The sequence below is a fragment of the Buteo buteo genome, chromosome 2 (assembly GCF_964188355.1).
Source record: "Buteo buteo chromosome 2, bButBut1.hap1.1, whole genome shotgun sequence".
Lineage (NCBI taxonomy): Eukaryota > Metazoa > Chordata > Aves > Accipitriformes > Accipitridae > Buteo > Buteo buteo.
The window spans coordinates 54,602,083-55,178,798 of record NC_134172.1 but is presented as its reverse complement, the minus strand read 5'-3'; the positions used below and the strand labels follow the sequence as shown (position 1 = coordinate 55,178,798).

The 576,716-nt window shown below is 40.0% G+C and overlaps 9 protein-coding genes and 1 long non-coding RNA gene across 19 annotated transcripts; 4 read left to right on the top strand and 6 right to left on the bottom strand.

Annotated features, from left to right (window-relative positions):
* The first annotated feature begins 22,623 nt into the window (after window positions 1–22,623).
* Window positions 22,624–51,834, top strand: NPHP3 (nephrocystin 3). Of its 3 annotated transcripts, none has more exons than XR_012654089.1 (27): window positions 22,624–23,258; window positions 23,633–23,758; window positions 25,040–25,190; window positions 26,715–26,867; window positions 28,213–28,346; window positions 28,598–28,758; window positions 30,649–30,796; window positions 31,333–31,407; window positions 31,965–32,144; window positions 33,520–33,623; window positions 34,339–34,453; window positions 35,350–35,493; window positions 36,044–36,141; window positions 36,625–36,727; window positions 37,366–37,448; window positions 38,504–38,642; window positions 39,449–39,613; window positions 40,125–40,222; window positions 41,068–41,190; window positions 41,539–41,728; window positions 41,871–42,112; window positions 42,505–42,580; window positions 43,697–43,824; window positions 46,026–46,266; window positions 48,225–48,350; window positions 49,156–49,350; window positions 49,514–49,601. XR_012654089.1 is itself a non-coding variant. In XM_075055001.1 (27 exons), exons 1-27 carry the CDS (start codon window positions 22,905–22,907, stop codon window positions 49,692–49,694), a joined length of 3,954 nt encoding a protein of 1,317 aa, XP_074911102.1. In that variant the 5' UTR covers window positions 22,625–22,904; the 3' UTR covers window positions 49,695–51,834. The 3 variants fall into 3 exon arrangements, 2 of the variants coding, with proteins under 2 accessions (XP_074911111.1, XP_074911102.1); XM_075055001.1 differs by having other exon boundaries at window positions 22,625–23,258; window positions 49,235–49,350; window positions 49,514–51,834; XM_075055010.1 differs by having other exon boundaries at window positions 49,156–51,834.
* LOC142043639 (uncharacterized) lies at window positions 26,864–43,728 on the bottom strand. 2 transcript variants are annotated; one of them, XR_012654090.1, is made up of 4 exons: window positions 43,680–43,728; window positions 28,608–28,684; window positions 28,408–28,504; window positions 26,864–28,271 (listed from the first exon to the last, which is right to left on the bottom strand). It is a non-coding gene; the product is annotated as an uncharacterized LOC142043639 (long non-coding RNA). The 2 variants fall into 2 exon arrangements; XR_012654091.1 differs by having other exon boundaries at window positions 43,675–43,722.
* A 139-nt stretch (window positions 51,835–51,973) lies between the features above and the next one.
* UBA5 (ubiquitin like modifier activating enzyme 5) lies at window positions 51,974–62,501 on the bottom strand. 2 transcript variants are annotated; one of them, XM_075055027.1, is made up of 12 exons: window positions 62,267–62,501; window positions 61,067–61,112; window positions 60,886–60,975; window positions 59,600–59,709; window positions 59,090–59,176; window positions 58,509–58,593; window positions 57,557–57,661; window positions 57,249–57,376; window positions 55,900–56,035; window positions 55,348–55,423; window positions 54,509–54,615; window positions 51,974–53,940 (listed from the first exon to the last, which is right to left on the bottom strand). In XM_075055027.1, the coding sequence occupies exons 1-12, from the start codon at window positions 62,410–62,412 to the stop codon at window positions 53,857–53,859; spliced, it is 1,200 nt and encodes a 399-aa protein (XP_074911128.1). In that variant the 5' UTR covers window positions 62,413–62,501; the 3' UTR covers window positions 51,974–53,856. The 2 variants fall into 2 exon arrangements, with proteins under 2 accessions (XP_074911128.1, XP_074911138.1); XM_075055037.1 differs by having other exon boundaries at window positions 60,891–60,975; window positions 62,267–62,291.
* A 293-nt stretch (window positions 62,502–62,794) lies between these two features.
* Window positions 62,795–97,283, top strand: ACAD11 (acyl-CoA dehydrogenase family member 11). Its single transcript, XM_075042046.1, is given in 23 exon segments — window positions 62,795–63,308; window positions 64,107–64,193; window positions 64,317–64,348; window positions 64,850–64,989; window positions 65,223–65,348; window positions 66,999–67,160; window positions 67,620–67,784; window positions 69,399–69,546; window positions 70,163–70,284; window positions 73,008–73,114; window positions 73,254–73,377; window positions 75,121–75,198; window positions 75,590–75,728; window positions 75,841–75,948; window positions 77,160–77,258; window positions 89,772–89,838; window positions 91,341–91,426; window positions 91,623–91,694; window positions 93,631–93,683; window positions 93,685–93,786; window positions 95,600–95,716; window positions 96,169–96,278; window positions 96,747–97,283. Coding segments are annotated over 23 exon segments (2,850 nt in total). The 5' UTR covers window positions 62,795–62,817; the 3' UTR covers window positions 96,862–97,283.
* ACKR4 (atypical chemokine receptor 4) lies at window positions 79,116–85,498 on the bottom strand. The gene is made up of 2 exons (XM_075054964.1): window positions 84,730–85,498; window positions 79,116–81,248 (listed from the first exon to the last, which is right to left on the bottom strand). The coding sequence occupies exon 2, from the start codon at window positions 81,227–81,229 to the stop codon at window positions 80,168–80,170; it is 1,062 nt and encodes a 353-aa protein (XP_074911065.1). The 5' UTR covers window positions 81,230–81,248; window positions 84,730–85,498; the 3' UTR covers window positions 79,116–80,167.
* A 1,207-nt stretch (window positions 97,284–98,490) lies between the features above and the next one.
* DNAJC13 (DnaJ heat shock protein family (Hsp40) member C13) lies at window positions 98,491–157,064 on the bottom strand. Of its 2 annotated transcripts, XM_075054978.1 has the most exons (57): window positions 156,840–157,064; window positions 149,940–150,020; window positions 144,884–144,959; window positions 144,242–144,391; window positions 143,899–143,940; window positions 142,591–142,791; window positions 141,301–141,507; window positions 141,126–141,221; window positions 140,880–140,971; window positions 139,942–140,108; window positions 139,763–139,842; window positions 139,517–139,686; window positions 138,556–138,655; window positions 138,206–138,313; window positions 137,499–137,654; window positions 136,710–136,766; window positions 135,212–135,333; window positions 133,950–134,025; window positions 132,819–132,914; window positions 132,524–132,667; window positions 131,354–131,368; window positions 130,764–130,846; window positions 129,386–129,539; window positions 127,078–127,181; window positions 126,841–127,000; window positions 125,751–125,813; window positions 125,317–125,418; window positions 125,061–125,165; window positions 124,459–124,661; window positions 123,910–123,994; window positions 123,305–123,459; window positions 122,327–122,372; window positions 121,953–122,107; window positions 121,130–121,331; window positions 120,257–120,372; window positions 119,315–119,393; window positions 118,592–118,727; window positions 117,265–117,449; window positions 115,735–115,809; window positions 115,421–115,540; window positions 114,399–114,578; window positions 113,328–113,495; window positions 112,619–112,732; window positions 112,160–112,276; window positions 111,420–111,597; window positions 110,303–110,394; window positions 108,723–108,822; window positions 108,190–108,264; window positions 107,917–108,029; window positions 107,332–107,501; window positions 106,917–106,959; window positions 105,814–105,987; window positions 104,611–104,790; window positions 104,214–104,354; window positions 103,580–103,723; window positions 102,670–102,769; window positions 98,491–99,345 (listed from the first exon to the last, which is right to left on the bottom strand). In XM_075054978.1, exons 2-57 carry the CDS (start codon window positions 150,005–150,007, stop codon window positions 99,248–99,250), a joined length of 6,738 nt encoding a protein of 2,245 aa, XP_074911079.1. In that variant the 5' UTR covers window positions 150,008–150,020; window positions 156,840–157,064; the 3' UTR covers window positions 98,491–99,247. The 2 variants fall into 2 exon arrangements, with proteins under 2 accessions (XP_074911079.1, XP_074911089.1); XM_075054988.1 differs by lacking the exon at window positions 131,354–131,368.
* An 18,052-nt stretch (window positions 157,065–175,116) lies between these two features.
* On the bottom strand, window positions 175,117–196,971 carry LOC142043597 (prostatic acid phosphatase-like). 3 transcript variants are annotated; one of them, XR_012654085.1, is made up of 12 exons: window positions 196,778–196,971; window positions 191,031–191,126; window positions 189,774–189,860; window positions 188,663–188,815; window positions 185,922–186,020; window positions 184,324–184,428; window positions 183,156–183,288; window positions 181,662–181,744; window positions 180,439–180,497; window positions 179,765–179,871; window positions 179,031–179,200; window positions 175,117–178,089 (listed from the first exon to the last, which is right to left on the bottom strand). XR_012654085.1 is itself a non-coding variant. In XM_075054935.1 (11 exons), exons 1-11 carry the CDS (start codon window positions 196,889–196,891, stop codon window positions 177,971–177,973), a joined length of 1,266 nt encoding a protein of 421 aa, XP_074911036.1. In that variant the 5' UTR covers window positions 196,892–196,971; the 3' UTR covers window positions 175,117–177,970. The 3 variants fall into 3 exon arrangements, 2 of the variants coding, with proteins under 2 accessions (XP_074911036.1, XP_074911049.1); XM_075054935.1 differs by lacking the exon at window positions 180,439–180,497; XM_075054948.1 differs by lacking the exon at window positions 180,439–180,497 and having other exon boundaries at window positions 191,031–191,139; window positions 196,778–196,910.
* Window positions 196,972–203,285: 6,314 nt separating this feature from the next.
* On the bottom strand, window positions 203,286–219,879 carry LOC142028670 (prostatic acid phosphatase-like). The gene is made up of 11 exons (XM_075022511.1): window positions 219,725–219,879; window positions 218,292–218,387; window positions 215,668–215,754; window positions 214,869–215,021; window positions 212,643–212,739; window positions 211,421–211,518; window positions 208,852–208,984; window positions 207,504–207,586; window positions 206,516–206,622; window positions 205,876–206,046; window positions 203,286–203,392 (listed from the first exon to the last, which is right to left on the bottom strand). Exons 1-10 carry the CDS (start codon window positions 219,836–219,838, stop codon window positions 205,890–205,892), a joined length of 1,125 nt encoding a protein of 374 aa, XP_074878612.1. The 5' UTR covers window positions 219,839–219,879; the 3' UTR covers window positions 203,286–203,392; window positions 205,876–205,889.
* Window positions 219,880–276,805: 56,926 nt separating this feature from the next.
* CPNE4 (copine 4) lies at window positions 276,806–519,739 on the top strand. The gene is made up of 16 exons (XM_075054924.1): window positions 276,806–276,888; window positions 323,220–323,407; window positions 396,084–396,263; window positions 417,023–417,094; window positions 420,942–421,016; window positions 427,351–427,434; window positions 428,336–428,425; window positions 465,671–465,769; window positions 474,910–474,996; window positions 475,601–475,660; window positions 481,222–481,355; window positions 497,539–497,593; window positions 505,543–505,594; window positions 510,067–510,200; window positions 512,386–512,622; window positions 519,163–519,739. Exons 1-16 carry the CDS (start codon window positions 276,885–276,887, stop codon window positions 519,292–519,294), a joined length of 1,683 nt encoding a protein of 560 aa, XP_074911025.1. The 5' UTR covers window positions 276,806–276,884; the 3' UTR covers window positions 519,295–519,739.
* Window positions 519,740–525,906: 6,167 nt separating this feature from the next.
* Window positions 525,907–557,598, top strand: MRPL3 (mitochondrial ribosomal protein L3). 3 transcript variants are annotated; one of them, XM_075054898.1, is made up of 10 exons: window positions 525,907–526,062; window positions 528,011–528,189; window positions 529,218–529,309; window positions 530,155–530,253; window positions 534,140–534,239; window positions 536,058–536,118; window positions 544,800–544,908; window positions 546,693–546,770; window positions 547,802–547,879; window positions 556,990–557,598. In XM_075054898.1, exons 1-10 carry the CDS (start codon window positions 525,950–525,952, stop codon window positions 557,137–557,139), a joined length of 1,059 nt encoding a protein of 352 aa, XP_074910999.1. In that variant the 5' UTR covers window positions 525,907–525,949; the 3' UTR covers window positions 557,140–557,598. The 3 variants fall into 3 exon arrangements, with proteins under 3 accessions (XP_074910999.1, XP_074911008.1, XP_074911014.1); XM_075054907.1 differs by lacking the exon at window positions 547,802–547,879; XM_075054913.1 differs by lacking the exons at window positions 546,693–546,770; window positions 547,802–547,879.
* Window positions 557,599–576,716: the final 19,118 nt, after the last annotated feature.

Here is a 576,716-nt window from a genome sequence, read left to right as displayed (position 1 = left end):
TCAATGGGAGCAAAGACAGCTCAGCACCCTGTGCATTGCACTCACAAGGATTTGTTTCCAGGCAAACCCTGCCTAACTTTGAGAACTAGGAGTCAGATGATTTCAACAGCAATGAACCTAGACAACACTTAGACTGGATAAAATGGGTTAAATTTCTTTAAGTTGTTTGGGCTTCTGATGCCCTGTAATTGTTGGGAGTGCTCTCTCAAGTGGAAAATGTCCAGCAGCTATTAAAAATAGCCTTATAACAAACTCAATTTAATTGTCTTGTGGATACCATGAAATTGAATACACTAAGGTCATTAACCTTCAATACTCAAATTCTGTTTTTCTATAATTATGTTTTCTGATCACAGGAACACTGTGTATCAGAGCCAACAATACACACATTACACTACTAAACAAAAGTTGAGGCCACAGGGTCAGTTGACCTTCACATTTAACATTCATAGACAAAAAAACTTTCTAAAGCAAGCATTTTTTGTTTTAGACCACTTCCCCTGCTGATAGACATCATTCTAAACTTGAGAATTATGCTATTTTCCTTCATTTGGCATGTTTTGCCCTTAACAATGTAATAAAAATGCTAGTGCAATTCATATTGCATGGTACATATTAGGTATTTTATTGCTTATGTTTGGAAATAAATATGTATAAATTCAATCTATCCATCCTATATGTTGCAATCTCACAGGATTATAGCCCTTCATTTAAAATTCTGGGTGTAGTTTATAGAGTAATAAATACTTAAAAGCATTGTTTTCTTTATGAACACTCTTTCAGAACATGAGGTATCAATTCTCACCACAACTTCCAATGCATTTACACTTAACTTCTTCTTTTGTAATTTTTCCTTATATTACAGTCTCAGCACATGTGGTATTTAGCAACTCCTTCTTATAAACTGTAGTGCTTACAGGTCATTTCAGAAGAAAACCCACTCCATGGAAACAGTTTGTTTTCTACATCACTACTGTTTTCTACATAATTTCTAAATCACTGATCATCTCAGATGTCTGCACAGGAAGGGGAAAATCCAAGAGGTGGTAGAAATCTTAGCATATGATCAGGACTGTGAAATAAATGGCAAAGCACAGATCCAATGGTATAACTCAGTTGCCCTGTATTTCATTAAGTTTGTTTCAGGAAGATAGAAAAGACAGAAGGTGATGTTAGCTTGCACACGAAGGATTTGCTCTGAAGCCTAGAATGTGGATGAATCCACTGAAAGTCTAAGAATGAAAAAGAATAGAGGATCTCTTCTGGAAAGCTTACTCATGAAACCAAATCAGCAAAATCAGATAAATCAAGATTTCTGTAGGCCTTTTGAAAAATCATTCGAAACAAACTGAGTGGTGGGAATGAGGCGTGCTAGTTGTCCAGGTATCTCTTGGGAAAGGAACATGTTTTGTCTTGTCAGCTCTTGAAACACATTGGTCAAAAAGAACTATGCACAAATACTCCTCAATATTTGTTTATAATATAGGAAGCAGCTGCTGGAGGAGACTGAACTAGAAAGCATTTTGGTCTTCAATAATTTCACAGGAGAATATAGAGGAAAAAAATGTCCCCATGAAGGCAGTTGAACACTGAAAGAGGATGCTCAAAGAGGCCACCAAGTCTCCATTCTTGGAGATATTAAAAACTGGACAAGGCCATTAGCAACCTCATCTAAGTTGGCATTGCTTTGAACAGGGGTCTGAACTGGGAGGACCTCAAAAAGTCCCTTCCAGGCTATAATGTTTCTTTGATTCTATGATCCTTTATGAAATGGCAGTGTTCTCAGTCCTCAAAAGGGAAAGGAGAAAGCAATGTGAATATACACTAAAACTGAACCTCAGTAAACTTAAGAACCAAACCAATATATACCTAGCTCAAAATCCTACCTCCATCAGTAGCTGACCTATGAACTAAGTGACTATATTATTTTTGCATGAGAAGACTGGAAGATGGCTAATATGGCACCAATCTTTAAAAAAATGGTTGAAGGGGATGCTCAACCTGCAGCAAAAACAATTCAGGTTAGGTACTAGGAACAACATTTTAGTGGCAAAGGTAACGAATCAATACAAAAGACCAAGTAGATAAGCTGCAGAAGCTCCAACACTGGAGACTGTTTAAGAATACGTTGCACAACCGTATACTCACCCAGTAACGTTCACTAACATGAATTAAACTGAATGACTCAACTGCCTCCTTCTCTCACAGACATCCACTCATCAATATGACTAAAACCAAGATACTCCTACATTTTGTTTTGATCTCTCCCTTCTGTTTCTTTTACCAATCACCAAAGCTCTCTCATCAGTATTCATATACGGCAGCTGATAACTACTTCTGAGTTAGACTTCCCTCTAAAATTCCCACCCCCACATTACATCTAAGTCTCAATCAAGTTAGAAAGCTCCGCTCCACCTCTAAGATTCTGTACATGCTATTTAACCATAGGAACTGGATCTCATTACCTGTTATTCATAACACTATAACCTCCTTTCTATTGGTCCTGATCAGTGCAAGCTGGGTCTGCTTGCACATATCAAGAAAGCTGCTGAAAAAGCCATTTTCCAAGTTCAAATTACACAGCTGTCTCTTTGCATCCTTCCACTGGTTCCCCTCTTTTATTGCAAGAAATCAGAAAAGACTGGTATGCATTCTCAAAATGTGCATGTGCATCTCTACCCTTTCAAACAATTCTTACTGAGATGATGATCTGCCAATGCTGAACTCATTTTAGGCTTACTAAATGAACAGGCAAACAAGCAAACAGTAAAATAATTTGTGCTTCCTTCCCTGCTGTCCTTGATACTTTGGGCATCTGTTAACATCAATATCTGCATAGCTGCCTCGTTAATCTCTCCACATCTATCTTTGCTTAGGCACCCTTCACAAAATTGCAATGCTAGTTAAATTGCTGGTGTGCTAACACAATGGGCTGAAACCCACCCACTGACTGAAACCAACCCACTGATTCCTTGTCTTCCCTTTTTTGGTCTTCATTTACATCTATTTTATAATATGCTGACTTGTATTTAAGATTTAATTTTTCTCTTCTGTGTGCACAGTACCTAACAAAATAGCATAACAACGTTCTCACTACTACAGCCTGGCTTCTCAAAGGTATTTACATGTCTGAGGATCTGGATCTGAAAATCTATAGTTCCTTTTCTTAGTGTTTAATGTTACACAACAAACATAAAGCCAGCTATTTCCTAAATGCTCCTTGTAAATGGGGAAGCTGCTGACTCTCGATCTCCCCTCTGCAAATAATTACACTCTTCTGTACAAGCTATGGTTTTAAACAAAGGTAATTCAGTGTTTCTCTAAGCTTAGGTGTTGTAGCTTACTGCTACACATTACTTATACTATCTGAAGCCTCTTTTTGCAAGGACATAAAAGGCAAATGTAGACAAACAAGACGTCTGTGTGTCTGAACCACCAGAGCACAGTAAAGCCAAAATAAACCATTTCTTTAGGCACATGGCAAAGTGCTCAGTATGTCTTCCTTCAAAGAGTAGGAGTACAATTCTGCTCTTAGATACGAGCTGGTAGATTTCATCTGCCTGCAGGTGTGATCCCCTACTTATTGTGATGAAGAAAGAATATTATCAGAATGATCACTTCCCTCTCTGCAAGCAGAAAAAGCAACATATGAATGGTGAACCTGAAATCAAGCACAGCATTGTTTTCATTTCATCATTGCTTGAAACAAGATTAAAAACTGTTTCACACTGACCTTATTTTGTTAACAGGGCTATTTTTTTTATAGCAACCTTTTCTTTAACCTGCACTATCATTGTGAAGTATATTAAGACTAATTTTATTCAGTTAAATTCTTGTGAGCCTTTAAAACAAATAGACCAGATGATAAACTGGGACAGAAAAGCACTCAGGTGTACACCAACGACTTAAAAAGGATTCTTTACGGCTACAGAGATCTGAGCTATCATATCCCAGTCGAGGGTCAAGGCCTCACTGTTGTAATTCCATAGGGATGCTGAACAAACTTTGCCTTAACAGCACTTGCCTTACTGGAAAGGCACTGAAAAGGGTTTTGTTTCTCTTTCCTAAGCTGTAAGCGTGTGATGTTAAATTGCAGCTCTCTCCCTAAATCAAACTATTTTTAAGAAAACTGAAAGTACAGCAGTCAAAAGGCTGTCAGTCCATCTAATTTATACCATTACTGGCAGACTCAGAAGTGCAAAATATTGTAAAGTTGATATTTCTTTTCTTTTTAATTAAAAAGGTACTTTATTAAAATACTTGATCCTCATTTATCAAGGGGACATACATAACATGGTGACCTTTTTGATATTTAGCAAATATTATTTAAAGGATTAAATTGAACTGTTTATTTGAACTAAAACACTGTGTAGTGAAATATCACAGCTATCATATCTAAACACAGGGCTTCAGTGCATGCAGAATAATAATTTTTAAAAGTGCAAAAAGTTATTCAACATGATAGAAAGCATAAGAGTTTATCTTTCAGTAAACATTATCTGGCATTCACATATTTCTCACTATGCAACACCACAACTTTAATAGGGAAGTACTCAGACTGAAGCCGTCTCATTGTAAAAGAGGTGCGAACATTCTCCAGAAGTCTTTCAAAATCTTCTCATAAACAACACTACAAATTTGATACTCTGCGTGCCCCTCAAAAGTTCACTTCTCCATTTGAAGACACAAGCAGCAAAGATCACTGCATCTTAGAAAGTACAGAAGGCTAAAGAATGGTTCATAGGGAACAGTTTCATAGTTTGGTTTTGTCTTTAAACAAATCTGCTTTTATTTTTGTGTTATCCACGGTTGTATGCCATTTAAGGAGGCAACAGCTCGCTAAAACATTTAGTTAGGTTCTTCTTTATTGGCATTAAAAATCAAAGTAAAATTAGACCTTTTTCCTCCAAAGGTTGTATGCATATGTTTCCTTTTACACACTACAGTCTCTACTTCAACTATTCCTATCCCCTGGGAAGTTACATACCTGTATAAGCCTGAAGTGTAACAGTGCCCTTGTACCTTGTTAAATGCTTGCTATTGAATGCCTTGATTGAGTGGAAAAGCTAGAAGCTTGCTGTATGTGGCTGAACTCTTTTTCTTGCCATGCAGTTAAAAAATATGGAAATAAAGTACCTAGGCAATCAGCCCCAGAGATTGCTTTTGTTCCATACAGATGAGGGGGGAAACAGTTTTCAAAAAGGATAAAATCAGCACAGGAAAAATGCAACAGTCAAAACTCTAATATGGTTAACCAGAGATATAAAATAGAGTCTATGGAAGTACTTGACAATATTCCTTTAAATAATACTAGAAAGGTTTGAAAATCACAGTCCTTGACTGCAGTAAAAAACACAAATATATGATACAAAGTTTTTTTTATTGCTGGCACTTGGTTCTGAAGGGCTATCATTAATTTTTAAAGTTAATGCAAATCAGGAAACTTCATTTTTATCTACTTCATCAACAAAGAAAAGCTCCCAGTATTCAAGCAATCTTAGGACTGTGAGACATTCTTCTTAATCAATGTAGTAACACAGTTATTTGGTGTCAATTAGCCTATGCAGTTAAGTTAAGCTGTTTTCTCAATAGTGGACATTGTTACAAACTACTGCAGAGTAGGACGGCTGACATGGTCTTCCCTGGGTTGAAACGATGGTTTATATCCTCACCTGACTCCAAGACCCTGGCACCCTAGAAATCAGTAGGACAGTGTACATGTAAGAAACTCACTCCTCAGACACCTGCCGTTGAAGTAGAAAGAAACTGTTTTAAAGAAGCAGCAGTATGACAGCTTCTCTTTCTTGCCAGTGCCTTCAAAGAACATTTTTTTTAAGCTCTGTTCATCTTTGGGTACCCGTATTAGGGCTGATATAACTTGTAGCTCTTTAACTCATTGTAGTGCTTTATTTCTTGTGTGATCAGTGATTGTTCATAGGTCCTATCCCAGGTGGATTTGATTCAAAACTCAGAAATGTCTGGAGAAATTCATAACCAACTGCTACCCAAATTATCAAATAGCCTTTCCATACTACTTAGAAATTGTAGAAACTCCAGATTCCAATTTACTGGAAACTTTGGGAAAAAACAGGAGCTGATATGGATCAAAACCCAGAAGTTCAAATAATATATCTCTGTTCAATTTGATATATCTCTATTAATACAGGATGGGAAACAGAGTAATTGAACTATTTTATTGTCATTGTGAAGTTATTAATACTACGAAACAAGCCAGCAGATTGTTTTTCTGATTCACTGGACAACTACATTCATTGCCATTCCTTGACATAAAGCAAAAAAAAAAAAAAAAGGTATTTGAAAGATTTTCCCTCAGTAGAATTAAGGTATGCAATCATATGTTACCTTTACAGGACTCTGTGATCAGCGTACATAAAAGTAAATGAGCTACTCAATAAGATGGGAGCATGCATCTATCATTTCATAACTTTTTCACTCAGAAATCAGATAAGCGTTTTGTAAAATCAAGATTACTCACTCTTTTTTTCCCCCAGCACTACTGTTCCTCTTCTCGGCACTGTCTATCAAACACTTTGGCCAAACCCCTAACTTAAACTGAGACATAGCTGGATTTAAGTCAGTGGAATAATGATATTTTATATCAGCTAGTAATCCCTTTGTAGAAATCAGTCTGGCACTATGAGGTAGCAGTGTTTGCCATCAGAAGCAGCAAAACAAATCATATGAAATATACAGCTGTTATGTTATCTAATGACAAGATCTATTTATAGCTACTTGGCATAGTAACTAAGCTGATAAATTTCATTTTGCATTGTAGAAGTAGCTGCATTATTCAAAATGCATTTCATAGCCTGTTGGCCCTCAGAAACGTCTTCATTTTCCTGTCTTTTGATCAGTACCAAGCAAAAGAAAGATGGAACCAATCTAGCTAGACTGGATAGAACCAGCATACCTGAGAAGTTGAAGGCTTGGCCACCTAACTAACTGCAGAGCTTGGTTCTGATGAAAATGTGCAATGTAGCAAATTCACCTTCAATCAGCTCTGCCCCTTGTGCTTGCTTTTGTGCTCTGTCAGTCACATTCTTCAGGCTTTCTGAAACTACTTGCTCATCTATGTCGTCCTTTATCTCATTGTCCTGGTTTCAGCTGGGATAGAGTTAACTGTCTTCCTAGTAGCTGGTGCAGTGCTATGTTTTGAGTTCAGTATGTGAAGAATGTTGATAACACTGATGTTTTCAGTTGTTGCTCAGTAGTGTTTAGACTATAGTCAAGGATTTTTCAGCTCCTCATGCCCAGCCAGGGCACCTGACCCAAACTGGCCAACGGTGTATTCCATACCATGTGACATCCCATCTAGTTTAGGAACTGGGAAGGGGGGGGCAGGGAATCGTGGCTTGGGGACTGGCGGGGTGTCGGTCGGCGGGTGGTGAGCAATTGCCCTGCGCATCATTTGTACATTTCAATCCTTTTATTACTAGTGGTGTCATTTTATTAGTGTTATCATTATCATTATTAGTTTCTTCTTTTCTGTTCTATTAAACTGTTCTTATCTCAACCCAGGAGTTTTACTTCTTTTCCCGATTTTCTCCCCCATCCCACTGGGGGGGGGGGGGGGGGGGAGTGAGCAGCTGCGTGGTGCTTAGTTGCTGGCTGGGGTTAAACCACGACACTCATTTATTGTATACTTCTCTCCTTTCGTGGCATTCTGTTTTCTGTCTTCATTTAGTAGTTTCTAACTTCCACGTCCACGTCACCTCCCCAGTCCCCTCCACCTTTTTCGAGATCCAGTGTCCATGCAGAGAACAATGAAACATTTCAAGATCTGAAAAGAATTTATAGTCATGTAACCTGACAGAGATTTAAAAAAAAAAAATTCTCCTAGGTATTACAGAGCAGTCCTTGAATCTAGCCCAAAATTTGTGGTTGAGAGAAATTAAGTGATTAAAAGGAATCTAATGGTGATTGAAAAATTTTGAGTGATGCAGAATTTGCCATCCTAGGAAATACAGTTCTGAAGTATTTATGTTCCTGCTTGCAGGAATAGGGTCCAAGTTTATCATTAGTCACTCTAAAAGAGAATTATAAGCATATATGCTCAAGGTGATGAAAAAGAAAGATACACTCACAAGCCTGGGCTTTTGCAAACACAAAAAACCTGATGTACAAAACTTGTAAAAGCTCTTTTTTGAAGACTTAAAATAACTGGTGCAAAGTCTCCTTTGCAGAACCTCCTTTTTTTCTGAGCTTATTCAGGGAGATATTAAAACTCCAAAAGAGGTTTTTGGGTTCAAACCAAACTTTGTACTGCCAAGTTAAAGAAGCTGTATTAAGACAGGATTACACTTTTTTTGGAAAATTTATTATGTGAACTGTGTAATTGAAATAATCCTACTTTTTCTTTTTGAAGATTTTTATAGAAGACACTTTTTTTACTTCTGTTTTCAAAGAAAAGCCGTTTTCTTTCTTTACATCTTTTATTATATTCAGTGATATTTCTAGTGGTTCTTGATATTTTTGCAAAAAGTTCTAGAGTTCTTTACAAGTAGCTTTTATTTTTTTAATCATCTGCTTTGTTATGAAACACATTTGTTTGCAAAGTGAGTACATATCTTAGTGAAACACTTAGAAGTCACTTGTTCTTCTTGAAAGAAGTGGATAAATAGAAGCATGTGGTTTCCTAAAGAATTCTGAAATGTGATGAAAATGGTGCCATGTGTGATACTATACTTCAATTTTCATCCCTCCCCCAGAATGTGTAGATGTATTTACATCCAGACTATGCTTTTCCTCTGCAAAAATGGAAACACAAACAGTAGAAAGTCCTTCCCTGTCACAGCCATATTCCAAGGTGAGATGTCATTTCTGGTACTGTTTGGGTTCGGTCTCTCCTCACAGACTTCAGGCTAATTTGGACCCACAGGAATTAGTCCTGCATGAAGAAGACAGGTAGGCCTAAAGAGTGAAGGCTGTGGATTGCCAGCACTGCTGACTGTACCAGCTTTGCAGAAAAGACATGGATGAGTGATTCTTACCTATATGTGCACACAGATGATTCAGTAATGTTTGTACTAGATACAAATGGAGAAAAACAAGAGCTGTTGAAACTACATCCAAAGTGGATGTATTTTATCTCAGGACCAAAAGCCCAGAAGAGCAGCTCAAATCCAAATATTACATAATCTCATAATTCTTTATAATTTTGTTATCCAGTATATTGTCACCCAGTAAAGACGTGTCAGCAAACATCTCTGAACTGCATTTAAAATTTCACCATCTTCCAAATTTATTCCATGTTACAATTTCAAATCTATTTAGTATGTATTATTGTAAAATGCTTACCTAAAGCATTATAGCAAAGTAAATCAAGAATGACTGAAGAGAAAGAAGATAAGAAAACCAAGTAGCAGGCACAAAAAAATATACTTCTTTCATCAAAAGCAAACACAGTATTTACAACAGACATTAGTGAAGATTTAAAAGGTAAGGTTCTGCAGTCCAAGTAGCATAAATTATCGTGTAGACTTTTAAGATACAAAAATGAAGACTAGAATAGTCTTCTCAGCAGTGGTGTTACGAGTCTAGGAAAGAATCATGTATTAAGAAAAATAATTCTTCAGGGCACTTAATATCTTTCCCCCTTGGTTTCTCCTTTACACTTTTAGTTCATTTCCTACTCTCTTCTGGCAGTACTACTGCTTACTATTCAGCTTCACAAGCCAGCTTGAGTGATTTAAGGGAAAAGCATAACAATAATATTTCTCATTTTCGACCTTTCCTAACAAACACAAGCATTCTTTAAAATAAAGAAATATGGGTACACATTAGATACAGGAATTTAGGCCCCATTTTCACACTCACTCAGATAGAGTTTAAGACCAATTCAATACTGCTCTAAGAAATCTGATGAAAAAGTAAGTTAGACTTCTAAGTCCCCTAGAAACTTTTTTAATATTTTATCTGGTGTTTAATTAAAATATCACAACCCAAGTAGAAAGCAAGGCTTTGCTTCATTATGCTATGGCCTGGAGTGCATCTCTGAATGAATCGGCTCCAAGCTGTAATAGGAAAACTTGTTTTTGAGAGGAGCAAGCACACAGCTGCTTAACCATATGGAAGTGTAGCTGCATGAAGCTCTGTTAATATCCACTTCTCACCTCCTCACTTGCATCCAAACGTGTTGCCCTGGAGCAGGCTCCCACTTCCACCTTCACTCCCCTGCAGCCTCCTACTCTTACCATCCTTTTGTCCTCCTGTAATACTTCAGTTGTTCTGAGAACTCTAGCAGGTCACCCAGCGACATGACCTTGAACACTGACAAGCATCCTGCCAAATATACCAAGTCTTGCACAGCTTATTTTAGATGAACATTATATGTCTCTGGTAACCAAATATACATGCATCACTTACTCGAAAAATCAGTCAAACAATTTCACGTCCTTTCCATACAGCTAGAATCCTGCAAAGTGACGGTATTGGTTTGCAGGGGATATATACTGGTTTTTCAGTCACTTGCTATGTGTAGGTTTATACATTAATATGACTTGATCCTCTTCATTCTTAACTTTTCTGTAGCAAAACTTAAAAGGAAGATAGATGGGGCCCAATGTACAGAATTCTATGCTTTGAAAAACTAGATCATAAATTATGCATATGACAGCTAATGAAGAACAAACCTACAAAAGGAGTTAAACAGCTAGATTAATATCAGAAGCATGAACATGTCTAAACCAATTTTCTTTACCTGATAAACTTACTGATAGTTTCAAGTTGACAAAGAAATAATTTATGTACCACACACAAAGGCCGATTACTTTCTCTGTTGAATTTGGCATGGATATAAGCATATTCCCCATTTATTAGCACAGAATCAGAGAGGGGAACTTTTTAGCACAGACCTGATTGCTTACTAGACCTGTTTTTCACCAGTTTGTTTTAAATAACTGACAAAAGAAGACTCCAGTTCTTCTCCCATGATGACAATAGAAACAGGCTATAAGACAGCGAGATACTCAAACATTTAACATATGAAAATTTCCCTAAGGTGTGACTAACTAAATAGGTAGCTCCTTGAACCTCATCAAAATTTGCATGACTGCACTGAAATACAAAATCAGAGGCCGCTACCAACCACACAGTCTCTACCCAACCATCATTGAAGAAAATGCATGCTCAATTCTGTTGCTTGTTCCCTGTGGGCTTCAGGCACTGCATCCCATCTGTGTTCTCATCATTTGTCTATGAGCTGTGTTCTTAGGCTGGTATTCTGCTTTCACACCCCTCAAAGTGCCTGAAGGGTAAGGAGACACTTCATATGGAACATACAATTGCCTGTGTTCAGAAAAACAAACCATGCCATTTAAACACCATTCTATGTTGCAGGCTGACCAAAGACGTGTTGGCCTTTGAAAAGGTGAATCCAAACACTGCAGCACCCTCTCCAGGGCAGTAAGTTACTCTGTGTTAATATCATGCCCTAAACTGTAACAGGAGGAGGACAGAGACACAGCCTCATTTCCTTAGCACATCATGCAGAGAACATGGCTAAGGACCCTGGAATACAGTTCCCAAAAGGCATTGCCACGTTGCCAACAGAAGGAATTTCGAGAGATTGGTTTCTGAAACTAAGCACCTGAGCTTACTGTTCACTAGATATGAATACCCACCTCAGTGCTCCTGATGCACTGAGGAAGCACTGTCGTGATATCCCAAAGCAAAGGTACTTCACTTGTGCCCAGTTCATTTGCAAGCTATTCAGGTATTGTGGGGGAAAAGAAAAGCTCATTGCTACCTGAGTTCCTGACACAACCTGGCCCCTAACCCAGAAACTATGATTAGTTTCTTCCATTGTGTGTGTACATAATATAAGTACAGCAGGAAGAATAGGGTTTGCCCTTACTCTCTCAATTTCTCTTCCATGTGGATTTATTTTCAAAGGAAACTCTGAATGTTTCAAGTAGCCTTGGGCTTTTCTTTAGCAGGTGCATGAAAATGAAGTGACAGGGTTTAGGGAGGATGGGGAAATAAAGTAATATTTTGAATGTTTCCTTTACTGTTAGATATCAGTAATGTTTATTCTAACGTATCACCTAATCTAAAATCATGTCAATGGAAAGGCTTCACCAGAGACTGCAACAAATTGTTTACTCAATAAAGGTCATTCAATTGGTGCTGTTCATCATTTAGTTCCATTGTGAACATAAGCCCAGCTCTGACATTTAACAATTTAAAGCTAGGTAGGGTTACTGTTTCCAAGACTAGTCTCATTGCCACACAGAATTCTAGTAAAATTGTTTTGAAGATGCAGTGTGAAATGTTTCTTCTGATTTACAGGCAGTATGTTTTTTGACAGGTCTGAGCTATGAATTTCATGGCTTTAGTTACCTCATTTAAGAATAAAGTGACTATCTGCTGTTTATAAATACGTTGAAAAAGTGTTTTATAGCATATTTTCTCTTTGAAGTCAATATAAAAGGTCTTTAAAAAACAAGTAGAAAAATGCAGAAAAGACTTTGCCTGCTTTGTTTTTGTTAGAAACTGCTCTGGGGAGTTAGGTCTCTCTTCTCATTGCAGCTTGCTTGCTTTGTGCAGAGCAGAAGCTTTATAAAAAGAAGTTTAGCCCTTGTGACTGCAAAGACAGCTTTCTAATGTACTTGAGATACCAGCAGGTATTAAAGATTGTACCTCACACCAAGCACTTTGCATTGTCTTTTCCCAGCGATTTGTAGCACCTGTGCTCTGCTTCCTAGCACACAGAAGATGAGATTGCAGTCTTCCAGTTGCCAGAAGATACGTTCATCTGTGTTGACCCCAGGACAAAAAGATCTCTCTTATCTTTTTCCCTTTCCTTTACCATATGTGATGTCTCTTCACACTGCACAGTTGTGTTTTTAAAAAAAAAAAAAAGAAGAAGAAGAGACAGAAGACTGAATTAGGAGCTAAGGGGATGAAGCACAGGCAGCAGTCAGACTTCTGCATGGAGCAATACCTGAAGGAATGCAAAGAAATGTCTGGCTGTTGCAACACTTGTACTTGAGTAGCAGGAGTGAAGAAGCTAGTAGCTATCTGGTTGTCTTATTACTCCTTTGGCATGCATTGAAAGATGGTGAAAGGTGGAATGGGATGGGAATGAAGCCTGGGAGGGAGAAAAAAATGAGTTTGTGGAAGGAGAAGGACAGCATGGGAAAGAACTTTTCAGAAATGAAGTAACAGTTATGCTGTATGTCCCTCCTTTTGAAGTCCTCAGGACATTTTCAGTAATGTCTACTTGTAGTATCTTATGCAATTGTGAAATGCCTCTATGTGTACTGCAGAGAAGCTGTGGCTCCAGGTACACAGCACATAAAAATACAATTGTTATGTAAAAGTGGAGTTGTCATGTTTCCCAGACACAAGTACTATGGACACAATGCAACTTGTAGAGCATGCTTTATAAATCCAGTATATGTCATATGGATCAGATCCATTGAACTTGAGCAGATCGAATCATAGAATTGTTTAGGTTGGAAAAGACCCTTAAGATCATCAAGTCCAACTGTTAACTGAGCACTGCCAAGTCCACCACTAAACCATGTCCCTAAGCACCACATCTACACGTCTTTTAAATACCCCCAGGGATGGTGACTCAACCCCTTCCCTGGACAGTCTGTTCCAATGCTTGACAACCCTCTCGGTGAAGAAATTTTTCCTAATATCCAATCTAAACCTCCTCTGGTGCAACTTGAGGCCGTTTCTTCTCATCCTAGCACTTGTTACCTGGGAGAAGAGACCAACACCCACCTTGCTACAACCTCCTTTCAGGTAGTTGTAGAGAGCAATAAGTTCTCCTAGTTCTCCAGGCTAAACAACCCCAGTTCCCTCAGCCACTCTTGTAAGACTTGTGCTCCAGGCCCCTCACCAGCTTCGTTGCCCTTCCTTTGACATGCTCCAGCACCTCAATGTCTCTCTTGCAGTGAGGGGCCCAAAACTGATAATCTGTACAACAGATGTATGTTGAGTTGACACTTCCTACAACATCAAACTCAGTGCACAGGCACAGTGGAGCTGATAATTAGCATGTGCACAGTGAGCAATCTTCTATACAACGACCAGTCAGACCTACCTGATAAGAACTTGTAGCACTTGACACTGTGGAGATACTCCCCAATACCTGACTTTCAGAAGCTCACAAGATCACAACCACATTTCCTATCCAATAATGAATATGCTCTGTTTCCAGGTACATATACATATTCACAACTTATGAACTGAAGCCCCTCCAAATGTGGAGACACAAGGTACCAATTAACATACCACGAAAAACTCCACAAGTGCACATTTCTGCTGTATGCACTACAGACAAGTCTTTTTTCCTTCCTCCCATTCTCTCTGGTCACAGTTCATTGCTACAAAACTCCTGAAGGAAGATGAGTTGTGGCATGAACCTGGAATGTAATCACAGACCTTTACACCTTCAATCTAAAGTACTCCCAGAAGAGTTACTGTAATGGCATGCCTCACATGTTTCAGAGAAAAATTAACTAGACCTTTTGCCATATTATAGTACATTGGTCTAATTTCAGCAATGCCATAACATAGCTTCAGTGTGTTTAAATAAGCTGTAACTTAATTTAATATATATCTGACCACAAAGCCTTTCTTCATTCAAGTCACATTTAAAAAATGACATATGTTTAAAGGAGTATATGCAGCTCCACTGTTCTCCAGCCATTCCTATTATGCAGTAGTTATCTAATCTCTCTATGTGCCAGTCAGCTCTAGCCTCAGGACATTCAGAATCGGCTGCAGTTATAAAAAGAGAAACATCATTTGGTTTCAATACACGTCTCATATATAGAATTCAAACACAATAAACAATGAAGTGCTAAAAAGAATCTGCTATTCCAATAGCCCAAGAAATTTTTTAGGAAACTATATAAACTGACTCCAAAAATATGCCACATAACGGTTTAGAGATAAAATTCTACATCATGTAGTTGTCAGATTCAGCTCATATATGCAGAATTAATATAGCACACAAGTAACTACATGCTCTTTCTAATAATATGAACTCCATGGAAAATACCTAAGATTCTTCATTCACTTCAGCAATTTCCACACTATCCAGATTAATTTTTTGAAATGATATCCTGTTCAGCATGACAAATAAAAAAATATAGCAGCACCCCTCAACAGTGAGCACTTCTAGCTACACAATTAAAACTGGAGGGATCAATAGAAAACTAAAGGAACATAGTATATAATTTTCAGCTAGATGAGAAGGACCCTTCTCTGGAAGGCAGGAGTTCAGAGCATCTAAGCCTTTACAGGGACCCATTCAGAGTTGAAATTAGAGTTTCAAATGTACATGCTAAGAACTTCTGGGAAGCTTTCTAGCATTTACCTTCTTAGAGCTGGGATTCAACATCCCACATGCCATGCCTCTGTTGGCACTTCTACCACTAGCCTAGCAACACAGGGATTTCTGAACAATCTTCTCACAGGATATGAACATAAGTTCTTCTGCATTTGATCCAGTCAGAAAAAAGTCTACGTGACTGTCCTTATAACTCCTAAAAGCAAACTTGCTTGTGCATGAAAATAAAAGTGACACCAACCACAAGAAAAAAATGGCAGGAAGGGATTAGCCCCTTGGATATCAAAGTAAATACTGACATGATTACAGATTAGGCATGATTAAGGACCTTGCTAAATTGATACCTTAGTGAACTGCAGTCATTTGCATCATTGAATAAAGGTTGTTCTAGAAAAGAGACTTAGGTATGGCATCTTCTAGTACTGTCACACCAATCTCTTAAGCTTCTTGCCCTCATGGTGCAATCCATGACTTTAAATGTCTGACTTCTCTAGACACTGCAGAGGGAGAGTCACACTTGACCACTGACAGAATACTGAAGAATGGAGACGATAGCTACCTAAAGGAATGACGGAGAATGGCTATGTTTTATACCTGATCACTCTTGAGATATCAGGTGCCTCCCTGAACCAGACATCTAAAATGAAGTAAGAGTTCATTTCAACCTCATCTGGGTATAGCTGAGTACATCTGGAGATATAAGACTGTTTTTTTTACCTTGCTAGAAGAGAGGAGGAGTCCTAATCACTGAATTAGAAAATCATGATCCTTATAGTTCTTTCTCTCTGGCCCCATAAACCATGTATTCTCTGCTGTATGACATACTAGTTCTCCCCAGACAGTTGCAGAAGGTCCAAGCCCAGTCCTCCCTACAGCCTCTTGGTCAGGGCATCCTTCTGTGAAACAAAAAATTCAGGATCTAATTGCTGTAGGCTAAAGAAGCCAGTGAACCCACTCAGGTATCAAGCTTTCAGATGGGGTGGCAGCACCATTTCCACGTGTTTTTGAAGAAAATTTGGTCAGATTTAGGATGCCTGATTTGCAAATCCAGATTGGGATAAGCTATTGGAACACTCAGCTCTGCCAAGAAGGCAGATGTTCTGGGTATGAACAATGCAACATGAAAGTACTCAGGAAATTTCTCTTGGGTCCTATTGAATTTCACATGCTCACTAGCACAGGAAGGTTTTGCAAAGAGCACTTTTAAGTGATCTTAGAAATTATTAGGCGTAATCTTCAGCATATTTCTTCTATATTCATCCCTTGTTATGCACCACTGTAGTTTTGTGGCTCTAGGCTGAAGCAAAAAAGAGCACGGCAACAGCAATTGCTTGTCGTTAGTATCTCTCAGTTTTGCTGTTTATTTGGTCATTTCCCTCCCTTTCACCCCACTTCTCTGGTGAACAAGATTAGTTGTTCCTCAGCATTGTGACCACACATAGTATTAATCCAATTGGCCTGGAATGAAATGGCCATGAGACTGCAAAATCTGAGATGTCCTTCTCAGTTCAGTGATGATTCAGTGACAACAAAATTGATGTTCAAGAGCTCTCTTCTTGCAGGGATTGTAACTCATTGCGGAATTTTCAGTTAAAACTCAGTTCAGACTTACAAGAAACTAAGGTTGCTTCAAAGCCTCTTTTGAACTTTTAATGGAGAAATGTCATTGAGTGACTTGCCGTAAAGAGTAAAGAATTTTATCTTGTCTGACATACTGAAACAATGCAGGTGAAAAGTTTGGTCCTGATTATGAATTGCATTGTTCTGAACCCATTTCCTATAGCTTACGTTGAAACATTTAATGAGTCCTTGCATTACCAGTTACAAACATAAATATGGCTAAAGTAATAGATAGGTGTGGAGGCAGAAGATTCCTTTGCAGTGCTTTCGGACTACTATTTCCATTCTAAATAACGGACTGTAACAACCTTCCTACATAAGGGTATCTAATTCCTTCATCAAAAATCGGAACACCTACCAGTTATTTAAGATTGCAAAGCCAAGCCCTATTCATACTGAAATCAATACAAAACTATCTATGAATTTAATGGAAGCAGTATATGGCTCTCAAAACTAGTTAGTATTGTGCTTTTCAGATAATATTATCTATGACTGATAGGCAAACCACTACATCAAAACTTCAGCTTTTATTTATCTAAGTGTCTCCTCTTTATTTTGTCTTGAAACATCTTTCAAAACTGTCTCAATTCTTTAAGAAGCTTGATTATAGCTAGAAGCATGTAACTTCTGAACTAATATTTTTTTAACTCCTGTGTATGCGATTTCTTTCTTTTTCTCCCACCTCCTCACACAACCCCGTTTTCCTGAGGTCTTGCTGTCCTCTAGTGGCGAAGGGCTATGACATGTAACATTATAGGCGCATTTAAAAGTAGATGTCCTCTCCTTCATTAGGATTTTCATCATCTCTGCTCCGGGTAATTTTCAGGTCTCTCAGTAAATGGATTCTTGAAAGAAGCTGATGATCTCAGCTTGAGAGACTGTAATAAAGTTACTGACTGAAACATAGTACGTTCAATAGCTATTTGAACTTAGAACTCTGCCCCAAGGTTGACTTTGTTAGGCAGTTCACAATTAACCACCTGTATGTTGTATAATTTTTAGCTTGAAAAGAAAAAGCAGATGCATCAGAAACTCTCATAAACACGCCTATAGAAATAAATTATCTTAAGGCTTTAGATGGGATTTTCAGCACATTTCTTCAGACTTCAATTTTACAGTCCTACTTCTAAAACTTGTTTATGACAAAGTCTTGCTTATGAATGTAAACTTCTAACTTGTTGAGCTAATGATGACCTGTAATCAGTTTCTTAGTTACTCTGTCTCCTATACTCACTCATGACACCTCAAATTACTTGAACCTCGGTTATGCAATTTCATGCCAGGTCACAAAAAGACTGCAAAGTGTAAACCAGTCATAATGATGGATATAGCCCCAGCCATGCTGGGTCATAAGAAAAAGGGAAGAAGACTTCTACCTCCCCACCATCTAGCAGACATTCCCTCGGCTGCACACAGGTCCAGAACCCTACACACCAGTCACGGTGGCTGATGAATCATGGTACTGCTGCCACTTAGCATGAAGGTCTCAGAGGAGGACAGAAGCAGATGCCTTTCATGCTGATGAACAAAATGCAGGTGTTGCCACAGGGCAGAGACAACAAAGTAATTCTCATGCTCAGAGCTAAGATCTGGAAGATTCAGGCTTTTATGGAAGAACTAGAGTACCAGATTCAAAACAGATAATCTCAGTTGAAAAATTCCCCTGACTTCATTGTGTTTTACATCAGGCCTCGTGTTATATAAAAGAAAGAAGGTGAATAAGAGGATCAGTCATTTGGCTTATTCAGGTTTGCACTTCCTGTACAGGGTGGAGTACTAGGGAAGAACAGCCCAATAGTAAGCAACCTTTTAGAGCAAGGTCTTCATCGTCACTACAAAGAGGGAAGTAGAAACATATATAATCCAGGGCAAAACTAATCTTTAAAAAATTACCATACTACATCTTTTCACTGCATGTCCTCAGTAGAACTCTCTTAATCATGTTCCATCAGTCCCAGATATTTTTGAATAATGAATGGGATCATAAAAAATTATCAACTTGATTCAGTGCAGGCACAAACAATTTATGAAGGGCTTCTAACACACTTTGCTTATGCCTGTGGTATATAGCCTTAAAAGCCACTCCCGCATCTGACTTAACAAAAAGGATGTTGTGTAGAAGTTTGGTCAGCTGCCTTTCATTTAAAGCATCTTCAGCTTTCAGGTCATTATCAACATTCATTCTAATCATAGCAACTCTTATTTTTAATGGGTAGTCAATCTGTGGCAACCTATCATCTTCAAATCTTTCTCAGCTTCCTCTTATCTTGCCATATCCTGACCTTGTACACTAAATTTTACAGGAATGCAGAGGTAATACCATATAAAATATATTATTTTATAAAACGAACATCTGCTAACTTGGAGCTGAACCTAATAACGCATGTAAAAAACAACTTTCTTTCAGAGGGCCAGTTCCTGCAGCTGTACTTTTCTCTATGGGACAGATCCTTAGATCCATAGATTTTGTTTGTTAACAGTCACCAACGACTCCTAAAATGAAATAAAGACAAGAGTAAGAAACTTCAACAATAAACCATGTAGTAAAATAGTGGATATATCAAAGACAAAAGCAATACCCCTAAAGATGACATATAAATGTTTTTAAACTGTAGCCCAGTAGATTTTAAGCAACAACAAATAAAGCATTTGCAATGTTTGCACAAAATTGTCTATGCCATAAAGCATGAAAGTCCATAGGCTTCTAAGTAACACACACAACAAAAAAACCCATAGTCTCAGTAGGAGGAGAACATTGGCAGAGTAGTTGTTCCATCGCGGATCAGGAGTATAGGTTGCACACTGACCCCGAAGGGGTAGGTAGAAGAGTAAATTTGTCAGTGGACTAGCCAATATACTGTATTGCTCATTACGTGGATTCCGGGATAGAGAGCAGTCTAGTTCTGTTACAGCTGAAGTCATGAAGGAGCTTTACAAAGTACAGGTCCTCATCTGACAAATCTATCTGTACTGCGTCTGGCTGAGGTAGAGCTAATTTTCTTCACAGCAGCCTGTATGGTGCTGTGTTTTAGATGTGTGACTAAAACAGTGTTGACAACACACCGATGTTTTAGCTATTGCAGAGCAGTGCTTGCACACTGTCAGGCCCCTCTCTTCTTCTCATTCTGCCTGCCAGTGAGTAGGCTGGGGATGTGAAAAAGTTTGGGAGGGGATACAGCCAGGACAGCTGACCCAAACTGGGCAACGGCATATTCCATGTCATATAAGGTGATGCTCAGCAATAAAATGTGGGGGTAGTCTTTCCAAAGTAGTTGTTCCCCAGAGACTGGCTGGGCATCGGTCTGCTGGGAGGAGGTGGTGATTGACTGCCTCTGCAACACTTGTTTGTTTTTTTAATTCTCTCTTCTCTCTTTCCTTCACTAATTGAATTGTCTTTATCTTGACCCACAAGTTTTTCTCGCTTTTGCTCTTCCAGTTCTCTTCCCCATCCCACTGGGCTGGGGCAGTAAGTGAGCAACTGGTGGGTGCTTAGTCACTGGCCTGGGTTAAGCCACCACATCTCACACATGGACTGTCTTAACCTTTCTAAATTAGGTAAATAATGTCAATGATAAACATGAAGCTGTTCAAGTATCCCAAGTGTCTTCACTGACTGGTGAAATGACTGGGAACTTTATGGCACAATTCCTCCAGCATCAACGTCCTCAAAGGACTAAGGATTGGGGTGCTCCAATTGAAGCTTAAAAAAAGTGACGTAACATGACAAAGCAATTTTTAAAGAACTTGGTATTATATTTTCCCCAGGGATTGATTTTCTGGGTCAATTCATTTTTGAAAGTTAAGACAGCTCATCCTCAGATATTCTGTTTCCAACATCTATGCAATGAACAGTTGGATTTCTTTCCGAATTGTCCTAATCAGTGATTTACAGCAATCTTTGATAGTTTACAAATTAGATGTTGAAGCAAGCTATTCTAATCTCTAAACATTAGGAAAACCAATCCATGAAGCAACAGGGAAGCAGTATAATTTAAAGGGTTATGTTAATATGGTCTCTACTATCCATAAAAATTCTGTAATGCACCCAGAGGCAGCATTAGAGAAACAGCATTTACAGTTCTTCCAATCCATTTGTTAATGTCAAGTGTATTATTAGAAGGAATCCAGTAGCTCTTACAATACTACACTTTTTATTCTAGGCTTAAAGCTTGAAAATTTTGACTTTCATGAATGCAGAATATGAGAACAATTCAGCTGAAGCACCAGCATGAACGTGTCTTTAATTATTCCCAGAGCTCAAACAGCAGTGAAATAGAGAAACAGCCTGATACCAACATGCAAATGAAGAAATCAAGCACCTTGCTTTGTTACAGAATTACAGGCTCATTTGCTGAATCACCTAATACCGTGCAGGCTATGGTATTGTCAACATTAGGGAAAACATAGTAGCACCCTTCCCACAATTGTCATGTATTCTGTACCTGTCTTTTTCACTGAAGCAAGGTTTTACTGGAATAGATCACTAATGTAACCATAAATGATATTCAGACAAGAAATTCTTTTTTCCTCATGAAAACAAAGGGCTAAAGTTAGGGCAAACAGCACATATTCCCAAAACCGAGTTTTTACTCAAGGAAATAAAACAACACCTTTTCTCTGTTGTACACAAAAGTAATTTTCCCCTCCAATAGATTTTGAAATTCGGGGATGTATCGCTGAAAAGACATTTCTAAGATTTTTTTTTTTTTTCTCCTGTTAAGGGGAAATGGCTACCCCTGTCATGGCTAACAAACCTGGCACATACATGAGGCAAAACCTGCTTTAAAGTAGTGACATTTTTGTTATTCGTGCCAATGGTAGGGCAGGTTCTGAGATTTGGGAACAAATGGATGTTCTCCTCAGCTTCGGGGATCTGCTCCTCTGAAATCCCCAAGACAGGTGAAGGAACCAGATAGGGTTTTTTGAAGAGGCAAAGAGGGAAATAGCATTATGATAATTAAAGGGGCAGATAATCTACAACTGCCTTATTCCTGAAAGGGAAGGTCTTCAAACAGAGAATTCATGAGTTTCAGATGAGGCCGAGAGGCAGCACAAGGTGCAGGCACTGAACTCAGGTGTGACAAGGCACTGTTACCCAGCACTTACTTCTTGGTGGACCCACTACCATCCCTTCTCAGGTCGTCTCCTCTGGAGTGTGCCAACTGGTCTCAAAGGTCACAGAACACTGAGAAAGAATTCCTCCACAAGGTCTCTACCACACGAAAGCTTGTGGCACAACCTGCACACCTCTGTTTGGCCGAGGAGAACCGGCCATTATAAACGTGTAGACCAGCCCGGGGTGCGGCACAGCCTGCAGGCTTCGGGGACAGGTGGCGGACCCTGTCGGGCCCTGCTCTCTGAGGAGAAAATGGACACTTTTTTGACTGAGGCTGCCCGGCCAGGCGGCAGAGCCCAGCGGGGCTGAGGGCTCCCCGGCGCAGGCAGAGGTGGTGCCAGAGGGAGCGGGAGGGTTTGCCGCGCCCTCGTGTTAGCTCCTGCTTTCGAAAGCAAAAACCTAAACCCCCCCTCACTTTTCCTCAGAGGAGCAGATTCCCGCCCTTCGGCGGCCGCCGCCGCCAGGCCCCTCCCGCCCGCCGCGGCTCCGCCTTTCCCCGGCCCTCGGGGCGGCTCCAGCAGCGCTCCTCGGGAGGGGGCCGCCGTGGGACGGGACGGGACGGGACGGGAGAGGGAGGCGGCCCGCGGGGCGGCTTCCTCCCGCCCTCCCTTCCTCGTCCGGCCGCCGCCAGGAGCGGGCCGTAGCCCGCGGGCTTGGAGGGCCCGCCGGCTCGGCCGGGCCGGGGAAGCAGGGAGGGGAGCTGGCCGGGGCGAGGCGGGGAGCAGCCGCCTCTGGGAACGCTCCGTCTCGGGCATGTCCCCGCCGTCAGGGCCCACCGGAGGCACCGGCTCCTCCGCTCGCTGTTAAAGCCTCACCTGTCCGCGGCGTCCCCCGGTCATGGGGACGGCGTCGTCCCTGGTGAGCCCGGCGGGCGGGGTCGGGGAGGTGATCGAGGACACGTACGGCGGCGGTGGCGGCGAGGCCTGCGAGATCCCGGTGGAGGTGAAGCCCAAGGCCCGGCTGCTGCGCGGCTCCCTGCGGCGCGTCGGGGCCTCGCGGCCCGGCGGCCTCATCGGGGCCAGCTTCAAGTCGACGGCCTCAGTGCAGGAGCTGGAGTGCGTGGCCGAGTACGAGCGCCTGAAGAAGGAGTACGAGATCTTCCGCGTCAGCAAGAACAACGAGGTGGCCTCCATGGTGAAGAAGGAGGCCAAACTGGACAGGGAGAACAAGCGGCTGCGTGCCGAGCTGCAGGTAGCTCCTGCCGCCCTCTCGGGCGAGGGGGCTGAGCGGCGAAGCGGGCCCCTCGCGCCTGAGGCTGTGAAGGACTCGTCTCGGTCCCCGGGAAGGCTGCGGCAGGGAGGCGACGGGTGCAATGGCTCGTCCTTCCCGCAGAAGGCGAGGTGCTGGGGAATTGGCGGGTGCCCCTGGTGCTGCGCTGGGGAGGCGTCGGGGTGCGGTCAGGGCGTGCCTGCGGGGACGGGGACCAGGTGGCTGTCTCTCCCCGGGAGCGAGGGGAGACGTAGGGTGCCGGGATGACGTTGTTGTAGTCAGGCCTGAAGAGTAGTCCAAAACCTTTTGTCGGCGATTGCTTTCGCTCAGAAAAATGGTATGTTAAATGTTTTCAGGCGCTTCAGAAAACTTACCAGAAAATACTTAGAGAGAAAGAAAGTGCTTTAGAAGCTAAATACCAAGCCATGGAGAGAGCTGCTACTTTTGAACATGATCGAGACAAGGTCAAAAGGCAATTCAAGGTATGGCTTGACTTTTTCTGGGAAAATTACCAAAAAGAAGATAAATGTTGCTTGGTCACATTCCCCCAATGAACTCTTCTCCAATAGCTTTCATGAGGCGCTCCTCTTAAAAAAAAAAAAAAAAAAGGGGGGGGGGTATCATAGCTATTGCTGCCTATTTCCTTTAAGATAATCCTACCAAAAGCTCTCTGTAAAACTATGAGGAAAAAATAGAAAATAACTTTTTAAACATTAAAAGGAGGATATGCAGTGATGCATCTTAAACTAAATTCCTGCGTTGTTTGAATACAGGAATATATTCATGTTTGAGAGTGACAAGAAAACATGGGCTGCAAACTGACATATACTGAAGGAATGTATAAACACAGAGTTCCATTATTTCTGAATAAGTTTTATATATAGCATTATAATGTTTAGCACTTCTAAATTACATTAAAGAAAAGTGTGTATTGGTGCATCTCTTTTGGCTGCTAAAATATGATAGCCAGTTAAAGACAAAAGCCTTTGTGCTTTTTGGAGGGGTGACTTGAAGGGCCAAGCTGATGCTTCTGCTTTTCCCTTGCTGCAGATAATGATACTTCTACCACCCAAATAGGGCAGTAGGTCCTGGTTTTGCACTGTTTTCAAGATTCTTGATATCTTTAATTGTAACAGGTGCTAATGTTTGGCAGATAAATAAAACCAGGATTGGTTTTGACCTTATTTAAGAAAATGAGACTTTCAGAAGATTTCATCTCTTTGAATTTAAATCTAGGTTCATGTGTTCTTCCCCACATGATGGTAATATCTTACAAACAGGACAGCTGGAGGTGCTTGATCACTTTTTATCTTGGGAAATTTAAATTTCTGCAATGATAAAAAGTAAATACAAGATTATATGTAAATGTAAAAATATACATGGAAGAATAAAAGGGAACCTTTGGAAAAAAAAATACATGTAGTGATTTTAGAAGACAATAAACTTTAAAAATGGCAAGTAACTTCCTTCACCTTTTAGCGAACTTCCCATAATAATGCAGACTTCTAACTTTCAAAACAGTATGCTAAGGTTTAAAATGGTAAAATTTTAAAAATAGATAATTTAAAACTGTGTTTTCCTGCTCATTTATAGGCTCCTGGTGGCTTCTTGTTTACATTTTCATGTCTCTGCCTGCCAAATGAATGCTAGAAATTTATTTTTCCAATTGAAAGCAGATAACATGAATTCAGGAACTGATAGTGAATTTTAAAATGTTTATGGTTTGTATTTCTTTTTTATTTTTTCTTCTTTCCTGCTCATAGATTTTTAGAGAAACTAAAGAAAATGAGATTCAGGACTTACTGAGGGCCAAACGAGAGCTAGAAGCAAAACTTCAGAGACTCCAGGCCCAAGGAATCCACGTGTTTGATCCTGAAGAGTCTGATTCTGATGATAATTGTACAGATGTTACGGGTGAGAATTTCATCCCCAGCATTTTGTGTTGGAATGTGACTGAAGTCTCTGAATAGTAAAGCACATGACAAATATTTATGTTCTTTTGAAAAAAGTTTTATTAATCCAGGTGAAAAGTAACATAAAGCAGTTTAAAGGGTAAAAGCAGCTGACTTGACAAACTTGGTTTAGGTTGTGGGAACCCCACGTTTCTGGTCATAGAAATAGATGAAGAAAACAGAGCACTGTCTAGACACAGTGACTTGAACATGTTTTTTTTTTTAAATGGTTCCATGAGCAATTCTGAGTTTTCTAGTCTTTTCTGAGTTTTTTGATTCTAGATCTGAAAGATCATGTTCCAAAGGATCCAAAAAGCACGCCTGAAACGAGGGAATCTTGGATAGACTTACTGTCTATGGATGATGAAGTGTGCCAGTCTCAGCTGCTGTACTTTTCAGAATAGCAGAGTTAGATATTTAACAAACATGAACTGACCAAAAGAGTTGTTTTATTGAAGAATCTTTTGAAAGGGAAGCCATAGCAAACCTGATGACATAAAAGGCAAAACCATGTATGTGCTGTAAGAGGTATTTGATAGCATGGGAGGGATTCAGATAGGTATGTGGTCAGTCCACTGACTTTGTATCTGGTTCAAAATAGAGCGATACTTGTAGCAGACAGTTAGCACCTTAACACTCTTAATTATGGCCACCATTACTTCTTGCACCATGAAGGGTTACTGAGGAAAAACTGCATGCAAGTGCTGTTGCTTAACCTTTGTTTTGCTTATTGAGATGTATCAACTGTCACATCTTGGAAGGATTATAAATATGCAATCTTTAAAAGTAGAAACATTTCAAAATGCAGTGCTTTTTGCATAGTAACAGTGCATTTGATGAACTTTAATGGTACAGATAGTCTTGTTTCCTTTTCTGTGTTTTTTCTGTCTTCTTTTGTGTTATATCAATTTTTGAGTTTGTACTTACCTTCTTAACTTTTTCTAAGTCTTCCTCAATTTCCTTATTTTCTCTGTGGAAGATTTATTTAGTGACTTGAATGTTGTACATTGATTGGCAGAAGTGTAATCCAAGTGTATTATGAAGAGATACTGTGAAAGCTCTTTCACACAGCACAGAGAATATAATATATTTCAATCCTGACATACAGCCCCTTTAGACTTTTTCAGTGCTGGAACATTCCTGAACAAGTTGTCAGTTTTGTGATGTGCACAAATGACTGCAGCCATACTGTGAACTGATTTTCTGATTTGTAATGCAAGTCAGCATTTGAACCCAACAGATGTAAACAATCTATATAATAAAAATATTAGCAAATAACCTCATCCTTTAGCAGCATGGCTTCTCATTAACTTTGGACAAGTGCCCATTTAGAACTACAGCATACAAAGGTGTGAGCAGATCTGCTAAAGGAGAAAAAATTATGTTCAGTGACATGTGGTGGTAGGTTTCAGCTGGAGTATTTAAGACTGATAATTTACCTTGTTTAGTGACAGTGAGGAGGTTTTTTTTATTTTCCAATTCTTAGCTACTGGGGCACAATCTGAATACTGGAATGGAGGAGCTTTGGGAAGCGAGCCATCCATGGGTAGTATGATGCAACTTCAACAGTCTTTCAGAGGGCCTGAATTTGCTCATAGCTCCATAGACGTTGAGGGACCATTTGCAAATATAAACAGGGGTAAGTAATGGTGGTTTGTTTTGCTGGTATTATAGGTTTTTATGTCATTTTTCTATCCATTCTTAAGTAATTCTGTTCTTTCCTTTTCTGTCCATTCTTGGGTAATTTGACTAAAGGGTTATTTGGAATTCTTCTTTGTAAAAATAAAAGGAACTGTAGCTGTACATGCTGAATTATGTTTCATGTGTTTGGTGGCTACAGTACTTGAAGCAGTGATTTTGGCAAACAGCAGTGAATGGTGCTTTGTTGTGAGTAAACCAAATACCATTTTGTTGCTTGTATTGACTAAGGAAGATAGAGGTCTTTCTTTCCACATCTGATGGCCTCCTTTTTTCCATTTGTATTCAAATTCTCTACTTTCTGTGAACATTACATTTGTATTAGAATAAACTATATCCCTTTTTTTTTTTTTCATTGGATTTGCCTGGGTTTTGACTCTGCTTAGGGGGCCGTTTATGGAAATCTGATTGCAAGACCAAGATGTATGCATCGTTATGTGAATCAGTGTTAGATATTTCCTTCTCAATAATTGTTGCTTTTGAATTTTGTTTCCCAAATGGCCTCTTGTAAATTGTCTTCCAGTGCTCTGGTTTCCCTCACTGTTGTCCTGGCCCTGGAACCCCTCCTGCATGTAGTTAACTTTGCTGGCAGTTTCTTCCTTTTTTCTTCAGTCCTTCAGGCTCTGATTAAGAAGTCTGTGCTTGCAAAGTGGGAGGGGAGGGTCTGCTCTGTGATGGCTCCAGCTTCATACACTTAAGCCTTTCATCATCCTATGTGGTACTGAAAGGAGAACCTATTCCTTTCTTGAAAGAATGACCAGCCACAAAATGAAGAACCTAAGAAAGTTTTAAAATCCATTGCCTCTATAGGGAATTGACAGACAGTACTACAGAAAGCAATGGACTTTGTCTCGAGAAGAGGAAGTTCTCATAATGTTTCTCTGTCATTTACTCGAATGGTCCAGTTGAAATAGATGTAGGTCTGGAGGGGAAAAAAAAAAAGTTTGATTATGAGTGATTTTAATATTCCTGCAGAGTGATTTTAATATTCCTGCATATTTTTACTTATTTTACAACTATCAGCTTGATTTTGTAAATACATTTTATCAATCCTATTTAAAGGAAGTATCTTTCTAATGATACTATATTTAACACTGTTGTTTTGCCACATTATCAAATTATATGGCGTTATCAGATGATATGGGTTCCTAAATTTGAATTTAGGAAATTAAAATAGTTCAGTAAAAATGTCACTACTGTGTTAAGAGGTGATGACTTATCTGTTAAGCAGTGTAATCAGATGTGAAGATCTCTAGACTTCATTTTGTTTTTTTTTTCATTGGCAGATGATTGGGATGCTGCTGTTGCCAGTTTATTACAGGTTACTCCTCTGTTTTCCCACTCTCTGTGGAGTAACACAGTAAGATGTTTTATTGTTAGTACTGATGAGACTCAACCAGAAGTGGACATCTTCATTAGAGTGAGTACCTCACAAACTTATGCTAACTTATATGCTGTTTTGTTTCCACTGTGATACTTACTCAGCAATTTGTCTAATACTTCTTGAAAGCTTTAGTAGGTGTAGGCTGATTTCAGTGAAGTCAGTGAAAGTATTGTCAAGGACTTCAGGGGAAGAAACTGCGTAAAGAAAAGAAACTGAGATTTGTCTAGTAGGTCCTTAGTGCTATGCAGATTTAGTAATAAAGCACCGTTACTCAAATTTGCTTTCAGAACTACTCACCAAAACTTCAAAGAGTCTGTGAAACAATGGGGTACTTCTTTCAAGTTGTTCATTTTTCAGCAGAAAATGAAAGGCCTCTTAAGGATGTAAGAAAATGGGAAATTGAAAAAAGCTCATTAGTCATTTTGCTCCTGCATTTAACTTTGCCAAGGTAAGTATTTTCCAGACTGGTAAAGCAAATAGAAACTGGTAATTTATGCAGAGTGCATAGCTTATTAAAATGTATGTGATGCTTTGCTCAGTACATTTCCTAAGCTACTATCTCCTAAGTGATACTCCTTCAAACTTTAGGTTTGCTAGTGCAGACAGTTAAAAGAATGTATCAGCTTTGTATCATTTCTTTTTTCTTGTAGCTACAGATTCTCTTATGAAGATGTCTTTCATGCTGTATTTTAACACAGAAATGTTTTGCTTTCCAAGAGCAGCTCTCTGTTGTGCATATTGCTGGAGTCTCAGGAATTTAAGATGGCTGGTGTGAATGTCCTCAGTATTTTTCATTTGCTTATCTAGCCTTACACCTGGCTGTAGTATTTTGATTTTATTCTGTCACATATTATTTTCTATCTTTGGCTGTTTTTCGGACTGATTTCATGGCTCTCCTGTGTGGTACCTTTTGCTAGCTTTCTACAGCTTAATTTACTGAAGTCATGATGTTTTATGACAAATGGTGATGCAGTGTGTTCTGTTTGTTGAGTAATTTCCTAATCTTCTCGAAGAAGAAATATGACTTACTAAATGAAAACCACCAAATTAGGGATACTTTTGGAATTGTGTTAGGACTGTTTCTGTTATGCATTTAGGAATTTTGGGTGGAATTTGGTTTTGATGTTTGGGGGAGGGAGGGGTGTCCTTTTGCTGAAGAAAAGAGAAAAAGGGATTAGAAAAGATAATATTAAGAATCACAGAGTGGTCATTCCAAAACATCTGTATGGATGCAAAAATCTGAAAATAATTGGTATTCATTAAGTTTCATACTAGGGGTAGGTTTTGAACTCTAGGGATTTCAGATACTGTTGTATTATTAGAGCTCTTGTATTAACTAGACCTCCTGTTTCTGTAAATAAAACATCTGTCCAGAGAGAATTAAAGGCTGGTTTAGGACACTAGTAGCTAAGACTTACAACAGTGGAGTGCTTCAGGGAACAGCCAGATACCACAGAAGAAGATGTTTTCTTTTCATAGAGGAATTGGACTAGAACTGCCATACATTTATGCTCTCAGAAAGATAACATCGGCTCCTGAGGGTATATTGGCACTTCGCGGGGATACTGTTGCCAAATAACCCAGTTTTAGGTATGTGGGTCACAAGTGTTTAAGAACAAAATATGCAAGACAAAAACAAACCATAAAGGAGTGTTCCTGCCAACAGTATTCACTTAGAGAGTTTCTCTTAGAAAAACTGATGAAAATTGTAGTGCTCGTATCAAGAACATAATATTTGAGAGACCCTGCCTGCTATTGTCAGCATCCCCAAGTTGTATAGTTCTTCTGCGGAACAGCAATAGATTGCTGGGAACAATATCCATGGATATCATTTGCATATATAAATACAAAGTGCTTTTGAGTTTGGAGGTGTGTAATTCTCCTTTTCAACTACTATAAATTAAAAGACTGCCCTACATCTGACAAATACTAAAGGACTTTTCCTGAAAAGGTCAAGGAATAGAACAGACCCTTCAAATAAGTGAAGGCAGAGCATGTATACAATGCTTATTCACAATGTGTGAATCCATGTTCTTTCCATGCAAGGCAGTTACTTTTCACTCTGCATATTGGTATGACCAAGGAAGATCAACTTTAATTTACATCAATAAATGGTTTTAATGCTTTTGGTACAAGTAGCATAAATTTCTCTCTTAGCTTTTCCTTGCTTCAGAGTTTATCTTAAATTCTCTGCTGAAATATTTGCTTGCCCTTTGTTATAAATAGATATGAATTTTGAATTAGATTTTGCAGTGAAACGCATCTTTGGAGCTTGTGTTGATTGAACTGTTTACTACAGCAGTGTAATATAGCACAAGAATGCTGATTTCCAATCTAGTTGTTTGTTGGAGGACTGTGAAGAAGCCTTCTTGAGAAATCCAGAAGAAAAACCCCGGCTGATTTACCACAGAAAGGAAGATGGCAGAGTCAGTTCAGTCTCAGTGCAACAGTTAATTGAGCAAATTTCTTACATGAACAAAGCAAAGGTATGGCATTTTAAAGACTGTTGAATTTTAAAAGGGTTGCTTTCCTGCTATAAACAACATTGAGTGCTAGTAGTCTTGGATTTTAGGAGAAACTGCATTATACTCATTGCTCTGGATGCTCATTATATGAGCAGATTGATGAAGCTGAAATTTATGAATGTCATGAAATTTTCATTAGCAGGGGAGAAAAAAAGCCACTGCATTTTCACTGAAAAAAAAATCCCTGTGGTAGAAGGATAGAATTTCTCACCTGTGATTAGCCGTTTAAATGGCAAAATTTTTTATCTAAGGTCCTTCTGTAACCACTGAAGAGAAAGAAGTGTACAGCCAGAGAGATTCCTCCCATCTGAAAATAGATCAGTTGCCATTTATTTCCCTTTACAGAGGGAGCTGTTGAGAACAGCTGAAACTAGATGCCCAACTTTTAAAAGCTTAGGCAAAATGAATCCCACCTAAGGAATGCAACAGAATGCAATTTAAATGTGTTTCAGAATGTTTTTGTTGGTTGCCTCATGCTTTCCCATTTACTTTTTCAGGTGATTGACCATATTGGAGGTGTGGAGGAAGGAGCATATGAAATCTATACTTGTGTGGAAAAGATAATTAAACAGGTAGAGTACATGATGCATTTCAGCTTTTTCTGTTCCTACACTCATTTATGATCTTAAATGATGTCAGTGTGATTACTATACGCTATTTAGATGTAATTCAGAGGATCTTTTTCTGTTTTATCACTAATATCTGGCAAGCAAAGAAATCTCAAGTGGAAAATAAAACCCAAAACTGAGCAGTGCTTTTACAGACAGAAGCAGAAATAACGGGAAAGGGATCTATTTGTGGCCTAAATTCCCCTTTAATTTCTCTTTATCCATATCATAGGATAAAGAAAGATTGGGTAGTCCATTCTCTCCTTATCCTTCCTTATGGTGAGTTGCTTCCACTATGAGAAGACTAAAACCAATGTCTCGAGAGCTGTGCATTCAGAGTTAACTTGGTTTCATCTAATTGCTCATTTACTTGTGTTCTCTGCTAGCCTCAGAGGAAACGAACATATTGATGTTCATAGAGCTGCACTTATATACAGTGGAATTGAGACAAACGTGAAATGTGCCTGCACTGTTAAGAATTATAGGTGCGGTTTTCTCCATGTAATTTTCTTTTTACTTAGGATATATTGGGGTGTGAAATGACAGAACTAGAAGGCAAGGATTTGGGTAATAAGCAAGAGTCCACTGCTCCTGAAGAAGAAGTTTTTGGTGATGTATTGTGGGATGCCCATGACGAACAAGAACAGATGGAAGCTTTTCAGCAGGCCTCTAATTCAACATGTGAGCTGGGATTTGAGAAAGTAAGTACATTGGAAATGTACATTGATGAAGAGAAAGTCATCACTCATTTCCATCTCTTGTTAGGCAAGGTTTACTTCTACAGAAGAAGCTATGTCTGAGACCATCCTTGAGGCTATTACTTCTTAGGCTAGAAGAAGCCATATGTCTTATATAGATGGCTTGTTTATTTTCTGGGAGAGATGGCAATTTGTGTGTTGTTGAATGACATTGATGAAGAAGCAGTTGTTGTTCCTGCACTGGAGAAAAGCACTATAACAGTGTGCCAGAAGTAGGGTGTCCTCCTAGACTTTGGTCATCAATAGAAAAGGCTCTGAATGTCTTTGAGGAAATCTGAGCTCTGTCTTGACGCCTGGAGTTAGGTCTTTCAGAGGTGGCTAATGAAAAGATTTCATATCATCATGCGGCCATACATATGTGAGAAGAACATAGGAAACGTCAAAGCAGAGAGCTGCTGAATAGGTCAGTACTTACTCATTATTTGAAATAAGATTTTTAAAACATTTCAAATCAGGTATTGGGAACAGTTATATGTAGGGAAAGTATAAAGAATGTAGGAAGGAAAAACGTTGAAGTGGTCATGGAAAGTGATGTGACTGCTTATTTGGGCAACATTCCCTGATGTTACATTATATATAACATAAGCATGCAGTTCCTTTGTTATTGTATTTAAATTGTTAGCACCCCTATTTTTTTAGCACAGTTTATTCTTTTACTTCACTACTCAGATACTGGCAATGGTTTTGGGGGATTGTGCCATCTTTACTACGTTCTAGAACAGTAAAATAATAGAACATTATGTGTATCTTAATGCGCCTCCAATTCTTTTTTGCAGACAAAATATTTCTCCCATGTGGATGAAGTGTGGTTTTTGTTTTTGTCATCCTGAACTCTGCTACAACATTCTTGGGCATTCATGTGGTGAAAGAAAGCCTTTCTTTTGCATGCTTAGTGCCTCAGAATACCATTCGTGGCAGATGCCAACTTCGAAGGCTTTGTCCTGGAAACCATATCCAATGCAGTGGAGTAGCTGCAGGGGGAAGAGGGCAGCAAGGAAGCCTGAACAAACATAGTACCCAATTGCTTTACTGTAGTAACACTGATTCAGTTTATTAGCACTGAAAGTTCCATTTTAAATCGTGTTTTGAAAAAAATGTTTGTTTATTTTTACGGTTTCTTTAAAAGAGATAATAAATTCTGTGGTTTGTATTCCATTACAAAATTTATTTCCATTTGTATTATATTGCATTTCAGTAGTTACTCCCTTACATTAATAAATCTGTACATGCATTTTGCATCTAGATGGTTTACAATACCAAGCACTGTGTTTCTCCCTTCAGCATTGGAATATTTGTAATGATTGTTTATTTTTTGTAGTATTTTGAACGTCTAAATGACCTAGTAGCAGCACCAGCACCAATTCCACCTCTGCTTGTATCAGGAGGACCAGGCTCTGGGAAATCTCTCCTTCTATCAAAATGGTAGTTTAAATGTTTCTTTTTTTTTTTTTTGCTATGAATTTTTTGAATGAAATTTAAGAAAAAAGTTTCCATTACATTTCAAACATTGTATCAGTTTAATTGGAGGTAAAATGGGAGCATTTACAAAGCACTGAACTTATTGAAGCATCTTGGAAAGATTTGTAATAATTAAGCAGCTAATTCCATCTGGACTGCCTTTAACATCTCCCTGACTCCAGTTGCAACACCCTACAGATCTGTCTTTGCACAGCATTAATAAGTGGTTTCAGTAGCCCAATAGTGTTGCCCTTCTCTGATGCACAAGAGGGGTCCTTTTTAACTGAAATAAAGGAAAGATCAGACCTAATAATTTATCATAGAAATGCATTTTATGGTCACTTGTAGGCTATGACAAAATTTGCTTACATAAAAATAAATCGATAGTGTCATTTTTCTTAGAAGCTTAGTGACGTGACTATCCAGTGCCAGGAAGGGCACTTGTTGGTGGCTGTCAGTACTGGGGAAAGCAAAAATGGAATCTGACATAAAAAGTTCAATTGTATCTCAGGAAATGTCTATCCTATTTTGTAAGATAGACGTGGAACACTTCTAGCTCGGACACTCTATCTCCTTTGGCAAAATTGATGGTTTTTATTTGAGATACATTTGCAAAATTACAGTCTTTTAAGTGCTGCTTTTTTTTTTCTTTTTTCTTTTTTTTTACTTCTCGCATTAGGATTCAGTTGCAACAGAAGCATTCGCCAAACGCTCTAATTCTTTATCACTTTGTTGGGAGGCCCATGTCTACTAGTTCAGAATCTGCATTGATAATTAAACGCCTTACTTTAAAGGTATACTGTATTATTATGTACCCTGCATTGCATGATGTGCCTCTGTGTGTGTGTATGTTGAAAGATAAAATTTTCTACAGGTTTTTCTATACCAGTTAAGAGTAATACAAATGTAAGGCATTATAGAATAGGGGGAATCTGATCCTACACATTGAATGCAGATCAATTAAGTAGCATCTCTGGGATACTCATAATAGATTGGCATTAGTAGTTGCTTCCAGTGACCTATATTGATGGCTTATAAAATCATGTAAGCTTCTTCCAAAATTTCCTGCCATCTGGCCAATGAGAGAGGCAGGTGGTATCTCTTCTGTCTGTGTTTAGAAACCTAAGGCTGTATTCACCAGTTGGCACCATGTTGTTCCTAGACTAGTCTCTCTCCTATGTTAATTTATTTTTCAATTGTGTGTTAGATATGTGGGGAATAAGTGAGGAGTATTTTATGCCAGGGTCTAAGCTTTCTTTTTCCTTCACAGGGTGGCACTAAAGACCTCCCAGGACTAAAACCTTTAGAAAAATGAAATTAATTGTGCTTTCCTTGCAATTTTTTCATGTATTTTAGAAGTCTGCCTATTTAATTTGTGCAGCTTGAAAGCCCTTTATGTCTCCAGATTCCTTGCCCATTGCATAAACTGAGGTTATCTCTCTAGAATTTACGCGAGTTCAATAAATACTCATCGTTCTGCATATGCCAGCTTTCTGCATATGCTAGAAGGAAAGAATTCTGTGTGAACTTGACTAGAAAAATTGTTCCAAAATCATGTGTTGGTTTTGTTTTTGGGTTTTTTTTGTTTGGTTTTTTTTTTTTTTTTGACTCTTGCATCTATAGGACTTCTTTCAACTATCCTAGTTGATTTTTAAGGTAGAATTTGTTTTATATGTTTATAATTCTGTAGCTTATGCAACACTCTTGGTTAGTGTCACCTCTGACTTTGGATCCAGCTAAACTTCTGGAAGAGTTTCCCCGCTGGCTGGAAAAACTTTCTGCACGTCATCAAGGCAGCATTATTATAATTATTGATTCTATTGACCAAATACAGGTATGTTTTCAAAATACTTGCCATTTGTCAGTCTAAAGGAAACCTTGACTATTGTAATAGGTTCAGCTATATCTATGTAACAGAAATATTAATGTTTGCTTTGCTCTAAAGAGCACATACAGAAAATAGTTTTGCAAAATGTGCAGATGAGTCAAGATAGTTCTTCGGTTTCTGTAGATAAATTTTGTGTTGGGTTGGGGTTATTTTCCTCCTAAATTTATCTTAACACCTTAATTTTTGAGCAGTCCAGTTACATTATTTATCCGAAGATTCAAGGCTGTGAGCTGACTTATTGGGCATATAAATAGCCTAGTCTTTATGAGGTGAATATTTCAACAATAGTATTCTATCTGTTTTATTTAATGTACAGTCATGCTGGTACATATCAATGGATCACTTAGTACTATTTCAAGAACCAGATTGTGAACAATTTTTAAGGACAATGAAGAATTTAAGACTCCTTTCACTAGGCTGTGCAGTTAATGAAATGTATCAACTTCTGGCATTGTTTTGAACAACCTTTGTAAAGTAACCAAAATTTGTTTTTAAGCAAGCTGAGAAGCATATGAAGTGGCTGATAGATCCACTGCCAGTGAATGTGAGAGTGATTGTATCGGTGAATGTAGAAACATGTCCACAGGCTTGGAGGTATGTTATATTTCTGAGATGTTTCAAAGTAGCCTGGGTTAGAAATACTGTTTTAAATTAGTCATTTGTTGAAGAGCAAACAGCCAGATTTGTCAAGACCTGGAGATTTAACAGGATAAGGTTTTGCAACCATTGAGGACAAAGAAAGCTTCTCTATTGTAACTGCAATGAGGACAGGTTTTAGCTGTTGGGAAACCAGGTTTTTGTTTTACTGTGATGGATCCATCCACATGACTATATGAAAGAAGATATTAAATACAGCCAGATGCACATAAAGAACTGCAATACCATGATATAGATCCAGGATAAGGCTAAAAGTGGAATTTGACTTGTGATGACTAGAATTTCTTAGTAGCAGAAAATAGCTTCAATTACTGCTTTCATATAAATCTTTAAAAAGCTCTGAAACTTCAATGTATTTTTTTCCTTTTGTGTGCTATTTAATAAAGTCTGACTTTAGGACTTTGTTCTCTCTTACCAAAGGTTGTGGCCCACTCTTCATCTTGATCCACTGAATTCCAAAGATGTTAAATCTCTCATTAGTGCAGAATGTAACTCTGCAAATGTTAAATTGACTAAAGAGCAGGTATGTCTGTTGCAGTTCTTCTGAAGCATGTTACTGTAATGTAACTTCTAATGAAAACAAGGAAAGATGAAATAAGCACAGCTGCCAAAAAAAGGTATTATATTTAGCTAACTAAATACTACTGCTCAAGATAGCATGCATTTTGAGTATTTTTACCCCATGGCTTATAACACTGAAACAGATGGAACATCATAAATTATTAACACAAAAACAGTGCAGTTGCACATATTGCTGTAAACATGTTCTTTTATTTTAGAATAATAGAAGGTTTAGTATTGCATAATACTGCAACAATGATTGGCAGACTGAGGAAAAAGGTATTTTACCTCTTTGCCTTGGAGACTAATTCTGTAAGGTAATCCTTATCTGAGAGATGTAATGGTTAGACCCTAACTCTTTTCATCTTAAATTCAAAAGGAAACTTTCACTCATATGCTCCTATAGCTAGAAAAACATGTAATATTTTGTGCACTAGTTATCATGTCATTTCAGGTGTTACAGATAAAAGCATATCATGTCATTTCAGGTGTTACAGATAAAAGCATATCTAGAACTTTTATTTTCTTGTCAAACAGTGAACATTTTATTGGTATGGTTAATTTCATATTGGTTCACAAATTTTATTTAAAATGTTGTAGGAGAAGAAGCTTGAGAGACATTGTCGTTCCGCCACAACCTGCAATGCTTTGTATGTCACTCTCTTGGGCAAAACCATTGCTTGGTAAGTTGAGATGATCTTGAAATTACTATGCTCACCACTAGATTAGAAGACTTCAAGTAGGTTTGTTAGCATTTTGAAATACATTAATTTAACATAAAATGATTTTTGTTAAGAAAAAAACAGTGGAGCAGTATGCAAAGTTTTCCCCCTTCACTGACTGTGAATGCAATGGCAAGAAAAATCGGAGACTATACAATGGCCATTTTGATACTAAGTGAATCCAAATAGTTGTATCTGTCTGTGTTCAGCTCTTCAGTTTTTATTTAATTTTTCTGTTGTTCTGCTTTCTGGGTATGTCAGTTGCTTCAATGCTTTTTAAAGGTATTTGGAGAATGTTGGTATTGTTTTGTTAGACAGTTTAATTCAGGTCTGTTGTATTTACTGATGTACCAGATAGTTTGCCTCATAGATTTTTAAAGCTGAAAGGAAGTTCAACAACTGTTTAGTTTAACATCCTGCATATGGTACTTTTCCCTGTAATTCCTGCTGTGGAGGAAATTAATCTTCCCTCTTGTGCAAGAGAATACTTAATAAGTGCATTGGCTTATTATTAACCTAGACTTCATCTTGTTGAGAAAGATGCATTTTTGGTTTAGAGATTCCCAGAAGACGATACACGGATTGATGATTTACTCTGGGTGACTGATTTTCATTATTTTTTGTTTCTGTTTTATGTCCTAGAATGTTTAATTGCTCCTGAAAGCACGCTTTGTAAATGCATTAAATGAAACAGCAGCATGTGGGTTTATCTTTATCCAACCTGATGTCCTTATACTGAACTCCTGCTGCAGAAAAGAACACTGCAACTTACTGGGTTTTTTTTTTGTAAATAAAAATGTTGCTGCTATTTAGAAAAATCAGACAATATGACAGAAGGTGGTTTTCAGTAATTCACCTCTTCTGTGTTTTATCTTACCAGGTGCTGTGCACGTTAAAAAAAAAAAAACAGTAGAAATTTAAAGCACTTTTGAGATAGGGCTCTTCAGTAGTTTCAATTCATCTTACTCAGCCAGATTTAGTATGCTAAACGATACCCTTTTTGTCCTTCTGTTCAGTGTTGGAAATACAGGAAATATTGATGAAACCCTTCAACAGTGTTTCCAATGTCAAGACACAGTGTCACTGTACAGGCTTGTTCTGAGATCAATTCAAGAATCATTGCAGAGTGATAAAGAGAAAGGTCTTTTGAAAGAGGTAAGCAGAGAATGTGTCACTATTTCTACAGGTAATGTATATTCTTTCCTGTAAAGAGTTTTTCTTAAGTTAAAAGTAAATATAAATATATGTTGATTCGTATGTATGATTTGGAGATTACTGTATTATTTGTATAGAAAGGACAAATTTATTAATCTAATTATATGTGTTTCATAACTATAGAACATATGACTGCTTTGTGTTAGATTTCAGCTAAGTTGTCTCACAAAAGAAAACAGAACTTTTCCACTATGTTGTAATATAGAATTAGAACTTCCTTGCTGATCACTGATTAACTACATTGAGCATAGTAAACATAATCAAAACATGGCATCTTGTGAATACATAGCACCACTTACTAGATTTCCAATTCCTCTTCCTACCTTTGCAGAATTTCCCTGTTGTGTGGAACGTCTTTTTGATTAGGACATGCTATTCAATAATTGCCAGAAGTTCTTTGGTGCTGGCAGCATAAGACCTTCAGCATATTTTACTTAGATAGAAGTTCCCTATGATAATGGAGTTATTTTTCCGCAGTGTTTTAGAGAAAAGTCTAAGGAGCCATTTGTTTGTCCCAGAGTGTCCCATTTGGTGCTTTATCTATTAGAATATTAATCCATTAGCACGCAAGACTGTTCTTTGATGATGGAAGAGGGAGAGGGCTTGTGTAGGCAGGTTTGGGGTTTTTTTTCCCTTGGCGTATAAAGTTATACACAGTGATACACAGTATTTTTCTTTGAATTTCAGCATAACTGAGCTCTGCAGCAAGTACTAACTGTGTAAAATAATTTTTCTGCTTTATGTAGATGCTGTGTGTCATCGGTGTTAGCCACAATGGTGTGAGTGAGTCAGAGCTGATGGAACTTTATCCTGAACTGTCTTCTGCAGTGTTAGCCTCATTTGTTCACAGCTTGCACAAAATGTGTTTGCTGACATATGGCTGTGGTTTGCTGAAGTTCCAGCACCTCCAGGTAAGTTTTGTAGTTCTAAACATGTGCAAGTGAAACCCCACCCCCTAAGCCCCTGCTGTTTTTTAGATAAGTTCTGTTGTTTTAACTAGGTAGGCCATGATATGTTTGTGTTTGCTCATCCATTTTCCTTAATGTCTGGTCTGATGTTAGAATCGCCTTGAAAACTACTAGCACTGTGATACCAGTATTGGTCAGCATTGTTCAGCAGTTGAAAACCTGGCATTTCAAACCTTCAGAAATTTCTGATCTTTTAGTTGTTAACTCCATGTGTCCTAGAAAACACTTGTTCCACAAAAAAAAAGCAGAATTGAAGGAGAAGGGATTATTATCTGAATAACCAGAGCTTTGGTCTAATGTAAGACAATCTGTTTGTAGTGCCTTTGTCATCGAAAGATTTTCATTCTATGAGACAAGAAGTGTTTCATAAAGAAATCTTGCATAGCACGCTGTGTATCATCAGCATTGAATAAACAAATTACATACATTCTCTTTCAATTATACTCTCTTTCAGGCTTGGGAGATGGTGAGACTAGAGTATATGGAAGAAGGTGCAAATGTTATTTCTGCCTATAGACAAAAATTAGTGGAGTACTTCACCATACAGTTAAGGTAGGTCAGAATTCCTCAAGATGTGCTAAATTGCAGGCTTTATGCCTCTTGGATATTTTCGTTTTCTTCATATAGCTTCTTTGACTCATTTTAGTAAATTATTACGGCAAAATAACTCTGCAAAACCCTAGCTGTCAGTTCAGCAGTTTATTATTGATATGTTGCTTTTTAATCTTGAAAAAGATTGAAAACTATGGAGGGGAATGGGCATATAATAAAGTTATCATGTGAAAAGGTAGGGTGTGAATTTATACCACGTCAGTTGTTTTGTGGTAACTGACCCCATGTGGATTTTTAAGTCCCAGTAAATGCTAGGAAGTTTGAGGCTGCTTGGAACCTGAAGAAGACACAGAAGACCACTTGTGTTCAGCAAGCAATTAGCACATACACAAGAGGAGGTCCAGTAGAACAGCTGAACAGCTAGAAGTTCATATCCAGCTTGAAAACTGATTTGCATTTACAGTCCTGAGTTAGTGTGTCCCAGCTGTGGGCTACTGCTTACTGCTTCTCAGAGCACCCACTGTTGGGTAGCAGAAAGCCAAGAGGGCCACAGTGTACCAGGCAAAGGAGGCACAAAGGGACAGTGGGCTGCTGCAGCGCTGCTACCAGCCACAGATCAGCCCATATGGGAGGGAGGAGCAGCTTCGTGTGGGGTACCTGGGGGTTCCAGCACTCTCTGAGATGAAATTAAAAAAGATGTGAGAAATAGGAGTACATAGGTCTTAGAGTAGTCTGTTTAGACATTCAGGTATGGTAATTGTATGCTTGCCTAGTTTTCACATCAAATTGACAAGTTCTGTTAGGCCTCTCAGAGTTTTAATTTTGATTTGCTTTTCTTTCAATAGTCGAGACCGAGTGACTTGGAGAAGTGCAGATGAACTTCCCTGGCTCTTCCAACAGCAGGGTGATAAGCAAAAGCTACACAAGTGTCTTTTGAATCTCTTTGTGTCTCAAAACCTTTACAAAAGGTACAAAGATAGCCACTTTGGTGGTTATAAACGTTTCAAAGTGATTTTTTTGTCAATATAAATCAGAAAATGACAGATATACTTTAAAGGAACTTAAATAGTAGAGGCTGAAGTGCTAAATGCTGTTATCATATAAATCACCTATTTTTTTCTATTTTGTTACGCCTGGGGGTAGGTAAAGGGATAAATACTGCTGTTGAACAGCATTAGTGGCCATGGATTGACTCTGTAGACACTGTAGCATAAAGACAAAATTCATGCATATGGCCCTTTTCTTTGAAGCTAGCATCAGTCTGAATAGAGGGGTATCAGAGATAAGATGAGCTTCTTATTTCCTTGTTAAAACAGGGGACATTTTGCAGAATTGCTGAGTTACTGGCAGCTGGTTGGGAAAGATAAGAGCTCTATGGCAGCTGAGTATTTTGACTCTCTGAAAGAATATGAAAAAAGCTGTGAGGGAGAGGAAAGTATGATCTGCTTGGCTGATCTTTATGAGACCCTGGGACGGTTTCTTAAGGACCTAGGTCTTCTCAGTCAGGTAAGTACATTTAGAGATTGTTGTAACAGCCAGGAGGCAAATCAAGCAGAGCTCAGTGTGTGCTTTCTGTTGCAGTTGTTAAATTGTTGTAGCATACAGGATGCTGCCTGCTGCCATCATATTCTGAACTTCATTGTTACAGGCTGTAGCTCCTCTGCAGCGATCTCTGGAGATTCGAGAGACTGCGCTGGATCCAGATCACCCAAGGGTGGCGCAGTCACTCCACCAGCTGGCAGGAGTTTATGTTCAGTGGAAGAAGTTTGGAAATGCTGAACAGTTGTATAAACAGGCACTGGAAATATCTGAAAACGCTTATGGAGCTGAACATCCTTGGGTAGCCCGTGAACTTGATGCACTTGCGACCTTATACCAAAAGCAGAACAAGTAAGCTAAACTATACTGGTATTTTTCTTTCATGTGGACGTGGTACAAAGATAACAGCAAATATTTTCTTCCTGAAGGCAGAATGTTTCTTTGGTTCTTTCTTAGAGTTTCATAACTTCCAATGCAACCATGAGCATCCCCTCTGTAGGGACCACCCAGTAGGGGCCAACTTTTGTGTTTAGTTGTGCAACAAACCTCTAACAAGTTAAAGGAGGAGCATTGTCTGGTCCTAAGCATTTTGGATGGTTTTATCTTTGACAAAAAGTGTGAATTTCTTCAAGATTTTTAAATTCTTTGCAGATTTGTATGTTTAAATAACTTAGAAGCTTTCCAGAATACCCAATGATGCTACATCTGGCATTCTTTCTAACACTGTAAACAACTGTTTTCAGATATGAACAAGCTGAGCAACTGAGGAAAAAGTCCTTCAAAATACGCCAAAAAGCAGCAAGGCAGAAAGGCAGTCTGGTAAGCAAGTATTCGATATTTAATAAAAATGCGGGGCATGTTGTGGCTCTGCTAATCTGATGCTCAAATGCTTTTGATAATTGTGGGTTTAGGCAGTGAAGTAGCCTAGCAGCAGCTTTGGTAACTGCCCTTTCAACTCTGCTGGAAATGCAGATGAATCAGTACAACTGGTATGGAATTGAGAGAGGTGGAAAAGAAGTAAGTGGATATATACGTTTCAGGGGTGCAGAGTTACTGCTGATAAAATTGGCTGTCAAAGTGGCAATGGTAAAAGGTGTTCTCCAGAATAACTGAGAGCCTACAAATACTATTGAACACAGTGCTTACTGCAATGGATAATCCTGATAATAGTATTAGGTGCCATACTGAGTTTTTCCCTATTTTTTTCTTCTGTGTTTTTCAGCTACAGAGTTCCTCTTGTCATTCTTGAGCAAAGGGTTTGTTTGTTAGGTACCTGTACTGTAAGAATTCAGCTAGTAACTCCAGAGCTCTAATTATAGCCCTAATGAAAATAGTCAAAAGCCATAAAAACGTTGCTATTTCCACAGTGCTTAAATATAAATGAATTTGGATCATGAAGATTTTGCCCATTTTTTGTAACGAGTTCTGCTGCACAAGTATTAAGACTGCAAAGATCAAGAATGGGCAGAGCGTGTAACAATGACTGCGCTTTTTACTTGTAATTCACTCTGCATGCAAGCATTAGCTTGGCAGCCCATTTTACAAAGGCCTATGTAAAACCTTGAGTAATACTTTATATGTATTTGTATATGGAATTTAGGATAGGATAACTTGATTTTACGTTTTGAGCTTTTAAGAATTTGATCTGAATCAGTTATTTGAACCGCAGAGTTCAAGCAAATTAGCATGTATGATACAGGGAAAATAGAGCTGTATGACAGCACAGTAACTTAGATTTCCTTGAAGCGTGTTTGGTGAAATTCACTGATAGATTGTAAATAAGCAGAATGCCTATGTGCCATTTAGCTTGAAAACAGAACTTTAGTAGGATTATTGTGCTCCTTCAGCACCAAACAGTCTTCTGATTGTCTGTCTTTAGTTGTATAGTCTAAAAGTAACAGTGATTGGCTTACCTTACCTTGTGCTTTGCTGTAGTGTGGCTTTGCTCTCCTGCGTCAAAGAGCCCTGCAATTGGAAGAGCTCACGTTAGGCAAAGATACACCGGATAATGCTCGAACCCTCAATGAGCTTGGAGTCCTCTATTATCTGCAGAATAATCTTGAGTAAGTTGTATTAATTATGACACGTCCACTGAGTGTTCCCATAGATCTAAATGGAAGCAATGAATTGAGGACTAGCATTAAATGTAGACATATTATCAAATACTCATATTGCTGTCCTTGATTAATTCTACCGGTTTTGTTTACTATGAAATTCACTCATATTTTCTAGAGTTGATGCTGTTAGCATGTGAGTATTTACCAAGTCCGTTCATTTCCTGCATTCAGAATTGATGTTCCACATTTAAATTTAACCTAGCCTTCATTGCAAATACCAGTTCTCTTGAAATTTATGCCCCTTCTACTCAGCTTCACTATTTTGTGACCCTCCTTTGTAGAGTTCATCCTTGAACAGCAGGATTGTTGTTTTTCCATTAAAAACACTCAAAATGCTAGTGTTACAAGAAATCATGAGTTAAATATTCACTGTGCTTGTAATCCTCAAGCTCTTACCCTGTTGGCCTTTTTAAGGGCAAAAGAGGACAGAGCAGCACAAAGGTGTTCTAAAAGCAGATGAAGATAAGCAGGGGTGTTGAATAAGAGGTGCAGAACAGTTCTGATTGCATGGTTAGCCAATCTTCACATCAACTTCTTCAGTCCACAGAGTAGTCTAAAACTGTGTGTGGTGAGGGAATTGTAAAGTCACCTTAAATCCTACTCTATGGAACTGAATCTTTTCAGAGAAGAAAGAAAGTGCACAGCAAAAAAGCACAAAGTTCTGGAAGTATTTTTACATTCTTCCTGTATCTGATGTTTATGTCACCAGTAGTTGTTGGATAACTACGGAAGTATATCATAATTTAGGATCTGCACACAGAATCTCTGTTAAATGCAGGACCTTCACAGTGAAGGAATTGATTTTTAACAGTTGTTGGAAATGCAGATTTTTCATCAGTTTACTCTCATGAAGTCATGACGAAGTGATTGATTATAAAGGAGCAATATCTAATCTCACACAAGATAATTTTATATTCCACATCATTCATACGTAGTTCTGTCCAACACAGCCTACTTCTAGAGTAACCATACGTCCACTATTTCATAGGTGAGCATAAGTATAAACTTTCTTATAGGGAAGATTTAAGTAATGTTTTTGGATGGATATTGTGTCTCTGTTATGAATCAAGTCCAAGATTGAATTTTTTGATCATTTGATGCGGTTAGAATGAAATCAATGGCAGAAGGATATATCACTTTATTAGTTGTTGTATGTTATATCACACATCATCTTCTAGCCCTTGTATAGAGTCTAAGAGCTCCAGAACTGAACCTACAGTTCTGTCTATAAAGGTCTTTTTTTTTTTTTTCTCTAATGCAAAATGGATGTTTTTTCCCATTTACTAAGCTGACCTCTTGGGAATAGTGTCACACGTAATTTGTCTGTTTGTCAGGATGACAAACTGCCTAGTTGTAATGGATGCTGCCAGTATTATGTGGGGATCACCCATCATGATAGAGGAGCTGCTGTAAATTTGTAATGGAATAGTAGCACCCTACTCTAGTGAGATAAATATGCCCTTTTGATAGGGAAATGCTTGAATGGTGGCATTACACAGAGTCTTTTCCACTTTGTCACTTCTAGACAGATTCTACTATGAGCATCTAGCTCATGACATATATAAAACCCGTTCTAGTCTCTCCCCCGTTGGTGTGAAACCTGTCTGTTGAACCCTATAATATGTTCTATATTCTTTAAAGTTACTTGAAAAATATGTCGTGTATTCTGAACCTTTACCTCGTATTCCTCTATTGCTTTATCCATGGAAGTACTTGACTACTATGAAGAGTTGCCCAAAAGCCAGTAGAATGTTTTGAATTCGGAAGGATTACTTGCATAACTGAAAATGTAGGTTGAGTTAAAGAAAAGAGCAGCTATGGGGTAGCGTAATGTTTGCTGAAATTTGCTAAACTGGCTTTTCAGTCCTTTACAGGGGGAATTCAGGGCTGCACAGGAATATATTAACTAGCTCTCTGTCTACATTCTTATGATTAGCCTGCACAGCAGAACTACATCTGGGATGTATAGTTCTTCACTGTGTAAATGAATTGCTGATCCAGTATTTGTTTATTCTGAGGCAAGTCCATTACCAGATGTCAGTATTTGTGCAGTTTCCAAGGCTGAGTTTGTTCTGTTTCAAACAGCCACTTCAGCCTGTATGGATGTTACCAGCTTTAAAATATCACTGAATGAATGTGTTCTGTAGGACAGCAGAGCTTTTCCTGAAGCGCTCCTTGGAAATGAGAGAGAGAGTCCTAGGACCTGACCACCCAGACTGTGCGCAGTCTTTGAACAATCTGGCAGCCTTGTACAATGAGAAGAAGCACTATGACAAGGCAGAGGAACTGTATGAAAAAGCTTTAGACATCAGGAGGAGAGCACTGGCTCCAGATCATCCCTCCTTGGCTTATACTGTGAAACATCTGGCAGTGCTGTACAAAAAGATGGTAAGCACAAGCCTCTTACCTTTTCTCATCCCCTAAATTAACTGTAATGCCTTGCATTGTTACAGTCTTCAGTCCAAAAGGAGCAGGGTGTGGGGATTTAGTCAGCTATTGGTGTTCTACATGCACACACATAAAAGATGTAGTCAAGTGGCCTCAGTCTGTTTCAAAAAAGCCCGGTAACTTTTTCAAAACACACTTTGCTTAACGAAAAGCTATTTATGAAAATGTCTTTGGTGTCCTGCATGCTCAGTATTCACCACGAAGAATTTCTCATTTGGTTAAAAGCTAGTGTTTTGGCTGCAGTGAGGGAAGCTCTTCCCAGCTGTAATTGAGTTCTTCACTGTCTACTGTGTGACATCCATGTACAAGAGTTTGGTCATATGTGTCTTAATGGAAAAATTATGTTTTAGGGTATAGTGATAGTTCCCTTTTACACAGCGACCTTGAACTTTACAGTCAAACTGGGAGTAACTTGAGGGCTCATGAGGGAGATAGTATATTACAAATAAACTGTCTGGCTGAGCCACCTCCAGCTTATGTTGATTCAGTGAAAGATGAGAGTTACTCCCTTGCAAAATGCACTATGGGGAATAACATTAACAGCAGTATAAAATTCTGCATTTCAGCATTTCAAAATGTTTTATGAATACTTTGTTTGCAGAGGGTAGTTCTAACCATTTGATACCAGTGTAAGAGTGATGTAAAGTTTTCAGCTGTTGAACCAAGATCAAATTCAGAGGATGACAAGATTTTTTTTCTTTTATATTTTCACATTTTACCATTCTTCAAAGAGTCCTTGAAGATAATCCCTTGGATCAAATGCTCCTGTAGTTTTGCTCAGTAATTGTTACCTACTATTGCGTGTGTGAAACTGTTTTGGGTCATCTAGTCTCTGCTCACTTGAGCTTCTAATTTTCATGCTGCTAGAAGGTGCAAAAGCATGCAATATTTGCATCAAAAAGCTCTTTGCTAGTTTGAAGGAGCACAAATTAAAATTCATGGTGAACTAGTGATGCAGGGAAGAGTGGAGAAAGAGAAGGGACAGGAATCAGATGTAGAAAATGACAATTATTTATAAATAAGTATTTATTCCAGATGAATTACTCATCATCTTCAAACTGTGGCATGGTGATGCTTTGAAAAAACAAGGAGAAAAATTGATTTTAATTTTGCAATTACAGTGAAACATTGTATAATGGACATTTGCAGTATTTAATTTCTAATTGCTATTAAATATGAGAATTCACATTCTAATAATAAAAGCCTAAGCTTACTTCTGAAGTATATCCAGTTAACGTGTGAGCAGATTCAAATTTGGAAGAAACAGATTGGCTAGAAAAATAATCTACAGTAAAACTAGTTGGAATACGAGAGTATTTTAGAGAAACCAAAGTCAAGAAGCCAAAGCCTCAATACGGTGAATGGGAAGCAACAGGTACTTGAAATGGCATTGGACGCTGGAGCTGTTCCAAAGATGATGCAAACACCACTTCAGTAAGCGGAAAACTGCTCAAAATTTAGGGCAGCTACCATTCCCATTTCTGTATCACCAGTAAAATCTAGGTCCTTTAGGACAAAAAAATAAGCTCTGCTCATTTACGGCAGGATGAGGAAATACAAATGGAGAAAATTATTTGGATGAAAGTACAACTGAAAATTCTTTCTAACAGCCTTCTCAGTGAGACACTTCTAGGGAAAAAAATAATTTTAAAAATGTGTTTCTCAGCTATGTCTCTTTCTTAACTGGAAGTTGAATATGCCCAGTGTTTTGGAAAATTAGGTCCTAATAAATATTAATGATAAACAATCTGTGCAGAATATAGCTATGAATTAACCAAAGTTAAACCCTTATTCTGGAAACAGTTACATCTTCTCCAAGGCTTTTTGTTTAAAACAGATTTTACTGTTACCATTTTGACACAAGACAACTGAATCATTTTTTCCCTGTTTTTTTCTAGGGAAAACTCGACAAGGCCATTCCTCTGTATGAACTAGCAGTCGAAATTCGACAGAAGTCATTTGGCCCAAAACACCCTAGTGTAGCAACTGCTCTGGTGAATCTAGCTGTCCTTTATTGTCAGATGGTAAGTTTTTCATGTCTTACATGTTTATTATTCCTGTCTTAGGTTTTTGGTTTTTTTACAATTCGTACCTAAATGATACCAAAGAAACCTGATCACACTTAAAAGGGAATTTTCTTATAAGACTTGCAAATTCTTAGGTTCCATTTTAAAAACTGAAAGGATATTTGGCAAGGGGAATGTATGCAGGGAACAGATAATTGCTGTAACTGGCATTTCACAAGGACACTTGGGCTAATGCTCTTTAGATGATTCAAAATGCCTGCATGCTTTATAGGACTAGAGCTAGAGTACAGCATTTTCACAGATATGGCAGTTAGCACAGTATGATGGAACACAGCTCCACCGCTGACTCGGGAGGGAAACGTAATCCTTTGAAATTGAGGAAGAGTGCTGACCTTGATCAACTGCAGCTCTGTGTAACTAAAAATTTGAGATGGCTGTAGACTTTCTAGACTACAACTAGTATGAGATTCAAAGGAGATGCAATCAACTTACCAAATGCCTTACTTAGCATCAATAGTAGTGAGATGTATATTGTCTTCTTGTATTCTGTATTTCTATGATCTGCATATCTGATTTCAAACAGGGATTAAAGCTGCCTCAGGTAAAATTAAAGAACATTTGGTAATGCAAAAATTTTCAAAACTGCCTAGGAAGTCCAGACCCTAATTATTGTAATATGAGTGGGAATTGCATTTGCAAGTGCAAGCCAATTGCTTTAACAGTCTCAGTTATCATCCTCATCTGTCGAGTATCTAGAACTCAAAACACCTTTTTGGTTAACTATGCATGACTTTGCATCTAGGATGTGTTGATACTATGTTGGAAAAAAGAATAGCAAATGTAGTATACATCTGTAACAAACAACTCTCTACTACCCAAAGAAAAAGCAGATCAAAGCTTTGCCTCTTTACGAACGTGCATTAAAGATTTATGAAGACAGCTTTGGCCACATGCATCCTCGTGTGGGCGAAACTCTGAAAAACTTGGCTGTGCTAAGGTAAGATTATATGCTTCAGCCCTATAAAACAAAACATCCTGGACCTGAATACTTATGAGGAAAGTAGTGCCTTAAGTATCTTTGTTGATAGCATGGTGTGCATTTCAATTTAAATAAGAGACTTGTTTTATGCGTTTCAACTTTGTTTTACTCTTCTCCAAAGCTATGAAGGGGGAGACTTTGAGAAGGCAGCTGAACTTTACAAGAGAGCTATGGAGATAAAAGAAGCAGAGACTTTGTTGATAGGTGGAAAAGCAACTTCTCGACACTCATCGAGTGGAGATACGTTCAGCTTAAAAAGCGCATTATCACCAAACATTTTCCTGGAACATGGACAAAGGTGATAAAACCTGCTCAAAGAAAAGGCAGTCTCTATTGCTGTTTCAAAGCAGACATAAAATTATTAAGAAAATCTATTTTTCCTAGGCTACTGTATTATTTTGGGACTGACACTGTCTTCATAAATGACAGAGAAAAAAATGTTTAAGCTTGAAATCCTTCCACATTAACTTTGCAGACTGCATGGTACAAAGTGAGCTTCTTTCATTGTATATAGATAGGCATGTTACTAGCTGAAGTTACAGCTAATACCAAAAACATGTGGATTTGATACCTCTTAGCTTAAGTGCCAGGATTACAACACGTTGAACCACTTGCATATACTCTATGTAGTTTTTCCTTCTGTGTTGTAACAGCCTGGCTTAGAGGATTTGTGTATTTTTGTTTCATCAATCCTTTCTGCCTTTTCAGAAGCTTTTAAAGTTGTTTTTTGTAAAGAGAGAGTAATTTTGAAAAAGTCAAAATACTGTTCCACCTGAAGTTTTACCTGCAGGGTGATTTCAGCTTTAAGCAAACTTACATTCAAGGGACTTGTGCAAAAATAATTGGTTTCCTTGGGAAGCTGATATATCTAAATACATCATCAGCTACAGTTAAAGCTGCTGTCAGATTCAAATGTGTTCAGTAAAAATACTTCCAGTGAGGAACTGGAACAAAGACGATTCCCTATTGTTAACCTTTTAGCAGTACTTTCACTATTTAATCTCACTGAATCCCTTAAAATACAAGAATGTTTGTACTAGCTGGAAGAACATAGTGATGCAAAATAGTTTGCCATCAGATAAAGAGATGTTAATCAAATCTACCTGCCTGTTGTATTTTGTAAGACTCTAGTCACCTGGAAGAACCAGTCTGTTCTCATTCAGTGCATAAACCCATGAACCAATTTAAATAATACATACTAAAAAAAGACTTTTTGTAAAAAATTTGAATGTAAGTGAAAAATGTTTCAGAGGCAACTGATGTAAAGATTTATGTGATCCAGTTTGAAAAATGCAAATGGCCTTTACCTCCAAGGGGTACTTACCTTCCACCGTATATTTTTTCCCTCTTAGAGCAGAGTTAAATGTAACCCATTTTAGCCCTTGTTCTGGTTAGAAATAATTTAGTACTTTGGTAAGGCTGTATTTGACTTTCAAGATTAAGATTTAGTTGAAAAAGAATCAAAAATAGCTCTTGAAGGTATTACAATACAGCAACAAGAGTTGACACTTTGTAATAGCTCTGTGAATATTTTCGCCTTACTTCAGAAAATGGGTTTTTTAATCAAAGCAAGAGTTTTTCCACTGTATTCCAGCCACCTTGAAAAGTTCTGAAAATTGGAAAGTTCTTTGCAGGATTGTTACTGAGTGAGGAGAAGTGCAAAAGAAAAAAAACAAACACCACCACCAAAAAAAGCACCCCCCCCAAAAAAAAGCACCCGTCTCAGCTTCTATGTGTTTCTGTTGCCTGCTCTTCTCAGACCTGGCACTTCCCTCCTCTAAAGCCAGTGTTACGAATCATCACCTGTCTGCTCTAGTTTGTCACCTCTGTTCTGACTTTAACAGGTATAATGATGTGTCTTGCTCTCCTAAATAGCCTTCCTTAATGCTGCTAGCTTAAATAAGAAGCTACTTTCTAGACTGTCAGTGTTATACCAGACTTGCTGCATTTAATGATTTCCAATATGGACTATTACTGTTCTACAGAAAGTAAAACAGGATGGTGAGTAACAGTGGGGGATCTTGCAGGCCCCATGTTGGCTGCAAGCTTACATAGCTGTAGTCACAGTGCTCGAGACAGTTGTTCATGTAGCTGTAGTTGCACATCATGGACATTAAAAAAAGGAAGTAATTTGTATATCTGGTGTATGCCGAATACTTTGGTGTAGGAGAACTCCACCTCAAAACAGAAAGTGAGCAGTTTCAATGGAGACTTAATTGTACAGTCACAGTATCAATATCTCAACAACATTCATGACACACTGTAAAAACTGAAAGCTTCTTTTATAAGATTGCCAAGTAAACAAAGCTGGACTAAACCATTGCAATATGCTTTGTTAGTTCATAAGAAGAAGTCATAAATTTTCCATTATGTTTTATAACATACTTGTATAATATATACTTATAAATGTCTTTTTAATTAAAAAAAGATCCTTAAAGCTGCTTTTTTTTTTCTATGCTGTTTATTTTTAAGTAATTTTAGCCATTGGCACATACAGTGACCTTAATGTATTTTCTAATTATTTCAAATTCTTCTTGTATATATAACTTGAAAGTCTAAAAGTAACATGAGAACCATTTCACGTACTCTGTAAGAGGGCATCCAAAAGTGTATGAATTTGCGTATAAAACTGTAATGAAGTAAAATGGTAAGCAGTTGCCTCTTGTAAAGTCGTCAGTTGTGTGATGGCAGTCATGTCAGCCAAGTAGTTAAGATGCAAGATTAACTGAGCTGTTGTAGGAATGAGTCAGCCATTTGCCTCTAGATCTCCAGACCCAGGCGTATGCCTCAGTTTTACTGTTCCCAACAGAAAGGTAAAGTCACAAAGAAAGGTAAGTAACACTTAAACTGACACTTGGATCAAGCTAATTTAGACTTAGTGACACTGATTCAAGTATGTACCTTTTTAACGATCTCATTACTCTATTCCCATCCTTCTTCACAGTTCATTTCTAAAACCTGGTTTCTCCAAAACTGAACTCAATCCAAAAAAACCTCTTCCATTTTCCAGCATAATGTACCACACCCAAATCCTACCCATAACCTCCCTCACTAGCTTCAGAGATTATTTTTATGTAAATAATATAATTAGTGTCAACTGTGGAGGAAACAGATTTTGACATTTGTAACCGTTAGTTAAAACACATTTGATTTCTAAGCAAGTATTCATTCAGCTGTCCTAAGAACCAGAAGCACCTCCATGATATTACTCTCTTTTTACATGTTGGTCAGATCCTGCTACCGTTATGAGCTGGTTCTGTGTTGGCTGCATCATGGTGTGGAAAGGTTTTTTGAACAGCCCAAGTTGGAAATATTTGTATTATAGTGCAAAGGCCAAAATTTATGTTCTAAGCCAAACTCAAGTAATAACCCAGTTCTGGATTAGACACCCACAGTAGTCAAAATTTGGTACTTCCAGTTCTGCGGGGTACTGGCAAGACAGGATGTGTACATTTACAGGTCAGGTTAATGTGATAATTTAAGAGATAACATGACCTTACTAACATTATTTACAAGACAAATACAATAGCTCAACTATTCCACTGAAGCTATTTGCAACAATAAAGTTTAGAGCATCTAATTTTAGAAGCTTTGCTATGCAAACTCAGCTGAACTATATTCCATAATACAGCCCATATGATGGGGATAGATCAGAATCGTAGCTAAACTTCTAGCAACCAACAAAAATACAGTATTTTGATTTTCAAAGTGATAGACAAAATATCCTGTTGTTTCTAGTGTTGCTAGTAATTCTTACAGCATCTACCAGCTGAAACGGTGACATGCTAATAGCCAGTCTCCTAGTGTAATTGCCTACTAACCAAAGACTTTGCCTTGCTGCAGCACACTCAAAGCATTACCACGTACAAGACATACTAGCAGCTATTTAAGAAGAAGCAGTAGTAAACCACTGATAAAATGAGGGAAGTTTAAAAAAAAAAATCCATCCCAGAGATATTTAAGGCAGATGAAAAGGCTGAAATGTTCTATTTACCCAGAAAAAGTAACCACAGTGTGGTCCAGGGCAAGCGCCTCGAAAATCAGGAGCAGCAATGGGAGTGAGGCAGGAGCACCTGCCCTTGACCAACTCGGTCCTCTCCAGCAGCCATTGTCCTTCACTGCTCCTGCACTGCATGCTGTTCTCAGCACATGATACCGCATATAATGTGCTGCACCTGCTTTTGTTAGTTTATCCATCTCCTGCTATTTTCTACTGAATATCTGGACACTAGCAATGCTGAGAAATCAAAATTTACAGTAGCACAACTCCATATGTTAAAAAACGTGAACAGACAACAGAATGTAAACACCGTAAGCGTGTTTCCTTCCTGTCCCTGTAACAGTTCCATCTCAGCAGAAATGTAATGATACACTTCAGTGGAGGTAAGGACAAAAAAAAGTCTGGTCTTCTCAAAATCCAACGTCAATCCAAACTCCCAAAAGTTGTTCTTCATGTTTGTTTTGCTACAGGTTTCTCATTTTGGCCATGAGTTCTTCCAGGCTTTCTTCAGACTCTACTACTGTTTCCTCAGTTACCAAATTCTCTTCCTATTAGGAACAGGAAGAAAAAGTTGGCAACAAAAACAGCAAACAAAAAACTCCGCACAAATAAGCTTTATTGCCATTATACCACACCATTTTCCTAGAACCAAGCACTCATGCCTGATCTTGCAATTGAGTGATTATAAGCTTAAATTGTAAGCTATCCTGACTAGAACCTAGAATGTTCTGGCTGCAATAGATATAGATTCTATGTTCCCCAGGTATACTCATTGCTCTTTGACTACATATAGCTTTTATAAGATAAATACAGTAAAAATCAGTCACCAAAACATCAACTGAGAAATTCACATTTGTTTTCCTTCCCCCAGCCCCTAAATACATTCACTCCTGTCGCCTGAAAATCACGTTCACACTAGCATCCATACCTGAAGAAATGTATTTCACAGAAACACAAAACTGGACCGTAGAAGGCACTAATTGGATGTACTGAGGTACAGTTTCACAGGAATTGTTCAAGATGGAATTTTACTTCAGGTTTAAAGGGCAACTGAAGTGGCTGGTATTATAATCTACAATATGTATTTCAAAAATTGATAAAGAATAAATACATTACCTTGTTTGGGATAGTATATGCTACAGTAATTCCCTCAGGAAGCTCAGGTACTGGGCCAGATGCAGCCTTCAGCTCATCTTCTGAAATTTCTGATACTAATTCGATGCCTTTGCATTAAAAGTTAGAAGAAAAAGTTCTTTAATCGCCATGTTATCACAGTAAGAGGAAAATGGTAGCTACTTTTCCAAAATAAAAGAAAAAAGCAGAAGAGAAGGCCTTCACTTCCAACTACTTCATTCCGTTATCAACACAAAATATTTCCCCTTTACAATATATGAAATGGTTCTACACAAGTAACGTATGGACAAAAATGGCACTTCTCCTATAGGACATCCTTGTCCTTACCATTTAAATCTTATCGTGAGGTCACTTCTCCCAATGGTAAGTGAAGATTATTTTCCATATCATGTAATAAACAGAATGTATATATCCACTCTTGAAATGGTTATTTAAAACACGCTCACCATGCCTTAAGACAATTCCTTCTAATTTAAAGCCCTCAGAGGAGTATAAAAACCCACAGGATGTCTCAGCACAGTGGTTATGGAAATGACCAACGCTCTTTAGTTACATATTTAAAAGGAACACACAGTGAATACATCCCCTCACATCTTTCATATCGTCTTCAGACCATTCTCTTATTTCAAACGGCGGTTACATTTTGAGCCTAAAACCTGTGCATTACAGTAAAAAAACATCAGCAAGCTGTGGTAACATTACTGTCAAAGGCTGTGAAAAACCAGCAGTAATTAATGCAGCGTAAGTTACAAAAACAGGAACCAGAAGCCTGTGTACCCTATGGTGTGTTCACCCAAAACAGAGACCAGCTGATGACTTACCCCAGTCATTGTCTTCGTGTACTATTTCTTCTTCCTGTTCAATTTCTTCTTGTTTTGGTCGTGCAGCTTCTTTTTTCTGAAGGGAAAACACAAAAGCATAAAAAAACTATAATATATATAATAGTCCAATTTTCAACAACAGCAAAGAAGATCAAATCTAATATTCACACTTCTTTTAATATTTAAGTTACGCAGTCACCATTTAGAACTTGGTTAGGCATAAAAAGGCAGAATACCTGCAAGTTAAAAAAAACCACAAACCCATTAACACTCAAAAATACATGACTGCCAGAAAGGTGGAGCAATTACTGTAGGAGAAAATACTATCTAACTGAATGCAAGCCATTCTGCCTACCCTTTGCTTTAAGATTACTTTAGGTACTGTATTTCTAATTTAGAAACACGTGCAACCATTTGAAAACAAGGCTGCTGAAAATTGGAGTAGCAAAGAAAATTTTCTTTTACTACAGATCTGTAGCTTGCTTTGTTCTTAACACTTTAAGAAAGGGAAAAATAAAACAAACAAAAAAACAACACCCAAAACATTTTTACCTTGTAATTTTCTTGCTGTTTTCTGCAATTTTGGTCACTACATTGTGGGTTTGGCTTCATAGACATAGTTGGAAAGAAATCCTGCATCGCATTGTAACCAAGATAGTAACTCACAGTACCAAAATTTAACAGATGTCTAGAAACACAAACAGAGAAAGCAGGCCCTTATATAAAGGTGCAAACCTAAAAATTCAGTTGCTCAAGGAATATTTTTTCCTCAAAGAACTTTTAGAATACACTTTCACACTAGTGAAGTTGCAAAAAGTTACTGTAATTGTCTTAAAATAAGCTGTAGTCACCTGCAACACCGTAACTGCATCAACATAGAACCTGGTGCTCTTGTGGTGTGAGTGTGTGAGAACAAGTCAGCTACAGTCTCAGAAAAAATATGTTTAGAGTAATACGTAAGCAGTTTTCTCCTGTGCCTTTATCCATTGCTTGTAATACAGGGCACCTGAGTGTTTCAACGGGAGAGTTTTCAACACCTCATCAGAACCAGTTTAATCATCTTTACTGTAGGGTCAGATTTGCAATGAAAATAAAGATTTAAATTAAGCTGCAATGTTTGCATTCTTCATTAAAGAAAAAATACATGCTGCTGTGCAATTTTGTATAATACCTCTCTGCATAGCTGAAAATGGAGTTTTGTTGTTTGTAGGCACACTTACAAAGAACACAAGTACTGTTTGCAACTAGAAATTTTAGGATAACTGACAAAACCAAGCTAATGCTAAAAACAGGCTAAATAAGATCCTATTCTCAAAGATGCTTGTAAAACACAGTGTATCATTTTGAAACTGAGTACAAAGTTGTTCAAGTATTTTCCTTGCTGATACATGCAGTTCTTTCAGCAGTTGCAGTCATGCGACAGTACTTTTTGAAAATATTAAAATAAGTCGTATTGCTATATAACTTTTTAATTCACCTCAGGTTTTTAGAATACAAACACTGCAAGAGAAATTATTTATTCTTTGTCCATGTACAAAATTTCAAAGACAAGTCAACACTGTAGCATTTTTTGTCTATAATTTAGTGATGTCAAATGGGAGCATGTTTAAATGCAGAACTAAGAAAAAACTGTGTGTGTGCATACGCAGGGAGAGAAATTCTTAGGAAAACTCTGAAGACATTTTCATGCCACTGAAAAGTTCTACTAAAAACAGCAGCTCCAAAGTAAACACACCAGTGATTCGAGCAGTATGTATTTCAGCCCTGTCCAATGATGGCAATACTTTCAGGAAATATGCCACAACATATAAAAAGAAGCAGACCCATCATTATGAAATGTTCCTTCGGGTTTCTTTCTCTTAGTGTGCTGTACATTGAATAGCAACAACTCAGTCACTTACTTCAGAACATTTTGTACAAGAATTCCTGCCACAACACCCATAGTTGTAGGAAGACTAGCTGCACAAACTCCTTCTCGTTTTAATGTTTTCTCATCAATATTTGCAGCAACTACAAGTGGAGGAGCACACTGAGGGGAAATAAACACATGAAGTTTAAAAAAAGTATTAAAAAATACCCCCACAGATCACACAAAATTTTAAGCTACTCCATCAGCTGTGCCAGGATCACATTCACTAGCCAGCTAATCTTCATATTTCCAGTCCCGCTTTAAAAAAATAAATGAGCAATTCAGCAGAGCACTACATACTGCGAAACAAGCAGATTCACCAGGTATGATCAGCTGTATATGTCCTGACACTGCATTTTCACTCACTCCAGATTCCATCCAGATTTGTCCAAGTTCATTGCAGGCCTTACAAACACAGAAACACACACATCAGCACTGCAGAAGTTTAATTAAAAAAAAAACAAACACCTAACACATTGTAAATTGAGAGCAATTAAACACATTGATATTCCTGCTTTGAGACAAAAAAAAGCTATGATCAGAAAAAGGAACATGAAAAGGCAGAACAGAAATTTTTATCAAAGGACAAATTAAAGTTATCTCTGTGAAGCCAACCCTTTGTGCTTTCCTGAGGATCTGAGATTTTTGAACATACACAGACGTTAGTGATCCAGTTACTAGCACACTACAGAATCTAACAGCATGAACTACTTGTAAAGGCATGGATAGAGTGATCTGTGTGCCTCCAGTGCGTGCAATTTATGGATCAAGTTAGCTTAAGAATAACAGAAAACATGCATTTGGCATATACCCTACATTGGCTGCTACTATAAAGAAAAGCAGTTTGATTAAGTACATAGCCCTAAGGCATTTTTAGTATACAAAAAGTCATATGAAGTATACAATTAGCTATACACAGTCTTTAAAAAGTTTGTAAGATATAACATACCAGCCTTTGATAATACCTTTATATAAACAGGATAATTTGGAAAGACAGAGAGGGATTATGACACTTAACTCTTTTACTAATCATCAGCTGCCAGTAACTTAGAAGTCTGTAGTTGTATTTATACACATAGAATGTGTTTTGTAAGAACTGGGTAAAAGCTCAGATTCTGCTTCCTTAAACCAAGGAGGAAATTTCTTAGAAGATTCTTGGTAAGGTCCTGTCTTTTCTCTAGTCCCCACAATTCCTAACATTATTTATAGGAGAAAATAGGCTTCCACAAGCTCATGCCTTTGATGGCCTTACCGTGTTAATTGCCATGCGAGCTTCAAAGTTGTCCACGCAGCTTAGAACAAGATCGACAGGCTTCCCTTCCTCTAGTGCACCGTTACTGAAATGAGTATCACAAGTTTGCATGAAATTGCTGGCAGAACAAAATACCAACATGGCAATCAACTTGCTGCTTTAGAGTATTTCTAACAAAACTTGTGCAAATGCAGAACAGGATACAACTAGCATCTTAGATCTACAGTAGAAACAACAGTGTGCTGAAGCTGGGATTTAAATATATGGGCATTTTAGATTAAAAGCAGTTTCATATAGTATACACTCACAGTACAAAGTATTAGAGAATTGTATCTTTCTACAACATAATTGCAAATGGGAAAAGTTATTTCAGAACTTCTCTGTCAGATCTGCTAATAACTATTTTTTTTCTTCATTCTATAAAGCATACCTGAAACTACTCCAAAGCAGTCGAAGTGTCTTCATATATACATACTTCCCACTGGCTTTCAATTGGAAGTCATTAAATTGAAAAAAACCCAACAGTAAAAATGTGAGGCTGTATATAGAGCCACATGCCAGCAGAAGGTGAGAGATTTTACCTTATTCTATCCATGAAATGTTCAAAGTTGTCCAGTGTTGTGATGTTGTAGTTATGTACTTCGAATTGAACATCAGGATTAATATTCCTTATGGAGGAAATAATATGAGTCAATGTTAATAAAACCAATGATAACTTGCATTCTACTCCCTAACTTCACAAGTGTTGCTACAGTTTTAGTCTTCCAGTCTGAAGTCTAGAATACACCCGTATTTGTCAAAAATTCACAGATTAGATAAGAGAGGAAAAAAAAAAAATCACAACATAACAAAGTGGTACAGTTTATACCAAACTTCTGAACAAAATTAGTTATACTTAAAAAGTAGACTTACACTGAGGTTTTGGCCAGTACAAAAATGTCCTTAAAGTATCAATCATTCCCACAACTATTTTATACTCAGATTTCCAAACTAGATCATGCCACTTTGCAAGCGATTTAGAATGAAACATCGTTTTTCTGGAGCAGCATCCTGCGTAAATACATTTTGATACCCACTTCTCTAAGTTATACCTCAAAGTATGCTCTGCTGCTTGCACTTTACTTAATCCAGCTTGATGAGGTTGGAAGAAGAGTCTGTTCATGTTTGCCAACTCCACTTTGTCATAATCAAACAGAAGCAGCTATAATAAAGATTGTATTAACATATGTGAATCTCCAAAGACTCTGCAACCACAGCACCATGGCAAGGCATTTTAAACAGCAAAACTCATTCTGAAACCAACAACAAAAATACCCCAACCAAACCACCCCCCCCGCCGTCCCATTCAGTTCACATACAAAAGGCATCAAAGACTGAATTCTAGCTGTTCACCGGGAACTGATTTGTTAAGTTATGAAAACCACTCTTAATAAAAAGCAATCCATTCATTGATCTAAACTAAGAATATTCAACAGATCATCTACACGAATGCTATCACCTCTGTTGTCACATTCCTACTTGCTGTTATGGTATTAACTAGAAATGTGTAATTTTGTTCACTGGTCTTGGCATGTAGTTCTTCAAAACCAATTCACTTAAAATACCTACATAATACATGGACATGTTGATTATTATAAATTCTGAATCAACTGTCCAATGTCCTTTCTTATGCCTAAGATGCTGGTCTTCAGGAAATGCTCCTTCAGAGGAAGGGAGAATAAACTTTGCAATAAAAAAACTGCATCACCTCTGTATTAAGAAACTTCTTAAAGTTCCAAGACTAAATGGGCAGGCTTTGACTGGAAATACAAACATCTAAGCCATTCCCCAAATTCCTTCTTTAAAGATAAATCCTGTTCTATTAACTCTGGAGGTTCTTGTTATCTCTACACGCACCAAATTATTTTTAACTGCTGCTAAGTTTTTGCTCTGCCACGTGATGAACTAACGTTTGTGATAAAAATATGTTTGACATCTACCGCATTTCAATTTCATGAATATCAACTTGTTCTTATAACATACAACTTAATCTTCTATGTGAGTTACTCCCTTCTTTTCCTTTATTTTGTTTTCCTTTTGCAATAATCCAGTATGAAGGTTAGATAGATGGGCTCATATAAGAGCACAGAGAAGACAAGCATCCAAACAAGAATCATCTACACAATACAGGATTAAGCCCTAAGTAAATCAATTTTACTAGCCTAAGAAAAATACAGACTCTTCATTTGTGATGTTTACCCAAGAGCCGTAGTTGAGTGCTTTCTTCATAGTGCTATTTTGTTTGGGCAAAATCAACTGAGCGAAATCGAATCTAACTCTTTATGAAGAAGACTGGTCCATCTACTATAAAGCAGTAGAAGAAGAAAACTCTCATTACCTTACCAATGCCACACCTTGTCAACATTTCAGCAGTCACACTGCCAACTCCACCTACACCTACTACTGCAACTGTAAAGGTACGGATTTTCTGTAGAAAGAAATAAAATACAGATCAGTATATCGAAAGTGGTTCTCATAGGGAAAATATGCAGGCTGTTTTAATGCAGATAGAATCCTACCTCATAGTCTTTGACAATTCCCATTCTTTTTAACGCCATCAATCGACTACAAAGAAAAACAGCAACGTTATATGGAAAATGCTCTCCTCATTTCTAATAGCAACTTTGCTTTTCAGATATTTAAAATCACTTTTGCCTTAAAAATAGCCCCACCAAGCACCAAACTCAAGCCTGCTGTTTTCCCTGCAGTTGTGACTGCCAGCTAGATAGTCTAAAAGAGATAGTAGATACCTTCCTGTGAGCAGCAGCAACAGAGTACTAACCCTGCAGAAACTCATGGACTTATTCAGATGGTACGTGTAACATCAACGAAAGCAGGAGAATCCATAGCTATTTTTGTAAATGAATCCCTGATTTACAGAATGAAAGCCCACACTTTTTTCTTTAATGAACCATATGGCAGCAGGCCAGTGAAGACTCTCCCACTGTTTTCTGATCAATTTGATTAGATTAACTCCAACATAACATTTAAAAAAAATTAATTACAGAATATGAGGTTGTGAGGATAACTGGAAGAATTTTAAAGTAATGTTTTATCCTGCTATTGTATTTTTTCATAGAAAGTATCAATGAAAGTACAAGTATCAACTTGTATTAAAGCAATTCATCCGGGGGGGGGGGGGGGGGGGAAGCATCAGATTTCCAGAACTGCTGAGCATTAGAAGGGGTCCCAGATGCTCAAGACTGCTCTAAACCAAACTCTAAAATAGGTAAGTTTGAGGAGTTAGAGCAAGACCTCACGTAATGCCAACACCCGCCCCACTTACTAGCAACTTTGCTGAAAACCTCACAGTTTCCTCCCTCTCTCCCCCCCTGTACTACACAGGAAGATAACACAAAGCAACTCCGACGTGCGGCCCTGCCAGCCCAGGCGGTGGGAAATAGGAGAGCACCTCTCCCCTCAGCCCCGCAGAGCGCCTGTCTTCACCGTCGTCCCGACGCCCCGCTCAGCACACCCAGCCCACCCCGCCCTGGCCTCGCCCACGTCCGCACGCCTCCTCCCCTTTACCCAGGCCCACAGCTCCAACCCGCGGCCGGGGACCCCACCGCCCTCCCTTCTCCCCAGCCCCCACGTCCCGACTCGGCGCCCGGGCCCCCTCCCCGCGGCCCAGCCCCGGCCCTCTCCCCACAACCCAGTCCCTGCAGGTGCAGCCCCCCGCCCCCGGAGGGCCCTCCTGCACCCCCTCAGCCCGGCCGCACCTGTAGGGGTTGGAGTCCGTCACCTCCGGGCTCATGCTCTCGATGCGGGCCCGCGGCGCCGGCCGGCCGGCCCTCTCCCGGGCCAGCTCCTCCTCCAGCTCCTGCACACGCCGCTCTAGCTGCTGAAGCCGGCCCGGCTCCGCCATGGCACCGCCGGCAACGCCGCAGCGACACGTCTCCCCGCTCTGAGGCGGCTTCCGGGAGCAGCAGGGTGCGCCGTCCCCCTGCCCGCGCCGACGCCTCAGGCGAGCGTTCCCAGCCGGAGCGGAGCGGAGCGGGGCGGAGGGGAGTGGCTCCTTCCGCCCGGCAGCGGGCGCCGTGCGGGCTCTGGCGGCGCCTCGGGGCAGGAGCCTGCCGGGGCAGCAACCGCCGCCCGGGAGCCGCTTTCCCCCCCCACCCCCGGGAGAAGCCTCCCGGCTCCGAGAGCCCCGCGGGCCCGCCGCCGGGGAACTCTTTCCTTGACGGACCAGGCCGCCTCCGGCCACCGCGGCGACGCCGGACGGGGCGGGGCACCTCGTCTCCGTCAGTGGCGTAGCGGGCCGGGCCCGGGGATGGCGGGGGAGTCGGGCAGCAGCGAGGTGCGGCGGCGGCGGCACCGCTTCGACCAGGGCAGCTTGGAGCGGTACCTGTGCGGCCGCTTGGCCGGCTTCGCTCGGCAGCCGACGGGGCCTCTAGCTGTCGCCGTGAGGGGCGAGTGGCGGCCTCCGTGGCTGTGGGCGCGGGCCCTCGCCCCTGGGTCGCCCTCAGGCGCGGAGCCAGAGCGCGGTCCCCGGGTGTGTGCGCCCCTGCGGGGCGAGGAGAGGGGCCGCGGCTTTGCTCGCCGCCCGGTGGGAACGGCGGCCAGAGTTAGGCCCCTCTGCCCCGGTGATGGCCGGCAGCGGCCGTCGAGGGCACGGCTCGTCCCTCGGCCGGCGGGAGAAGTCACCGTCGGCGGCCGAGGTGACCTCTGGCGGGGACAGACCCTGCGGCCCCAGCTGGCCGTCGGCAGGCGGGCGATGCGTTGGGTGGGCTTTCCGCTGTCTGCGGAAAAAACACGTACGCGGTGAGCTCCGTTGGAGCGTGCGCACAATTTTTCCATTGCCTGCTGGTCAATCTCAGTTTGTGTGATTGATCTTTAATTGCACGGCAGATAATAATGTCCAGAAGCACATACGTGGCTTAAGACATCAATTTAAAGTGCCTTAGGTTATCGCCGGGTAAGCAAATCCATGCAAACAGTGTAACGCTGTGCTGAGATTCCCATTAACGCCCGGAGAGCAATGCTCTGTGCCAGTGAGGTGCTACGCCCAGGCTCCAAAGCCGCTGTTGCACAGAACATCTAGTTTATTTGCATTAGGCAAATCAGTGGCGTGGCTGCGTGACCTCGTATCAGGAGATAACGATTGGAAGTTAAGTTGTTGCGAAAATACATATCCCTTCCTTTGTACACATGATTCCAACTGCTTTATCTGCAGCTATCAATAAGAAAGAGTAAACCATTTTTCACTGTCTTCTAATGCGAATGTAAAACATCCCCAGCTGTACTCCTCATATGTACTTCAACTGAGGAAACTTTAGGAGGGGCCTCAGGAGAGTAGCTAATAGTAAAATCTGCTAAAGTATTGCCAGTATTTATGCTTTTACTACTTTGTTTGTCTTGAGGTTGCACTTCAAGGCTTCCACCAATCTAAATCTCTGTTGTGCCAGGCAGAGTATTTGTCTGTGCAGAACGCTTGTTAAACTGCATTACGGACTATGCCCTGGCCGCCTTGGGGAGAATGGAAATGTTGTGGGGAGCATGAGGGCAAAAGTTCACTTGATTATGATTTTCTGATAGTTGTCTAATCTTTTATTGGACTAGGTTGGAATGCATCTTAAAAATGATCCGGAATGAGGAGAGGAAAGCCTGTAGATTAATGGCACAGAGCCTTGAGGAAAATAAGGATCAGTGAGCTTGATTGGGGTATGATTGACAAGGTGTTATGAAGGGTTTAACTAGGTTGTCCTTCTCTTTTACACGTGTATGTGATTGAGAGGTCTGATGTCTGTGATTCTTTGTCAAACTTTGCAGTTACTATAGGCGGTCCCTTAAGCGTAGCATATGTATGTGATGATCAGGCTAGTATACAGTGAGGCTTGGTACTAGAATTCCTCAATTATTTGGAGAGCTTTCTCTATGCTTACGATGTTCAAAATACAGCTTGCCAAAGGACAGATACAGTTGTGGGCTAGTGTGAATTCTGCTCTGTTTAATTTCCTCCAAATCGGAAAGCTTTAAAGTTAGTATATACTGCATACCTTGAAAATACTAAGGATATATCTTTAGGGAGGAGAGGTAAACGCTATCTCCATTTCACAGGAGAACAAATTGAGTATCTGTGACCTCTCTGCAGTGAAAGAAGACATCTTTTTTATAGGTAGGAGTAGAACCTCTGACTTCTGATGTTGTAGGCTACCACTTGCATCCTTGTAGGACTATATTTGGAAAAAAAAAAAAGAAAAGCAGCTCTTGAGAAGAACATTTTCCTCTGTCTTGCCATTTTGTTCAGGCCATGTCACAGTGCATTTTGCATCATTTCTGTTAAAAGTTTGCAAATGTGTAAGTACTTGAATTTGTAAGTAATTATAAGCTTTCTCTTCGTAGCTCAGGCCAGTCAAATCCAACCTTTTATCTTCAGAAGGGTGGGCAGGCTTATGTGCTCAGGAAGAAGCCCCATGGCCCTCTTCTACCTAGGGCTCACAAGGTAAGTAATGTTCTTCAGCAAGCTCCAAACACTTTGTATGCAGGTGGCTAAGTCCTGTACATGATGGTGCCGCACATTGTTGAATGCGTCTAGAAATGCAATGAATTACTGGATCATTTCCGGTTTTCTATGCTAGACGCATAAATAAACATTTGAGAGGATATATTGTCATTCACTGTTCTCATTTATGTTTGGGAGCTTTTCATTGAACCTAAGTTCTGTGTCTTCTTCAGATCGATAGAGAGTATCGTGTGCAGAAAGCCTTATTTTCAGCTGGATTTCCGGTGCCTGAGCCCCTGTTGTATTGCAGTGATGTTTCTATCACTGGAACAGAATTTTATGTAATGCAGCATGTGCAGGTTGGTCCTCCAATGTGAAAGATTTTTTCCTTCTCCCTACTACAAGCTGCTTTTAAATTGTTTAACACTTTTCTGTTAGAGTCTTATTCAGCATTTACTAAGCCTTGTGATATAAACATAAATAATCCTCTGATATTTTTAAAAAATGCTAGCTATCAAAGATTGTCACTGATTTCAGCTTCTCCAGGACTTATTTCCCATTTTGTCAAAATTTTCAGCTCAATATTTAACCTCTTGCTCTTGTTATGAGCTCTCAGAAGGATGTCTTGAAATGAGGCAATATTACTTCTGTGAAAAGTATACACAAGTCAGAGGGAGAACAATCAGGCTATGAAGTTTTATTGAATCTTTGGATATCCTGGGACCTGTTTAGTACTGAAGATAGGAATCTACATACAATCACCTTTTATTGAAAACCAAGCAGAATTCCAGCTCAAACACTAGTTTCGGAAAGAACATTGCATAGCTCTGTCCACGGCCCATCACTCTGGGAGTGCCGTAGCTGAATAGATACTGTTTCTGTTAGATTTTGGTGATTCTGAGCATAAGTCTGCTGTATCATGTCTTTTTTTTCCTGTGGGAGGAGGATTTGAATTCAGACCTCTTTCATTGCATCCTACTCTTACCATCAGATTCACAGGGAAATTAGAAGTGTAAGAGTTTGTGGGCCGGTTCCTGGAGATTAAGTTAACCTTCCTACAAAAACCATGAATCAAGAGTAATAAAATGTAAAAGCTGTGAAGAATTTGAAGCAATTTTCTTACATTAAAGATGGAGAATTTTTCTGGTTTTGACTAGAACAAAGTGATTTCTTAATGAGAAACCTTGCTACTGATATATTTACATTTCTAAGGATGTAAATTTACAGTCTATCCATTCTAATATGGACAGCAGTGCACTGTTTTTAACAAAGATGTTGTGTATTTAGAAAACAATCATATGTTTATTGTGTTGAATAAACTGTTACACAATACAAAATCTGATTTCTAGATTTGTTATGCAGAATCTTTCAGCAAAAAAGTTCTGTTGATGCTTTAGCTGTGTAAATATATTGAAGCCATCATGTGAACCAGTGAAATTGAGCAACTTAGAGGAGAGAAGAGTCTGTCTTTTCCAATCTGTTACTGGCAGGGTCAAAATTAAAGGAGAAAATGGAAAAACACACCCATCTTCTACACATAAGAAACTGCTTTTAAGGAGAATGCAAGTGAATTTCTTTGGGTTGTTTGCCTCTTTATACATAGAACCCACCCATTCCCCTCCCCTCCCTGCCTGCCCCTCCCCAAGGTCTTAAGCGATATTTTTTCCAGAAGTTAGCTGTTAGAGACAATACAGTAAAATTTGTTTTTTTCCTGGTAATTTCAAGCTGGAGGATATCTGGTTTGAGTGCTCTAATTCCAACTTTCATCTACTGAATGTATCTGTTATTTTAATTGCCTTCCAATAGATATCCTTTATACTGATGATCTGAGATTACTGTGAATCCCTTCATCTGTCCTGGGCAAGGAATAAAGTAAATGAGGAAGGAATTTTTGATTGCATAGGGAGTGTTGGTTCACTACATTTGTTTTTCCTCCTGAAATGTATAGCTTTACTTCTCTTCATCTGATGTGTACATCCCACCAAATATCTGATTTACGATGTTTTTAGGGTCGCATCTTCCGAGACCTCTCAATGCCTGAAGTGGGTCCAGCAGAGCGTTCTGCTTTGTATATTGCAATGATAGAAACTTTGGCCCTGTTGCACTCCTTTGATTTACAGTCATTGGGTCTCCAAGGATATGGTAGAGGACCAGGATACTGCAGAAGACAGGTACAGCTCTTCAAAAAATTCTCTTGTTTTGTCAGGTCTTTGAAGATTTATTTGATTTGCAAGCTAAATTGTTAATTATTAACTACTTGTAAAAGTAACCATCATATTTTAGCTATTAAACACCTTCGTATATTTCAATTATTTGTGCACTGTATAAAGTTACTACTACATTCAGATCAATTCTGTAATGTTATACTTGGAGAATGGTATTAATTCGCTTTTGGAATAATATTAGATTTAGGCTATGTGAATAGGATTGAAGTAGAAAATAGAGGTGGTCTTCATTGCATCTTTTGATCTCACGGTTCACATCTGCAAATGCAAAGGTATTGGGTTTTACTGAATTTACAGGTAACGTGGCAATAGTCAAAGTCCAGAAGCATGCGCTTCAGAATTTTGGGCTCTTGAAAAACTTGTGAATCATTTGGAAAATCCATTGAAGTGTTCATATTTCTTTAGGTATCAACTTGGAAGAGACAGTATGGTGCAGCTGCTCATACAGATATTCCTGCCATGAACAAGCTGGCTGAGTGGTTAGCAAACAACTTGCCACCTGATGATAATGAAGAAAGCCTGATTCATGGGGACTTTAGAATAGATATCATCATCTTCCACCCAACAGAGGTATCTGAAGCATGTTTGTGTATGTTTAGTAGTTTTTGGTCCTCCATTTGTTTGTACTCCTGCTGTGTAATGAGACATACGTGGGCATTTTAGTGCATGATACATCTTTGAAAGGAACAGTAGAAAGCTTAACTCTTCTCTACACTCTGTGTATGGTGTTGAGGTGACTAATACAGTCCTGGTTTTCATTGCAGGAGCTAGTTACTCAATTGATTCATTAGCTCTCGCCCCTACTTCAAAGTCCAGGAACAAAACGTTTTATATGCATAAATCCTATTGAATTCAGTGCAACTTAAGGACATACTGAAGGCTCACCTCATTAAACTGTATGAACATCTGATGCGAAGCCCATTGAAATCTGTGGTATGGCTTCAGTTAACAACAATGGCTTTTGGAATAGGATCTGAGTGCATGATATGTGATACTAGTGGAAGCAAAGAAAAATCTGCCAAAGCTGATTATTTGGGAAGCTTATGTAGATCATAGAGACCCCTGAAAGTTCCTCATTCATCTTTAGGGAAACGGATTTTTTTTTTTTTTTAATTCCGCTCCCCCCCCCCCCCCCCAGTTTGCGGAAGTAACGTGTGTTACCTGTCTATTGACATAATTGCATTTTCATTATTTTTGTCCATGCTATTTGCTGTGTTGTGACCAGAAGATATGCCTGGGATTTGTAACCAAGACTCTGCAATGCCCGATTCACAACAGAGCAACAGATCCCAGGGATTCCAGCTATTGTGCATTGAGTAGTTGCTAGACGCTGTTTGTAGGCTTAAATGTGCTGATTGACTCCCTGAGCAGTCTCAGGGACTCTCCCAGCTGTTCCTGAAGTAGTTGAAAGAATTGACCAAACTGTACATAGGTAATTTTAAATAATCTGTGGAAACTGTTCCTGTACATGCAGGGATGACTGTGTAGGAAAGTCTTTTGCACATAGTTCAAGTAGCCGTGGATCATGAGTAGACTGGAGGGGTTGTTCAGGATGACAGGCCAGCTGGATTATAAGAATTCATCAGAACGACAGTTTGGGGAGTCTCAACCCATCCAGCTGAAGACACCATTGCAAGGATGCTTGCAGCAGAGGCTCATGTCACTGTCTGGGCAGTGATTGACTGTCCTCTTTAGGCAATTCAGTTCTGCATGTAAGTGTTAATCTATGCATAATATTGTGATAAATTAGGGTTTTTAATGCATGGTCTGTGAGTATCTGTGCAAAAGGACTGTGCAACAATATCTCTGCAACAGGACTGGAAACAGAAAAACCCCAACTGTCAATACTACTGTTCTTTAGGATATCTTATTTCAATCATATTTTGACTAGAAGAATTTAGAAGTTTCTGACAGGAAGAACGCTACTCAAAAAATGTAGGATTTAAAACAGATTTTCTTTGGAAAAATGCCTGGTTTTCTGCTACTATGTGAATGTTAATTTTCTGCAGATCCTTACATAGTGCTAAAAGGAACTGGTTTTGCTGTAGACAGGTACAGTGTGTGTTTTTAATTTTAAACATATAGTAACTGCATAGAGCTGTTGGATGTTAAGTGGGTTGTGCATTTGTGGATGGGGAGAATTTATCTTCTAGCATTCACTTGAGGTTTTTATTTTTCTTAAAGGCTCGTGTTTTGGCAGTGCTGGACTGGGAACTTTCAACTGCTGGTAATCCTTTAGCAGATTTAGCATATGCCACTCTGTTCTACTTTTGGCCTACATCTAATAAGGACTTCGGTCAAGGAACTGTCTTGTGTTTCAAAGACACCATAGGTATGAAACTGTAATATTTTTGTTGAAATGAATTCTAGGGTTGATTTCTATTTGATATGTTACCTTTATAAACAACAATAAAAAGTTAAATTAATAACCACATCATTTTGCACTTGAACTTTTCCATAGTTTTCGACATTGTAGGCAACACGCTGATAGGTTTATGGTAGTCCTGTTTTAACAAGCTGTGGCTTAGCCACAGTATGTGACTTCTGTAAAAGTTTATTTTGAACCTTTCTTAGAGATAATGGAAGAAAACTGGAATTTAAATGTAAATTTATCATTTATTTAAAAAAAAACAACAAACCACACACCTCCCCCCACCCTACCCCCCACCTCTCTCTGTGTGGTGGTGAAATTAATTATTAATTTCCTGACTGGAGTGGAGGCGAGGGGTGGTAGGAAGTGTTATGTGTATCTGGAATTCTGACAAGTCCTATTTCCTTTTGGCTCTTCATATCGCATTTAGGTCATGAGAAAAGATAAATCGTGTTTTTGACTATGTAAATGGAATATCTCATAAAGCTGAAAAGCTGATCAAATATTTGAAGAATAAGGTGGAAAAAATCATAGAAAATGTTGAGTATTCTAAAATATTTTGGGGTTTTTTTTGTAGGAACTCCTTCATTTGAAGAACTGGTTTCCATTTACTGCCGCTGCCAGGGTGTTAGCACTACTTTATCCAACTTTAATTTTTTTCTTGCTTTGTCATATTTTAAAATGGCAGCAATATCCCAGGTAATACACTCACGTTTGCTGAAATGTCACATAATTTTATTATGAGTATTTGTAGTTGGTAATACTTGTTCAACATATGAATAATATTTTAAAAATTACTGGAACCATTGTATTTCAGTTTGTTCCTTTAGAAGCAGTATCTTAGATGCTTATGACTGATAACTCGCTAAGATGGAATTCTTGCTACATAAAATACATTGTGTTAGATATAGCTGACTTCTTAGGAAAGCAGGCTTTATGAAAAAATGTTTACGTTTTTACAAAAAAAAAAGTGGATATGTGGATTCTTCTTACTGATGTTCTGGTATGCAGGCAGTTTTGTCATTACCTTTTTGCACTCTCTGGCTAATTTAAATCCTGTGTTACAGAGAAACAAAGATCTTTCTAAGTTTCTGCAGCTCTCATGAAAGTAGGTAGCAGGATAGATAGATAAGATCCTCTTGGTGCCACCCACAGATGAAAAAGGGTATGTTGTGAACTCAGCTTATTATGAGTATAGGAGACCAATCTTGAAATGTGATTATGGGAGAAAATAAGTTTCCTTGATTCATTGTTAACAGAAGTAACAGTTTAATTAGATATTCAGCCATTGTAGTGCATAAGTATATTTTAATGAGTTGCAGCATGAGATCTGCATACCTAATGTGGGATAAGGTACCTGGTATTGATTTGGAGTAAGAGTGTGTATGTGGGTAGTTAATTATAATCACAGGTGTGTACTGTTGTTGGTTGGCTTAAGGGTAATGTGATGGAAAAGGACTTAACTGCAAGGTTCAACCAAACGACTTGAACTTCACTCACAGACTTAACTGCAAGGTTCAAGTAAATGATTTATTCAAACTTCACTTAAAGACTTAACACGCCACTATTGCAGGTTTTACAGATACAATGGCGAATGCACTATTGCAATTTTTTAAGGCAAGAGTAGTAGATTATTACAACCACAAGCGATTCACAGACAACCACAAGCACACACGCGTTTACAAACTTAAAGCATAAACAATATTCACTTACCCCTCCAGGTAAGGGCTTCAATCCCAGGGAAGTTACGTTGACTGGCGTCCCGATCAAGGGGAGGAAGGGTTTCCTTCACAAGCCAACTGTATAGTTGGAGAAGTGACTCCCCCATTTCCAACCTGAATCTTAGGGTTTTTATCCCCTGACTTGTGGAATGGTGTGTATGACTATGTCTGAGTGGATTATGATATGTGCCTAAATGCCTACATATATCTGAGTGGAGTTTCCCCTTATCTTTCCTTTGTTGGTCTGTGATTGTTTGAATACACAAGGTTGTCATTTGAAACCAAAGCTGAAACCCTCCAGGTTTTGGGTTTTTTTACCTTGCTTGCTCAGGCAACTGAATAGTGGTTGGATTGAGACTCAAGGCATACTATTTGTTAAGGGATTTCAAGGCTCAGTTCAGGTTTTGGTTCTTTGAATGGTGCAGCCACTGCCCTGTTTAGTTTAGGGCTTATCAGAAAACCCAGGGCTAAGCTGTCTACACAGCTTCCCTCTGCAGAGAGACAGGGTCTCAAGACAATCCAAGGCTGGGTCGCTTTTGTAACCCCCCATGAGTCGCCTGTGTGCACTAGACAAGGTGAAACTCATTTGCGAAATATGAGCTGGACAATCCACACAAAGCGGCAGGCTGAGTTCGCTTGCAGTAGTGCAGACGTTTCTTTTTTTCTTTTTTTTCCTCTGCTACTTTTTGTGATTTGCCTTTAGTTTGGTTTAGCTGGGGTATGTTTTTTTTCTCTTGCGCACGCCTGTTTTTGGTTTGTGTGGTGGGGTTTTTGGCTGCAGCGGTGGCTCCTGTGAGAAGCTGCTAGAAGCTTCCCCGGCTCCAAGTCGGACCCACCGCTGGCCAAGGCCGAGCCCATCAGTGACAGTGGTAGCGCCTCTGGGAGAACAGATTTAAGAAGGGGAACCTGTAGTGAGTGAGGGGATTGGAATGTGAGAGGAACACCTATGCAGAGACCGAGGTCAGTGAAGGAGGAGAGGGAGGAGGTGAAAGGGTCCATGCTGGAGCAGTTTGTGAGGGACTGCAGCCCATGGAAGGGACCCCACACTGGAGCAGTTCGTGGAGAACTGTCTCCCATGAGAGGGACCCCACGGTGGAGCAGGGGAAGATTGTGGAGTCCTCCTCCCCCTAAGGAGGAAGGAGCAGCAGAGACAAGGTGGGATGAGCGGACCCCAACCCCCATTCCTCGTCCCCCTGCACCAGGAGGTGGAGAAAACCGAGAGTGGAGTTGAGCCAGGAAGGAGCGGGGGGGGAAAGGTGTTCTAAGGTTTGGTTTTACTTCTCATTATCCTTGTTTTGATATGATTTGTAACAGAATAAATCGGGTTTGGGTTTTTTTGCCCAAGTCGAGTCTGGTTTTTGCCTGTGACCATAAGTGGTGCATGATCCCTCCCAGTCCTTGTCTGCACCCACAAGCTTTTCCTCCTATTTTCTCCTCATCCCACTGGGAGGAGTGAGCCAGTGGCTGCCTGGTCCTTTGTTGCTGGCTGGACTGAAACCACGGCAACCAAACATCTCCAGTATATCAGAAATTGAACAAAAACAAAATTAACATATCCCAGTAAAATCTGTCCGGTTGCTAATTTTTTCCTTTTAAGAATATGTGCATTTAAGTGTTATTTTGATAGTTGAAGAAATAATCAATGTATTAGTCAATTTTAAATGCCTAATTATACAATATATGCCTTTCATTTGGTTTTAGGGTGTGTATGCTAGACATCTCATTGGAAATGCTTCTGCAGAGAACAGTCATGAATTTGCTAAGATGGTGAAGCCTTTGGCAGAGAGAGGGTTAGAGCTCTCAAAAAGGTAAGAGTAGTCTAAACTGCTGGTCAAAGGCAAGGCAAAGCTTTTACAACGTCTTCACTTAAATGCTGTATAAAGCAGCTTATATTACTATGAGGGAAAATCTGGTTTAGTAGTTATTGCACTGAACGTTCTTCTCTAGATCATCTTTCAGCAGCACGCACCACAGCATTTCTGGAGGGCTGTTCCATCAAGGTAGGAAAGGCCAAGAAATTTTGCTGAAGGTCAAGCAGTTCATGAGGCAGCACATATATCCAGCTGAGAAGGTAAAAGCTTTTAGTAAACCTATTTATAAATGAACATTTTATGACTAGATTTTATAAAAATGTAAAACTATGTATAGAAGTCATGTCCCGCTCTTTGGTTTTTTGTTTGTTTGTTTTTTTCAAACAGCCGTATTTTCATGCAGTGATGTTTGTGGCATTGAAAAATATTAACAGAAATCATGATAGTCTGCATTAATTTTTTGCAGAATTAAAATGTTGTATGCATTGTTAATGAAAGCTAAGAGTTACTTTAAAAAGTTTAAGAACTACTCTTTTTAAGAAGAGTTACTTTTTAAAGGTATTTGCCAAAATACTTCAATGCTAACAAAAACCTAGAACTCTTATGTACTAAACAGAAAGATGCTTGGTTAAAAAATGGAATTGGCTGGTTTTAACCATACAAAGTTGAATGTTTTTGTTTCTTGCCTTATTTTTTTTAAGTGTGACTTTTATGACAAAAAATGGATTCCATAATGTGTCAATGTAGTCTCATTCCTGAATATATCTAATACCAGCGAAGGTTTGAAATCAGATAATGAGAAATAGCCACAGAAGTCCCTAATTAGTGGAAGGGAAAATGAGATGAAGCATTTTACTTCTTAGCCTAGGGAGATTAGAAATTTTCCACCTAGAAAGTTCGTTCAGCTTTTAGCCTCATGAAAGCACAGATGACTTTTGTTGCAGAACTGGTTTTTTTGGCTTTTTGGTTTTTTTGTTTTGGTTTTTTTGGGTTTTTTTTGCAGTCAGGCAGAAACACAAAGAACATATTAGTCTAAAAGATTTGTGAATGCATCTGCCTATCGCAAGGAGGGGTTGAGAGCAGAAACTCTTGATATGCAAAGTTTCTTAAAATCCTGTCTCTGTCTAGTTTTGGATTGTCTAAGGAAGTCTTGCAATAATTAAAGTACTTGCTTTTAAAAAAATAAAAAAAAAACCAACCACAAACAAGCCATGCAAGGCAAGTTTTGCAGCTGAGTACTGTTGTGCTTGTAAGTTATTTCTGGTAACAGGGATTGTGAATCAGGACTTGTAAATTCTACTTTGAAATTTGTCTTATTGTGTGATTTTTCAGAACAGGGCACTACTACTCATGCTAAAACTAGTTCTGGACCAGCTTTGAAGTGCTGTGCCTCTCTAAAACATGCTTGTGAAAATACTAGGATTACTGATTACAGAGTTTTACTTAGTACTAGGCACTGGTGCTCGGAATGACTGCTTACATAATGTGTTAAGGAATTATTTTGACAGGAAAAGAAAATGTATTCATTGCAGTTTTTTCTCAGTTAAAAAAAGATTAACTGGCTTATATATCTGAATGTTGTGACAGGAAACTCGAATCTTAAGTGTCAGTATGTCAGGCTTTTATTTGTTGTTTTACTTCTGGGTTCATGCCTCTTGTGTGTGCTGTTGATAACAGTTACTTGTATCATCAGAAAACACTGGCCTTCTACCATCATCATCACATACTTTAAACCACCCCAAATCATTTCCCTGTATGAAATAAAGTACTGATTGGGGTCATCTCCATGACACATTTAAAGTCTTGCAATATGAACAGGTTGCAGTTTGATTTTTCAGTTATATTTTTAATTGTATAATGCAACCAACTGCATAATAAAAACCTGTGCTGAATATTTTTTTTATTGGTTTCTTGGGGTGTAGCACTGGAAAAGACACATTATTATTTGTGTATGTTACATGTGTTCTTAATTTAAACAGCATCTTTTTAATTGTTTCTCTAAGGAAATAATAAAATACTATGCTGGACATGCAAATACTAAGGAAAAATGGAAGAAACCACCACTGCTTGAGAGTCTGAAGGTATAGGATAATAAATATTCTTGAGCACTCTAGCAATAAAAGAAACAGGTACTGACATACAGCATAAGAATGTTTGGTGTATCCTGTTGGAGAAGTTACTCTGTATGGAAGGAAACAGTGTGAGGAACAGAGAAAGGAAAGGAAGAAGGAAGTGTGCAAAAGGAGGTGAGAGATACGAATGAGGAGAAAAGCAAAAGTGAGTTCTGTGAGGGGTATGTCTGAACTTTAAGTCAAAAACTACCTATTGAAAATAGCTATTGAAACAAAGCATTGGATACATTGGACAGTATGTTACGCAGGAAGGAAGAAAATGGGCAGCAAGCCAGAATTTAAATTTCTTTTTTTTTTTCAAAGCTTTATTGCTAATGTTTTTCTCTGATTCTTTTAACAGGAAATGGCCAAAGTAGAAGGTCTGTGGAACCTTTTTCTCCCAGATGTCAGTGGTCTCAGCCAGCTTGACTACACGCTAATAGCTGAGGAGATGGGGAAATGCTTCTTTGCTCCTGAGGTTTTCAACTGTCATGCACCAGGTTAGCAACCCTGTCCCAGAACTACAACACTGAGACCATTAAAAAGTTGGGCATCTTAAGCCTTACGAGTTATGTGTCTCAAGAAGTAAACATGACTACTGATTTCTTACAGACACTGGAAACATGGAGGTCCTGCATATGTATGGGACTGAAGAGCAAAAGAAAGAGTGGCTGGAGCCTCTCCTAGAAGGGAAGATTAGTTCTTGCTTCTGCATGACAGGTAAATTTTTCTCCACAAAAGAGTTAGAGCCAGTTGGCAGAAATTTCACATGGCATATGCAAAAAGTACAAAACTACAAATTGTTATGTGTTAATGAACTAATGAAGAAATTTCCACTGTATCTGTGAATGTGTTTGAATATGAAATGATCTATGAGGTGTGAATGCAAAGTGAAGCACCCTTGCTGCCCTTCCCTGATAATTACCGTTTCTCATGTTTACAATAATTAGTATTGCTTTCCATATATTTTTCAGTTTACTTTTAGTACTAGTAAAATACATTTTATTGTACCAAACAGGTTTACAATAAAACTTACCCTTTTTTGTAACGTGCTTTGGGTTCTCTAGGAACATACAATTAGATACAAGTATGATGATTGTGATGAAAGTTGTGTAGTTTTGCAGTATGTTGTAGGCAGAGGTTTTAAGACATAACCTGGAGATAACTTGCAAAACATACGATGCGCTTGCTTTATGTCTGTAGCTCAGCATTATATTAATTTTTGCTCTTGCAAAATGCTTGTGGCATTCAGCATCTCTGGAAGGCCTGGCTCTTGAAATACGCAGGTAGCTTTTGAACATGTGATGTTAAAATCTTGATCTTCCTGTGTCAGCAGGAGTTGAGGGAACTCCGCCTTGCAGAGCTGGACCTTTATTTTGTAAATTCTGTTTTACTGTGTTCCTCAAGAGGAAAATGGTGCTTTTGTTTTAGAGAAGGTGGCCTATAAAAGAAGTTAAGGGTGAAAGGAGGGAGGAGGAATCTTTCCTGTTCCAAACAATCATTGAGGACATTTTGCTGGCAACTTCATGTAACCTATTTCATAAACCATCACAAAAGTAATTTAAATATCTTTATTTTCACTTGAGAAGAGCCTAGGGAAAAAAAAGGCAGAGGAGAGATACGACTGTAATCTATAAGTACATTGGAAGGGGGAAGGATTTAAAAACATCGGGGAAGGAAGAAGGCTGTTGACTGTAAAGGGTAGTCTGAGCCCAAGAACAAGGAACTTTAAACTGGCTATGGATAACAGGTTTTTGGAAAAGAGAAAAGCCTGTGACCACCAGCAGAGTGAGGTTCTGAAAACAGCTTTTCTTCTGGGAGCAAAACAGTGTTACTGTCAATAGAGTATATCCAGATCCCTATATTTGTGGAGGTAGTACTACCTGTATATTTAATCCAGTGGTTGGTTTTTGTTTTTTTCTTTAACACAGAACCTGATGTGGCTTCAAGTGATGCCACCAATATGCAATGCAGCATTGAGCGAGATGGAAACAGTTATGTGATCAATGGCAAGAAGTGGTGGAGCAGTGGTAAGTATGGAAACCCTAAATAAGAATGGCTAAGTCTAAAATTCTTTCCAAGAACTGATAAAAATATTTGTGCTCCATTTCTGAGATGGAAAATTGTCTCTTCTTGAGTAAAGGCAATAGAATGTAAAGCAATGGAAAGAGCTGAATCAAGCTTTTGTTCTATGAAGCAAAGTCCAAGACTCAAATCCAGTTTGGGGTTTTGGGACCTTTTTGGAACCTCTGAATTTCGTTCACAGAATGAATGCTACTATTGTTCTTTAAATGTTACCTCTTCCTATCAGGTAACTTACACATTTATGGCCATAGCCTTTAAACTTTGTTTTTATGAAGCTGTCTTTGGCAGCTTGTGTGTGAGGTTTGAGTGTACTGTGTAGTTACAGTAAAATTTGGCTGCTTTTTAAACTAGCCTGTAATGCTGTTGGACTGACTGTTACAAGTCATTTTATTATACTATACTTCCCAGAAAAATCAATGGACTGTACTGTAATAAGTGGTAAATGTTCCTGATATTGTAGTACTGTTACTTTTTTACCAAAACATATGTGACAGCTACTTGAAAGTCATCATTCCTTGGGAGTCTGGCAGCCAGCTAAATAAACTGAGTTGCTAACTGGAGTGAAACTTGAGCATTTCATTTAGCTACCTTTGGCAGCAACCTACTGATACATGTTGGTGCAGTACCTAGCCTCACCAGAAGATAGGTCTCTCTGTCTTTTCTAGTATTGCAGAACCGGCAGCAAAAGGAGGCATGGAATCTTGTCGCTTGACCTGAGAGTGTCACTTAACTGCTGGCTGCTATGTTTGCTCTGGGTCAGTGTCTCCCAACTGTGCATTGGATTTCCTAAGGAAGTAATGGGAAAGTTTGTAGAAGGTCACACATGCAATGTATTATTTGTAAAATTAGTCACGTGAATTATAAAAAGGAGAGTAAACATAAGTAAGTGATCATGATTTGGTTTGTGTCGTTTCTAATAAAAATAATTAGGACAGTCAGATTTGCCGAAGGATAGACACATAAAAAGCGCTGCAGTTTCAAGAAGTTTGAGAAACACATACATGCAGCTCTGTCTTAGTCAGAGTCTCCTTTTCTGCCTGGTTGCTTTTTTGGTTTGGGGGGGGGGGGTGTGTATGTTAGCTTTTTACTCTGAGTGAGACATTAGGACCTTGGATATTTGGGAATTCCAGAAGCCTGACAGCCTGGTCATAATGTCGCTCTGGGTGCAACCGCTCTGTATTTGTGAAGTACAAGTCATAAAGCACACATGCAAGGAGTCAGTTGCTTTGTGGAAGAATTGGAGTTGCTTACCATGCTTTGCATGGGTGCTTTGCACATCTACAGTAAATCCAGTATGGCTTAAATATGTCAGATTTATGGTGTGTGTGTAGAAGCACTGTCAAGCACTTCTGACTTACTCATTCACGCCCTTGTATTTCTCAAAATACTGGGCACAAATTCTGTAAGCTTTTGTCATCCAAACAGAAGAGGCTTATGTCTTGTTTATGCTACTGTTGTTTCTTGTCTGTCATTTTAGAACTTCTTCTTCCAGTTCATAATTGTGTAACTAGGAACAGTGTCTAAAGATGAGAGATTCTTGTTGGCTTCATAAGCCGTAGATCAGGCATTTTGTCAGAGCCCATGGGATGTCTGAAGGCAGGGACAGTATGCTGTAATACCACTTTTTTAACTCTGAAAGCTAATACGTCAGTATATTTTAAGTGCTTCCAGGGAGTCATGGAAAACTGCTGTTTGCCTGGAATCCTTGCCAGCACTGTGGCAGGGGACATCTTTGGTACGTCTCCATGGAAAAAACGTAAATCCCACCGACCATGAGCTCCATTTGTAATGAGAACCTCTCCCATTCAGCAGCCAAGGCTTCTAGCCTTTGCTGGTTGATAAATGCCTATGATGAGGGATGTCAATACCTACTAAAACAGAACAAACATAAGGATATGAATAAGTGACAGCCAGTGCACTTTTTGTATTCTTTGATTTTATTGTACCCATATATTTTAGCAGATACAGTTATTGCAGTGTTTGATTCATTTTACAAATTCTGACTAGAAATTCCAGGCCCTGTATCTGAAGATAAACTTTTTCTTGCATTTCTGCTAATGCTTTGACTGCACTACTTCAGCATTTACATTTGACTTTATGTTTACAGAGATCTAGAATGTGCCTCCCATAGGGCATTAGGCTTGTTGAGTTTTAGGGTGAACAGAAAAGGAGAGGTGAAAGGTTATTTTTAGTAGTTAGAGAGGAGTTACTGTTTTTTGTGGAGGATTGTTGTTGTTGCTATACATATGTGGAAACACATAAAGAATGGCTCCCCCACCAAGTTCTTAGCTGTGAACTGATACCTCATTTCAAGCTGCAAGTGTATTTACAGAATGATAGCTGAAGAAAAAAGTGGAACTGATTTATAGGCAAATATTCTAAAGTTTTACAAAATAGGTGGAGAAACACAAGGTTATTAACGTTTGGTAGAAAAGTTCCTACATTGCTGTTTTATTGCTGCTGGGTTTTTTTCTGTTTTAATTATATGTTTAGACATGTGCAGATTGTTCATTACACAGCTATTTACGTGCCTAGTGCTGTGACCCTTTTAAATTTAAATCTTGGGGAGTTTTAGGTGTTTGGGATTTGTTGTCGTTTTGGGAGGTTTGGGGTTGGTTTTTTTTTCCAGTAAGTATCTCTAGTTGTTTCTAGAAATTTCAGTATTTAGTTCTTGCCTGATGCTTGATTTTGATCAACATGTTCACTTTGAACTGCACTGTAGTGTCTTGGCTAGTCTGCAGGTTCAGAAATTAATCTGAAAGTTGACTTGCAGACAAACAGCTGCTGAAACAATACCCTCAGAATTAGTAAATAATTCCCTTGGTTATATAAGATAATGGAAGTAATGGAGAGTCTATATAGTGAAACTAATTGTTTCTTCAGTATGGTCTTCACAATTCATAGAAATTTCTTCAGGTCTTCCGTTCTGTTGTTGCCTTCTCCAGTATCCATAATTTTTTGCGATTTTCATAATATGCATTTTAAAAGAGGCGCCCAGAAAGGTGTAGAGAAGAGGGTTCAGGCAGGTGTGAAACAAAGCTATGCTCTTGGTGACCTGGAGTGTGATGTCTATGGTTTTACTCACATCACAGTCAGTAATCAGCATGTAGATGATATCAATGGCTCGCCAGAACTTAACAATGTTGTACGGTACCTGGGTAATAATGAAAGTAGCCACTACTGCCAGCAGAACCATGAAAGGTCTAGTTTTTTTAGCATTTGCAGATCTAAAGATTGCTCGAGCAGTAGCTGAATAGCAGATCAGCATTACTAGGAAAGGAAGCAGAAATTCCAGGATAATTTCCAGGATTTGAATGGTTGCTTTTAAGAGTGTTTCCATGTTCATTGGAAATACAGGAAGGCATTGATTCCTGTCATTGTGTTTCTTGACTTGATTAAATATCAGTTCAGGGATACTGAGGAAAATGGCAGATAGCCAGACACAGAGGCAGGTAACACTGCAGTGTTTACCGGTTCTTCTGTGACCCCGGGATTCAGAAGTGGCCCTGTATCTATCCACACTGATAGAGGCCAGAAACAGCGTGCTAGAGCTGAAATTCATGGTGTACAGAGAAGAAGTGAGCTTGCACATGGCATTTCCAAGTTCCCATCCCTGCACTGCATTTGCAGCCCAAAAAGGGAGTGTAAAGAGCAAGAGCAAATCAGCAATGGCTAGATGCATGATGTACACATCCGTCTTAGTCTTCGGTTTCTTGCAATAGGCATAAATTGCGACCACTAATGAATTGCCAGCGACTCCAACAGTGAAAGCCAATGCATAGAACACAGGGAGAAATAATTTACTGAAATTTCTCACATCATTTTTTTCACAGAGAAGCTCATATGTATTGTAATCTATAACAGAGTTGAGCTCATCCTCCTCATCCTCAATCCAGTAATCAGTTGAGTTATTCATATCCCAGCCGATGGCAAAGCTACAAGACACAAAAAAAGGGGGGAGAAGGGAACACCAAAGAAAGATATTGGGTTTAAGTTTTAAAATTTCTGTTGAAACCTAAACCCCTTGCTCAGGGTTGCTTACACATCTCAAGTTTAAAGAAGTTGGATATAACAATACATAAGTAAATAATCAAATTAGAGCTAGACAGTGATGGAGGCAGAACAGACTGTCTCAAATTCTTACATGAAATGGGGTAACTGACTACATCCATGTGTGCAATGCAAAGTGAAATGGATTCAGTTGAAATGCTTTCATTAACCTTAGTGTTTGAGATTGCAAGATGCTTGGGTGTGTGTCGTGGTTTAACCCCAGCCAGCAACTAAGCACCATGCAGCCGCTCACTCACTCCCCCCCACCCCCCCAGTGGGATGGGGGAGAAAATCGGGAAAAGAAGTGGGTTGAGATAAGAACAGTTTAATAGAACAGAAAAGAAGAAACTAATAATGATAACACTAATAAAATGACAACAGCAATAATGAAAGGATTGGAATGTACAAATGATGCGCAGTGCAATTGCTCACCACCCGCCGACTGACACCCAGCTAGTCCCTGAGCGGAGATTCCCTGCTCGCCCTTCCCAGTTCCTATACTAAATGGGACGTCCCATGGTATGGAATACCCCGTTGGCCAGTTTGGGTCAGCTGCCCCAGCTGTGTCCTGTGCCAACTTCTTGTGCCCCTCCAGCTCTCTCGCTGGCTGGGCATGAGAAGCTGAAAAATCCTTGACTTTAGTCTAAACACTACTTAGCAACAACTGAAAACATCAGTGTGTTATCAACATTCTTCACATACTGAACTCAAAACATAGCACTGTACCAGCTACTAGGAAGACAGTTAACTCTATCCCAGCTGAAACCAGGACAGGGTGCAGCTCACAGGTTTCCACATTTCAGCTGAGGAGCCATCATTGCTTAAGCTGCTCTGTCTCAGTTACGTTTGACTGTATTCCATTAAAAAATAAATTTATACCTTTATAGGGTTGAAATTACACCTTCCTCTCTACAGCCTCTGTGAAGCAAAGGAGTACAGCTGAAGGCTGTAAATGCTATTATAATAGGGTGGATAAGGAATACTAACAGGTTAAAGCTGAGAGGCAAGCAGTAGTGTTCTGTGCCTACTGTCATAAATTTTGGCAAATTTGGGTTATGAGTATCATAGGGAGAATGTGCTTGCTTGTTTCTCAGGCACACGTATACATGCCCATTACATAAAGCACAGCAGTGGAGTCAGTTGCTGAACAGTGGTGGAACAGGTTTAGTTTAGTCTCCATCCCACAGAGTGAGCTGCCTTATGCTGGTGTGGACTTTCTTACAGAACCAAATTGCTGTGCGTATGCTGCATCTTACAGCTGGAGACTTCTCAGGATATTATGCACAGAAGGGAATCTTATCACATACAAAACTGCTCACAAGTACCCAAACAGCTCAGAAGCTCTGCTGTTTTTTCAAGTACTATCTCATGAGACATTGACTCCGTAAACACTAAGGCTGTATTCTCACTGCCAGTTTAGGGCTGAAGTTCGAGTGTTCCTATCTTCAGACTGTGTCTTAAGCAAGTCGTGTCATACAGTATTTTCTTTTCCTGGAATTGTGTTCATTACTAATTTGCTGAAATTCTTTCTGTTGTAAACTACAGTCCTGCAGTGCCCTGTTTTCTTGAAATAAATGGGATTAAGATTTCTTAACACCAGTAGCAAAAAGTAGCCAAGAATGAAAAAGACATCCCCTTTTCTCATCATTTGCAGTGCTTCAGAATTTAAGGCCAATGTTACTGAAATCAGACTCTTATCTGGTATTCTGCCCCAGAGCTACAATTTGGCTTTTCCAAGCTTGAAAAAACTCCCAGATACCATTTCTGTTTTTTAGACAAAGATTTAAATGAAGGGTTGCTAAACTTATTATTAACACTATCTCTGAATTTTTTTTTTATTCTGTCTACCATGTCTACCAGGAAAAATAAGTTACTGATTGATGTCATATTCAGGGATGCAAACCAATTAAATAGAGAGAAATTAATAATTTCTATTTTTGTTTGATTTGGTTTTTTCCAGTGAATCTGCTATCTAAATTTTTTTAAAAGTGTGTTTGCTAGAAATTAAGTATTTGGTTTGGCTTCATCCTTATTGACTTTGTTGGATTATTTTGTTAACTTTTCAAAACGTTTCCTGTTAAGCTTTAAACAATGATTACTCTTAAGTCTGTCATTTACTGTTGCCTAAATAAGGTGTGCAGAACGGAAAAATAAGTAATTCTATTTATTACTTCAGTAAGGGATGTCTATTCTATGCCTCACAAATTGTGTTAGCAGGATTTTTCAGCAGGGGCAATCTTTTGCAGCTTTATGCTACTTTGAAGAGAAATTCAGACATCGGCAGCAAATGAATTTTATTTTTTTATTTTTTTATTTTTTTTTTAGTAGAAGAGAAACTGCTGCAGGGACAGTTTAATGCACTTAGCCAAGATTAGAAGAAAATGAAATTTTAAACTGTAAAGATTTGTGGTCTAAAACATTTATTACAGAACCCATCTGGGAACACTTAATCAAATCGGATCACTGGCAAGTTTGCTTGAAAGCAAACACTACACATTTCAGTGCAAACTTTAAGAAGTCTGTATATCACAGAGCAGTTTGGCTGTGACAAGGAACATGCTCCACTGCCTGATATGCTTTTGGCTGACCTGAGTTCATGACAGAAACAAAGTTATCTGAAATGCAATAGTTGGTATTTCTCCCTCAAAAACACAGTTATGTTTTGGCTAAGGTAGCTATTCATACTTGTCATTCCGGTTAATGTTGTTGCTCAGGCGCACGTATACATGCCCATTACATAAAGCAGAGCCGTCCCATGGGAGTCAGTAGCTGAACAGTGGTGGAACAGGCTTAGTTTAGTCTCCGTCCCACACAGTGATCTGCCTTATGCACATGTGGAATTTCTTGCAGAATCAAATTGCAGTGGGTACACTGCATTTTACAGCTGGAGACTTCTCAGAATGTTATGCACAGAAAGAAATCTTTTCATATACAAAAATGCCCACAAGTACCCAAACAGTTCAAAACCTCAGCTGTTTTTTCAAGTACTGTTTCTAAGAGGTATATTAGTAGATATATTAATAGACAGCTTTGCATGTTTTCTTGCAGAATTATCCCAGCCTTCCATTTAGATACAAATTCAGTGTTTCTGTGTGTTTAAACTTGACAGGGGATTGTATGAGTACACGTTGAGTGAAGTTAATATCCCCAGTTTAAACAGACAGACTTTTTCTTTAACAAATTAAGTAGTATTCTGTTCTTCTACTGAACAAATCTAATTTTAAGACTGGAAATGAGCATGTCCCTTAGTGAAATGATGTCTCTCCATAAAGCCAACTTATCTAAGAGTAAATCCTAGCTCTTCTCTACGTAAATAAGTATATCACGCTTAATATACAAAGCAGTAAATATTAAAACAAAACTAACCTTCTTTTGTCAGCACACTAATAGCAGGTACTGCAATTGAGATGTGCTTCAGTGAAATGATCCGAAATGGTCTGACACATTGCATTTTGTCTTCAAGCACCACACCCTCATCTGGAAGTCAGTTGCACTTTCAGTTTGACTTGCCAGTTTAAAAAAAAAATAAAAAAAATCCTGCTTTCCTGGAAACTCTTCTCATGTTGAACATGTGCATTTCCTACGTTCCTCCCTGTTCCAACCAGAATGTGAGTGTTCTTTGGAAAGTCAAGACTCTCTTATTATTTCACTGTGTTGTTGGTTGTTTTATTCCTGAAAGTCCAAATGTTTTTTTTTCATCATCAAAAGGCTTTTATCAAATCACACATTTAAAAGGTGAAAAGGAGAGAAAGAGGGGGAGGTCTGTCTGGGGCAGAGTTACCTGTAGGGAGTCACTATATTCTTTCCTCAGGGCACTACTGTGCTTCTGATGGCTGCCTATGTAAGGTTTTAAGGGATCCTTATATCCCCTTTTTAAGTAACTTTTTAGGGGATACAATAGAAAGATGAGTTTGCTTTTTGTGAGATGGGGGAGGTTGCTCTTTCAGTATGTGATATTGAACGAAACCAGGAAGATGATAGGGAAAAGATGTGAAAGCAAGTGGTAAATTGTCAACCAGAGTATAAGCAGATGGTCCTGCACCCTGGGGGAGAGTTCTCAGGGACTTTAATGTTACTGGTCAGACACAAAATCAAGTTAGTGTTTGATAACATTTCTACAGAAAGTGCGAGCAAGGCAGATACTGTAAAAGAAAAATAGAAAGATGCTTTTCCATCCATGAGGTTTCTTCCACTTGCAGTGTGCTCTCTGCATTATAATGAGTCAATACTTTTACAGGAAAGAGAAGGTGGAGAAGTTCTGCAGTTTACATGCAGACATTAATATTTCTGCACTGAGGCATGGACTTACCTGTTCTAAGAATTCCTAAAATTACTGGATCTTGCTTAAATTTCCACAATCTCTACAGCTTCAAATTGGTCTCTTGTGCAAGAGTACCTTGTGCAGAGTGTCAGGAGCCTTCCATGATCTTCCAGAGCTTTTATTTTGTTTGAATTATCATGTATCCTGTAGCAGTCTAATGAGTTTCAGTAAATGCTATATTGATGTCAAGCAACAGAGAGAGATTTTGAGCAGACCAGAGGTCAGGTTTTGTGTTTTGGCACACTGGCTAAATTGACACACCTGCCATGGATGGATTAGCCATCTGTCTGTGCTTCAACTGTTTTGGAATATGTGAAAGGAAAGGTTTTTCAAAACGGGCAGTGTAATGTAATGTAATGGGCAGATGTTTTCCACACTCTTCTCGCTTCATCTGCATTCATGAGAAAGAAAAATGGGTTGGGAGGGGAGTTGGAGTCTAGAGGAAGAGTGCTGCAATATTTGTGCATATTTCTGCAATGTTTTAATCTTGAGTTATCACAGCACTTCACTGGTGTTCTTCACAGTGGCAGGTAAGACATTTGGGTTGCTTCCAACATGTCTGCTTCTTGCAAGTCATGTTGTTGCTTAGAGGCCTGAGCTATATCTCTTTAAAATAAGTGAATCTCTCAGTTCTGAATGGCCCTGGTCTCAGTATGGTCCCCAACAAGATAGGATAATTGGGGTAGAACTGAGAAAGCTTCCAGGGAAATACCACTGTGCGATGCCTGCAGAAAAGATGGTTGTGTTACCAGTGCTTAAGAGCTCCTGTGGGCAGGCTATAGGAAGGCAGTTCATGTAAATCCTGTGCTGTTTATTACAGTGTTTCAGCTCCTCTTAACTTTGCAGGTGGAGGGAGGACATAACCTTCCAATCAGAGTACAGAAATAATACTGTCATGTAATACCAGATTTCAGTATGGCCCTATAGGCTCAAAAATAACAAAAATTATTTAATAAGTAAGAGTGAATGCAAAATGACAATGGACCTTGTTTAATTAACAAGCGCTTGTGGCTGTGTAAAAGTGGGATGAAGGTGAGGAAAAAAATGTTCCTAAATGTTGTTGAGAGCAGCTGCTCTCACTGGCACCATTTGAGACTGCGAGCTCTAGCTGGGAATGACGAGCAGCCACATTCAGTGGCAGCACTGCGTAGCCCTTGCTGATGAGCTGCAGAACCCCAGCATTGTCTGTCTTTACTGGTTGTAGCCAGTTTGCTCGCAGCTCCATTATAATCTCTACCAGATGCCCAGCAGTGTTATCTGGAGAAGATGAGATAAAAGTATGGAACACATTGTGCTATTGGATAGAAATTACAGCAGGCTCTTCGGGGTCTCCTTTTCTCCATTAGAAGATCACCATATTACAACAACCAATACCACACTGCCATCCACCCTACTCGGTCTAGTTTCTTCTTGTAGGAGAGTCCAGAACATGTGTTTATCAATGCTTTTCTAGGAAGCTGCCAAGTCTGTAATGTCACCATGAGCCCTGATCTTTAGCAGAGAGAGGTAACCCACCAGGCAGGAGCCAACATGGCAAGAGTCATAGGTATTCTGGGCATTCAAGTAGTAGATTATCCTGCCTTTGTTGTCTCAGCCAAAAATTTGAAGATTGGACACTGAAAAATAGATAACTAGATTGCAAGAATTAAATGCTATTCGCTTCTGAAACCAGGTTATATGGTAGCTGCTTGAAAGGTTGTACTGCCCATGTCTGTGCCACATTTAGTACTCTCCACCAGAAAGAACCTGTGTAAGTTTGTTGTGTGAAGGTCAGAAATCTTAAGCATGTTACACTCCCTCATAGCAAAGATTAGGCTTTTAACAGGATTGTGATCAACCATCTAAGCGCATTTTAAAACATTGTCTTTGCCTATGTGAGTGCCATGAAGAGTTAAAAAATATAATACATTAGTTAAACTTACAATGTTCCCCAGTGTAGCAGCATTGTGGTTTAAAAGTTTTGGACAGGTTGTGCAGACATATAGATGAAAAAGGTTATTAAAAAGCTTATCAATATGGAAATAGGCTTTAAACTGACCTTCTAAAATCTCTCCTATTTCTGTTTGTTCGATTGTGAATTTCTTGCAAAATTACTTCTAACTCCTGCCAAAATGATGGTCTTCTCTGACTCTTCCATCCAGGCAGTCTGCATTTCTTCCCAAGCATTGGAGACTTTCAGTCTTGCGCTACAGCAGAACTTCTTTCTGGCATTTATGGGTCAAACTTGCATAAAATTTATTTTGGGTTTTCAGAACGTCAGAATCTAAGGAGTGGAAAGGCCAGGAATCCGCCTTTCTTTGTTGCGTTCAGATGGGAAAAAGCACATATCAAACAGAGGTATTCAGTTGCCTTCCAGAAACTTGTACTAATGATTTAGAGCATCTAACCGGATGTCTAGCTCTCAGTGAACTCCTCACTAAGTTCAAGATGAAAGCTTCTTCTGATTTTTTTTCATACAACATGGTGAAATTTGCCTTTTTTTTGAAGCAGGGATCTGACTTGAGGATTGTTTACAAAACAGTTTTCGAACAGATTCCAGAAAGTCAAAATATCTTCTGTTGTAAACCTCACTTAAAGATAAATGCGGTTTAGAAAATACCACTGGTGCAGTTCTTTGCCCTCTGTGGAAAAAACAGAAAAGTCAAAATCCCCTTAAGAACGTATCATTTCTCTTTGCAGGGTAGTACATTGCAAAGCATATGTTGTGTTATTTTGGGGTTGGTCACCTGCTTGTTGCAGTTGCCCAAATGAGCCAACTGTTTGATATCTACTGGGTTTTTTTACCAAGCTGATTTATTCCCCCCAGCTTTTCACTCAGATATTTTAGCTCGTTAGCACTGTATAGCTCATGGGTCACAAATATAACTCCACTTCGCAAACAATGGATGAATAACATATTGCAAAAGAAGAAAGTAAACAGCCAGCAGTCTGGCCCTCAAAACAGGCTGTGTTTATCAGAATGAAATAAATCTCTCTCCCACTTCCTGGCCATCATAGTGGCTGTTCTTAGGAGGAAGGAGCTGAGCTCAAAGCCAGGTGGTTGTATTGTCTAGACCTGAGGTGCCCAAACCTTGTGATAACAGCTGCCAGAGAAGTTAAAAAGTCATCTTTGTTTCTGACCTCAAAACAAATGGAGCTGGTACAGATCAAATCTTGAATTAAATCTCTGTGAAGCTTGTCATCTGCATTGAGATAGCAATAAAGAATTAACTGTTACATACGTCAGGTGTAATCCTGCCCCCTTTTCCCTAGCTTTATTGTCTGTGTGAGACTTTGGAAGGAATGAGAGCATGCTTTGGTACTAAGAAACCTTTAAAGAAGAGGATAGTGAGGACTAAGGCTCTTAGAAATAAGATGCCATTTTAACTAATGATAGAATCTTCTGTAGGACTTGTGCATTAAAATGCTAGCTTTTTGCTACAAAGACAAGTCTCAAATAATGTTATCAATGGCTTGAAATGCTAGCAGATTGTCTTCAGGTAAGGATTTCCACTGAGATCTTTCTTTGAAGTGCAAACTAAAATAATTTGCATGAAGGGGGAAAAAAACCCTTCATTCCAGAGAAGTTAGAATAAAGTAGTAGCAAAGTCATCATGGTAACCCTTTGATAGCCTTATTTGCATAATTTGGTTACAATGTGGTCGGCATTTCATTCCCACATAGATTTTCCAGTCTGTATAGTTTTAAGTTTTGCTTTTGAAATGTCAGTGTCTTACCTTGAGGTGTGCTTTTGTATCACACTGATGTGTTTAGCTGTATCAGAGACAGAAGTAATTAGATTCCATTTCAAGTACCTTCCTGTTCTCTTTTCATAGGAATCGATGATGGAGCTCGATTCTGGAGGGTTTGGATGTTTGGCTTTTCATTGTTCCCCTCCCCACAAGTCAACTCCTTTGCACATGTTAAGCAATAAGTTGTATTTTGTTTCAGTCTGATTACTTAGCGTATAAACACAGAAGTAGATTGCGTGCTTTTGCTCCTGTACCACAAAAAGAAGAGAGTAAGATTTATTCACATGAAACTTCATTTGATTCCACATTGAGATTTTTATATTGAAAACTATTTTTGTGTTTGTGACTCTTTTAAGGTGCTGGGAACCCAAACTGCAAAGTTGCAATTGTAATGGGCAAAACCAAAAACTCCTCAGCATCCAGGTAAGGATTCCTAGGAGATTCAAAGAGGTACATAAAGCTTGTTTCCTGGAGGAGTCACTGCTTGCAAAAATTCTCTTAAGTGAAATACCATTAATTGCCTTGATCAGTTGGATGTGCCCATGAATTACAGGCGAGTTTTAAACCTGTGCATGTATCTGTTGCTGACCAAGCTCCTCTTTTGCTGTCAGCTGCTGCTGACTGAAGCCTCCCAACCTTTTCACTATTACCAACTTGCATCGGCATGCTTCCCCCCCTCCATTGCACTAGCTCTAGTGTTTGTGCAGCTGTGTGATGAATTGGATCAGGAAATTTTGGAGGGTTCACTGACTTTATCTTGGTCACATTAGTTTTAGTCTGCATCAGTTGTTCAACCAACAACTCTCTCTGGCTTACAATTTATTTCATAGGTATAGTATATAAAACAACTAATGAGAGGAAGAATTGCTTACTTAAAAGATAATAAAAACAAAGCTTTTCAGAGCTTCCCTGAACAGAATGAGTACAAGTGAAAGTACATCAGAGACCTGAAGTTATCTACCAAGTTTTTCATTAAGTTATCTGTAGTTATAGAAAGTTAAGTTTGAAACATGGGATGTTTGTTATGTGAAGTGGTGTGAGCAGAGAGCATTGCACATCTTTAATCAGACCTACTCATTCCATTCCTATATCTGTAAATGTAATACTTCCCTCTTCTTATTTAAAATAAATATGTTGTTCAACTCTTATTACTGAACTAAAATTGCCTTCTACAAAAACTTAGGCAAATGATGAATAAAATGCTTTGTGACTGGTTCCATTAAAATCACACAGCTTGTAATGCAAAGGAATTGGAACATTTGTATCTCTTAAGCTGAATTTTAGCTCAAATTCCACTGATTATCTTAAGTTTTTACATTTGGCTAGGTTCCACTGAGAAGTAAACAGTAATTTGCTAACAGCACACAGGATGGTTTGTCCAGTGGCTCTACAGACAGTGGCATCTCTTGAGCTCTTGGAAGCTGAGTGGGAGTTCATGGAGGGGATTATGTGATACTGTACTTGCTAGAACTGGAGACTGAATTCAGGGAGCTGGGATGTCACCTCCAGTTCTGTGTGACTAATAACTGACCTTAAATATTCTGAAGGAATTTAAACATGGGGATTTTTTTCCTAAACTATAGGCAAGCTAAGATGATGATGATGATAAACATGTTTTGAGAACAAAAAAGGCAGCAGGGGAGAGAAAATGGACTGAGTGATACAGAACTACTTGCACAGAAGTTTTTCGGTCGTGGTGCATTAGGTGCCAGTAGTGCATTTTTACTTGTTGACTGGTGATTCAAGGAGTGTTGAAGCATGCAGGCTGCACTGCATGCAGACAGGATGGCTGCAGTTGGTATAGATAAATCTCAACATTGGCTTTATGCGAGTGCTAAATTGAGGATAGAAAATAAAAAAGCGGAGGGAGAAGACAGAAGGGAGCCTCAAAGTTGTGATTAACTTGTGCATTTTGTCTTGATCAGGTACGAGCAGCACAGTATGATTATTGTTCCCATGGACACTCCAGGGCTGAAGCTGATAAGACCCCTCTCAGTGTTTGGCTACCTGGGTAGGTGATAATATTTATCAGCTACATGTGTATTATTAATTTGTTAGCAGTCTCAGAACCTGCAGTAATACTAATAAATATTGTATATGAAATAAATCAGTGAAATGCGTATATAGAAAAAGGGTTAGGAATTGAAGGCCTGTATTTTCATCCTCCTTCGTTTTACCCTGCTGGTGCGTTTTCTCTATCCCTGTAGATGAGATCCATGGAGGACATTTTGAGATACACTTTAATGATGTGCGAGTACCTGTCTCCAATATAATCCTGGGTGAGTTTCAGTATTAATTCCTTTTCAATACATCCAGCAATGACCTAAGTTTTATGAAACAGTGGTTTATTTTATAACTCACTGTAAGTTATCAGAAACAGCTATGGTCAGTTGACCCAGGGTCGCAAACACATGTAAGAGGGACCCCACTCTTCCTTCAGCAGTCTACCTGCTTCTTGAATGTAGTTTGTTTAGAGCAGAAAGGTGATTGAAGGAAGCAGGGCAGCTGTAGCTGTCATGCAAAAATCACTTCCCTGAAGTAGAACAAAGCAGAAACTGTCAGTGGCATTCTCTCCCCAAAACTATTTCTCACAGACTTTTAAATTCTGCTGTAGTCCATGGCCATCCAAGCCTGGGTGCCTGCAGACTTAGCAGAACTGGAAAAAAAATAAATGAAAGGATGACCAGGCCAGCACTGTGACCTTCTGCAGAGAGAACTTTGTTTTACTTCCCCCACTTACTATAAATCCTCATTTCTTCTATTTCCTCTCTGCTATTTTTATTTCACTGAAAGAGCTTTCTCTCTTGAGTAGCCCTAGGACCTGGAAGCCTCAAAGTCTTCCCCCAGATTCTCATACCAAATCTCATAGATGTATGGCTTAGACAAGTGTACTCTTTGCTGAGTGAAAAAAATGGCTAGCTGGCTGAGCTGAGAGGGTTGTGGCGAATGGGGTTAAATCCAGTTGGCAGCAGGTCACAAGTGGTGTTCCCCAGGGCTCGGTGTTGGGGCCGGTTCTGTTTAATATCTTTATTAATGATTGGGATGAAGGGATTGAGTGCACCCTCAGTAAGTTTGCGGATGGCACCAAGTTGGGAGGGAGGCTTGACATGCTTGAGGGTAGGGAGGCTCTACAGAGGGATCTGGACAGGCTGGATCGATGGGCCGAGGCCAATTGTATGAGTTTTAACAAGGCCAAGTGCCGGGTCCTGCACTTGGGTCACAGCAACCTCATGCAACGCTACAGGCTTGGGGAAGAGTGGCTGGAAAGCTGCCCGGCAGAGAAAGACCTGGGGGTGCTGGTTGACAGCCGGCTGAATACGAGCCAGCGGTGTGCCCAGGTGGCCAAGAAGGCCACTAGCATCCTGGCCTGTATCAGAAATAGTGTGGCCAGCAGGAGCAGGGAGGTGGTTGTTCCCCTGTACTCGGCCCTGGTGAGGCCGCACCTCGAGTACTGTGTTCAGTTTTGGGCCCCTCACCACAAAAAAGACATTGAGTTGCTGGAGCATGTCTAGAGAAGGGCAACCAAGTTGGTGAGGGGCCTGGAGCACAAGTCTTATGAGGGGAGGCTGAGGGAGCTGGGGTTGTTTAGCCTGGAGAAAAGGATGCTGAGGGGAGACCTTATCGCTCTCTACAGCTACCTGAAAGGAGGTTGTAGTGAGGTGGGTGCTGGTCTCTTCTGTCAGGTGGCTGGAGATAGGATGAGAGGAAATGGCCTCAAGTTGCAGCAGGGGAGGCTTAGATTGGATATTAGGAAAAATTTCTTCACTGAAAGGGTTGTCAGACATTGGAACAGGCTGCCCAGGGAAGTGGTTGAGTCACCATCCCTGGGGGTATTCAAAAAGCACGTAGACAAGGCACTTCAGGAAATGGTTTAGTGGGCATGGTTGATGGTTGGACTTGATGATCTTAAAGGTCTTTTCCAACCTAATGATTCTATGATTCTATTTTTCAGTGTAAGATTAATGACATTTAAATTAAATCAGGTAAAGCAAACCCTCTCAGAAACCATCTTAGAGTGTGCTTTGTGCTGTAGGTATTATTAACAGTGTGTCAATGTAGAGCTAGTTGGAGTAAACAAGCAACAGTTCTGTAAAATAAACTTTTGAGAAGCTTGCTTCTAGCTCTAGTGCTATGAGGCCACTTCTGCTTGGAGCAATGGATCATTTCCAGAGGGAATCAAGGAATCTGCATGTGCCTGTTTTTCTTCCCAACCAGGAGAGGGCAGGGGCTTTGAGATTGCTCAAGGTCGTCTTGGGCCAGGCCGTATTTCATCACTGCATGAGGTCCCTTGGTGCAGCTGAAACCGCTTTACAGATAATGTGCCAGCGTGCAGCACAGAGAGAGACTTTCGGGAAGAAACTGTATCACCATGTAAGCATGTTCCCTCTTTGTCTCAATTCACAGTCTCCAGCCATCACCCTTTGTTTTGCCTGCATACAACCTTGTGACTCTGATAATGGATACTGCAATAGATGTGCCCTAACCTTGAATGCCTATTCATAATGCCTTAGGTGGCAAGGATAAAAATCATACTGCAAGGCTCCCATTTTTCACTATAACCTATGGGATTTTTTTTTTTTTCCTTGCAATGAATTGGATATCCTTTGCTGGATTTGAATACAGATGTTGTCACCATGCTTTTTTTATCTGCTTTCACTGATCAGTTTGGACAGGTACTTTTTCAGGCATACATGTTTCTGTAGTTATAAGCCAAATTCACCATTTTGGCGTATCAAATTTGTTACTCAGAAATCTCCATTCATGATTACAGGAGACACTCAAGGGTTTAAATTTGACTAAAAATTTTACTTCTCTGATTAATTATTTGTACTTACTTACAAAAGTACAGACCAAACCAAGGCCATATTGGGATTTTTTGCCTTATCTTGCTCTGGAATTGAAACACTGTTTTGTAAGGAGAGCTTACTAGAATCATAAAAAGATGACAAGTCTGCTTTTTATGGGAACTATCAGCATTTAGTTGTTGGCCTATCACATTTCAAGTATTCCTCAGTCTTATCCAACAGATAGGATGATGTTATTGGAAAAAACAAGTAAAAGCAATGGAAAGAGGAAGCTGAATTAGTGTCTGGCACAGGTTACAGAAAATTGTTTGTACAGATCCAGAGGGAAAAATCTTACATACCCATTTTCCAGTCACGTCACTGCCAAACTTCCATTCACAACTATAATCTAGAATTAATAAGGGTTGGATGAGGTGCACTGTATTTCTCAGAAGCTTGTTAAAGTAAAACCAATGTTTGATGAAGCCACAGGCAAGACTTGGAAGCCAGCTGCGTAGCCCATAGCCGGCCTAACCTCAGAGGTGAGGCTGTTGGCTGCCTTGGGTAACAGGCTGACTGTCACCACCACCCACATGGCAGCTAGTTACAACTCTGGGAGCTGTCAGCAGAAGAGCATGTCTGAACACTTCCACCCAACTCCACACCACCTTTGCTGACATGAGCTACGCTGAGCTCCCAGACTTTGTGCCAAAGCAAGGCCTGCACATTTGCTCATGCCTCCTGCAGCAGGCACGGCTGCACCATCTGCAGTCTGGGCAGAACTGTGTGCCAGAGGCTGGCTTGGGCTCCTAACACCTTTTGTACTGACAAGCGTCATGTGAATGTTTTTTTTCTACTGTGGTATGTTGGCTGCAGAGTGGAATTAGCTAAGAGGAGCAAGGAATGGCTGCCAAGACCATAACTCTGTTTGGATCAAGGGAGCTACTAATTTATCATCAGTGTGAACAGAGAGATGCAGCAGGCACCACCCTGCAGCTGTGCACCCCAGTGTGCAACTTGTATACTGGGGCATGTTACACAGAGAGGGTTGTGAATCCTGGTAGCAGGGAGTTAAAAGCAGGCATTGAAGGGCTTCATAAAAATGGCTAGCAGGCAGGGGGTCCGACCAGTAAATTAAAGTGTGCCAGAATCAGGAGTTTTTTGCCTTTTCCTCTTTCTTGCCAGGAAAAGGAACTGCTCTATCTTTAATATTTCTGTCAGTCACCATGTTTTTCTTTTTTCCTCAGATTACATGCATCAAACTAGCTTTAATTTGCACAAGAGTGTCTCTAAATGACTGCCCATACTGAGGACTAGGGGCATCTTCCTTAGCACATGTTTACTTAGCCATAGGAGGAGGTATTAACTGACTTTCTGCTTGTTGGCTTTGGTTTCTGCAGGAAGTTGTTGCCCACTGGATTGCTGAATGCCACCTTAGCATAGAACAGGCTCGACTGCTTACCCTGAAAACAGCCAGCAAGCTTGACATGTTGGGCAACAGAAAAGCAAGAAAAGAGGTAAGATTGTTTTTTGGCAGCCTTAAGCTAGGACTTGGGGGATGCAACACCTGTGTATTCACTAGTTGAAATATAAGTTAAAACACATTGCTAAACATTATTCTTCTAATCATAGAGCATAACTAACTTCATGTTGAAAATAGCCTTAAGATGTGCTTTAGATTGTCATGAAACTGGAAAGTGGTCTCAGTTAAAAACTTTCAGATCAATCTGATAAAGTATTTAAAAATTAAAGAAGTTCAAGTATTGCTCACTTGTCTCAAGACAACAAGATAGTTTTGGGTGAGTGGAAAGAGTTTTACCTTACCCAGGGACCAGGAACAGCAAAGCTCTCATCCAATCCAAAGAGGAAGGGTTGTACTGTGAGATACCCATTTTCAGTAGAAGTGAGAGAAATATTTTCACTTGCTTTTGAAACTGTTACAATAATGCAAGTTCTCTTCTAACTGCAGGTAGCCATGACCAAAGTGGCTGTCCCTCGAGCTGTCCTGAAAGTGATTGACTGTGCAATCCAAGTGTGTGGTGGAGCTGGAGTTTCCCAGGATTTTCCTTTGGCTTCTATGTGAGTAAAGGGAGACTTACCTATAGATTCTAAACATTTCTTTTAAGATCATTTTATAACACCAATACATGCTGTTTCACCTTGGGTAGCCCAAAATAATGGTCCATGTCCCTTTAAGCTATAAAACTTGAAAGCAATCTTTTTATAATTCAACTCCAATGCAAAAGCAAAGCTGACACTGGACTTCAAATAGTTCTTAGCAGCAGCACAGAGGATCTGTTTCTAAAGCTCAATCTTATCCCTCATGGCCTTGGGGAAAAACAAGCCTTCTGAACTTCCAGCCCACACATCTCAATCCTGCCAGGAAGATCTTGATGCAACATTTCCTATGTAATAGCTCTTTTCAAAGAGACTATTGTTGAAAGGATGGCTACAGGAAAAACAGTGCTAAGAACTGCTGCTGCCAGCCTGGCTTGTTGCTCTGGCAGGATTAGAAATCTACTCCTAATTCAGCTTCTTCCAACACAGGTTTGCTTACATACGGACCTTGTGCCTGGCAGATGGGCCTGATGAAGTTCATCTGTCAACAATTGCAAGGTGGGAACTGCTTGATCAGTCAAAGCAGCTAACTGCAAAAATCTAATGTCAGCATAAAGCCATCTCAAATGGATGGAAGATTTAGGAAAGATTTAGTTCAGTGCAATAGTGTTAAGGTAAAATTAGATGAATACAAAAACTTGATTCTAGCTTGAAGCAATACATATTCTCTCACTCTTTACTTGTAATTATTACACTTAATATCAGGGATTTGCTTTTAAAAATTTGCAGCATGCCATGTAAATACCAGAACTTGTCCAGGTTCTTTGTAACACTAAATAAAATCTATTTTCTAACAGGCCTGAAGTGCTTTACTTGCTCTGAGCCAAAGCACTCTTAGCCTTTTATTGTAGGCAAAGCAGTTTTGACTCAGCAGTTTCTCCCAATTTAGTTTATTGCAAGCTAGGATAAACTTTTAATTTTTGGTTAAATGATGATTAAACACTTAGGGTAATGCCTTTCTTTTCCCTTTCCAAAGCACAGCTGCAGTCCAGCCCTCTCTCCTACTCTCAGCTGCACTCCTTTTCACTAAGGCAACAACCTTCAGTCCTTCCCCCACCTTCCCTCAAGTGAGGCTGGGGTCACCATGGAGCTGTTTGCTCCTTGCTGCTTACACCTTTGCCTTGTTTCTCCAAGTGTATCTCTCTCATCACATTTTTTGTTACAGCTGCCCCTTTTGTCTTCCCTTGCATCTGTCCTTCTGTGTCTCCTTTCATGCACCCTCACAAGCCTCCGCCCATCTCCTGGCCCCAGCTGCTCCCACCCTTTCTTAAATATGCCTAAGCATAGGTGGCACCTTCCCCTCAGTGGGGAGCCAGCAGTGACTGGCACAGGGCAGTTCATGGCTCCCTCTGCTACCAAAACAGTCTCTGCCATTTACACCAAACACCTCTGTGAAGTTCTCCAAGGTCAGAGTTCCTCAACTCTGCTTCTGTAACAGTCCTCTTCAGCAAAGAGAACTTGCTCATATAAGAGGACAAGGCAGATCACAGCATACTGCACCATCAGTAGTTCTACTTGCTATAAAGTCAGGACAAACTGCTTTTCAGCTTAACTTACACAGGGTTGATCAACAGTTAACCTAAGGATACAAGTGTTTACTTTTTGCATGAAAAAACAAACCACTCTAGTACACAGTGTTGGAGCTTGGAGAGAACAGGCCCTGTTTGGCTCAGTCTGCAGGAAGAGATTGCAGCCAGTTCTGTCCTGGAGCCTACAGCCAAGCATTCACCTGAAGGGTGTTCCAGCTAAAGCTGCCAAAATCAGGCAGGATGGTACTGTTTCAGAGTACCTAGAACTGGAAGCTTTCTACAAATAAGTTTCTTACCTCATATCACTTCATTATACCTAAAAAGAAGATTATAATCTCTTTTGAGAAAGCAGTAACTATTGTTTATATTTCCATGCATCTTGGTTTCCTCTTGCTTCCTGCCAGGAATGTTTCCTAGGAAGCTGAGAATGTCAGTAAGTCAGTGGCTGAAGTGTACTTCAAATAAAAAACAACCTACACTGTACCACTGCCTGTGGTTTAAGAGTTCTGCTCCAGGCTGTCAAAACCAGCCCAATGTTTCCCAAGCAGGAATGTCCAGGAGCCCTACTGAGCCACACACAAATTCAGGTCTCTGGCCACCCTCATTTCCCACACCTTTAAAACCAGCTAGGTAAGAATACCACCTTTATCTCCTTAACAAGGCTCTTAATTCCCTTTATTTTAAAATTTTATGTACATATGAATGATCTGTATAATGTACACTCAATATAGAAAGTTTTTATATACTGGATAATGTATAGAACATTTCACAATTACACTAATTTCTTACATAACGTGTCAACTTTTAAGTTTTTTTGCTGAAGCTTTGTCAATTTGGTCAAGCCAGTTATACATAGAAATGTCTAATGCTGTTTGATCTCAGGAAGATAATGTTAATGATTAAGGACATCAGTGAACTGGTGCAGGGACCAACCCTCTGCAAGTCATGTTCAACAGGAGTGATCAACATAGACTGGGAAAAAAAAGGGATGCCCTTTTAGTGGGGGTTGGTGAGGTCAAAGTGATTTTAGCCCAATTCCTCTAGACTGTAGCTCAACTCCAGTCATGCTAATTCATAAAATATAAAAACTAGGAAAGTTTGATTCACAGTCTTGTAAACAAATACAAAGGAACAAAATGTGCTTACGTACAACAAGAAAAAATTCTTGTGTACCCATTTCAGCTGATCCACAGAGTGCTTTCTTGTGTTACAGTGTGATAGTTAGAATCTCTGACTTTTTCAAAAAAAACAAAACAAAAAACCCCAACAGTCATAGAGAAAGGAATAACACTGTCATTAAACACTTGGAAAGGCAGTAAGTTCACTTCAATGTGTTGGAGGAAAGTGCTGTTCCTCATCACTGGCCAGTCTGCCTTTGTCTTCCACAAGGATTTCCAGTCCTTAGCTGACATCTCCCACTTCATTGTCTACTGGGGGTGGTACATTGGGCATTACAGATGATGTAGTCCCTGCAGTAAGGTAACCAGCAACTCCAGGGCCTTTTGGGAAGAAAACAGAACATTGGTGATGAGGTTTGATTCTAAAGAGCTATTGAACAGCTTTATTCCCTCTGGTAACACTCAAATACATCAAAGTCAAGCAGACACCTTAAAAAGAACATTGAAGAGTTTTTTGTTTAGATTTTGGAATCTAGGAACACTAGGAATTAAGACATCTTGGTCCACTAAGTGGAATAGCTTGTGGAGGCCATTCTCAGGCTTGCTCAGCACTTTTTATTCTGATGTGCCAAGTTACAGAAGAACCCCAACCACCAGCATTATCCATGTCGCCTTCCACCATGGAAGTGGCAGTGAAGAGGGGGTGGCCTGCCTTTGCTAAGGCAAGGACCTGCTACAGAAGTGAAGTGAGCTCAGGCATGCATTCTACTCCTGGGCTCCACATTGATGCTTTCAGTGTTGCAAAGGTTTTTCCCAGCTGCACATTTAAAGGAAGTTCAGTTGGCTGCCCCATGAACAAACAGAACTGCCTTACACTTGGTCTAGGCAGCTCTTCAGGCCTTCAGTGAGAGAAAGTAACAGCACCCTTGGGATATACAAACTCTATACTGGAGATGCAGAACTCCTTACCATTAATAAATCTCTGTGTTGATTACTGTAGGGGCAGTCAGTTTTGCACTGCAGACAAAGCCCCTCTTCCTCAAAGCTTGGAGTTTAAAATTTAGTCATACAGAAACTTTAAACAAATGCACTAAAAACTCGTGTTGCAGCATGAGGCATTTCAACAGCAACTCTTGTCAGATTAACAGCTGCAGAAAACTGCCAACCCACAACACATTCTGGCATCAATACAGTGATGAATTCGGGATTAGACTTTCAGCCTATGCTGCTGAACTTCAACATGGTGAGTTCTGCTGGGTCCTTTACTCTCCCCTCTTAAGTCATCCTCACCAAGTTGTCCCACATTTACTATCCCTTCATGCCCCACCCTCCCTTCTCACTACAGCATATGGTTTCTACTGCAAGCAAGAAAGCAAAGCAAGCAGTACCTTTGCTGTAAAAAACAAAAACACCCCTAAACAAACAACAAAACCCCCAAAAACCACTTTCTGGCTTCAGAAGGGGGCTTCTCTTTGCCAGCCCATTGGTGGCACCTGCCAAGAGCCAGACCCACTTTTACATGTCCTAGGACAAGAATTCCACTGGTTCTCTTGCTCCTCAAACTTTTCCCTGGTGGAGAATTCCTAACATACTTCAGAAGTTTAGTTCATCTGTAGTACCAGCAAGTATTAGCCACTGCAGTCATTAGTTTTCTGCTCCTGTGCACTTGAAGGTGGCAAGTTTATCAGTGTGTTGCAGTTTGGGACCACGCATTTGTTACAGTTCTATGACATGCATCTATTACTTGGATTGCAGCAAGTGCAGTGTGCATTTTGCAAGGTGGTATCTACCTGCTTTAGAGAGCTACACAGAAGTTAGCAAGCTGCCTGGCAGAGCAGATCTAAAGCCCACTTCTCAGGTGAAGGGGACTGCTGCCAGTTAGAAGGGAAGGAGAAGAGACACCTGAGGGAAGAGAAATAAGCAAGGGAAGTTTCAAGGGAAGTGCAAACAGCAAAGCAATTTGAAGCAAGACGTAAAGCAGAATACAAGATAATGCAGGTTAAAAATAAAGCTTGTAGTTTGGTTTCCATCTATACTATGCATTTGTACAGCATCTTCACTCTACATTTGCAAGCACTTAAACATTAGGCAATTTAAATGCAGAAGAGGCCTTAAGGCAATTGGATAGCTGTATTGCCCCCAGTCTCAAGCCTGACAATGTCTGGTATGGTTTCAGTTCTTAGCCAGTAATCAGTCAGCATTTACTTCATATTCCTAATTTATAGTATTTATAGAATACCAAGGAAATTCAGCACCAAGTGAATCAAGTGCTCAAGTGTTCTTTGTCAAAGTGGCATTAAATGGTACAATAAACAGAAAACTCCTGTTCAGAGCTAAAGCCCTAAGTCTTTCCTGCGTGGAAAAATGCATCAAGTGTCACAATATACCTACTCTCAAAATATTAAGCATCTGCTTCTAGAATGTCTAATTCCTAACTTGAAAGGCTCTTCATTTTCTCAAAATACATGCTAGTATCTTGCAAGAAAAGCTTTCCTGTCTATATGGCCATCTGATTTCTACCTCATTAATTCAGTTATGCTCAAAAGCTTTACCAAGATTCCTGTATTGGGTTAGATGAAAAAGTTCGATGCAGCACACACAAGTGCTCATATTGACTTGTCACAAAGGACTTTAAAACCTTACCTGGGAGGCTAAACTTTTAAGACCAAATGATTGTTCAGCTGATGGCTACTGAGGAGTCAGAAGTGTGCATCATGTATTGCTTTAGGCTAAGTTTGCTACAGTATCATTAAAGTATTTTCAGATACAGCACGTAAACTGTGATAGCAAAGTTTTGGGCTGTGATACAGCAGAACGTAGTCATTAAAGATGTGTCTATCAAGCACTACATGCAACTGAAGGAAAAACCAGAATCTGATTTGCTATGACGTACTGTTCTAGGATTATGTCCTCACCATGCCATTACCAGCAAAGAAGTTTGCATCAATTGCTATCCTTTCTGTGCACACAGCAGGGCACACGCAGCTAGAACGCTCTTCTACACTGCTAGTGGGACTAAGGAGGCACTGTGGGGTGCATTTCAGTCTTGGTGGCACCAGCAGGGGACTCACCCAGGGTGCACCACAAGTGCATTCAAGTATATGCCACAAGCTCCAAGTACAGGCATGAGGCTGTTCCCACCCAAGAAAAGCCCTGCCAGTGCACCCAGCCTGACTGGAACATGGCCTCATGCTTGAAGCTATTAACACTCAAACTGTTGCAATACTACAACTACATGCTGAACACTAAAGCAGCATAATTCACATGGCACAATTAATACAGACAGTCTAAGTGATTTTGAAGAAAGTTCACTCCTTCCCTCAACCTTGGAAAACAATCTGTTTGAAAACTAAAGTAGACTGATCCTGAGAAAGCATGGGAAGTTCCTGTCATTCATTAGTTCTGATTACATCTCTGCTTTATCACTACAGGGTACCTGCAAGACTTGCCAGTGTCCAGATTCCATTGCTCTGATATTTTAGAAGTAGGTACAGCAAAGACTATCCAGAGAAATACATTCTCAACCACAAAAGAGTTTGGCTTTTGTTAAGTGTTTTAAAAACTTACGGTATTTTTACAGCATTGAATATTCAGGCCACATGATGGCACTAGATCCTAAGGATAAACAGTATCTCCAGAGTCAAGTCTGACAATTAAGTAACAGTTCAGTATGAATCAGGGCATAAACAGGAAAGGGTTGCTAACCTGTGAGGTATCCTGCTGTTTGTGTCTCAGAAATGAACAAGTCATGTTTCTGATCCTTGAAGGCACTCCATACAGAAGAACGAGACAGGATTTCATTTACCTACAGTATTTGAAGAGATTAACACAGTGAGCAAGTAGCATTTGTAATGTTCTAGGGGACCAAACTCATTCTCTAGAATAAAACCATTCTGAATGTATTACCGCATAGCATGGCAGTAGTTCAGGCTGCAATACAGAATCACACATTTCTAAGGAGACTGTAGCAACTTGCTTTTCCATTTGAATTGTGCAGCTGAACACAATGCAGAAGGCTCATAAATAAGTCATTTAGTAGCTTGACTTTCTCCCTCATTCCCCAGTTCAGTGACAAGGAAAAGCAACCCTGCAAGCAGCCATTTGCCATGCATCTAGCACTTAGGTAGAACAGGACTTTTCCTGTACTATAGCAAGACAGGGCCAGCTTGGAGGAAAGACCTGTCCCCAGTTTGCCTCCCCCTGAGAAAGCTTTCAACACAAGAGTAAGAGAAAGGCACCAAGAACTAGCACAGTTACTGGGACAAATTTTATCAACTTGAATATACATCCATAACACTGCTGCAGCTGTCTACAACAGTATTTATCCAGGAAACAAAGCAATTTACATTTCTAACACAAGTTCTGAAGAGTTTTCAGTAGAAAAGCTTATAGAACATTTTGGCACTTGGGATTTGCCTTTTTTATTAGTGCTCTTCACATGCATTGAACCAACGACTTCTTCACAAGAAAGAGATGTAGACATTCCAACCCATAATGATTGTTACGTAATGTTAACTTTTTAGGTGGAATTATGCAGCCATAAGATTAAACGAGGGATGTTCAGAGTTTGACCTTCCAAGTGTACAAACCCAGTTAAGGACTTGTCAGTACTTGCCTGTTCTCCATACTGCAGGCTGCGAGACATGGATTTCAGAGTTTTAACAATCTGAGCTTTTGTTGCAGATGGGCTTTCCAGGTTCTCAAGACCAATACCTTCAAGCAGCTTTAGAAGGTAAGGGACCAAATCTGCCTTCAAAGCCTGCAAACATACCCAAATGAGTTATCTGTATGGAACTTCCTAGTCCATCTTAAGACGTTTTACATTACTAGCATTAGTGTGAACTAAAGTACAAACAGCTATTACAGAGTATTTTTAGGCTAGTCAATTTTTCCTGAGCTATATAAATACATACAAGGGAACACAAAGATACCATTCAGCAGTTCTGCTCTGTCTAGTTGTAAACTCAGGTGAATTAGCTGGAATTCCTATGTTACACTTTCTCAGCAGACAGAAGCCAACACTAACCTATGCATTAAGCTTCAGTGCTCAGGTAATATCTTTGAACGGGTCTGCATTTTGGATGAAGGACCAACTGCTGACTTCTCCAAAATGAAAAGCACATTAGTTAGATGGCTGCTGGGAAGCCTCCTGGACACTTAAGTTGAACAGTACCTCTGTTCTTATACAGAGTTTAGATACCCAAATATAAAAATACCATGTTTTCACAGTCTGAGAATATGCTACTTACTTGGGCTACTAAGTCATTTTGTTCCTTCTGAAACATTCGATTAAGTGCTTCACAGGCTACACCAACTATATCCGATCTCTTTTTCATTCCATTCATGAGAGGGCTAATGGTCTCTAGTGATGCCATTGCTCGAACACAAAGCTACAGAGAGACAGAAACATCCAGAGTACTTTACTTTATGCTAAGCTTGACAGTTATGGCAGATACGGTCAGCCAAGACCATAAATTTCTCAGCATCTTTAATCTATCAATTGCCCATTCATTAGCTATAAGTCTCTGCTCATCTGGCACACAGTATTTATAGTTAGAATAATGCCCTTCTAGGAACACTGCTAAACAATACAAATAACTCCAGTTATGCTTTTTTCTCCCTTTGAGCGCTTAAACAATTCAGTACCTCATTATCAGACAGTATGTGCATGACACGAATGGCACTTTTAGGAATGGCATTGTTCTTGTGATTCATAGCTTGGATGATCTTGTGAAGATGACCAAGCGGAGGAACTTGATCAGCTAGCTGAGGCTGGGCACTGAACAGGCACACAGTTGCTGTGGTAATGGTTTCTAAAGTCTCCCCCTGCAGAAAACCAAAACCCAACAGAAAGTATAACTCAGCAAAGCCTTATGAATCTCCGTAACAGTCACGTTTCTCACTTGCTCTGCATTAAAGACTTTTTCCCCTAATGCTTTTATCATGTCACTTTGCTTTGAAATTGTTAAGACATTTAAAAGAATGTGATCAGCTCCAACAGTGGCAGACATTCACTAGTTTCATGAGCACAGATCACAGAAATTTCTAAGCACTATTTCCACTATCTAGAGAAGCTAGTGTCTGGCTGCAGCCTCTGCATGCACAGCAACACATGTGCTGACTTGCATGGTAGAAGGAGGATAGCATGGATGTTTAGGCTGACCACCTGAATGCCTTAAAGGGTTCTGCAGTCTGTGCAGCAGCACTCACCACACTTGCTGTATTCTGCATGCCTATACAAACTGCTATCACATCTTTATTACAGATGTCTGTTTTAATGTGCAAGTTAGTTCCCTCCCTGCCAAGTCTAACCCAGAATCTACCCAAACACTGTTTAAAATTCAGTTTTTAGTAATATCATTAAGTTACTGACTTGAACATCATTCTCATTCAAACTGTAACACGTTAGTTTTACTGCATTACACTAATTGTTAGGTGGCAGCCTTGTATAGGTCACAATTTACACCAGAGTGGGAAGTTAGTGTTGCAGGATGCTAGAAGTATCAAGAGCTGAAAATGTTTAGACAGTGTAGAACAAGTGCCATTTTCTTAGGTTGGTCAATCATGGAATAATTAAAGACACTTCATTTGTTAAGCCTTATCTCTACCACAAAATAAGCCTCTAAGACTTATTGAAGCTAGTTCTGTGGCTTCAGGGACTTTAAAAGCACTGACTTATGTTCAGAAGTTGCCTAAACATACCTACATGCTTTTGCAGGGAGTCAGAAAGCAGACAAAAAATATCATTCATGTTAGGAAGAAAGTGTGAGAATCTAAGTTAATCAGAGACTAAAAGACTAGTAGCTAAAGACTGCTAAACAAAGATCAGAATCAGAAAAACCATCTTACATGGGGGTTATTTTTCTCCAGTAGTTCAGTAAACTTTTCCAACAGTGCAATGAGAAATTCTCTTGGTTTCCGTAAAACCCAGGCCGGCTGGGCAATAAAAATCCTTAGGAAGACTCCCCCCACTGAAAGTTCACCTTCTGCCTCACCATACACCACAGCAAAGTCTTCAGGCAGCTGTTGAATTATAAAGTAGGAGGAGTTATTAGCAAGGGTATTTGAAAGCTACAATTGTTTCTCTAACATCATGGCTCCAGGTGGTAAGGGTCACTGAACTAACTGTATTCTCCAAAACAGAGCTGTGCAAGACCAGTGAACACTTAAACTTGAAGAAGCATGAGGTAAGAAGCAAGAGTGGAAAGAACAGTGCAGGCAGTACTACTACAGTGGACTTTGAAAGAAAAGAACACAAGTAACCCAGTCTACAGCTACACTAGTGGTAAACACCAGTTCAAGAGAAGTACCAGCAACAAGGCTGATAAAACAGCCCTTTCCTTTCTTTCTTGCACACACCAGGGGAAGGTTTCTCCCCATCAACCTAGGGAAGTTTCCAGTTTCCACCTGCATCAAAACAGCCATCCTACATGTGTTTAGAAGTTGTTTTAATGTTGAACTAGACAACTAGTCATGGAAGGAAGCCGTACCTGGCCTTTCACAGATATTGGGAAAGGCTACAGGCTGAAACATCTCACCAGTTGACCTGATGTGATGGAATGGCTCAGGACAATCATTTCTGAGACTCAGTGGCTTACTAACATTCCTGAACATTCACCAAGGGCAAGTTTACTACAGCTACATAGTAAGTAACAGGACTTTTTCCAGCGAACCAGTATTGTCCTTTGTTGCTGACTTCTGGCAAGTTTTAGAAGGACCTGAACTATCAGAAAATTCAGACTACTGGCAAAACCACTGCCAATAAAGTGTCTGCTTTCAAGGTGCAAGAAGTAACAAAAGCATCAATTCAACATTAAAACAGTTACATTAGCACAGCAGTGAGTTCCTGTCTGTACTTAGAGGAAAGCCTGTCAAGTTACATACATGCATATATTATCAGCTGGCTTAGAGTCTCCCTGGAGGCACTCAAAGCAGAAACAGAATACTTTTACCTTCCAGTTAGTGTCAGGGTTGTCCCTCTGAAGTTTAAAGTGCCTTTAAAAAGAAAATAAGTTTTAACAAGCAGTAAAAAAAAAAGCAGTCATCTTCCCTACTTGACACCTCAGTCTCCCTCCATCATTGTGAAGTAGTTCCAGTCTTAAACCCCATTTTCTCCTCATTGTAACCCCCTCCCAAATCTTACAGCAGTGAGCAAATACCTGGATTGCACACAAACCGCACTTGGCATCACTGAGTTACAGGTACAATATACAAACAGTGAACAAGTTTTTCTGCACTGAAGTCTGGCTTGCAAGAATTCTATTTACAGGTAGAGCTCTGTCTGGCAGTTCTTCTATAGCAGCTCTGGTTTACTACCACTAAAAGGAGTGTCTCAGTTAAGGAAATACTTAGTTGGTCTCCACATACTCAAGCATCATTTCTCGAACTGTTGTTGATACTCTCTCCCTGGAGTTGTCATTCCAAATTAACTCAGGATTTTCATGAGTTCCCTCGAAGATATGAACAGCAGCTTCAGGGTTGTCTCTCATGGCATCCATGAAGACTCCAGGTAAAAATTTCATTAGTGTAATTCTAACCTAGAAAGGATGAACAGAATTGACATTTAGTATACCATAAGACAAACTGACAGAAAAATAGAGAACTCCAGGAAGTCCAATTATTGGTAGTGCTATAATGCCAACTGCTAGAATACACCACCACCAAATAAAATAATGCTATCATTTTAAATAGCGATAGCCAATGACAGGTCTGAAATCTAGGTGTGTAATGCTAAAGTCATTACAAATGGAAACCAAACCACTTATAGTAGTTACAATAAATACAACTGCTTCTAGAAGTCTGCTCACAGATTAAGAATTAACTATTTTGAAAGGGTCAGCTTGCTCTTCATAGGAATGTTTCAATCACAGAAGAGGGGGTTTTGTACCATCTTTAGGCAGAGACATGTGATATCAAGACAAGAGTTCCAACAAGAGCTGTTAGGATTCTTACCTTTGGACCCACCAGCTTATCTGCAGTCATTTTGGCAAAGAGCTCTGCTGTTTGGGCTCGGACCTGTGGATGTGTTGAGTTGCAAAACATATCTAGTAAGTAGATTAAAGCACCTGTACAAAGAGATAGGAAAACATTCAGTTTCTTTTCTGGTCACAAGTAGTACGAATTCACCAATTCCACACTGATTGTTCTAAAGGGAAGAGTAAGATTTGGCCACTGTATTTTGAGTCCAGTGTTGCAAAAACATTCACTTTCAATGTAGTACTGTACCTTTTGCCATGGCCTCTTTAATTATTTTTGTGCTAGATGTCAAAGCATACAAAGTTTCAAGCACAAGTTGCCGACCTGTCAAAATAAAAAGTATTAAAAGCTTTGTGCCATATAGACTATTAACTAATCAAAGATGAACTAAACCAATCTTAACAGAAAGTTGTATCAAAACTGCAATAAAGTTTATGACAATTGCAAGGCTAGGGATTTCTGGCTAAATTCAGTTAGTTAAGGAATGTCAAATCAATCATACAGTCTAGTACCGCGTAACTTCTTAATTAGATGTTTACTGCCTAAATCCCCTATAAGGATCAAGTCAATGAAATACTACACAATTCTAATACCTGCAATTCATACGTTTCAGCTCACGCATTTCGGACAACAAACCAGTTACATAGAACATTTTTTTAATCATCCCCACTGAAATGCTGTTTAAACCTAAAACTCAAAGTAAGCTCAGCCAGCTGCATTCTAATTGATTTCCCAGTTGGAAACCCTTTGCCTTGCAAGACTAAGAATTATATGGTACATACTTGAAGGTAAAGAATGCAGGAGTGCCAGTAAATTAGCAAGAACCATTGCCTCAGCAATGTTATTAACACATTCTTGGTTACTTGTTACTATGTTCACTACCTGTAAAAGATGAGAAACAACATTTGATTATATTCCAGCTGTTTCCAGAAAATGCAGTGTATGAAGTCAGTCACCTCACTGGCCAATATAGCTAATGTTTACAATGTTACTCCTGCCACCAAATTGTCATGTAACCTCAGGGAAGAAGGGAGCAAAGACACAGGCAAGAAGCTATCACTGGTTCCTCCAAGGAGGAACTCACACCTTAGAACACCAATCTTGTTACTTTTTAGGTGCTACAATAACAGTTACACAATGTATTGGTTTTGTGTGGCAAGGTTTGGGGGGGGGTGGGGGGGTGGGTACAGGGGTGGCTGGAAGCTTCCCCTGTATTCGAGAGAGCCCATACCAGCCGGCTCTAAGACGGACCCGCCGCCGGCCAAGGCCAAGCCCATCAGTGATAGTGGTAACGCCTCTGTGATAACATACTTAAGAAGGAAAAAAAGTTGGGACGCGGAGAAACAGCCACTGGAGTGAGGAGTGAGAACATGTAAGAGAAACAACCCTGCGGACACCAAGGTCAGTGAAGAAGGAGGGGGAGGAGATGCTCCAGGCGCCGGAGCAGAGATTCCCCTGCAGCCCGTGGGGAAGACCATGGTGAGGCAGGCTGTCCCCCTGCAGTCCATGGAGGTCCACAGTGAAGCAGATATCCACCTGCAGCCTGTGGAGGTCCCCACGCCAGAGCAGGTGGGTTCCCGAAGGAGGCTGTGACCCCGTGGGAACCCCGTGCTGGAGCAGGCTCCTGGCAGGACCTGCAGATCTGTGGAGAGAGGAGCCCATGGAGCAGGTTTTCTGGCAGGACTTGTGACCCCGTGGGGGACCCACGCTGGAGCAGTGTGCTCCTGAAGGACTGCACACCGTGGAAGGGACCAACGCTGGAGCAGTTCGTGAAGAACTGCAGCCCGTGGGAAGGACCCACGTTGGAGAAGTTTGTGGAGGACCGTCTCCCATGGGTGGGACCCCACGCTGGAGCAGGGGAAGAGTGTGATGAGCCCTCACTCTGAGGAGGATGAAGCAGCAGAAAATAACATGTGATGACCGTAAACCCCATCCCCGTCCCCCTGTGCCGCTGGGGGGGTTGGTAGAGAAATCCGGGAGTGAAGTTGTGCCTGGGAAGAAGGGAGGGGTGGAGGGAAGGTGTTCTGAGATTTGGTTTTATTTCTCGTTACCTTACTCTGGTTGATTTGTAATAAATTGAGTTAATTTTCCCGAAACTCAGTCTGTTTTGCCCGTGATGGTAATTGGTGCATGATCTCTCCTGCCCTTATCTCGACCCACAAGCTCTTTGTTATATTTTTTCTCTCCCCTGTGCAGCTGAGGAGGGGGAGTGATAAAACAGCTTGGGTGGGCACCTGGCATCCAGCCAGCGTTAACCCATCACACACAATCAGGTTTGTTCATGCTGATTATGTAGAGCACCCAGACAGGAGGGTTTGGGGGTTTGATTTTTGGTTTGTTTGGCTGGTTTGGTTTTTTTTACCTCCAGAGCCAACTGTTGCACCTGGCCAGCTCCATGAACACGCAGAAGGGAGAATATCAACTTAAAGTGACCTATGCATTCACACTCAGAACCTGCAAGAGACCAAATAAATTATTCTCTTCATGTTAGCCAAAGCATTCACTGAAGGCCATCCCAAGCCCACATTTCACTATACAGAGGAATGTTAAAGACTACATGTCTGTATATAGTCTGCCACAGTAGTTGTAACAGCTCCTACAGGACAGCACCTACTACAGAATTAGAAGATTATGAAGTCCTGTCTATTAGTCTATCTTCCACAAAATCTCAGGTCAACAGTATTTCAAAAGCAGAGGATACTTCCTCCCTTTAAGGCAAGTAACTGAGCTAGTTCTTGGACTACCAGTTACTTGCATTCTTACAAGACAGCTAAGCAAGTTCAGGTTTTTTATTTATCATTGATTATCAGTACTACTTCTCTTGAAATACACTTGCCCTTCTGATTCTCCCAGCTCAGAGTAGGGTTGCTATATGCAGCAGTAACAGCTGCCTTCAGGCTTACAACTGCCAAATACAAAGAATCCAGTCTGAGAACAACCTAAACAGCTGCTACTAAAAGCCATGATAGGAGAATGAGTTGCTTTTAGAACTAATATATAATACAGTAGGAAAACATCCTAATCATTCGTCTATGGCTTTTCCAGTCTGTACATTGGTATCTGCTCATAAATCTTTGCTGCTATTAGCTGCCCACTCTCAAGAGCATCTTCTCCTCCTGCTTTAGTAAGGCCCTGGCATGTTTTTAGGTGTTTACTAGCTAAAAGAGTCTTTGAAGGATCACAGAAAGTTTCATCCAAGTTTGTCTTCCTGGCAAAAGCAGGCTAGAATTAGAGTTAAAAACCCAATGTTTCAGAGAAAAAAAATAGATAAAGCTTGAATTTCATGCAAAACTAATACATCTACTGATATTGTTCTCCAGTAAAAAAAGCAAAAAAACAAGCCTACATGGCTTAATGCTAAAGTCTGTTAGCCAGCAAAACAAGCTTCCTTCTTGCTGGAAGATAAAGACTACAGAGGTCCGCATTTTTTAAGGTTGTCCACAAGAAAGCCTATCAGTGAAGTTCAGTTTTAAGCCTACCTGGGTTGTGTTTTATCACGTTTCTCAGAGCCTCCAGGGCCATTTCAACTCTCCGTAGCCGATCTCCATGTTGATTGGACTCTACTTTCCCAGTCTGTGTTATTGCCATTAGCGTATGAAGGTACTGTGCTTGAGAGCCTATGTAATCCAAGAGGCTTGCAGCAAATGCTTTAGGAAGCTTTAAATTAGAGATGAGAGCATTTTTAGCTGTGTGATGCAACAGTATTCACGCTAGAAGAAAGTGTATCCAAATAACTTCTCCTACATTTCACATACGCCTTTCTTCCAGCCAGGCAGACAGGAAACACTTTTCTACTGGGATCACTATAACATCCAGAGCACATTAACCCTATTTATATCTAAACATACCTTTAGAAATCTACCACTACTTCAACAGTACTCTTGAGGTGTATGTTTGTCCATATATATAGATGGACAGCAAAGCCACTAGGCAGAATCGCTACCTCCTGGAATTACTGAATCAACCCGAGCATCTGCAGTGCAAGCTTGTAGAAAAAAGGCATTAAGACATCTGAAGCAGCACATCTTATGACAAACTCATTGTCCTTTTTAATTTATTCTGCTCCAATAGAAAGATATGCCATAACATCCTGATCATGCTGAAGGAAGCTTCTGTAAGATTTTTGTATTTTCTCCACTCTGCTTGCACTGACAGATAAAGAGGAAGAAGTAACATTCCAAATGCTAGTTTCAACAGGAAGGTTTTAGCTACATCTCACCTCTAGTTGGAAGGTAGGGACCTCATTGTAGACTCTAACGAAAATCTCTCCCACAATAAGTTCCTTTGCATGGTCACTGAAGACAAAGTCAGATCCATAGCTCTTGTCACAGTCACCCTTTAAGCAGAGATAAGCAGCACAAGCTCAGACAGAAAATAATCTTGTAGAAAGTGTAAAGCTATAAGCCGATAATGAAATAGACAATACTTGAACAGAAAATTTAAAGTTTTTGCTAAAAGTCAGAAGCTCAAGACATACTGAAACATCACAAGAAATAAAAACCCCAAACTCTTAGGTTTTTTTTCTTTTTAAGACTACTGAATCAAGGAAGTGACTTAGGAGTAGACAACAATGGATACTTGTATTAACTACACTATTGCATTACAAGTGGATATACCAAAATAAAAAACAGTTTAAAAAAAAAAATAGTAGTGGGATTTAAAGTAAAGGGTATCTTACTCTCTTAACCATGCTTTCTTGTTGAGATTCCAAAAACTCTAGTAACTCAGCTCTTGTCCCATTGTTCCAGATCAAGTAGGGGTTCTCTGTGTTACTGTTCAGCATCTTCAGAGTCTAAGAAACAAGGAATGTTTACACCACTTTTGGATCATTATACACAGTAATCAGCATGCTTCACTACATTAGTTAATCCAAGCTCATTAACAGCTAGACCAATTTCATGAGCAAGTTTAAAGTATCAAGTTTCCCACATACTGGAAAAACAGTATGTGTAAGTTATTTGGTACAGTACAATCTATATTTCAATTTTTTATTTATTCTGCTTTGAGCCAGATGTACTTCAGATTCTCCATCTATCTTTGACAGTGAACAGCAACTATCTGCAGTATCTCTTTGTAGATGACTTCCTTGGCACCTCTTTTGAAAAGAGCAGTTTAGCCTTTGCTCTCCATTATCATTATATCCTTGAGCCTTCAACAGTTAACTTCTTTGCTCCTATATTTGTTTTGCGAATATTATTCTATAGGGTACTGTTCCTGTCCATAGTGTTTGAGGCTAAAAAAGCTTCTTTTCCTTGCAGTTATTCTAACTGCAAAGAAAAATCACACTGCTGTTCTCTGTATCAGTTGGTTTAAGAGTCCAATGTTTTAGAAGTGACCAGGTATTCCTTCCATAAATCACTAGAGAGTTTTGGCCAACAGATGCTTACCTCAGTAGGACTGACCACAGCAAGTTTCCTTGCAATATAGGGTGTCAACATCCCAGCCAAGCTTTTCCTGATTGTTGGGTTTTCAGGTGTAGCTTGTTCTTCAGAGAGATACCCTCCAAGGCGACTCAAGGCCAGGAGACTGAGCTTTGCAAGGCTATTTGCTACCTCCTGAAAAACACAAAGACGGTTATAAAAAACCTACAGCCTACTGAAGAAATATCAGAATGGCCAGAAAGAGTTGTCCAACACTACTGCACCACAACAAACAGAATTAGTATTCTCTATTGATCTGCATCACTAATTATGCATTGATGTCCAACAAAACACTAGTTGCTGCAGAACAGCACAATATAATCACTATGTTGTGGGCTTAATAAGTGCAGTTAGACATGAGCACTGGTAAGTATGAAAAACTGAGGCACCAAGGTGAGCTGAAAGCTACAGAAGCTGTTTAGTGTAATAGCTTCTGACCAGACAACGGTTCCTGCTAGCACAGTCAAATATCAGCATAAGCCTTTTATGACAGTGATACAAGAGTTAATAATTACAATAGACTGTTCAAAGCTCATCTCATCCAGTAGCTGAGGAAGAAATGCCATACTTGGAGGGTCACCATTTAAGGAAATGGAAGTGTAAATCCACTTACATAGCTGTGAGGCAAAGGGACAATATTACCCTACAGCAGGCATTTCATATAAGTTCCTGATATTACTAGACAATCCCTTCAGTTGAGCCTCAAGACAAAAAAAAGACTTTTTTTATTCTGCTAGCATAAATTTACTTTTTTTACTGTTCACTGTAGATAAAATCTCTTGCATTAAATCTACCAGAAACTACAAGGTTTGGCAGCTTTAACATTTGAACTCAAAAACATGAGCTACTCTAAAAAAACCACCAAATCCCAAACAACAATATTTACACTACTACACAAAAATCCCCACCCAAAACTGCTCTATTAACATTATTGTTCATGTAATTCAATGATTCTAACAAGTATTTGAATATTTTGTTAATAAGAGATGGCAAGCAACAGCCTTCGGTATTTGAAAGCATGCACCTTGTTAAGATTACCTGGTGATTTGAATCTTCACTTTTTTGAATACCGCTCTCCTCTAGCGTATAGTCATAGTTGAAGAGGTAACCCAGTAAGTACCAGAGAACTCCAGCTTGGAACAAGTGCGTTTGTAGCCAGTAATCTAGGGCAAAGGAGCTAACGCACTCTACTCCCAAAGAAGCTACTCGTGGTATGTTCTGAGGGAGGAAAAAAGTTTGCCTTAGTACTTGTGACCAAAGAAAGCCAACTGTCTTCCTTACCAAAGATGTAAAGCCAAAACTTGCTAATTCCAGAGTACTAAGCAGCACAGAGATTAAAACTGAAGTACACAGAAGAACATATGCAAAGTTAAGTGTCTGGTAGCCAAAAAACTGATTAGTCAGCATCCTTTAAAGGAAGATTACTTGAATAGTTATTTTATATGATTAGAAAGAAGCATTGATGAACTAGTGGAAAAACAATTCAAGAAAGTCACAGAGATTCCCAGATGAGCTTTCTATGGCAATACATGTGTTCTGCAGGGAGTAAAGAACACACAAGCATCTATGGTCAGTTACTGGTTTTACAGTCTTATGTTTTCACATACCCCATGTGAAAATTTCCAGACAAGCTTTCCTTTCTTAATTCAGACAGAATTCAGCATTTATATAACATAAATTCTAAAGAGCTAAATGGCAACAAAACTTGAATCCTGTTCCCAGAGTTTATGCTGATTTAGGAGTCTATCTGCTTATATAGGATCTAGCTCTAGTACTTTTATCTGCTGGTTTAGTACAGTAAACCAACCAGCTAGACATGTCAGTTAAAAGGCAAAAGTAGCTGGATCTTTATAGTGATTACATTTTAAGTCCACTAAATGCATTCAAATACAAGTGTTGAGAACAAGGCAGTAGAGATCTGTATCCCATAATGATTAGCTGGGATCTTACAGAAGGGTTTGATCAGTCTCTGCAATTGTCCCATCTCCCTTAAAAGCAGAACATTTCCCTAAACAGTTAACAGTTAAATACCCATTTAGGCAAAGGAAAGGAGGTCTTACCTTGCCATAATACAGTAGTCTACAGAGGTCCTTAATGATGTTAGGCATTTCTGTAATCTTCTCTCTGCATTCCTCAAACTGAGCTGCTACGCTGTAACACTTACTAATATATCCACATACCTACAAAAAGCAGTATTTTATTCGTTCCAAGTGGAGGGGAAATGCATGTTTACAATCCTATTTTTGAATATATATAATAATACATCAATGTTTTATATTATATATACAGACACTTATATTTATTATTATATATACACTATACTATATAGACTTCTGAGAAGCTGATACAATCAATTAAAGTTGCTGCAACTTACCTGTACAGACATATCATCTGGTTTACTAGAACGAGTTAAGACTGCTACACAACGATTAAATGCTTCTTGCAATACCTGTGAGGATTGGATGATGCACAAGTTCAGTCACAACAAAAACTGAAAGGCTAGCAGAAATAAAACATTAGCTGGTAACCCATTTGTAATAGCTAAAGGGAAACATTTGACATTCTGCTCCTTGCTCAGATGGTTTATAGGGGCAAAATTCCTTGCAAGCACTGGTACTAGCCTTTGGTGCTTTAGCGTTGATCGCATTCTTGCATGTGAACTATTACCTCAGTAAGTTTGCAGATGACACCAAGCTGGGAGGGAGTGTTGATCTGCTGGAGGGTAGGAAGGCTCTACAGAGGGATCTGGACAGGCTGGATCGATGGGCTGAGGCCAGTTTCACGGGGTTCAACGAGGTTCAGTGCTGGGTCCTGCACTTGGGTCACAACAACCCCATGCAGCACTACAGGCTTGGGGAAGAGTGGCTGGAAAGCTGCCTGGCAGAAGAGGACCTGGGGGTGCTGGTCGACAGCTGGCTGAACATGAGTCAACAGTGTGCCCAGGTGGCCAAGAAGGCCAACAGCATCCTGGCCTACATCAGAAATAGTGTGGCCAGCAGGAGCAGGGAGGTGGTTGTTCCCCAGTACCCAGCACTGGTGAGGCCGCACCTCGAGTACTGTGTTCAGTTTTGGGCCCCTCACCACAAAAAAGACATTGAGTTGCTGGAGCGTGTTCAGAGGAGGGCAACCAAGTTGGTGAGGGGCCTGGAGCACAAAAGTCTTGTGAGGAGCGGCTGAGGGAGCTGGGGTTGTTTAGTCTGGAGAAAAGGAGGCTGAGGGGAGATCTTATCGCTCTCTACAGCTACCTGAAAGGAGGTTGTAGTGAGGTGGGTGCTGGTCTCTTCTCCCAAGTAACAAGCGATAGGACAAGAGGAAACAGCCTCAAGTTGCAGCAGGGGAGGCTTACACTGGATATTAGGAAAAATTTCTTTACTGAAAGGGTTGTCAGACATTGGAACAGGCTGCCCAGGGAAGGGGTTGAGTCACCATCCCTGGGGGTATTTAAAAGATGTAGATGTGGCGCTTAGGGACATGGTTTAGTGGTGGACTTGGCAGTGCTCAGTTAACAGTTGGACTCGATGTTCTCAAGAGTCTTTTCCAACCTAAACAAATCTGTTCCTAATATGAGCAATGAAAAGCCCTTCTGCTCAAGTGACTTGTTCACACTTATCTATTCTTTCACATACAGAATGCAGCAGCTCTCAATAGAGTTTTGTAAGTACAGAAACATCATATGTAGTTTGCTTATCCACAGTTCAACAGACAAGCCTAGCTCCAAAAAGAGGTATACTCTGCAAAATGCTTCTCCTAGTGCATCCAGAAAAGGGACAGTAAGAATGGACAAGGTTATCAAGACCAAAAGTGATTCTCAATTGCATCTGATGTCCTATGCATTGAGGATCTAGGAATTTTAGCTGTCAAAAAGATTAAAAGAATTCATTTCAATAAGTTTCTTTCCATTTACCTCAATTCCATTTTCTCTCCTTAGTTCTTCTGCATTTAATGCTGAACAATTGACAGTATGGAAAGCAAGTTCTGTAGCAGCAGGCAACAGAGCAGATTCTTTGGAAAATAAAAGGTCATCTGATGTTTCAATGGTAATAGTCTTTATCAGCATAGGATAGCCCGCATACTTGTAAGGTTTCAACTCTGAAAGAGAAAAAAAGTCAAAGCTTACACATACGCAGAGTCTAAGATTTTAAACAACTGCATAATTATCAGTAGAAGAGATATCAGATATATAAGGACTAGGAGTCAAAGAAAGCCAACACCTGGGAAAACTGGAGCAAGACTGAGCAGTCCACACAATCTTGCTCCTTGTCAGATAAGGCTGTTCATGCTAGAAGCTGACAGAGCTTCAGGGAAAGAACTCATTTGAGATTAAAAAAGACTTATCTCCAGCTCAGCAAGCCCCCAAGCTCAGAGCATTCCAAATGATGCTTGTCTGTATCCAGAGAAACACAAGTATAGCTTGCTTTGTCTGTCTTAGGCCAGGATTGTCCAACACAATAAGCCTATAAGGACCTTTTCCAGTTTGACACAGCAATCGTATGTTTTCAATAATTATATTTTTCATTCCTTTAGGGTTCAGCAGTGCTAAAGAACAATTTCATCTTGCAGTATGGAGCTGACTACAAGCTGACCTACATAAATCTATGCTAATGTTGTCACTGCCTCCACACAACTGACAGAGCTATGATTGCATGTGAGGTTCTTAGTTTACCATTACAATGTAACACTTATATAGAAAAACACTGTTCACTCTGCAAGACTTGTACATGCCAGCAGCTGCCAGCTAGAGCCAAGGCTTAGGGTACTCTAGCTATCCCTCTTTCCCCACTGGGCTGTGAAGGAGGTGGTATTGCAGCACACTCACCAGAAGACTAACACCACTCGATTTCTGCAAGATTGTCTCATTTTTAATAGCCACACAAGTGTAATTTGTACCCAGAATCTGCCATCTGGGTGACTGAGTAGTAGTGAGGACTTTCTGCATAGACAGAATTGTAAGTCTAAGTTATATATGGAGGAAGATTCAAACTGATTAGTATGGGAGCAGAGAGTTTCAAAGAGCTATTCATGCTTTTTTGAAATAAGTTTTACTGCAGACAAATTTTTTTCATGGAACACAAAGTCCTATGTTGAAGCCCTTAACCATAGCCACATAATGCTGTGGCAAGCCAGAAACCAGATCAACAGAACACAGATTCAAGAACAGAGGAGATTAAAACCGACCACAATGGCCACTAAAGCAATGAACATAAAGCATTCTTCTAAGCCAGCATGCTTACCTTCCTTATGCCTGTTGAAGAGGATGCTTTGAGTTTTCAAGATCAAAATTATGTTTTCTGGATCTGGCCCATCTATCACCTTAGCAGACTTTGTGCATAGAAACTCATATGCTTTATTAACTTTTTCAAACATATCCTGCAAATAAAGAGGAATAGTCTTAAGAGTTGCTAAGAACCCCCTAAATTACTACAAGTCTGCAGTATCAGTTTAGATGCAGATAAAGCATTCCAGGTTATTAGCCAGAACACTAGTTTTGTTGCCTTATGGGACTTCAGAAAATACTCTGAAGAACCTTAAGAACACAGGTTCACCGATCAGTTTGTCTCCTATATTTTGCCATAGGCAAGAGACTAAAACTACTTACTACTTTTGTCATGGTGGAATTGACTTAGAGTTCAACTGATTGTAAGAATGAGCAGAGGATGCAGTCTGTCTTTGAAAGGGAACAATAGCTTATTTAGGTCCTGTATAATTCTTTGAACCTGACACTGAGATGTGGGTCTGACCCAATTACATCAGTTTACTGTAGAAATCCTAACATTCCTTGATTGACATCAGTTAAATTACTCATCTGTAGTATTAATCTGTATTCTAGTATTCATCTAGGGCATAGTTTTTAAAAGGGAGAAAGAAAATTTAAGTGGGCATTTCAGAATTCTTAACACATACAACAGCTGAATTTGTCCCCACTTTATAACACCACAAATTTGCATTGTACATACCCTGCCTTCTGGATTCTTGTCTGGGTGATATTTTTGCGCCAGCCTGAAATAAGCTTTCCTGATCTTGCTTTCATCATGCCTATGAGAAAATAAGTCCCATTACATTGAGTAACATCAAAAAAGCCAGAAAAACAAGCCTAGATTCTGACAACAGTACTCATAGTAACGGCAATTAAGTGAAAACTACAAAGCTCTCATATTTCAATTTGAAAATCCTGCTTCATCAGCTGACACTGAGCAGGGGTAATCCCATGGCCACACAAAAGAAAGAAATTTTAGAAAGTATTTTAGTACCTCTTGTACTGAATACACTAAACCAGAAGGTCCTTGAAGTCCCTGAATCTTCTAAATGAAGAGTCTAAATGAGCTATAAGTGGTAAAAGTTAGTAGTTCCTGATTTGTAGTAAGTGCACTGTTCTTGAAGAATAAATACAAAGTGCTGTCAGGTCTCTTCTAAGTCAGAAACCAGTGGCAAGAAAGGAGGTAAAACATCCTAAGGATATTATCACCAAAAAAAAGGACAATATTTGGCAGGGGGAAGAAGGATGATTAGAGAAACCAAGTTCCACTGTGAACATAATCAAGTTCTGCCACATTCTTGTCTCGCTATGGTTGAGTCTAATATGCTTGTCCTGTACAACAGCCTAGTGAATACTTTAAAACAGAAATCAAAGCATTATTTCCCCAGTTTCAGCTTATCTGAACACTTTACAATTATTCTCTTGAACACTTTACAATTATTCTCTCACTGGAGTTGGATTTTCAAGCTTTGTTTCTTTTTACATAAAGCAATCTTCCACTGTGAAATAAGTAGGTGCTAGACATAACTGAACTGGTACCACTAATTGGTTGCAAGTACCAAGATACGAAACTTCAGTTTGTTCAGCATACAGAGTTTATGTAAATGTACTTATACAGCTTTAAATAATGAAAACAACTTACTGGCCTTGTCCTTTGGGAAGGTTAAGGACTTCATAAGCATCATCTATTGACATGGTAGGTGGCTTCTTTTCTACCTCCTTCTTCCAAGCTTCTAGTGTATCTTTCAACAGTTTAACCTAAATAATTACAATTCATTATTGTTTCATTTATGCTGACACCAGTACACATCATCTTTTATTAAAAAAGTGCTGCTTTATTAATGAATCCTTATCACTCATCACCCTAAGTTTAAGACCTAATCCTTTTAACTTCAGTTACTGTGCTTCCCCCTCCAGTCAATAGTGATTAAGACTTTGCTTCACTACAGTGCTGTATTTTATTTAAGATAAGAGCACCTTAAGATTAAAAGGTTTATGTAAAAGTCACATTAAAAGAGGGAGAATCACTTAAATTGTATGCAGTTCACATCTCGATACTACAAAAACTGCAACAAAGCTGCATAAGTAAAGCTGCTTAGACAGATCTAGACCATAGACTTGTATCAAAAAAGATCTCATCAATTGAGGTAGTGTACTGACACCAAGTTAGCTCAGTTTCTTGTCCAGTGGGGACAAGTAAGAACCCAGAAGTGATGATTTCCCCTACCCCAATCACTTGAGGTTCACTGAAACACTCTGAAGTTTCTTGGATGCTTTATTTGGCTTTTTTAGTAGTCACCACAGAGAGGACATACTTAACATGCAGTGGCTATATGGCATGAAGACTATTCTGCTTCAAGATAAAGAAATGTTTAACATATTTGCTTATGAACTGAAAGTCAGGATCAGTTACTTGCAAACCTAGCATTTGATTCCCTTACATTTCATTACAAATCCCACTTTTAGGACTCTTAAAGACCAAGAACCAAATGAATCCTAAATACTTCTTACTTACTGGATCTTTAATTGGCCAGTCTGGAAATCTAAGCGTATCACAAAGATGCTTGAGGTAATAAATATTACAGAACAGCTCATTTTCCAGTTGTGGATAGTTGATAACTGGGATAGGACAGTATTGGTAGAGTGCTCTTGTATTGCTTTGAAGACGAGGGGTGAAGTCAGCAAGATGAGCAGCAATCTTCTCTATCATAAGACGCCTAAAAGTTAAAGTTTGATTTAACACTTGCCAAGCAGTCCTCAATCCTCAGTGACAATGATTTCTTCTGAAAAAGCTTTCCTTAGTAGTTTCCCACATTTCAGAAGGGATTCAGAACAGGATTCACATCCTACTCTGTTATAAAGCTATTTCAATGCCATGAAAATTAGTTTATTAAAAACAATGTCAAGTGACATTTTGCCTTCCTGCAACACCTCTTTACTTTTTGGGAGACCCTAAAAATGTATTGTAATATTAGAGGTATATCTCCTAGACAGGTGCTGGTAATAAATGAGTAAAGTATAAAGCAGCCCACAAATAGTGAAAGTCTCCACTCATGAAAGGAACTTAAGTATGATAGAGGCAAATGTAAAGCATGTTGTCAGATGTTCAGGGAAATATTCCCCTTCCCTGCTGCCAATTCTGCTCCCCCTGTCCCTGTTACTTCTGATAGGAGCAGAGGGCAATGCAGGACATTGCCCTTGCAGAAGGCAAACAGAGGGAAGTAATGAAACCATGGAATCCAGGTATTTTCAGCTTTCTTTAGACATGTCAAAGACAAGACCTCTTCAACATGAGATATAGTTCAGATTTATTTGTCCCTCTGACAGAAAACAGCTACCTCATTTCATTGCTCCAAATTGCTTCTGGAGTGTCAAATTCTCCAAGGAATATCTCAGAAAATTTTTCTGGTTCATAGTTTTCCAAGTAACACACCATTGCTTCAGGAAGAATATGTCCAAGTATACTTCTTTGAACTATATCTTGACCTTTTGTCTAGAGAAGAGATCACATTGTCATCTCAAAGGTAATCTGAATTCAGTCTTGCTAACCAACTAGAGATCTAAAAACCCCACCCACTTTTCCCTTATAGTTCTTAAATTCTAACTCTTGAGAACTTGGAGAAAGAACAAGCATCAAGTATTGCTAAAACAACTACAGGTGGTCTGCAAAACTATTTGGAAACAGAGGTAGTTACTTTTGCAATCTACTCACTTCTTCAGACTTGAAAGCTTGTTTTGTATGTGTGTATTTCAAAAACCTAGAAGAGAAACAGCAGTTATTTTCTGTTTAATTGATACTTAAGGCACCTTTGAAAGATAAGTAGACCAACATAGCCCAGCTGGCAAGTCCCATTTACTTTGATATCAGAGTAACAGCAACAATTGAACGAATCTCTGTACAAAGTCCATGAAATCCTTGGGAACTCCACCAAGTTAAGCACTCCCGTGTTATGAATGTTGCCTTATGTTGATCATTTCAGTTTGGAAGTCTTGTTCCTGAAAGCTTGTTTTCTTCACACACACACAAAAAAAGAAGCTGATAGAGACACAGACAACCTTTCCCTACAAACCTCCCCCTGCACCCTTAGATCATCATTACAGGGATGAAACAAGATTATCATACACTAACTGCTGACAGTCGTGTTACATTAGAGTCATCATGTAAACATGCAATCATTTCCCAATGCATTCTGCTATAGAAGAGACTTAACTGGAATTGTTCAATAGCTTTTTATGAACTGTTGGATTTAGAGGAATAGTACTGGAATGAACTGCAATAGCCACCTGCACAAGCAGTGCATCTGTGTCAGGCAGTTCAAGCTGACTTAACTGTTTCAGGCTTCAATACTAAACAGGGTACTAGATTTTTCCACTGCTTTTGATACCCAATTACTATCAAAAACTACATTAACATATCAGTAGCCTATATTAGTACGCTTTAGCACCTATAATGATTTGTTCTTCTACATTAAGCCGTGCCTAGTTGTACTGTTAGAACTATATGATCAGACATGCTCTTGTTCCCTCCCTATCAGGGTCATAAGTAATCCACTTCAGTGACTGACTAGACCATGTGGAGGCAATTCTAGACCGTGTTTGCTTGCAATCTCATGTTGGTTCTAGCAAGCCACACTGGAGCATTCAGAGCATGACTGGTCAAGAGGTATTTTTAGCTATTCTTTTTCCTCACCTTGCAATAGGAAGTACGTTGGAACCTGTGTACATCATGATAAAGAAGAATACTCCACTCAGATAAAAACGAGGTAACTGAGGGTTATCTTGCATGACATGAAAGAGCAATATAGCAACTTTTTCCACAAGGATAGGATCAAAAGTCAGTAATAGCTGAAATCAAACACAAGCATTTACATTAGCTGCTTGAGTAGCGCAAGTTACCTAGCCAAAATTGAACTTTTAACTAATTCAGTATTGGGATAAGCCAGTAAACTTACAAGAATTTCAGTTAAAGAAACTTCAGCCCAAAAATAACAGGTTTGAATCACAGAACATTTAAAGTTGGAAAGGACCTCTGGAGGTCATCTTGTCAACCCCCCCCTGCTCAAAAGCAGGGTCACCTACAGCTGGTGGCTTTTCAGTATCTCCAAGAATGGAAATATTTATTAATATTGAAATTTGTAACAACACCCAGTGAAACAAACAACTGCTTGTCCAGAGATCTGCAGAACATTACAGATGTCATTTGATGTGTTTGTCCCACTTAAAGTATTCACATAAGGAAGATGGTTGAGTAAGTCAAACTTGCTCATCCAGATACATTTTCAAAGAGTTGCTTACCTGAGTGATATGAGGAAGGCAAGTACTATCTGACAAAAGCCTTTTCACTTTAGGCAGAGGTCTTATAATGGCATTGTCTTGATCCCTAAAAAATAAAGCAGCACAGCAGTAAACACACATATGCCTTTTCTCTTTCAAGAATGAACTTCATTAAGCCATAAGTATCACACTATTGAGATCATATTCAGTGTCTGGTTTCTTTTGTTAACTTCAAAGTTTGTTGTTAGACTTGATAAGTGTGGCTTAATGTTACACATTAAAGCAGCTTTGTTTAAGTTAAACTAGAGCCTGCCTGCAAGAGTGAGACTACACTGCTATGCATTAGAAACACACATAGCTTGTGCATTCATTCTTGCAGTCCATTTCACAGTATTAGTATTGTCTCATTTACAAACTCTCTATTTGCCCACAGAATTAATTACTACTATGTAAAGAGGGTCTTTAATACAGTTCATTAATGTACTGCTTAGTTTTTAAGAAAAGCTTCCAGATAGAATTTATACATCTGCCAGAGAAAGTTAACCGCTTCTGCTGAAAATTAGTGTTTACCTGCTGGGAAAATATCCACACATTGTGATGAGCATGTTGAGTACAAGTGTGGCAAGGTCAGTCTCATTCAACACAGGCTGGCCACTGGCAAGCAAGCACCACTTCAGCTGAGGTATGACCTGTAATGGTCGCCAGCCATCCATACCTTGAGCCCAGCAACGTGTTTTTGAAGTCAGCTTTCCACTGTTCCATAGTTCCTGCATCTGTTGTGAGATTAGATATGAACTTAGTTGATTCAGCATTCAGAGCTACCTTTGCTTCTAAACATTCACACTCAAGACAAGCTTTTAACTGCTGTATGGCAGACTACTATACTTACATGAAATTCCAACGTGTTTATAACTGTCAAGAAACATGAAGTAAAAGTTGACAGATTAACTGTAGTGTAATTGGGGCATGGAGGGGTAGGCAGCCTTACCAAAAAGGCTGTGGTTCTTGGCACAACATCAAGTCTCTTATCTAGCTTTAATCCTTATTTAAAGAGTTATTTAGAGAATATCGTTTAGCATTGTTTACAGCTTGTCCTCTCACCATTTGAAACACACCCAGTCACCAGGATGAAAATAATTTGTCAAGTTAGAGAGTTTGAAGCTGACAGGTACCTCTTGAAAGCTGTAAGGACCACTCCTTTCTTTGTCAGCATTGCCAAAGTACCATTCTTTCTCACTCTCCCTCTTCATATCAGGTGCCGCCTCAATCACATTGCTCTAGAAGTTGATGTTTATAAGAATAGCTTTAGCATCAGTGTAAATATCACATTTCTACAGGAAATGTGAAAAGGACGTTGATTTTTTTTTTTTTAAGAATTGTCCTTTTAGCAAAGCAACATATGAGTAGTAAGAAACGAAGGCCACATACCTGCAGAGGGACTGTAGCTCTGCTTGTGTGAAGATGTGCTAGAGTAAGCAGATCTACAAGGATTCTAATGCCATTTGAATCCATAAGGTCCTTCACATTTTTCTGTTAATGGATAAACTGAGTTAACACCAGCATTTTCTAGACAAGAGTTGTTACAAGTACTGAACAGTTTTATTCAAACAAGTGTCCATGAGAAAAGTCAAATCATTCTCTGAACTGACTAGAATAGTATAAACACCACAATATCTACGCATTTTCTTCAGCTTTCTCACCAGTAAATAACTACCACATCCCAGAAAGCTGTACCAAACATTGTTTTAAGACTTCCTCAAGACTTGAATTTTTGCTCAAGTTAACACTGAAAGACTAGTTCAGACCATTTTATACAGCTGAAAGACCAATAAACTACTGTTAAGTGTACATGTCCACCTTACCTTATTAAGGATCAGTTTGTTGAGAAACAGTATCAATCTGTCCCGCTCAAGCCTGTCAGTGCACTATTGCAATGGAAGATGACAAGTTAGTATTTGATAGCACATACTAGAAGTTGCCTTCCAAAGTCAACAGTTGCACTATTTACTTTTTCCATGCCCAGGATAAACCTGCTGATTATTACATGTCCAGTTTCATGCACAACTAATAAATGTAGTTTTCTGCCACTGAGGAGGCAAGGCCTCGTTGCCTTCCATCCCCTTTGTTGCTCTGGGTCTGACATTCAAACCCACTTTTCTGCTAAGTCTGTTGTTCTAAAGGTACAACATTTGGATTCCCCAGTGAGCCAGTTAACAAGTACAATAGAAAAAGAGAATGCTTTCAGCCAGCAGACAGACTGGGTCTTTGATGTTACATCTCTGGTGAGACTATCAAGAGTCAAGACAAAATAACAAGACTGCATTGGTTCAGTTTCACTTACAATAGCCATATCTAAAACCCATACTGACATTAGCAAAGAACCCTTTCTCCAGACTGCATGGAAATGTATTTTTGCAAGCTGTATCAGTTGTCAGACATACCTTAACAGACACTTAAAGGGCAAAGTAGATACCACTAAAAATCTAATCCATCATATGTGCCCATCTAAGGCTACCATTTCATTAGGTCTGGGGTTGTTGCTACTACTCTTGAAGTCAGTATTTCAAAATAATACAACATGGAACAAGGTTCTCCTCTTAAAAAGCTTTACGCTTCTGCATTTTTCAAAAGCAAGGACAAGATTAATATCACACAAAGTTCCTTCACACTATTTCTGTACAACCTGAAAACCTGTTGGCTAACAAAATGCAGATAAAGATACTAGTTTGAAATACCTTTATGATCAGCAGGTTTTTTTAGTGAAACTTCAACGGAATCAAGGGGAGATACTAGGAACACTTGGTGACAGCATGGGGGTGAAAAGTATTCATGCTGCAGCTTCACATTCTGTAAAACCAAAACTCTGGTTTCACAGCAACTTGAAGGATGTGAACATATGTTGGACTAGCTGTATGTTAACTATTGTATCAAGTAATTTTAAATAATTCTTACCCTTTCCAACATCCCAACAATGTACTTGGTATCAGAAAATGGTCCTATTTCTTCATGACATCTTCCATAAACGATGGCCAATGCTTGCAGACACAAGCATTTCATATTAACTTTTGGGGTAAGCAAGAAGCGATGATAGAGTTCATTGAAGAATTCGTATCTAAGAAAGATGAGATTTTAGTGAAGAAAACAAAACAAAGACCTTGAGAATGAGATACTATCTTAATAATGTCTCACGATTTTTTGATTGCTCCACTTTCTTCAGTTTCATCTTCTTCCAGTAGCAATCTTAGATAATAATCCCCTATTTTTATTTCCTCAGAAAGGCACTCATATTTTACCTGTAACACAGAACAAGTTACTTAACAGTAAACACTGTTTCTCCTTCATTAAGTTTAGTCTTGCACAACAAGACTGTACTTGCTTGCATCCATAAACTCAACAAGGTTAGCAACCCCTCCTACAGTCTGAGGAAGACTGAAATCTGCAAGTTTGCCATTAAAGAAACACACATCTACAAAATATGCCATAAGCTATTGTTCCTCCCCAGAACAAATGAAGTTTCCCATCTTACTGAAATTCCAGCTTCCAGCCTTCAAGTAACTTGTTTTCAATATCAGCTGGTTTTATTAACTAAACTTACAAAATACATTCTGTATTCAGTGACTCAAGCTTTAGTAAGTAGTTAATCCATTGCAAGGTATTTCACTCGATGTTACTACAAGTATGAAACAGAAGCATGATGTAATTACTAGTTATACTTGCTATTATGCTGGGTAATAAAAGCCTAGAGGCATCAGTATACACACCAAGTAGCTGAAGTGACATTGCACAATGACAGCCATCATTAACTTCAGAGCAACTACATTACATTTCACCAGATGCCTCAATGCTCAGTGGTTTTAAGCATTTGGCAAGCACCACATTTAGAGGTACCACATAAACATACCACAGAAGCTGCTCTGTACAGTGGGTTTTCTTATCTATAGTTTGCACACCACTGTCATGAGGCCACAAAGTTATCTACAGATTTGACCACAGCATGTGATACAAAGACATCCCACTAACTAGTACACTTCCAGAGCAACCTCAAGCCACTATCCCCCTTGGCAATGTGACAAGCTCCACAGCTGGCAGAGAAGCCTTTGTCATCACTACATAGTTAGTTCAAATACTTACAGCATAGCCTGATACAGTATTCATTTAAAATATTTAAAAGCAAATCTCTGAGACAGCAGCTGTTCAAAAGATAGTCTTACAGAAGCCCCCTGAAGCCAGTCCCAAAGCATTCTGGGCTATAACTGCAAGAACACAGTGATACATTCCAGCAGCATAAGCCACATAAGAGAGCAAAGTGCAGGTGGGAAACCTGTATTACTAAGTTTCAGATCTGTACTTTTTATTCTGCCCCAGTTAGGACCTCTAAAGTACAGAGATAGAGTTGGGATAGCAGACACTGTGGTGCCCAGAAGTCCTGTGCCTGACCCATACCTGAAGAAAACTTTGAAAGCTAAATGCCCATGCAAGAAATGCCAGTCCAAACCCAAACTTAGCTATTTACTGCATCTAGGTAAGAAGTAATCTGTAGCTGTGTGATAGGGATAAGCTGCATACATAAAATAGTTCTTTCTCCTAAAGCATTAGCTTGATGTCTTGCAATTCTTTGCTTTACCAGAATAGTCAACTGAGAATTCTTCAAAATTAGTAGTTTAGTCATTTCATTAGTAGTCCTCTGGCTCAAATTTCAACTAGAAAACTGTACTGTGACAAGGATGGCATTGGGAATATCTAAGAATATCTTCGAGCTGAATCCAAGTGTGGCCTTGATTTGCTTTAGCATTACACATTAATTAAAACTGTGTGGAACCATAACAATACTGGAGATAAGAGTAGAGTACAGAAAGTGCCTACTAGCACATTACTTGAAAAAATCTTGCAAGTTGTTTTGAGAAAGCCAAGTAGGACCATACCAATTGCTCTGCAGAAGCCTGAAAGGCTATTTTAACTTTAGGTATTGCTGTTCCTAGAATGTGAAAACAGTATCCTCTATAATTTACAGAGCAGTGTGGTTTTAGCCACATAACCTATTCAGGGTTTGGCAACCCAGTATTTAACAGCCTTAGCATCACTGAAACATGATGGAAATAAAGACAAGGAACTTGCTATCAGGAAGAAGTGACTTGTGAAACTACCCAAAACAAGTCTGATGGAGCACATTCAAGAACAAGTACGACTTATCTTAATTTAACACCAACTCTTCTCTTTTCCTCTTAATGCAAGAATACATCAAGGGTTCTGATCAACATTTCATCTCTACAGTGTCATTTGTCAGGCTGAAGAGGTTTCAGTTTTGCCAAATGACACTGAACAATTGTACCTGTTCACAGCCTCAAGCCTTAGCAGTTTATTCCATAACCCCAAAAGAATTCTAGCTTGCAGTAGGGACTGTCAACACAAGATTCACTCATGTAGTTATAGACAGAAAAGTGACATTATAAGTAGACATATTTTACATATGTAGTTTCTCCTACGGTGGGTCTTTTACCTCAAACTCCTGATGGTTCCATGAGATAACATTAGCACTACCAAGCTCTCGGTCAATATTAAACGCTCTCATCTCAGACTCAAGAGTATCTCTCAGTTCTTCCCGTGTTTTGAAGTTCCAAATCAAGTTTGATCTAGCATGATCCTGAAGAAATCTAAGAAAGAAGTCACATAGTTTAAATCCCACAAAACATCATTTGAAAGGCAGACAAGACTCAGCTGGCAAGCTAGGGAAGATTAGCATTAGTGGACCTTAATTAGAAAGCACCAAGTAGTGGTCTCTAGTTTGTTGGAGTAATTATGGGTGTTCACTTGTATAGTGCTTTCATAGTCATGGACGTCAGCCTAAACGAAAGCATAGCTGTTGTCATCCTTTTTGGCTCAATTTGTTATCTGCATATAGTTGATGACCAGGAGATGCACAAGCTATTCGTTGTATCTGCCAGTAAGGGCTACAAGTGAACAATAACCCAGGGCAGCAAACGTGCACATACCAAATGTATGTTTTAAAAAAAGTAGTTCATGCAGGAAAATAGAAGTTGATGTCTCAAGTGTCACAAGACAGTCAGTAGACATTCTTCAGCAGCAGTTACAAAACAGCCTTTGGATCCAGAGACTGGCTGAGAGCAGCACTTTAACAGTTGAAGTTTAGGAGCAGGCAAATTTTCCTTTCATGCAACACTTGTGCAGAATGGACTATTTTTGACCTTTAGAAACATTAAGCACTGAATCAAACAGTCAAGTTTATGGAATTTCCCCAAGCTTGCTTTCATAGTTTGTTGTACAGTCAAGCTTTACTAGTCTATTTAACATAAAACCCCTAGCCAAAGTGAAATGATAATCTCTTTTTTCAGATGGAGGCCCCTCTATTGTAAACTTTGACAGTTTTAAGAACTCACAGGTAATCAAGCTGTATTTAGGACCTGTGGCACTATTTGAAATCCCATATCCATGTGTTTTCCTTTTGCCTGCCTTAAGCTCATTTTTATTCCAATTCAAGTTAGAACATCTTGAGTAGCTTACAGGTTGATGCAAACACCACAATGCTTTTCAGTGCTACTTTGCTTAGCCTTTGACATCATGCAGATCTGCACCTGCAGTTTGTGGCTCACTCTTCCTTTCGATTCAAGGGAAAAGAGGATGTAGTTTGATGACATTTAAGAAGCTTTCCAAATTTCACCCTTTCCTAAACACAAGCGAAATCCTTAAGCATACCTTAGAATTTCATTTTTCGTAAGTTCCTGTTACAAAGCACTTGCACTGTTTCAAGGCAGGCAGAAACAGGAATCAAGTCACAGCAACTCAGAAGATACTAACAAAAATATCCAGCCAGGTAGTAACTTGTATCAGAGACCATCATATTAATCTTAGTATTTTACCTGTAATAGAAGAGATCCCAGTTTGCTTCTATTTTTATTCTTTGGCGTCGTTTTCTTAATATCACTGGCTTTTGAATAATGTTCTGCGAAAGAGCCAAATTTAATAAGTTAGTAGAAAAAGATACTCCCCATTTTCCGTTTTTAAAATAAGCTGGGGGTTTTTATTCCTTCAAAAGCCACACTAAGTTAAGTATCACTAATAAGGTCTCCTTTTCTAGCAAGTAGTAGCAACAGACTTTCACAAGTGTTATTTACACCAAGTTAAATCATGCCAGAGAACCTTTCAGCTGTTTAACAAGTCATTCATTTAGAAGCAAGTTAGCCCTGAGAAAGGCTTCATTCCCATCACCATAAGCACTCATCAGCTCCAAAGCTGATAGAAGGGAAAACCCACAACAAGAATGCTTTGCTGTTGAAAGGAAATGACTAGAGCAAGTCACAGAAATAAGTCACAAACCCAACTTAGCCGCTGAAAGGTTCCCTAGTTGGATCAAGCACAAAATCAGTGTTATACTTTACGTGAGGTACCACATGCAAGCAGAAGTCTGAGCAACATAATCCACACAAGTGGCAGAGACATACAGACTCACCATATTGTTTCTGTCCTGATTGTGATGGAAAGTTGGAAGAAAAAGAAAAGGTACATTTAACAAGCCACAGCCACTGAAGTAATTCAAAGTGGTAATACCAAACTTGTTACTACCCTTTCCAAGCTACACTTGCATACATTTACTGCAAAATTAAACAGCTCAGAACTCCAGATAGAACCATGATTGTTTAAACTCAGCATCTAGACAAGATGTTTGAAGTGCAATTTGCCCTTCCACCACTGTTTTCCAGACTTCTCCATTAATACTTTGTTTTGAACCTAGTTCACCATTTATTCCAGAAATATTACCTGTCAAAATTGTACACGACTGTCCACATCAAACTTCAGCTAGATTTTACCAAGTTAAGGCTTCCCTGAATTAAAGCTTATTGTTATGTTAAATCAAGCACAAAGACAGGCATTTTCAATACTCTGCATTGTCCTTTTCATCCTTCCTTGCATATATAATAGCTTGTTTCACTTTCAGAACGCATAAAAACAAGCTTAGTCAGGAGACTAAAGAAAGTTAAGGGAAACATCTCATGATTCAGGAAGTCTGTCATACAGAACATGACAATAAAATGAAAGGAAAAAGGAGACCAACAGTAAGAACTCAAGCAATGCTTGAGTTATCCTCTTATGAGATCAGAACAGTCACACTTCAGTCTTAACCATGGTTTATGTATAGTCTTATGTTGCAATTTAAGCATTAAGATACCTATATTCAAGGTAATACTAAGCTTCTTCAAGCAGGTTCCATAACTGAAATACCACTAGCATTAAAGAATATCCATAGTTTAAATGCAGTTTAAAGCCATGTGGTTTTGCCACATTAAGGCATTTCCTATTCTCCTGTATAATTACCTTGGAAGACACACACATAAGCTGCAGTCCAGTGTGGTTAAGTTTGGCTGAAGCAAGAAGCTAAACCTTAATATGTATGCTGAATGAATCCATTTGCCTGCTTTACAATTCTCCCTGGAACCCATTTCTAATCCAAGATGAAGAATAGTAAGAGGCAGAGAGTTTACTAAAGGAAGGAGAGCTATGAAGTTTCTCACATTCCTACACTTCTATTACTGTCAAGCTTCCCTCTGATTTCATGGAGTTGTAGGTGTTCCTTTCTACACTTAGTTAAGTTGCTGTAATGAAGAGCTTCAAATACTTTTACCTCTTTTTGAGCTATGCCCATTCTATCTCTCCAGTGCATCAAGACTAGATCCACCTTCTCTTTGGCAAATTTTTCAACTTCCTTCGCAGCTTTTCCAGCCAGTCTCTGCCACTCTGGCACTTTATTAAACTTGCCATACTGATCCTGCAGAATAAATCCTATTAGTTATTTGCAGTTGCAGGTCTGTCAACATGTTTGATGCAGGTCAATGCTACAGTCAAGGGTCTGTATTAGAAGAGTCACTAAGACTGTACATCTATATAATGGAGGAGGTAAGACAGCTACATTTACTTACAGTTGCAATTTTTAAGTTATCTCTAACATGCATCCTATCAGCATCTTTTTCAGGAACAGGATCAGCACTGTCAAGGTATGCCAGCAAACCTGGTGGCTAAAAATATTTAAAACCAGTGTAAGCACACACGTGGCTACTGGAACAGAAACCATCACATTAGGTAACAAGATAATTTCTTTAAATTACAGATTTCAAAACAGGATTTATATTCTACTCTAAAAGCAAAGATGTACAGCTAAGCAGCTTTTTTGCTTTATTAGTGAAATGCCACTATCCTCAACAGGACAATTCAATAGAGGCACTTCATTAGCTTCAGTACAGCAGAGGTCTTGCCTATATCCCATTTCTTAAATGAGCACTTAATGAAGGTAAAGATTGCAGGAAGAAAAGAGTTGAACCCACAGCAACTGAGGGGGATGAATACACTAACACCAGAATCTATCCATATCCTCTGATATGGATTGAATGTTGCATGTGACATTAGAGATGAGATAGTCTCATTTGACTAAGCCTTCCTGAAGATAGTGACCAAGATCAAGACAGTTAGCTCTGCCAGAAATGAAGGAATTGCTATCTTGAATTTAAAAGTTGCTATTTTTCCAGATTTAGTAATTCCTTACAACACAATTCTTTGAACTAGTTTCACTGAAGTAACCTAAGCAAGAACCTTTCAGGAGGCTGCAAGGGTGAAAGAACATGGGAAGTATTAGCTAATATATAAATTTAGCTACGTTATTAGCAAATAAATTTGGACAGGTATGCAAGCACAGACAGAACTCTTGCCTTAATTTTTAACTGGAACTAAGTATTAGAGACTATGTTTACTATGTCTCCCACATCTTTGTCCTTTTAATAAAGAAAAAAAAAGTCAGACACCTTATTTTTAAGCTGTGTATTACACACCATTTTAGAAGTGGCAGGAAAGTAACAGAGTACTTCAAGAATCTGAGATGTTTTGTACCAGCCATCAATATCCTTCAAACAGCAGATGCCAGACTGACCCCCCCAGGCTAGATTTCCCCCCTGGAGGGGAAAGGGGATATGTTTACTATATAGACTATCCCAAGTTTTCTAACACTACAGGCTCTCAGATTTTACTCTTTCCCTACTCCGTATCCCATTTTTACTCACCAAGATGCGTTTCAACAAGTTCATAGCAGTTTTGTTCTCAGCTGTCCAGAGGCCAACCAAATGTCTACTTAACTGCCTGAAAAAGCCATCGAAATAACAAACTGCAAGTTCATATTTTAAACAGATTTTTAAACCACTAAACTGATACCCTCACCACGCTAGTGAAATGAAGATGAGCAAGAGCTTCATGCTCTTGAGTGAGTAAGAGCACAAAGCATTATATTGTTCCAGTTCAAGTATATACTTGGCATGCTTTAAAGTGTGGCCTTTAAGAAGCTCCAGTGAAGTTAGTGGAACAGTAGCAGCACATGCTTTTTAATCTAGACCTCAAAAGAACACTTGAGCAATAGAGCAGAAACTAAACATCTAATGACTAAGTGTAAGTTTATCCAGTCAATCTTACATTACAGTTAAGAGTCTAGAAACCATCAAGAACTGTTAACTGCTCCACTTGAAGCTCTTAATACCAGTTATTGGCTAGGAAAGCCTTTCTGGGAGCCTATCTTCTATGCCAACTTTCACTTTCTGCCAACATTTGTCACCAGGGTTCTACTGCACTGAACTGAAGTGTCACTTACAATCAAGTCATTAGTAGCTGCCATCAGAACTAATGGGACAGACTGTTTCATACTAGCTCTCTCCTGAATGACATACAGTGGTAACAAGTTCCACTTGTCACTACATTGCTTAGCAACTCTTTAGGTGCTTCAGGACCATGCAAGTTAAAGCTTCTATAATATTGTATTCGGGTGGAAGTAATTGAATTATCACTCATCTTCCTCAGCATGCCCTCAGGCCCAGTTTCAACAGCTCACAAGTTCTTCTGACTGCTGAATTCATGGAATTATTTCTATATAAGGAGACTTCTCTCTGACAGGATGGGTGACCCTAACTGCATGCAAGATGTCTGAGGTGTGCACACCAGGATTTATACAGCTGTATAATAAAATTAAACCTTTTTACAAGTTGCAGACCTTCTACTTGCCTTTTCTTTCCCTGAATGTTTTCAGAACAAAAAGAAAATCAAAACTTGAGCCTTTAATGAGTAACCAATCCAAGTGCCATTTTGGCAAAAAAATAATCAAAGGTTCATTAAGTGGCTACAGTCTCAGCTGAAGCTTGCTCTACTTAAACATACCAGCTGCCAAAGAAAACATTCTCCTAAAGAACTGCAAGTTTTCTTCCCTGACCTCCCAATACTTCTAGTGTTAGCCAGGCCATTAGACTTTTTAAACATAATATATCAAGTGAGACTGACATACCTATTTGTAAGCATCCTCTGATCTGTGCTTATTGTAAACATTGCAGTGTGCAAGTGACGAGGTAAGGCACCTTCACTGAGGGCAAGATCTTGCATTTTGGTAGCAATCTCTTTGTCTCCTTCCTTTGGAAACAGGGCAAGATGATTACTAAAGAATCTTAGTTAAGCTGCTTTTATCTTAGTCTACAGTTCTAAGGCCTTCTTGACCATCAATTATGTCAACTAATATCCAAAAGCCAGAAGCTATAGTATGATGGGCTTTAAGTGCAAGTTCTCAACAGCAATTGACCAAAGTCGTAGTAAAGCCACAGACCAGATTAATTGGTAGTTATATCCATAAGGACAGTAACTGGATAGGAAAAGATGCATGTCTCCCATCATAGGTCAGGAGGCTGGTAGTACATTTACAAGTAACTGGATAGGAAAAGATGCATGTCTCCCATCATAGGTCAGGAGGCTGGTAGTACATTTACAAGTACCATTTCCACACTGCAATTGCAAATTAGGGTTAAACAAAGAATGACAACCACAAGTAATTGCTTAATGCTTGACTTCGGTCAGCAGCAACTATTTAAGAATAACTGGTGCTGTCCAGTTTAGATAGCCACATGGATGAAACTGTCACTCAGTCAAAATACGTTAGTTACAATGAATAGTGAAGAAAAAGCTTTTGCTGCATTTTTACTTCCCCATGTCCCACTATAGTTCAAATGATAGTTGTAATGAACACCATAGCAACTTTTAGCTAATGTTATCAGGTATATCAGTGGAAACTTGCAGGTCTATACAACCTCTATTTCAAGTGTTCATTCACTTCCTTTCCAAGAAAGTACTAGATGCATTTCAGATGCATAAGCCATTGTGATATGATGAAGCACTAACTTAAGCCCCAAATTTCAACACAGGAAGTGTCGATAGTCAGTTCACAAGGTCACCCTGCAACAATCATGAGCAGCCCTTGAGAAGTATGGACTTGGTCCATACATCATGTAGTATGGAAACTAACAAAGCCAAATCAACCTTTGTTGAAGCAGAAAGAGCAAGAGCAGAGGCTGACATCACTAGTCTGCTCTGGGACACTACTGCCTGCTAATCCCAGACCCACTCCATCTGGAAATGTATCCCAGGAAATATGGCCTCTCCTCCTTGAGAGGCTCTTTTAAACATGCAGAAGCCTGGTAGCTCTGAGGTATGTGACTGAGCTACATACAACATTAACAGCCAAATCTTGACTGCAGTATGAAACATGCAAGGCACTACCTACTGTCTCAACTCACATGCCCTCCCAACCCCCAAGTGTAAGAAATAAAGCAAGCTGCTATATTAAACCACTCACAATTAAGCAGGTGTCCTGTTACTCACCTTCCCCCTTCCCACCATCCCCACCACAACCACCAAGAGAAGCTAATATAACAAACTTCTATTGGCAAGCAATTGCACTTCCGAAATAGACTACATATTTAGTATGCTATCCCAGGTAACACTAATAAAAATCTCACCTCTATTATGGCCTTCATTACCAAACCTGCTCCTTTCACAATTGCCATGGAAGGATGCTAAAATAGAACATTGACAAAATTATCCAAGTGCAAAATTTGAAGATTAGATCATCTGATTCAGTTTCCTTAACTCATCTACACGGCTGTTTTACCTCCAGTTCTGGGCAAAAATTAGTATTTCAGTTTTGTGAAAGCTAGCCCCAGAAGAGTTCCTACCTTACACCTTTAAACAAGAATCTCATGTAAGTATCAGATGGACTTCTTAGCACTGAACAGCAGTATATACCAGAGAAGCTGGAATGATACTGGGGAAACTGACACAAAAGAGCATACTGGTTTTACAGAAATAATTGACATTTTAGCTAAAAATCATAGAATTCTTACAGGTGTACTACTCAATAGTATGTTACTCTTGTTTTGTAACTCTTTTAAAAAACTCTCGTTTGCTGAGAGAAACAAAAAAAGTGGCAGATTCTCCAAAGAGAAGATCTGTGCATCTGCTGAATCTAGCTTAATACTTAACTGGTATTTTGAAGTATTTCTAGAAACAAATCTTAGGCAGTCTATTCTGCAATGATTTGCATATCATTCACTATAGAATAACCACCTCAATCTGGTATCTGAAGATAAAGCAATAGATCACTAAAAAAACTCACCAAGGTAGAAAAGGTTTAGGCACATTAACCAGCTGAACAGTAGACAAATTTGTCTTTCAGGAGAACAAGAAAAAGTTCACATTCACCGACTACCTAAAGCTTCCAATAACAACAATAAATTACAAAATCTTACCTGAAAGAGCTTAAATAGTGTTCTTCCATTAGATGCCACCATTTCCAACAACATGTCAAACTGCTGCCCCTCAGTAGTTTCACTATATGGAGCACATAGGGCAAATGTCAGGAAGTCCAGAAGCGAACTAATTACTAGGGCACCTGTCCCATGATCCTGAAATTAGGAAGACAGGTATGTAATACAGATACAGTGCTTCTCCCCTGCCCAAGAGTATTCATGCAAGTTTTACTCAGTACTCATGATGCTGAAAGTGCTCTTCCCTGTCATACCATGAAACAGTCTGCAAATAAAAATTACAAGTTTAAAATATGCCAGTACTCTGAGTATGGCAATAATCTAGTAAAGTATTGGCTCCCAGACCATATCAGACACTCATGACCTCATATACTGGTGTGCTGCAAATTCTTCTATTTTTAATCCCATAAGTACCAGTGTACAATATCCTTTCAGTTAAAAGGAACACCCAGTTTCTGTATTAAACATGCAAACATTTGTTCCATGATTCTTCAGTATAGACAGCTATGTTCTAACCTGTCAAGATCCAAGCCTATTTAGAACAAGCTTCAGTGCCAGACATAGCTATATTTTCTGCACTTCAATTGCAGGTACAAATATATTCAAAGATATATCCAAGTACAACAGAAGTGTTTTCATAGCAATTAGGAAAGGCACTTGAAGCTATCTGTCTTCAAAATTTGACTTACCACATGGGAATTGAATTTCTCTAGTAGATTCTCTAGAAACTTCTTTGAAGAAAGAAGGGAAGCTTTGTTCAACTGCTCCTGCCTCAAGTCGTAGTCATCATGCATTGGCTATAAAAAAAAGTATTCACTATGCAGTCACATTTCAACTCTCAGTTCTTAACAGCTGTAATTCAAAAGCCACACTCTGAACCCATAAAAAGCACATCCTACTTAAAGTTCAGCAGGAAATCACTGTACAAGTTATTTCATGTTTGAGCACACTGCAAGTTGAAGGGCAGTCCCTATTTCTACACCTTTCAGTAGACTGAAGTTCACACATTAAGTGAAAGAATCTGCAATTTAGTACTTACACACATAAGAGCACAAAGCATGTCAATAGAGGCATGGGTTACTCCATCGTTGTTTCTTTTGAGGGCTTTCACAACCTTTACTCCTAATCGTTCTCGAAATCTTTTGAAAGGAAAGCAGAAACCACCAAGATTAGAGAGGAAACAGAAGTCTTAGTTTTAAGATGAGTCCAACTGGGGACCAAAAGTGGCCTGCTCCCATTGCATTTGGCAAGCCAGTACCTTGATGTTTGCATCAATTTAAGATTGATTGGTAAGAAAACATTAACATTGACTTCACTGTTAACAATATGCCAAGAACACATTCACCAAAACAAAGACATATTTCTGTAGTTGCAGGATAGGGATAGTTCAGGACAATATTCACAGAGAAATAGAACTTTATAAAGGTCTCAGACTAAGTATGTATGTTACTCTTCACATCATTCAGTTGCCCCATAGTCCAGAGTCAGAAATAATCCAAAGAATTTTTCATTTTAAGAACATCAGGCAGTTTTTCTGCTTCCTTATGTTATCCAATTAAGACACAGACTCCAAGCAGCCTGTATGTACTGTAGGAGTACAAATCAACTTCCTAACATCACATTTTATCTCGTGTTGAACTGAAGATAGCAATGGCATCAACATACTTTAAGAATGAAGAATTGCCTACTTCAAGGACAGATGAAGGTGCATTTTAGAAGTTTTTCCACTGGGAAAATCACTAAACCATATTTGACTCAAGGCAGAGAGCATTTAGCAAAGGAAGAATTAGCTTTACATACTAATGATCATTTGGGATGCTCAGTTTATGTTAGAGCCTGATGACAGCCTCATACTACTGGAAGTAATCATGTACAGAGTCTTCCAGTCTTTCAGAAGTGAGGCTTAACTCCAATTCTCAGTTTTAAAGATAAGACACCATTGAAAGCTCAAGAACTGTTTTCACCTACTACTTCCAAACTTGAAGAGACTTCTCACTTACTTTGGAAGCTGAGTAAAGGCAAGAAATCCTGCTTTTGAAGCCACTAGTCGTCTTACTGCTTGGAATTGGCTTTCAAGCTCTGCATTAGATGCTGCAATATCTCCCTCCTGAGAGAGCAATGCTGTTATGGCATTATTAATGAGTTTCTCCTTGTTTTCTGAGAACAGACCCTGGTTAAGAAATAACAATTATTATCTTTATGCATTAACAACATCTTAAGAGGATGGGCAGAGGACTTATTCTTACATCTTGTGTAACTGCATGTAGTACCCCACTATAGGAAATGTTAGCATTGAACCTGAACACAGCATCTGCAAAGTTGCCATCTGGAAGAAAACATAACAAAAGTTAAGTGCACAGTACCTGACTAAGTATCTGTATGCTTTAAAAAACACTATAAAACCATGTAATAAGCATTAGCTTACTTGGAGGAGCCGCCAAAAACCTCAGATGAAGGCTCTCTACTTCTTCATCTACAGGCATACTGAGTAATCCCCAACGCTGGCCTTTGTGTGTAGAGGTCATTTTCACACAGACATCTCTGTTACCAGAAGCTCTCACTCCATCCAACAAGCTAGCCAGGAGAGAATCTCTGGGTTGGGAGAAAGACAAATAAAATTTAGATCAGAAAAGTGATGCCAAAGAACCAAGTTAAGAAAAATAGGCAAAAAAAAAAGAATCAAGCACAGAATGAAAGGCAGCAATCATTGGAATCTCTTACTAACACTGGTGCTATCAGCTACACCTCTGGAAGAAGTCACCAACTTTCAAGTGTTCCTTTATGAACTGTAGGAACAGAGCTGTCTTTCACCCAGTATAGCCAGCTGCAGCCTTTCACTAAAGGGATCAACTCTAGATTATCTGTTAATGAGGTACACATGTTGTGAGCCAATTCATCCCTGTGCTTTTTGCAAAACCTCACTTAGCAGGATTAGACTGCATTACAACTGCAAGCACACTCAGGGACTGTTCTGTTGGTTGTTTTAAATAGAATCAACTAAGACCATCTCAAGCAGACAGCTCAAGGAGTTTACAGCCTTCCTTTCCATATCACTTAAAGTATGCTTTCTTTCCTTGTCTCAGATATGCTGCTTAATCAAGTACAACATACAGAGAACAACATTGCTTGGAAGAAACAGGCTGTGTCTAACTGTCCAATACCCTTACATGTTCATCAGAAAACTTCTGGACAGATTTCCTTGAAGATCCTGTAACAAATCTTGATTTGTAAGTGGCAGACCACTAGAATAACAAGGCTTTGAGTTAACACTTCCAAGGGTCAGAGGTTATGGAAGCTGAGAAACTAGAAGCACTACAATGGCAACTTTCATTTGAATTTATAACTCACAGGAGTTCCAGTTACCTTTCTGTTGAAGAGTATTTCCGAATTTGTCCTTTGATAAATTCAATGATAAAAAGCTGGGGGTTTTCACAGTCACAGACTATTGCAAATACCTAAAAACAAGAGATAAGGGTCACATTCATGAAGCAGTGTTATTTATCTACTCTACAAATTAAGGCCATCTTATGTAGGCTATCAAATTCCTACTATTATAATCTTGTAGAGTGCCTATTTGAAGAAGAGGTACTGAGAAAGGTTTCCTCTTACCTCGCCTAAAGGTTTCAAAGTTGCTATGTTATACGTAGCTGGATCCCGCTCAACTAAGCAAGCTTCTGTAAGAGCTAGTACTCTTTTCACAGGTTCCTTGAAAAAATAAAGGCATGTTAGGAAAGAATTCTTAGCACTTAAGAGGAACCAAGTAAGTTCAGTTTGATACCCTTACCAAGTGTCTAGGTGTTATTTTTTGGACAACAAACTCTGCTAAAGATGTTACAGATTCATCATTGCTGTACTTTCCAAAGCGCAGATTCAAGTATTGCTCAAATTCTAGGGACTCTTTCCTTATCCGCAGGGAGATACCTATGAAGTTGCCAGCATGTTCTATTGCACTTTTGATAATTTCCTCCCTCTGCTCAGATGCAAACAGGTGCTGCAAGTTTTGACAAGAAAAAGAACAGGTGAAAAATATGGAGTAGCTCAAGAAATCAGTTCCATAAATAATCCTCCACTAACAGTAGAGAATCTTCCCAGCAGCTGGGCTTGCCTTTGCTGAGTGCAAGGTATAAAGAGAAGCAGTATTTATTACACAAGAGATCCACTATTAAGTTCACATTTGCCTTTCAAAAAAAAAAAATCTATAGCAGCTATTCCTAAAGGATACTCTGCTACATATTAGCATGCCATTAAATAAAGGTCTGCATGACCTGCCTGTCCATCCTTGGCAACAGATCCTGACAGCCTGGCAGGAGTGAAGAGCCAGAAAACCACAGTGGTAGCCCCAGCTGTTATCTGAAAGGGCTGCTACCCAGCCTTGCTAGGCAAGGTTAGGGCAGCTCTAGAGAATCAATTATATATTGCTAGTTTTATGCCAGAGAAGAGCATGCTGCAGTACAAAAGACATGAAAACCCTGATCTAGAAAACAGACTCCTACTTTCTTAGTAGTGACTGAGGTAGCTATATTTACATTAATAACCATGAATTAATTCCTATAGATTAATTTCAGCTGCTTGCAGTATAGGAGACAGAAAACCTTTTAGGACTGTGACACCAACATTACACTGCAGTATTTCCCAAGCAAAGCTGCTGAATATCAGATCACAGGCCTAAAAAAGCATCACCACTGACAGATCTATTTCTGAATAGAATCCCTCCATCAGTTAGGTAGATTAGTAATACTTCTGTCACTTCCATAACTTTGAGAAGTGTCAGGAAACTCCATGTCCATACTGCATTCATGTTCATCATCCAAATATAAATAACAGGATAATTTATGCTCTTTAGTTTTTAAACATACAATAAGCAAAAAAAAACCCCAAACATTGTTCTCAAATGTTTTAACTAACTTCCTGTAGAAAAGAGGTTTTAAAATCTGTCCACAAGCCTTGAGGCTCTACAGCTGGGTCCCAAAGACGCACATACTTGTATGGTCAAATTATGTTGAAGCTTCGTTGTTAAATATGCAGCTATAAACATCCTAAGCACCATACCAAGATGTTTTGTTTTAGTACTCACCAATCTACTAAATCCTCCATAGAGGATACAGAAGCCTCCCTGATAGCCAGCAATATCAACAAAGCCTTCAATGTTTCTGTAGTCATAGGCGCACAGGACTTTATTTGTTGCAGGATCAATTTGGTCAATACCTCCAGGAGTCACTTCCAGAATCACAGGTTTCCTTGTATCACTCCAGTGATGTTTATAGCAGTTATACCTCTGCAGAGAGAGCTACTATTAGACATCTACACACACACTCCTTTACTACACAGCAATACTCTTCCAAATCTAGTAAACAGCATGAGTGTAAAGTTCAAGAAAATTATATCATTTCCCCTAATGCTCTTATTTAAGAACACTATTAATCAAAGGAAAGTAGCTGTCAACTCACAAGGAAGTTGCAGCTTAAACAACACATTTTGAAGAGAACAACAATCCCAAAACAGCCACTCCAAAAGGGATTTTCTCTTGCTGCAGAAGGTGGTCTACTCAAACTATGTACACTGTGGTTAGACAAGGAAACAGCTATTGCACCAGATGATGTTATTCAGCTAATCAAGACTAAATTAAGGTAAACTTAACACTATAGTGCAAATTTTTCATCTTCTGGAGTCATATTCTATTACAAATACAGGCTTATTGAAACCAGCAGAAGTTAGAGGTCTGTTCTAAACTACAGTAAAACAATGGGGGGCCCCATATTCCAGCAGTGTTACTACACTCATCACTGAAAATTTATTCTATGCAATGCTTTAAGTTACTTTTAAGTGCTATCTTCTGTGACCAGAAGACATAAAATCAAATATAAAGTTCAGGTCTGTATACTGCCTTGCTTATTACTATACTAGCAAGTTCATTAAATGGCAATCTTGTCTTTAATCTGACCTACAGAAATCCTCCTAGGAAACAATGTTCCCACATCAAGCGTTCAGGATGTTATGCAGAAAACTATTTAGAGTTAGAAAGTGCTGGAAGTAGTAAACATTTGAATAATGAATCAAAGCTTTGTTTTTCTCCTTCCTTCTCTCCAGATAAGAACTCCACATGGCAAAGCTCTTCACTTCAGCAGTAACATTCAAAGTCTTTAAGTGTACCTCCATAAGGCTCAGGCCAAGTGAAGAGAACTCAAGCCTTCTACTGTTGAAAAGGTTCCCATTGCTTTTGAACAGTGTCTTAATTTTCTCCTCTCAAAGCAAGTCTTCAGATCCAAATTTACAAAAGCTATTTTAGGTAGTGCATACAGCACAAGCATAACACAAAGTAGAAGTTTAAGTCTTTAGACCATTTCATTAAACTGCATATGATCCAGACAAGCCAGACACTTACCCGTCCTGTGATTTTTCCTTCTGAGAAGTCTGTCCTGAATCTCTGTTTTCAAAAAAGTTAACCATAAATGAATGTAAATGATAGCCAATCTATCCAGAAAGTCTACATTTAAGATGACCGTGATTTAAGGGACTCAAACTAAGCCTCCTTTAAGGCTCACCATTACACTGCAGTTTAATATATTCAGTATTTGTAGCTTTACTTGCTATTTAAGAATCATGCACTAGTTGCTACAACTGACACTAGACCAAGTTCATTAACATAACAGCTCAAAAGACAACAACAAATGGTAAGGATAAACAAGTACTTACTGCTTGCTTGAAGAAAAAAAAATAAATCTTACCAGTGCCTCTGTAAGGAGTTCAGTTCTGTGCTCTGTGGAAAACTTAAGAGTTTCAGACTTTTTTCCACTGCCTTTGCGAAAAGTGAGACTAAATTCTGTTCCTTGTCCTTTTCCAACAGGAGAAATACTACAGATATCTCCATAAGGCCACTAGACAATTGAAAGTAATTAGGTTATACTGTTAGTAACTTTAAAGCTACATCTCCTCCACTCAAAAAACCTTAGCACCTATAAGTGAGTTGCTGTAACAAGACAATAACTAGCATGCTCCATGAAAGCTTTAGCTTGAGCTTCCTATTTGATACTCTGCAAAGTAAATGTCCTGACTCCCTTCAGGCACACAGCCTTACAGTGATCAAACATCCCAGTTCATTCAGAACAGCACACCCAAAAGCAAACTACTACTTATTGGCCGATAGAGACAAATTGCCTAAAAGTACAGAAACCACTGGATATTTGTAGAGTTAGTGAAGGCAACACCAGTCTTCCATTATGTGTGCTTTTGTAGCAGCTGCCATATCCTTCTGGTTTTGCTGAGATCTTGTCAGACTAGATAGTTTCTGAAGACTGAATGCCACTCCAGATGGCATCAATGTGGATGGTGAACCCAAGTCAGAAATCAACTTCAAAAATGATAGTTACCTGATTTGTAACTTCTAGCGTATTGGGATTGTATGTGGTGATGGCATGGGTTCCAACTGAAAAGACTCGCTTATACCTAGAATACACAAGTGTTAGTTTCTCCAGAAGTCACAGAAAAACCCTTTTGAACTGCAAAAATTATATTAAGAAGCTATATACAAGACATTGTTAGGAAATAAATATGGAATTTTCTGTTAGTTTGCAGTTTACCCTTACAATATGTTAAGCTCCTCTGTTCTACGTATCCATAAAGGGGACATACAAGTTAAGTACTACTAAATATATTTCCTTATGCATATCTTTTCCTAAGTTACTGGCTAAGTCAGGACCAAGGACTCTTGGAACTTGCACTGGAAGGTACTACCAGACAAGAAAAAAATTCTAAAAGAACTGAAAAACACAAATAGGAAAAAAGATATTCCTGCAATACTCTAAAGCATCTGTCTGAAGCTCTCTCAGACAACAGTTGTAACATGAAATAACCCAATTTACACACCTGGTCATGACACTGTAACAAGTTAAAGTGTTACTACGGCCAAGCCTAATTTTCTTCACCATGAGGAAAACTAAAACTAAGACTTACTAAGCTCAGAAAGACTCAGATCACTAAAGTTGTAGTTCAATATGCAGCTAGTCATTGTATATCAATATCACAGATATGTTAACTGCCACAGTGCTTAAAGAACAGCTGTAGTAAGGTAGCTTGCATTTCAGGCATATCAAAAACAAGCAGCAGTGAGCTAAAGCTAAAAAAATTTAGATGCATCAAGTGCAAAATGGAAGCCTCACCATGGTTTCATTTCCTAGACAACCTTCACAGCATACTCTGAACCAACTCTTTATATAGAGACTATTTACATGTTTCTGAATCAGAAAGTTTTGCAACTGTCCTGGTTTCAGCTGGGATAGTTAATTTTCTTCCCAGTAGCTGGTACAGCGCTACATTTTGGGTTTAGTATGAGAAGAATGTTGATAACACACTTATGTTCTCAGTTGTTGTTAAGTAGTGTTTAGACTAAGTCAAGGATTTTTCAGCTTCTCATGCCCAGCCAGCAAGAAGGTTGGAGGGGCACAAGAAGTTGGGAGGGGACACAGACAGGACAGCTGGCCCAAACTGGCCAAAGGGGTATTCCATACCATGTGATGTCATGTCCAGTATATAAACTGGGGGGACTTGGCCTGGGGGGGGGTGCAGATCACTGCTTGGAAACTAACTGGGCATCAGTCAACAAGTGGTGAGCAAAGGCAATGTGCATCACTTGTTTTGTATATTCCAATCCTGTTATTGTCATTTTATTGTTATTACCATTATTAGTTTCTTGCTTTCTGTTCTATTAAACTGTTCTTATCTCAACCCATGATTTTTACCTTCCCCCCCAGCCCCCCAATTCTCTCCCCCATCCCACTGGGTAGAGGGGAGCAAGTGAGCAGCTGCATGGTACTCAGATACCGGCTGGGGTTAAACCACAACAGCAACATAACTAACCAGAGTTTGAAACAGTAGATTACTGCTACTGGTACAAACTTCTTGTTCTAAGGTACTTCTGTCTGGAAGCAGTCCTGCCCAGAAAGTCAAGCCAAACCTGAACCAGAGCGAGTTCTACTAATTATTCTCTGACCAAAGAAATGGGATCTGAACACGCATGCCTTTCTTGAACTTGAACCAAATAAAAATACTTTGGCTAGTTGTACATACTAAAATGGATTCAGCGTAGCAATTGAAGTTTCAGTTCTGAGTAAACTGTGGGTTTGCTAGGGAAACAGCAGGACAGGATCAGCCAGATGGCTAACTACTCTGGATCCACGCCACGCTAGACACTGCATCAAGCAGATCGTTTCTCCCCTCTTTCTCTGCATTCTTGTGTTGCAATCCCTTCTTCTCTCTCACTTGCCAGGTCTGCAGCACAAGCCATCATTTCTGTACAAGGTCAAACTCTGCACAGGCTTCAGATACATTCAGAGTTGCTCCCTCATGTTATTTGACCTATCCTCCCTTCTTTCATAATAGCAAGGTCAATAGTATCTGTCTGACACAGTCAGCCAATCTAACAAACTTCAATCCCTACCATTTTCCATTATTCAAACTTGTGCAAGTTCAAGCCATTACTGGCCCAGAGGAGTTTATCTAGGAATTAAAGCAAGTGCTTATTTTCTTCAAATCTTATAAAAATCTGTAATAGTGACCTGCCACCTTAAAGATCTTTAATCTATTTAAAAAACCTATTTGTTTTTCCACATATTTGAATTTTCCTTATTTAAGGAAAATTGCAGGTCAAGAGAAGTCATAGTAATGAGGGGGAACATCTGAAGTTACTCTAGTTGCTAATAATTCCACTATATTCAGTCTGTCAAAGAATGCTCCAGTTCTTAGACCATAAGAAAATCCTTTGAACAAACCAACTGTTCCCTCTCCTCTTGTTGCACAATTTAGGTAGGTATTCTGCCTTTATATGCTTGTTTATGCTGTTCTAAAGAAATTTATTACTTGTTTAAGGTTTTGTTGACTCACTTAACATACTAAGCAGCTTCATGCTGCTTTGCATCAAAATAAGGATCTGCAACGATCACACATAATTGAAGACCAGCTTCCAAACATTATAGCCCCTTCCTTTTCTCCCCTCACACTGAAGCCAGCATTACAAGACCTAGGAAGCATATTTATTATCCAGCATTCTTAATATGTGATGTGACAAGGAACACAAAACAGAACAGCAGATTTTCCAAGTTACCATTTCCTTCATCTCCTCTCTCCAGGCAAATTCAGAAGACTCAAGTCTTGTTGCACAAACAGAGGAGACTCAGAAGTCAGTTCTTACACATGGCCTAAACATACTCTTGTCCAGAACTTCACCTTTAAATATGTAGAAAGGTATTTATACCTCGAGGCCTTAAAGACTTTAGCATTAATTATCTCTCAAACTACTCTGCAGTACAGTCTAATGCCAGGCTGTTTTGAGAAGAATTTGAAGCAAGTGTCCTCTTCCCAGTTAAAAGGCTATTGCCTACTCCCTAGTTTCTTTGAAGCACTGTAGAAGTAAGAAGTTATAATTTTTTTTTTAATCAGGATGAACCTGGTAGAAAAATTCTATACCACCACACTCAAGTGTTCATGAATTTTACAGAACTACTGAGATACTGGAGCATCATCATCTGTACTACTAGAAAAATACTTTAACAGCCATGCACACAGCCCATATTCAGCAAAGTGACAAATCATATCAAGAGTCAAAGTGATTCAGGCTCATTTAGCACTAGACATTAAGTTACTGTTTCTGGGTTGTTTTTTTTAAATGTTATCCATAGATTACATTGAGAACATGTAACCATGAACTGAGTGGACTTAAGTATTCAAATATAAGCTTACTAAAAGCCATATAAGCTTCTGCTGCAACACAACAAGAGGCCAACTACTCACTTTCCCCTTCACTATGTGAAAAGTAAAGTGTGACTGAGATATTAAACTAAGCCTCTGTTTTAGACTTTAGGCTTAGTTTGAAGTTCTAGAAGACTTCATAGTTTATCAGAATGCTACCGTCAAAGTTTGAGATAATACTGCTCTAACTTCAGCAGACTGCATCAGGTAGGAACAGGCTCTTTAATGAAAGGCATTGGGCAAGAGAAGCAATTCGAGTTCTATGTATTTAATTTTCATCAAGTGGTTCAGATCACATGCACACTAAATTTGCACATATGCCACAGGAACTTCAGAGGAAGACACCAGCTATTTTCTGTTGGGGAACAGAAAGATAAAAAGGGACAAACTGCTCTAATGTTCTACCCCAACATAGTATCTTATTATCACTAAAGAAAACAGTTTATTCACCCACGCCCACACAAATCCAAATGCATGGATCTTAACTCAGGTAAGACTCAGTTTACACAAGTATTGGATAAAATTCTAATGAGGTAGAACTAAATATTAAACCATTTATTTCAAGTCAATCAAGAATCTGTCTTGGTTAGAGGAAAGATTTTGCCCTCAGACAGCTGCTCAGCCTAGTCTGGACTCTGAACTACCCAGGGCTTTAAATTTGCTGACAAAAAGGCAGGAAGGCCTTTGATTAGACACTGAAGCAATCTCATGGTTCTTCAAAGCACAATTGGGAAAGATCTGTGGCTGCCACTCCTTGCAATCCCATCCTCCTTTCCTTCCCAGCATTCCCAATCTTTGATAGGCAGAATTCATGAAGTATCTATCAGCAGACAGCCAAAAAAAGTTAGTTTCAACTTACTGGTCAAACACCAGATTCAGACATCACCTCTTAGTATAATCATTAGAATAAAGCAGTACTCATGCTGCTGAGGTACAGACAACATACCCTCTTTGTTCTGTTGATGTTTAGGTAGCAAGGAAAAAACCCAGTTGCACAGCACTACTATGCACGTGAGAAGGAACGATGGGTAAGGATACCAAAGAAGGTCCTATGAAGCTTTAAAGAGTATGCATAACAGCTGATTTCCAATAAAACTATCCATTAAATTATCATAACTGTTATCTGTTATATTGTGTTTGAAGTTCCCTAGCTTTTGCAGACAGAAGCATCACTGAAAATTAATTTTTAGATCCAAGACCCCCATGAGGGATGAAGTTTATTTCTAGTAACAGAAGTCTTATATCTAAGTCTTAGAAATAATCTCAGTTAGTAGTTTAACAGATAATCTATTACACAACATGTTAAGTATATGTGTGGACTAGTGACCCTCATCTATTAAAGTACATAAGACACTACTCCGCCAAGAACCTGTTCCAAGAAGCATTTCCACTTTAAAATTAGTGCTTTATACAGTAAGTTCAGGAGACTTAGAAGCTAAGTCAGGTGGTCCATTTCAGAGCTACACTGAAGTGTGGGAACATGTGCAGAGGAAGGCTAAAACACAATGTTTAAAATCCAAATTAATTCCAGTGAAAATACATTCAATTCAGAGACTGAGCAGCAGGAACCTTTAGTTCAATTTTCATCCATCAATACAGGAACTATGCAGTTAAATCCAATAATGGAGAGGAGAAATGTCACACAAAACATTAAAAAAAAATAAAAATCAAACTTAAACTTACTTTCCCCTCCATGAATGTTTTGTTGTGTAGAAACAAGCAAGATCTCTGTTTTCTCTAATTATATTCATTCTGTGCCAAGACCTGAAAACAAAAGAGACATCCTGTTAGTACTCATGATTTTCATTTAAAACCAAAGTTCACTAATCATCAATACACTTCAAGAGAAAAAGTCTTTGTTTTTAAACACTGAAGTCAGTGCTTTGTCAATTCCACATAAAAAAATATTAGGAATACTTATGTTTATCAAACAATCCATGGACTAAGTTGCATATGGAGTTGAACATGAATTATTAGTTTCCCCGCTGATTTTGTTACACTAGTTACTCTTTAACAGTACACAGTTACAATAATTTATGCCCCATTATTTGCCATATTACTGCAATCACACTACTTTTGCTGCATCTTCGCACATTCAGATTCAAGCGTATTTTATGTCATCTCCAGAACACTTAACTCCTGAAAATTGTGTAATATCAAAATGATTTGAGTACCCTGCATATGTAACTCCAGCTAAGCCAGATTCCTATTGCAATTTTTAAACAAGCAGGTAGGAGATATCTGGATAGACAGAACAGCTTACTCCCCAGTCCGAAACAGAATTTGAAGTTGAGAAACTTACTTATTAGCTAAGCGTTGTGATTAAATAGCTGACTAAGTACACTTTCTATGCTGTAAAAGCTTAAGCCATCCCACCACTAACATCCTAACATGCTTACTTCACACATGAATACCTATTCCCTAAACATGTACAGGAATTTAGTGAAACTTGCCCAGATTGTTGCTTTAGGAGCTGCTAAGTTCTAAGGAATGCTTCTTAACACTAAACACTATCTTCCACAACTGAAACAGATGCATGTGGAGTACTTGGAAAACTAACCTCCCTTTTACTTCACTTTGCTGTTACTACATACACAAGGCACTTAGGTGGACATATCCTGATTAAGTTGCGAGAGTGAAGTTGTCACTCAGTTTAGTGCTACAGCATTAGTTTTATTTTCAAATGTGTCAAAACAGGCTTCCTTGCTCTTCATTACAGACTGGGACTACTCTCAGGTTCACACCATTAACATGGTGGAATCCCCCAAACTTCACACACTTAAGAAGCTAGTCTGCAAGAATTCATATTCATAGCTTGCCTGAAGCAACACTAGAGTAATCCAACCCCAGTCAGTACCCCGCTAAAAGTCAAACTACAGCCCCAGTTATCTTTTTGCATTCAGCTAGCTCTACTTGATTTGGCAAAGGAAGATTTCTCATTTTGAGATGGATGACCTGTAACATTAGCTCATTGCTAATTTCTACCCTCTACAACTTCAGGCTATTTTCTTTCAGAGCAAAGACTGTAGCAGTTATGTAGTCATGAACATCAAGAATGGATAGCCAGACTGAAACGAACTTGAGAATTCCTTCCATCAGGTGAAAAACCAGCACAATCATTACTACCTACAAAAGAGAACTGGTGGTACTGCCTCTGGAAAAAGAGAAAAGCAGTATTTACATATTTCAATGACTCAATCTTTGAGGCAAATTTTCAGAGTTAATACCTCATTGACGTGTGGCAAGTTAAATTCTCTAAATCCAGTTTTTGGAAACAAAGTTTAATGAGGGGTAAGATATTCAACAGCATTATTCCTCAAGTTCTCCATTTTGCCCGTTTTAAGAACTATGTTGTATTATTATTATTGCCATGGATAAGCATCACCACAGTGCACTCTGTCCAAACTACACAGATCTTACTGTATAGTAGCACACTTCAGAGGTGATAATTTTGTGTTTTAAAGTTATCTTCAGAACAAACTGCCAGATACTCAATCTTCATACCTCCCTTTTTAAGCTGTTTTCTTGACACTGACTAATGTATAAGTAAAAATAAAATAAAAGGCTTATAACAAGACTAGCTCCACTAAGTATGGGATTATAAGACCTATTTATCTGTAATTCCAGTTTTGCCAATACCAGAGTTCTCTAACCAGCTCTATTAAGTCTCCCAGACCTGAACACCACCTGCTCTAGAGTATTTAAAGCAAAATGTTCTCACCCTTGCAAACATCTAGCCTTAATACTGAACTGAGAAACACTCATTTATGAACTATCAGCACCTTCCATTAATTTTAACACCAGCATCTAACTAGATTCAGGATACTGATACATGAAGTATTGTACATGCAATGGAAGCAACAAATTCACTAGACTGCTTTTTTGTTTAGATTAAAGCTATTAAAATCATTAAGCTTTGATGCTTTACTCCCTGTGCTTCTGGACAGCGATTGTAACTATGTCTCCCACTAAGAAGACTAGCACAGAGGCAAAATATGCCAAAATCTAGTAACAATTAATTCTTGTACACATTTTCCAGCAGTTTAACAGAGAACAAGGCTAACAATAGCCTAGTGTTCTGAGCTGTTATGCTGAAGTCCAGCAATCATTTTTCAGTTGTCTTTGGTTCCACAGTAACATCAAGATGAAAAAAATAGTTCATGCCAAAGACAAAGACATTTTAGAAGAAACCAAGAAGTTATCCTCCTTCACTCATTCTGGCAGAACCAGTGTGGCATCACTCTTTACTACACTATCTACAGAGTGATATATTGTAATTTTAGTACCCGAGATAATAAAACCTGATGTGCTCTGCAAAGTCAATGGTTACACTATTAATCAAATTTAGCCATATTGCCAGTGTAAGCTATAGCAGCCTGCTTAGTCATACCATATTAATTTCCCAAAATAAGAGAACATTCTTGCCACTTTTACCCCTTCTTCCTATATTCAAGAGACTTTAAGAAGTCGACTGACTTGACACAAAAATTGAGTTAAATTATTTCACTCAAAAGCATCCAGGACAATAAGGCCCCAATTTTGATGTCCTGGAGCACCGGATAATAGAAAATCACAACTTCAAAGGTTATTTTGAACATTTTGCAGCATAGCCATTGGATATCCCATGCTCACAGCTCTCAAAGGTTTAATACTAGAGAAACACCTAGTTAAGTTGTTCTATTTCCAGTGGAGCAGAGGCAACATGTAGTTTGAAAGTAGCAGTTTACAAACATGTTTCATCTGGTTGAGAAAGAGAACATGCTGAATGCAAAGCACAGTCAAATAATCTGAGGTTCCTGCAGGCAAAACATTGTCTATGACTTGCAACTTCTTTTGGGAACCTAACTAAAGCACTCCCCCAATACCCGAATACTTTAATTAGCTTTTTCACAAGACACAAGTTCAGCAATACTTTCCTATGTGGTTCTTGTAGTACTGTAAACAGCAGTGAAACAACTTTTGGGGGAAAGAGTTGAAGCCACATTTTTGTGTGCTGCATGTACCAGAAATAGCAACCCCTAAAATTAAAGGGCCTAAACTGCTGCCAGGACTCCCTCTGCCTCAGATTAAACTAAGTGAATAGGTGTATTACACAAGCTGTGTTCAACTTGCTTACACTTTCCACGCTTCCAGGATTTCACATTCTTCAGACAAAGTTACCATCTGGGAAAACAGAATCTATTTCAGGAAACAGAGACAAGTCAGTCTCAAACTAACACTGATAGAGTTAGAAACAAAGCCATGACCTTGCAGGCATCAAAGCAATACACATAGCTGTAATTATACATAAGCACTCCTCAGTTTAAAGTCAGAAGTTTGGACATGGGTTTAAAGTTTAGCACAGAATTCAGACTGATTTTTTTCCCAATAATATTATTCCTCCATCACAAAGCTTCCATATCTTTCTTAAGTGAAAGTTTAACCTATACTAAGGTAGTACTTCAAGCCCCACACAGAATTATTATTCTATTCCACTGGGGGGAGGAAGAAGAAGAATACTGATGAGAAACTGAGATTTCGGGGGGGGGGGGGGGGGAGAAGAATAGAAATGCTGATAAACAGAGATTTCTTTTTAAAAATTTATTCCAGCAAGGCTAGAATACAAGACAAAGTTCCTGGAAAGTCTATACTATGCAGGGACATCAAACTCAAGTGTGACTCTCCTGAGAGAGATAAGACATACCAAGAGGATAAAAACAGGGACCAACTGGAAAGAAGTGAGAGCAAAGCACTGAAAAAAAACAAGGTTCCGTTAATCTGTGGTGCTACATACCTACCTTTTAGCTTAAAGGTCTGGAGCATGATGTCCAGTCATCTACTCACCTATAGCTTTAAAGGCATTATTTAAGTAAATGAGTTTTTCTGCATTGAAATGTTTTAGATGTCTAGGTTTCATCTGCCTTTCACTGCTGTGTGCACTACATAGCATTTTTGCCTTCAGACAGATTCTTTTTAACAAACACTAAACATTTTTGCCTTCCCTAAACAGAACTCCAGTCTTGAAGTACTACAGCCTAATTAGCTGTGGAAACTGAGATTTCTTAGTCTGTTGTGCAGCCCTTTTTGTAAGAGGAGAAAGAGGTGAGACCAACCAGATCCTTAAAAGAGGATTAGTGTAACCTCCCTCAGTGATAGCAGCATTGCCACCTTCCATAGTCCAGGACACAAACACACTGAAAATTTTAACTTCACTACTACCAGAAACGCTGGTGATGACATTAGTATCCATCTTCTAGCTGACTGCTCCCATTCCCTCACCAAGGACCAGTGCTGAGGATAACCAGAACCTTCCACACTTGTTTTTTTTCTTTTCCATCTACATTAGCATTATGCTGTATCAATGAACCAATCTGATTCACCAGCTAGACAGATGAGTATCAGAACAAAAGGATTTACTCACTAATGGAGGGAAGAAAAAAAAAAGTTTTCCTTTCAGTCACAGTTTAGCCATCTTGTCATATTTCTTCAGAATATTGGCCTATTTTAAGTTTTATTAGCGAGGTAGGATAACTGTTAAGTGTTTTTTGGCACAAGAATTTTTTTTTTTTTTGAAGCAAATTGAGATGTTAAACAGTTGAAGGTTAACACTTCAAGATACAGTTGAATTTCAGCTGAAGAATTATTTTATTAAGTCAGTAAGCTTCACTTACTGAGCTTCAAACACGAGTTAAAAGAAAAGTCACCTGCTCATTCTGAAACACAGATCTGGCCCTTAAGAAAACCAATCCTCAGCAAACCACTTAAAATCTGGAAATACACAGTGATTCAGTCCCTCAGGACAAATACATGTTTGGAAACTATGAAAAATACCACATGACACCCAGAGGAACGAGCAATACATATGAAATAAATCTTTAGAAATTTATTCCAGCAAGACTAAAATACAAGGTAAAGTTCCTGGAAAGTCTATCCTACACAGGGACAGATACTCAGCTCCGAATCTCCAAACACTTAGAAATCTGTTGGAAGTAGAAAAAAAAATGTCAGTAATAATAGAAAGGAAGCAGCAATTTCTGGTTAAGTGTTCTGGCACCTGTCTGCCTATAGAAGGCAGGAATTAGACCAAGATGCATATCTATAAACTGAAGCAGGCTAGAGCCAAGCATAGTTTTTACAACTATAATACAGATCCTGTTATTTTGAACTAAGCCATGGCAGACTGTTTGAACTGCATCTTCCCAGCTTAATTCAAAGATGAAACTTGAGTCACTAGCAGTCCCTTTGACAGCCTTCCTCCTTTTCTATGTATCTCACTACATGCAAGTAGCCTATGTCAACAATCTTCTAATTATCAAGAAAAGGCTTCAACTTCAAAGAACTTCACCAAGGAATATTTTCTTAAATACAGTATTATTTAATCAGTGTTAAGTAACAGGAAACAAAGCAGCTATCTACTCAACTTCATCTTCTCAGACTCACTGCCATAGATCTTATTTGTGAAAAAGCACATGAGAAAAGGGGAAAATACATTTCAGATTACATTAACTTCAAAAGCAGCCACAGAACAGAGAATAAGTGCATTAATAAGAAGACTCCAAATAAACTTATATGCCTATGTTTCCCTCCAAGCAGCATGCTCAAACATTTCCTCAGCTTGAGAGCACTAAGCTGAAAACAGAAACACCATCACCACCCCAAAACTGAAACACTAAGGTATTTTTACAGCCCAGAGCTTGGCCCTCGGTAGAGACACAGCTGTCAAGGTGCAAGCTCCACACCACCTGAGAGGACAATCTTACCCCACAGACTTTTGGCAGCATATTGCAGACAGAAAACCATTTAGTATGTCTAACTGATTTGATTTTCAGAAAACAAAAAGCAAGTGAAAAAGCATCCATGGGAGAAATTCAAAAACTCTTGGGAAAATAAGCACATTAAGGGTAGATTTTCTGAAAGATACATTTAGTTCTGCTCATGCTCTTCAGGCATACTATTACCACTCAAAAAAGAAATAAAATCTCATCTCTGTGAAAGCAAGTCTCCTCCTCATCTCTCCCACGCTTCATAAATTGTTTCCCAAAGGAACTCACGAGGGCTATATTTTGATCTGAGGCCAGGAGGAAAGAAATAACGTATCTTTTCTTAATGGACACACTAGTACTCATCTAGGAAAGAGAACAGGCTCTGCCCGGCGGCTACAAAAGCTGCATCAGGTGCAGAGCACGTTCAGCGCAGCACCAGGCAGGCTGAGGCTAGAGCAAAGCCCAGCTCTCCTCAGCCGGGAGGCAGAGGAAGAGAGGGGCTCGACAGGAGCTGGTAACCTCGCGGGTACCGCACCTGGGGATCAGGGCCGCGGGGGGCGGCCGCTCACCGCCCCGGGCGCCCCCCGATGCCCGCCCCTCACTCCTCCACAGCTGGGGCAAGGCGGGGGGGACGACGACTTCGCCGGCGAAGACATTAGCCCCGGGGCGGCGGAGCCTGCTGCCTCCGGCCCTGCCCCGCTCCTCACAGCCCCACCGGCTGGGCTCGCCCCCCCACCCGCACGGCCGCCAGCGGCAGCACCTCGGTGCCCAGAGGCCCCGCCCGGGGCTGTGGAAGGAGGCGGCGGCCACCGCCTCGCCTTCCCCCGCCGATGGGATTTACCTGGCCGGGGAGCTTGCGCTGCCCGGACCCGCCCCCACCAGCACTGCGCTTCCAGCCGCTGCCGGCGATAAGGGCGAAGGGCCGCCGAGCGGAGCCCTCGCCCCTCACCCTCCACCTGGCCAGGGGGCAGCCGCTACACCGCTCCAACTCCCTCAGAGTCTGGCGCTGGAGGCCGCCATCTTAGCTCCAGCAGCAAGACCGCCCTCTCGGCGCAGCCGCCGTCAAGCCTGGGGCAATCACGGGACGCGGTCAGCTGATGTACCCCTCCCCTCCACTTCCCTCCCGCGGCCGCGCGGGCCCGGCGCGCGGAGCCGCCCCGCCCTCTTCCTTCCCGCCCCTCGCCCCCTCCCCTCCCCTCCCCTCCCCTGCCGGGAACCCGACGGGACGGGGCGGGGCGGGGCGGGACGGGGGACGGGGACGGGGGGGTAGGGGGTAGGGTGGCTCCGCGCGCATGCGCGGGGGTGCAAAGTCCCGTCCGTCCGTCCGTCCGTCCGTCCCGCCTCTCTCCCCCGCTCCCTTCCCCGTCACCTCAGGCCTTGGGAGGGCGGGCTCGAGCCGGGCTTGAGCGCGGCGGGGCGGTCGCCCAGGACCGTGAGGGGCTCTGCTCGTCTTTTGCTCTCTGTTGTCTTTTAACGGAGTTTAGTCTGGTTGGTCCAGACTAGATTGGTAGTGTCCGAAGTGCCCGGCTCCTGGAGTCTCGTCATTGTGTCGCTTTGTGGGTATGGGCAGCGGCAGCACTGCCAGTTTTTCGTGCCTTCGGCATCCCAGTAGTGCATTTTTGAGGCCTGGTACTGGTTTCATGCTCATCACGGAAGTATGTAGCAAATGAGAGAGGTGCTTTAATTGTATACAAAACGTTACAAACCTGTAGTCTCCTGTTTTGAGAATGTACGTCATCAAGCCGTGAAAGGCATATTGAACAATCAAAAAGTGCACTTTTTAATTATGCGTATTATTTGTGTGATGGTAAAAATAATGTTAAATCCCATATTAATGTTGCTGAACCACTGACTTAACGTGGTTGGCTAACCACCCTCGAAAGTTGTTACAGGACTCAAGCTCTCCGTTGACTTCCCATATTCTATTCCAGACATAAGATTTCCCAAAGATGTCGTAAATTACGGCAGCATTATAACAGCTTGCCATGATCTCCATTAAATGCCTAAAGACGGACGTAAATATTTTGAAATATGACTCATATTAGAACATGTGAGCTTACCATGCCTTTCCTTTAAAATAGTGTCCTTAAAGTCTGCAAATGAAGAGAGAATTGAGGAACAAATTATAACTGGAACTAATTACCTTGGAGAAAAAATGAAATCACAGGCATTATATTGCTATTTTTTAATATCCTCTTCATTGTCATGTAAACCTTCATGTCTTATATTTTACATAAGATATTTAAATACTAATAAGTCATTCTTTTGATAAATCTAGTCCTCTGAATCTGGGGCACCATGGTAAAATAGCAGTAATAGGAAAATAACATTACTTTGGGGAAGCTGATAAATTACTTTTGGTCACAGAACTTTGAGGGGGGAAAAAAGATTTAATATTAACATACTAGGAATTGCAGAAAGCTAATTTCAGAGGGAGGTGATATTATTCAGAAGAGTCTCTTTGGCTGAATGCATGGAAGAGTTTTTGGAGGGGCTTGGATTTTTTTCCATTCTTGTTGATCAGTTGGTTTGGAGGATTTTTTTGTTCAGGAGGGTTATATTTTGTCTTAGTACTTTTTTTGTGTTGTTAATATGGGTAGGTGAAACACAGAAAGTAAAGCAACAGCTTGTTAGATGTTTATTACTTGAGACCAAAGAATGACATTTGCATAATGAAATTGGTATAACAAACTAGGAATCAATATTTTCATAGCCAGATTTTTAATCAGACAACATAGATTATATTTCAGCATATTTATTCAGCTCAAGCTAGTCTTTCAGTAATAAACTACGTGTTTACCTGTCTATTTTCCTTTACACACTACCTCTAATTTTGGACATGCTTTCATCTAAGTAGTGATGTTAACTTTGGTTATAATGCAGAAGAATGATAAAAGGAAAGGAGGATACAGATTAGGAGTGAGAAAATACGAGACAAAGTAGAATAATCATTTTGAAATTACTGTTCAGTGAAAAAGCAAACAAGAAGGTGTGTTTAGCAGTTCAGACAGGAAGTTATGGAAATAATATTGTACAACATGGTAAAATACCTTTCAGAAACTAAAGTAGATCAGGATTTCACAGCTGCTTAATTGTAAAGCATGTGTGAAATTATAATTGTGTGCAGACAACAGCTTTCTAGTTTTCTTGGTCATTTTTTCTTGTGAGATGATACTACTGGATATTTTTAGAGAGAGGGCCTTGTTTTTCTGTTTACCTAATGGTTTGTGGAAAGCCCTTAACACCATTTTCCAATTTTAAAGTTTAAAATTTTGTTTTAAAAAGCTATTAAAAAGAAAGCAAACAAAATCCTCATTCCATTAACGTCAGTGGCAGTTTTATTATTAGCTGTGATATGGGTAGTGTTTCACCCTTAGTTTTCCCAGTCACTTACAGAGTCAGGAGCCATATTAGAGCCAGTCTCATTATTAAAATAAGAATAACAAAGCACAGTTTTGCTGCCTTCCTGAAAGATAAAATGTTACGTTGCTTCAGTCCACTTTGGAGAAGCAAACCCATCCTCGTTAGTTCTAGATCCTTCATCTGAAGAAGTACTGCAAATGTCAATCTGACCTTGTCAGTATAAATACTGTCATTTGTAAAAATGTTCAGGCCACCTCCAATCTAGAAAGCAAGGTCTCTCCTTACCATCCAATTATTGAAATCCGGAAGGAATGAAGAGTTCCAGTCCACTACTAAATAATTAACACTTTGCTGGCTATTTCTGTGATCAGCACCTAATCTGAAAGACTGTGGTTTAGGACAGCTGAATTCTTCAAGCATGCCACAGCACAGATACAGTAGAAAGCCAATGCTAGGATTCTCTGCAGCAACAGTAAATATGATTGTAAATACAACCTATAATAGCAGAGCTCCTATTATTTTTAAAACAGATTGTGGCTTACAGCAATAACAAAGAGCAAGTTTCCACCCAGCCTGCACGCAATGAGCAAATGATAAAGTAACTCCCTTTCCCAGTACGGTCTCTAATGACAGGGCAGAATTTTGTGTCAGCTTTCTGGAGACAGGAGAGATTCCTCTACCCTTCCTTGTCTTACAAGAAAATAAGTTCCTGGTAGAATTGGGAATAGTTACTTCACCTTCTTACTCACAACATATTTACAGTGTAGGAGCGTGCAGGACCATCCGCTCTGAGACCAACTACTGTTTTTCTGCCACAAAGTGATGGGGATCTATCCAGTCTTCTTAAAGATTGCATCTAAGTGGTACACCACAGCTTAGTATAAATTTAGGATAATTAAGAGGGAATATGCTTAATAATTGTATTTTTTAGGTCACCAGATAACAATAACAGTAATACTTTGATGCCTAATTGTAGAACTTGACTGATCGAGGATAATGGAAAGATTTTCAAAGAAACAAAAGGGAGGTAAGTGTCCAACTCCCACCTGAAATCAGTAAGGTATGATGCCTTTGAAAACCTCTCTCCTGAATCTTGTCACTTTTACTCCTAATTTGTTGCAGATGACAAAATACAAGTTACACAGAGGGCCTTCTGGGAATCAGACCCACATTACTGCATCAGTCTTCGTTCTACTCTTTGTTATCCCAAAGTTGCATTAAGACTATGCTGACAATTTGCCAGCAGTTCAAAGCTCACATCAATTTTTTTATGTATCTTGACATATTTTGTCTAAAAGTAAATGCAGATAATATTGATAATTTATCTTCTCTATGAGGTTAATTAAAAGGTAACTTCTGGATGCTCCCTATTAATAATTCTATATTGCCTGATAGACTCGTTAGATGATAACTTGTTTGTTATATCAGCTAACAGCTTGATAATAACTGCAGCCTGAGCTAATTAGCTTCATGATACTGTTACTGAATTTTGTTGAATTGTTAATAAGGAACATCATCAATGCAGTGATTCATGCTAAACTGTATTCATATTCATACCATTCCTTTTGGCTACAATAAGCCCTTCTTTTCTGTTTGGATAATCCTTTCCTTTTGGCATCGACATATGTGCAGTAAATACCACCGTATTAACTTTTGATCTCTTTATCCACCCATAGCCCTGTATAACTTGGTCTTTTTGGTGTGTCTTTTGAAGATAATCTACAGATTATCTTTTAACTCTTTTACCTTCCAATGGATAGTTTTCAATATGAGTTGCAATCCAGCCTTAGTAGTTTACGTGGGTATATCTGATGTAAGTACAGTGAATGTAATATATTTACTTAATATCTCAGATGTCATTTATAGTACAGTGTCTTTTCCTGGACCTTAATAGGAATGGACAATGCTGCAACAACTATTAACAGAATTGCATTGTTTAAAAATGTGTAGTTATATTTTTTCAAAGGAAAAATTATAGGAGAAATACATATTGTTTATTGCATGCAAAAGAAAATAGCAACCCTTTCATAGAGAAAGTCCGTAACTACCTTCTCTTTTGACTGCATTTAGCCAGGTTACATACATCTGAAAAAACTTCATTCACACATGTTTAGTGGAAACCTTGATGAAATATGACAATGAAAAATTCCAAATACTTAGTTCATCCTGAGGATGCTTCATTTTAGTATTGCAAGCCTGCTTAAGGTAAACTGCTCTTTGAAATATTTGGCTCCTGGGGACTATATTGTGATAGAAGGTACTGAAGATGTCCCAGTTTTTTCATCTTCCCACTGTTGACACACAGCCCATGCAGTGGAATGGCCTGAAACACAGAGGCACTGAAGAAGTAGACTGTAAGAAAGGCAACGGGCCTAGGGAAAGAAGAAGCTGGAGCATAGGAAAGGAAGACCAGAACTGGAGAGCAGATGCTAGCTGAGACCAATGTGGTAGGAGTGGGGTTTGCATATGGGAATCACAGAATGGATAAAGATCTTGGAACAGCTGAGAGGGGAGAAGGGGAGTGACCAGTTAACTTCAACGGGCTAGACCTGAGAACTGGGAAGATAGGAAGAGCTGTAAGGCTACGATTTTGGAAAATTTGGAAAAAAAATAGACTATGAACAGAAGAAGCACTTACGTAGGGAGAAGAGAACTTTTTCTCAAGAAGACTGGTGCAGACAACTCACAGAAGAGGGAAGGTAAAAGGAGAAGAGTAAGTAGAGAAACACCTAGATCTGGCATAGGGAAACACTGTTAATGATAGAAATAGCTGAGACTGGGAATGGCTAGGGAAGGAGATGGACTGAACTGACGAATACTGTGAGGTATAGGAGCTGAGTCAACATAGGATGCTAGGAAGATTCAAAAGTAGAACCAAGGAGAGATAGAAAGGACTTAGCAGAACAACAGGCTGAAAAAGACAGGCCAAAAGAAGCAGTACCCACAATAGTCTGCTAAAATAGAACCGATGTTTTCTCCCGGATGACTCCAGCTGGGAAACATAATGCCCAAATGTACTTAACATCCTCTCTAGTGGATGTCAACTTAACTCTGTTGCTAGTTACTGTTAATTCTCTTGTCAGAGATCTATGTTGCAGATCTGGATGTGGTATATGATATAATCCCACATCATAATTATGTAGATTTTTTAAGTAAACCTAGAGAATTATACATCTACACACATAAACAGCTATGCAGTACTGACATTGTAAAACCAAAAGACTAAGAGTTAAAAAATTCTAGAAGATTAGGATTGCCTTTGCAAATAGTTTCATGCTTATGCACCATTTTTCTTCCATGGGAACTTTGCCTTATTCACTCCACAAGATGAAAGAACTCATTGAATCAACATGTATGTGATACTGTGTTCTGTCCACATTGCTCGGTTTGCTGGCCCAAGACTTATTTAGTATATGCTATATGAACTCTCTTATTCAAGCTCCAGATTTATTAATTTCTATATTGACATTTCTGTGACATTCTTCAGTATACTATCTGAGTGCTCCAGGAACATGAATTAATTTATTTTCACAACATCCTTCTGCTTCTAATATTTGACTGGTTGAAAGTATATTAATGTTTCTTTTTCTGTATATTCTTGTGTATAATATCTAAGTATCCTAGCACCAGCTTTAACAATCATGTATCTCTTAGCAAAAACACACTCCTCCTGTAAACGAGCAAAACTGCTATTTGATTCTCTCCCTGTCTCTTTTTATGGACAGTAGAACCAAAACATATGATAGTGTACATTGCAGGCTTATTCAATATATTGATCTATGTGACACCATGTCATGTCATGTTTTACATGCCTTACGTATTTGAGAACGTGCTCCTACCTTATGAAATTCAAACACTTAAGACTTTGAATTGTCAATTTCTTTGACAATTTATTTGTTAAAGGTTGATTCTTGTGGAAAGGGCTAAGTTAAATTTAAATACTAGCTCAGGAACAGGAATGCTACTAATTTAAGAAACTGGAGGTTGACAGAGTGGCCAAGATTTATGTTCAGCAATTAAGGTAACAAAAAAGAAAAAAAGCCTTCCAGAAAAAGTGACTTTGAACACTGTTCAAAATTTTTCAGAAGCAGAGTGAATTAGTGGGACAGTAGGAAAATTCAGTCAGAGGGATTTTTTTGGTATCAGGGAATCACAGTAAGATTCCTCAAATGTATCTGTAGCTGCAGTGCCTTCCAGGTATTTAAATTTGGTCATCCCAACCAGAAGGACCTCTGAAAACCAAGCAATAGGTTCTCTGCTTAGGCACTGCAGTATTCATCAGCAAGAGTAATGAGGGAGTCACTTACATGTGCTTGATTCTCCACTCCAACCTATACAGCATATAGAGGAAAAGTAAGTACTAATCCTCTGATTCCCTAGCCCGGGGTCAAATCCCAGAATTAGAAATAAAGAGTGAGATTGTAATGCTCAATGAAAATATCTGTGAACAAAGCAACAAACAGGAGTTATTAACCTTGCCCACAGTCCCTCAGGGAATCAGAAAATTCTTACTATTTTCAAAGAGTAAGAATGTTCTTGAGAATATCCAGCCTTTCCTCCAAGAAAAATTGTTCATGAAGTGCATAGACAAGAACAGAGGAGATTATGATGACATAACTTGCAGGCCACGCCATTGAAATGGTAGCCTCTTGAGAAAGAATGTGAATTGGAAGGATTCTTTCATTTTTCCTTTTTTTAAAAACCCCTCCCATAGTCCAGTCGTATGCTGTTTACCACTTAGAATGACTGGTAGCTGAGAAATGCAAACTAACCATGTATGAATGATACAGCTGCAAGGTGGTTTTGCAATAACAACAGAACATTTTGTGGCCTAATAATGTTTCCCAATTCTAATCCATCTATGAACAGATCACTACCAATAACAGCAGCAGCAAAGAAAAGACTTCTGGCTAAAAAATCTAAGTTGTATATGTAGAAGTTGTATTGGGTTTATAACAGTTTAATCTCAAGCATTACTTGTGTACCTGACAGACACCCCCACCCCCACCAATATCTTGATCCCCTATGTGCAGGATCCACAAGCAGAACACATTTTCAAGGTGGATTTTACCAAAACATATTTTAGTTTCATGAAAGTTTGATTCAACAACAGAGCGCAATTATCTGTTTACAGGCAGTCCACATTCATTCACATCTGCTTTGCTGAGCTGTGTTCAACTTGTCAAAGCATTCAACTGTTTCATTATGGGATTTCACCAGACATCCCAGGCTCCAGCACCATGGCACAGAAAATGGGATGCACAACACCTGCTGCTCTCCACATTTTGGCTGATGCTGCTTAAAAGCTGCCCCTGCTCTCTACAGAAACTATTTACAAGTATTTCAAAGGTTAGTATAGCTTCATGTATATGTGGTTTGTAGCATACACATGTTACCTAGGCTGCTTTCTCCCTCCCTTTGTTTACCATGGAAAATTGAAAATTAACTGTAGTGGCTTTGCTTTCACCTCGCTCCAGTCAGAACACCTAAAAATCATCAGCAATGGTATTTTACTAACCACTTGTAGCCTAACATCCTGGTGTAAATTCCCACCACAAAGGGTGGCACGCAAAGCCACCCTGTCCCTGCACGGCAGAGCTGGCATGCCACACACTGATGGCACAAGATACATCTGATTTAATTGCCATTTAAACCTGAAACTCCTGATGGAGCCAGAAAAGGCCTTGATCCTGGAGATGTTTCAAGCGAGCTGTGCCTCCTCCTTGATGCAGACAGATCTCAGATCTGAAAGGTCATGCACAATTACCCTTGAGTCCTTGACTCTGAATCCCCAGATAACTCCCAACCTTATGGAGGCAGCTCTTTTCCCTCTGACAACTTTCAGGACTTGACTTCAGTGAAGGACAACATTTGTCCTTCAGAAGTACTGGCTAAAATGAGAGCTGGGACTTAACATGGACAAAAATACAACGTTCACTCTTACAAATTAAGCAGCAGAACACAAACTGCTAGGAAGAAAAAATACTAAGAATGCCTCACTATGCAGGCTATCTGAACTTTTCCAGACTACATTTTTATTCAGTCCATGGTTTAGGACCTCTCTAATTAGGACAAAACCTCTCTCTTTGTGACAGTGGAGCACATAGAGACTGGCATGGGGAATCAGTTTGTATTGTGATTCCACTGTATATTACAATCGTTTGTATCACGCCTGTGTTGCGATTTCAGCATAATGCTGTATCATTCTTCTAAATCAAAATCCAACATAATGTCAAATATCTTCAAGTAAGTAAATCTGGTATTAAAACATCAAACCCTCCTGCCATCTCAGACCTGTTGGATAGACCAGAGCCTGTAGGTCAGGACAGGCAGCCACCAAGTGTCCTTGGTACTACAGGGCCAAAAAGCTCCAGCTAGCCCACAACTCGCTGACCTCCTCGTCCCTGTAGCACCAAGGAGACACGGAGCAAGCAGGATCCAGACAAGCAGAGGTGAGTGGCTGCTGTCCTTTGGGCAGCCCACTGAGGAGACTCTTTGCTGAGCCATGGACCAGATCATTCAGCTTGGCAGGAAAAGGCAGCAGATTAAGAAATGGGACATCTGGGACACTGTCTCTGGCACATGAATTGTTGCTGGTGCTCATGCAAATAATGACATGGTGGAGCAAAACAACAGGGTTGAACCCATGGAGGTGGACTCACTGGTATTCCCTATAGGCATATGTTCTCACCCTCATGCACAGGCAAGAGGTCTGGTCATTCATACGATGAATGTATTAAGCTCACTGTGCAAAACCAGTGATCACTAGTGCTGGTCTGAACCGGGGTAGAGAATGTCACCAGGCAGCACACCCCGTCCTTGGAAGAAGGCTCAAAGGAGATGGGCACAGGTATTGTGCTTATGAAGCTCATGTTATGAGCTATTTACAGTGATAATCGGATTACATACATGTTAACAACAGAAGGAGAGTGTAGCTTTATACTGTAATAACTCTGAACTCCTGCATTGCAAACCACGGACATAGAGAAGCTAATAGTTTGCCTTTCCCCTGTTATTGAATGACATCTACACTGTAAGAATGCCAGACACAGTGAGTCCTAAAAAGAGCATCAGTCAGCATAATTTTCAGACTCTTTCCCTTTTTCTGTAATAAGCAGAAGCTGGACTTTGGAAATTTCTGTTTTCTTTTGGGTTGATAGATTTTTTTTCTTAGGTCTTTATAGTTTCACCTTTGTTTTTCTCATGCTGTTGCTGGTTTCAGTTTTCTAATTATGACTGCATCATTGAGTCCCTCACCAATTTCTTGGTATTGCAGAGATACCAGCATTTCAGCTTTCAGAAGTGTTGCTTCTGATGACAAAAAAGTATTTTGCCTTTAATATCCTTAAAATCGTCTGTAATAAGGTCACTGGACCATTTGGCCAAATTAATGGAAACAGAAGTATATGAATCTGAGAAAGCACAACAAGCAAGACAGAAATGCACACAATAAGTTAACACCATCTCTGGCATCCATTTCAGGCAGTATATTATCCATATTATCTTCCCACTCCTTCTGCTTTGCTTTGACACAGATCGTGACCATCAAATGGTATGTAAGGCATATGCTGTTGTTTTTAAGCATAAGCATATGGATACTTATGTAATCTTATTTAGTGCTAGTTTGTAATGATACTATTAATGCTTGGGGTTTTGGACAAATTTCCCTGAACTTCTGCTGTCCCATTTTTAGCGCAAGGCAGAGAGGTAAGAAAAGAAACTTGAATGTATCTCTATTTACACCTCTATTTCTGGAAAATATTGAATTATTACTGTATTATACTAATAAAACACATTTTGATTATATGACTGAATTAGTTATTTGATAATTACTTAACAGTGAACTGAAATTAGCACATATGCTTTTTTAATTAGTTGGCCAGCAAGTAAATGCTATCCACTTGAGAGGAGGGTAGACTAAGATGTTTAAAAACACTTGAACTGTCCCTCAGTTGAGGTAATGTTATAGCAGCCATGAAAAGAAACACGTTCTCTATCATACAAGCACAGAATTCTCTTGGTCCAAATTCCATTTCAACAATTCATTGTTCATTACTTCTCTTCCACTATTGGAGTGTCAAGAATAAAATTCATGAATGTATAAACCAATTTCATAATTGCTCAAGCTTTTTACTGATGCTATTTCCCCTCAATCTGCAAAATAAGTTGTTTGTTACCAAAAAGGCAGTGAGCATCTTCAAACTGAATCTTTTATGAAGAGGAAATTATTTCCATAACACCAGATATGCTGATTTAATTATTTCTGATGTGAATCTTACAGTGTGAAGTGACCTACTCTTACAAGAAAACTTTTGTATGCACAAGTAAGATTGAAGTCAAGAAAGGTATAGAACATGCTCTATACAGCAATAGCCTAAAACTGAATTGTTAGTTTATTGCACTTGAATAAAATAAGCATTTTGGTAGTCATTAAGAGAAACTGAAGTATTTTATTTATTTATTTTCTGCTCTTTTCTTATACAAAAGTGACTAGCAATCATGTCTTTGAATATAACTTGTTTTCCTCTCTGATCAGTGCTTAGAGACCTGGTGCACTCAGTTTTTTAGGAACACTAATAGACCTTTTGACAGAAGCACAGAGTGATGACTTGGCACTTGGCAGATAAAAGACAAACTGTTCAGTCATGGCTTTAAATTTATTTCAGTTCAACCAGTGAACAGTGGTGCAGCGTGGACTTTGCTGATTAAAAGCAAAACTAAAAAAACTGAAGCTGGGTTTGACAATGTTCCAACTTTTAACAAGTTCATCACATGGGATTCTGTTTCCTTTTACTTTCAGCTCCTGATAGCTATTGGCTTCAGGCATCCCAATGCAGAATATTACTGTTTTGTTGTGTTTGGGTTTTTTCCCCTAGAAGGAATTTATTTCCTTCTCTCAACATCCTAGAGAGATATACTCCTGCCCAAAATCTGAGATGTTTTCATCTTACTAGTTCTTTGTTTAACTGCTCCTGCCTTTACCACGTAGGAGGACCTACCTCTGCAAGCCTTTGCTTATGCAAGCACTCTCAATGTGAGCGATTGGAGTCAATGGGACTATGCATGTGTGATGAGTAATCACACAGGTGAGGAGGATTCCAGCAGCTGGCTCCAAGTATTTTACATATCTTCACATACCCTTTTTTCTTCCCTATTTTTGTCTCATATGTACTTTTATATGTCTCTTTGTGTGTTGTCTTGAATGTACTTCAAGCAGCATTGCTCTGTACTACAAAAGGCAACACAAACTTAGTAATCAGTTTCTGATGATTAATTCAGCTACCTCAAGAAATGCCTTTTTTACTGTGATTACTACTATTAAAAGCCATATAAATTTGTTGCAACAATTAATTTGCTTTCAGTATATCATACTTTTCAGTAGTTACACTAGTATAATATCTTGAAGGGAAACTTGGGCGTGAGAATTTCCTTGCCATGAGACATTTCTCAAATTACTCCAGGCTTATCCATTAATAGCTTGGTTTTTAGAGAATTTTTACGTTCTTGATTTCCCCAAAATTAGAAAACTACAAAGTTTCAAGCTTGCTACGCCAGAAAAAATCTGTTTATAGAACAAATATGTCTTTTGTTGACTTCTGATGGAAAGCTTGCATCTGTGTGTGACAACAGCATTTGACTTCAGATGAAAAAATGTTGAAAAATCCCCAGCTGAAATTCCCAGTGTCAGACTGAGTGGCCAGATATGATGGGATGGATTTATCATTGTAATCAATGGGAAATGAGAAAATACAGGTGGGAAGTCTGTGGTTGACATGGAGATTGATTACAAAGCTAAGCCTCTAATCAACAGCTAGACTCTGATCAAAGATTCTTCTCATGTTCTTCCATTTATGGATTCTGTCGCATTACCTGACTACAGGAATTGAGCAGTTTGACTTAAGATACTTTCCTTTCCCTACTATCATGAATAATTTTGTGCAAGATAAATTTGAAAATTTCAGTTGTTGATTAAAAAGGTTCCTAACGATAGCTTTCAGGCATGCAAAGTCATCGAACACATTAAACAATTAGCTAAATCTGGTGCTACTGATTTCAAGCAAATGCTTTTGGGCTAGTAGTTAACATGCTTGTCTTACAGTATTACATATTTTGATTAAAAAAAAAAAAAAAGGAAGAAAGAGCTATGCTATGCATCTAACTTGTTAGAGAAAGTAACTGAAAAAAGTCACGCACCACTCCAGCAGAGTAGAAGATACCAAAGGAACAGCACATAGCACCAGGGAGATACTGATCTATCAAGCACAATGTAATTATTCCTTCCTTTTATGTAACACAGATTAAGATGGACACAGACTAACAGAAGGTCAGAAAAATGTAATCATCCTCCGAAGTTTAGCCATTGAATATGACTGAATAGGAGTTTTTGTCTGTGAAAAAAATTACTGATTAATCCCTGAACGAAGTGTATAGTGAAGTCTTTTTTTTCTGACGCAGCAAGATCCATTCATTTGACATTAACCTACCTATCAACTTCCTGCGTACATGATCTAGAAGAAAATTGTTAACAATCTCTTTTCTACTCCTTTAAAAAGAAGTTAGTTCTGAAAGGGCAGAACTGGCCTTTTAACATCCAAGATGAGTTTGGCTCCAGATTCTGAAGCATCGAAGTGGGCTTTCTTACAGTTTAGGTGGAAAGCTGCAAACACAGAGAGCTTGTGTAGCCAGTAGGTGGCAGACTGCTGCCAGTAATCAGTAGGAAATTGTGACTCAAGCTTTTCTTAATGCCCACAGGGCTGTAGTTAAAAGTGATGTAAAGAGAGCTGTAAAGGTGGAGAGACTCCTAGGATTCAAACAGACTACCCACTTTTATAAAGCATGCCAGGGATACTCTGGTAAGGACTTGCCAGGAGAGGGGATGTTGTGTCTATGCACCCTGCATTATCAGTTCCTAAAGTAACTTTGGCAGCTTACCCTGCCCTGCAGCAGCTGGGTGACCTTGATCTTGCTTTGGAGGATTTGCCACTTGACGGTTAAGTTAGTGCTCTCACGGCTTTGCCACCCCCACAGAACAATATGCTTGTAGTTTACTCACTACTCAGAAATCCCTCTTGACTCCAGATACCTCGAGGAGTTTTTTTAAACAAAACAGAGTTTAATACATGGATTATTAGGTCTGAAGATGTCTACAGATAAACCAAGGCCTCCACTGCTCTCTACATACATGTGTCATAAATTTTGTGTCTCAAATATTCTCCAAACAGCAGATCATCCCATTAAAATAGCTTCTCTACAGTGCCGAAAAAGCTGGGATCCAGTCTTTCCACAAAGCTTTTTTTCATGCTTGCTCTTCCCTAAATGATGCTAACCTGGAACAAATCTCCTTTCCTCTATTTAGCAGATTTTTTTTAGCTTAAATTAATCTTGAGGGGTTTTCACAATGCCCTCCTGCTAATAATTAATGCATTTAGGGAAATACCTTGTCCCTTAGCGTTTGTCTCGTATGTTTCATTGCAAGGGAAGCTTGTGGTGCTTCCACAAACTGCCTCTCCCATCACATTTGGTTTTCATGCCATTATTTTGCTGACCGCCAAAGGCTCTGTTTAGCATATACTGAGACATTTCATTACATAGGACTAGGCTGTTGTATCAAAGTAGAGGACTGCCCAAACACTGCTTGAAACCACACAACCCAACAGTTGGTAAACACCTGGGGGAGATGTCCATCCACTACATTAAAAGGTTGGGTCTGATTTATGGAATGATATGCTTAGCATTTACCAGATTATCTAGAAGTAGATTTGTCACCAGACAAGATTTAAAAGCAAAAGAATCTATAAACATAGATTGTCTGTAATGGAAAAGGCATTACAAACCTGCAAAATAATCAAATATTATGGAAATTACATTTTTATTAAGATTCTACTATTTTAAAAATTATACCACCTTACCTGATTCTGTACTTAAGTTGAATTCTGAGACTGATCCTTTAGGCTCTGTTAATGGTTACTGGGACATGGGTATGCAGAAATTTAGTTATTTTCCTTTTGCTTTCCTTCTTCTTTAACATTTCTACTGCATGCTTTGGTTAGACTAGATTATGCTATTAGTCTTCAAGATGCTTTCTCCTGCTTGTATCTTCCTTAAAACATGATGGAATAGCTTTACAAATTATACCTCATGAAACATACAGATTATCTGAGTTCCTTTCCATTTGCACTGTTAGCTTGCTATCAGTTTTGCATCAATTGCTTAGCGTATAAATGAAAGATTGATTTGAGAATGGGGTGTCCAGCTGTGCACAGTTCTGCTCCTTCCTCCCTCATAGACACTTATTCATACTTAGGGGAAATCTTGAGTGGTCCTGTCACAGTAACATTTACGAGGACCCAATGCACATGTAAACACATGGTGGAAAACAAAAACATCTCTGAGAAGAAGAGAAAGAATAGCTTCAGGACTATCCCAATAACTTCCAGATGGAAGAGCTCATTTTCAAAAGTGTTAGATTTTATTAATAGAAACCTCCCAAAATCGTACTATTCTATGACTATGCCTATAGTATTTCCAGTTGTCTTAGGATTTGCTTTGAACAGATGAGAGTCTGTAACATCTTTCTGTCTCAGCAATACAGTTCTTTTAGAGTTTATCATTGTTATTTCAGGATATTTGGTCTCTTTCTTGAACAGTCAAGACTTATCATCATCAAGAGCCTCATATAAGGCTTTATGTTTTCTCTGATAACAAATGTACTTAAGACTACGTTCTAAAACTACATCCTAAAACACAAAGATAAGTAATTATAAAATGACACACTCAAGAAGAGTCAAGAGTGCATTTGCACTCTCCAAAGTGGCAGTTACTTCACTGAAATAAAGAGTAAAGTTTGTTGAGAGTGCTTAGTCTGCTTTTGATAATACAAGCTATGGTTATGAAAATCTCCTAGCATTTTGTTCAGAGCATTTTGTTCAGAGGTATTTGTCTGAAGCATCAGGTAAATAATTATTAAGTAATTGTACTCTTGCCTGCAATTCTGCAGAAAATAGGATTCTTCTTAAGGCTCAAGTGAGACAGTCAGTCTTCTTTACAGAGAAGTGGTATTCAGATCATAGTGAAACATCAACCAGACAACCAGACCAACAAAGACAGCTGCAACTCAGCTAATGGCTTTTTAACAATATTGCTATTACTGAATGTGTGGTCAGAAAGGGAGATATCTAAATCAATAGAGACTATGCTTTGGTACATACACTAAGGTTGAGTGTGGTAGTTAGAATGAAGAGTTGAGGACATTAAAGACCCATTTGATTCACATCTATGACTAAATAGTTTTGGTGGTTAAAACATGTAAGACTAAGCAACAACAGCTTGTATTGCTCGCTACAGTTTAATGTATTTGTTGTCCTTCACCTCCATCCTACCAGTAGTTAAGAGGTAAGTGCAAATAGTCATACAAGAGAAGAAAACTCAATAACTTGCCAGAGATAGGCTACCCACCACATAGTGCAGTTTAATATACCCTGCCTTTGCCAACTCTGTTTTTCCAAACAGTGAAGTGAAGTGAAGTGAAGTGAAAATTAGGCCTTCATTTGTCAGAAGAAGATTTTCACGTGCTTATTTGAAGGGTCTTAACTTAGAAACTAAGTTAAGATGATCCACATCTTCCTTTACCAAGAAAAGAGGAGTGTTTTTTTCTTGTGCATAAATGGATTAATAAAGCTCTCTTCCACCAGGATATTACAGAGGATAAACAAGATTCTCATGAAGGGCTGCTTATATCACTAGCAAATGCTCTCATCTTTTTCCAAGTGTAACATGCCATGTTTGAATTTAATTCTTCTGCCCTGGAGGTGGTCTGTACTGTAAAAGTACTTCTGTATTACTTTCACAAGTGAAAAAACTGTCATACGACAACCAGTAATTTACTGATCACTTCCATTTTAATCTTAAGTGCCTGTGGTTCAAAACTTCTGAACAAAAAGTAGGCTTCAGATCTGCTTCAGCTCTTGTTGCTTGAAGAGCAGCCAGGAGAAGCTCTGAGAATGCCTTAGAATGGAAAGAATGGAGGAGCTCCACTTCCAAGAAGTACTGGAAATGTCCTCAGTCAGCTCAGTAGTTGTGGGTATTACAGAATTTTTCTAGTCTTCCTGTAATTCTTGATCCAAATGCTGTCAAGACTAGTATTTTAGAGAATGGAGGACATGTGCTTACCTATTTGGGCCTTAAGTTACAGGGGTTTGAGTCCATATATCCTTTTAATTCTCATCTTCCTCAAGAAAAGGCTTTATGATCATCCTGCACCTTACAACCTTTCTTTCTGTAGTTTATAGGGTAGATGAGCTAGCAGAATTGCTATGTCCTTTGAAGTCAAGGGCTCCCTATAGGAAGAGGGCAAAAGCTTTAGCTGCCATAACCAGAGCACAGAGAAATTACCTTTTTTTGACATGGACATGACTCTGGATAAATATAGAGTAACAGAGATGGAGCCAGGACCATTTGCTTTTGCCACTATCTATTTTGAATTGATAAATGGTACCTTTCTTCTCCCTACAGATTTGTTAAAAGATTACTGCAGGATGGACGAACTTGGCAATGTACTATCAGCCTCAGAAGAGGAAGTAGTACTTTAAGAGAAATTACAGAAATTAGCAGAACTGGACTTTGGACATGTCTTTTTAACTGTCTTTCCAATTATAGCTGATCTCTTAGACATGGTTTTTCAGGCCTTGCCACTGCTAAAATCCTTTTGGAAATGAAGTTGCCTAGTCATAGAAGAGACCATGTAATGTAATAGTTCAAATGATTTGCTATTATTTCAGTAGCAACTCATGTTTATTTATTTGAGTGTTAATACTTGGCAACTGATGAAGAAGCATTGTTGTCTAAATCAATAAAGCTAGCCCTTTGTAAGTAGATGTCTACCTTCCACCCCCATCTTTCTTTATAAAAAATGCTTTAAGGAGTACAGTTGTTTCAGCTATTTCATGCCAAGAATTAAATCCTATGCAATATTGCTGACATCACCTCAACATGGATTCCTAAGGGCCAAGGTTATATGCCTAAGAATAAGCAAACCTCTACCCTCATTATCACTCTCAAATTCCATCACTTTAAATCTTTCTTCTTCTTCATAGAGTAGAACTTTTTAGCATTTTTTGTTTGTGGAGAAAAATTTAGAAACATAACCTTTGTCCTTTGGGGTTTTATCCAAACTCAAGAGTTTTTGGACTGAACAGATTTTTTTTTTTTAATAGAGTGTATTTGTTATTCTGTTTTCTGTATCTTGCCATACCTAAGAAAATGTATTTAAGTGAGAAGAAATTATATCATTTGGATGAAATGTCCCTACATTACAGGTACAAATGAACATGTATGCTCCAGACTGAGCTGGTGTTACTCTGGAAGTCAGATAGCTATGCTGTGCTGACCCAGTGTGTACGATATTCAGGGCTCTGAATAAACAAGTTCCAGAATGAAATCAATTCCGTAAGAGGAGGTTGTTACTGACTGAGCTGGAAAGTGCTGTGTATGCATTGCTATCTACTATATGCACCAGAAAACCCTGCTGCAGAGCTGCTAGTTGCTACCCTAATTATCGTAGGGGCAGATGATGTCAGTGCTAGAGGGCAAATGGAAGAGCTTGATGTCATCGTTAGTGTTATTCATGTCAAAGTGTTAGTGTTTTTAAAAACTGTTCTTACAGAAGGAGCAAACCCAAACATTCACTTTTGTCTGGAAACTCTAGGCATACTGATAACTCCATTAATTTTCACTCACATACAATTGCAAATGTTGAATTGTTTCTTTAATGTACTTTATTGCAGTGCTACAAGTTGCTTGGAGACAAGATATTTTCTAATCACAAACAGTCTGCAGATTATACTAAGCAAATTGAAAATATGGCTGAAAAATTAAAAAAGCCATAAGCTTGTCTGAAACTTACAACCTTTTACTCCACTGGAGAAATTATACTTGATTTAATCACAGCAAGACAAAGCACCTTTACTGTAAATGAGATTCAGGGCCTACATAAGTATGTATTACATCTTTATTGTACCTTCATTAATTCTTAGGTTACATCAACTGAACCTATCCGTTACATTCTGTGTAACTTGTGTTCAATGGATCCTTTCTGGAAGTGCATGGACATTTTCAAGTATGACTATCTGTTAACAAAAAGGTGTCCCTACAATAAAATTACTTCATGACAGCTCCTGTCGCAGCTAGAATTGCCTCACCTCCTGAAATTCTCTGTAACAGCTTAGGCTTGGAGTAGCATAAACCACAAAAGATGTCTCAGACACTTCACATTTTACTTTCTGTCTGAATGTACTTCTTTTTTGTAACAAGCAATCTTGGAGAAAACATGCCCTATTCTACTTCTTGTGGAGTGCAACTGACTGCCTGCCTAATATATCAAAACCAGTTCTTACTGCACATTATCAGTCAACGATACATCTTCGCTTGTCAACCATGTGACTGCCTCTAATAAAAGACATACTTGGTCTATCCTTAAGTGAGTACCAGTAGCGCTGTGGCCATGGTAATATAGAGCTCAGTATCAGGTAATCACTGAGTATATATATATATATGTATATTCAGGAACCAGGGTCAGTTTTGCAGTTTGTCCTGAGCTTTTGCCCACTGTCAGTACACTGCTAATAGTAACCAAGACAGCTCAGGCTTGTTTCCTAGAACTGCTGTAATGCTTTTGACAGCAATATAGACATTCCTTTAAGTTTTTGCACTGAGGATAGAACTACTAGTTACAATCTGAAGCTTGTACATCCAAAACATGTGATTTAAGGATAGCCTTTCATCTTTTTGACAGCTTTGCCCCGAATTGTTATACAATAAAAGATCCTTACCATGTAAGAATCAAATCCATCACTTGATTATGATATTTCCTAAACTAGATAAAATGGAAATGTCAGGGATACTAGTAAAAGCTTTTTACTGAGTGGGAAATACTGCTTCAAAAAGTGGACACCTCAGTAGTTGAAGTTACTACCAGAAAATGCAATGATGTTTGCAAAGTGCTATATTCCCACAAACCTTTGCTATTCTGTTTGATTTATGCTATTTAATATCAATACATCTACCTAAATCACATTTTAAATGTGTAATATTAAGGGCTGATCTCTAGATCAGTGGTAGCTGACCCAAGCTCCTGGGCTCCAAGTTGCAACCCACAGATGTGAGTCAAAGTCAGTCCAGAAGCAGTGTATTCACATTGATATGATGCTGTGCCTGAGCTAAGCGGCTCCATCTCTCAGCTTTCTCTAGACTTCTGCACCTCAACAGGACCTGTTAGCTTGAGCACATGGTTGCTCATAATATCTGCTGGGCTGAGCCTGCTGTTGGCACCTATCTCTATAGTTGTCTTGATTTTTAAAAAGGCTTCTCCGTGGTAATGTAATTCACAGTATCCTCTGCAGGACTACAGGATTAAAAAAATCTTGATTCAGCCCTTGAAACACATGACAATAAGCAGTATTTTATACAGCAATATTAGGGCTTACGATACTAGTTTATGATACTAGAGAGCAATTATGGAAATACATACCCTGCCCTTAGGACCTTACAATCTAAACAAAATCTATTGCACAGAAGAGATCAACATACAAAAAGCAGAATAATTGTTTTCTTACTTTCAGTGCATGTCTTGCTAACATAAGGGATTTTGAACAGAGCAAGGAGTTAAAGTATTTATTGTAAATTAAAATGAAAGGTGATGAACAGAATGATAGCTTGAGGAATTATTGTAAGAGTGGCTCAAAGAAATAATATTATGGAAGGGACCTGAAGCAGGACAGAGAACGGATGCATTGTAGAAAAAAGATGCAGGGCAGAGGATCATTCATGACTGGGAGCTCAGAAAAACAGGAAAGCAGCATAGCAACAGAAAATAGATTTTAATGTATTTACTTATCCATATTACTGAAGTTGTGGACGCTGACCAAGATACTGTTGCACTAAGCTTCTTGCTTGATGCCTACATATGTGGCAGAGCTCCCCCCAGTTTCTACTAATTTCAGTGAGAGCTATAGTAGTGTAACTCCTCTGAAAAGCAGGCTGCAGACTTTTATTAGCTGAAGGCTGAGGTCAAAACTCAAGCAAAGATTTGCATGAATAAATGCAAAAACAATATGCCCAAGTGCTGGTATGAATCTTTTAAACACAGTAATTGCAGCTTCTGCTCACTGAAAACATTTTCCTGTGCATCAACAAAATAATAGCCATTTACAAGAAGTAAGGAAAATATTACAGGCTGCAATTTTCAAGAAAGACTCACGGAGCAGCAGAGGGCTAAATGGTAATAGGCGATATAAAAAAAAAGCATAGGCAATAGCATCCCTTCACCCCACTGGTTGACTTAAGAGTGATTAATAGTAGTAGAAAACCTAAAGATATAAATTGGAGTAATTCCATCCTCCTACAAAAGTAAATTCTTAACAATAATATATTTCTACAGTATTTCTCACTGCAGATGTTTAGTCTTTCAGGAGCTAGGCCACAGATACCTCAGCTCTTCAAATTTATTGAATGTGCTTTGGAGACTAATTTGGCCAGAGCAAACTGATGGATATAAGCAACTTAAAGGATTGCTTGATGTCTAGCTGCTCTCTCTTTCATTTCTTTACCTCCCCATTAAATGTCTTGGTAATTGTTTCTGCGCCTGCAGCGTCCATAATGATAAAGGAGGTAAAGCAGTACAAGGTCAAAAACGAACAACAAGCCAACAGCAACATCAAATCCGATAAAAATATCTGTGAAGGAAAAACAATAAAGGAAAAGGGACTTAATGAAAGACATACATATATATCATTTTAGATACAGAGATAACAGTCTAATTACAAATATGTACAATGGAAATATAGTTACATTTTGTTCATATTTCTGGCAAGATCACATGGCCTGCATTTATTGACATAGGCAACTTAAGTATAAAAACATATACTTCAATCCTGGAAATGCATAGATAGCTTCCTGTGCATGAGTAAATCTTACTCCTACGTTTTCACAGGGCAAGAGGCAAGAGGGACCATGTATAATTAATGCAAATGAGGAGTTTCATCAGGGATCAGCAAAATACTGAATATATGCAGGAAAGGGGAAATACCAGGACTATTGGAAAGGAGCATGTATTGCGTTGCCCTTCACTCCCCTCCTGGAAATAACATTTAGGCAGGAAGAGGTTATCAGCTGTCAGCTGTTGGTAGTCCGAGGCAAAGAGCTGCTATATCTGCATGGATCAGCTGCTCTCTGTCTGCACAGTGGAGGTTAAGGTATCCTCAATGCATAATACCTGTGCCAGAAATACAGATGCATCAATCTTACTGTGCATGTGCAAGGCATTTTTGCTTTGCATCTACAGAAGGTCTGATGTGTCCAACATACACAGGACTCCTTGCATAGCACCCACATCCATACTTCTATCAGACATTTTCAACAAGCAGAGCTGTAGTTTTGGCCATGGCCTTTAGGTAGCTCCTTATGTGAGTCTGCTAATAATAGCACTGCCTTCACACTGGTGGGCAAGTCTACTCTTTACATTTTCAGAGAAATTTAATTTCTATCAGCTTTCCCTGTCCACTTGTTAAAGGTGGACATCTAAATCTATTGTGTGAAAGGTACAAAGTTTGGAGCCATTGATACAATTTGTGCCTCCATGTCTTACGTAGAAAATACAGAGCTGTTGTTACACTACCTTTCATTTTGTCTTTCTTCCCACATTCTTTTGACCAATTTTCTGTAATCACAGGAGAAACTAGTTCAGCAAACTTCTCAAGCGGACAAGAAGAGGTGCATCCTGGCAGGGTGAGTAGGTAAGGATCCTTTGAAGAGTCATTCCGATAATGCATTTCAATGCTATATCGCCTGATTAGCAACATTGAAAAGATTTTTTAAAAAAGGTTCTTAAATAGAAGGTTTCCTATTTAGAGACAGAATGTTGGAGACAGGCTCTAACATCCTACTCTAGAACCTGTTCTTTGAGAATGGAGGCTTTGTGAAAGCCCACTTTGCCAAAGGTGGTTACATTACTGCACAGATCACCAGTCAGCTCAAAAGGTCCTTCTGAAGGCTGCTTGAATGGCAACAGCACCAGGCTCTTCTAAGCCAACTGATTTACCTTGGGATTTATGAGATATCTTGGAAATGTTGCTATCATTTCAAGACTCAGGAAAAATTATTTTACCATTTATTTCCAGATGGTAAGGCCAGCTGTCTTCCCATCTTTCAAAGTACACAGGTACATGCACATCCAGCAAACGTAATTTTTTCTAGTTTTAATATAACTTTGTGCCTATGGACTGCTCAGTTATGTATCAGTTTAAAATTAATTTGTATCTCCTCACAGTATTTGAGAGGAAAATGATTTGGGGGAAGGGCGAACCAAATTGCAAACGCTCTTTGTTCTTGCATAGATAAGAAGATACTTGCCCACTGCTTTCTTGGTAGAGTTCAAAAAACTGGCAAGCAGCGTATGGTGGCAGTTTTCCATTGAAAATATTGAGAGCAATCTGGAGGGCCCCAACTGTGGTGTCATGCTATTGGAAAAAAAGAAAAATCCATCCTTAAAAGTCAGTTAAGTTAGCTACCATTTATCCAGAGTAATCAGACAAGAGTAGAGAGGGAGTGGAAATCAAGATAAAACATAACCTGTGTAAATTTGGCCATAAAAATATATTCAGTATATTCTCCATTGGGAAAAACATGTTAACAGATTACAACAGACAGCAGGGGGCATTTCCAAAGAGTTACTGCAGTATGTGTCTTGCACCATCTGGCAAAATTTTGGAGACGGAGATACTGTGGGAAAGCAAGATATGGTCTGAGTAATAAATTTTAGTTTTTCAGTGCATTTTGCTACTCCTTCCTTCAGGAGTTTTTGGTTCTAAGGTCAGATTAAGGCAGTATAAGGTAGTATATCCTATGGCATTTCAAGATACACGTACTGTTTTTAGATAGTATACCAGAGAAATAGTTGTGTACAAAAACTATTCTCACTTCCACACACACTGCAGAACTTTTTAAATTATTGTTCCTCTTGTTTGGACTTATACAATAAAATCTCAGTTTGGCTTCTATTTTGATGGAATCAGTTATCCACCCACCTGCAGTTTCTTCCTCTCCCCATTAGCCCTCCTCTTGCAGCGTATCCCAGGAGGAGGAGCTGAAGGAAGGAAGTCCAAACACCTTGATGCCTAAATTTTGCAAGCATCTTTATACACATATTTGCTAGGCTTATTTATATTATAGTTTAACAGCTATGTTTTAATTATTAGTCAGGATCTGGAACTTTTTAGACTGATCAGTTTCAAAAATAAGAGTATACTTGGCCTCAAGGCATTAAAACAGCAGTGAAAATTCTGGATGCACTTCTTCCTTTTCAAAAAGAATATAGTAGGGCTAGAAAACACATAGAAAAGGCAGCAAGAAAGATTTAAGGTATTGAGTGGTTACTATATGAGGAAAGATTAAATAGGGTAGGACTCTCTTGGAAAAGGAAAGATGGAAGAGGTGTGACAGAAAATAGTAAATTCATGAGTGACCCAGGAAAAGTGAATAAAGAATAACTATTCCCTGTTTCTTACAATACAAATGCTAGGAAGGAGCTAAATCAGTATTAGGTTTCAAAAAAAAAGGAAGTACTTTTTTTCTTTCAACACACAAGTCATTGCCACAGGATGTTGCAGAACCAAAAGTGTAAATGCATTTTAAAAGTGATTAGATAAATTGATCGAAGTCTGTCAAGATCTAGTCAACACACAGACACAGATTCTATCTTAGGAAGTCCCTAAGCCACAGATTGCTGGAAGGGGAAGCATCACTCTGTGCTGGCTTATTCTCACATTCTTCCCTGCTCTTGGCCACTGTTAGAGACAGGATAATGAATGAGCTAAGTGGATCCTGGTCTGACCCAAATGGCCCTCTGCATCCTCTAAAATAATAATAAAAAAAGAATCCACAGCTGTATCATCCCTTTCTAAGCAGAGGAAGGGTTTGGAGGTGCACCTGAAGTTCTGCTATGTGCCAGCATCTCTGGGTCAGGAGCACTTAAGGAAAGATGCAACATATAGAAACTGCACCATTAAGTTACAGAAAAAATGCATGATAAAATACATAGTTTTCTTTACCAAGTACAATTTGACTGAAACTGAAGTGAGATCCATGCTCCTGCTATGTTCTTGTACGTACTGGTGTTCAGCTTGTTAGCTGAATTGAACTGTATTATATTACTCTTCCATTTAACTTACAGGAAGACTCTGATTATTCTCTTTAAGGGTCTTTTACTGGTAAAATCATAGCAAGATTTATGATAGATGAAAATACTCACTGCAGAGTAGACCTCCATTTTTCTTTGTTTTGAAGAATTGGCAGCTTGTTTAATACTATTTAAAATAACATTTACAAGGACACCTTAAAAAGATGGGAACAAGGAAGAAGAAAATTAAGATATAACATTTGCATAGAAACCAAAAAGGCAAAAGATTTTGTGTATCAAATGGAAGACACTCGAGCTTCATACTCATTTTTTAGCTTACTAAAAGTTCATAACTAGAGAGAAGATATTACAGAGGTGAAATATATCATTCATCATCTGGGTCAAGTGAAGAGGCAGGATTTACAGGAAATCATCTAGAACTATCCTGAGAACTGGGGCTAATGACACTTCCAGTTCTGTTGTGCTGAGACCTCCTCTCCATCATTTTTTGTCTGTTTAGAGTGTTGCAATAATGACAGCTGTGCTAGCCTCTTCCTCTCTAGATGCTGAAGAAATATTTTTAACTGTTTACTTCCAACAAGTCACACAGTATCAATTCTTCACTTTTCTAAAGCTCTTTTGTACTCCTTGTCCAGACCAGAGATATTCTAAAGCCAATGGGGTAAGGGCAGCAGAAATTCCCTGTAGCACAATTTATACCATTTGAGGGAAAAAGGGCATAACTGGTATGCCCATGAACACTAGAAAAAAAAAAAGTTCTGACCACAAGATATGGCCAGCTACCAGCTAGTGGGCTTTAATGCAGGTCTGAGCCTGTAAATACTATATGGCTTGATCCAGTGATGTATATGCCAAGATGATGAGGCTGCTAATAATTCTTAGCCTAGGTCTAGACTGCAGGGTAGGTACATTACAAAGCCAAGCCCCAAACGCTCCATCCTGCAGATATTCAAGCTCACTTGTTTGGGTTTCCTGCTCATGGACACCTGGGGATCATATGATAAATGTCTGGGTTGTGTCCTGAAGTAGTGTCAGAATGTGCATAGCCTATGGGCCCCAGTTTTGGACCTAAGCAGTAGTCCCAGTTCTTGCAGTATAGATGTAACACAAATTATCTTCTATTCTGATCAGACTGTTTTGGAGCAGCTTTATATCAGTCTCTCAGAGAGCTACCAATGTGTTGCCAAGGTTTTGACAAAATATATAACCAGTACATTAAAGGGAAAAACAAGATCAAGAAATAATTAGAATAAACATTGAGAAACAGAACTTAAATTTAATCTAACCTAATATCAGACAAGTAATGATCATACCCGTGAGGGCTTGATTTTTTCCCTTGGATTTCTATAAGCTTTCTCAAAATCCTCTTCTCTTAAAAACTATGGGATAACTAAAGACATTAATGTTTACACCTTGTTTCAGTATCTCATCCATGCAGATGCCAGCGTTCAGCACATATTTTCATGCTTAATATGGCATCCACTGTCCGTAGTTACAAATCAAGGTTCTGTATCAATAACTTTGCATGAGTAAGGTGACAGGATGTTGCATGTTATCATAAGCATTGTCTCCTCCTTTCTGAGAGCTATGCATTTTTTGATTTACCTCCTTGTAGTCGTGATTTCTCTTCTGTTTTATAAAGCCCAAATAGCGACAGTAAGGACAATTCTGCCAGTTTTTCCAGCTTGTCGATTACATCTTTGGTGGCCCATACAGGGAGAGTATAATTGTGAATAGCCTAGTGATAAAGGAAAACAAAACAATGTTTTTTTCTTCTACTGGGTTCCATCATCCTATTGCCCAGCCTCACACTACTACATTTAGGCTCTCTGAGGCTATCCTGCAATTCTTTACCCAGTGTGTTTTCATTCATGAGCATGCCCTGAAATACACTTTGTGGGTATTCAACCAGGAGTGGGTGAATGGGAAGAGGGGAAACACCTGTGTGAAGGGGATCCCTTGTAGTATAATGTGTTCTTACTATAGAAATACATGATTTTGGTTTTGTGAGTGTGAAAGATTACAGACATATGTCTTATCCTCTTCCTTTCCTCTGGGTCTTCTGGGTATAACCTAGCCTCAACTTTTCCTGCCTTCTCCATACAGCTGTCCAGATACCAGTTCCATCACTGGCCATTTACAGACAAGTGTCACTCTCCACTCATGTAAGAGTGACAGTGTCTTACAGTGTTTAAGTGCCTCAGTGTGTGGAGGGTATGTTCAACAGCCTTCATGTGCGGCTGATAATGACTGGGGCCATATGGGATCATCCCATGCTTGAGGCTAGTCTGATTTTATTCACTGGTAGAATTCATCATCTAATTTTTCTGACTGATAGATCATAATCTTACCTCTGATTTTCAACATCTAAGTATTTTGAAGTTTAGCTGTTGATAGGCTAAACCAAATAATTCCATTTTCCTGTTAAAAATTATAAATATGTCCTAGGCAGCATGCTCAAATAATTCTACAGCAGCATATTGGGAAAGAAAATGGGGGAATAAAGGGAATGGATTTTCATACTGGTGCTTCAGAATAAAACATCACATGGAAACAACAGTTTCCCAAGCTGTAAACCATGTTTTTGGGTTATCTTTTACCAATGTGCTAAATTAGAACTTAAATTCAAATAATAATTTAAAAAACAAAAAAAAAAAACCAAATCCAGGAGAGAAGGCAACTCATTCCTATGAAACCACATTGTCATGGTTTAATTGAAACCCAGCTTAGGAGTTATATTCTTTCCTGACCTCTATTGTCTTATTATTATTACCTCACAGTGTAGAGTATCATATGTATTCCAGAGCTGGAAATTGTCCAGTATTTTAAGATGATTTAGTTCAAGTCCTGTGTTAACTGCCACTGTTTGTAAAAAATCCTGGGGGGGGGGAAGTGAAGAATATACCACAAATAGTCAATACATATGGAACATATACGCATACAGATTCATCAGCACCCAACCTAGTAACACAGTAGTGTTTAACTTTACACAGGTGAAACCCTTGTAGCAGAAGATTTTGGTTGCAGATTTCATTTTGTAACTATTTCAAAGTACTGATCTCTATTTTAGACACTGCTTTTTCTCAGCCCTGCTATGGATAAGTCTGGTGCTCTTCCTGCTGCACTCTTCTCTCCCTCTTCTGACTGCTCCAGGAGGCTACCTCAGTCACCTCAAACCTCCAGATATAAGGAAGAGGAAGGCACTACGGGAAAAGGAACATGAGAAAAAAAGATGAGTAGAAAATAGAAAATTAAAGAGAGCTAAGGCAAATATTCAGGATGAGGCAAAAAGAAATTGAAAAGGAAACTAGGTTTTCCTTCTGCCATTGACAGGGAGCTGAATATCTAAGTAATAGTTCCACTACAATTCCCATAGGAATTCTTGCTACATGCTACCACAGAAGAATAAAGGGACTCCTTAATATCCTTTATTCCCATGCTACCTGTTTCATACTAGTAGCTGAGAGAGAGGATAGCTGTGATGTCAGAACTCATCTCCTATTGCATGTGAGGGAGGCTAACCAGAGTAGCTGAGCTAGCAGAAAGATAAAATTAAACCAAAAAAGGAAAATGTTGGGTTTAGCCCAAGCAGTAAGTCTGAAGTGACTTTGAGAGAATGTGTACAGGTGCAGTCAGGGTATGAGGAACATGAGATGCCTGCTTTATTTGTGCAGTAGTGCTATTACAAAGTGCATGGTTGGCAAACAAAAGAGCAGCAGTAACTACTATCTAGAGGAATTATTATCCAGAAGAACATGGTTGCTTGAGCCAGGTATGCCATCCATGTACCTACATCTTGCTGCAGCACTGGAATGGGAAATTTTGAATCTCTGACTGTGAAGATTTGTGTCAGGGCAAAACAGAAGCATGTCTTGTGATGGATCCAAAATGCATCTCAGAGAAATTTATGTAAGTCAGAGTGTTTGCCTGGTTGGGCTTGCTTTAGTTCTCTGTTGCAGAGTCAACTTCAGAAAATCACAGCACAAAGGCATAAATCTTCTCAAGTTTAAAATTTATCAGATTTTTTAGAACTGGTTTTGTGCTACCCTGTAAAAATGGAAATTTCTTCTCCCTTCAGATCATGGAACTTTAATTATAAGCAGCTCCAAATAGTCTCAGAAAATTAATGTTAAATTCACATTTCAAAAGTTTAATATAGAAAAGTATGAGAAATTCATAAGCATATAAAACATACTTTCTGATCATTTTGGCCTAAATTTCTTATTTTAAGAGAGTCCTCAGGATTTTAAAAAACTTTTTTGCATGTATTTACTTTTTAATTTTAGCAAAAGGAAACAATGCAATTCCATAACTTCTACATATTAGTTACTTTCCTTTTTCTTTTGCCTTTTCCTTTTTATTTTGTCTTACCATGTATGGTAGTATTCTATTTTGAAATTCACTAGATGTTTGTGTTTCATTCTGAAGTTCATCAAAAAGGGGACAGTCAGGCAGAGGAAAATGCAGCCTCTGAAACAAGAGAAGTAAAACTTAGAACAGTTCTAGAATTAATCAACACACTTCTAGTTTTTCTATTCCTGAGATTGCTGGTGTAATATTTATTAGATAGATTCATGGCTGTGCTACAGTTACTCCATAATGGTTTGTTTGGGTACCTTGTTCATGAATTCAGTTAACATAAGCAATGTACTGTGGTAACTTGACTTTTCAGTAGCTACTTGTAGCTATAAAGGCTTAATTTCCCTCAGTTTAACTGATTTTGGCAAAAAGCAATTATGCATTTATGTCAGGGGATTGCTTTGAGAAATGGATTAGGATCCATGATCAGGAAATTAAAAAAGCTACCATTTCCCTCTTAATTTCTACAGCTTGACTCCACCTGGTACTGGAAACTGAATTGCTTCTGCATCTACACATCCTGCTCTCATCTCTTTGGAGGTAACCAGTATATTATGTAAGCATTTTAAGTACCACTTAATGGACAGAACTCAAAACAAATAAACTGTGCTCCTGAAATATCAAAAAGCCATGAGCCTAATGGCTCTGTTCTTGTTTAAGGGTATCATTCACTTTTAATAACTGCAAATTTATGCATTAAGATATCACCTGATAGTACATATTTGATCTGAACCATGTGTAAATATGTATGCATCCATCAAACTGTGCTTTGGCAAATATGCTTTATGCCACTTGCAGAAGGACAGATGATACCTTATCCAGCATAAAGTGTCAGTAAAAAGTTATGATGAACAAAATAAGCTTGTGCTAGTTCAACACTTTATGTCACACCACTAAAGCATTTTTTACCCAGCACTAATATTATAACCAAATAATTTCAAGGAACTGACTTAATATACAGTGGAGAAATTAACTTTAATATCTATAGCTTATGTATGTGCAAGAAGGTCTACTCTGTCTTGGGGCGAGCATTAGCAGACTGCACTTCCAGTGCGTCTCTTTTCTCTTTGATTTATCAACGTGAAGCTTGCAGCAGCCACCAGCTCACACCAGCACACTTTCACTTGGACAGATTTCCAAGGGTGCATTTTTTTCTGTAACAGCAGCACGCTGGAGGGTAAAGGCTCAAAGCTGCAATATGAAACTGGGGAATGTTGTTTAATTACACAATAACAAATGTTTCTTTTGCTGTATGGTTTAATTATCCCCCTCTAGGTGATATTAATTAAGGCACTCCCTTTGGCCTCATTAAGCATTACTCAGTACTGTTGCCTGTCAGGTCTTGATAGATCTCAGTGGCTGAAAAATAAACTGTGATTAGGGTTTTTTACAGGACTGTATTTGGCCTCAGTTTCCCAGTTTGTGTTACTTAGGGCTTGACAACACCCTCAAACATCTGCTTGGTTTAACAAGGGAACAATGTTTTTTCCAGGTGGTTTGCATATTTAACAGGAATTTTGAGTTGCAGCAGAGGTGTGTTTCAGTGAAACATCAATTCTCACTCCTGAAGCAGCTGCAGAAGTGATGATGTACTAGAGATTCCTACAAACTAGGTTGCCTTCTCCAAACAGGTCATTGCACTGCACTGTGATTACCCTAAGGGCTTTGAGGTTTTATTTGGCCAAAGCTCTGACCACTTTAATGCTTTTTTGGTCTTCTGGTGAAAGAACTTCCCCTAGTGTCCCACATTTAAATAACAGTGACAGTATTCTTTTCTGTTGAAGGACAGAGTTAAGTTTCAAGCTGAATCACATTGTGCCTCATCCAGTTTGTGGAAACCCTTTCTCTATGTACCTGCTTTCAAGCATGGCCTCCAAGAATGGAGGAATGCCAATGGGAGGCAGGTGCGGCCATTGCCTAATGACAGCGTTCATCTTCTGATATTGGTGACTGGACAGGCAGTTATTTAATAGGGTTTTTGTATACATTTCCTTAAAGTCAACTTCTGTCCTCAAAGGCAGAAGAAAATTAGCCTTTCTGTCATTATACTCAGTAACTTTTTATCCTTGTTCAACACACTGTTCCTTACACAGACCTTGTCACAGAAGCCAGTGAAATATGATCTAAACCTGAGTCAGCCAGAGAGAGCTACATACAGTAAAACTTCTGCAAGACCTATTATTCAAGTAGATCTGCTCTTGTTATGAACCACAAGGCAAGTGCTAGGGTTTCATTAAACATTTGTATAGCACTGAGCATAACAGGGCCCTTGCCTGTAATTAGGGTGCCTGAATGCTACCAAAATAGGAAAGTAATAATTGAGAGGTCATTACTGTGGCTGGTGAAAATTCCATTCCTTGAATAAACTATGGAACAAACTTGCCAAGCAGGGGAGGTCTGTCTAGCTGATTGGTGCTTAGAAAAGCACTTGTTCTCTATAAAGGTTTAGGGCAACTTCCCTATAATACTGTCCAAAAGTGTCCCTGCCAGGAGAAATGTTAGAGCTGTACCTTGAAGAAAATGGTAGTGTGGACAACAGTTCAGGTATTCTGCAACTATAGAAGGAGGATTTTCATGCAGCTATTGCAGTTGACCTATGACATGCTTGTCAGCCAGTAGCTGCAGTTGATGTTTTCTATTAGATTGAACTCAAAAAGAATAGAAAATATTTTTAAACTTTTTCCCTCCTTTTTTCTCTTTTTTGCTTCTGGAAAAGTTTGAGGTGTTATAGGAAGTGTCCAGCCAGTACTCACCCGGTCTGTTGATTTTTGCAAAATATGAACTGGAATGGGTTGCCAGAGAAGCTCAGGGTTCCAAATTTGGCTGCTAGTTGGTGGAAAGAGGCCAGAAAGGTATGACTGGGCACTCATAATGGTGCGATCATAATCTGTACTTTGGATGTAAAACTGAAGATAAAATGGCAAAGAGTTAAAAATAAAATGGAAACAATAAAAATAATAAGGAAATTTTACCCAACTCATCAATCCTGGCTTCTCGTTTTCAGTTTTATGTTTTTACATGAAGTCAAAACAGTGAAACCATAACTCAGCTTTCTAGGGCCCTACTTCATTTGCATAAATGGAATTGCCAAAGCATCCTTCAGTTTGGAATCTAACGCTCAGACTGAACTAAGAAGAATAAGAAAGCATGATTTAAAAGAAGGAAGCTAGCAATCTTCTGAGGTTCAGAGGAACATTGATACGTGTAGATGTGGCACCTAGGGACACAGTTTAGTGGTTGACTTGGCAGTGTTAGGTTTACTTTTGGATTCAATGATCTTTAGGGTCTTTTCCCACCTAAACGATCCTACGATTCTATGATTCATCTGCTATACCTCAGGAATTAAGGCACTTAAAACCATAAACATCTCTTGGAAGCATGGCAAAGCTATAGTCTTTTATGCCTTCCTGTCAATGCATCCCTCATGTATAGATCAAAATGGTAGTGGTATCTGCCCCACGATGGATCTGTAGTGTATGACAAGCACATCCAAACAACTGTTAGACCTCTCTTTTACAGGATGAAGTATGTGAGCATGGCCCATCACATGGCTGGATATGCATTCACCTTTCAACAGGGTAGAACAATATTTGGTCACTATGTATAAATTTCCAATTCATTCAGTGGTTTGGAGCTGTTCAGTCCTGGAAGACTGGGCAGTGGAAGACCCTAAGTGAATGTAGGAGCTGCAAGTTAGGCTTTAGTCTATGTTTTTACCTTGACATAAAAGCCTGACTTTCAAAACTGTTCTATTACTTTAATTTTTCTATTAATGAAATGAATATGATGATGTGCTTTTATCTAGCACAAGGCCATAGTTCCTCTATGCCAGAGAAATGTCCTCCAGACAGTTCTGCTATATACCTCTTGCCGGTTGTATGTGCTGTTCAGAAAGTTGGAGTATCTTTCCCTCGTGTACTGTCCAAGTTCAAATAGCTGCTGCATTCCAGTCTGCGAGGCAAGCATACAGATGACTATTAGATTAAGGTAACTGGAGAATCTTAATGTAGAAGTTTCTTTTCTATTTTCTTTTTTGTCTTCAGCAATCAGTGATCATTAACCATTTGTAAAATGTACTGTATATGTTGTAGGTGATCTAGAATTTTTAACAGAAATACTAATTTATATCTATGAAAAAATGATACATTCTGAAATGCTAAGACTCCAACATGTGCTACAGGAAAGGCAATGCACTTGATTCTATACAAATACTGTTTCCACAGTGCTGTAGCTCTGTAGATGCTCCTGGAGTTATTCATGATCAACATTGTTCTTTACAATGTATGTCAGTGACAGCTGAGAAAGGAGGATTGATAACCTAGTATTTATTATTGTCACTGCTCTGCTATTTCATCAACCTGATAAATCTGTGGCTTGCATTTCATGCCTTAAGTGATGTCCTTCCATCTTTGTCTTGGTGCACCTGCATTTGTCTTAGATTGCACACTGTCTTCTGTTATTAATTTCCAAAGCTGTGAGCTGAAATTTTTAACTTTCAGCTGTCAGAGAAGTACATTCTTACTACTGTTGCTAAAAAGATAATAAGGTAGTAAAAAGCTCTAAAAAAAGATCTGTGCCAAAGCAGAAACTTTTTTTCTTCTTACAACATAAGCTGTGTACCTGGCAATAGTAATGTGTTGTTTGAGTGTCTGAATTTTACAGATCTTTCAAGCCTCACTTCAAACACTAAGTGCTGAACTGTCTCTGATTCATTCTTCTGCATCATGATGAAGTATTATTAGGAAATGCATTGGCCTCTCTTTGTTCCAGAATTTCATATGTCAAATACAGTTGAAGAGCTACAGCTTGATGTTGAAATGCCAGAGCAAGAAGTAGGTTCAGTGCATCCTAGTGAAACTCTGGGCTGAAAGCAACTTTATTAGAAGTCACATTGTCCCCAGAAACAGCCTTCTCCTGCAAGACTTGCCTTGTTTTGTGAGTAGGTGGTTGTTAGTCAAATGATGAGATGTGGACTCATCGCTTGACCTGGTGGGCAGGTGTCATTTCTTTACCCTGTCACAGGGCCTAGGGCTTAATGCTCATTAGAACTTCATCAATGTTAAGAGTGCCTACTTCCTATTTTAGTAGCAAATATAAATTCTTCTAAGAAAGTCAACATACCTTGGTAAGTTGTCCAAATCCCTGGGGCCATTCACTTTCTTTGTGTAGATCAGTTGGAAAGTTTACAACTGGTGTTCGGTCACCATGTCGGAAAACCTAACAACATTACCAATAAAAAAATTCGAGTTGATTACTATTAACATTCCTTTCTTACCTAGCTAGAAGTCAAGCATATGTTATACTTCCAGTGCCATTTTTCAAATAAAAATATTTGAGAGTCTGCAGAAACTAGTCAAGTGGGATTGGAGTACATTCTTTACACACAAGAATAGGTATAATTATATAGCAATTTAGTGGGCATGAGCCTGATGATTCTTCCTCCTAGAACATAAAATTAGTCAGCCAAGATGTTAATGCTGAGATTACATCCATAACTAGGCACCTAGACAAGAAATCTGAATTTTGGACACTCAGCACCTCTGAATATTAAACCAGTTACTCATGTGCTTATACGAGTATTTAATTACTTTGGCATAGGCACTTGGTAACTGCTTTTTTCATAGCAGTATCTTTAAAAGTAATTCCATGTACACATGGTTCTTATGTTTGATTTCTCAATCATCCTAAAATATAAAGATGCAAAAGTATAAACATTTACAGTTAGCTTACTTAATATTTATTAATACTTTCACATACATGTATGAAAATATTTTTGAAAGTCTGTAGGATTTTTCTTCTGTTAAATTCAGTAAGAGCAAAGAGTTTGCTCGCTTCCTATCCTGGACACTCCAGCATGGTGAATATTAGTGTGATATGTTCAATCATATGATTTTTACATCAGAAACCTTAAATGAGCCTTTGTGTATTTTTGTTCCAGCATACAAAGAAGTACCAAACCTAGTTTAAATAGTTCTGAAAAACTCTGAATTACCCTCCCGAAGTATGTCATGGGCTTAGAAAAATGAAGTCCACAAGTTTCACATGAAAGGAAATGCTGGAATACAAATTCACAGGGCTCCAGACAATCTTCCAGGATGCTGACCCAAACTGTTGTAAAAGTTACTTTTGTTTGTATCAATGTTCACATAACCAACCTCATTCCTGACTTTGCAGAATAAAATGACAATGTGGAAGCATGGTATATTTGTTCATAAAATGACATTTATTCTATAATACCTCACTGGTATATAGCTTGTTTATAATTAATACTCTCCATTGCCTCATTAAGCCACATCATTCTTGCCCAGACATCAGAGAGGTTTGTACATGCTGGTTAGTTTGCCACTCCCACTGGGAGGTATTTTATGTTTATGTTTTCCAAAGTAAACACAAGCAGTGTGGCTTAATGTTTTAATTACAACACACACCCTTTTCATGAACTTTTTGTACTAATGTGCAGAAACCTGTGCTAGAGCAGGTACTTCAGAGATGGAAAATACTATCATTTAAAGGCAAAGATAATTGGATTTCTCCCTCTGTTCGTTTTCTACAATAGACAGCAAAGTTTGCTAGAGTAGATGTTACCATTAGAACCATGTAGAAAACTGCTTATTATTTTTTTGCTTTGCTAGTTGAATTTCACTGAACATGTGGCCAACCTGGAATGAGTGTTTTTCAGCAAATCAAGGAGTTTTTTCACTATCATCAACAACATGAGATCAACATGAAACTGCACAGTTTCAAGAAAAAAAACTCCTTTTTTTTCTGAGTTCAAGTATAGCAAAGTAGTCCATAAGATCTTTCTTAAATATTTTATTTTTGCTTCTCTATGCAATTTTAAAATCTGTACATGTCTTTTCTTACTAATCTGGAACCTCAGTTGGTTCTCACTGCACCTCTAGTAACAGGAGAATAGGTAAAGAGCTACATTGCTTGGTGATTGATTCAGTTGCATACAAGAAAAATGAGTGAGAAGGACTTTTGTGTTACTGCTTATTTCTTTGGTGTTTTGACATGCTGACATACATAGGTGTCAGGTAGGATTCATTAGCTTTTCTGGACAAGCTGATGCCTCTGTAAAGAATGAAGGTTAAATTCCCAATTACATGTAGCTGCATACTTTCTTGTTAAATTATCCAGCTTTACAGAAAAGCATTTTTATGAGTAACTGACAGTTGCTCAAACTGACTGACATGATTTTTTTAGGCAATATGTAGCAATGGATCAATACTTGGTCAATAAAAATACCCTTTTTATTAGTGAAAAATTACTGAAAATGTGTTAGATTTTAAAAACTGGTGAAAGGGCAATAGAGATCAAGATCAAAAGATTTTCAAATATATGTGGGAGCAGGAGATGTAAAGAAAAATATTTTCTTTCTTTGTAACCTTAAGAAATGGAAGCAGTGGAGGGTGTTCTCTTCTAAAAAGCAGCACAGCTTCTTTAAGTCCACACAAAATAGAAAAAAAGTTCAGTTCCTTGTTTGTATTTCTTAATCTTCATTGCACAGTGACATATAAATATGTTATTAACACTAAGTTGGAAGTAGCAAGAAAGAAATACTTCTAAGAGCAGAACCCTGGTTTTAGGAATTGAAGGACTAAGCTTCACAGCCAACTGGTCTTTGTGCTCAAACCTACTTCTGAAAATGACCTTGCTTCAGTTGCAGTTGGAAATGAAACAATGACCTTATGAATGACCACTTAACCGAAAAGGCTCTTTTTCAGTCATAGCTACATTTTAGGAGACTTTTTTTTAACTTCAAGAAGAGCTTGTGTATTGTCTTTTTCATTAGAACACCTGATACTGTTAGGGAAAGAAAATATATCCCTACAAAGCTTGCCTTGCTCATCAATATGTATTTCTCAACACTCATCATTTGAATTTTGTTAAAAAGGAGTTGATCCTTCAATTTCATTTAAAAATATGTGTGCTGCAGCATTTATTACTCCTGGCCTACAGATTGCCTTCCTGACCTTTCAGAAGACATAGAACATGGCAGGATGAGAGAAGAGGAACAAGGAGGCATCATAAAAGGTGAAAAGACTAGAAATTAAGAAGGAAGGGAGGGCAAGGAGGATGTACACAAGAAGAGCAAAGAACTCCTGTTTGGTGTATTAATCTCAGCACTTCTATCTGAAGTGCTTCACCTCAGTCAGTTCTCAAAACCAATAGATGGATAGGGGCATCACTTCAGATGGAAATGGCCACATGACTCACTTTGGCCAGCATTTGCTTACATTGTTGTCAGGTGAAAAATCATATTGGAGAAAAACTGGTGTGGAGGTTAGGGTCAACTGAAAATATGGCATATGTAGTATATATAAAATCTTCATTCAGAAATGCCATGAATTACAATGAATTATCTGTCTCTGAGTAATAGTGAGCCTCTTACAGACATTTTTACTGACAGACTCAACTTCAGACAGAAAGATTTCTTACTTTGAAGCCAGCAATAGGAATGAAGAAACAATAGAGAAATGGAACTAGTCATGCTGCCAGTTCAGAGAAACCACTGATGCAGAAATACTGAGCATGTTTAGTCAAGGTTTCAGATGGCTTGGCTTGGTTAGACAAATAGATAACATGCTCAGTCAACACTTCCTATCCTGAGTTACAAGAAGAAAGACATAATGAAATCACAGTACCTCAGAAACCACACTTCTCTGTGTATATGACAGGTGAAATGAGTGCCTGTGTGGAGGCAGAAGTTACAGGTCAGAACTTCTTTATACGGAGGCAATAAATCAGTATTTCATTTCTACTTGGGTACTCGATGGTCCTACATATTTCCTATTTTCGTCTCTTATGTCTAGTTTAAATTCTGTGCACAAGAATTATGGTGAAGGCTAATGTTTACATGTGAGAAAATTAAAATAGCATTTTGACAAATTGGCTTCAGTTAGAGTTTTTCAGCCAAAAGTACTTGCAGCCAGTAATCAAAGCACACAGTATCAGCACAAAGACGGAAAGTGTGAGGAGAGAGCAAGGCACTTTACCAGAGTGTAGTGCAATTCTAGAAGTGAGCAAAAGGGAACATTTGTCTGTTTTTTCTCCCCTGCAGATGCATTTTATATTGTGCAATTCTGCTAAGAAAGTTTTAAAAAACTCATTATGACACATTTTCACAATGCAGTAATACTCTCAGGTGAAAACATAGCAACTTACAGAGTACAGCTGGAAAATGGCTATTAAATTACCTCAGAAAGATGCCTTTTAGAGTTACCTTGATTGTAGCCATTACATCCCATTATATCAGTGAAATGTTCTGGGTCAAGTCCTATCCTATTTATTTATTTATTCTGTTCCCATGAAAATTCAATCAGTGAGTTCAGAAGGCAAATTCAATTGCATGCCCAGAAACCATGCCTTGAGAAAAGAGATGTATGTTGATAATAAGATTGTCTACTGTAACTTTTTAGGCAGATTGGTCAGTCTGAGGAAAAGTATCAGGGATAAAAAGACGACAGTTTAAATGAAATTTACCCATTATTTTAATATTAATTGTGATAAGCTACCCTATAAATAAATAAAGTGCTATCCTTTCTTTTTTTTTTTTGATAGGTGGGGAAGGTGGCTGCATAGTTGTGGTAAGCAGCTGATTTTGGATAGGAAGCCTCTGTCTCCATAATGGTGAGCATTTCCTGTAACTCTTTCTGTGAAACCATTCCTTGTTAGAACACAATAACAGCTGCAATTCAATAAAAGACTCCTTCCCTTCAAAGACTTAATTCTCCTAGGCTTGCTGACTGCCTGATTTCATCCATGTCCTCTTATCGTTGAAGCAACACTAAAGTATATTGCTATACACAGAATGTTGCTGTAATTAGCATTCAGTCCCTGCCATGTATAGTGTCTGATAGAGCAATAATAAGCCTCAGCAGGAGTAGGAACTGTTTTTTTTCTGTGCACTCTGGCCTCTCTCCAAGTGGCACATCTACAATGCAGCCAATAGACAAGCAGATATGAAATACTTTATCTAGAGCTACACGATATGTTTTGGACACTGTACTTCTGTCTGTTATCTGTATGTGCACGTAATGTTTCAAACAGAGAAAGGTGGAAGAAGATGATCTTAAAACTCCTATTTATAAATGTGAATTCCAATCCCCACAACTTTGTATTGAAAATATCCCTTTAGACTAACTATTCTTTATCAGTATACCTCTTACTAAAAAAAGAAATTAGAATGAAAAGGACTATGATGCAACATTCACGATCCAAACTGTTTCATTGAATTAATCTCTCCTGAGGTATTGGGGAAAGTGACATTGAAGTAGTGTCTAGTTACTTTAAAATAAGAAATGGCCCAGCAAAAAACTGATTACAGTCCATTTTCAACCTAACTGCAGTTAATGCAACATCTATCTCAAATCTCTACATAAAAATGCCCTTTTCTGTTTCTCAGTATCTTGCTGTGATAATTCAGTTATTCTGAAATAGAAAATACTTTTGGTTTTGTAGTAACTTCTGTAACATCATAAGCTTCAGCTTCCAAGCACAGAGAAGGCAGGCCATAATCGCCAGCTCTCAGGCTATGCATCAGAGCCTCAGCTAAATTAAGCAAGAGCAGGTGAACTTAGACCTCAGATCTCTGTCTTAACAACTCCTGTGTGCTAATGCATCTACCACAAACCTAAGCTGTTCAGTTATCTTCAAATAATAACTAGGAGTTACAAGATGAAAATTCTTATAACTAGAGGCATTTTTACCTTCTTTAAGTAAAGTCTTTAAACTCGTAAGCAAAAGGGTAGCAGTAGTTACTTCTGTCTAAAAAGAGGCAAAGCAACTGCACAACTTGTTTGATTTGACAGCCATATCAAATTCCCTGTATTCCCCACAACAAAATAGAAAACAAATCTACTTACTACAACCACAAACTTCAGTTCTCTTTCTGCAGTACTCTGTTGAAGCAGAACGAGGATAGCATGAAAAGAAAAACACAAGATCCTAAATGGGTTGGGAAGCTGTATCACTCCCATCCTGGCAGAGGATGAAAAAGGCTTTGTAGCTCTAGCAGCTGCTCAGGCTGAACAGCCCAGACGTCAGACTGTACTTTCAAAAGGGGTGGAACCGCTGCCGGTGAATTTCAAATCCAAGAGGAATGTTGTGTGACTACGCAACAAATTGCATCGCCCTTTGTTTTCAAATTACTGTTTACATTCTATTTAATCAAATCATAATTCAGTTCCTTTTTCTCTGTGATATTTTTCTCTTTTGGAGTGTAAGGATGAGGTTAAAATATGAAGGAGTTGCTAAGCATTCCTAATGTTTCAACCTGCCTGTTCTGTTTCCAATTCTCAGGGCTTGGAATTTTTCCAGACTATAGTACGGCCACGAGGATGAACTTGGAACCAAAAGCCAGGCAATACTGTTTCTCTTTTTTCTTTGCTGCTCAGTTAGTCCTCTTCTCAGGTTCTCTCCCCTCCTTTTTTCTTTTCTTTTCTACATTGTCACTGTGAAATCAGAATAATTATTTCAAACAACATTTCATGTAGGTTAAAATTACCAGTGCCTCCGATAAAATAGCTGAATAAATCTTGCAACAAGTATGTTCTTTAGGCTCTTTGCTGCGCAGTTATTTGCTCTTCAATTTGTGTGTATTGCTTTTCTTTACCCTTGGCGTATATCTATACGTCCCCTTTTGTAACTGCTTATGTCCAGTTCTTTTTTTGGCCTCAATTATTTGAGAAATTTCTTGCGAACAAGCCCTGGAGCTCACATTTGTATTGTTACTGATAAAGAACACTAGTAGCTTACTGGCTTTGAGAAGATTGCTCACCTTGCCTCTGCTGACTTCCTCTCTACAAAGTAAGAATAACAGTATTCTCTACAACAGGTATTTTACCATTTACTAGAAACTCTGTCCCTAGGGCCCTAAACCCCACTAAGCTTCAAGTGCTCTCTCTGAGTTGTGTGAATAACCTTTTGTATCCATTTTGTCTGAGGAATGGGAGTGGAAGGGAGGAGGACCAAGGCTCCCAGACTTCCCCATCTCTCTTGTCAGTCCATGCCCAGTTTTCAGTACTGACTTGAACTTCTTTCTTCCTCCACTGTTACGTCCCCACCTTCCTTTTTGGTCTCTCCTGGTGTGATTGTGCCTATGCAGAAGGTGTTTGAGAGTAATCCATACTTCATAAATATATAATACTTTGTCTTTCTGAAAACAAATGTAAGCTGATCATCTTCCTCTATTATTTAAGAGTGCAGGGCATAAAATATACTTTCTTTAGAGTATTTGAATATGCCTCAAAAATCAAGAATGGATGTCCTACTTTTTTAATCTATATAGTATTTTAGATAGGTGGTTCCTAAGCTTTTTCAATCAAGCAACCCTTGTTGGCTCTCAGCATTTTTTCTTGTCCTTCCTAATGCCTTACCATGAAATTCATAACTGATTAGATTTTATAAGATTTGCTGGTTTATTATGTATCTTTGATGAGTGACTATGACTAATGTAGTCTCATTATTATGGAACACTTTTAGTAACTTCAATTCAGACATGAACTCAATTTTTTTGTGATGCTGGATGGCATCATTCAGAAATGTTTGAAAATATGTAACAACTGCATTTTATAGAAAACCTTTGCCAGCATCTCTTAAAAAAAGATGTTTCAACCCGAGACCAAGTGTATGATAAATAGTTCTGCTTTCTGTGGCTTCACTCTTCCCTTTGGCATGTATACTTTGCTAGTGAGATTATTTTATGCCCAAAGAATGGACACCACAACATCTTAAATAGATCTCTACACATTCCAAAATGGAAGAATACCCTTATTCATGTGCCATAGTGGTTAAGATGGGGTCCTGTAGGAATCCTGTAGGTAATCTGTAAGTATGTTGGTAGCACATATTTCATTTGGAAATTTTATGGCTTGTCTTGGATTGTCTCAATTTCTACTGTGCACTTGGCAGCTATAAACTTATCATATCCTGAAACAATTAAATCCTTACCCTTTTCAGTAAAAGTTGCTTCAAAATAAATAAAAAAATCATTCCTAAATCAGTCTAGTTACAGTTGTCCAAGCATTATAATGCAAGTGGACCTAAACAATTTGAATCACATTTATGTTAATTTGGCTCACTGGTATATATTTTAATTCTTAAATTATAGATTAAGTAGAATTAGCTTAAACACAATTGTCTATTTTAAGTGCATGTATCTATCTTGAAGGGTTGCTGAAGCATAGCTAGATTGGCTTTGAAGTGGACTGGTTGCAAAAGAACCCATGCTTTAATGTACGCAAGGGTTACCTTAGGTAACTGCTGCTGGTGGAGCACAACCTACGCACTGAAAGGGTGGAAGTCATTGCAGTCAAGGCAGCCGGATATGAAACTGCTGCTGGCACTCATGGACCAGGCTGCTCACATGGGGAAACAGCTCAGGTTCTGTCACTGACTGAATTTGCAGATCAGTACTTAACTTACTTTGGATTTATCTGCAATCATTTTTTTTCAAGCTTTTTTGACCTGAAAAAGGGAAAGAAAAGAAAAATTTTTGTTTCAGTGAACAAAGTGACATGTTTTCCAAGCACCATTTCAAAGAACTTATGACAAAAGACTGTCTTGCACGCCTGGGTTGGGGTGATTTCACCCAATTGTGGGGAGTGGGAAGGGACAAAAGAGTTCATTTGTGATGCAGGAAGAATTAACTTGCTTAGGCTGGTGATGGGATATGAACCTGCACCTTGCACTACAGGAGAAAATGCCCTAAGCACAAAGTTACTATTCTAAGGCAGGCCGGGGGAAGAAAGTGTCTACTCAGTGTCTTCTAATAATTTCTTAGTTTGTCCCAAATTTTTAATATTCACCTGGTTACAGGGTACTCGGAGCATTTCTTTCTGGTATTATGATTAAGATATTTGCCCAAGACATAGGAAGCCTAATATGTACACCAGCCAGTGAACAGTGGTGAGAAAGAGGCAGGAAGCACTATTCCTCTTCACTTTCCCCTCTGAAACTCAGCAGCCTGGTGGTGATTTTATTTCCTGGAAGATGTAGAGTCAGATCCTTTTGGTAAAGGAGGGATTTGAACTTGTGTCTGCCACATCTCTGATGAGTACCCTAAGTACACTGAGTAAAAAGAAGGAACACCTACTTGTAGTACTACCGTAAAACAAATCAAAATTAGTCAATGAATTTGATCCATATTTGTGAGTTATGTGAAGTTTGGGGTTTTTTCTTTCTTTTTTGATAGTCACTCAGCTCAGTAAATAACCCAAAGAATAAAGGAGGTGGTGGAAGGAATGAAAATTACAGCCCTGGCAGGCCAGTGCCACATTTCCCAGGCAGCACAAAATTACTGTTGCTTTTCTGTCATTCATTCCCCATCTTGCTGACATTGTTTCAGTGTATGACAGGAAAAATAGCGAACAACAAGAGCTACATCTCACCTGTATCACAGCATCTATGACTATTCAGGTTACTGTATTATAGCAAGACTTCTTTAAAACATGACTGGACTGTCTATGCATTGTTTGTGAAAGAGGAGAGGGAGTTGCATTTTCATGTGATCCTGCTTTTGCAACATGATATGAAAAAAAAAATCTTTTCCTTTGCATTCTAAATAGTTCCAAAGCTGAACTGTAATTTTTTTGCTCATTTCTTCTTTAAGAGGAACTGAAATGAAACTGTTTATGGTTTCGTACCTGCAAAAGACTATGGGACAGATTTTTCAAATGGAGTCAGCTGATGCAGTTGTAGAAAAACATCATTTAGAGTTTTATTAATTGTTCACTGACATGCCCTATTTATATTCATACAACAAGATCTGGGCATGATGTTTCAGACTTAATGAACACTGATGTTTATTTTTCCTTGGAGTAAACAAGGTATAAAGGAAGTCTTCCTTTCTGTGTTTCTACAGTGATAGTCCTAAGAACAAAAAAACATTGTAAAGAATGTGTGTGATGGGGTTTCTGTTGAATAGGGATGAGGGGAAAAAAATAATTTAGAAATATCTTAATTTAGAAATTAAATTTGAAATTTAATTTTGCTCAACAGAAATCAGAATGTTTAAGGTACATTCACTGGGGCCTGTAGCCAGGAAGAAGACATGGTCTGATGATGTGATGGAAAAGGGGGACCTTCTATCAGTGTTCTGTGAGCACTGGCCTCAGCTAGGATGCACTTCCATAGCTGAACTGAAGTGCTGAGGCCAGGGTCCAGCTCCACGATCCCCCATACCAGACAAATCTGTGGGACAGAAGGGTCTTCATGCAGTTCTGAAAATTTTTAAGAGGTGGATTTGGGTGAGGAAGGAGGGGGGGAACTGGAGGCTAAAGAGAATCATGAAGAATGTCTCAGCTCTATATTGCATTTTCTATGTGAGCCTTGCCCAATCTAGGAAACCAGCAGACAAGTTACCCTTTGATGGGAGAAGAATGAGACCACCTTTACAGCTCTTGAAAGCAACTCAAGCAACACAAGTTGGCACAAGTTCAGAAAAAGGAGGAATAGGAACAGGTTCAGAATAGAAGAGTGGATGCCTAGAAATTTATTTTTGGCAGGCAAGGCTACAATCTTGTTAGAGGACTAATACTGATAAAGATGGAGTCTTAAATTTTCCTCCCTATTTGCTTTCTTTTAGCAATTTTTTTTTTAAATTACTTCTTGTTATGGGAGGTGTGATGATCAGCTGCATGGTTTTGAGATGAATCATTTAAATAGCTTGCACTGACTCTACTATGAGGGCTGCCAGACCTAGGAAGGCTTTCTGCTGGTGTCCATTATGGACATTAAGGTAATATGGAAAAAACAAGCTTATTCTTCTTTGCATTAAGAAACAGCTAGAACTGGTTGTCTCATGCTGTTAGAAAACATTTTTACCCTTGTTTGGATGCTATGGTAAAAGGTGTTGCCTTTTTTCACTAGCAGGAATAATTCGGTTTTATCTGTGTGTTTGAACTTCTTTGCTGTGAAATCTAACAACTACAACTTTTCTTGAACTGTGTTTCTTATGCTGACTTAGGAAGTACAGGAATTGTTGCTTGGGCCCTGCTTAGAAGAGAATGGGCTTTTACAGGGAGAATTCTGAAACTTAGATTCTTGCTAGAGGGGAAAGGGATCTTTTTATTATTTTTATTCTTTTGTAGCTTATGCAGTGCAGTTATCTGCTTATGCTGTAGTTCTAAAAAGGAATATACATTTCATAGGCTTAGCATCCATTTTAAAAGTCTGATCCAAGGAAAGGAAGCTGGAATGTAAAAATTTTCTCCATCTCATCTATTACTCTGGTTCTCTTTGAAATGATCTGCAGGCAACAAGGCTGTTGGCAAAGGTCTTATCCACCATGAGAAAATAAAAAATAAGAAAGCCCAGTTCTTCAAGCAAAGAATTGTCCACTATTTTCAGAAGTTAGTTGCATCTGATTGTTCTGATCAAGCTTTTGTAGTAAGAACGCAAACTGTTTTCGCAATAGCAATATTAGAAAATGTGACTAGTGAAGGATTGCCCAGCATGTTCTGCATGTTTTAACTAGCATGTAGCTCTGGGTTTTTTTACTTTGTGTTGCCAGTAGGATCTTTTTGTTGTTAATGTCAAGAACAGCATGGACTTTCAGACTTCCCTGAAGCACAGACTCTATATGATCAGATCAGAGAATACAATCAAGGTAACATAACAAAAGGAAGGTGTTTAAAAATATGTTTGAAACCACAAAATATTTTTCTTTCAAAATTAACACTTGGCCTTGCTGTCTTTTTGGAAAGAGATAGAATGACTCAATATCTGAAAGCCTTGTTGGATCAGCCAATTGCCTGCCAGGCCTTCATGGTAGCCAGCCTGGCTGTTTGTAGGCTTCTCTTAGGTCTAGATCCATGGTCCACTCTTTCTGTAAGTCTCACCTTCCTTCTGTACAGAGGTGGGATATTTGTGCATATATAAGCCAGAGAAAAGAAAAAGACAGACATATCTTAGTTAAGTAAACAGCCATTATCCTAAGTTTTTGTAGCTTCTGGGATCAGTTTGTGTAAAATGCTTCATTACTTCTTAAATAAAATAAAGTATAAGGACACTGGAATGACTCCTCCTTTTGGGGGCTCTTTTTGAAGCACTGCTTTCCTCACCAATTCTGGAAGTTCTTGTCTCATTCTTCAAAAGAGGGCAACATGCCTTCAGAGGTATTTTCCGATTTTGCTGTAAATTAAGGCTACAGCCCTTCAAAACACTAACTACAATTACATTCTTGAATTAGTTCAGCCAAAGACCCTTTGGAATGAATAGATCTTGAAAAATTACTCTGGTTTTGTATTTCACTTGGGTTTTACCACTTGATAAAATAAAGTGAATGTTCATGAAGGATAAGTCACCACTTTCTATAGTTTTGGTTTGTTGTCCTGAGGAATATTTTCTTTTGATAGAGATCAGGAGACGGTTGGCCATGCTGATGGAAGTTAATGAGAAGTGTTAGACTGTAGACACATCACAGTGTGGGATGAATTATTTCATAAAGCTAATCACACTGAAGATCATGGAGGGAACACCTGAAGGTAAGACAAAAAGAAAGAATCGTTCTTAGCATGTGGTCTCACTCTCCAAAAACATGGCAAATCTGTTAATAGTACCTCAACAAGTGGGTAGCTCAGACTAAGTGCAGAAAAGTTAACAAATTTGTTCCCATTTTGATGGAATTAGGAAAAGTCTGTTGAAAAGGTGAGCCAATCCACACTGAAACCTTCCTGAGCAGCCAAAAGAGCACAGAGAAATGTTTTATCGCCTTCCCAAATATGCTCAGCTGTCCTCACTTCCTATGTTCCACACTATGGTCATCGTCATGTGGAGGAATTTGGCTCTGATTCATACCACCTTCAAATACTGCTACTCTCTTGTGTGACCTGTAATAGCAATACTTGCCTAACACCTGCATTTCCCTGTACTGGGGTCACAAGTCATCTCCATGAAACTTCAATCAAGCATTTTCTGGAAACAGCTCTATGTTTCAGAAATGGTGTCTCCACGTAGAATAGCTGTGTAGGGTTAATTTTTGAGCTCAGTCTCACACTCCTAGATTTCATTCCAAAAAATCACATTTATGGGCTTTTATTCATTAAATGCTCGGATGCATGTATAATCAAAGTATTAACATATGCATTAGCAAAGGACAATATTTGAGATTATTTTTTGATAAAGCTGAAAACAGCTGCAATCAGTGATGTTGCAGCTGTGTATGTTAGGTGTAAATGTGACCTGTAAACTCTTTGCATCACTCTTCAGCTTGGTTTAGCTTCCTGGAGTTAAAGATTAGCCATTCCAGCCTATCTGCATTCACTGAGAATTGGTAATGCACAGCGGCTTAGCACAGTGCAGTCCCTCTGCCAGCCTGCTGCACTGTGCAGGCTGTGGGGCAGTGTGCCTTGGCATTTTCCCAAGTGCCACTCATGCACAGCAGAGAGTTTAAAACTCCTGCCTGCAGGAAAAGAGTTATGAGCCCCAAAATTAGGATCTGGACCCAACAGTTACTGAGATGGAACCATTCTGAACTAGGATAAAACAGGGGAAAGTGCCAAATTTTGATATGACAATATGACAAATATTTTGATTGGACTGTCAGTTTTGGTTGTCATCTCTTTTGTGGTCCATATGTGTTTTCAGCACTCAGGATTACTAATTAAGGCAGTCATGAGCAGTGATGCTCGACCTGGTGTAATATGCCTGAACACCATCTAACTTCTACTTAAGCAAAATTTGAGAATTGAAACAATGTGCAGCCTTTGTGTTGAACTTAAGGGCTAAATATTTGTGTCTTTATTAATGCCAAATTTTGATTATATGATAGATAATTTTTTTTATTTACTTGGTCAGTTGCACAGTTTACTTTGTGAAGGAGGGGAACTAATTTCCACAAAACTTAGATTACTAGGGACCACAGTATAAACATGAAGTATTTATCACCATCTTCCATGACTGTATTAGTTGCTTGGCCTAAAAAAAATCATCAGAACCAACCTCCCCCTCCCCCTGACAAATTACCTTGTGCAATTAAATGTGGTAATTTCCTGATACGTTTCCTGAGAATTTGTAAGCAATGAATATGGTGAAGAAATGTATTTTATGAATCAGTAGTTGCTATTATTCACTTAGTCTGGCTAAACTATTTCCAATCTGTTCATGGTTCCAAGATATTTAACAGGAAATTATTTGCAACCAGGTGAGTTGGCTTGCCTGCATTCTTCTAATCTCTGACTTTTCAAATTCCTCTTGAGGTTAGTGATTCAGAAAGCCATATGGGATTTTTTAATGTTAGGTACAACATTTGATCATCAAAAAAGTGAGGACACTTTTGAATCCTGGGGCCTGTTTGCTTTTCATCTTCCTTAAAGGAATATAGAGCTAGATACAAGAGAGGCAATGTAATTCTCTGCCTTCCTGTTCCTTTATTCTGCAAACATAAATATTATCAGTGGTCAAAATGGAAAGTTAGACATCCTAATATGGAGTTACAGACAACCTACTAGGGAATGTATTAGTATGCCAATGTATGTCTGTATATGTTTGACATTCTGGTAAGTACCAGTCTGGTATACTAGTCAATATTCATCTGTTTTGATCTCTGAATGTCTTCTAAAATCAAGGGAATGCATAATGTTGTTAATCGGCTTGGACAAGTACTCTACAGTTAGAGTAGTTAAGGTGAATTGTTATAATTCAGTGCATTTGTACTTGCTTCCTCAGCAACTGAAGCCCTTTTTGACTGTACTAAAACTGAAAAAAAACCCCATGAAAAATAGTACCCTAAAGCCTAACCAGCATTGATTCCATTTTACCTGAAAGTTGGGCTGGAATAGATAAATGTATCAATGGAGTAGAAATCATGACCATGGGCACACTTCTGTCTTACTGGATCTGCATATTTTTTCATTGCAGACCAGACCCTTATGAAAATGATTGTTACTTTAAATGAACTCTCAGCAGAAGATGTAATACTGACTTTACTTTTGGGTACATGTGCCCAGAGCACTTAACTTACCTTTTTTTTATGTCTTACATCCTACATTCTCTTGTCCAATAGTGTACTAGAACTGGCGAGACCAGCTGAGTAAATCTCTCCAGTGGACAGCGAAATTTGCAGCCAGGGAGAGTGATGGGGTGAGGATCTCTCAAAGAGTTATTCCGATAGTACATTTCTATGGTGTATTGCCTGTTTCAAAATACAGAAGGGTCAAAATAAAGTTAGGTATGCAGAACCACACAGCCTTTCAATGTTGTAGTGATTGTACTTTGGGACAAACTTTTAGCCAGCTTATTTGTCTGGCTATTAATATCTATCATTAGTACTCTGAAGAGATCTTTTAAACAATCAATGGTCAACACCCATTTGCATGTAGTTTGTCTTCTTGGTAGAGTCAAGGAGTTAATCAGATAAAAAGGGTAGAGTAAAACCTCTCATAACTGTAATGAAGAAATACAGAGAGGGTTTTCAGGCTGCAGTGCTGTGATTCTGCTACTGTCAATAACTGCTAAATTGAGTCCAATTATAATAATTAAAATCAGTCTATAATCTTCTCCTGTGTAGTGAACCTTGTGTATCCAGTTTAATTAGTCTGGGGTATCAGTAAATTGCTTTTTAGAAAAAGTGTAAGTTAGCAGTACAGCTTGCAGATACTTGCCCATTTTTTTCCTGGTAAAGTTCAAAAAAATGACAGGCACTGTAAGGAGGCTGTTTCCCATTGAAGACATTGAGTGCCGTCTGTAAGGCAACAATGGTGGCTGCATGCTGTAAACAGAAGAAACCTTTAATTAAAGGCCTATTGAAAACAATTACATGTACCTATTATTTAACAATATGTCCAGTGCATTATCTGTCCACTTAACATTTACTTGTGTGGCCTCATTAATACTTGCACTTTGCCCTCTGCAACATTGAGCAAATACTGTCCTTTAATGGCTGGACAAACCGAAATGCTGCATGTATAACGTCTACATATATGTAAATATTAAGAAGTCTTAGTCACTTGTAGTTCTTATCAAGGTTAGTAGGAGCTGTTAAAACTTCTTTTAAAAAGCATTGGTGTTTTTGCGTGTTAAGTGAACAGTATCCAAGATCAGATCAGTAAGCTCTTTGGCTGATATATACCTGATAGGTCTTAATCTAACTGTAGTTTCAAAATAGGAGCTTTTTACTGAGAGCAATCAAAAAATTTCCATCTCCAATGACAGTGTTTGCACATTCCAAACAAAGATATAAAGTCACAATTGAGTAGCTGCATTCATAAGACCTTCTAAAATAACTAATTTTGACTTCATTTTTCTTTTTTTTCCTTTTGCATCTGAAAAAAGATGCAGGAAGCAGGAGGTTTGTTTCTAAATTGTCTTTGTGATAGAGGTTCAATAAAACATGAGGCATGGATTTTCAGTTCTCTGCTCAATCAAAACAATATTACAGTGAAACAAGCCATGACATCAGGTGGAAAATGGAATGCTGCATGTTTCAAATAGTATCTGTTCATTAAAGACTGAAAACAATCTGATGATATTTAAGGTTAACCAAATAAAAAAAGCTTGTAGCTGTATTTCATGAAGGAAATAAAGTTTCATGGCTTTCACTGCATTTAATAACTTCAGAAATGCAGCATAAAAGAAACAGAAAGGACTCACCGCAGAATATATAACCATTTTTTGCTGGTGTGAAGGCTTTCTAGCATCTGAGATATACTTTAGAATAGTTTTTAAAAGAATACCTGAAAGAAAATGGGAAAGCAATGACAATGAAAGGGATGCTTGTGTTAACAGCTGCATCACTTGGTACTGTTTTAACACAATCTGTCTTTAAATGCACCAGATTTATTCAATTGACTTTATAGGTAATTTGTGCAGACTGCCCTGGTTAATTCTGATACTATCTTTTATATGAACAGTGGGCCTATTTTACACCTGTGTAAAATGTTTTGGGGATCCCTAATAGCCTCAACAGCTTCAAACAGTGCATTCACACCTGCTTTGTGCCAGCAGAACAGTGCAAGAAGAGCAGGGTAATGAACACTACCCTCTTCTGTGTGTAACTCCACTGACTTCCTGATTTCCAGAGGAAAAGAAAGAGCATATTCTTTGGACTCTGGGCCTTCTTAAATTATGTGGTTGTCTGTATTTTGTTAATGTTAACTGCTGAAAAGTTGTAAGACAAACTATATTAGTTAAATCAATGGCTGTGCTGGTATGTTAGCATAAGGTTGGAATCTTGACAAATTAAAATCCTAAAATGAGAACTGTACATGCTAGCAGAATTAGACTCATGTATTGTCTTTGGCTACTGGCACATTTTTTTAATAGCAATTGTTAGTAAAGCAAGAGCAGAGGTTTGAACTTTGTGCTTAGTGTTGTAAGTTGGAGCTCCAAAACAGCAAAAAAAATTGATCCATGCTTATATGTGATTTGTCCTTGTAGCTCACAGATCCTGACTGTACAGTATCCATATAAAACAAAAATGAGGCCCCAAAAGTGCCAGTGGATGAATGGAGAAGAATGTCTGATTAAAAAGGTATAAACTATTTTTAAATTTCAGCTACTATTTGCTGAGCAGAAGAAAGATTTAGAAGAGTTAAATAATCTCATTCTAGTACTCTCAGGAATGGAATATGAAGACTAATAGGCAACAAAGTTACCATCCTAGAGATTATTACAAATAATATTTTGTTAAGTAAGTTAAGCATGATGGCTTACATTAAATCCAGACTTGATTCAGTTCAGCAAGAATCTGTATATTACTTTGGATTTCTTATACAGTGTAACCAAAATGACACCTTCTTTATAATGTTGGATTAGGATCTTTGTGATTCATGTCCTCACTGTCTTCCCATTAATCAAAATCTTTCAGTGCTGATCACCAATATCCACATCATGGCATCTTTTGTAGTTCTACTGTGGAATTGGTAGCAAAGTTTATTATGTACCATTTCTTCTTTCCCATTCTACTCTTGGTTTTAAATGGGGTTAGAATTCAGCTTACCTCCCTGCAAACGTGATTTTTGTATTTGTTTGTGGAACCCAAATTCCGCCTGCAATAACAGTTCTGAGAGCTTTATCAGCTTGGTCCTGACACCATGAGTAGCCCAAACAGGTAAAGTGTAATTGTTAATATCCTACAGTGAAGAAAGAAAACATGGTGATTTTCTTACTGATTCCTACTGCTGTTTGTTCTGGCACAAAATTCAGAACAAATTCTGAATGTTTCACTCAAGTAACATTTTCTCTTTATAATAAAATAATAACTGTATTTTGCATTTAGTCAGCTGTAGAATTCTTATTTATAGTACCACATTGCTTAAAACAAATTTGAAGGGCAGTGTTCAACAAGAAGAGGAAATATAATACTAAAAATTATGCAAAAAGCAACTGGCATTATTTATGCCAATTGCTAATGCAGTTGTCAGGTGCAAAAATTTCACTTTTTGACTCTTTTGGCCATCTGCTGGGATATATCCTGAGATCTTTACTGAAAAAAATCCTATCTAGATGTCAAGATTTTAAGGGCTGGCAGCTCTGAGATATAACTGAGATCCAGAGATCAAGTAGGAATATGTATAGCTGTAATTCGGATGTACCAGAGCATGCGGTATATGTATAGGGATTAGATATATAGACGGAATTCATACCAACTTATACCAGGTCTATTGGATACTGATGCAGCCCTCAAGATACAGTGGAAAGGATTATTCTTTCCTTGGGGATGCAGCCCAAGGTATATTAATGGTCTCAACTGTGAAAAGGGAAGATAAGCCCAACGCTCCTGGTTGGCATTACCCTGAGTTCCTGTTTAAACAAGGTTGGTATCTTTCCTTTAGTGCAATGTAACCTCTATGAACTTGAGCCATCAGACTGAGCTCACCAGAGGGAGTCTTCTTGTAACAATGAGTTCTAAGGAAAATGCCAACTACTTAAATGATTCGTTTAAACAGTTGAACAATAGAACATGTTAGGTTAAACCAGCTCAGGTCACAATGTATCGCTTTCTCTGTTAACAAATGTGATTGATGTCTTGAGGAAACAATTGGCTGGTTGCATGATATTTAAGACAGTGCTGTAGGCAAGCAAGAACCTCAGTCTCCAAGTTACCTGAAAGTTAGATGACACTTAGTCAAAAGTAACAAATCAAAAGTAACAAATACGGAGAGATACATGCTACTGTAGTTTCATGAACTGTGTTTAAAAAACTATATAAGAAAGCTCTCTTTGTATGCTTGAAAGGATGAGAGTGGCTTTTATGGGGGATGTCTTATTTGATACCCCCAAAGTCTTCACTGAGTGCTATGAAAGACCAAAACTCATCAAATCTAACACTAGAAGGAAAAACGCAACTAATTGGTTTTGTTTTCCAGCATTTAGCTAGAACCCTGATGGGAGCTGTCAATTTTGCACATTTCTCTGGTGACACAGGTTCCTCAGTAAGATATAGCAATTGACATAAAAAGTTGTGGTCCTGAGCTATCCTGCATTTGAAAATGTGGAAGAGTGACCTCACTGAAATTACAGTGAGATGTCCCAACATGTTAATGTTACGTTTAACTTAAAGCCCTGGCTAACAGTCAAGACTGCTTTACCAAAGTTGGACCTTTATTGAAACTGCAGGACAGAAGGTAAACTTATTAGCATCACACCCAAGTATTATGTGTTGCTTGTGAAATCCACTGCGTCAGTTTTCTAGGGGATATCTCAATACTGATGACCAATTTATCATTAATATTTGAGTTTAAAAATAATTATGCATTAAAGCATTTGTAGCAAAAGTTGGCTGCAACGATAACTTTTTAACACAACACTCTGCAATTTTCATTTGCTTCAGCTAAGTCTAGACTTTGAAGTGACATGAAGTGGGCTTGTTGCTGAATTAAGGGCACTCAGGATTTTTTCAAATCCCAGTCAGAGATACCAGACTGTGGGACCTAGATGGCCATGACAGTTGGGCACCACAGTACCCCTTTTGTTATGAAATCCATGCTTCTTTGTGATGTGCCTGGTTCCTTTGCTTAGAACAGGCTCCCAAACTTGCACAAATAGCCATTTGTGTCATTCCAATGGCTGCTTAATTCCTGAAAATACTCTGACCACTACTGTCCACATGCAAATAATGCCTTCTCTTGCTCATACAATTTGCATAAAATCTTTGTGGAAGGATGCTTATGTTTCTTTGCCAACAGCATATTTTATGCCTGTGTATCTCTGGAGGCGTAACAAGACAATTTTATGCAAAGGTATGCTTTTACTTAATTCTCCTTATGCAGTCACTGACAGGATCTTGGATTTGGTAGGCCATTGGTTTATGTTCCTTATCATGGTGGACAACACCCAGCAGCCTCACACAGTCATAGTGTCTTTACAGAATTTTCAGTTACAAGTTTGATGTTAGGTGAGGGGTTTTGGGAAAGAAGCTGAAAATAGTCTGTGATTTTAAAAAGTTTGGAAGCACAGACATACCCTCTTCTGATGTCTTACAAACAATAGAAATAAGAGCTAAAACCAGTTTTGAGGAAGTGTAAGTATTTCTACTGGACCTTGGGAATTTTCTTTATATTATTTACCTCATATTGTAAAGTGTCAGAGAGCTTCCAAATTCTTTCAGTGTTCAACTTCTTCAATGGGTATCCTGTATGAGTGGCTAAAAACTTCAGAAATGGCTGGAATACAAAAAGACAAACTTGTAGTACACAGGGCCTTTTAACGTCATTTCTATACACTGCCGTACTAGTACATCGTAATTTTTAGAAACAAGATAGTCTTTGCACTTTGCACTTAAGCAATGAACCATTCCCTAGTGGTAAGAGAATTTGGCCTATTCATCTAGACAAGGTGGGTGATCTGAGTCCAGATTTGAAGGATGGTGGTGGTTTATGCTTGGTGGAAATGTTCAGAAGGGGGTAGAGGGGACACAGATGTATGACGAAGTCTGGCAGAAATCCAAAAAGTGCTTAAAGGAAGTGTGATAAACAGATTTATTCTGATTTTGGTACTGAGCAGAAGGGAGGTGTGATATAAATTTCATAAAACCAGGAGTTATGATTCACTTGCGTATAATACCCAAATGTAGAGCCACAGATAGGTGGCTGAGGTCCGTGGCTAAAGATTATAGAAAAACAGGTGAGTTTGATAGTGTCATTTCAAATAAACCTGTGAAAAAGAAGGTTGCAGCAGAATAGACAAGTGATTACATACTCATGGCAAAGATTTTGATGGTGGAGAAAGAAAGGAAAGGATACTTTACAGAGGCAAGAATGAAACATGAGTGAGAACCTGAATGAAGACTTTGGGTGTGAAACGTGAACAGGTACTTGAGAAAAACACTGAGGCTGTTATACAAAATCTGGGGAATTTTGCTGGGGGCATTTTGTAGTGGAAGAAGAATCTGAACTAGCAGAAAGTTATATAGACAGAGATATCAGAGGAGTTGCTTTACATGGGAGTAAACACAGAGAGGTATTGGAGTGATTTGAGAGGTATCAGCACTGATTTGATCTGAGTTTTTGTTTCGTCTGCACTCCTAGAAGGTAGGTGGATTGGTTTTTTGCAAGGTAGTCAGTAATTTATCTTTTCTATGACTTGCAATTTTCAATTGATGGGAATAGCCTAGTCCAGCTGAATCTATAATGTTGTAATTGGTTTTTTGGGTATGTTGTTTGCACCCACTGTGAGGATTAGAGATCTGGAAGTACTATATTGACTGCTATTTTTTAAACCTACCTGTTAGATAATATTGACAGAAGTGGTACATTTTAATTAGATTTCCAGAACTGAAAATACTTCCCCTGTACTGCTTGAGTTGCCTTTGGAAATCCCTTGTTGCAAAGGTTTCTCTCAGAAGCTCATTGTATTTTGGACAGTGTGAGAAAGGTAAGTATAGCAACTGAAAAGAAAATTGTGAAACACTAGTTAGGCAAGGTGCTTCATGTTTTGCAATTCAATATACCCTTGCAGGATTGTTGCTCTAATTGGCTGCACTAGTTAGGACAAGCTGAAAAATAATTTGGGAATGTAGTTTTCAAGGATATTCATCTTCAGGACTGTAAGAGTCATACTGATGACTACTTACAAAATAATCTTTAAATGTTCAGAGGAATAATAGCTGCAATAGTTCAAAGTTAAAGGATTCATTTACACAAGATGAAATTTTTCCCTTGACAGAAGACTAACACAAGCCTTCTTGAACTGCTTTCTGCTTGGCTTCCCCAGGGATGATTTTACTCATTGTGTTCAGTTTTCCTTTAAACACACCATCACCTTTCTGCAACAAATTACCAAGCATCAGCTGGACTACAGTAGGAGTATTTGTGCATATTCACCTGTATAAAGTGGACTTAACAAAGCTTCATTTAGTTCAGCTAAATCATAGAAACTTGTGAAGTTTCTATAGCTCAGTTTTGTCTTTCATTAATTCAAGACATATGAGGTTAAAGGTTACATGTGACTGCATAACTTAAGAATTTAATTCATTTATCTAAGCTAAACTGAATTTATTCCTGTTTGAAGTTTTTTGTGTTAAATTTTAAATAAAAGTTAAATCAAAATTTGACACTGAGATACTTTTAGTGTTTTTCTCTAATGTGCTTTTTGTCTTTTTTTCCAGTAATAATGCTCTATTTATATAGTCCCACAGTTAAAAGAACTTTAAAAAGAACTTGAGAGTCCTAAAGGGAAAATTAGCTTGGAAAGCTTCACAGCAGTTCCTCAATCCTTTTAAAAATGTAATTTATCTATTCCAGAAGGTAGGAAAGTATTTCTGAATTATAACCTTATGTTCATGAACAGGCATGACTTTACCAATAAGTGATGGACACTTGTTTTGGGTAGTAGGATACATGTGGTTTCAAGCTTAGCCTGTATATGTAGTTAAGATGAATACAGTTAAAACACAAATAGTTTAAAAAAGTATGAAAAACGTGTATGTGTTGACAATGATTTGTTTGAATAAACTTACTTGGTCCCCTAGATGTGAATGAGATGCAGCTTGATTGCTGAGTTTGCTAGTGGTGTTGATACTGGCCAGGTATGCTTGACTTTGCTGGGGTACCGCCATCTGTGACAGTGTCAGAAGCAGCTCCTGACTCTACGCCAGGCTGTGTGCATGAGCAGGAAGCTATGTGTCTCCATATCCTCCATCTTCATGCTCTCATAACCCCAAGGTGAGAATCATTGCTCCATGGCCTATTAAATCTGATTCCCCTATCATCACAGACTATGTTAACTAGACTTGTAATCCAACACAATTTATCTTGCATCACATGTGCAAACCTCCTCTCCCAGACTGGGACTCAAACTGTACACTCCTGATCTTTTCTGGCTTTTTACCATAGGTTTTCCACAAATGGAAAGCTTTCTCCCTAGGACAAGTATATGCAGGCTACAGAGCTGCTATGCACACAGTTCATTACAGGTCCACAGTGAGGAGCTGAGGAAGGGAGAGGAATAAATACATTGCCTTATGAACTCATACTCTTAAAGCTTGGAGTCCTCCTTCCTTTTCCCTTTTACTTTTTCCACCAACCCTCAAAGTGCATGCACTGACCTTCAAAGTGCATGGAAAACAATCCTGCAACTCAATTCTCACTGTAATCAAAGTCCCAGAATAATTCTTTTGTCTTTTCCATTGGCTGCAGACTAAGAAATATTGAAGCCCTAGTGAGAATAGGTATGCTTCCTATTCTCACACACAAAAAAGTCATGTTTGTAATAAGTTTGGGATTAATCTACTTTTATAGTGGTTTACTGCCATTATAGGTTAATTATTTTTCTCTGTACCTAGCTCTTCTGTTTTCTTCCTTCTTTGTTAACTCCAGGTCTCTGATATGTAAGTCCATGCCTGTGGAAACTCTTGACAATATTTCTACTCAGCTTATTAGGCCTTTCTGCACAATGCTTGTAACATAATGTACTTTGCGTTGCCTTTACCATGCCCTTTATCCTGCCCCTTCATCTCATATCCTAGGTATTTTACTAATGATTAAGGGAAATCAAATGCTGATAGTTTATACTCACATTATCATGTGACAGTGGCACCGTGTGAACTGGAATTGGCTGCCAAAGGATTCTGGGGTTCCAAATCTGGCCCTGTGTTGGTGGGTACAGCCCGGCAAGACTTGCCTGAGCACTCATAAGTGTATGATCACAGTCAGTGCTTTGAACATAAATCTGAAGCGAGAAAAAAAAAAGAAAAAATTTTGGAAGGTCATTTCTCCTGGTACTTTTTTTTTTTTCTCTTGGTAGGAAAGAATGGGACTGGTACTGTGCTGGGGAAGCTGCCATTAAAATGGAGTGGGCTGAAGAAGGACCATGAGAAAGAAGGAGGAGGGAGAAAGAGTGAAGCTGGAATAGGGCCTTGGAATAAAATTTTGTTGGACAAGGGAGCTGCAAAATGGTAGTATTTCCCTTAGGAGTCCTAGAGAAAAGCATAAGACCAACTCCATTTGACCATCTAGACTTTGTAATATCATGTATGCACTGAACAGCACTGAACAGCTGCACCCTAAATGAAAACTAAGCTGTATCTGCACTCCATGTGGAAGTGTAGCATTGGAGGTACGTGACATAGATATCCTGCCATACAACAGTGAGGCATCTGAACCTGATATACGGCCTAAAAAGATTTTCACATGGTTTTCAGTTAACCGTCAGCCTGAATAAGAGTTGAGCCACAGTTTCAGGGATACTTTGAAACTACATTGAATTCAATAGGCATCAAGTTTTCTTCAGCTGCACGAAGTTCAGATACTCATGCATTCAGGAAGTCCCATTACCATCCATGAAAAACATCCTCCCTCCCCAATCCAGTACTTGCCTCACACTGCGTGTATACAACACTCAGGAAATAAGTGTACCTCCTCCGCATGTACTGGCCAAGCTCATACTGTTGCTGTATGCCAAGCTGTAGAGGTAACAGAATAGTGTAAGAGGCTGAAAAAGTGTGCTATGCATCCATTCCTACAACCAAAAAAATGAGATAATATTTCATTTTATTTTGATAAAGACCTTTTTCCTTTCTAAAGTGAAGGAGGAAAGAAGAGAGGAGAAAAAAGCAGTAAAACTGCAGCATTTACAGTATCGGATAATATTAGATATGTCTTCCTGATGGATGCAGTTTTGCATTTTGCTCTATGGAAAGCTATATGTATGTTTAGCCAAGCTAGTAAGACTGGCTGAGGGGCAGGGTGACTTAAAGCAGGTGTCCCAACACTGTCTGTCTAGTTTCTAGTCTATTGCTGGCTCGCAGCTGATTAACTGGTAGTGCAGACAGAGCAATCACCTGTCCATGAAGACATGTCCAGGATATGAATCCCGTAGACTATAACCAGTGATTCCATACAGAGGCTACAGTTTTAGCTCGAGCAAAATCTTATTTTTCAGGAAGACAGAAAATCTTGAATAGAAGACTTCAAGTAACAGTCCTCCAAGCCTTCAGGTATTTTGCTGCAATGGTTAATTATTATCAACAGTCTGAAACTTTTGATTCTTGGTTCTTGCCTGACTATGTCCCCATCTTTCAGCCACTGGATCTTGTTATGCTTTTGAATGTCACATTCTTTACCATCATAGGTCTTATTTCCAGCAAGATAATAAGATGGAATTGAGTCACTTAATCTTAATCTCTGTGTTAAACTAAATAGATGACATTTGTCTAGTCTTACAGCAAAGTGTGTTTTCTAGCCTCAGCATTTTAGTAGCTCTTAGCTGAACATTTTCCAACTTACCAACATAATTTTGTAAAGACATGACATGAGAATCACATGCAATGTCCCTGTACTGGTCTCAATATTGTCATCTTTTTACTTGTACCTGGTGTTTCCTGGCCTAAATTGAAATATATTCAATTTTGCTCATGTAATCATTACTCTGCACTGGGATGTCAAGTACAGTGACTACTCATCGCTTCCTAAAGTCCTTTTCTAAGTCATAGGATCATAGGATAATTCAGGTTGAAAGGGACCTCAGGAAGTCTTTAGTCCAACCTCCTGTTCCAAGCAGAGTCAGCTATGAGGTCAGGCTAAGTTACTCAGGGCTTTATCCACAGTGCCAGACATGGCCCACAGTGTGTCTATGTGATCACCTCTTTCCATTGCTGGAATTGTGCATCCAGTTTCCTAGGGCATATCCTTGGCCTAGGCTTCTGCTCCAACTTGCCTAATATGTGTGTTGTTAAATCCTGACACCTGGGTCTTGAAGCCTGCCACACCCTGGAGCAAGCTGGCATGTAGTGCTGAACTTGCGTAGTGTATATGTGGAATGATTGAGTCACAGCTGAATTAAAGCATAGAAAACTGGTCTGTTATTCCTGTTTCTTCAAGGGAAGTGATGTGAGAGGAAACAGGCCTGACCTTGCACTGGAGATCAGTTTGACCTCCTAAGAATGGCAAGGAAGAGGAACCCCTCAGGCAGTTTGTTCTATTCTGATTTTGGTGGAGACCTTGCAAGTGACTAGTTCCCCTAGAAGAGAGAAACATGTGCATTATGCTGGACCCACTGGACATAAGGTGTGCGAGCGAACTTATTCTACAGCAGCCTAACAGAGACACACACCTCACAGTATGCGTACACATGCACGATAGCCATTTATCTCGGACATCCATAATTCTGGCACATCTAAACTACTTCAGTGAGGCTGCCTGGTTCCCAGAATAGCTAGGGCAAATAACTAGTGGATTTATCCATCCAAACAACATATTTTGGGGAAAAAGGAACAAAGCACAGACACAGTGGGTACTGCTGGTGGGAGCAGAGCAGAAGTAGTGTTGAAACCTAGTGCCCACATATTCCCTTACAGCCTGATAGTGCAGGGGTTCACTCACCCTTGGCTCCCTTCACAAGAGGAGGCAGCTAATACAAATTACAGTTAATGCAGAGACACAGTTTCTCCAGTTGCCTTAGCTGCTGCTAGTTACTACCATCAGCTGATACTTGTGTGCAAGCTCAGCTCTGCTGTATTCCATCAATGCCTGCACTAAAATAACTGAGCTTTAAATCACCCTCTCTGGCATAGTGTGAGAGAAGTTTCTACTAGTACTGATCTTAGTAGTTCATGAGCTAGGAAGCACTCCTGTTTAGCAGAGATTGAGAGTGGTCTGTGAGCACTTTCACCACCTTATGCTACTGATGGTTAAACCTTCATGTTTGGTGTCAGGTCAGCTGTGATGGTCACCAGTGCCTGGCTTCTCACAGAAGACCCTAGTCTGCAAACAGCTCAACATATGCTGCTATTGGACCAGAACAGGCTGACTCAGTGCCATTTAAAATCAGTGACTGCTCGTAGCTGTAGCTTCCTAGTAAGTTCTTTGGCTGTCCTTTTGGAGATCTGTATATAGCAACTTAATATGGGCTTTCTCCAAGTGAAAACAAAGTTCCAAAACCCAAATATCAACAGACCACCTTCCAATATTTCAGTATATTGGCCCAGGTAAGCAAACATACCTTGGTAAGCTGTCCATATCCCTGCTGTCTTGCAAGTTCTTTGTGCTTGTCAGTTGGAAAAAACTCCTGTGGGGTATGATCACCATGGCAAAATACCTAATAAAATAGGTGGAAGTCCCTTTGTGTTACTGGGATTTTTGTGATGGATAGAATTAGTGCAGTCAAAGGAATATGCAATGACAGTGAGTACTGGATCTGACAGATGGTAGATATATTCATGGTGCTTTTCTTGGGTCTAGATAGCTACAACACCCATTTGATTTATTTAGACAAATGTAACTCTTTTTTTCCCCTGGCATTTGAAAAGTAATTAACTCAAATTTTTGCAAATTATAAAAACTATAAAATATCTTAATATATTTTAAAGATGTTTTATATATTTTAGGAGGTACAGACCACAGCATTAAATAAAGAGAAAACAAGCAGAAGCATGTAAGTAATTTTCCAGAAATATTACAACATTAATATTTTGGTAGGACTAACAGGGAATTCAGAAGGAAAAAACCAAACTACTGCTCTAGGTACAGTTTCTGTGGCTAACATGACTGCTGTGAAGTACTCTTTCTAGGCAGAAATTAGCCTTCAAAAGCCATGTGTTGACTTTTTCATCACAAAACGTGATAGAAGGGTCATCTAATATCTAAATACAGACTAAGCTGTTACTCTGAAAACATTGAACCTGTTCTGGAATTTCACTTCAGATAAAAGATACATCCTTAAGGACACATCAAGATTTTTCATTCCTGCAATGAATTGTTTCCTTGTCCAGCATAATGCCTGTAGATATGTGTCATAATTTTAAAATTTTACCACCAGATTTTTTTAAATTTCTTAATCCAAATAGGGAGAAATAAAATTGAAAACTGCAGCACAAAAAGTATACAAGTGATTTACAAGCATGTGCAATGTTCAGAACAAGGTTCAGGCTTCCTGCAAACAAACGGTATGTCATAATCATTGCACATAGCATTAGTTTCACAGCATTAGTTCCTTATTGCTTATTCAATGCCATTTTACACTTGTTTGGGTTTCACATAATGAAATTTGTTTTGCATATTAATCCATTGAAATCACTGGAAAAGCGGAAACTCTTCCATGGTAAAGAGGGTTTTTCACAGTTGATATATAGTTATGAAATCCTCTTTTACAATTTAAAAAATAATCCTATGTGATTCCTCTCTTAGTGCTATAAAAAAAGCATTCTTTGTCAATCCAGAAAGTTAAGTTCATCTAGGACTGCACAAAGGAGACAACATTATAAAATCTTATTTAAAATTGACGATTTTTTTGTACAATGCAATAGTGAATTATGAATATGCAGGAAACACTTAAATATTCAAAAAGTACTCCCTCCCCCCTACCCTAGAGTACAAGAAGAGCAGTAAGTGACAGGTTTTGAAGAAATTCCATTTGCCCATGTACTACCTACTTACCATGGACACAAACTTCAGTTTTCTTTTAGCTGTTGTTTGGTGAAGAAAGATGCAGAAAAGGCAGAACATGAAACACAGACTCCCAATTCCACACACCAGCTGCCTTGCTCTCATCCTAAGGGTAGCTTTCAGCTATTTTGCATACCAAGGTCCCTGGCTGGACGTGGTGATACAGTAGATATGTGGCTAAGAGGGGAGGAGTCAACTGTGCTCAGTGAAGTCCAAAAAGTGGGCTGAGAGCTTTCCTCCTCCTCCCTTTTTTCCCTTCTTGGGTTAGTGCTTTTCAGCGGATTCGTGAAATGAAAAGTGTTTTGCACTTGTACTCAATTTCTGTGTCCCACATATAACATGAAGTGGAATCTCTGAGCCCTTTAATTCCTGCCCCTGGCACTTGCAAGGCAAGTGAATGTAAAGAACTTGAAGTTGCCTTCTATTATTTAAGCTAAGATTGAGTATGGGTCAGTCAGCCTTCTCAAAAGTGGAAATACTGCAGATATGCTGTCTCTCACTGTATGCAAAACACAGTGTAGGATTGGACTTGCAGCTTGAGATGCTACTTCTTCATTGGCAGTGGAGGAGGATCAGAATCAGTTGAAGATACACTGATAAGCATGTTAGAATTAGTGGGGGTAGAAGGAGGCAGGTGTAGGAGGACTTTCCACCCTGTCTCCCCTCCTCCCCCCTCCCTGAAATGTCCCCTAGTAGGATACTTACTCCAGCTTTTGGTGTTGAAGTCATGACTGTGATTTTTGCATTTTTGATGTCCATATCCACTTCCATGCCTTTTCCATATCTTCTTTCCTCAGCCCCAGTCAGATCAGGGCTGTATCTGTCCCTAAATAGAGTTCAATTTTCCTCTGGTTTACAGTGTACCTGTTTGTCTTTTGCTTGCACAATGTGATTAAACAATAAAGAAAAGTGAGGATATCATTCCTTCAGCTGCAATAACCTAACAGCCAGAACAAAAAAATTCCAACTCCAAGTCACTTGCTTACTATCTAAACAGATAGGTATCAGCTGCCTCTATTTGGCTAATGCTTACCATAGACTTCTTTGGTCCTTTGTTAGGAAAACAAAGGCATGTCATGTCACCATGGCTGTGTCACAGGGGCACATTACCCCCATCTCAAGAGGAATTCAGCCCCAATCAGATACACACTTTCTGTTAATGATTTCAGTGCTGGCATGCAATATTCTTTCAGCCCATTTTAAGACTGAGTTAGAGGCATGTTCAACTTTCCTGAGGAGCTGGGTCAAGGCTTGTCAGGAGTATGAACAAAATGGAGCATCTGTGCCCTGCAAATAGGGTAATCTGCAATGGTAACAGGAGCTCTAAAGAGCTGTGCATGATGTTCTTGCTGCCACTGGGAGGAGACATCACCTTCTGCCCCATATTCTTTGATCCTTCCTTAAATGGCAGCAGAAAACAGGAGACAGCAGTTGGCATTGGGATTTGTAAGGAGTGGGGCTGTGGGGGTTCTTAGGCCATTCAGCATTCCATACAATTGCCTTCTGTTTGGGTTCAAAGCTGCACTCTTGATATCAATCTGAGATAAAGTACTTTTTTGCATAGTGGCCAGCTTCTTCTCCATTACGCTGATGCAAATATAGAGTAACTGCACCGAAGCTGAACTTACTCCAAGTACATTTCCCTTGAGGTTTACAGAGCTGTTCTTCCACTGATGTTCTTCTCAGCACCTTCTGATCTTCTGCATTTTGTGGCAGTGTTTGGGATATGTGCATCTGCTGCTCCAGATCCTCGTTTGGTATGAGATGGATTAGCTCTTTATTTTTTATAGACTTGCACTGGCTTACAGGGGCTTCAAAATACAAGAAAAGGAGGATGTTAAAATCCATTTCCTCCACCTGTTCTGATTAAAAAATGTTATTAAAAAGCTGGATGCCAGTATCTATGCAAAAAGAGATCGAAGAGATCCAACCTTCATCTGGAGTTTTGCTGGACTGTAAAGCTCCTGCCTCTCAAAGTGAGCACTTTCTCTCCAGTTTCATGTGATTCACCTTTGTCATCATAAAATACATGACTTGAGAAGCAAGACTGACATTGGAGTAGTTGCAGATTAAGATGCAGCTTGGTAGTTGTGTCTTAACAGATGATTACTGTAATATCAGAACAAAGGGATTTAGCTGGCATTATTCCACAGAGTGGTGGTTCTTATTTTGGTCTTAGGCCATCAGTGAGTCGCAAACCTGAATTTTATGCAGTGTAAAAGCCCTCTATTCTTTTTTCCCAAATCCCATGAATTAATTCAAGCAACCTTGCTTTGGTGTGGTGGATGGCTGTACCACATAACCAGACTGCCACTGCAGGGAAGAGGTAAGGTTTGTAGCAAATTGCTAGGAGACAAAGTTCTTTAGACCACTAACACTATCTAGTTATTTAGACTTACTAACGAGTTGTATGGGACTGACAGGATCACGTTGTTTTGGGAACGGGAGGTGACATATTTATCGTACTGGAGGAAAAGAACATTTTCTTCCAGCCAGCCATTATCACAGCTGTCTAACTTGGGCATAAACCAGAAGTGTTTCATCCAGGTGTGGACATAAGTCCAAACAATGACCTCCCTGTGTGTAATCAAGCATCAAGCTATTGTCCTTGTGTACCTTGGAATACCTGAGGGGTTTGGGTTTCTGCTTTCTTTAAATTTTAATAATTGTATTTAACTTTGAGGTAGGCTACAATAACTATGATTAAAACAATTGTTCTGCTCAGCTGGAATGATTTCTGATCATGCCCTAGCACAATGCTGCAAGATTTGAAATGCAAATATGTGGGAGGGAAGAAATGTTCTTTCAATAACTTTTTTATTTCAATTGGAATAAAACAAAAAGTCCTTTATAAAAACCCAAGCTGAGATCAAATATAAGCCAGCAATTTCTGATAAATATTGGATCTTGCTGGTAATAAGCGTCATCTACCCACGTGGATAGTTTAGGTTTTGGTACTTAAATCCTGAATTAGGAGTGAAGAATTAGTAAATTAGCTGTTTGCTTCAGAACTTCCCTCACCTTCCCCCTTTCTGTTCTGTTCCTGTGTTGTTATCATCCTTCAGTCTCTTTGGATTCTTGGATTTTTTGGTTATTTTTGCTCTTGTTCATTTTAATCAGTGAAGCATTCCATGCTAGGCTGTAGGCATACTTTCATGGCACATTTCAAACCTTTTTTGACCAAGTGTTTTCTTGAGAGGTTGGCGATTGATTTAAATATTGCCACAAACATGTTCTGAATTAAACTGTCAGAACTGTTACAATGGAAGACACTGATTTTATGCCACTGCATTGTGTCTATGAATATTAACTAGGCTGCATGGTGGTATTACTTCAAAGCTCTCCTTGGCATTTCCAATGTGACTTTTATCAGTGAAATTTTTATTGACTTTCAACATGGTGGTTAGAAGCAAACTGTATATTTTTGCTTTAGGTCATATATCCAGTTTCTCTCATGTTAGGTTGAGCTAAAATAAATATTGCATATCAGGGTGATAGAAATTGGGATGTTTTGCAGACTTCCACTTAATTTAGAAGTGACATTGAGCTTGTTCGGTCAGGTATTTTGATCTGCTTCTACAAAGTACCTCAAAAAGATGTCCCATTTTCTTACCTACTATAATCCTATGTTGTCCATGTTTGTCTTCACAGACACATCCATAAAAAGCACAAAAGGTATAAAAGTGCCTTTTGCAAAAATATGGGATGAACTATCCAGAGGGCAATAGCTAAAATGATGAACAGACAAAATGGTACTGGCAGTTAACCTGTTGTTTTGTTTTGGTAACTGTTATTTACTGAGTTGGTGGGAGAGAGAGTTAAGTTGTGAGTGGGAGTGGTAATAGCCTCTAGGACCCATTTTTCATAGAAAAAGAAGTGCCAGTAGAAGGAAGATATGCTTGAAGTCATGCAGGGAATTGGCCAAGGCCTTTCTGAGCTGCTGCCAATGCTGAGACAGATTAATGTTACCTTCAAATACTGATCATTCTTGGAAACAACAAAGCAACCCATTAATTAGCAGCTCAGTTGATAATTATAATGTAGTTTTAGTTTTACAAAGTATGGGTTTATAGGTTTGAATTGTAACATGTTGGGCTTTCCAAGCAATTCAGGAAAGCACTAAACTAAGTACAGGTAAGCCAGCCAAAGTACCTTAGATACCTGTAGTACAATCCAGGCTATTCTACCTGCATAACCAGCTCGGACTTCAGTAGAGGTTACATGCTTAGGCATGAGCACAAAATGGATAACCAAGATTAATGCTTTAGGTAACAGAGAAAAATGCTACCCAAAGGAATCCTGAGTTTAATAGATACACGGTTAGTTTTATGGTCTTACTGACATCAGTAGATGCAAGGTGGTAGCCTGCAAAATAAGCTTTCTTTTGATTTGCATTTCACCAGGCGTGATAGAATTTGTCAACATTCATCATGTGATTCTTCACATGTTTTCCACACACACTGCCTAGTGAATAATTCATAATGTACTTTCAGTTAAACTGTGAATCTCTTCTGTTTGGTCAGCTCTAGATCAGAGTATTGTCTAAAGTTAAAGCAAACAATGAGAAAAATGTAATAGCATGAAAGGAAAGTTCATTTTAGTGCAAACCAAATAAAAACTGTATGCCTAATCCTACACAAGAACTAAGAAATAGTGCAATGGTTGGAAAAATATTTGCCTATATCTACAGGCACCTCAGAGAAGTATTTTGCAAAGGCATATTGCCATCTAGTGTTAAACTCTCTTCTATTCGTTGTACCTTGGGCTAGTGTAGTTGCAGTAGATTCCTGACAGATGCTCTTGTGAGAATTATTGGAAATCCAGTAATAATTGAGAAATACAGAACAGCATCACTGCAACCAGATGTCAAGGACACATGACCATATTTCCAAATTCAATAAAGATTAAGTTCAATGATTTTCACTCCTATATTGAGGGTTGCTGGCAATATAAATTTACTCTCCAGAAGGAAAGAGTTTGTTAAAGTCAGTGTCCAGTTCTTCTTTCAGCATTGTGAGAAGTGGTGATGGTGAAAAAACAGTAGTTTTTATACACTTGCAGTGGTTTTTATACACTTGCAGTATTAACTCTTAAATAATTTTCTCCTTGAATGTTTTCATTTGTGTTGTCATAGAAATTCAGCATCTTTCACAAGAAGTCAGCATCTTTGTAGAGAGAGACAGTTGCCTGGATTAATATTACCGAATGAGAGAATTTGAGTGGCCACAAAGATCAAGCTGGGGTAATGTAGCTTCTTCTCTTCCTCTTTTCACATACTTTTGGGGGTGTTTTTCTGCTTTTCTATGCACCTCAGTTGTGACTTTTACTTAATGTGAAACAGAGAAATTCTGTATAGTCTATTTTTGATGGTATTCAAAGGTGACATAGCTTGCACTTCTCTCTTTCCATGTTTTCTCTTAACTCTGGACTCATCTGATTCATAGCAATGACTTCCAGATGGTGAACTAGAGATTAGAATTTTATCAGCTAGCTGGAAACATTTCCTCTTAAAAAGGACTTTTGCCTTTGTGACATCCTGCTTTTTAGTTGTATAAAACTTTGCCGTACTTCAGCGATTGAAGCTGTAATTTCCTATCTGTATGACTTAAAAAAAAAAAAAGTTTTACCGAGAAACAGTATAACAAAAGCTCCAGTACATCCAGCAATGCTACCTTCTCTGTTAAGACTTTTTTTCAAATGATGGGAGGCAACGGCTTTCAACCATTCAGACTAACATATTTGCACAGAACATTTGTTGAAAGTTGTTGGGTGAGGGAAAGAAAAGGAAAAGGGAGAAGTTTTGTATATTTTATCATCTGTTAACCTTGGAAAGGTAAAAGTAAATATGGAGTTTCATCTATTTCCTAACTGTGTATAACTTAACCATTGGACTGCTAATACATCTTGTCCTTTTTCACCCTGAGAAAGAGCAACTGAAGAAGCATAAAAAGCTTTCCTAATTCTATGAACATATTTAAGAATAGCAAGTATAGCTTCTGTACTTGCATGCAGACAGAATTGTCCAAGTCGAGTTAGCAGCATCTCTTGTGCTTGCCATCTGTTACTAAACCAGTTTGAGCTGGTGGTTTCAGATAAAACTTTGTTGTTGGAAAATCATGGCTGCAATGGAATTTTTTTTCTCATACACTGCCATATTCTGTTTGCTTGTCTTTATCTTCTGATACATAGCTCTGTTCCTTACTTACTCTTTTTCAAACAACTAACATCTGTTGATTGTGTAGGTAGTGGAGTTCATATCTGCAGTGTCTTTTACCACTTATACACAGCTAATCAAATCCTACCACCTATATATCCTTATCCTTGCTTTCTCAGAAAAGGGGAAACCCCTTTGGATTTCAAGTGCACAGGTTTCAGGCTGAGAAGCCATTCAGCCTTTGGCTTTTTTCCAATAGTACTGCCTGGGAAGCAACACTTAGAGACTTGTGCTCCATAAGAGTGGAGATGGCCAAACTTTCAGTCCCTATGATCCACAGACTGAGATTTTCCTGTGGCAAAGAGCCGCAAGATGCATATCTCAGAGACTTGAGAGCTCTGGGAATGTTTCAGAGGAAAGGGATAACAGCTCCTCACTTAGGATCATGAACTTTGCTGTGAGAAGAAGTAGACCAAACATGCAGCTGGAAGATGTACTTTCTCAGCACTATTTGTGCCAGAAGCTCATGCTGGTTTGTTTCTTCACATCATCAGGGATTTGGGTAAACTTTCACCCTTTTGTGTTCATTGCTGCTGATTAAAAGATGAAGTTTTGGCCTGAGACCCTTTTTTTTTGCTAATGAATATATTGATTCCTAAAAAGAAAAAGGAGGTTCTCTGATCCTGAGGACCAAAAAAAATTCCCTTCATGTCAACACAGTCCTGCTGCATGAAGAAATGTCAGTCACATCAACAGTGTGAAAATACCTTTGAAACTGTGACATAGCCAACTGTGAAGCTGTGGGGGAAACTGCAACGTCTCCTACTCAAGGGAGAAAGGCAGTTAAAGATATGGCTATTACAATAGCGAAGGATTTAAGCAAAGGAAAGGTCCTTTCAAACACTTGGTCTTCATAACATTCTGGCCAGATGAGTGGCTGAGAGTGCATATTGGATAGACTGGCTCAATAAAATGGAAATCGTAACAGCTGTTCAACAAAGTACCAGGTTTGCGTAACTCCATTTTCATAGGAAGAACTCCAGTTAAATGGTAAAAAAACAGAGCCCTTGAAGTATGGATATCTATAAACTATCTATTTATCTGGGCAGACAGCTATAAAGTAGGGTTGAAGGGCCAAACTGAGCATGTGAGATTTGTATGCTATAAAATTGCTGCATAGAGGTAGTTTGTGCAGTGCTTGAGAAGTTCCTCTTTATATTAGTCAAGGAATCATTAACAAAAATTACATGAGAGTGAAACTCATAAATCAACTGTTCCTCTTACAGTTTGTCTGATCTCTGCTACTAATTTTTTCTCTAATTTTAATGTTAGATGCATCTGGCAAAACTGGTCCGTCCGACAGTGGTTTTCTATTTACAACTGTTAGTAAAGGTGTTTCTTTCCTGAAGCATATCTGTACTGTTTGTGGCTGGTATGTTGTCTGTGACAGCACTCTTTCCTGGAAAAACTGAGGACCTTTTTTGGAAAACTAATACAGGATGTAATGGTGGAAGAAAAATATTTGCTGTAGGCAAACCATGCATTTGTTATACTGTGCCTCTGTCTTGGTGTTTGTTTCTAACCACATCTGTGACTCAGCTGTAGTGTCTATATACACATGCTTGTGCATGCCCCCCACCCGCCATGCATTTAATCTACTGGTCTCCAAAAGTCTCAGTGACCTGCCTTGCAAGATAAAATAAATTGTTTTACTGTGATGTATAGAAACATTTGATGCTTGCATGCTTGCTTCAAACTCTGACATCTCTGATCTGTAAAACATGTTTCTTTCCACTGAGTTTGTCACTCAGGGAACATGAGACTGCCTTTAATGTTCTTTTGCTGGGTAAACAGAGCCAGCTCAGATCTGTGCTGTTCCTGAACTTCAGTGAAAGTGAGGCTGTGGAATATCAAACATGAATCTTCCCTCTTTCTGATGATTATCTTGTGCAACACAATAATTAATATTCACCTTGTGTCTTTTGTAAGAATCACAAGATAATTAGCCAATGCATAATTCAGTGAGTTAATTTTCAAGTTCTGAAAAACATGCGTTTTCTGCTGTAGTGCCTTAGAAGTATGTAAAGGCCTAGAATATCTTCACTGGGCACATAGAAATATGAAAGTAGGTGTATTTCCTGCCCTAAAGAGCAAACAAAAGCAACCTATTAACAAAAAGATCTAGCCTGGTTCATCTCAGTTTCCCTTTTCAGTCTTTTATGTTCTACAGCATTGAATTACATGTAGTTGTCACCTCTTTGCAATATTACGAGTATTGTATGGTTGACAAACTGTTCATGGTTTTGGAACTATTTCTCAGGGTGAACATTTAAATAATGAGAAGAAAAGCAAGCAAGCATAGATTTCCTGTCAGCATTTCAATTCTACGAAATATTCTGTACTAGATTATAAAAGATTACATATGGCCTCAGTGATTTAAGTAATTTGGCTAAATTATATAGTGTACTAATATTTGATCCAAGCAGTCATCTTCTTTTCATAATTTTTAAAGAGGCATACGCTGGGGTTTCAGTTTTGTCCATAATTTGTGCTGCATATCAATTATGAGGGTTACCCTAAGAGGCATTCTTCCTTTGAGCTTGCCAGCATAAAAAAGTATGTCTAGCTTAAACTTGAAAAGGACAGCAGAAGTGCATACTTGCAGTATTATACATAACAGTGATGATTTGAATGAACAGTTTCATTCTTACATGGAGCTGAAGCATACTGATTGTGTTACAGTGAAGGAAATGGAAATGACTGGTATGAGACAAATGATGAGGGAAGAGAAAGTGAAGAAGCACATTTTCTGGTAGCTAGTTCAGTAGTTGGATGGAAGACAATTACTAGGAAGGCCTATTTTGATTTTCTGCTGCATGCCAGATTGAAAAGTCCATGTGTCAACAATATTTTTAAAACTTTTTTATGTTGGTCCTGTAATTGAACAAATGTTTCTTTACTAACTTATTTCTTTTCTTTCCAAGGATAGTGTCCTTCCTGACCATGGCAGAGTATCTGTGACAGGTCCTAGCACTACAGAAATTGCTGTTGTAGGCTGTGCTGCAATAAGCAGCCTTCCACATGGCCAGCTACTCAACCCTCCTTCTTTTCACAAAAAAAAGCAAGAATGAGAAGGAACAAATATCTCTGAAGTGCTGTCCCTTTCTGAACTCCTCACAATTGAAACCTTTATGATTCCACGCAGTATGTGACCCCTTTTCCCCCTGGTGAATGGGACCCATCCAACATCTGATCTTGTTCACAGCAGCCCTGTAGTCATTTTCAGTTTCTTGTAGCCTATTTTGTGTTAGTACAATGCACATCTCAAAGCACTAGCTTGACCTGTGATTGCTTTTCAGGCAAAATGTATGTTTTATCAAAAAGAAAGGTGGTTTCAGAAGGTAAAGAGGATAACATCAGTGGTTGTCTGCTAGACACTTTCATGGGCCTCTTATCCACTTCTTGTGGTTTAGGCCCAGCCAGCAACCAAGCACTACACAGCCACTCATGCACTCCTCCCTACCTTGGCAGGATGAGGAGGAGAATCAGAAGAAAAAGGTAAAAACTCATGGGTTTTAAGGAGAGTTTAACAGGACAACACAAGGAGAGATAATAATAGGAGTACTAGCAATAATAATAATAAAAGAATACATGAAGTGAGTGATGCACAGTGTGATTGCTCACCACCCGGAACCCAATGCCTGGCCCATTCCAGAGCTATGATCCTCCCCAGCAGCTCTCCCAGGTTATATAGTGAGCATGATGTCATCTGGTATTGAATATCCCCTTGGCTAGTTTGGGTCAGCTGTCTTGGCTGTTTCCCCTCCCAGCTTCTTGTGAAAATCAACAGTATCCCAGCCGAACCCAGGACACCACACGAAGACCTATGCACTTTTCACATCAGCTTTGATTTGTGACTTGAAGTAACGAACCTATGTTTGTGTAACTAAACTAACACAACACTAAGTAAAGCATCCAAGCCATTTTTCCTTGAACCATCCCTCTTTTGAATTCCACTTAATACAAAATGACCCACCTCCGCAGCTATTGCATTGCTAACTTTCCATGACATACTCTGAAAGATGTAGCTACCTGCACAGTAACTCTGCAAGCCAGGGTGGTTTGAGGAGAATGTGAGATTACTTTAGTACAGCTCAATGGCATTGCCTGGCGAATCTCTGATTTTCTTGTGAAAGAAAAAAAATTTAAGAGCAGGTCCTCTGTTCTTCCATCCTCCTCCTCTTGGCATGCTCTGTATTTTGCAATCTGCTGAAATGACATTTCTGGCTCTTGCCTTCAGTTTCACAGCTGGTGGACTCAAAAACCAGATTTTTTCGTGAGATGAGGCTATCAAATTTTCAACCGCTGCACTAAACCACAACAGACTTTGTGCCTTTGTTCTTTCTCAGCCTTGGAATATAAACTCTCATATCATGTCATCTGTGTGGATATATCTGGTCAGCAGTACTGGTTGATAACTTGAGGGCAGAGAGAATGGATGCATAGCATTTTGGAATTTTGAGGCAGTGTTTGAGGGGAACCCAGAGAAAGCTGAAGGAGTTTTTATTGTTAATCTCCAAGAGTGGACTGAATTACTCAGGAAAACTCAGCCAGGATAATGACAGAACCTGGTTTTTTTGCAGATCCTAACAAAAGGTGTGAAATGAAGGTATCCAGACAAATAATGAAGTACAACAGCCAGAAAAAATGGCCTCCATCACAGACCACAGTCTTTTTTAAAAGTATAGCAGGACAGTCAACGCTTTTGGCCAAAGTGTCAAAAAAATAAGTATTCGGTGACCACAAATGAGATGGTACGGATTTGTCTGCTTCAACCTCATGATCCTTTCCCCTAACTAATATTGAGTTTCTCTCCCTGTGTAAGTACAGCTTTAAAGTCTGTTGCTGGGCGCTTGCTTATTTCTTTGTATTCAGAAAAGACACTGTAATACTTCCTAGCTCATGTTTGGCTGCCATGTGGAAATATCTCTGCTTCACTGAGCTATTTTATCTGTATTCATCATTGTTTCAAAGTCTTTATTCTCTTTCTTTATTGATACTATTAGCATATTTTTACAGCTGAAAACCATCAAACAATTACTATACGGAGTTCAGGGTATGATTACTATGCTTTAGAAATGGTCTCCTTCCTTACTGAATTGTAATATGCTATTTGTCCTTGGTTTTGAAGCATTAGCCAACTGTTAATTTGGCAGTCCCTGTACTGCATTTCTAATTGGGTGATAGTGTAATGGACATGTAGCTGTTTTTATGGCCACTGATAGGATTTTCAAGCTTTCCAATAGCTACTAACTCAAACTTTCTCTCTTGAGAGGGGAAAGAATTAATCCAAGTTGTGAGTAAATACAACTTTCATTAAACACATAACAGGTTGGTCCTCCCCCTCATACACCTGTGAATAGAAACCTGGGAAGGGGTATAACTGCAGCACTTCTGTAACATTCCCATGTGAAAATTTGAAAAGCTTTTCAACTGGTAATCACATCAGGATTGTCACATTCCCATCACACATGCATCAGTTGCAGTTTACTCACAAGGAAATCAAGGCAAGAGAAAAGGTGACTGGTTCATGGATTCCCAGGAGATGAATGAAGGTGGGATTTCAGAGCCAGACTGGCTTTCAGTCCTCTCTCCAATCATAAAACCTGTGTTGTGGAAGCTAGTCTACTTTTTCTACTACTTTTTTCCCTTTTAAAACTACCCATACTTTCACTTGCTGGGAATATAAATTGTGTTCAGTCCTTTGATGACTGATCCTGCACCAGACAGGAGCCAAAAAGTTTAATGATATTTTAATAATGAGATATGTCTACTGTTTTATGGTTGTAGTATAATACTTTGGATGGGTTACTCATGATTGCCTCTTACCCATCCTATATTTTTTAGATTGGTTACACTGTCATACTAGGTGATTGGATTAGTTTGTACCACTTAAACACGGTTACAATATTAGTTTTATCCCACTGAGCAGTTCCTCTGAAATTGTTAGAAGATACTGCTAAATTAATAAAGTGGAAACTGAGTCAGGAATTCATATTCATTTATTATGAATCTGCACAAATGCAGAATAACAGCCTGGAGCTGGCCTTGCTTTGCTTTCTGGGTCTATATTTACAGTTTTATCTTTCCTTTGGCTGAACAAGGTGACTTACTGTCAATAAATTTTCTGTGGGCAAGGTCTGAAAAAATGGGGTTTATATCTCATATTGCCTACTTTACATCAAAGTTTTAACAAGCATTCCTTATTCATAATTGGATAAACAATGAGATATCTAGATTGTATTAAGCTTTCTGAATCTCTCATTTACAATTATTTCAAAATTACATCTTAACAGAAACTGATCATGGTCATGCCTGGCTCAGGACAACAAATGTGTCTATCGTCATAGCCACAATTCGTTCTTTTCCTTCATGGAGAATAGTTCCAAATTTAATGAGCCTCCCAGAGATCTGATTTTCACCACTCTGTCTTACTAAAAACTCTCTGACCAACAGTTATTTATAAAGCAGCAGAGGATGTTTCTGTTTTATCTGATTTTGTGGGGTTTCTGTTTGGTTTTTTTTATTATTTTACATATATTTCTCCACACTGGTCAAGACATAGCTCTTTTGTTCTCTTTTCATGTGGTTGAAGTACACCTAGACTGAGTATCTGTGCACAGTGATATTTCTGCCACATAGGAGATCCACTAATCATGCTTTTGCAGAATTTGTATGTGGATTAATATCTAGTAGTGATATGAATTATTGTGAAATGGTGTGTCTCGAAAATCAGGAAGCAAATTCCACAATCAGAGCTATGTTAATAAAACTTTTTTCAAGACTAGTAACAAGTTTTGCTGGTCTAGTCTTGAGTCATCATTATAAGACTGTACAACATGTTGTTTGCTGTTACAATTGCTTTTTGCCTTATTGCAGTGAGCTTTTTGTTGTAATGGATGACATTATGGAAATAATTATTGCTGTTTGTCTGTGAATTATGGAGTATAAAATCCAGGTATAATGAAAAAATGGACATGGAGAAAGGTTGGGATTAAGTAAGAGAGAAAGAGTCTAAGGAAAGACAATGACAAATGTATTAATGGTGATGGGAATTTGTTTATTTCTACTGAGCACAGAAAACCTGTGGAAAACACTGCTGCCAAGAAGTATCTCCAAGAAGTCAAAAAAAGGATACAGAACTAATATTGATTATTGGAAAATCCTTATTTACATGAAATAGAATAAAATTTTATACACATGAAAACTCTTAAGTATTGGTTACAACCTAATTGAAAAGAAATAGAAATAAGTTTCAACAGTGGCCAGGCTTTTTCCAAATTATCCTTCTTTTCTTTCATATTTTCCCCAAAGAACCTACTTTTCTTCAAGGTTCCTTGACTGGATGGACCTCTAGTTTTTTTGTGTAGTAGTTTTGGAATAACTGCTCCTGTGTCTTGTCCAGTTTATTCTTCACCAGAAATGTCAGTGCCAACATGTGTTGGTGTCTCCATCTTGTAGTGCTCTGCTAGTATGAGTTTAAGGAAAATGCCCATTTCTGCAAGTAACTTTTTTTGGATGTTCGAAAGATTCTATTTTTTCTTTTCATACTTACAGATTTTGTTATCTCCACTGAAATACAGTTAGTAATGGCAAGACCCTAAAGAGGTCATTGACTGCTTAGGTTCAATAACATTCAGCAGCAGCAACCCTCCACTCATAATTTAAAATAAAAAAATTTTAAAAAAATTAAGAAGAGAATGTCTGATGGAGGAAAAGGGAGGAAAAGATTAATGGCATTAACAACTGAGAATTTATGCTCTCCTAATTAGGAACTTTGCTTGCTCTACCAGCATTCATTCAGAAATACACTGGTTTACCACACTGAATTATCCTAAGACACACAAGCCAGGAAAACAGATTATCTTGATGCTGAGAAGGCCTATTTCACGTGGCTACGGTATGCTAACTGGCAGTACTCACAGAAGATGAAGCGGCTCTTTTGTACCATCAATTGTCCTGTCATCTGTTGTGAATGCATCTAAGAATATGTTTCTCATAGTTCATATTATAAAATATTCTATTGCCAGCAAGGTTTGAAATGCTTTACGTAACTTCTGCCACGAGAATGAATTCCTTTTTCTCCCCTCCTGCTTAACCACTAAGATGAGAGCTTTCCAGACACATTGTGTGGGATTCTGGACTGAGAAATTTCAGTTTCTTTAAGTCAGCTGGCCCAGACCTCTGGTAGGTACTGATAGAAGTCTTGAGGAAGTCCTTTTACAGGGCGGGACTCTGGAACACCGGATTTTGAGATAGATTTTTACCCAAGATCAGAAATTCTGCAATTCTCACCAAGGCTCCCAAACTCACTGCAGCAGAGATGAGGTGCTGCCCCAGTTGAAATTGAAGCTTCTGGGGCTTTCACAGTACTCTGGCAGGACTGCAAGCATTTCCAAGGCTAGGTCATTCTGTCTAACGGTGTGTCCCAGGTCAGTGACTATGAAGCCCATTGCATGGTCATGAAGTCAGGGGAATCCCACTTTTGACTTGTTTCAAGTCCACTGAATCCAAGATACCCTGTCAAAACACTGCAGTATCACCCAAGCAGCATTTTTTAAAAGTAAAATTCTATATCACACACACAAAAGTAACAATAACAACAACAACAACTACAACCAACTAGTTCTATTATGGAGAGGACTGCTGATGACAGATGATGAGGGTCCCAATACCTCTGACAGTACTAAGGGTGGCAGAGTGAGGAGAAAGATAAGGAAGGCTTGCAGTGACCAGTCCTCCTTATTTTTGCAAAGAACTAGAATGCAACACACATTTCCAATAGTTGATCTATATCTTCCCTTTCAGGATGACATACAGTGTTTTCCATACAGATCTTTTCTGGTTGAGTTCTAGCATTCTCTGTCATCCCAGAGTCTCTGTACATAGGATGGCATGTATAATTTCACAACCATTTTTGATGCTAAAATCTGGCCAGATGAGTTCAGTGAAGGAACATGTGTTTTTACTGTGTCTGAATTTGGCTCATAACACATTACAGTAATGTCCCTTCAAGAAATAGCTAGTGGAAGGCTCCAATTCTTTGTTCTGCTTTGCTGCTGTTCTGCTTTCTGATGTTAAGTTACTCAGAGAAGATGTTTCATTTGAATATCTGTGGTATAAATTACCAGTGTTGTTCTCCCCTAGCATTTGCTTGACAAATTAATTACCAATACAGTTTTGTGCAGCCTGTGCATTTGCAAGGCTGTGTAAGGTGGCAGCTGAGGGTTCAGCTTATGTAAATTAATTATAGGTGCAATTGACCTTGTGTGAAAGTGGCTGTGGCACATGTAAGATTAAGAGCCATTGTGTTAGGCTGTCACTGTGAAGCACCCGCTCTTTGTATTTCTGATTCAGTCAGTGTAATGAGCAGGTTTGTATCTAATAAGAGAGTGCAATATCTTACTCTGGGAAGCAGGAGAGCAAGAGAAGGGAGGTAACATGGGAAGAGACTGTACACCGGGTCCCTCCATTACCTGGTGCAGATGTGTAAAGGGGTCTATGATCCAAGTCTATTCGCACAGGGTGTTGGGTTAAATGGCATTCTGGAGACGTCAGGACTGGCTTAACTCAGCTCCTGTGGGAGATGGCAGTGCTACATGGAGTTGTAACTTTCCACTTGTGGGTGACATGCACCACTTGGTGGTACCCATGAAGCCTACTTAGCTCTCCTGATATACCTACCACATAGGAGGAAGTATTTTTGGTCAATGAAAATCAGAAAAGGAGAAGACACAGTGTAGCTCAACATTGGCTTCAGTTCAGAGAGGCATCAGCTTAACAGCACTCACAATCCTCAGATTGCCCAGATATTTCATTACTTTGCTGAATTAGGACTATCATTTGTCTATTTGTTTCTCAGAAAAAGTTTGGAAATTGTTACATATATAGTTTGCCTGATGTTCTGTTTTTTAGCTTGGGATGTGGGAAAGTTTTCAAGGATGCTTTTTTTTTCCTGCAGGTTTCATCATCTCCTGCTTATTCCTCAAGTGAAAGAATAATCTATGAAATCAATTGTTTGCTGCAGGAATGATTATGCACCTTGGGATGATTATGATTTTGGGTAGGGAATAAATGAAATCATCAGATGCTTCTGAAAGAATAAGTAGCTTGTAAAACTTCAGATGTCCTTGGCAAAAATATATATGTAGTGCCTAAAAAGAAAAAAAAATCTGAATGTAGCAGTGCCTTTTAAGTGTTACCTGGGGCAGAATTACAAATACAGACATCAAAATTATAGCATGCATAAGCTTTTACAGTGAGAACTGAAGTGCTGAACACTGCTGAGGCAAAGTGCCAGAGGCATGCTGTGAGGGTGATGCTTTTTGGAAAATGCTCTAGACTGGATGCGATTTCTAGCTACATCAGCATAAATTGGAGTAAGTTACCTGGAGACAGTGGCAAGGGTAGCTCATTGGTGATGAGATGTGAAGCGAGAAGCTCATCTTTCCTGTATAAAGAACTCCGCACAGTTTTTCTTATTCTTCCTTTTTGGTCTGAGGAAATTCTCTTCTCACTCAGGCATTTTTCTTCTCTCTACATCTTCTTTCTGGCTTCCTTTTTCTGGTCAAATGAAGATGGCCCCAATTTGACAAGTCTGAAAGTGTTTCTAGATCTGCAGTGGGGAGCACATGTTGGTGAAGCTGCAGAGAAAGGCCAAGGAAGGAAGTAACTTCTGGAGGATTCTAGTCCAAACCCCTGATCAAAACAGGTTCAATTCCACAACCTCTCTGGGCCAGTGTTTGACCACTCTGACAGCAAATTTTTTTTCTAATGGGAGTTTCCTAAGTTTCAGCTTGTGATTATTGCCTCTCCTCCACCCACTGTGTAACTGAAGAGTCTGACTGTCTTTTCTACACCCTCCCATCAGGCAGTTGTAGACAACAACAAGGTCTCCCTGAGCCTTCTCTCCTTAAGGCTGGACAAATCAGGCTCCTGTCAGATGTCCATCCCACCTACCCCAGTCCATCCCAAGATCCCCCCATTACAGATTATAATTTACTGATGCTAAAAATGCTGTGTGAACATTAGCAGTCTTTGTTTGTTTCAAACAAAGCCTAAAGGTAAGAAACTTCATGTTGTATTAATACTCTCTGTTGGCTATTGTATTAGAATCCTACCTTGTTGGAGTAAATAAAAATTTTCCATTGACTTCAGACTATTTCCATTCAATATTATAGAAAGCAGCTAGAATTTTGCTGCTGAATTTGATGGGTCTGGGATTAAACTTTCATACTGCAGAAAGCTGATCTGAATGTGTTTGTTTCAGACATTTCTGAAGGACTACCAAAGAGTGGCTTGAACAGCTATGGGGCTGTACAGAGAATTGAGTAATATTTAACAACAACAAATGAAGTCATGATGGTAGTGGGGGCGGAGGGGAGTAGGAGAGGAAAAATATACTTGCTCTCAGAAATTCACCAGAAAACTGAAGAATAATCATGGAATGATTCCAGGCACCTCAGACACACATGTGCATACACAGTGCCTAGCTTTTCCTACTAGAGCTTTTTCATGTAATAAGTCCTTCATACCAGTGCTTTAGAACTAATTTATATTCCACAGGGTCAAATATTGACATTTCAAATTCAGCAACAACAATTTAACTCTGCAACAGATTTATCACCCTTCAGCTCTGCGATTGTTAGATGTGAATGAAATACAGTGAAAAGGATGGCTTTTATTTTTATTGTTCAATACATGATCAAGTGCAGTTTACACTGAGTCTTTAGACATCTGTATGCATTTAGTCAGTGTAATGCTGCTGATCTGTACAAATACAAGAAAATGTTGTCCACCAGGGACAGATCATTACATGTACTTGCGATTGGCTTTCTTGGTCTCCTGGTGGCAGCTACTAGATGGCTGGTATTTGTTAGCTCACTTGTAGCTAATGCTCTTAAAAACTACATTGTAATTTACATGCATTGTAACAATGAGACAAAAGGATTATTTTGAAATGTGCATTGTATAACTCAAATGAAGCATTAACACAAATTTTTAGAAGCAACATCCTCAGCTCGCAATTGTTTAATGCTTATCTGGATCAGGGTGTTAGGGCAGGTATTTGTCAAGTATTAGGTGCTGAGCAAATGTGAATTCAGTGGTTTGGCATGGGTGATGCTTATTTGTTCTGATGTGTTGCTGATTATTCATTCTTCTCACAGAAGTGAATGGTTTGGGCAATTCTGGGCTGTTTCCAGTTAGTTGGGCTGTTAAATCAGTATCTTATCTTCCCAATATGTGGAAAGCAAAAAACTTTGGGAATTTCAGATTTTGTTTAGTAAAACCACAAAAAACACCAGCTGTGGACTGCTGATTTGTAGCAACCATTTTGAGTGAACTTCTATCTAAAAAACATGCAGAAATCCTGGAAGAGCAGGCAACAAAGGTATGCCAAAACTGGGTGTATTTGCATAGATGGTAGGTGGCAGCAGGTCAATCACTTAATCACTAGAGTTTGGGCTTTACTTCAAAATGAGTTTGGAAATGAATGGGAAGTTACATTTCTTAGGGATGTTTAAATCTAGATTTTCATATAAACCGAACATGGGGTTTGTTCAAGGGAAGAAATACTGTCTGATTTCATATGAAAGACCACATCAGAGATAAGTAAGCCCTTCAAAATCAAGACACATTTTGTGCCTTATTCTCAAAATGCTAATTTATAAAAAAGAAATGAAAGGTTCAAGTAAATTACTTCCAGTGTTTGTAAGAAAGTTTTTCTTCCTCTTGTCCTTCTTTGAAGGATTGTCATTTCTGTGTCCAGATCTGGACCTGCAGATTGTGCATGTATATACAATAATACATACAATGAAGTAATGTGGTAATGTGTGGAGGTACTGTGAAGTGGTAGTATGGATCCTAGAGTTCGACTTACAATCCTTATTCTTTGTATTCTGGTGGTGGCCATGGGTTAGCATGAGATGACTTACAGTTGTCTGGCCTCTGTTATCTGTCCTATCATTCCTGGGGATTTTTCATTCCAGAAATATGTGGCAATAAATCCTGATTACCCTAACCTGAGGCATTCACTGCTCATTGTATTGGTGGTGGTTCATTTCTATCTTCTCAGGTTTGCTTGACATACTGTGGGAACTGAAGTTGCTTTATATGACTGGTTTTTTTCAGCTGTGTGCTCTTAAGGTGATGCAGCAGTGTACTTCTATTTAGCATAAACTCTAGTCCTTTCCCATTCTGTGAAGAGAGATACTCAGGAAGTTGGCGAGGTGGGAAGCAGGGTATTTTACATCTTTTTCTGGGTCTTGCAGTGGTTTCCTTAAACAACAGGATTGGTTGAAAACCCTCAAAAGTAGTAGTAGAAATTACTGACATTCAAGGTTGTGGTTTTTTTAAATTCCCAAGTATACGACATAAAAGTTTATTTTTAAGTATGATAACCACTTGAATAATATTTTTGGCAATGATCATGAAAAAACAAATCAAACTTCTATAAGTGGAATAGAGAATGCAATTTTGAGGAAAATTAAATTAAAAAAAAAGTTTGCCTAGAGAAAAGATTCCTTTGAATAATAGGATGATGCCTTTCTCTAAGTACCCAGGTGAAATGCTTGCCTCAGGAAATTCTTGCCATTGCCTCTAGGACGTAGATGTACTCTGGCCCTATGCCTGGGATAGGTAACTTTCCACCTTGGACCATCTCTGCTGCTTTCATGCTCATATGTACCCATGAGGAGGTGAGCAGCCCTGATTACAACTGCAGTTTAGACAAGTTAGTAGTTCTATACAGCCCTGTTCACAAAGTGGTTTTAACTCTCTAAATATTCTGAATTTGACTCTGTTGCAAGGTTGGTTTCTTCGTTCTTTTTCCAGTGAAAGTTATTTAGTGCAGAATACTTGGGAAGGTAGTGCTTTGTCAGTAATTTCTTCCCTAGCACACAATAAGTTCCTCCTTATATTCTCTATTGCTCCTCTCTATACCTGTCCAGTGTATTGCCCAGGGAATGGAGAATTTAGTGTTCTTTCTTGGCTATTTCAATCAAGGTCTCTTTAAAAAAGTGAACTTCAGTCTTGTGGGAGAAGCATATGAGATCATACGGTATTTTCCTGATAAGATCTATGCTTCACCAAGAGCTATGTGTGAAGTACCTTAGCAAAATATCGTTTGGGATGTCTTAGTGATATCACATTGTCAGCCTCTTCATTTAATTCTTTGAATGAATGAATGAATTGACTTCCAATAATTCATTCTTAGGAGTTATGCTGCTATCAGGTAGGCTCTCCATACTGTACTTACCTGCCCAGCATTAAAGAAGGGATATAAAAGAGGCTTTTTGGGTGGAAAAGTGAAACTTCCACCTACAAATAAAAATTCCCAAATATCTCAGTGGTGAACTATGGAGATTTGCAGTGCTTTAAATGAACTGTTAATTCCTTTTACTAAATCAAGGAAGACAGCATTATTGGGATTCAGACAGGAATGGGAGGGATCAATGAAGTCCTAATGTCTTTATAGTAAAAATTACTTATTTTAAATGGTGTAATAACTGATGATCTTTAGATGTTTTAGTGCAGTATTTCTATGGATGTCTGTGATAGTCCCTGTGCCATCTAACTATGCCTCTGACCCTGAAGTGTCACTGGGCTTCATGTCAAATACACAAAGGAAGGAATTTTACAGTGTTTCCCTATATTATTTTTTTAAGAAGTTTTTTTGTGAAAGCAGCATGGAATACTGCCACTGGATATTTTTAACCTCGTGGCCAGTTGCCAGTAATGATAAGTTATCAGCAAAGAAAAGGCTGGGAAGTTTTAGCATTTGGTGAGAGTAAGTAATGAAAGGACAGATAATAGCATTGGTGTGTCAGGAGACGGATAGGGAATGGTAGCCAGGACCAAATCTTCCCATTCTCAACTGCTCTTTGTGAGACATCTTAATTACCCCCTTGCTTTTTGTGTGATGAATTAAGTATACAGACCACAGTCTCCTGGAGAAGTCTGTGTCATGACTCGAATGACTCTCTGCCCTTACTAGCTCCCACTGAGTTGATGACAATTCTCTCTGAAGCAATTTTGTAACACTAAGATTTTATGTTTAATATTTGAAATTGCCAATTTAGGATGGCCAAGAGTAGGTAGTGGGAGTTGGTGGTTGCAACAGCAGGCCTGGCACTAAACTGAAGATAAAGAGCTCCTCAGCAGTCACCCACAGGGCTTTTCTTTGTGAATCCTGAATTTGGGTAACAACCTCCAGAGAGGCCAGTTCTGAGGGAAGCACCTCGGAAGAAATCCTCCAGCAGGTTTCTTTCTAAGGAAACCAATTGATATAAGCAGCCTGAAATAAATCTTTAACCTTCTCAGGAGTTTCTCCTGCCTCTAAAAGTCTGACCTAAGTGGGAGGTAATACTGGTGTTAGCACACGGCATGAGACGCTACCTCTTCCAGACCTTTTCTGCTGTGGAGCCTGGGCAGCTATGTGCTTCTAGGGGTGCAAGGGCAGTTAGTCTACTGTGCACATATCCCACTTAGCCTAATGTTGCTCACTTTTATAGATGCTGCTTATTAAAAAAAATAACAGTGGTAATGATCAAAATTTTAATGAGTAGAGCCCCTTTCCTCTTAGAGTCACAGTTTGCTGCCATGCTGTGTTTTGTCACCCACAGCTTCTCACAAGAATCATGCATTTAACATTAAGCTTGTCCTCAGAATGTTTTACCCCTTGATGTGTTCAAGTCTGGCTGTATCTGCAGTACTGCCTTTACCTGTGTGGTGTTTTTCACAAAGTTTTTTTTTGTTTCCTGCAATCCCTCATAACTAGCTTTCCTAAATGATATCATCTGTGCAATTATATTTTATTTCTGAGGGTTTATGACTTAGTATTCTTGAAAGGCAGTTAGAGAGCTTGCTCATTTCTGAATTGGCTGTACCTGGTTTTGTTTCTCTTACTAAATTCTATGTAGCAATTTTGAAAATGCAGTTTCTGGAAGTGGTGAATGTAATGCATGTAAATACTTTGATACTTTCCCTTCAGAATATTTCATATTTTAGTTGGTACATATAGATATTTACATACAAATGTAGAAGAACCACTATGGTTTTGTTGGTGTGTGTTGCTAGCTTAGCATTTAACAGGGAGGTACACAAAGTTATGAAGGTACATATTTCACTGTAGAGAAGAGCTATTGAAGACTTACTTTGAACTCAACTATTTAGGGAAAAGCTTTCCTCCCCATCCACACTTCATTAAGAACACCACCATTTCCATTTTAACCTTCAATTTCGCTTTTGTTAGGTTAGCTAACCTGTCAAGCTAGTTTTGTGTGAGGATGAAGAAATACATTAAAGGAATTGTCATCTCATTCTCCTAACACAGGAAAACAATATATAGCCACAAGATAGCCAGAACAGAAAAAATCTATTATATATTCTCATATTCATGGGCTTCTATTACTGTGCTCTTCAGCTAGTTCCCATGAACGTTAACATCAGAAGCAGGAGTTGTGGTATGGATGGATAAGACAGGCTATATTCCAGCCTTATGGCAATCCCTTTTTGAAAGTGGTACTTGAGAGGATGAGGCTGTCAAGGATATTCCTGTAAGGAAGATATGTTATGTTTATGATGGGTGAGGGAAAGGCTGTAAGTTTTTCTATAAGTATCAATATCAAATCATTAATTTTATTTTTGAGCTGGTATGACCAAGAATTAATATTCTGGAGAAATCTCTGCTGTATCTGTTATATTCCTGGAATGTTACTAAGCTGTCATAGATAACAACAGGATGTCGGATGGCCTTTATATTTTACCCACTGGCTTTGGTTTTTTTAATATATTTTATATTCTTGAATGCTTTTACCTGCCATGGTTCAGAGCTTTGATTGAAATAAATATTTTGGAACCTAGATGCCTTGTCTTAAACTTCTTCAGACTCCATTGGATGGAAATATATCTTGATAAACTTCTTGGGTTTTGTTCAGCAAGGACTATCTTGAGGAGAGCCTTTTAATATTTCAAGACTTATATCCTGTGAAAAATGGGCATACATATGTATGTAATATAGTACTAGTTCAGTGTCAATTTTGGAGCAAAACTTTTGATTTCACTGGTAAATACTGATTTATGCAATCTATATTCTTCATGGGAATTTTTTTAAGACATTATAAATGTTATGGTTTCTAGATTAAAACCTTGGAGATTGTCTGCTTCATATCACTGCTTAAGATGTGAAGAGTATATTTTGTTTCAGTAGCTGGCTATTTATCCAATCTAAAATCAGTACCTTCACATATATGGAATTCATACCTGTCCCTGCTAAAGTGTCAGGGAGAAGCTATTTAGATGCAAAGGCCCCAGGTGTGACCTCTTGCCTCCCATCCTGGGGGTCTGGCTGTAGGGGCTCAGGGCATGGCTGTGTCGCCTTGAATGACACTCCTGTAAAAAGGTGTGTAAGAACTGGTCAGGGGCTCCCTTGTTTGCTCTGGAGTCACAAAGTAAATCAGGCACAGGCTAAGGGGAAGGCTTCAGCTGCATCCCAGCCAGCTATGCCCGTGCCTGGCCATGTACCTTACTGATGAACCCTGACCTGTGATTTTACTTTTCAGCTTGACCTCAACATGCCTTATTGCTATGGATTTGTCTGACGATCACTGTCCTGGCAGCTTAACCAGCTTAGCATCACCAGCCTTGAGCTCCTGCTCCTGGTCAGGTGCCATGGGACTGCACACCTCTGTTCGGTGAGGCCACTGCCCCATGTCTGCTTTGGTGTCACCTTGGACTCCCAACTCTCCTTTACTTGGGGAGCAGCTCTCTCCTGTGCCTCCCTGGCAACAGCCACAAAGTGATTCTGCTGGTCAGGTGAACAACTTGACTTTGCTTATAGAATAACCAACCCAAACTGATGAGGGACACTGCACTAAGCCATCTTTGAACGATATGTGTATTACAGTTGACTGCTATTCTGTAGCTTGAATTTGTCTGCTAGCTTATTTTGAGGCAAAAGGGGGGAAAAAGGCCAAAAGCCAATTTTATTTCTGGTGTAATAAAATATAATTGACTGCAGTAGAACTATATTGATTACAAGACAGTGGAGTTTAGACTAGTGCCTTGCCTCAACAGAAAAGTTAGTTTAATTCTGATACTGTTTATTTCAGTGAAAATAAAATGCTCTCAAACTTGTATTTGTTCTTTAAAAAAAAAGCTTTGGGGATATGAAATGTCCAATACAATTTATTTGTCTTCTCCAGAATATGAAAAATCCTCATAACATACATAGTTAACAGCTTAACTGCAAATTCCAAACATAAAAATTAATAGTATATTAATAGTAGTATACAGACTACTTTGTGTTTGTTCTTTCAATGTTTCAGCTTATTTCTCCAGGTGAGAACCGGCTGGGAGAAGACTCGGTTAGAGTGGAAGGTTGTTGTGGCTTAAGCCCAGCTGCGAGCAGCTTCGTGGTGCTTTGTTACTGCCTGGGCTTAAACCATGACAAAGGTTTGTTGGGATCACATGCAAACACTTGGACAAGGACCCGGAGTTCTCATGACCTTTTACCAAAGGCAGATTTGGGACTTTTATATTCTACCCATCACCATGCAGCAGCCAAAATGGGGGAACATCTGTGTTATTTGTTTTTTCTTGCCAATCTTCAGTAGACCTGCAGTGGTTAAGGAGGGAAATCTCAAATTGTGAGTCTAACTTACTCTATATCTCTAGAGAATTTTACCTTCCATTCCCCATAAATCAGTTTACAGTGACATGTCTTGCAGATGGTCTACCAGCAATCAAACATTTAGTGCAGCTGTCCATATATCAGGCATTCAGGTTCCAGGATATAATGTCCAGTTTTGGTTGCTGGACACTCAAGTAACAGAACCACTGTTTTGATTTATGGTTGCATAATTTTATGGAAAGAAAGAGATCAGTACCATTGCACTCAGAAAAAAATAGCTCTGTCATTTCAGGTTCAGGGCTATTGCGAGGTACACAGTGGTGTTTCATTTGCCTGTCTTTTAGGGATTAGCAGTGTGTATTTAAGTTCTAAAATGATTAACATAATACTGAGGAGAGACTCCCTCACAAACTGAGATGTCAACAAAGATAATATGAACTTCGACACAAGCTGAAAAGAAACAATACTTGCCACATGAAGGAGGAAATGGCAAAAAGAATTTCTTAACTAGTATTGATTGCTATGGCACAGGCAGATGTTAAAGGTACACAGCAGACAATTACAGCACAATTAGTTATAGAGCTGGCCTCTCACCTCAGTTAAAGGGAAATGTGGTGTGGGCAATGTGACAAGGAGGGGAACTGTTCTCTCATTTCCTTTTATCTCATGAAGTGCTTCTCTCTCTCTGCTTCCATGGACTGTTTAGTCAGGTCTTTCATTTGCCTTTAGTCAAGATGTTAATTCTTTCTGCTTTTCTGTGAGAAATCCATGCTTAAGAAGAAGGAAAAAAGTAGACTGAAAGCTGGGAAGAAATCTCACTGGGGGTGGGGAAAGGAACAAATAGTATCTCAATTGCTACTAACTGTTGCTGGTCTTCTGACTTCAGTGCACTTCCTCAGGCACCCTCCACAAATCTCTCTCTCCTCATCCTTCAGAGACAAAGTGACTTCCCATCATCAGAGTGAGTCATTGGAAGAAGTAGAAAGGGCCTGGGTGTTGACATTTGTGCTAACTCCTCAAATCACTGTTCTGGTCCTTCCCAAACAAGCTTTGAAGATGGAGATCCACCCTCCTAATGAAGGTACTTAGCAGTACAGAACAGCTGTTTCTCACTGCTACCCATAGATATATTTATCATCATATTCTGTTGTGTGTAGAAATGTCTTTCATTATTCTTAATGCTGAAACATAACCTAGTAGGTCATCTTGTCACTTCTCATTCCCATGTCCATATCACCAGGCAACATCTGGGTTACTGACCTTGTGGATGAAGGGAGGGTGAATTTTTTTAATACAGAGACAATGCTGACCTAGTGTTGAAAACCAAATGAAGATGAAGGGGTCTTTAGAGAGCTTCCTCTGCTAAGTTAAATTGTACAGTTAACTCCATACTTATTAACTAACTGATTGATGTTTGACAGCAAAAGAGTAGTTTCAAATATTGATTGAAATTATCTACCTCTTCATATGACACTGCTAATTCTTGGTTGCTGGAACTCTCTCCCATCTGTAAGGGCAATGGCTGGTATCTGTACAGGAGTTAACATATACCAGAGTGTAAATATATATATATATGCAAATGCTTCTTCTAGATTCCATGTGTAACACTGTTTTAAAAAAGAAAAAAAAGAAAAAAAAAATCCACCTGCTTAACCTTGGCATGATCATACATGCATAAGAAACTAATGTTAATATGTAACTGTAGAGTAGATGGGAGTACTTCTGCAAGATATACCAAGATGATCTCTGAAGTGAATGTTCACATTAAATTTGGGCTCAAAGTCCAGAGTATGACTGAGGCTGTGATCTTCTCAGCTTTCTATGTATCTTCAGTCCGACATGATGAAGTTTTGCAAGGCCAGCTGATATCATGCATGTTAGATGTTTTCTTCTACCTCTTCATGTAAGGTCCTCACAGAGAAACTCTTTTTCAGTTTAAGGAATATACACTATTTAACCCTTGTTGCAGGGACTAGTTTCTTTTCTGTCTATAGTGACTGTAAGTGATTTTTACTTTCTTGACTGCTTTGTATCTAACGTGTTTGAAAGAATGTATTCCTTTGGTGTGCAACAGGAGTGAATAACAATGAACAATTGCCATACTCCCTACAGTAAGCACAAACCAAAACCACCTTTTATTTACATCTTAATATGTTCAAGCATGTTCCTATGGGATACTGCTGGAAACTAATACATAGTTTTGGTTTAAACTGATTAGCTGAGTGTATTTATTAAAATGAACACTGTTTCATCTTCCCATGTTTTGCATAAAGGCATTTTCATTAGTTTGGTTTTCTCTTTAAGAAAATAAATTCTTTTTACTGAAATCTTAATTTCCTTTGGCACTGGATCAACATGAAAGATGTACCTTAATGTTGTATGTGGCTAGTATATGGATCAATTGATCCTACTTCTCATTTTACTAACAAATTAAGGGGGTTTTGCAGATAGTTGCTCCAACATAGGAAATTGGAAATATGGGCACAAATTTCATCAAGGTAAATTGGAAATAGACATTCTTACAGGCTGCAAATCTTCTGACATTAAGACTTCGCACTATGTACTTATTCAAAATCCTGTAGGTAGATAAGAGGTAGTGTAAGGTGTACTTTTACTTTAATAAATATTTAGCAGCCTTGTTTGGGCACCTGAGGATTTAGAGGGGGTTTTTTCTTACTATTTTGGGGACAACTGTGCATTCCTGGCACATGACTGAGTTTGAAATACTGAGGACCAGAAAACTCTGCTTATAGCCTCAGAGCAGTAAATTCTACTCTTCGTCTAAGAATCTGCATTATGACACACAGTGATGCAGTGGATGCTCCATCCACATCGAGCTTTCTTTAAAAGTTTATGAGCTTGTTTGTTGGAATACTGTGTCCTTAGGGAAAGAAGCACAAATAAATATATTTGCATAGTTAGCAGGTTTTGATTTTGCAAAAATTCTGTCCCAGTCTTATATGAACAAATGTGGAGAAATGGACTCTGTAAACAACATCTATATCCATAAGACATTCCATGCGAGGGTTTGTAAAGGTCATGAAAGATTTTGTGCACACAGAACAAGTTGTTCTTGCTGAAATATTGCTCTGTGTCTTGACCTGACTTGACTGACAGGTGAATAATTGAAAAAAGAGAGGGAGTTTTTCTGCCGTGATTATATGAAGGAAAAATCCTACTCAAGCTTTGATTTGTATGATGATGACTCTTATGCAAGTATTCTACTTATTAATAAGATCCTGCAAGATGTTCCTGCAAAGCTTGAAAGTGATCATGTAGTTCAAATCGATCCTCTTGATTCAAAACAACAGAAGGATGGTTCCAATACTTAATTTCTAGCAAGAGGCTTGCATTGCATTCAGGTGGTGCTAAACCCCATTGACAAGCTGTCAGACAGCTATGGCTGAACTACTTGAGCAGTTTTAAGGTAGGAGTGCAAGTCTAGATCCTGATATGAAAATACTAACCTAAACATTTTGAGTATTTCCTGCAAAAAAACCCTAATGTCTGAAGGAATTGTGGGGGCTGAATTACTTTACCCTTGAGATTTACACTGCAATTAATCAACAGCATGGATATATCTTCTCTGCTTTTGTGATGATGAGCTTCGACAGGTGAGCCTTCTCTAGACAGAAGTTCACTTCTGTACAATCAGTCTGTCACATTTTGAAGAGCACTAACTTAATTTTTAAAACAAACATCTAGAAATAGAAATGTAGGTTATAAGAAATAGAAATGTAAGATCAGAGGCAACTGCCTTTCCCTAGCAGTCTGTCCTGAGAACTCAACATTTTTCTAATATTTAGTTCACTCTGACAAGGAAAGATCCAGATTAGTTTTCTGATAAGGTTGTGGGACACAGAGACCACACTAAAGTGATTCATTGATCCATCCAGAATGGTCCACAAGATTAGGGTGAAAGTTCATGCTTCTGCAGCTGAGTGTGGAATATGTGGTTTGTAAGATGACTGGGGCACTCTGCCAGGGGAAGGGTAAGGGTTAAGATCAGTATTAGGGGGCTAAATAAAATAATTCCTTCCTGAATCTGGTAAATGCCTAGAAGTAAAGCCGTGATTCCCATGAGTCAGTGTTACATACAGAGTTTGAGTAGCATCACAGTTCCTCTGCCAGAGGAAAGTAGAGTTGCAGGTAGGTGACAATTATTAAAAATAAGAGTAAAGCATGTGATTTGTTTGTAAATCCTCAAAGATTTACAAAAAACATCCTACGAAGAGAGGATGAGGTTTAGTATTTGCATGGGACTGTGTTAAATGTTTAATTTGCTGATCGTCAGGCAAAGAGTAGGGTTGCACAAGACAGGGGTGAAGACTTGTTTATTGTTGGAGTATGGGATTCAGCAGAGTTAAGACAGGACTGGTATTTCCAGGGGACAGTATTGTATCTCCATTTGTGGCGGGTTGACCCTGGCTGGATGCCAGGTGCCCACCAAAGCTGTTTTATCACTCCCCCTCCTCAGCTGGACAGGGGAGAGAAAATATAACAAAGGGCTTGTGGGTCAAGATAAGGACAGGAGAGATCACTCACCAATTACCGTCATGGGCAAAACAGACTCAGCTTGGGGAAAATTAACTCAATTTATTACCAATCAACCAGAGTAGGGTAATGAGAAATAAAACCAAATCTCAAAACACCTTCCCTCCACCCCTCCCTTCTTCCCGAGCACAGCTTCACTCCCAAATTCTCTACCTATCCCCCAGAGTGGCACAGGGGGATGGGGAATGGGGTTTACGGTCAGTTCATCACACGTTATTTTCTGCCGCTTCATCTTCCTCAGGGGCAGGACTCATCACACTCTTCCCCTGCTCCAGCGTGGGGTCCCACCCACGGGAGACGATCCTCCATAAACTTCTCCAACATGGGTCCTTTCCACAGGCTGCAGTTCTTCACAAACTGCTCCAGCATGGGTCCCTTCCACGGTGTGCTGTCCTTCAGGAGCACACTGCTCCAGCATGGGTCCCCCACAGGGTCACAAGTCCTGACAGAAAACCTGCTCCGTGGGCTCCTCTCTCCACAGATCCGCAGGTCCTGCCAGGAGCCTGCTCCAGCGTGGGGTTCCCACGGGGTCACAGCCTCCTTTGGGCACCCACCTCCTCCATGGGCTGCAGGTGGATATCTGCTCCACCGTGGACCTCCATGGGCTGCAGGGGGACAGCCTGCCTCACCATGGTCTTCCCCACGGGCTGCAGGGGAATCTCTGCTCCGGCACCTGGAGCACCTCCTCCACCTCCTTCACTGACCTGGGGGTCTGCAGGGCTGTTTCTCTCGCATGTTCTCACTCCTCTCTCCGGCTGCCATTTCTGTCTGTCCCAGCAACTTTTTTTCCTTCTTAAGTATGTTATCACAGAAGTGTTACCACTACTGCTGATTGGCTCGGCCTTGGCCGGCAGTGGGTCCGTCTTAGAGCTGGCTGGTATGGGCTCTCTTGAACACAAGGGAAGCTTCCAGCAGCTTCTCACAGAAGCCACCCCTGTAACCCCACTGCTACCAAAACACTGCCACACAAAGCCAATACACCATTATGGTGGTGGCTGTTCAAATTAATTCTGTCACGCAAAGAATTTGGGTTAGAAAGAAGTTGCTGGCAAAACAGCCAGCTTACATGGACATTGTGTGAGTGGTATGGATGGAAATGCCACCTCGCATCCTAACTTTGTGCAATGCTCTAGGATGCAGCAATGAACTTGTAGGCTCCTTCTTCCTCTAAACTTTTCCATGGGACTGATAATGCTACGTGCATAGGGAAAAGGGAGCCTCATCTTTGATATGATTCCCGTGAAGCAACTGGGCATAATCAGGTATAAATTTGGCTATTTCAGTGTCCTGGAAACAATATACTTCCAGCATACAAAGACAGTAATTTCACTTGCTCAGTTTATGATCTACTAATACTCAGTTCTATGTTTGGATCTAGTCATCTTGCACAGAAAATGTTCAATGCACATGGAAGCACATCCAGATTGAATTCAATAGCAATTTTATTACACAACTGTCCAGATGTCTAAGAATGGCTGCTAGAAATGTATTTCTAGAGCTATAGCTCCATCAGATATATTGCATAAAACAAATGCATCTGTCACAGAAATTTTACTTTAGTACAAATAAAAAGAAATGTTTTATGTGTGCATAGGTACTTATGGAGGGATATAGAAGGAAGATCCCAGGTAGCTGTGGGAATTTGATACTAGATTGCTGAGACAAATTAAGTTTTCACTCACTTTAAAATGCTAAGGGATTTGGGAATGTCAAGCAAAAGTACTTTGGCCCTTAAAATGATGTGATGCAGCTTATCCTCTGCCAGAAAAAGAACCAGTAAAGCACTTCTGAGTAGATGCTGACTGCTGGTGGGGACTTTGGGAAAAATGTGGTTCATTGCTACTCAGTGCTTGTCTTCTTGACTTTAGTGACTAATTAAGTTGCAATGGTCCTTTTAGTGATCTGAGCTATGCACAAGAGATTCAAAGCCCAAAATCCAATAGTGTGCGCTCTCCTGTTTCCTGACTAATCCTATAAGATGGGGCTGAATGTGGGTTGAATGGATGATCTAATAAAAGAAAATAACTGTAGTCAGCTCACTCTTCTACAGAAATTAATAATGAAAGCCCACTGAAATAAAGAGAAAGAAACTCATTTATGAAGGAATAATAAAATAAAATAGCTAAAGTGGAAAGTTGCCTGTTGGAGAATCAGATCTTGTAAGCAATTGTGTTAAATATAAAGTATATCCACTGTGCTGCATTCACTTGTGATTGCTGAGTTTCTTGTGTCTGCTCTCTCTAGTAACCACGTTGACAGGAAACAGCCTGGGAAGGTGGTTTCATGCAGCACATTATTCAGAAATTTTGGATGCACAATCACTTAGAAGTGGAAATACATCTGAAAGACTTCTTCACTGGCCAAGGAAGTTTGTAAACCAAATTACTGCCATATACACACAAGTAAAAACTCTATGTTCATAGAAGGAAGGAGAAGATAGACATAGAACTGCAGAAGCTGTTTATTGGGTCAGTTATTAAATTGTTTCTCTGTAGCTCCATTATGCACAGTGAAGTGTTTTCACCCTTCTGTGGGGAAAAGCTACACATGGAACATACTTTGCAAGCTATGGAACTGACTGAATACATCTATGCCACTCTGTAAAAATTTGCAGCCAAAAGTCTCACTTTTTTCATAAAACTTTTAACAACCTTTCTCTGCAGTGAAAATGTCCCTTCTCTTCCACCCTAGCACCTTCACTTACAATCCTCCATGCCTTCTCCAGCTCTTCTCTCATACTCCTCTCAGCCCCTCTGACTACCTAATGCTGTTCTGAGCTGGCGCAGAAACCAAAAAGGGGAATTAAATACACACTGCAGGTCATTCTTCACTGCAGCTTCTTCACCTTCTGCTTTGGCAGCAGCATGATGGTGCTCTCTAGCAGCTGGCAGTTTACCATACTGCAGCTCTGCAAGATAAATCAGGGGCCAAGGCTTATTAGCTGTTTTTAAAAAGTTGGGGATTAATGTCTCTGGAAGGAAGTTCAACTAGTGTTGTGGGGCTGTCTGTACCAAACCACCCTAAGGCATTATGAACTTGTCAACTTACTAGTAGCAAATTTAACTTGTGAAATTTTCTGTTGGTGGAGATTGGAAATTTTGCAAGGAAGTTTGCCTCTGCAGTCACACGTTTCTCTGTGGTGCATTGCAACTTGTATGTCCCTTCCACAAACCTCCAGCTGTTTGCTCCTTTGTCCTCTGTGCATCTGGACTCAGTGCTCTTCCTCTTCCCAAGGAAAAGCAAGCAGTAAGTAACTTTCTTCTCTGAGTTGTGAGGAGACCTGGGCAAACCAGCAGAGCCTTCTCTCATATAAAACTCAGTTTGGGCCACATCGTAAGTGAGGAACAGTGACAGGATGAAAACATCTGACCTAACTCTCACTTAAAATCAATTTGAAAAGCCTATCATCTCAGTTACAGTCATCTGTAACAGAACCAGACTCCACTGAGCGTGGAGGCATCACTGAAATATTGGTGATTTCTTATTTTGGCTTCAAGGCCTTTTGGGCAAGGTCTCTCACTGTTTTTGAACCGTGTCCAGCACACAGGAACTTTGATTTGAATATAACAATAAGGTCCCTGACTGTATACAGGTAGACTAATGACACTGGGCAGGCACATGATGGTTCATTAGCTGGGCCAGAACACAGTCCTACAGCTCCCACCTTTGAAGCAAGACCTCTGCCCTAGGGCTCTGCTCTCCCACCAGCTGGATGAAAACCTGTAACTCTGAACACCATGAAATTGAGAGGAAAGAGAGGAGTCCCTTGTGGCTGTTGGCCATACTTAGTTGCCTTGTCATCTGTAGGACATATTCTTAGCCAAAATGGTGTCAGATGAGGTACACTTTAGCATGACCATATTCTGTGTGATAAGAGTCAGTTACAGGACTCCAGTATCTTATTGTTTCATAGCTACAGTGGATCAGTAATTAAGTTTATAATCATAGAATCATAGAATCATAGATTCATTTAGCTTGGAAAAGACCTTCAACATCATCGAGTCCAACCATGCCCACTAAACCATGTCCTGAAGTACCCCATCCACTCACTTTTTGAATACCTTCAGGGATGGTGACTCAACCACTTCCCTGGGCAGCCCATTCCAATGTTTGACAACCCTCTCACAAAAAAAAGTTTTCCTAATATCTAACCTCAACTTGAGGCCATTTCCTCTTGTCCTATCTCCAGCCACCTAACAGAAGAGACCAGCACCCACCTCACTACAACCCCCCTTCAGGTAGCTGTAGAGAGCGATAAGGTCTCCCCTCAGCCTCCTTTTCTCCAGGCTAAACAACCCCAGTTCTCTCAGCCGCTCCTCATAAGACTTGTGCTCCAGGCCCCTCACCAACTTGGTTGCCCTCCTCTGAACACGCTCCAGCAACTCAATGTCTTTCCTGTAGTGAGGGGCCCAAAACTGAACACAGCACTCGAGGTGCGGCCTCACCAGTGCCGGGTACTGGGGAACAATCACTGCCCTAGTCCAGCTGACCACACTATTTCTCATACAAACCAGGATGCTAGTGGCCTTCTTGGCTACCTGGGCACATTGCTGGCTCATATTCAGCTGGCTGTCAACCAGCACCCCCAGGTCCTTTCCCACCAGGCAGCTTTCCAGCCACTCTTCCCCAAGCCTGTAGCATTGCATGGGATTGTTGTGACCCAAGTGCAGGACCTGGCACTTGGCCTTGTTGAACTTCATATGATTGGCCTCAGCCCATCAATCTAGCCTGTCCAGATCTCTCTGTAGAGCCTCCCTACCCTCAAGCAGATCGACCCTGCCTCCCAACTTGGTGTTGTCTGCAAACTTGCTGAGGGTGCACTCAATCCCCTCATCCAAATCATCGATAAAAATATTAAACAGAACAGGGCCCAACACCAAGCCCTGGGGAACACCACTGGATTTCACCCCATTCAACACAACCTTCTGGGCATGGCCATCCAGCCAGTTTTTCACCCAGCGAAGAGTACATTTGTCCAAGCTATGAGATGCCAGCTTCTCAAGGAGTATGCCATGAGAGACAGTGGCAAAGGCCTTGCTGAAGTCAAGGAAGATAACATCCACAGCCTTTCCCTCATCCACTAGGCAGGTCACCTGGTCATAGAAGGAGATCAGGTTGGTCAAGCAGGACCTGCCTTTCGTAAACCCATGCTGACTGGGCCTGATCCCCTTCTTATCCTGGACTTGCCATGTGAGTGCACTCAAGACAAACCGTTCCATGACCTTCCCCAGTACCGAGATGTTTTGACTCCTGATATTATGCATATTCAGATTCTTGAATAACCCAATGACTTATTTTGCTGTTCATTGCCTGAAAATCCACTGTTTAGAAGCAGATCACTATGGCAGGAAACAGCAATATTGGTGTTTCAGGGTGTATGTAACTATGGATGCTTCTTATAGGAGGTTTCTTCTGAGCCCTGATTTGCTACTTGCCACCAACATGGAGCAATTTCTCATTTGGCTTCTGGTTTTGCTATTGGTTTTGGATACAATGGGCTAAACTCATTTGTACTCTAGCTCCAGGGAAGTCAGTGGAGGCTCAGTTGGGATTAATTAGGAGCAGTATTTAAAGTTCAGCAGTCAGAATCAAGGTACTTTGCTATGGGTCGTGTTGCTCCTGAGGCTCATTCTTTATCTGCCAGAACAGTCATTTAACCAGTTTTTGTCTGATCCTTAAGGATGGGATTGGAAGGAAGCAGACTGGTTTGTAGTGCAAATGCTTGGTCCTGTAGGAGCTGATCAGGTCACAAGCACCTATGTGCTTTCTATAGGTCATCATATACCTTGTCATCACCACAGTTTATGCTGGATTTGAACCAACACTATTACACTGAAGGGCTTTTATGTCATGGCCATATTCTGCTCTTTCCTTTACTGAAGAAACTGAGAGCTCTTTGTCCTGTGCCAGCTATTGTTCCCACAGACATTAACATCCCTCTTGTAGTGATGTTCTTCTGGGATTTTTTTTCATTTTACTAGAAGTCTTTCCAACTGTATGGTTTTTTTAATTGCAGAACAATTAAATTTTTGTCCGCAAAGGGCAAAGCTGAGCTTAGCTGTTTATTGTATCTGATCTTAAACATCAAAGGCAGGGCAGCTATGAACACATTTGGCACAACATTAGTTGCTGACACCAAGACCACTGAGTAGAGAGAGTACCCTCCTCTTCTACTCCTGCGTGTCCCTGCAAGGGATGGGGCACACTCTAGTTCTTAACAAATGTGTTTTCCTTCTTAGTTTATATTAAGAGCTATAACATGAATCACAACACAGTCCTGGTGCCTGTATTATACTCCTACTGCATACACCTACAGCTGCCTCAGGACAAACCAGCTCACAAATTACAGCTTGTCTCTGCTACTTTGTGACACTGATACTGGCATTAGAATGCTAACTTTTCAGCAGACTGTTCTCTCTAACCCAGTAACAGAAACACTAATAAGTGAACTGCCTGAGGTCTGAAAGCAGTCAAATCTGCTACTGATTTTGGGGAGGACAGGAGTAGGTTCAAGGTCGATAAGACATTTAAGGTTTATAAGATATTTTCTTGACAAAATCAACCATGAAAGATTTTCTTTCTTTCAATTAAGTAATGGGGCTTGTGACAGGGACTGTTAAATTATGCTCTTTTCTTGTGTATGTATTGTCACTTCTCTTGATGTTTCCCCAAAGACACCCCATTTGGGGGAAAACATGTTCAGTCCAGCGTCACTGTCTTCCTGTGTGGTAAAGGAAAACAGACATATTGTATCATCAAAAATAGCATTGCCTGACAGCCTCTAAAAATATACATCACACACCACTACCTATTTTAAATAGCTGGCTAAAGGAAGAAAACATCTCCAACATATCTCAGTTATGAAGCACTGACACATTAACATTTTACATAGAAGAAATAGCTCCTCATTAGCAGAAACTTACAATGAAGTTGCTAAGCATGTTTAGCCATTTTGAACAATAGAATAGAAAGATATATTAGACTGCTTAGATCCTCTGAGCATACAGGTTTGGGAAATGCCCACAGAGAAATTAAGTGAATCAATACACTAGGTACTCACTCCATCCCCTTAGAGAATATTGCCCAGTTATTATATAAGCTCAAAACTTCCATTAATGACCCATGATCAGACCACAACACTGAGCACAAATCAGTGCTGAAGGGAAAGGAAAACCATACAAATCTTGAGACGCAATTCTGTACCCCAGCAGCATCCTGAAGCACTTTACTCCAGGGGAGTTATTTAGCATTTGTACTGAAATAAATTGTGAGAACTGTGGCAGCTCTTGAGTGTAGATTTTGCTTTCCTCAAACTTGCCTGGATTTTGGAGCTAGTAGGAAGTGCAGCCTCCATAGATATTCCAGCTGGCAGGACAGGGGTAGGGAATTGAATGTTGCTGTTCCTTACTTTATACACTCTTCAGAGTAGCTGACCAAGCCATGAAGTATGAAATTGTGCTGCACCTTTCCATCAACCACACTAATATTCTTTCTACCTCAACTGCCAGTACAGGAATGTCTGCAGTTCACTGTACTGTTATTGGGGTTATCACCTCAATTATTACCTTTTGCTCAACAGGAAGACCCAAAGTGCACTTTAGCCCTTGAATGGGATCAATTCAAGCACTTTTGTCCAAGTCAAAACACTTCCTTTCAAACACTTTTCCTCTTAAATTTACTGCATTCATTTTCTGCACATACTTACTTTGCAAGTGGTCATTGTAATTTTTGCTCTGAGGTTGGCAATAAGAGGTTACCTGCAGTCTGATATACCTTACAGGGCAGGGGCACATCCCTGTGGGCTCTGAATGCAGTTTGACTGTCAGTTCCAGGGATGCTTAGAATATCGCTCAGTGAGGATCTGACATCAGGGGGTCTTCTGAGAATGTCCATCTGATCTTTATTGTTCAGAAGATGGAAACACATTATTAGAACATATCATGGAGTAAGAAATTCAGAGCTTTCATTCTTTTGAGCTTTTAATCTCCCTTAATGCAATCCTAAATTAACACTAGATTTGAGATTAGCATTTTATCTGGATATTCTCTAGTTTTTCTTCTGTTAAAAAAAAATCTCTTGCTGACATCATGTTTACCAGCAGACAGATAATATATGCAGAGTGATCTCTGGCCATCTTATTATTGCATAGTTTGGGATGGTAGGGTTTTCTCAGGGCTCATAACAATAAACATCTCTTTTGTACACACTGTAGTCTCCAAAACCCAGGTAGGTCCTGTGTTGTGAATCAGGAAATTCTTATATTACTGGCGATGCTTTTGACTTGCAGTTAGACCTTGAATAAAAGATGGTCCCTCTACATTGCCTCAGTTTACTTTCCCAGCCACTTCTTCTTAATGTGTCTCTGAAACCTTTAGAATACAGACTGTCCCTTAAAGTAAAAATAAATAAGCAAATCTTCGTACATAACAGCTTTGCGGTTGCAAGTAATGACAAGAGGTTGTTGCTTGTTTTCTCACTTTTGGAATTGCTAAATCTATGGAACTGAAATAAATATAATTTACTCTGTACACATTACAAAGTATAAGAAAGCCATATGAGTTACATAGCTCCATCCTGGTGTGCTAATAAGCACATAGGATGCACCCGTGTTGTTGTCATGCTAGTGTTGATTGTCAGACTTTTCTGACCTGGCTGATGTGAGATGAATTAAAGCTAATGTACTAAATAACTTGACTAAACTTAATTGATTTGCTTCCCTAATGAAATAAGCAATCTATTTTTCTTAGAGAATGGCTAAGAAAAGGAACTCACTGTTTCAAAAAATGAAGTTCTAGAGTAACAGAAGGGTCTGTTAGGTTCTCTAACAGTAGAGAAACTTTGCATTTTTGTAGTATTACAGAAAGCATTGTCAGTCTGAGAGAAAACATTCTCTCTGTGCTTCTTTGTCCTCCTCTCTGTCTCTTGAAAAAGAACCTTTCCCCAGGAGCCTCAGAATCTGCTCTTGCTTCCTGTTATTATTCAGAGAGCATGCAGTGGAGTTTTACTGTCAGCACATGAAGGTTTAATAGTAAACTGCCAACCAACATGACCTGGTCATGCTCTATTACTGTTTCATGTCTCTAGATGTGTTCTCTGGACAGCCTCAAAAAGTGTTGCTTTTGTGCCAAAGAGGTGATGTGAAAGGTGTTCCACTCACTGACAGTACCCTAAGTTCACTTTCTGTTTGCAGAACTGTGTGAGGAATTTACAGGAGGCTTAAGACTTACCCAGTGGAAGTGGCATAAACTATTCCTTTATAGTAGTACTGGAATACTTCTCTGTGAGAACCCTCTGCCACAGAATAAAAGTTACAGTATTTCAGAATACATATTTCCCTTTAGAAGGAGAGAGATAATGGTTAAGAAAAATGTTATATTTACTCTGGAGTGTACTGTACACAGAGATAATTATGCTGAGGTAGCTATGCCCCTGCCACTCAGTTTCACCAGTTAGGCATGCCCTGGTAGAATAATAATGTGCAATAAGGTGCAATCCACTTTAATCAGGACAGATCTATGGGGATGACACTGCCAGTGTGTATGTTCAGTCAGGAAGAACTAGCAGGTCATTCTCTGATGTCACATGAGGAGACAGGAGACTTATTATCTTCTTCACCAGAAATTTGTCTATGAGCTATCCACTGAATCCTCTTATAGCAGCCTTAGGGTTAAAATAAAGTATTGAGGGTTTCCTGTTTAGATTTCTGCAGCACTGAGAATGGGAAGTGTTTTCTATACTCAGGTCTGTGTTTTACAAATAGGTAAATACCTTTGGTTAGTGGTCAAACAGAAATGTAAAAGTAACAATATTTCAAAGCCACCTTGGAATCTATATTCCGGCCCCCATCTGCAGAGTGCATGTTTAAAGTGTCTGTATGAGGGAGTGGTAGACACTTGTCCATTTTGACAACTATATACTGTGGGGCAGAGTCTTGACTTTGTTCTTTATACTCAGTTGTGTTTTTTCTTACGTTAGTACTTGGCTGCATCTTTGTTTCTTGAGGAGTTTTTTTCCAGATTCCTTGTTAGAACCTAATCGTCTTTCTTGCTTGCAGATGAGGTGGCTACCTATATGGGGAAGGAAAAAGACAATAAATGCAGTATTATTTGAGGAACTGGCAGGCTGTGAAGACACAAGTGTGGACACATTTTGATCTCCTGAAAGATAATTGTGGCTTGGGTGATTTCTCAATGCAAGTTGCTTCAGTTTTCTTCCTTTTGTTATCCTTGTTTGAGGAGTTGTGGGGCTCAAAGTGTTAATGGATGTAAAGTGCTTTAGAAATAGAAAGAGTTGTCTAAGTGCTGCTGCTGTTAATGTTATAGTGGCAACTCCAGACTGAAAGGAATAAACTCTTCTCTTGCTATACTGTAGCTGGTAAATAAAATAAAATACAGACTTGTCACCTTTACAAGTGCTGGAGTTAGGGGTTAGTCGTCCTCTGCCCTCAGGTTTTCACAGCAATTTTTTGTTGTCATGCTTCAGAAGTGAAGGACTTTATGAGGCAGAATACTTCAATAGGCTACCAAAAATAGATGTGTGCAGGTGGCAGTGTATTTGGGTTATGAACTATTTGTGGATAATGAATTAGTCTTTACTTTAATAATCAATTTGTGCAGCATACAGGTGGGGGAAAAAAAAAGAATGTGGATAACTTCTAATTATTTTGCTATTCTCAAAAAAATGCTTTTGGCAAGATATTAACAGGAATTAATAAACATTAATAAAACTTGAAAGCAACAGTGAAAAGCATTTGATTCAGAGGTGTTAAGTACTTGCCTGCCACCATCCTAATTGATGTGCGCTCTCCAAGCACAGGGGGATTGTACAGAGAGGAAAGCCCACTTCGATGGAAAGCTGGGGGGGGTGGCCCTGGCAGGGAGATGAAGGGCTCACCTTTCACAATATGCTGTGTAATGCTGACACAAAATTACTGCTGTTAGCAGAACAGCAGGCGTGGGGCTGGAAAGAAGATCAAAAAGCATGTCTGGGAACGTGACTGATGGGTGGCACAGTGGAGATGAAAGACATCGCAACTCCACTCTCTTGGGAAAAGTCACAGAAAAGAAAGCAGAAGATGGATGGCTTGGGGAGGAGAGCTCCATCCAAGGTAGGAACGTGCTGCTCTGGTTTCATGCAGTCACAAGCAGAGCCTAGGATCTCCTGTGTCGATGGCTCATGTTGGTTGTTGGTCAAACTCTGGAGTCCTGAGGGATCTTGACACCAAGGTTGGAGATGGTCGGCCAAGGTAGGGGCTGTATCAGAGAGGTGGCTGGTGTGGTGGATGTGCTGTTCCCCTCTCATGGACAGAGGGCATGTTCCAGCCAATGGGCAAATCTGTGGATGAATCAAGGCAGCCTGTGGAACAGATGTAGCAAACAATGTTTGAATATTTGCAATTGTACAGACACTGGATTGTGGCTTGTCTGATTCTGTGCAACTTGACAGGGCTCTTACAGAGACCTCCATGTAGCAGGTCCTGTTGCCCTTGCAGCTGGGAAGTGTGGACTTTACAGGGCTAGGAGGGAGGCCCACTGGATGCAGTCAAGAATAAAAACTGGACCAAATGGGAGCAGGAGAGGAGGAGATGACTGCAATACCTTCATGCTGCTGTTATCCTATCCAACTGATCCCTTTTATTTCTACCTGGTAATCTGTATTTGTTTCTGTCCATAGCTGGGGCAAATACTTCACTTACTAGCTCCTCTCTGGGAGGAGAATCTCTTGTTCTCCATGCTCAGAAACAGGATTTTTTGTTTAGCCCATCAGAATCAGTGTTACCAACTCTTTGGATGAGTCTGGCATGTAGAGATTTTGTAGTGGTTACTGTCAGGATGTTGCGAGGGCCAACTGCTCCCTAAGGTACAAGGACTCAAGGGAACTTCCCAGCACAGCAGGGCAGAACCTCACCAGCCAGGGCCTGTCCCATCATCCCAGTGAGGAGCAAGGCAGCCCCAGCCCTGGGTATCAGGCATCTCCCTGGGGACAGGGATGGGATGGGACCTGGGCCCAGCTCAGTGCCGCCCATGGCTGCGCAGGGCAGGTCTGTGTGGTGCCGGAGACTGGCCCCATTGCATCATTGCTGGGGCAGGGTCTGATGGTCCTGGGGGTGCTGGGCAGAGACAGCAGGGCTGGTGGTGTACTCAGGGCCTGGCTGTTACTGTGGATGGCCTCCAAGGACCTGGAAAGACTTCAGCAGCTGATTTGCATGGGGCTAGAGTACGGCATATAAGAAATAACAGGCTCTTTCTTAGACAATGATGACCCTTGAGGGGAGTCTGTTGATAATAGATGATGTAGGCTTCCCTCCAGTAAGCAAGTGCAAATCTTTTGACAGGTGCTGCTGAACCCACTGATTCATCACTGATGAATTTGCTACAGAAAATAAACTCCATGTCTTGGTAGTACTCAGTAAATAGGATCAATAGCATTCAGGCTAGTCTATGTGTAAGCTACATTTTAGTGGGAAGCCTTCCTGGGGAACACCTTTTTCTGGAATTAAGCCGATTTGCTACTCAGGCACAGGAAGGTAATTATTTTCCTAATTCACTTCAGCAGTACAGCAGATGTGTAATGAAAGATTGTTAATAAAATGATAAAATATGTCATTAACGGTAATGCTGGTAGTCCTGAATATTGTTTGGAAAGGAAAATAAACCCAAACCTAAAGTTAGTGAAATAGAGCTGGAAAAGAAGAGTCAGTAGATGGGGGCTGAGAAAGAGACAGAAGAGGAAAAAATGAAAGCCCAGATGAAGTGCCAGGGGTAAGATTCATGAAAAGAGGCAGGACACATACAGAGAAAATAAAAAAGGAGCCTAGAAAGGCTAAACCAATGATTTTCTGATTTCTCTGTAGGCTTCCTGCATGGAGCATCAGAACTGCTCTGAGGCACAGATGCACGCATGCGCCCTTTCACTTTGGTCATGTATTAGAACCTCAGCTAACATTTTTGATTTAAGCAAGATGCTATATAAAAATGCTTTTAGCAGATGGTTGAATGTCTTCTTCACAGGTAACAGTTCAGATGCATCAGGGTAGACTCTTGGAAATATTTTGTTAACTTGCAAAAAAAAAAAAAGAAAAAAAGAATTTGTTATAAAGGGGCACACCAGGAGATAACTCTTTCTCATTAAAACTTAGGCATAAATCACAGCAGCGTTGAAGTTCTTCTTGTTACCTTCAGCCTCCATCTTCAGCAACTCTGCAGAAAAATATCAGGAGTGTTAGCCACCGTACAAAGGAAAGCCTTCCTGTAGGAAACCTAAGGGTTCCTCAGTCCTTTTATTTATGATGCAAAATGACTGAAACACTGAAACATCACAGACCCCATTTTTGGAAGCCCTGCTACAGGCTGAAAAAACCACATGCACACACAGCAGTCTAAAGAAAGGAGGATGGCAACCTTTCTCTTTTTTTCTTTCTTTCTTTTTTTTTTTTATATATTTGTGTATGAACTAAAGTCAGGTAGGATAAAAGTCAGCACTTTGGGGAAACCTTAAGCAGCAGCATGTAAGAACTTTCATGCTGAATCAGACCAATGCTTCATCTTGTTCTGACATCTTATCTTTGCGAATAGCAACATTGCCTCAGTGGGCAGGTGATTAATGTAGAATAACCTGTGCATAGGCAAAATTTCTTCCTAATCTTGTCAGATAGGGGTTGGGATTTGCTGTGCTGCATGAAAAGCTGCAGTCCTTCTAAACAACTAGATTTTTAAATAGTCATAGGTTCTGAAAAGTGAGGTTACAAATATAGTGGGTGGGGTTTTTTCAAGCCCTTGTCTTGTCATGTGATTTGTTGTGACTGATCCCCATTAAATTCTGCAGAACACCCTCCCCTGCAGAACATCTCCCTATAAGGGTCACCTTATGCTGGTTTCACTCAGCATATTTTTACTTTCTGTTTGAATATCTGTTGCTCACACCTGTTTAAAACACTTCTCCTGTTGCTAGGAGAGCAGAAACAACAAGAGAGAAAACGGTCAGCATCCTGCTTCTCATGTTACTAGTTAAAATAATTGCAAAGAACACAATCCATGCATCCTTTTGTGTAAAATGCTTTTAGTGTATATTTTCATCACCCCTGAAGGCCTCTTCCACCCTTGCTACTGTGGTAAGTCTTTCTTTTAGCACTAGCCACAACAGCTGGCAGGGTGGCTCAGGCATTTCTGTTGACATCTGACATCCTCCTCACCTTGTCCTTGCTATAGCTTTCCCTAACCAAATGTGAAAAATCCATTGTGTACATATGGATTTTGGGGATAATTTTGTTCCTTCTGAAAATGCAGGGCTCATCCCAATCTAGATGGCTCACGTTTTCTGAAATGTTCTACACTTCCAACTGTAAAGCTTACCCTTTTCTTGAATAAGGAGCAGCTGCTTAATAGTAAGTACTTTCCTGTGCTCAAAACCTGTAGGTGAGTTGTGACCATTTGGTTGTTCATGGGAGTTTAGCACACCAGGTGCTGGACTGGGAAGGGGTGATTGGAAGCTCTGGATCTTCTGTTGGCTCTGAGGCTGGTTTGTTAATGCGTGCTTTCAATAAATCACTTGCTTCACCTGTGCCGCTGTTCACCCTCTTATGTCTACCTCCTCTATTTGTCTGCTTTGGGACAGGGATTGGCTGCTTGTTTTATTCCTGTAAAGCCCCAACACAGGGGTCTTCAGTTTCAGCTGGGATCACTGACTGCTACTTGTAATACTAGTATTCAGCAGGAAATCTCACCAGTTTATGCTTTGCAGAAGTGGAGCTGGTGTCCAGGCCAGCTTCTGCAGCAATAAAAATTGAACTTAAAGTTTAGCAGAACTAAATCTGATGTTTTGAGAGAGGAGACAAAATCCATTTTTCATGAGCCTTGAATTTCTCTTATAATTCCTCTTCATGCATTTATCTATGAGCTCCTGAAGCTGTCCATTTGGCTACTCCTTCACTGGAAATCTGCCTTCTCTTACCTGTTCCAGGTCACCAGCAGTCTCTTTAAAGAGTGAGGGGCAAAAAGCAGAAGCAGCCATGTGTAATAACAACATTGCAGGTGAAGGTACTGATGCCATTGCACAATACAGAAATGAAAACCAGGCTGTGGCTGCTTCTGGGTCAACTACTGAAAGAGGCAGGAAGACAGATGTCATTGTGACTAGTCTGTGAATGCTTACAGCCAGACATTGGTGAATTTAGTTCTGACTCTTCAATGGCTTTCCAAGGGTTGCTGATAAAATTACATTCTTCTCCACACTTATCCCCAGCTGCTTTGCAGGGAATCTCCAAGGCTTTCTAGCTTTGCCCATGAAAGAGAAAACATATGCCAGGATGTTACTCCTTCTCCTCCAGCAGTGAAGCCAGCCCTTCTCCTGTTCAGAGAACCACCTTCACAGCCTCTCTTTGCTTGCCCTGGACATGACAACTGGCTTTCCACAGCAAAGGGTAAGAAGATGGAAGCAATGGTTTCCATAATAATTACTGCTGAAAAGAAGGCATTACTTGACAGCATGACTACCCGAGAGTTGCACTAGAGATAATTTTGGCCTAGGAGAGCTGCTTCTGACATTTAAAATAAAAAAAATAATAAGACAATGTAGGAACAAGTCAGACAAGTTAGCATTTTTCTGCAGTGAAACACTAAAGAATCTTGTCAATAAATCTGGAATTCATCAGCTACATTAAGATGTCCCCTTTATCTATTAAACACTATGCAGAGCAATTAGGAGTCTTAGCTTTGCATCAGAAGATAATGAACTTATGCTTTTCCTCTGTTTCTTGCTTAGAGGATATGTGTAAGAGGAGTTTTCTGTCGTGAGAATGAAAGACTGATGTTACCTTCATAGAGTACTACCTTATTATAGAGAACAGCCTTTAAATGGTGAAGGTAAGATATTTAAGGGCTCTGAATGTACTTTTATTGGTAAATTCCCATTTGGTACAGTACCTTCTTATTCCTATTCTCATAAAAATGATGAAAATCGCCATCTGTAGGATACAGGGAATATGGGATATTAAATATCTTCTATGATATCAGGGCTGTAAGTGTTGCCAGGAACCATGGTACCTTGCAAAGAAACACCTCTGACCCTGACGGTAAAGACTTTTTACTACTGAAACACTCCTGCTGCGTGTGAAACTTCAGCACAAAAGAAGCTGGGTTTTTTTAAGCAAACCATTATTTCTAACAAAAGATGCTGTTTCTCTCTCAGCCAATTGTTGAGAGGAACCGACAGACACTTACTGTTAAACAAGCTTTAGAGTTTTCCTTTCCAAGGAAAATAGCACGAGGCTGGCATAATCAATTGCTTTTTGACAGAGTGATAGAAATGCACATGCTATGCAGTAGCTAAAAATCTGTGACCTTTTCTCATTCTCTACTTTGCTCTAGGGGCAGTGGAAGGGGCACAGAAAAAATATTATGGGCTGCCAAAACACAGAAGAGGCTGCTATGAGAAAAAGTATCATTATATTAGCATATCCTTGCCAAATTATCACCAAAGTATATTAGATGAGGCCTACTGTAATTCCTCCCAGTTCCACCATTGCTATAAGGAAAACTTTGTTCAATGAGGTAATGCCACTTTACAACAATATCTCTCTGTCTAGATGCTGTGATCTGTCTTCACTTTTCCACGATCTTCATATAGCTAGTTTACATTTTTAAATGTCTTTTAAATTCACCCACACTAAATTCAGATATACAAAAAAAGGTTGCTTGCATGCACTGCGATCTGTGCGTCCTCCATCTCTTATCACCATATGGGAGGCAATATGGTTATGACACCCTGGCCAACACCTGTTTGCAATGCTGCCAGATGCCATGACAGCATCCTACGTGCTGGGTAGGTCTTGCATCACCAGTCCATTGGCCAGTGGAAGGCCATATTGGCTGCTTATACTGGGCTTGAAGATCCATATAGGGGGAAATGGAGCGAAAACAGTGATACCGTAGTGGCAGAGAGGCACAGCCTCTCCTAACTACTTGTCTGACAACATGAAAACTCATGGAATATGCGGAGTGTGGTACTAGTGGGACTTGCAGTAGGGCACTGACTGTAACACTGCGAAATATATCTCTGTGATATCTCATTAGCATGAAATGAAAGTAGCTGTAGCTGAATGCATTTTGAATACAGTTACAGAGCCTATAGAGAAGCTACAGGCCCCCTTCTGTAAGGAACTTCTTTGTTTTAGGCAGTATTAAGTCTGAACATGGCCACAAGTTGTGCAAGTTGTGCAAAGTGCTTGGTTGGCTGCTTACTCTGATCTCTGCTGAGCTATATGGTTCTTCATAAACTAGCAAGTAAAACCTTGGGCCAGAACCAGTAGAACTAAAGACCTAAACTCCACAGGTGGAAGCACAACTGCCATAAACTCCACATTTTGGTCCACTTAGAGTTGCAGCTGAGTTGCATTGCTACAAGACGGGCAATGTTCTCTGGCATCACTGGTGGCCACTGTCACTGCAGCCACAAGAAATCCCCTGTGACTTTTCTGGGGAGGATGAGGGAGGATTCAATTTTCCTTTGTTAAGTTTTGGGCAGTGACAAATGTTCTTATTCACAGGTAGGATTATTTTTATTGTCTTCTCTGTTGATTGACTTAATGTCACTAAGCAGGGCTGGCTTTGTGAGACTGCACAATAGGGATGCATACACTGGAGAAGGGCAACAGTACCACCCATGGCAAAATGGCTTGGGGACCCCTTAGCAAGCTGGGCAGGCAAAGCTGAAGTGATTTTGTGTACCTCAGAATCAGAATTGGTGTCATTTTCATTTTCTCTAATATGTTTAGTAGCTCCGAGTCCTCTAAAGGCAACAATGTGCTGGCAGAGGCTCTTTGGAACTGTTGATTAAAATTCTGCTGCCAATATGATGAGAATTTTAGGAAAATTTCCTGGACTGGGAGATCAGCTCCTCTCTGAATACTATCAAAGCTGCCAATGTGTATCTATTGTGCCTATCTATGACACACATAAGGACCACATACAAAACTAAGAATAGCATCACTGCTGACAAGAAAAAAAATGCTTGGTCTCTGTGCCACCTACTCACGATGACTATTGTACACACAGATTCATAACTCTAAATCTCAGGAGAACAAATCTTGCTTTTTGGGGGGTAATAACTTTGTTAAGGACAAATCCATGGGAGGAAATGGAAAATTGGAATTGATCCTGTATCAGCATAGATCAGAGATGAGTTTTAGGGCAGCATATGTGATTTCTGATCCTGGAAACACCCCAAAACAACCCAGTTTTCAGAAGGCAGATGATTTGAACCTCAGCCTTCTATCACATACTTAAGCTTTAAAACAAAGGGGTGCCACCTCACTAGTCATTGTGGTGATCAAGTATTTGGTCTCTAATGTGATTAATCCAGGCCTTTTGCAAGCAACAGTGTCAGTGAAGTTCCTAAGCAAAATCTGGCACAAGTCTGGTAGAAAAGTCGGGTGTAAATGTTAGGTAAATAGACCAATGCTTGCAAAGCCAACAAACACCAACCTATATTGGTTAAAATGCTTTGAAAGCAGGGGAAGAAAAAAAAAAACAACCCACTTTTCCCAAACTGTCTTTGAAGGTCATGTTTTCCCCCATTTACAGTCAGTGGTGGTTGCTGGGCATAAGTTGATTAAGCTTTGTTGTGATTATGGTCTCAGGTTGTGCAATTTAGTCATATGGGCAACTGAACAGTACAAGGCACTCTCTCAAATTCTGAAAAAAGTATTCTAAAATTAACACAAGAATGAGCTTTGTAGTCTCATCTTTCATAGCCTTAAGAAATACTGGCTGTGTAATACTGTGCAGGTAAGGCAACTGTTTGCTCAGTAGTTTACATCCATATAGCTTTGGGCATTAGCACTTGAGTGTTTGAGAGTGCATATTGGCTTGGGGTTGTGCACTGACTTGTCTCAGTGTGATAGGGTCTTTCCTGATCTATACAGCTACCAGAAACAAGCATGACAGTTGTAACATGACAGTTTAAAAACTGTGATGGGTTGACCCTGGCTGGACACCAGGTGCCCACCAAAGCTGTTCTATCACTCCCCCTCCTCAGCTGGACAGGGGAGAGAAAATATAACAAAGGGCTTGTGGGTCAAGATAAGGACAGGAGAGATCACTCACCAATTACCGTCATGGGCAAAACAGACTCAGCTTGGGGAAAATTAACTCAATTTATTACAAATCAACCAGAGTAGGGTAATGAGAAATAAAACCAAATCTCAGAACACCTTCCCTCCATCCCTCCCTTCTTCCCAGGCACAACTTCTCTACCACCCCCCCACCCCCAGTGGCACAGGGCGATGGGGAATGGGGTTTACGGTCAGTTCATCACACGTTATTTTCTGCCGCTTCATCCTCCTCAGGGGCAGGACTCATCACACTCTTCCCCTGCTCCAGCGTGGGGTCCCACCCACGGGAGACGGTCCTCCATAAACTTCTCCAACATGGGTCCTTTCCACAGGCTGCAGTTCTTCACAAACTGCTCCAGCGTGGGTCCCTTCCACGGTGTGCTGTCCTTCAGGAGCACACTGCTCCAGCATGGGTCCCCCACAGGGTCACAAGTCCTGACAGAAAACCTGCTCCGTGGGCTCCTCTCTCCACAGATCCGCAGGTCCTGCCAGGAGCCTGCTCCAGCGTGGGGTTCCCACGGGGTCACAGCCTCCTTTGGGCACCCACCTGCTCCGGCGTGGGATCCTCCATGGGCTGCAGGTGGATATCTGCTCCACCGTGGACCTCCATGGGCTGCAGGGGGACAGCCTGCCTCACCATGGTCTTCCCCACGGGCTGCAGGGGAATCTCTGCTCCGGCACCTGGAGCACCTCCTCCACCTCCTTCACTGACCTGGGGGTCTGCAGGGCTGTTTCTCTCACATGTTCTCACTCCTCTCTCCGGCTGCCATTTCTGTCTGTCCCAGCAACTTTTTTTCCTTCTTAAGTATGTTATCACAGAAGTGTTACCACTACTGCTGATTGGCTCGGCCTTGGCCGGCAGTGGGTCCGTCTTAGAGCTGGCTGGTATGGGCTCTCTTGAACACAGTGGAAGCTTCCAGCAGCTTCTCACAGAAGCCACCCCTGTAATTACCCCCCCCCCCCCCGCCCTCCTACCAAAACCTTGCCACGCAAACCCAATACAAAAACACAGAACAACCCTGCTCTGGTTACTTAGACTTCTGTGTCCTGTTGGACAACTGTGGTGATTCACCCATGTTCATCGATTCGTAACCACCTTGTTGAGGCCTACATGAAAAGATATGAAACTGCTCCTGGTGGTGATAAAGGTCTGGTTTTGCTGAAGTTGTAGAAGCTGAGGGGTTTAATCATGCATTTGCATCCCCTCCTGTTGTGATAACTGCAATGTGTACAGGGCATGGGTGCAAGGTGTGACGGAGCTTGCTCTGTCGGAATGAAAAGGGCTGATGGAGTGGCACTAATTTACTTTAAAGCATTCATTTATTTTCAAGATCTACTGGGTTGCGTGAGCTTCTTAGTAAAAGCAGCACTCGCGCTGTAACGATGCTGGCTGCCGGCAAGCAGGAATATCGCCCCTCTCCTCTCTCTTTCCTAAGCAAGCCTTGGTCCACCGAAGATATTCTGATGCCACCCACAGGAGGACGCAGGAACTTCCAGCAGTTCTGCCCTAATTTACGGCAGCTCTCTGCCCTGTTAAGGGTCTTCAGCAATTCTAGCAGGAGACTAGCAGGTAATAGCAGCAAGCAGAGGAAACGTCAAGGCGTGCAGCTGCGTGGGCACATAACTGCAGGGTGGCGTTCAAGGCCCTTATTGTATCCGTGCCTCAGAACGGGAAGTACGGTTTGAGTGCTGGAGCGTAAGATAGACAACAGAAATCACACACTTGGTGTTCACCTGGACTCAGCTAAGTGCGGGCGGAGGTTGGATCCTGCTCCTTCCTCTCACAGTCCCTTACTGCAGCTTACACAAGCGGTGGGCTGCAGTCTACAGCTAGGCCACAAACACGTTTTGTGGAAATCTTGCCAAAGCCACAGGCATGTGAGGTCTCCTTCATTCCTGCAGGGCATACTGGGTTTCTTGCTGTTGTCTAGAGAGCCGAGCTGAGCAGCCCAGCGTGCAGAGAGGCTGTGTCCTGCTAGCAGGATGCAGATCCAGCACACTGCCACCACTCCTGGCTGTGACACGGCAAAGGAACCCAGCAGCCTTGCCCAATGGTTACTCGGGGACTGTGCAACCTGCCTTGGTGCTAATACACAGATTTTCCCTGGAGGCTTTGCCAATGTATTTCAGTGCAATTCGGTTCTGCTGTTATTAAGCTAAAAGATTTGTGAGGTCCAGGGAAAACTAAGGGAAACCTTGGCTTTCTGGAGAACCTGGTTAGTTCTGTGGTTAAGCTATTATGCCCTGGCTGTGCAAAGAAAAAAAATCACAGCTTTACTTTTACAAAAATAGTAGCACAGGAGAGGTAAGCAGAAAAGACAAGGGAAATCATACTGTTTATGACAGTAAATTATATTTAGATAAGCTGTGTGTAAATCTGACTGCAGTATAAAAGTAAATTAAGTTTGTTTCTGTGGACGCGTAAATAGAATGGCTGATCTTTGATTTTAATGCTGTGAACAAATTACTGATCAGCAATATTTTTTTGCGTAATATGCTCAGTAGAATGCTGCTTTTTATTTGCACTTTATCTGCACTGTGAAAAAAATCAGGTTTACAATGTATAGTTCTAACATGTGCAGCAGTATGATGTTAAAGCCTAATTAGAGGGTCAGGGTTTTCTGGCAGAGGATTTCAGCTACACTGCAAGGAATTGTTATTATTTTTAATTTGGAAGACTTGTGATCCTGGTGTGGGCTAGCAAATATGTTTTGATTGCCCGCCCTCTGTGTCACACCTCAGAGTGCTCAGGAGCAGTAGTCCAGGATTTGCCAGCTCAGCAAACACATTTCTGCATAAGACTTATTTGGTTCTGTTTTGCGCTCTTTTCCATTCCTGGAAAATTTGCACAGCTGGAGAGATCTTGCTTTCAAAATGGTTTGTGTACATACCTTTAAGCCCATTTGGGGGGAGGACGGGATGCAACTGCAGCATCTGTCTCTCAGTGGATACGCTCCAGGAGTGCTATCGTTGTCAAACTGGCGTGCCTCAGAGAGGTTTATGAATTTGTCTTCATCGGATTCCTGTGAGGTAGGGAGGGGAAATTTGATTATATGGAAGGGGAGCTGTGGTACAAAGGTGCTGTATCCAACAAACATTTAGGCACGTGTTTCACCGACAAGTGCAAGTCCAGTTCTCCACGTAATCTGAGGTTTTCTGGGAAGCCAGCCAGACTTTTCACAAGAACACGCTTTGGCATCGCCACAGCTGATCAGGACCTGAGCAACTGTCACGGGTGGGCAAAGTCAAACAGTGAAGCCTGATATCCCAGGTCCTCGGGCCGTGTTTTACCTGTAAGAACTCTTTTCTGCTTAGCCGGGGCCATCCTATCCCTCCTCCCTGTTAGGACACCTCGGGCGGCACCGCGGGGTCAGCGGGAGCCCTGATGCGGGCCCAGAGGGGCAGGGGCCCCTCAGCAGCCGGGCGAGCCCCTCCCCCCCCCCGCTCCCGCAGGCCAGCGCTGCTGCTGCTTCCCCAGCCCGTGGGCGCTGAGGCACCCGCGCTCCTTGTGGCCGGTGGGTCTTACAGCCCCGGTTACGCCAGACGCTTAGCCTGAACCAGCCGGCTGGCTGGGAGTACCGGGGGGACTTTGTTAGCCCTCTCCGCTCGCGGCTCCTGGGCAGTGCGAGCCGAGCGGCGTTCCTCCCCCGGCGATCAGGTTAGCCGGAGCGGCCCCGGGGAGGAACCGGGTGCTCCCGGCTGGGGGGGGGGGGGCGGAGGACTACGCGAGCGTGATTCGAAGCACCTCCAGCAGCACTCCGGCCCTCACCCCGCCGCAGCCGGGCCAACGCCGCCGAGGGCAGGGGAAGCGGAGCGGGGCTGGTCTGGCCCGCGCCCGCCGGCCGAGGGCGGCTCCCTCCTCGCCGCAGCCCGCAGGGGGCGCTGCGGCAGGCTCGGCGGCTCCGGCACCGCTGGGGCCGGGCGGCTCCGAGCGGGGGGGGGGGGGGGGGGGGGCAGCGCCCGGCCCGGCGCGCCCGCCCCCTCCCTTCATCCCCTCCCCTCGGCGGCAGCAGTGGAGCCGCTGGGCTCCCTCGCTCCTCTTCAGATGGGGCTCGCCCTGCTGGAGGGACAGCGCTCCTGCCCTCCTGCCAGCCGCTGAGAGGGACCCGGCGCGGGCGAAGGGAGCTTCCCGCCGCCGGCGGCAGCAGCAGGCAGGTAGGGGCGGTCGGCGCACCTGAGGGGAAGTGCGGGGCGGGCGCGCGGGGCTCTGCCGCCCCTGCCGTTGGCGGCGGTTTCGGCGCGAGGCTTCGCCCGGGCGCCCCGGCCGTTGGGGGCGGGCGCGGAGCGGGGCGCGGCGCACGTGGCGCGAGCGAGCGAGCGGGCTGCCGGCCGGCCGGCAGCCCACCCGTCCTCCTCCCGCCTCGGCGCCGCCGCTCCGCCAGGGTCTTCCCGCCGGCGGCTTCGAGGGGGAGCGGGAGCCCGGGCGGGGACGCTGGTCTTCCCCCTTGGCCCGAAGGGGACGTAGTTCCTCTAAGGAGCCGCGAGCCTCCCATCGCCCGTGCCGTCTCCGCTTTCGGCTTGTCGTACGAAGGTGGCAGGCGGAGAACAGCTCCGTTACTTGTGAAATGGTTGTATGTCGGCTTAGGTGGGGTTCTTCCCGTCCGCTACCAAAGACGCAGAGCCGATACGATTAATTTCTGGGGTTGGTAGGTGAAAGGCAGGACAAGTTCCTTATGCCGCTAAAGCGAGAGTTAGGGCTTGCCGAGTTCATTTAATCTGGTGCTCTCGTAGCTCCAGATAAACCTTTTTCATTAAAAGGGAGAAAGCCGGATCCAGTTCTTGCAGCTTTTGATTGATTAGAGCTCCCTGGTGGAAACCAGCAGGGAGTTTACCTGACTGAGACCTGTAAAATTGTCTTGGGGTTTGTTACACAACTGGCTGCAGGTGTGCAGTACGGGCTCAGGTAACTTCGCATCTGGGTCTTGTCTTCACTGGTCCACCTGAAGCACTTTCCCATCAAATTAGTTTCCGTGCTCCACTTTCAAGAGCCAGCCTCTCCACCTGATACATCCAAGGGAGCCGGAGGGCTGTTTTACCTGCCTTAAAGAAGACTAAACCTGTTGGCTACACAGAGAAACAGGTGACACTCGTTGGAGATGGTGATTGAAGTTTAGAAATGCTCCGTGTGTTTCGATAGCAGTGACAGGTAAAGTCAACTGTTTTCATCCCGAATGCATTTTATTCCCTATTGCTGGTGTTGCAGTTGAGCCTTGGGAGCCCTAGTCAAGAACCAGGGACCCAGCTGTAATAGGTGTACAGGCATGCACTAAAGAGCATGCTTTCTGGTGTGATTATGCAGAAATGTTACAGAAAACAGAGCATTGCCCCCAGAAAAGCTTGTGGGTTGCAATTTCCACACATGTGAGCTGACTGTTCTTCAGTTACTGCTGTTCCATTTTTTTCCTGTGTTACTAAAATACCTGACAGTAAGCAGATTAAGGATTCTAGTCAGCTGTTTGTGGCACTTTTCTCCTTGCTGCAACTGCAAATGTTGCTGTCAAATGGCTTTTTTTTTTTTTAAGGTGTGAAAGTAAAACGGAAACTTGGGAGGGTGGGATGGACAAAACCCAACACTGTTTCTTTGTGTTGTAACTACTTTCAGATGAGAACTCCTTTGGGATAGGGTTTCTCAAGTTTGTTCTTGCGTCCTTGGAATTTCAGGTGGCAAAAGTCTGATCGATCTAGCTCTTCGAGTGAGAAAAAGGCACTGTATTGTGGTCTGTGGCGTTTGAATGCACATTAGTGGAAAGTTTCAAATAGCCTTAAAATAATCCTTAGTGGGGTAGGTGTATTTGCTATGTGTGGGACAATGGAATTTGGTTATAAAAGAACAGGTAGTGTTTCTGAGGTAGGGCATACCAGCGTAACTATGTTGACTTTAGTATTTCAGTACTGGTGTTCCCAAACTGACACCACGATCCAGTACAAATACATGCATGTAAATTCAATGTCTGTGGATAGATGGGTTGGTATCAATAACCTCCTGGCCACATTGGAGGCTTGGATACCTAATATCCTTAAGGATAAGTCTACGGAGAAACACAGGTATGTGCTGAACAGCTTTCCTGGCCTAGGATGAAAGAAAAAAAATTGTCTATCACTAAAGTTAAAAGTATTCAGGAAAGCTGTTAATAACATTGAAAAAGAGATTCTTAATACACATGTGAAGAGCATTATCGGTTTGTGTAGCTCAGTAGCCAGCATGTTGCTGGGCTATCATGCCTAACTGTCCATCTCCTAATCTTTGGGAAGAGATTTTTCTAAAATAGGGCGCTTAAATGTACCCCAATTCAAAACACTGAGGTGAGGTTAATTACGGTGAACTAATTCTACTTGTAAGATTGTATGTTTGTACCTTGGACAGAAAAACTATCTTCTTAGCAGCATGCCAAAGCTTGGAGCTCTCCACAAGCAGAAAAGCTAATGGAGTACGTGTTGTGGTGTTATGTGCTCAGTGCTGTTTTACAGGAGACATTTACAGGGCAGCTATCACTGACATATCGCAATTGCTGATTTGTCTTTGTAGGGCTGGAATAGGAGAGTACCACGAATGTGGAGAGATTAAGTGCCTTGCTGAGTCACTCGGGAAGTCTGAAAGAGTAAGAAGTTGAAGCCAGGTGGAAAAAGGTCTAGGCTGGCAATCCTACCTGGATTGTCTGCCTTGTTGCCTATAGATTGTTTGAATTATGCTATAAAATAAAGGTATTTCTAGATATCGCATCCGATGGTTGGCTGACAACGTTCGAAGTTTAAAAAGTGTTTTTCTTCTGTTATATGGCTTGCTATGTCTTTGCATGCACATGGTATTTGGTAGGCATTTGTATTTTATTATGCTGTCATAGCTTCCCTTTTCCTAGGTTTGTTGTTTTAATGTTTTAAAAACAGCTAGTAGACTCCATGCAAAAACAGTGCTCTGTTAATGGATTGTTAGAGTGGGGAATTTGAATGTGAGACAGCCAGCAGTCAGCATTATGGTTCCTGATGCCACCATTAGTTAGCAACACTTCATATAAATATCCAAACTAAAATTTACTATCATCTGCTGTAGTGTACTTCATCTGAAAGGTGACTTTAAGCAAGCAGGAAGATCTAACTTGAGGACAAAGAATACATCCCTACAAAGAGCTGTGCTGAGGTTGCTGTGAAAATGGTAACTTGGGGGTTTAAGCATTTGTGACTCAAAGTTTAAGTCCATTTTTGCTCTTAACAACTGCAACGTGAAATTTTGAAGAGTGGCTAAATAGTTTTTTACAAGATGCCTGACAGCAAAACATCTGCGTAGTAAGGCACGCTGCTCTGAAGAGTTCTGCTTTTGTCTGCACTTGGAACTGAAGTGTCCTTTGCTGGTTCAGTTGCATGTACTACTGATGCTAGCTGTTGGCAGTGAGAGGCATTTATTCTGTGTAAACTCAGATTTGAGTAGCTAAAGACCCTTGTGTTGTCTCTTGCTAATCAGCCAATTGTAGTTTCTGTGTTTGCTGCAAATTAACAGACAGAAGCTGGGTTAATTTGCTTCTGCTTGCCCTTTTTTGCTGCAAACACTACACAGCTGTGAAGTTGCCTTCTAGCTCTGGTTTAGGAACATATTCTTCTTCAAGGTGGTATGTGTGTCCTTAAACAGTCCTGATTCACAAAGAAAGGTAAGTTTGAAACGGGCATTTGTGCCCTAGAAAAAGCTACACAGAGATAAGGAGAGCTACGTGCATGCTTAAAAACTAACACATGCCCAAGTGTTTTGGTGAATAAGCTTGAGTGCTTTGCTGAATCTCAGCCCTGAGTGTGCAGAAATACTACAGCTACGGGGTCTGCTACAGCTGAGTACAGTACTTGTTGTGTAGTTCAGTGCAGGTGTTCAGAGACCGTCTGAACTGTAAAAATGAATTGGGAGTGGGTTCATACACGCTATCAGACGAGAATGGAAATGTAACAGTGCAAGTGGCTTGGTTCAGGCTTCGCTGGGAAATATTACCTGGACTTATCCCTTTCTCTCCCATACTCAAGTACCGGGTGAAAACCGGTGCAGCGAATGGCCCAATTCCCATGGATTTCCTTGAGAAACCAGGAGGCAAAGGGCGCGTCTAGGTAAACTGCCCTGGGTGTGCCACCAGTGGCCTGCAGAAACCGTGGGCTTTGTCTGGTACTAACATTTTTGCGGCAACCTGTGATACCGATTTGACAGGCGGGGAGGCGCAGCCCCGGCCCCGATCCCCCGCCTGCCGGCCGCCTCATCCCGTTCGCCTGCCCCGGACCGACGAGGGCAGCGGGGACGCTGACGGCCTCGGGGCTCGGCTGCCTGGCCGGCGCCGGGCGGCCGGGCTGCCCCCGCCCCCTTCCCCTACCCGGGGGGCGGGCGCCGTGCGGAGCCGCCAGGGGGCGCCCAAGGACTGGCGGAGGGCGGCGGCCGGGCGAGGCGCGGCCGCTCCCCTCACCCCTTCCCCCCCCGCCCCCCGGGGGATCCCAGCCAGTTTTCGGAGCGGGGACGTCGGTCCCAATCGACCCGACCCATTCCCGGCGTGCACATCACCCGCCTGTTCAGCGTGAGGGGCTGCCTTGTGTTGCAAAGCGGCCGGGTGTCGCAGGGCCCTGGGGAGAGGGTGTCCGAGCGCCCCGGCCGGTCCCCACGGGGAGCAGGCCCTCCGCGTTGATGGGTGAGCTGCTGGAAGGGGGTGTGGGGCATGGAAAATGCCGCTTCGACGGAAGTCCTTAGACAGCAAGGTCCTCTCCTTGTGGGCCTGGTTATGTATAGGAGCTTGTCTGGCTGGGAGGAGTTTCCTAACTTAGCTCGTTGCCCCCCCCCCCGACCTCTTACCACTAACCTTGCCTACTTTTCCAGCCCAGGCCCTCCACAGCTGGAAATGAAATGGCTGCCAGCTGCTTTGGTAGCCTGACTGAAGGAGTGCAGGATGGGGTGTGAAGAGGACCCTTGGCCAGACCAGCCTTTTGTGGCTAGAGCAGTGATTCCTGGCTGTAGCTACCCATGTGACTTTGATTCCTCATTTATTTTCAACAGATGCATGATTGACACAGGGGGAGTGCCTACAGCATTTAATTTAATTTGCTAATGAGTGTCATTCATGGACCAGCAAAGTCTGTAAGTGTCTGTTAGGGAGTGTTGGGGTAGTACAGAATAAGATTCCCTTTAGTTGAGCAGCAGACAAATGGAAAGCAGATGTGCTTTAAGTAAGAAGTGTTTTCTTGGTGGAAAAGATTGTGAGCTGTGGAACTGCTCTGGCATGACACCTGTGCAGTTAATCTATACTTTCCTAATCTACTGCTTGCTGTAATTTCCTCTGGTGAATTATTTACTGTGAATTGCTTACTAAATGTTATGTAGATCGTCAGTTATCAGGCAGCAAGGCAGACATTCACTGTGCATCTGGAGAGGGCAAGGCACCCTTCTAACAGCTGGCAAAAGCCGATCATTTGGCTATGGGGTGCAGCTTGGACATGGGTGGTATTTAGAATTAATTTCTAACTCTTTTTTGGTTGTCTGTTTACTTAAGGGAGTTTCTCATCTTGCATTATGTTGTCTAGAGCCTTCAGGCAAGATTGTTATCTTCAGTAATGCCTGTCACTGTGGCTCAGCATAATGTGAAGGACTAGGATTGTTAAAGTTAGTTGCTACCTAGAAGGATTCTGTCAATAAGCAACTCAATATTCTGACACATGCAGAATTGGCTTTTCGAATTAAAAAATATCTTGTAAAGTATCTGCAGTAAGAGAGTATCTGTACAGAGGGGCTGTAAGTGACTGGCACTTTGATGTCAATGCCAGTAAAATCCTTGGAAATGTGGACAAATGAATAACCCACAGCTAACAGTGTGCTCAGTAATGTAGACAGCTGTTTCTTATTTGGTTTAATGCTAATTGCAGCTGCTGTTACCATTGTATTTGGGAGGTGATGGAGTTGCATGTCATTTATATACTCCTGGTGCAAATGTTGTGTTGGTACATCGTGTGTAGGTAACGGATAGAAGCAGATGCTTTTACTTGACTGTTAATGATCCCATAAAACTTTCACCATAAATTAAGGTTCACTGAGAAAGATTGACAATGACTTGGAGATCTTGCCAGACACTTGCAAAGATAAGATAGGCTTATCTTTGCATAGTGATCAAAGAAATGAGGAAGAAGAAAAAATATCTATGAAATTATTTGTATGGAATCAGCATATAAGTGAAGGAGAGGAGAAGAGTAAGGGAAGGGGAAATAGAAAATTGGGCTAGCCTGTCAGAGTGGTTTAAGTAGGGTCCAGTTCCCTGTGAGGGATTGCAGGCAGCTTGTGAACTGCCTGGGTATGTTCTTTTTGAACTTGCAGAAAGGCTTTCAGTCTTAAGCTTGTGTTGACAGTCTGGGTTGAGGCTGAACTTCACTTGTGTGGAAGAAATGGAAGCAGGTTTTTGTTGTGGTACAGCTTGGGTTTTGGTTATTTTGCAGATGTGTAAAATACAATGTCAGCCCTCATGTTGTGGCTGACAGTACACACTGGAGATGGCACAGACAAGCAGAGAAAAAGAAAGCAGAAACTTTTAAGGTGTGTGTAATTTTCTCTGAATTTAGGAAAAGTCTTTTTGTCTCTTCATCTAGATTCACTGCTGCTTGACTAACTTTAATTTTAATTTTGCTTCTCTTTGTGACATAAGCAGCATTGATAGAAATATTTACTTGGAATTTCTATCAGTTTTGATTTGATATCTTAAAAGCTCAGGTGCAACTTATAGGACTGATACTGTCATTTTTCCTTCCTTCTCATGTCCATCAAAATCTTATCTTCCAGAAGAAAGAATTGTGCTGTAGGACTACAGAGTAGTCAGAACTGGGGAAGCTGGTGAACTATATTTGAAAGTCACTTTTTCTTGGCAAGATCAGATACCTTGTATCACCCTCTGTTGAAGGGCTAGGACATGAAGCAAAATAAATGTTTGTTATAGGTATGTTGTAACTGCAGTTTGAAATGTCAGATGCAGCTTATAATTAGAAACAAGAGACTAAAACCTCATCTCTCTGAACATAGATTTGTAATGAATGGCTGATTTGGAACAAAGTATATAAAAAAAAAAAGGCATGAAAATGTTTTTATGAGATTATCCCTTAGTATTGAATTAAATATTGCCTCACTTCTGTAAGTATTATAAGTGCCAAGGATGATATGAAAGTGATTATACAAGAAAATCCTTTTTTGGGTGGAATTTTATTAGTCTTGTTTATAGGTGGTCTATGTTCAACTATGGACCCAAGGAAGATACACCACAAGATAGAGCTGAATAAACTGACGTAGTGCTTCCCAATCAACTCAAAACAGTTTGAAAAATAAGAATAACTGCAACATTGAATAAAATTGACTGCAAGGATAATTTTTCTGGAGAAGTAGTCTTTAGGTGATTAATTCTTAAATACCTTCCATGGACTGGTAAGGGAGATGGTATTCCAGTTTTTTGCACATGAAGATAAAACATCTAGTTCGTAGGGACTTATTATGAACAAAGACTTTCTCATTTCATCAGTGCATCCATAACAATAGAATTTTAAGAACTCTTCAGTGTACTTGGTCAGCAGCATAGATCCTGTTAGAGACCCTGTTAACTGCCCTGTCCTGGTTTCAGCTGGGATAGAATTAACTGTCTTCCTAGTAGCTGGTACGCTGCTATGTTTTGAGTTCAGTATGCAAGAATGTTGATAACACTGATGTTTTCAGTTGTTGCTAAGTAGTGTTTAGACTGAAGTCAAGGATTTTTCAGCTTCTCATCCCCAGCCAGCGAGAAAGCTGGAGGGGTACAAGAAGTTGGCACAGGACACAGCCAGGGCACCTCACCCATAGTGGCCAACAGGGTATTCCATACCATGGGACGTCACATCTAGTTTAGGAACTGGGAAGTGGGGCTGGGGAATCGCCACTCGGGGACTAGCTGGGTGTCGGTCGGCAGGTGGTGAGCAATTGCACTGCGCATCATTTGTACATTCCAATCCTTTCATTATTGCTGTTGTCATTTTTATTAGTGTTATCAGTATCATTATTAGTTTTTTCTTTTCTGTTCTATTAAACTGTTCTTATCTCAGTCCACAGGTTTTGCTTCTTTTCCCGATTTTCTCCCCCATCCCACTGGATGGGGAGGAGTGAGTGAGTGGCTGCATGGTGTTTAGTTGCTGGCTGAGGTTAAACCACGACATGCCCCCACAGGGAAAAGCTAATGCAATTAGCTGTAATGCTCTCTCTTGGTCACTTTGGTCACTCTTTACTGTGTGTGAAGACACTATGATATACATAACTTAAACCCAGTTATTTATTGACTGAGATGTGTAGTAGATAACCAGGATTAGCGAGCAACCAGGCAAAACATTGACATACCACCTCTAGGTGAGACACGTGGTTCAGAGAATCACAGAATAGCTGAGGTTGGAAGGGACTTCTGGAGGTCATTTGGTCCAGCCCCCAGTGCTCAAGCACGGCGACCTACAGCCAGTTGCCCAGGACTGTGTCCAGACAGTTTCTGAATTTCTCCAAGGAGGGAGACCGCAACTTCCCTGGGCAACCTGGGCCAGCGCTCCATCACACACACCCCCAGTGAAAAATTGTTTCCTGGTGTTCAGGAGGAACCTCTTGCGTATCAGTTTGTGCCCGTCGCCTCTGGCCCTGTCACTGGGCACCACTGGAAAGAGCCTGGCTCTGTCCTCTGTGCACCCTCCTTTCAAATATTTGTATACATTAATAAGATTCCCCCTGAACCTTCTCTTCTCCAGGCTGAACAGTCCCAGGTCTCTCAGCCTTTCCTCATAGGAGAGATGCTCTGGTCCCTTCACCACCCTTGTGGCCCTTTGCTGGTCTTTCTCCAGTACATCCATGTTGTCTCTCTTACTGAGGAGCCCAGAACTGGACACAGCACTGCAGCTGTGGCCTCACCCATCCTGGCACCATTGCTGGCCTGGCAGTCATTGGGAAAGGTTGACTGCTACTGCTTCTTGGATGGACTGATTCTCAGTCTTGCTGAGTTGCTATATTCCAACTCCCTGGGTTTTTTTTCCTACTATAGCTTTTCATGTTTGTGTTTTGTTTTTGTTTTTTCTTGAGTCCTTGAACTGTTAACAACCTATCTTTCAAGGATCTTATGTCTAGCTGCAAGTTCACCGTTCTTACCTATCATGGCTCTAGTCTAAGTGTTGTCACACAGCTTTCTTGCAAGCTGGCAATTTCCTTAGTCTCATCCAAGGTTATGCAGTTCTGCTGTGTCAAAACTAGGCCTTGGATCACAGACAGCTGAACCTCTAGGAGGAAGATTCACACAAAGCTGAGGTGTGAAATCAGTATGAGCTATGCTGTGCTGATTCCCTTAGGAGGACACACAGTGAAGAGTAGCTGCAAGGTTATTTGAACTACTTTCAAAATAACTGGATGCCTGCAGGAGAAGCCTCATAACTTCAGCCTTCTCAACACTGGATTTTTACCATCAGTGTGATTTTTGTACATATTTCTGACACTAATGTGGTTTATAATTGGCTCTTTGCTTGGTCTTAGTGACAAGTGGTGCTGATATGGATTGCCTATGGTAAGGAAAGCTTTCTTGGTTTTTGTGCCAGGGGAGGTTTAGATTGGATATTAGGAAAAATTTCTTCATTGAAAGGGTTGTCAGACATTGGAACAGGCTGTCCAGGGAAGTGGTTGAGTCACCATCCCCAGGGGTATTTAAATGATGTGTAGATGTGGTGCTTAGGGACATGGTTTAGTGGTGGACTTGGCAGTGCTTGGTTAACAGCTGGACTCTGTGATCTTAAGGGTCTTTTCCAACCTAAATTTCTTACAGCAGTGTTCTTTCCAGGTATACACCTAATTATGGGTTGAATTTGCTGCCTAAATAGATGGATTTGCCTTTTTGTTTGTTTAAAAAAAAGCCAAGAATATCAGAGACCAGTTGTTTGAAGTTCAGTAAAACCTTTTTTGAAGGAGCATCCCTGAAACTTTTTGGAGTCAAATGCTCAAAGAGGTGTATTTGAAGGTTAGCAGTGATTCTCAGAAGGGTGACTGGGGGAGTTTGTAAAATTAGCTATTGTAGTCTGCAGTGGAAATGGCTTTTATTTGAACCAAAGTTTAACTGATATTCACAGAAAGTAGTTTTCACAGTGAAGATGCTTATTTCCTGCCTTAAATGAATCTTTAATTTCTATACCTTGCTACTTGTGATGTGAATGTATTGGTTTCCTTTTCTGTCCTATTAAGCTATATTTGGCCTTCTTTTACTGAAATAAATCTAGTCCTGACAGTTTTCTTTGATAAATACTACCTACACAGTATTAAGAAAGTCTAAACCTGGTCTGTACTAAGTATAAGATGAAGCATGACTTTCATAAATGATGATGAAGCCAAATGCGTTCTGTAGGCATTTAGGCTCATAATTGGCAAAAAGATTTTTACATGACTTGAATTTTATTACCTTCTTAGGTATAATGCATTTCACTGTGGGCAAATAGTTACTGTATAATAATTCTCTTTAGTGAGTACCCAGAGTTAATTTACTTATTTGTGCTTGTCTTGGTGGTGTTTTATTGTGGAAGTAGTTATGTTTAACAACCCATTTAGCAGGTGAATAATTCTTTCATGCTGTTGTATCCATTTCCCAGTGACCATCTGTGACTTGTCAGATACTAATTTTTTCAAAGGATGCAGTTTTATATCTGTGACCAGAGGCTAAATTGGAGTTGAATGAAATAGCAAAGTGAGAATGTTGAGTGTTTGATCAATTTGAAATGGTCCGTTTCTCCTGCAGTTCAAGGGAATCAGGGAAGATGGATGCAGCAAGTGACTTGCAATGTAGCTAATCTCCTTGACTTCACTGACAAAATATGAGCTGCACTCAAGCCATGTTCACAAATTACTGCTGCATAGGTTGTCAGCAGAATGTGTGAGATCTGCAAAAGTGGCAGTGCCCAGTGGTTTCTGAAAGGTATGGGAAAATGAAGTGGAGAGTAGCCCTAACATTTTTTCATGCAGCTGTTGCCAAGAAACTTCAGTCAGACATAATCTCTTACTGATTGTGGTTTCCTTGGCTTAGTGATGATGTAAGTTAGACCACAAATTCAGTCTTTCTAAACTGATTCTGATGTGACCTATCCCTGGTTCTGACAGCAAAGAACTTTTGTAGTGTGGATTTTGTGCTGTTATTTTTAAAACTGAGTATGGATACTGTAAGCAGATGGAAACCACCCAGTGGAATTGCACTTGGAAAACAAGGTAGAAGTTCAAGTTACTCATGCGTCGAAGTGGAGGAAAAATTAGTATGCAGCTAAAAGCTTATGAGTAAGTGAAGGATTGGTGTTAAATGTTCTTAATAGCCATGTGTTGGGAGGAAAACACAGGAGCTGATATCTGTGGAAAAAGTAATGCATTAGCTGTCAGTATAAAATGTCTTGTGAGCCTTGTAAGGAGTGAGGTAGTTATATTTGGTTTGTTTGGTTTGTAATCTGCCACGGAGAGTGGGTTGCCAGGATTCCTGCTGCAGAGTGACCTGTGAGCAACAGAAGCTTTGGAGCAGAGGGGCTGAAAGGTGTCGGTAGGGTTGGAGATGGATGGAGCCGCTGAGGTCCTTGTGGGAAGTCCTACCTGAATTGTCTGTTAATACCTGCTTGCCTGTGCATTTGGGCTTATATAGATGGTGAGTGTCAGGAAGGGCCCCTTGTGTCAGCTCCCACAGTGAAATTCTTTGTGTTAACAAGGTGTGGTTAGTGAGAGCTCGTCATCCCTTTTCTGTTGAATGGTCTCTGGGATTTCTCTTTAAGAGCCTTGGGTAAATGTATTGAAGGTATATGGGGATGCTGGTGTGAGGCTCTTAGGCCTGCAAAGGCTGGTCACTCCTGTTTTAAACAGTTTGCTAGATCATATTTGATGCTTGCAATCATCTAGATATGTTTCCAAAGATGCACTCAGACCTTAAATGGAAAAGATTAAACAAGCTTTGAGCATGAATGTGATTTAGCAACACAGGTTTCGCCAGCTGTTACTTGGCCCTGTCTCTGTGCTGTGCTAGTCACCACCCAGGTATTGAGGGTACAGAGAGAAAGGCTGTGGGATCTAAGGGCTCTGATAGGGTAACTTTTCCTTTTTTCCTTAGTAGAAAGGAGATGATCAGAACATTTCCCTGTTGCAAGAAAGAAGCAAGGATGCTTAAAAATCAAATCCAGTGATCTCAAGGAAACAAGAGCCTGAAGAAAAAGTTCCTGTGCCACTGCGGACAGCATTTTTGTTGTTTTAGTAATCTGTACCCAGGAGTCCTTTCATTTTCAGTATTAGTCCCACTCCATATTTTCATGACATCTTGTGAACAAGAAACATGAGGCCAAGATACTAAGATGTTTTTGTTAATTTTATTCTTACTTTTAGGGTGTGAGGTTTAAGTATTTAATGCACGTGTAATGCTTTGAAAATGGAAAGCGAGACAGGAAACAGTATTTTCTGGTACATTTTTTTTCTCTGGGAGTTTATCACGTAATGCATCATTTGAGAGTATGATTCTGAAAGCATAGCTGCTTTTTCTCTTCCTAACTATTCTAGGATAAAATGTCTGTTGGTATAATTTGTAAACTGTAAGCTCTGTTGGCTCCTAGTTACTTCTTTGAAGAAAAGAAAAATAAAAATGAAAGCTATGGACAGCATCCTAGAAGTAAGTGTAAACATCTGAAAAACGAGTATTTTTTGTGTTCTATTTAAACAAATGATTTATAAAGATTTTCAACTGAGTATTGTTTTTTTGTTTTATTCAGAGATAAAAAGGATTTTTTTTAGCACTCATTTAATCTCTAGTGCTCAGTTCTACTCAACTCTTACTGCTAGTGTATTTTAAAGTAGAATTTAAGGTGTTCGTGGTTCTCCTTAACCATATTATTAAGATGGAAACAATTTTAAAAATTACTTCTAATTACTTCAAAGTTATTATGTAACTCTTATTTTTCTAATTCTAGAACTATACTTCCAATCTATTGACCTGGATGGAAGCAGATTTGCATTCTGGCTTTCATGTCAGGAAACACTTGTCTTTGCTTTCAAGGTGGGGTGAATAAAGTATTTTGTTTGTTTGGCCACTGAAGCAAGTAACTGCAAATGTTTGTTTGGTTTGCTCTGATACACGTCTTCATTTAACTTGTTCTTCATTTTGAAAGAAAAATGAAAGATTTTCTTGAAGATTTGGGAGGATCAAATGAAATATTTCTTCCCTGAAAACAAAATTTTGATTTCATGTGAAGTAGTTTTCATGGCAGCAGACCACATAGGTGTCCCTGAAAAAAAAAAATCACCCACAAGAATTGCCAGTCTGTTGGTGCACAGGCCAGTGATTAGAGCACTTCCTGTGGTTAGACTGAAACTTTTCTTTTCCTGCAAAACACTTGTGCTGGAGCTGGGCCAGAGGACAAGAGACCCATCTGGCTTCACAGTAGGGAGAGGAGGTGCAGTGCCTCTGGCTTCACCTTGTATTGGAGTACATTACATGCAGGGGTACGCTGTCTGCGGGAGAGACCAAGGCAGCATCAGTAAACTGGATTAGTAGCACTTACATTTGGAAGGAGGAAAGCCTTTGAATCCTCTTGATTAGAGGAAGGACTTGAATCTCTCTTTCTCATCCGGGGCTGATATCCCTTGGATAAAGAAAGGGCTGGTAACAACTCTTTGCTGTAGATCCTAATTCATTTTTTAGTTGAAAGTGCTTAGCAAAGTGAGTGGAAATCACGAATAACTTGGTGTGACAGAGACTGAAACTCTGGAGTTTTGGGGTTGTTTTTCCAAATAAACATTTTCAGTAGCTCTCCACCCATCCAATTCAACTTGATTGGAAACTCCAAACGGTATTTCTGTTGCACAGGGTATTACTATTAGCTATTGGGGAAAGTGGTGACTCTCAGCTTTTTCTGCTCTTGTTCCTGTAGGGAGGGACCAAGGTATTCTGGGGAAAGCAGGGTTCAGGTGTGAGGGACAGCTGGGCAGCAAATGCAGTGTGACAGATCTGCCTTCGCTCCCTGTCATGGTCTCTCTTATGAGGTGTGTATTTGGGAGCAGGTTTTAATCCCCCGGGAAGGAAGAGGCAATATGAAAAGTTGAAGCGGGATGAAAATGAAGGGAAGACTAAAAAGAAAAACTGCCTTTGAAGTCACAGTCTAACCAGCCTATGAAATCTTACAAATGTTGAATAGTGTTGCTCCTCTGTGCCTTGATAAATGAGTAACAAACATTGCTGCTGTGCTCTTTCAAATCCTGCGTGAAGAGGGGAAGTAATGCTACTCCAGCTCAGCTGACTGGAAACTGAGGGACAGTGGGGCACGTGCTTTGTTGGCAATCATACTAGGGATCTGTGGCAGTGAGGCACCAGGAGAGGGATGTTTGGACTTCCAGTCCAGCACACAATTATATGCATTTCCCCTAAAAAAGCATTTGTGCAATATTTTGTGTATATTGGAGAAAAAGAGCAGAAAGCTTGATCCCAAAATTCTGATTAATTTTTAGTCAAAAGAATTAAGTGAGAAGCAGAAATAGTTGCTTGTGATATTTCAGTAGTGCAGGTATGCTTTTGGCCCACGTAGAAGCACTTGTGGAAAAACCACTATTTATGAAAAGATTTAGAGCTATTTCTCTTCCATGAGCTATTTACTACTTCGACTGAGCTAACATCTATTAAACATTTATTCTAAGTAAAACACCCTCAAGAGTCAATTTAGGTAAACTGCAGTACCTCTTTCTAGACTAAAAATTGCTTTGCATAATGCACGTAGAAAAATCCATTAAATTAATTTTTCTGTTCCTCTCAGTCTTTATTATATGTTGAGATTAAAATTTTTTTTTTGTGAGGGAGTAAGGAAGGAGAGAAGAAAGCTTCTTTGTCAGCTGCATAAAGGGACAGTCAGAGCTTCTGTATGTAAGGGGTTTTTTTAATCATGTCTTCAATTTTCTCTCTTTTAAGTTGAATATGTTATCATGACTGCAAACTTTCACACTCCCATTGTCATAAACAATAGTCTAATAACCTTTAGAGCTTTGGCATTTTCCAGCCTGGCAGCCAAATGAACGTGTGGAAGAATGTCGAAGACGGTGGCTTAAATTGCATTGCAGTACGCAGTTAGCCTGTCCTTAACTTCAAATACTGTATGGTATTTTAAAAACCATGTGCCTGCTGCAGTGGATGATGTTTGAGAATTAGCATCACCTTTGCTTACTGTTTTGAGAAGACAAGCAGCTGCCTTGGTTTGGAGATCAGAAACAAGATGCTGCTGAACTGTGCAACTTGCTGAGCTGAAAGCCTGGTGGGGGGAGGAGGGAGGGTGGTGCAGGTGAGACCTGCCTAGAGGTGTGGGCCTTGGTGGGATTCAGCTCATGTTCTGGGTTGGGTGGTGGTTGGAGAGGGTCTGCGGTCTCCTAGTCTTATCCTGATACTATTGTCACTCTCTCTTAGAAGTTCAGCTTTACTCTATGTCTGACTGTTACCAGGCATTTAAAACCCTAAAGTTTAAGACCTAGCTGTTAAGGGGGGTAGGTCATTAAGTGCCACAAAGAGCTGGTGCACATCAAACTTGGGGAGGTATCCTTAAGGGACAGGACCACAGCCCACTGAAGTCAAGGAACATTTTTTCCTTAGTCTCTAGTGTATTTTTGGTGAGATTATACAAAGGTTTTGACAGGCTGGGTATTCCTGTGCAGTGTCCTAACATTTTTTTACCAGGATGTTTTAAAGAGACAAAACCAAAAATACCATTTTGGACTTTGTGCAAGGATTCTTTGTTCATTTAAATGTGTTAATTCAACTTTAATTACTCAGCATTGCTAGAGGGTAGGGGAATACCAATAGCCCATCAGTAGATGGTAACATTGCTTTTGTTGATATAGTAGTCCAGTAAAGCTAATACTTATCTGTACTTCAGTGAATCCCATCCCCATGCCCCCTGCCCAGTCGTCGTCCGTCGTCCCTCCCCCCCCCCCCCCCCCCCCGGAATACTATCACCTATTTCCAAAGCTTAGGAAGGCGATTCAAGTAACCAATACCAGGCTCTGAACTATGGGTCAGGGAGGGCTTACAAGTTACTGTGAGTCAGGTGAGCCATGCTAAGCCTCTGTGTTTATGCTCTGAACTCTTAACTAGTGTGCATCTCCTTTAGGCTCCTTTAGCTGAATGTTGGAATGAAAAATTTTTGGCTGCAAACAGTCACTCATTTTGCTGTGCTATTTGAAGTTGATGTCACCTGCTGGTACTTGCTGGTGTCATGTTGCCAGAGATTGTTCCTCTACAGCTCTGCAAGCTGAATAGATGTGTAAGAATATTCTAGTCTGCTTCAGTCTAAATCTGTGAAACTAGTTTAACCGCGTTGCATGTGGGAGTGGGTTTGAGTTAGCCCACTGACTTTGCTGGACGGAGAATAGAGAGCACTTTCTACCATCAGAGCCACAGGGAAGGGACAATGACAGGTAGCACAGCTACCTACAGAAGACATCTTTGTAGAGCCTGTGATTTGTCACTGGTTCATGTATCTTACATCAATACAGGTTAAAGTGTGTAAAAGAGCTCAAGGTGGTCCAAACTATACTAGCAGGTTTGGTTTGGTTTATACCTGTTATGACCATGGTAGAAGAGTTCTTATATTTTGGCGTCCCAGCAAAGCCTTTTGAGTGTAGACAAAGGCACAGTGTTTATTCCTCCACCTCATCTACCTTTGATTATTTTTAAAATCTTTGCTTCATAAGAATCCACTCTTATCAGGTAATGCAGCATTAGCTTGCTATAATTCTGAGTCCAAATGAACCATTTTAAAGTGATTTTCAAGCAGGCAGGTCTATGTAAGAAAGAATTATCTCTGATAAACAAGCCCAGGCAAGCCATTTTGGGATCCTGGCTTGAGAAGATGTTAATTGCTGGTGGTTGGTTTTTTTATTATTTTTTTTCTCCACTCTGTGTACTATACTGTGCTGGTAGTATTCTGGCAGTCAAATCACAGTTCACAGTTCAAAATGCATATTTTATTTCATTTTCTGCTTCTTGTTTTCTCACATGACACTTCTGCCATCCATCTTGCTTTATAAAATACTCAAGCTGAACTCTAGGACCCATATTTTCCAGCTAAAAATAAGGGTTTTTTTTCTCAACAGGAATTGGTGGCACAGTATTTAATGCCACATAGGAGTGTAGCTGTAAAAGGTTTTTCATTTTCCCCCTGCCCTTCTTCCCTCTTCCCCCATATAAAGTCCTTGCAACCACACTTTAAAGTAGCAGCAATCTGGAAGTTTTTTTCAAATAAGCTCTTAAAATTCCCAATTTTTTCATATTTTCATATTTCTATACAGGAAATATGTTATAAAAAAGTTGATTTACAACAAGTAGCAGATCTCTTGGCAAAATAATTTCAAGCTCATATTATATCAAAAAAAGGAAAATAATGAACTAATGTTGTAAACCAGTTATGACCCGCTGAGCATACTCAATAAGACAGAGTCTTGCAGTAAGGTGTTTGTTTTAATGAGAGTATTTAACCTTTGGTAGCACTTCCATAGTAAGTAGTGAATTTATTGTAAGCCTTATTCATAATTTCTGTCTCTTTAAAAGTTTCTCCTGTCATTCAGTGATAAATCATAGGCTTGCTTTAAAACTTAGGTGAAACATTATTCACTTTCTGATGCAGAATATCAAACTTCTTGCTCGCAGTGATCTTTTCTGCCCTTAAGATAAGAATCTGGTTGCAGAATCAGGACTTCAAGTTGCTGTCTTTGTCAGGGGTTGGGTAGTCTATGTTGTATTCTACATTTGTTATAATGCACTCACCTAGTTGAAGCATATTGGAGTTTTGATATAATAAACATGCCTACTGGTTTTCCACAGTATAAAACAGACTCTTTCACCTTGTGGGGGAAAATGAAGTTGAGGAAGGAAAAGCTCAGCACATTGCCCTTCTTAGGGGTTAGAATAGGGGAGAACCGATGTTTTAGCAACAATGATATAAGAAACCAGAAAACGACTTCTACATTGACTCATTTTCTCATCTCTGGCAGCCATAGAAACAGATCCAAGAGCCTGTATTTCTAGTTTCTACTCTGTTACTGTGTCTACAGTAAATTGGACAATAAAATGTGAAAACAGGTCTCCCCTAAAGACTTCTGGTTTGTAAAGTGACCAGAGATTTGTGGATATACATAAATATATGTAGGTATGTATATTTCCTCCCTATTGTCTTGACACTTTATTTCGTAAGTGTTTCTGCAACTCTGTGCTCCTCTCCTTGTGCTTTGCTGATTACCATAAAGGCAAGTGAGCCAGCCTCGGAGTCAGCTTTCTGTTTATGGGACTGTGCCACACAAGGCTACAGGGAAAAGTGCCAAATAAATCTCTATATGTGTTGCCATCAAAGGTTTCCAAAGCTTCATGAGAACAAATGTGTTTTTTGAGGGTGTGTTGGCATTGGGGGGACGGGCACTAACTACTTGTTCATTGTGTTATATGTGGCAGTAGTGTCCCATTTTAGACTTTCCCTGACCTGAATCTGTCATCTGTAAGAAAAGGCTGTTTTGAAGAGCATGGAGTCCAAAGAATGTTTTTCCTGGCCTCTCATGTACATCATTTAATTCTCCTTTATGTTAATGGATGTAAGTAAAATACAAACAGCATGAAGACTCTAGTAGCTGAATAAATGTTATGACTAGTGGGTGTTTTAAAAAGAAAAAGCAGTTCTAGGAAGGGCTGTTTTTTCTTTGTGAGGTTATACTTTGCCAGTCTCAGTGAGTATCGTAGCCCTGTCAGATGCTGCTCTTGAATCAGAAAAGGAGATGGGAGAGCTGTTAAAAGGGCTAATTCTAAAAGGCAGAATACATGCAAGAGGAATTTTGAATGACAAGGTAGAGCTCTGCTTCAGGTCACTGGTGCTTGTATGAATGCTCATCAGTGTTGCACACCGGAGTGAATTTGCTGGTGCCAGGAGCTCCTTGTGCATGTGTGTAACAGGCTGCAGAAGGGAGCTTGTAGTTTAGCTGTCAGCAGGCAGCGCAGGGCATGCTCGCCTGCCCCTGGAGCTTTGCACCAAGGGACCTGTGTGCTGTGGCTGGTGGCAAACCGTGAGGCTGCTGCTAGGGGTGGCATGTTGTAAAGAACCTGCAATTCAGCATTCCTTGAATGAAACACTGTAACTCCTTCCAGATTGGCATGAAAGTGTAGGGATTTGATATGTTTTTTTTAAAAAAAACCAAACCAACCAAAACCCCTCCCCCAAACCTGAAAAATGTCCCTGTTTTCTCTGAATTTTTTCTATCTCCCTTCCTCCCTAGTTCTTGCTTTGGCCTATGCTCCAGAAAGTCTGCAATTTCCCTTGTTTGGCCGGAGAGGTGGGTGCAAAAAAACAGTGGGTGCCCTTGATGACCCTGTCAGATTGGCATGTGAATGCCTGTTATGTCAGACACCACCTTCTCAGCTCTGTGTAATGTTTGAATGGCATGCTCTGAATGCCTCTAGTGCTGGTATCACATCTCTTCTCCTTCAAAGTACATCTAGATAATGATCATAGAATATTATGGGACTGGTACAGTAACTGTTGTTACTAATGCACTGTTCCTAATACTATTGAATTGCATTGCCTCTAGATTAGCAATGGGGAGAATTGCTTCTAATTCACACAGTAATAGGATTCTCAGTGTGGTTATGGCTAAACTGACCTTTTTTTGGCACTGGCAGTGCATTGCTTGCTTTGCAGCACTGTTATCAGGGCATCTTGAATAGAAGTTGGAAATGTGAAGTAGGGGATTTGAAAATGGGGATATGGAAATACTGGTGTGAATACTTAAAAGTGGTAGAGTGGAGGAAAATTCCCAGAAAGTCCTTGTTTTTCCCTATTTCCCTCCATAAAAGTTGCCAGCGTACCTCTGAAGTTCTGGTATGGTGAGTATCCCAGCAAGTACTGTCCTTTTAAAGGAGAGCGAGTATATGATTATCATCCTTTCTATTCAATCTATGTGCATGCTTTCTCAATTCAAGTTCAGCCACCTCCAACTTGCTCATGCAAGTCCTTTTGATTAGTTCGTTTATTGCCCTTATTGAATGTCATTCTGAAATTAAAAGGCTGGTGCATGAAAGCTTCAACACGGGACCTTTGCTGGGCATATTTGTTGAGCAGCCCAGTCCTTTTAGTCAAGTTACTGAATTGCTCTGTTCCAATAGGCATGGTCTGGTCTCCTGAGTCTCAAGGAACTTGGTGGCAGGAAGAGGAAAATGTTAAACCTATTCTAATTTAATAATCTATGTTCAGAAAAGAGTAAAATTGCTATTTAGGTAAGTAGATAATGAGAAACCAATTTTTAAAGGAATTACTAAGTCTGCAAATATGCTTTGGCAAATTCAAGTATTAAGGTAATGCAGTTTTCAAGGTTTTGATTTATATGGGTGATTTTACAGGTCTGCTTTACTCTGGAGAATAGGGTAAAGTGCTGTCCAAAAGTCATCCTGGGAAGTTTATTTGTTGTGGTTATTTGATTCTGTGCTCTCAGTGCAACAGACTCTGCAATACAGAGGCTGTGCACCCTTTTGGGGGCAAGGGGACCATGTTGTCTGCTTGGTGCTGTGAAGACTGGAAAAAGCCACAACTCCTAGATGAGATACGGAATGGATGTCTAGGATTAAAAAAAGATAACCATGTGTATAAACCACACAATAAAAAGGCACTGCAAAACACTGTAAGGTCTCTGAGTTACTGCTTGTGTTAACACCCTTTCATAGATACATACTGAAAACTGACTGGAGAATTGTTTATTGTGGCTAAAGTTATTGCTGTGTTACAATATTGGGTTGGAAATACCACCTTACAAATTCACCACTTGAGGTCTCAGTATGTGGCCTCCAAAATGGAAGGTCCAAAATTAAGAACCATTTTTTCAGCATGTCATGTGGAGGATGTGTCTTATTCCTCACCACCGTTTTTAATCATCAGGGTGATTATAAAAAAACAAAACAACAACAAAAAAGAAACAAACCACAAATAGGATAGGGTGATTTGCTGAAGCTCTGTTGGGAAGCTGAACTGGGAGTTTGAATTTGACTTTCCCAAATTCTGTTCCCCTGACCTATCATTCAGAACAACCTTTCCTGATCTAAGCTAATGCTAAGAGAAAAGCTAACAGCAAGCATCTACCGCATTAGATACTTGCCTGGTTCCTGTACCTGCATTGGTAGAAATCAGTGGGAAGCTAGGCAACAAAATGTTGTGGAGCTGTCCCTGACTCTGTATTTAGTGTTGTCTTTTATTTATTTATTTATTTTTTAAATTTAGCAGTCACCTGAAGCTAATTGCTTCAAAGTCTATCTAGACCAATACTGAGGTATGCATTGTTGCACCTTATGCTGTGGCCATAAGAGGAGGCATGTGCTAGGTATAGGAGCAAAGTAGCTTAACTGTAATTGTGACATCCTGTTACAGAAGTTAATTCTTGTTTAACCTGGAGGAAGAATGTGAATAACTGCAAGCAATGTACAGCTTGATTCTATGGCCTTCTTAGAATTGCTTCATCTTGAAGACTACCATCCTTTTTGGGGACTGTACTGGTCCTAGCACGCCCGAAGGCTTAAATAGTCTAGAACTTCCAGAAGTCCCAAATCAGAATGGGCAAATGAAATTAATTATGCCAGGAGATTATGTTGAGTTACTGAATACAAAAATCCATTTAGAAACTTCTCATCAAAGAACACATAAAACATAGAGGAGCTCTACTTTAACCTGCTATGGATACTTCACTCTTAGCTCCATGGTCTTGATAGATCAATCTGTTAAAGTAACTTTTTAAGAAGAATTTAATGAATAAAGGCATCTATATTAATATTTCTATCTATGTCTGCCTAACCCCTAGTTCTTGCATTGCCCCATATTTAAGTATGAGCAGCACATATCACATCCCTCTCTAAAGTGCCTTAAATGGAGCTGACAGAACTGATCTTCCTGCTGCCCATTGTGTGACAAGGGCTTTTTCACAGTTTTCTCAATTTTCAGTGTGACTCTGAAGTCTGGCAGGATACAGCTGGCAGAACAGAAAGGATGTAGGCTCCTCAAAGTTAATTCCATCCTCATTTCCTGAAGGTGTTTTTATTTGGAGAATCTTTGGGTTTTGCTTGTTTTCTAGCAGCCTTTCTTGAATGCAAATGCCTGGATAAACATTCTGGTGATCCTAGTTTAGTTATTTAACCTAGGACAATAATTAGGCTTTGTGTGCTTTAAAAACTCTCGTATCGCACAGGCACATGTGGCTGAATAATTGATCTGGAAAGTAAACAGGATGCCTCAGCAAACGGTATCACACAGTGCAAAGACAGAAGTATATCTGCTATACAGACTTAGTGTAGGATCATTGTCATCTTGTACATGACAACCAGTGCAAAGCTGGTAATAATGGGGAAGTATGTGTCTTTACCCCAAAGCTGTGTATAAACATGCACCTTTTCTTTCCAGTGCTTTATAAGGGATGTTTTTAAGCATGACTGAGGAGAAGGCACTTTTTTTCAGTACTGTTGTCTTGATGTGACTTTGTAGTAAAGGGCTGAGTATTCTAGTTATTGTTATTAGAGCGAGAGAGAGATATAGTCTAATATGTTAAGTATTTTCCAGGTAGGTATTAATTTAAATGCATGGTGGTTATGGGTGACAGCTAATGTTTTATATAGGCTTGTGTAATCAGCTTATTACCACAGGTCAGTTGCCGGCTCCTCCTTGGTGGGTGCCAAACACTTATAGTCATAGCAAATTTGAACACCAGAAAAAGAATCAATAAACTTTCCATATTATATTCTGAATTTTTAATAAAAGCCATTGAGACAGTACTGCACAATGCTATGGAGCATATTCAGTATAGCAGCTAGATAAGAAATATTCTTAATATGAAAGGAACTATTGATCTTTCTGAAGCTTATCCATTTCTTGAATGCTGTTCCTCTGAAAACACTGAATTACTTTTTGAAGGACACTATTAAGGATCATGGCATTTGTTTGATTGGTTTGGGGTTTTTTAAATACCATTCCTATCATCACATGCGTAAGAGGATTTAAATTTGTTGTGGAAAGAATTAAACCATTGAGGATGTAAGTCTGGGTAGAGCTACGTAATCAAGAGATGGTGGGAAATGATGAATAATGCTTCTGAATGTTCCCTGAACAGAGCAATTGGGATAAAATAGGGCAGGATCGGTTTGAAAGTACCAACTTTCTATGCGTGTTTTGAAAGGCAAGTTTGGAAAACAAAGAGATCATCAATCACAGACTGTTTCACCTGCAAAATGGTTCTGAAATTTTAAAATTAGTCTTTTAGACTTTTTAACTATTCCCTCCTTTGGGTTTGACCAGATAACCTCCAGAGGTCCCTTGCAGTTTTGAGTTACTCTGACTCTCCACCTTCTGTGCCCCCCCACCCCAGGCCAACGCTATTTGGTAAATTTAATTTTAAATAATTTTATTTTCCATGAAATTCTATTGTGAAGAATATACTGCTTATTTAGAGTAGGTGGTTGCTTCCCCCCACCATGACTAGTGATTGTGAATGGAAAGGTACAAATTGGAGGACTGTGCTGCTAAAAAGAGTGTCAGTACTGTGGGTGTATAATCAGAAGTTAAGATGAGATGACGCTTGCATCAGCTATGAAAAGAGTTCTGTTGTTTGGCACAGATTTACTTGAAATCAATGGCAACTGTATCAGCATTTTTTTCGTTCTAAGTTTTTTCAGTCTTTTATATAACCCATAAATTCACTTAAGTCTAGCAGCAACCTCTCCTTTGAGAGTTATTTCTATATGGTACAACTGTAGTGCGATTTCCCTAATTTTGTCATTCTTTTTTTGTATTGAAAATATAACCCCACTGTTGACATGTTATTAAGGTTTCTGTACTCAAAGGTCAGCTCCCCCTGGAGTCTCCTTTTGTTTGGAAGACGGCATATATTAAAATTTTATAACAGTTCCCATTAGTTCCAATCCTATAATCTTGGGATCAATCTGGCTGCCCTTCTTCACAGCCTATCAAGTGCAGTAAATGCCTGAGGTGAGCAATAAAGAGATTGGAATTAGATTCTTCTAAGCAAGACTTCTTTGCATAAAGGTTTAAACCTGGCCACAGTTGTGCTGATAAGGCTCCTTTCACTTCAGGTGAAAGGAGCTGCTAATGCTTTCACATATAAAACAGCTGATCTTAGGAAATAAGATACAGTTAAGTATGGTTGCATGTGGATGCAGGGCTACACTTTTAGGCATAATTTCCATCACTTCACAGTCTGCTCTTTGTACACAATTAAAAAAGAAATAATCTTCTCTTAGTGTGTGAATAGATAACTTCACCAAGGTTTCAAAAGGAAAAGGGTATTTCCATTCCCAGGAATGAATATTCCATTCCTGAGAATGTTATCTGTCCTTTCCACTTCTCTTTCCAAGTCTTTGCTTGGGATTTGCTCTTCATTTTAGTCAATGCAGCCCCTGGGAGAGCTAGAATTGGGGAGTCCCCCCCAGCTGTTAGGAAGGGGATCCAAATCATCCAAGAATATGCTTGCTTTGATTTGTGTGTAAGACGACTGGCCTGTCATAGTCTAAGTAAGCTCTGTGAGTTAGCAGCTTTGGTGGGAGTGGACTTGAGAGCAGAGGCCAGAATTCTGCTTGTCCTTCAGTCACTGTAAAAGGAGGGTACTGAACAAACACCTGTGGCTGAAAAACTGGATTTCAGATGTTTCCATCAGAAAACTTCAGATAAGGTCAAGGCAATTATTTTTATATTTTTTTTCCCCCGACAGACTTACTCCACTGTGACTAACACAATGGTCTAGTGCCTCTGGAGACTATTATGCCCCTGGACATTATTATGTGGATAATAAGATTAGCATAAAAGCTTGGAGAGAGTCACTAAATTCATATTTTCAGTGTAGGATAATTTTTTCTCAAACAGCATGACTTTTCATAATTGATTGCATTTTTTAAAATGTCAGGCAGCGTCCTGCTAAGTTTATTGATGAATGCAATGGGTGAAATGGAACATTAAGGGGAAAAAAATAACACAAATTCTAACAAACAAATCACGGTTTTCTTTTAAATCTCCTCTTGTCACGGTCTCTTTTGAAGGATGCTGCAACATATCTTTGAGAACTAATATTACAGCTCACTGAGTATTTGTGAATGAGTAAGATGTCTGTCCTCTTGGCCAGCTCTTTAACAGGGAGGATGTTGCCAGGGCCAAGCCTCCATAATGAAGCTATTTGGATGAGCTGCTCCTTTTTACTCTTGTAAAGAAGCCAAACTGTCAAATACCTTAACGCTAAAAAGATTTATTGAGTTATGCCACAGTTGTAAAGGGTTTAGATAGCTCCTATCATCACCATTTGATCTACTATGTGCCCCACTGGGACTGATTGATCCCTCGGTGCTTCTCGGTGGGTAAGTGTGTGAACTGGACTGAGAGGTACTGATTTTGCTGCCAGGTGCTGTTACAGAAACTCGTGACAATTCCAGCATTAGGTGATCCTGTGCTCTTATACAATGTGGTTGCTTGACTGAGTTGGTGGTTATTTTTTTGTGGGTTGGTTGTTTGGGTTTTTTTTTGAGTTAGGGGAGGGGAAAAACAGTCTCTTAACAGCTTTCTCACTTCGTGCCAGGTGTTGGGTTTACCCAGCAAAATAAACAAACATGGCAAGTGACTTGTGTACTGTTCTCCACTTTGTCTATGTATAACTCTAGACCTGCAACCTTCTGTTCTCATGGATAAATGACTAATTAAGAAAACCCAAAGAAAGACACTAGTATTAAATTAAGCACTTAATTTCTTCAGAGTGTGGAGAGCCTTTCACAGTATCCCATGCAAGTTGATGAGTCACATTAGATTATTTCAGGCAGTAGTGCCAGCAGAAGTTCATCTTGGTGGATGCTAAAGTGAGTTTAAATGTTATTTTAAAGAATGAAAGTACTGATAAGTTCCAAGGGGTTGCTTATCTTCTGATATGTTGGGTGTGGGGGATAAATGCCTCTCTTAATGTAGGCATAGTCTGATGTTAATGTAAAACTTAATTTGTTTTCTTCTCAATGTATGCTATTCTTGCTGCAGCTTTCACAACACTTTGTCTTCAGTACCTATGATCTTAAAGAAGCTGAGATGCTGTTTTGCATCCCTTTACACTAAAGAGAAGAGCATAGTGCCACTTATTATCAAGGTCATCTGACAGTTCACACTATAATACTCCATTCTGAACTGCTTGCTGACTTTGATAAACTTTTCTGCTGGAATTTGTGTTCCATATCATGTGCAACCTCCTCTATCTGCAAAGGAAAGCCAAAATATCCCTCAAGTAAGGTACCAAGAAAGTGACATTTTTATGCTTTTAACATGAAATACAGTGGTCTTTTCTTTGAACAAGACTAGGTTTTCTGTGTTGTAGATGAGGGAATTGAAATTTGGCAGAGTTTCAATCTTCTGTTCCAAAGAATATCAGCTAAAAATAGGTGTATATAAGAACTGCTGTAGACAAAACTGAAACCCATCAAATCTGAACCTTTGTTGAGTACGCCAGGCTATCTCAGCTCTGACTGCTCACCAGGCTGCATATGTGTCTTTGCTTCAGAGCCATTCAACTTGCATCTGAGAGCTACAAGGCCAGGTCAGGTTTTGTGTACAATGGCTGCTTCCCTAGCATCCAGCCTGTCTACTTCATAGAATCATAGAATAGTGTGGGTTGGAAGGGACCTTTTACAGGTCATCTAGTCCACCCCCCCTGCCATGAGCAAGGACATCTTCAACTAGAGCAGGTTGCTCAGAGCCCCATCCAACCTGACCTTGAATGTTTTCAGGGATGGGGCATCTACCACCTCTCTGGGCAGCCTGTGCCAGTGTTTCACCACCCCCATCACTAACAATTTCTTCCTTATATCTAGTCTGAACATAGCCTTTTTTAGTTTAAAACCATTACCCTTTGTCCTATTGTTACAGGCCCTACTAAAAAGTCTGTCCCCATCTTTCTTATAAGCATGCTTTAAGTACTGGATGGCTGCTATAAGGTCTCCCCGGAGCCTTTTCTTCTCCAGGCTGAACAACCCCAACTCTTTCAGCCTGTCCTCACAGGGGAGGTGCTCCAGCCCCTTGATCATCTTCATGGCCCTCCCCTGGACCTGCTCCAACGGGTCCATGTCTTTCCTGTGCTGAGGACCCCAGAGCTGGATGCAGTACTGCGGGTGGGGTCTCACCAGAGTGGAGCAGAGTGGCAGAATCCCCTCCCTTGACCTGCTGGCCATGCTGCTTTTGATGCAGCCCAGGATACAGTTGGCTTTCTGGGCTGTGAGTACCCATTGCTGGCTCATGTCCAGCTTTTCATGCACCACTATCCCCAAGTCCTTCTCTGCAGGGCTGCTCTCAATCCCTTCATCCCCCAGCCTGTATTGATACTGGGGGTTGCCCTGACTGAGGTGCAGGACCTTGCACTTGGCCTTGTTGAACCTCATGAGGTTCACATGGGCCCACTTCTTGAGCTTGTCCAGGTCTCTCTGAATGGCATCCCATCCCTTGGGCGTGTCAGCCACACCACTCAGCTTGGTGTCATCTGCAAATTTGCTGAGAATGGACTTGATCCCACTGTCTGTGTCATTGATGAAGACATTAAACAGTACTGGTCCCAATATGGACCCCTGAGGGACACCACTCCTCACTGATCTCCATCTGGACATTGAGCTGTTGACCACTACTCTCTGGATGTGACCATCCAAACAATTCCTCATCCACTGAACAGTCCACCCATCAAGTCCATCTCTCTCCAATTTACAGAGAAGGATGTTGTGGGGGACCATGTGAAAGGCCTTACACAAGTCCAGATAGATGACATCTGTAGCTCTTCTGTTGTCCACTGATGTAGTCACTCCATTGTAGAAGGTCACTAGGTTGGTCAGGCAGGACTTGCCCTTGGTGAAGCCATGCTGGCTGTCTCAAATTGCCTCCCTGTCCTCCATGTTCCATGATCTTCCCAGGCACAGAGGTGAGGCTGACAGGTCAGTACTTCCCAGAGTCCTCCTTTCTACCCTTTTTAAAAATGGGTGCAATGTTTCCCTTTTTCCAGTTACCAGGGACTTCACCTGACTGCCATGACTTCTCAGATATTGTGGAGAGTGGCTTGGCAACGACATCAGCCAATTCCCTCAGGACTCTAGGATGCATCTTGTCAGGTCCCATAGACTTACGTATGTTCAGGTTCCTCAGGTGGTCACAAATGTGATCTTCTCTTACAGTGGGAGGGACTTTGCTCCCCCAGTCCCTGTCTTGAGGTCCATCCACTTGAGAGGTGTGGGAAGAGAGGTTGCCAGTAAAGACTGAGGCAAAAAATCTGTTGAGTGCCTCAGCCTTCTCCTCATCCATTGTTACCAGTTACTTCAAGTTGGCCTTTCCTCTCTTCACAAAAGGGAGCAGGAGCTGTGTTTGAGAAGAGAAACAGTGGAAGGGAAGGAGACCTATAGACCAGGCAAGAAATTGGATGAGCTAGGCAACAATTTGGTTGGATTTGGAAAGAGCTTGGATGAGGAGGTGAGAACAGGGGAGAGACTAGTACTGTGAAACAGAGTGGTAAGGAGGAGGACTGAGCTGAGATACAGGCTTAAAAGGTTGGGCAGGAAGATGATAAGGGAGCTTCCTGAGCAAGAAGACTTGGATGGGGGGAGCAAAAGGCAAGGAAGGCTTTTTTTTTTTTTTTTTTTTTTTTGAAACAAACCAACCACTCCTCCCCCTCCCCCCCATCAAACCAAAAGAACTGTTGTGGTAGGGAGAGCAGAGTGGGTTGAGTAGCTCTCAAGGCTGGTAGCTACTTGAACAAGGAAATTTGGTAGAAGATTGGTGATCTTAGCCCAAATGAAGAGCAGGAATTGAGACTGAGCTAAGGGTTGAAAAGAGGTAGTGTAGGCAGAGGTGGCAGAAAACCACAAGGATGAATAATGGAGCAGTGTATAGCTGTGCTACAGTCTGGAATGGGACCCGAGGTATCCTTTTTCTTTTTTTTTTTTTTTTTGAATTGTTCTACATCTATAATTTATAGCAGAGCTCCCAATGAAAAAAAACCCCTTGTTAACCAAGTGGTTGCCTCCCATCACCTCTGCTGCTCTGACTGTGCTTTCTGGCACAAGAACTTTTGCATTTAGTGTACTGGATACAAAGATCTGAGTATTGTATGGCTATGCCAGCAACTGTCATCAGGGAGTAATTGCTCTCCCATGTGACATGAACTGAAAGTGGGTGAGCAAATCTCCTTTGTACAGAGCCTACTGCCACAGGTTGAATTTTCTTACAGCCTTTACTTTGCTGTGGCCTACAGTAGACAGGAAAGTCTACTGCTGCTGTGAGGTTCCACTTCAGCTTGAACAGCAGATATCTGTGCAATAAAACCCCCTCTGTCTTGTTGATGTCTGTAAGTGTTTGGTACCACCAAGTGTTTGTTGGAACGGATTGTCTGCTTATGGTTTGCTTTCTAAGTAACTCTGGCATATTTCATGTAGCTCCCCACTTTGAAAAGCAAAGCCAAGCACTTGAGGATCAGGAAATGAACCTTGTAGTTTGTGTGTGTTATGACACTGTCTTCTATGAAGTGATCGTATGCCTTTTTTTCTGTGACAGTCCTGCAACAGAAGGGCCTTTGCCATCTTAGGTGGTGATTTTACCACTCTTTTTGAGAGCATATGGGTTTGTAAATGACTCGCTCCACAGCTTTCCTGCACCAAAGATTAAATGCTGCAAAAGCAAGTGACTGTGGGGACTCCTAAGCCCTTTGAAGTAAATGGCGTCTTTACATTGACTTCAGTAGACTTTAGAGTAGGCTTTAAATTGAGACAAAATTTGGACTGGGATTTTTTCCTTCTCCAGTGACTTAATTGATGGGAAGACATGTAGAAGAACTGCTTCAGTGCAGCTCCGTTAGTTTTAGAAGCGTTTTTTTTTCAGACACTAAATAATGTAAAACAAAGTTGTTTTTTCTGTTTTTTAAATATTAGTCTGGATGCTTCAGTGTTCAAGTGTGATCCTTGGTGCAATTCATTAGAATTCTCCTTAGGTGGAAAAACATCCTGAACAGTAAAATTTATGTTCCAATCTAGTAATGTAATTTACAGGGTTGTAACATATCTAAAATTTAGGTGAAAAATCAATTCCTTTTATAATCAAGGGAATTGCAAAGAACAAAGTATTTGGTAGTGCAAGCTGTGTGTAATTGTGATGGAAGATTTACAATGCTTTAGCCTTAGGATATCACTTGAGAGCGTTTTAAGGATCTTGGAAATATGCGTAGCTGTATTGCTTTTTAATTAAAGAATATTAATATAGAAAAGGCATAAAGTTCTTTTCATCTGGTTGAAAAACAGTTAGTAAAAGCAAGTCTTTCCTCTGACATGTGGTTACTACTTCCATATGTATGTTGCAAATTTACCTTAAGGGTCTGATCTGCTTTCTCAATGTGCAACAGCTCTGCTAGGGATAATACTCTCACATAAGTCACTGGAACGCCTTGGTAAATGAGAGAAGACTCCAGTTTGGAGAGCCACTGGAACCCTGCAGAAACACTGGGGAAATGCCACTCAGTAGCCATAAAATGGTTTTAACTGAGCAAATACTTCTGAATGGATACTTTATGTAATGGATATTTGTCTCTCTCCCTGTGTTTGCAGAATGTCCATGAAGAAGGTGGTAATGTGCTCAGTATATTTGCTGTTCAATAAAACTTAAGTAGCAAACAACATTCTTCAATACATAGTGATTTCCATTTTTATTGCATACTTGTGACTGGCCAGTGGGTGATATTTCTTCTTTCTGATTTGACCTTATATGACCAAATCTCATGGAAAGAGGATTTTCTCTTTGAGTGGCATAGAAAATGCCTCCTTTATTAAAGTTTTGTCCTTTGTTGCTGTGAAGGGGAAATGCAGAGAGATTTCTTCCCTTTTTTGAGTGAAGATAGGTGGGCCTGATATAATTATGATCATCTGTAGTACTCATCAACCTTTTTGGAGCAGCTGCAGACTTTGTGCAGGGGAGTTTACTGGATACATTTGACTCAGCAGTCCAGATCTACTTTCTTCTTTCTCTTGCCAGCTGAATGAATCCTATCCCAACTGAAAAAGCATCTGTTCGTGTTGGAGATGGAGAACGTTAGTGCCACGCTGTGTGCATCCTCTGCATTCCACCTCTCATCCATTAAATCTCATTCTAAAGCAGCAGACTCAGCTGTCTGTAGCTGGCAATAGGAGTGACATTGCAGTGCTGCCAAAAAAGGTTGGGAAGCTGGACAAGGTGGAGATGGGACAGAAGGGCCATGATAAGTTTGGCAAAGAAAAATAATACAAAGGGAGAGTTGGAGGTAGACAGTTTTGGAAAGGGTTTCATGAGAACTGCTGCTTACTGTGTTTTTTTTGAGGGGGAATGCTGGCTTCTGTCTTCTCAAGAGTCTCAATCCTGCAGCATTTTAGGTGTCTGAAGTCCTACAAAGGGGATGTTCAGGGGCAGGAACACCTTGCTATGTTCATAACCAATCTCTAATGGTCTATGTCCTTTTCTTTCCTCTCTCATGGCTTTTGTGGTCCTCCTTGACTGTGCTGTTGCCACAGTGATGATAGTTGTCCCACTAAACACTATAGAATAATTGAGCTAAGGGCATTAAAAGGTGTGTGTTGGGGATTTTGTGCTTTTCTTGCACAAAATACTTTGGCAAAACACTGCCTATATCAGATCTAAGCTTCTGGCTCTGGAGGTGATAGGATTTTGATTGTGGTCAGTCTGGCTGTGGGCTGGGTGTGGAACTCCCAACCACTCAAACCTCACTGCAAACCTCACTGTTACTCCAAAAAGGAAGCAGTTGGTCTGTTTTGATTATTGGCAAGATGAGCTGTAGGTAGTGCCATACACCTCTTTTCTAACCAAAGAGCTTGGGGGTACAGCTACTGTATTCACAGTAGAGGACAAAATGAGTATCCAAAATCTTACCCTTGGGACAGAACATTGGCTACTGGAAGAAGAGTAGCCCGTCCTCAATTTCACAGGAGCTCTGTTCAGTCACAAAAACTGTGCATTTGGGCCCCATAATATCTGCTCTGAAGACATGAGTTGTGTGTGGTTTTGGTTTGGGCTTTTTTTTGAGGCAAAAAGGGAAGAAGGGCTTTAGTCTTACCTTCTGTGGCGTGGAAAAACTGTCATTCTTTTTTCAATAGGCAGGGTCATTGGCTGTCTTAGTGATTACTTAGAGGTCATCTTTGAGACCTCCAGGCAACAGGCTGATAAATGAGCTTCATTGCTCAGTGTGGGGATTGTGTTTTGACTTGGAATTAGTGAAGTAGGAGACAGTGCAGTAATTTGTACCTAAGAATTTGTTGATTTAAGGTGGAGGAGTATAGGAAATCCTAAAGGTTGTTGTCTGGGTAAGCACCAACTGTGTGAAGGGCAACGTGCTACAGCAGAAGGAAGTGCCCTGTGGAATTTGCCCTCCAACTGAAGGTATTTTCCCCTATTTTAAAATGTAGTTTGTAGAACGGATGTCTGTCTTCACTCCCCAAGATCAGGAGGGAGACAGCTAGCCAGAGGTGCTGCTTTCTCCCTCTTGGTCACTGGTAAACCCCATACTCACAGGTGTATTTGTGGTCTGCTTCTAAGCAGGCAGGGGTGTATAAGCATTCGTGATCTTGCCTATTTGAGTGGTGGTAGGAATGAACTGGACAGGCACAAGTAAGTGCTAGTAGTTTTAAAGGGCAACAAGCTACCAGCTAATATGTAGCTCCTATTTTCCACATGCTTTCCACCATGAATTTTGCATTACCCAAAGGTTTGAGTTCTGATAGTCGTAGTGCTCTATCAAGCCAAACTTAATTATCTAAGGGATTAACCCGTCTCTGTGTGGTTTGACCTTGAATAGCAGCTGTGTATGAGGGATATTCTTACAGGGGTGAGTGGTAAAGGAAAATAAAGCAGAAAGTGTATTGTGGGCAGAGACTAGAACGATGAAAACCAGTGTAACAGTGAAGAATATACAATGGTTTCCCCAGCCTACTGTTCCAACAGCACCAGATGAGGACAGAAGCAGGACCACTCCATCCTCATTAACAGATGGGGAAGGTGAGGAACAGCATGGTTGCTGTGTTGCTTGCTGTTTGGGGATGTCATGTTCTTGGACGTGCAGAGATGCGTGGTTGAGAATCTGAGATGCAGTTTGGCATTCTGCACTGGGGTAGTTTAAATCAGCTTATGCCTTGGGTAGTCTCTTTCAGCCTCTAAAAAAAAAAAAAAAAAAAAAAAAAAAAAAAAAAGAAAAAAAAAAAGATTGTTCTATTTAAATACAAAGAAGTGCTCAGTTTCCCTGGATGGCAGTTCCTGATTTTGCTGGTGCAGTGGTTAAGTACTTGCCAGTTCAGTACCAGGTAGGATAAGGTCAGACAACTGGCTAAGCCAGGCTAGATTGAAATGCTTTCTCCTTTCCTGTAAACACTTGGGTTTGTTCTCATGTAAGCTAACTGACTGCTGGTTGTTAGTCAAGTAATGCAGTTTTACACATTGATATTTGTACGCGCTATTGTGGTTTTGTACTGCAAATGAAAAAGATCTTGGAATAACAGAATAGGGCTGAATTCCTCTTGCTTGGGGTCTCTGGTGTGTCAGTTTAGGAGTTTTCAGGCTGTGGGTGCTTGATGGGCAGTATCAAAGGTTCCCTGCCTTTAGGTCATTATAAATTAAGGATTAGCATTTCCTGAATTATACCACTGCAAATGGCATGGCTTAAATAAAATTATTTTTTCATGGCAAAAATTGAAATGCCTGAGTAGTGGGTGAGAAATGGAGTGATACTTGGGCAAAATATTTTGAGTTTTCTTGCAGTGAGATTAAAAAGATGATTTTGTGGCCTTTTAACCTTTGTTAGATTAAATGTAATCAGAAATACAATTTTTTTTTTTAATTTAAAGCTGTTTTTGAGAAAGCATTTTCCACTTTTTTTTGCAGGAAACGTCTGTGTCACCTTCTGTCTGGTTCTAAGGATAGTATTACTTCTCTGTTTGTAGATGGGGAGAACAAAATTAAGTTTTGATGTCTTGGAGCTTTTATCTTGCTGTTAGGGGAGTTTGAGGCTATTGTTTTGAAAAGAATACAAAACAGAGGAGAAATTGAAGATGAGAATAGTGGAGATAAGGCTATAGAAAATACAGTTTCTGCTCTGAGCTGACTTTTTGTTTATTGCTTTAACTACTAAGAAAAGGCAAGGCCAGCATCTATCAGACACACAGGTTCCAGTAAAGTTAAAAATTACAACCTACGTGGCAAATAAGAAAACCATAATGTTGTTGACAAACTAAGAGCCTTTATTAGAGTCTGTATCAGTAAGTTTGTTTCCACACTTCTTTTGGCTTTCCTAGACAATTTTATATAATGGGCAGAGTTGAATTGTTTTCATTTTGGACATTAGGTTGAAGCTAAGGCAGTAATTATTCTAGCAAACTGCTAAGTTTCATGCAATAAAAAATACTAATTGTAAAGGGCAGTAGATAAGCTGAGGAAACAAGAAAGATTAATACCCTTAAAATTGCATGGCAATGTTAATTAAAGTTTTAATTTTAAAATACTGCAGAGAGAAATTATAACCCATTTTGAACAATTGGAAAGTAAAAGCAACTTTAAATATTTAATTTTCTCATTGCAATCTTTGATTGAACAAAATTCTGAGGGGAAGAAAAATCTCCAGATACCATATGTCTGAGTTCAAATGTGTTCACTGACTGAAAGGAGTTATTCAGGAATACAGAAATACCAAGGAGTGAAAGATAAGGTTTTAAATAGTCTTCCCTATTTATTACTGTATTCTATTAAGCCACATTTCTACTCAGAAACATCATTATAACAACCAGAGTAAACTTGCATTAATTTGTTTTACCTTTTTTGAATGTCCATTAAATCAATGCATGGGAAGTACTACACCCCCATAAAAGATGTTTGGCTCTGTATTAATAGTTACTCTGTAGGCAATGTGTTAATGAGATGTTCCAGAGCTTGCAGTTTTGTTCATAGAGATTGACCAGCCAAAGTTGTCATGCATTGCAAATGGCTTCCTGTAAAGTCATTTATGGATGCAGCACCTGGTTGGTATATGCTGTTTGTTTAATGTAACTATGGTCTTCTAAGCCTGTCTTCTTCTCATAACATGCAGGAGATGGTAGTGATCTTTTTCCTTCTTTGTCCTAAATTGCTTCAACTGAGTTAACCAGACCTTCTGATACACACCAGCTGGGTAAGTCAGTGAAGTCACAGGGAATCCGGGAAGGATCTGAGAACAAGCTTTGTTCAGTGTTGGGAGGAGAAGGCTAAGGGGATGTGGTCTCAGTGCTGCTGTTATCAGAGAAGATGGAGCCAGGTTCTTTGTGGAGGGATAGTAGTAGGATGAGTGGCAATAGGCACAAGTTGCAACAAGGAAACTTAGAATAAATTGTTCACAGAGATGGTGGTCAAACATTGGAATAGAGGCCCGGAGAGGCTATGGGATCCTCCATCCCCAGAGATAGTCAGAACTCCCCTGGACTGGACCTGCTTTGAGCTGGTCATTGGAATAGAGACCCCACAGGTCCCTTTCAACCTAAATTACTCTTACCAGACAATTTGCCTGCATTAACTGTATTGAAGACCCAGTGCAATTTGATTTTAGCAATACAGTATCTTGTCAGATGTCGAAGTGTCAGTGACTGAGAATTAAAGAGCTCCTTTGCAGTATCATTGTCTAACATCATGTAGATATATTCAAGCTGCTCTGAGATTTTTCTTAGGCAACCTATCTCACTTGGAAGCATAATCTTGGCAGAAGCCTAAAGTGGAAAAGACAGTCGTAGATTATTTACCATAGATGGAAAGAACATAGCTGCTCAGACGCTGAAAAAGAGGAGGAATGGAAAAAGCAAGCTGAAACTTCATATCTGAATTAGCAGCTAAATAAGAAATGCTGCAGAAACCGTTTTCTTAACATGTTACAAAATGCCCATGTTCCTGAAAAGGGGAAAATTAAGAGCCAGCACAGAGGGCAATTAAGGCAGGAAATGTACTTTCATACCTGGCTTTCTAGCTTGTGGTAAAAATCTCATGCAAAGAATTGGAATTTTCCTCCAGTAAGTATTAAATATTTGTCCATGCTATTTCTACCTTCAATTAAGTTAATGTTTAAGATATCTCTTTTTATGTGCTTCATTTAATAACATATTACACAAGTGGATCATTTGAAGAATTCTTCAGTGAAATATAGAAATAATTTTCATGTAACATCAGCAAATTAACATCTTTCTTTGATGTATTACTCTAATTTAATATCCCAACTCAGTCTTCGTTGATGTATTTACTCCAAAGTTGAAGCAATTTAGAACACTAAATGGTATGACTGTGTATTCCATCTCATTACAAGACTTAGTGCAACAGCAGTCAAGCACCTGGTTATTGTATAACCCAATTTTTGTAGAGGGCAGAAATTATAGGTAAAATTTGCATTTTGGCTTCAGAGCATAAAGAATGTCATACATCATTCACTGGGTCAGATCTGAATTGCTATATTGTTTGTAATTGGCAGACAGTGCTTATGACTGAAACAGCAAGATGCTTTTAAAAGGGCATACATATCTTTTCAGAATGTTTTAGAACTTTTTAGTACATCTTTTCTATAGGTATCCAGGGCTGGATTTGATACCACAGATCTATATGAAGAAGCATTTAAAGATCTGTCACTGAGACTTTGATATTGTAAGGACGTGCATTTACTATAAGCCATGTTCTCTAATGTTCATTTGTGTGGGTTTTTTTCTTGTTTCTTCTCCAAGCACCTTTACCTATGGGGACTGCTGGCACTAGTCTTCTGCTAGTTAAGAGAAACAAAATAAGATCTTGGGTTCCATACTCATAAAAGCCTTTCAAATCTCTTCCGTCTGGAGTTCCCTTACACTTGCATAGACTAAAGCATGTTCATGCATTACACAAGTAGTTATATAAAATTATGACAACATCATTTTTAAAAAGTGATGAAAAACTCTGTTGGACCTATTTGCACTGGATCAATGCAGATCAGGGATGGGACACAGATAAACACAGAGTACACGTTAAATGCCTTGTATAGTTGGAATATAAGACCAATTTGAGTATCGTCTGTTGGTATAGCTGCATTTTGGTTACTGTCAACATGCATATTCCTAATTCTAAAAATATGTAGGTATAGAGCCTGATGGCTATCCTTTTAAAGTTAAAACCCAGATATAAATACTTGAACAGGGAAGACATTGCTTTGTGCTCTGAGCAATGATCAGGTTGTAGTGTGTTCTCAAATTTCGTGTTTTCTTTAGTTCTTGGCAGCTCTCATGGATACTCGGAACCCAGTTTAGTTATCATCGCTCCTTTTTGGCATCATGGGATATCTACTGAGGCTTCTCTGTAGGCTTCTACTCTTCTATGCTCTTAGGAAATATTAATCTCTCCATGAACATAAGGAGTTTGACTGGGCTTGTTTTGATGTTTGTCTCTTGGTGGTGAGGCCAAGAACATGACAGTACAAGTTCCTGTCAGTCAAATGCAGGGTGTGCAGCTAGTGTGGAGGGAATGACAGGCACAGCCAGATGTTGCAGCTTGGCTTTACACCTTTATTTTTACCAACACTCTTAAGCATCACTTCTGAGCGAAGTGCTGACAGCTCTTTTATGTGGGCTTATAAAGCTTTCAACTATGTTGGTGTCACGGTCCACTCGGTGGACTCGTGATGGTTCGTTTGCTACGATCTCGAAAGTGCAAAATTAAGGTGACCAACACCAAAGGGGATGGCAGTAATCACACAGTAAAACTTTATTGTATTGCCTGTGAGGAAGCACGCGATAGAGATGGGTGAAAGAAAGGAGAAAAGTAAATTTAAGTTTAGAGAGAGGAGAAAGAGGGGTTATAGCTACCACCGCTGATCTCACGACGTCCTAACGGTCCTGGGTCCAGCTGATGCTGCGTCATTGATCGTCGTGGTCCTTGGTGGGGAAGCTTCCAACTTCCGTTGTTCAAAAGTCATCTTTTATGCTTAGTAACACACTTTGCTCCACCTCCGCCTCAGGAGTCTCCATCCTTCTCAGAATACAATTATCATATCTCTGCCCTTCTCAAGCGAGGCTATCACGCAGGTGCGGGGTCAGTGTCCGAGGCGGGGTTAGTCTTGGAGGCGGGTAGCCTTCGACCAGGAGGTGTGTTTTGGTATTATAATGAAGCAAAGTTCGTCTAAAGTTCATGATTTCTTCGTCAGTGTTATGCCAACAGTGGCAATTCATCCTTTTTGACAGTAGCTATGCGGTTATTGCTAACGGTTCCAGCCAGGTACCTTCCAAGAACTTTGTACCGCACATTCCGTCCTTGGGACCGGCCGCTGTGCTCCAAACAGGCCATTGTCAGGTAATGTACTGTTCATGTTCCTGATGACGATGTTGAGACAGTGCTGATTTTCTGGCCGACTCTTAGAGTTGGTATTTCAAACAAACCAGCAACTTGGACATCTACCTAAGCTATGCTGAAGTGAAATGCTTTTCTTTCCTCTGTGCTTTGCTTATGCTGCTGCAATTTATCCCTAGGGTGAAGATTGTCATCTTGTGAGGTCTTCCATCACCATGTAAAATGGACAATTACAACATGGTGACCCTGCTTTGCTATTCCTTATCTATGTAATCTCCCTGAAGCTTTGCAGTTGTCTCTTAATAAACAGTGTAAGAGAGTTGATAAATTTCTGTTTGGAGAGCAATCATGTTCAGCAGAGGGCAGGTAGGGGAGGGAATTACGAGTTTCACAGGCTTGGAGAGAAAGCCCAGGAATGCCTTTAAACTCTCATACAGCACTATGCCTCAGATAATCTGACCAGAGCTAATGCAATTGTTAAGTGGAAACATCTGGTGAGGACTTCATACCGGCCTCCTGTGTCACTTCTCCATTGAGTGCCATCACTGCTGGCTTATTGGCATTTTCTGTGTGTCATTTTAACTAGCAACTGCAGTGGGTGGTTCATCTACTTTATTGCTTTAAAGACAGATGAACATAGGTGAAGCCCTGAGCAATATGTGCCCAGATCTTAGGGGTATTGCATGCCTAATGTGAACTTCATGAAATACTCTCCTACCAGGCAGTGATGTCAAGATCAGCAGTTGTTACACTGTTCTTTGTGTGTGGTGGTTGGCAGTAGGATTTCCATCAATACTGACAATGCAAGTCCTTTTTTTTTTTGTGTGTGCATTATTTAGGAACTGAGAACCCCTTCCCTCGACCTCCAAACTCTGTAATAACTAGCACGGCTGAACTGTTTTACCCTTTTGTTTTCAGTATATGCTAACAAAGGCTGATGGCGAGTTGCAGATTTCACAAGGAAGACGTAACTCCTGTGTATGTGCATAGGTTCCTTTTAGAAGAGCTTAAGAGAAAATCTTGTGTCAGAGCAAGTTTTCTAAAAGATGTTCCAAGTATTTTACTTCTCATCTGTATTAGTAGTTGACAACAAAGATGTTTCTAATGTCCCAAGAATTCCTGAGGGAGAGAAACATTTGAAAACTCTCGATAGCTTGGATTCCTAGAGCTTGTTTTCAAAAGTAATGGTAAGCCAAAGCTTTGGCACTGTGTCAGGAGGAAGTAGCTCCACTATAATGTCGCTGACAAAGCTTAGTTGCTTCCAGGGCCCAGGTTAGGGTCTGTGTGAGGCTGTGCTGTGTCTTGACACTTTAGGACCCAGCTTTGATACCTCAGTAGAGCACTGTTCTGGTGGAGCATGGATATGCCAGCAGAGGAATGGCGAGGCACTGGCACCAGCAGTATGTTGCTGACAGTGTGCTGCAATTCTTTTATGAATCAATTTGATACCAAAAATAGCTACCAGCTTCTACAGAGACCAAGTCTATTATGGTATGGGGGGACTGTGATTGTGAAGCACTCCCAATAGGGAGTAGGATATAGCTCCATAGAGTAAAGTCAGACTAAGCTAGTAGAAATGAATCTGGGAAAGAAATGAACACTTCCAATATAAATATAATTTGGCTGGCAGAGCTGCTTCTCTTTTAGGATTGGCAATGTGTTCTTGGCCTAAGTCACATGGGTGATTTTTCAAACATTTGATCAAGGATCTTGAAAAGAAAATAGAAAGTAAGTAAATGACAAGAAGGCCAGAAAGGCTCATGTTCTAACTTAAAATAGTGCTACAGGCCCAATCTATTGTCATTGAACGCCTGTTGCAAAGGAAGTGAACTTGGGACTGGCTCTAGTCAGCAGGCAAAGCCAGCCATTGCCCAGCAGTCCCCTGAGAGTGGGCAGGCTGCTCCTGGTATGCCAGAGTTGTGGGAGGCCATAGGAGTTCTGGCTGTTGCTGAGAAAGGGAGCAAACTTGGGGGGGGGAGCAACTATGAAGTGAGAGAGCAACTGCTTGTGGCAGCATCAGTTGCTTCCTCTCTTCTGCTCCTGTCCTACCTGACAGAGCAACTTGACTTTAAAGCTCTGCTCTAGTTTTGGGCTTAGTGTGGCCCCAAGAACATTCCTGTGTAGTAGATAAATTCAGTTTTTCTCACACTGCTAAGGAGTCCCGAGCCAACTTGTAGTAAGAATACCTTCTGGTTGCATTGCAAATTGAGGAACTAAATGGTGAATGGGAAGTTTTTCCTCACTGTTGTTCTTGACGTGCCTATCTTTGGATTAGCAGAAGAAAGCAGCTTCTCTTGTAGGATCATTTTTATGCTGCAGGAAAAGCCGTTATGGCCATCTGTTGAGGAAAGTGAGCAGTTTGCAATATGTTACATCTGTAAATGGATAAACTCTTCCAAGCATTACATGTGTTTATATACATTCTTTGGTGTAATTGAGTATAACTGAGGAATACAACTTGCTGCTACATTTCCAAGTAACAAGTGATAGGACAACAGGAAACAGCCTCAAGTTGCACCAGAGGAGCTTTAGATTGGATATTAGAAAAAATTTCTTCACCAAAAGGATTGTCAAGCCCTGGGACAGGCTGCCCAGGGAAGGGGTTGAGTCACCATCCCTGGGGGTATTTAAAGACATGTAGATGTGGCACTTAGGGAGATGGTTTAGGGGTGGAATTGGCAGTGCTCAGTTGGACTCAATGATCTTAAAGGTCTTTTCCAACCTCAATGATTCTATGATTTCCCTGTAGCTGGTAGCCAGTGTGCTTTTGCAAGGTGGATAGTGGGTAATTGTAATTTCAAGTGTATTTTATGTATGTGTAGATAATAATGCAAGGATTAATTTAGTACTCTTAGTAGACTCTTAATCTTTCTTGTTCAGAATTGGCTAATTATTTCAACAATTATTTTTGCTCAAATGTGTTCTGAAGTCTCTCAGCTGGGTTTATTTGATGGCAGAATTGACTGCTACACCTTGGAATGCCGGGTTTATTTGATTTTATTCCAGGCTTATCTTTCTCTGAAGTATAGTGGAGTATCAATTAAACTTGAATTATTTAAGATTCTTGGATAACTAACTATATTGTAAGGCTTCAGAGTTCTTGTTAAGACAAACGCTGTTTTATTTTCCCTCTAATACCTAGTTGGCAGAACTGATTTTAAAAAAGCAACAAACATATCCGCAGAGTAAATACACTTTTTTCCTGTGTTTCATTTGATATATCACTTAGTACAAGCAGCAAACTAAAACAGCAAAGCTAAGAAAATTGTAATGGCTTTTAGTGATAAGCAAATAAGAATCACATTCTAGTAGCTTTGAAGTCATTGATTAGAGAGAGATATTCAATTACATTTTTGTGATTTTTCTATGCTTACGCGTCACTTATATTCACAAACCACACATGGTTTATGTATAATAGGGTTTTTTTTTTGTGTGAAGCTCCTCAGTATGGTGTTTGAAGTGGATTCAATGGTCCTGAGCTTTTCCACGTATCAGTGCCTAGTCCCTGTGCTTACAGGTACCTACGCTTCAGGTATCATTTCAACAGTAATACAGCAGACTTTCCAGACCCAGTAGCCAAACCAGTAGGCATATCTTTTACTTATTTGGCAGCCTGACTTTTACTGGGGCTTCATGTTATTCAGTCCTGCTCATAAATCCTCAGCTTGTGGAGTCACTTTATAGGACAGACTGAACTTTGTTGGCATTTCTTTCCTTTGCTTTTTAAATACATTTTTTAACTTTTTTATAGTTGTGAGAAAGGGCTGTGGAATGTCAGTTCTAATGGCTTTGCAAATGGAAGTGAAATTAAGAATGAATCCACTTTCTTTAATGTTTTCTGAGATAAAATATGCCATTTTCATGATTTGGAAGAGGAACACTGGGACTGTTTAATGTTTTTGCTTGGCAGTATTGACTTGTAAGTGAAGGATTTGGACAGGCATATTTAAGGAAACAAGACTGTGGATAAGAGGACAACTGTGGGGATCACTGTTAGTGTGTCAGCATATAGATGAATCAGTCTATTTTCTTTCTGGCTTCTACACTGTTCCCAGTAAAATATATTCTGTTATCCTATTAAGATATCACACTGTCTTACAAGGTGTCACTTTATAAACAGCACAAAATACACACTGTCTGTATAAAAGCCTGTAAGCTAGCCTTGCTGCAGGAGAGGCAGACTCCTTGTGACTGGTACAAATCCAGTGAATGTAAATAAAGCAGACTTTGGTTAATTCTGTGAAAAAACTCTGCCACTTGTCCACTAAAAAGTATCGGTACCACTTTCCAGTAGCGGAGGACTCTCTTGTCCGCATTTATCCGTAGGGAAGTTATTTTGATCTCTTAGCTGTTCAGTCTCCTGTCTTTTGTATTAATGATTTTTAGAATTCTCTTCTCCTGCATATTATAGCATTGTAAGCAGGAAGACAGTGGGAACTTTGTGAAGTAAGAGGTGACTGATGACAATAGCTACATACTGAAGGAAGAAGGGAGAATCTTAGATTTGCACTTCTAGTAGAGGGTAATAGAATGTATGTATTTTAGCTGCTGACTCTTACAGGTGCTTTGCATTGCATCAAGTGAGTCTGACTTCAGTGGGGACTACACAGAGCATCCAGAATTGGGCATGTTTGAGCATCTCCCAGTGCTCCAGTTATCCTGGGGTTTTTGTCCCCCTTAACTGAAATGGGGCTATTTGTATAGGTGCAGCATGCTTTTTTACAGTGTTCTGTCATATGTTAGATGTCTCAATTTCTTTCTAGTGGCTTTACTTTCTCCCTTTATAATTGAACCAGCTGGTTCTATGGTAATGAGTCCTTTTGAACTGCCAGTGTGTGTGTATTTCCATTTACACTGCTGGCACTTCGTTCTGAACCTTCTCCCCTTCTGTCCAAATAAATTACTTACACTATCAGATCTGTCTCATTGTTCACAATAGCACTGCTGTGGATTCTCCAGATCCTCCTTCCTTACCATGTTTATTGTTCATTTTGCAAAGGGCTCTTTCAAACTTTGGTAGGTTTAACTTTAAATAATCCTCATTAATTGTTGTATGAGTCAGAGAATCAAAGGGAAGGAGGAAAAATCATATTTTTAATTGCACAAACTATCCCGTGGATGGATCTAGCTAACCTATTGGCTTCTCATTATACAGTAATTTATATTCAAATTCATTTTGACAGCTGGCATTTTGTCTGTATTAGCTGTGATCATTTAAACTTCTGTAGCAATTTATAACATAGTTGATGTTGACCAAAATATTTTTTTAATACTGATAGGAGGAGACTCTTGTGTACTGATTAGAGATATGGCTGATAATCAGGAGTCTGGAAGCGTGGTCGAAGATAAGTAATTGAATTACCACGTTTTAAGATTGTACTGATTATTCACAAGAAGTAAGTTCCCAAAGATGCACAGAGAAAGGTCAAGAGGCAGTGGTCATGGTTGCAATGAGGATTAGACATAAGGAAAAAGTTCATAGTGAGGTTGGTTGAACAATGTAATGGGTTACAGAAAACCCTATGCTATGATGAAAATGCTGCAGTGAAAAAATGTTGCTTTACAGAGGAAATGGAGGGCAATGAACATCAGCTTCTGTGGCTGATCACTGGTTCCCAATCATTGATATACATTTGTAATAAAAATAGGTCTGCTTTCTCTACTATCATTCTGGGCTGTGTCTTCAGTCCTGGGCCAGCCAGGTGTCTTAGCAAGTACCTGATTAAGCACACAAATATTAATTTAATCAACTTGCTGAATCAGGACCTCCTGATGAATTCCCATCTTTCCTCATTTGCACAAAGCTTATTTGCCAACCACACAGCTGAATGAGAAGGAATCGGTTTGCTTTTCACAACCGAAGAAGCATTGATGCCAACAACTGATAGAGTAATTTAACGAGACTGGGAATTCCCAATCACATAAAGTTTCTTAAAGAAAAATGATTGCTTATCTCAGTATCATTCCCTGAAGGGGAGCTGGACAGGTAACTAAACAGAAGAACCTTTCAAAACTTTTCTACCTGAAAACCCAACATAATTTCATCCTTTTCTAAAAATCTTGCTCTTACTATATGTTGTGTACCTTGGTCTCACATCATAATGGGAGATAGGATAGAAGCACATAAAATCTTTGAGGCCTGAGAAATGCACATTTTGAAGCCACTGAATAAGTTTAGTGGTGCTTGGGTCAGGCCCCAAGAGGCAGTTCTGAAGCACTTGTAACCCTCTGTGCCTGATGATTATTGTTCATTATGGTGTTGCCAAATGATAAAACACACTGGACGAAGACTGGATCGCTTGGGGCTCTGTATTACTCAACTGCCCACTTTATTGAAATCAGTGGGTTATTTTCTCACTGACTTCTGTGGATCTCAGATCAGACCCTATGAGAAGTTTAGTATACTTTCAAAATGGCATTTTATTTAATCAGATTCTGCTTGTCACTTAAAGGTAGTAATTTCACCTGAAAGTGAACATTACTATTTAGATCTTGATTTTGCCAGAGTTGTAACATAAATCGAGAATCTAGAACAGAACTAGAGGAAACAACTTTCCTAGTGCTACAAGGATTGCATTTTTTAATAATGTAGAAAAGCAGGTTTCTTTCTCTTTCAAACTGTGGAGCACTAACTATTTTCCAGCAGAAGCTGGTAGTCTGAGTTTTATGAATTTTAAGCTGCTAACTGTAGACTTGGTTTTCATTTTTACTTTTATTAGACTGTAAACCATGGAAGATCCAGAAACTCTAGGTTCAAAGCTTTCTGTCTAGAGAGTTCAGCTGCTCCTGTGTTTTGAATGCTAAATGTCTCTCCTGTATATAATTTATAAGTATAAATAAGTAGGGAGCAGCTAGTGGTACAACATCCAGTGCTTTTAGGTCTTGCAGTCTTCTGGAGGCACTTATTCACAGCTCTTATTTCATATAACTCTACCATTAGTATTTCCCATCACATGCACATACTGTAAACATCATTTACCTTTCCAGGAGCAGAGTCTTGCTGTTTACTTTTGCAGAATGCTATTGCTTGTTTTTGTTTCATGACCAGGGTGCCAGTAAAACAAATGATTTGGACACAGTTCTCAACATATGGTGACAGGAAAACTATGACCCCCAAATTAATTTGCGTGTGCTTTGGTCTGGAGTACAGGTTTCTAAATAACAAGCTCTGTTTCCAAATGCAGAGCACACTGGTTACTGCTTTTAATCTCACCACCTTTCTCATTCCCTGCTCATTTATTACCTGAACTGAAGGTGAGGCTGAGCGTGCCTGTTTACCTGATTCTTCGCCAGGTGCTGTAGAGAAGCAATCTCTTCGTACTTCACCCAGAAAACTTGCAGAAAAGCTTTTTGGAGAGTGTGTGTGTGTGTGTGTGTGTAGGAGAAAAAAATGACAGTGGGCAGAGGAGAAAACTTGAAATCTGAATTCAGATAACATCTTAGATATATTTCATGGTGAATCTAAGGAGCCTAGTTATAATTTTGCAGTGAGGTTCTCTAAAGCCCTGTGTGGATCACGTGGATCTGATTGTTTGTGAGCTGAATTCAAAGCTTTTAGATCTTGGAGAGAGGCACGTACTGTTTGTATTTCACATCAGAGATCCTTACTTTTGTAAGCACTAGATGACTAAACATTTTTAAGCCATTCAGTCCCTCTGAGAGAGAAAGATGTAGCTGGCAAATATGAAATACTGGTTTTCAGTGTCATCCAGTTATCTAGCCAGGCACAAATTTCTAGACTTGTATGCTGTTGCTTTTAATGAAATATCTACACATAGGAGCCGTTGTAGTTACCAGAAATGCTGGGCTCATGTCTGTCTTTCAATTTTCTGCGTGGTTTTGGAGCTAAGGGGCCCAAATCATAGATTAGTACCTACCTGTGCTAAGCATAGGAAGAACAACAGATCACAGAGACAATCTGTACCCTAAAAAGTTTATAGTTTGTCTCCTGCTTAGACACAGAGAAGTAGAGGTTGGAAAGGACCTCTGCAGATCATCTATTCTAAACCTCTGCTCAAAGCAAGTTGCTCAGGGCCATGTCCAGACAAGTTTTGGGTATCTCCAAGGTTGGAGATTCCACAAGTTCTCTGAGCAGCTTGTTCCACTGTTCAAATAACCTTATAGTGTAAAGTTTCCTTTTCTTTAGTAAGAATTTTCAGTATTTCAGTTTGTGCTGATTGCCTCTTGTCCTGTCACTGGGATCTGCTAAGAAGAATTTGGCTTCATGTTCTTTATTGCCTCCCCATCAGGAATTTATATACATCAGTAAGATCCCTCTGAGCCATGAATCTCTTAAAAAATGTCAAAAGAGCACATAAATTTATACTAAATGAGCTCTAAGTATGCCAAATGTAGAATATTTTTGAGGGAGTGGAACTGTCTTCCAAGGTCCTCACTTTTATTTTGTATCCCATAGGGTACATGGTGCTGTCAAGGCCTTTCACAACTTTTGTTTTGTTTTTCTTTTGTTAATGTAGTATATGCTTCAGTTTCAGCACAGTATACTTTAAGTTTTCTTCCAGTTGGTACTGCCTTCTTCCTTGCTCTTTCACCATGGAGAGGTGAAACCATAAGGCCTGGTCTTGTTTCCTCATTCTGTGCCATCTAGCACTGGTTAATAAGTTTGTGCAGGAAGATGTTTTGGGTTTGTGTGGTGGGGTTTTTTGGTAGCAGGGGAGGGGCTGCAGGGGTGGCTCCTGTGAGAAGCTGCTAGAAGCTTCCCTGGCTACAAGTCGGACCCTCCGCTGGCCAAGGCCGAGCCCATCAGCGACGGTGGTAGCGCCTCTGGGAGAACAGATTTAAGAAGGGGAACCTGCAGTGAGTGAGGGGATTGGAATGTGAGAGGAACCCCTCTGCAGAGACCGAGGTCAGTGAAGGAGGAGGGGAGGAGGTGCGCCGGAGGAGGTTGATGCCCCTGCAGCCCGTGGTGAGACGACAGGCTGTGCCCCCCCAGCCCATGGGGGGGGAGCGGGGGAGCAGATGCCCATCTGCAGCCCAAGGAGGAGCCCACAGTGGAGCAGGGGAAGAGTGAGGAGTCCTCCTCCCCCTGAGGAGGAAGGAGTGGCAGAGACAAGGTGGGATGAGCGGACCCAACCCCCATTCCCCATCCCTCTGTACTGCTGGTGGGGAGGAGGTAGAGAAAATTGGGAGTGGAGTTGAGCTGGGAAGGAGGGAGGGGTGGGGGGAAGGTGTTCTAAGGTTTGGTTTTACTTCTCGTTATCCTTGTTTTGATATGATGGGTAACAAATTAAATTGATCTGGGTTTTTTTGCTCAAGTTGAGCCTGTTTTTTGCCCATGACCATAAGTGGTGAGTGATCCCTTCCAGTCCTTGTCTGCACCCACGAGCTTTTCCTTCTCTGTTTTCCTCTTTTTCCAGAGGAAATGGGAGAGAATGTATGTAGCAATGAACCAGAAACTTCAGTAGTATGTGACTTATCAGTTCACTTACTTTCATATCTACATTATCACTTTCCTCTCGCAGATGTAGCTCTTAGTGACTATTAAAGCCACATGGATATTGAAGGAATAATGAGGTTCTAGTGAAGTGAAAAAGGAAGAGTTTGTAGCAAAGAAAAATGAACAATTTATTCCTCCATCAATAATGTACGTAGTTAATTGACAAAGAGCTTCTTATGCAATCTAACTTGTCTATGTTTATGTAAAATAATACCTTTTTTTAAGCTACTTTCAGTAGGCTCAAAATCTATTTTCCAGGCCCCCCAGCTTCCTGGTAATGTGACATCAGTACAACAGCCCAAGCTGGTGATTATATTGAAAGAAGAATATAACAGGACAAAAGAATAAGACTATGGCTTGATCTTTTCCATTGATAAATTTAGAACTTGTAAAATCTGAAGTAATAGTTGTAGTGATTAAAAAGAAATATAATCTTATACTTACCCGCTGTTCTAAAAAAACAGTGTATAATTATTGTGGGTGGAAGAAAAATACATCTCTCCCCCTCACTCTGATACTTTTTTCCTTTTCTCTTTAGTGTTGAAATCATCCAGTTTAATTAAATCACCAACTTATTCCTGCACAAAGGATGACATTTCATTAATGATGTAAGATGTGCATGAGACAGAATTCACCCAATTTTCAAATGGATTTCAATTTGGAAAGGGCAACATGTAAAAAATGTCTTGTAAATGTGTAGGATGAGCTTGTTGAACAGCTTTCAGAAGGAGATGGGATTATAAAATGAATAATTAGACAACAGTCCCTTCCCCCACCTCAGTTTCTAACAGTCTTTTTGTAATCCCAGTTGATAAAAATTTAGGTACCTGACATCATATATTAGGGATACATTAGAAATAGAATGAAAAAACAAACTTGTGATGATTGCTAGCAAAATACATATATACATATAATTTTCTCTGTAATTTTTACCTAAATAGTAGCCTTCAGTGGCTTCATCAAAGTTACCACCACCTAAATCTGTTATCTTTTTGGAAAGAAAGCAACAACAAGAAGAAAACCAGTCTCCCAAACATTGTTTTGAATCATCACTTTTGGTAGCACTTTTTCCAGACACTTATTGTTGTGCTTAGTTGAGGTATCACGTCAGGTCCCTCTTGCATGCAGATCATTGCTTCTCAACTTATGATTTTATCAGAGTTGTTACGATTAGGCTAGAGCCCAGTTCCCTCTGCTTGCCATTGCTTTCAAGCTAGGACTGTCATCTTGCCGTCGCTAACGTGAATTGAGCCAGCACAGAATGTTGTTCCCTACTCTGTAAAAGACTGAGATTTGAGAGGTGCTGGTCTATTTTCATGGTCAAAAGTCTTATCTAAAAGTGCATGAGAAGCTAAACTAGTGTATAGAAATACACTGTGTAAAAGTTCAGTATGCTCTTTGGGCTTTATAACATAGTCTAATATCATTACCTTTTCCATATTTTTAGTTTTGCTTTTTTTTCTCAGTTATGTTTCTTTCCTAGTGGTAAATCCAAGGGAACGTAGTTTACATGACAGCATTTACAGGTAACTGGGCAGGGCTGAAGGAGGCTATTTTGATCTTAGGGTGTCAGGCACTATGGTTGTGGCATGGCTCACATTTCAAGAAACCTGTTTTATCATAAGGAAATATGCCTGTAGAGCCTGAGCTAGAGTGTTGGTTAGAGCCCATCCACATTCACTTCACTTACAAACATATTGAACCCAGCAGGCTGGGGTTTTCACAGCAGATAGGTGGCCATATAATAAGTTGTTGTATAGATTTGAAGAATTTTAAATAGTTAACAAGCTTTTCTTTCATCTGCAAGGAGAGATGATCATCTGCCTCATCGTTCCCACTTACATTCCTGAAGTTTATCTGTATTAGACGTTCACACTGGTTTGCCAGCTCTTCTTACTCTGAATTTAGAAATCCCTTTCTAATTTTGCCTTTATAATTCATAAGAAAACTGGATATTCTGAAGGTGTAGTTTTGAGGATTTTGTTTTTATTTTTAACTTTGCAGAGTTGGGGAAAGAAAACTTCACTTTCATTTCCATATTGCCAAAATTTAACTTTCATCAAAATGGTTCTCAAAAATCATTAATCCCTTAGGACAGGGTGTTGTGGAAGAGACAGTGAAGAGGTTTGAAACAGATAATCCTGTTGATAATCTGGTAAAATAAATCTGCCCTCTAAAAGTGTGGAATTAATTTTTGCAGCTCTTATGTATGGGGTAAGGGAGGTGCAGGCATTAATCCTTGTATTAGAGGACAGGTTTTTAGGGGTTGGGCTGTTAAGCTCAGAACAAGTAAGCAAATTAAAGCATTCCCATATTCTTCATTGACGCAAAAATGATTGTATAGTAATTTTTGTGAAGCTCTGTGTTAAAAATGGGGGTTTTATTGCTTCTGTTGAGAGCAAAGGCTTGAGCTACAAGATTGGTGGTGGTGTTTATAATGAAGTAAGGGCTAGAGTTTCCCACTATTCCAGCAGTCTCTGTTCATGTAACTGTGACTCCTGACCCAAAAGGGCACACACAGTATAACAAGAAGATTTGCCAGCATAAATATCCTGCCTATCTGCTTAGAACATCAGTCTTGACTACTTGCTTAGGAATGGGGGGAGGTAATCTTCTGCAGTAAGTGTGGAAATAGTGAAATGTATTTTGGAATTTAAGGTTGATATGAAAGAGGCCTTCTATGGCATTTACACAAAAAGTTTGTGTAAGATGAAGCACATGCTTTTTAGATGGAGTATGGAGGAATAAAAGAAGACTGGAGGAGTGCTGAACAGATCTAATTTAGCCTTGTTACTGGAATAAGGTGTTGTCAGGAGAAATTCAGAACTACTATCCTGTCTATCCTTTGGCCTGGGGAAACGTGGCTCTATAAGCAGGAACAGAGCTGGAAGTTGAGGTCACAGTTCAACCCCAGAGTTCAGGGGTGTACTAGAAAATTTCATTCTGATCTTATTTCTAAACATACAAGATGATGTATTTCTTCTATAGATATTCCTTTGACTTTATTTTTTTTTTCCCCTCTTGCTCTGAATCTCGTTCACAGTTTTGGAGTCCCATTGGCTACCAGAATGTTGCGTTGGCTTCTGCATGGAAAGATGAACTGTACTGTGCATGCACTGTTCTTAATGGACCTTTTCTCTCTTTCAGAAGAAGGAATGAAGAAAATGAGCAACATCTATGAATCAGCAGCCAATACCCTGGGAATTTTTAACAGCCCATGCCTGACTAAAGTGGAGCTGCGTGTTGCATGCAAAGGCATATCAGACAGGGATGCCCTCTCAAAACCAGATCCTTGTGTTATCCTTAAAATGCAGTCGCATGGCCAGTGGTTTGAGGTGAGTGTTTAAAAAAATGAAAACGATTCTCCTGATGCTTTAGGACGGCATAGACAAACTGAGACAAAATTCAAATAACGAGGATAATAGAGAAGCAGCAAGTTGAAGCCTGTGGCATAATCTTGTAAGAGTGAAGGGAGATTTTCCATTAACTCTAATGCACTTTGAATCAGACTCTTAATAACACTTTGAACTCCTCTTTGGAGTATAGATTAAAAATGAAGATGATTAAAGAATGAAGCATCATGAAACTTTTCCCTTTAAGCTCTCTTGTTTCATAAAAGCTATATAATAGCAGAGATAATGATAGTGACCATCGTGCATTCCAATCTAAAGCAAAATGCTGTGGTAGAGAGGAGTATTTATTACTAGTTGGCAAGGAATTTGGTGACAGAGTAACTTGATTTGCAAATTTTGAGCATTACAGTTGGATTCACAGTTGAAATTAGTAACTTAAACTAATGCATTTACCTTATCAATTTGCCTTGTATTGCAGATTCCATGTTTGATTAAAATCCCACTTCATGTTATTTTACCTAATCTTAGAAACCGTTTGATTGATAAATGGAAACAGGATGTCTTAGAGACATGCAAATTGTAAATAAAGAACATTAGAATGGAATGTAATATTTTAAATGAACTCTTGGTTATTTTACTTAAAAGTTACACTTGAGTGTTTGTGGTTAATCAAGCTAAAAGGTGTGAGTTTTAATGGAAAGTATGTATGAGACGATTAGGAATATAATAGATACAGTTCATATTGAGCGAGCATTCACCCCTGTCTTTTCAACAGTTTCAGCATTCAGAATAAGAATGTGTTATCTATCAAAAGATGCTGTGAGCATATGCAGAAAGCAAAATCCTAAATTCATGAGGCTTTTTTAAATTTAATTCAGCCAAGTTTGTCAGACTTGGGTGATTTTGTTCCAGTTATTCCAATTGTGTGGTTTTGACCTATGGACCTCTGAAACTTTTCCAGTGCAGGGTCAGCACCAGCATAGCAAAGTGAAGGTTTTTTGGTGGTATTCTTCCTCTTAGTTCGCTGCTGTGGAACTATTAGGTAGGTCCCTGGTAGAAAACCAGTCTATAAGTAGAAGTAAAACTCTCACAATTGTCCTAGTGCTACAGCATAGGTGTCTTCATGTAATTGAAATTTAAGGGGATATAATAGCCCAAAAAAGGTATTTCTAGCTAGCCATGTAGAAAGGAGCATTTAGCTGCACTGTATGTAATCACTTAAATTGTAGAAATTAATGAAACAATGGACTGAAGGTCAAAATAAGTGAAACGCCCCTGTTTGGAAAGGACAGACTCAATCTTTTGGGCCATTTAAGTTCTCTGAAAAACCTGGAGTGCATTTCATACAGTTTGCCTGTTGCCAGTTATGACCAGGGTAAGTAGCTTTAAATTATATATTCTTATGTTGTAATGGAGATTCTTTTTATTTGATGTGGTTTTTAATTTGGAAAGTGAGTGTCTGAATAGAGTAATTCTTGCAGAACAGATCTCTGCTTACTGATATGATTCTCATCTTATGTCAGTTGTTCCTACTGTCTAATGAAAGTCCAGGGTATTCATTTTAGTATGAACAAAAAGGTTTTATTAGTTTATGTTCCTATCAGTGCTGCAGAGCTAATACAGCTCTGACATGATGAGCCTTTTCCTATTCTGGCCAGCACATTCTCAACAGAATTTTTAATTAAGTTCCAATTGGTAAGCTAAATTGAGCAAAGTCATTCAGGTGTAGCTGAAGACATAATTTGGCTGGAAGAATCTTCTGCTGATGACAATCAATGATCCAGCAAGACCCGAGACAGCAGACAGACTAATAATTAAAAAAAAAAAAAAAAAAAATCTAGTTACTAGTGAAGTGAGTATATTCCACATAGAAACCACTAAATGGCAACCCAAAGAGGACTGGAACTGAAGAGTTTTGCATCTATGGATTTAGTGACCTCATGAACTGTCTTGAATTTCCAGAAAACTTAAACTCTTTGGAGGCTGGATGTCTCCAAACAAACTGTAGCAAAATCCAGTATTACTGAAACACGCATACTGATCACATATTCTGGTTGTGTGGAAGATTTATGAAGATGGAGCAGCTCGGTTGAAGGTGCCTGAAATACAGGTTGTAGTCTGCATGTGGTTGTGCTCTTGTGAATAGGTGCTTTTGAAATGTGTGGAAGGTACTGAGGACTGACTGCACAGCTCCTACTAGGCCAGATGAAGCTGAAGCTGGTGGGCTTAGGCTGATGGGATTGCATTGTGCATGCAATTAGAGGTGCTAGGATGTGAGTGATTCACTCTACAGATGCAGACAATCCCTGAAAGTGAGGAATCTGTGCATATTTGAAAATTTTGATAAAACATGTCAGCCTGTCTCTGAGGAGAAATTTTTTTTTCAGTTCTGCAGTACTGTGCATGCGTGTGTGTGTGTGTAAATTATGCCACCCCCACATATAAATATAGAATGAAAATATTCATCCTATTATAGAGTGGGTAGATAATATAATATTATAAGATATAATATTTATAAGATATTATATATATATATATAAGATAATATATATAAGATTATAATAAGATAATATCCATTATATAGTGGGAGTTTCCAGAGATTGGAAATGGTATATATATGTTTGGATTTTTTTGGTTTTGTTTTTTTTTTTTATTTAATGTTATGTTATTTTATTTAAAAATGTGGTGGTTTTTCGGGGGGGGGGAGTTCTTTGGTGGTTTTTTTTCCCTTTTTTTTTCCTTCTTCTTTGTGTTTTTTTCTTTGTTTTTGCTGGGTTTTTTTTCTGGTTTTTTTTTTTTTCCTTGGGTGTTTTTTTTTTCCTTGGTTTTTTTTTCTTGGTTTTTTTTCTGTTTTTTGTGGGTTTTTGTTGTTGTTGTTGTTGTTGTTGTTGTTTTTGGTTTTGTGTTTTTTTTTTTTTCTTTCAGTCACAGAATGGATGATGTTGTAAGGTACCTCTAGAGGTCATCTGGTCCAACCCTCACTGTTCAAGCAGGGACACCTATAGCCAATTGCCCAGGACTGTGTCAGACAGTTTTTGAATATATCTAAGGAGGGAGACTCCCCAACCTCCCTGGCCAACATGGGCCAGCGCTCAGTCACCCTCACAGTAAAAAAGTGTTTCCCGATGTTCCTGTGTCTCAGCTGGTGCATGTTGCCACTGGTCCTGTCACTAGCTACCACTGAAAACAAGCCTAGTTCTGTCGTCTTTGTACCCTCCCTTCAGATATCTATATGTATTGGTAAGATCCTCCCCTGAGCACTCCAGGTGTGGCCTCACCCATCCTGAGTAGCAGGAAAGGATTAACTCCCTTGATCTGCTGGCAATACTTTGTCTAATGCAGTCAAGGATATTGTGTGCCTTTGCCACCAGGGCACGTTGCTGGCTTGTGTTCAACTCCGTGTCCACCAAGTGCCCCTGGTTCTTTTCTGCAAAGCTGCTTTCCAGCTGGTCATGACCCTTGGCATGTAGTGGTGCATGGGGTTATTCCTCTGCAAGGGCAGGGCTCTGCACTTCCCTTTGAGCTTCATGAGGTTCCTGTTGGCTCATTCCTCCAGCCTGTCCAGGTCCTCCTGGATGGCAGCATGACCCTCTGGCATGTTAGCTGCTCCTCCCAGTTTGGTGTCATCTACAAACTTGCTGAGGGGACAGTCTGCCCCATCATCCAGCTCATTAATTAAGATGTGAAACAGGACTGGGTCCAGTATTGATCTCTGTGGTACACTGGTAGTCATTGGCCTCCAACTACACTTTGTGTCACTGATGACCAGCCTCTGGGCCTGGGTGTTTCCCAGTTTTCAGTCCACTTCACTCTCTGCTCATCCATCCCATACATCAACAGCTCCTCTATGGGGATCTTATGGGAGACAGTGTCAAAGGCCTTACTGAAGTCCAGATAGACAACATCCACTGCTCTCCCCTTATCTACCAGGCCCGTAAGTGCACAAATATGCACGCATACCTCCCCTCCGCCCCTTTTCTCTGTGTATGTATGTTGATGCTGTCTGAAAAGCACTATCTCCACCAATCTAGAATTAAAATTATATATTGTGTCTCCCAGGAAAATCAGCAGGTTACTCTTTCTCTCACATGAAGTTTGTATTTTTAGCCTGAGATGACAGGGTGGATATAGCAGAATTTAAGATTATGCTATCCATATATACTAAAAGACAATTTGCTGATCTGGGGCTGAATTTTAGCTCTTCTGACCTTAGTTTTAGGCAGGTACACCTGCAGGGTGGCCAAATGTTGTACTACTTAAACTGTTTGTTTAAGGTAATAATTTGATGGCTGTTTTTCCATACTGATTTGAATGTGTTCAAGGAGTTTAATTACTGGACTAAGCTTCAGATGGTGACTGGCTGAGTGGGGTAGTGGAATCAGGCAAAGGTACATGATGATAAATTCCTTTGCTCCAATGATTATTTTACCCACCTGCAGTGTGCATGTCCTTGTGTCATAAATGTTAATTGCCTATAGCACTGCAGTCTTTAGCCGAGATGTGCTAGCACTGAAATTCTCATTAACTTCTTATTTCTAAGAAAGTAGCTTGGGCGTGTTCACAGGTTATCTGCATATGGCAAGTACACATGTTATTTTGAAAGTCGAGTAAGTTGCTGAGCTGTGTCTGGTCATATCAGATTTACAGGCAATCAGGAGGTGTAATATAGCCTGATGTAGCCAGATGGAACGTGATGTCTGTAACTATGAAAAGAGAAGATGAGCTTAGGAAGACAGTAGCCATGTTTGGAAATCAGGGAGGGCTTCTTGTAGCTGTACTCCTAGAGCTTTCTCCGGCAGGACATAGAGTATCTGCTGTCTTGTGGATTTGAACAGCCAGCTAGAGTTTTTGCTTTTTCGCCTAAGTTTTTATTAAACTTGAAGTAACTGCAGAACAAATAAAGCAGCACTCAAAGACAACATGCAGTTACTAAAATTCATGTTCATGGAATTGCGTGAAATTTTTTGGATGGATAGGTGTGTTTACTGAAATAGTTTTGTTTCTTTTTTCATTAAAATATTATCTGAAGTCACAAGTTTGGTGAAACACAGTGAGCTTTGATAAAAAATGTGTAGGGCAGACCTACAACTTTTCATTTTGCTGTTTTTAAAATAAAAGGCATTCACTTGTCATTTAGCATGGCATTTGATTTCAATGATCAGCTTGGAATGATTAAAAAAACAGAACAGTTTTCTTCTTTTGCTTTCAGCACTAACCCTGTATATCCACGCAGACCTTCATGCAAACAGATAGTAGAGACCAGTTAGCTTGGAAATGCATGGAACTAATTCATGTGTAGAATACCAGTTGAGCCTACTAAGCAGGCTACCTAGGAATCAAGCTATAGGAAGGACACAGTCTTGCTCTTCATCTGTATTTGCATTTCCCCTTAGTCCTGCTCTCTCTTCTGTTTCATTTCTGAGTTAATTCCAGTGTCCTTCTCCTTCCTCTGCCTGCTTGCCTGCCTCAGCTCCCTATTTCCATTCCCAGCACCTGCTGGCTCATTTTGCTCCTCTGCATATTGGAGGGTGGGGGAGATTCCCTTCCCCTTCCTAGCATGGGGGAAGGATCTGAAGAGAAGACCTTTTGAGGCAGACTTCAGCTACTTGTTTCCATAGATACCCAAAAGTGTCTCTCAGTGTTATCCATCTGTGGCTGTTACAGTCCGCTGCAGAAGCCAACAAGCCATGAAATAGGGGAGTCTGTGGGTTGACATGTTCAATGACTACCAAAGTGTTCCAAAATAACTACAAAAGTGCTATGATGAGGGGAAAAAACCCCCATATACACATATCTAAATAAACCTAAATAAATACATCCTTTTCAGTTCATATAGATGAACAGGGTAATAGATGGAAGGATTTGGATGGATCTGAAAATTTAACGATTAGAAACAAGAATTACTGCCGCCCGCAGCCGTAGACAATCAGGCTCAAGGCTTGTCTAACCGTGTCTCCCATCTGCTAGTTGATGACAGCAAAGAAGTGTGAGATCAGGGAAATATGAAAGTATCTTTCCGGTTTGCTCTGCCAGCCCTCAGCGATCTGCAGCTCAGCGAATTCTTAAACAAGCATTTGTGTCTTTGTAATTAAAAAACATTGGTAGAATAACTTCCACAACTTTGTTCAAATAATTTGAAGGTTTTGTAGTTAAAAAAATAAACTTTCATGATACCGTGGGACATAAGGGTTCTGCAGTGTCGTGGTTTAACCCCAGCCAGCAACTAAGCACCACGCAGCTGCTCACTCACTCCCCCCCGCCCCCCCGACCCAGTGGTGTGGGGGAGAAAATCAGGAAAAGAAGCAAAACTCGTGGGTTGAGATAAGAACAGTTTAATAGAACAGAAAAGAAGAAACTAATAATGATAATGATGACACTAATAAAATGACAACAGCAAGAATAAAAGAATTGGAATGTACAAATGATGCGCAGTGCAATTGCTCACCACCTGCCGATCGATGCCCAGTTAGTCCCCGAGTGGCGATCCCCTGCCCCCACTCCCCCCAGTTCCTATACTAGATGTGATGTCCCGTGGTATGGAATAAACCGTGGGCCAGTTTGGGTCAGGTGCCCTGGCTGTGTCCTGTGCCAACTTCTTGTGCCCCTCCAGCTTTCTCGCTGGCTGGGCATGAGAAGCTGAAAAATCCTTGACTATAGTCTAAACACTACTTAGCAACAACTGAAAACATCAGTGTTATCAACATTCTTCGCATACTGAACTCAAAACATAGCACTGTACCAGCTACTAAGAAGACAATTAACTCTATCCCAGCTGAAACCAGGACATGCAGCTTAAGTGGTGAGTGAATAAAGTTACATTACTTGTATTTTTTGAACTTGCCACTTGCTGATCATTTTATGTCCCTTGTTCCTGTATTGGAGGAGATGCTATGAAAATCCCTGTTCATTTTCTCAGCGCCATCTGGGATTTTAGTCTTATGATTTGTCTGTGACTGTATATTTTGAAGATTAAGTATATCTAAGTCATCTAGGAATATGGATTAGTTTGAATGGTTATTTCAACCATGTTTATTTCAGAATGTTTTAGAGATGCAGTGCCAAAAGCTATTGCTATATTCCCATAGAGATTTTCAAGCAGTGATTTCAGATTTATTCTCTGCTTTAAAGAGCTGTAAGGCTTCACAGTGGGCTGGTTTATTGGATGTTCAGTGGCTTTTTGGATTATTATTTTTTTAATAATAGTCAATGCTAGAGCAGATTCTAGATATTCCTTTTCTGATTTCACTCTCAGATTTCAACTTGGTGAATAAACATACTGTATAAAATTAGTTGTAAGTAATGAGGTAACAGTAAGATGAACATACCATCTCATGAAGATTTTTCTCTGACAAAGAAAGGGATTTAAATTACAAAGTTCCAGTGAGATGTTTTGTATCAGATTATGCACAATTTGGTGGCAGGGAGGTGCTTTCACTGAATAGCTAGTATGAAATTAGCTCTTCTCATTGTGAAAAACTTCTGACTTGTTTGCAGATTTGTTTTGGGGTTTTTTTTCCTCTTCTGGATGTAGAACGGGGCTGATTAATTGGAAATGCTACCCATATTTTCTCTGGCCAAAGCTTAGGACAAAGTCTTTAATAAAACACTATATTTATTGTAAATACCTTTGGATTCATGTGAATCTTGATTGATGAAAGCCACCAGGGGAGAACTGAGTCTTTAATTGAAATGATCAAGACCTTCATCAGAAAAGAAAGGCAATGAGATTTTTTTTTTTAATTAAGCCACTATGTGGCCAAGGTCCTACTATTCCTGACTTGGAGCTGGGAATCTAGTTGATCGGCCCCTACTGCCTAGATCATTCAGGTCGTTAGAGCACTTAGTCTTGTGCACAGATCTGTGCTCTGCATGTCTTGCAGGTGATGATCTGTTGGTGCAAGTGTTGATTACTGACCTTTGGACCTAAGAAGAAGTGGGAGCAGTCCTGCTGCGTTCATTTCCCAAGGAGTATTCCTAGAAGCTGATGCTTAAGATTTTTTTCAGGTGCTATTAGACCTCTCTTGTTCTAAATCATCAAACGGAAAGCTATGATTTATTTACGCCACGGCAATGTGCATGTGTATATGCCTTTATAGCCTATTGTATCCTCATAATTCAATATTGTACTTTTCTTTCTCCTTTTTTGTTAAGTGTATGTTGATGCTAATGAATGCTTCTTTGCTCAAGACTATTTGGTAACCTCTGTTGCTGCCAAGATTTGCTTCTAGCTTCTGCTTTCTGCTGCTGGTAAACTTCCCTGAAGTCCTTCTGTATGGTGCAAATGACAAAGACAGCTCATCTTTTTCAAACACCACTGGAAGTCTGCGGGGTCAGGCTGCAGGCTAATTGAATATTTTATCTCGGTCCATTCTCGGCCTGAATTCATCTAATTGGATATTTTACTTTCCAAGCCTTAGTATTTTGGAGGCATCCCCTGTTCCAAGGGTTTGCCTGTTGAAAAGCTTCTGTCATTAACTCTTTCAGGAAAAAGAAACTTTCTCTACATGGAGGGAATCTACTGTAAAGTTTTCCTCCATATCCTACAGAACATCTTTCATAATATTCTGTTCAACTCCTAATGCACTGAGTATGTTTTTACAAACATATATGCATAAACTCAAAACCTGGAATTGCATTTTATATTGCCCTTCTTTTTAAAAAGAAGAAAACAATGCTCTTCCTCTCCCAGGTCTTTTCCAACTACTTATGCAAAGTCAGAAGTCTGAAAACTAAAGGCTGTAAATCTTTTGTGTTGGCAAATATTTGATTAGAAGCTGGTACTGGGAATTTTTTCCTCCTGTACCCAGTTCAGAAACATAAATATCATTAGGTTTTGATGAGATTTTTCTTTTTACACACCAGGTAGTAATAAGTGACTGTTTATTTTAAATCAATTTTATAATAATTCTTTTTTGCTTTTATCTCATCCATCACTGCTGCTTTCTCTTGAGCCTCCTCTTCGTCTCAGCAAACATAGCCACAGTGGTTTTTTTTCCTGTCTTTTTAAATCAACTAGTCTTTAAACTTGAGCTCATTTGAATCAGACAGTCTCAGCTGAAGTCAAATACTGTCACATTGAGTCAATATACATATGAACTATCATAATGTTCCACTAGTTCAGACTGCAACTTCTGCCTCTATAGTGCAGTTTGTGAAACATAACACATGCGCAAAGGAGAGAAAGAGAAAACTTGCATTGTAGAAGTCTGTTTTCTTACTGAGAGTGGTCATGTTTGGGCTGGCTGCTTCTTCTCTACCATAGCTGTGGGATCCCCTGCAGCAGCAGCAGCAGGAGGCTAGCTTCTGGATCTATCTGTCCAACTAAATCTCTTCAGGTCCCCTGTCTTCGTGTCATGGCAGAGTGAAGAGTTTTTTCTGATAGTTTATATAAATGAATAAAAACTTCCTCTACTGGGAAGATCAGCTGTTGGGACCAATTTCCAGGAGCCTTCTGTCTGGTAAATCTGCCTCTGGGAGAGCCATGGAGACAAAAGAATCAAAAGACTTCTGGGATCACATAGTCATTTTTCCATGTTAGGAAATAGGTACCTGCTTAAAAATCAGTTTAATACTGTATTAGCTTAGATGAAAACCTGAATGGCCTGTACTTGTTTACATCCTGTTTTAGTGTCCAGTGGATCAGGGATTGTGGAAGTGGTTGGAGAACTCTGTTTCTTGCGAACAATTTCTGTATAAACATTCTCCAGTGGCTGTCTTCAGTTAGTGTGCATCAGTGTTTTTCCAAGCAGCGCTATGCACGTATCTTCCTATTTGTACCTGTGAAGGAGGGAACTGGGCTGAGAGCTCAGTTGTCAGATTTCTCTATGGCTTTGCAAACATTTGTATATTGTTGCTGGTAGAAATGTCTTGAATGGTTTTAAGCTGCCTGAAAATTTTGCCTTCGTCTTAACTGTTGTGTAATTTGATTGCAGACGTGAAATATCAAGAAACAACTGGGAGGAGTTCTCATTTATTCTTGTATTTATTACAATTGGTCAAAATACTATGGCTGTCAAAATATATGACTTTTATTAGTAAAAGCTTTTTTTGCCTCGGAAGCAGGGCACTTGAATTACATCCTTCCACCCCCCAGTTGTGAATGTTTCTTTGTTATTATTGCACTTCTATCAGTATTTCTAATGATCGGAAGACATGCTTGCAACTACTGCCTTTAGTCATGCTGTTTGATGGGTCTCGATTCATGCTTCACTAACTTTTCACAACTTTTTCTCAGGATAACTTTCCATGAAAGCTGTGACTCTTAAACAGTGTTCTCAGTCATATTAATAAAACAAGAGTTTTCTAATACTTTTTAAACCAGGTCAAGCCTTGTAGTTTTGTTGTATGAGCAGGGTAAAAAAACCCAAAACAAAACAAAAAACAAAACAAAAACATTCAAAATGTTTTCAAAATTATCTAAGGAAGACATCAGGAAAAGGGAGAAGGAAAGCTTTACAGTGTTCCCACTGCTGTGACAGATTACCAGGCCAGTTATCCAGTGTTACAATTTATATGTTTATAGAATAGATAGGAAGTTGTCTGTCACACCTGTAAGACTGAATACTGTTGTATGGTATTTATTAGTACTCTTCATATTATCCAGAGGGTCAGGAATAGATCTGAGGGCTTGCAAATACCCTCCTTTCTACAGCTAGCTGAAAGTGCTTATTTTCTTCTACTGCAGAAAGAAATCGGCTTTTTTCTAAAGTGTGTAGCAGTAATCCCTGATTGCACAAAAAAGGACACTTGACCTTTTCTGTACACAAGTGTGTAAGGACAGCCTTTAAACAGAATGATGGCCTCATCAGGGAGAGGTGCTTAAAGGGGAGAGTTTTCTGTGTTTTCATGTGTCTGTCTGGGGCAGAGGCAAGGTAATGTGGACTGAGAATGTACAGGTGGTGGGAAACCTTCAGCTATGGCTCCTTTGTAGGTCAAGATAAAAGAACTGACATCCATGAAGGATGAGCTTAAGAAAGAGCTTGCTTTCTGTCTGTCTCTCCCTTTCAGTCAGGAATTAAAACAGATATTGTAAAATAAAAGCTGCAATGTGTTTTCTCATGCAATACTGTATTAGGCTTTTGCAGATATAGATCCTCAGAAGAGCTTTTTCAGAGGCATTCAGCAAGTAAAGGAAACCAGAGAGCTGATAATAAAAATAGAAGAAATAATTAGATAAATGTTACTGCTACTTAAAAAAAAAAAAAGTTTTGATTCCTGATGAAGAGGTAGAACAGAGTACCAGTAGCTCATGTGGCCCAACAGCCTTGGGGAGAACTTTGCAGAAATCCAGCCCCAATCTGTGAAGTAGGGGGATGCATTATCACTGAGTATTCCTTGGCATCAACCAAAAGGAAAAATGGTGTAGTTCTGTATGGGAGGAGTTGCCATATTGCCACCAGCAGCCCAACATTCAAAAAAAATACATTTTTGATTCTTTTCCCCTCTTTCCCTGCAGTTTAATTATCTATCCATCAGATGTGTAATATTTTAACTTAGATGAAGAGTCTAAGGCTGCTTTTGTCATGAGCAGGCAGATGCACATTTCAGATTAGCTCAGTGATATGCCTGCCTCTCATGAGCTAGTTATTACAGATACATGAACTTCACACATCTGCGGGACCGGTTTTTAAGCCTGATTTGACTTTAGTAGTATGACAGATTGTGATAAACCTACAGTAAACAGGAATCTTGGAGCTAGTTTTAAGTAGATAATTCACTTGATTGATTCAGTATACTAATTCTTAACCTGTAGCATTAGAACGGGACTGAGAGATCATTAACAACTTGAACCTCTTCTGCTTTTACAGGGAGGGGGTTTAGGGCCTGATAGGAATTGTTTCTTGAAGGGAAAGAGCAGTTATGAAACTCTGAGAATAACTGATTTAGAAAAACAGTATGAATTACTGCAAATGTTCTTTGGAAAGTCTTCTATTCAAATATTGGTATCAAGGGATACCAAATTTATTAAGCTGGTTTAGTTTAAAACCACTTGTGATGGGCTGACCCTGGCTGGATGCCAGGTGCCCACCAAAGCTGTTTTATCAATCCCCCATCCTCAGCTGGAGAGGGGAGAGAAAAATATAACAAAATGCTTGTGGGTCGAGATAAGGACAGGAGAGATCATTCACTAATTACCATCATGGCCAAAACAGACTCAACTTGGGGAAAATTAGCTCAATTTATTACAAATCAACCAGAGTAAGGTAACGAGAAATAAAACCAAATCTCAGAACACCTTCCCTCCACCCCTCCCTTCTTCCCAGGCACAACTTCACTCCCAGATTTCTCCACCAAGCCCCCCCAGCGGCGCAGGGGGACAGGGATGGGGTTTATGGTCATCACACGTTATTTTCTGCCGCTTCAATCCTCCTCAGAGTGAGGGCTCATCACACTCTTCCCCTGCTCCAGCGTGGGGTCCCACCCACGGGAGACAGTCCTCCACGAACGTCTCCAACGTGGGCCATTCCCACGGGCTGCAGTTCTTCACGAACTGCTCCAGCGTTGGTCCCTTCCACGGTGTGCAGTCCTTCAGGAGCACACTGCTCCAGCGTGGGACCCCCACGGGGTCACAAGTCCTGACAGAAAACCTGCTCCGTGGGCTCCTCTCTCCACAGATCCGCAGGTCCTGCCAGGAGCCTGCTCCAGCTCAGGGTTCCCATGGGCTCACAGCCTCCTTTGGGCACCCACCTGCTCTGGCATGGGGTCTTCCACGGGCTGCAGGTGGATATCTGCTCCACTGTGGACCTCCATGGGCTGCAGGGGGACAGCCTGCCTCACCATGGTCTTCCCCACTGGCTGCAAGGGAATCTCCACTCCTGTGCCTGGTGTATCTCCTCCCCCTCCTTCTTCACTGACCTTGGTGTCCGCAGGGTTGTTTCTCTTACATGTTCTCACTCCTCGCTCCGGCGGCTGTTCCTCCGCATCCCAACTTTTTTTCCTTCTTAAGTATGTTATCACAGAGGCGTTACCACTATCACTGATTGGCTCGGCCTTGGCCGGCGGTGGGTCCGTCTTAGAGCCGGCTGGTATGGGCTCTCTCGAATACAGGGGAAGCTTCCAGCAGCTTCTTACAGAAGCCACCCCTGTAACCCCCCCCCGCCCGCCCTGCTACCAAAACCTTGCCACACAAAACCAATACACCACTGCATAACAAGATAACATGCTGTTGATATGAATTGATGGAGTTTAAGTTTATGCAAAGGAAAGTAAAATCAATTTTACTGGAATTGTTGTTTTCCATCTTCCCTCATGTTTGGTAGTAGCTGAACAATATATTGCATTAGTTATGTTGTAATCATGCCAGAATATAGACTCCAGATTACATTTCCATACAGATGTGCTGACCTTATCTATTAACAGATATTTTCAGTCTTTGCCTGAATTTTTTGCATTTTTAAAAAATGGAATGGGCTGACTTTTTTTTCTTTCTCCCCTTGAAAACTTTACAATTTTGCATATAAACCCCATGAAATCCAAGCAGAGCCACATTGCATCAATTATCTGCATAGCGCTGCATTGAGATTTCTTATATAGTTTGTGGTATTCGTCTTACATATGTTGCTGGTGGGTGCTCAGAGCATACATAAAGCAGAATACAAAGCCAGAGTGTATTTCTAGATAAGTTACTCCCTCCCACCCTGATTTCCATTCAAAAAAGCAGTGACTGCTTCATCAAAAGTAGATTTCTGTCTCTTTTTAATCTTACTTGTCAAAAAAGGGGGCTTTTGCCTATCAGCTCACAGCTTGCAGACCACCTCTCTGCCTGAAATGGTGTCCTTGTGCTTTTGTTGCAGCTTTGCTTTAGGTGTTTCACACTTTCTCTTTGGAAGCTAAGGCTGTGTCCAAGTAAAACATCAGAATTGTGATTTCTGCTTTTGTTTCTTTTACTACCCTTTGTGTTCTCCAAAAGAAGATCCCAGACAGTAGTGTGTGTAAACTAGTAAGAGACTACTTCAGAGGAGTAAAGCAACAGGGCTGAAAAAACCCCCCTCTTCCTGGCAGAGGGCTTGGAGTGCCTGCTACCACCACCACACCACTGTTGCTGGCAGCAAAGCAAAATGCTTTTACCAATCCTGGCTCTACAAAGGTGCTTACTTGCCAAGAAAATTTCAGGGCACTATGGACAGTCTATACAAAGTCTGTACTATTTGGGTGTAGGTTGCTTAGGTGATCTGGCTTGACGAATTTACCTGCCTTTTGTTAAAAGTCGTGCTTAAAGATGGCAAAATAAAAATATAAGTCAATTCTTGGTTTGAACAGTCTCCTCTAGAAGAGCATGTAAGTCATTGGAACTGGAATCATTGCTGTAGCTCCCTATCAATAATTTCTATGTTCAAAGACCTACAGTGTATTGTTCAGCCAGTTTCTTTCTAATTTAGGTTGAAATTCATCATAAAATATTAACTGCAACTATCAGAGGTAAATCTCATCATTTTGTGAGATGCTCAGTTTTTATTCCACACCACCAACTGAGGATGTTGTGTTTTTGAAGCAGAAAACTATCCGTTGTGGTAATCCAAACATTTCATGGTATACTTAATCAGAGGGAAAAATAGGAGGTTTGAGGCTTTTGTTTTTCAAATGTTTGGAAAAACTCATTGCTTTACTATTGCATCAGCCAGCTCATGCGTGCTGTTGGCGTAGAATTGGCTACTGGTGTAGAACCAAGTGCGCTACATCACTTCTATATGCTTCTTCAGGGAAACATTATGATGATCACTGTACCTTGTTGTATTTAACTTTAAATGCTGTTCGAGAGCTGATTAGTTTGCTGTAGCCTTGTTACTTGTGTAAGCTTAACAGCTTATGCTGTGTCACTGCTATGTGAACCAGAGGAGTTTCAATAACCTTACTCCCCTGGCTGCCCTTTGGATTCCACATGGCTGCACAAACTGTTTTTACTGACAGTGACATTTGCTGTTTTAAAACTGTATTTGCACTTCTCCAGCTTATGTTGGGCATGCCAGCTGCCATGCATCTGTCTTTCCTATTCTGCGCAGGAATATACAATATAAATGCCTATGCCTTTGTTTCTCTATTTGAAGTTATATTGCTAGTTATCATACGATGTTTCAGTCGTCTGTTTACAGCCCAGTGTGTGCATAATTTTGTTCAAGCCCCTGTGCTTGCCTGCTTGCTTTCTTGGTTCTTTAATATAAATCCCAAAGTGGTTCCTTGACCATCTTTGCATTAATCTTATTCTTTCTTTATTAAGAAGCTATTAATGTATTTTGTAAGGAGTGTCCCTTCTTCCTTCCTTAGGATGGTGGGACTTACTTGGTGTTCTTCCGTGTTTAGCCTAATAGCTCTGTGACGAAGTCACGTGCAAAATGTTACAGCCAAATTTTCCTTTTTTGTATATATATTTTACATTTTTCCCTGGGAATTTATAGCGATTCTCTAATAATATTGGAAACTGTTGATCATAACTAATCCTGTGGTAGAGAGTGAGACTTATCCTTAACAAAAGTTAAAATTCTACATGCAACAACTTCTAGAGATTTTTGCCCAGATCTTGGTCGGTTGTGGATTTGCTGCTCAATGTTAAATTGCAGTATTGGCACCAAAAATAAAGCGCTCACAGGGCTTGCATGCTTGTTTATTAAATCTATTTTATAGACTTTGCTTTTCAGGATTGATCTAATGTTGTCATGATTTAAAGTGACCATGTCCTGACCTTCAGGTACCCCTGCTTTCTGTGGGAAAGAAGGTGGTTGCAAGTCGCAGTTTTAATGGACAATAGCACACTTAGTGTAGCTCTTTCAATTAAATAATAATTTTGTCTCTGACCTTTTCTTCTCTTATGGAAACCTTTCCAATTCACATAGTTTGGACTTAAAGAATGAAAGGAATCATTATTGCACTTCAAGGAACCATTCAAAAGCCTGAAGTTTTTCTTTATAACATAGAAGAGCTGGTTTGCTAAGCTGAGCATCAGCAGTTGATGTTTGTGTTATTTCTGGAAGCGTAATACTAAGAACCCGAAGGAATACATGCATCTTTAATAAACTTTGAAACCAAGGAAGTCCATATTTCTGAATACATTTTAATTGTATCAGTTGGGAATATTTTTAAATAAGATTCTGGCACAATGATAGAGTTCACAGAGTTTACGTTGTCATAGTATGCCTCTTTCCATCTGTATATCCTCTTTCAAAGCAGCCATGTGCTCTTATCCATTTAACTGGAGCACAGCTGATGTAGGCTAATTATTTTTTCTTCCTCTTAGTTGTGTCACTCTGCTTTTTATGCTGATTTTAGCTGGAGTTGGAGGTCAGTCTATTTAAAGAGCACACACTTTTATCTCGATGTCTCTTGCGAACTGTTGCATAATTTGGCTACTCCTGGGGATCTTTGCAGTGAGAATACATAATTTACTGACCATCTGCCTGCCTTTTCCCTTTCCTTTCATTACAGATGCGGGGAGGAAAAGCTGAAAAGGAAGCAGTTGTTATAACATGTATGCAGAACCGGTTGGTAAACTGCTGACCAAATTTCATACTGTGTCATTCAGAAGTCAGCTTTGTGCCAGTGGTTGCTGTTATGACATGAAATACAATGGAAAGCTGGTGTGTCTCACATAGTACTGAAGACAAATGTTTATGATGGGTTAGTTTGTTCCAAAAGCAGTTGTTTGAGCTTTTTCATAACATGATTGTTGATTTCCATACAGCTCTATATTGCCTTTAGCCAGTGTTCAAAATCCCACACTACACCTTACTTTGTGACCAACATTCTTTTATGGCAGCTCTGGGAAACCTCATTCTGCCCAAACAGGGAGCTACTGAAAGTCCTGAATGATCTGGCTGTAAGGGCTCAAGCTAGTTTTGTTTGAGGATTTTATGTTTGTGTGAATGGGGAAAAGAGAAAAGCAAGATAAGGTGGAAGAGACACTAGTGTAGAATCAAAATGAGACTGTATCTAAAAACCAGTAGGCATGGAAACTTCAATACAGCCTGGAGAGCAGTGGAGGGTGGTCCCAAGAGAAACCTAGAGAGTAGGCTTTTGGATCTGAGATTTGTCTAAAGGACGTCTGTGGCTGTGAGGAGGGAAAACTTTAGTCATTTGACTTCTTTATGAATGTTTTAAAATAGTTGCATCAAAGCTACTTTGTTCTAGAGAGCAAGTCTTATGAGGAGCGGCTGAGGGAACTGGGGTTGTTTAGTCTGGAGAAAAGGAGGCTGAGGGGAGACCTTATCGCTCTTTACAACTACCTGAAAGGAGGCTGTAGCGAGGTGGGGGTTGGCCTCTTCTCCCAAGTAACAAGCGATAGGACAAGAGGAAATGGCCTCAAGTTGCACCAGAGGAGGTTTAGATTGGATATTAGGAAAAATTTCTTCACCGAAAGGGTTGTCAGGCATTGGAACAGGCTGTCCAGGAAAGGGGTTGAGTCACCATCCCTGGGGGTATTTAAATGACGTGTAGATGCGGCACTTAGGGACATGGTTTAGTGGTGGACTTGGCAGTGCTCAGTTAACGGTTGGACTTGATGATCTTAAAGTTATTTTCCAACCTGAATGATTCTATGATTCTAACCAATTTTCATTCTTAGTGGAATAACCCTATAGGATGCAAATTTTGGCACATAGTTCCGGTGGGATCATACTTCACTGAGGTTTATACCAGGATGGATACTCTTTGTGTTGGATACCCTTGCCTTTTTGTAATATCTCTGTATGAAAGTGATTGATCATGCTGTGTCTGCAGAGTGATGTTTCATGTGGCAGATTCCAATAGGTATGGGTGTGATGGTTGTATTCTTCACCATTACTGCTAAAGGTGATCTCTTAAACCCATACAGGGACCTTATATCCAATCTTACAAATTGCAGTTTTTTTCTAAAAATGTATGTATGCAAACTCAGACCTAAAGTAGTCCTTTTGCTCTGGTGATTTTTTTTTCCCCAATTGCTTGCCATGCTGTTGTCTGTGTTTATAAACTACTTTGATATAAGCTCTTAGGGGCAGTAAATACCTCTTCTGTTTTATGTGCAAAGGATAGTAAGAACCTTATCTAGATGTCTAGGTGCTATCACAATATAAATAATCATAACGATAGGCCTCTGAGTAGTAGTAAGCTTGATATAGCTGAAGTGAATTAGTAATTTACTACTTGAAAGTTTTTATTTGAAGTGCAGAGAAAAGAGAACAAAACATACATGGATTATTTTTTCGTTATCTTGGCTTATAGAAAATACTAAACATAGCTTGTCACTTAACTTGGCCAGGGCTACCTTGTTGCAGCTTTTTATTTTTTTCCCCCAAACCAATTATTCTGCAATATGGAGTGTTTTGATTTAGACATGCTTTTTAAAGATCAGCATTCATGGCACATGCAGTGAAGAGCAATTTAAAATTAAAAGGCTGCTTTAGACTTTTAAGAGCACCTGGATCTTAATTTTAGAAGCAATTGGAACTCTGAGCCAGCACCTTGTAGGGTAATCTAAATTCTGGTTTTTTTATTTTATTTGAGAACTTGGTGAGGAATTGATTTGAACAGCGCGGTGCAGAGCTCTTCCGATTTTGAAGTACTTCCAATTCCCAATCACATTTAGCTACAGATCATGATGTTCTCCTTTTGATCTTACAAGGCCAGCCATCTTAAGAATATCACCCAGAGAAAAAAATATACCTAGCTTCTTTTTATTTATCAAACATTTTATTTCATGTATTTCTTCTCTTTTGCTTATGCATAGAAGGAGTTCCCTAGGTCAACAGGAAGACATTTAAAACTTTCGAAAGAAAATACAGGCCTGTAAAAGTACCCAATTGTACCATATCAGTTCAGTATTTGAAGAAAGTATTTTCATCAGTAAAATGTTCATAAGCACTGCAGTAAATTATGTGTATTGATTTGTCCAGGGTAAAGTGGGGTGGGGGGTGGGAGGGAGAAGAAACAAGCCTTTAGTTATATTGAATATTCCATTTGGGAGTATGGTCTGCCCTGTGCCCTGTGTGAGACAGCAGACCCGTGGGAATGAGTTGCAGGGAAGGAGGGAATCATCATGTAACTAAGGCTTATCGTTATTCGCAGGCAAAAAGAGAAACTGTGGCTGCACTGGTAGTCTCCATTCTGGAATTTACTACCCTGAGCAGTTGGCTTTGAACCATATATCTTCACTTTATTGAAGACTTTCTGGATGTTTTTGGAATGCCCTATGCAAATACAGGGATATAATGCTGCTTTACTCATATAAAGTGACACAAGACAGTAATTTCGTTTCTCCGCTTTATTTTCAAAAGTACAAAATTGTGGGGACATCCATTCTCAGCAAGAGGTAGTAGCTGTCCTGAATACAGGGATTTTTGTTCTGTTCTTAATAGAGCAGTCAGCCCCTTGCAGACATACACAGATGGGATTGCAAGCAGCTGGGGCTATAGTGGTGAGTCAGTAAGTCACTGGAAATTCACTGGGACCTGAACCACCATTAAGAACCTGTCTAATACAATAGCTGCAATACAACAAGAAGCTGCCAACAGGCAGCTAGCTCATGGTAACAGTTTGCAACTACTTGCAGTGGTGCATAGGGATGGTGTGGGGAAGTGTACATGAATATAGAAATGTTTTATAAACTGGAACTGTGAAACACTGAGGATGACATTAAACAGCATCAGCATCTCCCCATATTTGGTGTATTTCTTATAAGAGACTGGAGGAAGCTGGTTTAATTTATTTGGGGGAAAGCTCAGTGTATTTTTGCCTTTAGGTTGAGATAAATAAAACATCATAAGATACGTTAGAGATTTCACTGGAGTGTGGAGGAGGAGAATGTAAAGTCTGAATATTTTGTTTTCTGTCTGAATCACTAATGTGCTACCAGTCAGTTTAATTAGAATAATTAGTCATGAAATATATAATTGGTCTGAATCTTCCTGCAGATTATATAGAGAGCTTTTGAAGAGGACTGTGGTTATTTGATACTGATCCTGCAAACATTTATGCACGCTCTTAGCTCAGCGTGCTTGAATCAGTGTGTATGCAGTAACATCCCATTGACTTCGGAAAGGAAGCTTCCCTTTAGCTAAGGGGCTTTCTCAAATTGAGCTGCTTGAATGGGCTGCATTTTTCTGTGACCATGCGATTTGTGGCCAATCCACTGTTTTAGGGATGCCTTCAATAAGGGAGGGCTTTCACCTTTAAACAGTTACTGGGTATTTGCAGAACAGTAACTTTGAGTGACCAAGTGGTGGCATGTCCTCTGTGGCTTGGTTTGTATATCGTTCTCCAAAGGGGCGCTTCTTCTGTACCTTCTTTGGGAGGTTGTTTTGGCACCAGTGTGGTGGGTTGTGCTGTGGGGAAATGACTCAGTTGTAGTAACTGTGGGGAAGAGCGTGTTCTCGCTTTCTTGTAGACTGTGCTGGATCATTTCCTGGATCTGGTTCAGCTTGTTGCTGTGCACACACTGAATCCTGCGAAGCTCAGGAGAAGTGAAGTGAGGATGGGAAGTTGCTGGTGCTGTGTGGGAGAACAGGCCTGGGGTGGGTTAGGCTTGTCTGGGTTTAGGTTGTTTTGCTTTTTCCTGTGGAAAAACTTGAAAAAATAGAGCAATTATTGTAGATATTGATAAGTGCTACCATTTGATCCCTTTTTCCCTCCCCAGAAGTGATTTTTTTTTTTTTTTTAATCATGGGTTTTACTGTAGGTTGTTTTGTTGTGTTCTATCATTTAAATGTCTATGTTCATTATAAATCATATGAATGAATGATGTATCCTTGATTTTTGCAAGTTAGGAGCACTGGTGTCCGTGCTATTACTGTGAATAGTCCCATCCAAGTCAGTAGGTTTACTCTTCATAGGACAGTGAAGTATTTTAATTTGTGTTTGCAAGTTTTAGATTGATACAAGGTTATTGTGAGCTGAAGGAAAGGGACTATATAAAAAATGTTACTGCTAGTATATTTCCTAGCTACTGTTTACCTGGATTTTGAATTTTTGCTGACAAGAGTCTGAAATTGCATTCCTTTTGTCATCCCATTCAGTGCGGTAACAGAATGCTTATCTGACCAGGAGATCCTTTGGTCTAGAAACACATGAACTGTCAATTCATCTTGTCTCAGTTGCATATTCTCTAATGGTACTGGTTTTAAATTCTCCCAGTTTTCTGACAAAGTAACATCAAGAAACTTGTTCTCTTTACCTTATTTGGTTTTTATGTCAACCCTGAGATTATGTAACAGGTTTCATTACAGGTAGTAAATTTAATGCCAAAGAAGTTCTGTAAAGGTATTTAGGCAGCCCTGCTATATGCGTAAGATTTTCTGCTTGTAGCATATGCTTATATGCTTTGGTTTCATCTGATAGTCTAATTGACTATAATAGTAGATTCTGTACATCAGCTGTGTAAGAAAACTTACAGTTTTCATCATCTTTGGCCACAAAGAACAGTTGAAAGCTTATGGAGTTTCTTACTATTTTTATGGTACTCCAGTTAATTCCATTTCTCTTTTTTTGGCACACTGTACAGTGTTTAATATAAAAATATGTGATTCAGCAAAAGCTGTGGAAGGATTTCTGTTACTGTGGTGTACAGAATTGTAGGTACTGTGAAACAGACTAAAATAAAAAGAAGGGAATATGGTGTATCCGCAGGGTAGGACTCTGTCACCCCATGGCCTTACTTACCAGTTCACAAAACTAATTGTTGGTGTTCTCTTGAGTATTCTGTATGCACTAGAAACTTTGGTGAAGCCACATCAGATACCCTTTCCTATCCAGAAAAGCAGCAATCCCCCAATGTTTAATAAAGTTGCATCTCTCCTTCACCAGTATCAGGAACCCAGCCCCAGGTAACCTTCTCATTAGTTCAGCTCAGGACCTGTTATTTCCCAAAGGCTGATCTTGCCTATTCAGTATTTGGTATCTCTTGTCTCTCCAACACACCACTCAGTGCACAGAAGCCATCCTTACCTTTCAGTCCCAGTCCTGGTTCCAGCATCAGTGACATGAGCAGCACCAGAAGACTGGAGCAGTGATTTGGATCTCAAGTGACATAGCTTGAGGACTTTGCGGATGGACAGAATTGTGAAGTGTGGTCTCTCAGAAAAAAACAAAACAGATTTCGTTTTCCATGCTTCTGTTTTCACAAAAGTCTGTTTCAGCTGGACTGACCCAGGACCCTCCCTCTGTACCTCAGAAATTATCTTTGAAATTAGGACTCCTTCCAGTTTAAGTTGCTTTTGCTGACTTTGTTGACCCCTCAGGCTATATTAGAATTAATAAATGACACAGTCCAATAAGAGTGGATCTGCAAAGAAAAATAGTTTGTGCTGAGAACCTGACATCCATGCTCCTCTATGTATTTTAGACTTTTTTTTTTTTATTTAGTTGTAGCTCTAGTTTTTCTCATCTGGTCCCAGACACAGGATGTCCATTAGTGGCTGGAGTGTGTTAGGTGCGCACAGTTTAATTTCATGCAAAAGGAGTGTGGATCCATGTGTACCATAATGTCAACCAATGGCATAGTAAGAGTAGATGTCCAGGTGACTGGCTTAAAAACTGCAGTCCTGACTGAATTAAAGCACTAACGTAAGTGCACCATCAGTTAAACTGGATCACCTCAACCAGAAATACCTGTTTCCTTCTATGCATGCTAGTAAGATATATTTAATGACCCTTCCTGGTCTGCAAGGGTCATAGTGTAGCCCCTTGTCAGCTGAATTGCATATTTATTTACTTAAAAGCATGAATAATACAAGTCTTTCTACCATGACATTGTTACTATTAACTAAGAATCCATAACTTAGAGAGAAAAAATGTTTCTGAATCGTTATGTTGTCTTCTACTTTGATAGGTAGTATTGGCTCTTGTGTCTTGTATTTGAAAGTCCCGTGGTATTGGCTGCTTTGATACTTTTCATTCTGGATCATGAATTTAGCAAGCAAATATCAGTGAATCTAAGATTAATTACAACTAGTGTCAGTTATATATAGTTATATATAACTAGTGTCAGTGGAATGACAAAAGACATAATAAGGTGTATATGAAATCAATGGCATGACCCAAATTTTCTGAAGCCCAGCTATTCTCTTAAGGATGCTCAACAGCTGATAGCACAACATTTCTCTCCTGGTGGCCAGAAAGTTTAAGTAATTCAGATTAGTGCTTTTTGGCTCTTCTGAGGAGCGGAGTACCACAAGCCTGTCTATGTACCATAACATACTCTCCCAATAACATGCTGGGTTTTTGCATGTTGAAGTTATGGCTACAATGGAAGACTCTGTATTTGGGGTTTAGTGCCTTATTAACATAACTTTATTAGCACAGTATAACTGGGGGTAAGCCAGGTGAAGATGGCACAGTAGTCTTTTCTAATACTGAAGGTCACAGATGTGGAGGATCTTGCTGTCACCGTTCTTGAATAACCACATGGCTTCCACTGAGGGCTGGTGGAATTCAGGTTGAGGGACTGTTGCCTCAAATGAAAACAGCTCTGAAAAGCCACGTCTGAAGAATGAGAGTTCCTTTGGGATGCTAGGAACCGGAAAGTGTATAAAATGTCATTAGTTTAAACTACTCATTTTGATGACTGGCCTTGAATTTATCTGAACTTCTGTATAGTTTTTTGGATTCTGATCAGGCAATAAGCCTAGCAGAATTTTTATTTTAAAAGAGCATGAATATAATGTTGGTTATGTTTCAAATAACCATTCAGTTGCATTCCTATGCAAACCATGTCTTTCCTATCCCAGTCCTTCTCTAAATCTCATCTTTGTTGTCCTTGCATAAAATAAACAAAACCAACCAGCTAAACCCCTCATAATAGCGAACCTCATGCAGTAGAGTATCAAATAAAACACCATGCATGTCTGATGTTTTATGTGGTTAAAAAACCCAACATGAACAACAACAAACCCCCTTATAAAATTCTAGTACATCTAACAAGTTCTCTAGGGTTGTCACAAGAAAAATTACTGCACACTGCGCAGCCCAGATTGTGCAGTAGTCCAGAATAACCTCTTCAGTTCTTTCATTCTGGTGAATGTTACAAGTCCCATTGCTGAAAGCCTAGCATATTTGACTGTGTTAACTAACTTTGTTTCTAGACAGCTGCTCAGAAACTCAGGAGAAAGCTGCAAAAAAGCATGTAGGTGTGTAGAAAGGAGAGGGGGGAAAAGAAAGGGATGAGGAGCTCTAAGTGTATGACAACTCAAAGTATAAAAAAACACAACAAAATAGGGGTGCAGAAAACAGAATATTTGTTTTTTCATGCATTTCACGAAGTGTTAGCAAAATCTGTGAGCAGGGGGAGCTGGAGCCTTGTGAGGAAGCTGCTATCTTAAAAGATTTGAGGGGAAAACACTTCTCTTTGTACATTTAAGTTGAAAACTACTGAGTGCCTTTCAAGCAGCCATATGTTATAACATTTTGGCTGAAAGAGAAGTATGTGTTTGGGTATCTTTATATAAAAGTTTGAAAAATGTAATGGGAAAATTGACATTTCCCTTTTATAAAAAAAAAGCCAGCCATCTGTCTAAGCTTTGGCCAACTATGTCCCAAACCCTATCATTCCTTCAGACATTTGAGAGAGGAAGCTAAGCATCATTTCTTTGTACCAGTGGATGAGAAACTGAGAATTAAACAGAATGGAGGATTAAAGCTGGTCTGTGGCAGAGCCTGGATTCTAGAGTTCAGTGCCTTGACCAGAAGGCTTGTCTCTCTGTTTATCTGTCTGGCTTATCTACCTCATTCAGGTAACATTTGTTTACCAGTTTGTTTATACTTGTATTACTTCTGTGAGGCTGACAAGCACTGTTGTGGTCTTTGTATAGATGTAGAATCCAAGAACGGGTGATCTAAGTGAGTGCCCAACATTACCCAAGAAATCTATGGAATAGAAGGGACTGAATAAAGCTTATTTAAATCCCAAGCGATAACCTTAACTTTCTGGGCTTTACTCATTAGCTTGAGAGAAAAGCAGAGACAAAAAAGGAGGAGGAGAAAAAAAAAAGAGAGAGGAATGCAGAAGGGGTTTATCTTCTTTCCTTCGAAGACTGGTTTCCCATTTTGATTTCAGAAACAAACCCAGTCATTTTCAATTTTATTTGTAGAAGTGGTACATTTTTCCAGCAGATGCCAGTTTTTCAGAGGAATTCTCTGATTTCACAGAGAAGTTACAGTGAGCAGAGGAATAGAAAAGAGAGAATGACATGAACGGATTCTCCCTCTGTCCCCAGGACTTTCCTGCTTCCACCTGCCGGTGTTGTCACTTCCTTTTCAGTCTATGGCTTTGAAACTGGCTTAGCAGGATCTCAGCTCTTTCTAAGATGAGTGTTGTGCATTCAGTCAGAGCACCAGCTCCATGCTGTGAGGCATGGGGGAGCACATAGTGGCATTTCTAGCAATAAGCTTGTCAAAATAAACAGTCTCGCTTTTAAAATATGTATCTGGAATGTGTTGCCTGCTAATGCGTATTCATGTTTTAAATGCAAATATTTGCCTTTCAGGCACATATTGTGGATATTTGCCCTCTCTATTTGTTGTGTATCATATGGCATGTAAATAAGAGAAGACAAGTTGTGTAATAAGTGGAGGGGGGGAGGAGAAGTGGAGTTAAAGGGATTTGATTTAATAAGAAACATGCATAATTTACACACACAGAGGTATTCCACTCTGGTTTTGCATACTTTAATTGCAGATCCTGTGGCTTCGTACCAACCAATATCTTACAAATAATAGTCTTTTACTAGTCTGAAAGATATGATTTCTCAGATGATGTTTGCTTGCTAGAATAAGCATCTTGCAGTGGTTTAGCTTTAGACTGAAGTTTGTAAATGGCATTGTTTCTTTGCAAGGTGAAGGCAGATATGTCAGTTTGGCTATATAAATCAAATATACAGCATGAGCAAGAAGACATGTTTTAGGTGATGTTTTTATCACACCCGTAAGTTAGAAATACAAATGATTTTAGGATGGATTTATGTCTTTCTGACCTGCAAATGATCTATGATGAGAGCACAAATTAATATTATGATGCTGAGGTACCCAAATATCCATAGTTGTTCGCCCTTGCAAACATGGTGGTGGTATAAAACTAGAGGTTAGTTTAAGAATATTTTTTGTAATCACTGGTGTTTGTTCCAGTGATTCCAGGAACTGACCATGTGAAATGGGTTCATTTTGACACTGTAGTTAGAGTCATGGCTGGGAATAGCCAGCTGAGCGTAGCCTGCTTAGGCCTGAAGGAACAGATGACCCTCACCCTGGAAAGTTAGGCCTAAATAAACACATAGCTACAAAGAAAGAGTGTGCCACAAGAAGACCTAATGTTGAGTTGCTTCTGAGACTTTAGGTATGGATTCTGTACATGTGCATATCCTGTGTACGAGAACCAAAATGACTGTAAATAGGCAGAAAGTGGAAAAGATACTGTGAGATGTCATTCAGGAAAGCTTCACAATCAGTGAAAGACTTTATGGAGTATCAAATCCAGTCCCAAACTATCACAGGGACATGTCTCCTATAATCAAGGGGAAGAAAAAAAGAACAAAAATGGCAGAGAGATTCTGAGGGGTGGCACAGAGAAAAGAAACAGGACAGATGAGGCTTCTGCACAGAAAAGCTTAAGCTGCGTCTGGTTTTTGTGGAGACGTCCAGTGCTTGTGTCAGTGGCTAACTGTGCACCGCTGTGCTGGCTCCATAGACGCAAGCTCCTTTGTCAAATGCCCTGGAAGAGCTTGTCCATGATCTAATGCTGTTGTCTGCCTCTGCTTGTGAGTTATGTAAGCAGGCTCCCAATCTGCAGGTCAGTCTCCAATACCCAGAGAAACCACCAAACCCAGCCCAGCATTTCAGGAGCTGCTTCTGACCTGGGTTGAAACTGGGTTCTACAGTGAGACAAACCTATAAAGTTTGAATGTGATTTTGGATCCAAATTCTTCTAGAGTTTGCGGGTTTATGATCTTCTTTTTTGCTTTGCTTTTAAATGTGGACTTATCTATAATTACTGTAAAATTTTCACCTCTTCCCTATTTCCTTCTCTCTTTTTTGGTTTGGTTTGGTTTTTGTTGTTGTTGGGTTTTTTTCCTTAAACCCTATCTTAGACATGAGTATTTCAGGCAAATGCTGAATCAAAAAATGTCATTGCACCACTGAAATCAATAGCAATGCCTGAAGTTTGTTGTGATATGGGTAGAGATATAGCTGAATAAAAGAGCTTTTTCCTTGAAGGTAGCAGTTCAAAGAATGTGCTTCAGTGGACTGCTCTTCTGGCACAAAGTGAAGCGTTGACGGATGAGTTCCTGTGACATTACAGTCCTGAACTGGTGCGGGCATTCGTTTTACCTCAGGTGTGTGTCAGGTGTCTGGTGCAGTATCGTAAGACATGGTCCCTGTAGTTGTGTCCCCTTTATACAGCACGGAGAGGAGGGAGAAAGAGAGTTCAGTGTGTGTTCCTGAACACCTACTTTTATGGGTCCTTGACCCATGTGTAATGTCTCTGGGTCCTAGGCTGAATCCCAGGGAGGAGAAAAAAATCCCACTGTTTTTTTGAGGCAGTTCAGCCAGGTTTAGTCTGAGTGAATATTAGAGGGGGAGTTTTATTTTGTTGGGGTTTTCTTCTGGTATAAGTAAAGTTTTTCAAATTCCATCTCTCTTGTATGAAGGTCATAAAAAATGCTAATATCCTGTCTTACAGGGGTGGGAAATCTGTGGAGGTAGTGTTGTTTCTTCCTTCCCACTCCCCAAATTAAAGAGACTCACAAGCAGAAGGAGCACCAGGCATAAGCAACAAGTAAGATTTGCCTCCTCATACATATGCCTTAATGATGAAGAAAGACACTTATTGTCAAAAATAACAGTCCCTTATAATGCCTATAAAGCTCTGTGCAATGGTGTGAGTAGTTTCATGATTTAACTTATTGGGGAAACCAAGATGTCCATTGCTCCACATTTTAATTTCCATGCTGCATGTAAAGACACGCAGTCTTTTGAGCAGTGCGTTGTAGATCTAATCCCCAGTTGGGAATCACTAAACACACTGAAATGGAAATAATTAGTGATGATTTTTTTCCCCTCACTCCATATTACTTTCTCAAAAGAAACTGAGCAAAACAAGCAGCAAGGAAATGCTGCTCTCCAAATATGTAACTAGGAACTTGTTTCCTGAAGGCTGTTAAATAAATATGGAAAAGAGTAAAATTTACTTTTCTGAATTATGGAATGGGTTTCTGAGTAATGAACTACTATTTGTCTCTCGAATACCTTTCATCAGTTTTTCTGAAAAAATATGGCATACATGAATACTTAGTGGACTATTATCTTCAAAAAAAGCAGAATTAAAATTGGTGTGTATGTGGGGGGGGTTACAAATGCAAGGTAATTGTCAAGCAATTATGCAAGGTAATTATCAAGTTTGCTGACTTTCTGTGTTTTCTCTGTTTTAAGGCTTTGTACTATGCAAGTCTCTTAATCATCCATTTCAATAGATAAAAATATATTCTGAATAGATACAAAAGCGCTAGTTCTTTGGCTAACTCCCTCCCTCAGCAGTAGAGGAAAAGTAATCAAACATTAAGTTCTGATTCCTGGTGCCTACTGAGCAGAGAGGGATTGGATGTTTTGCAAGAAGGCCAGTTAAAGGGCAGGACATGAATTTGGTAGGGTTTGTTCTGGAAAAAATTGCAATGCAGAGTGGCGTTTGGCTTAGGAGAAGGGGGCTCTCCTACTGCTCTGCCATTGTTGTTTTGGAAAGCTTTATACTCACCTGTCAGTGTAAGAGAGTTGGGAGTTGCTGAAATGCCAGCTAGCTTGCCCCTTGCAGGCCAGGCGGGCATGCAGCAGTGGTCGGGTTCCTCTGTTGCTGGGGGGTCTTGTGACTCCGGACGGTGGCACAGGATGGCTGTAGGTCCTGAGGCCGGGAAGGATTTTCAAGGCCAGCTAACTGGGGAACAGAGGCTATGGAATGTCGCCTATGTCAGGTAACAATCTGTCTTCCTGCTGCAAGGGCATTCCCTATAGAAAGAACCACCAGGCACTATCAAGATTGTAGGTTTTGGCATATGAGCGCTGTTTGGAGGTAAGCTGGTCAGCAGGTAACAGTATCGTACTGGTCACTGAGTGGCTTCCACTCTACTGAAGCCTCCGTACAGGTGGGAGCCGGTAAGTGTAAAGATAGTATAAGGAAGGGCTAAAGTAGCCTGGGGATTGGAACGGAAACAAAAGGAAAATTAAGGGCTGTGGTCAGTTGAGAAGCTGATTGTAGAAAGCTTGGGCTTCCTACCCTTTTGTTATACTGTACATATGTTGCCATGGCTTCATACCTATCAATTGGAATTCAGATGATTCTGTAGCCTGATACAGTGTCAGGGTTTTTTCTGCAAATAAATACCCATTTAAACTAATATGAGGGAAAATACACAAGCTTGAGAAGTGGGCCCATGTGAACTTCATGAGTTTCAACAATGCCAAGTGCAAGGTCCTGCACCTGGGTAAGGCGTAATGGTTTTAAACTAAAAGGGGGTAGATTCAGACTAGATATAAGGAAGAAATTGTCAGTGATGAGGGTGGTGAAACACCGGCATAGGCTTCCCAGAGAGGTGGTGAATGCCCCATCCCTGGAAACATTCAAGGTCAGGTTGGATGGGGCTCTGAGTAACCTGGTCTAGTTGAACATGTCCCTGCTGATTGCAGGGGGGTTGGACTAGGTGACCTGTAAAGGTCCCTTCCATGCTAAACCATTCAATGATTCTATGAAAATACATGATTTTGGGTGGGAAGCAAGTTGTGCAATAGGCTCATTTTTCTGTTCCCTCCTAACAGCACTTCCTTTTACATCACTCTTATCTTTGTTGGCCTTCCACCTTCCCCAGACATGCAACCTTTTCTTCACCAGATGTATTATTTAAAACCCTTGGGTTGTAACAGCTGCTGCTTACAGACTGGAGGTGCTGGGAGGAGAGACAGGAAGGGAAAGAGGGGAGCAGGGAAGGAGCCAACCGTTTTGTTCCCAGTACATCTGCTTCAGGAGCCAGACAAGGCAGAAAAAATGGCAATCCTTGCACAAAGGGAAATTTGTCCTGAAGCTCCCTTCTCACATCCATATTCACCTCTGGTCTCAAATAGGGGGATGTGGGCTGATCATCCTCTGTGTTAGCACCTCACACTCATGACCTGGACTACTTATTAAGCCAAGTGGTTTTGTATTGGGTATATTAGTTCATACAGCAGCCTGAGGGGATGAAAACATAGATAGATGTGTGCAATGTAAAAATAACATATATTATTCTTTGGATACGTATCCAAAATACTAAACATATGAAAATTTTGATCAGATAGATTAGGATAGGTTAATATCTTATATCCTTGATATCCACTAATATTAAGTTTAATACCCATAGAGCAGTTTCTGATCTTCCCTGCTTACCTTGCTTCAGTTATCTGAGAAGAGACCCTTCCTTACCCCATGCATTCTTATGTATCTGGAAAAATTTTGTGTGAGGAAGGGGTCTGGTTGCAAGGCTTAGGAAATGTTCTTGAAACTCCTCTGTTTGCAACCTCACATCCCTCGTACCAAAGCACCTGCTTCTTGCTCACTTCTTTGTGTATTATGGCTGGAAATGAGACCTTTTTTGGGGACACAGCGTGCTGCAGGGGCTCCTGGCTTGGCTGTGTCTCGAGCTGCCTCTGGGGCTGGAGGCAGCAGGGTTGCGGTGAGCTGCCCGTGCTCGCCCTAGCACAGCACCACAAAGTTGCCAACTTCAGTGCAAATCCAGGGCATTACAGCTGCATCTTCTGTGCTGAAAGAGCTTGAGAAATCACAGTTTGTCAAAGATCTATAGTCTGTGCAGTGTAAAGTCGGCTGCTTGTGCTTTACAAGGGGGAAAGTCTGAGACTTGATTTAACCAAGCAGGCTGCAGCAGTGTGGGTGGCAAACTTTTGGGCTTCTGGTCCAGTGCCTTGTTGCCATTAGTCATGCAGTTCACAGCTCTGGCGGTTTAGAGACCCTCACTCTGCTGTTTAGCACGCTGTTTTACCAAGACGATGCATAAATCAGATAAGCTCTCACTCCCCTAGCAAATGAGACTAATGGATGATTTATACTTACATTGCTATGTTGATATTTGTCAAACTGATTCCTGTTTGGCTGTCAAATCCTTAATTTGGGTTTTATACTTGGTTACTATTAAATATCCTTTTATCACCCCAGCAACACTGTCAGGCCAATGTCTCTCTTGTCTTCCTCCTACTGACATGGAAATACCAGTTCACTGATCTATTTATCATTCCTTCTTGAATAGTCTCCCAGGATGTATTCTCTGGAAAACAGCCAATTCATTGTACAATGCTATAATACTGAAATCTAAATGAATATGAAATAAAATTCTCCTAGATTATGCTTCCTGCTACAGGAGTTTCCTGCTGTGGGCAGAGTTTTAGTGATTCAGATTCACAATTATCCCTGTTTCTAGATTAATGCATCCAGTTCAGTCTCAGAAGCGCAATGGCTGAACCTCAGTGCCTGTGCTTCTCTTCCAAGTTGCTCTGTAACAAACACGCATAGTTCAGAGTGTTGTGAAAACAGGCTAGAGGCCAGAAGAAATGGGCTACTAAATCTTCTTTCAATAGATTTCTTCAACGTCATCACTGTCATATCTAACAGTACGGAACAGCAAAGGCCAACTTAATAACAAGGGGCAGCTAATTAGGAAGAAGGATGTGTGTGCCCCGCAGGAAAAGATCTCATAAGATATGTTGCTTTTCTTAATGCCAGATGTCTTGGCATAATGACTCTCCACTTTTTTACTTTTTTTTTTTTCTTTTTTTCCCCTAATAAAAATGAGTAGGTTGCTTTGTGTGGAGAAAGCAGGAGAGAGTATACCCATAAGGTCACAAAAAAGAGTGTGAATTTAGAACTGTTGAATATGTACCTAGTTTAAAACAACAACAAAATCAACAACTCATGATATTTGAAGCCAGCATTACTATTTCAGCTGCTGAGGATTGACTTGCAATTTCTTACAGACTTCAGCCTAGTGAGGCAAAGGATGAGCAAATTTCAGCTCCTCACATGTCTGGTGTTCCGGTCAAGCAAGATTTGGTATTAGCTGGCATCTTTGCCCAGAAATTATTTTTGCTTTGCCTTTTTCTTCTCAGCTCTCTGAGCGTCATGCTTTCCTGTGGTCTGGTCTTCCCTTTACCTTTGCTGTCCTCAGTGGCAGCTATTCAATTTCTAATTTGACAAGATGAACTCCACTTGTGTTAGATATTGGTGGTGCTTTGCCAAGCAGGTTTCACAATTCAGTCCACCACATTGCTTTGGTGTGATACGATACTGTAATCAGCTCAGCAAGAACTGATGACAGCACATTCCTATATTAACAAAACACCACTAGGACTATAAACACCCTTTGATGCTTCCATGCTAAAAACTTGTTCTCAGTTGCTTATGATTCTGCCCAACTACTTCTGTTTGGTTTGACATGCTACAAGATATCTTGTGGAATTTTGGTCCAAAACCCCCAGCCATTTAATGTCTAGACTAGGGCAAAATATGCTGTTACAAAACCAGCATTCAGAATCAAACCTGAGCCGTGCACCCATGATGTAAGCTGCACCAGAACAAACACAGTGACTTTACCGGTAGCTCTGCTCTCACCAAACCTTCCATTAGCGGGAAATAATGATGCAGTATGTTGTCCTGCCTGTATTCAAAGATGCATTCACTTTTTTTGGGGTAGACGCAGTGCCTCCCACATGCAGTTTGGTGAAGGGCTTGTCCATTGCCATCTCTAGGAAAATCTGCCTGTATTTAGCAAACTAATAAGCATGTTTTAAACCATAAGCTTATGTTTAATCAAGATTTCTCAGATTTTAGTGGATAAGCTTGTCACTGATTGTAGAGAATTTAAATATCGCTCTGATACACAGCTTGGAAAATCCCATGAAATTGTTAAAGCTGCTTTGAGAGCCCAGTTTGAATAATCTACTGTGAATAAGATAAGGGATCACACATTGAACAATGAGAAGAAAGGAAGAGAGATAGCTGCTCATTAAGTGAGCATCATCTATTCTGTGTGTTGAATGAGGCAAAGGGTTAGGTAAAAGAAAAAGGGAATGTGAACATGTAATTAAGAACTGTATCATAATGCATATGGACGAAAGGGCCAAAATTAGGGTTGTACGGGCAACCCTGAGAAGCAGAGAAGTATGTTTCATGTAGTAACTTTAATAATGCTTTTCTAATGCAAGGGATGTGTGTGTCTATTTAAGCTGTGGGACAGTGTTACATAAACATAGTTAGAATGCAGTAACACTATTGCACATCATGAAACATTGAGCATTTTGTCTGGTGTGCTTCTATCTTAATTTTTTGTGGAGGGAAATATTAATTCTGCATTGTATCAAATGGAAATTTGAACAAAAAGAAAACTGAATACTTAAATCCCTACTACTCTGGACCCTCAGAGTGCTAATTTGAGTCTCTAATTTTCATCAAACTTGTAGGAAGTCATTCCTCTTTGAGGCTTCTCTCCCTCTCTCAAACTTGGTTAAGAACTGACCAAAATCCTCCGAAGTTGATCAAGAGCTACTTGCAGAAAGAGACAAGGCTGTGGCAGCAGGTGGTTTTGAATGGCTGTGGGGTTCCTGTGTAGCTCGCTGCTGGTTGTTTGGGTTTGGTTTTTTCTGATGTGCTTAACTGTGTTCCTCCCCTGCCCTCTCCAGACCTGGAAGCAAGGAGAGGCAGATCCAGCTCATCCTAAAGGAGAGATGGGAGAGATGCTCGATAGCTGCTTGGCTGAAGTGATGGCTCTCTGGCCTTTCCAGCTCTGCTAGTCTCCGTTGGCCATAATGGGAAGGTTAGATATCTAGCTCACACATAGGCATTAAATGGAGCTATCTTCAATCTCAGGATAAATCCCCCCGCTGCAGACATAGGGTTCCTGCCTTCTGTGGCTTGAGGCATCATCTTCAGAACTAAGAACTGAAAAATTACTTTCCAAACAGGTTTCAATTGGTGTGGGGGTTTTTTTCCCCCATCTGTGATGTTCTTAGTACTTTCTTCAGCAAGAGGTATTTTCTTTTAAGCAAATGTCAATTCTACACCTCGTAGCATGGTATTTCAGAACAAAAAAAAAGAAAGAATCTGAAGAATGTGTGATATGATGATGGATGGATTTTTATTATGTACCTCATACTATCAGCGAACATCCTTTAGTTTCAGGGAGAAAACAGAAACTTAATATAATTTTTATCTTTCTTCTGAGGAGTATTCCCTACCCCCCAGCCCCAATTTTTAATTTTTTTTATTTTTTCCTGACTTCAGAAATGGCTGTATTGATTTAGGCACTCTGCCCAGTTGCCAGGTGGTCATTAAATAGCAATAGAATATCAAATTGACCTTAAAATAGCCTTCAAACTGATTCAGGGAATCAGGAACTGTTTGAGAGACAAGCATTAAAATGCAGGGCTCTTGTGATTTTTGGAAAGAAATAATATTTCAAGAAAATGTGTTCTTGGTGAGATTTTTAGTAAGATTTTTAAACCTACCCTGGCTTTTCTGAGTTTTTTATCTGCATCCTTCATGTGTACAATTTTTACAAACTCTTTTTGTTTTAATTATTTGGAGTTACTTCTTCAACACGGTAAGAGAAAGAACGTTATAAACAGAATAAATCTCGTGACTAGAAGGAGTAGGAGCTTACCCTTTCAGCTGTGTGATCGGACTGCCTTTGTGGTACATGCAATGGTCTCTTCATGTTTTAAAGGCTCAGTGCTCAGACCATGTAGCACAGGCTTCCTGAACATCTGAACTGCTCAGGTGAGTGAAAAATCAAGCAGTAAGAGTTGAAGTAGCATTTGGGGAAAGAATTCTTGATGGCCAGGGATGTGACTGCAAAACATCCAGTGTGTTTTTATTTATATTTTTGAATTCATGGTGTTTTATTACAGGACAGCTTACTGATCTTGTAAGATCTTTTCTTAAAATTAACTTGAGTCATACCGATTACGTGTTCATGTAGCAGTGGGTAACTGAAAGCTAGGATCTGCTTATGAATGTGATGGTTTGTGTCATAGAAGTGGTAGCCTCTTGTTGAGAGTGCACTGCTCTTTGATCAGAAATATTGCACCTCAGGGACTACAAAAAAGATGTTACATTTGAGTATCACTCTCAAACTGGCATGTTTATTGCACGCAGCACATATTCTCCAGTTAGGTACTTAAGGCTTCTACATGCTTTGGGAAAGAATTATGGTCACTGTTATTTAGCCAGTCACAGCTATGTAAGAATCAGCATCAGAAGCAGCAGTGTTAAAATCTGCGTGACATATCCCACTGGTTTCATCTCACATCACCTCATGGTGTTCTCATACTGCCATACTTGTCTCTCCCCAGCACTGCCAGCAGAATGCTAGACTGCACTGCAGCATTTTCTGTTTGTTTCTCCTGTGTTTTTTTAAAAACTTTGACAGTGGTATTATTCTCTTTCCCCAAGATACCTCAATGAGTAACAATAGCTGAAATTGCGGGTGGTAGTTTTTAATGGTATCTCCCAGTGGACGCAATGCATTTCATTTATATGAAAGTATTTTCAGTAGGATTACCCATCAAGAGATTAGCCATTTTGGAGTTGTTGCCTACTCTATAAACTCTGAGAGAAGATTAGATACAAAAGCATAAAAAATGCTGATCACGGCACAAATGACATATACACGCATGAGTGTTTCATTCACTCCTTTTCAGTACAGTATCAACCACTGCAGTGCCTTAGGATTTTCAGCAGATGTGCTCTTTGATTGATTACTCCCATAAAGATTTTGGAGATTCGTTTCTTCAGTAATCTAATGAAAATGTAAATGCAAATCATCAGCAGTGTAAACTTGCATAGCTCCTGTGCAGTGAGCAGAGCCAGGCCATTTTCTATCAGCTGAGGAGCAGCCTTGGAGTATCACTGAGTTGTAGACCAGTATGCTTTGTTGCTTCACTAGTATATGAAGTGCATCCATAATGTAATTACTTTCAAACCCAGGTTCCCCAAATGACTTCATCTCAGAAAAAGGAGAGAATGCTGATCACTCTTTTAAACCTCTGCTGGTAAGATTTATTTGTGAAGTCTCACTTTTGAGCAGAATGCAAATACCTGACTAATTACTGCAACTTGTTATTCTTAGATCTGCTTGAGAGGGAAATTGACAGAAGTTTTGCCTAGCTCCATGATTTCTCATTCTATCCCGTAGCCTGCTGGGGGAATGCAGACTCTTGTCCAATTACTGTCAGATGTCTTTTCTCCTTTGAGAAAATGGATGTTGTGACGTGAAAAGCAATATTGTCTTTTAAATTTTATTGAGAAATATTATAGAAAGAAGTGCAATGAGAGCTCGAACCGAAGAGCTGCCTTTTTGGGCTGGGACTGGATTAATACCTTCAGATTACTGCAGGCAGAAGCTTCTGCCACTCTTGGGCAGTGTTTGCTCAGGAAGCAGAACTGGTGATCCAGCAGGTGGTGTGAGCTCCCTGGTCACTGAGCATTTTATTCATTCAGATATTCACCTGTTGCCTGTGTCTAATGAAATTTCTCTCTCTGACTGTGTCTGATTCTTAAGTGAAACCTAATCTGGCAATCTCTGACACACAAAACGTGCTTTGACTCTAGCAGTAGGCATCACTAAGGCTCCCAGCACTGCCTGGTTTAGCCTTAGTTGTGTGTTAAAGAAAGCACTTCTCTTTGCAGTACCATTGTGCCCATTCCTTCCACATTCTGGTAAGGACAGAGGCATGTCTAATACTGAGTAGTTTCAAAAGGTCATCTGGATTTGGTTCTTTTCTGGATATCTCTTCCCGTTATTCTCCCTGGCAAAGGGTCCCTTATCTGTCCTTCACAGCACTGGAAAGGGCCTAGGACCTTGTCCATTTTCTGTGCTCTAAAAGCAGATGTATGTCTCACCTCCTCCTCAGGGCCTCCAGTGGTGGAGACTCCAGAACTTTGCCAGGCAACCTATTCTAGCACTGTTACTCTTTAAGTTCAATTCATTATACTTTCCATTGCATCTAACCTTAGTTTTGGTTTTTACAGTTTCAGCACTTAAATCCTCTGAGCATGTCGAACAGAGTTTTCCCTCCTCCTTTGAAGTAGCTGTTTGTAAATTTTTGTCAGTCTTTTCAGGACAGTAACCCCAGTTTGCTCAGTCTTTCCTCATAAGTCATGCTTTCCAAAGCTATAATCATTCTTCACTATTCTGCCTGTGGGCATGCTTCAGGTGGTCATTCCCGTTTTGAAATGCAATACACCAAACTGAGCAGGTACTCCAGCTGGGTAAAGTTGGGTGGAAAGATTCACTTCATGCATCTCACAAGCTATACTTTTCCTCATACACTGCCATAAAACGATTGTCGTCTTCCCAGCAGCTTGATGGAACAGTTGTCATGTGTCCCTTGCTGATCTACAGATTGCCTTCCCTGTAGCCAGGTATTCCCTGACTTGAAATGATATACCTAATTATTCCTGCTGAGGTATAGAACATTATACTGCTCACAAGTAGCACATGCACTATTTTCAGCCTATTCTCCAGTTTTCCAAGTTAGTTTGAAGTCCTGCTTTCCAATATACTTAAAAGTCCTTCCCAGCTGAGTGCTGTTTAACAAACTGTTTTTCCCCATCCTCCAGTTCATTAAGAAAAATATTCAGTAATGCCACACTTAGGACACTTCCCTGTGGAATATCATTGAATGCATGCATTTCTCTTTAATTATGATGAACCATGTGTGTTTTCTTTCTGAGTAGCCTTTTCCTCCTAATATTTCTACCTTGTTTTAGAGAATTTCACATGAAATCAAGCTTACTTAAGTAAAGCAATATGACAGCTACTGTTTTTTCTCTATCCCCAAAGGCCATTATCCTGTCATAGAAGGAAATTAGATTGATTTGATGGGGTTCTTTCCTGACAAATCCATGCTGTCTGTTATTCATCTTCTTGTTTTTTCTAGATATTTACAAGTAGTTTGATTATTTATTCTGTTACAGTTCTGGGAATTGAAGCTGAGCTGTTGGGTTTATAGGTCTGTGGCTCCTCGTTTTTATTGTTTGCCATTTTGCGGTCTTCTGGTAACTCACTGTATCCCAGGGGACCTCCAAGATAAATGCCAACAGCTCATCCAGAAGCTTTTCAAGAAAAGCCAGACCAAACTGAAAATGTCTGATTTACCAAGATATTATCTAATCCTTTCTTTTTTTCCTGATTAGAGATTGATGTCTCACCAGCTATTGCTGGTATTAATTATGAGAGCTAACTGATGTTTAATGAAATGATGATGCAAAAAAAGGCATTCCAAATTTCAACTTCCCAGTTGACATCCCTAAGCAAGGTCCTAGTTTCACTAAGTAGTAGACTGACACTTTTGTTGGTTTTCTTCTTCTATTAAAATACTGATGGGACAGTTTCTTGTTATACTTGATGATCTTTGTTAATTGCATCTGACTATGGCTTTGTCTTTCCTGACTTTGAAAGTATCAGTTCATGCTGTACTTTTTACCTGTCCTTAACAGATTGACCTGGTGCTTTTAAACTGTCTTGAATTTAAGGTACAGCATGTGCTCAGGGCACAGTCAAGTCCGTCCTCTAGCTACCTATGCTATTTTACCTCCACCCACAGGGTGATTTGTATTTCTGCCATTACTATTTTTTCTCTAAGGAAATGTAACTCTTTACTACCCTTTTCCTTTAGACCAGCATTCCTAGGGATCTGTAGTCACACCTCTGTGTGTCCTGGAATTTGCCGCCTTGAATTCACAAAGATTGTGAACTCTGTTGTAGCCCCTGTTGGCTTTGTTTGGGTAGGAAGAAAATGCAAAGGTACAAACACCCATGTTTAAACCAGGCTCAGAGTTTGGAGATAGGCTTATTCGCAGTGGCTTTCCTCAGCCTACCCTCACCCTTAGTGAGTTCATGGGTAAAAATCACTGGTTCAAACATTAAGGTCAGAACCTAAAACCCCTGTGTGGTGGCCCGGTCAGTCAGAGCAGTCAGTGAGAGCAATGTGTCTGAAGCTGTGAAAACCACTGGGATTACATCCCTAGGAGGCCTGTGCATACCACAGAGTGACTCTTGTGAATGTCCACTACCTTTCCTCTTCTCTGTCTTCAAATACCTGAGTATCACAGAAGCAGTAATTCACTGCCATCATGCCTTTTTAAAAATAAAAGCAAAAATCATTAGTTGTCTCTTCGATCTTTTACCAATTAGAGAAGTTAACTTAAATTGTCTGTATCAAAAAATAGTACAAGCTTGCTTTGAAATTTTGGGAATTGTGTAACTGTAATAATTTAAAAATAGGCTTTGAAATTTCATTTTCTCTTTTGGCAATGTTGGTTGCCATGGAGTTCAAGTAATAGGTTGTGATGTTTAACACTGAATTAATTACTACTTCTCACTCACAGGGAACATTTAATTATACATATTCATGAAGAATGGTGTTTGGCATTCCTGAGAGAGAAAATATATTTTTTAATACTGTATATACATACTTTTCGAACCAAATAGGGTCTGTTAAATGCATAATCTTGTAGCTCTTTTTCCCAGGGTTTTTAGTTGTTTCCTAGTTTAACAAAATTTGTAGTTTTAAATATTGTCTTAAAATAAACTCCTTGTATTATGAATATTTACATTCAATGAGTACAGGCATTTACTTTTAAAGCACTAAAAGTTTAAACGGACATATAGATGGATGAATACAAGGACAACATACACTTTTTTTTCCTCAGGCAAAACAGGACTACAGTGATTACTTAGCTCTTTGGCCCTGATGTTCAGCAGTCCTTGCTCTGTTGTGGTCAGAGCAGCTAAATTAATGGATACTGATTATCGATGTGGGCCTGGGCTGTTTGCAACGATGGTGTTATGCACTTCTAGCCTTGCAGAGCTTTTGCAGTTGGCTCTCTCTAGCTTCACAGTAGCTTCACAAACCAGAACAGCCCTTACCACAAAGACTCAGAAACCTAGATCTTAATTTCAGTGGGACTTTGGCTCGGAATTCTGTGTGTGACTTTGGGTCTCTGCTCAGGAAGGCATCTCTGATCAAAAAGAACTTACTCTGCTGAGCACTTTCTTCAGTGCTGACCTTGGTGATAGTCCACTGATGGCAACCAAAAATGGTGGTGTTGGGCATAGACCATTCTTCCTTGCAGACAAGCTAACAGAGATGCTTTGGCTTACACAGAGAGTTTTCTGGCTCTTCAAGAGTCACCGTTTTCTGAGCCTCTCTGTGTAGACAGTCTTGACAGGGCCCTGTGAAAATATCTTTTACAATACAGTTAAAATAGTAGTTCTGACTACAAGCAGTTTTTATTATAAAACACACACCTAAGCTTAAGTAATGTTTGCAGTACAATTTCTGTGGATCATCCAGTTTTGCACGTAACTGTCTTGTGCTTCTAGAAACTGATCTTGTGTACTTGATGCCATATGGCATATTTCAAAGGAGACATTCAGTGCTGAACCTGTTTTCCTCTTACCATATATAGTTGCGTTTATCTCCAATAAAAAGTCACGTAAATGACAAATGCAGGTGGAGGGAAGGCTGAGGATCCTTGCTGTCTTTATTTCAGCTGATTTAGCCTTTTCAAGTTCTCCATAGAAAAGAATCTTGATGCTCGAAGATAGATTTGTTGCTTTTAGATTGTAAATTGCATTCTAGGATGGATACTAGTATCTTTGGCTTTGGTGGGCTAAACTGAGAATCATCCTAGATAAGTGAATTATTTGCTTCTGTCTGATAAACATCTGCAGAAAGCTTTTGTGAAAACTGAACAACTAACATCAATTAAGTTAACATCACTGTTGTTAACTAGAAAGGGTGAGTTGTTAAATCACTACTGTTCTCTTATCCATCTCCAGTATATTCCATTTTCTAAAAGTGATCAGCTGAACTGTGCTTTTTTTAATGCAAAAACTCATAAAAGTGGAGGTAGCATGACTAATGGTCTTTTTTCCTTCTATACAGCCTCAGTCTTTCACATTCTGTCCATTGGTGTATATCTAGTTGAAAGTGATGAGATCTGTGCTGTCTTTCCTTACATATCCAGTGATGATAGCATGCTTATAGCAATGATTTTCTTAAGACCAAGCACCTTTACTTTCCCACTTATAAAACAGTAAGTCAGATAACTACATTATCAAATGTTAAGGCAATAGACCATATATGAACTTCAGCTAAGCAGGTAACTGAAGATGTTGGAGACAAAGGATGCCAGCAAGATTTCTAAATTCAGATCTCTTGCTTATGTGCAACAGGTGCAAGAAAGAAGTGATGTGGTATTAGTGGTTTTACTTTTTGGGGGGCAGTTAGGGTGATTCCGAGTTGATTTTACTCTTGCAAAGAACCACTGAAGCATTTTAATATACCAAAACCTGCTTCCTTTTCCCGGCAGGCAAAAAATGTTGATAATAATGTGCATAAAAATGTTAAGAGTGAAGTAGTGATACATGAAAAATTTTGAAGGATGCTTACAGGTTTGCAGGAAATGTCTCTAAAAACTTTTTTCAAGATGGAAGAGGAAAAAAGTGAATAAGAGGAAAAAAGTGAATAAGTGTGTAATAAATTAGGCAATTAGTACCTTTAAAGTAACTACAATAATTCAGGTGTTTGACCCAGCAATTGTCAACAGTTGGCAACTATCCATTTTATTCTTTTCCCCATGGCTTCCCATCAAAAGAAAAACAAGAAAAAATGAGATTCTAGATCGAATGGGATTTGCTAATCATCTTCTGTTGGCTGCATAATCTGCTCTCTGCTTTTATACTGAAACTTCTCATTCTTTGCGGCATCACTGCACGTGATGTTACTTGGAAATTCAGCTAGCCCAGAGTCTGTATTTGGTTACTTTTTAAAATCTGGCATTTAAAATAATTTCCCTTCTGAATTATTGCACCTTTAGCAGTTTTCAGTGGTAATAATGGGCACCATGCTGTACTTTCTCCAGTCTTTTTCACATAGACTAATTTGCTGTCTATTCGTTGAGTGACAAAGATGAGGCAGAATCAGAAGTAAGAATAATAAGAAGAGAGAATAATGATGGTTACAACAGAGCTCTTCATTGTGAAGGTTCTTGTGGGAGTAGGACATGTAATATGGGAAGCATTACTGTTTTCCTTTTGTGAGTTAGTTTGGAATGTGTTTCTTCATCTTGTTGCAAGGACTGTAGGACTGGGGAAATGAAACTTCAGTTCTGTTGTGTATGAAATTGAAGTTAAGCATGATGAGGGGCACTGGTGCAGTTTTACTGATAACTCATGAGCTCCTGAGAAATACAACATCCTGTTTTGCTCAGGCAAAGAAGATATATCCACCCTCCAGAAACTGAGGGAAGACCCTACAAGCCCCAACTAGTCTGATTATCCTATTCAAACCACAACTTTTATACTGCTTTGTAACCACTAAGCAGCACCATCATATCCAAAGGTGGTTTGAATTGGCACAGTGTGTGATTAATATAATTAATATAGAACCAGGTTTTGACCTCACCTGTCCCAGGATGTCTCATCGCTTGCCATTGCCATCCCTCTTGTTTTGCACTGAGTGCATTGCACTGTCTGTCGCTATTGCAGTTCTAAGATAATGCATTGTTGGTATCTGATGTTCGGGGCGGGGGGGGAATCTGTTAGAGTTGTACGTTTCTGATCTGGTCTTGTTTCTGTGAAAAAATATATGCCAAGTTTGCTTTCATGAGACACACTAGGGAATTGCATCATAGCAGGCATTTTCCTTCTTTCAGATTCCAAAGCTCTGTGCCCTATGCATTGGCACTCTAGGAAAAAACTGCGTTTCAGCTACTCTTCCCTCTTGGGGTCATGATATGTAAGTGCTTTCGTGGATGTCCCAGGCTTTCTGGTTTTTCTGGGTTTCAGTGTTGTTTTCTGGTAGTAAGTGTTCACATACACAATTCCACCAAAGCAAACCCCATTTTTCACCCTTCAGCCATTCAGAGAAGCTCCATCCACCTTCATGTTGCTGCCCTGCACAGAGGCTCTGCTTTTGTGTGCTGGCTATTGTTCAAACTCGTATGGTTCTAAAAAGGAGCTTAACATCTCCTCAGACTTAACAGCTATTCTGCCACAACTTTAACAATGTTCTTCTCAACTGCTGGTCCACCATGGTCCAAGCCACTGAAATGAAGTTTAATGAAAATAGAATGGTTCAGATAGGATGGCGATTTGGAAATGTCACTGTTTCCCCAGGAAGAGTTGCTGACAGTTCAACTGATTACAGACTGTGTACCTAACGAGGCTGGCCTTGGCCAGCTCTAATTTCGTCAGCGAGGGAGCTGACGTTGAAGGTGGCATGGCAGTAGCTGCATGTGTGGAGCTGCTGCAGGAGTTGGGTGGTAGGGCACAACGTCTCTATGGGAGGACAACATCCTTTCTCTCTTATAGGGAGTTCCAGGAACTGTCTCCCTTTGGGTAGATTTCAAGGAGTTGCTGACTTTGATGATAATTGGCAACAAAATCTGCACTTTAGCTCCTCAGTTTGACCTGTGTTATTCTTGTTTCTCTACTAACAGGTGATTTAGGTGCATCTGCATATTGATACAATTCTTGCATGTAATTTTTTTACACTTTAAGATACCTAAAGCCTGCATCAACTTTATCGAGCTCCTTTCAATCATCAAGATGAATATACACTGTAAAACTATCCTGATCTTATTAATATTTTAAGGTGATGTCAGATTTCAAATTAAATCTCACTTGGCTATATTAAAAAGAATGGAATCCAGCCAACCTGAAAGTTGTCATTAGTTTCCAAAATGCTTTTAGGAAGACAAATATATGTTAGAAAATAAAAAGTGTAATTAGAAGAGGAGCTCTGAAGAAGAGAGTTGTATTTAATATTTAAACCCATAAGTAGTATAGTAATAGCATTTTCTGCCAAGAACATACTTTTATTGCATATTAATGCAATTAAAATTACATCACAGTCTGCTAATTTCCTTCCAGTTCTGTACACTTAAAAGCAAAAGTAAATCCTGGTGATTAATGTTTGTAAAGGGAGATCTTTCTGTGAAAAGTATTGCAGTAGGGCAAAGTTAGACAGCAACGATGGGTTGTGCTACCCTGTGCAATTTTTCTTTTTAACCACTTTTCTCTCATTTACCCTAGCATTAGTCAACTGAAGTCTTACTACTGATTAAAAAAGACACTGCAAATAATAAACCACCTTGAAGTTCTAGATTAAAAAAGACACTGCAGATAATAAACAATCTCTCTCTTAAGGGGGTCACATAGCTTTGTATGGGTGTTTTTCTGCAGTGCAATGCTCCAAGCATCATACAAATTGTGGCACAAGAGCACAGTATTTGGAATAATGCAGCCTTTGGAACTGCTCAGAATTAGGCTGGTGGGACTCAGAATGGCAGTCTTGTTTCAGAGAAGCTTTTCAATTCTCTTGAACTGAATGTGTTGTGATTAACATAAGAGTTATGATTCAGATTGACATTTTCCTCACACAGGATTTGCTGTGAGCCTTAGATACTGGAAATCCCAGGCTTCATTGGAGCTCTGAGCTTTGGTGGTAGGTCCCCACTTGGAAGCCTTCAGCTCCAAAGTACTGTGGCTGGCAGTACACCTAGTTTTTAAGGTAATTTCAGGATAGAACTTTTTTGCTTTGGTTTGGTTTTTAATGATGTTCAGAGTGAAATTAATATGGCACTTTCCAGTGCCAAAACACCATGTTGGACCTTTCCTCATTCTACTTGGACTGTACCGTGAAATTCAGGGGCGTCCCCACTTTATCAAGCCACAGGACCTTCCAGCCTTTTCTGGATTGCTTGCTTAGTATTTTCACTGTTCCCAAATATTACTATAATCTGACATTCTTTAAGAGAAACTTTTTTGTTGTTTCCGAACTCTCCAAATATCCCGTGATGCTCTTTAGCACTACTTATCACAAGTGTGATAGTTAGCTACCCACCAGTTTGTTTATTAACTCTTGCACTCCTAGTAGCAGTTACAGAATAAGCATTTCTCAACTTGTAAGAGTTGTGCCAGATTGATTTAAATGGTATCTTGGAGAAAGTACAGTTCAGGGAGTGGCCCTCCAGTGGGGTTTGGCTTCTCCTCTCATTTTGCTGCTAACCACCTCTTAAAAGCTGGGATAATTTGCTCCTTTTCCATGTCTTCTGGTATGTAGCAGCAGCTGCTAGTTCTGTCCAACTAACCCATAATATGGAGACACAGAGGTTTAAAGCAGATTGGATTAAGAAGCAATGTAGCCACCCGAGCCAATAAACCTCACTGCATCAGCATGACACTATATATTTCAGATCTGAGCTGGTATATCCATACTCATCTCAGATGGGGTATCCACTAGACTGGGGGTGGGTGGGGAGGGTGTCTCTGTATTGTACTCATTTCCCAGTGTAATTGAGACCCATTTTTCAATCCTACTCTCTCTGACAGCTCTTCTGGTTTTGCAGCTATAGCTTTAATTTGTGAGGGATGACAGGGACTTCAGCATGTGCTAGCAACTCAGAGCTGTCCTTGGATCTCTTCTCCATTATGCTCATTGTGGCTGCAGGTATAGCTTGCTCCATTGCAGCCAGATCTGTGCGCTCTTCTGCTCAGACAGATAACTGGCCCTCTCCCACCTGCCTTGGCTTGCCAAACTTGGAGACCCGAAAGGGAGGGGAAAACAAACTGGTAGGATCCCATGCTGTGAAAGTTTGTGGAAATCTGTCCCCTGCACAGGCTACTCTTCTCCCTAGCTCCCCTGACCCTTTGGGCACTTGGAAACTCTTCAATGGTAATGAACCTTACATGATCATTGCAGGCTTTGTTTGAACACTCAGTGCTGCAGTTAATGGGTTAGGGAAGTTCTCCTGACCAGGGCCTGGCACCGAGTCCTTTAAATCAAAGTAATCTTTGAGAGTCTAAGATAAGAGGTTTGGCTCTTGAGGTGTGCTGTATTTGCTTGTGTAGGGGCTGTGAAACCTTCCCTGTCCTGTGGATATGTTGTCTTAAAACAAAGTCCCAACCATTTAGGCTTGCCCATTCTTGAAATCACCAGTGATCTACAGCTTGCTACTAATCAGGGAACACCCACTAATGTGCTAATACGGTATTTAAATTAATGAGTACTAAAAAGTACTAGCTCAGAGAGCCTCTGTGACATGAGACAGAAGCTTCTGTGAACTGGTTTTATTAGACTTTAATGGAACAGCAGGTGCCACACAGAATAATGCATACAGTCCATTTGCTTGGAAATGTTGTCCAGGCTTTTCTGTGTTTTATTTCTGTGGCAAGACTACAATTTCTGCAGCTCCACTGCCCTGTCTTCTTTTCCCTTCGAGTCTGAGAATATGATATCACCATCTCTTTGAGTTTTGGGTCATCCAGCAGGTATTCAGTGCAACTGACAGCTCTAGGAAAAGATAGAATAAATAATTCATCTTTCATTTATTAAAAAAATAATGTAGTTTGTAACAGGGTTCTGGCAGGTGCTCAGCCATGCCTGAATCAAATCTGTGATCCCAAATAAGACTTTTTTGACTGGTTTGATTTGGCTTCTGAGAGGAGAAGGAGCTCAGAGAAAACTGTGAGCATCTGTTCTGCACATCTGGCCAAAACTAATACTCCAGAAATATTTCAGAGGTTTTTGTTTGGGATCAGAGATCTCTTCCAGGGTATGCTTTTTTTTGATACGTTCCTGCTCTTGCTTTCTGCAGTGTTTGATTTATAGCATCTCTGCAAGGACAGTTTTACCAGGTTCTTAGGGTGGAAGTTATTTGAAGGAAAAAAGCTTGTAAAGAACTATAAAATTATGAAACTGATGTAATTTATATCTGAATGGCAATGTGTCATGTTTATATAATACAGTTTTTTAACTATTTAACTCACTGCTAGTGTTATTAATAGAAATAGGTTTTTTCATAGCTACTGCTTATGTGAGCTGCCTGTAAATAACGTAGAAGCCAAACTGTATTTATTTAGAAGAGAAATCCGTTTCAGCTAATCAACTATATTTAGTAAAATGCTATAATATGCACTAAGTTTTAAATGCTGTTTTTTAAGCCACACTGATTTCATTTGGACTTAACTGTTATTTCATTTGGAGTTAAGTATAATATTACCAGGACTTATCTATATTATTGAGCATATGACTGACTGCTTTGCTGAGGAAAGAGTCACTAAAATGTGACTTAGAAGCCTGGTTTATCTGGGGCTTAAGCAGAGGCCGATTTATATTTATATGGGGTTTTAGAGTGGTTTCTTTCTTGATTTCAGGCTACAGTCTTAACAAAATCTAAGGAACTGTAAGCTACAGTTATTTGCTCATTTTTACATAAACTTTGATTCAAGTGCTTGAAGGCTATTGGGAAGTGCATGCTGTGAAAGCGTAGCATAAATTTTGCAAGTGAGTTTCCTTCAAGAAAACTGAAAAAGTAAAATGATAAAGGAATGAATGCACATCAAATCTTTGACGTAATATCTTTCCAGGATACCTCAGACACAATTATTATTAAAGCCAACCAAACAAGATCAATTTATATTCAAAATGTGACCTGGCTGAACCTTTTATAATTTGATCTCATTTGTACTCAGTGGTGCTTTGAGAGAGAAGACGCTAAATTCTGTCTTCCTGTATAAACCACTAATCCAGATTTTCATTACGCAGTTTGAATGGGGCTGATTTTATCTCTTTATCCTTGTGGATTTCTTTTCTCCAGCATTGACCAGAATTTTTTCAGGACTTAGCAAATGCATCTGTCCCCTTCTTTTTGCTAAATCCAAGTGAAATGCTGTGCTTTGCCTACTCATACAGAGCCCGTGCTCTACTACTAGGGCATCAGAGCTTTGAGAGCACAGCCCCTTAGCAGACATGCAAAGCAGGCCTACCAAAGGTGTTTTTCTGCTGGAGTATGTACCCCCTTCCTCTTCCTCAGTTGTGTACCAAAGTGACAACAACTCTTTCTTGAATATACCTAGAAGGGGCTTCTTGGGTTTCATAGTGTGTTTTTTTCAGCATAGAGCTGGCAACTATCCCAGCCAAACCCCTGGGATCACAAGCTGAACTGAAGAATAGTTCATTTTAGATTTAAATAATGCTTTTTCCCTCAACTTCTTTTCATAAAGAATTTAAGTATGTATTTAGACCTCCTGGGTATCAGTTGGGCCTGAGTATATGCTGTGCAGAATCAGGACAGACTTAAGGGTGTGCTTGAGACTGAACTTGCTTGAATAAAGTCCTTGCATGCTGCAATCCTATACCATTTTATTAATCAGGTTATATATTGTGGTATGGGCATAAGTTTTCTAGTGGATTTGGGGTCTATTGTAGTAAATTAAACTGCAGTTTAATTTTTGTGGAAGAAAGATGATGTGATAAGCCTAATAGACTTTACTCATATGGAAACACTGAGGGCTAGCTTGCAGAAATTGAAGAATGCAAATATAGGATCAGCTAGTTTAGGTGTTCTGAGTATCCTTGTCATTACACTAAAGTCTGTATGAGCAGGGCATGTACTCGTCTGAATTACACCTTTAGTGCTTAACATATCTGCAGCAAATACTCCACTAAGTGCAAATAATGGAAGGAAATGATCCTCTTGGACTTCTGTGATGTTTTGTCCTTTTTTCTCTTTGGAAGAGAGGTAAGGAGAAAAATGGTTCTCACATTTTAAAGAAAGGACATAAAAGTAAATTAGAACAAATACGATTTAGATTAATTTTGCTTCTTGTATTATCTGTTGAGGACTCTGCTCAGAAGACCTGTTGGAAAGAGTTTCTGCTACTTTTCTGACAATCTGTTGGTCAAGAGTGTTGTCAGGGGGCATTTTTTATGTCAGAAAACCAAAGCTGTTTGCAAACTCCTGTGGTGCAGTATCTTCTTGTCTGTCAGTTGAAAAATATCAGTGAGTGTGCTTAAAATATACACAGAGTTACTGACCACGTTAAAAGTAAGAAAGCAGGCAATTTAGAAATGTTCTGTTACACTAGATCATTTACAAAAGAAAGTGTAACCATTTTGCATTTCTCTTCATGACTGACGTTTACTGTTCTGCAGGTTTTCAGCAAGTCTCTCAGTTCAGTGGGAAGCATCTCTTAGGTGTGTGCTTCTGCTGTAGCAATCTTTTTTTGGTAAGAATTGGGGCTCTCTTTAAAATGGCATTGTACAGGTACAGAGGAACTTCATGGAGAAGAATGTGTGAAGAGAGGACTGTGTTTATGTATGTATCCCAGCCAACTGAGAAATCACTTGAACAGAAGAGGCTACAAAGCATCACTTGGTTTTCTATTACCTTTCTACTGAATTTTTAATCTTCTATTTATTCTCCTGAAAGAGAACTAAGAAGTATTGTCATGTGAGACATTGTTAGACTGTGGTAATCATTTTTTCTTACCTTTTGCATTGTCTTTTATGTGAACCATTTCCCTTTGGCAGTCACACTTACTTTCAGCCCAACACTGGGTGCACATGACTTCCTAGATTTCAAAGACACAGGTAACAAAAGCATGAATTCCCCATAAGTATGCACACACTATTAATGTGTGTACACACATATATGCACAAGTTTGTGGAGAATTCATAGCTAAATTGCCAAGTGTTTCAATGCTAAATGGCCACCTGTACATGCCTTTATACCTGTGCATGCATCTGTACACACAGTTAAAAAAAAAAAAAAGTAGTACACACAATTAAGACAGGTCATTTATTTTTATACAGTAGGAGTTTGCAACAGGGAGTGGCAAAAAGCACCTTCTGAATTTTATATCCCCATCTCCCTACCCTTCCTCCTTCAACCCCTTCCTTGAATTCACGTACTATAAATATACTGTTCATTAATTGTATATTTCCTTGCCTTGGATTATTTAGAGGGTTGTTGTGGTTTTTTTTTATTCTGTCTATTCATGTCTGTATTTGGCTGGCATTGTGCCTTTTCGCAGCTAGTTTGCCTGCAGTGGATGCCATATGATGATGGATTTAGCCACCTGTGTAGCACTGCAAGTGATATTGCTATAACATATGTTTGCTCTTCACCCCCAGCGAAACCATTTCAAGGCAAAGCAATGTCAGTAGAGAATGAACACAGGCCAGATTCATATAATCAGTGTTTTGCCTGAGTAGCTCTACCACCAAACAGCTCCTGGGGGGTACAGCTAACATTGCCCCTTGGCTGGCAAAGCCTCTGCAAACCCAGACAACATCCGAAGTGAAATAACTTACTGGCAAAGAACAGTTTTGTTGGTAGAACGTTATTTGGTGAGACTTGGTGATCCATCTGTGTTACTCAGGAGTGACACCTGATATGGCTAAATCAGCACAATCTCAGGGCAGAGAGCTGTCACCAAAGGGTCAAGGGAGGAAAGTCTGAGACAAGAACAAAGATTTCGAGAAGGGCAGTTGGTTTTTTTTCCCCCTGAAAGGTTTGAGTGGCTCTTTAACTATGTCTCTCAAGCTAGGTACACCAAAATTGTTGTCCCACCAACAAAAAAACAGCTATATGGGAATCTAGACCAAGCTGGAAACAGCCACCAGCGTCATCCAGTGGTTGCACTTTGTGACACCATTGCATGTGCTCCTCCAGTGGCAAGAAAAAACTGCGTGCATGGCAAAGGCAGTGATAACAAGGGCAGAGATGCTGAGTGGTGAAAGAGATGGCTAACAGTAACCGAGTTTGACAATTGCTTGCAACTGTACATTTATATGGGACTAGGGGTAATGAAGTCTAAGTGTGTCTGGAGGCAGCACATGTGCAAGAGTCAGGTGTGTATATGAGGGGGTCTGTGACACTGCCATAGCCCACCCATGGTTGTCAGCTCTGTAGGTGGATAACACTGTAATACAGATGCTGGAACAGATTTTCAAAGCCGGGAGAAGGTTTGGATGCTCAGTACCATTTGGTGTTCTGACTTCTTGGGTGACATCGTCCCACCACACTATTACTGCAGGGGACTGAGAATAAACTCTTGCCCAGTTTTAGGAAAAGGCTCAAGCTGTTGGAAATACCTCCAACAAAACCAAGACCAAGTACATTTGATCTTGCATAAATTCATGGATGCATCATGCACATGATGTGTCTTAGAGTGCTCCCTGAACCAGCTCGCACAGGTAGAAATGAAAGGCCACACCTGGCTATAAATGTATTTGAACCTAGGCCAGGAACTACTGTATCTGCTGAACCCATGGCACCTCTGATGGAAACATGCGTATTATCCTGCCAATAAAGTATTCACCCTGAGAGGAAGAAACCTGCGGGCCACTGCTCTTCCTGTTGACTCCACTGAAGCCTTTTGAGTAAGAGGCTCTGTTCATTTGTAAATACGGTGACATTTGGAGCTTTTGTACAGCGAAGGGAAGCTCCCTGGGAGGCTCATGGCTGAATGATTTCTTCCTAGAGAGGGGTAAATGAGGTTAAATCAATTTCCTCCTGCAGTGGGAGGGGGACAGAAGGAGAAGGAATAACATTTCTCCCTTTAGCTCTCAGAGAAAAGTAGTTTTATTTACAAAATTTTTCATTATATTTCCCCTTTTAGTTTCTCTCAGTCATTCACAGTTCCAAAACTGTGAAATCTTTTGTCTTGGGCACAAAATCCTCTTGAAATCTGTAGTAACAAATATGACACTGGCTTATCAAGAACCTAAATACCAAGAATATTTCTTTTTTATTAAACCCCTGTTACTGTTATGGAAAAATCAGTAATCAGTACTTCAAAGTTTGGTTACACACTGATACTTAATATCTCTTATAACTGTCAGATATGTGAGATATTTCTGGCAGCTGATGGAAACACTGTGGGAGTCAGGTAGTACCTTTGCCAGATTGGAAGAGTGAGGGAAAATGCCTCTCTCCTCCTCTCCCTGCCACCCTGCCTTTGATTCCTTGAAGCTGAAGAGGTTTATATGTATTTTGTTACCTTGCTGTCCTTTGCATTTGGATGTGATGGGGTGGGAGGAGAAGAGGAGCCATATCTTGCTTCAGACAGGGGTGGTGATGGTGGACCAGGCAGCTTGCTATTTCTGTGTAATTCTCCTCCCTTGGCATGGGATAAGTAAGATGTGAATAGCACTGAGAGATGAATGATTGCATGGAAAAAATAGGTGAAAGGTTTTGAGCCCCCTGAGAAAGCTTGGCTTTGTTCCCCTCTGTGTTTTGCTTACTTCTTAATTATTGTCTAAACTGATGTATGCTTCTCTGAATGATTCTGAAAATTCCTGGAAATCTTTCAAGGAGAGATCATAGCACACTTCAACGACAAAGACCAGAATCTGGAGCTCTGTTGGCATCTCAAATACATTTCTGACTAACATGCAAATGTGTTGCATGAATTGAGCCTGGGAAGGCTGATAACCCACACTGTGTAAGGACACTGCAGTGAGGTTTATCCCTGTAAGAAAGAACGTAGATTTGGATAGAAATATTAAAGAAGGAAAATAGATGAGGATGATCTCATTCACAGGTACAGAATACTTTCTCCTGTGACTGAAGTGCTCAAGTAGATATGACTAAAGTACCTATTTCTGAAAGCATATGTATATTATATATGTACATATATTTTTAAAGAAGTTGTGTAAAAAAGCCTTTCAGTTATCATTTGATAAATACAGACTAGAAAATATCAGTCACTTTCGGTAGCTCCCTAGCCCAATACCTGTGTAAACCTGAGTTATATTGAGGCTGTCCTCATATTTCTTAAAACAGCCTTGTATTCCATATTCCATTTTCTTAAAGCTTCTGGAGAGATTCAGTTTTTTGTGTTTCTATCAGGCTAAGCGGTGGAGGATTTTTTTTTCCCTTACAATGATAAGCATTTTGTGACTGTGTAGTACTGCATTAAACAGAATTTTCTCCTTGTTTAGCAGGAACAGTCCAATGGAAGAAATTCTTACAGGAATAGCATTTGGAGTCAGGAGGAAGGTAAAGTAAGGACAGATTCTCTCAGAGTTCCTCTTTAGTTCTAATAACTCTTGCTTATTATTTCACAATGTACTCATGTATATCTTAGGTTAATGGAGGCAAAATTCTCCATGATGAATGGGATGGCTCTGTTGCAGAGAAATCAGAAGCTCATAGTAGCTACACCACATGTTTTCTGAGGTGTAGCTTTTCCAGGAGTGTTTTATAATCCTAGAGCAATTCTGGCTTTTGTTTGAATTACTTCATCAAAAGCTAAACACCCCATTTAATTCTGGCGCTGTCTCTTGGTGCCTATGATGCTCATGGTGTTCACATCTACATTTAGGTCTATTTCTTTCCCTAACTGATGATATGCATCAGAGTAAATCATTGTGGCTAAATGACTTCTGCAAATATTTTTTTCTCATCTTCCTTGAAGATTAATGAGGGCAAGGACCAATATTTTATAATTTGCTGACATTAACTTTATGATTGTATGCTTAGTATGTGCACGATGGGCTTATTTTCCCCTTACCACCATGAGACAAGACATTACTCTTAAAGCAGAAAAGGGAATCTTAACACAAGATTGAATAGAAAGGTCCTTGTGTTTGCAAAGTCAACACAGAGACAGCCATTTAAAACATAAAACAAACCGAATGGTCTTGGTTTTAGTGCAAGTGGCCTACACATCCACCGAACAATAAGAAGGTTTATGGTTTACTACCACTTCTTTAGGACAGTCATCGTCTGCTCTTGAGCATGTTACTGAGCAGTGATGTGGTTTTGTTTTGGTATCTTACAATGCCACTCTTCCCCTCCTGTAATTCCTTCATATTATGTGGACAATTACTAAAGTACATGTGTATCCAGGCAATAGGATGCTCCAACCATAAAGAAAAAATGGGAAGAAAATTTCAATGTTTAGATGCAATGTTGGTAAACAGTATGTATAATTAGCAAGTGCTATATTGGATGGCTAATATCACTTCTCTTAGCAGTTGTTCAGGAAAACAGATTTCAGAGCAGATTCTACATGTGTGAAAATCTAGAGACGCATCTAAATATGCTTCCATGTGCATATGGATTTACAGCAGCTCTTCTGCCTCTCCTGACTTCTCTCTGCTGTTATTTCTTTGTGAGAAGTAAAGCCTGTGGTGGAAGTGTTCCGCATAGGCCTGCAGCTTAGAAGGGGTGGACAATCTTCCTCCCTAATGTCAGTGCACGTCCTTCTGTCTCTGGGCTTCCCAGAGCCCTATGGACCAGTCAGGATTTGATGGGACACGCTCAGATTCTGCCTTCCTTTTTCCAAAGAGATTTAGCTACCACAGCCTTATGCCACTGAGAGATCTTACAAAGAAATGACCAGTGTCTGACCACAGGTTTATTATCTATTTCAGCTGCTTGTCTCCTACAGTGGCCAGCTATGGTTGCATGGAAGAAAGGTACTGAAAACAGGGCAAATATCGGGTAATGCTTTCTTTTGTATAGCTTCTCAGCATGTGTCAGTCAGAGACTTTGTAAATCCCTTAAGGTAGAGGCTGGATTTCTTGATGAGAACTGGCTTACAGCTAGCCAGCTTGGAGCACAGGTAAAGGAGCTCAGGTCTTTGTGGCCTCCATCCCAGGCTGCCCAAGAATCTGGTTCTCTCTTTCACAGGAAACGCTTTCATAAGTTGCATGTAGTTGAGTTTTGGGGAAGCAGGTGGGGATAGTAGTGTGTGCACAGTGTTTGGAAGTGATACGAATTAAAAATGTGTTAAGTTGCAAATAGAGGTGTTGACGATACGGTTGGCAATAACAGATGTAGTTGACAGAAGGTGTGGGTAGCTGTTTAGTACTCAGGAGGAGAGTGTTCAGCCCCCCTGCTCTTCAGGAGTTTTATGAAACACTGTTAAAACCAGTCCGTGTTTGAAAAGCACCTTCCTCCTTTCAGCCAGCAGGACTGTAGGTGCGGGAGAGCGTATGCTGGATTGGATATACGTTCACTGAGCTACCTCTGTTGTAACGTACATCTGCTGTGAACAAAAGAGTGCTGTATGATCCTGATGGTTTGTTTTGCTGTTTGTCACAGGATACACCTAAAGCCAGGTTAAACAAGTCTTTTCTTGTAACTGATAGGTGCAGTGTCGGAGATACCATCTTGCTGCTTGTTGGCCACCTCTCCTAGTGCTGCTGAGAGCCTCCCAACCATATGTGCACTCCTGCACATGCTGCTTAAATTTTCCATATGCCACCTGACAAGCCTTCCATGGCCCTTTATACCACCTTGAAATAACTCCCACTTCTTTTAACAAAATGTGTCATGTGGGAATATTTTGCCCTTCAGAATATTTCACAAAGACTTCAGACCTTCTCATGAGATGAGCAGTGCCTTTCCAGGAAGATTCAGATTTTCAAATTACTAGAGTAGACAGTAAATAGTCTGCCACCATCACAAGCCAACAATACATGCTAGAATTTTTGCCCCTTTAGATCTTCTGGCAGCTTTTTTCCATGCTATATTTTTGGTATTGCTGTCTTCATAGGTAACTACAGAAGCAAAAAAGTGTCTCAGAAGAGACTATGTGGTATCTAACATGGGCACTCTATTAGTTTCTCATTTTTGTTGTTGTAACTCCAGGGAGTACATCTGCGCAGGTAATGTCAAAGTGGTCCCTTCCCTCTGAATCTCAAGCCTCTGGATGATTCACCATAGCAATCACCTATGTGACATTTTATCCATAGGAATTGGAATTTAAGCACAGTTTAAACTTAAATTTTGAAATCTGGAGTGGACAGACCCTGTGCCATTTTCCCTAATGCATCCAGGGCTTTGTTCAAACTTCGCTAGCACAAGTTTGGATTTCAGTTTTTAACCCAAGAACATCTCAACAATTGAGAAGCATGAGAAAAACACTCACTCCAGAAAGTTGCTGATTATTTCTATAGATATTGGCTTTTTTTCCTTTGTTTTTCATTCTGTGATTGGTTTTATAGCTGAGGAAAACTGCAAAGTACACTTTCATTTGGAGCTTTTTACATAAGCTACCTTCTAAAAAATAACTTGACCTCTGCCTTCCAAAGTCTTTTTCTGAAACTAGTTGTTTACAGAGCTATGTCATGTTGTGAAAAGATCAGCGATATATTAGGAGTTTGGGTGTACAGTGCGGTGGGTTTATGTTGCAGGGAGAAAAAATCCAAGATAATGCTCTGAGGAATTTGTAATTAGATGGGGTTTTTTTGCTTTTGCCTTTCCCTTAGCAGTAATTCCATGCTGCATTACAATTAAAAAATTGCATTTAAAAATACAAGTGTTCCCTGCAGAAGATAAAGGAATGAAATCACTGCCCCTATTCGGTAACATGGGGTGTCCTGATTAAGACAGATGCTGAAAGATATTCTGCTTGATGCCAATTCCATGTAGGGTGTTACAGTATTTCTAGAATACAGGTGAGAGATTTTTAAAGTTTTTTTTAAAGGTTGAGATTAAAAATCCAGTTGCCTCCATATGGAGTAGCAGCAGATGTCAAGAACTGTAGTTTCTATTGCTGAGAAAATATGTAGTGGTTTATCTGTGGTTTTTTTTCTTGTATGTTTATGGCAGTCTTTCAAAGAAATGCCACAAAAAGCAGGCCTGCTACCTCTCAGGGATGCCCAGGTCTTTTTGAGTTTCTCTGCCTCATAGACGATACTACTTGGAGTGCTGAAGCCAGGGTTCACACACCCTGGCTCTCTGCAGTAGTTTTTGCCCCAAATGTTGTGTGTCTGAAAATAAGCAACAGCAAAGCTTTCCTGTTAGACTGAACAATGCTTGAACATTTAGGAAAAAATTTGTGCTGTTGTCTATAGCATTACTAACTGAAGGCCCAATTATAACTGTAGCAAGCAAAAATAAACTTGATTTGAACTATTGACATAATTGTTAGATCTTTGTTGTTTCAGAGAGGTTTTTAAAATTCCACCTAGCAATGACTAATTAAAACTGGACCCATGTGTAATTTAAATAGCAATATTGTAACTGTTAGCAGAGATGACACTTAGGAGTTACATTGCTACGTAACTAAAGTATTATGAAGTGCTCCAATTCACAAAACACTTAGGTGCTTCATTACCTTTTTGCAGTCTGGTCATCCATTAAAAGTGGGGAGACTTCTGTGCCTACATGAAAGGAGACGTGTAAATGCTGTATTGAATCAGGGTTAAACTAGTAGCACTACCTACTGTTTCATGAAAACTTAGTTTCTGATGAGCCTTGCAAGGTCTGGAAGATTTCATATATACACTAATAAACAATTTTCCTGGAATAAATAGAGCAGCACATGAATAAAAAAGGATATTTTTGGAAAAAGAGATACGACAGCAAATCTGTTCTTGTAGTATTTGTAGAAACACTGAAAAGTTTAGCAATGTTTGAAAGCCATCTTTCTACGTTGTGGGTTTACATGGGTTCTGAATATTGATATATCAAACAGGGATTTACTGGCAGGGAGCAGTATGAAACAGCTTTAGGCCATGTTATCACTGGTGTGTGTGATCTGCATTTCCACATCAGCTGACATGGGCCCAGCTACACAGATGTCCTTCTTAAATCTCCCCACCCCTGTTATATCAGTGCCTGTGGTGAAATAGTCTGCTGCTAAATTAGATTATAGGAACATCCCCACCACATCTTAGAAGAGCTAGTTCTTGCCCTGAAGAGTCTATGATTAGGAAGACAAAATACAGGCTAAACTGGGACAATGGGGAGAAACAAAGAAGCAGATTGCTTGGGTTTATCATTCATGTGTCTTGTTTTATGGTTTTTGATTCAAAGTGGGTTGGTTTGGTTTTTGGTTTTTTTTTGTTTGGGGTTTTTTTTCATAAGCAATACATATACCTATATTCATTCTGGAAAATTGTGGGTCCTTCTAGCTGATCCATCAAATCAGTTTGCTTCATGAGGATCACAGCTCATTATCCCTAATGGGATCATGGCCAAAATGTTCCTTTCTGAGCTGTCCTCTGTGTTTAGGTACACCTGTCCCTTAAAAAATTTGTGGCGGCAGCCTGTACAGCCATGTTTTCACATATTAGATTAACACTTAGGTTTCTCTGCAGTCTTTCATAGCTAATGGAAAAAACCCAACTTTTTCTAATGCTGAGCTGGATTAGCCAAAGATTGCCCCTCCCTGCACCAAAACTGATTCTGAAATTGAGATAAGTGATTTAAATTCCAAAAGGCTCATTAAACATCAGACTGCTATGGATTAGATCACTAATGGCATCCTGATGGTTGCATGCAACTTTCAGCAGATTTGTTGGTAGCTAGCATTAAATCCATTTGAATTATAATGAGGAGGCCCTAATACATAAACATTTATTAGCAGGACTCTGTAGCTGTAATGACTGCCCGGGCTGAAATATCTCATGGTGGAATATACAGATTCTGCATTGGGAAATGGTTTGTCTTTAAAGTAGTCAGTGATCTTTTATGTATCATTCATACCCCAGTATAAAAATCCCAAACTCCCTTCCCCTCATGGTGTGCTGTAAGGAGATGAAGGAAGAAATTGGCAGGTATAATTTCACTGTGATTGAATGTACCTTGTCTTAGGCTCTTCTCTTCATGCTATTAGACCTGTGTTTCTTAAGCTTATGACCTAAATAAGACAGGAAAGCCTTGAAGTGAATTTTGTTCAAGCAATGAGATTATTAACACCTTTTCAGATTGAGTTAGTAAAGGTTTAATTAGCTCGTTGCTGGTCTGGGGACTGATTTGCCTCTGTATTGCACATCTGAAGCCCGTGCTATAAAGCGGGAAGTAATAATAGCTCTGACTGACAGGATCTGAAGGACAATGGGATTAGTTGGGAAATAAAGAGAGAACGTGCAGAGTTGGGAAATTGGTTAATTATAACAACATAGACGTAAAATGAAGTTTGGGAAAAAAAATTTAAAATTGAGGGACCGCTCTAAAAACATTGCTAAATAATATTAGAATCTTCTCTCTTGAACCAAGAATAATGAAACCACCCTCTGAAATGGAATGATGTATTTAATGAATTGATATAATTAGGGTGCTTTTGGAAATGCAGGTGTAAGTGCTGAATTGGGTTTTTTTTCTTCACAGCAAATGAATTTTTGAAGACATTCAAAGTTATTTTGTTAAGACGTGACATAACTCTGTGTACCGTCTTGCGTCTGCTAAGGCACCTGGTAAAGTAGCAAATCAGCTGCTGAAGAGTACATATCACAGATGAGGGAAACCTCCTTTCTGAGCTCAAAGCTCTCCTGTGCACAAGGGAACTTCTTAATATTTCTGTCCCCATGGCCTCAAATAGCAATGTGCTAAAACTTTTGAGAAACCAACTCCCTTGAAAATTCCAGCTCTAAAGTAATACAATCGGCAGAATAATATTGAATCATTATGGAGCATGTATAAGTTACACCACTAAGCCTGTATTTGCAACGTGTAGAACAGGATAGTAGGAAAGAGGAGTAGATAATGTGGACTACTTTCACTTAATGGAAGTACCTGCAAGATTAACACTTGTCTTTTGTGATCGAATCTTGTGCTCACTAGTTGAAAAACTCAACGCCTAGCATCCTGCTGTTGCCAAGAGGTGTACCAGGGGTGGATTTGGTGTGCTCTGTACATTTGAACCTGCTTCACAGCTATGCATGTATCAACCAATTTTAGAACTCGCAGTGAATGTAAGATGGACTGATATGTGTGTGTGTGTGCTATATATATCTGACGTATGTGGACATGTCAAACATATTATTTACAAGCAACTGAAAGTCATAACGCCTTCCAGGAAAGCCGGCAGCCTTTACAGGAGGCAGCTTTGGGCTGCTTACTGGTCAAAGTGGTTGTGTAGGCAAGTCAGATGTAGTAAAAAAAGGTCCCCATATGTAGCATATCCCTGGCCACAGTCATTCTCAGGGAAGGGAAAATTGTAGTCATGTCAGACTAAGCTTATATATCTTTGGGTAGCATGCATGTCTACCAGGCTTGATTACAAGGCTTTTGTTTTCCAGAAATCATTTTGGAATAGATATTCTCAGATAAATACAGGAACCATAACTCACTGAGATCCTTCAAGAGTAGTGCCAACCAAAGAGCTCCTGAGTGAGGAGTCTGATAGGATGCTGTCTGTGAGACTGTAGTACAGCTCAGCTAAACTTGCTCTCTACTTCTAATCAGTTAGTTGTGTGCTATTCAATGCCAGAATGTGTGCTTGTGGATGTAATTGGGCTGAAAACCAAGTAATGTCATATTCTATTTTCCTGGGTTTTGTAGCAGTTCACAGAAAGGCTTCCACTGCTGTTCCTGGGTAGTAGATCAAGCTGTTGGGCTGCTATGGTTTCAGAAAATGGCAACTGCATTGACAAGCTTAATAAGATGCATGTGTAAAAGAAAAGGAAGAATGAGAGTTGCTTATAATGGACACGAGTGGCAAGAAATCTGTTATTTTTCTAGGCAGACATTCGAACACGTGATCCAAATTCCCCAATTGTGTGGGAAGACTTGATCTGGTTTAAATGGATCTTGTAAATTGTTACTTCTGGGGTAGGAATTCAGCAAAGCCTGGTAAAGCAGTGTGTATCTTGCATAATAGTGCATTGCCTTCCTACTGCTAATGCCTTGATGATATAATTGATTTAGCAATTGAATTACAACACTAAAGTAAATTAAAAAATCTTTAATTATGAGCACTTCGTTAGCAAATGAAATTCTTAAACTACAACTTGATTAGGCCTCTATCAATTGACATAACTCATTAACCCATATGAGAATCCATATTAGTTATACTTAACTTACCTGAGTGTATGAGGCAGGAGATGTTTCTCAGTATAAGTTATCAAATCACTATTTATAGTCAGTTAATTAAAGAGCAAACTACTGAAGCAGTGTAGATTTCCTACTTAGTATGATGTAGTCCCACTAATATTCAGTGAGCAAAGGATCATCCCATCACTTAATTTTTCTGTTTTGAATTACCTGTAAGTTCCTGAGAAATGGTATGATGCTGGATTTCTCTCCTGATGAGTCCTGTGCTGCCATGCACTCTTCTAAAGGCCTCTTTGCAGGCTTAATTGCTGCTCAGCAGCAGCAAACATCAACCCTTTTGTTTGAATGGGCTGGCACTACAACACAAATGTCGAACTTCTAAATCTATTGTCCTCCAGTACATCAGGCAAAGAAGAAGGATGTCTGTAATTGCTGTGGAAGCCCAGTGCCCAGGATGTGAGATTACCTAAAGGTGCCAATAGTGAAAATTCATTCTGGAAGTCAGTTTTGGAGTAATGAAAGGTGGAATTAGCAAATACTTTGTATCCTGATTAGAATAAGTTTGAATTCATTTCTTTGTAGTCCAGTGCTGCAGCAGAATCTAAAGGTGTGAGTACAGTATTCTGGTAATGAACTGAGGATTCCCAAGCAATGGCATTTGAAAAAAGCAACCTTCAGGTACTTGGCACATTTTAAATCATATTCCAAAACCTAGTAACATTGTAGCATTTTTTGTTGCTGTCATGCAGGCAAGGTCATGCATTGCATTGTGACTCAAAAGAATATTAAAAGAAAAATTCCCTTTTAAAGAACTTCTAAAGAACTTAAAATTTAGCTGATCAGGAGACATTAAAATATCATCTGTATGGGGAAAAGCGGTCAAGTAATTCATACATAACTTGATAAAAACCTATCCCTTCTTGCACAAAAATAAACAACAGAACTGTGTTTCTCCCTACAAGCAGACTAAAAATGAGCAACGAAATAACAACGAAACTGAAACTCCATCAGTGAAGACCTGTATTCCCAAAGCTCACTTTCTAATCTGTGGGGGAAACCGTGTAGAGAATATATGGCTGAAGAGCTTTCAGATGGCTGCATAGTGCTCTGACTTTCAGACTGCTGCCAGGCACTGTATTGCTTACTAGCATTTTGTAGCTAGTCAAGAGTAGAGCTAAATGGTGTAATATGTGAATATTTTTGTTGCCACTTTGAAGGATCGGTCTTGTCCTCTACAAAAAACCTGTGTCCTCAAGGACACGTGCGTTAAGAAGATTGGATTGAAGCTCTCAACATCAGATGAAGGTTGGGGAATAATAAATGGCAGTCATCATAGTCTTTGAATGTCTGTATTTGGCATGTAAAGTAAAGGAAGAATTAGCATCCTGGCTTCAGGGCTCAGCTTTGAGGTAGCATTCAAGAGTTTCCAGTGAAAAAATGAATTATCTTTTTTCTTATGCGAGTGTAATCACATCTGAGTGGGTTACAGCACCTTATCCCTTGAGCTGATGCAGGACATTATCCACTTGTGTTGATGTTTGCTGAGTGCTTGTTAAATATGCAGGGATCACAGCACATGGATACCTCCTGCCACCAAGCAATTTCTATGAGGTTCTTCTGCAGTACTTACAACTGGGTCAGAATGTGTTGACTACCTCAGAAGCAGCACTCTTTAATACCAAAGTTTCTATAGCTGCCAATTTTATATGATTGTTAAGGCTCTGAAGGTCTTACCAGAATAAGATAAAGGGCTTTGACGTGAGTAATTCCATTTACTGTCCGAACCCTCTAGCAGGCGTAGCATAATCATTGCTTATCTCTGTTTAATGACTCTGCAGGAGGTAAGGTGGTGCAGACATGAGTGCAGCACTCTTACTGCTGCCTGCTCCAAAACACAACTTGGTCCATGGCCATGGTCATACTGGAAGGGGTGACCTCCAGAATATTGTCTCCTGCAGCTGCTGGCCTTGTGCAAAGGGAGCCTCCAGGAGTTTGCTGGGCTTCCTCACTAGGAGAGTATGTGTGTGGCTGTTCAGTCTAACTCATGCTCATTCATTTCAGCCAGATGTTAATGCAGAAAGGTAGCTCTTGAGCTGTTGTAATATGCTGTATATGGCAGCTGGCAATAAAATCAGAGGGACGGTGGTGATTCACATTGAAGAGAAATCTGGTCAAAACAATTCTGGAAGGGGAGCAAACAGATTTTGGAGATACAAAGGGAGGGGTCCTCAGGCACCTTTGGAAAATCTCCTGTCAATGACACTATGATCACAGCATGTCATTAGCACAGAGGCTTCTATATAAAGATGGAGCCATACACTCCCCTCAGCTGAAGAAGAGCATCAGAGGTCTGGCATAGCATTTATACTAAGTGGTAGCTCCCGTTGGGTAGTGCTGGCTCTGTCTCACAGACTGATACTACACTCCAAAGTACTGTGCATACCTCAAGTTAGGTAAAACAGTAAACACTGCTATAAAAGTCAAGGCTTTAAAGCAACTAGTTATTTGGAAATGTAAGCCTACGTTTTTTGGGTGCCAGAGAGGGTATTGTGTTAGGTCACCTCTGAGTGGTAGCTCGTAGCTAATTATGAGGACAACTTCATGGCTTAAGGAGGGATACAGATGAGAGGGTTTGCACAGTCCTCTCTGCTGAGGCATGAGCATTACCCAGGGCAGTGATAGCAGAGGTCAAAAGACACAGAGATCCCTGAGCACCCTGGGGGACCTACCCTGGAGGCTCCAGGTGAGATTAAATCCCTGTGCTGCTTTGCAGCAAGTTCAGCTGCTCATCAAGAAGTTGTACCCATCTTTTATGCATACTTGAAGTGACTTTCTCTCTTCAGACTTGTGCTTCTGATCTCTAGGAGGACTCAAAATATTACACACAAAAGTTCAGAATTACAAGTGTTCCCATTTTAAATGTAAGGAAATGTAAAATATCCTCTAGAAAAGGCAGTTACTGCTATCTCACTACGTTATCATCGTCCTCTCAGTGTTCAGTCCACTTAACTATTGTTCATTGGAAAGGCCTTAATTTACGCTGCGTTAATGATGTGCTCTGAAGAGACATTGTGCTTTTCAGGTTCACTGAAATGTTCTGCAACTGGCTTTTCAAAACTGGCTTGAATATTCACAGTACAGCAGCTGGTGCAAAAAGTGTCATCCTTTATAACCCAAGGTCAATAGATGTAAAAACATTTATGTTTTACAGTTTTTACATACAGAAGAAGTTCTGCAATTAGGCTCAGAGAAGCTGCAGCATTTAATTTTTGTCCTCAGTTAAAATTTCAGGGCTGGAGTTCTTTGCTATTCCATGCTTTATGCCAAATCTTAATGCACAGGAGGCAAATTAAAATTGCCATACGTGTTTTCCTTACCATCCCTGAGCCTGGACTGGCCAGGCAGTAAGTGAAAGCCTTTGCAGATGACACAGTCTGGGGTTTCCTCCTTTCCAGGCAAGGAGCTTCCTCTGGGAGCTGGTCCCAGTTCAGCAGTTCACCAACCCCTCTGCCCTTTAGTGCTTCCCTTTAACAAGCCAGCAGATGGAGAATAGTCAGTGCAGCACCAGCAGCCAAACTGAGACAGTGACTAGTTCAAGAGGCCAGAACAGGTTGGGGATTAGCCAGTGACGTGTGTGCATACGTCTGGCAGTTGGGACTCACTTTTACATGAGCACAGCGTTGTTGTCCGAAAAGCAGATTCGTTTCCCGGCATGCAACGAGCCAATAATCATTCACTCAGGAGAGACATTATTTATATCATATTTGCACAAAGATGGGTGCTAGGTGGTAATTCCACAAAGCTAGCATACCCTGTAGTTAAGCAAGCAATTTATACACTTCTAGATTTACCCACTTAACTTCCAAAGTCCTTCCCCAAAATCATTACCAGTAGTCGCTTATCTGCCACCGTTTCTATTGGGCTAAGGTTTTTTCCGCTTTGAATTAAAAGTACAGTGTTCTTTTATTCTACAGCACATGCTCAAGGAGGTGGGGTGGGGGGGTGTAAGTCTTTTAGGTCTTGAATTGAGTCAGTGGTCGCGATCTCCCCTGCCACCTTTACTTTTCCCCTAGTTCATGCTGCTTTGGCAGTCACCGGTGCCTTCTGGGGCAGGATGTTTCCTTTTTATCAGTCTTCAGTTCCTTCTTCAAGGGTATGCTGGCTGGCAAAGCCTGCATTGTTTATACAAAGTAACCAGGCCTACATAGTGAAACTATTGAGTAATGGTCATCCCTAAAGGACAATGCATCGTGTTTAACCCTAAATTGAGCAGTATCATCACAGTTAGGCCGTAACTCAAACATATGACTACAGCGTGACCCAGAGGCACTGCTGTGACCCTTCCTGACCTTACGCACCGCGTGGTGGGACCGGCACTGTTGTTGGGGGTCAGCCAGCATTCCCCCACCACCAGCACTATGGCACTGCATTCATGTGTCAAGCAAACTGAAGACTGTATGTGTCATTTTAAGGCATTTCTTAGGGTCAGGAAAGGTGAAGTCATGTGGTGGGACATGGTTGCAGTCTGCTTCTCTGGGACAGTGAGTATTCTATAATCTATAGAAAACAGAATGCAGAGGGAGCCATGTGAAATAGCCAGTAGCCTGGTGGCTAAGATGGTCCCTGGTGGTGTGAGGGACCAAAGTTAGCATTTCTGGTCTGAATCAGACAGAGCAGAGACCTTTGTCTGAACCTCTGATGTCCAGGAGGAGCAGCAGCTGGGTTATTTTCAAACCTTTCCAGGCAAAAGTTTCATCAAACATCTGTGGCTGACAAAGCCTCCAAACTTCTTGTTTAACCTACATTCATGTTCCAGTGCCACACTCTTTCCCTGGAAAATGCCTGATTATCTCTGTACTTATAGGGACACAACATCCCCTGTGATACAACCACATGTGCTAGGTGTAGTTTTTTTACTGGCTATGTATACATTAGATGCTCTGCAATTTACCGCTAGGCCAAATTAGCCTTTTAATCCTTTGTAAAAAAAAAAAGAAAAAGTAAAAAACATTTAAAGTGCAATTTAATATTTTAATATTTTAATATTATACATTAATATCTCAATATAAATTAATTGACATTATTACTAACATGATAATATTTTATATTTTTATATGGTGTTTTTAATATTTTACATGCTTTTTATGTTTTTATTGGGGGGGGGGCGTGTTTAAAATATAGTTGGTAGGAAGTAGCGGGTCAGAATCTACCCAGATTGTGTCAATGTCATCCAACTAAAACGGTCGCAGAATCATGGCAGAACAGGTCTCCCAGCACTGACAAATGCAGATGGAGTCCCATCAGCAATGTCATCAGGAAAGTAATTAGACATCCAAGGGGGTTACATGAAATTCTCCCAACAAAGTAACAGTTTGAATCTGTTTGCTTTCATTGCAGTCCATACAGTGACTAAAAATTATCACTCAATCCTGAAAGATTTGGGTTCCATGGCATTAGACTGAGAAGACTTGGTATCCCGTAATTCCCAGAACTATTTGAATGAAATTAAAGTATATCTTTCCAGAGGAGACTAAACTAAAAGCAGGTATCTAGTGCATTCAGGGACAGTGTGACTATGCATTAATGCATTAGTTGACCACTTGCTTTTTTTTCTCTCATATCTGAGCTTTCCTAAATGACAGTGAGTGGGAGGGATACCTTTGTTTTTCCAGTATCTTTATGCAACCTAGAAAGCCTAGACTTACCAAGGAGGTCGATGATGACAACTGCACATGGTCCTAAAGCTGAAGGGGAGTCTTGTAGCTTCCCCAGAGATGTCTTTTGTTCCAGAAACCTGGGGATTCCCTTAGAACAAGGGTTCCCAACCAGTTTAGGACCTACTTTCTTCATAGTAGGGATTGAGCATCACTCTTTCCTATCCCAGCTGAAATGAGCTCCCTGTTCAGCTCCTGAATGACATTATCATGATTTGCCACAAGTAGTTAGCACTGTATTGCACTCATGGTTTTTTGCAGGTTTTCTAAGTTTGAGAGCTTGGGTTGCTCAGATGAGACTCTGAAATCTGTACTGGCTGCAAGTCTGCCAAGGAACAGTATAGGTCCTCGAATGCAAATACTGAGTGCTCATCTGTGCAGTGGCTATTGTAACTATATAGCATTGTGTTTCTAAGTGGATGAGATAAACTATATGCAAATAGCTATCCACAGTCATATTTCACTCTTCTTGTAAAAGCTATGAGCGTATAAGGCAAACTCCATCCAGGAACTTCTCAAAGGATTTATGCATAGTATATATTATAAATTATCTGTTTTCTGCTTCAGAGCAATGAAAAATAACAGAGAAATTAAAAGGAATTAAGCAGAGGACAGTCAGTGGCCCTGAACAGAGAAATGGGCTTTCTTAATGAAGATCTTTCCAACTAAGAAATAGTAATGCTTGTTTTACTGTAATTCCAACTGTTTAGACTGGAGCCTCTTGAGGCCTGGGCTGTTTCTATGTATTAGTTTTTCCAGTGCTTGAAAGCAGGTCTTCATGGTTGTGACTTGGAGGTTTACAAGCTGTCCAATATTTATATCACATAAAGAAACTACTTGCAGATAATTTCCAGACCATTCATGTTAAATGCTTCTCTTCCAGTGAACCTGTGGCCAAAAGGTTTTTGCTGACATTGACAAGATTGTGCTTAGCTTTGAGCTCTGCAGCCTAAAAAGAGTTGAAGACCTATTGGTTTCTTTTCACTGTTTTCAGACATCAGTTAAACTGAAAACAAGGGCTATAAATTATGGTCACCTTTGCAATGACTTTTCATTTGTGGGATAGAGATGTGATGGTGTGAAAGCACTGTTAATAATTAAAAAAAAAAAATTATTAATAACTTTCTCAGGAGCCACCAAGCAAAGTGTAAATTGCTTTCTGTTTGGTATCAAATTTTCATGTGAGGTACTGTATCTTGGAAATTTTCAGTCTTGTTATAAAATTCAGATGACCTAAAAATAATGCTACCCCTTCACCTCTGTGCATTTTGTCATCTCAGCTGACAAATGTGATTCTTCTCACTTTAATCAGCATTTTATAATGATTTCTACTGAAAATACAGCCTGTTGGTTTTCCCTTGTTGGCCTGTAAAATGTATAGGGAACAGTGGGTTTATTTGTTGGGCTAAGAACTTGCTAAAAATGTAACAGCCACAAAAAGCATGCTTTGGGCTGAATAGCAGCACCTGCTCTCTATTTAATAGAATTTGTATGTTCGTGGCTTTTTAACCAGTTTTAAAAAACACTTAAGGAAGTGCAGCACCAGTATAAATTTTCAGACCATAGTTCTGTAGACCAAAGATTTTCCTTAGTTCATGAGACAGCTCTATCATTATTGACTATAGCATTGCCATGCTATTTCATGAGCCTGATTAAAATTTCCCCCAAAGAATTGTCCTTTCGGTGAGAAGACAGTGACTTCTCTGTGGCCCTTTGACTTTTGGCTGGTCTTCACCTCAAAGTTGTCAAGTAACAACCACTGAAAATGTGCTGCTTTTGTGCTAGTTATGTGTTTGCTAGAAATACAGTGGAGAGCAGATAGGGACCAGTTATCTGTGTGGGACACTGAGTTCTCCACACAGCTGATCTGTGCTAAACTCTGAAGCACAGCCATGAGGTGCAGAGCTTCAGGTCCTGTAGAAAATTCTCCTTTTCCCTGGTACTCAAAGGCATACTGAGAAAGCTTGGTTTATGATCACTTGAAAGCCTTAGATACCCGGTGACAGTAAGCTTCTATGGAATCCTTGTTCATCCTTGCATATGCAATAGTTTATATTTCATCTAATTTTGATAGAAGAATTAAAAAAAATCCCCCTCAGGCTGCCTTTTTTTCCTCAACTTCACTTTTCAACTAGTGGTGGAAGTTAAGAGAGCAGATCCTCAGCCCGTAGTTTAACAATGGAATTACTTCTTTGTCAGTGAAATGTTAGCTAGGATGGGGAATTGTTTCCTCACTGAAATTACCATGTCTGTCACAGTTCTGCAAAGCTGACTGCTTTTCAGTAGCTCACAGACAAAAGATGCAAACAGCATAAGAAGCCTGAATTTTACTATTTGTTTATCTGTCTTTTGAGCTTCCTTTAATTTGATGCTATCTGACTGCAAAGGAGGTTTTGCAGTTCTTCAGCAGTGATGGTGGGTCAACAGGAAAGCAGGCAAACAATTCTGCTAACTGTCCATCCACGGTGAGCGATACAGAGAGAAAACATCTTTCAAACCCAGCTTCCAGCTTCCTCTGGGTTTGACGAGAGGGTTCAGAAGGCCCAAAGCAAGAAGTCCTTTTCTTTTCTATATTTGAATTCCTGCTGTTGAGATGGTGCTTTACGCTGTGGAGGCCTACTTTGGTGTTTGTATGTCATTCGCAGCTCCCCAAAGAGAAGCTCACAGGGTGGCTGCATCCAGATGGGCCTGCCAAGTAATCCTGGCTGCTCAGCAGGGTGCCACCTTCTGTGCAGTGACACAGGCCTAAAGTGATGAAGAAGGAAAGCAGCGTGAGTCCATCCCAGGAGGTGAAGATGCAAGTCCTTTTCTCTGTATAAATTGTCCTTGAAGGGAAAGTGTAGGTAAAGCTGTACCATGAAGCAGATGTTCAGATCGTGGTGTCAGCTGAAGCACTGCTCTTTTTAAGGTCAGTTTTAACTGTTGGTACAGCCCAAAGGTGCATGTAGCTGTCAATTGTTTCTTTTGAAAATTTGTTCTGCTTTAATAAGTTGGAGAAATTCCTTGTTCTAGCAAAGTCCAGAAATAACAGATGGCTCATATGTCAGGCATCAGCAAATCCTAAAACTGTGGGCATGACCCCTGTCCATGTCCTGTTGAGAAATCTACCTGCCTTCAGGATTAGGTTGCCCAAGAGTTTGGCGTTTTCTGTAACGAGACCAAAAGCGTAAGTTCCACTTGCTTATAACATACTGTTGTTGGACTTAAAAGCTCTCTTCTGCAAAAGTAATGGAGATTTAACGTGGTTGCTGGTGTTCTTCATTGTATTTTGGAGAGCATTCAAGCTGAGAAGTTCTAACTTTCTGAATGGTCAGTTGATGAGGCTGGGCAAAGCTGAACTGTGTTTTCTTGAAGCATTTGAGCCTTCATCATCCACGCAAGTGGAAGTGCTGTTATCGATTTTGGGTGACAGTGGGATTAAGGACATGTGGCATGAGGTCAACATCTTGTCAGACTGCTATGGACCTGTGTTTCGGGTTAGCACGGAACATGACACCAGATTTTGCTTGAAATGAAACAGGTCCTGCAGGTATTGGGGTAGGTTGTTGTGGTCAAAAACAAGTCAGCCTTTTTTTTTTAAGTGTCTGCAGCACTGTAGTTCATGACCTAGATGATTATCAGCATGAAACTGCACGTAGCAATAGTATTCTCACCAGTTTTCTTTAAGGTTTCACGCTCATCCAGCATTTCTAAAGAGAGCGTTAAGCCTTTACAGTTGAACATGAGACCAGGAAGACTCAAGAAAGAACAGCCTCTAATAAGTGGCAGAAGTCAAATGGAGATTACACCTGGTATTTATATAGCGTCTTTTAATCTAGAGCATTCCATGAGTTAGCGAATTTATCGAACTGTTCTGTTCACCACTGCTGCTTCATCATGAGTCACTCCAGCTGGTTATCAGTGCTTAGCCCTGCTGCACAGTAATCAAAGAAAGGGAGTGGAGCTGGGATTCTCATGCTGAGGACCCTGCCAGACTTTCTAGCCAAAGAGTAGGGTAACTGTGAAATACGCTGACAAAGCAGACTGGAGACAAGGTAGACTAATAGGGCTAATGCTATTGCATGTTGCTGACTGCTGAGAGGCATGAAGAATTTTGTATCACTTGTGGAACTGTTGGCATTGCTTCTTTCGATACAGATTTTTCTCACATAGTCCCATGCTCTGACATGCTGGCTTGATATATCATCTCAGTAATGTGGGAAGACTGGGGAAATTCAGTGAAATGGCTATATTTCAGTACTGTGTCTATCAATCACAGGATGGAAAAAAGCAAACAGTGTCTTATTGCTATATGAAACTGAAATTCTTAATGTCCCCGTGTATAGACCTGTGCCTCCATCTTAAGGCACTTCACTCCCTTGAACAGTCACATATTTAACCTGTGTTGAGCACAGGTGTAAATCTTGCCACATTTCACAGTGGAGAACTATTTCCCCACATTCCAGCAGCAAAGTAGAGATGAGGAGAAACAATAACCAGAGAAACTTCAGTTACTGCCTGAGGAGATCTGCCGTACCAATGATGCGTTTAAAATAACGCCATTAAATTATGTTTATATACATACAAGGAATGAGTTTAGGAGATTGCTGTGGTTATGAAAAAAAATTTTAAACTGGTCATTTAAATGTTTCAATTATTGAATCTGCTGATGCTCTATTTCATGAGATGACTGCTCTTCTGCAAGTGGATAGAATCCCTTTCCACTTAGAAGAGATCTCAGGGACATCCCATTGAACTGACTGGTCATCTGACATTGGGAATATTTCATGTTGTAGCAGTAATGGTGACTTCAAGTCACACTGATTGCAAGTGGAGACCAAAAAATTTTTGAGATAGACTAAGTACCTGAATGAAGGTAGCTGGTATCCTTTCTTACCTATGTTATTCTTATTATGCTTTGCATCACTGTTATCAGAACAGTCATTTTTAGCTAGTCTAAGCAAAGAGATTAAGAATTGAATTTGTAAGTAAAGCTGCTTTCTTTTTGTGACGGTCTCCTCTTGGCATAGTCAGAGCACATTGACACAGCTGTGTGAGAAGACAGCAGTGGTAGTACTGGTTTGCATCTGTTTGATGACTGGTTGCATCTGTTTGATGACTGGTAGCATCTGTTTGATGATTAGCTAAAGAATTTCAGCTGTTAGAGCTGTCAATCTGACACCTTTGATGAGCACTAAAATAAATCTGTGCTACCAGGAACTGCTTTTTTTTCATATCTCCCCCTCCTCCCCCCCATGCTTTTGATTGGCTTGACTCTTTGTGTCCTTGCTGACAGCTACTCGCAAGGCTAATGCATTATAAACTCTGAAAAGTGAAGCAAGTGGCTGTCATTTTTTGCACAACAGATGTTCCTGATCAGGAATCAGACAAAGGATCTCATCACTTTTCCTCTGAGCAATTTAATTTGTCTTTTCCATGGCACATGAGCCACCTCCTGTCTAGTGACTGATGTGCCCAAGTCCTACTTCATTTTAGGATCAGTTCCTTTAATCTTGCAGAATTATTAGGGTTTTTTCTGTGCCAGAACAAAGAGAGTGGAAAAAAAGGAAATTGCTTTATTTCTTATGGTGTCACCAACAATGCATCATAATGAAAAGTAGCAAAGGCCTACTTCAAAAATAGGAAACCCAAGTACTGCATTTTAAGAGAACTAGAAAGTACTCTATAAGCACTTTTTTGAAGAAATAACAATTTAGATTTGATGGTGTTTCTTTAGCAATTGTAAAGCTCAGAGGTAGGGATAAGCAGTGTATAATCCATCAGATTCTTGAAAGTTAGCGAGGTGGAAAAATTGATATATTTTTTAAGAAAAGTTGTTTGCTGTGGATCCAGTTCTCCACTCTTTAATCATGCAAGTTGTCCAAAATGAGTAATTACTGGGGTTTTTGCTTGCTTTTTAGTTTGATAAAACTGTAGCGCTGTGCTGCTGTTTTGTAGTGATGGATGGGTACTGCTGGATGTGTAAATTCTGTAGCTACTCTATAGTTAATTTCCCAGTTATTAGTCTAGCACAAGACAGTTGTTTTGCCTATGCACAGCTCCTGACTCTGCCACCTGACTGATCTAGTATACCCAACAGGGGCAGTGATTGCTCACCCTGTGAAGGAAGCTGTAGGCTGTGCCCCGTGTTCCTACCAATATCTGCCAAAGACTTGCTGGAAGAGAGAGGCAAGAGAACTTGGCCTTATCTTCTGCATGTGGCCAGCCCTGCGCAGAAACAGCAGCTGCTGCTGCCCATAGAAATGGTAGTGTCCGTGGCCACAGTCACAGCTATCAGTCCTGACAAATGAGAAAACTGTATTTCAGGAGCTCATTGTAGTCCATCACTGGTAGAAAGAGAAACCACTCATATGACCTCTTTTCCATTTGGCAGGTTGACAGAACAGAAGTGATTCGAACCTGTATAAATCCCATCTTCTCGAAGCTGTTCACGGTGGACTTCTATTTTGAAGAAGTGCAGCGGTTGCGGTTTGAAGTCCATGACATTAGCAGCAATCACAATGGGCTGAAGGAAGCAGATTTTCTTGGTGGCATGGAGTGCACTCTTGGACAAGTAGGTATCACTGCCGTTTTTCCCCCTCATCGCTCATCTTTTGTATGTATATGAAATGTATCGCTTTGTTAAGTGACTGATGGGTGAGATTTGTCATTCATGACAAAATTCTTAATCGGTGCTTTGAACAGGATAGTTAAGAACTTCTGCTGGTTTGATTTACTGTTGTAGTATAGCTTCAAGTCAGGCAGTGCTATAGGAAACTGAGTGTCAGTCATTGGCCTTGTACAGTAAGAGCCCAGGCTCATTACACCAGTGTTGAGAAATAGATGATTTGGGAGAAACTTATTGTTCCTAATGTTATATGGGATTTAAAGCAAGTTCCAAGTCCAAGAAACATTTACAAATACACTTTATTCACATAGGGTAGTGCCTGGTGATGTGGCAAATAGAGACATAGGGTTGGATTCATTTCCCTGACTCTCAGTCATCCAAAAGTTAGGTGTCTAGACTAAGTTACTCTTCTGATTTCCATCTTTAGTTCAGTGGAGAGAATCAGACCGTTCCAGCAGTTGATTCATTCCACCTAAGACACCCACCATAGATTAGGATAAATTGTCTTCAGGAGATACCTGTCTTTCTCCATCACTTATCAAGAGAGTCTAGACAGCTGGCTTAGAGTAGATACCTAACTTTTAAGATGACTGAATTTAACGCTGATGAGTCCTACCCACAGGATTGATATCTAGAGGTTGTCAGAGCCTGGTCTGCAGTGAATTCCTATATTGCTGACTGGTAGCGCACTACAGTGTCCTATTTTTAAAAAGGGAAAAAAGGAAGACCCAGGGAACTACAGGCCAATCAGTCTTACCTCTGTGCCTGGCAAGATCATGGAGTGGATCCTCCTGGAAACTATGCTAGGGCATGTGGAAAATAAGATGATGATTGGTGACAGCAAATGTGGCTTCACTAAGGGCAAATTGTGCCTGACAAATCTGGTGGCCTTCTACAACAGGGTTACAGCGTTGGTGGATAAGGGAAGAGCAACAGATGTCATCTACCTGGACTTGTGAAAAGCATTTGATACTGTACCACATGACATCTTTGTCTCTAAATTGGAGAGACATGGATTTGATGGATGGACCACTGGGTGGATCAGGAATTGGCTGGATGGTCACACTCAAAAGTCTTGCGGTCAATGGCTCGATGTCCGAATGGAGAGCAGTGATGAGTGGTGTTCCTCAGGGGTCGTCGGTGTTGGGACCGGCACTGTTTAACATCTTTGTTGGCAATGTGGACAGTGGGATTGAGTGCACCCTCAGCAAGTTTGCCGATAACAACAAACTCTGTGCTGCGGTCACCACGCTGGAGGGAAGGGATGCCATCCAGAGGGACCTTGACAGGCTTGAGAGGTGGGCCCACGTGAACCTCATGAAGTTCAACAAGGCCAAGTGTGAGGTCCTGCACGTGGGTCAGGGCAATCCCAAGCACAAATGCAGGCTAGGGCATGAAGGGATTGAGAGCAGCCCTGCAGAGAAGGGCTTGGGGGCACTGGTGGATGAAAAGCTGGACATGAGCTGACAATGTGTGCTGGCAGCCCAGAAAGCCAAGTGTATCCTGGGTTGCACCAAAAGAAGCGAGGCCAGCAGGTCAAGGGAGGGGATTCTGCCCTCTGCTCCACTCTCATTGAGACCCTACCTGCAGTACTGCGTTTAGCTCTGGGGCCCCCAACATAAGAAAGACACGGACCTGTTGGAGCAAGTCCAGAGGAGGGCCATGAAGATGATCGGGGGCTGGAGCACCTCCCCTGTGAGGACAAGCTGAGAGAGTTGTGATTGTTCAGCCTGGAGAAGAGAAGGCTCCAGGGAGACCTTATAGCAGCCATCCAGTACCTAAAGGGGGCCTACAAGAAAGATGAGGAGGGACTCTTTATCAGGGAGTGTAGTGATAGGACAAGGGGCAATGGCTTTAAACTGAAAGAGGGTAGATTTAGATTAGATGTAAGGAAGAAATTCTTTACTGTGGGGGTGGTGAGGCACTGGAATAGGTTGCCCAGAGAGGTTGTGGATGCCCCATCCCTGGAAGTGTTCAAAGCCAGGCTGGATGGGGCTTTAAGCAACCTGGTCTAGTGGAAGGTGTCCCTGCCCATGGCAGGGGAGTTGGAATTAGATGATCTTTAAGGTCCATTCCAACTCAAACCATTTTATGATTCTATGCCTCTACTGGTAAATACTGTGATTAGCAGCATCCTGGCATGTAGTCAGTTATACCTGGATGTGAAGAGTAGATGCATCAACAGGCATTTTATGTGCCACAGTATTTAAACACAGTAGAACAAATTGTTGTGGATAGATACCTGCTGAGTGTAATTAAGAAAATGTCAATGTGTGAAATAGACACATTTCCTTAAAGTGGTTTGTTTTGTCCATCATGCTCAAAAGTTGCCCTTTTAAATAAAACAATAGTAGATTATCTCTTGATGAGTTTGAGTGGGAAAAGGCTTAGTGCAAGGTTTTAGGGAGGAATTTTTTGGTGTGTTTTTAAATACTGAAAGTCTGTTCCTGCCACTCAGAAAGGCTCTTTCTACATTCCGGTTTCCCAGCTTCTTCAGAGTGTCCTAGTAATGTGCCAATTTGCAGAATGTTAACAAATATGTGCTGTACAATTGGCATGATAATCAGATCAAAAAAGCCCTAAAATATTAGAGAAGGTACTAAAGTTGATAGTGCAAACACATTTTCCTCAGTTAGTTGCATCATCTTAAAATATGGTATGCAATTACATGTGGTTTATAAAATGAAGTTTCTTAGCGAACTTTACATCAAAAGAATGTACCATACTCCAGTGAATTAAAAACTATGCATTTTTAAAATATGTTATTTTTTCATTTTACAGTTTATTTCTAAGTAACTGCATAAAACTAACACCTAATAATACTATTTTTTAACAATTAAGTTGTACAGTCATACAGTAGCTACTTAAGCAAGGAAACTATACTGTGTTGTGCATGTAACCTCACAAATATTCTGAATCTGAAGCGTATTTGTGAAATTATGGGGCACTTCTTTTTTTTTTTAGCAGTGTTGTCCTCTAAAACACAACAGAGCATGAAACATCCTTTATCCAGATGCATTTGTGAAAGAAGTTGTTAAGGTTTTACCTTTGGCTTGGTTTAGGAATATAGCTATAGAAAGAGCAGATGAATTCTAGCAAAGTTAACATTTCTGGTTTTTACCCTAATTTTATCTATCTGTGCACAGAATTCCTACCTGGAGGACATTTCTAATCAGAATTGGAGCATGCAACCAGCTTGTTCTGATAAAAATCTGTTAATTCTTGAGTTCAAGGCTGAGTCTGGATAATTTCATCCCACATGAAATAACTTTGAGGAAGATATGATTGAGAAACCTGTGTGAGGCTGGAAGCGGAGACTAAACTGTGACAGAACAGTGGGTGTGTTTTCAGTTGATCCCAATGAAGAGTTTAAATTGGAGGGAAAGTTTAGTGCAATTTACTTGAAATGCCACGCAAGGAGGTAGTATAGACACCTGGGAATGTGTGCTCTTCCTGTTAAAATCATAAAGTAATTTAAGTCAGAAGGGACCTCTGGAGTCTCTAGTTCAGTCTGCTGCTCTAAGCAGCTTGTTCAGGGGCTTGTCCAGTCCCATTTTGAATGTCTCCAAGGATGGAGGTGTCACAGCCTCTCTGGGCTTTGTCCCATGCTTTGCCACCTTCACAATAGCAATGGCTTCCTGTCCCTAGAGTTTGCCTACCTCTGGCAAGACCAGAGAAAAGTGGAGGTGTAATGAACCCTCACTCCTGTGTTATGTGGAAACATTTACAAATACTTGTCGTAGCCTTCAAGTGGCAAAAGAAAGTTTGAACTGGCAAACCAGAAGTAAACAAAGCAGGGATGACTTAGCCATAGCTGGTCCTGCTTTGGGTGTAAGGGAGTAATAGCATCTGCCCACTAGTCTTCTAGGTCTTCAATTCACTCTAAATAGTTGCTGTTCTTTGCATAGGCACTGGCAAGCAGATGCACCTATGTATCTTTGAAGTGACAAGTAGTGAAATCGCAAGCAGTAGCATTTTAACTGCCATTTTGAGGCACCACTGTATAAAGATGACCTCTTGCTTTCATATAGGTGTTTAGGTGCTATGAGTCAGTTCATCCTTGGTTGAGGTTTTACAGATGTTGTCTGTAACTAAGGAGAGTAAATTCTTCCTCTTCCATTTCCCCTTTGTTTTTCCCTTTCCTCATCCCTAAAGAAAGTGTTCAGGCACTTCACTCACCCAGAGTAATCACTTCCAGCTGAATCCCCATCTAATCACTGAAGGTTTTTTATTTCTGTTGCTTTTTAGTTGCTTACAAAAGCTATGATTGTTTGTTTCAAGAGGCAGGAGGTAGATTTATTATGTTTTTATATAGTGGGTTGGGGTTTTTTGTTCATCAGAAAACAATGGGGGAAAAAAAAATCTTAGATGGACAAACACTGGCTGAAATTTGATAGCCTAATTTTCATGGTATTTAGCTGGGATAACAAAACCCCAAACCTAAGTCCTTTTCTGCTTATGTTTTAGTGCCTTCATGTGTTCTGAGCCTCTAAAGCTCTCTTATTGGAATTGTTCAGTTATATATTCCATAAACTTTATAAAACATTGAAATTGCATCACTTAGTACAGTAAGGGCTCAAACTTTCTAATAGCCAAAGTTAACTTCTTAACCACACAGGAATTAAGTATCAGGAAGGTGGCTTATGAACACTTCTTTCCTCTGAAGTTTTACCCAGAAGTCTCAGCCTGATCTTTAAGAATTCATAAAAATTATTTCAATGAATAATCATTTTCTGAGGAGAACTAAACAAACTTACATTGCCAAGACATTCTTGATTACTGCTTAGCTGTGCCTGCCACATCATTAAATTATAGGAACCAGTAAAGTTGTTACTTCTTAAATGCTGTGAACCATCCCAGCTCTGCATTATGGGAATAGCCTTTGTGGCTTTTCTTTCATTCCTTACCACAGGTGATCTTTGCCATTTTCAGATTTGTGATTCCATTCCTTGTTCGGTTTCTTTTAATTTACAGAAGTCTTAAAATATTGTTACAATACACAACTCCCTTACTTGCTCAACTAGTAGCACAAGTAAACTGCAGAAGTGTAAATCTTTTCCTGCCAAAAACCTTTTCAAGTATTAATTATTTAGAGATTTAATATTTCCCATACATGCATTTATATACAAATTATATTGAAAATCTTCCTCTCAGTAATGCATATTACTGTTTCTTGCGTGCTTTTAATAATATATGCCATTAGCAGATTATGCACTTGAAAATGCTGACTGATTATTAGTTCAGTTTCAGCCATTGTAAATCCTCTTGCTCTTGAATTGTAGAAAAGCTAAAAAAGCCATGAGTGCACCTGAATTAATTAAATTGAAGTAGTCTGTACAAGAATATTTGTTTAATAGACTGTTGACTGCTTCTGTAGTGCAAAAGACATAGGACCAGTTTTTTCAGGGTATTTGAATTCCTAAATCTCATTAGATGTCTGTATGCCTCCTTAGGTATCTAAATACCTTTAAATACTGGGCCTTTGATCTCCTCCAAATGAAGTTGCTCAATTCATTAGTGGGATGAATAATGTACTTTACTAGATATGAATGTAATTTTCTACCACGGTGGACTTAGAGCACAAGCAAATCATCAACACAGCACTTTCCCTAACTTATCTAACCATTTAAATACCTCAGTTATCCCCAGGAAGCTCTTGGTTTGCCACTGCAGCATGATCTCTGAAGCTGTAAGATTTTTCAGTTCTACATGAATCTTGCCAGTCAAAGTTAATGGAATTACTTGTACAGTTTGTCCTGCTTTGTTTTCACATACTTAATCTTTTTGTATGAATTACTGTAGCAGTCTTTAGAAAAGTAATTTGAAATTTAGTTTGCTATTATAATGAGTTATTATTAGGACTAATTCTAATAGGGCTGCTACACTACATACTAATTAAATTCAAAGACCCTTTGTGCTATTGGTAAGCTATTTCCTGTAATAACGTTATTGCCTCTTGTGATAGGGATATCTGTTTTTCTCAGTGTTCTGTTTTGATTGACTGTTTTCAGGTACAGGTCTTAAACAAAGACAGAGATAGGTGTAATTCAGTGGTAAATAGACTGTGAGCTGATCAGTACTATAGAGAACAAAAGAAATCTTGAAGGGTGATGAGTATGGTAAGGAAAGTATCATATGTACAGAGAGGATGATTATAGCAATAAAACTGGCTCTACCAAGAAACAAGAATTCTGTGAGCAGTTAGATAGAATGAAACTTTCTTCATTATGGACATATGCATCTGAACTTGTTCTCTTGCAAGGATTTATTGGTATCTGTGTAGAGGTGAACTCATCCCCCCAAAATTTTTTTTCATGAGGGTGGAGTAAGGTCACTGGCATCTACCTGCTGTCTGGTCTCTCTTCATGTTGAAATCTAGCATGCTTGATGCATCTTTGACTATCTGCCACTATTCATGGAAATTATTTGGTGGGTTCAAAAGTGGCTGGGGGAAGATAGATAGCAAGACAGACAGAAGCACATCAGAGTTATACAAATCTTGCTTTGTCAAAAAACAGGCTAAAGATGAACACGTGAAGGAGAGAGAGTTTTTACATTGTGAGCCAGAGCTACCTCAGTTCTGCTGCCCTTGCTTAAATCAGTCATTTACCCACACTGGTGAAATGTCAGTAAAGTCTGTCATTTTATTTGTGGCTGTTCAAAAACTTAGAATATTTTACTTGAATGGATTTGTCGTGGTTTTAGCCCAGCCGTTAACAAAGAACCACGCGGCCGCTCGCTCACTCCTCCCGCCCCCCTCCGGTGGGATGGGGGGAAGACGGAGGAGAGAAAAGAAAAAAAAACCTGGAACCTCGAGGGTTGAGATAAAGGCAGTTTACTGGGACAACACAAAAGAATTACAACAACAACAACGGTACTAATGAACGAGTATACAAAAAGAGTGATGCACAGTGCAACTGCTCACCACCCGGGACCCAACGCTCCGCCACTTCCCCCACCGAAAGAAAGATCCACCCCCCGGCCCGCTCCCTATATATATATACTGAGCATGATGTCACATGGTATGGAATAGCTCCTTGGCTAGTTCAGGTCAGCTGCCCCGGCTATGCCCCCCACCTCCCAGGTTCCTGTAAAAATTAACTCTATCCCAGCTGAACCCAGGACATTATCTACCCCTTATTCTATACCATCTACATCATGCCCAGATCTTACATTTTCCAATCAACCACTACCACTTTCCTTGTCTTATATATATATATAAGTATATGAACTTGTTCTTCTCCCCCCTGCACACACACACACACACACAAATGGTATTCCTTTAGCCTGTGGGCTATTCCTCTAATGTGTCCATCGATTTATTTAGTCCATGACTTTGGGACTCCATCTGTTGTAACAGTTCTTCAGGATAAGAGAGATGGTGTGAGATGCTGGGTTGTTGCATGCTGCCTCTGGAACTTGTGGCTAGTACATTTGGTGCAACTCACACCCTTGGTCTACAGGTCGAAGATGTTGATCTTGAGGAAATTGCTGGGTGTCAGTTTAAGTTCTATTGCTGTTGTACTTGGCTCAGTTTCAAAGTCCCTGCTGCAGTCATTTGGGTAATTCTTACAGTAATACCCTTGATATGGCATATAGACATTATAGTTACAATGACATGCATTGGCAGGTTATTTAGCAGTTAAATATTATACAGCCCAATTCACTGGCTATTCTCTCCCAAAATCAAATCTCCCTGAGGTACACATCGAACTTCTCCATCCTTCTGCATCACCCACCAGGTGTACCCAGGTCCCTGAGCAAAAACAACTCCTTGAATGGGTTTGCCTCTGCTTGAGGGAGGACTAACCCAGACTGTCTTTCCTAACATACTCCTCATGTGCACTACAGGGACTTTATCCCCTTCTATAGTATGTGGAAGTCTTGGTTGGGCAGGGCCAGCCCGATTGGCGGATCCTCTAGTATTAACTAACCAGGTGGCTTTTGTTAAATGTGTATCCCAATGTTTGAAAGTTCCACCGCCCATCGCTTTCAATGTAGTTTTCAGCAGTCCATTGTATCGTTCAATTTTTCCGGAGGCCGGTGCGTGATAAGGGATGTGATATACCCACTCAATGCCATGTTCTTTGGCCCAGGTGTCTACGAGGTTGTTTCGGAAATGAGTCCCGTTGTCCGACTCAATTCCTTCTGGGGTGCCGTGTTGCCATAAAATTTTCTCTTCAAGGCCCAGGATAGTGTTCTGGGCAGTGGCATGGGACACAGGGTATGTTTCCAGCCATCCAGTGGTTGCTTCCACCATTGTAAGCACATGGCACTTGCCTTGGCGTGTTCGTGGGACTGTGATATAGTCAATCTGCCAGGCCTCCCACTGTTTATATTTCAGCCATCGCCCCCCATGTGACAGGGGGTTTTGTCGCTTGGCTTGCTTAATTGCAGCACATGTTTCACATTCGTGGATGACCTGTGCAATAGTGTCCATGGTCAAGTCCACCCCTCGATCTCGAGCCCATCTATATGTTGCATCTCTCCCCTGATGGCCTGAGGTATCATGGGCCCACTGAGCCATAATAGCTCACCCCTACGTTGCCAGTCCAGGTCCACCTGAGACACTTCAATCTTGGCAGCCTGATCTGCTTGCTGATTGTTTTGATGTTCTTCAGTGGCGCGACTCTTGGGTACATGAGCATCTACATGACGTACTTTTACCACTAGCTTCTCTATCCGAACAGCGATATCTTGCCACAGTGCGGCAGCCCAAATGGGTTTACCTCTGCGTTGCCAGTTGCCCTTCTTCCATTGCTGTAGCCACCCCCATAAGGCATTTGCCACCATCCATGAGTCAGTATAGAGATAGAGCACTGGCCACTTTTCTCTTTCAGCAATGTCTAAAGCTAGCTGGATGGCTTTGACCTCTGCAAACTGACTCGATTCACCTTCTCCTTCAGCAGTTTCTGCGACTAGTCGTGTAGGACTCCATACAGCAGCCTTCCACCTCCGATGTTTTCCCACGATGCGACAGGACCCATCAGTGAACAGGGCATATTGCCTCTCATTTTCTGGCAGTTTATTATACAGCGGGGCCTCTTCAGCCCGTGTCACCTCCTCCTCTGGCGACATTCCAAAATCTTTGTCTTCTGGCCAGTCTGTGATCAATTCTAAAATTCCTGGGTGACTGGAGTTTCCTATGCGAGCCCGTTGTGTGATCAGTGCAATCCACTTACTCCACGTGGCATCAGTCGCATGATGTGTAGAGGAAACTTTCCCTTTGAACATCCAGCCCAGCACTGGCAGTCGGGGTGCTAAGAAGAGCTGTGTTTCAGTACCAACCACTTCTGAAGCGGCTCAAACTCCTTCACATGCTGCCAATATCTCTTTTTCAGTTGGAGTATAGCGAGCTTCAGATCCTCGATATCCCCGACTCCAAAACCCCAGGGGTCGGCCTCGGGTCTCCCCAGGTGCTTTCTGCCAAAGGCTCCAGGTAGGGCCATTCTCCCCAGCTGCAGTGTAGAGCACATTTTTAACATCTTGTCCTGTCCGGACTGGCCCAAGAGCTACTGCATGAACAATCTCCCGCTTAATTTGCTCAAAAGCTTGTCGTTGCTCAGGCCCCCATTTAAAATCATTCTTCTTCCGGGTAACTTGGTAGAGAGGACTTACAATTTGACTGTAATTTGGAATATGCATTCTCCAAAAACCCACAACACCTAAGAAAGCCTGTGTTTCCTTTTTATTGGTCAGTGAGGACATAGCTGCTATCTTGTTGATCACGTCCGCAGGGATCTGACGACACCCATCTTGCCATTTTACTCCTAAGAACTGGATCTCCCGCGCAGGTCCCTTGACCTTACTTTCTTTTATGGCAAAACCAGCCTTCAAAAGGATTTGGATTATTTTCTTCCCTTTCTCAAAAACTTCTTCTGCTGTGTTGCCCCATACAATGATGTCGTCAATATATTGCAGGTGCTCTGGAGCTTCACCTTTTTCTAGTGCAGTCTGGATCAGTCCATGGCAAATAGTGGGGCTGTGTTTCCACCCCTGGGGCAGTCGATTCCAGGTGTACTGGACGCCCCTCCAAGTGAAAGCAAACTGTGGCCTGCACTCCGCTGCCAAAGAAATGGAGAAGAATGCATTAGCAATGTCAATTGTGGCATACCACTTAGCTGCCTTTGATTCCAGTTCATATTGAAGCTCTAACATATCTGGCACAGCAGCGCTCGGCGGTGGCGTGACTTCATTCAGCCCACGATAATCTACTGTTAGTCTCCATTCCCCATTAGATTTCCTCACGGGCCATATGGGACTATTAAAGGGTGAGCGAGTCTTGCTGATCACTCCTTGGCTCTCCAGTTGGCCAATCAGCTTATGGATGGGGATCAGGGAGTCTCGGTTGGTGCAATATTGCCGCCGGTGCACCGTCGTGGTGGCAATTGGCACCTGTTGCTCTTCAACCTTCAGCAACCCCACAACCGAAGGGTCTTGGGAGAGACCAGGTAGGGTAGACAGCTGCTCAATCTCCTCCGTCTCCAATGCAGCTATACCAAAGGCCCAACAGTACCCTTTTGGGTCCTTGAAATACCCCCTCCTGAGATAATCTATACCAAGGATGCGCGGGGCCTCTGGGCCAGTTGCAATGGGGTGTTTATGCCACTCGTTCCCGGTTAGACTCATTTCAGCTTCCAATACGGTTAGCTCTTGGGATCCCCCTGTCACACCAGAGATACAGATGGGTTCTGCCCCTTTATAACTTGATGGCATTAGGGTACATTGTGCACCAGTGTCTACTAGAGCTTTATATTCCTGTGGATCTGATGTGCCAGGCCATTGAATCCACACTGTCCAGTAGACTCGGTTGTCCCTCTCCTCCACCTGGCTGGAGGCAGGGCCCCTCTAATCCTGGTTAGAATATCTGTTACTCACTTTTTTCACACGTGAATCAGAAGTCCCTTCAAGAGGATCAGAAATGAGATCGGCCCATCTACTGCATCTGGGGGACTGCTCACGGGAAACTGGAGCAGCAGTTTTCCAAGAAGAATCCTCTTTTCTGGTTGCTTTGTCTCGCAACTCCCGTACCCGTGCATCCAAAACTAAGGTAGGTTTTCCATCCCACTTCCTCATGTCCTCTCCATGGTCACGCAGGTAAAACCACAGGTTAGCCCATCGTGTGTACTTTCTCTTTCCTCTCTCTTGGGCAGAGGAACGCTTACTCCCAATAACTGCAATGCGGGCCTGTACAGGTGAGGAGGAGGACATATCCACTTTGAATTGCTGGAACTCTCGGGACAATTCCTCTACAGCTGAGACACAGGCCCGTAGGGAGGAAGAGAGACTTCCTTTGTATTGCCGGAGTTGGACAGCTAATTCATCCACCGTTTGTCCATAGCCTTCTTTCCAGGACATTACTGCCAATGAGTTGGCATAGGTTGGTGGTGCACTTCGTAGAAACTTCCGCCACATCGGTTGTGTGCATTGGACTTCATCTGGATCTGTGGGTGACTGCCCATTTTCTGGATCATTATAAATCACCTCCAGCACGGCTAATTCCCGCAGGTACTGGATACCTCTCTCCATGGAGGTCCACTTGCCTTGGTGACATGTAACTTCATCCCTGAAGGGGTATCTTTCCTTTACACCTAACAGAAGTCACCTCCAGAGGCTGAGAACTTGTGTTTTTCTTCCAATCGCCTTGTTGATGCCCCCTTCCCTAGACAGAGATCCCAACTGCTTGGCTTCCTTACCCTCTAATTGACACTACTAGCCCCACTATCCCAGCACCGGAGCAGCCAGGTAACAATGTGCTCACCTGGGTGGCGGCTAAAATCTTTTCGCATGTCACGCAACTCACTCATGGATAGAGATCGGGTAATTATTTCAGGTTCTACCTCTTCCTCCTGTTCTCGCGATGACCCTGGTTCACTTTCATCTCTCACTAAGCGAACTGATTTCTTTGTGTGTTTCTTTTTCTGTACAGGGGCGACTGATACTGGCACAGGTTGGTTTTCTGGTTTAGCCGCAGTATCTGTCACCAGGATAGGGGTAGCCACGTGCCTGTTGTCGTGGTAGGGGCAGCCACGGTGCTTGTCGTCGGGGTTGGGGTAGCCACGGTGCTTGTCGTCGGGGTTGGGGTAGCCACGGTGCATGTTGTCGGGGTTGGGGTAGCCACAGTGCCTGTTGTCGTATTCTCCATCTTTTCCCCCTTTTCCCCCTGAGGATGCTGCCTAATATCAAGCAGTGGTTGGTAGATACCGGCCAGGGCCCAGCACAGTGTAGTGAGTTGTGTGTCTCTGGGATAGCCACAGCATTTTTCTTTCAAAAATTCTATCACTTCATCAGGGTTCTGTAGTTGTTCGGGAGTGAACTTCCAAGTCACTGGAGGTGAGAAGTTCTCTAGATACCTTCCTACATTCTCCCACATGCCGTGCCACCCATGCATATCAAGCTTTGGGACAGATCTCTGGGTGGTACTCTTAAAGAGCCTTTTTGTAGCCCTAAACAAGACCTGGAACATAGTCAGGAGGCATAGCACTAACAGCACACTGGCTTGCGCATCCCAAGGATATTCAAAATTCTCGAAAACTGTTGTAATTAGTCAGAAGGAGAAAAGGGAGGGGAATGGACGGGGGGAAGTATCCCCCCCCAACTTCCCCATGGATTGGGTGTAATTACCAATAAAATCCGACAGAAGGTGCCCAAGGTATGGAAATGATATCACTGCCTCATACAGATACCAGCTTAACCTCATGACCAGTGATGTAATCATTTCACAAGTCGACATTGCCCAGTACAGCAAAATGATAATCCCAATTACTCTCCCAGAGATGAGATACGCAACTACAGGCAATACATAGAACATATAAGAACTTACAAAACGCCACCATGTAAACAAATTAATCAACATTGTGACTAACATCTATTTATCTAGTATAAGAAATGCGTATGACAAATTTGTTTCAAACACGCTCTGGCCAGGTCTGTCGTTATGTCAACCCTTCGTGCACCACGTTGGGCGCCAAAAAGGACTGTCGTGGTTTTAGCCCAGCCGGTAACAAAGAACTACGCGGCCACTCGCTCACTCCTCCCGCCCCCCTCCGGTGGGATGGGGGGAAGACGGAGGAGAGAAAAGAAAAAAAACCTGGAACCTCGAGGGTTGAGATAAAGGCAGTTTACTGGGACAACACAAAAGAATTACAACAACAACAACGGTACTAATGAACGAGTATACAAAAAGAGTGATGCACAGTGCAACTGCTCACCACCCGGGACCCAACGCTCCGCCACTTCCCCCACCGAAAGAAAGATCCACCCCCCGGCCCGCTCCCTATATATATATACTGAGCATGATGTCACATGGTATGGAATAGCTCCTTGGCTAGTTCAGGTCAGCTGCCCCGGCTATGTCCCCCACCTCCCAGGTTCCTGTAAAAATTAACTCTATCCCAGCTGAACCCAGGACAGGATTAAAGTAAGAGTGCACTGATATTTTAACTGACAAGCTTCAAGATACATTTCACAAATGTTAAATCTCCAATCATTTGTGTAGCCACTCTGATTGTATCATTCTACTTGGAGCAATAGTGTGAAAGTATTACAGTCCTTCACTTGGAGACTTTGTAGCTGTGAAGAAGGTGCTTTAAGGGTTGTACTTATTTTTATGCAAGAAGGGGAGAGCTTAAGAGTAAGTGTATCATAACTAGTAAATACTTTTGATATGGTTATGTCCTGAGTTTTACATATCACAGAATCCTTCTCTTGCTATACACTGAGGATAAAAATTATTTTGGAAAAACAGTCAAGCCATTTTAATTGTATGTGCTAAAATCACTGCCCCAACTTGGCAAGAAAGCAATTGCTTGGCAAGAAAGCAATTGCTTGTCAAGAAAGGAACAGAACTCAGATAAAAGATGCTTTAGGTTAGGCCAGCTGTGCATTTTAGCACCTTTTGTAGCAAACAATTCAAAAAGCTGTACCTTCAGGAGGCTCTGAAAAACTCATTCAAGTCAACTGTTACTTTAAAAAGGCACATTGCTGTACAGTGCCGAGCAGTCTGAACTTGGAGGCTGAAATTTCACAAGTACTTCTCTCATTTTTTGAATTCAAGCAATGCTGAGCACAACATGGTACAAGCAAAAAAAACCCAACAAACTAGTGATTGAAATAACCAACACAGTGGTTCCTCCCCAAAAATGTGGAAGACACATTTAAGAAGGCTTAAATAGCATTCATCCTCTCTCTCCAAGCAGTGGGGTGCAAGCAAAGAGGATTACCTTAAGATAGAGACAGACTTCTTATAAAGTGGGTTTGAAGCATTTAATGTGTTACTAGCTATTAGTTAATTTAACTGGAGGACAACTGACACTATACTACAAGGATGTGAAGACTCCCCTTTGAAAAGGAACATGTTTGTTCACTTTTCTACATTGAGAAAATATGGAAGGCTGATGATGTAAGGTTGAAGACTCAGTCTTGTCAGTTTGGGGTATTAACTGAGCCCATCTTAAGACACTAAATCATAACTAATAACTGAGGCAAAATGCTTGGGAAAGACAACTGCAGGGCACAGAATTAGCCCTTGCTGAAGTTTAAGGAGGGTGGAGGAAGCAGAGCTGTGGTACTGTGGAATGTAAATCATATCACAGAGAAGTGCAGTTTGGGCAGAATGTCCTTCCAAGTTGGCCTCACAACCACCACCACAGGGAGATGTACACACCATTGTGAACAAAGTAGTGCCATGTTTAAAAAAAGATGGTGATTACTTAGTGAAATACGGCACCTGGGGAGCACATGCATAGTGTGAGCAAAAAGATGAGATTAGCTCAGAGAGGTTCAGTAGACTATCAGTAGGCAGTATCACAGCTAAAGGTGTGTGGGTTAGCAGTCCAAAAGCAACTGGAATGTTCATAAGGCTTAAGCTGGACACGGGTGCATGGGCTAATGTGATGCCAAAATCATGGACAAGCCTGAGAGCTTACAGTGGTCATTCTGCAGCTAGAGAGGTAGTTCAACTGCAATTTGGAAAGATACAAATTGAAGTAGTGTTGGGGGGGGGGGAAGTAATGCTTGTTGAGTTAGAAGCCCAATCAAGCCACAGAGCTGATCAGGGATCAAGATCCACTGAAGGGCACTTAGATGCCTAGAGAAGAATTTGCAGATTTTTGCAAGGGTCAGTGAGACATTCAAGAGACACTTGTCTGAAAAAAGCATGATAGCTACTTTTCTTTCCTTGATGTATCAACACAGTTCTAGGGGATGCCATTTAGAAGAACACTCTGTTTCTGCACATACCACTGCTGTTTGGTGGGAGATTGCTTCTCCAGATTCGAGGTTGAATTGTGTGTGGCACCAAGGGCTCTGCACCGGGCAGGTGAATGCATTTGACAGTGGAGATTCAGTCTGTGTAAAAGGCATTTGGATCAAGGGAAAAATGCTAGTATAATGTGACTAGGTGCTCTTTACAGTCCTGAAAAGAGTTGGTTCTGCTAGAAGAAAGTTAAGCAACTCTGCAAGTCCATATAACAGGAATAACACATTTTGAGAATAATTAAGAGAGGTGCTGGGAAGTGATTGTTCAGCTAAAGCTATTTGTCTGACTATCCCAGCTGTCAAGGAAGAGATACAAAGACATCTTCAAGTTGTGTACTGTGGAGGGAAATTTGTGTTTAACCTGGCTGTCTAAATAAGTAAATTTGGGGTTCCTGTAAGAAAGTCCAATGGGCAGAAGAGACCAGTCTGAATAAAGAATTTCAGACATTGAAGGAGTTATTTAGAATGATCCTAATCTTCTAGTTTTGTAACCACAAAACTAAGTTGCATACACTCTTACATGTCACTAAGGAGACCATTTCCCCAGTCCTTGGTTCTGTCAAAATTGGAGACCAGTGGTTCACATGTCATGTCACAAGAGTTAACAAAAGCCAAGTGTCATAGCTCATAAATAGAAAAGGAGCTATGGCTATTATCCATGGACGTTTCAAGAAGCCTTTAACAAAAGCATATTGGTGTTATGTCCAGAGCTAGATGTTATACAAGTCAATTTAATTGAAACAAGTAAATAAAAACCACACAGCTTTCTGATCCCAGAGGAGATGTGGAGTGTGACCATCAGGCCTCTGGCTCAGGGTGGCATCTTGCAAAACTGAGTGAATGCTGTCAAAAGAACTTGGACGAGCCCCAGCTGTCAATGTAAACAGGATTTCTCAGTATGATATATGGGATTTACCTGTTCCTGCCAATGCTAAATCACTAGGTTAAAAAGCCATAATGAAATTTTCTTGTTAGTTTGATTTATAAGCATTGGGAATTCTGTATGATAATATTGAAAGTTACCCCTATATTTGGTTAAGGAAGGACCATGTAGAGAAATATATTTTAAAAGGTTCTTAAACAAGCCAGGTAAAATAGGTCATTATATTTCACAGCTCATCTTAGCCAGTGCTGATTAGTCACAACTCAGACATAGGAGAGAGTAAACCTTCATCAGAGTCCTTGTCTCCAAGTGACTGCTGAGCAATGCACTGTACACAGCTGGTGTCAGTGCCTCGGTGCTTTTATCCAAAATGTTGCATCTGTTCATACTTTTAAAATAAAAAAAAGCAAAGCACCTTTTATATATTTTAAATTGGAAATAGGATCAAATGGCAACTTGAGAATCCAGATTTAATTACAGCAATATCGATCATCTGTTCAGATCTGTCCTTAACCTATTTGGGCTTGTACATAATAAGGCAAATTAAGATCATCTTCAAGGGAATTTCCCACCCCCATCTTGCCATGGAGCTGATACCCCTTAGCACTGCAGACCAGAAATCTAGTTGAGATGATGTTCTGTTGGGAGAATTGCATATTTGGTAAATAGGAATCACTTCATGTGCATATCCTCCCTTTCTAAAACAGAGTAGTGGCTTTTACAATCTGTTCCTATTCCTACCTCTTGCAAACATATTCAGTATATGTTTTCTTGGACATGGGCTGTCTCAGAGCAGAACTGGGTAATAGTTTATATGGGGCTGTAGTTGCAAATAAACTTCACTTCCTAAGTCTCTTAGCCACACCTCCTAAATCTCTGAAGTTTCTACATCCATTTGTTCACTGGTAGGCTATGCTTCTAATAAAATGTTCATGAAAAAACATATTCTGGAAATGTAATGAGGTTTAATAGTGCTGAACTGGATTCTACTATCTGTGTTTTAGAAAGGAGAGACACATTTACTTTCTGCACTTCACATCAGTTTTGGACAAAGCACCTTTTTCTCTGAAGTTCTAAATTGCAAGTTTTTGAAGCAGGAGTCAAACCAAAGCCTCTTGACAAATGGAAGACCTGTAGTTAATTACCTTCTTGTAAGCCATTTTGCCAGTTCAGCTATCTCTGTAACTCTGAACTTAGACAACTGCTTTCTAGGCCCTCGAATTATTGTTGTTTAGGACTTGCTGTCTGGCAATCAGGTCAGCAAATGCTTTTTATGATAATGTTCAGAAGAAGATTCACACTGATACATAAACAATAAATATGATACATAATTGATGGCAGTTTCTTTAGAAGTGGTTCTTTCAACCAATGAGAGCTTGTTTGTACAGTGCACGAACAAAAAGGGCAATTTACTGCTAAGGAAAATAGATTCCCTGACAGTTATTGCAACGATAGTCTGCAGATCCTAAATTGCTAATTACGGTTTGAGGCAATGATGTTGGCACGTTGTTGCCAGATGCAAGATTCATTTTACTAGCCACTTAATTAACAACAGGTAAATGGGTGCACCCAAACACACGTATTTACATATGCAGAGTGCCTACTATGTCACAATGATGCTAATGGCTTAGAGGGTGAATCTTATTAATGCGATCTACTAATGAGAATGTCAGAATAAATTATCTTCTGTGGAACTGTGAGCCGCCTATCTGCCACCTGCATGGGAGTTCCCAAGATTCAGGTTTCTGTCTGCCTGATGCCTTTTGAAAGCTGGGATGCTTTCCAAAGCAGCAAAGGGGGCTATAGGAATTTGGGTAGTTCAGGGGGAGAAGTCTTGCTGTGTGTAAAGGAGGCTAGCTGAAGGACAGGTTCCCATCCTCTCATACTAGGGGTATTTATATGTAACATATCTGAAGAGGTTTCTGGTACACAATACCCACCCCTTTCAGTGGAAGAGCTTAGTGTATTTTACAAAGTTATCTGTGCGTCTTGGGGAAGGGGGAGAGGTCATAGAGATAAATGGGCCCTGTTCCCCAGCTGCTATAATTCATTGTCTGGCTGGTACAGCACCCATAGTTTAATTATCTATTAAGAATAATCTGTTTTATTTCTGTATTACCTTCCATATGAGAATCTCAAACAAGGTTTTTTAAATTGCACCTCACAGTTCACAGGAGCACAACAATTTGTACTTGAACCTGTTTAGCTGGCAAGAAAACAGAGGTATGAGTGACTTAAGGGGTCACAGCAAATAATCTTTCCAAGATCATAGGGAAGAAAAAGGACATCTGAATCCTGGAAGTACTGGTCATCTTACTTGTACTCCTGTCTGTTGTTGCCACTGACCGATACTAGTGGTGAAATCTAAAAGTTAATTTGGAAAAGTGAGTGAGATGATGGCAGCAGGCTGGTTTGTGGAAGGCAGTCCAAAAAGGACGAATGTTAAATTATGCACTTAAGTAATAGCCAGCTGCAAAAATGCAGGGTAAGAAACAGCTGGCAATCTGAAATGGTCATAAAATGAACATTAGTTAACAGTATCATGGTGTTCTAAAGTCAAATGCAATTCTGGAGTGTATGGGTAGCATAGCTTGCAAGACACAAGCTCTTCTTGCATAGAAGGACCAGGAGTGTTATGTCCAATTTTGAGCATTAATTTAAGAGTAGGATACGGACCAGTCCTTGAGGTCTCAGCAGAGAGCAGCGAGAATGGTTTGAGGGCTAGAAAATTTGGTCAAAAAGGAAAGATAGAACAAACTTGGGTTCTGTAGTCTGAAGAAGACTGTGGAGAGCTGATATTAGTCTTCAGATATAAAGATTGCCTGAAAGAGGAAGGGAAAAGGTTTGTTTCATTTATTCATGATGCATTATACAGAAATAATGGGCTTAAACTGCAGAGAATTGAGTTAGCTATTAGGAAAATATAGTTACAGTAAGGATAATGAACACCATAATAAGTTGCCAGCGGAGGGTGTTTCCCTCCACCTCTGGATATCTTTAGGAGCTGATTAGGCACACATCTGTCAGGTATGGCTGACCCCGGTGTAACCAGTCCTGCATTAGGACCAAGAAGCTGGACAGAGTGATTCTGGATGTCCTGTCCAGCCCTGTGATAGCTCTCCTATCTCACATTTAAAGCCCATTTAAGACTTGCTTCTGTCCTGCTGCCTTTGTCATGACAGTAGCTGAGGATAATCTGAGGTGCTGCTTTTCTTTACTGTTCAATTCAGCAAATTGATGGGCAGGACAAACATGTTTCCCCATGGCTAAAATTTACGTACTATTCACTCTTGTCTCACAGCATTTTTTTTGCCTGCCCATGAATTCACATTGCACACTCCTCTGGCTCTGACCATTACCTACTGATGTGGTTTATTACTGACATGTATGATGCCCAGGATTCTAATGAAGGGCCTGGAGCCATTCTTTTCTCTTGATGATTGCTTCTCTTACAACTAATACTTCCACATATTTTGCTAAAGATATCCATTTGTGGATCATTGTATTTGAAGTGTTACAGATCAGCCATCCAGATTGAAGTTGTCCAAGTAATGATGGATGTGGGAAAGGACTGTTTCTAGTATAAAAGCCGCTTTCCAGAGGTTAGGGCTTTTTCTAGAGCAGAATTATTTTGCTCAGTATCTGTGCAGCACAATCCTGCTGCAGTACTGTCACATTAAAAATAATATTAATTGTGATTCTTAAGCTGTGTTTGGAGTTACTTCTACATCTGTCTACATTTTGCAGTTTTCTAATTAAAAAATAAATTCTTTAATACAGCATTAACTTTACAGAGAAGGACCTAATATAGTAGGACATCACTGTAGCTTACTAATTGTGCATTATTGTAAGTTTTTTTCCTTTTCAAATATTTTTACTGGTCTAGTTTTACATGTTTCAAGGTTGTTAGGGAAATTTAATTATTATTGATATGGGAAATAACATCTTTTGTCAGTGCCACTCTGATAACATTTTTTTGAAGTACATTTATAAATTGGTCAATGGACAAGTTCATTTGCAATGCTGAGTTCTAGTGGAGGTCTGTTACCTGGTAAGCAAAGGAGACAATTGTGGAACTAAAACTATGGGGCAGATTGCTTGCTTCTGTCCTGAGTTTAGAGTTGCAGATATTTTGAAATAAAAGAAAAGCCTTCTGTTTGAAATAGATTTCAATTTCCTATAAAAATAAATGGGTTTTGGAGGCGTCTCTGATAGATTTGCTGTGTACAGCTCCCCTCTTACTGTCTTTTAAGTCTAAAGCTTACTTTTGTCCTGCTGTTGCAATCATGGCAACAATTAAGGAAAGTCGAAGATGTGGTTTCCACTATTCTGTCCAACTCGGAGAATTGTGTTCTTCCCATTCTGCTTGTCCTTCCATTGCATCCTGTCTGCAGGCTTCCCAGGGAACCTTTCTTCTCAGTTGTGGTCTTACTGTACTAACTCTGATCATGGATTAAGACATTATCTTGATACCAAAAAAAAGGCAACATAAAAATGAAATCACAATAAGCCACATATTTACTACAGATTCTAATTTTTTCCCTTTGTTTTTATTTTTGTGCAGATTGTTTCTCAGAGGAAACTCTCCAAGTCCTTACTCAAACATGGGAACACAGCAGGAAAGTCATCCATAACAGTAAGTCAGTCTTAAATACACTCTTATTTTCCTGTTATTTAGAAATATCTCATGTGACTAATTCTCCCTAAAAGCATCCTCCTAAGTCACCAGAACAACCCTTGACTGAGAAATGTATTTAAATTGTTTATTTATCAGATGACTTGTACTGTTTCTGACAAATGCTTGTTGTAAGGAAATGGCAACAAATAATGTACGATTTGTACAAAAGCCACCATATTTACTACTAAGGTACTTTGATGACAGCAAGAAAGTTGTGCTGTTTGATTACTTGTAGTTGAAGGTCTAGAACCTTCAGAAATTAATTTTGACCTTCTTTGACACACAAAGGAGTCTGATGTTTCTTGGCCTTTGGCTTTTTCCAGTTTCTAAAAAAAAACAAAACCAAACAAACCAACTCAGAAAACACACACACGCACCCAGCAACACCAAATGCAGAAGCTTGATGAGATTAGGTATTTTAGCTGTGTTGTAATGCAATTACGGACTGGATAGTTATAGCCCCATGTGTATCTGAAATCTGCAAATCAATGTATTACCTCTCTTTCATCTTTCTCTTTGCTGGCTTGTTTGGGAGATCAAGCTTGTCTGCACTGAACCTAGCATGCTTGTGACATTTGCAGCTCTGCATTAAGACAAAGACTATAATAAAATATTCTGCTTTGGGGACCTCTGCTCTGTTGCCTCATGGGGTTGAGAAGGATTTTTTTGCTTTATGTGCAATTAGCCAGATGGGTTTCTTTTGGCTTGATTGTTTGGATTTTTTTTCTGCCTTCAGCCACAGAAGAGACAGCAGATTGTGAGAAATAATGCTTTCTGAGAGCCCAGGGAATTTTCTTTCTTAGATGTCTTATGGGAAGGGATTTGCTTAAATGCATAAGGTAAACTCATTTTTGGTCTGGGGTTGGAAAGGGATTCCCTGCTCATCTGGCTGAATAGAACCAGGAGAGAGTTTTGCTCCCTAAATAACTTCGTGTGGTTTGTCTGCTGGGATTATCTGGGCATACTTCATCTCGTTCATCCCCATGGTGTTCTGGACCCCCCTCCTGTTCTATGAGGGACACAGAGTTTAGTCTTGTGAAAACACAAATGCTCTAGTTCAACTAAAATTGTTAGGCTTGCTACTAGTGTGGTCTGGCAAAAATAAATGCTCTGTGATATACAGAAGATGGGAGAAAATGAGTTAATAGTCCCTGCTGGCCTAACACTGGATGATAACCATGAAATATGGACCTTAGTTACTTGCTTTGGCTTCTGGCCAGTAGTACGAAAGAGCAAGTCGACTTTACTTGAATGGGAGAAAACTGAACTTAGACAAAAATTACTGTGTGAAAAGTTTGCTGTCTCAACAGAATAAGTCAAAATGTTATTTCTGGACCTGGGGACATACCAGGTGTCTGTCAAGTATGGAAGTTACAAATACTGGTTTCCTAACTTGTTCAGTGTACTGAATTATGAGTTTTTCATAGGATTTTGAAAGTTCGTGTCTCAGCATGTTTTGCTGGAATTTTATTAGCCCTTTGGCTGTGTAACGTCTCATCAATATGATTTTATTATATGGCTGTGGTATGAAAACAGAACATTGTTCAGCTTCTCCAGTTAGAAGTCAGTCAACCTTTGTAAGAGAGGGTTCATTATTTTCAGTTAAAAATTTGTGAAACTTGCTGTGCAAATCCCTGAGCACTGTTGGTCATAAACAGCTTATGATCCTTTAAACCATCAGACTACATGGAGGAGAAATGTGTCAGACTCTATGGGCCAAATTTCCAGTTGGCTCACATTTGCCTGAAACATATGAAACACCGCATATGTGCCTGTGTGATGGTACTTCAACGCACAGTAAAGCATTTGTGTCCCTACATGGCTGCATGTGAATATTTTGCATGTGGAAATACCACAGTTCACTGCTGTGAGGTGTCACAGCCAGAACAGTCTTGACTCAGGGAATTTTACTTAATTGAATTCATTGCCAATTAACGTAAACTTTTAATTACTGATTTGGGTATTGAGAAACAAATATGATAAACAAACTCTTTGGGAGAACACCTTTCTTCACCCTTCCCTGGGCTCAAGTTCAGTTCAGAGACTTCTCCTGCCCCCTTCATAGTCTCCACTCCCTTCACTACATGTTATGCTCAGTCTCTTTGGTGAGGTCATGGGTGGCACAGGTCAGAATTGGAGCATAGTGATTTCTTTTTTGCTGCTCTTCGTTTCTTACTAATTTTCTCAGCTCTTACACACATGGGCTTACACACAGGCCACTGTCCCTTTGGGGGCATCCCTGCACCAGTGTAGGCTTACCTGCAGGTGGTACATCCTCTGGCATGGAGCACCTCCTTCCAGGATTGCATCTCCAGCTGTGTCCCCAACATCATCCCCTGCTACATGCCTCCTCCTGGATCTTCTTCGGGGTGGCCTCGCAGGCCTCCCACTTCTCCTTCCTTAGTGCCTCCTGCCTCTAGCAGCTGCCACCCTTTCTTAAATATGTTCATACAGAGGTGCCATATGCCCCTCTGATGGGTTGGTGGTTTTGGGGTGTAGTTGGTAGCTGCCACCTGCTGCCAAGCCAGCTGTGACCAGCACGGGGCAGTTCACAGCCTCCCTACACAGGTCACCACTGCAGCCCTGCTACCAAAACCCTGCCAGTTATGCCCAATGCAGAGTCTAAGCTGATTTCTGCCAAAGGAAGAAAAAAGGTCTTAAAAAAATCCCAGTGATACTGAAGTTTACTGAGGCTGTAGACAGCCTGGCTAATTACTGGGAGCTGCGTATGTGGGCAGTGAAAGCATCCCACACTGCAGTGCTCCTACTGAAGCTCTAACTTCAGCAGCCTTCAGCCGGTTTGAAGAATAGTTGGGGTGTCCCAGTGACTCCCCAAGGGCCTGGAGTCTGTGCAGTGGAGACAGTCTGAGCCTGTCTGGGGAGCTGACGTGGCTGCCAAGTGTGTGGCCGTGGCTATGAAACACCCAGGAAACAGGTTCTTTTGGGCAATTTAATCTCTGGAGAGAACATTTACAATAGGGAAAGATTTTGTAATTGTCACATAGAATGTAATGTGGTTTGTTTCAAAGACCATTTTTCAGTGAAATATCCCCGGTTTGGTTAATACCTTCTCTTCACTGAAGCATTTTAATGGCTTAGTCAGGAAGGCTATTTTGGTTGGTTTTGTTGGGTTTGGTTTTTTTTAAGAACATTGCACAGTACAGTGACTGGCATCATTATCAGCATAGCTTATGCCATCTGAAAGAATCACAGTCCATTATTTTAGTGTTACTTTCTTCTGACTCAGGCTACAGTAAATGGTTTTGCCAATGTAGCTATTGCAGAAAAACTGTAACAGGAGAACTCTCCTACTGTAAATGTGCCTTTCATGGTAACTAATGACAGGTGACTTCACTCCTTTTTCCATTTAGCTTGCCAAATGATGCTGAAGCAGCATAAAAATAATTAAGCTTTAGACCCAAATAATACAACTTTTTTATAGCTTTTTTGTCCCCTTGGACACTGAGACTGCGGAATTCTCTGTTGTCCTGTCTGAGGAAAAAACGTATGTGGTCAGAGGAAAAGGATCCCTGGTGGATGTTGAAGTCTGTGCATTGACAGATGATTGACAAGGCATTGTCACAGGATACTAAGTGATTAAGGTTTGTAGGCTTAACAAGGTGACACCCATCAGCTAAGCAAGGTATTCACTGAATGCTCTTAGCCCTTCCTGATTGCAAAGAGAAACATGAACTTGTACCACACTTCAGTTTCCTAATGGGGTCTACAGTCTTCATGCTGGAAAATGGCATCTTTCTCCCCTTTCACTACACCATGCAAAACTCAAATGTAGCTTTCCATTTAGGTGATTGCCGAGGAATTGTCTGGCAATGATGACTACGTTGAACTTTCATTCAGTGCACGGAAATTGGATGACAAGGTAAGCTGCTTGATATTAACCTTACTGAAAGATATAAGAATGCCTGTAAATATAATTTGATGAGATTTTCCCTGACAGATATTTTTTGCCTTATATTATTAAACACATCAGAGATTTCAGATGAATGTTCATGATGAGGCTTTCCTCAAGTTGCAAAGTAATTAAAATTAAAAAAAAAAAAACCTCAAGGGAATCTAATTAAAACCAAGATGAATTAATTACACTATAACGAAGACAATTTAATTATTTAAAATGCCACAGATCAGAAGTGCTTAGAGAAGTGAGCTTTCTGTAAGTAGTCAAAGATGCTATAGTTGAAGTAAGCATCTTAAAATAAAGCTAGAAAACTTCATAACAACTCAGTCATGATATACATTTTGTTCAACAAAACGTAGCTTGAATGTGAGAAAAAGACTCTTGCATATTTGTTTAAAAATTTTCCCTCTTTAATAAGAAATCTCTCCATTGACTCAAACCCTACTCTTCATTGTAAGGACTACCTCTTTCTGAAAATATCTGTTGTTGTTTAGCAATATATATATATAAGCACCTCAAGCAACACATAGCCCAACAAATCCAGATGACTGCTTGTATGGCACACTCTCTGTTATTTCAGTGTAATAGCAGACACATAATTATTTGTGGTAGTCTGGGGAATATCTCTATAATTAATAGATGTCATAAGACTATGACCCTTTTTAAATAATACGGCTTTACATATAATTGAAGATCGGATGATTACAATTATACTGCATCACAGTATCTACCATTAGTATACAGTCCCTCCTTATATATGAAACTGCTTCTAGTTAGAAACATATGGTAACACTATACAAAAGTTTACAATTCTGATGCTCCAAGTGTGTGGTTGTAAACATTTGACATGCGAGTAGCTTAAAATCAAATCAGTGAGAGTACTTTTGGGTAGATACATCAGGGTTTCAAAATCAGACCCTAACTGATGAATAATATTTTTGGTCGAAACTGCCAGAAAAACTCAGACAAGCAGAAAGTACACAGAAAGATTAATAGTACTAGAATTTATTTAGAACATACAGGTAAATAACATTACTGTGCTCAGGATTAACTATCATAAATGATCAGGGCCTGAATTTGCCTCTCATCTGAAAGATGAATTACGTCTTCCTTTAGAGTTGCTGGAGTCTTAGTGTTTCTGAATTGTGTAATTTATTTAGGTGTCAAAATGTAGATTTAACAACCTCTCTTTAGACAGCCATTTTTAGATGCCGTTTCCAAAGTTGTACACAAGTTTCTTCCTGTTCCACATGCTGTCATATCTAGAGAAAAGGAAAGGACATACACAACATAATAGGACTCCACTTGGTCATTCCTCTTCCACACATGTAAAATGTAATCTGGTGTAAATATTATGATTGCTTATGGCTCTTGTTGGTATAAATTAAAAGGATACTGCCAGAATGTGCTTCTGAGCTAGGTCAGTGTTGTCTGGGCAACAGCTTTAGAGAGTGATTGAAACACTTTATGGGGATAAGTTAAGGAGGATCATTCTGAAATATTGCAAGAATATTGTCATTCTTGCTATTTTAACATGTCCAGTAAAGGTGGGCTTCATCTAATAAAAAATTCCTGGATGATGCAGAGTGCAACTCAAGCAATGACTCATCATGTCATTATCTGAATCAAAACTCCTGTCTTCAGCTGATGAAAATCACTGGAATATTATTACAGTTGAAAGAAGTCTTTCCATTTCCTCCAGCTAGAGACGTAGCCCTAGAAAAGGCTATGGCTTTTGGTATGGCTTGTAATGAACTTCAACGTCAGTAGATGCAAGGCACTGTTAGTAATTATTGTTAATAAGGTTTGAAATTACTTAAATTGCATAGTTCAGCCACTGGTGAAAAAGCATGAGTGTTCAGGTGTCATATAAAGGTCCAAAAAACCATCAGAGAATTGGGAAGAGCCCATCTTGTAAAATCCTAAGCATGGTTTTGCATGCCTCTCCCTATTCAGAGAAGCGAAGACCTGAGCAGGGATGTAACATCAGAGAAGCAGACTGCGGGCAGGAACGGGCCTTGGAGTCTCCTGAACAACAGAGGAAGCCTGTGGAAGCAATCATTCATGCTCTGCTAAACAGGGTCACCTTTGTAACCCCAGGGGTTCCTGCACTGGTAGCTGTGGTGGTGGCAGAAGACAACTTGAATCCTACTGTCTCACAACTTGCAGATAAAGGGGTTGAGGGAGGTTCTGGATGTGCTTTAAGAATAAAACAAAAAGTAAATTCTTTCCATCCATTACCATCCGTGGTATCTTGAATGGACAGGAATTTTCTTCCTCCACCCTTTAAAGGAATACTCCTTGAAAGAGGATCCAGATTGTGGTCCTTAAATGTATGAGTGTCCTCCACTAAGGAAGAAGATGTAAACAACAGATTTTTGGCAGATTAAACAAAATTTGTTGGTATAATTTAAGGGGCAGGATATGTTTGTTGTTTTTGGGGTTTTTTTTTTTACTCCCTCCACATAAAACTGCAAGTGTTTTAAAGAAGCCACAAAACAAGTAAAGCCTACTCAATTTTTCCTGGAGGGGTGGCTGAAAGATTCAGCAAAAAACTCTAGGAAAGTCACAGGTATGAAAGTTTCCTTTAGTTAACTGACTTTGCAGAGATAAAGGTTATATTTTTTATTGCAGTGCTTGTTTGGAAGGTATAACTGCATTTTCATGTTTTATTGAAAGCCAGTCAGCTCAGATGGCACATCTTTGTTTCAAGAGATCCAATGAGAACAATTCACAGTGGAACAGTAACTTTTGGAAAGGTTCTGTTGCGTTTATAGCTGTGTCACAATTACCATAACAAGCAGCTACATTTTTATGGTAGCCATAATAAATTATAAGCACTAAAGCAGGAAAACTGCTTTTCCTGTTCTGAGAGAGGCAGTTCTCATTGCTTGGGAAAGATTCTCCAGCAAACGTCTGCAAAATACAAGCTAATATTGCTTTTTTATATATTTCCCTGGTCCTAAACTACTACTACTATAAAAAAATCCTTAAATGCCCTGTCTTGCTGCTGAAGAATTTTCAAAATTATTACTGTCTTTCAGCTACTTCAGCCCTTTTCTGAGGGACCTTTGACTTGACCCCCAAACCTGAATTTTAAAATGTGTCATGCTCTGAAGATTAATGTACTAATAGATGTGTCAAACTAGGTGCTCAGAAATGGAGGTAGTTAAATTTTTAAAGTTTAAGCCAGGTATTTGTGTTATTACTGTGTAACTGCTGCACATACTGAAAGAACAATGTGCATTATACCACTAGCAAATGCATTACATTAATCATTTCAACATTATTAAAATATCAAAACATTAAACCTTTATTGCTGCTATTCTTCTTCCAAAGGATAGTCTTGTGAGATAATGCAAAGCTTTGAAAACATTAATAGCTATGAAATAAAATGTTTCTTGTACATATCATTTTTGAGTTGTTACGAAACATCATTTATACTGAAGGATTTTTTTGTTTGTACCTTCATTCTGAAAGGAATTAGGCTTTGTTTTTGCATTGAAGGGGGGTGTCATGGTTTAACCCCAGCCAGCAACTAAGCACCATGCAGCCACTCACTCACCTCCCCCTACCTGGTGGGATGAGGGAGAGAATTGGGGGAAAAAAAAAATAAAAATTGTGGGTTGAGATAAGAACAGTTTAATAGAAAAGAAGCAACTAATAATGATAATAATAACAATGATAAAATGATAATACTAGGATTGGCATATACAAAACAAGTGATGCACAGTGCAATTGCTCACCACTCGCTGACCAATACCCAGTTAGTTCCCAAGCAGTGATTCCCCCCCAGGCCAACTCCCCCCAGTATATATACTGGACATGATGTCACATGCTATGGAATACCCCTTTGGCCAGTTTGGGTCAGCTGCCCTGGCTGTGTCCTCTCCCAACTCCTTGTGCCCCTCCCATATTCTTGCTGGCTCGGTATCAGAAGCTGAAAAATCCTTGACTTCAGACTAAACATTCCTTAGCAACAACTGAAAACATCAGTGTGTTATCAACATTCTTCTCATACTGGACCCAAAACATAACACTGTACCAGCTACTAGGAAGACAGTTAACTCTATCCCAGCTGAAACCAGGACAGAGGGGTGATATAAGCTATCATCCAGCATTAAAATCTTTCCCTTTAGGTGGTATTGCCTTGGTAGTTAAAAACAGATATTAAAAATTACTCCCCTTGTGCTGATTTGCTGTTTTAGCTTTCATGACACTCAGCTGGGGATGATACTATATTTTAAGTCTTAGATAAAATCCTGGTTTCCTTTCTGAATTTTTCTGCACTCCAGGGTGCATTCTTTGGATGCATCATTTTGAGGTGTTTTCTTTCAGATAATTTTTCTTATCAAACTTGCGTTTGATAAAGAATCTGTTAACATTAAGCTTTTACTTAGCTTCAATCAATATACTTATATGTGAGAAGAGGCAGCTCAATCTTTTTTAACCCTATCACTCTGGATTTTGGTGTCACTACGATTGAACCAGCACCCTCACTCTCTGCTTGTTCTCTTTGTTATGCAGTAGTAATTGGGCAGAATTTGATTACCAAAGCCCCCTATATACTAGCAGTTTCAAGTGCTGAATGGAGTCTAGATACTAAATCTACATCAGGGCCTTGAGGCAAACTCTGGAGTTACAGACTTTGTTGGGGTTTGTGCTGGTTCTACACACTCTTATGTTAAATGTCCTGTAACCATGTAATTGGAACAAATAGGCAAACATAACAGCTCTGCTGTTCAGAGCTCCATGTGGTAAGATTTAACAAATACATATGCACGTGCTTTGCATCAGTTTCTAAACGTACCATTACCTTTTGTCTAGTAGGAAAAGATACAGATAATTCACAGAACAGCACTCTGAACACAACACTGATAGGTGTCATCTTTAGGGCATGGAAAAGACTTTAGGTTGCTTGAGCCTTGCCCAAGGCTTCATGGTCCCTAAGGACTCACTTCCTTCTCCAGACATTCAAATTCAGGTGTCTCTTTTGAAAGCCCTGATTTCTTTGCTTGTTTTGCAGTTGTGGAATTGTAAAAATGACCTAAAGACAAATTTGACCAAAATGAAGTGCCCAGACTTTGGCTAGCATCTTATCCAAAGCTGTTCCCATCCCAATGGCTGTCCAGCTAGTCAAATATAACTATGTTGGGCATTTGGTGAGGAGAAAATCATAGAACTATGCATATTACAGTCATTTTTACACTAACGCTTTTATAGAAACACTAGGAGAGCGAACAGAATTCCTGACTTCCCCAGATTGATATGGAGGTCTGTGGTTTTGGATATGGCCAATAGAGAAGAATAATATTCATATGCGTAAAGTTAATCCTGTGGCTCTTTTGAAGAGGAAAATGAATAAGGGAGTTGAAACTACAGAAAATGGGCTGAGTACATTTGAATCCTTCTCTCGCAGCATTGCACAGTTAGAAATTTGAATTAGCCAGCTTTCCCCCTCCAGCTGTGGAGGGCTAATGCCCAGCTACTCTTCTGCCCTCCAGCCAGTAGGGCCAGAAGACATAAGATGTTGCTGAAACAAAAGAGGCTGTGGCCAGACTGCAGCAACGCTGTAGAAAGCAACTTTATTTAGGTTTGTGTAAGAACGCTCAGGGTTGTTAGCTGGATGCAAGACTAGGGAAAGGTGTTCTGCAGTGCAGTGAGTATGTGAAGCTCAATGTCTGTCACAGATTTGCTTGCACTTAGAGATATCAAGTAATTTTCTGCATTCTCATGCTCTGTTTGTCATCATAACATGGGCCATGTTATCACAGCCTAAAGAGGACTTGCTTCTCTAACCTTCTCTAATCCATCTTGCCAGTACTTGTGTTAGTTGGTAGCAGCACAATGTCTTGGCCAATTAACTTCTGTCTTGAGAGGATGGGCAAATAGGGTGAAATTCAACCCCACTGTAGAATATGCTTCAAAGGGCCTTGCGTGATAAAACTGGTGTCAAAAGACCAAACAGGTATGCAGACAGAAAGAAACAAGCTAGGTGGATGAAGGAGCTAAAGCTGAGGTATCTGGACTGGGTGTAAGAAGGGACAAGGCTGTAAAATGACATTTTACAGTTCTGGCTGCCATGATTGAAAAGTCAAACTAAGAACAACAGCAGTGCCATGGAAATCCTTGTGGAACAAGGACAAGAATGAAATATTGCTGAGAGACCCAAGAGGTCTCACTAAAACCATGCTGGCTCTCCTTTTTCATTAGTAGTCAGGGAAGCACCAGTGCACTGTGCCTGGAAAGCCCAAAGAAAGAGAAGTTCAAGAGTAACCTGTCCTATATTTTATTTTAGGATTTTTTCAGCAAATCTGATCCTTTTCTGGAGATTTTCCGGATTAATGATGATGCAACCCAACAACTTGTACACAGGACTGAGGTAAGGAATAGGGTTGGATTTATTTTCCAAGGACACAGGTGGGCTGTCAGGAGGAGTAGATCATGCTTCCCATGTCACAAAAGGGTATTGCAAGCACCCACATTTAAAACCACATCTATCTCTTGTGTAATTATTGACTTGTGGGTAACAGGTCTTGACTTATGCACGAGAGTAAAGGAAGATGGTACTGAAGCCAAAGATCCAAATTTAATTAAACTGGCAGATACTGTTTGAAGGTCATGAGTTATACATATTAAATTTAGCCCAAACCGTGCTACAGTCTGTATCATATTTTTCCATTAATACTATGTTGCATCTTCATCTCCTCCTCCCAGGTTGATGGTGCTAAAGAGATTTGTAATCTAGGTGTTTTACATTTGTTTTCAGTGTCATTACTGCTCCTGTGGTAATGACTGGCACTGTCCTAAAAAGTAGCATTTAGGTAGTACAGGGTGGAGCTGTGGCAGGTATTCGGTGTTATGAGCCTGTCTTCCTGGCAAGGCAGACTATGTGTCTGTAAATTGATGCTGCCCATCCCCATTGCCCAGACCTGCATCACTTCCATGGCTTCCAGTTCAGGGATGTATTCCACAACCTTTCCCTTGTGAATTACACTCCCACTGAAGCATGGCAGTGCTGGGGCAATCTCTGTAGCATGATCTGTGTATGGGTCCCCTTCCCACCTGTACTCCTTTTTGGGGCTTTCCAAAGGAGGAGTGTTGCAGACTGCAGGTTGCTCAAGGGCACATATCCCATGCATGTTGTTATGCAAACCTCCAGCTGAGCTCTGCTTTCTTCTCTTTCTGGTGAATGTACTGTATTGAGAATTGTGGCTCTTGTTAGAATTCTGTTTGGAGATGTGCAAATATTAAGGGTTCCCTTAATTTCTTTTCACTTGCAGGTTGTGATGAATAACTTAAATCCAGCCTGGAAGACCTTTAAAGTGTCTGTAAATTCTCTGTGCAGTGGAGACCAGGACCGCAAGCTAAAGGTCAGAAGTCATTTCTACTTCTTGAATAGTTTTACTCATAGAAAACAAAACTTTGTCTCTCTTTTTCAATTAGAGATTGCTATTCTGCACTGCCCTCTTCTTTGATGGAAAAGATGATCACACAGCTGCTTTGTGATTACCACAATCAAATTAAGGATGCAGAGAAGTGGTAATCCACTGTAATCAGTAGGTTACGCTCTGTACTCCTTAACAGTAACCTCAAAAAATGATGGGGCTGTTTTTGCCAATCAGTTGGATAATTTGACCCAGCATCATTTAAGTGGTGGAAATATACTCAAGGGAAGTGGCAGCCCTGCCACCATTTTAACTACTATTTCCTCACTTTTATGTCTGGAGACCCTCTGTAAAAGAAACACTGAATTATGAGATCTGTTATTATATTTGAAGAATAGGGTGGCCACAAAAAGACATGTGCCGTTGTAATGACAGTGTTACTAGTCAGCAGAAAGATGGATGGTTGGGAACTTGGAGCTTTGTGTAGAAAAATTCATCTTCTTGTAGCTAATTTGGGTTAAATCAAGGCTGAATCCAACTGTTCGTATCTTCTAATCAGGTTTAAGGTTAATCCTAAATTAAAAAATGTCTGTTCAGCCAGTTGGACCTGATGAAAGGACACTGGACCCAAAAGTATGTCTTTTTTTTTTTTCTTACCATACAAAATCGTCTAATAAAAATTTTTCCTTGTCTCTGCAAACCTTTCTTCTTTCATCATTATAACTGCACAACCCTGCAGAAGCGGCATTGTCATTTTTCACTCATTACAGACTGCAAGATGTGCTGTGCAGATAGAAAAAATAAAATGCCTGGTGTCTACATGTTACAATGCATGCCACAAATGGGTGGAAAAGGTAAAAAGGAGTCTTACAAATGCTTGGATTTATACTCGTCATGCTGATTGTGATTTATAACTTCACAAAATTAGCACTGTTGTTATGGAACATCAGTGGTACTGACACAGTGTTTGTATGTATACATTTGTATGGTATTGGGGATGCACAAGGAAGACGCAGGTATGAATGGTTATCTTTATATATTGTTTGTGTACCTGGTGGCACAGTTGGGCAAACAAGATGAGTCCAAGGACAAAAGAAGTACCAAAAGAGCGAGGAAGTTTGAGAAAACAATGAGACATGTAGCAAGGAAAAGTGAAGGATGGTGTAGATGGAACATAGGATACTTAGGAGGCCAGACCAAGATGCATCTGACATGTTGGACTGAAGCTCAGCACCTCAGGTGCTACAGGGAAGCAGTTGTGAAAGATCCTTCTATCTACCCCTTAGCTGTGTAAATGGTCAGTCCAGTTGTGTTTGCATGTCCAGTGGGATTGAAACAGAGTTGTAGCAGATGAAATAGAGAATGAGGTGTAGGGAAAGAACAGCCTCCATTTTAAACTGCAAACAAAACTAACAGTATTGGCTGAAGAGGATTTCTAATGCAAATGAAGAAATGTAGAGGAGTTATTTATTGTAGCATGTGTAGGATGACAGTAGTGTGAAGTGTCAGGATAATGACTGTTATCTTGGGAGGCTGCAATTTTATAAATTTCCTGAGTAGATTAAATATCTGTAAGTTAGTTGCCTGAAACACAGAAGACAAGTAAATTACTCTGTGTTGTGTAAGCAATATAGATTTCCTTATAAAGCTTTTGCTTTTGAATGGAGTGAGCTATGAAAGGTTTGGAAAGGGAAGATGAGAAGTTTTTTGATGTATTAGAGAGGGGCGAGCCGCTGGTGGGACATACAGACAGAGGTGAGATGGTTAAAGCAGGTGGGAGTACTGTAGCTGCTGCAGCATTCTGTGAAGGTGAAAGGGAGCAGAACTGAAGGGGGCAATGCCAGAGAATATGGTATAGTCAAACTGTGAGATGCTGAGAGGCTGAAGAAGAGATGTAATGTGACAGATTATCTGTGTTACGCAGCCTCTCTGAGGGTGCACTTTACACAACCAGATGCAGAAGGTTGCACCCTGCCTCTTCCTTGGCACAGGGTCCCAGATCACCTAGTCCAGCTTACACCTGACAGTCACTAAGAGCAATCAGTTGTGCCTGCCCTTATAGGATCTGCTTCTTGAGGTAGCTTAAACTGAATTGGGTAACATCCCATAGTAGTGCAACTATATAGGTTTGAGGCAAGAGATGGATCAGATTTCTGCCGCTCAAATGAAAAGCAGAATTAGGACAGCACTGCCTTCACCACATTGTGTATATGAGGCCTTTAAACCACTTAGATGAGAAAACCTAGGAAGTGATGCAAACAAAACATGATGCCTAGAATGTCAGAGCAAGTGGCAAGTCCATAATGATAGAGAAATGTGGTTCTGGAGGGAGAAACATGCTTTAATCTCTTTGAAATTGAGGTGCGAAAGTGTGAGAAAGGCTGAGATTTCAGCTTGGGCAGGAGAAGATGGGTCTGGGAATAAAGGGGGTCTTTGAGCTATAAGCAGAGAGACAGTAGTCAAATTTGTCTGCAGATGATACTGCCAAAGGAGAGGCTGAAGAGGGAGAAGTGAAGAGGGATGAAAATAGTCCTTTAGGGCTGACTGTAAAGATGAGGGGAAAGTCAGTGAAGGAATGGGTGAAGGAGAGAACCAGGGCAAGATGGCTCTTATGAACCTATGGACAGTTTCCAAAATAGTCTTGATTCTGCAGGATATCTTTTTCCTTTTTTTGGAAAATACATGTTTTTATCTGTGTATGCAAGTATTTGCAGGCCCTGATTTAGATATCTGAGTATTTGCCTGAGGCTGCAGTTCAGGCATTTGCAGAAAAGCTAAAAGTAGTAAGATTTGCACCAGATCATTCATGAGTGCAGAAATATTTTAAAATTAATTGTGGCTGTGAAATAAGAAAAAAGCTTGAAGCTCTTTAAAATTCAGGCCCTTTATACCTTTTGGTGGATGTAAGATAAGGCCGCTACGGTAGAGCAGCCCCCAAAATCACTTATGTTTGACAGATAGCATATAGTACTTGTCAGATGACTATTCTGTTTGCTTTCGATATGGACTGTAACTTAGGAATTTGATGGCAGCCAGGACAGAAGAATGGGAATTATAAGAAGTAGAGGCGAAGTATCTGTGATGGGTTTAACACTGTATGAATGTTTATACTTGAATTTACATTGAATAAGCATTCCAGTCTCCACCCTACCATATTTTGGAACATTTTACTTTAGTTGCTTTGTTTCACTTCATAAAGTATATAGCAATATGTTACTGCTAAGTGTTGGAAGAATTCCCTGTGCCATATTTAACGTGGGGAGATTTAGTGTATTCCAGATGCCTTGCTGAGCATCAGCTTCTCACCAGGATTGCTTGATCACTGTGAATGGTAATTGCATAAGGCTGGGTATTTTCATACCTGTACCTGCTGTTTTTATTTGCATACTCTGGGAGGCATAATCTAAGTCAAGGCTTTAAGAGGCACCAGAAACGCTTGGCAGGAAATGTCAGCTTGTGGAAATTCTGCAAATGGAGGGAGACTTCCTAACAACAGCAAACACATTGCAACCATCAGTACCTTTGGCTTGCCTCTGTAGGCTATTTGGAGCTCTGAAGTCTTGGCCTTTTGTCCTGGTTTCAGCTGGGATAGAGTTAATTGTCTTCCTAGTAGCTGGTATAGTGCTACGTTTTGAGTTCAGTATGCAAAGAATGTTGATAACACACTTATGTTTTCAGTTGTTGCTAAGTAGTGTTTAGACTAAGTCAAGGATTTCTCAGCTTCTCATGCCCAGCCAGCAAGAAGGTTGGAGGGGCACAAGAAGTTGGGAGGGGACACAGCCAGGGCACCTGACCCAAAGTGGCCAAGGGGTATTCCATACCATGTGATGCCACATCTAGTGTATAAACTGGGGGGAGTGGGGGCAGGGGTATCGCCGCTCAGGGACTAACTGGGCGTCGATTGGTGGGTGGTGAGCAATTGCACTGTGCATCATTTGTACATTCCAATCCTTTTATTATTACCACTGTCATTTTATTAGTGTTGTCATTATCATTATTAGTTTCTTCTTTTCTGTTCTATTAAACCGTTCTTATCTCAACCCAGGAGTTTTACTTCTTTTCCCGATTTTCTCCCCCATCCCACTGGGTGGGGTGGAGTGAGTGAGCGGCTGCGTGGTGCTTAGTTGCTGGCTGGGGTTAAACCACGACACCTTTCATCTCTGCCACTGAAATCACTTGGGTACTGAGCTTAGTGGTCTGTGTTAGGAGGAATGGGAATTAACATGGCAAAAATACACGAAACCAACTTAGTTTAACTTAACAGAATTTTGCTCTTTGTAAGTCTGGCACCCAAAGAAGCCTTTATACTGTCTGGGCATTTGAAACTTTCTTGTTTAAAATGTGTGTTTAGAAAGATAAGATAAGCAAGGTCACTAAAATCAAAGCAACCAGTAATTAGGGTCTCTCTCAAAAGTATTTTGCTAGCATCCTTTACAAAGTCTGTTAATTTGAATTCCTTATGGGCTTCTAAAAAAAAAAATATCTAATTTTGCTTTGTTTAGCTGTGGTGCAAAGAGCAGTTATTTTTTCATTCCTATCAGGTTGCCTTGTAAAACTTTATTGCAATTATTGCTGCTCTAGGTTTTATTATGAAAAAGATATATTAGATTTATGAACCTACTGAGCTTTTCTTCCCAGACATTGAAACCATCTGAGAAGTCCTGTCACACTTCAGTGCTGGTCATAACTTCTTTTAATGCTAACGGTACAGACAATTTGTGTATGCATTGAAGTAAACAAAATACCTCTTTGATCCAAAAGTAGTGCGTTGCTTTTCTAATATGTAAAAAAGATTCAGTTCACAATGGTAATTGCTGACAAATCTGAGGGAGGGATAAAATCCTCCTGAGAACCATTTTTATCCTTGTCTGCTGTGCTGAAGGTCCTGTAAATTGTGGAACTTTGGCATTCAAGTTTGGTTCCAGCATGTGAGGTATGTTGCCGTCAAAGGTTTATCTGAAATGCAGGCTTGCGTTGTGAGTATCTTCTGGTAGGGATCATCTACTGTCCATCCATTCTAATAGTTACAGGGTTCCTCTTTTTCTAGAGGGGTCCTAGTAATGTACACTGAAAAATAATCTCTTTTTGTTTTGGTATTAGATATTGTAATACCTGGGATGTAAACACCTAACAAGGTGCTGTAAAGGCACAGGCCAAACAGTGCACACGGCACAGAGTAAGAATATCTTCTGCTGAGGCTGTACAGAGAACCTCACAGAAAGCAATTCTGTTGGTAGGGAAAAGTAGGAAAAAGAGGCAAAGAAACCTGGAAGAAAAACATTGCTGCAGGTGAAGTAATAAGCTGCAAGGAGAGGGGGAACCGTGTGTCATATCTGTATAGAAAGTCCTTTCCATCTTCCACCCACAGAGGGGAAATTTTCAAAAGAAGAATATCCATTAGATATTTTTCTACCTTTCAAAAACCTGTATCTTGCAACTGCATCACTGTTGTCAGTTTGTTTATTGTTTCCTCCCTGCCTAACCCGGATTACAGATGATGAGCCTGATCCTGATGACATTTATGCACGTACGGTTATGAGTGGCCCCCACAGCCGTGGTTACCAGGGTGACTACGTACATCAGGTCATAAGGCCTCTGTGTGCATGACTGGCTCTTTGCAGCGTGAAGCCCTGAGACATTGCTGTTGCTTACCTTTGGGTAACCATGAGAAGGTTGCCTCTTCCCATGCCCTTCTAATGAGGTTAAAATCTGGTTCTGCCATTCTTCCCCATTCTCTCTTACGTCCAGTTGACTTCCTTGTCTCTGTCCATCCCATCTGTTGGACCAGCTGTGTCTTAGCACATGAATTATATGTTTGGTTTTCTGGTGAGGGGTCTATCCACATATGCTTGTAGGCCCCAGTATATCTACGATGCTCTAGTGCTAGTGAGATGCATTCAGGGGTTTAATAGTCATGTGATTTTCAATTAATTTCCATAAACTAAGACCTTTACAAGTAGCAATACATTGGCCTTTCCAAAGTGAATTTTCATAGGTTATGAATTTTCTACATTTTTGTGGTAGATTATTGTAACAAGGTCTTCTTGAGAGATCTGCACTTTGCTTAAATTCATAATCTGTACAGTGCCTCTTCTGCCTTGTTGATACTGTTATATAATGTGATCCTTGCTTACATTATTAATAGAAGAAGCTCCACAGTCTATGAGAAAGATTTTGTTGTTATGCTGGATGAAAATAGGCAATCACTTTATTTTAATTTTATAAATTTAAAAGATTAAATTTAAAAATTATTATTAATTTAATAATCTCTTCCCAAGGGTCTCTTATGGCATTTTGGGGGTGGAAGATTGGGTCTTCCTCAAATTGTTGTAACCATATTTCTTTCTGATTTCTTCAAAGTATTGAATCTTTCATGCAGAATGATGGATCATTAGGAGAAAAAGGTTTCTTAAAGGTCCATGAGTGTATTGGCTGCTCCATTCTGAGCTAAGGAAAAGCAAATAGCAGTGGTTATTTTGATATTCTCTGAGTTATTACTGTGCTGTTCTTTAGATCAGTAAGCTTTCAGTGACTTTTAATACTTGTCTACAGCTCTGCTTATACAGGTATATTATAAACTGTAATCCTTCAATAAGCCCTCAGTATCTTTGAAACCCAGTGGTGAAAGTAACTGAGCAGAACCTGTGAAGAAGGCCAAGTAAGGCTTAAGAGACAAGCAATAAGTAATACATTCAGACAAATCCATTAATGCTTTTATTCTTTCATAGTCTAGCTGTCATAGAGTGTTTGAAGCACTGATGTGGAAAGATACGGTTTATGGTCAACAGCAATAATTTGTACAGGACTTAAAAAAGCGTGTGGCACAAAGGGCAATTCAAGCAGAGTCAAACGATGATTAGAAAAGCATGAACTGAAGGATTTCACACTGTTCCATAAGAGAAGACTCATTTGTTGTTGCTGTTTTCTTTGGGCTTTTAATTGCATATGGAAAGAGACTGGCACCAAGAACGAATTACAACGTAGGCTAGGCTTGCTGTTTATTTACTTGATTGGGTGATTAACTACGCAGTTCTACATTGTCCCCTTCGATTTACTCACAAAACTAATGCCGGTGGAGCCAATCATTCCCTCCTTGCTTACCCTGATGTTGCTGAAGAGGTATTTGCATGTGGAGTCCTTCTTATGGAAAGTCTTCAACAAGAAAGGGGGACTCAACCTTTACATGTCTTTAATATGAATCAAAAGATGCCTTCAAATGACTTTTTCAGTAAGTCGTTTCTTTTTCACTAGGTCAGGGCATTTTCTTGGAATCTTTAGAATAATTGCCTCACTCCTGGAGGGTGCAGATCTTTCTTTATAATCTGAATAGTATTTCTTTATTAGTCATTTTAAGGATGTTATCATGTTGTGAATTTCCAGAGAAGTTCTTGTAAAGCTGACTGTGCAGCTGACAATTTTAAATAATAAAATGTTCCTTCTTGGCAATCAAAAGTAACTAAAAAAAAAATAGGCTTAAAGATGGGGATGTGGTGTATATTTAATAAACTTATAGAAATATTTGTATAAGTTCATATTGCTTTACCAGAATATGAGTTTTAAAACAGCCTTCTGAGAGGATGATACATTATTTTGAGGATTATTATAAAATTAAAGTAAATGACACACTGTAAAAGCCAATTTCTGAGACCTCCTTGCATGAATGGTATTGGACCTCCTTTCCCAGTAAATGATTCATTAGAATACTACAATTCTTAAATGTTTCTCTTGCTTTCTCTCTCATATTCCCATTGTTCTCTCTATGTGCCTGTGGTTGCAGGCACTACACTGATGATTAAAACTCAAGTGGCCTACTTCACGAGGTCTATGGTGATTGTGGGGAATTTGTTGCATCTGCTCACCCTGTTCTGTCAGTTTGGGTTAATCTGTAATTTAGCAGTTGGTTTATAATATGAGTGCCTCCTGAATTCATCAATCACAGCAGCATGTTTGGAACCCTGATTTATCTGAGCATGTCAAGGACTGATCTGATCAATCTTCATAAACTCTGTGCAGGTGGGGTGCAAGATTTAAGATCATCCTTAAAACAAAACTGATTAACTCTTAGTGCATCTGATCTCAACTCACAGATTCCTTTTTTTTCTCTCCCTTTTCTTTGGCTGTATTCTTGATAAAGCAGTTGAAGGTGCCAAGGAAGAAAATACCAGATTGCAGTGAAGATTTAGGAGAGAGAAATAGACTCAAGAAATGAGCTTGATCCCATTTTTTTTAAAGTCAAGGGAACTCATTCTGATGACTTTAATAGGCACTAGTTTGTTCTCCATTATTGTAACTGCTGAATATATAGCAAATTAATTGTCAGATTAATGAATCTAGATTTGGGTTAATTGATGTTTGTGAAGTGTTCTGAAGATGAAAGAGCTATCTAAATGGCAAGTGTTGTCACAACAATCGGGGTGCAAGTGGATTTCACAAGGGAGAGATCATCTGATACATGGTGTTTACAAAGTAAGGAGCTGATATTCACATCTCCAAGGGCTTGGGCTGTTGATAAAGTTGGTGGTAGAAGCCTGAGGAGCTGGTACATATGAATAAAATGGGCAGGGTAGCGAGAGACAGGAGTCTTACTCCCATCCATTGGGTGACTCTGACAGACCAAATTTCAGAGTTCACCCTGTAAAAGGATTTTACTTCCTCTTCCTTACCAGAGGCCCATGAGCCCTGGGGCAGAAATGAAGAAACTTCCCCCTGACATTGCAAGGAGCATTCATTGTGTGAAACAAGGTCAAAGACAGGACAGCAAACAAGCAAAAATGTTGTGTGTGAATTTGTTTGCCTGGATTAGGGGAAGCCAAGGAGCATTTTCTCTGTTTCTCTTTTGCAAATAAGAGAGGATTGCCTCCAAATAATCTGTACATTGCATTTATTGTGAGCTTTCTTCCAGCTGCTTACTGCTTCCGTGGTTCCATCCCAAGACAAATAAATACAGCCTTCTGCAACTTTACTATGCAAGTCATCAGTTTGAGAAATGTTTTGAAGGGTGCACTCTCACCTCTCTTTAGCTGTCTTTGAAAGTGAGTTTTAATCCCCAGAGATGAAACAGAGGGTCCTATAAGTGCTGCCGACTATAATCCAAATCAGAGCCATCTGGTTCCTTCACAGGGCAATAGCTGATAAAGTACTAAATCCCATCCCTGGGACTATTTAAACTGAGACAAAGCAAAGCCCTGGTAATGAGGATCAGTTCCACAGTGGAGGGTGGGGCGCAGGGGATGCTGATGAATTAAATGACCTCTGCCTTCTTCCCGATTTTCAGATCACTGTGTTGATAATGCACTGAACACCCTACAGACCCCAGTATTAGCTGCAGAGCTGCTTACTGTAGAAGTTTAGAAACAGTGCTACCATTTTGAATTCAAAGAAGTAAATGAAGCTCTGCTTTCACTAAAAGGCTTAACTGTAACCTTGTAAAGCAGCTGAATGCTGTAGCGAGAGAATTTTGAAGTGTTGCATATCTTAAAGAAAATCCGTCAGTCTCATACCTTTGTGGCTACAGGACATTTTGCTGTGTGACTTACAGTATCTCATGCTATTAAAAATGAGAGAAAATGAAAGTGTAACCAGTTTTTCATATTCTTTTTTCATTTCTTTCAGTTAAGACTGGAAAGAATAGTGAAGGCAATTTCCAGACAATCTCATTTCAGACTCTCATAAAGTAGCAAAGCCTCACATTGGCTGACATACAACTAACTTAACAAAGACCCTTGGTTTCTTTTCAGATAACTTTTTTTACTCTGTAAATTGAAAATTACACACTCATGGAAATTCTTCTCTTGTTGTTAAATCTTGTAATAAATGTATTCTTTGCTATGAATGATATATTTTTGCTACTTAAATAGAAATCTTACCCTAGAATTGTACTCATAAATCGTGTCTTTATACACTAACCTACTGCCACGCAAAAATGGTTACAGATTGCAGATAATAAAATATGTGTATTTTAAATGGTAGTATTCTCAGGGAACATAGCAGTGTCAAATTTAAGACAAAATAATATATTTGTTTTAAAAAAATTACAGTAAGTATCTTCAGGGACCTAATTATAAATTAGGGCAGAAATAGCTACTAAGTGTGTCTAAACTTTAATATTTTGGAAGATGTCTCAGTACACAGGGGTGACTTGAAAAGCGTGAACTTTATCTCACACTGGAAATACGTATTTAGCCCTTCTGTACACAGCGATCTCACCTACCACACATGCTGTTAAATGCGATCTGCATTTTCCATTTGACAAAAACATGTTTCCATCCAGCTAGATGATGTACATGTTTTGTAATGTGTACATACATGTGTATAATGTATATGCACCATACATAATGAATGGAGCTGTGTTTTGTAATAAAAATGTTTTATCTGCCTTACTAAATCGAAATTAACCATGTTTATCGTGTACATTGGTTCTCCAAATGATTCTGAAAATGCTCGATAGCAATGCTCTACAGGACTCCTCAGAAAAAGCATTTAGCAGATCACAGCCCTCCTTTTGGTAATACTAGAAGAAACGAAGGCTTTTGAGATCAGAGACTTCAGTGTTTTTGTGGATAGTTGTTGTTCTGTTTGTGCATTACAGCTGCTAAAACATGCCAGGGAACTTTTACCATAGGGTAAAACTTAACATCACCGCTAGCTCTGAGCTTTGGCTGGGATTCGATGTTAGGATAAAACTTGTTTGCGACACCTTCATCCCAGTCCCCCTCAGTCAGTGAGAAATCAAGACTTGCTTGTTCACTATGAACAGTGGAGTTATTTTAGTGCTCTGCTCACCAAGAGCAATGCCACCAGTGCATTTTCAGGAAACCTGGGAGGAAGGTGTTCTCTTGTCCCCCTCTGCTCTGAGCTGCCAGTATGGCAGCCCCAGCTGTGACACTCTTCAGGGCTCCCCACTGACTCCAGCCAGCTGCAGTGCAGCAACCCTTTCCCCATTCTGTGTGGCTATTTCCAACATACTATTCATAGAAGTCTTGCTCAACAGAATTGTTGAAAGTGGCTGCTAGCTTAGTGTATCCAGTTTGTTGCTGCTGCCAAAGACCTCGAAAGATGTGCAGGCTGTTTTGGGGGTAAGACTTCTCTGTGACTGTGGAGCTGATTCGTGACCTGAGCCTGACAGCAGTTGTGTCTGCTTTGCCCAAGATTAACAAAGGGGATAGTGTTTGCTATCACAAACACACTGATCCTTCCCCTTCTGAAGAGTACATGGATTGTCCGTACGTCCTTAAGTGAAAGAGAAGGCAAGTAGTCTTAGAAATCATTTCTCAGTATTACAGAATCTTGAGTCTTCTAGTCTGCTTTCCGAAGAGATGATAAAAAAGGCTATGGCTGGCCTGCCCCCTACACCCTACATTGCCTTGGTCTGAAGTTACAACGTATGAACAGCAACAGCATCAGCAGTTGATCTCTTCGACAACTGCCTAAGGTTTGTTCAGATCTACTAATTGCCTGTTACATTGTTGACCATCGCATTACTAGCCTAGAGTTCCTATTGAGTCTCCTCATTTATTTTATTCCTGAGAAATTCCAGGATTTACAGATAGCAGTTTCTTTCTATACTAGGAAATCTCCTCGTGGGATGCCAGCAAGATCTGTTTAGTCTCACACACTTTTCCACACTCTTGCCAGTACTTAACAAGTGTTCAGCTGTAGAGGAGTATTGGACAGACAAGGACTTTGCGATGCCTCTTAAACAATGACAACAACAGCAGGACAAGTTCTGTCATTCATACCCATCTCTTGAATTAAAACCACAGCATTTTACAGAACAGCATCTCAGAGATCTGAAGAGTAGTATCATTTGCAGTTTTAATGTAAATTAAGTATGTATGGGACCTTGAATCACATCAGACCTCCTAAGTAACTGCAGGAGCCAACATACTAGACCATTGTACTGAGTCCCAAAGAGGATAAATGCTGGGTCCATTTATCAGTTTCTGTTGACAGCTTTTCCTGGAATAAAAGAAAAGAAACAAGGGATGGGAAGAAATGGAGGAAGTTGTAAGAAAGCTTTCTGGTTATCTCTGCTGGGACCAGATATTGTTCAAGATAGTCATAAGTGACCTGGAGAAAGGGAAAAATAGGGTAGCAAAATGTGTAGGTGACCAAATAATCTGGGATTGTTTTGACTTCAAAATGTCACAAAAGGATCTTAATGCTAATGATTGGCACTAAGATACAAAGAAAGTCAACAAAAATGATCATAGAAAGGCTTCTTTCTGCGAAGAGACTAAATTCAGGCTGAAAAGAAAGATAATCAGGTAGTTCTGAAGTCATGAATGACTTGGGGGAAATGACGAAGGAATGGTTTGATTATTTGTCCTCAAAGTACATGAACTTGAAAATCATGATGACCAGGCACAATGCTTAAAACAAAAGGAAGTTCTATTTCCATAAGACACAGTTCAGTGATGGGATATGTTGTCAAAGGACATTGGGACACCGAAACCAATAAATATGCTAAAAATGGGACTAGACAAATTCATGAATGATTATTGCATTGGCTGGCTATTAACAGCATATATCAGATGCTCTGTCTAGCTTTAGGTGAACATAAAGTTGTTGACTGCCAGTAACTGGGAGAATATGGTGAAGTAAAGAGGAAAGTACCTTTCCTTGTCTTATATAGTCTTTCTTTAAGTATTTACTAGCATCTGACAGAAAGATGATACTGGTACCATGTACTTTTAATATTTTCTGATGGTGAATACTTGTAGCTTTCGAGGTGAAATTTAAGTGTTGATTTTCATCTGAAAAAGCTCTAAATGGTTAGGGTTTCATAACTTGAGAAATTGTGCATATTCATAGCAAGGGTATGCATATACTGCTCATGGTCATGGTGCAAGGTTTCTTCTCCAGTACAGCTTCATGAAAAGCTGTAAAGGTAAATGGATTATTTAGAGCTGAAGTGTGTCTCGTTTGCTGTGTATGAACACATAGATAAGCCAGGCTAGTCCTTTGCTATTCTGTAGCAGCTGCAATAGAGCACAGGGAATTCTGTGTATGTCTTCAAATACTCACCCCGACCCTAGTTAGACATGCACAGCCCTCTGCTGCGTTTCTTTCCTGTATGTATTAGCTTACATATTTTTCAGAAAAATACTACCCTTCAACAGAATCACTGTTTGATATCAGCAATTTCTGGTTTTTAATGAATCCATTTCTAGTTGCAAGCAAAACCTCTGAAAATCTGATGACTAGATGTCTGGAAATGCAGGCTTATTTTTACAGGCTAATTAAAAAGTAGGCTACACACATTAGGCAGTCACATTTTGTCTCTTAGGTAGACAACAGCATTTCAGACTCCTGCTCTTCAAAATATTGAAAAAAATACTTTGCTACAGTTGTGCCAAAAATGAGTCTTCAACTCATGACCAGGCTAAAAGCTAAAATGCAGGAATAAAAAGTTTGCCTATTGTCAGATTTCAAGGGTATTTTCTTCATAATACTATAAGCAACCATTCATGTGTAAAAGGGAACTGGGAAGGGGCAAGGAATATTGCTGCAGACTGATGGTAAATGTTATTAATAAATGAGTTACATTGATCCAAGCAGTGCTGAAAGTTATCACTTAAGTGTTTTGTGATACTGTCACTAAGAAAGGAAGGTAGCAGGACACAGCCAGATTATCTGACAGAGGTTCCTTGGGGAAGGTGTCTCCTTCCTCCCCAGGTACCCACTCCCCAACCTGTCTGAGCTGTCTGGGAAGAGTCAGGATCTGGCCATCGGGGTCTTGGGCATGGTAATAAAACCTATATGCCTTGTCATTTTTCGTTCAAGTATTGGATCCCTCTGCTACAGTTCAGCTCTTCCTCCATCGCTTGTCCCTCTCCTGGGAGTCCTGGATGTCCCTGGCCCTGACACTTAGCAGGGACTGGCTGAGATGGGGGAAGCAGAAGCATGGCCTGGCTCTAGCCATTCCCTGTGCCAGTCTGGGTATGAGGAATTCATGCAGGTCAAAGACTACCAGCCCTGGGGAGGGCAGAGGTGAAGCAGAGTGGCTGGGCCAGAGCTGGGCAGCAGAAGGAGCCACGTGTGGTTGGAATTGAGGTTGTGATAGTATCAGTCCCCAGTGAATCTATGGACATTTGAAACTGTGAGTCTGCTGCAATGATATTTTATGTCCTGTCCCTGAAACCTTATCTTGTGCTATACCGAAGCTGTGTTAAGGGCATGAGATAATGGCATTCCTCATCAGAATGCAGCATGTGCTTCTCCAAGCAGACTTCTGAATATGTAAAACTTGCACAAAATAATTAAAAATCACTAACTCATACTTTTAATCATCTCATGCACATTTTAAAATTTAGAATTGTGGTTTTAGTAGCCTAAATTTGCTTGTTCACAGCACTTGAACCTTTAATCTCCTTAAGAGCTTTAAATCCTCGACACTACATAGCTTTAAGGTGATGTGCAAAAGTAAAATACAGGATCCTGGTAATGTTCACTGAATGTTCTCCTAGGCTGACTTGCTCCTATTTTCCTGGCTGTTCAGAGCATTAAGCAGGTACTTGTAAAGTTGTTGACATTTGAGTTCTTTCCTTCAGTCTTTAATGATACAGAAACAAAGGCTTGATCTATCTTATACACACTTTCTTGTGCTGATTCTTTGGCTGTTAATTTCCTGCCTTCATACAGAAAGCAACGCATCATTCTGATCACCAGTATGTGACTGTCATTGCTGTGTGCACAGGGACACACTTGCCACCAAGTTTAAGATCAAGGTCAGTTACAGGATAAATATTCAGAGGAGCTTAGGAGGTAAAGGTGAAGTTTGGAGAAGAGGAATAAGCCAAAGAAAGATACTCCTTTGGTAGTCTTGTATAGGTGAGCATTCCTTTATAGGCAAATAGCTGAGGTTTTCTGTAAAACCAAGTGTTTTCTCTACAGGATATTACTTTTAAGCAGTCTTTCATTTTTAAAGGCATGCAGATGTTTGCCTGTGGTTAATTTAAAAAAAAAAAAAAATTGTGTTTCAAGGAGTACAGCATTAGCAGAGGCCAGTACTGGAATCAGTCCTGCTTGTGATATTTTGGACATAGGAGATGTGTCCCCCAGTTGCAGCTGCAGGTGCAGTGATCCTTCACAACTCCAAACACTACAGATGCCAGTGAATTCTGCAAAACATAGGTGTATTTTTAGTACTGAAAGCTTCCCTTATTTGTTTGCCAGGACTGAGAAAAATGAAAAGATGCACACTTTGTAAGCGCTATTCTGTTAATCGTTGCCAAGAAAGATCTCCTTCCTTCACCTTCCATATTCTACCTGTCCATCAATTTATGCTACTCAAAGGATATCTATTGCTACAGTATCTTAGTCAGTATTGTGCAAGTTTTACTTGTTGGAAACATGCAGAATTATTGATCATTTTTCAGAAATATTGTCCTGTATCTGTTAGGACAGTTTGCACAAATTTCAGTGATGCCAGGATCCTTTTGTGACTTTTAGGTGTGTGCTTCCACTTGATGTTCTTGAGAAAGAGAAATATCTGTGCAAGAGAGTCCTACAACAGCAATCCCACAAGAGCACTTAGTGAATAGCCTATTTATGCCAACACAATGCTGTGCTGAAGGAGAGCCTCAAGACAGCAGTGTGTTCACTCCCTTTTTCACTCATCACTCTGCTCATACCATCTTTATGCTTAACGTACGTCTCCTCAAAACAGTATAAATACAAAGGGCCAAACAAAGTTTGTCAGGATTTTCATCCCAACTTTTTTCACCAAAACATCCTGCCTGGTTCAGCTGAAAAAATTTGAATCTATGACAGTTTTGCCAGACTATTCATCAAAAGAAGTCCCCCCAAAACCAAATGTGTTTATTTTTTGCTACTCAAAACAACATTTCATAGGTAAATTTTCTTCTCTTACTTTAAATTTTAAAACTGGGAATTGAAAGCCCGTGACTTTTTCTGTTTTTTTTGGTTTGGGGCTTTTTTTAATTGGTTTGGATCAAACAGGGCAAGTTTGTGTAATGTGTTTTGCAACCTCCAGTAAAGGTAGCGTTTCACGTAGTTCTGTTCCTGTGCAAGGAGACTGGATAGCAGCGAGCTCAGGGTGACGTTCTTCGGGGGCAGGCAGTACGCAGTCAGCATCTTTGCTGTTCAAGTGCTTGATTCAAGCCCCCTCAGAAAAGCATATTTTGGAGAAATACATTTCATGTAGACAAGTTCTGCAGTTCCCAGCTGTCATGTATGAAAAGGGACTGCTTTAGTCATTTCAATTTTCTACCTGGTATATATTGTAAATGAAGTATCTTGAGTATATTGTGGGAACCTTAAAATACCTTGTTAATTTGAAATAGTACTTGGGAAGTTACACTGCCATTGGCTTTGTGATAAAATACTGTTTTCATCTACAGGAGACAGTTTTATTGAAATGAATGTTACAGCACTGCAAGGAGCAATGGCATGTTCCATTTACTGTCATTTCTTACAATGGAGAAACATAACCATATTTGAGCATGAATACTTTTATTCAATGAACATGAACAGACTGGTATTTTGAAATTAATTGTGCTTGGAGTTTATAAAAACAGCGTAATACATAACTTCTTTTATACTCCACTTTGATTTCTTAAAGGCTGAACAAGCTGCCTAAAGCTTCTTCTCCTCGAGAATCAATTTTTCATGTGGCATTGCCATGCTAGTAATAATTCCTTAGCGCCTTTTCCTGTTCCAGACCTCAGTGGTTTTATCTATAAAAAAGAGGTAGTACTAGCTGGAAAAAAAGCCTATCAGCTTATTTTCTCTCCTTCCTCTCTGTCCCAATTAAAAAAATTGCTCTGAAATAAAATGGCCACTAGCTTTCCTTCTACTCTCTTTCTAGCTTATGATCCATCTCCAGTGCATTGCCATTAATGAAAAGTTGTTTCTATTGACCCATGCTATACTTAAGCATCTTAGAGAGGGGCATTTGTTTCAGAACAAGGAGTGTTTCTGATTAAGTCTCGGTGTTTGTTTTTTTAACAGAAAATGGACAAAGTCCTGAACACAGCAGTCAAGCAGCAGGCAGTTTCTTTGGTCATACTTTCAAGTTCTTTTCTGCTGGACCAAAATTATTTTCCTGCACTTTTTTTTGGCTTTCCAGTGCTTTTTAGCCCAGCTTCTCCTCTGCTGTCCCTACTTATCTCACAGAGAGACAGAAATCTCTATCAGAGACATTTCAGTGAGACTCCTTTTTTTCAGGGTTTTTTTTTTTGAGGTGATGTGAATCTCCTTTTCATTTGGTGTCTCCATTGCTTCCACAAAGGGGCTTAATTGTTTCATACATTTCTCAGTTGTTGAGAATGGCTATTACATCTCAGTTAATGACAGACAGGTGGATTCCAATCTGTCAGGAAGTATTTGATTTTAATATCTATGTCTCACCTTGTTCCTACATTACCTTGAATTTTGTATCAAACATACGAATACAGGTCTGAGCATCACTTCCTTGTTTGTGGGGTTTTTTTCTCTCCACTGATAACTGATGGAGGACAATCACGTATCCAAAACGGATAATATATTGTAATATTCAGGAATGGTACCTTAACTCTTTTCTAGCTGTTTCTGTTTCAGTTCTGGCGTCATGGTTAACCAACATAATATCAGCACTTCTAAAAGCATATTTTTTTTCTATAGATTTTATTAATGTTACATTTACTTCCAAAGCCCCCTCAGAAGTCCTTAAATATTTTATTATATACACTATATTAATAGCATAAATAAAGCATGTCAGTGAAGTGACTTAAACTGTAGAAAGGCTTTCTGAGCTGGGATGAGATTGCAGGTGTTCCTCAGGCCTCAGTCTGTACTGAGTCATTGGATAATAGACCTCCCTAAGTTTCAGGAGTCATCCCCTGGAAAAAAATCAGAGTAATTACACGGCCTTCTGCTAATGTTTTAGATCTAGATACTCATAGATGATTAGAAAATTATAGAATCATTTAGCCTGGAAGGGACCTTAACGTTTTGAATTCAAATGACCTTGTGAACAGTATTTCTCTTAGATGAATATGTAGATCTAGAGAATAAATAAGAAAGATGTTTTTATCTCTACACTCTGTCCCTAAACTGTGACCTAAGTCTGATTCAAGTGCTTTTAACTGAAATACACTGGAGATTTTTGGCTAGGATTTAAAAAAAGTACCAATTATTTTTGTGCACCTAACCTGAGGCAGTCTAGGAAGATTTGACTTTTCAAAGGGGTACGTTCCCTGCACTTTCTGAAAAATCTCTTGAAGCGTCTTAAGCTGGAGGAATCAAAATCACAAGTCTCCGATGAAAAATTTTGGTTTGTGAAGTTATTTCTGTATCTCGTCTTTATTACTTTGTCTAGATATACATCTAGGCCCTCTCTGTACTAAACTGTCTGTTAAATTGACTGACTTGTTAAATTTTACAGAACAGAGGCAAGGATCCTTGTTCCTGGTAGGGGCCAGTTATTTGTCATGTTTGATGAACTCATATGGTATTTTTCAGTACTTTTGAAAGACAGGATCTTCTAACACAGTGAGAGCACATTACTAAAAGACACTTCTACTAACTGCATTTGATTTTGTAGCTTCAGGTAGTATGCTGTGGTAATAAATAGCCGTTTTTATGTAAGTGAATGAAAGATTAGACTCATAACCACTGAAAGGAGCTATTCCTTTTCTTTCTTGTGCATTCATTAAATAAATTTATTTCACAGTTTCAGTGTATGGGACTAATGTATCTTTCCTTAACACATTTACTTAATAGATTCAATATTCAGTATTTATTCACAGCATTTCCTTCAAGGATTTTGAAATACTTTACAATGAATTATTTTATACACTTGTGACATGAAGCTGGTTACTAACAATACAACCACCCTGGGGAGAACTAGAGAAAGTAAAGCCTAGACCCTGCCATTACCTCAGATAATACTGCCAAGCATCGTTTCTCAAAATAATGAATCAGATCTCAGCCTGTTACACAACTGAAATAAAAGCATAATGTTTTTAAATACTATTGCTTACCTTCTGTTCAGGTTTTCAAACTTTTTTATATGTACAAAGACTCAGGTTTTTTATATGTCAGTTGAGAGATAGTCACAGGACTCCAGGAGTTCAAGCTTACAAATGTTACGATACCTGGGACAAGTCACAACACACTTCTGTTTTAATGCAGGGACAACAACATAGAGGCAGCATAGCCAAGAAATTCTGTACCTGAAGTCCATTTTTTCCCTAGTGCCAGTGGATAAGAAGAGTGATAACATGTACGTGAATAATTTGATTGAGATCACATCAGTGTTAGAGCCAGGGTGCACTGTCACTTGTTCTTGACTCTCAGCAGCTCTGTAAGATGGCTGCTAAGCATCAATAGATGTTTTCCATAGACAAGTGTTTACCAGAGGTTGATTTAACTGTGTCTGAAAATTCACAGAAATGCACCTATTTTGACATAAATTTTCCTTGATAAATATTTTAAGCAGGATGGGAAATTCTGGTTAGAATGAGAGAGAGAAAGAAAGAGAACGAGTGATTAGCACTGCAAGAGCCTTTGGCCCAGTACAGCTGGCTGAGATGTGGAAAAGCCATTTGAATACAAGTCATTCGCATATTGGCTAATTGCAAGCTGATTTTACCAGTCTTTTCTATTGAAGCAGATCCACATTGTATAAATGAACTGGGGGGACTGAACAAGAGAAAGGCTGATGCTGTCATCCGGTATTTTAATGCTGTCCTTTGATGTGGGAAACTCAGGTTCAAAACCTTGCCTTATAAATATTTAAAAATTTATGCAAAGCGAAGCAGCTCCAACAGAGAAGAATAAGAGAGAGGCAGCAACCAGAAGCCTAGAACAGCTCCTCAGTGGATAAAGCCTGTCACTGAAAAGCAGGGAAAATGGTGGAGCAGGAAGTCAAAGCAAAAAGTGCCCTACCCACAGGACAGCAACACTATTTTCTGTTCCCTCCCTCAGTCCCTGAGAGAAATGTGAATAGTCTCGGGTTTGTCCTGATACAGAAGGAATGAGGCTTCTGAAATTCTGAAAGTCCTCCAGGGAGAGAAGAACATTTTTCCCCATGCTTTCATTAGAAAAAGGTTTCTTATTTACAAACGCTATCGAGGACAGGTGTATCGGGCAGGATCTTAGAGATATGAGGGTAGCCAGGCTGTTGACTAAGGAAAGGAATTAGACTGTAGCATGAGGAGCCAACAAAGCTTAATAAAAACGATTCCCTTTAAAAGGAGCAACAGCTCCTTCTTGGAGACCTCTTCATTAGCATATCTGAAAAAAGTACTTAGCCAGCTTGATTATTGTTACCTCCTTCTAATAGACAAGTAAAAAAAATGCACAGAAGTTAACTCCTGGCCCCAAATTATTCTAGGAGTTCCAGATACTGCATCTTGTGCTTAGGTACCTACAGTTCATTTCAGAATATGAAGCATTTTCTACAGATATCTTCTGACTGAATGCAGCAGTAAGATGGTGAGAATTTAATTATGTGTAGCAAGTTGACATCTTTCTGCAAATTTCATAGTTTATTTCAGCTCATACTTGCAATACTGAAATGAAATTATGACTTCAAAATGAGCAATCCACTTCCAGTCCAAGATCCGTTTTCAGTGATCAGAATCTCCATTAAGAACCATGCCATCTTTTTATACAGTACTGCAATTAAGCCTAACACTGCTCTGTGGGCAGTCAGAAAGCAAAGCGTATGACAAATATTGAAGAAATTTCTATCCTATATGATGTTAGCTTGTCTGGAATACAGATTTCTCTGAGCCTTGAGTACTCTCAGGCCCATTCATATAAAAGGTTTTTTACCTACTTTTCTTTATAATTCCTGAGAGATTCTACCCTGGATTTCATCTTTCCACTTGTGAGTCCCCTCTGACTACTCAGCCTCACCTTAATATCTTGACTGTTAACTGACTGACTGTTAAGCAACAATATTTTTCCTACATCCAAAGGAGGTCTCCCTGGAACAGTTTATATAGCTCTGGAATGATTGATCGGACTGGTCAGTGGGGGCTAGCTTACAGGGAGATCAACAGCTATTACTAACTTGCAGAGCTCCTCCTGATGATACTGCAGAAGCCTGAAAGTCAGTGAAGCTAATTGCTGCCATGCTGGTGCACACCTAGTGGAAGTGAATGCCTTTGTGTGCTGTATACCTCATGTGCTGGTCTCCTTGCTAGCAAGAGGTACCTCTTTTGAGTGCTCCACAGAAGTCTCCTGGGAATCAGTGTTGCTGTACACAGCAGAGTCATCACAAACTGGAAATATTTCTGTGTATGCATGTGAAAAGTGGAGAAAAGTCTGTCCTGACTGCAGAGCTTCTGCGGTTAGCGTGCTGTGTTGGGTGATTTAGATTTAGACACAGGTCTGACATATTTTTCACATATATCATACCACAAATGAAGGTGAATGGTGTTACAGTTCCCTCTTTCTCCAAGTAGCTCTGTGAAGCCAGCACCCTGTTCCTGCCAACTCCACCACAAACTTCATGTTGTCTGGATGTAGGATAGGGTCAGTTTTTGGAAGGATGGTAGTTGTGTACAACATGGGTTCCTGGTACACTGCTTGGTCCTTTTGTAAAGCATGAATATAATATTCTACAATTCCATCAGTACTTTGTAAGCAATATTGTCACTTTAGTAACATTCCTGAAAACGTCACAGCTTGATTTTTTCATCATTATATCTGCTCTTCATTTCATCACAATTCATAGCAGAATTAACTGTACTGTAGCATCTGCTTTACTCTTACTCAGCTGTTTTAAAGACAGAGATCTCGCACTATTATGCTTGCAGGTTTGGTTTTTTTTCTCAGGTATTCCTTCTGAGGGCCCCATCCAAAGGCCATTGAAGGTCAATGGGGCATACTCAGGTGGTGTAAAAGATACAGCTCCATTTACTTCAGCTAATGTTGACAGCTTGCATCAGATGATCCCTCCTAATCTTTGTCTCAGAGAGAAATGTTTTTTCCATATATGAGTAGTATTATATTTCATACTTTGTATTCATAGAGTACTTCACTAAGTAGGTTAGACTCCTCTGTGCTGCCTACTGGTCTCAGGAATAATGTTGTTTCATTTCATAATGACATAACGGTGCCACCTGCAGTCCAGAGCCTTATACAAGTGGTTTCAGGTAATGTGGTTCACAATAATAAAAACATTGAACACAGTAACGGGAAGGATAATAATAATCAGTCATTTGTAGAAGTCACTGCATTTTAAGAAAAGCTGCTTTATTTCTGTTACTGTAATAAGAGCTTAAATTTTTCCACTATTTTCCACAGAAATGAAGTCAATGAAACCAAAGCCTTTGAACTGGTGACTTGTCAGGGGCATCTGATAAAGCTCAGTAACATTATTCTCTGTAGCTCTTTATGATACCAAGTGTGCTGGAACCTGCTAAAACACTTCATTGCAAATGTCGGTCCCTGTGCACACATCACAAATAAGAAAAGCTTGAACCCTGTAAACTGTGTTTGAACTGGAGAGATATTGTTCTTTTTGTTAGCAGGGTAAAATCAGAATGACTAACTGATTAATGTTGTTCTTTTGTGTCTTTCTCATCTGTCCAGTGGGGTTTTCTCTTCTATTTTTTTTACAGGGAAACCTGTCTCCTAGTGCCAAAGGATGCCCAACTACCAAGTATTCTGCCATGAATTCTTTATTATTATTACTTTTAATATGTGGATTTTTACATGTTTTTCAGTGCTTTTTCTTCCACCTCCTTTTCACAGTTGTTAGCATGCATTTGTGCTTTACATAAATGTATGAAAATATATATCTAAAAAGTGGCAACCAGTACAGAACCAATGTGCAAACGTACAACCTGGTTTGAGAAACTGGGAGAAGGAACATGATGAAATAGAGAAGATACTCAAAAATCCTGTTAGTTTGTTGCAGTTGTTTAATAGGATGAACTTGGTATTTATGACTTGGATTTTTTTTTCAATTACTTTCCTTTCTTGGTAGTCTTCAGAGAATATCTGCTGACCAGTTAGAATAGTCACTTTTTTCTGCCTGAATGTAATTCTCTGTGTAGGGTCTCTTTTTTACTGAGACATGATTGTTGTTTAATAGCTAGCCTATTGATACAGGCACATGTTTTACTGAAGTGTCCTTACTTCCTTTAATCATAGTGAGATAAATCACCCACATTAGGAGGAAATAGGGGTTATAACTACATTGAATTAAATGTTTGATTCTCCTTCTTCCATTGGTAATTATTTTAATGATAGCTTCGTAATTCACCTAGCAGAATAATTAAAGTATGTCCACACCTACATCATCTTCCTGTTCGCAAAGGAAATTGCACATTAATCTGACAAAATGTTGACATTAGGGAATGAATTATCAGCCCAGTTTTAACCAGGCCTCTTTTTATTCACCTCCAGTTATTCGTGGCATAATTTTGGTCATTTATGCAATTTAAGTACCTGATTGCATATTCAGAGATGGTACTTAGATATCTGAGCACTGTTACTTCCTACCATTTATTGGGAGTACAAAGATAGAGCTCAGCTATTGAAAGTCTGGTTTTAGAGTACTAGCTACACTCTTTACTGAAGTTCTCATTTTTCCCAAATGCTGCATTTCTTTGCATTCTCAAAACACCCAAGCCCTCTGCTAAGCCCAGCAGTAACAGGCACTGCTGCTTTTTTCCAAAACTCTTTGCTAGTTTTGTATGCTATAAAATACTCCAGCATGATAATTATACTATTTTTCTCCCGTTCTACTTTGCAGTATTCTTCAGTCTGGGGTGTGTTAGTTTTCAGTTGAGAGCAGGCATACTGAAATGCATGCAGTTTATTTTTACAGAAAGTTCACAGGCAATCAGCCATTTTATTTACTTTAATCTCATTGCTCCTGTACGCCCTGGGAACTGATTTGAAGTGCAGAGAAGGAAACAGAAAATGGGCAGATATGTACAAATGTTTTAATTTTATTCTTCTATGCTGTTAGGCCATGGAATGTATGTATTTTAAGTTGCTGTTCACAGCTCAGTCATCTTCAATAACAAAAAGGGGCTAGACCTAGATTTTCTTCAGTTGATGAGAGGTGATAGTGGAACAATAAGCAGTGACGGTCTTACTTGCTTTCAGTACAGTAATTGCAAAGCCTTCCATGTGAGCATGGCTTCATCTGCTGCTGTTAGGCAGCCGTCTCTGGGGGTGACCTGTGGTAACTCCTCAAGAGCACACAGAAACGCTCTGCGACAGTTCAGGGCAGGAAGCAGCAAATAACACTGTTCCAGTCTGAACTGCAGGGGTTGTTGAGGTGGTAGAAATGTAATTGCTTGTGCTGGAATCAGGCCAGTAAACAGGGTCAGCTCTCTTGTCCTTTGCAGAAGTATTTTGGCACATCTCAGATGCAGCAGCAGCACTTGAAGTTGCAGCAGAAATTTTTTGCAGCAAGCTTCAATCCCATCCTGAATCTGGAGGGTCATCCCCGCACTGAGAAACCTACTGTGTAACCCTGTTACCTAAGGGTTCACTCAAGTAACGTCAGTGCCAGCCACAGTCCAGCTCAGAGTGTCTGTTTTCACTAGCATCTTTTGCCAAAATCTTGGCTCTTTGGTTTGGGGTAGGGTGAAGGCGTATCTCTGCCACCTCATTCATATGCCACTGGTGATAGCCATGTGTCAGTTTCTTCGTCTGGCGTTAATCTTTATTTGCTTTTTTTGAAGGAGGAAAGGTGGTTGGATACAGGATTATTTTCAAAACTGCTAAGTATCTGTTAGAACTGTGATAGTTCAATGGAAACAGAGAAATCCCAAAGATAAACTTGATACTAAACAACATTAACTTTTATTGTCACTGGAAAACATGCCAAGAAACAGAATTTGAATTGGTATTTCCTTCCTAAAAATCTTAATGTTGGGCTTCTCACCTCTGATTCTGGGCACTTTGGGCTCTTAAATTTGCTGCATTGTGAATATGTCAGAATTTTGTTGAGGTGGTTTAGCACCAAGCTTCGAACCTTCATTTAGTCACAACAGATTGCTCACAAGTGAGAAATAGGATAAGCACAGAAACTCTTCAAAAGAAATACATTATTTCACAAAAATCGTCATCTGTTTGTATGTGGTTCAGAAGACAGAGACACACAAAATTAATCAAATAAATTACTGTTTGCACATGCTTTGCTTTGCATATTTGGCAAAAAAAAGTCACAATAGTGATTTAAGGCAACTACTTTTAGAGCGTTCTGTGTGCAGCAGACTATTTGTCTCTTAGAAATATTGTTACAGTCACAGAAAGCTGTCAGATTCCTTCTTTTAGTTCCATTATATGTAGCTGAGTTTCCTTAAGAGTCAATGTTTACACAACATATTTCCTTGCTCAAGAAGCAGGGAAGGATTCATATAAAGCAAGATTAATATATTATTTTAATTGTTGATTTGGACTGTATATATATTCTATAATATATGTGATATTATATACTATATATACTATATTTTATTAATGTATTCTATATTTGTTACATTAATATAGAATATAATATGCTACATTATAATGCATATGTATATTCCACAGTGTCTCATCTTCTCCATAGGGGAAGAATCTGGCCTCACTAGATGCTATAGCAAAGCACTCAATTATCTCATTAGGCTTAGGCTTTCATCTGGTTTCTAGATCATTTCACCCATGTGGAAACCTCAGTGGTTCTATTTTCTGCTAGAGTTTTTCTCCCTTCCTTCCATGTCTCTATCTTTACAAAATGTTCTTTCAGAGGAGACTGCTGTGTTCAACCCATCCATATATGCCCATACCTTCAGGTTTGCCAGTCACATACGGTAACTGTGGTGCTGGGCACCTTGGCTTTCCAGTCTGTTCCTTCCTGATTTTCAAGAGATGTTGGAAAGAAGCCTGGCTGGCAAACACAAGAGTTCCCTGTTCATGTGCCAGTTTTCCCAGTGAGTTCACCCTCAAGTTTCCACCCCACCATACAGCACATTTGCTTATACAAAAGTGTCATATCCGTTCTTATGGAAAGAGATAAACCCAGAAAATATAGAGCAGTTACTGAGAACTCATAATTATGGAGAACATCTGTTAAACACTTGAATGGATACGAGAGGAATACAAATAGGAAAGGAAGCCTGTATAGATTTAGACAGGCAGTTAATGTAATCTGTTAAAGTCTTACTCTCTACATAGTACAAGAACAAAACCCAGAAACTAGGTTACTGTACGTGTACAAAAACCCAAAGATCTGAACAGTTATATAAAAAATATGGGATATGTCAACAATGTTACTGTTTCACAGTTTTAGCTTGCTCATAAGCTTCCAAGAAACAGGAAAATATCTGCTATTTAGCTGATATGTAATCTTTTTTGAAAGATCCAGACACCATGTCATGGTCTTAATTTAACTCTTACTGGAAATCTTTGACGATACATTGCCGCGGGAGCTTGTGACAGTGCAGGGTTTTAGATTCTTCATGGAGATGCTTTCAGCATCCATACAGGAGATGAATTCAGCACTAAATACAACACAGGAGATAAAATGAGACTCTGACCAGAAAACTAAGTTAAAAGCAGTGCTGAAAAAGGCTGGAGGTTTTGTTTTTAAGTACATAATCTGTCCACTAATCAAAAGGAGATCTGTGGAGGGTTCACCTTGAAGCAACAGTGTGTCTGTGTGAAGGCACTAACTGAGACTCAGAACAAAAGGAAAGAAAAACAGAAATGAGACCATTTACATGCAGTGATGACTGCTATAACAGGTGCAAAGTATTCAGTAGAAGTTTCACAAGGATGGATTTAAAAAATCCAACATGTGAATGAGATAAGGAACTGTGACCTTTATTCTCACACCTTTACCCTTAAATTAAGCTTGGGTTTAACTTTTAACCTTGACCTCTTATGTTACTTTAGCCATTTCAATTATAGTGGCCTATGCACTGTGTCTCTGCTTAATCTAGAAATCCAAATATTTCATCTCTTCATTTTCCATTGGAAACATGGTTTAGAAAACTATTTTAATAAACATTTAGTATTGCTTCACATTTCTTAATTAATTTCTTGTCCACTTTATACTAAAAACTTTCCATGTTTGAAACCTCTGCCTGCCTTAGTTTAATAAATTGGTAAGGTCCACCTCCACTGATGTTTATGCTGTGGTATCATACACTGAACAGAGTGACCAGTTCAGGGCCATTAAAGCTAATGCTGTTTGCCAGGTCATTCTTTTGGAATGATATCCAAGAGACGTGGAATTAACTCCCCCACTGATTGACAATAGAAAGAACAGTGTAATCAGTCACTTTGTATAAACACTCATCATTATTACAAGTGGTGTTCAGGGACAGTTTCATGCTGCTCTGGTAGGGAAGAGCATTTTGTACTCTTTCTGCCAAGTATCATCATCTTCCTTTCCTGCTTGAGATATAAGGCAATGGTTGATTTTTATCTGCTGACTTTCAGAGTGCAAGATAAAGCTAACTTGAGCTTTTTTTAGGAACTGAGAGTAGACAGTGGGAACTGGATAGAGTCTTGTTCTGTCTGAGAGCTTTTTGATATGCACCCATGAATTATGATAAACTTTACTGCTGTGCCTGCAGCTTTTCCAACAGGTACATCAGAGAGGCCTGCCGATGAGAAATGCCTTTTATTTGGTACATAGGGAATTGTTTGTTAGATGAGCAGAAGTCTCAGATACATGTAACGAGAAGAGGCACTACTGGGTCAGTACAGTAGTTTATCAACTCTCACAAAAGTTTTGGAAGACAGATTCTTTTGCATAGGGACAGAACAGACTGTGAACCAAAAGGAGGGATACTCATGGAGAAAACTAGCTGAGAGGTATTGATAATCTCACAACAGGAGCCTTAGGCTAGTGTTTGCAGAAGTTTTTGCTGTTGTTATGTTTTACTATTTGTTTTGTATTTATCATATCATATGTGAAAAAAGTTGCACATCATATTACGGACTATTAGGCCAAAGACATAGGCTCAAAAACTGGAATCTCATTGACTGAAATAGAAAGTCAAGTCACCATTTTATATTTGATTTAAAAATGCTCCAGCCTGCTTTCTCATTTGTTGGACAGCTAAGTCTTCATGAAAACAAGCAGAATACTGAAAAATTGTCCCACTTCTGTGTTAAATATTAAGTTGCTAGGGATGTTTTGGATGAGGAAATAAAGAAATGTTGCAATTAACACGGATTTCTTTGCCCTTACTATAAAGAAAGTGTAGTTTCTAGTAAATTTATAGGCATCCATTTCAACTACACAGATCTCTATTTTAGGCCAGTGCACAAATGGAAGTGTGCATTCACATCCGTGCGGAATCCGATTAGTAATTGCAGTTTCTTGCATATATACTGAGGATTTTGTTGCATAAACCTAACTGTGACTGCAAAGTAGAAGCTTATCACCATCAAAACCTACAGAGCCATTGAAAATCCAGTTATAAGTTGTCCCTCAAATGATGTAACTTACTGTAGCGTATTTCTCTGTTTCAGAGGAATATCTCTGGGGTTCATTTGTCAGCACTGAACAGGGTGAAAGATATATGCTTGAGGCTCCTAGGCATCCTTGTAATACAAATAAGGGTAATCACCAAACTGTGGCTTTAAGTAATTGGTTTTCAAATTACCCTGATGTTTCTTAATATGCTGTGAGCTGTCAAGAAGAGGCAACATCCAACTGCAAGGCTTCCCATCACTGCTGAGCCATTGCCGTTGTGCTCAAATCTCCAGTGGTGGTGTAGAGAGACTGGGTTTGGTGATGATGGTTCTGTAAATGGTCCCTGTTTTCATTTGGCAAGAAGTGAAATAGGCTCAGGCTGGTGTCATGTCACAGCTCTCAATAAAATATGACTCACTCACTCTGATCGTGAATCAGAGGACCTGCCACTTTTTGTAGAAAAATAAGACTTATCCTATTTAACATATTTGTCGGCAACATGGACAGTGGGATTGAGTGCACCCTCAGCAAGTTTGCCAATAACAACAAACTGTGTGCTGCGGTCACCACGCTGGAGGGAAGGGATGCCATCCAGAGGGACCTTGACAGGCTTGAGAGGTGGGCCCATGTGAACCTCATGAAGGTCAACAAGGCCAAATGCAAGGTCCTGCACATGGGTCAGGGTGATCCCAAGCACAAATACAGGCTGGGGGATGAAGGTATTGAGAGCAGCCCTGCGGAGAAGGGCTTGGGGATACTGGTGGATGAAAAGCTGGACATGAGCCGACAATGTGCACTGGCAGCCCAGAAAGTCAACTGTATCCTGGGCTGCATCAAAAGAAGCGTGGCCAGCAGGTCAAGGGAGGGGATTATACCCCTCTGCTCTTGTTGAGGCCGCACCTGCAGTACTGCATTCAGCTCTGGGGCCCCCAACATAAGAAAGACACGGACCTGTTGGAGCAAGTCCAGAGAAGGGCCATGAAGATGATCGGGGGCTGGAGCACCTCCCCTGTGAGGACAGGCTGAGAGAGTTGTGATTGTTCAGCCTGGAGAAGAGAAGGCTCCAGGGAGACCTTATAGCAGCCATCCAGTACCTAAAGGGGGCCTACAAGAAAGCCAGAGAGGGACTTTTTACAAGGGCATGTATTGATAGGACAAGGGACAATGGCTTTAAACGGAAATGGTAGATTTAGATTAGATGTAAGGAAGAAGTTCTTTACAGTGAGGGTGGTGAAATGCTGGAACAGGTTGCCCAGAGAAGTTGTAGATGTCCTATCCCTGGAAGTGTTCAAAGCCAGGTTGGATAGGGCTTTGAGCAACCTGGTCTAGTGGAAGGTGTCCCTGCCCATGGCAGGGGGGTTGGAACTAGATGATCTTTAAGGTCCATTCCAACCCAAACCATTCTATGATTCATTCTGTGACTCCCTTCACTTTTCTCTCCCAAGCAGATAATTTTAAAAGCAAACTTCCCATGTGTTTAGATCCACAGGAAGATAAATTTTCTTTGTTTTTTGACTGTGTCTTGGGTGCTATACTCACTGCAGCATGTTGAAGGAAATGCTGAATCACTTACCATTAACCAAGAGGAATCCGTCAATGAGTCTGTCTCAAGTCCCCTTCAATAGGCAAAGGATCTGAATCCAATAACAACCCTGTAAACTTTTAACATCAATTACCACCATCTGTGTACAGGAGGCACGAAGTTATTGATGAAATCCTGCCACATGTTGAAGTTAATAGGAAAAGTCACGTTGGCTAGAATGGAGACAGGGTTTCATCTAATGCTTATGGAGCAAACTCAGCTGTGCTGGTGGACTGATGAGTATCAGTCCATTCAAATTCAGCAGAACAGATGTAGTTTTCAAAAAGAATGAGGCTCTGTAGTCAAGAAGAAAACTTTGAAAGTTACTTCTAGATTGGCTTCACAGAGGCTGCACATAGTCTAATAGTGTAGGGTATGAGCTCTTTTTTCCCCATTAGTCCAGGGGTTTTGAGTAGTTTAGTTTGAAGAATTGAGTGAATCTTTCTGAGAGGAAGAAGTTCAAATATTTTATGAACAGTCCTCTGAAGAAGGTTTAACTTCAGCCAGTGAGAGACTTGCAACAACATTGGTTCGACTGGTTCACTCTATTCTCACTGGAGCCCAACTTCAGAGGAAATCTGAAATGAGCCAGAAAAAGTCTACTTTAACTTTTTGGAGAAGTGCAACTAGTGAAAAGAGAAAACTGAGATGATCAGCTTGGATGAAAAAAAAAAAAAAACAGAGCAAAGAATTTCATATGCAGCAGGAAAGACCAAATTTCTGGACAGATATTCTCCAGCACATAACCCAGGGTTGTGATGTGTATAATGTAGAATTTGGCCTTGGAACATCATGACTACAGAAACAGGATAGCTTGAAGTGTTTTAGCTTTTGTACTGAAGGTTTTGCATAGCTTTTCTCATACCCAAGTGGGGTGAACGGGTAGGTAGTGCATAAAGGCCTTCCTATAAAAAGACCTTCTTTGAAGTATTCCAAGTGGGGTACATATACTTCAGGGACGTACAGTAGGAGGTTTACTTCATTATCAAGTAATAATAACCCTGATGAGAGACAGACTGTTCCAGAAAAATCACTTTGATGATCAAGTAAATTTTTTTCTGAGATTTTTTTTCACCTTCTCTGGCTTTTCCGAGTCTTTTTTTTTTTTATTTTCTCACTGATCCTAGAGAATTAACCAAAGAAGAGTTTCTGTTTGTAGCCTTTTGCCACATCATACCACCTGCAGCTCAGAGTAATTCTAGAAGTAGAGAAGGTCACTGACATTTGCCTCAAGACTTGGTTTCTTTGAGAGATATTAAGTGTCATATAAATGCTAGCTAAAAATTATTGTGGTGTTATTTTAGTTTAGAGTTGAATGGTGAGAACTGTATACCTGACTGGTTTGTAAGTTATTACATTCATGTCCAAAAATGAGCATTCTCCTTCTTGCCTAGCCACAAGATTCTTTGTTTCACAGAAATGCAAGGAAAAGCCATCCAAGATGGTTTCTGTTCAGAATTTAAACCACTCTCGTTCAGTACTGTTCCCCTAACACCTAGCTAGGGACTACAGGCAATTAATGGGCAAAGATCATTCTCTTCCTTGAAAGGTAACCTTCCACTCCTTGAGTGTCAGGAGATAGATACTGAAGTAACAACACACAGAGAAATCTCCTTTTTGATGCAATATGTGAACTAGAATCTCACCTGCATCACAGCCAGATCACAGCAGGGAGCCTCCTGTCCACGGGACTACTCTGGCTGCTGGAGGCTGCTGCCTTTCTGGCTGTTCTGCTCTTCTGCCAGCACAGAGCAGCTGGACAGTGGACCAAGGGTTTGGTCTTCTCTGCCACCGAAGCCAGTATCTTTTGGTCGCAAGTTCGTGAAGTATTTTAAGTGAAGTAAGCTCTTGTGTTGTCAGGAGGGCTGTCCAACGCTACACCTCTCCAACTAGGTGGCAAGGTAGTACCAGCACAGGCCATACTAACATTTCATAACTGGAGTTTGAGCATATGCAGAGCTGGAGAAACTCAGGCTGGCAAGACTGGGAATTTTCTAGTTTTTGCTGGCTTTGTGCATGCTATAACCTGCAGTGTCTGGCCAGCTGAGGGAAACTTAAATGGATTATTTTCAAGAAGTACATTTCCATGGTGTGGCTGTCAGCTGCCTCCAGATAGGATTTAGCATGAGGCTCACTGCTAGTCTTTTAAAAACTAGCCTTCAGAGCATGTTTTGGGCTGGTTCATAAATTGCAAGTTTAAGTTACAAGTCTCTCCTTTACACCTGCCTAAAGGGGCTGTATATAATAGTTCTCTGTTCGTGACAGCCTAATGGGGACAAATCACTTGAAGCATTTCCCTGAAAGTATATAGGGAAAATAATCTCAGCACCTACAGACACGCACACACAAATGCAAACTTACAGTAGTCAGTCTTTTACTTAGTTCTCCTTGTGGTTAAAGCTAGATAGGATGGTGAGCATGGGAAGAATTATTTTATGACAATTGTACAAGAATTTTGCTCAGTGAAAACATAGTCTGGCTCTCATATTGAGATATGGAACACCACTTTCTGGTCTCAAGTCAGGTCATGGAAGTTAAACTTTAAAAAAATAATGATTGAGTGTGGATCATGTGCTCTGGATCTGAGGTAGGAATTCTTTTTTTGCTGTTGAATTATCAAACAAGAAAACTGCCTCGCTCTGTGGGAGACACTGGACAGAGGAATTGATTTACTTCTTATCTAGGCATCATCACATCACAGAACATCAGTATTGGCTGGAGCTGGAAGATGGTCCAGATTATATTTCTGTAAAATATAATTAAAATCAGAAATTGTGCAAGTGAGGTTTTTTTGCTCATGCAGAGGTAGCAAGATTAATCTAGCTGACATCTTCTGGGAATCATTAGGAAATTCAGCCAGAGAAGCCTGTGCTGTTGTAGCTCCAGTATCAATGCAATTTTTCTTGCATGCTGCTCAGAAGTTCCCTTTGTAGTGAGAGTATTGTCAAAATCTACGCTTGGTGAAAAAGCTGAACAGAAATAAAACCAGGGAAAATTTCCATCTCTATTCACCTGAGATATCTTTTTCTTTTTAAAATGGACCTTTCTCCCCCCCTTCTCCAGTGAAAATTTCAATTTCAGCCTGAAAGGAAATCTTTCATTTTGTAGCATTTACAAGAAAAGCTGAAGGAATGAAGATGTGCGTACCCAGAAGTGATCCTCTGATGTCCTCTTAACTGAGTCTACTGGTTAGCTCTATAAGGCATAGGCACCTTTCCTTGAGAGGCCCTGACACAGTGTTCCTTCTCCCTGCAGTCAGCAGGTATTTTGAGGAGGGAGGAAGGACCATGCAGGAGTAGGCATTCATCATTCCAGTCAGCACTATTCCATTACTATGCAGCATTAGACAGAAGTTTTTATTCCCTGCATTTGAGTTTCTAACCAAAGGTCAGAGACTGAATTCTTTCACCACTTATCTGAACACTGATTTACCAGTGTTTAAAATTAAGCATATGGAAAGCCTCCTTGAATTAATGAGACTTTTAATAGACTGTAGGTATACTGATAATCATCTGCTTAAGCAACCTGTAAGAGTACAGACCCAAAGAACACATTAAGGTTTGCCTAAAGATAAAGGACGATTTATGGGGGATTTGATTTGAAAAGCACATAGGGCCTTCTTTAAAAAAACAACAGCTTTGAAGTATTTCTTAGGGAAAATAATCCTTTGGTTATCATCTCTGGTCTTTACCTGATTCTAGATTATTTGCAAAAGTCCTTCCCTGCTTATTTTATCTGTCTGAGTAGGTTTTTATAAAAACTTCTGGACCCCAGTATTTATAAGATTCAGAAATACTTTTCACATACAGCTGAAATGCAGAATCATCACTGTGTACAACATGTTTTTCGGACAGTAACAATTAATTTCTATGGGCAGATGTGAAACTGAAAAAAGAAGAAGTCATAATGGATGTACATGCAGGAACCCCCTTTCTCCCTTAGCTCTAATTGTGCAAATGACACTGAGATAATACTGTAATTGTTTGTCTTTTCCATGAAGCCAACATGAAGATCAAAGTACCATCTGGCTTTCTGAAAGCTAAGGTTAGAAAGCCTCTAGCTTGAAAGAAAAAGCAGTTGGGTCCCTGTTGGGTGGACATTTTAAATGTAATTTAACTTTGCTCATCTCCAGTTAAGATTCTAACCACAAATCAGCACACAGAGCTTTTCCCACTTCATAAGAGTCAGCATCTTTTCAAAGTACCTTTTCCTGGAGGTCTCTGATAACTTTGGATCTGTTCTTGTGTTTATGCTCCAATAGAGCTTAAAGACAGAACCTGAAAAGTAAATCTGCTTGGAAAATTTCACAATAAGGGTTGGCTTTTTTCTTTGTGAATTAGCCATTTTTTTCAAAAACATTTTTTGAAAAGTTCCCAATGTTACTAAAACTATACTTTTTGCACATTTATATCAATTTTGCTATGATATTTTGACAAATCTTTTTACTTAGTGTTACTTTTAGGATCTTAATTCATTTTCACGATCATTACAGGGAAAAAAAATTGTTTTAAGTAACACTTAATCTCCAAAATCCATTTTTTCATGAAATATTTAGAAAGTAATTTCAATAAAAAATGACTAATTTATATTAACACACAATATCACAGAAAAAGAAAATTAATCTGTTTCAAGCTCTATGAAACAAAAATGGTTTCAGGGTTTTTTTGTAAATTAAATTCTTTTTCTTGGATTTTTTTTGTTACCAGCTCATCGAAAAATTGCAGTTGATAATAATCATAAAGTGATTATTGGTGAAGATTTCATCATAAAGAATTCTCCAGGGCTGTTAGTGATGAAAATACTGTGTCGAGTTTTGTTCCAGGCAACATTTCTACTATCAGAACCAGAAACCCACTCTTGCTTGATTATTGTTGTGTAAAATTTAGCTTATAAACAAGCATACAGAGGAACTCCCCTGCCTTTCCCTCTTAACCTCCACCCACCCCTGCAATGTCAAAGCTGCTAAAAAGGATCTCCAAGTCTTAGAGAAAATATTTTCACTTTTTGACCTGGAGCTTCCTTTTGTCTGGGATCCCTGCATAAAGTAAGTAAGCAAAAGCACAGGTGGTAGGATGGAAAAGTAACAGAGGGCTCAGGAACCAGGTCTTTGCCTGACCAGTGAACTGTTTCAACTGATTAACTTCTGTAGCAATAAGAGACATATTTGTACTCTTTCCCTATGGGCAGTCCTTTGTACCTCTACCACACATCTTCTATATGGATCAGAGAAATTCCCCTTGCATCAAGCCAGACCTCTTCCTGGGGCTAAGTGGAACAGCATTGAAAGTTCAAAAGAAAGCTAGAGTCATTGTGAAAAAAGAAAAGAACCTAAATGATAACATGGGTGGTGGTATACTGCCAGGAGGAGTCCTGGGTATGAGTTTAGTGAAATCACCACCTTTGTGTTGCTTCTACAAAGGCAAATAAGGTGCCTGGGCACTTAGCAGCATAATAAATTCAGGTAACTGGCTTAGATGTAGAGATCAAATATCTTCCTACCTATGCTTCAGGTCAATGGACCTCACATGGACAAACCTTTGTGTGGAAGAGTCTATTTATTAACTTTCAGCTGTGGTGGGAGGATGTGAGATAATGAACACCCATTAAGGCTGACTTTGTGAGAGACCCTGCCTGTAGTGAGTTACGTTGTTTCAGATAGTCTTTCTCCTGAAATACTTTTTGTCTGTTTGTTCTCACTCAAAGGATTCGGTCATTTTGCCAATATCTCAAGCTTTCTATAGATTCTTTCCCCTAACCTCAAAGTGAATTTACAAACCCATGGTTTAGTGGGCCAGTGAAAAGGGATTGGCCACAGTGCTCACCTACCAGCTTTGACTGGATTATTCAGACTGGTTAGAAAGCATAGCCAGTGGACATGGAAGTCTGTTTCAATAAAATGCTGTTCTGGAAATATTTAACATTCCAGATCCAGTCAAGATCCAGTGATTTCAGTTCCCTTCTGGGTGAACTCAAAGTGCCCCTTTGGACCAAGCAAACTTCAAATGCCTTGAGGTTTCTCTGAAGACCAAACCTCTCTCTTCTTCTGGTGTCGTGTCACCACCAGTGCTGGGTTAAAAGCACTGAGCCTCACTGAGACAAAGTGGCCTGATAAAACGCACTGTTGTTAAGCCTTGTACCCGAGTATTGCTGCCCCACCACGCCCAGTTATGTTTCATTCCTGCCTTTCTCCGCAGGGACCTCCTCTACTACTTCCACCAGTCCAGTCCTCACCCCACACCCATGCACAGACCTGGAAGACTCGCCCTCAGGAGGGAGTCGACATTACCTTCAAAGCCATCTGATAGCCAAATGTCAGTGCACTCATGCGACAGTGCAGATGGCTTTGAGGCATTTCTGCTTTAGGAAAAAAAAAGGAAAAAAGGTATTTTGTAACAGGACATGTTTGGTAAAGGCCTCCTGATTCTGTCAACATATGCAAGCTTTATCTAGGGAGACCATGAGGCTGAATTGGGGATTTTGTTCTTTAAAGTTGTGAGCCCCTTTGTTGTCTTTGGGCCAGTTTTAAAATTAACATTTAGCAAAGCATGTAGTTATTACAATGTGCTTCAGTCTTGGCTAGCTGAATTGTATTTAGCAATGTCTGTAAAATAAAATTCTCACAGCTCAAACTCATGGAGATATTCATGTTTATGCATGAATTTAGGAATCACTACCAGCAAGGTTTGGTTTGAATAGTCACTGTTGAGCAACACTGGAAAACAGCCAAGATATGGGCACCAAACACCGATGTGTATAAATTCAAAGCCATTTCAGAAAATGATCTCTGTAACTATTGTCTCACATTCACTGAGTGTAAAAATGAGAATGGTAATGTTTGCCCACAACAACTAGGGTTTGAAACATTAATTTATATTTGTAAAGCACTTCAGTGAGGTAAGTGACTCTTAATTCAGGACACCATTTGACCATGAACATGCAAATACACATAATCCTGTATTTTTACACCTAGCAAAAAGATGGAATCAAGGAATCCTTTCTTTCTAAAATACATTAACTCGCTTTCATCAGCCAACTCCATAACACACAACTGTCAGTAGCAAGCTGTGTTGAGATTCTACTTGTCATTTCATTTTGATCTAGACAAGAATATGTTTTTAGTATGTCTTGTGATTCCCTTCTAGATGAAACACTCTACCCAATGCATATCATAATTTCTCTTGTAGTACTTTTCAGTGTAACCCGTTTTCTGTCTGAAGAAAAATGTGCTCTTTTGTTCTTTTCCCTTTTGTCTCCCCAGTGCATAGTTTGGGACTGGGATTCCAACGGAAAGCATGACTTCATTGGAGAATTTAGCTCGACTTTCAAGGAAATGCGAGGAGCTATGGAAGGAAGACAGGTAAGTGGAAACCATCCAAGCAATCTCAATATGTAAGTTTTGTACAGCAGTGTTCCTCAGACAATCCTGTAATAAAGCAAGTAACACTGCCTCATCATCTCTCCGAAGTTAGTTGCTGTGTTCATCTCTCCCATAGGTTTTACTGTTATCTGGACATGATAATCTGAAAATGCAAAAAGCAGCCTTCCCTGTACATCCATGCCTGCAATACTTAGGGTCTTTTCTAGTTCACGTTCTACAGGCATTTCTTTCTGCTAAGTTTTATTTCCTTTGAGCCTGAGCACATGGTTTCTATGAGGTGCTGTGCTGTTACGGGAAAGCAGATGCACAGTCTGGGTGCTCAGAGCATTTCCCTACCAGCCTCAAGGCCTTTACTGGGTGAGGGTCATTCTCCGTCTTTCTCCATTTCTCATGTGCTGCATTCATTGCTGCCAGCTCTAACCTGAACCCATCACGGAGAAACTAATCAGTTTCCTAAATATCTCATGAATTACAGTCCTAAGGGAAAATGAAATTGTTAGCTTATTAATAATTTCACTTCTTTATGTCAGCCTGATCTTTTCAAATTGATGGTAATTATTGAATATGATAAATGATTTGGCATATTTAATTCCAGAAATTGTCATCTTCTATTATTACTTACTCCTGAAGGTGTTAGTTTTGATAAATTCTCTGAGGGGGAGGTAAAAAGGTTGACTTTCTAATCAGCTGGTAATTTGTATTCACTGCTTCATGATGATCTCAAAACCAAACACAAACGCCTAATAAGCTTTATTTGGGCTTTATATTAAGGTTTTGTTTGTAATGTGTTAATAGAAAGCTAACAAAGAATCAAAAGGTATTTAATAAATGGTAAGCAGTCAGGCTATTCCATAGGTCAAGAAGTTTTTATGATTCTTCTAGATATTTTCTGTTGATGTTCTTAGAACAACCTAGAGTTTAGCAAATGTTGCTCATGTGTGTAAAATACTGTTGATACATATCAGTCATATATTAACCTGTCACAAATAACTTCTGAACAGAACCTGAGTGTAAATGAAACCCTGTTTTGTTCTCCCAAATTAAGTCAGAGGATCAAAACTTAAACCAAACAGAATTTGAGTGGAAATAAAACCTACCTAAAGAGGTAAACAGATTCCAGAGTGAATAACATTAACAAGGCCAGTGATGTGACAACTCCAATTTTGTATACAAATACCTCTGGCTGGGAAAGGGACTGTGTGAGAGTGGTAAAGGGTGTGTATTTCCAATGTAAATGTCTTCAAAAGAGCATCACAGTCCTTCCCAAACTGACAGCTTGTTGGCCAAGACAAGAGACTTGCAGTCTAGAGTGCCAGGAGTGGCTGTGAAGGATAAACTGTATATTCTTTATTATGATGGAGAAACAGTCTGCTCTTTTCACCCTCAGCTAGCAAAAAGGATGGTTACTCTTTCAGAGGCATAAGAAGTTAGTACAGCAATTTGTCAATTCTTGTTCTAGGTTGAACTACAGTATCAGAGTGCCATCCAGGAATGTTTTAATGTAGCACAATGCTTCAAGTGCCTGAACCTTTCTCTTGCTAAGGGACTGCGATTTGCCATTCGGCAGGCTGCCTTTCACCTGTAACATTGCAATCTGCTTTCACTGCAGAAGTGCAGCTTTTCTCCTCCACACGCCTAAGGCATCGTGCCATTATTTCTTCCTTGTTGCTCTCATTCTGTTGTTAGTGTGCAGTTATTCTGTGGGCTCACACCTGCAAAACCTGATTCTGTTGTTATAGCCAGCTCTCATGAGACACAATTGCCACCAATGTGAGAATTGGTCCTTCTCCCCCTCTCTTTTCTAATCCTTGTTTTGTAGTCTATTCTGGAGAAAAACAAGATTTAGTGGATAAGATAGTAGGTAATAGACATTTAAGTGGCTAATAAATATTTCCCAAAGAATATACATGTACATGCTAGATGGCTCTTGCACCTGATGAAAGCAGGCTTCAGTGAGTACTAATAGCACAATAGGCAAGAACAGGCAGTAGCAAGTTTGAGCAGATCCTGGTGAAAACAATATAGTTATTATGGAAAAAGTATTGTGATCATATCTTGTACAGGAGAGGTCGCTTGTGTGGGAGACCATGTCACTTGTCAGTTGGCTGGAGACAGAGACTAATTTCCTTTTCCCTTTCTCTCTTTCTCTCTCCTTCTGTGCCTCCCTCCCTCATCCTCTCTCCTTTTTCTGTATTCTCCAAAAATAACTGTTGCTGCCAAAGGCAGTATATGCCATTAGCTGTGGACCCCATAAATACATCTTAGTGCATAGTTTATCTCAACATCCTTTGTGCAACATTAAGTAATGAGTTTAGCATTTGTCAGTTTTTTCTTTAGTTTTATTCTTCCCAAAGAAAGAGCATGTGCAATGGAGTGTTTAGTAAACCTTGAGGGAATGGCAGAGGAGGAGGAAGGTGTTTTGCCTTTGAATGGATGTGTTGCTAGGTATTTCTAATAAGGAAGGCTACATCAGAGAAATGTAATTATATGTGGGTGAGGAGAGGAGTAGGTTAGACATAGTTCTTTGTTCCTAGAAGAGACTTTTTCATAGCCTCAGGCCAGAAAATGTTGTTTTCCATGTAGTACTCCTTTCAGTCAGAGGAATAAAACTGCCAGCTACATCCTTCAGCCCATGGTGTTAAGCATTTTTTCACATAGCATCACAACAGTGAGTGTTGAAGATGAGGACCAAAACCTGGAATTTCATCTCAGATGCTGTGGAAGTCAGTGTAAAGAGCAGAACTCAGGTCTGACATCCCTGTTTGAGTTGCTAAGGAGACACAGTGAAACTTCTTATTCTGGTTGTATTTTCTTTTGTGCAGTAGACTTTATGGCCAGCTACAGTACATTGCTATAGTTCTGTCAAAAGATAATCAAAAGATAATCAAAACATCCTAGTGGTTGTCAACCAGGGTTTTTCACTCTCTCAGGCAACTGGGGAGAATTGGAGGGAACATTCATCTTTGATGGGGAATCCAGAAACTCTCCTTACGCACCAGCTGCAAATCTGTGCAGTGTTAAAGGAGGCTACACCAATGGCATGGCTCTCCCTCTCTGCCCATCAGCAATGTCTGTATTAGTTGGTATCAGTTCCACAAGTTGCCATAAATGCATTAAGTGGTAAGAGTGGGAGTAATGTAGTTTGTGCTGGGGAACAGGAAGAACTGTGTGTCATCTGTGAACTGCTAGTAATTCTCACCATTTCATCAGCTCACCTCATCTCTGGAGGCATTGACAAGAATCTTGAAGTTGCCTTTTAACTGTACATAGTTCATCCTCCAGAAAGCACAGAGTATTCTGACCCATTCTTCAATCTCCCCCTCTTGGCTATGAGATGAAAGTATCTTGTAGCCAATCTATCAACAGTTACAGAACGACTTGAGATGCTCAGAATGGATATGTGTCATCTACTTACTTACAGGAGGTGATGGTGCTTCTAAGACTCAGTTCCACCCCTGGGCTGGGTAGTGATTATTACAAGTTTTGAGTGTCAGCCTCTGATCCGATCAGCTTACAGTTGATTTGCTGGCTTGCTTCCACTGTGATATTTCTTGGGAATTTGTGTTTGAGACCAGGCATCATTTAGATACATGTTGTGAATCTAGCACTGGCAGCTTGCTAGTGGTTGAACCAGTAGTGTGTGAAGGAAGGAGAGAGGATTCCTTATCTGAATGATTGATCACCTGTTTTGAGCAGGAATGGTGTGAGTAGTTTATGAATTTCTTTTCTAAATGTGGCAGGTCTTGGGTGAGATTCACAAGTCTTGAATTACGACTCCTTCAGAGTGACAGTTACTTCTCCATGACTAAAAGGACTGAATTCTGGGAAAGCTTCTTAGTCTTTGGTTGGTGGTACAGATGAAAGTAACTCATGCTGTTTAAGACTTCCTGATCATGAACAACCTCAGGATAATAGCTTGGTGTGTGTTTCTGTTCCATAATAAATACCTTGTTGTCACACACACTCACATTCTGACGCCTAGGCTGTTTTCATACTGACCACCAATAAAAGCTGGCCCAAAGACATCCCGTTGTTCAAACGCACATCTGAAGCAAGCATTTCTAAACCTTCTATTTAACATTTTCCACCATTCCAAAATGCATCATTTACTCCTTCACCATAGTCTTGACACAAGAAAATACAGTAAGAACAAGTCCGTCCCTATTTGTGACAGGTTTGGTTTTTTTAGTGAAATACTAGTAAATACTTTGAGTTTATTGTATGCTTAGGATTTGTTCCAAATATATGTATAATATATATTTTAATATGTGTGTACAGTGGCAGTTTTATAAGGTGTTCTAATATTAATCTTATCAAACATTTTAAAACAAGACTAGAAAATCTTGATAAAAAATTAAAGACTATTAAAGCTTTCCATAGTTGAAAGGAGAAATCATCTACTAATGAGAAAAAAGTAACTTTTTTTTTTTTTTAAATGAAGGCAATAAAGCCAGAGGGATTTGGGGGGGGGGGGGGGGGAAGTCATAGAAACATAAACCACCTGGATCCCCATGCAACACGGGAGTTATGTAAGGGAAAAATCTGTTCCTTTATTACATAAAAATGGACACGTGTATTGCACAAACACACAGAAGGAAAGGGAAGGAAGAAACCCTCCTGTACTTACCATCTCCACTGACATTCCCACAAGCTCAGGGTGTTATTAGGTGGGCAAGGAGGGCTGCTGTGATGCACAAGATTGGATGGGATCCTGAGGAGATCCATGTTGGGTTCCCCCATTTGCCCAGATATTTGGCTATGGCCCTCACTCAGGGCCTTTGCATTGGGTAGCTCTTCAGATAACTGTGCAGGGATGAGACTTTCAAGCCTTTGGTAATGGCCCAAGGAGTTTATGGACACAAACAGACAATTCCATGTCCAGTTTTATCAGGAGATGATCAAGTTCATCCAGGACTGCCTGCAATAGCAGCAGCTGCTGCGGGCCCCAGAGAGGGCAACAGAGGCTTCAGAGGAGGGTGAAGCCATGTCAGGCACCTGCCACATCCCTGTGATTAGGCAGCCAGCAGTGCAACCTCAGGAGCACAGGTGAGGCTGGGGAACTTGACTGAGGAAACGAGAAATGCTTTGGTTTTCACTTCAGTCCATGGGTGCAAGTTTCCAGAGGAAACCTCTGATAGTGATTAAAAGCAGTTCTTCTCCCATGGTGGATGTCTTTCTGCGCAGAAGGAGGAAAAAACCCACCCTGTCCTCTTGCCTAAAGGGATGGCAGGAATAAACTAGCCTTTCAGGCAGGAGGAGTTGCAGTTTGCTTGAAAGTGACTTCCTTTTCTTGAGGCATCAGAAAAAGATAATGCAGGATATAGAGCTGCCTGCTATCGATTGGGTTTTTTCACCCTGTCCGTTAGACCACAATGCCTCCTTTGTCATTTACAAACTATGCAATTTGTTGCAGCAGCCGTACGTGAAGGAACAGGAGAGAAACAAAAGAATTGCAGCAGGGGCAAGAGAACATGCTAATGATCACCCAAGTTTTGCCATAGCTGTCTAACCTTTTCTTTCCTCACAGGAATACCCAATGTCCTGGTGTGCAAGCACAGTGTCCCAGAGAAAGCAACTGCTCTGTATCATGATTCTCTTGCCTCAGGGTACATGAAACTCCCCTGAGATCTTCATTTCTGTCTCTGAATAGCTTGGGCTATTGGTAGCCACATACTGCCCAAATTTTGGTTCTACAATCGTTGCCTGCATTTAGTCGCCTCCACTTCCCTTTGCTGGTGTGTGGCACAGGTGGTTGCATCATTTGCTCTTTTCTTCTGGAGGTTTGGTAAGAGAAGGGGTAAGGATGTTTGGGAAGGCAGCATCCTTCACTGCAGGGAGTAATATCTCTCATTGAGGGATCTGTGTCTCCTCATTACAGCAATGAGAGGATTAGGACCTTCTAAGTGTCAGAATTAGTTTGCTGACTTTCATTGAAGAATAGCTGGATGGAGTTTGTCTTAAATTCAGAAATTCTCCACATGGTGGTTTCAATTTTGGGGTATAAACAAAACACCAAAGCAGTGTAGTCTGGGGGTTCATTACCAACCTTTGCAACAGTACTTATATTAAATTAACAGGAGATAGTTAAAACCAGGTTGCTTTCTCTTTCGGATTCACTGTGTTGTTTGACAGGGAAAGAGCTTGCATAGCCCAGAGCTGCCAGGCATTTGGAGGAAATGCTAAGTGACTTTCAGAATGATGAATCCAAACTTCACAATGTTTACCATTAGTGTCAGATTGCAGACTCTTGCATTAGTTTCCTCTCAACTAAAAAGTTAATTTAAGAGACAAAAATGAATTGATAAAAAACAATGTCAAATCAATACAGGGAATGGGGGAACAGACTGAAAATTGAGCTTGGCCTCACAGTGCAAGCAAAATATTTGAAATTTGTTTCTTGTTATTACGTACCTGCTTAGAGCTGTATTCTGAACTCTGTTCCCTTTACAAGAGCTGGAGATATGACAAGGCATGTATAGGAATTTCCTTCAAATGATGCTTGTCACATTTTCAGCTTGAACTGTGGGAATTGCCAAGGTCAGAACTGGATCTTGGTGGGTAAGTGAAGATAGAGAGTTTTATGTAAAATGGTAAAACTGTTTTTTTAAGCCTGTGAACTGGGAATGGCTTCTTTTCTCCTCTCCTCTCCTCTCCTCTCCTCTCCTCTCCTCTCCTCTCCTCTCCTCTCCTCTGTACTGTCACATCAACAGATTTAACAGGTGCAAAATTGTTTGTTCTTTCTGCTTTCCTACTTCCTAGGAATTTGCTAGTATGTTTTTTCCTTTGCTTTGTTATCCACATCAGCCAATGACATGTTAGTGACTTGGACATGGAGTATTTTAATGAGCTTTAGATAGTTGCTGAGAATCATTATCCATACATCTCAAAATGCATTGCAAAGGTAGGTGAACATTCCTAGTTGCAATTTACAGCTAGCACAGAGAAGCTGAGAGGCTGGCCACAGGCACAGATTTTTCTCCCCTGAAGCAGTGTTTTATGCTGCTTTGGTGCTTATATAGTGTAAACTTCTTCCAGAAACCAATCACATGAACATAATGTTTATCAGGCTTAAATAATCCTTTTCCCAAGGAGAGGAATTATGTGCATAGTGTAAGGGTTCATATAGGTCAGGCCTTGTTTAAGCATGCACATTGAAAAGTGTTAGTGTTGGAGGATTATAAAATTAAGGAAGTGCACCTTGGGCATTCAGTGGAAAGCAATGAGGTGTCTCCAGTGTAGTTCAGTGTTGAGAGGAGGAACACAAATCCTGCCTCCTTTTTTTTCTGTCTATTTGATATATTATAGTTGCTTTATACTATACAGACAGCACAATTTCTCTGTAGGAATGCTTGCAGTAAGTTTGGAGACAACTATATGCTAAACCATTTTGCCAGACAGCAATGTATAAGGATGCGAGTGGGCAGTGGTTTTGCCTTGCTGTCAGATTGCTCTCCCAAATATGAGTTTATTGCACTCTGTGTCACAGAGCGCCCTCTTTACTTGGAGAGAAGGGCTTTTATTTCTTAAGCCTGACTGCTTCTCTTGAGTAGAGAAAAAATGTTTATGGAGGATTTCCCCTGAACATGTGGGCCTGTGTCTGCCTGTCTTCTCAGTTGGAAAATTCATTTCATGAGACAAATAATTGAGCTGTAGGCTAACTGGGAGAGCAAACAGATGTGCTTCCTGCAGTTGGAACATTTTTTTGTCTTTTCCCATTCTTCAGTCTGTCATCTGTCTCCAGTAACACAGTGATGAAAGTACTCCTCCTCCCCTGTGCAGAAAAGGTCTCGTATTGCTCCAAAGCCATATGGTTTGCCTTCCCTTTTTTGACATTTGACAAAAGCTCTAAGTCTGAAATACTTCAGAGACATCCAAATAATTGCTGCTAGGCAATGGTTTGAAGCTCAATGAAATCGCTGGGGCTGTTCATAAAGTAAAAATAGTTTTACATGCTCAAACACTTTGCTCAGATCCTATATGAACGTCTTCACTATAGACAAAGTATTGTAACACTTATGAAGGTCTTCACTATAGGCAAAATATTGTAACATTTAAGACAGATATGTTTCATTTCACAATGTCATAATGGGAATTTTTAGATAATAGTTCATCCTAGTTCCCTTTGGAGATACATTCTTTATGTTACCAAACATCACATGTTTTGTCCCAGCACTTGAAAGCACCTCCCTGAAAGAAAACAGTAATGTTCTTAACCGTATTTAATAACACACTACAGATACAAATCTGGATTTACAAATGCCAATAGATACTTGCACGTACAGATATACATTTTACTCCTGCAGTAAGAGGCATGAATAATATTGTAGACTTTAGAGGTCAGGGTCTGAAAGCTTGGTCTTATCAATCTGCCTGAAACCGGAGGAGGGCAGAACATTTGAAGTGGAAGTCAGTAAGACTCTGGAAGATGTTATGATGGGAACAAAACAATGTATCTCAGTAACAAGGTAGGACTATTTTACTATAAAATTGACTATTTGTAAATAAAACTATTCAGAACATTTTTAAAAAGGGGTTTAATGTATTCTTAGGGATAATTTTCAAATATATCAGTAATTAGATAACTGCATCTTTGTGCACATTTTAGTGATTTTCTTAACTTTTTATTTTATTATCAGACTTAAAGGAGAAACTACTGCTCTCTTTCAAGAGAGTGAGATGATTTCTGATCAGAATTTCTCCAATCATGAGTTTAATACAAAACACCAGTGTTACTGCATAGGCAGTTTTGTAGTCAATACAACGCATCAGGTTGCTCCCTCCAGTATTTTCATTTGTATTAAATTCCTTCTTTTTTTATCCTCTTAAATGATCTCAATCTTGCTTATGTAACACCTGAACCTATAAGACTGGAAGACAACGCACGAATCTGGATCTCTCTCTCACTGCTGTGTCCACATGTATGTGTTTGAATACAGATGTTTGCCCTGAGCCTTTTTCTATTAAGATCATTCTCTGCATAGTTAATGGTTTTCATTTTTTCTTCTGTGTGCACCATTATTTGATAGGATTTAGTCAACTGTGGAAATCAGTGCCATTTTTGTTAATTATTCAATTTGTACATAGGTTTTCCTTCAAGCAGTGACTGCAATTTTTCACAGGTACAATGGGAGTGCATTAACCCCAAGTACAAGGCAAAGAAGAAGAATTACAAGAACTCGGGCATTGTCATCCTTAACCAGTGCAAGGTAAATACATGTTTTACTCTTTGGCTGTTTCTTTACTAAGCTCTCAGCAATATATTTTAATGGTGTTTGGAAACACAGACAACAAAGTGGAACTGCCTGTAGGATAGCAGTGGAAACTGCTCCACTACAAAAAGTAAAGACAAGGACTTGAACCCCAAAGGTAAGCTGACTATCCCCAACTCTCCTCTTTCATTACTCTTGCCCTGTCCCTGCTGTTGTGCAATGGAGTAGGCAATACTACACTCTTATACCTACAGGCTTGCCAGTTGGTCTTTTGTGTGTTTCCCTTCTAATCCTTCCATCATTTCTACAAAATTGCTCTTGTTCCTCCTGAACCAATAGCAAAATTTCCACTGACTTCCCACTGAGAAGGAGCAGAACTTGGTTCTACTTTTGATGTGAATTTTCCTTTCTGTAGTTTTATAATTTTGATATTTTCTCTGTTTACGTTTTTGTTTTCTATCTCAAACTATATTTAACGCTTTCTTCCTTTACCTTATTTTCAATTGGTCCCTTTCCTCCTTCCAATTTACTTTTTTCAGGCAGTTCTCTGATGTTTTAGCAGTACACAGCTAATTTGAATGTCTTGCTTTCTTGTCTGCAGATCCACAAGATGCATTCTTTCTTAGATTATATCATGGGAGGCTGCCAAATACAGTTTACAGTAAGTGTCTTACTTCTCTAACTTGTTTTAAAGAAAGGGAATCCCCTTAGATACTGATTCATTACTTTCACAGAGAAATGATTCTTACATGCCATTCCTTGGTAAATTATTAAAGTCTTCTTGCAAAATGTATTAAACCCAGAAAATAAAACTATTCTAATGCAGTAGGATTTTTCTTGCACATGCTGACTTACTTTTATGTTTTGCAGCAGTGACAATCACATTGCAAAAAGTAAAGACAACTTCATACAGGGGCGAGAAGCTAAGGTGGTGTAGTCCTACCAATTCCATCTGAGCTACACCCAGTCCCAAAAGCTGGAGAACTGAATTAGCCCCTTTGACAGTGCTGACTGGCCTTTGGCTTTTGAGCCTCAGTTTGTTCACAAGAATTTCAAATAAATTCCCTTGTTGGGACTGTGTCACAGGGGGCGATTTCATCTCACCTTAAATGTTAGGTGCCCTATTCATCAATCCTATGGGCCAGTCTTCCTTTCCAGAATGAGTCCTCCATTAAAGCAAGTTGTTTCCCCTCTAATGGTGCCATACAGAAAGTCACAGGCAGAGCAATAGTCCAGCCAGGGACCTCTCTCTGTCAGTGTGGGGTAAATGCTAGGGTATATGCTGACGTTTCATACCTCAGCCATAGCTACCAACAGTAAGATGGCACTACAGAGGGACACAGTTGTAATTTAGAGTGAATTCAGAAGCTACTCAGTTCAAGGAACGGGATAAAATGATTTGTGGAGCTCCCCATAAACAGAAATACAATATTTTGCACTTCCAAGTAATCATTTTTAGAAACATTTAATGCTGTGTGGTTTTGATCTTTTCTTTTTCTTTTTCTTTTTTTTTAATTGAATCTGGGAAATAAGAATAAAAATTTTAAAAAAAAATAATCAGTATTTCCCATAGCGTAGGAATACAGATTGTGTCTCGGTTCCAGTCTGGTTTATATGACTTCTAATTTCATGCCAGTTACAGGGATAAAATCTAGTGCTCCAAGGTAATATTATTCTTCTAGAGATCTTTTATTTTCCTGTAGCACCATGCCCTGTTTCTGCTCCCAGGTATTAATGTCGTGGTATCAGATATTGGATGCTACTGAAATGTTCCATTTCACTTTTTCCAGACAAGCCTTCATTTTCCAAAAAGCTTTAACAGAAAAAGATTTTTTTTTTTTGTCCCGACAGAAAGTTCCAGCAACAGCAGCTGCTATAGACAGTAGTGGATTGTCTTCTTGTGTATGAATCAGCTTTTTGAGGTGTAAAACATGCACTTTGCCAGTACCCCTCACAAACTCATTGGATAACACCCAGAACTGAGGACCCTGCTTTTGGTTTTGAAGGAAATACCTACTGTAGTGGACAAAGATCTTTATAGCTGTCTTCTCTCAAGCAAAGCATTCTGTGTAATCACCTCTCTGCCTTACCCAGCTTCTTCTGTTACCCCCACATGCCTGCAATCCCCATTTCTCCTCCAAATCTGAAACTCACCAATCCCTGGAAACCCCTTTAATTTATCTTTCCTGACATTTCCTCCATAAAAATATGACTGGAAGAAAATTATCAGATGGGTTCAAGGTCATTAGCTGAAAGACAGTAATGTCTTTAAGTAATATTTAAAAGCCTTTTCTAATCAGGGCAGGTGCTTAAGCACATGCAGAGACTGGTTAATATGCATTTCCCACAACTCTGGCTCAAGCACAGGAGCACTGTAACTATTAGAAAGTGTCTAGGGATATACATGTTATGATGTTACAGCTGTGCTTTTCAAACTCTTTTTGATTCCTCCTAAATGTTTTCCAATGGAAGAGCAAGTCCTTACACAGTGCACTGAAGGGTCGTGGCAATTTGCTTGCCTTTTATTTACTTGTCACAGATTTCCTATTAGTAGACTGTGAACCACAAGTTGGAAACTGCTGTGTTAAAATGCATTAAAATGGATAGTATTGCTTCTACTATATTATACTATTTTAATGTTTCATTTTGCTGAAATGAAACAAAACCATTGATAATAGGAAATTTAGGCAAACTCATCTGCAAGGACGGGCAGTGAGGACATACAGGAAATGAAAGATCCATTCTACTGTGAACCGCAGAGATCCCTGAATTACTGCTGACCTCAATGGTAAATCCACCAGCTACAGGACTGTGTAACCTCATCACTATCAGTTTTCAACTTACATGGACTCAGGGGAAGCCATTGTGGATGTCTCTGTGCCTATAGCTCTGTTCATGCATAACCTAGTGATTCTACTTAAAGACTCTCCGCATGTTATACTTCCTCCTGTCTGAGTTGCACCAGGCCCCGGTGATGACAGCAGACAGGTTGTAAGATGTGTTGCTGCTTCCAGAAACATACCAGAGATTCTGCAGTGGGCACTGAAGCCAAAGGGTGCAGCCTACAGGGGAGATATTCAATGCTCCCTTGCTTTCTGCACACATCATATAATCTCCTTTTCACAAAGTCCTAATCTGGTTAATTCAGACCACTGAAATAGAGGAGGCCTATTCCTTCCACCTTCCCAGATTTCCGTTTATTTTAACTGGAATGGATCTGGAATTGTTTGAAACTCTCCTGGTACATGTGGTGGTGGTGGTGGTGGTGGTAGTGTCCTAATGACATTTCTATTGAGTTCATGCTGTGTACAGGCAGTATGATGCAACTGTGATTTGAAAGGGCACTTGCTGAGGGAGGGAAACTGGGATGCTAAGGATACATTTGATAACAAAAAGCTGTGGTATGATGTACCTGCTTATTTAAGGCACTAATGAAGGCTTTGGTAACATCATGCTGTGTGTTCTTGGGATACTTTGTACGTCTATTGTAGGAACATAGTTTGTAGTTAGAAAGAATGTCTCTGAAAAACGAAAGTAAACTTCTTCTTTACTTTAAAACCATTTATTAAGAAGCTTTCATCTATAGAGATCAATAGTGCTGATTCCAGTCCGCTATTTTTATGCACTGCTTATTGCAAAACCCTGTATCTCTTATCAGTGTTGCCTGCTGCAGAAGAAGTGTTCAGAAGCTGGCAGTGCAAATGGGTCTGTAGTCAGAAGACATTTTCATCACTTCAGGAAATACAGCAGAAAGGATGTGTAACATGCATAAAAGAAACTGTAATAGAAAGATATATTGGACAGATTCTCTCTCAGGCAGGTCACGGTATTGGGCAGGCTGATTTGTTGCTGACAGATTTAGCAGTAGGTCCAAGCTATGTAGGATGTTTTTAGCACAATGAAAAATCACCCTTTTACAAGGCTGAGTTAAAAAAGTACTAAGAGTGTTGTTATTGCTATGTTATGTTCTTATTTAGCTGTGGGAAGATGACTGGTACATTGGAACTGATACATTTAAAGATACACTGATAAAAATTAAATGTACGCACTGTAAGAAAGATTCCTACTTTGCTACCCACAAGATTAGCTCAGTTGTGATATTAGCCTAACTTCTGTGATATGTTAACTTAGTTTTACAAATCCTTATCCTAGGTATTTGCACAAGACCTTGGTACTGCTGGGTAATGTTAAAAGAGCAGACCTCTGCACTGTTATTTTGGAATCATGGCAAGTAACGCTAGCCACAGACTTTTTTCCAAGCTCTTAAAACCCAGTGCTCATTCCTACGCTGTGCTCTTCTTTTCAGTTAAAAAGCATTTAGCTGTTGCTAACAGCCATGAAGGAAGACTTGTCCAGTTCTGTCTGATACGTCACTCAAGTCTTGTTAATGTCTGTTTTGAGATTATCAGTAAAAACACCTACTTTTAACAATTTTACAGGAATGCCCTTTGTTTCTCTATCATACTGTGACATTTTCACTTTCTATAATCAGAACAAAAAAATAAGGTTAAATTAATACCAGAGAAAATACACATCTTTTTTAAGAAAATGCACACACCTTGGCTAAGATTTTTCAAGAACAAGTGTCCCAAAACTAAGCTAATGCATACAAGTGTCTATAGGTTTACTTTAGGTTTCACAAACCACTAGTGTTTCTTTCTTCCTCAGTTACATACATGCATAGAAGTGAGAACATGAGAGGTTTCCCATTGATTTATTCAAGTTAAATCAAGCTATCATTTTTGAAAAAAGATCTGTGTGGAAGACAGACTCACTTCTTCAGTGTATAAACAATGAGTAGGGAAGCAGAGGTGAAAGATTACTTTATCTGCAAGCCAAATCAAGCTCCTGTCTCCTGACTGAAATGCGAGGTGGTGGCAGTTCATAGTTGATCAAGGCGACGAAGGGATTTCCAAGCTAACTAGAGCCCAGTGAAAAATATTTTTCTTCAGCTGAGTTAGAGGTGGAAAATCAGAAACAGTGGGGAAAAGCCGTGTTGCGTTGGGCCCGTATGATTTTCCCTTTTAGTTTTTAGCAACGAAAAATAAGTTTCAGGAAGACTGTGTCATTTTTTTAAGGGAGAATGAAAATGTCATGTTTCATTTTCATTTTATAGCTGCATAAAATAGTCTTCCCTCTGCTCCAGCTGGGGAAGCTGCACATTCACAGAGGCAAGCTAGGACTTCAGAGTTCTTTTTGGAGCCTTCTGCAAGGCCCTTACCTGTCAACTCCACTGTAAAACTGAAAACTGAACTCTGTGCATTTGTCCATTGAATATCCAGGTTTAATGGGTTTTTTGGAGGAAGAGGTCATTGGACAAAATCATAAGGAAGTTTGTAACTGGCTTCATTGCCTCTATGAGACCCTTTGGGTTTCTTGTTGCTCCTTTTAGGAATTCCTAGAAAGCAGCAGCACAAATTCAGAAGACGGCTTTCTGGTCCATGATAGTCATATCACAGGAAGATGTGTGCCAGAGTATTTCACTTCAGTGAGAAGTATAAAGAGCATTTTAAAAGGGTGAAATTAATTTTAAGAGGATTCATTAATATTTGCTTTTGCAATGAATGCTTCCCACAATCTTATCTAAGCCTTTTCAACACAAAAATCTGTGCAGGGTTCAAGCTTTATTTTTACGCTGCAGCTCACCTTTAAGCTTGCTATCATCTATGAAATTGGGAGGGTTAATTATTTAATGCTTAGATGTTTTAAAGATAAAAAATACCAGACAGGCAGTATCTGCTGCTATTACTACAGCAACAGTAAGGTTTAAAATAGCTAAGAATCGTCCCTAACTGGAGTTTTTAATTTATAGTTTCAGTAGGCTTTTTAAGTCTCTTGGGATGTTTTTGCTGCAAAGCTCTTATGTCCTGAACATCACCTGAGCTGGAATAATTTAATTAAGTATGAGAACCTAGAGATAGTTAATTGGATTCATTTATATTAGAACATAGTTTTCCACATAGAATAATAATGCAGTTCATTTTTTTTTTCCTAATTATGCCATTTTAGGTTTATTATCTCTTATTTTATAAGCTGGCATTTACTTTTAGCCATATTTGTCAATACTATCCTAATTCAAATTTGATGAAGTACACTGTAAAATAACCTTTGCTTTAAGGCTGCAGTCTCTACGGAAAACTGTTTCTGGTAGATACATGGTTCGTGTGGGTATACTTACGCCCCGAAGAGCTCCACAACATACTGACTTTTCTTCTTTTCCAGGTAGCTATAGATTTCACTGCATCAAATGGTGATCCTAGAAACAGCTGCTCGCTGCACTACATCCACCCCTACCAACCCAATGAGTACTTGAAAGCACTGGTAGCTGTTGGGGAGATTTGCCAAGACTATGACAGGTAAATAACCACATTTGATAACAGAGTTGTCTTAAGAAAGTGTTTTCACAGTGTGAAATCAATGACTGCCTGTTGCCGGCTGCAGTAGCTCAATGTTTAGTTGCTTAAGAGAAATGACTGCACATCAGAAAGATAGTCTACCTTAACACACTTTTGAGTGGTTTAGATTAGCTTGATGGTAATGAAAGGCCCGACTCTTGGCTGTTTGGCTGGTATGTGTGTTAAGTTTCAGGCTTGTATTCACATGCCAAAATTGCGTGTTTGGGGAGATTTTTCAATGTGTGTTAAACTTGAAGCCTGTTTTGCAGATGCTGATAGCATCCTTACTGATATGCTTGGGAGTCTGGTTCTGTCCCATCCTATGGAAAAGTGTACAGAGATGTTGTGTTTGAAACTGGATTTGTAGTTGCCTAAACTGCTTAGTGGCCGTGTCTATTCATAGAAGTAAATGTGTGGTCTTTTTCAGTGTTCTCCTAGCCTGTTGAATATTACAGTCTCTTCTAAAATAAATATTAAAAGATAGTGGTAATGTGTGCACACAACATGCCTTTAAATAAATGAACAAATGCAGGTAATTCAGCCAAATATGCTTTGATTACATTATGTACTTCGGTTGCTTTCAAATGGGCTGCCTGCTTCTATCAAATTAATTGTCCATTATTAGTCTAATTACCAAGTGCATTTCCTTTAAATATTCTTTCTTTGTTGGTGAGCTATAGTATCTTACAGAATTATTCTTTCTAATCTTTGCACATGTAATAGACATCCACCCACCACTTTGCCGTATGTAAATACCAGATCTTAAAAAAACAGTGGTATTTCCAGGCAAATTTGAATTATACTTTGTGTATAAATTGTGAAGTGACTTAATGCTGTGGTTTCCATGTTACATGTCTCATATACCAATTAGCCTGCTCAGAGGCACTTCCATTTGCATGGTAATGAAATGTCTTCTCAAAGAAGAATGAGGAAAATACTGCCCTGATACAATTTCTGTAAGAATTTGATGGTCACACTTAGTCAATGAGTCTGAGAAAATTAATATTTTATTGTAAGTGAGCTGATAAGTCCTCAGTGATTATCCAGTAATTTAATAATTACTAGCAATAATTCAGAGGATTAATATACTTCAAAATAGGGAAAGGAATAAAAAGGGCTGGTTTTTGCACACAGATCTTTTTATTTTATCACTTAAGGTGTATTTTTTAAGAAAATGAAATAGTTAAGTGGCACAGTTCCTTCCTGTATGGAAATATTAATCCCAAATCAGGATTCTTCTCTCAATATAGCATATTCCAATCCATACAAAAAATAATGGCCAGTCATTTTTTAAATGAAGTCATCAGTGTCATTCAGTTCTATTGTGCTGCAGAAAATGCCTGTTGATGCTAATCAGCACAACTAAGGTTGTATGAGCTATGGACTAGGGCTGAACAAAAGACAGAATTTCTCTTCCCAGGGAAGTGTCACCTTTCTGGCATGTGTTTGGCCTGTCCATACTCTCAAGTTGTGACAAGATAAATATATTCCCATGGGCAAGTTGATTCAACATGGTCAGTGCTTTCTGATCAAAATGTCAAGTAAGGAGCTTTTCTTTATATTTGCACGTTTTGAATCCAGAAAACTGGAAATGAAAACTTACAATTTTCTAAAGAAAAGAAATTAGGAGGAGCAAACCTTCACATAAAATAATCTACAGGTTCTATATAGGAGTTCTTTCTGGTTTTAGTTGCAGCCTTGAGACATATGAGTATATACGACCTATAAAGCAAATCTGTATATACAATTTAAAAAAAAGAGTTTCAAATTCAGTAACAGTCTGAAATGTGGCACAGATCTGTAACTGCGGCAGTGAGCCCAGTTGTGCTTCAAATACTGGAGTAGGATTTCTGTTTCCAGGTTAAGAGCAGCCAGAAGTGAAAAGAGAGGGACCTGCTGAACCTAAGGGCTGTTCAGAGCCAGAGTGTCATCATTTGCATTGGGGCATGTCTTTAGTAAGATTAAAATATGAGGCCACAAAGATGGCACCGCTGTTACCTGAAGTTTTATAGTTTTTACCCATCAATTATATCAAATAGGCAGAACTGGCTGATTTCAGTCCAAACCAAGGAAAATGGAGTGGTTTTCTTTGGGTCTCAGGATTAAGGTATTTACATCAAATGAAAGAATAGTTAGAATAAAGTAAAATCTGTTGTTTGCAATTCTTTTTGCATTCCAGTAGCACAGCTGTTGTATGCTAAGTACTTTTGCTACACTTACATACCAAAAGACTGCTTTTTAATTATTTTTTTTAAAAGCCTATCGCTATTACTTAAAATATTTCTGTAATTAGCAACGTTCAGATTTATTTGTAATTTGGGAGGAATTGGATTGGCAAGTGATATATAGAGAGACCCCTCAAAATCCAAAATTTTCTTTTATATACTCTACTTAGTTCTGTCGATCAAGTCAAATCTTGTCATAATCTATGTTTCTGTACATATCAGCCTAATGTAATGTATTCCTAAGTAATTAATGCTCCAAATTAAGTGCTGCCTCACATCCCTTGATACAGTGGAATAATCCCTGCTCATCCAAAAGCCCATTTATCTGTATAGTTCAGAAATTCCTGAAACAGTTCAATGAATAGCACCATTCTGCATAGTTAAGCATGAAAGAATAAGATTCATTCTTTCATCAGCAATATTCAGAGAATGAGAAATAGACTTTGATTATTATCCGGATTGTAGAAATGCTGCAGTCCTGTAGGAATAGGCCAATCTGATAATGGTATGGGAAATGGAAGAGCTGTTCACCTGCACAAAAGACTTAATACTTCATCTATATGGCAGAATTGTTTCAGGCTATAACAACACATGTCATAAGAGAGAAGATAAAGTTTGTATGTGATATAATCAGTGGCTAAGCAACAGCAGCAAGGGATCATAACGGAAGGAGGAACTTTCATTAGTTTTAAGGAATTAGGCTCTAAAATGTAGTTAGAAATACTGGAAAGAGGAAAACACATTAAAAACTTATTATTGAAAATATTTGGTATAATAAGCAGACACCTCCATGGAGAAGAATTTATGTTAAGATAAATGACTCATGAATGTTTAAAGATGAACTCATGAAGCAATAAGTGAGAAATACATATTTCCATTTAAACATTTTCAGAAGCTTTCTTTTACATTAAGAATTATATCACTGGTATAATTTTACCTTGAAATTGAGCAAGTCTACTCCACATTTTTTGTATCATAAAGAAACATGAAAATGATGAAAAATCATTGGGTGCTGAAGTGTTTAATATTAAAAGGACCTGCTTCTGTATCATTCCATATTTATTCTTTACCTCAGTAATTTCAGTATTGAGTTCTCTGGATCAGAAGTCAAGTCAAGTGGGTTTTGATGACCAGCAATATCAGCCTAGCCAGGATCCTGAAAAATCAGCTGATCACTACCAAATGTGCGTATATTCCCTCTATATGTTTAGAACAATGAGCTAGCAAGTGTACATAAGGCAGATGAGATTATACCTGGCTCTCAGTGTGCTATGGCTGGCTTAGGAATTCTAACCTTCACCAACTCTGAACAATGGTTTTGGCCACCCTTTTGTTTTGGAGCCTGGTAAAGACCCCTTCAAGAGAATGCTGTTTTCAAAGGATGGATGGTAGGTGTCGAACACCCAGATACGGGGAAAGACAAACTCATTCACCGGTTGAAATATCAGACCTCTGAACCAGGATCGTATAAAAGCCATGGAACTCTGTAATTTATATACATTAATTAACTCTGTAATTTATATACAGTAATAATTTTGAATGTGTCCTGTTTTCCATGGGAACTGTTCCCCAAATACTTTTCATTTGTATTACAAAACTGTACCCTGCTCAGCATGGAATGACACTGCCCTGTAAGCCAGAGAAGCTCATGGCTAAACTGGGGAATGGGGGAACATCTCCTATCCCCTGTGTCCCAGCAGAAGGTCTGGCCATGTCCTAACTGCAAGTCAGGACCTGACCTACCTACCTCTTCCCCCTTGCCCTTCCTCATCCTGGCTTCCATCAGAAGGAAGGGGCAGCGTGTGGGCAGGGAGGAGCTCCCGTGCTCTGCAGGAGGGCGTACTGCCTGAACACTGCCTGCTAGACACTTGTATAGGCGAGAGCCAGCACCCAGAGAGTACAGGGATGTGCCCTCAGCACATATACCTGCACAGTGACAAGTCTGTTTCCATTATTATAGTCTGGAAACATCTGTGGAAACTAATACCTATAGATAAAACAAAAACTTTTCCCAACATAGGTGCAGGTGTGCTGTGTCTCTCTCATGTAAGCACATGAGCTATATACCTAGACAGACATATGTAGAGATGTATATAAAACTAGAGTTTTACTCATGTGTGTATAAATATATAGGTATGCATATAATATATAGGTATTATATATACTTACATATGTATGGTTAACACTTAACCATGCAGTAAAAAAATTGATACCTCTTTTATGCTGTTTATAGCTTTCCTCTCTGCAGAGCAAAGCCATAAGTCACAATAACAACAGTGCACACAGTTTGTTAAAATGGCTGGTCCTTTGATCTTAATGATTTGTTTTACCAGTGCTGGAATACAAACAGCTAGCCATGAGTGTAGCTCATCTTTCATTCTGCAGTGATTGCTGTCTCTGACAAAGGAAAAAGGGCTGGAATTGGACTGTAAATAGCTTGTTTGTAAGGATAAATGCTGTTACATGCGCACCCTGCTAAAGGCTGAAATAATTCTTAAATGATCTTACATTATCACAGGTTTTAATGATCATATTGTGAGTGAAGCCCATGGCAGGACTTGCAAATCTGCTCCTCAGTTTGAAATCTGATTTCTGCAGTTAGTAGCTTTCCTTTCCCTTCTGCATGTTAAGAATCTCATTATATTACATTAAATATTTATCTTTGCATTAAAACCTCTGTTCTGATTCAGCAAGACACTAGAGCTTATTATCTAATCCCACTGAATTCAGTCTGACTCAAGCTAACACTGAAGTATTATGCAAAATATAGATGGCACTAAGGTGGAGTTAGGAGTTTTACTGAATTTGAACTTTATTGTTAATAGTTTGCCCCACACCCAAATGTTCAGTGCCTCCCATATGCCTGGATGATCTTTATGATTAATTTTTACACATAGTTTTATATTTGTGCATACATTCAGAGTTCTTCACTAGATTAATAGAAAGTGCTCACAAACATGTGTGAGAATTGGCTTTTGCATGGTCAAATCAATACTCACACCTTGAAAAACGCAAAGTTTAGATGTATTTTATCAAATACTTTTAAGCATTTGTTGCATTGGATATTTGTGGAACTTCCCATTCTTGATGGGCCATCCCTGTTCTGATCTACACACTCAATGCATGATTCCATGTGTTTGACCACATAGTTTTGTAAAATGATGTCATAAATTGGTCTTCATTTTATTTGTATTCAAAATCTATTTCAAAGATTAGTTCTTAATTATTTTAAATCTCTATGTCTGTTTATTCACTCTTAAAGATACTGCAGATTTTTTTTTTATTTCCAACAGCCCTTGAAACACACAGAAGATAAATTCTATCTGTTTCCTGACACTAATGTCCTTTTTCATTTAGGCAAATAGCCTCCTTAACTCTAAATACTCAAGTAGCTCCTTAAAACTGACATTCACACTGAGATCATATGTTAACAAATAAACCGCTTGTGTAACACATGCTTGTCTAGCAACCTCCCTAAAGGCCACTAACGAGCCCAGAGTACATTATTCCTGCAAAGTGCAGAAATTATTTATGTGTAGAGTTCTGTAAAATACTTAAGAGTGAAAATGTAAAAGCTGGGCCACATTCCACAAAAGATATGAAAGTCCTGAAGTCAGTCTGAGTTTCAACATCAGCTTCTGCAGTCAGTGAATTGCAGCAGTAGCTGACTAGATGCAAAAATTCCTCTTTATGATCTCTTCTTCAGTATTTTAGGCCTAAGCAAGTGCATTCACTCTGATTGAAAACCATATAAAAACCTTCCTTCCCTCGTGCAATAAAGTACACTTGAAAATGAAGAAGGGAAAAAAATTAAAGGAGAAAATAAAAAAGACCAAGGTTCCCCGTCCAGCACATCCCTTTCTAAGAAGGGAAAAACTTACGTCAGATGAAAGGTCCATCTGTCCCAGAAACACATTTCCTGACGTACACAGCAGAGGATAGTTAGGGAGGAGAAAGAGGACAAGGTATGTATAATGCAGTACATGTTATGGAAGTCATACATCAATCAGTGCAATCGGTCCCAAATACAAAGATCAGTACATACTTAAATGCTGTGTTTTGCATTGAGGCTTTAAGTGGAAAAGAGATCCCAGAGTTTACACCTTGCAGTCTGCTTTATTAATCAGAGCCTCATACCTAAGAATTACTTAAAAGTTTATTCATCCTGAAGCTATGTCTGGGTTTGTGGATGAAGACTCAGAGAGTTACCCTGGCTGGAGGGATCCGAATTAAATACATTGAGGTACTTTTGCCAGACACAAGGAGAAAAGCAGAAACTTGCTTTCGTTTAGATAATAGTATAATAGTAGTTCATTAAAACTGGGGTGAAAGAATGTTCCCTAGGATAACTGGCACTATATGCAACATTAAATATTTCATTGAATCCCTACATAGAGCTATAGATGATAAAATTTAATCTACCCATACAGATCAATAAGTAAAAATATGCTTAATTATTAAGCATCTCTCTTTAGCACTTTAATTACAGAAACAACCTTTCTGGAGGCTGTTAAGCAAAAAAGCTGATTAGCATATCTAAACAAGTTTAAAAACCATGGGGCAAAGACATGAATCTTTTTATTTAGTGCTTTAATATGACCAAATTTGCATAGACATACAACAGAAGAAATATAGAAAAACAGTAACCTGTACAGAAAGACTTGTAGCTTATATGTTTATCAGTAAGCTCAGGTGCGGGTAAACATATTCTGAAGTGTTTGGATAACGAAGGACTAGAACTGCACTGGGAAAAACAAATTGCTAATACTTTAAATCACCAAACTGGATTGAAAATCCTTGAATTTAACTGTTGAGGACCTAGGCTGGCACAATTACGTAATATATACGTACACATATTTAGTATTTGCCTTTGCAGAACCTGTATTTGCAGACTGCTGCCACACAGGGATTTCTACAGTCACCACTTTTTATCCCAAGAATCAGTACAGGAGAATTAGTCTAGTACAACAGCTGTGTTGGGAAGCTGGCTTCGTAACAGCTTCTTTCGCGTATGTATGTACATACATACATATAAATATGTGTGTGTGTATATCTGTGTGTATATATATGTGTATATATGTATATATCTGCAGGCCCTTTATCTGGGCAGGTACCATCAATTCTTACAGCTCTGCCTTTTCCCTTGCCAAGTTTTTGCCATTGAGCCTTCTTTACTCTGCCTCTTCTTCCAGGAACTCAGTTCCTATGTCAGTGTATCAGTCACAAGCAGTCCCTTCCAAGTTTCTTAGCAAAACTACTGCTTCCTCCACATACTTTTCAGAGACCTCTGCTGCATTCTGTCAGCTGGTAGATGCATCAAAATCTGAACCTTCTGCATGGCTTTTCTATGCGGTCTTTACTATTTCTCGATTCAGCTCAAAATCTCCTCTGAGGAAGAGCTTTGTTCTGTGCAGTAGTTGACACTTCTCCTGGGCTGTGTAGCCTGGTACCATTGGGATTTCTCTGTCAGCATTTCTTTCTGAAGAGAATGACTTGAAGTATAAAACCCTACAAACTTTATGTGAAATTGCATACCACCTGCTGTAGACACTAGACCTCTGTGTAAATAAAGATTACTAAGTAAATAAGCATAAGTAAAGGAGATGATAACAGTTTATCTTGCCATTTTCACTGATGCCATCTGATACTGATCTGGTACATCTTTAGTCAACACAACCATTTCCACAATTTCAGAAGTGTGAATTTCCTCCTTGCATTGTTAAGGATGTAACTATTATAGTCATCCACTCCATTATATCAGCATATAGCTAAGAAGCAAATTATTCCCATTTGGAAACCCTTCTGTGGGGTAAATGAACACCATGTTCTAAATCTTCTCATGCAAGTTTCCTCCTTTACAGAAAGTGGACATCTTTTGCCTGACCTTAACAGGATGTTTGTGGGTCAAATTGCTCTCAGTTAAAGCTAGGCAATTCTTGTGAATTAGGTCCCATTTACTATCTCACTATCCCCTCCAAATTATTGTGAAATTAACCTTGATCAGAGATCCCAAATCAGCAGATGAACAGAGGGTAGTAGCCCATTTCTTCCTGTGTATTCAGTGATGCCTAACTGAATGTTTAGTCATCAGTATATTTCACTTCCAATTTTGCTCTAACTTGTTTTGATAGTGTTCTTCATTTTGACTTAACGTCATTTTGATTTTGGTAAAATTACATCAACAGTTCATTTGGTCACATTAGATCACGATATAATCTCTGTACCAGTTTTATCCAGCTCATCCTAGAAAGCGCATTTGTATCTTGAGAGCATTTTATGAGAAATTCCTCTCCCTGCACCTCCCTGCATACATATGCCAATGCAGTCCTGTGTTCCCCTCTTCCCAGCACACCCCTTATACATAGGTGTTTTCTGATAGAAAATGGTTGCAGAGGAAGGTCTCTGACCAACCCTTCCCAATGTAATATGTAAAAAAGGACAAAATAATGTGCATATGTAGGAAAGCTTTTGTTCTTGTGGTTGCTTAGTGCAATACACTCTGAAACTTGGAAGCCACCTTTGTGTTTGAAGAGGGCAGGGCCCCACCACTGTTCGGTTTGGAGATCTTCACCATCTGCACCTTACGTGATGGAATTCAGCCTGCTGCCTGCAGTGTCATCTTCAAGTTGTGTCAAGTTTTCAACATTTGAGATTACAGTCTGTGTGAGAATGACCTTTTCAGTGATGGTACAGTTCTCCATATATGATCCTACAGATACGCCAATTTACTATAGAGTTAAGGTTTTGGAAGGTACAGGGACATATGTGCAACCCCTTAAAATACATAGGACTGTCTGAAAACTGCCTGGTTTGAGAAGTTAAATATAACTCACCATAGCCTCTTGCAGCATCCCCTTCCCTAGTTTATTTCCAGTTATAAAGTCCTATTTCCTTTTCAAGATACATTTTACTGAATTGGGTCATTCATGTAGGTATAAATCAGGTCACTGCAATTTAGTTGTCATCTTGCAGGGAAGCTTGACATTTTTTCTCACCTTCCCGAGTATGCCATTTATTAGGCGATCCTTCTGGCAAGTGATATATCTCGCTGCCATTTCATTTTGTTTAACCTACTCCTCCCTCCCTCAAGCTCTGACGACTTTTTTTTTTCCTGTGGGTATTCACTTTTCCCAGTCTAGGAATTTCTGAGTTCACTTGATATTTTTACCCTGCAGAGCTTCTTTTGCAATTCTTTTAATGTTAACAAGGGGAAGTTTAAATCCATTGTACCTGGATTTCACTTTGTTAGTTATTTCATGAGTTGATGCCTTTCAGTAGTTAGCTTCAGGGAATCTGTATTCCCCTGCTTCATTAACTATTTCCCTCGCAGGTGAGACAAGCATTCCCTCATATTCTTGAAACCCAATTACGTGACAGTATCTATTTCTCAGTATTCAGCAGATTCCAGCTCCCGTAAGGTGACTAAGAGCTGTAATTAAAGATAGCGAGTGAATTTTAATGTCAGGATTTTGCACATGATTGTGTAGCATCCCTGTGACAGACCAAACAATGTAGCTGTTGCAGTGACTTACCATTGATTTGCATGCTCCCAGCTCTCTCTCGTGACCAAGATGCATGATAATCAGTTCATTCTTGCTGCTCCGTTAAAAATCACTGTGCATTATGAACTGGATGCTAAGCCTTGTTAGGTACAGTGCAAGTTTGATTAAACATGCGGTAACCTGGCCAAAACCAGAGATGTGGTTTTATCAAACCAAGCACAACCACACAGTGAATATGTGGTGACAGCGTAGCGGTCCCCCAGAGAAGAATACAGATTAGGAGAAGAAAACACTGCTGCTGCTGAATTCTTGAGGTCTTCTGACTCTGACTGGGGCAGGCTGAGAGCTGGACCACAGCCTGGCTCTACCCCCAGCCCATCCTGGAGGAGCACAGATGGCTGTGCAGGACTGCAAGAGGTGAAGCGGATGGGCTCTGGTCCCTTCCACTTAAATGGTTTTATTTAGCCCTATTCAATCATACAGATCATGTCCTTTATTTACCTCGCTCTGCTTGCAAAGCAGGAACTGAAAATGTTTAAATATTTCAAATGATTTCTATATTTTCTTCAGAACTGCTGCTAATCCTTGTAAGCTTTTATGATTCAGAATTTACTGGCATCAAGCCCTTCTCAGATAAGTACTAAATAATACACACAGGAACATGATTCATTCATATGCTTTAGAAAAGAAACACTTAATTCAGCTCATATTCTTCCAGTTCACTCCCTGAACATGAAAGATTACAATTTTAATTGAGTTTAGAGATGACTCTATTTTGTTTGTGGCATTTGCTGTTTTTTCCTTTTTCTTTTCTCCTTTTCTCTCTCTTCTCTCCCTCTTCCTCTTCCCGTGCCGCCTCCCCTTCCTTCTCCCCCTCCTCACATTCACACTTTTTCAATTACATGTGTAACAGATACTTCCCTTTTATTTTGACAATTTGAAATTTCTTTCTAACAGAGGAAAAATATCTGATCTCATTAGGGGAAAAGTATGTGGAGCAGAGCAGATCCACGGTTTATTCTTTTATGATTGGTGTTGAAAAAGAAAGGCATAGTAATTGATTTTGCTGCATGCGGCATAGTACTTTAAAAATATTTCTCTGGTAATTCTGATTACCAAAAAAACTTTTTTTTTTTTTTACAAAAAAAACCAAAATTACAAGTAACAGCTTAATACTCAGGGATTCTAGTCAGGTGTATTTCTTGCAAGAATTTCAAAGAGCTGTAAATTTAAGATCCTTGGTCATTTGAAACTAAAAATGGGTTGTTAGTGTTTCTTTCTCCCCACCCCATGTTTCTTTCTTTTCCCCACATTCACTGCATCATTAGTACCACTAGTACTACTATATTGCTCTAGCATAAAGTGAGCAGGTTTTCATGATGAGGTTCTCCAAGGTCAGGTCAGTAGCATCCATACAAATTGCTGCATTGACTTCAGGAGCTTAAAGGTAAGCACATGTGTAGATACACACCAAAGGGCTTTTATGAGGATCAGTAGAATGAGTCCCAAACAACCTGTGTAAGTGGCTAGCTAGAAGTTCATCTTTCAGAATGACTAAATGGCATTTAGAATGACTTAGGCCTTTTTTCCCCCTACATTTACTCCATACAATTAAAAGCTTATATTCCAAAATTAGGTTTTAAAAGGAACTAATTTTCAGAGAACATAGTCCTGGCAGCTCGTGTTTCCCTTTCTGAATACAGATATTGCCACACTTGTGAATATCTGGCTCTATCTCCAGCATCGTCTATGCCAGCAGCTTCAGAGGAACTTGAAAAAGACTCTCCAATGTCTGACTGATTAATTTCACCCAGTGGAAAAGTTTTATCTGAATTCTCCTCCTTGTTACTAGGAATAGCAAATCCTTCTCAGAATAAGGCTGAACTCCAGGTTTCGATGATACTACACATCAGAGGGCACCAGTGGTTAACAAGACAAGATTTTGGAATTTTCTTTATTTTGCCTCTTTATAAACATATTTCTTACTTTCCAGTAACACTAGGCTTCCTAGTGACAAAGAAGAAGGTATCATTATCTGTATCACATTTACTAATTTACAAAACCTTACTATTTCCTCTATTCATCTCTTTTCCTGTCTCTGCAGTACAGCTCACTGAATTCTCTCTCCACTCTGCCCCTCTTAATGTATTGATTTGTCATTGCGCTTCCTCTGTTTCCACTAGATAGCTTGAAGGATGGGTGACTAAAACTCAGCAATGTTCCAAAAGGATAATATGGGATATTTTCAGAATTTATTTGCTGCTATGCGTTACATTATAGTTGAGGTTACTGAGGAACTTTTCTCTAACTGGTTGTACTTCAGTTCAGAAGACTGCAGTCTTGGATTCCTGACAATTCCTTTCTGTGTGCATTATTTTACATTTACCAATACGAACACTGAACCTGAACCATCTCCCTGATTTTACCTTTAGGGTATAACCTTGATCTGCTCAGTCCTTGGTGTCTTTCAGTAATAAATGCCTGTTTGACTGGAAAAAGTACCAGAAGCCATATACATCTATGCTTGCATGGCTACTCATGGCCCTTATGTAACCAGGTATAAAAGTCAAAGTCCAATGCTTTGGGGTTTTTTATCTTCATGTCAAGTACTTCAGCTTTTTTGAAAATTATCCCAAGTTTTAATTTTCAAGGGAACCTATGTAAAACAAAGAACAATATAAAATGTGAAGTAGACGTGACAGAGTAATTTTGTAAAGACTCTGCCAAGCCATAATCCTCTTTTTCTTACTTGATTTTGTAAATTTCAGGGTTTGCAGAACCAGCTTGTTTTACAGCTTCTGTGTTTCTCTCCTGTCCCTCTAGGAATCTGTCTCCAGCAGGACAGTGCAGGCAGTTTGCTTGCACGTGCCAAGGACTCTCTGGCTAGGTTTAAACAAAATGAGCCAAAGATCCTGATGTGGCCTGAGGCCAAGGACCTGACACTGCCCATGTCCTTGTATCTCAGCTGTCTTCCTCCCAGCACAAACTGGTGATGCTCAAACTGCCACTTGAGAACAGTCGGAGGCACAGCTGTCCCCAGCACCATGGCTGGGAAGTCTCTGAGGGCTGCTGGTTGGCAGGACCCAGCACTATGCCAGGGAGAGTGCAAACAGTCACATCCCAGTGCTTCAGCCAGGGCCCTCGGAGTTTTTCCTTGTATAAATGAAACCCAAATGCCTGAATAAGCAACACAAAGGGAAAGAGAACTGGTTCTCCCTTTTCTTCTTTTGAGTGAGTTTAAATTACAAAGGAAGAAAAGAAAAGTCATTAGAGCAGATCCCTTTCCTACTGAAATGCCAGGTTAGAAAACAGGACTGGTGTCTCCGATGCATGCAATTCACCCTTGAGGCAGGAAGAAACCCTTTCATTTTCTGGCTGTCGTTTCAGTCCCTGGAAGTCCCAGAAGCTGGGAAGCTGCTCTGCTTTCTGCTGCAAGCTGCCATGATAGCCCTGGGTCTGGCAGAGCAGCTCAGTCATGCCTCTATACCATAAGGGATTGTCCTGGAAGCGAGAGCATCCCTAGGTGCTCTTCTGGGTCACTTTTTCCCGCCTGTGTCCCAGTAGTGCAGGATAAGCAGAATGAGGGCAGCAGGCTCAGCTGCTGGGTTTTTTTCTCATATGACAGTGAGGGGTGGATGGGAAGACTAGAGACAATTACTTTGTAAAATACCAATACTTTAATACTAAGCCATTAAACTGCATACCTACTAAAGAGTGAGACCTTTATATTAGCTAAACACCTTGTTTTGTGTGATAGGAGAAAAAGCTGCTTACATTAAAAATCTGTTTTATTCTGAAAGCTGTCAGCCACAAATTTTGAGGGGTGGTCAAGGAATACATGATTATCTTATTTATGCAAGGGATGTCATGATTGATAATCAAAAGGTTCCTTTCCTACCTTAAAGATCAAGCTCCAGGAGCACATGGAAGTTAATTCCTTGGTCCCAGCAGCTTGAATCAGAATATCAGAGGTACATACCTAAATTCTGGAAAATAAGGAGCTTCCAAAGGACAGTGTGGAGCTATTCTGAGTGAGGCAAGAGGAAGTACTAAGCACAGGAGTAGACCCCAGGATACCCCTCCTCTCTAGAGTTCATGCACTTCCCTCTGAAAAGCAGCCACGTGGAGTCCCATCTTGAGGCTGCGCATGATCAGGCTTTACTCTTTCGGCAATGGTAGCAGTAATTAGCACTTGCTCAAAAAGGAGATATGGGAGATTCAGACATAAAGCCAGGTGTTCTGACTGTGGTGATAAGGTATTCAGGGTGCAGAATAACAGTGGGGGCTGTGCCACTGTGGGACTGGGAATGTGGGAGTCTCGACACCAGAAGGAGAATCCAGGCTGCCAGAGGTGCCCCTTAGTGCTGTCTCTGAATTGCTGCAGAGCAGAAGATGGAGCTGCAGATAGGAGAGTGCCTACACTTGTTTACAGTCAAGAAACATTGCAGTACAAATGCAGGCACTGTATGGATTTAGGCATCTCCCAGGTTGGGTAATTACTGCCAACATCAGCTTTTTGGATTGCTTTATTGAACTTGGGCATTTATGTTCTACCTAAGTAAAATTCTTTTTAGTCTTTGTTTGCTCTTGCCCAAAATCAATTAACTTGCAGCACCACAGGGTTTGATTTTCTAATCCAGCCATGCTTAATCATTGATGTAAAACAAGAATTTTTTTCTCCTCTCAGATTCTTTTCTAATGGCTTCTTATTTCTTGCCCTCTAAGTGTGCGCCTGAATTCTCTGCATCTATTTATAAGGGCTTCCCCACTTCCAGAAGTGTTTAATCAAAGAGAAGGCTATCAGCAGGTGGCTCACATCAAATGTCAGCATCTGCTTCATTTCTGACATCTCTTGGAAAAAATGTTTTATTACCATGCAAATGATGTTAGTCTTCCTTTCCAAGATCCATTGTCACACGCTGTAACATATGGTACACAGAATTGTGCTCCCAAGATTTATGCGGCAACTACATTTTGTAGCAGAACAACAATTGTGAGAGCTAAACCATCAGATGACAGTCATCACTGGTTCCCAATGAGCTGGTGAATATTTCTATATCTCATGGTTACTCTAACTACAGAGGGGGCACTTATTTCTGCTTTCTTTTAAACCCTTCAATTTTTCTTTAGCTTGTATCACAAATATCATGGTGCCTTTCACAGCCTATGCCAGACAGAATAGCCCAGCAGCTTTAATGGGTGCTATTATCTTTCTTGAGTATGCCTGGCAAGCAAATTATTCAGTTGATGCTTGGAGTGGCAATGTCTTGAACTACACAAAGAATATTGAAGCTGCTGGCATCTCTTGGGGATTTTTGAAAGTGCCAATAATGGTAGTAGGAACTCAACTTTTCCAAGGGCCTTGAAACCCTGTAAGCAGAATAGGATAAACCTATGAGGGGGTTGATTCATCAGAGCACTGGAGTACAGCCCTATGACTTCAGCAGGGCTTCAGGATGTGTTTAGAGTTAAGCATATGTTTGGGTGAATTGTTAACCTCAAGTGTGTGATCAAGTGCTTTGCTGACTCAGGGACGAGACGTTCCTAACAGCTTGTTGTTTTCCACTTTACCATCTGGGAAGAGGCAGCTTGACAGCACGTGGGCTGTGTGAGACATTATTGCATTTCTGAAAGGATATTAACAGCCTTGAAGTTTTAAGGTTCTCTGAATCAGGAATTTTTTGTCTCTACAGATCTAACTGGGGTAGAACAACCTCACTGTTGTGTTTGAAACCAAACTGACCATGCCACAGCATTTGCTAGGTTATCAGCCTATTCCTAATTAACATAATCATGTGTTTTCATGGAACTGCTAAAGATGCAGGTGGAAAGCTTTACAGAACCTGCAGGTTTGGGGGCATGAGCTTGCCCCTTTTGGATATTTTAGGAAGTCTCTTTTGCACCTGGACAACTGTAAGAACGCAAATTTGCAAGCACTTTTAATTACAGAGTCATCTCTCCACTACACCCATTTTCTGACCTAGGGGAGCACATCTCTATTTATATGAAATAAATGTTGTTACAGGCTGTTAAGACAACTCACCCTCATGCCGCAGCCAGGTAGTGCAAAAGAGTGGGTCATACAGACCTGTTACTTCATTTGTGAGAGAAGGGCAAGATATCTTGATACTTTGGTATTCTCCAAATTATTTTAACTTCCCAAAAATACTAGGGGTTCACCTGAAAAATCTCCCGTATCACTCCCCCATCTGGTCAGCACACACCCCTCCTTCTCTAATCTGATACTGTCCTGATTTCAGCTACCCTTCCAGTCTGCCATGTTAACACTCTTGATCTAAAAGCCATTTCTGTATTGTTGTGCTGCTTTGCATTTTTGATGAATGCTTACAGAAGAATGTTAATTGTAACAAAATGCATTTCTTTGTGGGAACTTTTCTTTTTTTTTATTTTTTCCAGTGACAAAATGTTCCCAGCCTTTGGATTTGGAGCAAGGATACCACCAGAATACAAAGTAGGTGCATAAATGACATTTTCTAGTTTCCTTGGTTTGTGAGGCACAAAATAAGCAACAAATGGTTCAGTGCAGGGCAGGGGCTAGGGGGAGCAGCTCCTACTGCTTGTTTTCTCTCACCTGGCTTTCTCACCCAGTGATATCTCACTGAAACCAGAAATCAAAGCTAGACTTAAAATAGTTATGTTACACCCAAATTATTTAATGGTATTGGCAAAGCTTTGTTAATGGATGCTAGTCCAGTAAGAGGAGACCTGATTTTTTGAACAATGCTTGCCAGGCATATTTTGAAGCTTTGCAAACCATGGTTTGACAGAACCCATTTTTGGAAGATGTGGTTCAGTGAGGGGCCTAATGTCCATGCTTTATGATGAAGAGCTTTAACATCTTCCTGAAAATAAAGACTTTTTAGAAGAGTTTTGCTCTGGCAAATTTCTGCACCATGGTGGACATTGTCAATACCAGGAAGAGAAATATAAGAGCATGCTGGAGAGAAGTGGTATTTATAAACAAAACAAAATGAGAGTGTTCCACAGTGATGGTGCAGTTGTAAGTGTAAATCTGCAGTCTGGTAGGGCTGGAGTGAAGACAATGGAGTAAAAGAAGGAGCATCCAACAGAGAAACGCCTAAGAAGAAATAGGCAGAAGTTCAAATCCTGTGTTGCACATGCAGAGGTAGTGTGGGCAGAGAAGTAGTTCTGCACAAATAAGTAACCAAAAACTAGCTGGAGATTCTGCAACTCAAATACTGTCTGGAAAAGAACAGCATTAGACTTCTGATCATGCAGGACATAGCCAAGATGCATGGGAAACAGAGAAGAAACTGATATAATTAAACGTTAACAAAGACTAGAAAAAAAGTGCTCCCAACTTGTCTCCCCTAACTTCTTATCTTCTGCTGCAAAAATATGGTGACACTATAGACACCACTGCAACACTGCAGATCTCCTGCTATTCAAACGTTCTTTTGAAGTTTTCAGTCAAAGGTATTACAAGTCATACATATCTTTTGTTTTATTAAAGGGCAGCAGTGTAATGACTGTAATAACTCACATCTTCAAATTTAGGTTGAATCATCATGAGAACTTCTAAGTTGTGACCCCATCATGTGGCTTTTCATTTTAATTTAGAGTGTCTGCTTTCGAGCCTGCAGCCCTAATGAGGTGATCTAACCTGCTTATAGCATGTTGGTCTCTGCACACCAGCAGCTACTCTTTTATTTCTTCCAGTAGACACCAGTTTGCTAGGGCTGTGGAAGAAATTACTTCCACTGCCAGGGGTTTCTTAGTAACCATGAGAGCCTTCACACAACTTCAACAACATAGCTTCCTTAAGAGTCTAAATGAAAGCTGCCCAACGTATGCATGGCAGTAACACAGTGAGGGAAGGCCAGAGGTAAGCAGCCTGATAAAAACAGGCAAAGTAAGTGGATTGAGTGGATTCAGGTCTAATTTATGTCATGCTCAGTCACAAGCTGTAGAAGAATGAGGCCTGTAACTCACTAGTCAGCATGAATCAATGCTAACATTGCTATTTAGGATCAGCTGTAAGCCACTGCTTTCAGGCTGGCCATAAGCTCTAGATTTGTTTGCCGAAGTTTCCTTGGTGCACTAGAGCACATGAGAGAAAGGTGTCCGTTTGCAGTGGTGTCAAAGCAGTGCCTTGGTTTCATACTTTCTTGAGCTCCTGCCAGTACCCTGGGATGGGTGCTGGAGGGCACTATTCACCTGTCCATTTAGTGAGATTCTAGCCTCCTCACATCCTTTTACATGCTACAAGAAGAGCAATGTTTGCTATGTGAACTATTATTACCCATGGAAAAATACATCATCGTCCACCCCACCCCCCCCCATTTTACATTAGCGCTTCAGAACGATGTCGGTATCTACCTCTGCAGGCTCTTCATGAATGTCTTGAGGTTGAACCCCTTTAAAAATGTTTTTATATATGCTTTCTACAGAATTTCCATTTCAAGAGCACACCGCTATGTTACGCTGACTTTATTTTCCCTCATTTCAGCTCCAAATAAAACACTTCAGCTGTTAGCAAAAAAACAGCATTTCTTAGTGGCATAAGGAATCTGTGGGAGTGAAGGATGCAAAACATGCCATATATAACATTCCTCACCAGTCTAGAGACCCTTCATCTAATATTCGCCAATAAGATCCTTTTTCCCCAAGGTCTGACAAATATATCACCCTGCTCCTTGATCTAAGTAAACCTCTGAGAGCAATATTCCCCTCCTGAGTTTTTATCAAACAAAACTTGCAGAACGTGCTGGTTATTCCACAGCAGTGTCTCCAACCATAACTTTTTTCTGCAATGAGAAGAAGTATCTGAGAAATCTGATGTAAAATGAAGAGGTGGCAGATAATATGGACTCAGACACTGCTGCAAAAGGTCACAGTGAAGAGGAGGAAAGAAAGCTTAATCACACACACTAATTTCTTAGCAGGCAAAACTCAAAGGAACTGAAAAACCACAGAGCAGCACAAAACTTACGGTTAAAATGAACAGAAAGTTAGAATTGCGTCAGCCCCATGACAGGTGTATTGCCAATAATGACATGTTCTTTTCTATAGAAATATTGCAGGCTGACACCTGAATAGGTACAAAACAACTTGCAGTTTGTTTTAAGACAGTCTTGGTTATTTCTGCATTTTTAATGAAAGCTTCATTCGCTGCTTATGCTGGCAAGAGTTGCTGGAGAGAACCTCACTGCAGTCACAGTACAGCATCTTTACAATCCTAACCTGCACTGTCTGGTTTGCTGCACAGGTAAGGGACTTGAAAAGTGCCATAGTCTTTGTGATTCTTGCACTTTTCAGGAGCTTGAGGGCAAAAATATATGCAAACCTAACAAAAAAAACCTGATAGAAGTATGTGTAATGGACCAAGGGAAAAAACAGAATTTGTCACCTTATCCATGCAACTTGGATTTAGATATGGAAACTGGGCAGCATGTTTGAAAATCAAGTACAAAGGAAAATAAATGGCCAAGCTTTGCCAAGCAGAAATGTCTACAGTGTGGTCTTAGCCAGAGACACAAGCTGTCCAGCTCCCAAACTATTTGATTAATGAGCATTCTGAAAATAATAGCTTTTGAGCAATGGTTCTTTAAATTAGTTAGTGTCTTCAGCTTTTGCAAAATATGCAGGCATTCCATATTTAATTTTCAGACTGGCAGTGGCTTAATAGCATTCAATTTATTCACAGATAAATGTTCAACATTGGGAATCTCAGCATTTATGCCTGTATGCATCTATTGTTCATGGATTTTTGACAATCTCTATTTAAATTAGTAGGAAAGCATTCCTAAACATGGCTGAATTTGTCAGATTGTTTGTCAAGTAGTCCTAGTACCATCACCATAGAGGTTTCTGGAAAGCTGGAGCTATTTGGGACAGGGAGGTTAATTTAAATGAATTCAACAATCTAGAGAGGGAAAAAAAAGATTACTAATTTTTGGAATTCAGGCATCCATATTCAGCATTTACAAAATGAATGAAAAATGTGGTTTCTGAGTCAAACCAGCTTTTTATTTAAAAAATGGAAGTTCAGTTAAAGTAAAAGGGGTTTAAAAAAATATAGAGGCCAAAATAGAATAACATGTTTCGATCCAACTTAAATAAAATGCCTTTGCGTAGTCCAAAAGCTTTCCAGCAATTTGCTTTATGATTTTGTGGGGTTTTATTATTTGTCAGATTCCAAGGTAGGGGTTTTGTTTGTGTTTTGAGGTTTCTATCTGAGACCAAAAGACTTTTTTTTTTAAGAAATCTCAAAAATTCTCATTCATTAGGAAATTCTCCTTTCAGTCTTAATTAGAAACCTGTTTAGTAAGGGCCATGCTATGAGGATGAATTTCATTACATCTGAATACGAGGGAAATAAGTAACCTGCTATGTTAAATCAAGGTGACTTTTCTACTAAACTGGTCATAAGCATGTGGAAGTATGGTTATGGTTCTTGAAAGAGTCTCACGGGTGCCATCACAATTGATGGACAACTGCCTTTCTGTATGCAGGTGCTTGTCACTGTGAGGTACAGGCAATGGAGGCATTGTACAGTGGTAAAAAAAAATACTATAATCTGCCTTAGCAAAAATATTTTAGACTGTTGATGTAGCCTCAGAAATGCTGTCATCATAACCTACATCATGATGTATGGTAAAGCTACTTATTTTGCTTGTTTAAAACCTTGAAGAAATTACCTAGGAAATAATATGTTCCTGGTGCAGGAAGTTCCTGGACAGCTGTGTTTTAATAATCCCAATCTGTGACGGTATCTGCTAAATAATTTATCTGGAGTCCTGCAGAGGGAAAAGATTAATACATAGCCAAGTGCAAGTACATATCCTTAGTTAGAGGCTTTGAGTGGTGTTTTGTGCAGCAACCCAGGTAATGCCAGGCTGATCACATGTAATCACCTCTGCACTCCAGAATTTCTCTCTCCTTTCTTTTTACAGACTGATGTTAAGAGAGAGGAGGAGGGCTGAGCAGGGGGTCATATTCAAAACTTAATCCAGGGTCTGTGACACACCATGGTTGTGAGGACATTCCTTATTGTAAGGCAGACTTTCAGACTTCCACCACAGGCCATGGTCTACAGTTCTTTGCAAAGTTCTCTGCCAGATACTAATGTAAAGCAGTCATTCAGTGTTTGCATGGCTTGACATATTCCAGGATTTCCTGACTGTTAGATTGATCCATCATACAAACCACTGTAGTAGATTATATAAACATGCTTGCTTTCTGAATGGCCAAGTGTTGTCTTGTTTCCCCAGAAGATTTCCCAGTCTTCAGCATCTTAGATGTTCACACTTTTGCCTCCTTTTCCCCAGTTCTGGGAGTGCATGAGGGCTGTGTCATTCAATACCAGAAAGATGCCATTTGATATACCAGCTTCTGGTCCTCTGTCATCAGCATGGTTTGCTTTTCAGTCACAAAAGCCCTTGCATGTTTGATTAAAAAAAAAAAAGAGGATGGCTCATTACCTTGCACTGTTTTGAAAACAAAAGCATTGAATGTTTGAGCCAAACCATCTTTTGACATGGGTGGGCTTTACATGGAGTCCTGTCAGGTAGCCACCCAAGTTCAGTAAAGCCTTCAGTATGTGTCATGTGCCTGAAGTCTCTGCTGGTTTGGACCCTCTTGAATTTTGGCCACCACAGGGGAGACGGCACAGGGGTAGGTTGAAGCGCAGCTGGTTTTACTTACCTGAGGGGGGGATGAGTTCTGAGCGTTTGGAGAAACTCTGCTTTAAAAATACCTGCTGTTGACTTGCCTTGGGTGATGATTTCCTGTTTGTGAACCATCACTGAGCAGCTCAAAGAACTTCTCTCCTTCACACTGTACTTAAATTTTGTTTAAATTGTGATATATTGTTCAGAGAGCATGGGAAACAACCCAATACTTCTGCACATTCATTGTGTTTCCGCTCCTGCCTTCAGCATACATTTTAACACTGTTCTTAGTGAATCAGGATTACAGTGTATGAGGGCCACTTGCTTTGGGAGGATAGCAGCCGCTGCTCAGACAGTATTATTTTTTGGATCATTGTGCACACTTACTAGACTTGGGCTTTCCTTATTGGCGTGAACCATTGTCTACATTTTTCTTAAATAATAGCCTGGGTGCCATAGCTCTGAACCAGATAAACTGTTTTAATAGTGTGATCCTGAAAGAGGTATAGTAACAAAAGCATCCACCCCATGCTTGCATGTGAGATCAAAATACTGTAGCTATGGAAAAGAATTGTGATACTCCTTTAGCTATAATTTCAAATGCATTTGGAATAAAGTGAAATCACAGAAGAGGCACAGTGTCGGAAGAATCAGCCTGCAATACATAAACATGCATCACCATATTTCTTGCTCTTGAGATGCAGTTAATACAAAATACAGAAAGCCTAGAGGAATAAGAAAGGCTATTGAACAACAAAAAAATCATCAGTGAGTGAAAACTCACAATACTGTTCTTGACAACTGCAATTACCTTTGGCCTGCAGCTGGTCATGAGACTGGCAGATAGCAGCTGGGCAAAGTGTGCCAAGAGACACACAGAGCAGCCAGACAGAAGGGCTCTGGAGCACCTCAGAAGCATATCTGACAGCCCTGCTCTTCTGTGCTGGCTCAGTGAGGAACACAGGTAGTGACTTTCTGCATTATCTTCCATGGCCAAGTAGGGTAGCCTGAAGGGCCCATGTAAAACCCTCTGTAAGAGGCAACTGATGCTTTGTGTAGACATACCAAATTCCTGGCTGGGCTGAGGTGGCTGCAGACTTCAATGAGTTTCTCCTTCCATCCTTTCCCATCATGGTAGAAGTCCTGCTTTATTTAACCTCTTAATAAGTAGTGGTAGGCATCACTGGTGAGCAAGGCCAGCATATGATGGGGAAATTCAATTTCTCTATGAGAAACTCTCTTTGGCAGTAATTAGCGAACTTACACCACTTCACTTTTACAGGAGCTTCTCTGTAATCACGTATTTGATCCATGGGTCTCTTAGTCATAGACCAGTTTCCATACTGTGCTGTGAAGTTGTCTAAACTAGCAAATAAAACAGCAACATCCAACAAATAAATCTCTTTCTGCAAATAATCCAGGTTCCATTTTACAGGGAGTAAACAGGTTGCTTTTCATATGACTAGGACTGTTGGTACTTCTGAAGGTCCTACAGAGATCTATAAAGTCTCAAATGTGTGTAATTGGAGTTAGCTATATAAATGCCTTCATGAATCTGGAATGATATACCTGAGTTCAACTTTAAATTGTGCAAATTGCCTGCTTAAGTCTCAGCCATATCCACTTTCTGCAAACAAACAAACAAAAAATATACATACACTGTGCATTGCAAGACAAAAGTCGGGCTTCATTCAAGACAATTTAAGACAAATAAGAGAATTAAGAGACTGAGCTTCAGAGCTGAAGAGAGTAAAAGGAATCAAGCCTTCTCAGTGATCAAAGAAAGGAGCAAAAAAGAATCTGGAAAAAAATGCAGGCAAGAACAAACCTTAAAACCAGAAAAGAGCATCTGAAGAAAGTTTCAGTCCCAACAGATTTGTACTGTGAATGCAGATCTCTAAGTGACAGACAGACAGAGGAAGCCTGGAACCTGAGACTTACATTGCCTTGCATTATTTGTGTATACAGAAGTCTGGTATTATTTTCCCAAGCCACTGAAGATACAATACATTGTTTTATTAGAAAATCAGAAACTTCTTTGTATTCACAGTCATTTCTTTTAGAAAATAGCTCTGTAGTATTTTATTACAGATGGATTTTGAGAGAGAGGCTGGGATATTCACTAAATTTGAGGAAAAACATGAGTTTTCAGGGCTTTTTCTGCTTAATTTCCCCCCCAGCCTAATCTACCTTCTTAACCAGCTTAGGTCCCTTACATTTCTTAGATTATTATTTCACAGTGGGTCAGGTGACTTCCTTGATCTCTTTGGAGAAAAAATTATTCTCCCAGTACTCCCATGGCCTTCAGATGAGGAACTGTTCACACCTGCGAGTGCAGGATTCAGAAGGGGGCTGAGCTTCTGCTGTCCCTGCTGAATCGCAACCTGCTTTCTCTCTGCTGCAAGCTGAGGTGCTGAGTGAGGGAGAGCTGGCATTTAAATCTTCTCAGCAATAGATCCTTCTTCTGTGCCTGGCATGGATATCCCAATCCTGACACCGTATTTATGGGATTTCTTATGTACTTGGGTCTTTTTTCTTTGTGCTATTTTTCTTGGTTTGGTTGTTGTTGTTGACAGGTTTGATTCCAGTTTTGTTACTTTGTTTCTGTTGGGACTTCCAGCTGGGACTGTATTTCACACTTAATAGCTGAAAGCTTGCAAGATCTCTGGTTTAACACAGAAAGAATGTAAAGGGTGTTTAACTCCAAGTCCTCTTGGAATAATTTTTCTGACTACAGTCTTCTTCTCTTCTTTCCATTTATCTGCAGGTCTCTCATGATTTTGCAATCAATTTCAATGAAGACAACCCAGAATGTGCAGGTAATGCTCATATTAGGACATACTGCCATATTTCTTCTGTGTGCAAAATGTGCTTGCATTTTTTATTGTATTCCCTGAGTGTTATTGAAAATGTTTTTTAAAGAACGCAGCCAGGATTTTCAAAACATGACAGGCTCCAAGCCATTGGGCTTATCTTTAGAAACCTTAGAAAGTGTCACACATTAATTTCCTGAAAAATAGGTCCCTTTGAAAGTACACCATGTTGGACATTCAGCACTTGTGCTTCCCCAAATCACTTGCATTTCTGAAAACTAAAGCCATGTCTTCTAGATTCGTTCCAGATCTTCAGCTACATCAACACCATAGGTTGTGCAGCTAAGAAGGGCAGGACATGCAAAAGCAGGCTGTGAACCTCAGTGATCAAAGATTCCCTCAGTTTAGAGCCAGTTCTTTGGCCAGACCTATAACAACAGTAGCCTACTAGTAGGCTACAGTAGACTACTGTGGTAGAAGGAAGCATGCTTTCATGACAGCAAATGCAGCAGGAGGCTGTTTTAACACAGTGTAAGATATTGGTATGTTCTAGCAACAATCACTAATCCTCGATAGTTGGATGCCAGATTTATGTAGCAGATGTTGCTGTATGTCTTGTATTTGTAAGTGAGGTCTGCAGTGACTGATGCTGTCTTTCTAGAATCTCCTGCCACAATGCACACATTTTGTAAAAGAGAATAACAGGACAATAATCTCTAAACAGCCTGACAAGTAATCCCAGACTAACACTTCGTTGAGAGTCTTGTTCAGATGATCATTGCTGTCTAAAATCCACAGGCTGTAATTCTCCCTTATCCTTCTGCTACCATCCAAACACTGAAATGGGTTTTTCAAAATGCTTTTACTGCTCAAATTTTCTAGCTGCTTCTTTCAGCCCTTCTCAGGCTTATTAGTGGCTTTCTCTCAGGCATGCTCAATGGGATATGTTCAGGATGAGAATTAAAATGCCAAGAAATAAAGTGAGGAAAAGAAGAGAGGACGAGCAATTCAAGGGAAAGAGACATTAAATGAATTCAGAGTTCATGTATCTTAAATGCAAGACCTCATGTTTTTGGTTCAGTGGGCATTCCTGCTTTGTTGTTGTGCTTGGACTGTTGGACTGCACCAGCCTCTGCAGATCATGTGCTTGAAATGGAATTGGGCATAAGTCCTACAGCTGCTTGGTGTGTTCACACAGCTTTTTACATTGTTTTTAAGACATTAAAAGAAGCAGAAATTACATGTATGCATCTAGAAGTGCCTGTAAGCTTGTAAGCCAGATTGAAGTTGAGATTTTAGTCATGCTGAGGGTGCAGGGATGAGGTGGGGAAGCAAAGCAGACCTCAGAATGTTGTTGGGACCATTGTATTTTAAAATGTGTTAGCTTGCCTGCTTCTGAACACAGACACATTGGTATCTACACAGGGCCTGATCTGTTCAAAACATCTCAGTTAACAATGGTCAGCATTAAGTGATAACACATTTATGCATGTAGTGTTCAAATACAGCTTCGTTTCCTAGTCTAAATGCAGGACACTTGTGACCTTCCGTGTACCTCAGAAAAAAGCTCTAACAGTCCATGCAAAGAACATTTTTTTTATCCTTCCTTTGCTGCCTCTTTTGAGTCCAAGGCTAATTCTTCTATCACACTGACATTGTTATATAATGATTTGTATCGATTGAAAAGGCTGTCACATCTGTGTAGTGCCAGCAGCAGGTCAGAGGTTGGACAGACAAACGTTCTGCAAGTAAAGAACTTACTATCCAGACAATACTATGTATGCAAAATAAAATGTAACAATGGAAATGAGAGGAGGTTAAAAGAAAAAAAAGGAGCTGCTCTATGAGCCTTGCCTTGGCGTATGTCACTTAATATTTGTTATGTATTTAAACTTTACTTGGCTCTTTGCATAAGACTCAGTTATCTGATAAGTTAACCCATCACCTAAAAGGAGTTTTAGGGCTAAGAAGACATAAAAAGATGGTTGCAGCATGAAAGAAGGCCAGGGAAGAAATTTTGCAGGATTCGCACATGCATCTATGAGATATAAAAAGCACTTCTTTGCCCTAAATGATCCCTTTTAAAATAATATCCATCTGGATGAAAGCAAGAAAAGGAGACAGACCAGAAAACATGTTGTTTAATCATCTGCTGCAGCTTGCTCATCACCTGCCTGTCATGGACGCTTGATTAGTTCCTACTGCCAATTCTTCTGTGATGTTTTCTAGATGTTCTCACTATATTTGGTGACATGGGGAGCAGTAACACCAGCATGTCATGCAGAGAGAGGATGCAAGAGTGTGAGGGAGATAAAGTGCTTAGTGACCACACTATTTTTCCTTGTAATATTTAGCATACTTGACAGAAAACAAAGGAAAATTGCTGAAGAGTATCTTGCTTTAAACTAAAAAACAAAGATTGGATCCAATATAAAAAGTATGTGTCTAATTTGCTTTTGAGGAATGAAATCCCTTTCTTTGTGGAAGTAGTGAGCTTTCGCTGGCACAAGGTAGTGTGAAGCATCACTCTACATTGAACAGGGCCTGTGTATTGATATGAAGATCACTGGAATTCATAAAACATAGATATCCTCACATTTCCTCCCTTGTTACCATTTCCACTCTTGAAAATGTTAGTATTTGTAGCCTTATATTTATAGTCTTATACTTAATATTTAGTCTTCATTGTCTGAGGAAGAAAGTGACAATCTCTAATCTGAATGAATGCTTCTTCTACACATGCATGTACTCTACATGCATCTTAAACCCATATATATATGCATACAGTGTATTTCATAAGAGCTATTGAAATTGGATTCCAATTGAAAATGTAAAGAGTTGAATTGTGAAGAAAAATGCACATTGGCTCTCCCTAAAATAAAGGAATCCAAGAAAAGTAAGCTACAAAGTAAGCCACTTACATATTCTGTTGGATTTGGATATATAAGGACAGTAGATACTTCTAAAAGATATTAATCTGAGATAACGAACAAGAAATTATGTTTCTAGAACATGTTTCTTTCTAAGATGAAAGCAACTTTCTGACATGAACCACACTAAATTTGTGTGGAATGCAGGGAGTGAGGTTTATCTTCTACTATTTTAATGCATACGAAAAAACTACAGTATATCTTGTCATCATCTCAGGGAAGATTTATGAGGCTTTCATGCAAGATCAGTAAGTATATGTAATGAAATCCTTAGCAGGTTTAAAATTGGGAGTTAACAAAAGGTCAGTTTTGCAATATGTAATTTAGCCACTGGAATTACCAAGGGAAATTTTGTAACATTACTTTACATTTTAGCCAATCATAGCTATAATTGGAGCGTGTTCTTTTGTCTGTGACCACTGCAATGGAAAAATATGTTTGTAGCTATCTATAAAGAGAGAAGACTGCATTCTCCACCATTTTTTCGCAGGACGTTCAGGTGTATCGTTGTAAAGCAATTACAACTCCCTGTGATTTGTTAGTCACTGATCTGCGCCCATATATCCAGTAAACATGGCTGAGTAAAATCTCATGAGTGAGCTAGTCTCAGTGCAAACTTAAACTGGCTTAGGATCTTATTGAAGTAATTTCATTCTTCAGCATCCTTTACAAAGCTCTTCAGTCTATCACTTTCTTTCCAACTTGAGACCTCTAATCCTTTAGGTCTGGTAAGCTGGGAGTTCTGAATGTGGAGGCTGACGTGCACCACTTCAAGAAATCCTTCTTCTCAATGATTGAAAACACCAATTTCCATTCTGTGATCTGTCAAGTGTGTCAGCAGAAGTCTGTTCTCCCTGGTCTGGCTATATATCCTGAAATGAAAAAGCCAAAAATAGCTAGTCCTCCATCAAAACTTCCTGACTAAAGCTCATTTTTCTGTAGACTGCAAAGCATCCTGCTGTTTCTTCCAAGATTTCACAGCTTTTTGGTCATAGTCGAATTCAATCTGTGAGCAATTATGCAAACTCACCCTGAAAAATTATTTTCTTAGCACAGGGGAGTCAGGTATTTGAAAAGATGTTTGAATTCCTTGACAGCTCTAGGTTGTAAGTACAAAGGGCAAACTTGTTGGTAACTACCACAATAAACAGATAAAAATATTTATCTGAAGAGGAGGAGAGAGAAGTGAAGTGTTTTTAATTTGTGCCTGCCCTTTTAGCATGAATCTTAGCTGGTGATCAGGAAGTGATCACTTACACCTTGAACTGAGAAGGATGGGAGCTATGGCATTGCAAGCTCATACCTAGAAAATAGACATTAAAAACTGCTGGGAAGGAGAAGCATGGTATAATGAATTATATATTACAGACTAGATTCAAGGCAGCTAGAGACAGCTTCTCAGAAATTATCTGAAGTTGTTAGTCCTTGCTAATCGTGTGATATTTTGAATTTATTCATTAAGAACCTGCCTTTTATTTACATTTTAAACAAGCACAATATTGGTGATGTACCACATTTATTTGTCTTTCGTGTGGCTTTTCATGCCAGGAATACAAGGTGTTGTGGAGGCTTATCAGAGCTGCCTGCCCAAGCTGCAGCTGTATGGGCCAACAAACATTGCTCCCATCATCCAGAAGGTGGCAAAATCAGCATCAGAGGAGACCAACACCAAGGAGGCCTCGGTAAGGGCATAATGCTGTTTGGCTTTTTTCTTGTCTTATGATGTACCTCTTGTAGACCATCAAAACAAGGGCTTTTCGTGTGTGGGAATCATGCCTTCACAGTTTTCTCTAACTGCCTTCACAGAGGGCAGCTTGAGTCTGTGTCAGCTGGAGCGGTGTATCAAGCCTTTACAGCTTCAATAGTCACAATTTTAAACTCTTCTCCCACTGCTTTTAGAGCTATTTTACTGTAACACACCCAGTTCCTCACTGTGGAAACATAAATGGCACCACTAAGGTTACAGAAATGTAGGGGCCAAGCCCTGAAAGTGTTGATCATACAAGGAGATGAGTTCAGATTATTCCCTACAGATTACCCCATTTCAGATCTCCTGCAGAGGCTGTACTAAAACGTTTTTGTTCAACTAGGGGATTTTTACAACCATTCCTTTGAAAACTACAGTGATAGAGTTTTCAATTTGCTATGACTGACATGGAGTATTATGTGCCTTTTAGAAGTCAGGAGACAAGTCTGTTAGCCTGCATCTGATACAAAATCCATGACAGATTCTTGGGCTAAAAGGCTTAAGCATAGATGGTGTTTTAAATGTACATCTTTGAAATGGATTAGGCTTATTTTTCTCCTGCCTTCCAAACAGAATAGGAGAAAGGGAGAATGAGAGAATTGGAGAAGGTACGGGAGCGAGGAGGTCTGAAACATTTACAAGAGCAGTACTGTTGGAGTCAAGGATGTAAGAGAGGGCTTGTATACTGCAGCAAGATAAATGATTATGTATAGGAACAGAATAGAGCTGTGCATTGGCATGTATCTCATCACCAGGCCTGGAGCTTTCTCTAAGCTTTCTTCATGTGCTGAGCCTTTTTTTAAGTACTATTAAGGCAGCAGTTCCCAAATATTTCTGTTCATGAGTCTGGGCTTGTGATTGTCACTCCACTGCTGTTTCCAGGATCTTGATACTATTTAGGGTCCCAGTCCTAAAATGGGGAATTGCTATGTTTGAATTTCCATACCCACCTAATCGTGAGGTGGCTCACTCTGTTCCCGGTGCTGCCTCTGAACGAGTATGTCATATTGAATAAGTTGCTTCATTCTTCCAGACCTAAGCTTCATTTGAAAAAGAAATTAATTTATAGCATGAGTCTTCAAGACGAAGTTTTCTCCCTGCATGTTTTGTTTTATTCATGGCAGGAGATAATGAACAGAACTCTGTGTGAGTTTATATAGCTGTGTATACATAAACCTTAATGATGTTTTGTGTGTTGGTATTGCCTGTGCAGAGTGACCAAATTCTGTGACCTGTCCATTTTTCCTATTGATGCACATTTGTTAAATGACTCCAGCTGCCTAACAATTCATAAAGGATCCAAGTAAGAGTCACTCTTCCCCATTACTAAGTGAAGATGTCATAGCCCATGATCCCAGTCCAGTGGACTTAGGAGTTTTGGGAAAGAAATGACAAGCACACAAAATTGCTTGCTCTCCTCTAGAGAATGAGAAAATCTCTCTTCAGGGCTCTGTATGAAGTGTTTGAAAATGGACATGTTCCTCCCTGCGCATGCCCTTGCTCTCCTCAGGGACCCCATTACTCTGCAGAATTCAGTAGACCTGCCATGGTGTGGTGCTTCTCCTACAGGCACCACTGGATCATCCTCCAGTTTGCAGACGGCTGCACCCATCCCACTTGCCTGTTAGCAAAGCTCCTCTGCAAAGTGCTGTCATAACCTCCCTGACAGCTCTGCTACAGGCTTGTAACGCTTCAATACCCCATTCCTTCCTGCCTCCCACTGGTTCCCAAAGGGAAAAAAAATGTAATTGGAAACTGTCAGCAGAAGTGATTGTGCAGCAGATGGAAAATAGGGCTAGTGAGGATCTCAGGACTATTCCAGACTTCCCAGCCAAAGTCCTGACTGTCCCAGCCCTAGCAGCTAGAAACCCCCTTTTCTACACTGTGCATGCCTTGGCTCCCTCCAGCTCCTGGAAATTACCTGAACTAGAGCTAAACTCCAGAAGAGGACAAATTAGTAGCTGAGGAGGTTTGGATGGGAAACACACTTAACCTTTGAGTCACTATTTTAAAAAGTCCATGAGTGAGTTACCAGAAGCACTTTTATACTGGAAAAGGGCAAGCAGCTTTGGAAGATTAACTAATGATATAATTTTTCACTTCTTATCCAACAACTTCAGCAATATTTCATCTTGCTGATTCTGACGGACGGCGTCATCACAGACATGGCTGACACCAGAGAGGCCATTGTCCATGCCTCTCACCTTCCCATGTCAGTCATCATCGTCGGGGTGGGGAACGCCGATTTTAGTGACATGCAGATGCTGGATGGTGATGATGGGATCCTGAGGTCTCCCAAGGGCGAGCCTGTGCTTCGAGATATTGTCCAGTTTGTGCCATTTAGGAACTTCAAACATGTAAGCTGACTTTTCCATCCATTCTGCAGAAGGCTGAATGTATGTAACATATAGGGAACAGACTCTGGGGCTGGGCCTAACTTTGTATGGGCATGAAGTGTTTAGTAATTCTATGGCATTACTGTGTCAGAAATTGAGAGAAAAAGGAGTACAGAATGAAATGTGCTTCATTAGTGAGATGGTGAGGGTGGGGAAGGAAGAGATGGGGCAGAATCCGTGTGCTTCTTGTGGTGCCAGTCCTTAGTTCCACTTTCTCCCTGATTTTAGTTTTGTTGCCCCTCCTGACTTATTTTTCCTGGTGTCTCTCTTCCATTCTCTTTACATCTGTTCTATTAGGACTACTGTATTCTGCTTTCCACCCCTTCATTTCCACAGGCAGCTAAAATGGCTGTGAATTTGTACTCACACTGTTCCCCAGGAGTCTGTTTCCTTATTGAAATTTAGGTCCCTGAGTTCTCAAAGGCAGGACTATCCACCCACAGCATCCTGGTTGCCTCCAAACCCTTTCCCCAAATTCTGTACAAGAACACAACGCAGAAAGTGGTGTTACTAAGAGCTTCAGCCACCTGTTCCTGTCTGAGCCCACTGTGGTGTAGGGAACACTCTGTAGGAGAGGAAGGGACAGACCCAGTGTTAAATTGCCAAACTTGAAATAATGCCTTGGCTATGTACTTTTCTCCCCAGTCACCTGCCCTACATTGCAGCATCTGTCCCAGGGACTTTTTCGGCAGCTGGGTAGAGACTGTGTTCACCCACAGAAGGAGCTTTCCCACACACAGCCAGGTTTTTCAGGGCCCTTTTCCTCCATATGGAGGCATGGAATGGCCACTGTGTTCCACAGCAATGCTGATCACATTGCTTTCTCTCTGTTTTTCCATCTCCCTTCCTTCCCCTCATTCCTTCTGTTATATTGAAGTGGTTCTCCAGACTGCTTTTTTGCTCACCTTGGTGTCTAGGAAGCATATCCTCAGTATTTGATTTGAAAATTTCTTTACCCCACAGTGTAACTGACTCATTCTCCTCATGAGATTGCCCTTTCCAATCCTCTCCCATACGCTAGTGAGCCTTGGATCTGGATATGTCACACAGAAGTTTTCAACTCTGGGTTGGTTTTGGTCTGCATATTGGTTGCAGTGCTTACATTTCTTTAGTTTTTCTAGGCTTTTTGTTACCACAGGAGATTTCTTTTTTCTGTTTGCTACTTCCAAAATACCTTCATTTTATTTTCCTCTTCTCAAGAGTTGTTCTTTTCTCACTTCAAAATACTATTTTGGCATATTTGTCTTAGATCTAGACACACTTCTTACTTTCACAAACTCTACTGAGGAGTAAGAGAAACAAACTTGTTCTTCTTTTCCCTATACCTTTATGTAAAAAATGGATCCTCACAGGAGGTGAACTCCCCCTGAGCTATTAGTTTGGTGACACCATGCCAAATGGCTGCAGATTTGCCACTGAATTGTAGATACATACATTTCTATGCTGCCAGTGCCACTCAGTCACCTATCTACTGCAAAAAAGTATGAGCACGACCTGCTCATAGCTTGTGATTCTCCTCATCAGATAATCACAAGTGCGTAGTGCTGCACTGTAGTCTATTGTAAAAGTGTCGAGAGGCAAGTTATTTATGGGCTAGTGCTAGACCTACTTTCAATTAGTTGAAAACCCGTTTCTGCAAGGAACTGGCAAAGCCAGCTGCACTTGTTATTTTTAGTTTCATTTTGTGATTTTTTAACAAAGTTGAAATCATCCTTGATTGAATAGATTAACGCCGACAGTTGCAGTTCTGGGCACTGAATATATTGTGCCTCTGGTGTTACTTGTGAGTGAGTTTATGTGTGATTTTAATCGCTAGCATTGGTCAAATGACAAGCATATATTATTTTTAGCTGTTTTAGATTAACTTCCCCAGTACTGGGAGAGGATAGCAACCTTAAAAATTTATTGCTCTTGTTAAATAGTGATACTTTTCTCCCCCTTTCTCTCAGTGGCAGAGATAATACAGACATAGAGATAGATAATTGTATTTGCTGCATCAGAAAAGTCAATATATCTTATATGACTTGATATTTAGTCTGTTTATTGTGATCTTTCAGCATTTCAACAAATGTCAGTGTAATGGATGAGTGCCCATATCAATAGCCATTTCTGGCTGAATTTCTTTATTGTCATATCTCAAACAATGTCTCTCAACAAAGTGACATTCACAGCTATCTTGCTTACTTATCCTCAGCACAAAGAAAAAGACCATGCCTTTTGCATCAACTAGTGAAATAATTTTTCATGGGAGAAATGAGTGTAATGTTTTGATTCAAACTTATTTTTCCCCACAGAGAAATGTGGATTTAACACATTTGGGTTATTTTTGTCAGATCAGTTCTGACCAAACACAAGTGTTACCATAAATCAGCATATTACATTTGACAGCTTTAAGTAAAAAATGTATTTAGTCAAAAAACACATCCCTTTTGCCAATGTACCTTGTGTTTAGCTTTAGTATTTCGGTCACTCAACTATTAAGCAGGAAAAAATGTTGAAGGACCTTTTTAGAAAGACTACAAATCAAGTTGTATAAGGTTTATAGGTTTTTCTGATAAATCAGGTATTTATTTATGCCTAAATCTGTATTACCTCTACTGCTGATGGAAGGAGGGAAGAAAATGTTATTTGTGAGCAATTACTTTTTGTTTTGCTGGAACAGTAAACCAAAATTCATTTGGAGTCAACCCAAACAATATTTTTTTTCATTACTTCAATTCTCAGGTCAGCCTGGAACTCAAAATCTCATATCTATCCAAAGAAATCAAAAATAATCTATCCAAAAGCTGCCCCTGTGAGAAAATTGAAAGGAGGGAGAAGGAAGTTGTAAAAATAACCTATAGAGTGAATCCCCTATATTTTATAAGTTTGACTTCAGAGAAGGTTCTGATCCTGCACAGCACTCATATAGGCACTTAACACATTTCAATTAGTTATAATTATTCACATACCTAAAACCTCACATCCACTCCAACATTTTACTGGCTCAAGACCCAATATAGACAGAAAGCTTTAATATAGGGGTTTAATCTCCTGCATGATGTAGTGCATCAGGAGTACTTCAGTAAAGTATCTTATCTTTTTTACTTTCTTTAAGGAATATCTTTGAAGCTATGAAAATAATAATAATTGTAGTGTTATTGGCAAATCCTGTAGTTGCAGAGGCTTGATAAAATCAAGGTAATCATTACTGCTTAAAAAAATGTCCCTTTGTATAGTGGATGACATGCAGTTCACTACAGGGGAACATAACAAACAAAGGGAAAATATTTTCCTTGAACCCAAGTGAATTTCTTCTGTCTGTAATGCTCACCACCCCAGCAATGTGAGTGTCCTTCACCTGAAACTGTAGAACTGTGATGTTCACAATCATTGAAATGTAGTTGAAGAAAATCACCTGTCTCGAGCCATTCACAGGCATATTTTAAGAGCTGAAATTCTCTGCCTTTAGGATGCATAATATATTTACTGTGCACAAATCTGATGCCACAGGTAGACTGTATTCCACTCTGCATTGTATTTAATCATAAAGGCTAACAACTGTGACTTAATAACACATATATCACAAATGATCGTGGAGAGCACAGCTCTTAACCACTGCAAGGAGCAATGTTTTGCACTATGCATTGTAATTAAAGATTAAGCATGGTGAAGCTATAGAACTGAATCAACAGTCATTTGTAATATACACCAATTATCATCATAGGGGATTATTTTCCTGCTGCTGGCCGATCTGAAGTGTATTAGCCATCAGTTGAGAGCTATTCATCTTCAGGTGTTTATTGCTAGGATACTCTTCAAGCAGAGCAGTTAAACAGTGGAGAAAACATTACAGTAAAACATTGATGTACCATCTATGTTAAAAACCCAGCGCAGGCAACCTTTACGCAGCACTGCTGAACTGGGGCTGGTTTTTAGCTCAGAAGTTACTGGGTCTGATTCTTACTTATACAAATGCTGCTTTGCACCATCTGGTCTAGAAGTGAGAGTGCTTTACCACCACAGAAGTACATAAGGTGCAGGTGGCCCAAGTCATCAGACAAGAAATTGCCCCAAACACTGGTTTTGGGATGCTCCCTGCTAGAAATAGCCCCAGGACCGACAGACATCACCGCACTACGAAACTCAGTGAAGCAACAGTTATCCGTGTTCAGACTGAAGCACGGAGTCAAGCCAGCTACCCCAGGGCAGCTCTGTGTGGGGCCACACATTGTGAGCCTGTGAGCACAGTAAATGTGTTAGCTTAAACCTCAGTGAAAGGCTATTTACTTAGCATGCACGCTGGGTACGGAGTGCACAGCTCAGTTGACTCCTCAGGTAGCGGTGGTTCAGCTGTGCAGCTGAGCCCTGGTAGAGCCTGTTCTGAAGGGCTGACCCTTCGCTCAGGAAGAATGGATGTGGCATCAGGAGAGAAGTGGCAGTGGGAGGATGATGCAGAGAGATGAATGTCAGTCCAGTGTTCAGACATGTGGACTACACGTGATCCAGAGAAGCTGGTGGCAAGTGCTCCTGCCCAGCATTTTTAAAGATAGAGCAGAGTGAAGTTTCCTGATTGCTAGGGCTTGTGTGTGCAGCAGTGGCCCAGGATGCTTCCCCCATTCCCCGTTTTTACTCTTTATGTAGGGTTGTATTTTTGGTAAGATGGCACAGAGGCGGGCTAAGGTATATACAGCTTTGGCACACTGGGAAGGAGATTAAAAAAAACAATAATTCTCAATAGCAACATAGAAATCAGCCATTTGCCTGACTCTGAGGGGTATTTTCTGCTGATTTCACTGAAAACAGGTTTAGGCAAGAACAGGACAACTGTGGAAAACCATGCATTTCCCTCTGAAGGATTAAAATAAATAGGTTCTGTTACTGCGTAACACCTGAGAACAGTTCCCACTCTGTCACACAAAGCATGGGCTCTGCTTTGCTAGTTTGTTCATGCAGAAATGTTCCAGACTTTTTTGCCTGCACAAATATTTTGGTATAAATGTCACAGTAGGGAAAAAGCAGTTCATTTTATTTGTTACTAATCGCATATGTGACTCAAAATACCAAAATACAAAAAAAATAGTTTTGTTTCTGGGTTTGCTAGCATTATCTTTGTATTTGTAGTACTATAAGATTTGATACTGGAATTTATAATAGCCCAGGGGCTTTCTGCACCCCTGGATTAGCTTGCCTATGAATAGTTTACCATTTACATCCTTTGTAAGCCTAATTTTAAGACTCTAAAAGGATAAGGATCCCACCCCATGAAACAGAGTAGGGCAATAAACAGTCAATACAACTACTTTGTGACATGGTAGTTTTGAAACCTGGCTGACAATATAACAGACAGTGAGGATGGAAGTGTTCATTAATGTGGGAAAAAGTACTTGGTGTGCAGAAGAAATGCGACCCAGCCTCCAGTTGAGTTCCAGTGCACTGTCTGAGCTGCCATGTGTGATCCATGTGTGCTCTATCTGGAGGTAAACACATTAGTTTAAACCTCTCAAACTGACAGTTAAGCATTTGCATTTTTACTGCATTTTTGTGGTGGGCTCAGAGGGAACATGGTCAGGCAGGCTGGCTCACAGGGGCTTGGAATCAGCTCTACCTAAATACTTAGAAACAAGCAAATCCAAAACACAGGGCAAGAGGGTGCTATTGGGCTGCATGGGAGAACAGGAGTCCAGTTTTGTCACTGCTGAATTCAGGAAAATCTCTGCAGCACACACAGGTAACAGTTACCCACAAAACAACCACAGGCCCCACTGCTTAAAATGAAGCATTGTCAGGGTGTGAGGCAGCAGCTGTGTGTTGTCAATGGAGGGCATAGTTTCTCATTGCACTGAGGAGTAGCCCTCCTCCCTGCCTGGGGTGAAAGCCAGTGGCCATCTCTATATCCATCTCTAGATTTCAGGGTCATCAGTTCTTAAGTCTGGTTGACACCCGCCATTGATAGGTTGCAGGAAGAGCTTTAAAGCCTCCACAAAGCCTAGGACTGAAGCTTTCTCTTGACCGCGGTTTAATGCCAATGAAAACAAAGTATTTTTTATTAATTAAAAACTTCCCCAGCCATTAAAACAGCATGTCAGATCCTGAAGAGCAGAATGGTGATGAAGGCCTCCCTTTCCCGGTGATGTCCTTTCATATTCAACTTGAAGCTCTGCAGGGTTACTCACTGAGTGCTGATGAATGAAGTCTTTGCAGCCCTTTTCACTGCGATGTGATGCTCTCCCAGAGCACAGGGAAGTTCAGCTACCCTGAACTTAAAATAGTCCAAACGGACCTGAAAAACATGCAGAGCACTTTTGGCTTTAGTGTACTTTCAGGCAGCTACAACTACATGCCCAAACTGACTCATAAAATGAGTTTCCAGCAACAGCGCCACACACTTTGAGTCTTTTTTGCCTTCCATTTTTGTACCATACTTCCTACCTTGATCTCATGGCACCAGTGCCTCTAAAACCCATGGCACTTCCAGCAGAGAGACAGGTTAATGCTTTTGTTTTCTACCATTTCCTGCAGGCTTCCCCAGCTGCTCTAGCAAAAAGCGTTTTGGCTGAAGTTCCAAACCAAGTCGTGGACTATTACAATGGCAAAGGGATAAAACCAAAATGTATGTCAGAGTACGAGTCTTCCAGGACACTAGCTCCATGAACCTGCCTGCACTCTTTTACAAAATTAAAAAAGAAAAATGCTACTGTCTACAACTACTGTACTTAAAAATGAAACAAAAAATAGCACGTTTTGGTGATTTTTGACTAAAATAACCATTTTTTTTGCATGTGTAGCCTAAAGGCTTAAATCTGTTAAGCAGTTGTATTGTTGAAAACTTTTTATGAGAAAAAAACATCCAGAAAAAAAAAAGTGAACTCTTTACATTACAGCATGTTGCCTTGAGATAAAAAGTTATCTGTATCTGTTTTTTATACAGGTTTGTTGAAATTTTGCTAAATTTCTTATCTTTACACTGTAAAGCATTTTGAAATATTTATTGAGAGTTGATAACCAAAATGTCTTTGGTTTAATCTGCTATGAACTGAGAGAATTTTTCAAAATGGCAGATGCATGAACTGTATTTTGCATGTTTAAAATAAAAACAACACGGTTTTGCAGTTGTTGTCTTTATGTCTCTCTGCCACTAGGCTGCCTGCTTTCAACTTCCGTATTCTGAGAAAAGAGTATTAAAGTGTTTCAAGAAGTATCTGGCCTGAAGCACAGGTATTTCTAATGTTAGCAGCTTATTATAACATGGGCACTCAAACATACCTACTCAGTCTGTGGCCTGAGTAGCAATTTTTCAAAAGCCTGACACATGCAGCTGTTATGAAGGGTTCAGACTGTAGCTGTAAACAGATCTGTCTTGGAGGGCATGATCTATCAGGATTGCATGTCTTAATATGTGCCTACTTAATCCAAATGATCTGGCTGGCTTTCGAATGGGTTGTATTTTGACTACCCAAATTTATAATCTGTTTGGGAACTCTTACTTCGTTTCATTTGTATTTTTTAATCTCACAACCAATATCCAACTTTACGTGACATGTTTTCTGAAAGAAATTTTGCATGGCCTGATTTTGTGACAACCAGTGTTTTGTAACTTCATGCACGCACAGATCACTTGTGTGTGTTAGAAAAACTAGGTTTGTACCAAAAGGATATTCAAGCCGCCTGTTTTTTTTTAAAAAGAGGACACACAAGAACAGATTGGCAGTGGATTGATCTTTCCATTGAAATATTTATGTATATAAAGGAAGAAATTAGATCATTATTATTCTTAGCGTTTGAATTTTGGCTTCTTCATTTGCTAAAAGACAATGTGAAAGATGTGACTTGTTAGAATTAAGGATAAAATTTGACCAAAAACAATTTGTGTGGGATTGTCTGAAGGGCACAGCTTTGGATGAGTTGTGCTCCCACTGAATGCTTGTTCCTAGTTCCAAAAGAAGCTGTTTTGGGCCAGTACTGAATATTTTGGAAAATCTCACCTATAAGCAAGGGTTTTTGTTTTAGAAATAATGTATTTTTAAATGGGTTTGCAAGTAATGTAGAACTCTAGCTCCCTGATTCTCCTTTAGAAGTAACTTCCGTGGGATCAGTTTTGATTGATGATTTTCTACCATAAAATGAAGGCAATGGCACAGCCAAGATGCATGGGGCTGTCTCACATTCAGTTCTGCTCCATCTATATCCTGCAGCGCAATCGTTCACACTTCCTAGTAAAGATTCCTTCAGCTGATCGGATATTGAACAGAAGTCAGTATTACTTGGTCATAGGTATAAATTGTCTGAATCTGTCCCAACTGATAGATCTCAAATCTACGTTTCCATTTAATGGCTGACAGTTCATTTGAGAGCCTACCCCAGCAGGCTGCACATCTCTCCCTCTGTGGATATATTTCAGCTGGAAGCTACTGTGTTTTTCCCTTATATCTGATACACCACTCTGCCAATGTACCTTAATTCTTACCTACAATATCTCTATTTTCTTATTCCCATTTCCTCCCCTTTTTCTTTCCTTCCCTATTCTCAGAAGGAGCATTTTCTAGCTGTTAAAGCACATGACTGAAAAATCAATGACTCCATGTTCTTTGCTCCTCCAGTATCTTATTTTGTAATCCTGGCCAAGTTGTTTAACTTTTCTGCACCTCAGATGCCTCATCTATGAAATGAAGGTTACTGCCATGTGTTCATAAATATCTCACAATTGTACTGGGGGACTTCAATATTTGAAAAGTGATTTGAGATCCTCAGAGGCATGATGGTGCTCTTGCCACGTAAAGAGTATTTCTTTACCCTGGGGGTGTGGATTTAGGCATACAGTGTACAGCTGAGGAGGGGTTAAGCCATTTCTTTATTATTTGGCAGACTGAGGGAAAGTAAAAGAAAGGTTTCAGCAAGAAAAACTAGGAATCAGATGAATTGTTCTTCTGGATACAATCTTTGGCTAAAGATTTCTGAAGTGTTTATGGTTACATAGAACTGGGCAGTTACAGCTCTTCATTAGCAGAGGTGTTACAAGGTGCTTCTGTAGTGTAGCATCACATAAAATGCAGAGATCAACAGGTTATTGTATGCTGAGCTACATAAATCATCAGTCATTTTCATGTGTGTAGGTGGTCTATGTAAGTGTCTCAAGAGAATCACAATTGCTGCAGATCTTTCTGTTTACTTCACATAATCCAGATTGTGTACTTAAACACAAATCATTATCAGTGGTAATACAGATCAGCAATTCTGAGGCAGCCCTCAAGGTGTTTGAAAAGACATCATGATACTGAAAAATCAATTGGAAATTTCCTTCCATCTATACAGATCCCAGCATGCAAAACAAACACGTCATAGTGTGGTGAGCTGGTGTAGGAGAATGCGCAGAAGACAAAACTAGCCATATGGTAAAGGCTTTCTAACGAAGCTTTGAATGTTATTTTCATTGCTCCAAGTTACTCAGTGAAATAAGATAGTATGGGCTTTGTGCAGGGTAGTATCGTTAAGTATATGAATGTATCTCTGAAATGGCATTTCTTCTCCTGTTTTATCTACCTAGGGTTTTAGCAAGGCCGTTCTGCCTTTAGGCTGAACCACCATCAATTTCTCTCATAGATTTTTTTCATGCAAATTTAAACTTCTACTGCCTTTTGATGGATCATTTTAAATTCTGAAAACTCCTTTAAAATAAATTATATCTTGTCCTTTTGAGGTGATTGATGATCTAAAATATCTTATCTTCCAACTGCAATCCTGCCTTCCTTTTTACTGTCTCTCAAATCCAATTCAAAACCCAAAAGTCCCAGAATACTCAACGATCTTCATGATCCCTATTAGCCCAGAATACATTAACATCCATAATTCTTGAACCAGATACTGAGCTGAGTTGTATTTTTAGTTGTGTAGGGGAAACTAAGTTTACAATAATAAAAAAAAAGCGCTAATACACTGCTAATTGCTTATTACCCTAAGGTAAAACCTACCCATGTGAAGTTCTTACCCTGATAAGCAATATAGTGTTCTATAGCATTTGATGAAAAAGTCTACAGATATGAAATGAAAATGAAATTGTAATAATATTACTTTAAAATATGTCTTTTCTTTTAGTCTCTAAGTATCAAAGGTACACAACTGATGACAGCTAAAAGGTTTACAGTTTGATCTATTAGAGACCTGCTGAGTGTGATGGAGAACACTGGCCAAAGCCAAGGCTTGCTGCGGGTTGCAGAGGTGATATTCCAACAAATACACAGGTGGAAGGCCCCAGTTCTGAGCAGATTTGCATGACAGAGCCCTGCCGCTCTGCAACACTCAACGACATCCCTTGCCATGCACCAAATACTGTGACAGAACGGTGTGTGGTGTAGTGAGCCTCATTATTGTATTGCAGTAAGATCTTTGCTGACTACTTAAACAGAGCTACCTCCTTCAGCTTGGTTCTCCGGCTGCACAAACAGGACACAGCTTACTCCCAGAAAGTACCCAACTGGTTATTCAATTTGACCTTTCTCACTTTGGTTTATAGGTCTTGCAGTCACGCCTGCTGTGTAAATCTAAACCTGCATCCAATCTTTCCAGAGTGAAAGAGGTACTAGACAAACTCCCTTTACTCCTAAGTAGCATGGACATTTCAGGCACAAAGAATTGGGACATTTACATTCACTTTTTTTGGAATGGGAAGGATGAGCTGGAGGACACCTAGGATAAGGTTACACTTCTCAAGTTGTTTTTCCCCTTTATTTACAGGCAGTGCCATTTTGCCACAAGGAAAATACAGTTTATAGCACCATCTGTCCTCCTTCACTCATAGGTCTTACTTGTACCTGCAGTCCCGGGCTGAGGAGTTGCACTTTACTAGAGGCAATTTCAGCAATTAGAGAGCTATGTGAGTGATACTGGTCAGCCCAGCTGCCCATTTGCTTGCAACATTCACTGCAAACCATCAGTCAGCTGCACTCACACCCCCTCTTTTCTGTTTTCTTCCAATTTCATTGCATAGTTGGGGAGATCTGCCAAACTGATCAGGTGAAACCTAGGTGACCTCTCTTGTGAAGGCTGCCAGTTCAAAACTGGTGTTTCCATTTCCTCATTCCTGCAATTCTGAGGACTCCCAAGGCAGCAGACTGGCAAGGAAGGTTATTTTGTAATGGGCATTGTCTCTTTCTTTTCCTTCTCTCCAAAAAAGTGCTAGTCATTTCTACTGCTGTGCAGAAAGCCTTTTACTGCTGTGTTCAAGAGGCACTTGAATTTTTATTCCACTGATTAGAGCAGGCAGTTTGCAACCTGATTGCATTCAGAGTTGCAGCCATCTTGCTACACACACACACACACACACAAATTGACAAGAGTTGCCTCTAGCATCATGAAAAGCTGCATGCACCAAGAAAAAAAAAAAAAAAGGTTTGCTGTCGATATTAAAAAGGAGAAAAGAAGTACAGCATTAAAATTTTTCTCTGCCAAATGTGTGCGCCCCCATGTATTACTTCCAAGTTACTGGTACATGAAATCCTGCGTCACCTCAGCTGCGCAGCATGCTAGATGAGAAAAGCATCATACTGTGGCAGCAAGGCTAGCTAGCACCAAGAGAGCCCTCTTCTCTAGCAGGGAACATCCATCATGACTTGGCAAGTCACTTAATCTTGCTGCGTGCCTTAGTTCCACATCTTTAAAATGGGGATAAGTAGCATTTTGCTACTTTCTGCGGACTTTGGTAGGGTAGGGTAGTGCAGGGTTGTCACAGTGCTTTGAAATTGGGAGGTATCACTTTTAACATTTTTAGATCCTTTCTTCCTCCTGGTATAGAAATCCCTGTCAGAGCAGCAGCATAACCTACTGATGGACCCTGCTAGAAAACACGTCTACATGAAATTTAGCAACACCCCTGTGGTGTTGCTGTTCTTGATGCCAGGGAGAGAACAGAAAGATGCATTGGTCCCTGTGATAGCAGAGATGATTAACCAGCTTCAGAGAGGGAGTATCAGTTGGACTCTGAACTTGAAAGATGCATTTCTGAACACTCTATGTGTTTACTTCTTAAAAGGACAAGAAGTAAACATGAGGACAAGGAGTGTGTGTGAAAGCTGCTGGTAGTTTTCCAGATCACAGTTTTGGGTGTGAACACCAAAATTCTGCTCAGTTACCCACTCTGAGGTGCCTACAGCCTGTCTCGGATCTGGTTAGCTGGCCACAAGCCTCGAGTGCAACACCCCCACACACACATACTACAGGGGGGAAGAAAACAGTGCAGCAGGGTAAAGAGGAGAAGCAACAACAGACTTCAGCTGGCCACACTGAAGGTTCATGTATCTTTAAAAAAGATGTGTCTGTTGAAACCAAGAGGGAATCTTCAGTTCATGCCCATTCACCACCTCACCCAGTGCACTCTCAGCTGTGCTTGTGCCCTGCTCAGAAAAAAAGGGTGAATTAATTCTGAATACTGACAAAACCCATATCTCACTGGAGCCGGAGTCAGAGGTACCAGCCCTGTGCCAGACTGCCCGGAAATCCTCTGCCTGGCCCACATACTCTAACTTTACCAGTAACTTTGCTGGCTACAATATTAAATATACTTCCCATAAACGCTGCCTTCCCACCCTTACGTGGCCTAACCGCTTGCAGGGAGCACCTGAAGCAGTTCAGCCCCGCAGCAGTTTGATACAGCAGGGACCCTTCTGCCCCAACCCTCCGGGCATCCGCTCCGCTCCGCACCGCTCCTCCGGGCGGAGGAGTCTTCTGAATCCGTGCAAGGGTCCTGCAGCCTGGTGGGCCTAAGCGGTGCTTGCCAGCGATACGCTTCGCCCTTACGGACGATTCCGGCGGCCGGAACGGAGGCGCGGGAGGCACGGCCGTGCTGGCGGAGTTTGGGGGACGGGGTGCCCGTGGCTATTTCTGCGCGTCCTCTCCCCCTCTGCACCCCCTCGGGTGAGGGCTTTCCCCCCCGTGTCAGAGAAGGCCCATCGGCCACGGGTACCGCAGCCCTGCCCCGCGGGGCCTTCGGGCACGCAGCGGCCCAACCGGCCGCCGGCCAGTGCCCAGGTTAAACCGCGGGCCGCGCCGCCGGGCAGGCGCCTTCACCGGGGGGGCGGAACCTCTACCCCTGGGCCGCTGCGGGAAGCCGCTGCAGCCAGCGGCGGGGGGGGACGGGACGGGACGCACGACCACATCTTCGGGTCGGTTCGGGAGTTTTGAAGTTAACTGTTGAGGTAACCGCCTCCCCCCGCCGGGAGCGCCGGCCGGAACCTTTTTTCTGAGGCAGCACGGAAGATTTTCAGCGTCGGACCGGGCGGCGCCGGAAGCCGGCGGCGGCTGCGCCAACGCTGACGGCATGGCGGGCTGGGGGCTGCTGGGCCAGCTCGGGGGCCGCCTGTGGGCGGCAGCGCCGGGGAGGCCGCTCTGGGCGGCGGGGGCGGCGGCGGCGAAGGGGGCTTCCGGAGACAGGTAGCGGAAGGGCTGGGAGGGGAAGGGGCTGCTGCCGGGAGGGGCGGGAAGAGCGGGGATGGGGGGGGGGTCGGGGTCGCCCCCTGTGCAGCCCCGGGATGAGGGGCCCCTTCCTCTTCCCTTCCCTTCCCCTCGGCGGCCCCTCCGGTCTCCGCCGTTCGGCGGGGCCGCTGGGTGCAGCCCGTTGGCAGCGCCCGGAGGGTTTGCGAGTGCAAAGGTGTCAGGGCCCCGGTTCAGTGGCGGGGCACCCAGGCCTTGGTAACAGATCCAGCCTGCGTGGGAGTTACGGCAGGACACGCGTGTTTGCAACTAAAGCGCCTTTGCTTCGGAGCGAGCGGCTTGACCTGCCGTGTTTTGAGTCACCTCGGCCTGCTGTTACAACTAGCCACGTGCTTTCGCTGCTGTATTGTTCAATACTCTGTTTGGTTGAAGAGGATTGAGGAGCGCTCAAGCTGTTCTTAGCACTCACAAAAGTCACAACAGTACAGCGAAGTGTTTAGCAGTGAACGTGAAATCGGAGAGTTGTTGGGGCTGGAAGGGAGCTGAGGAGCTTTCTCATCGAAGCTCCTGCTTGCACTGTGGCCAGCTCTGAGGTCAGACCAGGTTGCTCTGGGCTTTGTCTGGTTGGGCCTTGAGAGCCTCCAAGAACAGTCTCACTGGGCCCCTGTTCCAGTGTTTGACTGTCTTCAAGCTGAATGTTTTTTCCTTATGTCAAATCAGAACCCCCTTTTCCAGTTTATACCAGTCCTCTCGTTCTGCTGGCATACACCTCAGTAAACACAGCGTGGCTCTGTCCTGTCAGTAACCTTCTCTTAGCTATTGGAAAGCTGCTGTCAGGTCCCCCCCTAAGCCTCCTGTTCTCCAGACTAAAGCCCAGTTACCTCAATCCTCCTCCCAGGGCAAGTGCTCCAGCCCCTGTATTTTTTTGTACCACTGCTGTACTGGCTCATTTATAAACATCCCTGTTACACTGGGGACCTAAAACTGGATTTAGTATTGCAGATGTGGTCTACTTGGAGTGCTGAAGAAAGGATGATAACTGCTTCCCTTTATCTCCTGAACGTGCTTCTGTTGATGCAGCCCAGGCTACTGTTAGCCCTCATTGCTGCCAGGAGCCTGCTGGCTCCTTTTTGCCCCCCAGGACTCCCAGGTTCTTTGCCAGACTGGGGAGCAGCTCTCCTGAAGTCATGGCCTGTACCCTTGCAAGAGGTTATTCCATCCCAGGTGTGGGACTTTGCATTTCTCCTTTATGAATTTCATCGGGTTCCTTGTTGGCTTGTCTCTCTGACTGGCAGAGGGGTGCTCTTGAGCGTTATCAACTGCTCCCTTCAGTTCAGTTTTATTGGCAAACTTAAGAAGGGTGCGTTTGTCCCCTCTTACAGGTCACTGATAAAGTTATTAAACAGGACAAGTCCCTGAATAGGCTCTTGAGGAACTCTACTTGTAGCTGGCCTTCTGGTAGAGTGCAAACCATTAGCTGCGACTCTTTCAGCCTGATGATCCAGCCAGGTTTTTGCCCATCTGCTAGCCCTCCAATCCATGCTGTAACATCCCAGCTTGGATAGAAGGATGCCACAGGAGACTGTGTTGAAAGCCTTGCTAAAGTTAAAGTAAACACCACCCACTGCTATCTCTTCGTTCACGGATCTAGGGTTTTTTTATTGTAGAAGGAGTGGTCATTTGATTTGTTTTTGCTTACTCCCCTTCAGTATATTTTGCGGTACTTTAAAAGTTAGATGAGAGTATGACAAATAGTTAGGTGTTGTAGGTCAAGGGTGGCCAGTTTGAGTGATGGTAGTTGAATAGCTTGCTAGTATAATTTCGGCCTTTATGATTTTATACTCTATTATGTAATGATATGTAGTATATATTGCATTACAAACATGCATCTTATGAGACATTATTTGAACTGATAAGACACTTAAAACTTTCTCCCACGACTGGAAAGGAGGCAGCTGGGCTTTGTAGTCAGGCATGTTAACAGTACAACATGGTGGCATGAGCATCTTTCTGAAGAGAATGTCCAGTTCCTCAAGAAGATAACTGCAGAGGAATACAAAGCTCAGACAGCCAGCAAGCTGTGCCCTCTGAAAGATGAGCCGTGGCCACTGAATGAGTGGAAACCAGGTGAGAAAGTATCTCTTCTGAAATACCAAACTCTTGCTGAAATTATCGTTGTTGTGTTGTTGCATTGAGTCATATCGGAAATGTGTCTTGTATTCTCCTTTTTGCTTTTGCCTCAATCATACAATACATCTCCTAGTAAATAAGTAAATGTAATTCATCAGCTCTCTAAAAAGCATTTAAAATATTACAGGGTGTTAAGAACCTTGTAAGAACTTTGGGTTTAGTCCAGATCAGCACTTGGCCAGTCCCACTGCTGCACAATGACAAGGTAATAAACTAAGGATTCATCAAAAAAGACTCCCTGGAATATAAAGTATAAGAACTTGAAAATGTTCTTGTAAATTTTGCTGCACTCTGGAGAAAAAGTGTAGTGTATAATACATCCCACTTCTATTCAGTGATTCCAAAGTCCTATGGACTAGAACACAATATAAAGTTTTTGAGCCTTCAAAAGGGTCACATCATTTGACAGCAGACCTGACAGTCTGCAAATCTGTGAGCAGATCCTCAGGTATGACGGTGGAAACTGGAACAAAGAGCATTTTTCATACTTTAAAGCATTTATTCTTCATCTTACATGTTCTGTTTTTCACGCCACGGACTGTCAGAAGCCAGACAACGGGTTGCCTTTGCTGTACAGTTACAGTGACAAAAATGTGCAAAAGTTGGGGTGGGAGGAACCTCCTACAGTAAACTTTTCAATAGTTAGTTTGGCTCTAATACTCTACATGGGTGTTGTATTTTCTAAAAAAAAAAATTAGTCTGAAGCATTGGTTGCTCTAATCTTAATGGAGAACTAGTTTCCATGTTCTATCAAATGCAACTGGAACAGATAGACCTTTACTGCTAGTGGGATTAAAAACAGTGAACAGGTTATTCTCAGCCTACCTGCAGGGAGTCAGCAATGTTTCCTCTCCTTTTTGAACTCCTTAGGAAAGATCAGAGTTAATGGGACTTTGCAGGTTATGAGATGGGCTTTTTCAAATATTAAGTGTGGACTTGCATCCATGTTCTGTTTTGGTCTACAGGTTCCATCAGAGTTGGTGTTGTTGCAGTAAAACTGGGAATGATGCCAATATGGACCAAGTCAGGAAAAAAACATGCTGTCACACTACTTAAGGTGAAATAAATTATAATGAATTTTATCTCCTGTACTATATTCAGATCATTAACCAGAAGTTTCAGGCAAAAGTGAAACTTATCACTTGTACAGAGTACGAGTCCCTAAAGAAAGATTTCTTTCAACCCTGCATAGTACACCAGGCCAATTCTGTTTATATGCTGAACTTTCTAGGAGCAGTCTGCCTTTTGCCTCAGCTATTCAAGGGCTGCAGAACTGTGCATAAGTATTACCTAGGTGAGGGAAGATGGGAGGCAGCATAAAGCTGGGGTTAACTACCCCACTTCACTTTTTTTTATTTTTGCCACCTGCGGGCACTTTGGGATTAATTTCACTTTGGTTTCTGAGCCTTTGTAGCCCTGAAGCTGCTTCTTCATATTCTCTGGCAGCTACTACTGTGATGAAGCTGTTCACTGACGTGCCATGTGATGAACCATGTTGCTGCCATGTGATGAACTACTGCTGTGAAGGAGATCGGGTTTACAGGGCAAAGGAGCAGGAGTCTAAAATGTGGGCTCTTATTGTATGCTTTGCCAGTAGGGATTTTGCAGATCTTGCAGGCAAAATATGACTATAAAATTTCATTTGATTTCTAGAGCATTTATGAAAACATAGTTTGCGTTCCACAAATATTTTTTTCTAAGATAAGCCTTTTACTTTTTGGCAAAAGAATGTCTATGGTAAAAAGGTAACATGCTCTCCTACTTGTAGGCCCTATCTCCTGTTAATATAGATACAAATGAAAATAGAGACTGGCTTTGTTTCACTTGTTTTTATAATCTCTGTGGTCTCAAAGCATACACATCTGCTTATACTCAAATAAACACTATCTTTCTTTTCTTAAGGTGCAAGATTGCCATGTTTTAAGATACATTTCAAAGGAAGAGTCGGGTGGAAAAACATCTAAGCTACTTGTTGGAGGCAAAAACGCATCTCCTTTTTTTGTAAGTGAACCACTTTGGGTGTTTTTGTTAGAATAGTTATTTCTGTTGTGATTACAGTACATGATTAAAGTAGCACAGGTAGACTTCTTTAAAAGATTAATTGACAGACATGCATGCCTTGGAACTGATCTTTTGTCACATTGACCCTTGCTTATTTCCTTAATTCTAGTGTTGATTGTTGATTAAGAGAATAGCAAGAACTTTTTGAAAGTTTTGCCTCTTGATTCTCAAGGAGAGCTGTGGGTTTAGGAAGTTGCTTTGATGTGCAGTGTCCCATGCTGACGAAAGGGTCTGAAGCGCCATTAGCAGTGTACAAACATGTATGTTCCCCATCTCTGTGGAGATGCAATATGAGACAAGGACTGCAAGATACATACTTTAATGGCCTTTTGTAAACTTACCCATCTTCATCAGTTGTTTAGAACACTTTGTTCTCTAGCTTACTCTTCCATACTGTTTTATTAGCTTTAGCTGTAATTTTCCCACAGGCCTGTTGAGATTGTTTAATTTGCATATCATTTTACTGATGAATAAGTTTAAGACTTAAATTTTCAGGAAGGTGGCTTCATGATTATAGCTTATCAACAGTGCTGTCAAAACCACTCACTTGTTTAGACACCCCAAATGCCTGATGTGGAATTCCCAGACACCTTCGGGGAAAATTGAGTTATAGATCAAGGCAGGAACAAAGCTTTCCCTTGAAGGACTGACATTTCTATGATCCATTATTTCTATAAAATATCACTTTTCACTTCTTACAGTATCCTGACACTCATTTGTTTGATTTAGGCAAGTAAAAAAAAGATAGGACTCACAATCACTAAGCAGATTATCTCAGTTGGTGTTTGTGGCTTTTTGAGGATATATATTTCCCTTTTTCAAACAGAAGGTGGTCCCAGAGCCTCAAAATTAATCTGTGTACTTGCGTTTGCTTTAGTGCAGGTGAGGGAAGAAGGAGCTTTTTTCATTTGATAAACCTGTTGGCTTTTATAGTATATTCTATTGATTTTGAACAGGCTTCTATTTTAAGGTATCTTTCTTTTATTCAGTGAGTTTATGCTATCATTGCTTGTACTTTTCAGGTGTCCATCCTGTCACTTTAGTCTGTTTCCACTTTCCAGGTGTGACATTTTTCCTGGAGAAATTACAGCTGTGTTTTTTCTTTCCTGTTACCTTGGTTTAAGACATGCAAGAATCATGTGAATAATAATTTTCAAGTTGTATTATGCACATCAGACTGCTTACAGTTGATGTTTTCATAAAGATGATGCCATCAGTGATTAAATATGTTGTCAGAGTAAAAATGTTCAGGAAGCAAGGAGATACATAGAAAATTTCTATTTAAACAACTCTTGTGAACTAAGAAAATCTCTTCAAAGCCAAACTACCTAAAAAGTCAACTCAAGGATTTTTTTTTTTAGTAGTTTGAATTATGCTAAAGACTCTCTTGGACATTACTTTTTTCAAGTTAGCTCCTATTAATATGGTTGAACTTAGACTCATTTTAATAAAGAAATTAATGAAATATCCTTAGACCAATCTGTGGTGAGGACCTGGCCTGAGACTGAGCTCTGTATTATTATTATTGTTGTTGTTGTTATCATCATTGTATAAACTAGATAATTTCTAAGAAAGAATTTGGCAAGCCTATTCTGAGCAATTCTACTTGTTAAGTTACTAACAAATTAGGTCTTTCTGTGGTTTAGCTGCAGGTTTGCATCATTGCTCTCCTGTGTTTATCAGTCTTTTTATGTGTTTCTTTTTTCTCTGAAGTGTCTAAAAGTGAGAATTAAAAGAAAGCTGAATGAAACTGTATTGTATTAGCATAAGCAGTTTATCTTCTGTTAATTCCTCATAGGAACATCTGTCTTTCTCAGATTCCTCGCAGCTACTGATTTTTAATTAATTCAATCTAATGATTCCCTCAGTAATTTTACTAACAAAGTGTATTTCTTTTGAGCATCAAATTGCTTAAAAAATGATAAGGGGTATCGTGTTTTTAGCAAGATTATTTTTTTCCCTTTTTAGCTTGCTGTATGTCAGTCTGTTACAAGTGAACAGATTTTTTCATGATTTTTTAATGCAAAATTATTCTCAAAAGTACAATTCTGTCAATGTTCTAATAATTTTTTGTCAAAAATATTTTACATGCTTCCCTTAAGTGAGGGCATATGGATCATTTTCCTATAATACTGGAAGATATTGTTGGTCTTTTTAAAACTAAGAACATCTGAATTCACTCAATGTTCTTCTCTTTAGTATTGCTCTTTAGGAAGGCTTTTTAAAGACTGCAGTGTTTTCTTTGTAGAAATACATCTCTCTGACTTGACTGTTTGAAGAAAACTTGTTGTTGAAGTAGAAGAGTGGAAGGCTATAGTAGGACTCTTGAGATGTAAGCGGTTTTTACCCTTTGACTTCACTATGCTTTCCTTCAGCTGTGGTAGCTCTTTCCAGGCACCCGTGCTGAGCACAGAGCTCCCCTCGCTGTCATCTAAGGCAGCAGTTTTACTAACAGTGGCAATAAAGGATTGATATGAAGGCATTTACTAGAGAGGGGATTTCTTTATTTTTAATTCTTATACTTGGTACTATTGTTTAATACAGTTGTCCTCTATTGATGCCTCAAATTTTTGTGGTCGTAGGGCAGATTTTGTATTTAGTTGATGACTTTTTTCTTTTTTTTAAAAAAAAGGTATTTTAAGTGTTTTGTACTATGAACTCAAGTTAACAAATCACTCAAAAACCCGTTTTAACTCTCAAAGACTTTGCATCCACACTTTCTCCTCAAATAAGGACAGATTCATAAAGCTAAAATTTCTGGTTTGTGTCTAAAGTCAGAGATCCTCATCATCTTGCTCCCTCATTCTTCACAAAACTTCCTCTGTTCTCCTAAAACTTTTAAACAGATTTTTAAAAACAAAGGGAAGGGCAACATGCAGATTTTCAAAATAAACTAAGTAACGATTTTAAAGTTATTCAACTTTTTTTGTCTTAAAATACACAACATTATTTTTGAGAGAGAGAACTGCACAGAACTTTTGAGAAGTGAACCTCAGAGATGTAACTATCCAAGTGTGACAGTATCGTCAGATGCTTAAATTGCTTTCTAGGAGAATTCATCTGAAGAAAAATCAGCTGCATTGCTTTTTTCCTATGGCCACAATTTTCCTGCATCACTGTTTCCATTGCTTGATATCATCTTAGTGGTCAGCTGTTCTGTGAGTTGTCTTGTTTAAAACAGCAGAGAACAATTTTAAGTACTTTAGTCAGACTCCTAAAAAGAAGAGCCCTTCTTTGGTATGTCAGCAGTGGTTTGACACTGAGTGTATTTGGTATATCTTAAAAATACATTAATCATAAACTTGTTGTTCTTCATTTTTCCTTTTCTTGTCTAGAGACTCTAGATTCCCTTCTGTGGGAAGTTAAGCATTTCTAGAAGTTTCTGCAAGACCAGGCTTTATTTCTATGGTTTTGTTAGTTAAGTCAAATATATTTATGGTGGTGTGGAACTAAGTCATTTGAAGCTTTGAAAAAGAGAAAATGTTTTAAAATTACTACAAAACTCTTTGAAAGTCATGAAAAAACAGTAATATATTTTATGTACATTCTAAATAATTGGTTTCCCTTTTCTAATCTTAGAAATCTTCATATATCTCTTCTTTATATGATGTAGCTGTAGGGTAACTAGTTGACGGAAAATAAAATGCAGACACAGGAATTTTAAATTGATTTTATATTGCATTAAAGTGCTAGTCTCAAGATAAAAGTGTAGTATAATATATCTGTTTCTCTGAGTGGTGCTGAGAGCCTGTAACCACTTTCTGTGCTATGTTGATCCTTGGGTATTTTAAGATCACTTCTTTTTTATGGCTGCTCTTTGTTACAGAAATCAGAGTCTGCCATGAAAATTTTTAAAGAAGCTGGAGTACCACGGAAGCAGAAAGTTGCAACATTTAATGTAACTGATGATGCCATAATCAAACCAGGTAATCTTTTTGAGCTAGTGAATATTATATGCATAATCATTTAATGTCTGCCACTTGTAAACTAAAACAAAGTTATGATATGTCTTTAATTTTTGTTTTGTATGGAAATTGCTGAATTCTTATTTCTTTGTCATTGTTGGAGCACAAACTTTTTTTCTTAGGGAAAACAAGTCTCATCCAGACTAGCTAATATGAACATTGATTTAAATAAATGTCTGTAAACTTCACTGACTTGTTGGGAATAAAGATGAATGCATTTACAGGAAGTTCTCTGATTATGAGAGGAGCACCGAGGATTTAGTGGTAACGTTTCTGAGGAGCCTAAAACAGCAGTTTGAGGTTTGTTTCTTCTTGCTGCATTCAGAAGTAGGACTGATGGCTGTCATATATGGCGTTTTTTCTGGCAGCTTGCAAAGTAAAACACATTAAAACATGTTGTAACAAACGTTCTCAGTAAAAAACAGTATTAGAAGTTTGGAGATTTAATGAAAAGTCTTGTGTTTTTAAGGTTTTATTAGCTAGTGTATTTAGGTTGCTTTCATTTTGTACTTTTTGACAGTTATAGGTATTTTCCCAAGAATTAGGTAGGATAGGAAATTCTAATGTATTACATCTTTATTTGCCATTAGAGAGGGTTTTTGCAAGACTTTTTTAAGACTGATAAAAATGAAATCTGACATGAAGAGGAAGTCAGGACTGATAAATGGAAGCAAAAGCCTGAGATAAAGCAGAATTGCAAGTTTTCAATAAACTGATTTTACAGTGTGTGTATTTTGTACATAACATCCTTCATGTACGTGATTTTCTGTCAGGTGACAGGCATCTTATCCCAGGTGTGTATGGATCATATAAATATAACATGAAATAATATGAGGATTTTTATGCTTGAGACTTAGCAGAGGTTTACATCATTTCAGTTTGCATTCGTACAGATTTAAACAGCATGAAAATGGTTGTAGACATGAAGCAATTAAAATTTCATTTTTTTTAGTTCATTTAAAACAGGCTGGAAACTCAGAGATGCCGCTTCATGGATCTTCAGATTAAAGTTAATTTATAATGAACTAAGTTATCAATTCTGGTTTTTTTTTTAAAGCTGCTAATAAAAGAGCATTGCACTTGGATGAAAAGAATTGCTGAAGAGAAAATAAACCTTCAATTAAAATTAAAACTTTGAGGCTACAAGCACTTAGGGGAGTGAGTGTAATTGCAGTCAGGTGAGTGATTTCACTGACTGACAGAAGCACTACTTCTACTAAAGGCTAGTGTACAGGTCATTCCCCAGTGGATGAAGCTGTACTTCTGCCACAGTCTTTAGCCTGGAAACACTGTGTCTTAACAAAGAGGAAGCATTGCAAAACTTTTCTATTATCCTTAACCCCATTTTTTATAGGAAGCGTTTGGGGGTTTTTTGTTTGTTTGTTTGTTTGTTTTAAAAACCCTCCACCTTGTGAAGTACTTGTAAGTGGAGCATCTTCTGGTTTTTTGCCAAGTTTGTTTATTGTGAGTCTTAACTAATGAAGCATTTTAGGCTTTGTCTCTTTCAGTGTCTGAAGTGCAATATATCTGATTAAAGGCCCCACCCTTCCTTCCTCCTCATCTGAAATTGAGCTAGGAACTGAGAAATGTGCTTAAGTCGAAACTACAAAGCATCTGTTTTACACAGTGAGGTTTTTAAAGAGGAACAAATAATATGTGAATACAAACAAAGTTTTGTTTCCTTTCCTGTGACTGTATCTACCCTGGATAGTAATGACTGGTTAGCAGTTTGAGGAGTTCAGCACTTAATTGAACATGATCTCTCCTCTTCTTTTGAAGGTACTCCTTTGTACGCTGCTCACTTCCGCCCAGGGCAGTTCGTGGACGTTACTGCAAAAACGTAGGTTCCTAATGATTTAAAGTGTACGGTTAATCTTTTAAATAGACTGGTTGAATTCTTCTTCCCTTCTACTTTGGCTTGAAGTCATGGCTCGCAAGCTGAAATAAATTGCCAAGGGTAGTGGCAGGAAATAGAAGTCCATTCAGCCATTGGGTCAAGCATATAAAATTATTTTTCTTTGCTGAGGCTTACTTTTGATTTTGAACATGGTAGGTAAACCCTCACAGATATATTAGGGCTATGGTTCCACATGTGTTGTCTGTTGCACATACATGATTAGCAGGAAGGGCTTGACAAAGAGCTTGAGAAAGAGGTGCTCAAGCTTAGCATGGGTGAAGAGCTCTATAATGCAGCATCAGTGATATGTAGAAGTGGGGAGCAAATGTGGAAAGGCATCAGTTCCCAGAAAGACTGCTTAATTTTGATTTGGTGAAGAGATGTGAAGAGAGATGCATCATGTGGATCAAAAGAAAAGCAAAAAGATAGTGAATACATTTAGCACAACAGAGCTGTGAAATTCCTTTTTTTGTTTTCTCTCATATTCCAGCTCATCTCCTTGCCAGCAGTGGCTAATGATCTTTTACTTCAACGTGGGAGGAATGATTTCCTCTCAGACCACTGCAAATGCCAAATTAGAGCTCAAGTGGTAGAGGGTGTCAGAAACTGGCATCTTGTAGCAAAGACTAGTCACGCCTCTTCTGTTACATCCATGATTTCCACTGCCCAAGAGAGCTGAGAACTCCTATCTCTGTATTTCAGTGAAGTGTATTTTTGTTGTGTTGTATATACAAATATAATGTTTTCCATTTGATGTTTTATTTTTTGCATAATGGAGATAATACCCAACTGGGTCTTGTTGAAATACCATCCATTGTAATTGTCTCACATATGTGTAATACTTATAAATGTCTAATATTAGTCACAGGGCTTTGTGTATATGGGGAAACTGACCGTATCAGTACAGCCGAGTAATCTGTTCTAATATAGCTACACTTGACTACACCTATGAGGGCATCCTATTGAGAAAAGGAGGTTGAGGAGTTGACTGGAATTAGTATTTTTCTGTGTCAGACTTCCTTATGTAATACTAGATCTGGTATATTACTCATTCTGCTTCTAAATTGCATTCAGTGAACAGCCTATAGGAGACAATAGCTTGTTTGCAAAGCAAAGCACAGTGTCATTAGTAATACAGTCATTCCATGTAGATCAAGTGTCACGTTTTGTTAATGCACAAAAGCTTTGTTTTTCTAGAAGTATTTCAAGAACTAGGGAAGGGGGTTTTTTTGCAATGTAGAAGATACTGGTAAGCAGCCACAGGGTATTGATTTGTATCTTGCTATTTGTATTTGAAAATAGTACCGAGCTAAAAATAAACTGGGTCATGTTCAGTGAATCTATCCTATCTTTTAATTCAGTATTTCTAATCTGTTTTCTTCAGATATTTGTATGTTCCCATTTCAGAAATCAGCTTTTTGTTTGTACTGTTGATTTTGGCAGCATATTACATGTAATCCTACTATACAGGTGAAGAAAAAATTGTTCTGCTAAAGAGAAAGATCAGATTTATTTTTTTTTATCATGGGTTTTCTGTTAATATGATTTTCTAATCATTCTAGTCTTGCTGTATCTCGGGGGTTTTAACCTTTTTCTGTGACTTACATTCTGATTTCTACTTTTAATGTTTCTTCCTTCTTAATTTCCACTTTTCTGGAATGCTGCATTTATTGTATTCCCTTAACTCGGACAAGAATTAAATTATTTTACTACATTTCAGTTTTTCTTTGGGTCTTTTACTTTATTCCGTGCAGTTTCATCCAGTGTTGCTTAGTCTCATACTTAGGTGTGGTTTGGCTTTTTGATATTTTTCAGAATACTGTATCCGTCATTCTAAGTTATTGTGCCTGTAAGTACAGATTTCACACTGTCCCAAAAATATCCAAGAAATGCTTCAGTGAAGGGCAGAAAAAGTTATCTTGGGAATGATTATAGCATTCAGCTATGGCATTTGGGCTGCGCCTGTGAGGGAAAAATGAGGACGTACTTCGTGTTAGACTTGTGTTCTGAACCCCCCTCAAGAGGAGCCAGCTTCTCCGTACTGAACAAAGAGGTTCGGTCCACAGGCTGAAATAAGCCTTTGTACATTACTCTCCAAAGGCCCATTTTCAGAAGTGATGTAGGCGCTTGAAAGATCCTAAGCTAGAGGGGCATTTTGAAAAGGCACTTTAGGATATAACTCTGGGTTACAGTAGGGAGCACAGTTTCACTTCCCCTCCTGCCTCCTGCAACTTCCATCTTCCTGATTCAAACCATTATGGACTTAAAAGATAGTAATTCCTAAAAATTTGCTATCATCTCTAGTAAAGTTTTTAGAAATATTTTTACATGAACATGTGCTTTACATTTTTAAGATTGTCAGTAATTTGTTTTACTGGAGGAAACACTGAAGTGTGCAATGTTTGAAATCATATAGATGAAAATAGCAGTGCTGCTGTTAATACCATGATTAATTCTAATTATTCCTTTAAAAGGAAAGAAGGAAAACTAATGTCACCTCAATGAGGAGATACTATGGAATATAAAGGATATTTTAATTTTTTACCCACTCCTAATGATTGAGCTGAGCAAGATATCCTTTTGTATGCCTCCTTCTGTCAAGACGTAAATAAAAAGTATGTTCCTTAAAAATGAGCAAGCTTTTCTTAGTTATTGTAGCTTGAACAAAGTACTTGCACTACATTTTAGAAGTCTTGGTTAGCATCTTGATTTGGTTACCAAAGTGTAGGGTGGTTTTTTATGACTGTCTGCTTTTAAACTTTCCTTGCAAATGTTTTTGTTGAAGTCTTTTGAAATGTTTTGATTCATTTATACCTCTGTGAAGAAAAACACTTTGAGAGAAATGAGAAGGTTCAGTTAAAGATGTATGCAGTTTGTTTTTATTTGAAGTCTTCTAGTTTGTTCAGCACAGTATGAGTAACTTTTAGAGCACTGACAGTAGACAGTGCATCTGCAGGCTGTTGGTCGTCTTCAGTGCTGAATTTTTTCCTTGGTACCTATTTTCAGCAGGTTAAAAGCTCAATCCTTAATTTTTACAGCAATCTTTAATGATAAGACTTTTCCTCGGTGCTTCAGAAGTATGTTTCAAAAATGTGTAAAGGCTTAGTGCCCTTTTTGGGACAGCAGTAAACTTCAGAATTCCTGTGGCCTGATGATCTGGTTTGGCCCTGATATGATCTGGGCTAAAATACATAGCACCTTCCAGAAATGCTTCTCTCGCACCTCTTTAAGCTGGTGTAGAAGAGGCTGCTGCCCAAAGGGGAGGTGGTGCTCACTCCCTTAGAGTTCCCATCGACCTTCTATCACTGGTACTGGCATCCTGAGTTGCATGAAGGAGAAGATCAGCATGAGATACCTGTATTCTTCACTGGGTTAGTTTTCAGCAGGATCAACTGGTTGCATGCCCCATCTTGCTGATCAGCTGAGTGAGCTTCTGCACTAGTACAAAGATGACCAAAACATGGGGATGAGGAGAGGTCAGACCATGCCTTACAGTGGTAGCCCAGTGCTGTATGAAGATGCAGTTGTATTGAATCTCCTTTTTCTGCCACTTCACGACCTGTCTCATGAACATTTCAGGAAACCTTTGGAACATCAGAAATTTTGTCATTCCAAAGACAACAGTAGTTTTGTTTGAAATGTGCCAGAATTAAGGGGTGATTCTGATGTGTTTATGGTTTATTTAAGCTTTGCTAGGTTAACAGTGTAATCTGAGCCTGAAAGTATGTTCTACAATTGTCTGAAATTACTTGACTAAGTAGTTGGAATCCTTTTCCTCTACAGCATCTAAATAATTGTCTTTTAAATTAGCTAAGTTTGAAGAGTTAGCAGCAAACTAAATCGTTGCTTAATTTATTCCAGTAGCTTTCTAAATGAAAGTTGGCTCATTAGGTACTGGCATTTTACTTGTATCAAACCTGGAAAATGAGGTTTTGTACAAAATTAGGTGGTTGACCTGAACAGCTGCTTTCCTGCAGGTGAGACTAGAACAACTGTGTGTAATTAAACTTTATGTTTAATTCTACAGAAAGATTATTTTCCTTTCATTTAACATTTGTGTGTCTTAGTTTTGCATATCATCATTGCTGCCTGTGATTCCTTTCTGGGAATCAGGTAATCACCCTTCAGTGAAACTAGGTAAAGTGACTGAATTCCATGTATTGAAGAACAGTGGCATTATACATATCAACTCTAATAAAGATAGGTCTCATGCATGTTTTTTTGTTCAGATATGATGTTTAATGTTGTCAGAACAAAAATATATAGTCCTTGATTCAAGCCAAGACAACAGGTAGAAGATGTCTTAGCAAGAAATCACAACAGTGTAAATAGGATGACAAATGTTCTACTTCAATGTAGGTTCTTGATTATCATATCTTAGATACTGCACACAACTTGATTGTTTCAGAGTGGAATCTAGATATTAATTCTGTTTAATTAATATATGGTTCTGGATTAATATCCCACTTTGACAAACCTTAATGTTTTTTGAAAATATCTGAAGTTTTCAGTACTATGCCTACTAAAAGATTTTGGAGTTATACCTCTTCTTACGCATGTTTGAGTTTGTTCTAAATTAGAATTGTATTGTGTTCTTTTTTTAAAGATTTCACAGATTTTAATGAACAAAGTGTAGTAGGATGTCAGTAGTTAGGACTTTTGGGGGGAAATCAGGGATTCTTTTGATGCATTCTTAAATGAAATTGTGATGCAGATCATCATAAGAAAAGTAACTTCAGGAGAGGTGCATGTTTGGTTGGAATCTTTTATACGTATGTTGGCTAATGTGAAATTACATGGAGTAGTGTATATAGTATACTAAAAATAGTATATAAATATATAGTATACATAAAATCATATGTATTGCATATGTGATAACTATATGTTTTAATCTTTTGATTTTGCTAGGACACACTAATTTAATGTTATGAAATATTTGTTGGAAATGAACTCATGAGACTTTTTAAGTAATAAAAGATCCAATATTCTTTTGGGCAATTTTTCTGTTTCATTCACTTTTGCAAAATACTGTTTTAGGTTTAGTTTCAGTAATTATTTTTCTTGTATTTTATTGGTGATATTTGCTGAATGCATTCACACCTAGTAATTTTTAAGAATGGCGAAGAGGGCAATTAAACAATTTGAAATTAGTAAGTGATACTAATAGCTGACACCTGGCATCTGTTCAGAAGTCAAGAATATATTCTTACAAATATTTGTTAATTTTTCGGCAGAATTAAAAAAGTTTAAGAAAACTGTAAACTGTATAAACTCTTCTCTGATTTTCTATAGTATTTCTTGAACAGCATGTATCTTAAGTTCTCTTCCTTGTTTATATAAAATGAATATTATTTTCAAAAGCACTTTGCATTTCATACAGTTGGAAGAATGTAAAATCTTTGCCTTAGAAATACAGATAAATTTTGAGTCATGGAAAATTTATTCTTTTTTTTTTTTTTTTTTTTTGCATAGAGTAGAGAAATCCACCTCTTGTCTGAGAACAGATCACCATCACATCAAGGTGGACTTAGGTTGGAAAAACACTGTTCTTCTAGAATGATGGAGGTATATTGGCTGAGCTACTAAGTGCCAAGTTGAACAGTCCTCCTTTCTAAATTTGATTTAAACAGATATTAGTAGTTCCTTTATTTTAAACTTTACATTTGATTTACATAATCCTGTAGTTTTTATTCTGGTTCCAGCTTTATTTCAGATAGAGCATGAGTCTAGGAGGAAACATACACTGTCTGTGTAGTTGTTTTTCATCTTGACATGTGTTTAAAGAGCTTTATACATTGTTTATTCTTTTAAAAAAATCAGAAACTCCAAAATGAAATAAAACTATAACTTCTTATTTAATTAATAAAAACTTGTTTTTATTTTCAGTCCTGATGGTGACTGTGTCATGTTGAATAGAAAATTAACATTCAAAAAATCATAAGATAAAGTGTGTTCGTCAGTAATTAAGAGACCTTCAATCAGTTTTCCACAAATAAAAAATGAAACTATTCTAAAACATAATTGAACTAATATGATAAAAGAACCTTGGTAGATAGTAAAGCATTATACATTATGAAATACTCTAATTTCAGCATCGAGATAACTTTCCTTGACTTTAGCCCACATATTTCAGAAGTTGGAGATTTGTTTTCGTATTTCAGATCAACAGATGCATGAGAATTTTCAGGTTTACCAGAGTGCTCTTTTTTAGTCTGGCCACACTTTCTATAAATTTCCTAAGGCTTTGAGTATTGTAAAGTCTGAGTCTTTGTTCACAGAAAATATGTGTGTAATTGGAATGACCAAGTAGTAGATGAGCGTAGTCTATTGCATAAATCATTAAACACTAGCAACTCTGCCTTGTGATATAATCTCTTCTTTTTGAGGGTATCTTATAGCATTTGATGAAGTAAACATCTTTTTCAAAATGCATCTCTTAGAAGTATTAACTATTTCTTATATTTTTATATTTTATTTAAAAGTACAATTTACAATATTCTAAATTGTTCATGTCTAAAAATGAACAATCTGAATGAAATATTTAAGTGGTTTCATGATGTCAGGGATTTGTGCTTCTTGATTAAAGTTGAAAGTACTGCTTTCTTTGAAATAGTAGCTTTCAATGGTTATATGGTTTTCTCTGAATTGCAAGTCCATTTCTGCAGCTAAAGAATTAATCATGCCCCCAGTCTGCTCATTCTGGTAACTGCACAGCTGTTGTTATGCAACCCACTTGCCATTGGTTTTGGAGAGTTTGCTAATTCCATCTTCCAGCTAAAGATGCCAGAAGTAGTCTACTTGGAAAACATGGCCAATAATAGATAGTTTCAAGGAAAAATATAGCATTTTGGCAGAACAGATATGAGTTTTCATATAGCTTAGTTTCTGCTATGTATTTCAAAGTTATTATTCCCCTAGCGATCTGCAGACATAGAAAAAGAAAAATTTTGAGCCTGTCTTAAAGCATGAGTATTTTTCAAACTGTTTTTTTACAACTATCGCTGTTCATTACTGCCAGCTTCTAAAATAAGCTGATTCATGAGAAACTGGTGTAACAAAGCCTTGCCTCCTTTACATTTCTGTCTTGCATTCCCGATCCTGGGTAACCCCGGTCCTCCCTCTGGCAGATGCCTTCAGCTCCGTCTTGTAGCCCTCTCCACACTCCTGTGTTGCACCACTGTCTGCTGGCCTGGAAGGACTCTCTTGCTGGCACTAACCACGTGCATGGCTGGCATGTGCAAGGGAAGAGATCACTGCTTTGATCGTGTTTCGGCATTTCCTTAGTCATAGGAAAAGAGAAAAAAAAAATCAGGACTTTCTAACTGATAATTTTGATTTCAAACAATTACATATCTTTCTTGTGTGTCAAATTTAACTGGACTTGACCACGAGGTTCTGAGCAGGGAAGAAGAAAAGCAAGAGAGCGACCCTGTGGTTGCATAAGTCTTCTTTCCTTATGGTTCTGTGGCTTTAGAGAATCTTTCCATTTGTGGCTGGTTTTGACTGTAGTTTGGCTTACTCTAGGCAACTAGGCCAGCAATCAGAGGAGGATTATTCAAGTGGGAGAGGAAAGAATTCAGGTTTTGTGAATGTTGGTGTTCTCTGCATTTGTATGTTTTTGCTAGTTTTTAATGGTAGTGCTTTTCTGGTCAGGGGAGTCAGCAAAATGTAGTCCATACATACTGCGTGCTGTGTGCATGCTCATACCTGGTTTTATTTTCCTGTGTTTGGCTGGATGGTTCTAATACTTGAATTAATAGGACCATGACATTGCAAAGGGCATTAGCAGAGAAAGGATTTCTGTATATTGGAGGAAAAGGATTATCTTGTTAAATTAATTCAATAATCAGTGCAGCCATAAATGCTGTGGTCAGACTTTTCCTTTTGGAAATAAACAATGCCAGTTTAAACACACGCTTTAATGGGCTTTTCTTTTGTGCAGTGGTGAGGCAAATTTTCCTATTGAGTCTGTCCCTGCAGTAAACAAGAGAACTCTAAAGCCAGTAATTCTACCATGTGCCTCAAAGATTAAGGCATGGACTCTGAAAATGTTTTATTCGTTCTTGTGTTTTAGACCTTATTTGTCAGATGAGTACAGGTCAAAAGCGTTAAGTGTTTACACATAAAACTGTTTTCAAGTGATGAGTCTATTGTAGTTTGGAAAAGAAATGTTCCTCAGTTTATGCTAGTCTAAGCAGCCATCTCTTTCCTTTCTTGATGCTTAGGGCTTGTCACTAAGTTTTGGTATGTGTTATTATACAGTTGCTTTTTATTTGGTTTTTTTTGCTTGGTTTCTTTGTTTGTTCTGGTGTCCACTTGGTAAAAGGTTCATTACAGTACCATGTATTTGAGGACCATCACAGGAAGGAGCATTTTATGTTAGTCTTTTTTACCTATTTGACTCTCTCCTAGTGCTTCTTATTCTGTGAAGCAACCTTTAAGTATTGCATTAGAATGTTTGTAGTATAAAATACAGAATTTAAAAAAAAAATACATATTCTTCTCCCGGCTGAGCTTTGCTAAAGGTAAAAAGATCATGAGCCTAACTGAAATTATTGGTTATTGCTAGAAACCTTAAGTCTAGCAAAAACCCAGGTTTGTTTCTTAATTATTTTTCTTTTCAGAATTGGTAAAGGATTTCAAGGTGTAATGAAGAGGTGGGGATTTAAAGGTCAGCCTGCGAGCCATGGCCAGACGAAAACTCACAGACGTCCTGGAGCAATATCTACCAATGTGAGGATTCTTATTTCCTGTTTAAACATTCTTCAGTATTTTTGGAACTGCTTACTAAAAATGAACAATTTCAGAATAGCTAGCTGTTACCATCTACTCCGTGGTAGCAGAGAATCCCAGTTGTTTCAAAGGAAGTTCAGAAACCTGTATTATGAGCAATGCAGATAGCTGTTCTCTTATGCCTCAATTTATGAATATTCTATATTGCTGGTAAGTCAGCAAACATATTTTAACTGAACAAATTGTGGTATCTTGTAGTATAGCTGAGAGAAATAGTCCTAATGCTTCAAAGAGAGTTCTAAGAATCTTTTATCACAACATTTATAGATTGGAAAGGATTTACCCATTATTTTATACTTCAGATACTGTACTATTCTTTGGAACCTTAGTTGCTTTTATCACCTCGCCTGGCTTATGTAGCTGCTTAATGAACTCTTTGATTCCCAGAATAGTTTGTTGGCTTCTAAGCATTTTTAAGCAGAGTACAGAGTAATATTTTTAAGTTTCAAACTATAAACATTATTAGTTTAAAAGCTCTTTGGAACAGATTTGTCTCTATAAAGGTTGCACAATATTTAGGCTGAACTAAGAGGGATTTTTGCAAACTAGCTTCATTATACAGAATTAAGACCAACTGAGTCACAGTACTGAACTCAAGAGAGCACCTGCACTGTTTTCTCTGAAGACTGAAGAACGTAAATATTTGAACACACAACACTTTGTTTTAGCAGATAGGTTTCATCATTACAAAATGACCCCTCTTTACTTTTCTTTAAATTAGAATTTCCGAAGCAGTAATGCTGGATGTAATTTCACAAAGTACATAGAATGAGAAATAGCATTGGTAATAGGTATGATGAAAAGGAAACAAGGTGAAAGGATGCAATAGGGGAAAAACAATGCCTTGATTTTTATTTCCCAGTCTAGTGTTGACCACCTCAGCTATTTTTGTAATCCCGCAGTGCTCAAGTACAGAATTCTGTCCCTAGAACTTCTTTGCAGCTGATTTTCTGAAATCATGATTTTCACACAAGTTTAAAAAAAAATAAATTAAACTTTATTAATGAATAACCGAGTGATGCAGGAAACTGAGACAAATTCCTTGATAATACTGTAGAACTAACAATTACTGCACTTAGTCCTGCATTTTCTTTTCCACCTTTGTTCTTCAGGTTTTACACAGCCAGACAAAAATGGGATACGGAAACTAAGCAATAGCAGGGAATATAATTTAAAAGTCCATTCTCAAAAATACATGCTTTAAAAAATCCGTTTTACATCAGTATAAAACTTATGGATTAGGGACAGGGGAGAAGCTATGGCATATCTTCATTTTGGTAGCCTTCCAGGGCAGGACTGCTCTGGAGCTCTGTGGTAGCATCCACAAGTAGTTTAGGCGTTTCCAGTTGCTGTGGTCTGTGATGTAGTTGAGAGTCTTGTGGTGACAGGGATTTTAGGAACAAAAAAACTTTTCTTGATTTTCATGAAGTGAAAGTATGGGATGAGTGCAGATTTTGCTTTGAATCTATACACGTTAAGTATTAAGCAAGCCTAGAACAGTATTTATAGCAATTTTATGATTGAGGTCAAGTATTTCAGGTAACATGTAGAGTAATACCTAACCTCCAGCAGGAGGTATTTAAAATGCTACTCGATACTAGATATTTTCAATATTAGATATTTTCAGCATTGGAAATACCAGCATATTTTCTTTCATGTTCCTCTTGAGTTTGTAAGTGTACCTCTTGCAGTTACATTATTGTTTTGGCCCTGTTTTTATCTAGAAAGCTGCCAAAGTTTATCGTGGAAAGAAAATGCCTGGTAAAATGGGTAACATCTATAGGACATCTTTTGGATTAAAGGTGGGTTCTGAGTATACTAGAATGTGTATAAAGTGGTTGCATTGCCACGCAATGGACTTAGCTATGTAACCTTGTGTTGGTGTACTGTCTTGTTATTTCTGTCAAAATCCGGACAAGAGCATCTTGAAGTAAGCAAGCTAGAAAGACAAGAGTATCAAATGTGTGCTTCTGGCTTTTCGTGGGTTACAAATAAGTTATCTGAACTCCTTTTGCATATGCGTACCCTGGGAACCAGCATTTCAGGTGATACTTCCACATCTGATGTGTTTTTCTCTGTGTCCCTTTGTTTCTGACTTTGAAGTGGGAGAACAATCAGGCTTTTGGTGACCTTCAGTTACTGTTTTCATGCCTATTCCGCTTGTTCAAACCCAACCCAAGTCTGAGTTGTTTGAAGTCCTAACTTTGTCATGGTCCTTCACTTTCATGTGCAAAAAAGGGGATTATATTTTCCGTCTAGATCTAGCAGTTCTTGAGCTATTACAGCTACTGTTCTCTGTTTCTGAAGGCAACCTCTGCAGTTTGCACAAAAAAGCATATTAGCCTCTAGTTTGTAAAAAAAAAAAAGGGTGCTGCTCCTGCTCTCTGCTAACTAAAACTATTTTTTTGTAACAGAAAATGTTCATGTTCAGTTGAGCATCTCATATAATTAAGAAATTAACAAATGGTCGCAGCATTGTTTTCATGAGCATATTTGTTTTAATTTGTCACCTGTGATGTTTTTCACACATTGATGTTAGAGGGAAAAGAGACTTGGGAGCTTCGGCTGGTGTTATGCTGAACAACGAGCTGCCTTACCAAATATAGCTTGATCACAAGCCCTTTAAAACTGTTTAATAGACTCCTGCATTAGAAAGCTGTGCACTCAGAGTAGCAAGTGACTTAATTTTATGGCAAGTTTAGGCCTGTGCAGAATATTCTTCTTCCCCAGAGTACCACCTCCAGTTAATCAGTTTGTGCTTCACTGGACAGTTTGTAAAACTGGGAATAGTCTCTAAAACAAGCTCCATGTCTGTTTTTTTTCTGTCTCCTAGGTGTGGAGGATCAACACAAAACATGACATTATTTATGTAAATGGGTCTGTTCCAGGTCACACAAATTGTCTGGTGAAGGTATGTTTGCTAGTTTCCTAAGATCTCTACAACTCTCTTCCTACAAAAGGAAAAACATTGGTTGAATGCAATCTTAATTTCTTTAGAGTCCCATCCTGTACTATTGAATTAAAGGGCCGTAGGATCAGTTCTTTAAAAGAGAGTTATTAATAGGGGCAGTGGGTCACCACTTACTCTAAATGACTCATTCTTAGCTTTGCACTGGCATTGTGAACACATGTAGCGTATGATAAACCAACACAGTCTCTGTAACCCTGTGGTAAGTGTCTCAGGGCTAGGTCCATCCCCACACTAACCTGAGTCAACAGGATGGTGGCGAGGCTTCCAGAATATTATTTAAGGGCTGTATTCATGAACAGAAATACACAGCAAGCACTACTTTAAAGGTTATTCAAAGCATTCCCATACACTGTAGCAGTTACCTTTCCAAGGAGCAGTTGAGGTACAGGAGAAGACAGCTGGCGTTCACAGTAATGTTACTGTGTGTGTGTTCGGAAAGCAGTCCTGCTGTTATCTTAAAAAAATCCTTGAGGCAGCAGTACTGCCATCGTCAACAGCCTTGTTAACAGGAGACTGGTGGGCCAAGCCATCTGAGCATATGCAGTAAAACAATGGCATTGACATCTGTGATACGAAGAAGATAATGGACTTTGATTGCCACGGCAGTCTGCTGCATATCGTTTAAGTGCTTGCCATGTCCAGGAGTGATTTCTGTTCAGTTCACTTGCCATGGATGATGATTGGAACTTTATCCTAAGACCAAAAGTTAAAATGACTCCATCTTTTTTTTCCAAGGAAACTTAATCTGTCAGTATTAACTGAGTGGCACAAGGCACTTTTGTGACTGCTTTACTAATCCTTGTACATGATTTCTACAAGATACAGAATCTGTATTAACTGTATTTGTAAGTTACGTATATTTGAACATCTTTCGAGTCACAGTTCTATACAATTAGAAGTCCAAGTATCTTCAAGTGTGCATTTTGGCATACACATTTGAGAGCTGCAGCTAATTCCATTAGTGAGGGTTGAGGATTCATGGGAAGAATGAGGGATTTTGTCCCTTAGAGCTGTTCAATTTATGTAATACCGTATTCGAAAGATCTTGACCAAAGTGCTCCAGACTCAAACTTTCATGGCTTCTTCGTAATAAATAACACTGTTTGAGATGAAGGCACAGTAGTAGGTATTATTACTATTAAGAAATAGATTTTTAAAAATTGCCTCCACTCACATATTTGGTGATTGAAGGGAGTATGTAGTCAGCAACAGTTTACTCCATTTCCTCAAGCTGGTGAATCCATTCTGGGGTTTTTTTCTTCCATAGGCCATATGAATTACATGTATTAATTAAATTTTTTCCCTTATATTTTCAAATAAATCTCTGAAAGACAGAGCAAGCTTTAATTAAATAAGCATGCAAAGCAATACTATTTGGCATGTGTTCTTTAATATCTGTTTTTTTCTTTCTCCATTTAATCTTGCTGCACTCATCTGTGGTGTTTTTAGCTTGTGTCTTACACTTTGCTTCCAGGGTGTTTTCTTGTTTGCCTGTAGACTTTGACTTTCTGTAATTGTTGTATATTTGTTTGGATCTGTAGTTGGGGAGAGAAATTATGGGATATTACAATTCATAATTACTGTTTGTTCCACTAAATACCTGCCTATAATTAGGTAAGACTAATGTCTAGGGGATTTGGATACATATGTCTTTGAGCTCAAAAAGTGAAATATTGCATAATACTTTTCTCTTAGTGTGTCTCTAAGAGGAAGGCATTTGTGCTCAGTACTCACTCTGTGTTGCTTGGTAACCATTAAAACCACAGTGCACCTTAAAGCATATATTTATTTTGTATGTTATTATTTTTGGAAACTTAGTGCATCACCACTGTATCCAGACAGAGATAAAGCACTTGAAAAATTTAAGTTTCATTTTCAGCAGAGTAAAAGTGCAGAATACTACGATCGATGGATTCCTGGTTTAATTAGAAATCAGTTTTCATTTGATATTGCACGCTGAAGCATGCAGGTAAATAACTGACATAAGTAATGTTCATAGCCAGCTAGAAAACTAATCAAAAAAGCTTACTTTAGCTTGGATTTCTTTCTCAATGACAAGGTCTAATAAACTTAAGAAACTTCAGCAGTGTGCTAGAATGTATGGATTTTTTCTGTTACAAGAGTAACATTGCAGAATAAGCATTTGTAAATTAGTGTGTTGTGCCTATCAAGATAGCCTGCCTCAGGCACTACCTGTTTCTCTTGGTGTATTGTCTTAGATCACAGGGCCTGTAGTTACTGTCTTTGGTGTTGATCCTCTAGAAAAAAAAAATAATAATAGTTTTCTCTTTTGGAAGCTTATGGCTCTCAATTTCTCTCCCAAGTATATTACCAAAAAGTTACCTCTTCTGTCATTCAAGAGAGAAGCACAAGACTAATTCCTGATGCTTCATAATGGAGGGGATACTGTAATATGGTATATTATAATTCAGGATGTTATAGTTTATCTTTGATAATGTTTTATACTTGTCCTAATTTTAAGGCACTTGATTTTCTTAGGACATTCAGTGTTGATCACTTTGAATATATCACTTGTAGTGAAAGCAGAAATTCTGGCAAATCGTGTAACCCACAGGAGTTGCTTAGCAAGTTAGATACTGAACTGGCCTTTTTGTATGCTAGAATTGAGTTAAACCTGAAGTATACCGTTGCTTTAGTGTAGTATTCTGCTTGAGCTAATAAACTTAACTTTTCAGTATTCCCCTACTGCTTCTTTCCCTTTTTGCCCCCCTTTTTTCCTTTTATTTTCTTTTTTTTTTCTTTTTAGAGAAGTCTGTAGTTGTCTGCATCCTACTTATTTTGTATCACACTTGCCAATGTTACTGTCTGTGTTTCTAGCTGCTGATGCCTGAGTTGGGTGTGCTGTGCTCAAATTGAGGGCATGCAGGAATAGTGTGATGCCTTCACTTCTTTCGTGTTCCCTGTCCTGTACCTTGGGCCCCATGATAGAGTTGTGTAGAGCTTTTTTTTTTGGTTGGTTGGTTTTTTAAGACAAAATAAGGCTGGTCAGAAATGGATATAGTTCTTGAATTCAATTTTCTGTCTAGCTTCAGAAGTAGAGAAGCTAAGCTAGGTAATATATGACACCTGAGGAGATTCTTTCTAACATTCTGTATATTTAAACACATTTTTCTGTTTTGCAAACAACTTGCATTCTTTGCTGTGGTTGCTAACACAGCCTGAAGCCCCGTTAAACTACAAATGTGAGTTGTGACTTAAGCATCAAGCTTTAATGCCTGTTTAAGACCATGTGAAGTGTTTTGTGGTGATAGATTTCTGAATTTGTATTTGTTTGTACTACCTGTTACGCTGTCAATATATGGGACATACATATGTGCAGTTTATGAATTGTCTGCAAAACCCCTTATGACTGTTTTAAAGATTTAGTGACAATCTCAACCAGCTCTGGTTTCAGCTTCTTCTAGTATTTTTCTTAATAACAAACTTCACAGAGAATATACTGTTGTGTATAGACACTACTATATATACCATCTATCTGTAGTATAGTGTACTACAATATATAGTAGTATTAATATGGAAGTTGAGCAAATCAAGTGATTATAGAATCATAGAATCATTTAGGTTGGAAAAGACCTTTAAGATCAAGTCCAACCATCAACCATGCCCACTAAACCATGTCCTGAAGTGCCTTGTCTATGTACTTTTTGAATACCTCCAGGGATGGTGACTCGACCACTTCCCTGGAAAGCCTGTTCCAATGTGTGACAACCCTTTCAGTGAAGAAATTTTTCCTAATATCCAGTCTAAACCTCCCCTGCCGCAACTTGAGGCCATTTCCTCTTGTCCTGTCTCCAGCCACCTGACAGAAGAGACCAGCACGCACCCCACTACAACCCCCCTTCAGGTAGTTGTAGAGAGCGATAAGGTCTCCCCTCAGCCTCCTTTTCTCCAGGCTAAACAACCCCAGCTCCCTCAGCCTCCCCTCATAAGACTTGTGCTCCAGGCCCCTCACCAACTTGGTTGCCCTCCTCTGGACACGCTCCAGCAACTCAATGTCTTTCCTGTAGTGAGGGGCCCAAAACTGAACACAGCACTCGAGGTGCGGCCTCACCAGTGCCGAGTACAGGGGGACAATCACTGCCCTAGTCCAGCTGGCCACACTATTTCTGATACAAACCAGGATGCTAGTGGCCTTCTTGGCCACCTGGGCACATTGCTGGCTCATATTCAGCTGGCTGTCAACCAGCACCCCCAGGTCCTTTCCCACCAGGCAGCTTTCCAGCCACTCTTCCCCAAGCCTGTAGCATTGCATGGGATCGTTGTGACCCAAGTGCAGGACCCGGCACTTGGCCTTGTTGAACTTCATATGATTGGCCTCTGCCCATTGATCCAGCCTGTCCAGATCCCTCTGTAGAGCCTTCCTACCCTCCAGCAGATCAGCCCTCCCTCCCAGCTTGGTGTCATCCACAAACATACTGAGGGTGCACTCAATCCCTTCATCCAGATCATTAATAAAGATATTAAACAGAACCAGCCCCAACACCGAGCCCTGGGGAACACCACTAGTGACCCGCCGCCAACTGGATTTCACCCCATTCACCACAGCCCTCTGGGCTCATCCATCCAGCCAGTTTTTCACCCAGCAAAGAGTACACTTGTCCAAGCCATGAGATGCCAGCTTCTCAAGGAGTATGCCATGAGAGACAGTGTCAAAGGCCTTGCTGAAGTTGAGGTAGATAACATCCACAGCCTTTCCCTCATCCACTAGTTGGGTCACCTGGTTGTAGAAGGAGATCAGGTTGGTCGAGCAGGACCTGCCTTTCATGAACCCATGGTGGCTGGGCCTGATCCCCTGCTTGTCCTGCACATGCTGTGTGAGCGCTCTCAAGACAAACTGTTCCATAACCTTCCCCGGTACTGAGGTCAGGCTGACAGGCCTGTAGTTCCCCGGATCCTCCCTCTGACCCTTTTTGTAAATGGGCATCACATTGGCAAGCCGCCAGTTGTCTGGGACCTCCCTCATTGACCAGGATTGCTGATAAATGATGGAGAGTGGCTTGGCAAGCTCCTCCGCCAGCTCCCTCAGTACTCTTGGAGGGATCCTGACTGATTCCATAGACTTGTGAGTGTCCAGACGGCATAGTAGGTTGTTAACATAGTAGGTCACTAACTATTTGCTCCTGGATTAAGGGGGTTATATTCTGCTCTTCGTCCTTGCCTTCCAGCTCAGGGGGCAGAGTACCCTGAGGATAACTGGTCTCACTATTAAAGACTGAGGCAAAGAAGGCATTAAGTATCTCAGCCTTTTCCTCATTTCTCGTGGCAGTGTTCCGCTCTGTATCTAATAAAGGATAGATATTCTCCTTGGCTTTCTTTTTATTGTTAACATATTTGTAAAAACATTTTTTGTTGTCTCTTACAATGGTGGCCAGATTGATTTCTAGCTGAGCTTTTGCCTTTCTGATTTCCTCTCTGCATGACCTAACAAGATCCCTGGACTGTTCCTGAGTTGCCCGCGCTTTCTTCCAAAGATGGTAAACTCTCCTTTTTTTCTTGAGTCCTAGCAAAAGCTCCCTGTTCAGCTAGGCCAGTTGTCTTCCTTGGCGGTTCATCTTGCAGCACATGGGAATAGCCTGGTCCTGAGCCATTAAGATTTCCTTCCTGAAGAATGTCCAGCCTTCCTGGACCCCTTTGCCCTTCAGGACCGTCTCCCAAGGGACTTTCAACCAGTGCCTCGAAGAGGCCAAAGTTTGCCCTCCAGAAGTCCACAGCAGTAGTTTTGGTAACCCCCTTTCTTGCCTCACCAAGAGTTGAGAATTCTATCATTTCACGGTCGCTAAGCCCAGGACGGCCTCCGACCATCAGGCCTCCCACCAATCCTTCCCTGTTTATAAACAGTAGGTCTAGCAAGGCTCCTCCCCTGGTTGGCTCACCTGCTGTGTCAGGAAGTTATCTTCCACACACTCCAGGAACCTCCTAGACTGCTTGCTCTCTGCCATGTTGTATTTCCAGCAGACATCTGTGTAATATTGAGTTATACAGTGAATGCTTTTATGGATTGTAATAACCAGTTGGGCTCTCAGCCTGATTCCTTCTGTGGGCAAGAGCTAAAGTCACTGGATTTTAGTAACACAGAGCATTAAAATTTACTCCTTTATTAGGGATGCTCTCAGAAGGTTACTGGGAGAACAGGAAGAGCTGTGCTGGGTCACATGTACTGCTTGCCTTTGTACAGGCTTATACAGGCAAGTGTAACTGATCCTGCATACCATTTAACCCCTTTATAATATTGTGAAATTATTGTGCAGGAATCTGAGGTAATACATACAGGAAACCTTTGGTATACTGTGCCCTTCATAAATGTAGAGTCATTCAGTAATTCTCTTGAGAAGACAGATAAATCATACCATGTTTTAAGTTGCTAATAGGTACTTTCAGATGTGAAATGAAACTGAGTTCTTCCTCTTGATAGGAATAATAATATCTGTCTGACAACTTTTGAAGCTTAAAAGGGAGAAAGAGGCATGTTCATTCAGTTTGGTAGTGATACTCTAAGATGGTGCTTTAGGAGTAAAACTTAAATTGCATTTGAAAGCAACAAATGTAGAAGAAGATGGAAAAAGAGCAGTATTTTTCACCAGTCAAAAGAAATACCATGTCAATTATACTGATCAAAAGAAAGAGCATATCAGAAGAAGATAATTTTAACATTAGATGTGGCTTGTGTTTCTGGGATCTGCCAAGCTTCTGAGCAGTAGGAGGGGGCAAAATGAAACAGTATTGGACTCCTCTGAAAGCAACAATTGTCTGTTGAAAATGTTTCATAAGAATCTTAAAACTTCTTTAAAAATTCTCCTTATCACACAAGAGGCACTGTCTGCAAAATGCCACTTGACATTAATACGTAAAATACAATGTTAAGGCTGAACTGAAATCTTACATTTATTTACATAAACTAATGCAGGACTAAGATTAGACTGTTGGGTTTGCCTTCAGTTAAGAGCAGATGTCTTACTCATAAGTCCTGTGATAAGTTGTTGTTTTAAGAAAAGGGAGAAGGGAGGGGGGGGGAGATGAAAACAAACACCTAAATTCCTTTCATTTTCAGGTGTCCAAAACTGCCTGTAATGACACAGCCTGTATGTAACAGCACATATTATTTCATGATGGGAAGAATCAAAAATATCAAAAAAGTAAACATGAAAAACATTTTAATAAGATATATGTGCAATGAATAAGTTATCAGAAATAAAATTCTAATCTTCCTAATATTGTTGTAGCTCGTGTAGAGACCACGGGGATTTTTGGTGTTGACATAGAAGGCTTATGATGTGTAATAGGATTAGGGAATAAAAGAGAAAGGGGCAAGGGGAATAATAGCCAACTGAAGTTATTAAAACATGTTTTCACATAGTAAAAGAAACAGCAGCAACGTATTGAAAGCTGGAAGGATGACTTATAAGCCTCAGCAGTTCAGATGGCACTGTTAAAGCTGTCTGTTTCCTCTGAACTCTGCTGCTGGAACTGTTGCAGCAAAGGTCTTTGGACTTGAACCTCAGCCTAGTTTATTCCACGTAGACACTTAACGTAAATTGCTGTCTGCCAGGACTACAGGGACTTCAGTAGTTTCGCATGGCAGTTTACAAGTGAATAGAGAACACTTTTCATAGGGAGGTGTCTGGCAGAAGAGGAGTGATCTACTTGAAAAGCTAAGTAGCCATCCTAAGCAGTTGAGCCCTTCACCCCCTCATTCTTAGCAAAAGGTTTTCTTTCTTTATCAAGCCTGCACTTAGAAAACTGTTGGAACTTCCTCAGGGGGAAAAATAATGAAACAGTTTTTTCAGAAGCTGAAGTTTAAGTCAAATTTATTGTGCGTTTCATCTGGGGGAATCCTCTTGGAATTTGGGAAAGGCTCAAGTAATAGCAGATATGAATCTGGTAAATACAGTGCTGCCAGAACAGACATTTCAGTGGATATAAAATTGTTTTATTTAATTTCTGGTGTAAATGTGAGTTTTATGATCAACCAAGTAAGAACAAGCTTCCTGTTCTTTAAAAATCCACCAAAAAAATAAGAGGAAGAGCTTATCTTCTCTATACTAAAATTTTGTCTAATCTATTGGTACTTTTTTTTTTTTTTTAATCCAGTTGAGTATAGTGGCTGAAAGGGATTATTACAGCTCAGGAGGAAGATCATCTGTAACAAGATAGAAATGAAGAATTTCATTTTAAATAAAATTTCATCGCTGGAGAATTTGTAGCTCTTTTTTTCTTCAGAGATACCAGCTTCCTATCTTCACCACAGACAAACTGCTTTTTGCTGATAATTCTAGCTACTAATTTTCTTCAGAGATTGGAGTTTCAGAGGCTAGATTTTAAATCTTTCCATGTGTAGAGAGGTCAGCAAAGGAAAGTAATTTCTCTGTGGCACTACAGTTCTTGGAAATTAACTTTCTTAAAGGCTCGTGTTCGACAAACTTGAGTAGTGATTCCTGGGTGAAGAATTTTAGATGCTTAACTCTGCAGTCACTAAATAGCTCTGCAGTAGCCAGAGGGACTGAATACAGCCAATGCACATATCTTTGCAAAATTAGTTGCCATAATTAGTTTGCATCGTAAATACAAAAGCATGTCTTGGTTGTTGAAGAGGTGATTACACTGCATAATATAACTTGGAACGTCATGTAGGAAAGTGCTGTGGGATATAAACACAGTTTAAACAAGCCATACTTAGACACATTATTTTAATAGCATTTTAAAACATTGAGCAATGAATTCATGGAGTAGGTTTTGATTCTCTCACAGTAGTGATAAATTTATCACACAAATGATAAATTCTCTTTGGGTTTTGCTGGTCTTAGAAACTCCTTAATAATAGGTAGAAAAGTGTTAAATTCAATAGCTCAGGTTGATGTTAAAATAACTGATGATTATACTTGGAATTCTTCAGGTAAAACAATTGTAATGTGAATGCCGTTGGGTTTTTTTCCTTATGCGTGCAAGATGATTTCTTTAATTTCTAATGTATTGCTATCTGAAAGTCTTCTGTAAGACTTATTAACCCCACCCTTCCCCCTCCTGCTTTTTAGGTCAGAGATAGCAAATTGCCTACTTACAAGGACTGCAATAAAAACCCTCCGTTCCCTACGTTTTTTGCTGATGGAGATGAAAAACTACCAGAAGACCTGTATGATAAGGAGATTTTCCAGTTCACAGATCCGTCTGTCACATATGCATAATGTTCTTCACGTCTTTGAAAACACAGTTTTGTTATTTTCGTGAACTTTGCAATGCTGTATTAAAGTAAACCTATGGTTTGCGGTCTGGCCAACTGACTTGAACACTTCAGATATTGCCATTTTGGTCAGGTAATAAGATTTACCACTGTAAATTTCAAACCTGTATTTAAAGCAGCAGGTGAGTCTGAGGGGCAGGTTATAAAGCACACCAAAGAGTTTGTCTTCAGTGACCTTTTGCCCTCTGTCTCAGGCTGTGAAAACTTAACTGTTTCTGAAAAACTGTTGTTTTGAAGGTGGTTCCGTTTAATTTCCTGAATGCTACCAAACTCTCTTTCTCTTTTGTGGAAAGTATTCTGGCCAACTCTGATCAATCAAAAAAACCTTCCAAATCTGCCTTGGCATCTGGGGGGATCCGTGAAGAATAATCCAAAATAAAACAAGAAAATGCATTGCTCTGTAGCAGCATGAGCTTGTTTTGTTTCCTTCTTTTCACCAGAGCTCTTTCTCTCCTTTCACTTTAATATTGAGTTTAACGTAGCAGGTACCCAACCAATTTTCTAGAGGAAAGATGATGCCAACCGCTGCCTGTCTCTTCAGAGTTCTGGCAGTGTGTATGGTGAGGGGGTGTTCAGATGGGGTATGTTCAGTAACAAAGCAGCACAAAGACTGCAGTGGCCGCCTGTTTGTTGCCTTCGCTGACAGCTGCTTGTGAACTTCATAGAGGATCGCTTGCATGCTCTCTGGAGAAATATCTCCACATCTGCAGTTGTCTCTGTATTGGGTTCTTATGCTGTTACAGAAGAGCTATTACAAAGAGAACAGGCCAAATGTGAAGGCCTTTATGATAATGCTCATTTTTGTTTTACCCCACCTTTCAATAATAGCTGGAATCAATACGCTCCCTTTAATTTCCATCTTACGTGATTTACTATTTATAAGTCTGATCTTTTGAACACTGTAAATCTTCTGATGTACAGAAGCAAGTACCTGGATAACTCTCAGTGCCATCTGGCTGCTTGCTTACAAGCCCTACATGCTGTAGTTCAAGCATTTGCATATACTAAGCTACCATTGATACAGTGGTGGTGCTATCTACTCGTCTTTGCAGCTTCATCCCAAGACATCAAATATCTAAAGTAAATAGGAGATTTTGAAAGACCTTACTAATACTATCCAATTTAAAAGGTCACGTCCTTGTCATTACGGTGTCTCTCAGTTACTGAAGATGTTTTGAATTTTTTTGTAATAGCTTGAAGAAACCACATGCCATCTTAAAGAGGCTGTATATAGCTACTGGCCTGTAGTAGACTGGGAGGGATCATTAGAGATGGAGATGTGAACTGGTAAGTATATACATTGTTGGGTATCCTTGTTACCGAAATCTCGGAATAAAAACTTATCAACACCAATTTAGTGTAGATAAGCAGACACTTCTTTATTGACGGCCGGGTGCATGGGCGAGTCCTCTCACAAACCACGCACCCCTGTAACCAAAACAATACACCTTATATTGAACTCACTTATGCATATTCATAAGATTACAAAGATGTCATTTGCATATTCATCAGATTTCCAGGAAATCATTTGCATATGTTAATGTCCATCACGCAGGCGCACTAAAGGTCTCTGGTGGTCTTCTAGAGTCCTCTGGTGGTCTTTCGTAGTCTTCCTCACTCGTCCGCTTCTTGACCTCTCAGGTGTTTCCAAGCAGCAAGCTGGTGTCCATAACGGTTTCCTTAGCCTTTAAAACAAACACTATAAGACTACCAATCTTTGTCAAAACTTCTGTGGTTAAATGATTTTGAACAATACTTAAATTCTTATGGTTACACATTACACATTTTCTAAGCTCCTAAGTTCCTAAGGCTACATTTCAAACTTAACACTCCCATACTTATACTTCACAATTTTCTACTTTTTAGTCAAACCAAACTCTTTTATAATCAGATTTTAATTTCTTTTATCTTGTTATCTAAGTTCTAAATGTTCCTACTAGATGATCTTAGCCAATTTCTCCAGCCTTGGTACAGGGCTATACAGGGGATTTCACAACAACACTGGTTGTTGGTTAAATATATAAAATACAACATACATATAATTTTGCTAAAATATTAAAATTAAATATGATTAATTCTAACTAATAACAAATCAATGACAAATCAGTAACATCCTCTTAGCTGGATTCAATCGAATGAAAAATGCCATTCAAATGAGAGCATCAGAATGCTGCATAACAGCACCGCCTTCATGCTTTCCCTTCTCTTCATTAACACGGGCTCTGCAAGTGCAGACATCAGGCACACAGCAGATGTGATGCAAAAAGCCCATGCAGGCAGCAAATACCCAGTGGGGTGTCATGTTCTGACCACGATACTAGTAATGACTGCAACCTGCCACCTGTTCCAGATAGCTGCTGTTTCCTGGGGAGGCGTTTGGTGTTCAATCTCCTGGTTACAAAATAGATTTTAAAAGTTACAGCATTTCAAGTTTACTTGCTATTGAACACATGTAAATCAGGGTGTGTCCCGATGTGTAGCCTGCTGTTCTGCTCTGGTTTATGGGATAATTCTGGCACACATATGCTTTCCGTGAGGAGCCTTGTTGTTATTTATATTTTTTTTACTTAATCAGTAACAATCCTGGACTATCACTGAGATGACCACACAGAGAGATGCTTTCTCCTACTTGGATTCTCAGCCAGAACTTCCAGGGCTGTGGGATCCTTTCCTGTAAATTGTTCTAGTTTGGGTTTGCTTTCAGCATATGCCTTGGGAAGTACCAAGAATCAAATGTGAGTTCAAAGGGAGCCACAGGTTTAAAAAAGTAAATTAAGTTTAACTCTGTATCAATTGAGATTTCAGCTTGAGGGGAAGATTGACAACCTACTTCAATTCCTGTCTCTGAATCCCGTAGGACAACATCCTACCCAATATTGCAGTCTGGTTTGCTGTCTGAGGAGGTAGTTGTTGGCAAGCTCTGCTACCACTGCCATAACTTGTGAAGCAGCTGGGATCTGCCATGAACTGCGCACCTGTTTCAGCACAGAGAAAGAACAAAGTATTGATCTCCTCTGGGAGTATAATGCTTGGAAGTCATGCACGCTGTCCTCAGCCCCTTCTGTGTCCTTGGGCTGGTAAAGGGCCTGTGCTTTCCCTTGCACGTACAGTTTTGCCTTGCGATGCTTGAAAATCATAAGAGGGTCCAGCAAAAAGCATGAATGCTTTTAAAATCATCAGTGCAAGTAGGTTTACTGTGTCCTCTACTTTATCACCATCTTAGCAGGAAACCTGTCATGCAGCTTTTCTTTTCTTGTGTTTTCTGGCAAAACACATACACCGGTGCCTGGAGCTGCTGGTAACAATGAGGCAAAATGTGGATACCAAGCAGTTCCTTCATATTTGGTCAGTTTTCTGCAGGCATTTGTGAACATAAGGGTCGTGGGCGAGGTGCTGAGCTGGGGTTTGCATGTCCAGGATCATGTTACCCCCTTCTTAGGCTGTTCTGTTTGTTTGGGCTAGCGGAGTGTTTTTAACATCACTAACATGCTGCTTTGGAGGAGGATGTAGGGTTAGGCTTTAGCTGTATCTATGGCTTCATGGCATGACTGCTTTGAAAAATAAATACTCTTGATTAATACCCCCTCTCAGTGGTTCAGTAATAGTACATGAATAAACAGTGGCAAGTTTACAATATAAGTTGAAGGTAAAAAGACAGCAGGAAGAGGAAATCAAAACACTCGTCTGTCACGTGACAACATAATTGCAGTCATTGATGATAAACAAGGAGAATTTATTTCTCTTGAATCCATACTTTTAAATACCATGGCTCTGTCATTATGTGAGACCAATAAACATTTTCCTTTGCTATTTTCACTTGATGTGAAAAAATGTGGTTTGTTCTGTTAGCATTTAACAAATATTACTCTAGTAAGCTGAAGGGATGACAGGAGTTTCTATGTAGAATTTCACCTTCTTCCACTCTCCGTGTGCATTTTGGAGCCTGGTATGGCCCAAGCTTTTCCCAAAATTACTGTTTCCTTGCTGAATTCTAAAAATTCTGGAGGACTGAAAGAAGACGTATTACAATGTAAAGTGTGAGGGAGGCTGACCTGCGTAACCTGGCAGCCCAGTGCAGAGCAGGCAAGTGTGCCGGTGCAAGCCCTGTACCTGTGAGCTCCGGCACACGGGGCTACCCCGTGATGCCAAGGTAATTGCTATGTAAAAGAAGTTGCTGGTCCAGTCCTAGGGTGCTTCATAGAGTCTGGCTGATAGAGGGGTGTTTCCTGTCCTGATAACCACAGTGAGGACAGTGGTGGGGTTCATTCATTTTCTGAGTGCTGCATCTGTAACTATCACTTGGCTTAGATCATTTTGATTTATGTCATTCCTACATCTCCTTGAAATTTCGTGTGGAAGTGCCTGTTTCATAACCATAAGCATTACTTGTACACTGTGTCTTCTAGTAATTAGTTCCTATGCCCTTCAGTGCACAGATAGTGCTTATTAATTGCATTTAATGAGCACCTCTCACCTGCAGCAAATTGCCCTGCACTGTTACACACCTTAGTGTGTAACATAGCATAGTGTGATTTATTTATATAACACTCTTGATGGCACTTAACAGCTGTAAAAACACGCAAAAATGCTGACCTTGGTCTTGGCTATTGGTTTTGGAGAAGGTGTGCAGTTTCTGGTGGAGGAATTTAAGTTGATTACATGTAGCCTTAACGTTATCACACTAGAAAGAGAATTAATTTCAATTGGTACAGCTCTGCTGTGTTTGAATGTGGCAGCCAAAAGATAAAAAGCTGGCAGTTGTTCCTGGGAACTATGTATTGCAGTAAGGTGTGGTATCAGGTAGTAAAGGGGTACATTAGGACTGATAGTCTCCAAATTAATGCAGCCTGCTGACCTACCTCATGAAGTACCCCGAAAGATGGGTGATGTGAACTGGGGAGGACTATCACACTGGTTCAGACCCCAGTTCTGTCAGTGCACTCTTCCTTGCTTCTCTATCTCTCCCCTCATTGTACAGAAGAGGTAAGTAAGTAAGTGTGAATGTGTCACTGGAGTGGGCATCACAAGAGTTCCAGCAGCATCAACATCCACGGTAACATAAGGGCTAATAACGTCCTAGTTCTCTCTGTGTTTGTGCCACATTCCTCTTTCCAGCAGAATATCATGCATGGGTTCCCACCTATGTGCATGGTTGATGTGCTGTAGACTCATTTCTATTTGAATACTAAAGACCCAAGGTATGTTTTTGCTTTCTGATCTAAATCGGCAACTGGTAATTCACAGAATTAGAGCTTCTATCTAGCTATTCACTGCTAGTGAATAATTTGATTTGGGGGTTAAATTAATATTCACTTCCATAGCACTAACTTTGAGCACTAGAACAGAACCCAGAAGAGGCAATCAGCTGAGAAAGCGAGGGCAGCTTCCAGTGCAAATGCAGAAAATGGCTTGAATTATTTGCTGTAATCTAATGAGTACACACTGGAGATGGAGCCTTCTGTGCTCTGGTGTTTACTGCTGTGTCTTGAATTCCAGTGTGTAAAATCTTCTGGCATAAGCTGTAAATATTGAAGTCAAACTATGGATGAATCCAGCTTTTGGGAATTTGAGAGCGGTGGGATTGCCAGGGGAGGTTGATTAACAAAAAATTGGCTTAAACCAATTTCATATCATTCAAATTGTGCTATATAATTTGCTTCACATGTCCCTAGGTGACACAGTCTTAACAGTCAGCTAAGTCAAGTTTTCATCTGCCTCTTCCCATCTTCCTCATTTCATTTCTAAGTCGTAGAAAACCTTAAAAATGTGGGTGGTTTTGCAGGTACTCAAAACAATAACCTTGAAGAGGGTCCCTTGGCAACCTGCTGCTCTATTGAAAAGCAGTATAATTCATCTTTCCCAGGCAAGACAGTAATTTTATAAAAGTTTCTTTTTTTATTTCTAGAATATCAAGAGGAAAGATCAACATTGCTGATGTGGAGGCTTTTCTGCATGTGTCCTCTCTGAAAGCAGTGTTCCACAGATTCTTGCCAAATCCTGCCTGAAACATAATGTTGCTCCATGCAGCAATGAACTTGCAGCACAAATTACAGCTTTGGTGCCTCAAGTCTTGTTTAATATGCATCTGTCCAGCACCACAAAAAATACACACAAAAGAATTTGGCAGCAGGTGATGAGAGATTTACCACATGGTGCAGATAGTTCAAAATCATGGTACCTTTCTCTGCAGTTAGCAAGAAAGGCATTTTTTGTCTGCTGGTTTGTTCTCAAATTGCACCACCTGTTTCCAAAGGGAGATCTTCCTCAGGAGCGTCCATGTTCTTCCCTAGGCTAGCCTGAAATTTTCTTTTATTTCACCTGAAAGTTTAGAGCTGCATATGGAGAAATAGCCTGATAGGAAAGAAACAGATTTGATTTCTCTTCCCTCATCTTCCGTTTCCCTTGATCACAGGTCAACAGAGAACTGCTTTCCCCATATGCCACTTACAGAGAAAATCAGTTGTTTTCTATGAAGTTGCCAGTTGATTTCTAAACTGCTATTTCACCCCCCGCAGAGAAGGTGCTGTGAAACATCTGTCGGCTCTTTGTCACCAGATTTTGGATCCATAAGGCCACCGCTCTGAGCCCAAAGGCTATCAGCCTGCAGGTGCCACAAGCACCAGAGGCAGAATGTTTTTCAAGCTTTGTTACACGAAGCTATTGGACAATTTAATGGTGCAACTGCTGAAGCCTACCTGTTACAGGGGGCCCACCTCCGTCATACACGTGGTGTGGAAGGAGTTTCAGGGAGGCTTTGGCTTCTCATGCTATTGAAAAGCCAAGAAGTGCTTTCGGAAGCACTGCTTGCTAAGTACCCTCACAGTGGCTCTTCTTATAGCTGTGAACTACCCACCCTGAGTTAGTAGCTGAATAATCCAAACAACACGGTGTATACACTCTGTGTATGTGTACATGCCTGTCCTCCAGTGCTTGCTGTTTGTTCATTTCTGATCAGGAGAAGCAGTTGGCAAAGCAGTCTGTTCTCTGCATTCTGTGAGGAGAGGAAAAAATCAAACATTGAGTCCTGAAACTTCAGTGTAGACATGTAATCAGAAGCGTTGGTCTTCTCCTGTATTGCACATCCCCCACAGTCAGATCTATCATGTTTACTGATGTCCGAAAGGTGTGCTTTGATGTGAGCACAAAACTTCCTCTTGTCTGAAATGCAGCCTGTACCAGAAATATCATCAGGTGGTGTCATCTGTTCTCTTTGAAGCCAGCGTTTTAACTGGTCATCTTCTCTTAATCACTTAATGATCTTTATTGTGGATGATTAAAAGTAATTCCTTATTTGGAAGCACAGAGCGATTTTGACAAAACAATTTCATAGTTATTAAACATCAAGTTAAAATAATTGCTGTTTTATAAATGTATAAGCAGCTCACCCGTTAATTCACATTTAGGAAACCTAATGAATTATTAGTGCCTAGTTCTTTATAAAGTATTTTTACAACCACAGACTCTTACCTTTCCAAATGCTATTACGTGTGTTTAAATTTTTGTTAGTAAGCAGTGGCTTCAAGAGAGCACAAGTCTGTGGGACGTTAATAAACCTCAAGAACGAAACACCACGAAGGACAAGTATTTTTTGAGGTCCTGGAGAAGTAGGGGCTGCTCAGAAAAGGGGTTTGAACGAGAAGAGAGTAAACACCCAGCAGCTGAGGACTGGGCAAGTTGCTACAGCTGGGCTGCACACCTGAGAACTGATGGTGGGGAGAGAGGAGGAAGGTGTGTGAGGAGGAGCAGGGGGAGCTCGGCATCGCAGGACTGGGGGAGCAGCATGGTGAGGAGCGGCTGAGGGAAGGAGACAGTGGGGGCCAGCAGAGGACTTTGCAGAGGAGCAGTTCAGCTGACAGGAGAGAAACATGGCTTTGTGCTGTAGGTTGGTGGGGGCAAGGGGAGAGACTGTAAAGCCAGGATGGATGTGGGCAGTGAATCTAGGAAGTGCTTGTAGCCAAGGACTGCATTGGAAGGATCCGGCTGGGCATTGTCTGAGCGAATGACCCTGCAAAATCAGATAGATGAACTCTCAGAAGGGCAAGGTTGGAGGAAGATAAGGGCATAAAGATGCCCCAAGCCCACGGTGAGCCTGCTTTAACCCAGCTGAAAAGATAAACAACCCTCTTGAAAGGAGAAATTTGGGCATGTAATATTCTGAAAAGGAATCCAGGCCCAGAATTATTTTCTGAGGAAAGTGCCTGCCGATTGCCCACAGCTAGGCTTTCGGTCCCTGATTAAGGGCAGGATTTAAATTGAAAACCCATCCTTGGTGATTCCTATTAGCTGTCTTAAGTAGTCCCCTGCTTGCTGTGCCAGCTGCTGCGTGCTCTTGGTACCAAGCATATTTAGGTACGGGGCCAGCGGGACGTGCAGACCTCGCATTTTGAAAGCTGAAAGCAATGTGAGGACGATATGTGCTGCCCCTCTGTCCTCCTCTCATTTGTCTCTATTTGCCTCCCTGTGGCAGTGGCTGTCAGTCATTTAATAAAAAACTTAATTACTGACAGTGACGTATTGGGTGTGTTACGGCAGTTTTGTGCAAGGAGTTTGATAGAGAAAAGACTTCATTCGGCATCTCGTACATTCCCCAAATTAGCTACAGTGAAATATTTGAATAGGGAGGGAATGCAGGACCAGGCTTAGATGTAATTATACACCTGGTGCTTGATGTCTGTGGGGTGTCAGGTTTTATAGTCTGGCTCCTAATACTTCGACAGGTTCACTTGGAATTTAACGTGTGTCTGACAGGCTCTGTGACTGATCACATCTGTGCCTTCCTGGTGGTTATTATACAGCACAGGTTATGTTAACATGTCCAGAAATCTCTTGACAGACAAAATTCTAAAAGGTGATAACATCTTAATAACAGCTAAGGGGCCTTCTTTCTCTTTTCTTTCTCTTTTTTTTCCTTTTTTTTTTTTTTCCTTCAGTACCTCACTGTAACTGCCAGCCAGGTCTGTAAACTCTGATCATCTATTGTCAGGCACTGCAGGTTTGTTGTGACAGCAACAGCGCTTGGGTTCTGCACATGGAAGTCCAGTGGTTCATTTCTCCTGTGAGAAGCAGAGGATGCTTGGCTCCTTTGTATCCTCTAGAGAGCTGGAGGATAGATTTTCTTTCACACTAACCTGCTTTTCTTCAGCTGCCTCTTTCCCTCTCTACTTTATTCAGTTTTCCTTTGTATTTAAAATAGGGAACAGCAGGGCAGGATCTGACTATTTTTTGCACTCTGTGGGTTCGAGAATTCAAAGGCAAAACCTAAAATCCTCCAGGGTTGATCAGTTTACAGACTAGAGACTGGATCCTATAAAATATAGCTCCAAATTTTATAGCTTCACAGATTGAGTAACCAAATAGTCAAAGTTAACTAAAATCTACCTTGTAAATATAGCTCCTAATTTCATATCATTTTGGTGCAAAGCCACACTTTTTTAAAAATCCCTGAATATAGAAATATACATTTTTGCATGTTCTGCTGCAAAGCCAGACCCAAGGGAACCTGTGTGAAAGGAGTGAATGTGGGTGTACCATCTCCACAACGACAATAACTCAAAAGTGGAGGGCAGGCTTTGGCAAGGCAGCTTTTCACCTGAAGGGCTGGGATAAGTGGGGGTGACTGGGAAAGCAGTGACTGTAAGACATGGCTTGTACTGGAGGGCTGCAGGACCACATGTGCTTCTAGCTGTGGAGAACGTGTGCTCCTCTCCAGCCAAATGCTTTCCTGCCAGCAGGAGGTGACAGCAGGGTTGTGATTCCAACCTCAAAACTGATCCCAGTGCTGCAACCTCCGGTGAGCCCTATGGAGCCAAATATCATGTCCCAACCCTTGTCACATCCTGGGAGTGCCTCCCTGCTGTAGCACAGGGAAGCCTTTGGACCTAAATGTAACTCTGGTCTGAGGGCTCTGCCAATGTGGTGAGCATTATAGCAAGTTCTAGACATCTGCATTTTGTTCCCTGAGAGCTTCCCATACTCAGGTTACTAAGGTTAATGTATATAACAGCATCTGCGTGGTCTCACTCCCAGTGGATGGCTGAAGACTGTTGGCCCCTTTTGTTTGCTATCTTGCTATTTACTTGTAGGACTCATTTTAGAAATGCAATGAGAGAGATGGATATCTGGGTGCTGCATCTCAGGAAAGTTTGCAGCATTGTTTTGTTTCAGTTTGGTCAGTGAAATGTTTATTGGTTCCCGTGGGAACACAGGTAAGCCGATGCCAAGTGTGTTGGAGAGGTCTCTGCCCTAAGTAACATTAGTTATGCCCACAAAAGTGTGTGTGCCATAGACAATTTGAGTCAAATTCAAGCTGGGAAAAAATCAAGCCTGGAAAAGTTTTGTTTGTAACCAGGAAAATTACCTAACTCCTACATAAAAAAATTCTATACTTTTCTGCAAAACTCTGTAGGCTACTATATTAATTTGAACTAAGGGCTCAGGTGCTTGGGTTTTCAGTAAGTTCATCCATCTATAAACCAGCCAGAACTTTATGAGAAAGAGAGAGAGAAATTTTCGTGCTGATAATATATTACTAACAAAAGCAGGAGACCTTATGTACATATTTTGCATGGACAGATGCAGACCAGCTCTTCTTTGTATGCTGAGGTGATGTAGTGTAGTTTTCAAATGAGTTGCAGTGGCACAGACTGCAAAGCAACAAAGCCAAGTGAGTCCTAAGGGACTTACAATTACTATTCAGAAAGTCAGAGCAAGCTATTCTTCAGTGTGGAAAAATTTCAGGCCATCTAATTATGGAGTATGCACTACCGGCAGCAACAGTAGGAACCCAAGTGCTTGTTGGAAAATTTTCCTCACCTCCATTTTACCCTTCAAGATCTTGTCCAGTGTTTCAGCACGTGATGATTCAAGTTGGACAGGCAGGAGCTGCCATTAGCTGTGCCGCCCCTGCAGCGAAGCTGCTGCCAGTTATTGACTTTATGGGGAGCGCTGGCAGCTCTGCCCCAAGCTCAGAGCTGTTTCCCATTCCTTGCAGCCCACGATTGGCTCCCGCTGCCCCAGAGGTTGTCTCAAGGTTCACTAGCACGTTATACCAGCCAAGCACCATCTTATTTACCAGGTCCATTGAATAAATGGGTATGAAGGCATCAAACCATTTGGGCTGTCCCAAGAGGTTTCTGTGCAGCAGCTCCAGGCGAGGCTGGAGGCTGGAGCTCCCTGTGGACAGGGTGGAACAGCTCACCCTGCATCGGCGGTGCTAAGAGGGCTTGTGCTGCTGTCTGTATTCATGCCCTGGACCCCAAATTCCTTCAGCAGAGCAGGGAGTGATGCAACCTCTTGGATGCAAGAAAAACCTAATAGATTTTTGCCGATGCCTTAGCAAAACCATGTAACTGGAGCTGCTGTAGACTTGTGTGAGGAGATTTATTTGAATCTTTGAAAGAACCAGAAAGGAAAAATAAGATGTTAATAATTATTTTCTTCTTAAAAAAAGGAAACTGTTAGCAGCTTCTCACTATCTTTTGCTTTAATTAGACTCACGTTCCCACATTGTGAAATTCAAACAGCATATGAAGTATCTTGTTAAATGCAACTTGTATCCAATCCTAGTCCCACAGTCCCCCAAGTGTCCAAGCCAAGAAAATGAGAGAGCAGGAGACAAGCTCTATTTGCAAGTTTCATTAACACAACAAATCTTAATAATCCATTCCTTTTTCTTGCAGGCTGACCACACTTTTTTTTTTACCATCCTACACATCACTGTCTAATTAAAGTGCAAAACAAGGTGGAGACGGTGGCCCTGTACTTTCAAATATTCACTTTTCATATGTCTTTTTTTGCTTAGGTTGAATGGGCTTCCCTCACAGAAAAGATGATACCTCTGCCTTTTAAGCTAATTTGACCTATCTGCTCACTGTTGAGGATCATCTCTGGAAATCCTTATTCAGAGTCTAATTACTACTACCTACTATCATTAATAATAGCAACTGCAGCAACAGTAACGAGTGCTCCTTATGTAACCAAAAGGCCTGAGGGAGTCCAGTTGCAAAGTGGCCTTCTCCTTTGCTTCCACTGCTGTACCTCTAGGGCGGTCTTTGCCTGGAAGAGCTACTAAAGTCTGCAAGAGAGCAGCCAGAGGAGCTGTGCCTCTCTGCTGGGTCAGCACCTCTCTGTGGAGCTAACTGAGCTGAACCCCTGGTCCGTGAAGGAGTATCACAAAGGCTTGTGGCCCCTACAGAAGAGCTGCGTTCTCCAGGTCCAGGGTAGCTGAAGTTAAACCTCTATCAGTTTTAGGATCAATGAAGCAAACCAACAGAATGAAAAGGCTGAACAATGTGAAACAGAAAGCTTAAATGAAAACGAAGAGCCTGACTGCGCTTCATGTTCTGTTGTAGTGACAGAGTCACTTAAAAATAAGTACCTAAATTTAGTCTCTTAAATTCAGTTTTGCCTGTTTTCCACCTATGGACATCTCATTAGCTAGGTGTTTCAAATTATTTGTCTATTTATTTAGGTACCTAAAATATAGATGTAAGAAATTTAAGGCAGTCTTGAAAAAAGCTCTGACCAGCTCTGTTGGATTTAGATCTTTGCATTCTGCTTCTCATACGTGAGCTAGAATAATGTCCACAAATTGTGGCTTGGGAGGTTCAGGATGGACATTAGGAAGAAATTTCTCCACACTGGAAGAGGTCACTGAGAAGCTGTAGATAAAGCAAAGCTCAGACTAGTGTCTGAGGGAGAGTCAGAGGTGTGCAAATGACAGAAAGGCAAGCAGTGCCTGACAGAAAGCACCAGCAGTGCTCAGCCAGCATTTCTGGGACTGTGAAAACAGCCCAAGGCTGTCTGTATTTCATGTACAGGCCAGCAAGTAGATCTTCATGTCTATGAAATGGCCAAAAAGGAAATTATAGAAGACAACAAATTTTCTTCTACTGCGTATTCAGAAGGGACAGGGATTTTTATCTTCTTTTTATGAAAAGTGCTATCAAAATCCTTGCTGTGTGTTTCCCATCCCCAGCAAGTCAATCTCTCAGTTCCTGACTACAGCTGTAGTTTAATCACTAGCTGTGTTTCATATAGAGCAAACCATGTGGCTATAATCATGTTTTCAAACATAAACTCAATCTTAAAGATAGCTTTATTTTTGCCAATAATCTTTAGCAGCACTCGATGGATCTGCCTAGTTCAGTGGGCTCTGTCTTCAGGTTTTCACTAGTCCTTCCTCAGCCTGGCTCTCACTGGGTGCATGAACAGTGGTGCTGGTGTGAGTTCCTGCTCTGGGCAGGTGGGACATGTGCACAGGCTGGGGCAGCTCATAAAGGATTTTACACCCACAGAAGTCACAAGCTGTATGATTATTTGCTCGGTGCCATAAGATACAGCCTAAGTTACTGATAACGTATCATTTCTGATGGAAGTCCCTAGGTAAGCTGTTACCTCTGAGCTGCCAAGCTCCAAGTTGTGTTCAGACTTCCAAATTTTTGTTCCAGCTTCTTCCCCCCTGGAGAGCAGCTGTTTTTCCCCCATGGGAGCAGAGCCTGACACCCCTCACAAACAGTGCTGTGGCACTGCACAGTGTGGGGCTGGATGGCAAAGCCTGGGTCACTGTGAATTGTTTGGGATACAGCCTTGTCCTAGTTCTAGTAATGCCTCCAAGTGAGAATGTCCCTTGGTAAGGCTTCCAGCCCCAGACATTTGCCTCTGCATCTTTAGTGAAGGGTGAACTGCTTTTATCACACTGGTCCATCCTCCTCTGGTTCCCCCCTGACCCCAAATATTTATTTCTCCCTCTCCTGATAGATGACTACAGCTTAACATATGGAGGCTGGAGATTTGGTCTCTGATTTTTCACCCGTGTTGGATAAAACTGGCTGTGAATTATTTATAGCACCAATCTAAGTCCTCACACACACCCCCCTTTATACTCGTGAATTAAGCAGAGTTCAAATGAATGTCTGTGAGAGAGGTGGTGGGAGGTTTTAAAGAGATGAAAATAACAGGAAAGCAGCTGCGGCATGTTGTCTCCATCGGTGCAGCTCAACAACCCCCTGTATATCAGGGGACAGATTTACTTGCATTAATCAAAATGCAGTTAATATTAAAAAAAAAGCAGAGAAACTCTTCTTCCTGGGTGCTGGGTTTCCATTTGTTCTGCCATTTAGCTTTTTCCACAGGCTCATCAGAAATAGAAAGCACCATTGTGCCGATGATTGCTGGGTTTCTTCTCAGAGGAGCTGAAGCGGGGGAATGAGACACAATTTAGGCTTTACAATTTGGAGGTACAGAAAGAGAAGTCCGAATTGTTGTTGTGCCTGCTATTACCAAAAACGCTTTCAATGTCTCTGTAAAAGCCTACCCTGCCAGGTGGGGGTTGTGGAGGTAGCCCTGGGTGTGCCAAGATGCCCATCCCCACAACTTGTCTGCAGAGTCCAAAGGAGCAGCCTGGGCATGGGGCTGGTTTTTGGGCCTGTGGAGCAGGACCAGACAGCCCTGGAGGACACTGTATCAAAGATCCTGTCAGTTGAGTGCCGCAGTGCACCCATCTCCCTGAAGGACACCAAATGTCGTGTCCCGGTGCGGGGGGGCACTGGTTTCCTCCAGAAAATCTCAGCTGACCTCTGCAGACAGCTCACCTTTTCCTACTGAAGCCATTGTATTTTTGTCCTCAGTTGCTTGTAAAAGCCCTCTGCAGTTTGGTTGCTCTGTAAATAGCAATAACATTTAGATCCTGCTGAGAAATGTGCTTGGTATGAAGTTCTGCAGGAAAATGTACTTACCGCCGACTCCAGATGGAAGATTTTGAAGGGGGTTGCAACCCTCCATGTGTTATGTGCGGCCCAAACGAAGCTCTGAGGTAACGCAAAGCGCTTGTGCCTGGTGGGACAGATGCGTGAGGTGAAGGCATCAGGCAGAGACCTAGCATGGCTCTGGGGAGGGAAACCTCTCCCTGGCCGACCCCCATCCATCACCACGCCCCAGCAGCCCAATTCGGCTGGGAGTTCTGCTCGGTCGCTGGGGGCGGCCACCTACACCGGCTCTCCTTGGCGGTTGTGCTTGCACCAGGGAAGAGTGGCTGAAGCCTGGGGGATTTCCTGGTCTCATAAGATGTAGACTTGCATCTGAACCTCAAGCATGCAATACAACCTAGCGATGCTCAGCCATGCAAAAGCATCAGTTGGGGCCAAGGTAGAGCAGAGAGGAAAGTGTGGTTGTGCCTAAGGAGACATCCCTGTGAGGTCACCTGGGCCTGGTACCATGATCTGGCCCTGCATCAGGGCCGGTGGGTGCCATTTTATTCCAGACGCTGTGTAGGTGAGATCATGGAGCTGACTGGTCCCTGCTCCTCCTCTGCTCCCACACATATGCTCTGGATTTGCTATGTCTATACAACTGCCAGGCCTTTTATTAGCACTAGATGAGAGGTGGACACTTGAGTAAAGGGTCTAATTTTGCATTGTGCAGAAATATTCCTTCTACCCTTCTGAGAAGGATGAGCAAGAAGCTCATCATCACATAAACAAAAACCAGATGACTTGTGCCTCTTCACTGCCCTGGTGTGGCGAAACAGTGACTTTATGTACTGTGCAACCTTACACACAAAAACAGGGAACAAATTGGTAGTAAACTATGGCTGTGTTCAAAGCTGGATGCTGAAAACATTTTCACTGCATTGATTAGTAGGAAATTGCCCTGCAAAGAACTTTATGAAGAGACATCTTTAATTTTCTTTGTTGCTTTTGTCATTGATACTAAGTGCCCTGCTTAATTGTCATTGCTCTGTATGCTCCAAGGATTTCGTCCTTGTCTCAAGATGGCACCTGAAGGCAAGAGATGTTCTGTGGGATCTTTGCAAAGTTTTTGCCAGGCCCATTTAGGTGAGAGTGGGGTTTCACCCATCCATCCCAAAATGAGCATCTGACACCCCTCTGCACTGCAAATGACTAAAAACTGTACCCATCATCAGTGGAGGGCTCTGGACACAGATGTATCTGGGGAAGGCGGGGGGTGGGGTGGGGTGTGTCTGCTGTGATGGGTGATGTTCCCTTCTGGTGTTTTACCTGTGCTGAACTGGGCCTGTTTGGTGTGGGGGTTGATTTCACCGCATCCTTCAAGGGCAACTCAGGCTAGCTTGTGATCTAAGCTGAAAGTAGATCCAAGTTGTGACATTTGGAAAGGATATAGATAGTGAAAACTCTTTAAATGTTATTGGGTCACTGAGAAAGGATGGGGTTGGTGGTGCAGACGTAGCACTTAAGGAGCTTGGGTGTTTCTAAATAGGCTTCTGCCCTCTTTTTTGCCTTTTTACAAATGGTGTTTGACCACACTATTGTGGACCCAGCTGGGAAAGCACAAATGAAAGAGAACTATAAAGATCTCTTTCCAACAGCCCTGTTTTAGGCACTCGCCCACTCAGGACAGAAGTTGAGAGAAACCTGCTTTGCTGAAGAGAGTCACCCGAATAAGCATGCAACCAGGCCAATGCCCACTGGTCTGAAGGGCTGTCTTTAAGAGAGTTCTGTTGTACAGGGCTGTGATTCAAGTGCCATATTAATCCATACAACGTCTGTGAAGATAGTAGTATTAGTGTTTTCATCTGTTTTTTAACTATTTCATAGGTTTTTTTATAGTGAAGTAGTATTTTTGGAGGCTATTGCATGTTTCCCCCAAACACTGAAAAGTTACTATTTTTCATTAAGTATAACAACATTCTTTTCTATAGGACTTGAAATAATTGTTTCTGGTACTTCTGAACTCTGTCTGGTTAGTTTTTCTCCATACGTTTGTTGTTACAGCTGCCTTTAAAAAGCGCTGAGCATTATGTCTCTACTTCATGCTCTTGATTTTCATTCATGTCACTAATAATGGCACCAGTTCTGATCACAGCGACTTGGTGTTCGGAGTCAGACGTGTCAGTCAATGGATACGTTTTCCTCCTGCAGAGAAAATTGTTTGTCTAACTTCATTGGGGAAAATTAAAAGAAAGTTATCTTACAGCCATCAGTGCCTCTGCCTTCCTCTCCTCTCATTAGAGTCAGTAAAAACTTCCCTCTGATTCCTCCGGCCTCTGGATTAGGCCATTATGGAGAATTGGGGTTCTTGTAATAAAAAGTATTTTTCAGTTCTCATAACTTACAGTCACAAACTTGCAGGATTTGATCACTGGTGGTTTTGAAGCCGGTTCCAAGAAGGTCAGTTTCAAATAAATGCCAGTTCCCAAATTCACAGGATTATGGGGTTGGTTTTTTCTTTCATTATGCTGTATTTATCAAGACAAGGTTTATTTTCACCCTGGAGTGCAGTCATACTCCCACTTCAAGTCTGCCAGGATCAGCAGCAGTCCTTGTGGAAGTGACCCAACTGTGCAGACAGCCCATAGAACAGTATAGATGAAAAGAGGCTTCAGGAACAAAAAAGAGTCAGAAACGGATGTCGTCCCCATCTGACTGGGGTGGCCAACTGGTTGCATTGGACCATATCATGTGAAAGGGTGATTTGCACTGGTTGGTGTTAACCTTGGAGAAACGAAGCCCTTCTGTTTCCCTTGTTCTCCCTGTTACCCTCATGCTCCCCATATCTTTGTGCCCAGATTTGGTCTAGGGTATCTGCAAAATGAGATGAGTCTGGGTGGATTCATCATGCTCGAGGATCTGTTGTGCTCTCTCTTGATACAAAGGCCTGATTCTGGTCAGAAGGGGCAAGGCTATTCTCAGCAACGTGCCTCAAAGACCGGAAACGTGGGATAAATAAAGGCAAAGTGGGGTAGAAATCATCTGAGATGCTCTGCCAGAGCTGTCAGCGAGGGCAGCTCCTTCGGCAGTTCTAAGCCATAGCCAGGCTTGGCTCACGCAGGACAAAGGGGACACATCCAGCTCCCTCTCCACCACCCTTGGCCACCCCTTGTGCTCAGCAGGCATACAAGAGCACCAAGCCTGTACAAAATAATAGAGGATTGGCACCGCTTGCCAGCCTGGGACAAAACCAGACACATTAAAGGAAGGGCTCAACATTTTCCTGGGGAGCACTGAAATTTAAACAACCATTTTTAGGCAGTCCTTTTCAGAAAGCCCAGCTGGGAAGACCACCTGCCTTCTCTGGGCCATTGTGATAAGATGGCAAACTATCCTGGAGTGCCTCTTCGCCGCAGGTGGCTGCTCAGCTGGGTCCTCCGCAAGCCTTTTGATGTGTTGGGGAATCAAAGGGGGAGACACAAGAATAGGCAGAAGTCATACATATGAATGTGCACATACATAGACAGTAACCTTTCCTCCTCTGATTACCCTAGCAATAAATGCTTGTGACATCAATACTTTATGAGAACGAACCATGCGCAATTACCAAGTGCTGCTTCAGAACTGCAGGTGGAGGGAGAGGATTTAATCACCTTAGTTTAAGATAGTTTAAGTGACAGCTCAAGTTTTACAAAGTTACAGAAGTTGGAGTGAGTGAACACCATACAGATAAGCCACTACTTCTGCAAGGAATTTTCCTGGTGTAAGACGCATTATATATGAATTTGTTTCATGGCTGCTCTTGGTTGCATGTTAGAACATGTAAAATAGCATTGTGAAGCACTTATGGGTGTTTATTTATATGTGTGTGTATGCATTTATATGCACACACACATTTATATGTCTGTGTACATATTTTGTATGCATTTTACAAATCGGTATATATACAATATACACACATTTTATACATGTATGCACACATACAGAATGCAAAAGTGCCAGGATGCTTTAACGCTGACAGCTATTTTTAGTTGAGTAAATAAGAACAGGAAACATTTCCAGCGTTTGAGTTTTTGCCAGCTGTTAAGATCTAGCCAAGAGCAAAAGGTGTGTGTAGGTATTGAAGCTAGATTAATTAACATCATATTTTTACTCCCAAATTATGCCTGATTTTGGTTAATTTTTGCACTTCTCTACATTTTATGCCTGACAGTAAGATTTAACTTCCAGGTGTTTACACGAAGGAGACCAAAGCCTGGAGATTTGGCAAGGTGAGAGTCGCAGCGAGCTGAGCAGAAGGAGACAGTGCAGACGAACATCAAACAGGACTGAACTTCAGGGAGCTCAGGGGTTTGTCTCTCCTTCCAGAGCAATGAGAATTAGGTACCTAATTAACATAGATGCCACCATAATCTCAGCTGGGAATTTCCTTGCAACTTTAGGTGAAAAACTAAAGCCTGAACAGCCCAGCCAAATACTTCTTTCTGAGAAACATGGCATGGGGTGGGATGTCTCAGCTCATCCAGTGCATTTTGGAAGAGAAGTGACTCATTGCTTTTGTTGATGCAAGCCTCTACTCTTACCCAGGCTAATATGGGGAATATCCTGGACTGGAGGAGGGCAGGGCGGGATGAATAATACCCTAAAAAAAAAAAAAAAAGGAATTTTATTAGGTAGAAGGACGGGAAAAAAATGTGTTACTTGCTGTCCTGTTGTAACTCCATTGACAAAACAGAGTGTAGGTGGACTGGTGAATCAAACCTTGTATTTATTTAAAAAAACAACCGAAGGATAAAATGTTTTCCCTGGTGTCCTGGTTTCAGCTGGGATAGAG

Bases quoted from the DNA above. Each gene is read 5' to 3' on its own strand.
- CPNE4 (XM_075054924.1), top strand. The intron at 421,017-427,350 runs GTAAGCTGCTTG...ATTTTATTTTAG, and splicing joins CACGGAAATTGGATGACAAG to GATTTTTTCAGCAAATCTGA. The intron at 474,997-475,600 runs GTAAATACATGT...TCTTGTCTGCAG, and splicing joins TCATCCTTAACCAGTGCAAG to ATCCACAAGATGCATTCTTT.
- UBA5 (XM_075055027.1), bottom strand. From the start codon at position 62,412: ATGGCGGAGCCGGGCCGGCTTCAGCAGCTAGAGCGGCGTGTGCAGGAG. The intron at 61,113-62,266 runs GTGCGGCCGGGC...TTTTCTTTGTAG, and splicing joins ACGGACTCCAACCCCTACAG to TCGATTGATGGCGTTAAAAA. The intron at 54,616-55,347 runs GTAAGTCATCAG...TTTAATGCAAAG, and splicing joins ACACGAAGACAATGACTGGG to GCATCGAATTAGTATCAGAA.
- NPHP3 (XM_075055001.1), top strand. From the start codon at position 22,905: ATGGGGACGGCGTCGTCCCTGGTGAGCCCGGCGGGCGGGGTCGGGGAG. The intron at 35,494-36,043 runs GTATGTTTTCAA...TTTGTTTTTAAG, and splicing joins ATTCTATTGACCAAATACAG to CAAGCTGAGAAGCATATGAA. The intron at 43,825-46,025 runs GTAAGTTGTATT...TGTGTTCTGTAG, and splicing joins TATCTGCAGAATAATCTTGA to GACAGCAGAGCTTTTCCTGA.
- LOC142028670 (XM_075022511.1), bottom strand. From the start codon at position 219,838: ATGAGAGCAAGGCAGCTGGTGTGTGGAATTGGGAGTCTGTGTTTCATG. The intron at 212,740-214,868 runs GTGAGTATAAAC...TTTTCTTTTCAG, and splicing joins TGCCACTGTCACATGATAAT to TTGCTATACTTACCTTTCTC. The intron at 206,047-206,515 runs GCAAGTATCTGC...ATTTTGAAACAG, and splicing joins CTTTACCAGGAAAAAAATGG to GCAATACACCATAGAAATGT.
- DNAJC13 (XM_075054978.1), bottom strand. From the start codon at position 150,007: ATGAATATAATTAGAGAAAACAGAGATCTTGCTTGTTTCTACACAACA. The intron at 127,001-127,077 runs GTGAGACATTAT...CATCTTTCTTAG, and splicing joins AGTGGAGCAATCAAAAAATC to ATACGAATTCTTCAATGAAC. The intron at 119,394-120,256 runs GTAAGTTGTTTT...ATTTTCTCATAG, and splicing joins CTTCCCAAAGGACAAGGCCA to GCATGATGAAAGCAAGATCA.
- ACKR4 (XM_075054964.1), bottom strand. From the start codon at position 81,229: ATGAATAACTCAACTGATTACTGGATTGAGGATGAGGAGGATGAGCTC.
- LOC142043597 (XM_075054935.1), bottom strand. From the start codon at position 196,891: ATGGGAGTGATACAGCTTCCCAACCCATTTAGGATCTTGTGTTTTTCT. The intron at 189,861-191,030 runs GTATGTTGACTT...CTTGCCTCGCAG, and splicing joins GATTTGGACAACTTACCAAG to ACTGGAATGCAGCAGCTATT. The intron at 179,201-179,764 runs GCAAGTATCTTC...GTTGCTAATCAG, and splicing joins CTCTACCAAGAAAGCAGTGG to GCGATATAGCATTGAAATGC.
- MRPL3 (XM_075054898.1), top strand. From the start codon at position 525,950: ATGGCGGGCTGGGGGCTGCTGGGCCAGCTCGGGGGCCGCCTGTGGGCG. The intron at 526,063-528,010 runs GTAGCGGAAGGG...ACGACTGGAAAG, and splicing joins AAGGGGGCTTCCGGAGACAG to GAGGCAGCTGGGCTTTGTAG. The intron at 536,119-544,799 runs GTAGGTTCCTAA...TTTTCTTTTCAG, and splicing joins GTGGACGTTACTGCAAAAAC to AATTGGTAAAGGATTTCAAG.